General features: G+C 42.6%; 6 protein-coding genes across 12 annotated transcripts in view; 1 reads left to right on the forward strand and 5 right to left on the reverse strand.

Moving 5' to 3' along the window:
• ADCY5 (adenylate cyclase 5) overlaps positions 1–86,109 on the reverse strand; it is a 343,803-nt gene extending 257,694 nt beyond the window's left edge. The window contains exons 1-3 of one of the 2 annotated variants that reach the window (XM_074967144.1): positions 86,089–86,109; positions 85,294–85,507; positions 82,769–85,053 (exon numbers count right to left, since the gene is read on the reverse strand). In XM_074967144.1, coding sequence (XP_074823245.1) covers positions 82,769–83,749 — 981 coding nt within the window. In that variant the 5' untranslated portion in view covers positions 83,750–85,053; positions 85,294–85,507; positions 86,089–86,109. Of the gene's footprint in view, positions 1–82,768; positions 85,573–86,088 lie in introns of those variants that run through there. The other variant, XM_074967142.1, reaches the window with a different exon arrangement.
• Positions 86,110–115,178: 29,069 nt separating this feature from the next.
• Positions 115,179–156,713, reverse strand: HACD2 (3-hydroxyacyl-CoA dehydratase 2). The gene is made up of 7 exons (XM_074967145.1): positions 156,557–156,713; positions 148,084–148,201; positions 147,597–147,615; positions 127,825–127,913; positions 120,774–120,895; positions 118,641–118,819; positions 115,179–115,892 (listed from the first exon to the last, which is right to left on the reverse strand). Exons 1-7 carry the CDS (start codon positions 156,688–156,690, stop codon positions 115,810–115,812), a joined length of 744 nt encoding a protein of 247 aa, XP_074823246.1. The 5' UTR covers positions 156,691–156,713; the 3' UTR covers positions 115,179–115,809.
• Positions 156,714–160,363: 3,650 nt separating this feature from the next.
• On the reverse strand, positions 160,364–480,668 carry MYLK (myosin light chain kinase). Of its 5 annotated transcripts, none has more exons than XM_074967150.1 (32): positions 480,478–480,668; positions 378,467–378,639; positions 339,951–340,158; positions 335,080–335,128; positions 326,339–326,504; positions 321,301–321,466; positions 313,897–313,933; positions 310,615–311,192; positions 308,305–308,508; positions 306,934–307,068; positions 295,279–295,431; positions 269,919–270,056; positions 264,353–264,550; positions 262,594–262,840; positions 251,910–251,990; positions 250,689–251,548; positions 238,713–238,829; positions 237,871–237,957; positions 224,055–224,105; positions 222,840–222,967; positions 219,538–219,691; positions 202,114–202,416; positions 197,658–197,690; positions 197,464–197,557; positions 195,867–196,070; positions 189,959–190,176; positions 184,007–184,130; positions 168,094–168,246; positions 166,761–166,884; positions 165,354–165,483; positions 164,220–164,351; positions 160,364–162,519 (listed from the first exon to the last, which is right to left on the reverse strand). In XM_074967150.1, the coding sequence occupies exons 2-32, from the start codon at positions 378,629–378,631 to the stop codon at positions 162,272–162,274; spliced, it is 5,685 nt and encodes a 1,894-aa protein (XP_074823251.1). In that variant the 5' UTR covers positions 378,632–378,639; positions 480,478–480,668; the 3' UTR covers positions 160,364–162,271. The 5 variants fall into 5 exon arrangements, with proteins under 5 accessions (XP_074823251.1, XP_074823252.1, XP_074823253.1 ...); XM_074967151.1 differs by lacking the exon at positions 480,478–480,668 and adding an exon at positions 391,854–391,938; XM_074967152.1 differs by lacking the exon at positions 308,305–308,508 and having other exon boundaries at positions 480,478–480,666.
• A 19,152-nt stretch (positions 480,669–499,820) lies between these two features.
• On the forward strand, positions 499,821–515,224 carry LOC141995541 (tetraspanin-7-like). The gene is made up of 7 exons (XM_074966781.1): positions 499,821–499,895; positions 501,955–502,143; positions 509,317–509,391; positions 511,363–511,458; positions 512,489–512,638; positions 514,386–514,469; positions 515,074–515,224. Exons 1-7 carry the CDS (start codon positions 499,821–499,823, stop codon positions 515,137–515,139), a joined length of 735 nt encoding a protein of 244 aa, XP_074822882.1. The 3' UTR covers positions 515,140–515,224.
• Positions 515,225–522,926: 7,702 nt separating this feature from the next.
• On the reverse strand, positions 522,927–542,660 carry CCDC14 (coiled-coil domain containing 14). 2 transcript variants are annotated; one of them, XM_074967156.1, is made up of 13 exons: positions 542,536–542,653; positions 535,949–536,004; positions 535,356–535,431; positions 534,984–535,056; positions 534,752–534,892; positions 534,180–534,425; positions 533,968–534,062; positions 531,983–532,466; positions 530,854–530,995; positions 527,577–527,656; positions 526,130–526,348; positions 525,911–526,043; positions 522,927–524,209 (listed from the first exon to the last, which is right to left on the reverse strand). In XM_074967156.1, exons 1-13 carry the CDS (start codon positions 542,578–542,580, stop codon positions 523,225–523,227), a joined length of 2,775 nt encoding a protein of 924 aa, XP_074823257.1. In that variant the 5' UTR covers positions 542,581–542,653; the 3' UTR covers positions 522,927–523,224. The 2 variants fall into 2 exon arrangements, with proteins under 2 accessions (XP_074823257.1, XP_074823259.1); XM_074967158.1 differs by having other exon boundaries at positions 524,200–525,418; positions 542,536–542,660.
• A 6,633-nt stretch (positions 542,661–549,293) lies between these two features.
• LOC141995542 (ropporin-1) overlaps positions 549,294–576,716 on the reverse strand; it is a 53,378-nt gene continuing 25,955 nt past the window's right edge. Inside the window, exons 2-6 of the mRNA XM_074966783.1 lie at positions 562,912–563,038; positions 560,361–560,478; positions 559,042–559,203; positions 550,374–550,549; positions 549,294–549,360 (exon numbers count right to left, since the gene is read on the reverse strand). Coding sequence (XP_074822884.1) covers positions 549,294–549,360; positions 550,374–550,549; positions 559,042–559,203; positions 560,361–560,478; positions 562,912–563,027 — 639 coding nt within the window. The 5' untranslated portion in view covers positions 563,028–563,038. The remainder of the gene's footprint in view (positions 549,361–550,373; positions 550,550–559,041; positions 559,204–560,360; positions 560,479–562,911; positions 563,039–576,716) is intronic.

The following is a 576,716-nucleotide window of genomic DNA, read 5'->3' on the forward strand; positions in this document are numbered from 1 at the left end:
TTGAGCATAAGCTTTCGTGAGCTACAGCTCACTTCATCCGATGAAGTGAGCTGTAGCTCACGAAAGCTTATGCTCAAATAAATTGGTTAGTCTCTAAGGTGCCACAAGTCCTCCTTTTCTTTTTGCGAATACAGACTAACACGGCTCTACTAGAAACACAAGGACATGGTTTTGACGGATAATTTGTTTGCTTGGGAAAGCTCAGCTCACTTCCAGAAGTTGGTTCATATTGAGATCCCATTGCTGGTTTTATTTTAATTCTAACATTCCCAACTGTGTTGACTGAGGCACAGAGATCAAGGACTATGCTTTTTAAATGTTTATAAGCATAGAAAATGTGTGTGCAACTGTGCCCCAAATTTGTGTGCGTCATTACCACAAGTCAGGCAATTGTGAGTGCAAGTGAGTCTGAATTGTGTCTGCAATTGTAATAACTTTACACACAAATTAGGCATGTAAATCTCATATATTTTGCTCTCACAAATGCACATTTAAAAACTTTACCCAAAGTTCTGCTCAAGTGGGATTAGGACTCAATAATTCTGCTTCCCCAGTCCTCTGGTTTAATCACTAGATGATAAAATGTATGTGTCTTAAAGCCCTACTTGAATCGCAGGATAATCTTCAAATAATTGCAGCTGAGTTGCAGACAAAACATGAAAAATCATGGAAAAGTAATAACGGACCTTTATTAATAATGGTCATTTGGAAGAGCCAGAGTAGACCTATCTGTTTAGGAAAAATTTGCTGGACCAATATAAACAATCAAGTATTGTTATGCCTGCTAACTTTTCTTGATAACCAGACATTCTGCTAAAAGAAAAGGAGGACTTGTGGCACCTTAGAGACTAACCAATTTAATTGGTTAGTCTCTAAGGTGCCACAAGTCCTCCTTTTCTTTTTGCGAATACAGACTAACACGGCTGTTACTCTGAAACCAGACATTCTGCTGCAACTATATTACTTTCATTTAAAAAAAAAAAAGTGACCGGTAAAACAGAAGACTAAACTCTTAACATAACTACTGTAAATATCGAGTCAAGTTATGTTAGCCTTTTACATTTTACAGGCATGAATGTTAGGGCAGTACTAATTTCATACTCAAAATGCATGCAAAATTGTGGACTGTGCAAAGTAAGCTAATTAAAATCAAAATTGCGGTGGAAGCCTAATATTGTGGGATTCGCAATTTCGCAAATGAAGTAGGGCCTTATATGTTTCTGTATCTTTTATTTGTTACTGACTAGATTTATATTGGAGGGCTAACCACTATTTATTCACTGTGAAGTGAAATTACTTAGTTTTTCACAAAACTAGTAATATTCCTATTTCTGGATTTGAAGTTTCCTAAAATGGTTTTAAAAGTTTCTTTCAGGACTCCCCTCCCACCACCAAATGGCTCATGAAATAATCACCTTTTTAAATACATTACTTAGCATTTAAAGAGACTTGAATTGTGCTTAAACACTCTTACGAACATGCATGACCCCAAATTTGTAACTGATGTGTACCCTCACAAATGTATACCTGTGTCGGGATGGGAAAATCCAGGGTTGCACCCACACAAGCGGGACATGAAGATTTTGGGAAAAATCAAGCTGGGAAGCAATATGAGAATGCAAAGATTACACATGAGATTCCCTCCCACCTCCTCCACTCGGTATTTGACATTTAAACTTGTTCTTTTTAAATCTGTGCTTCTCAGGTTTTTACATTGTGTTCTCCTCTGAGGAACAGGAAAACACACACCAAAAAACGAAAACAAACAAAAAAAATCCAACCCAAACCTGTATTTAGACCTCCCCACATTAAAATATTTTCAAACAGTCCTCTTAGTGTACGCGCAATGTGCCTCAGGTGGCATGTGACCAGGATTCATCACCAAATTTGATCAGCTGTTTAGATCTTTAGCTTTCCTGGCCCTGGTTTGGTATTGATGGGAAGTGTGAAGAAGTGTCTATCTCCTGTAGACAAAAAATTTACAATAGCCTTCCAAACATATGCCTGTTCATTTTCCGCCTTTAGCCAAGTCATCTACTTAGCGGAAACAAACTCTTCTGATTCCACAAGGCCCTGAGTGAAAAGTCAACAAGGAAAAGCTTATGTGAACCTCCTGTTTTTCCTGGGCTTGCTTTGCGCTCCCTAGGAAGATGATGGTTTAAGAAAAATTATTCGAGGTGCACTGGCAATCTCTAATAATAATCAGCATCTTTTTGCTAGCCCCTTTGATAGTATTATGCACAAGCATAGGAATATGTTCACTCAAGTGCTGCCCTCCTATGGGGTGCAAAGACAGCATGGTTTAGTAGATAGGGCACCGTGATGGGAATCAGGAGACTAGCATTCTCTTCCCAGCACTGCCAATGGCCAGCTGTGTCACCTCAGACAAGTCACTTCACCTTTCAGTTCCTCTATTTCCCCTCCTGCCCTTTGCCTCTCTTCTCTATTTCAATGATAAGCTCTTCACAGAAGGGGCTGGATCTTGCTACATGTGCACTGAGTGCCTAGAGCAAAGGGCTCCCTATCTTAGTTAAGGCCTCTGGATGCTACTGCAATAGAATAAATAACAAAGCTGCAGCCATATGGATAGACAACAGGCTTGTAGCAGTTGTAGACTTTAAAAAAAAACAAAACAAAAAACAAAACCCAAACAAAACAACAAAAATCCTGTCCCGGAGAGCAGGGCAAATCCCTGATCCTTATAAAAAGCACATGGGATTTCTAAAGTTTATCTTAAATACACAGAACCAGTGTTTAAGGTTTCATCCAAACGACAGCACACACCACAAGACTACACAGCACTCACTTTATCTGCTAAAAAGGAGAACTGAGCCAATGTTGCTGGGATTTGAAGCTACAATTCAAGGAAATCTAATATTTCTAAGCTAATGCTTAGGCCAATAGGCTGCCCCTCTCTCCCTGCCCTCTCCAATAATGAACGGTTAGTGTAATTAATCAAAGGGTAGTCCCTAATAAAGTAGTTAATACAATGCTGAAGAGTGATATTTACATGCTGGTTATAAACAAAACTGCAGTTTTGTTTATTTCTATGAAAATGAGTTGGTCTCTGAAGTCCAGGTAACTGCCAGAAATGAGAACTGTTTTAAATACTATATTTTATTTAATAGGCCAATTATTCAAAATGTAGCATTCTATTTACAAGCTGATTAGAAATTATGTGGTTTATGAAAGTTCACATTCACACTAGCAAATGTCAACGATACAAACCTTGGGTTGATGACTCTGCAGCCTATTGTAGTGGTTATTAAAGTCAACTGCTTGCATTCGTTATTTGTTTTAACAGTCAGTATATGGAGATTATTACATGCACCTTACTCTGGCACACAGGGATTGGATTTCTTAACCTAGAAAAATTATAAACACTTTTAAAAGTGCCCTGGTTAATAATTAAAGCAACACACAGAAGTAGTGACAATTTTCCCTGAACACCTGTGTGTAGGTGTGTATAACAGAAAAGCAAATTCTCTTTTTCATCTTTCACCAGCACCAAATTCTCATTAAAAATATTGACAGTCTTAGAATATGAAGGCTTCTGTATCCAAGTGACTCTCTACTGCCTCAACCCTGCTACTGCAGGAATCAGACTAGATGATCATATGGGTCCCTTCTTGGGGGTGGGGGTGGGGGGGCAGCGGCGCATCTCAAAAGGTATGGAAGAATCTTGGGGTTCATTAAGCAACAGCCTTCAGGGCACATCTCCAAATTCCTATGTTCATAATACTGTCCCGTATGAGGGAGTGTCTCTAAATTATAATCTTCTACAAACGTATCTCTACAAGGTAAACATCCAGCCTCTATGGCCACTGAGTCTTTGACCCCTTTGCTAGGCATCAGAGTGTTCTGCTATCTATGACAACAGAATCTGAGCATCTCCCATGTCAAAGCTTGGCAGTTGTGTATTTCCTAGCGAACTTAATGAAATCTCTGGCTCTTTACCCTTTGCAGGTTATAGAACACGGTTTGCAGAGAATAGCAACCAGGGGGTCAGTTATAGATTGAGAGCTGGGTGCTCTGGTCCAGCTCCTAGTGGATCTGAACCATGACACCTCTACCTATGTTGCAAAGGCCACTGAAATGCAATTAGATGCTTCTGACTTTCCATTCCCACGAAACCTGTGTCAGATTTGAACTAGTTTTTATTGTGGGTTATAGAGTTCAGCATTCACACTGATCCTTTAGCCACAATATGACAGCTTTATGCTCCTTGTTCATGCTCAGCTGCTCCCTACATAAAAGCCCTGTTCAGCTTCATATTTACAGCAGCTTCAATCATAGTCTAGAGCACAGAAACCACTCACCCTCTAATTCAACTGTGAGCTACACCTTTATTGTAGCTGTTAGGAACGCAGTTGTTGAACTCGCACTATTTCAGATCCTTGGCAGTGGGGGGGGGGGGGGGGGAGTGTTAAACGGAGCCACATGTTAAGCAGTGTTGCGTTTGCCCATAAGTATGGTCTTTAGGCAGCCATCTCTCTCTACTGCAAGTGAAAGGGCCTAAGGCAGCATTTTGAGCAGGTCATAGTGACTGGCTTACTTAGAAAGGCTGCTTCCGCTCCACTCTGCTCAACTTCTCTCAGTATCCTGTGTCAGGCTGTCTGGAATGGCACACACCTTTGTTAGCCAACCTCAGGGCAGACTGTTATAAACCAGGGCACAAACCCCAAACTGGCTGTGAGTTCTCTAATTAGATTTCACCAACTGAGTATCAAGCACTGTAACAGCCTTACCATGGAGTCACAGATAGTCCCCTTGGGCACTCAGGTCTATCTTGCCATCCAGGCAAGCCTGCCTTTGTGATAGACCGCCCCTTACACAAAAAAAATCACAATCATATTCAGGTTACTCCCAGTCCCAAAGGAGCAGTCACTTAACCCAGGTCAATTGCACCTCAGATCACACACCAAAGACAACTATAGCCAATCCTTTAATTAGGGTGACCATATTTCCCTATGCTGAATATGGGATACCTGGTAAAATTACTCATATTCAAGTGAGTTCTATGGCAATCAATCAGAACTATGCACTACAAGTGTTCAAATTAACATCTAGTTGACTGAGCCCGTGTTAAAAAGAAATGCTCTGTACTTGGATTCTTTTAATTTACCTTCTTATTTTTAAGACTTTGGGGTTCAGACAGGGAGAGATGACACAAACACCCGCATGTAATGGGCCGATGGGGTGGACACCAGCAGCAGGACCCATCAGTACTGATGTGGGGGGCGGGGGGGGGAGGGAAGATGGAAAATACGGGACAATTTGCCTGTTTTAAAGAAAAAGTCAGGCCACCTGTAGGAGGGCTTAAATACAGGATTGTACCTTTAAAAACAGGACATCTGGTCATCCTACCTTTAATAAACTAACTAAAGATTTATTAAGTAAGAAAAGGAACCAAGAAAGTTATCTACAAAGTTAAATCAGGTAAACATACACCCACAAATGAGTTACAGTCTTAGGTTTCAAAGACTAATAGACTTGTAATAGGCAACCTCTATATGACCTTTAGTACTAACCCAAGCTAAGCAGCTTGAGATCACTAGCTGTAGAAATACTGCCCTCTCCAAATTCCAAGCAGCATAGTGATACAGTTCCTTCTGATCAGGGATTTTTATTCCCTGCGCCCAGAGTTCAAACTGTGATCGGACAATGTTGATTGCTCCCTCCACACCCATGAAGAGGGGAGGAGCACAAACCCAAGTCTTTGGCCCACTGACGTTCTACAATGGTTCATCTGGTGATTATGGGCCTTCTTTAGTTGGGCAGGAGATGACACTTCTTGTGGTAAACTAGTATTTCACACTTGGTAATGCTTCTCTCTTGACAGTGGGAGTTTCCAATTTCATAGCAAACACTTAAATATTACCTTAGAACATGGGATACAGATATTATAAGTGATATGAATGCATGTAGCAACTCATGACAGAGACTTGGTGGGATAACTCACATGACTGGAGTACTGTCATGGATGGTTATAAACTGTTCAGGAAGGACAGGCAGGGCAGAAAAGGTGGGGGAGTAGCACTGTATGTAAGGGAGCACTATGAATGCTCAGAGCTCCGGTACGAAACTGCAGAAAAACCTGAGTGTCTCTGGATTAAGTTTAGAAGTGTGAGCAACAAGAGTGATGTAGTGGTGGGAGTCTGCTATTGACCACCGGACCAGGGGGATGAGGTGGATGAGGCTTTCTTCCGGCAACTCGCAGAAGCTACTAGATCGCACGCCCTGGTTCTCATGGGTGACTTTAATTTTCCTGGTATTTGCTGGGAGAGCAATACAGCGGTGCATAGACAATCCAGGAAGTTTTTGGAAAGCGTAGGGGACAATTTCCTGGTGCAAGTGCTAGACGAGCCAACTAGGGGGGGAGCTTTTCTTGACCTGCTGCTCACAAACAGGGAAGAATTAGTGGGGGAAGCAAAAGTGGATGGGAATCTGGGAGGCAGTGACCATGAGATGGTCAAGTTCAGGATCCTGACACAGGGAAGAAAGGTAAGCAGCAGGATACGGACCCTGGACTTCAGGAAAGCAGACTTCGACTCCCTCAGGGAGCTGATGGGTACGATCCCCTGGGGGACTAACATGAAGGGGAAAGGAGTCCAGGAGAGCTGGCTGTATTTCAAGGAATCCCTGTTGAGGTTACAGGGACAAACCATACCGATGAGTCGAAAGAATAGTAAATATGATAGGCGACCAGCTTGGCTTAATGGTGAAATCCTAGCGGATCTTAAACATAAAAAAGAAGCTTACAAGAAGTGGAAGACTGGATAAATGACCAGGGAAGAGTATAAAAATATCGCTCGGGCATGTAGGAATGAAATCAGGAGGGCCAAATCGCACCTGGAGCTGCAGCTAGCAAGAGATGTCAAGAGTAACAAGAAGGGTTTCTTCAGGTATGTTGGCAACAAGAAGAAAGCCAAGGAAAGTGTGGGCCCCTTACTGAATGAGGGAGGCAACCTAGTGACAGAGGATGTGGAAAAAGCTAATGTGCTCAATGCTTTTTTTGCCTCTGTCTTCACTAACAAGGACAGCTCCCAGACTGCTGCGCTGGGCATCGCAACATGGGGAGTAGATGGCCAGCCCTCTGTGGAGAAAGAGGTAGTTAGGGACTATTTAGAAAAGCTGGACGTGCACAAGTCCATGGGGCTGGACGAGTTGCATCCGAGAGTGCTAAAGGAATTGGCGGATGTGATTGCAGAGCCATTGGCCATTATCTTTGAAAACTCGTGGCGAACGGGGGAAGTCCCAGATGACTGGAAAAAGGCTAATGTAGTGCCAATCTTTAAAAAAGGGAAGAAGGAGGATCCTGGGAACTACAGGCCAGTCAGCCTCACCTCAGTCCCCGGAAAAATCATGGAGCAGGTCCTCAAGGAATCAATCCTGAAGCACTTAGACGAGAGGAAAGTGATCAGGAACAGTCAGCATGGATTCACCAAGGGAAGGTCATGCCTGACTAATCTAATCGCCTTCTATGATGAGATTACTGATTCTGTGGATGAAGGGAAAGCAGTGGATGTATTGTTTCTTGACTTTAGCAAAGCTTTTGACACAGTCTCCCACAGTATTCTTGTCAGCAAGTTAAAGAAGTATGGCCTGGATGAATGTACTATAAGGTGGGTAGAAAGTTGGCTAGATTGTCGGGCTCAACGGGTAGTGATCAATGGCTCCATGTCTAGTTGGCAGCCAGTATCAAGTGGAGTGCCCCAGGGGTCGGTCCTGGGGCCGGTTTTGTTCAATATCTTCATAAATGATCTGGAGGATGGTGTGGATTGCACTCTCAGCAAATTTGCGGATGATACTAAACTGGGAGGAGTGGTAGATACGCTGGAGGGCAGAGATAGGATACAGAGGGACCTAGACAAATTGGAGGATTGGGCCAAAAGAAACCTGATGAGGTTCAATAAGGATAAGTGCAGGGTCCTGCACTTAGGACGGAAGAACCCAATGCACAGCTACAGACCAAATGGCTAGGCAGCAGTTCTGCGGAAAAGGACCTAGGGGTTACAGTGGACGAGAAGCTGGATATGAGTCAGCAGTGTGCCCTTGTTGCCAAGAAGGCCAATGGCATTTTGGGATGTATAAGTAGGGGCATAGCGAGCAGATCGAGGGACGTGATCGTTCCCCTCTATTCGACATTGGTGAGGCCTCATCTGGAGTACTGTGTCCAGTTTTGGGCCCCACACTACAAGAAGGATGTGGAAAAATTGGAGAGAGTCCAGCGAAGGGAAACAAAAAGGATTAAGGGTCTGGAACACATGACTTATGAGGAGAGGCTGAGGGAACTGGGATTGTTTAGTCTGCAGAAGAGAAGAATGAGGGGGGATTTGATAGCTGCTTTCAACTACCTGAGAGGTGGTTCCAGAGAGGATGGTTCTAGACTATTCTCAGTGGTAGAAGAGGACAGGACAAGGAGTAATGGTCTCAAGTTGCAGTGGGGGAGGTTTAGGTTGGATATTAGGAAAAACTTTTTCACTAGGAGGGTGGTGAAACACTGCAATGCGTTACCTAGGGAGGTGGTAGAATCTCCTTCCTTGGAAGTTTTTAAGGTCAGGCTTGACAAAGCCTTGGCTGGGATGATTTGATTGGGGATTGGTCCTGCTTTGAGCAGGGGGTTGGACTAGATGACCTCCTGAGGTCCCTTCCAACCCTGATATTCTATGATTCTATGAGCATAAAGTCCAAACACTAAACACATTCTTACAAACTTAACATCTGTTCTAACAATGCTAACACACGGGTGAGCCCAAATGGTTTCCAGCTATTCATTTGTCAGTGTTCAGGGAGGCCTGGGGGCTTTGGCATGAGCCGGCACCTAACCTACCAGCATCACAACCTTCATATCTCATATTCAGAAAAATGCCCTGCTCTAGTACTCTGACGTGATCCTTAGCAGTGTAGACACAGTGCAAGATGCCAAGAAAAATATACAGGTGGTGCAGAGCCAAAGACAGGCAGTTGTCAAATGTCCACAAGGGACTCTTTATTTAGCTACATCCATAACCAAGTAATGTTCACATATCGCACAGGTAAAGTCACACAAAGATAACATTCAAAGTATTGCACATTGCAGTACGAAATGTCATTGCATTAAAGCTTGTTATGATTCTCTCCCATCATATTACAGAATGCTTCAGACGTACTTAAAAAGCAAAGTACTATGAGTGTAAACACTGAAAGATGGCCCCTTATTAGGCCTCTCATACAAGGGACTGCTGTAGCATCCATCTGTTTAGTTTTCCTTTCCAGCTACCCTGCTCTCCCCCTTTTGGTGATTTCCATGTCAAGATCATAGAGGGTATACTTTGTTTTATGACTTGTCTACAAGGAGAAGTTACTCTGGAATAAGTTAGGATATGAATTTAAAGTACGATAGCTTTTCCAGAATAATTCCCCCTGGGGACATTCTTATTCTGAAATAAAAGAGCCCTTTTCCAGTTATTCCACAATAAGGGCCTTTTCCTGGTTTAACTTAATCCATTTTGGAAATAGATTCAGTTAAACCAGAAAAAAAGACTCTCTTATTCCAGAACAAGAGTGTCCATAGGGGCAACTACTGTGCAATAGCTATTGCGGAACAGCTTATTCCACAATAGCTATTCTGGTCAATTTCTCTCTGTAGACAAGCCCTTCAGCTGCGTGGTTGTCTGATACAGAAACCAAGGAATGTTGGCAGCAGGCGTCCCCAGTGTTTGTGATCACTAAATGTTCATTCATTTGGGGAGGGTAACCCCTAATGCGTGTGTGTGTTGGTACCTTCTTTAAACTTACTGGTAGGTTTTGTTCTAGGTTAGTTAAATTTTACCATAGTGTGTGTTTTTCCAATTCCTAATTTCTATGTTGGGTAATTTGGGGGTTTCCATCCAGTCACACGCAGTAATATTTAGAGCCCTAGACCCTTAAAATTACTCTGGACACAACACTAGAAAATATACCGTGGCGAATCGAGACTAATAGGCCTCTGCCACCTGAAATGTCTACAAATAAGAACATAAGAACGGCCATACTGGGTCAGACCAGAGATCCATCTAGCCCAGTATCCTGTCATCCAATCAGTGTCCAATGCCAGGCGCCCCACAGGGAATGAACAGAACAGATAATTATCAAGTGATCCGTTCCCTGTCGCTCATTCCCAGCTTCTGGCTAACAGAGGCTAGGGACACCATCCCTGCCCATCTTAATAGCCATTGATGGACCTATCCTCCATTAACTTATCTAGTTCTTTTTTGAACCCTGTTATAGTCTTGGCCTTCACAACTTCCCCTGGCAAAGAGTTCCACAGGCTGACTATGCGTTGTGTGAAGAAATACTTCCTTTTGTTTGTTTTAAACCTGCTGCCTATTAAATATTCAGGTGATTCAGTCACCTTTTTGCTAGTAAATGATAAATGTATTGAAATCTCAGTGAACATAAAAGGAACATTCAGTCCTGTAAGAGATGGATTTATTCAGAGATTTGGAACCACCTTCAACCCCGGCATAAGCAACATACAATCCTTGTGAAGGCAACAGGATTTTCACCTGCTTACATAGGGATAGAATTTAGAAGGGGAATTTTTAACCAGACATTAAATCCATCTGTGAACCCCAGATCATTCTTACGCTGCTGCAGCATTAATGGTTCCAGACAGTGATACTATTTTTTTAATTCTACTTAAGTACTTAGTATTTTTAATTTACAGATCTCAAAGTGCTTTGTGTAGATGGGTAAGGATTATAATCTACTCAACAATGCTTTATATTTTCCCCACTGGTGAAGTAACTTTCCCAAGATTTCAAGTCAGCCAGTGCAAAGCCAGAACTAGAACCCAGGACTGAGTGAGTCACTTGCAGTCTAGCCTCCTATTCATTGGGCCACAGTGCCTACCATTCCATCATCAATACAATATAGGGTAATCAAATCTCTGGAATCGCCTTCAATTTTCTCAACATAACACTACCTTTCAGCCCCATCTGTTTAGCATTTTTCCTGAACAGAGGCTTGGCGCTTTGTTTTTTCTTTTTTAAAAAGAGAGTATTCCAGCTTTCACCAGAATCTCAATAAACATTTACACGCCACCCTTAGAATCAGATCCTTCTTCTCCAAAATGACAGCTTAGAACGTCTCTCACATTTGATGTTGCCATAGAACAAATATGCAACACTGTTTTGTTTTCCCTTTTTTTTTTGGTCTCTGCTTATGGCCAAAGGTGGTAATTTTAGTTTGTATCCCTGAAACAGAGCTAGATTAGGATCCTATAACGTTTACGGTCTTTTATAATGTGTATTTTGGAAACATTAATATAATAATAATAATAAAATAATAAAAATAATTTTGGAAGGAAAAAAAGAAGTCACATTCAATCCCCCATGATATGTGAAGAAAAATGTACAACCCGATCTCAAGATTTCAGGTTTCAGAGTGGTAGCCGTGTTAGTCTGTATCAGCAAAAAGAACTAGGAGTACTTGTGGCACCTTAGAGACTAACCAATTTATCTGAGCATAAGCTTTCGTGGGCTAAAACCCACTTCAATGGATGCATGCAGTGGAAAATACAGTAGGAAAAAAAAAATATATATATATACACACACACACACACACACACACACACACATAGAGAACATGAAAAAATGGGTGTTGCCATACCCACTATAACGAGAGTGATCAGTTAAGGTGAGCTATTAGCAGCAGGAGAAAAAACAAACGAAACAAAACCTTTTGTAATGATAATCAGGATGGCCCATTTCCAACAGTTGACAAGAAGGTGTGAGTAACAGTAGGGGAAAAAAATAACCATGGAGAAATAGTTTTACTTTGTGTAATGACCCATCCACTCCCAGTCTTTATTTAAGCCTAATTTAATGGTGTCCAGTTTGCAAATTAATTTGAATTCAGCAGTTTCTCGTTGGAGTCTGTTTTTGAAGTTTTTTTGTTGAAGTATTGCCACTTTTAGGTCTGTAATCGAGTGACCAGAGAGACTGAAGTGTTCTCCAACTGTTTTTTGAATGTTATAATTCTTGACATCTGATTTGTGTCCATTTATTCTTTTACGTAGAGACTGTCCGGTTTGGCCAGTGTACACAGCAGAGGGGCATTGCTGGCACATGATGGCATATATCATATTGGTAGATGTTCAGGTGAATGAGCCTCGGATAGCGTGGCTGATGTGATTAGGTCCTATGATGGTGTCCACTGCATGCATCCGATGAAGTGGGTTTTAGCCCACGAAAGCTTATGCTCAAATAAATTTGTTAGTCTCTAAGGTGCCACAAGTACTCCTCGTTCTTTTAACTCAAGATTAGTTAAGGGTCGAGAACACAGGCCTATAACCATTACTGGACAGTCTCCTCACAGGCTTTCTTTGGGAGGGAAGCCTTTTTGAACCACCTAGAATTCCCAAGCCACTGTTTAATTATGGAGCTCTATAAAGCACATACTGTAGCTATATCAAGGATGGACTAAAACCACTGGCAGCAGGCACAAAACGATTGTTTTAATACACACACAAAAATGAAATAGTCTTTTCATGAGGTAACATCCTAAAATATGATGTGATCTTTATTCAGGTCTTGAACACCTGGCATGCAGAATAACGTACACCAACAGCATTTTCAGGAAATGCTATTGGATCTTTTGTTAGTGTACATTTTTCCCCCCTTTATGTTAGTTGGGTAATGGTTTCTTTCCAGCATAAATTGTATATGTTAACGTTGAAAGGAACTCCCTGTCTAAATTTACAAGATTGATTGCATTTGGTGGTTCTGAGCAGAGCTGCTTTTTTCAGGGCTGTTTTCCAGTCTAACAAATCTATTTGAGCATAAGCTTTCATGAGCTACAGCTCACTTCATTGATGCATCCGATGAAGTGAGCTGTAGCTCACGAAAGCTTATGCTCAAATAAATTTATTAGTCTCTAAGGTGCCACAAGTCCTCCTTTTCTTTTTGTGGATACAGACTAACATGGCTGCTACTCTGAAACCTGTTTTCCAGTCTGTAACTGAATAAATCTGTAAGATGTGAAGCATCTGCTTAAAAAGAAATGGTATTATGTGCACCCTTCTCCTTATGGATTAGTTGTGGCAATCATGTGATAAGATTCATAATGTAAAAATATATGTATATATATCAGGTAAAAACTGTGGTAGATTCTCACATGCACTTTAAAACTAAGTTAATTGAATGGTTAAAAATAAGTTTTTTAAAATGTATATTATATTGTGTTACTTGAGAAATAATGTCACACTACAATTCAAGGCTATCACAATGCATATGCAGCATGGGACAGAGTTACGCTTGCATGTCCAAACTTAATTCCGGTTAGATTTGGCAAAATTAGATTTTTTTTTTTAAATAATTTCAACAGATAATATTGATGTTTATTTCAAAGGTTTTTTTAAGATGATAAATGAAACTTTTACAGTGATGGAAAATTGTGGCGAAAAGGTGAAAGTCATACAATAATTATTTAATGGCAGTAGACGTTGAGATTCAAAGAGTTAAAGCTTTATGAATGCTGCATAATTATGTGCAACTCCAGCTCTGCTAACAAGCCAGCTGTTTTAGCAGAGCTGTAAATACATGCCTCATGCAGCATTCATTATAACACATTTTATACACACTAAGGTGGGACTCTACTAAGTTCTCAAGCACCATGTTTCTTACTTTGCTTATCTTTAAATTAGATGATCATTGCTGGAAATATATTTTTTAAATCGGTTAGTATGTGTACAGTGAAATAGAAATTTACTGACATTTGCTGACAAATATCTAATCCTTCCAAGCCTAAATATGCTGTTTACTTACTTTTGAGTCACAAAACATGCAGTGAATGTTAAAGGGCTTTTCAACTTCACCACATCTCTCATTTAGCAACACATACATGTGTAGTATGACCTTACCAAGTGAGCGATAACATGGTTAAAAAAAAAATGGGCTTGGAAAGATCTCTAGCCTCTTAGGGATTTGTATGCTCATCTCCCAGTGAAACCAGTGGGAATTAGACATCAAAATCCTTGATATGACTGAACTCTCAGCCATGCAGTGCATGTACTAAGGGTGATTCTGAAGGGATCGTGAAACTCAGCCCAGTCAAAACTAAATTTTCACCAGAACATTCAAGGGCTACAGCTACACTACAAGCTAAGGGTGTGAGTACCTATCTCACGTACACACAAATAGTAGAGTAGCCACTGTAACATGGGCAGTGGCCATGCTGGGTACAAACCTGCCTGAACCCCGTGGGTACGCACTGACGTACATGCATGCTGCCCATGTTACAGCGGCTACACTGCTATTTATACTCACACTAGCTCTCATGAAGCTAGCACAAGTATATATACACACATGCTGGGAATCACCCTCCCCAGCTTATAGCGTAGATGTAGCCAAAGTCAGATACCCTTGATTTAAAAAAAAAAAAAAAAAAAAAAAAAAGTTATTCATCACTGAAAACCAGGAATTAGAATGGAACTTCTTGGGCAAGCTTAACTATAGCCATCATTAACACACCAATTACAATACTGAGAGCTCACAACTTCTCAGATAGAAATACCAAGCAAAAAAGTCTTAAGCAACAGGTCCATACTCGGGTGTCCAAGACTAGCAGCTATAGGCTCAGCCAGCCAGCCAGCCATGGACCAGAGCCCTTTTCGTAAGAGTGGGCTCCACACATCAACCAAGACTGGGGAGGATGTAAAGCTTTTCCATGTTACAGGGCCAGAGTACTGGCCCTGTCAGACCTTCTCTGGACAAAAAATGTGGCCCAGTGGATTGGGCACTGGATTGAGAATCAGGAGACCTGGGTTCTAATCTTAGCTCTGGTCACTGACTGCTGTGTGAACTTGGACAAGTCACACGGTCTCTATAGTGCCACTGTTTCCCCCTTTTTGTCTCTCAGCTATTTGGGTTGTCAGCCCCTCAGAGTAGGGGTGCTCTCTCACTATGCATTTGTACAGTATCCAGAAAACCAGGCCTGCACTGGAGTTGGGGCACCACACTCCCACCACTCTTGCGGAGCTTTCCAGTAGCAGAGCTGCAGTGACAGCTTCTGCCTTTCCCAGCTTTTAAGGAGGCTTCCGTACTCTCCCAAGCCCAACCTGTTCAGCTCTGCCTGTCCAAGGTTTGTTACTTCGCCTGAATAATTCCAAGTTCTCAGGTTTCAGAGTAGCAGCCGTGTTAGTCTGTATTCGCAAAAAGAAAAGGAGTATTTGTGGCACCTTAGAGACTAAGAAATTGATTTGAGCATAAGCTTTCGTGAGCTACAGCTCACTTCATCGGATGCACCTGATGAAGTGAGCTGTAGCTCACGAAAGCTTATGCTCAAATCAATTTGTTAGTCTCTAAGGTGCCACAAGTACTCCTTTTCTTTTTTCCAATTTCTCAGACACTTCTGTTTTTTTTCTAATTTAAAGTTGTGAAGTTACAGTGTTGTACCAAATACTCGGGTATATCTTAATTCCAAACTTGCTTACCTCCAGTGTTCTCTCCCCAGCAATTTTCTAATTGTGTTTTCAATTCATCAATGACTACATGTAACATTAATTCTGTAGGGGGTTTTTTGCTCTGAAAATATCCTAATGTAATAAAATATATTTTATAATATTTTATATTCAATTGAAAGTATGAAAATTCAGGAGTTTTCAAGTTGAATCTGTACTCTCTAGATGAAAAGTCTATTGAAAAATCAACCACTGATATACATAACATTCCTTTGTTCAGCAAAGGCATTCAACTTGATTGGGGTTTTTTTTGGAATCCCAAGTCTTTGGCGCTCTAAACATGCTCTAGAAGCAGTTTATAAACAAGACTAACTTTTCTCTAGACCATTACAGCCACGGTCCTTAGAAATTAAAACAGATTTCTCTTCCAAAGATTTGAAAGGACCCGATAAGCAACAACAAATGCTGTAGCTCTTTTAGCTTCAGAAGTAACAAATGCTATTGAAGAGAGAGTGCGCTCTGACACTACTCTAATGATGACGACAAAGAGATAAAAGGGTTTGGGTAACCGTTTGAAAGCCGCTTTGGAAAAAAAACTGATTAAGTTTGACTTTAGTGGTTTAATGCAAGGACAGAAATGGAAGCATTTATTTGAAGTGGTAAAGATTAAGAGAGATCCATAAGGGGTGTTAGCTGCAAGACTCCTTTGGACTTTAGTGTTCACAGGGTGGCTAAATTTTCACCTTTTTTTTTTTTTTTTTTACTGAGATGAACCCCTCAACTGAGAGACAATATTCCTAATATTTGTGCATATGAATTTGTCCTGCTCAAGAGCATGTAAAACTCATCTGATGACACAGTGATCGAAATCTACAAAATAGATGGGTAACCTATAAACCATGTAAGAACAGCACTTACACTGGGGGGGGGGGAAATCAAGATTTATTTTATTATACAATTTAAAAATTCAGACAAAAAAGTGAGAGTTAATGTTATAATAACCATCTATTAAGAATGTGCCACAGTTTGTTTATTTATATTACCCAGCTGGAGCACAACTTTTTTTATGTCAGGACATCTACAACAGAGGCATTGCGCATCATGACACAAAAGTAGGAAGGCGTTGCAGTCTCTCAACACGTGGAGGTTTGCCTCAAAGTATCAGAGATAAAGGAAGGACTCAGCTGACCTGCAATACATGGAGGGTTTGCAGTTTACGTGGAAGACCCGTTTATTTCCACAGGTGACAAATATATTTTAAATGGGAATTGTGATGCTAAATCACTCCTTGCTATATTTGAAGCTTTAAGAAAAGGTGTTCACTATTCAGACTTTGTGTAGCAAGCATCTTTTCAAGTCATCAGGGTTTAGCTATCCAAAAAGATATTAAAAGCTCTATTCTCTGTTCTGCATTATGTTCTTCTGCTTCACTGAATTCAACACAATACAAAATATACACAATGAAAATTCCTCAGATACCAGTATTCAGACATTAAAATCTAACCTGCCCCATGTCACTCACCATATTATCACTTGTCCATATTCGTTAGATCTTGCTCATCTTTGACACCTTTGTCTGTTGTGTCCAAAGCCAAGCCATATCCAACTCCTGCTGCTTCTTCCTCAACACCTCTAAGGATATGTCTACACTATGCGCCGGATCGGTGGGCAGCGATCGATCCAGCGGGGGACGATTTATCATGTCTAGACTAGAAGCGATAAATCGACCCCCGAGTGCTCTCCCGTTGACTCCTGTACTTCACTGCCATGAGAGGCGCAGGCGGAGTCGACGGGGGAGCGGCAGCAGTCAACTCACAGTAGTGAAGACACCGCGGTGAGTAGGTCTAAGTAGGTCGACTTCAGCTACGTTATTCACGCATCCAGTTTTAGCTTCACATCACCATCTTCCAAGCCCTGCACACCTCTGCCCTTCCAACTTATTCCATATCTTGTTTACTCATCCTCGCCCTCTCCCACGGACGCCAGCTTGTCTATCTGTTCGCCAGCTGCTCACACAAATGACTCCACATGTGAGCAATTATTTGTTGAAGAATTACTAGAATTCAACACCTGGTATTATCTGAAAGAAATTAATCCAGCTACATTATTAATATTTCCCGACAGATGTTGTTTTGACATGAGGTAGTGTGGTGGTATCCTGATTAGAACAGGGGTCTAGGAGAAACAAAACCACAATTCTAATCCTTCCCCTGCCACTGTGAGTTTGGAGAAACCATGAAACTCTGCCCCTCAGTTTCCCCCTGTGTTAAAGAGGGAGCATTGCACCCACCTTTTCCCATCACTTTCAGGTTCTCAGATAAAAGGTGCTATTTTAAGGGCAAAACATTATTGTTTGAGTCTTACAACTTTATTCCCTGCTCCCTTGTAAGTCCATCTTCCATGAGCATTTCTGAGGCTTACTGTCTGGTTAAAACAAAGAAACCCCAACATGTTACACCGATGAGTATTTTTCCCATGCACACTTACAGATTTCCTTACACCTCCATCTTAAGCTGATAAAGAAACAATCTTTAGGGTGGTTGCAGTAGCTCACTGATTCTAAGCAGACTTTGTATTTATTTATTTTTGACAAACCATCACTCCTGTTTAGGATTGTCCAGCAGTTTCTGTATCAAGGAAACATCTGTACACCAAGGCCAAACTACTTTTTCTGGCTGAATTTCTTTGTTAACTTTCAGCTAGTTAAAGTTAACCCTTCTACTGCCAAGTACCATCAATTTAAAAATAAAAATAAAATTACAAAAAACTATTTTACACAGAGATGGACAGCTAGTTCCTACACTTTATAATCATCATCAGATGATATTATACAACTGCTGATGCAAATAGCTGTTCAACTCACATCATCCACTGTTACTGTAAAATCTTAATGCACTATATTGCTCTCTCTCCTGAAATTAGCATAGCAATCTATTAATTACGCACCACACATGAACTTTCCATTAGAAACACTTTGGCAAAAATTAAATTAAGAGATTTATTCACTATGACACAAGATAAGCTAAGAACAGAATAAAAAGTGTCTCATTATATATAAGATAATATTAAGTAATACGTTTATGCAGACTCTCCAAGGCCTGTTTTTCAGAGGTGCTAAGCACCAACAACTGAAGTCAATTTATTTATTTGTGTTGCGGTGGTGCCCAAAGGCCTAGGCCAGGTCAAGGTCCCATTGTGCTAGGTGCTGTACACATATATAGTAAGTGACAAGTGCCTAACCCAAGGAGTTTTCAGTTTAATAGACAAAATGTAACAGATGGACAAGAGAGCCATGTTGGTATAGAGAAGTAACATAATTAACAGGATCTCTCAGTACAGGCTGGCAGTTAGAGTCAGCCAAAGCTTGCCAGGTGTCAAGATTTTGATGAAATTCTTTTGACATTTCATCTGCAGAGAGCTAATCTGGTTTATGCTCTGATTTAGCAGCTCTCTTCCTTTCTGATCTGCACCCATTGCTGTCATTCCTGCAATACCACTGCAGCATAAACTTGCACCAGATAAAGGAAGAGGAATGTGGAAAAGTAGAGGGGGGAGAGTTACATGCATCGTCTGGAGAGCCTGTCCTAATTAAAGCTTACACCGCACAACAGGAAAATCCAAAAGCCTTGCTCTACGCTTCACCAGCCAAACAAGTTAAGATGCTTTTCGCAGCATTGCAGGATTTGGCTCTGCATTTCCAGGCTATACAAATGGATTCTTTTAGCGTAGATCACACAAAATGGGCCAAACTCATCCCCGGTATAACTCCACTGATGTCAATGGAGATACACCAGACAAAGATTTGACCCAATATACTGATAGCTATTTAAAAATATCTTACTTTGCTGTGATTAAAGGCATCTGCACAACACAGCTACAGAATTTACAAAAATCTCAGATTTTAAAGAATTTCTCTTTCATTCCTGGGTTTATGATTTTGTAGGCAAAGTTCATCTCAAGAAAATTTAAAAAGTGACAAATGTCATCCTCATTATGAAATTTCCATGGAAACTCTTCATATGCAGCTCTGTAGAATATGCTAAAATGGGCTTGCTCATAAGAGACTGCACTTTGTCAAAGAAAATTGGGTATGCTCATATTACAACCTGCAAAGCACTTAAAATAAACAATGTCTTGCATTTTCCTTCAAGTGTGTTTATCTTATGATTTTTCTTTAGAAGATGGCCCTAGAAGAGGGAACATAATACAGAACCCACGTGAAATGCAGATGAGAGATGACCAGCGAGTGCCCTGGGGCTTGCCTATATGGGGAAATTTACTGGTATTGCTATATAAGTGTAATTATACTGGTATAAGACAAAACTGGCATTGTCTGTGTGCAATGAATACTGGATCTCAGAGATCAGTCCACAACAAAACTGGTACCTTGTTGGCAGGCTTGGCAGAGGCACCAAGGACTGAATGGGTATGGAAATCTCTAACCCTGTAACCCCTAGAGCCAGTCTCTCCAGATCAAGGTTGCAGTACATTGGCATTGCAGTATAGGGAAGGTTTCCCTGCTCCTCCCCATATGGTCTCTGCTCTGTGCATACACGGGAGTTCAGTTACCAGGGTGATCAGTTCAACACCTCACACAAGCATTAAAAAAAAGAGAGAGAGAGTCATTAAATTGCAACACAGATGCCAAATGCAGAGAAAGCTTTGTGTAGCTGAAACACTCACAATTGTGCAATGTTGCTGAAATTATACTGGTAGATGAATATGAATTAATGTTTTTTTAAATGGGACTGAATTTAAGGAGTACCTCTTGGGGTGCAGAGGGGATAGCGAAAAGGGATGCTTTCCTGGATATTTTTGGACTGCTTCTTAATAGCGCTGAGAAACTGAAGTTTTCAGAGGAACAGCCATTATTTTTTAAATCAGGGGTGTTACACACACACACACACACACACACACACACACACACACACACTTATCGATTTGTTCCAATATCATATCCACCAAACACACAATTCAGGTTGGGAGGTACTGCAGTTGTACTCTGCTTACTGTAAACAAGATTATGAGTTTACAATTTACTTAAAAATAATAAAAGTTAACTCTTCCACTGCCAAGGGATACAATTATTCAATAAATTCTATTAAGGAGGACCTACCATGTGCCACCAACACAAGAATATTTTTAAAACCTACAGTACAGATGGCTTTAGTAACTCACATATTGAATTTAACAAACACTTGATGGGTTTTTTAAAATTGGTATTGTCAATAAATACACATTTTTTAAAAAGTCACGTTTTAGCAATCCAGTATGCAACCGTCTGCTGAATTCTTGTTAAAAGGTTTGAAAAAAATCCCAGATAAAGAAAAATAAGTTTTCACCGGAGCAGCACCAAGCTTATGGGAACTCTCTTCCAGTCAAAATAAGATGACCACTACCCTCACTGCATGAAAAGTACTGAGATTTGGCCTAATTTGGCTCCCATTTAGCTTAAATGGTAAGACTCCCACTGACTTCCGTAAGAGCAGAGTTAAGCCAAAGTGGTGCATTTTGAAAAGTTCACAAAATCACACCACTTCAAGTCACACCACTACAGTTGTTATTTCCTACCAATAATTCCTACCAATTATTATTAATTATTGGCATGATGGTAGCACCTAGAGCTCCAACCAAGTTTGGAGTCCCACCGTGCTAGATGCTGCACAGTCAAAGTGAGAGACGGTGCCAGCGCCGAAGAACTAACCATCTAAACAGACAAACTGGGGAGGGGTTAAAGAGGTGAAGATCACACAGTGGCAGAATTAGGACATGAAGCCAGATCTCCTGAGTCCCTGTCTAGTGCTCTAACCACTAACCAATGCTGCCTCCCACATACACCAGTATCCTCACACTTAGAACACCAACAATCACTTCAAGTGTGTTCCTGCCCACAGGGCTACAGTTCTGGGTTTACTTTTCACGGAAGGAGTTTAGGTACCACAGTGAGAACCTAGACAGATAGCTATAGTATTATATTAATGGCTGTGCATGACAACCATGTTTTGGACTCTTGTAAGTCCTCTGCCTCCTGTGCAGTGCAATTTGCTAAATATATTTCCAGAGCTAAACAGACAGATGATGGAGCACCCAATAGGAATTTAAACCAAAGAAAGTCAGACAACTCCTTTGGAGGAAGAAAGAAAAGTATTTGCCTCATGAAAGGAGGACAGCAACAAACATGTCTGTAGGGACAGAGGTTTTATTTTCAAAGCTATTAAGAAAGTTCATTTATGCCCCCTTTTGAAATCTCTATCAGGTACAATACTGTAGTCAAAGATCCATTGAATTTGTATCTATAAGACTTTGTGCATTCACTTATGATTGGGCCCCACCCTGGTTCCTTGCCCTCTTATTTCCATTCATTGTTATGGTTTTTCTCCCCAAGACAATCCATCCAGAAAACAAGTGAAGTTAGAGAGTCTATAGTTGGAGTTCTTAAGTACACATTTATTTTCTATCTTCTTTTCAAAGGATTCCTTGGAGTTGCAAGAATGGCCACGGAAAAACCAGAAAACAGCTTTCAAGATGGCTTCTCCAGGTGACCGCTATAAAGCCAGTGAGCTATAAAGCCAGATTAAACCCTGTTCCACTGACTACATCATAGTAAATAGAGATGAAGGGGACCAATGCAGGATTGCTCCATATTAGTGTATTCTTCATAGCTCTCTCTCCAGACCAGAGTAGTTTTACTTTGAATGGAACATAATCAAGGCCCTATCCAGAGAAAGTCTAACCCTTCTGTTGTCCCACTTCAGTCCCCAAGCCTATAGCCTATTCCACTTAAGCGAATGATGCAAACAATTTGCACCTACTCCCTTGTATCTTGAACCAAGTGATGAAACAAAATCCAACCGATCTTCAGTACAGATGTTTTATGAAAAAAAGCTGTATTCCTTCTCCCACCCCTCCCCGAGTTCGATCATTGGATACTCTCCCTTCTTTATAAATTGCTCTACCCCACCTAGAAAGACAGCCCTGAAAAGGTTTTACCTGCCACTATTTTAGACATCCAAATGAAACATGTACCTACTCAGTGTAAGATGGCTCCCCACCAGCCATGAGGGCACACACCCACTTAAGAGCAAAATGACCATAATGTTCACGCTGTAAATATATAATCAACAGAAGAAAATACTATTGATTTCAATGGACTAGGATCAGTCAGCCAGCTACTGGTTTCTCAACTGTATATTATGGTGAGCCAGCCACCTTACAGCAGCTTCAGGTTCAATTAAAATGGTCCCCACCCCAGCCCCCATTCCCACCACAGGCATCCTAATGTTTTAGTCCCTAAAGAGACAGATCCACCATGACTGACAGCCAAGAAACCTGGAACCTCTATTCCATAGAAATAAGTACTACATGCCTATCAGATTCCAGGGTGCAGTCCAGACCAGTGAGGGGTTGTGTCACCACCTGCCTTGTAACTTGGGGTGCCTCACAAAGCTCCCAAGCTGCTCACAAACAGCATGCAGGTCAAACCCTGAGAGTCTGTGTATAGCTGGTTCTGGTCCAGCAACCCTGACCCCAGCAGCCTGTCAGCAACATACCAGCCACACTCTGATTTCCAACAACCTTGGTTACTACTTGCAGGTTGACCCCAACACACTCCCAGTCCTGAATTTCCCCAAAACATGTGTTCTGCATTGTCCAGCCCTCTCCTGGACAGTTCAGATATTATAGGTCTGTTGCCCCTGTTACTTTAATTGGAGTTAATTGGAGTTACTAAACAGCTCAGTTTAAACACAACACTGGATTAGTTTAGATTAAAAATAGGGCTGTCAAGCAATTTAAAAGATTAATTGCACTGTTAATAATAGAATAACTTATTTAAATATTTTTGCATGTTTTCTACATTTTCAAATATATTGATTTCAATTACTACACAGAATACAAAGTGTACAGTGCTCATTTTACATTTATTTTTATTACAAATATTTGCACTGTAAAAAAAAGTATTTTTCAATTCACCTAATACAAGTACTGTAGTACAATCTCTTCATCATGAAAGTTGAACTTACAAATTTGTAGAATTATGTACAAAACATAACTGCATTCAAAAATAAAACAATGTAAAACTTTAGAGCCTACAGTCCACTCAGTCCTACTTCTTGTTCAGCCAATCGCTGAGATGAACAAGTTTGTTTACACTTGCAGGGGATAATGCTGCCTGCTTCTTGTTTACAATGTCACCTGAAGTATGCCTGTTTATGCTTCAAGCACCATTCCAAAGGACGTGCGTCCATGCTGATGACGGGTTCTGCTCGATAATGATCCAAAGCAGTATGTCCTGACATGTTCATTTTCAACGTCTGAGTCAGATGCCACCAGCAGAAGGTTGATTTTTTTTTTGGTGGTGGTGGTTCGGGTTCTGTAGTTTCCGCATCGGAGTGTTTCTCTTTTAAGACTTCTGACAGTATGCTCCACACTTCATCCCTCTCAGATTTTGGAAGGCACTTCAGATCCTTAAATCTTGGGTCAAGTGCTGTAGCTATCTTTAGAAACCTCATATTGGTACCTTTACATTTTGTCAAATATGCAGTGAAAAAGTGTTCTTAAAATGAACAACATATGCTGGGTCATCATCTGAGACTGCTATAACATGAAATATATGGCAAAATGCGGAAAAAACAGAGCAGGAGTCATACACTTCTCTCCCAAGGAGTTCACTCACAAATTTAACTAACACATTATTTTTGTAAGGAGCATCATCAGCATGTCGTCTGGAATGGTGGCTGAAGCACGAAGGGGCATACGAATGTTTAGTGTATCTGGCACGTAAATATCTTGCTTTTACGTGACATTGTAAATAAAAAGTGGGCAGCATTATCTCCCTTAAATGTAAACAAACTTGTTTGTCTTAGCTATTGGCTGAACAAGAAGTAGGACTGAGTAGACTCGTAGGCTCTAAAGTTTTACATTGTTTTGTTTTTGAGAGCATGCTATGTAACAAAAAAAAAAAATTTTGTTCATAAATTGCACTTTCACGATAAAGAGATTGCACTACAGTATTTGTAGGAGGTGAATTGAAAAATACTATTCCTTTTTAAAATCATTTTTACAATGCAAATATTTGTAATAAAAAATATAAAGTGAGCACTGTACACTTTGTATTCTGTGTTGTAATTAAAATCATTATATTTGAAAATGTAGAAAACATCCAAAATTATTTAACAAATTTCAAGTGGTATAATAGTGCGATTAAAACTACAATTAATTTTTTAAATTGTGATGAATAGTTGAGTTAATCTCATGAATTATCTGCGATTAATCAACAGCCCTAATTAAAAAACAAAGCAAGTTTATTTAACCACAAAGAGAGATTTTAAATGAGTATAAGGTATTAAAATCAGAAACGGTTACAAGAGACAAAGATAAAATGCTTTCTAGTAGCTAAACCTTAAACTAGATTTGGTTCAAGGTAAAATCCTTATGCCATGTTCCCAGACACATTGCTAACCACATTTTCATGTCAGGATCCCTCTCAAAGTCAAAAGGCTGGTTCCTTTATCTTCTTAGGTGAGAGAAAGAAAGATAACCTAGGGCAGGCAGCTCAAAATCAAATGACCACGAGGGCCTAATGAGGACTAGTGCATTGGCCAGAGGGCCACATCACTGACAGACACCCCTTGCTGCCCCCAGCCCCGCCCCCACTCCACCCCTTCAATGAGGCCCTGCCCCTGCCCTGCCTCTTCCCACCCCTTCCCCGCCCCCCCATTCCAACCCCTTCCCCGCCCCCATTCCAACCCCTTCCCCGAAGTCTCCACCCCAACTCCGCCCCCTTCCTGTCCCCAGGGGTGCAGGAGATGTGCAGGGTACGGCAGGGGGCTCAGGGCAGGGGAGTTGGGGTGGGGGTGCAGGAGGGGTGAGGCAGGGGGTCAGGGTGCAGGATGTGGCAGGGGCTCAGGGCAGGGAGTTGGGGTGTGGGGTGCAGGAGGGGGTCATGGTGCAGGGTGTGGCAGGGGCTCCGGGCAGGGGGTTGGGTGCAGGAGGGGTGCGGCAGGGGGCAGGCAGGGAGTTGGGGTGTGGGGTGCAGGAGGGGTTTGGGGTGCGGGCTCTGGCCTGGCACCGCTTACCTAGAGTGGCTCCAGGGTGGCAGCGGCGCACACGAGGGACAGGGCAGGCTCACTGCCTGCCTGCCCTGGCCCCGCACCGCTCTGCTCCGCTCCAGAAAGCGGCCGGAACCACGTCCCTGGGCGGGGGGGGGGGGGGGGCACAGGGCTCCATGTGCTGCTCTTGATGCTCCTCCAGGTACCTCCCCCAAAGCTTCCATTGGCCACAGTTCCCCATTCCCGGTCAACGGGAGCTGCGGGGGGCAGTGCCTGGAAGCGAGAGCAATGCACAGAGCCCTGTGCCCCCCCCTTCCCCCCGGGCCGCAGGGGCATGGTTCCAGCCGCTTCAGGGAGCAGCGCTGGGCTCACGGCGCCACGGGGTAGGCAGAGGGGCCGGGGGGGCCGCAGGAACTTGGCGGGCCACACGAAAGAACCCTGTGGGCCGCGTGTTTGAGACCCCTGATGTAGGGTGTTTTTGCCCCTCACTTTTTGAGTCCAGTCACCCTTTGAAATATGTTTTCCTGAGGGTTCCCCCTAGATAAAAGTTCCTTCCAGCTGTGAGAATGGAGACATAGAATCTCATGGTGAAAGACAAGCCATGTTGTTGCTTGCTAAAATGCAACAATTGGCAACGAAAGGGGGCAGGAACAGATCAAAGAATGGCCACTAGACCCGAGATTGACAATTAACTCTGATGATACCTGGCTGGGGGTGTCAGCTTCTCCTTTGTCTTTCAGAAATCGATTTACCCCCTCTTGCTGTCCCAAGGACCCTGTTTACTACTCATATGTAAATTGAGGTAAATACACATTTCTTTCTTTATGACAGACCTGTTTAAACAACTCATGCCTAGTCAGGACTATGTGGGTTTGAAAATGTGCTATCATCATCATAGAGGGGCAATGGAGAAAGTGAATAATGAAGTGGTATTTACTCTTTCACATAACGCAAGAATGAGGCGTCCCCCAACTAAATGAATAGGCAGATTTAAAACGTACAAAAGGAAGTATTTTTTTCACACAATGCACAGTCAACCTGTGAAACTCATTGCCAGGGGATGTTGTGAAGGTCAAAACTAATGGGGTTGAAAAAGAATTAGATAAGTTTATGGAGGATAGGCCAATCAATGGTTGTTAGCCAAGATAGTCAGGGATGAAACCCCATGCTCTGGGTGTCCCTAGTGTCAGACTGCCAGAAGCTGGGAGTGGATAACAGGGGATGGATCAATTGATGATTACCTGTTCTGTTCATTCCCTCCGAAGTACTTGGCATTGGTCACTGTCGGAAGACAGGATACTGGGCTACATGAACCATTGGTCTGACCCTCTATGGCCATTCTTATGTGCTTATGTTCATAACTTTACATATAATTTTCTACATAAATTTCACCAGGATATTGTTGACCAGTGAGTGAGTTATCATTTGAAAACTAACAAGGCATATTCTGCACAAAGATTATTACAATAGTGTGTAGGGTGTGAATTCAGGGGCGTTTTCCATCACAATGGCAGCCAGAGGAGTGAGGCAAACATCAATTCTTTAAAGCAGGCTCTGACAAAACTGAACTTGGCCAAAGTGAGAAAGCCCTGGGAAATAGAGAGTACAGAATTAGCAGCAGCACGGACTAGATGTTGTGCTAGGTCTTTTCCATAACTAACTTGGAGTTATGGAATTTTGTAGCCCTGCTCCCGTTATTGTATTGTTGTCCATGCAACTCCACACAACAGTTTGGAGAATCGTTTGCTAATAAAGGAACAGACAAATCATCCATGTCACTGGCTCAAATCCATCCCTAGTCAGCAGTGAGGGAAAGTTAGTGCTATCACATGACTGTTTGGTGGCCTGTGTGAAGTGCGTAGGTGGAGCTCAGTACAGTTCCAAGTAAACCCACGTCCACTTCACAAACTTATCATCAGAGTTTGCACTGAATGGCTACCTTATATTTCAGTTGGAAGGATGACATATTAATTGGATCACTGAGATTCAAGTATCCTGTGACCTCAAGAGATTGTGTCCTAGAGGCACCATCTCACACTACCAGCATGGGAGACCTGGCACTGTTTTCACAGTGTTGTACCCGCTTTATGGCAAAGTCTAATCGATCAGAATCCAGGAATGCCACTCCAGCACTTTTCACCAACACTTAGACACACACACAAAAAATCAGATAAGACTACTGCCAAAAAGCTCTCGGAGATTAGATTAAGAACCATCTTCACCAAACTCTTCATACGCTTTCAAAGAGGAATCCAATATGAATTAAATGCTTGTCAGAGAGCAATACAGCAGAAAGCATTAAAAGATTAATTCTCATCATGGTCACAATGCAGAAAGGTCATTTGCTGCCATAGCTTTAACTTTTAACTTAGAAGACCTGAGACTGAGTAAGGTATATTTTTAAGTGGCAATACATGTGGAATAAAATGTAAATTTCCAGTTCACCAAAATAGGGGTATCTTCCCCTCCCCCTACTACCACCACCATTAAAAAAAACCCAAAACATATGTTCCCAGTATACTAGTTAACTCGCAGACTTTTCAGCAAAGGGTCAGGAAGATACCTGCAACTTTCTAAATGAGTGGGCATATATTCCCAAAACACGGGGGCAGTTCTGTTTTATGGTTTGTGAGCAAATGTAAGAATGACACACGAAAGCGCATGAAAGTTATTCAAGATGGTGGTTTTCAAAGCATAATTTTGACCTTTTCAGTTTCCAGTTATTTCTTTCAGTGACTGAAGAGATCTGTTTTATGGCACTCATAATTTAGAGGACCTTGGTAAATGTACACAATATTTTTCAGCATTGTTGCCAAACAACTTGGGTTCAAATTGTAAATCACATCATAACTGTCCTCTGGCTGATAAGCAAAATCACCAGCAACACATGCTTTATAGCTCTAAAACACTATGATTTAAATCGTAGCGTCACCTGAGGGGGAAACGTGCAACAGTACAATTGCAAAGCACCAGCATGAACAGTACTACTAACTGTAATTTTATTGCTGTGCTTCAAGTCATGATTTGAGAAAGCTTTGCCAGATAGCAACTGTAGGCTACAGCACACTCTGGTCAGAGAAAAATGGAGCTGGGAAGAGCACATTTATTACTCACCTGGACAGAGATTCTATTCCTCTCCTATGATCTAATATTGTTTCAGCTGCCTGGACTTTGGAAAGGCAAATACTTTATTAAACTGACTCAAAGGCAGTCTAGTCACTGAAGCTTCCACAAGCACCATGTTGGGGTCTAATCATGCAGATGCTTACTTTTGAGCTCATGACTTTATTACTGCAAATGGTGGGTGAAGAAAATGCAGCAATGTAATGCTCTCCTCTAGCATTTCTACACTATTTCAGGCTGGTGACCCCTTATTCAAGGTCACATTTTCAGGATCCCCTCCATTTACTATAAAAGACGTTTTTTAAAAAGTGTATATTTGATAATAACCCCAGAAACATTTGGACGTGCGTTTCAGAAAGTTGACAGAATACTTGACTCTGAAGGGCAAAGATGTTATCTAATGTGCTGTCTGGCCTCTGGTCTCTCAACATACTGAGTAAAGATCCTTGCCCTCCGTCTTGCTTTGCTACGAGGGGCACTGTGCACGAGTGGAACTCATGATGTTTAAAGCTGACCTACCCGCTCCAAAGCGGAGAGGGTGTTGAAAAACTTGTCTGAAAAGGCTTCCCTCTGCTTTCATTTCCTTTAATGAAGCAGAACAAATGTGGCCATAAAAGGGGGCTTAGCAGCAGGACTCTAAGAATAATGCAAGCGAGGAAGAGGTTCAGTGTTTTCTGTGCACTGTATTTGCCAGTTAGGAAGACATTTAGTTCAGTCCATAAATCCAGAGCGGAGAGTTTTTAAAGTGAAAGGCAGGCTGTTTTAATACTACCCCGTTCATTTGTCTTCTTCCCAAACACTACACACTCTTCACACTGACCGACACTTTCCAAACAGAAGACACGTAACAAATCAGGAGCCATACAGAAGCTCTGCTAGAATTCACAACTTAAGGGACCATGTTCTCTCTCCCTGAACTAGCTCCTCCCTGTTGTTCAGGTGGCACAGGGAGACTGACTCTGGCTGTAGCTGGGCCAGGAGTATTCACTGATATTTTGTCTACAGAAAAAAGGAAGACTTGGGCTAACTTCGCTGCTGCGAGCAATAGCCTGACACGTTCCCAGGTCACTATGACATCCCATCTTTTTAAGTAAGGCGTAGTACTTAGTACTATCCCATTAACAAATAACTAACATTATTCTTCCTTCTGAAACCCAAATCACCACATGGATTAACCAGGTAGTATATTTGTAAAGCATTCTCCAATATTTATAACCTAGGAGAGTATCCAGGGGTGGGGATGAAGGGATATTTGGGTTAAAAGAATCAGGTGCACTAATAATTTAAGCTTTTTTAAGCTTAAAAGCTTTCAGCCAGATCCTCTAAGCCACCTGTTTATTCCCGCGATGCTGGGGCCACCCTAAAGGCTGCTCTTATCCGGGCTGATTGGAATGGCTCCCGGGATCTGTTCCACAGGCTTGAGTCACTGGAGCACAATGCACACCAGCCCTGCTTTTACATTGTGTCTCCACCCCCATACTGTGGTCCACTTTGGACGGGAGGAGCAGGGGCCCCTGCAAAGACTTCAAACCTATGAACTCACTTTGCACACAAAACACGTGAGCAGGAGACTTTTCTCTCCCTTCCCCAGAGAAGCAGGGTGACAGTCAGGGATAAGGGAAGGAATCCATTAGTACTTACCCCAGTAGCCAGGTGTTTCTACTTAGGTCAGTGGATAAGCTAGGCCTGCAGCACTCTTCCCCTCTTACCACACAATGCCCTTTGCTGGGTATTGCTGTCAGATCTCCCCAAAGCAGTGGATCTTTGCATTAACACCCCATGGAGATGCAAGTGGCAGTTCAGTTTCAGGCTCTCTGCATACTCTGGCAATCATCACTGCATCAGTTACACTTGGGTCATGTTTATAAGCTTTTCTTCACAACCACAAAGACTAGAAACTTTAATTTTTTCTTCAATGAAAACTTAGACAGGAAATCACATGACTCCAGGAGCTGAGGCCCTAGGCATCAGCCTCTAGTACCTATTTTTAACCCATCTGTGCCCTACCCCATGCCTCGGGGTATTGTCAGATGCTTTGCACTGACAGAGTGATGCAAAGAATCTGGGTCCAGGCATCTGGCTTATTTTTAAGATTTTAGATGCTCAGTTTGGGAGGGTTTAAAATTTTGTTTAAGTTTGGGAGATAAGGGGTCATGTAAACATTTGTAATTTCTGAAAAGAGCTAAATAAAGTTAAAATTCATTTCTAAATTTCAACCTTCTGACGTGCATCAGCATTTGCAGCCACAGCACCTGTTCCATCATGCTGCTCCATTAAAGGTCTACACTGTATTTTAAGACAACCCTGTCCTACAGGCACTTTAGCATGTGAATAATTTTACTCCCATAGGCCCTGTTCAAGCTATGAGAACTGTGCAGGCAAACCCCGGTGCCTGGCTAGAGCCAAGGAACTCTGCAGGGCTCCTCATGGCCACAGGGGTTTACCTAAGCAGAGCTCATTGATGGTTCAGTGGCCATTGCCCCCTTGGTCAGTAAAAGCAGACAACATTATGAAACACTGTCATATGTACAAACAGATATGATGAAATTTTTTAGAGGTGAAAAAAATTGTTGGTTCAACGTCTTCCCCTCCCTTCTTCTTAAGCCAGGAATGTTTAGTGCCATGAATCCAACTGGAGAGGACTAAAAAGTAAACTTGACAGAGATTTCTGAGATCTAGACGCACATCCAAAACATATTTTTCTACATATAACAAAACTGAATCTTACATGGTACAAATATCTGGGGATTCCTGGTTTTCTAATGGCATTAAGTTCCCATTTCCAGCCTCAAAGTCATCAAACTAGCTTAATTTTGACAAAAAAAAAAAAAAAGAAAGGTCACACAGCACTTTGCTGATAGGTCGTTTTAGCCACCACCACCACCAATGAAAAAGTGTCTGCTGAAGTCACTCAGATTTACAAGTCAGAAGCAGTTCTGGTGGAGATGGATTAAATGGGCAATCCAAGTGAAGTCAGCAACAGGTGCATGCTAAACACAAATAGGCAAATGCTCCCTAATTTATCACAAGAATCCCACAACCAGAAAGTATATTGTATTACACATATGTATGTACTATGCATGATGCATGTATGTATGGACCATAAATCATATACACCACAAAACACAGTTGTACTTTACGTTAAGGCAAGGAGACCTTATATTTAACAGTTATGTTATTCCTTCATTCACACTTTTAATCCACATAACAAGAGCCTGCTATAAACCGCAGCCTGCTACTGTCTGATCTGTGCTCGGCAGTCCAGAGCCCCACTTTCCAAAGTGGAGAAGGGCCTTTGGTCTCTGCAGCAACACCCTGCATCTTTTTAAAACAAGGATAGCTGCTCCAGAAAGTGATCCCATGAAAATGGCCGCCACTCCATACACTATGAATGAAGGGGAGCTTCAGGAAAAAGCTTCCAAAACAGCGAAGTCTTGTAGAATGACATTTTAAAATCTTGCTCAGAGTTGGCTTAACCAAGTGCTTTTGAAAATTCCAAACGTTATTCTGCAAGAATCTCCCATGGAAAGAGATGGAAGTGTCAGTGTTTACAGGCATTCAAAAGTAGACTGGACGAAGCACTAGGAAAATTATAAGGCAAGGAACGTTACATTTATCCTTGGGACAGTTTTGGACTGGATCTACCTAGTGAGAGGCAGCATGGTTTGGAGAAAAGAGCACAGGCCAGACTTCTAATCCAAGCTCTGATCCGGACTTGCTCTGGGTGCTTCACCTCTCTGTGCCGCAGTTTCTCCACCTGTAAAACATGAGTTTATACTATACCGGTACATTACAAGAATCTGTGGGGACTGTACTGTACTGTTCTCTGTACTGTCCCACTCACACATGTCCCCAACCTTGACATTTGTCACCTTTCTTCTAGGTCTCATAAGCAGATCCACAGGTGTTGCCAAAAAAACTCCACACACCCCAGTTTTAATGTACATTGGTACACTGGGAAATTAATCCCAATTAAGTTGCCCAGGAGGCTAAGCTCAGTTGAGCCACAATATAAATATAATTTTTAAAAAGCAGCTGTGATTATATCAATACAGGTGCAACAGTGAAGCAACATATTTGTCTTGCAGTTTTTATTGAGTCAATGACAATTTCATTGACTCAGAACTCTGGATCCTGACATCTCCTTGTTACAAGGGAGTAATTTCAGACACATTTTTCTGCAAGGATTTGACTCATTCTTCTGAGCTTTCATTTAAAATCAATTGTCTACTGTATTACTTCCATCATACAAAAGGCAGCACTGGCTCTTATTCCCACACAGTGGCTTTTAAAAAGCTGCAGTATAGTTTGGGGAGTAAGTTCACACCTTAAAAACAAAAAAAAACCCCAAACCATACACAAGATGTTCAGCTGATCAGGCTACTCAGCTAAGCTAAACATTCTAATGACTTGCCTTTTGTTTCACAGAGCAATACAGCTAGTCACTGGGAGTCCCTAGCTTGTACAACTCAACAGCTAATAACACTGTTTGACAGTCACTACCGAGGGCGTGGAAGTTCTTTAAAATCAATTAGGAAAAAAAAAAGCCACCCACACTTTTCTACATTTAGTTATGATCAGGGGGTAAATGACCACCTACCAGTTTATGGAGAAAGAAAATTCAACACTCTTCCTACAGCTTGCATAAGGATTTTCTCTTCTCTGCCGAACTAAGGTGGTAGGATTGTAGGTGGATCAACAGAAAATGAATTCATGTACCATTAAGATATCGGTACTGTGTTGACTCTCAAATTGACATGCCCATCAAGAGTTTGATTAGAAGGATGTACAGATGATTCAAACCGCTGAGCAAATCAGATCTTTTTACTATACTGCATGAGCAACTATTAAATAAGCATCCCTTTGTCATAATGAGAAATGTAGTCTCAGTCAATTATGTCCATCTTTAATCAGCTGAGATATAGACAGGAGATGCCCGCCATAACCTCGGGTGGGAAGCTTCATTACAGAACTTGCAAAGAGTAAGTGACTCAATACTGGAAACTCAGATCTTCCCCAGGACAACTGATTTTCTAAGTAGTTTCTGTCCTATGAACCACAGCTTCAGTAACATTTTCTTTGTATGACAATCTGAGGAATTAGAAGGTGGTTTTAATCTAGATGTCCAGATGTGCGCTTCAATGAACACTGAACAGTGTTCCAAAATTCTCCTGGACTGATTACCTTGACTGACTCTATTGGTGCGTTTTATACCAGAGTACCGTGTCCAGTTCTGGCATCCACACTTTCAAAAAGTACACTGAAAAATTGGAGGGGTTGCAGAGGATACTAGAATGATCTGTGGTCTGGAAAATACACCTTACAATAAAACACTTAAGGAGATCAATCCATGTAGTTTATCTAAGAGGCACTTACTTGATCATCTATAGTTACACAGTAGAAGAGATATCTGATACTAGAGGGCTCTTTAATCTAGCTGACAAAGGCATTACAAAGTCCAAAAAAATCAAACTGGAAACAAGACACACATTTTTAAGAGTGAGGGCAATTACCCACTATAATAGCTTGCCAAGGGATATGATAAATTCATCATCACTTGGAGTCTATTCAAAATCAAGCATGTATGTCTTTCCAGAAGATACAAAATAAGTTACTGGGTTTGATGCAGGAATTACTGGGTGAAGTTATAGGACCTGTGTTAAGTGGGAAGTCAAACCAGGCCATCACATCAGTCCCTTTGGGCCTTAAAAGTCTGATTGAATTTAGTTTCTATATAGAAAAATGATGATGATTTATTTTCTGACACAAAGGGGTGGGATTTTTATATTGTGAAGAATATAGTCTTACCTACCCCCACAGGAATGTAATGTTTTAATCATGCATCATATTTGGAGCTTAAACTATGCGCGCGCACACACACACACACACACGGTCTCAATAGCCATGAAGCAGACTGCATTGATTCTGCACCATTCACCTCCTCACTGAATTTAAAGTGGATGGGGCTACATCCCAACCCCCTCAGCCGTTTTCAACAACTGCCATTCATACATAAGAACAACAATAATCTAGGTCAGGAGTATTGGTTTCTCCCACAATACTCACAAAGGTGACCTGTGGCAGCCACTTTTAGTTCAAGTGGTGGAAGTCTATGCTTTGGGTGTGGAAGGTTCCAGCCTCTTTCCCTACCGATGCCATGTGGTCAGAGTAACCTCTAAAAATTTCACTGGGAATCACTGTAGCCTGATTGTTTTACTGTTCATAGAAAAACCAGTTACAAACATTTCCAGAGGCTTTTAAAAAAGCATTTAAAAATTATACATTTTCCCCTCTTATTCTGCAGAATTCCTATAGTTGATTTATTTTAATGAGACACATGGCAACTAAGTCAACCCAGCTTTACAGGTGAAGATAAAATAAGTAGCATCAACAAAAAAAACCCATTCAACTTTAATTACTGTATAAAACAGCTTACCTTTGACATCTATGGCATAAGTGAAAGGGTGGTGTGGGACATACCGCTTTTTTGGCACTCATTTGGATGTGCTATATTAAAGCTACTTTGTTACTGGCAAGTAATACAGTTCTCAAACTCATGCCAATGAAAGCTGTGTATTGCACTGGTCATTAGTTTCTTTCACATATTTTATTATCTACTGGATATCCCTCCTCACTCCTCCAATGAGAATTGCCAGAGCTGGCAGAGGGCCAACAACAGTGGCAGAAAAAGTTTAATAGAAAGAGTGCTCCTGAAGCTATAACATGAAGTGAAGCTGGTCAACCAAAAGCCAATAATAATTATTTTAGACTGACATTTTATGTAAACAAAGTTACAGGTGCTAGAAGGGGTGATGGTGGAAATCTTAATTGGTTAGACAGGAATACAGCTCAGACATGAGACTTCTAAATGGTCCATTAATTAAAAACCCTGAAGAAGGTTAAAAACCTAGTTCAGTCAGACAATTGGAGCATTTGAGTGCCAACAACAAAACTGAGTTGTGTTCAAATATTATGGAATTATAGGTCGATCCTCTTTATTAACCTATGCATCATTTTCTACCTAATATCACCGAGTTGAATGAACGGCAGCTGAAAAGCAATGCTAAAGCCAGAAGAAACAGGACACAGGGTATGAAGTAGCATAGGATGGTGCTTATGGAAAAGCTGGCTCACAGCTGGCAAAGCACAGTGCAGAATGTGCAGGGCTCCCAAAGTAGGTCCATTGAACGTGCAATATTGTTATGTACAGTAATGCTGGTCACCAACATAATGGTGAAGAGCAGAGCTGGCAGGCAGAATGGGCCAGTGGATAAGGTACTGAGTCTTGCAGCTGTACTGAGCCAAGTTGTGAGAGTATCTGGGATGGGGATAAGCAAGTGCCCTGGTCAAGATTTAGTTGCACTAGTAAGGCACGGAGGGAAGCTCAGTCAGCACTATTAGCATCATGTCCCTGAGCATTTATAATAATTCTTTAAGTTACCCCCTCCCCCACAAAATTGATCATAAGATCCATGCTGAAGTAGAAAATTATTTTTTTAACGGAGTACAAATTTAAGAGCAAAGGAGTCATAAATGATCATGACTTTCATAAGTGATTGATAAGTTTCACACACAGCGTGTATTTCAGTGGAATGATGCAAGTCATCAGGAAATAGGAGCTGCATGCAGTCTGACAAAGGAAGCTCTTGTCATTTGCATTAAGGTAATCAGCTGCAACAGAGGACAGGGGACATGGGCAGAAGAGAATGACTGTAGTAGTATATTTCCTCACTCGCTGTGTCCGCCCCATCAGAGCAACTGAATGCATATTGTGATGCAAATTGTATTTACTGAACTTAATTCATCAGTCTCAGCTGACAGAGGTTAGTTTCTGAGCACATTATCTCTCGACATGTATTGAGCTGCCATTTAGATTGTGGATGAAGGACAGACAGACTGAAAGTGAGGTCGAGGGCTCATTACAAAAGGTTTATTAATAATTATAGTGTCAATAGTTCTCTGAATTTGTGCAGAAAGGAATCTTACTCTGCTAGCAACAGAAGTGTGGCCATTTTGGGGGAGAGCATTTGAGCCCTAAAAAAGTATTCAGTTCATGATAGGGCAAGAAAACATCAAGCCTGCTTAAACTTGGAGTTGGAAAAAAAAAAAAAAACCTTTATATTTTGCCTGGAAAGAAGTGGTCTTATGTTAGTTGAGACAATAACACAGGCAAGACAACAAGGTGGCTTGGTAGCCATCTTGTCAGGAACAACTGTTTATAAAGGTGTAGTTACCATTGTGCCTCCATTTCAACTACAAGTGCACCACATACCTCCTTCTACCAGTCGCACTCGTACATTGGGGCCAGTCATGATTTGATGAGAGCAGTTACATTCACAGCATACACATACAGATAAGTTAGATACAAACACCAATACTCTTGCTGGCAGGTTGCAACGTAACACTACTTTATTTCTCAGAGTTCAGAACAGTAACACACAAGAACCCAAAACCAGAGTGAGAGACAACAGGCTGCTCCCTTCACAGAGGCACAACTCACCCCACCTTATTATAGGCTCTCTATCCGCAGGCTGACTGGGGCGAGGCCCTGCTTACCCACGGAGCCCCCTAACCTGCAAACAGGACCAGAAAAAAAAACGATGAAATTGAAAGAGAGACAGCTTACAATTTTAACATAGTTTTCTGTGCCCTAGAAGAGTGACCTGCCATGACTGCAACCAACAAAGTAAAGATGCCCACATCTCCCCTTCCTTTTAGGAGACAGGAAAAGTTCCCTACTATGCCTCCCATGGACATTGAAATGGGGTCTTTGATCTACAGGACTTTGACAGTGAAGTGCACTAAGTAAGGTCAGATCCAAGGGCACATGCCTCCCTGCAACCACTATCATAATAAAATGGTTCCCTAAAAGAGCATCTTTCTCATGCTGGAAACTAAGAGATGTTATCTCTACTTCAGTCCTTACTTGCGCTCTCCCTTCCTAACATGATGATGGATATTAGTAAACAAAGCCCAAATCATGTATGTTTTAATTAACACCTCAAAAAAAAAAAGGTGACCTATGCTAATTCAAGCCAGTGATCTGACCTTATTTCAGAGCTGGCACTTTTGTCTTATCTGCTTACATACTTTTGGAGTGAACAACCTCAGTTTTATAAGCCCAAAACCTTGGCAAAGCTCTACTTAGGGTCAACACTACCCCAGGTCCTATTTGCTAACAGACCTCGAGTTTTTTCCCCTTTGAGTAAAGCTGTAGGGTCCTAGCTCTAACAGAAATGTTCCCCGCTGACTTTGGTTCCCCTCTTGGAAGCAGACTGCCTAATTCTGCATGTGGGATGGGGAGTAAGGATGCACAGAGATGAGCATTCTTCTACTATTAGCTAGCGGAATCCTCAGAAGGGAACATCTGTGCATCCAAACTGGTTCACCCACCTGCTGCCCCAGACAGCTTAACCCCCAGGGAGTGTATCTGAGACCTAGCAATATCCCCCTCCCCCCATCTCAGGGGATTAAAATTCCAGCTAGGGCGACAGCCCTAGCTAAAGGAGACTCTTCCAAGAGGATTTACACTGAGCTCAGAGGGAACTGAATCTACACAGAGCCACCAACAACCTACTCAGCCCTAAAACATCCAGGGCCTGGTTCTCATTTACACAAACGCCGTATGAACAACCCACTTTGAGGCTCCTTTAGGCTGCCAGGATTAGCTCAAAGAAGCCTTAGTGTAGGTGGGAACAGGCTCCAGGAGAAGAGGGACATTTATTCACCTTCTAAGTACCGTGGGCCAATTGTAACACTTCCCCAGCGAGATCCATGGGAAGTTGAACATGGGTCTATGAAATACCCACTCAGGTGTGAGGGATTTGGGTGCCATTGGGTGAGCTAGTCACTCTGGAATACCTCAGGAACCCAAAGTGCCAGTTAAAACTCCCCTCCACTGATTGAGGCTGATGAAAATGCTGTCTGCACTCCCCCTGCAATTTGGGGTAATAAAGTCCCATAGGGTTTGGTTTGGTTTGTTTTTTAAGTGAAGCAGTAAGGAAAATGTGTTAAGGTGAAGAAATGCTCTAGAACAACTGGTGTGATTAGAACATAATGAAACTGTACCCAGATTCTACTAATGCAGCAAGGTTTCATTTCAGAGATCAGAATAAGGGAAGGCAGCGGGCACTAGTGGTTACAGCACAGAACTGAAGACTGGAATCATGCTCTATTTACAGCTCTCCCACTGCCTGTCGGCATGAATAATTCTGAGGGCCAAGCAATATCATTAAAATGCAATGTCAGCAGGAGTTATCCACTTCTGCTCCTTTAATGCACTGCCCAGATTTCCTTCCTGTGGATTAGCAGGAGCGAATACAGGTTTGCATTTCTGGCTGACTTCAGAAAGGAGCATCATTTTTTCTTGCCTCTGTAAACACAGTTCAAATTTTACAATATAAATCTTCTGGGTTAATGCACATGTTGGACAATGCATAAACCTAAGCAGGGTATATTTAAACAGGATGTCACGTTCCATTTCTCATAGACATCTGGTTTTGTTCAAACAACAACAACAAAAAAAAGACACCCCAAATTTAAGAAGTACTGGGACTAGGAAAAGGCCATCTGGCCAATTGTTTCTGCCCTTGTTTTGATTAATTTTAATCCCACTTTCCTGTTTTCTTATTCACCATATCCCGCAATCCTAATCTCTTTGAGATATAAACACAGGTTTGTCTTGAACTCATTTGCACTTTTTAATTCAGTCACCATCCTTGGGTAACTTCTGCCACATATTTATTATCTTGTGTCGAAGTGCCCCATTTTCTAATTTTTGAATTGCAGTCCACGGCTTTTAGACCCATGATGCGAACAACTGAACTTCATTATTGCTCTCAGTCCTAGTGACATGAATTGTTAGCCACCAGGAACTGGACTGAACCCACCAAACAGCCTTCTTCTATCTTTGTATTTATACCCCATTCACCACCCAGGTATTTGATCACCCTAACATTTGCATTAAGTCAACCAAAAAAAAAAAAAAAGGTTTACGAACCCCTGATGCTGGTTCCCTGCTCCCTTTCTCCATGGGTAGAGTTCCCCCCTTCCCTTTTATTTTTTCCTTCTCCCGGCAAAGTCTACAGGGGCTGACATATAGGCAGAGTTCAACTGAAAGAGCACCTTAAAATGGCAAACGTGCGGTATAGAAATGTAACCCACACTTAGGATGGCACTCTGTCCCCATCTAGTGTTGGCTGGACCTCCTATATAGGCTTGGAGGAATTGGATATATATATTAAATTGACAGATAAAAATTGGAAAAAGGTTATCAATTAAAATATTCACAGTTGTGGGAAATTAGTTTATAACAGTTAAAATACAAACTGTCAACATCACAGGTCAGAATATACAAAGTAAATATACTTACATCAACCATAACAAGTTCTCAAACACCATTTTTCTTACTTTGCCCATCAGTAAATTTCGATTATCAACCACGGAAATGTTTTTTTTGTTGGTTTGTGTGCATACGGTGTAATTGACATTTAACAATACAAATCTAATCCTTCCAAGCCTACTTATACAGAGGTTGATTTGAGCCTGCTACAGACTTTGGCCGAGTCTTTTAGCTCAGACCGAGGCTCGTGATTTTAGAGCCAGAGGCTGCAGGTACAAATCCTGCTGCTGACAACCAACCCAGGGGCATCGCATTACAAATAGTGACCTGGAAGGGGATTTGAGCTGGATGAATCAAGGCTCATAAGGGGTTTTTGTTCATTAACATTGTAAACTTGTTAATGCTGCCTAAGATCTCAGCAGGCTAATGCAATGTTAAACATCACTGATGACTTAGTGTAGATGAAGACAGACATGTTTAAAAATTTAACTGGTCACAGTTAACACTAAGGGCATGTCTTCACTCACAGCACCAGCGCTGGGAGAGAGGTCTCCCAGTGCTCTAAAAAAAAAAAAAAAAAAACAAACCCCATCTCCATGAGGGGTGTGGTTCCCAGCGCTGGGGCACTGTCTACACTGGCGCTTTACAGCGCTGAAACTTGCAGCGCTCAGGGGTGTGTTTTTTCACACCCCTGAGCAAGAAAGTTGCAGCGCTGTAAAGTGGCAGTGTAGACAAGGCCTAAGAGATGTAGCTCTAAGGTTTAACCACAGCCAGTAAAAACATTTCATCAACATGACTGTCTCTGTGTGATGTGGTCAGTGGTGGTCCATCTGTTAACTTGTTTAACACAACTCATCTTCCAGGTGTAGACAAAGCCTTAGAGTAGGTCACCCACTTTCCAACTGTGCATAGGAGAAAGCAGAACAGTTATGGTAGAATGCTATGGCAATCTACTTTGAAGGCTCAGAGGAATACCTTAAGCCAGCAGTGGTTGGTTCTCAAGTTTTCATGGTGCAGACAAAATTTTAAACACAGAGGTTATCTTGTGGGCTACCTGCTTCCCATCAGCCATCCATCCATCCATATCTTTGCAGCACCTAACAGAATGCTTTACCTGGAAAATTATTAAGAAAGTATGTGTTGTGTTCTTTAAGCTTCTTTTTAGCGGATCCAATGGTTGCGAATAAAGAAGGACAGCTATCATCATGTGACCAGCCAGGTCTCCATGGACACCGCTTTGAGAACTTCTCTTCTTATATTTTTATAACAGAAATATATTCTGCTTCTAAACCCAATGAACTTTTGCCCCTACATTCAAGGGGACTTAGAGACAGGTGATTAAAAATCGCCAAGAATTAGGATTACTGTTGAAGCATTCTTCATTCCATGCAACAGATACAGGAGTTAATGCCTGCACGTAACTAAGTAGTGCAGGCTCAGCACCTTGGATCAAGTTTGCATATCATGTTTCCTACTTAGTAAAATTAAGAGAGACACTGTCAGGTGAAAATAATGTAGTAAAAACAATTAAGTAGTCATTTACTTTTATGCTTTTTATCTAAGATCTTCACTCAACTTGAGCTAAGAAGAACTTAACTGTCAGAATTCTGCCAAAACACACACACTTTCATTCTCTGATTCTCATAAACTAGCACAATGTTATGGTTGCAAATGATGCAAGGGGAACTAACCTTTAATAGAAATTGCGTTAAGCCATTTATATGCACGTTTATACTTTCTTGAGAATCTTAAGTCTAACAATGTCCCTTTAGAGGAACCTACAAATTCATCAGAGTTAATTCTTTCTAGCATCCTTTCAAACTCACATTGACAAGAACTGCAGGGGCAGTTGAACAAAATCCACGGGTACTTTCCTCAATTGGCTTTTTTAAACCATGCTCCAATCAATCAAGTAATCAATTTATGTCAAAACTACTTTGGAAACATTGAGAATTATTTCCAATTTTATCATGTGGAAGGTGGAGGAATACACAGAATTCTGCTGGGTTCTCTTGTCCCTATTGAAGTTGTGGCCTTAGGGATTAAACTGTCAAGAAGGGTGAATAGCACAGACAGTAAATGCTAATTATTTCAGACAATCCATGGGATGATGCTCAGATCAGTTTAATTAAGGCGTGTCATGCACCCAATTGTACAGTAAAAGAAAACTCCACCCTTTAGCACAGCCCAATGGTCTGGAAGCTCAAAAAGCCAAAGATGAAGTACAAAAGAACATGACTGCACTTTATGCTTATTGGGGGATGATGCCCCAATCCTGTTCTGAATGACAGGTTGGGCACTCTGCAGCAAATTTACACTTGTGTAACAGGATGAAGGACACAGCAGAAGAGCAGTGAGCATAAGGAAAAGTGCATGATTCCAGGCCCGACGTTTATTCCCTCATAGGAAACATGCCACTGAGAATAAAGCAACAGGCAGGTATCTGAAACCCATCTTACCTCCCTGGGATGAAACCGTGGCCCCACTCAAGTCAATGGGACTTTCACCACTAACTTCAGTAAGGCCAAGATCTCATCTCTGGTCCCTAATGGACATCAGTCACAGGAGCTCCTTGTGCTTACAGGAAAAGAGGCCCAGGAAGGAGCTAGCTGGCTCAAGATTGGCTCTCTCAACTCCTTAGAAACTGGCATCATAGAGCTGCCAATGGACAGCCCCCAGCCTGAGGAACAGGTAGCCAGCTGGTGAGGGAGGGAGGGAGTGGGCAAAGCAGCAAACCCAGCACACATCAGACAAGAGACACAAAAAGGAAAGAGCAACACCAACTGAAAATAGAATTTAAAAAAATTAAGCCACTAAAGGAAAAGAAACTAAATGGAGTCAAAAAATAAAGGGGAAAAGACGGAAGTAATTGGAAATGCAGCAACTGTGCCAGGACATGAAAGAGAGAATAGGGTATAATTCTATTCCATTCTTATGTAAAAACTGTCTCTATTTGGCAACTCATCTCTGCTACAGTTTCAGTCACAAGACAGGCTTCCTTGTTTATCATATTGTACAGAGCATATACATACATACATACATACACACATACACACACCCCCCACAAGCAGTGAACTGGGCGACCAGTTTGGGGGGGAAAACAGAGTGTTGCAAGGGTTAATCTGTACTAAAGCAGGATGAAATAGCCTCTGATCCAAGTCTCACAGTGGACTTCCCCAGAGACAGCATCACCAATGGTTATCACACCAAGCTCAGAAGTGCCTAGTACTCAGTGTCTCACCAGCGGGATGACAGACAAATTTCAGACAGCTGCAAATCACCCTTTTTTAATGGCTAAATGGCATGAGGCGAAATCATTAAACTTTCTGATGTAACACAGGGTCACAGTACAGAAGGGATTCAGAGCTACTGGCATAGAGTAACACCTTGTCTGCATGCAAGAGTTATACTGCTTTAACTATGCTGGTGTAATTCAAGTTGTACAACCTCCCTAGCATGGATGCAGCTATACTAGCAGAGCTTATTCCTGTACAGGAAGGGGAAAAAGCTCTCCCAGGATAAGGCAGCTTTATACAAATATCACTGCATCCACACTAGGAGCTGCATTGGTGTAACTATATTAGTCAAAATAAACAAATAAAATGACATCCCTAACCGAAATAACTATACCAGTACAAAAACTATGCTTGGATCAGACCTTATATGCCTCACTGACAAACAGAACATTAATAGGTCATGTGTCTCTCGCTATTTTAAACTGTTCAGACTGCTGGCTTGTGCAAGATAGCTGTAGTTTTCTGAACACTGCTGTTTAAAATGGATATATACATTCTGCTCCAGATTTTATATCTACAAACAAGTAGAGAATACTTTCCAAACAAACCAGAACGAGTTATTTCTGGAAAATTCACACCTAACCATGCAGTAAGGAAATTTCAGCATGGTAACTAACATTTTATGTACTACTCCAAGAGAGGAATTTATAAACTGTCCTCCAAACAAGGAGAGTCCTGTGTGTTCACACTTGAAATTGTCAATTAGAGGAGTAATTCCAAGAGTCATTTTCATGCCAAAAGAGAGCCTTACGCTTTATATTTACAGTCGTCCTTGGTCCATCAGCTACACATTGAGCCAGTTAAGATCACCAAAACAGGTTTCTTCTATAGTTAGAGTGATGTTGTAAAAAGGAATTTACTGAGGAAGAGGATCTCGTACAAAAGAGGGTGTTTGAGTGTTGGGCGGAGGGAGGGGGGAATATTTTAACCACAGAAAGAAAATACAGAGAGAGAGAGGAGTCCTATTTTGAAATGGGGGGGAGGGGGAAAACCCTCAAGAAACGTGGAAAGAAATGTGGAGACTTATAAAAAAAAAAACAAAAAACAAAACCAAACCAAACCACGACATGTTCTATTTATCTATGGTATTTATATGGTCCCCATTACCACAGTCTCCCAGCATCTCCCAATCTTGAGTGTATTTATCCTGCTCTCCTACCCCCAGTGAGGGAGGGAAGAGCTATTATCCCCATTAGAGTCCAGACCCATGGGAAACTGGAGCACAGAAAAGAACTTGCCCAAGGTCACACAAGAATTCTGTAGCATATCAGGGACTTGAACTGAAGTCTCCCAATTCCTAGGCAACGGCCCACTGAACCATCCCTTCCCCTAGACCTGAATGCCTGGTAGCCCCCTAAGTCCACGTCTACTGCAATACAGGGTTTGTTTGTGTCAAAAGTTTCCTAGCTGTTTCTAGTACTGGTGCTAAGCAGCGGCATGGTCCCCTTCTGGCTCCTACGTGTAGGGGCAGCCAGGGGGCTCCACTCTGCACACTGCCGCTGCCACAAGCGCCACCCCCGCAGCTCCCGTTGGCCAGGAACCGTGGCCATTGGGAGCTGCAGGAGCGGTGCCTGTGGACAGGGCAGCGTGCAGAGCTGCCTGACCACACCTCCGCGTAGGAGCCGAAGAAGGAACACACCGCTGCTTCCGGGAGCCACTGGAGGTAAGTGCCACCTGGAGCCTCCCCCCTGTGCCCCAACACCTTGCCCCATCCTGATTCCCCCTCCCACATTCCAAACTCCTCAGTCCCAACCCGGAGCATCCTCCTACACCCCAAACTCCTCATCTCCAGCCCCTTCCCAGAGCCCATGCCCCCAGCCAGAGCCCTCACCCCCACCCCACATTCCCCCCACTCCAGCCCATTGCCCCCTCCCGCACCCTGAACTCCTCATTTCTGGCCCCACCCCGGAGTTCGCACCCCCAACCCCAATCCCAATTTTGTGAGTATTCATGGCCCGCTATACAATTTCTATTCCCAGATGTGGCCCTGGGGCCAAAAAGTTTTCCTACCACTGCCCTAGGCTAAGCAATAGAGCTGGTGACATCATGCAGAATTGTGTGTTTTTGAATTTTGAAGGAAAAAAAAATGTTTTAAAAAACTAGTGCAAATATCTTTCCCATTTTTTGACCAGCTGTAAGGCAAAGCTTTTAGAGAACTAAAGATTTGTAGGTCTTAATATTTAAGCACAGGTTAACTGACCATTGGAATCTGGCAGTAAATCTTTGACTTAGACTTCAGAACATCTTCCACAGATGTCTCAAAGCTCCAAAATATTTATAAGTACAATTGGATTAAAAATATTTTACTCTTAAACCAGACCAATTTAGTTATCTAGTGACGAGACCTCTATAAAAACAGCCCCATTAGTAGGGCCCTACCAAATTCACAGTCCATTTTGGTCAATTTCACAGTCAAGGATTTTAAAAATAGTAAATGTCATGATTTCAGCTATTTAAATCTGAAATTTCATGGTGTTGTAATTGTAGGGGTCCTGTCCCAAAAAGGAGTTGGGAGGGGGGAGGGGTAACAAGGTTATTGTAGGGGGGGGTTGCGGTACTGCTACCCTTTCTTCTGTGCTGCTGCTGGCAACGGCGCTGCCTTCAGAGCTGGGCAGCTGGAGAGAAGCAGCTACTGCTGGCCAGGAGCCCAGCTCTAAGGCAGAGCCACCGCCAGCAGCAGCGCAGAAGTAAGGATGGCATGATATGGTATTGCCCCCCTTACTTCTGCGCTGCTGCCTGCAGAGCTGAGCCCTCAGTTAGCAGCCGTCACTCTCTGGCTGCCCAGCTCTGAAGACAGCAGCACAGAAGTAAGGGGGGCATGGTATGGTATTGCCACCCTTACTTCTGCACTGCTGGTGATGGGGCGTCTCCTTCAGAGCTGGGTGCCTGGCCAACAGCTGCCACTCTCCGGCCACCCAGCTCTGAAGGCAGCGCAGAAGTAAGGGTGGCAATACCGCAACCCCCCTAAAATAACCTTGCGACCCCCTGAAGATCCCTTTTGGGTCAGGACGCTGTTCTCTCCTGTGAAATCTAGATAGCGTCCATGATGGGTTTTTCCATGGCTGTGAATTTGGTAGGGTCCTACTTATTAGGCAATTGATGCCCATTTATTTTATGTATTTAAACGGGAGCTGAACTTCACAGGGGAATCTGCAGTATTCAGCTGAGTTCTGCATTTCTATCTACACTCCCATTACAGAGCTCCTTTGGGAAAGTCTATGAACACACACTATTGGCGGGGGCGGGGGGTGCCCCACCCTTACCTCACAGTGCTTTTCATAAAGCTCACAATTTCATGTGGCAGAAGCATCTCCAGCTCAGTTTACAGACACCCCTACTCCACGCACACACAGATCTGGTTTTACACACCTAGGAAGGCCACTCCTGGAGCACAATCCCTTTACCTGACAATCCAGAAATTGCAGTGAGGCAACAGTTTGCATTTGTGACCAGAATCCATTTCCAGTTCGGTCACTTCCTTGTGTGGCACACACATATATTTTATATATGGGTGGAACTAAGAGACCATGACCACTTCTATTTCTTCCCCTTTGTAAAAAGTGTTCAAAATTAAGTCTTTGGACACAGGAAGCTTTAATAGAACAACCTCAGTTATTAATTGAGCTTACTGTGGGTCTCATCCTATAGCTCGGCTGGGGGCAAGTTCAACTAGGTTCTTCCCTTCTCATGCATGATTGACAGGAGTAAGAGGAATCGCCAGCCAAATTATGTCCTTGGTTACATTTGGGCAATCCAGCTGTCTGGTGATTGTGCCCTCGGTTACACCAATACATCTAAACATCAATGGTAATGCACATGTGTATCTGAGTGGATTCTTTGCTGTGGTGATTTTCAATAGATTGAATTAAAAAGAAAAAAAACATATATTTAGCAATTCTATAGCATTTTCTATCAGAGGATCTCCAAATGATTCTCAATTAATTTAGCCACAACACATTTCCGTAAAAGAAGTCAGTGTCATTTCCAGTTTACATATGTGGTAACTGAAACACAGAGGCCAAATTACTGAGTCAATGTCACAGCCACAACTACAAGCTGATCTCCCATTTCCCAATCTCAAGGTCCAGGAAGCAAAGCGACAGAAATGAATTTCTGTAGATTCCCCCAAGACAAGTAATTCACAGCCAATGGCTCCCAGAACCATGGACATTTTCGGCAAGAGAGAATTTTTAGGAAATTCACATACATTAAGAATTGGTTATCAATAATCTCTGCATTTCATTGGAAAGAATGTTGTTTGGATAAAAGAGATTGGGCCGGGATATGTGATGTAGACATTGTGCAGCATGCTCGTTCTGAATGGGGACTCTATGATTTATTTTATGATGTGGGAAACAAACAAGATTAGAGAAGGAAACATTTCTAAACCGAGAGCCAAAAAGTCTTTTGTGGAGGAAAAGGAGCAAAGTCACACAGTCAGCAAGTCTGACACAAAGAGGACAAGCAGCAAAGGATTATGAGAACAGAGTCACTTTTTCTCAGTACTTAAATTTTCTTTACTCCAAGTCTAAATATTTTTAGACTATTTCATTGTTAACATTTAAACACTGTTCCATTTGACCCAAAATAATGTTCTCCAGACACATTCTTGCTTCACATGACTCACAAAAACTAAAGTCAATGAAAGGTTAAAACAAAAAGTTATAATTGCAGCTTTTGGGTACAGGTTTAAAGGCTCTTGTTGACTGCTCAAAGGTATTATTTCATTATCATAATGCAACTGATATAACAGTTACAAATAGAAGGTAAGTGTTTTGAGTCAGATTGATCTCTTTTGTAACCGCATTATTTTACATCATCCGAAAACTGTCTGGCTGCCTCAAGTATGCAACACTGGCCTCTCAGCAGGTTTAATCAAGCCCTATTTCTTACAACTTGCAGTATCGCCTATTGCTTGTGGGACAAGCATCACAACATAGCGCTATTGAAGAGGCTGTGTTAAGAAGGGGAGGATCAGACTTCAGTGGTTACAGAGGATGGATGGAGAGGGCAAGTGATAGCAATGTTCTTTGCAGTGAAACAGTGGATGGAGAGAGGAGGAGCGGGGGAGGAACAAGGCAGAGCTGGAGATAAGGCTGCTGCTATCAAGTTTGTGAGACAAAGATGGTGTCACGGAAGGGTGTGGCAGAAGACATGATCAGGCAGGAGGGGATGTGCACAACACAGGGAAGCATTGTTGGAGGCTAGCAGGTGGTGACAGAGACTGAAAATAATTTGGAAGGGTAAAAGGAGGAGACAGAGCTGGTGGGAGCAGGAACTGGGACTGGGGAGGAGGGATGAAGCTAGAGTGGGCAGCATAGTTCAGAAAGCAAAACGATTCAGATGGTGGCAGAACACAGACTTAGTGACACTGTAGCAGAAGCAGTTAGGCCAAGATACTGGCAAAAAAAAATCAATGAATCAGATTAAACTAGCAAACGGTGGCAACTCTGTCAGGAAAACAAGGGAAGCATCTGTGAAAACTCATGCAGGGGAATTGGTCACAGGTGAAAACAGGCTGCACCCTTGGGGGTCTTGCCAAGGACTGAAGGCCACTTCCCTGTTGTGATGCCCCTGGCTTGGCTGGCTGAAATGGCTGGACCCAGCCCTTTAAACAGCAGGGCACTCAGAAGATGATGTGCTGGTCTATAGCACGGGTTACTCTAGGGATTAATGGGTCCTTAGTCCCCATTCTGATCTGAAGACCATGTCTTTGCAAGGCACTGGATGCTGAAACCGAACTAGGCTTTTCTCCTTTGTTCACATGTGAAGTCTATGGTTAGGAGAGAATCAAATGTGAGTTTCTGATAATGGAGGGGGAGCAAAGTGCCACTGCAGGAATCCCCACAGAGCGTCATTCGTCACAATCAGGGTTCGAGGCAGAGGAGACTCAGCAAGCACAAACATGCCCATTCTTTTCTAATTATGCTTCTTTGTTAAGAGGCAAGGAGTTTGACAGCTTGATCCTCGTGCCTGACAAACTGCAGATCTTGCAGTTGCAGTTTCTGACTCTGACCTGAGAGAAGTTCTTTTTCCCTCCCTCCTGAGGCCAGATCCTCATCAGTGCTTCAATGCCGTGGAAAGAGGCACCTTATAAGAGGACTGGAAATAGAATACCTTCAATTACACCCATGTAAATCCAGAGTGACTCCACTGAGTCAGTTGCATTACTGCCAATTTAGATCAGTATAGCTGAGATCTATCTGACCTCCCTCTCCTAAAGGATTTAAATTCCTATGGAGGGAATTTTTTCTACATACGTGTACTATGGGCCTAATCCAAAGCCCTTTGAAGCCAATGGGAACCTTTCCACTGAGTTCAATAGGCACTAGACCAGGTCCTATACAGGTGCTTAACTATTAGCTGTTACTAAAGGGGAACCATTTATCTTACTGCAATAAAGACAACATTATTATATTTTCCTAGTCCCAGACTAATATCATGGTGAGCTGACAAATGGACAATAAGGTAGGAGTCTTCTTGTATAAAAGGTATAGCCTTTGGAGAATTTGTATTCAGTATTTACTCTTGTATTTTGAAATGAACAAGGAAGTGAGAACAGTGGTCAGTCACTTCCCAGCTTATCTAGGGTCACAGGTGCCAAGAAATCTTTTAAAAAAAAGTTCCTGAAGTCCAGTTTATCTCCCATCTGAGCCAGTTCAACCATTCTGCTGAATGTTAAAGGGAATTTTTAGGGTAGAGGTGCAAAGAAATGGCCACATCAAGGGTTAAAAAGCACAACACGCTTTGCCAACTGAAAAGTTGGCTCAGCTAGCAAGCCACTCATGCAATTAACTCACACAATCAACACCCCATCGTCTCAACACAGCTTTTGTGGCATAATAGGTGTATCTGGTCCAACTGGGTGAAGACAAGCAGACACCTTGAACCTTGTATTCAAGAGGGAGAGCCTTATTTAAGAACATTTATAAAGTGCACTAAGTTTACAGGACACTTCTGTCTTGCAAAGAGGGTGCAGAGGTTCTCATTATAGGTGTTCCCTAACTTGGGCACCTGATCATTCTACCCAGAAGAACCCAATTCCCACTTACACTCCATCCCCTTTACACCGTGTCAACAATTTAAGAATCTTATTACATTGGGGATAGTTAAAGCACAGCGGCCACAGTTCCTAAACACCTGCAGTTCCCAGTCAAACCACTGGTTTAAATGCCTATCTTTAGGCAGGCAAATCTGAAAATTTTGGCAATCATCTTTTGGAAGATCCAAAGCAGTTAACAGATTGGAGTTAAACATTTGGATTTTAGGAATTTTATGGAGATAGTGACTGCTTTAAAAGTACACAGGTCTGTACTTGCTTCCTAAACTTCTCTGAAGATATATTCTGCAGGAACTGCACTTACTGTTAAACGCATATAAGTTTGGATCACTTTGCTCATCTGTGTCCACTCTTCTCTGTCCACTCATCTGTGGAGTCCAAATCTTCCTGACCCTAACAAGCTGTGACAGAACTCTAGTAATGGGAAGAGAGTCTCACCAAATGAAGCAGGGGAAGAGTGCATCATGTGTCTCCAAAATGCAATCCATGTACTTTCTAGAACGGTCTCCAGGATACATCATGAAGTGATTGCAGGCTTCTTAGGACTAAAACAGGTTTAATTCAACTCATAGCCAGGTGAACAGAAGCTTCACTGAGAAGTCATTCATTAGATGAACGATGGTTCAGTTGTTAAGGAACTCATAGGACATAGGTTCAATTCCCTGCTCTGGTACAAGCTGTGTGTGAGATTTAGTCTCTCTGTGCCTCAGTTCCCCATCTAAAGTGGAGATGGCTGCATTTCCCTATCTTGCAGGGATATTTATCCCGACAGAACATTAAACAAAAATTGTGCTCAGATACTAGGGAAATGGAGGCCAAGGAAGTACCCAATATACATGCTTGAACCTCTCTTCTTATATTGCATAAACCAGGAGTTATCAGGTTATTTCTACAACTTGGTAATAAAAATCAGAAGGGCAAAATCCTAAAACCAGAGCTAAGGAAACCGCCCCATGTGTTGATGAAAGCACCCTTAACAGTTCCACTCTTGTGGAACTTTGGGGCCCTTGAGTGCTGAGCACTGTGCTCTGGCTATGCAAATTCTAATGCCTTTCAGACAATTCATCTCAGTGGAAAGAAAAGGAGTACTTGTGGCACCTTAGAGACTAACCAATTTATTTGAGCATAAACTCAATCTCATCTCAGTGGGAAACTGGAGATGGCAGAGTTTGATACCTTTGCCTCATTAACATTCCTAACCTGGTCCCTGACCGATCATGCAATAGCAGAGGCCTCATCATCAGGTACTACTGCTGTCCATGCAGCGTTAAGAGGAAATGGGAAAAAAAAAAAAAAAAAGGAAATCTCTGCACATAAATAGTGAGTCCTGTCCTGCACTAATGCTGGGGGGCTTTTGCCCCAGAGTGAAGATGGGGCAGGAAAATACATTAAAAAAAGCTAAATTTGCAAGGAGTGATGCAAAGCTCCATAGTCTGAGTTAACTTTAGGTGTCAAGTGGCTTTTGGCAGCTTGCCCAGATTCCTTGGACAGCTGCCTGCCAAATCCTTGGAGGCTATTTTTATCTTTATTTATTAAATTTATCAGTGGGCTGGATTGCAGACAGACAACCTAAAAAAATGCAGACAAATATTATTTAACATAAAACCTGTTAACAGAAGAACAAACAGGTTATGTAAAATGAGAACATCCAGTCCTGTCCCACTACAGAGAATAACTTCTGCAGAAGCTGTTAGCAAGAGAGCTAGCTGGCCGGCATAAGTCTTTGCCAGTTCTCCGACACTATACCTCCATGAATCACATAGTGATTGTTGATGTGATAAGAATGCATGCAGGACTCCATGGCTTATGATTTCTGAGGCAGGTAACCAACTGACAGCACTAGAAACTGATACCATGCAAGCGGTCGGCCCATCCTACCAAACTGGACAGGCCACTTCTAAGCCTGAATCTGTAGTCCAGTCTCTATCAAAATTCAGTCTTTGATTCCTTTCTGCCAAGACTGCAACAAGGATGTTACATTGGTGGTGCGGTCTTGTTTTTGTGTTTGTTTGTGCACCAGGGCTCTGGTCACTAATCCTTTCAGAGAGGCTGCTTAACAGCCAGAGAGCTTGGTGCCGATAGACCTTGAAGACTGCACCTGCAGTGGATGCTAGTTAGGAGTTGTGGGCATTCAACACCTCTCAGGAGAAGACCTAGACTGAGACAATAACTACTTTCGGCCGCTACCAACCTGTGCTGGATTCAGGCTAGTGAGAGGTCTGTATCCCAGTCCCATGCCACACAATCTTCTATTTGGAAAGCACAAAAACCAATCAAAGTCAGAAACAAAACCCGCAGTTCAGAATTACATTTCCAGATGGACTGAGATTAAATATAATGATTTGTATCTTAAGAAGGAACCATGTATCTTAATGCATGGGTATCAAGTCTGGGAACAGGAAAATATTGCAAATAAGAAAAATTTCACACTAGGATAAGCAATTCCTTTGTAAATAGGAATACTTCACACTAAAATAATGCTTTCCACCCACAGACCACAAAAGCAAGCAAGTGTTGTTATTCCTGTTGAACACAAGGCAGCTGAAGCATAGGGAGGGCAAGTGACTTGTCCAGGGTCACACAGCACAATACTGTATTGTCAGTTCTTTTGACCTTGCTTTTCCAAGTGCTTACCTTTCCCCATTGTACACACTGGTCAACATGCTGATAGATGATAAACATTCTAACTGAGGGCTATAAATCACAACTACCAATCTGCTCACATTCTCAAGATCAGCAATGCCAACACTGTCCTTTAAATTCACATCACCCAGGGTTTTACTGAATCAAAAGGAGGTGCCTATACCTGGCATATCAACATTCTGATGCAGGGACTTAACATAGTAACATCCTGATAGCATACATCCTGGGAGTCTAGTGTAGCATATGCTTGATTGTACCATACAGAAATTAACACGTTCATTTTCTGTACAGCTGGGCAGTAATTCTTTGTCTCAGTACATGCAATGGTATGTCACTCAGTGTGCTTAACTCCACAGGTCCTCTCTATGTGAGGCTTCCACTGACTCCAGTGGAAATTCCAGGCACAAAGAAGTTTTTGGGATCAGGACCAGAGCAGGCTAAGACAACATTACAGGAGCCAAAATGGCTTGGATCATCACATAACAGTAAGTGTTGTACCTCCCCACATTTCCTGCAAGACATAGAACTGCCATTCAGTCCTGGCAAATTAAGCATTCTGGATGCCTCTGTTAGCATGGTGGTTTTAGCACATGTGATTGAACCATGACAACACCACACACTTATTAAACACGGCACAGATTATATAAAAGAATCCAAGCAAACAAACACCTTAGTTGTGACTTAAGCCTACAACCTATCAAGCATCTTCAAATACGGCAACTTCACTCCTTGAATCTGGAAGTGCTTTGCTAGCAAAGACATTTCAATACAATGCACATACGTTTAAGAATACAAGTACTGGGGCAGAAAAAAGGGTGATGAGACTCCTAATGAATCAGTCTTGCTGAAAGTTTCCTTCATGACATTTTGCTGGCTGAGTCATTGTGCAGTACATGCTTTTGTCAGTAGGCCTTATCTGGGGTTTATTCACCTGAACTGCAGTTCTCTTTGGCTGAGGTCTTTTCTTATGCACACCTTCTCCCAATGCACTTTTGTAATGTCTTATGTAATTAGCAGGCCAATGAATGTAGAGCTATTATTTCATTCTCTTTGCAATTCCAGTGGCTGAGAAACAATCCAAGATCTATTTTTTAAAAGAGCAGTTTCCATTTCTATGGTAATCTTAGCAAAGCAGTTACCTGTACATTTGCAGCCTGTCTTTACAGCAGCAGCAATACTCCTTAGCACTTATACAGTGCTTTAGGTCTTCAAAGCACATTGACAAACATTAACTTGCAGTCCTTGCAACACTCTTGTGAAGTTGTTGCTATAAATATGTATTAGCCTCAAACAAATGGGGAAGTTGAGAGTCATAAATTATAGGGATCTGCCCAAGGAATCAGTGTCAGAACATGCATTAGAACTCAGGCATGTGCCCCAGCCCTGTGTTCTGACCACACTTACCTTCTATAACTCTTAAAACATTAATTACACCCTCCCTCTTCACTCTCGCATGGGTCACATCAGAGACTCGCTGCTAGTCCTATCTGAGTGGTAATACTAAGCATAAAACAGTTTAAAGATATACTTTGAGTCAAAACATTTTCGTATAACACTACAGGCCTGACATGACACTCAGCACCCCAGAAAGGAATAACAATCAGGCCCTATGTACAACTTCACCCCAGTGGACCCACTTCTGCTCAGTTACAAGGACGTAAAGCAGAAAAAACTCTGCTGAGCTCTAGAGGAATCAGAATCTGGTCCTTTCCCTTTGCTCCCACATGCTACTGTGCAAGTTCCCTGGAAGGAGGATTTGGGTATTGACCTGCTCCATCCTCCTGGCGATGAATCATGACAAGATTTTTTGCAATGCCCAACCTTATGTCCTCCAAGGAGAAGCCACAGTGCACCCTAGCTAGCTGTGTGATGCTGAATCATTTGACGTTTTGCACTAATGTGCAGCGTGGGTGCAACTGAAGTGAGATATCTTTGTTGCATCCACGGCTTTCTCCATTTCTAACATCTCTCTTCATTTGAGTAGGCAGGCACCACTCTTCCAAAGCTTATGATCTGCAAAGTTACTTTGCAGAATTCCACAGACTTGGAGCCCAGAAAGGAGGAGGTGGTGATATGGAGGCAGAATGTAGCAGCATTTGCCAGCAGTTTGAATAGATGGATGCTGACTCTATAGCAATGCAGTATGCTAGTTGCTGGGAAGGTCAATTCCTTTTACACAGCAGAAGTTTCCTTAAAACAGAAAAACCACAGAACAATGTGGGAGGTAGCCCTATCACCACCCCTCCCATACTCGCATGGTTTTTTCCCCACTTCACTGATCCCAGTACTTAGATGTTCACTATGATGAAAGGACAGACAGAGGATTGGAAGAGTACATGTACAGGAGCAGAATTCTGAGGTGCTATTCAACACCATTACATTCTATGTGGTGCTATGAGAAGTATTTCATAAAGCTCCTAAATCAGTCCAAGTTCCCTAAAATTTTGCTGCACGGCCACCATATAATGCTTCACAAATTCATCTGAACTGCATATTCTTTATCATGTTTTTCTGCATTTGAGACACAGAACAGAATTAAAGAAGTGGTTGATCTGGGCCATTGAGATAGGCCATTGGGTTGGATGAGGTCTTTCCAATTAAGTCTCCTCTTCCCACACCCATCCCTCCATCATTTGGAGTTGTCCCTCAAGACGACCACACCCACTTTTATCCCTTCATTTTCACTGGTTTTTACCTCCTACAGAAGTTTAGAGAGTTTAATCAAAGGGTTTGTGAAAGTCCAATTTAGTTATATAAATACCGTAAGTCAGTATGATATATGTAACAGTCAGTGTAGTATGCAAGGTTAGTCAGACAAAGTCTCAATTTTTTTTTTTTTTAACCAATTATTGACAACAGAAGTGCAAGTACACTCAGAGGTGTGACCCCACAAAGTCACTACATGGATTACAATATTGCCTAGAGGCCCCAACCAAGATCAAGGCCCTGTACAAACTCATAAAAGAGGACAGTCCCAGCCCCAAAGAGCTTACAGTTTAATAATACCCCACAGTGCGCTCCAAGTAACATCTACAGCTATTTAGTACATACAAAAACCCACTAATAGCATGTTCAGAGTGCAAAGCCAAGCACTCCAAAAGCAGAAAACCTGATCCTGCCCCTTGTGTGGATGAATCATCATGTGGTTTGTATTCAGGAAAAGAGAAGGAATTGGATGAATCAAACCAGATGACACCACTGATGCATTGTGGCAAATATCTGATGTTCCAAAGTTGAGATGAACAACGCTTTGTTGCTGATCACCCTAGATTGTCAGATAGGGAACATGTCTTGCATGTACATCTCCTAGCATATCCTGGGTGTTTCTGCAATACAAAAATATCTGAACTATTTACACGCTATCTTCCCATCTCCCATCCTCAAGGGGAGGCTATTTAAAAGGAACACTATTCTTCAAATACCACCTCATTGCTTGATATGTTTTCTGCTTAGGCCAAGACTACATTGGTCTGGAAAACTTATTTCTGGGGAAAACTGTTTTAACAGCATTTTTCTAGTAAGAATTCTAACTCAGTTTTTCTGGCCAGCACAGATGGGGTTAACTATAGGCAGCTATAGCATGGTTTAATGAAAGAATTTAAAGCAGGGTATAACTTATAGTCCTGGGTACAATGGTCAGAGAAACACACGAGCAAGAACCAGTTTAAACCCAGTTCTGGGAAGAGGTGCCAACACAGTTTCCTTGGCCACAGCAGACAATGCCTTATTGTGTTTTCTAGAATGTGGTTTTGTTTGGGGCCCTCTTTGGAAATTACATGATGACAATACACAATGAGTCTCAACATGGATGCATGATCTCCTCCTCTATAATTTTTCCAACCAGTATGTTGTATTGCACCCCCTATAATGTCTTAAATGACGATCTGCCCGGTGTGACTCTGTGCAAGAGCTCTCTAATCAACAGTAGATAGTGTAAAATTACAGAGTTGTGAATTACAAAGACATATTGAGGGAGTCTGGAGTATGCATAAACCTCATCTGTGTCACCCAAAGGCAGCTGTAACAAGGGACCTCAGTGTTTTATTTTCAGAGGGGGTAACAATTATGCTGCCAAACAACTCCCCTTTATTTTTCTCTTCAAATTTTTAAAATAAGAACTATCGGCACCATACGGTAGCATAAATACTCAAGATTCAAGGTTTTACCCCTGGTCTCTTTAGGGACATTAAATTTACTTATTTCCAAGATATTTGAAACACTGTTCCTTAAAGGAATAATGTAGGAAGCACAGTGTGAGGAAAAGTAGGAAAGAAATTAATTCTTAAATCTAACATAGCAACTACAGACTAATATGTACAAGAAATTCAGAGAGATTAAGAGACAGCATTTGACCTATGTACATAAACAGAAGGAATAGACACTTGTATATTCAGGCAGATACTAAAAATAACTTTAATTAAACAAAAAGAACCTGATGATGAACTCTTTGCTATGATCTGAGTGACTATATAATCTCAATAAAACATAGTTCATCCAAAAAAAGAAAAAGTAGTGCTTGTGGTACCTTAGAGACTAACAACTTTATTTGAGCAGAAGCTTTTGTGAGCTACAGCTCACGGCTGCTACTCTGAAAATAGTTCATCCAGGAGACAGCCTCCGTGTGTACCATCTTTACTTTGGGGAATATCATTTCCTACAGAGCCCTCTGGTCCTTCTGGAAGCAGGAAAATAAGGCCTAAATGTTGGACTCGTCCAACTTTTTCTTTTTTGCCACCATCACCTCTGATGCCTAGAATTACTGCGGCAATGCCTTAGAGATGTTGTTTATGTACTGTGGGATCACCTGGAGGCCCAAATACAGATTGGGACCGCCTTGTGTAGGCTCTCCACTACCAGGACACAACAGAATCACAAAAAACCTACACCCATGAATACTTCAGTCCCTAGTGGATTTAATACACTCTGAATTTCCCAGCCCCTCTATTGTCCCTATCCCATAAGACCTCTTCTACTATTCTACCCCATAGCTCTTTCCTCACTTGTCCAATTTTCAAATCAATCTGCTAGTCTGTCAATAGCCCAGGCCTATCTCGTCTATTTTAAAACCATCTGGCACAGTTAAAATGCTGACTTGATCTTTTACATACTTCAGATTAGACTTTCTAAATAAGCAAGCATGGTCACAGATGAATGCTACATATCTAAGAGGCTTTATGGCTGTGGTATATAAACTACTGAGCTAGATAATCATAGGGCAACTTCCCACCTGCATTTTCCTCTGCCAGTTTCAATACAGCTCATCAGAAGCCACTTATAACTGTGTTTGAAAAGGATTAGTTAGAAACAAAGAGATCAAGCGCTGAGAGATGGGGACAGTCTCAGGACTGCTGACTTTTGTTCTCAACTTCGTCATAGACTCATGGTAGGCAAGTCACTTATGGCATGATTTTCCACAGATTTCTCACTCCCAGAGAAGCTGGGAGAACAGAGGGAAGGGGCAGGATGCCATAGTAAGTCTTAACCAAATTGAGTTAGTATCAGCTGGCAGCTCTTCCTTTGAGGCCACCAAATTGCTCTTTCGCAGAAGGGAAAAGAAAGCCATTAACGAGGCAGAATATACCTGTGAGGTCTCCATTTGCACTCCTAATTACCCCACTGGGATAACAAATACCCCTTAAGTGAAATACAGGAGAGATGGAATTACTCTAATCCCATTGTTCAAACAAAGCTGTAAAGGTAATACTAGCCAGATCTGGCTTTCTTGTTTGGTCTCTCACTTCAATACATTCACCTCCCCGCGCCACACCCACACCCCTTATTAACTTAAGTAAGTTGCCCAAGAGTGATTTGCTTGCAGGCAGGTTTGAGACAGTTTTTAACCTGACAGACATTCAAAAGATGTAATGGAAGTTTCAGTGTTACCTCTTCTCTCCTGCTCGGTCACTGTCGGGAACACAGGGCAATAAATGCCTTTTATTAGCTACCGTAATTCATTTTTCAGTTGGGAGCATCTTATGCAACCATTTCCCTGCATGTTAGTGATCAGATATCATCCTTCACTAACAACAAAAGAGGCCTTGCAGTCATTCCAGTTCTGGCTGCACTGTGCATTTTAGGGAGCCAGAAAAACCATAGCCAGTAACAGGAGCACAGGGCTGCGTGGGCTTCTTGGATTCAGTCTCTTGTGAGAGGGGTAACACAATAATCAAAGGGACAAGAAGGGACAGTCTGTCTGTGACCAGCCCCAGCACATATACAGGCCTACTCCCAGCCTCCTCCCCCAAAGTTATTCTGCTTGTTTGGTGGTGTGGTGGCTTTAGGCCCATTCCAAGCACCGGCTGTAATGCAGTCTAGGGGACCATAAAGACTTTGGAAAGAGACTTCCCTGTCCAATGAAACTGGTCAGGCTATGGACTGCTAAATTTTTAATGATTATATAATTATGTTTTGCATGAGCGGTTGGTTCAGTTGGTCAGGGAAAACTATCTTCCGTGGCTGGAGCTGCTCCAGCCGGAGCTTGGGTAGGTCAGTTGGCTAGGGCTGGACTGGGGCCAGCCCAGGGCTCCTCTGGTGGTGAGGGGGTGGTGGCTTGGGGTTCCGTCCAGCCCGGGGCTTCTCCAGCCACAGGAGGGAGGTTCAGAGCTCCTGCTGGTGTGGGCGGGGCCTCATGCAGAAGGGGTGGGGCCGTGAGGCTAGCCTCCCCAAAGTGGGGGGGTCCACCCGCCACTCATGATGTTTTGGTCGATAAACTGTTGGCCCAAGGGTCCTTGTCAGGGTCCCGTGGACAGAACAGACAGGTTGGGGAAGGAGAATAGAGGCTCTGCAACAATGCCGCCCTCACACAGACAGGACGCTATAGGGTAGATAATACAATATAGCTGCCTCTCAGCAAAGCAGGGAATTAAGCATAATCAGCCAGTCTTGTTTTATGCCAGCAGTGCCTTCTTCACACAGGAAAGCCCTGAATGGAGATGAGGGAACCTGGCAGGCAGTTAGAGGATGCGGGTATTTTTTGTAGTCCCAGGCAAGAGGCATTTAGAGTCTGAGTTCTCTCTAGTAGCATATAAACCAGACCAGGAAATGAAGGATGTGAAATGACACACACAGATAGGATTCCTAATACATACAGATTGAGGCAGAGGGGCACGCAGCCTGGGGGAAAGCAGACTGGTGCTGAGGAGCACATGGTTCAGACACATCTCCTAGGGGAGGATTTATTAAAGGGGATATTCTATATCCTAGTAAAGAGGAGGAGAGGGTAAAAGATGATAAAGTACCGCTAGGAACTGAAGAGAAACAGTCGAATGAAAAAGAATCCCATGTAGCTACATCACATGAAGGCAGAGGTGAAAGTAAGCTGGTCCGGTCCGGTATGGTGTACCGGCAAGAGCCAGTACGCCGTGCCGGACCGGCTTCCCCAGCGGTGATTTAAAGGGCACAATGCTCCTGCCACTGCAGGGAGCCCTGGGCCCTTTAAATCACCTCCAGAGCTCCGGCAGCGGGGCTTGGGCGGCGCTTTAAAAGGCCTGGGGCTCCCCGCAGTGGCAGGACCCCCAGGCCCTTTAAAGCCCCACCGGAGCCCGGCTGCTGGAACCGGGCTCAGGCAGGGATTTAAAGGGCCCGGGGCTCTGGCTACTGCGGGGAGCCCCGGACCCTTTAAAGCGCCACCGGAGCTCTGGCAGCGGGGCTCGGGCAGGGGCTCCCTGCAGTGGCCTGAGCATTGGGCCCTTTAAATGCCCATCTGAGCCCAGCTGCCGAAGCCCTGGGGCTCTGGCAGCCAGGCTCCAGCAGGGATTTAAAATGCCCAGAGCTCTGCAGGGCCGGAGCCCTGGGCCCTTTAATTCACCCCTGAGCCCCAGGGCTCCCAGCTGCCTCTGCAGCGGAGCGATTTAAAGGCCCCCCAGGTCTCCCAGCCAGAGCCCTGGGGCCTTTAAATCGCCTCTTCCTGTTGAGGCCATGCCTCTTCCTGTTGAGGCCACGCCCCCACTCAGGACTCTGGCGTACCGGTAAATCCTTTAAGTTACTTTCACCCCGGCATGAAGGAAGACAACTAAATATTGACAAATTGTACATGTGCTTGTATACAAAGGCTAAACGTCTAAATATGAAGATGGGTGAACTTGAGGGCCTGGTATTATTGAGGATATTGATATAACAGGCATCATTCCACCAAGTTGCTGTGATAAGTAATGGGACATGGGAATACCAGGATACAAAAGATATAAGAATGACAGTAGTTCACACTGTGGGGGGAGTGGAATTATATGTGAAAGAAAGCAGACTCAGGTATAGTAAAAGTCTTAAATGAATCAAACATTACTCTAGAATCTCTGTGGCTAGAAATACCATGCTTGAATAGGAGTATAGCAGTAGGATTATACTACCGACCACCTCACCAGCGTAGTGATGGTGATTGTGAAATGCTCAGGGCGATTAGAGAGGCTACAAAAAACAGCAAACCCAATAATAATGGGGGATTTCAACTATCCCCATATTGACTGGGAACATGTCACCTCAGGACAGGATGCAGAGATAAGACTTCTAGACACCATTAATGACTGCTTCTAGGAACAGCTAGTCCTGGAACCCACAAGGGGAGAGGGAATTCTTGATATAGTCCTGAGTGGTGCACGGGATCTGGTCCAAGAGATGAATACAGCTGAACCTCTCTGTAATAGCAACCATAATGTAATTAAATTTAACATCCTTGTTAGGAGGGAAAATGTCAAAAGAAACCCACCACAGTAGCATTTAACTTCAAAAAGGGGAATACACAAAAATGAGGAGGCTAGTTAAACAGAAATTACAGGGAACAGTTATAAGAGTGAAATGCCTGCAAGCTGCATGGAAATTTTTTTAAAACACCATAATAGAGACTCAAATTATAGGACAGACAGACACACCCCAAATCAAAAAACAAAACCAAAAAAATAGTAAGGAGGACCAAAAAAAATGCTACCATGGTTAACAGAATAAAAGATCCAGTTAGAGGAAAAAGACATCTTTTAAAAATTGGAAGTCAAATCCTACTGAGGACAATAGAAAAAGAGCATAAACGCTGGCAAGTCAAGTATAATTAGGCAGGCCAAAAAGAATTTGAAGGGCAACTAGCAAAAGACACAAAATCTAACAGCAATTTTTTAAAGTATATTAGAAGCAGGAAGCCTGCCAAACAACCAGTGGGGCCCCTGGATGATCAACGTGCTAAATGAAGGTGAGGTCCTTGCAGAGAAGCTAAATGAATTCTTTGCATCAGTCTTCACTGCAGAGGATGAGAGAGATTCCCACACTTGAGCCATTCTTTTTAGATGGCAAATCTGAGGAACTGTCTCAGGTCAAGGTGTCAATAGAGGGGGATTTGGAACAAATTGATAAATTAAACATCAATAAATCACCAAGATCAGATGATATTCACCCAAGAGTTCTGAAGGAACTCAAATATAAAATTGCAGAATATTAACTGTGGTACATAACCTATTGATTAAAATCAACCTTTATACCAGATGACTGGCAGATAGTGAATGTAACGATCCTGGCAAATCACAGGCTGGTAAATCTAACTTCAGTATCAGGCAAATTGGCTGAAGCTATAGTAAAGAACAGAATTATCAGCCGTAGATGAACACAATATGCTGGTGAAGAGTCAAAGGGAAACCATACCTCACCAAACTATTAGAATTCTTTGAGGGGGGTCAACAAACATGTGGACAAAACACTCTTAGACTTTCAGAAAGCCTTTGATATGGTCCCTCGCCAAAGGCTCTTAAGCAAGAATGTAGTGATGGGATAAGAGGGAAGGTCCTCTATGATACTAACTGGTTGAATGATAGGAAACAAAGGGTAGGAATAAACGGTCAGTTTTCATAAGATAGTGACATAAACAGCGGGGTCCCCCAATGCTCTGTACTGGGGTCAGTGCTGTTCAACATATTCATAAATGATCTGGAAAAAAAGGGGTAAACAATGAGGTGACAAATTTTGAAGATGACACAAAACTATTCAAGATAGTGAAATCCAAAGCTGATTGTGAAGAGTTACAAAGAGCTCTTACAAAACGGCAGATGAAATTCAGTGTTGATAAATGCGAAGTAATGCATATTGGAAAACATAATCCCAACTATACAGACAAAACGATGGAGTCTAAATTAGCTGTTAACATTAAAGAAAGAAATATTGGAGTCATTGTGGAGATTTCCCTGAAAACATCTGCTCAGTGTTAGGAACCATTAGAAAAAGGATAGATAATAAGACACAAAATGTCATAATGCCACAATATAAATCCATGGTATGCCCGAACCTTGAATGCTGCATGAAGTTCTCAGAAAAAGATATATTAGAAATGGAAAAAGTATAGAGAAGGGCAAAAAAAATCATTAGGGGTACGGAACAGCTTTCATCTGAGGAGAAATGAAAAAGATGGCCTGTTCAGCTTAGAAAAGAGATGACTAAGGGGGCAGGGGACATGATCGAGGTCTATAATATCAGGAACTGTGTGGAGAAAAAGTGTTATTTACCCTTTCAAACAACACAAGAACCAGGGGTCGCCCAATGAAATTATCAGGGCAGCACGTTTAAAAATAAAAACCAAAGGAAGTACTTTTTCATACAATGTCAATCTCCGGAACATGTTGCCAGGGAATGTTGTAAACTGGGTTCAAAAAAAGAATTGGATAAATTCATGGAGGATAGGTCCATCAATGAGTATTAGACAAGATGGTCAGGGACACAAACCCATGCCCTGGGATGTCCCTAAACCTCCGACTGCCAGAACCTGGGACTGGACGACAGGGCATAGGTCAGTTGATAAATTGCCCTGTTCGGCTCACTCCCTCTGAAGCATCTGGCACCAACATCTTTTGGAAAACAGGGTACTGGGCTAGATGGATCACTGGTCTGATCCAGTACAGCCACTTATGTTCTTAAGAAATTAGAATTCAAAAGCTGTTTAATTTGGCCTAACACCACATCCTTAACTAAAGCCATCTGCAGAAGATGCTTTCTTTATTTGTGCCTCCTTGTTAGCCCTGATCCCCAAAAATCATATTCCTACCAGAGGGCAGAGTCTCAACACTTTCAGTACTTGTAGAATGCTGAGCTGCTTTAATGATCTTCAGCATTAGGCTCAGCAGCCAGCTGTGCTGGAAACCAGTGTATCATCTACTCTTGCCTTTCCCAGCACATAGGAGAACTCATGAGGAGGCCCATTGATCTTGGGGAGAATAAAGGATATTTTGAAACTAACTGGCTACCCATTACTGCATCAGTATGTAAACCACCCGTAATAAATGGGTGGTGTAGAAGGAGGAAGCTTATCCAAATAAGGGGGTTGCCAACTTTCTAATCGCACAAAACCGAACACCCTTGCCCCGCCCCTTCTCTGAGGCCCTGCCCTGTTCACTCCATCCCCCTTCCCTCTGTCACTCACTCTGTCCCCTACCCTCACTCACTCGCTCATTTTCAGCATCCCTTTTCTACCAGGTGTTCTGGTTGAAAACGGGACCCCTGGCAACCTTTATTTCAAATAAAGGAAGTCTACCACAGAAGGCTTTTACTCTTAAAGAGATCAATTGAATGCAAAAAAAAGGTCACCTAGCACACTGATATTTAACAATTTAGAGTCACAAGTTAGTATTCTAATACAAAATGTTGTGGGAAATAGGACTCAAGTGATTGGCAGTAGGTTCTGTTCCAGCCCAGAGCAATAGAGACTGAAAGCCGGTAGTTGCTGATGATACTTCCGTGGCCCATGTGGAATGAGTTCCATGATCTCCTAGCAAACAAGTGACTATATCAGAAAGACAGCAACAACTGGCATCCTTATTAGCAGTTGCATTAAAGGGGTCAAGGGTAGACAGGACAAGCAAGCAGTTCTCTTGCCTCTTGGAAAGGGCCAAAGCATGTTGGTGGGGCAGCATAGCCAAAGGTTGCACTGAAGAGAAAGGCTGGATCTGTTCTGACAGAAGTTTGCCACATATGTGCAGCGTGGCCAAATTAATGTTACTAAAAGGTCCCAACTTGTGCAGGTGTAATTGTGTCTTACCTCAGCTACGTCATACTAATGCTGCAACAGATTTTTTTTTAAATTGTTTCCGAGGTTTTTAAATGAAAGAGGAAATAGAATTACCTACTGGTGCCTTTAAGTGGTACAAAAATGTTCAGTGAGATCTTGATATGGTTTACAAAGTAGTACGCACTCTGAATTGCATCATTAATACAAACACACTTCAAAGGAACACGCACGTCATTTTGGAACAGCTAGGGTGTTGCAAAGCGTGTCCAATAAATCAGCAGGGGAGTGGACTGAGCATGTGTGACGATGTGACGCAGCAGGGAGGGGGGAGTGTTGACCTGGGAATGTGCCCTGGGGACGGGAGACCTGAGAGCCTGTCACCTGAGCCAGGAGGGGGAGGGGGAGGTAACACCTCTGCCCAGGAATGTGGACGGAGGCTGCAGCAGGGAACCTGCTCGGTGGGTTTAGTTTCAGTTTGGGGCTGGGTGGAGGAACTCAGGGAACCCCAGGGCTGGGGTCTAAGCTCCCTGCTCCCCCAGAAGGACTTCACTGAGGGGTCCTGGGTGCACCCACAAGCTCTGTTTTGGACTGTGTTCCTGTTGTCCAATAAACCTTCTGTTTTACTGGCTGGCTGAGAGTCTCAGTGAATCCCAGGAAGAGGGGTGCAGGGCCTGGACTCCCCCACACTCCGTGACAACTGGTGTAAGCGGTGGGATCTACTGCACCCCGTGAACGGCGCTTCCTGCAGTAAGTGACTGGGGAACAGTAAAACGAAGGGGGATTGACGGGGACCAGGCGTGCTGAAGATTCAGAGAGAGACAGTTTCAGGGGGCGGTTAACCCCTGGGAGTGTGTGACCAGAGAGAAGGACTTTTGCAGTAACAGGGTCCCCCGGGGGATTGCAGCGAGCGGTCCCAGGGGCGGAGGAGTCTGCAGCTCGACCCTGGCAAAGAGGTGGTGACCTCAAGAAGGACTGGCACACTAGGGGCTTTTCCTGGAAACCGTGGACAGCTGCCCGGCCTGCGAGTGGCCAGCCGGGAGATGTACGCTAAACGCCTTAAGAGCGACCTGGTGGAGCTGTGCCGGCAGAGGGGGCTGCGCGTCGGGAGGTCCACCAAGGAACAGCTGATTGCCCAGCTGGAGGAGAGGGATCGCTTGGATGACCCGATCCCTGTCCCTGAGGGAAGCCGCCCGGCGGACGCAGCGTGGGCCCTGGGGCCTGACCAGGCTGGGAGGGGTCAGACTGCTGCCCAGGACACCCCGAGACCCTTCCTACCTATGCCTGGGGGAGGGGTTGTGGGAAGCCCAGCGAATACCGAGGGCCCCCTGACCCCAGCAGCCAGCAGGGGATCCTCCCAGCGGAGCTCCCCATCCCTGGAGCGGATGCGGCTGGAATGGGAGAGGGAGAGGAAAATGAGGGAGCTGGAGGATCATGAAAAACAACGTCAACATGAGGAGAAACAACGTCAACATGAGCAGGAGGAGAAGGAGAAACAACGTCAACATGAGCAGGAGGAGAAGGAGAGGGAACGTCAACATGAGCAGGAGGAGAAGGAGAAACAAAGACAGCATGAACTGGAGCTGGCCAGGCTGAGGAGCAGTGGGGCCCCGGCTGCGGTGAGTGAGGGGGGACCCAAGACTGCAAGGAGCTTTGATAAGTGCTTCCTGGCCCAGCGGAAGGAGGGGGAGGACATAGATAGCTTCCTGACGGCCTTTGAGAATGCCTGCGAGCTGCACAGGGTTGACCCTGCAGACAGGCTCCAGTTCCTCACCCCCTTACTGGACCCCAAAGCCGTGGAGGTCTACAGCCGGATGACAGGGGCAGAGGCAGGGGACTATGAACTGTTCAAACAGGCCCTGCTCCGTGAGTTTGGGCTGACCCCCGAGATGTACCGGAGAAGGTTCCGGAGTCAGCGTAAAACGCCTGAGGTCACCTACCTACAACTGGTCAACAGGATGCAGGGATATGCCCGCAAGTGGACAGCGGGGGCCCAAACTAAAGAGGACCTGCTTGACCTGTTTGTACTGGAGCACCTGTATGAACAGTGCCCTTCCGACCTGAGGCTGTGGCTGGTGGACAAAAAGCTCGCGAACCCCCAGCATGCAGGGCAGCTGGCCGACGAGTTTGTGAACAGCCGGTCAGGGGGTAGCCGGGAGGAGTCCCAAAAGAACAGGCCCCCCCCGATGCAGAGAGAGAGTCACCATGGGGCCTCCCAGCAGGGAAATAGGGAGAACCCCCTCCAAAGGGGAACGCCTGGTGTCGGGCCCCTCCGACCCGTTCGAGGGGACCAACGTGACCTGAGCTGCTATCACTGTGGCCAGAGAGGCCACGTACGGGCCCAGTGCCCCGGGCTCAGGGACAAACTGAGCAGACCCAACCTACCCAGGGTTAACTGGGTAGGGACTCAGCTGGACGAGGGGCAGGCGACCCAGGAAAGGGGGGCTACCAGTTTGCCACCTGCTCAGGAGGGAAGAGTACCCCCAGCCAGCCCCGCCAGAGGGCTGGAGGCTCTGGACTCAGGGTGCTCGGTTTACAGGGTGGGTGCGGGGCTGTCCCTCCGGAGAGAGTGCCTTGTTCCCCTGGAGGTGGATGGGAGGAAGGTCAATGGATACTGGGATACGGGCGCGGAGGTGACGCTGGCCCGGCCCGAGGTGGTGGCCCCAGATCGGGTGGTGCCCAACACCTACCTGACCCTGACGGGGGTGGGCGGGACCCCATTTAAGGTGCCCGTGGCAAGGGTACACCTGAAATGGGGGACCAAGGAGGGCCCCAAGGATGTGGGGGTACACCACCATTTGCCCACTGAAGTTTTGATGGGGAGGGACCTAGAGGACTGGCCAAGCGACCCCCAGACCGCCCTGGTTGTGACCCGTAGCCAGAGCCGGCGAGGGGCACTGCGACCTGACCCTGGGGAGGGTACCACACTGGAGGCGCGAGACCCTACTCGGGTGGGGAGGGAGCGCCGAGGGGCACGGCTCAGAGAGGCTGCGGCCTCAGACCTGGCCACGGAGGGGGAACCGGGCCCCATCCCTTCCCCAGCCGCTGAGTTCCAGGCCGAGTTGAGGAAAGATCCCTCCTTGCAGAAGCTCAGGGACCTGGCCGACCTCAGTGAGGGACGGACCATGAGGAGAGGCTGCCAGGAGAGGTTCCTGTGGGAGAAGGGGTTCCTGTACCGAGAATAGGCTCCCCCAGGGGAAGGGGAGTCCTGTGGGATCAGGAGGCAGCTGGTGGTCCCCCAGAAGTACCGCCGCAAGCTCCTGTCCCTGGCCCATGACATCCCCCTCGCAGGGCACCAGGGAATCCGGCGCACCCGGCAGAGGTTGCTACAGAACTTTTACTGGCCCGGGGTCTTTACCACCGTCCGGCAGTATTGCCGATCCTGTGACCCCTGTCAGAGGGTGGGGAAGGCCCGGGACAAGGGGAAAGCGGCGTTGAGACCTTTGCCCATCATAGAGGAGCCTTTCCAGAAGGTGGCCATGGACATCGTGGGGCCTCTCAGCAAGACGACCCGGTCGGGGAAGAAATACATTCTGGTGGTGGTAGATTTCGCCACCCGCTACCCCGAGGCAGTGCCCTTAGCTTCCATTGAAGCAGACACCCTGGCAGATGCGCTCCTGACCATTTTCAGCCGAGTGGGGTTCCCCAGGGAAGTCTTGACAGACCAAGGCTCCAACTTCATGTCGGCCCTGCTCCGGTGCTTGTGGGAGAAATGTGGGGTCCGGCATGACTGGGCCTCAGCGTATCACCCCCAGTCCAATGGGCTGGTGGAGAGGTTTAACGGGACGCTAAAGATGATGCTGAAAACCTTTATGAACCAGCACCCGCAGGATTGGGACAAGTACTTACCTCACCTGCTGTTCGCGTACAGGGAGGTGCCCCAGGAGTCTACCGGATTTTCGCCTTTCGAACTGTTATATGGAAGGAGGGTGAGGGGCCCCCTGGACCTGATGAGAGACGAGTGGGAGGGGAAGGCCACTCCCGATGGAGAGTCAGTGGTGGAGTATGTCCTGACCTTCCGAGAGAGACTGGCTGAACTCATGGGCCTGGCCAGGGAGAATCTGGCCAGAGCCCAGAGGAAGCAGAAGGTCTGGTATGACCGCACGGCGCGGGCCCGTGCCTACGCCACCGGGGATCAGGTGATGGTTCTCATCCCCGTGAGAAAGAACAAACTACAGGCCGCCTGGGAGGGCCCGTTCAAGGTCGTCAAGCAGCTCAATGAGGTAAACTATGTGGTGGAGCTGTCGAACCGGGCCCACCACCGCCGGGTGTACCATGTGAATATGATGAAGCCATATTATGCCAGGGGGAATGTGGTGTTAGCTGTGTGTGGTCAGTGGGAGGAGCAGGGAGATGACCCTTTAGTAGATCTATTCCCTGGGACCAGAGCTGGTTCCCCCCTGGAAACAATCCCCCTCTCGGATCAGCTCACCCCTGCCCAGCAAGCCGAGGTCAGGGGGGTGCTGCATCCGTACCGACAGCTGTTTTCCAACCAGCCTGGACGCACTAATCTGACTGTCCACCGGGTGCAGACAGGGTCGCACCCGCCGATAAGATGCTCCCCCTTCCGAGTCACAGGGAAAACTGCTCAGGACCTGGAAAGAGAGGTCCGGGACATGCTGGCTTTGGGGGTGATCCAGCCATCGGCCAGCCCTTGGGCCTCGCCGGTGGTGCTGGTCCCCAAAAAGGATGGGTCAGTCCGGTTCTGTGTGGACTATCGGAAGCTCAATGCCATCACTGTATCGGATGCCTACCCCATGCCCAGGCCGGACGAGCTCCTAGACAAGCTGGGAGGAGCTCGGTACCTTACCACCATGGACCTTACAAAGGGCTACTGGCAGGTGCCGCTGGATGCAGATGCCCGGCTGAAATCGGCCTTTATCACCCCTCTGGGGCTCTATGAGTTTCTGACCCTGCCTTTCGGCCTCAAGGGAGCGCCGGCCACCTTCCAGCGCCTGGTGGACCAGCTCCTGAGGGGGATGGAGAGTTTTGCCGTGGCGTATATTGACGACATCTGTGTCTTTAGCCAGACCTGGGAGGACCACGTGTCCCAGGTTAGACAAGTGCTGGACCGACTCCAGGGGGCTGGGCTGACTGTCAAAGCGGAGAAGTGCAAGGTGGGGATGGCTGAAGTATCTTACCTGGGCCATCGGGTGGGGAGCGGCCGCCTAAAGCCAGAACCGGCCAAGGTGGAGGTGATCAGAGACTGGCCCGCTCCCCACACCAAAAAGCAGGTCCAAGCCTTTATTGGGATGGCAGGATACTACCGAAGATTTGTGCCCCACTTTAGCGCCATAGCCACCCCCATCACTGAGCTATGCAAGAAGGGGAAGCCAGACAAGGTGGTCTGGACCGAGCAGTGCCAGGAGGCTTTCCGGGCGCTGAAGGAGGCTCTGGTCAGTGGCCCAGTTCTAGCAAACCCAGACTTTGACAAGCCCTTTGTGGTGTTCACCGACGCCTCCGACACGGGACTGGGGGCGGTGTTAATGCAGGAGGATGAAAAGGGGGAGAGACACCCCATCGTGTACCTGAGCAAGAAGTTGCTACCCCGGGAGCAACACTACGCGGCCATCGAGAAGGAGTGCCTGGCCATGGTGTGGGCCCTCAAGAAACTAGAGCCCTATCTCTTCGGGCGACACTTCACCGTGTACACCGACCACTCTCCCCTGACCTGGCTGCACCAGATGAAAGGAGCCAACGCCAAGCTCCTGAGGTGGAGCCTGCTCCTGCAGGATTACGACATGGATGTGGTCCATGTGAAGGGAAGTGCCAACCTGATAGCGGATGCGCTGTCCCGGAGAGGGGGCCCCGAACTTCCCCAGGTCACTGGTCAGAGTGACCCCGCTCAGTTCAGTCTCGAAGGGGGGAGAGATGTGACGATGTGACGCAGCAGGGAGGGGGGAGTGTTGACCTGGGAATGTGCCCTGGGGACGGGAGACCTGAGAGCCTGTCACCTGAGCCAGGAGGGGGAGGGGGAGGTAACACCTCTGCCCAGGAATGTGGACGGAGGCTGCAGCAGGGAACCTGCTCGGTGGGTTTAGTTTCAGTTTGGGGCTGGGTGGAGGAACTCAGGGAACCCCAGGGCTGGGGTCTAAGCTCCCTGCTCCCCCAGAAGGACTTCACTGAGGGGTCCTGGGTGCACCCACAAGCTCTGTTTTGGACTGTGTTCCTGTTGTCCAATAAACCTTCTGTTTTACTGGCTGGCTGAGAGTCTCAGTGAATCCCAGGAAGAGGGGTGCAGGGCCTGGACTCCCCCACACTCCGTGACAGCATGCTTATCCAAGCCAGGTTGAGAGGGACCAGGAATTAGATGGAGAACCCATGTCCAGATGGTGGAGATGAGTTTGGGTTTAACAACACTATTTGTATTACAGTAGCTCCTAGAGGCTCCAGTAGGGTGCTGTGCAAATGTAAGGAACAGTTTTGTGACACTGGGGACTAGCCCTGATGAGCTTAGATGTAACAAGTGAACCATGAGACCTGTTTCCCCTGGGCATCTTCTCCCTATTTGGGGAGGGCGGGTAGGTGGAAAAAAAAATCTACTTCCCAGCTATCAATTTCAAGATGTCCCCAGGTTCTGGAAAACTTGGCACATTCTAGGCCAAAAAGCACATAAAAAAGGGAAGTTTTAGTTGAATGTGTGATTTAGTGACTTCCACAAACTTTAGTACAGTTGAACAGGCTTACTCTAGGACTGAACTTGGCCCAGCATATTAATATGTGCATTTAACCAGTAGTCAGGATGCATTATGTCCTATGTACAATGTGACCCAGATAAGATGTTAATTGGAATCTTAACATCTGCATTTTTCTGGCTTGTCTGCAGTCTTAATCACAGTTGTAAAGTTACTTGCATGCAGCAACTGTTGAACCCTGCATAGCAGCTCTATCAAAGAATCCAGAATCACAAGTGAAGAATATCACACCCAGCTGAAGTCAGAGTACTTAGGGATGCAAAAATGTAATTACCCGACATGAAATCTGGACAGCATATCAAAGCCTTATACTTGGGGAAATTCCCAGAAGAATCTTTAATGACCACAAGCTGTCAGGACCTCTGTTTTACATTTCACCCACAGGCTTCAAAGTGTTCCCAACCCCCTGCATCACAAAGCAATATCATCCTTACTCATTAAAGAAGAAAAAAGGCATTGGGTCAGTTCAGTTCAGAGAATTTTTGATTCATTTTTAAATTGACAAATACTTCATGAGTCAATATTTAATATTCCAGGGGAAGGAAAAGGAAGAAATCGTTATTGCCACATAGGAATCATTCAATAGCCTATGTTATCCAGAAGGTCAGACTAGATGATCATAACGATCCCTTCTGGCCTTTAAAAGAAAGAAAGAAAGATCTACAAGTCTTTTCAAGTGGTAAGTGTATTTTCAGACACTCACTTCTGAAAGTGAACTTGCGCATGAGCACAAGGCCAACAACCGAACCAGGGGACATTCCTGAGTGTTCATGAAACTGCAACTCTCACTAGAGAGCCATAATTCACATACTAGCAACGTGTCACACAGTAGCAGCTTTGAAGGTTCCTGTTACCTTCTGACATGTGGGAGGCAAAGATTTTGCTGCAGTGTCTCCAACCACACTGCACAGTTTCCTTCTTCACTGATAACACAAGGACATTTCTCCTTCTTCCTCAAAAAAAACATTACTATGGACTACCTTAAAAATCACATCATATGGAAACAATTTTCATTAATGTATTCGTGGGTTCTCTGCATAAATCCCCCATTTATTAAAATTGAGACTAGACATCAGTGCCATGGGTACCATCAAATGGGAAAAGATGCATCACTCACACACAGATGCAGTGTCCTCTGTACACTAGCTGGCAATCTTGCTGTTTTTAGAAATACCGATTTGACTAGTCTTCTGCTGCATGGCTTACTCCATAAATTAGCCATGTCTGCAAGCTGACACGTTAAAGGAGTACTGCTTGCAGCGATGGTCTTCTGCCCCTGTCACAAGTGTGGGACAAAGAAGGGAGGGGGAGCCACAGTGTTTGGGAAAGCGGCACGCTGCGGAGGCATGGCTTGCATTAGCTTCTCTGTGACAAAGCTTTGCTTCCTGCAATACCGAAAAGTCTTTCGGCCACAGAACCAGGCTGCACCTGGTAACTGAACTGTCTACAGACTGCTTCAGAGGAAGCATAGGAAACTTTCTTTTTTAGAGAAGAGTTTAACAATTTCTTGAAGTCAGTTCTCTAGCAGATCTATTTCTAACACCTGAAAAGAACCATTTCTTCATTTACATTTCTCCCCTTTATGGCTACCCCTCCTCTGTACCTCCTCTTATTTACTCTCCACAATGCAAAAATATCCCCTAGCATCCTAATATGTGACAGGTTTATATAGCAGCTTTAACCCCAAAGAGGATCTTAAAACACTTTACAGCATCACTTAAATGGAGCCTCCACAGAGGTGAAGGGTGATAGCTACCTAATCAATGCACAGCATGCTGAACAGCAGTATGGGGAGGGAGGGGCATTTTGACTAAGGATGCCAAAACAAACTCATACAGGTTGTTTTACAGGAGCTTTAAATGTCTGAAGAGCAGACAGAACCTCTGGATTTTGCTAGTTTCCTCTGAAGCACCTCACCACCCAATGAACTGCAGAGAATTCTGTTTAACTAGAATAGAAAGGCAAGTAGATGGGACTCAGACCTATGGTGCTAGGGAGTCCATTTCCCTTCAGATGCTTACATCACCAAGCTGTGCCACAGGAGAGGCCACGCATATACAAAACTATTCTGCTGCATGCAAGATTTCATACATGATGCATATACAAATTGGATTCCTTTTCTTTGCATCTAGGGAGGTGGGCAGAATACATCCTAATCATATTAGCAACTTCTCATGCATGTGGAAAAGAGCACAGTGGCAACACCTTCCAGGAAGCATAAGTGCAACCTGGCATTATAAACCAACTTTTTATAAAGACAATCAAAATGAAAGCCTTAGTGAATGTCAGGAGGTGCACCAATGAGAAACACTGCTAATGGCCCGTCAGAGATACAAACGCTGGCAACAAGCTCCTAAGCGGCTGAGCCTATTGCCCTTCATGCAGAAAGCTTATCTTTGCATTGCAAGATTGAAGATATCCAGAAGATAGCCCAGGAGATGAGGCCATTCAAGTGTTTATTCAGAGAAATTCTAAATGCGTCAAATGTAGGAACCAAAAGCTGAAGTGAGGGGCCGTGTTCCCAATGACATTTAAAATGGGAAATTCCTATTAGTCCATTTTGGTCCACCTCCTCAAGGGTCAACACAGGACTATCCCTGCACCCATTTCCATGGTACTTCAAGCCTATTAAATTAGGCAATTCCTATTGGTGCCAGTATGACAACTGGTGAGGCTTCAAGTTCACATGAAACCCCCAAAACACAGAATTTCCCAGATGAGGCCCAGCTATGGATGCTGAAAGCATCCCGACTTCTCATTTTGCCTGGTACAAGGGACCAGTAACCATTCCAAGGTACGATCTCATAAAGTGCAAGAAACTCACACAGTGTACATTGGAAAGCTGGAAACCAGCTATAGCAGGTGTTCTCTTGCTTTGGGGATTCGGGAGATGTCAAACTTTAAAGGAAGGAATTTTTTTTAAATCCACATCTGGATTATCCTCTTTCATGTTTGCTGGGTTATGCTTGTAAAAGGGCATCCTGTCCTATCACATAGCTAGTCCTCCTCTGAGACTTCCTCCCTGCTTCTGCTTAACTGACAACCAAGACTGCTCTGCCAGCATACAGTCCTCTTACCTATCCCCTGTCCTGATGCCAGGGGTTAAGATTAGGCAGAGAGTTACCTTCCATGCCACAAGTGCTAGTATAGCCCTTTAAAAAAAAAAAAAAAAAAAACCCACAACCACACAACAACAAAACTTCACGAGCTTGGTGGCTCTAGACCATAAATGACCTCTAACTTTGCTTGTGCCTCAGCCAGGTACCAGTTTCCCTCTGGAAAAAGCTTTCACCGGCCCTATAGAAGATCTCACCATTAAAAAACCTGAACTAATTATTCTTACTCATAGCTATTCTGCCACTCCCCACATCTCCCTTAGTCAGCACCTGCCAGGATCTCAGTGCAAATTGGGCTTTGGTGGGGTGAGGGGGTTTCTTGTGCAAAGGCTGAAGTGAAGATCAATGAGTAAGTAGTGAGAGGGAGGAAAGAGGCTCCACTGGATGGAAAGGAGCAAAGATTGTTAAGGCTATGTATTAAAAAACCAACCAACCAACCAGACAAAAAAAAAAAAAAAAAAAAAAAAAAAAGTAGAAAATCAGAGATAAGAGAAAGGAAAGGAACTAGAAATCAGAGTGTCCCTAAAACAAGCCCCCTGGCCACAAGTGAGTCAGTTTCACATCATTGCTTTTCAGGAAAGAAAGATAGAAGATTTTAAATATTTGCATTTTACACACACACACACACACACACACACACACACACACACGTTTTCCTTCATCCCCCAATATTCCCCTCCAGCCACGAAGAGATATACATCAGGTTGTTGGACAATCAGGAAGGTGGAGAGAGATTCCGCTGCACTAATTCCACCTGCAGTATATTTTTTGCACATATTGTCTATACAGGATGATATATGCATTTTATTGAAGGATTCATACAAGAAAATAAAGCTTGCCTTAGGCTCACAAGAAGAGTTATACTTAGAAATCTTTTTTTAAAACCCCACCCATACCACATCAAAAGCTGATCCGTTTTCTCAAACATACTCAGCAGTACATCATAGAAGGGAAACAAAAAAACAAAACAGGAACTAGAGAGTGTGGTTTCTCAGAAGCCACTGAACAGCTCCAGGGCAGGGCCACTTTACCACATTAACAAACCCAGTGCAAACCAGGTAACAACGGTTAAATTTGACAATAGGCTCAGTCTACGTTTAACTAAATGCTAGAGATTTTTAGTTGCAGGATGAGTAATTATAACAAGAGATCAAGAAGATTCTGTTGCGCTGGCCACAACAACAAGAAAAATATTCCACAAGTGTTCCAGTTAAGAAAGCAAAAAAACAGACAGGCAGGCAGGCAACAAAAGCTAATAGAACGAGCTTCAATCACTCAGGGTGGGGAGGAATCAAAGGATGCTTTGGTGGACAAATAAAGGGTTTCAAGCGAAATCCAACCCTAATCCATTTGAAGAATGGCCTGATGCCCAAAGCTCACACTCCAGTTGAGACAACTCCCAGACTTCTCCTAACCCAAACCTTGGCAACACTGTCAAGCCACAGTTTGCTCTGTGTGTGTACATGTGCATGCTTTGAAAACACTACACCTGCTCGAGACTCAAGGAAAGCAAACATTCTCTTTGAAGTCTGTGGAAATCTTACATCCTCAATTAATGAGAGCCTCGTAAATGTGGTTATGGTATAAAATATTACACCATTCTAGAAGGCAGCAGCTAGAGATCATTTCATTGTAGTTAAAGGCTTTACAGCTCAAGGCCATGTCACTCAGAGGCCCTACTGTGGGCAGCCTGGAGTCCACATCTGACATTAGTTCAAGGGCTTTGTTTCCCTTTCGCTAGTTATTTATCACCAAGGCTATCACCCTCCACTGAAATCCAGTCAAACAGACACAACAAGCCCGAGATGCTTAAAGGTCAGTCAACTGTGCCTTGTAAGATTCAAGAACACTTGAAGCTATCATTTCCCCTCTGTGCAAAGCATGAAACAATCCGTCAACATTTGGCTGAAACATCTTCATCTAGACAGAGAACGACGACGACACTTGTATATCCTGCCATTTCCGAAGTGTCATAAAAGTGACTAGAGTGATTATTCGTTCACTAGAATTATTGTACCTGGCAGAGCAGTGTACCTAAGTCATCTCCACCAAGGTAGGTTTGATATTCAGTTCATCTACTCTCAGTCCACCATAAGACTCTAATCATTACTGAAGGGATGAGAGAACTGAGTGCAAGTGGGTCAATCTACTGGGTTGTTGAACATGCCATGGAGTCCTGCAGATCAGGAGTGGAGGGAATTAAGAGTATCTTCTCCAGCACTGAAGCACACTGTCAGCACTCAAACGTTATATCACCTGTTATGTTTGCAGCCATCAGGACCAATGAAATAACAATAAACCTCCATCTCTAACAAGCTTCCTTTCTGGCAGAAAAAGAAAAAAGAAAAGAAAAAAGAAGGATGCTAGGGAAAGAATCATTCATAAGTAGACCTTCAAAAACCTCAAGCCATATTCCCACCACAATAAATACAGAACAATGTTCTTTTTAAGGACAGTAGATACTTAAGTCACTGAAATGTTGCACAATTGGGGCTAATTTCTACCCTCAGTTGCACCCACTGAAGTCAGTGAGACTGCATGGGCATAACGGAGTTTTGCTTTTGCATACTTCAGTTTTCTAAACCAAGGACCCCCAATCCTGCATCTCTTACTGACTTCAGAGGAACTATTCCTGGGGTAAATTCTGCCACCGTTACTCACATTATATTGTATGTTATAGGAGATCCTCTATTGAAGTCAGTGGGGCTACCGAGAGCAAGCTATTATTCAACGTAACTACAGGCGGTGGAATCTGGCCCCAATGTGCATGAGTGGGTCCCATATTAGTGTTATTTAGATTTGCCTCCAACCCTACTTCCAATAAGTAACAGAGAAAGCACAAAGATCAGCAAGCTTATAGAGGTCACATATGGGGCTTTGCATTTCAGGTAGCAAGTCTATCCCTGCTTATGAACAAAAGACAATCCCAATTCCTATTTGAAAACAACCAACAACAACATCACCACCACATCAACTCTGCAATGGCACATTTCTGATAATCTGTCAGTCTCAAAAACATCAGTCATGACCTAGATATCTTGTGTGCTATTGCAAGCGAGATGTAGTACAGAGATAGTAATTTCTCCTGGTGTGGACTGTGCTACTGCTACTAACTGAACATTGATTAGATCACATCCAATAAAAAGCATCTTGATGAGATGCTAAAGAGCTATTCGTAACATGACCTGATGTTCTAATAGGAGCAAGAGCTGCTCCAACTTTGCTAAAAATAACAGCCTACTTCAGGAAAACAGAAACAGAAAAGTATGTATACTTACACCCACACAGAAATGTGAGAATGGAATATTACATTCTTGTGAGGGTCCAACATTCAGCTGCAGAGCAAAAATGTATCATTAATACAAATCTATAGAGAGAAAGGTCAACACATTCCCAGTTCTCTGAAGTCAGGCATGGGGATCATTAGAGCAGTATTGTTATAACAGAGGTGTTTGTGATGGGGCTGAACAGCTAGGAGTCTAGCTGTGGGAGGCTTGGATCAGAGAGTGCTATAAAAGAGAGCCAAATGATGGTGCAGCTGTTTGTGAACAGTGCTATTAGAACTCTTTTCAGAAAGGTTAACAATAAATGTTACTTTAAAAGAGCACTGTAATTTCAGTTCCACTTTCCGCAAGGTTATTTATGTAAGACAACTTTCCTAGTCACCTGTTATTCTGATACATTGTAACTGGACGACCTCGCATGGCCTGAAGTATTTAATGAACTACAAGCGCCTTTGCTCAACTATGTTATTGAGCCAGACATCTTAGAAATAAATGTGACGGTACAGGTTTGGGCAGTAAAACAAAGTCTAAACCTAAATTAACGGTTAGTTAATGCCTGTTATGTTGCATCCCTACCCCCCCAACTCTTGGTTCTCTTTTTCCAAAGCCCAATAAAAAAAATCTACTGAAAGACTGCCCGTTGGCATAAATTGGATTCTCAACACCTGATCCTGTAGACCCAGGCTTGATCTTAACTTTATACACTCAAATAGCCCCACTAAGGTCAAGGGGGCGACTTGCACACATGAAGTTATATATATAAATTGTTTTCAATGTTACAGCTTTACATGGTAAACTCTGTGGTCTTCCTATGTGTCTATGCAGTACTTGCACATTTGACGGTCTACTGTAATATAGATAAACCAAAATATCAGTTTTACCATGTATGTAAAACAATTAAGTGAGAATAGCTGGTTTCTTTTCAAATGAGCAAGTATTAGACTGTCTTGTTACCATAAAAGGGTAAAAAGATTATTATACTGACAGTCTTTATATGTTAATTCTGGAGCTGATCTCATTTATTCATAGTCTGGAAGTGTATCACTGCCTCATGGAAATTTCAGCACTAGACAAGATACAGTATGTACGCTGAATCACATTTATAAATCAAATGTTCTCAAAATAACTCAGGGATAAAATGGGAAAATAAAGGTTTTTGTTTTAAACAGGTTTAGAAATGTGTAAATTTTAACTAGTTGCAGGTGTACAAGGAATACATAAGCAATTAAGATTTGTAGACTGAAGTATTATGCATAGAATATGTTTTGCTTCCACAGAGCACTTTGTATGTGAAATATGCTCTCGTACACTAGTTTATTTCCTTTTACCTAGTGCAGTCCTGAACTGGGAATAGTCAGTCACGATAAACATTCACATTCCTTTCCTCCCTCACTCGCAGTCAAGAAGAGTTGACCAGGTGATAAAGGCGGCCAAAATTTCTACAAGTGACCTCTACTTAAGTTTTGGGTGCCTGACCTGATCTACGGAGGTGCAGAGTACCTGCAGTTCTTGTTGACCACAGTTAGAACTGCCCAGCACTCAACGCATCCAAAAATCAGGTGCAAGGTACCTCAGGTTGGAGGACCTAATTCAGTGGCTGCTTTCGAAAGTTTTAGATTCCCAGAAAATTTTTAAGAGCAGCACAGCTCTAAAAGGTAGGAATCACAATTACCATGATTCTCAGTCCATCCTGCACGGAGCACAGGAAAAGCATGGAGGGGGAGAGTGTGTGCAAAGGTTTCAGACACTTTCGTGCTCCCTATATTCCAAGGACATTAAGGGGCGGGGGCAGGCATAGCTTCCAGTATCACAACAGCCACAGGGCTGCTCTAATTTACACCCTACTTTCCATGGGACGCAGACCCTAGCAGGAGGACAGTGTGCTGTGGCCATGTCCAATCCTGCCCTCTCCTTCCCATTCCCCTATCCCAGAAGGTGAGAACAGAGTTAGTCAGGAGTCCGTTTATTATGATAATCTTCAATTTTTGCATGAGTACCTGTTTTGTCCAGCTTTGATACAATCAGGAGAAAAATAAAGGACAAATAACCAAACCCACAAACCAAAGAGGAAGGGAAGAAAGTAGTTGTAATATCACGGCCAAAGTATCACGAAAAGGGAGAGGGATGAAAGTTCTAAATAGTCTTTGAATAAGAAACATGGCTGAAGGACCAGATGGTCTGATGGCCATGAGTTCAATTACTGACCAATTCGACAGTCACATCATGACTAATAATAGTGGACTGAAAAGGGTGGAAAAGCCATTTTATTTTTATGGCTTTCCTCCACCTCTGCCCATCTTGGCTTTAAGAGAAAGAGAAATAGAGAAGGAAGGCTTATATGCATCAGTGGGGCAGAGTCTAACAAAAATGAGATTTCCATGGCAACACTCAACAGCCTCTATCTACAAAGCATATTGCCTCACAGCTATTACCAGGCCTTTTTGACAAAGATTTTAATATTAGACAGATCACATATGTAAACAAATACACAGCAGGCCAGATCCTCAGCTAGTGGAACAGAAAATAGCTTCACTGACTTCAATAGAACTAGGCCAATTTATACCAGCTGAGGATCTGGCCCAATATCTGGATTAAACAAAACAAACCCCACAAGAAGATCACAGAGAACTAATTTTTGAAAATAGTTTAAAAGGAATCCTGTGATGTTGTTTAACTACTGCAGAACCTCACCTTAGAATAATTGGGAGATCAATTGTTGATGCAGATATATGTGAATTACCAAAGAGTACCAGGGCAGGTTCTAGAGTGGGCAAGAAGGGTGCCAGCTTCCTGGAGGTGCTGTACTGCTTGGGATATTTTTCCCCTCCCTCTGCTGATTGGCCAGCAGGTTTGGGGTGGGGGAAGAGGCAGAGAGAGGAACATGACAAAATCAAAATGGCTAGGGCCACTCCTGGAGAGTAGGGCTATTGCAGCGCATTATTACTTTTGACAAGCGCAGTTTTATCTGGGATGATTCTTCACATTTTACCAATAAGTAAGTGTGCTGAAATAGAAAGAAGGCAGGCAGTCTAGTGGTTACAGGAAGTGACTGGGAGCCTGAACTATCATCCCAGGTCTTCCAAACGCTGTGACCTTGGGCCAACCACTTCACCTCTGTGACTCAGTTTCCTCGCTGTTAGTTATGAGATTTAATGCATTCAATAGCAATTTGAAAATGCAACAAAGTAAGTATTATTAATAATTTTGTAAGGTTTCAGAGGAAATCTCACTACAGCACTTTGATGTTAAGCCTTTGCAGGATCAGGGCCTAAAAACTTTCAGACATGCTTCAAGTTATGCACCATGAGTAGTCTCATTGACTTACATAAGACTACTCACAGTTTGTAAAATTAAGCTTGTGCACAAGTCCTCACAGGATTAGGGCCCTAACAAGGATTATTTGAGTATGTTAGTGAACCTTACCTATGGAAAAAAAAAACAAAAAACAAACCACCAATTAGTAGTTGTCATGCTTGTAGATTAGAGTAATAATTAGGGAAGTCCTGCTCTAAATACATAAAAATACACTATGTACAGTTTAAGCCTTCTTACCTAGTTTCTATTTTATGGACAAAATGCATTTTGTGTGATATTTTGGATTTGTACAGAGCACCACTAGCACATCCCCATTAGGTTTTCCTTGACTAAATTCAGGCCCCAGAAGAAGTCTCTCTCTAGAATACTCATAAGGTGGATACTGGAAGATGTAAGTAGTAATAATACTTGGTCAGCCACAACAAAGTGCAGCATAATATATAGTGCTGGAAAAGAGAAGACTGTAAGCAACCAATACCTGATTTTCATTTAATTATCAAATTCTTAGTTAATATACACATCCCTGCTCAAAACCCCTATTATAAGAGGGACTGCAATGCACTGCAGAATGAAAATGATTTTCAGAACTTTTTAGTAATAATCAATGATAGTTTTCTATTGTCAATGTGTCTGTTAAACTTAAGCAAACAATCCCCCCCCCCCCATATTGTTTGTTCCGCTTGGAAATGAAAAGAGGGTCCTTGTATTACTGTTGTCTAAACAGATATGGTAATTTAAAAACACTGCACACTGACACATTCTATGAGTCTTATTGTTTCAGTTAGCTGACTCACTAGTAGTTAACATTCTATCACAGCTACAGATAAGAGTTGAAAATGCAAGGTTGTTTTAAAAACAAACACGGTTATTGCTGGCAACATATGGAATCTATTTTTACCCCTTACCCTCTAGGTCTTTGCTGTACATTTCAGAGAGCAAACCCCTCTGTTTAGGTCATTGACTTACATGAATTAAGGAACATGCATCTCTGAAACCAGGTTGTACATTTTGTTGATATTTTACATAATTATAGGCAAGCACAATTTTCTCCCCATAAGACCACCAAGACTTTTCCACACCATTTTTTAGTCACACAGCACCAAGCACAGGTACCATTCCACAGATGATCTGTTGACATTAAATAAAACAGAAATGCTCTATCCACAGAGCTAGTCAAGATCATTCGGTGCTAAAATGCCACTTACTTAAAGCTAGTAAACCAGATTTAAAGAGTTAAAAAAAAGAGGAAGAAAAAGGTTAAAACAGTTATTGAAAAAGCAACAGGGAGGAGAGCATGATTAGACTAGTCAGCATCCAGGGCAAACTCCCACCTAGTATCAGACAAACCAGTGTCCAGAACCAGCTATCAAACAGATCCACAAAAAACTCAATTGAAGCCCAGACTCCTTTTGACATCTAAAGCCACCAGACCTTAGAGCCAGAGCTTGCCTCACCTGCTTTAACAGGAACTTGTCCTCTGCACTGGTTTTCAGGGAGATGGCCAGGTGGATTGCTGAGAGGACCACCCCGCTGATGACCGCAGCCCTCATCCTGACTGGCAGCAGTGTGTAGATGCTGTAGATGAAGAAGACAGTCCACCAGATGCCCTCAGAGGCGCTCCTGGGCCAGACCAGCAGCACCCCCACCACCTGTACAGCCACGATGGCCAGGATGACCGAGTAGCACACCAGCCACATGTGGTCCTGGTGGAAGTCGTTTCGGTTGCACAGCACGCACAACACCACCACCACCAGGATGGCCAGCGAGAGCACCACCACGTAGGGCACCTTGTAGTGACCGTACACGGCGTGGAAGATCAGCATGACCAGGCACACCAGCACCAGCACGGCCATCAGCATGGTGAGGCTGCTCTGGTTGAGCCGGAAGAAGTAGCGCTGGTAGAGGCGCTCCAGCTTCTCCGACTGGAACTTCTTGGACCTGAAGATCTGCAACAGGCTGCCACAGCAGCTGCCCATGGAGAAGGCCACCTGGGAGTCCCTTTCCTCCTCCTCCAGCTCCTCAAGCTTGGCCTTGATCCGCTTCTCCTCCAGCCCCAGCTCCACGGACCGGGGCCGCACCTCACCCAGCTCCCCAAAGTGCCGAGGGCTGGTGGTAAAAGTGGGATTCCCTCTGCGCTGGTGGCGGCGACTATCTTCGCCATGCTCCTGCCAGGCCGATTTGGATCTAAAACTCAACATTCTGCAAACGCTCTCCCTCCGGTTCGTGTTGGGCTGAGGCTCGTAGTCTTCCTCACTCCTCCACCTGCTCGCCATGCAAGAAGGCTTCTTGCTCGATGATCTGTTTGGGGCAGGTGGGTAGGAATAGCCATTGGCCCTGGACTCTGCTTCCCCCCAGGCCGATCGATGCTGCTCGGTGCCTCCCCGAGGTGCAGGGGCTCCAAAGCCCGGGGGGCTCACACTGTTGGGCCGGGACATGCCCTACAGCAAAGAGTGTTGGGAAAGGGGACAAACCACAAAGAAAAAAAAAGTTCGCTCACAGCCAGGAGGGACCTGAACTTCCAAGCATCTTTCTCTAGGCGTCAGGGGAACAATGCAAGGGGAGCGAAAACTGCAGATCCTTCCCTCTTTGGCAAAGTCCTGGCTCACACAAAAGTCTCAGGCTGTCAGCGATACAAGATTCCTGATAGTTGTCAGGAGAGCACAACCAATTCGGTGAACAACCACCCTCTGCTCTACAACCTGGGGTCTCCTGGAGCCTGCTACAAGTACCTCATAAATAGCTGGAATCCCAGCAGCAGCTTCCTAGAGGGTTCCCCCCAATCTGTCATTTCCTCTCCCAAGTCTCTAGGGAACTTGTCATTCCTTTAAATAATTATACAGAACTTTCTCACAAAGGGGGCTGGGGAAGGAGAGAGGAAAATCACCTGAACTCCCACCACAAACCAGAATCACAGCCCCAGATTACTCAGTTTTATTAGCATTGTAAAACTGCAAATCCTCTCTTGGACCAAAGCAATTATCCTGGCACAAGAAGCAAAGGCTCCCACTCCAAGGTACCTTACAAGAAGCGTGCTGAAGAGCCAACATATTTCTGCACTGGCTGCTGCGTGAAAGGCAGAAGAGAATCAGTGATAACTCCCACCTGGGGTTAGTGCCTGGAGAAACCACCATTTGTTGGTGATCTGAACTGATTCAGAACCAAACTACAAAGAGCAGAGGGACGGCGGTGCTGGGACTAGTCTTTGGCGGTTAGTCTCATAGAAAAAGAAAACATGTCCTAGAGATTGTCAAAATCCCTCCTCGCCCCAGCAGCGGATGGGGAGCTTGGATTTTTTTTTTTTTTTTTTTTTTAGTCTCTCAGTACAATAATGGTCTGGAGCAGTGGATGCATCCTTTACAAAGAGGACATACGCTGAGCTTTCCCTTTCAGCAGACTCAGCATTTGCGTCCGGGGGGAGAACCAAATCAATCGACTCCTTAAGAGAGACAGAGCCATCCGCTAGCTCACAGGGCTATTTCCCAGCCAGCAGCACGCTTGGGGGTAGGTTTTATCCAGCAGCTCCCGCTGCGGGACGATGCGCTATCTCCGCAGCAGACACACCAAATGAGCCAGAATAACTAGCGACGGTCTCGTCTTCCAGGGGCAATGCAGCCTTCTCTGCAAAGCAGGATCGAAGGGGACCTGGCAATTCATTCACACATCCTCCTCCGTCTGCTGCTGACCTGGCTTTTGCTTCGGATCAATGCAGCCAGCCTAAGGTGCATGTCCTCACCCTTCCCTGGCAAAAAATAAAAGCGATTAAAAAATAAACAGCAGAGTGGTTTCTTTTTCTCTGCAATGCAAAAATCCAGCGCGGGCAGCTCGTTGCTGAGCTGCCCAATCGCTCTTTCTCGGAGAGGAGGCTGGCACTTTACAGGAGGCGCTGCTCGGAAGCGCTGGCTTCCCCAGGCACCGCCAGCGGCATCTCTCCCCTGCTCCGCGCTCACACGCGCCGCATCTAGAGACATTCCACCCGCACCTTTCAAACTAGTCTTTGTACTCCCCCATTCAACCAAACTTCAGCCCGGCCTGCCTCCGCCTGTAGCGCCGGCGGATTGGTGCGGTCTCAGCGGCTGCCTGCTCCGATTGGACGGCTCTGCTACCTGACCAGCTGCGTTGGCTTCTCTGCCAATAGATGGTCCCGTTTGGCTGTGGGGGCGGAGACGGCGGGGGGCAGCTGCAGCAGCTGGAATCTGCAATATAAATTCTTTAACTCCTTCGCCCCTTCCCTCCTACCCCAAGTGTATTTACAAGCCGTAGGCGCCTGCTCCGCTGACTCTCTTCACGTGGCTGCAGCTGCTGCCTGGGGCGGACAGTTGCGGGGCGGGGCGGGGTTGGGTGGTAGGGGGGTGTGTGGATGCGTGTGTGTGCGCGCGCGCTTGCTGCCTGCCTACTCCCCACGTGTCTGGACAGGGCTGTGGCACTAGGTGAGGGGGGGTGTTAGTTGGTTTGTGGTTTGCGTGGTACAGGTGGTTTTGTGTGTGTGCTTGCTGCCTACTCTCCACGTGGCTGGGGCAGGACTGTGGCACTAGGTGGGGGATGTCTGGGTTGGTTTGTGGTTTGGGTGTTAATGGGGGTGTGTGGTTTTGATTACTGGGGGCGGGAGGAGTTGCAGAACTGCTGCAGCGCAGCAGCTTGATTTGCCTGGTCTGGCTGGTCCCCACCCGTCCCCGCCCCCAACTATCAGTGGTTCACATCATTCCCACCCCCACCGGCACTTAACTCCGTGCCTGTCTCGGTCGGAGAGCGTTTTCAGTACCTCCACGGAAAGTACCTGCAGCTCCGGTCGGTGTCTTCTGACAGTGGCCAATGCCAGGTGCCCTAGAGGGAATGAACAGAACAGGTGATCGCCAAGTGATCCATTCCATTGCCCACTAATTAAAAGCTTAGCTATGGTTGGTCTTTCTTGGTGCATCTCTGAGGGTGGGGTGCACCTGCACCGGGGGGGGCGGGGGGGCTGAGCTGTCGGCGCTGTGGTATGGCTGTGAGGGGCAGGGAACACAGGTTGTGGGGGTTTGTGTGGGGTGGGGGCAGCAGTGTGGCTTCAGGGGGGTTGGGGAGTGGCACAATTTTTGGTCAGTCACTGGTGGCTGAAGCAGGCATAGCTGTCTCGGGGGGCCTGTCAGGGGAGATGGGACAGCACAGCTGTGAGTGGGGGAGGGGGACTGCAGGGTGGCCATGGCATAAGCCTCCTGCTGTGTGAGGGCACAGCGGGCTGTTGCCTGCTCCATGCTCAGGAAGGCATAGGCGTAGGGTGATGACGGGGGCCGTGGTGGGCCCCTGTGGTCTGCAACTTTACTCTGCTGGCCGTGGCAAGTCTCCAGCACTGACCTCACCTCACCCCACCCCCATTCCCCTGACTTTAGACAGCTCCCTCCTCATGAGGCTGCCACCCCCTGGCACTGGGTTCCCCCTCTGCTCCCGAGTCTGGGGCTCTGGTGGGTGGGTGTCTCTGCTTTGACCCTCCTCCCCCTTGCAAGGACAGCATCATGGTGTGGGGAGCAGCATACATCTCTCCTTCTCCCATGGAGAGTAAGACTATAATGGGGGAGCCAGCTTTCCCTTTTTCCGACCCCCCAGAGGGCTGGTGTTGGTATGGTGCGTCCGCTCTAAAAGGAATTTCCAGGATAGTACCAGGCTTCTTGTCTCTGATATGCAGAGGGCTCCCAGAGAAAGCTAGTCTTGCTGCTCCTTGGAAGGACACAGATACAGCCCTCTGATCAAGAGTAGGCACACAAGCAGTAATTTTTCAAAAACACAAATAATAATTTAAAAAAGATTAGAGATAAAATAAATTACTTAAAAAATGAAGCAGCATGGCAAATAAGAGATAGAGTCTATAACAGGGGTAGGCAAACGTTTTGGCCTGAGGGCCACATTGGGTAATAGAAATTGTATGGCGGGCCATGAATGCTCACAAAATTGGGTTTGGGAGGGGGTGAGGGCTATAGTTGGGGGTTCAGCATGGAATCAGGGCTGGTGCAGGTTCCGGCTAGGAGTGCGGGTTCTGGGGTGGGGGATGAGAGGTTTGGGGTGAAGGAGGGTGCTCCATGCTGGGATTGAGGGGTTTGGAGAGCGGGAGGGGATCAGGGCTGGGATGGAGGTTGGGGCATGGAGAGAGGCTCCAGGGTGCAGGCTCTGAGCGGCGCTTACCTCAAGCGGCTCCTGGAAGCAGTGGCATGTCCCTTCTGCAGCTCCTACTCATGGAGCAGGGTCGAGCCGCATGGTGCGGCTCCCGACACGGCTCCTCAGTGGGAGCTCGCGGGCCAGCTTAAAACAGCCTGTGGGCTGGATCCGGGCCATAGTTTGCCTGCCCCTGCTCTATAGCATATAACAATTACAGTTAAAAGCTGTAAATGAAAGACAGACATTTATTTAATACTCTAACATAATATAACCATACTATATGATATCTAACCATATATTATGCCTTTAATACTTTGGCATATATCAATACGCAGACTCTATAATATATCTAACAATTCACTTAACAACATATAACACTATAACATTTAATACTTAAATACTTAACACTAAAACATCTAGTAAGTGCTGATCAGGCAATCATTAGATGGATAGGGGAAGATCTCACTCAGACCACAGGCACCCAGCTTTATTTACAGACAAAACCCATACATTCTGTGAATAAAAGGATTTAAAAAAAAATTAGACTTACACCTCTTCCAGTTAAATATCCCTCTGATTCATCTGTGGTCCTTCTGTTCTGTCAAGATATTAGGGAGCGCCGTCTGCTGCTGCCAGTTGTCATTAGCTGCCGCTGGCTGTCACTGAGGTAAATGTTGTCCTCTGGTGGCAGATATGGAAGCCTGCTTGGCTGCTGAGGTGGCTCCTGCTGGCTGGGTTGCTGTGGCAGCCATTGCCTGGGGCTACCTTGGAATTCTGTGGTTGCTGCTGCTCAGGTAGCTTCTTCTTTGCCAGGTTCTATTGCTGCTGTTGCTTTTCAGGTAGCTTCTTCCTAAGAGTCTTGCAGCTTCTGCTCTTCTTCAAGGTCCTGATTCCACTACTACTACAGCCTGTTGGCAGTCGCCCTTATATACTGGTTGCTCACCCAGGCTCAGCTCATTATCATTTATTCGCCGGCTCAGCCAATCAGCTGTCAGATATTAGCATATGTTAATTAGGGTTAGCCCACCATCTTGGGTTCTAGGACATTCTAGATGGTCCTAGGACATTCTTCCCTACTGGAAGTCCCATGTATTTCTATGGGCTTCTATGTATTCCTATGAGGTTTTGCTGAGTCATTCTCCACCTCAAGTGGACTCTACCATTATGTCACAGGAAGAGGTTACTCACCTTGTGCAGTAACTGAGGTTCTTCGAGATGGTCGTCCCTGTGGGTACTCCACTTTAGGTGTGTGTGCGCCCCTGCACTTCTAGTCGGAGGTTTGCAGTAGCAGTGCCCCGGTTGGTCGCCCACACGCGGCACCCATCTCATGCCATTCCGAGCGGCTACCCAGCACGTGCAGCCAACCGCCCCCCCCCCCACGTTCCTCCTCTATCTCAGAGGATGGAAGAGAAACTCCGAAGCGGGGGGCGGTGTAGTTGGGCACCCCCAGGGATAACCATCTCGAAGAACCTCAGTTACTGCACAAGGTGAGTAACCTTCTCTTCTTCAAGGAGTGTCCCTGTGGGTGTTCCACTTTAGGTGACTGTAGAATAGTGCCCCTCTTTGGAGGGGAAAGGCTTTGGAGTTACTGAATGTACGGTGTAACAGTAGCAGCCGTGTTCGTCTGTAGTCGCAGAAAGAAAAGGAGTACTTGTCGCACCTTAGAGACTAACAAATCCACTTTAATCTGCTCCTGAGAAATGTTTTCCTGACCAATGAGTTCTTTCTGCTCTCTGTCTAATGTCTCAGAAGTGAATCTGGAATTAGATAAATATCAGAAAGAACTCATTGGTCAGGAAAATGTTTCTCAGGAGCAGATTAAAGTGGATGGTCAGGTGGAAGCCCTAATTGAGGAGGGAAAGGGTGGATTTTTGATGAGTGATGGATTGTTGGCTAGTGCAGCTTGTAAAAGTGAACCTGAAAAGGGTAACTGATTTGCTGGAAGTAGCTGAGTGTAGTGAGAAGAACAGCAGTTTATCTGTGGGGAGGGGCAACGTACCTGGTAAGGAAAGTTTGGATGAGCCTTGACAGCCTTGTGAGCTGATGGCTTTGTCTAGTCAGCAGTGTGGGAAGGCAAGGATAGTGGAAGATGAGTGTCCCTCTACCTTACCTGTGTGGAGAAGTGTGACAGTGAAGGAAATGTGCCTGTGTCTGTCAGGGGTATTGACTTGCTTATGGAGGGAGCTACCCCAGTCTCCAAGCAGTTGTCTGTGAACAGCCCTGTGTGCTGGGACAAGGGAAATGAGATCCCAAGCTGTGTCTCTGGTAAAGGAGAAAGTGTCTGGCTCTTCTTTGTCTGTGGAGCAGACAGAAGGTGCTTTTCAGCCTGTGATGGTTGAGAATAGTGCAGTTGTCTTAGAGTTGGTTCTGGATTCAACTAAAGCCCAGGAAGGGAATGGTCCTAAGTTTGTGTCTGCTAGGGAGAATGGCACTGTAACTAGGTTGCATCCAGTTAGTGTCCTAGCAAAATCCCAGAGACCAGACAATTCTGGTGCTTGTATTTTGCCTGTTGCTAGTGTGTTGTTGGGAAAGGGTCTAGCAACTCAGGGTGATATTCTAGCCAGGGCACCAGGAGAGCATAAAGGTGATTTGATTATGTTACCTACTGATGGTGTGGAAACTTGTAGAAAGAGGGAAAAGATTCCTGAATTTGTGTGTGCCAAAGGGAAGGAGAATGCGTCTAGCCTTTTATCTAGGAAGTCTATAGGTTTTCCTGAAAGGGGATTGTGTAGGAATCCACCTGATGGGCCAGAGGTGATTCTGGATGTAAGTGAGACCCAGAAAGAGTCTGTTGTTGCTCACGAAAGTGTTCCTTTAGAGCAAGCCCTAAGTGAAGAGGGTAAGGGCAGAATTTCTGTGAAGGGTGAACTGTTGCATAGAAAAGCCTCCAAGGGAAAGGAATCCTCATGGTAGTCTTTGCAAACAGTTTACTGCAACTGAAGGGTGTGAATGTGATTTAATCAAGAAAAAGGAAAAGGAGTACATGTGGCATCTTAGAGACTAACAAATTTATTTGAGCATTAATCAAGAAAGTTTCAGTTCCTAACAGCCAGAAATTTTCTGCTGTGAATGGATCCACTGACTTTTCTGTTGAAAGATCCAGTGTGGATAGGTTTGAGAAGGTCTCAGATGGAGTGAAAGCTGTTAAGAAAGTTGAACAGTCCTATAACCAGGTGGCTGTGTTTGGTCAGCTTGTTGGGGAGACAAGTTTGTTGAGAGAGGAATGTCTCCATGCTGATTCTGTAAGTGAACAGTCTGTGCCTCAGGTTCAGAGGGAAGACTGGGTAGCTGAGTCTGCAGAGCAGAACAGCTGTGTAGTTAATCTCTTGAGAATGCAGGGGATGGCAGGTATATCTCATCTCTAGATACTTTGGATATGACCTGTCGTCTCTCAGTGAACTTAACATCTGATTCCATGTGGAAGCAGATATCGGTAAGGGAAAGACAACAGAACTTTGAGTCTAGCTTGTTAGTGAAAATGGATGGTATCTCTTTAAGACAGAGTCCAGCCTTGGAATTGGCAGCAGTTAAGGATCTGAAAACTGGTGAACTGGCTCCTGTCTGTGGTAATGCGAATTACTTGGCTGGCAGGGAGAAGAAGGACTTGCTAATAGCTGTTAGCACAGAATTACCCAATCAGCCAGTGAATTCTGTTAAGCAAGAGAAATCAGGTTTTGATCTTCAGGACAAGGAGGAAAGAGAAACCTTAATTTTGCAAAGGGAAGCCACAGGCTAACCCTAAAAGGCCCAAACCCCAATGGTATTGAGCCAGAGTTGTGGCATGACAAATATAATTGTAAATGGACACTTAAAATGAATTTGTAGCTATTGCTAATGGTGATTTTTGTAACTAATGTGTTGCTATTACCAAGAACTGTAAAAATTTACAATGTGCCGAATCTTTTGGAAAAAACCCTTGAACGTGTTAAAAGTAATACATGAGAACATACTTTATGTTAAAAGGACTTGTTTTACTGATGTTTCACAGTTGATGCCTGTAAACAGTCTTGGAACTTTTCACAGGGGAAAAGACATTCCAGACCTGATGTCCTATATGAAAAGGGAAACTGAGGCACCCTACCATATTGCTTTCACAGCTAAATGCCAAGATTTCTATATTATGGACAACATTAATATCTACATTGATTTGATGTTAATTGGGTTCCAAACATTTGCCAGAGCTTGTACAGGTAAAGTAGCTGTTTTCTTTAGCTCTTGGCAAGATCATTTGCGGCATACAGGAAAAGTGCTGCAAGAGCAGATCCAACCCACTACTGTTCAAGGACAAGGCAAAGTTTGTACCTTGGGGAAGTTTTTAACCTAAGTTGGTAGGAATAAGCTTAGGGGGTCTTTCATGCGGGTCCCTACATCTGTACCATAGAGTTCAGAGTGGGGAAGGAACCCTGACACACCGCTCCCACCATGTCAGAGTTCCTTCCCCACTCTGAACTCTAGGGTACAGATGTGGGGACCCGCATGAAAGACCCCCTAAGCTTATTCTTACCAGCTTAGGTTAAAAACTTCCCCAAGGTACAAACTTTGCCTTGTCCTTGAACAGTATGCTGCCACCACCAAGCGTTTTAAAAATAGAACAGGGAAAGAGACCACTTGGAGACATTTTCCCCCAAAATATCCTCTCCCCCCCGCCCCCAAGCCCTACACACCCCCTTTCCTGGTGAGGCTTGAGAATAATATCCTAACTAATTTGTTACAAAATCATCAAAGATCCAAACCCCTGGATCTTGGAACAATGGAAAAATCAGTCAGGTTCTTAGAAGAAGGATTTTATTTAAAAAAAAAAAAAAAAAAAAGGTAAAAATAATCTCTGTAAAATCAGGATGGAAAATACTTTACAGGGTATTCAGATTCAAACACAGAGGATAAATAAATTTGTTAGTCTCTAAGTAGTAGAGTACTTAGTAGAGCCACAAGTACTCCTTTTCTTTTTGTGACTGTACGGTGAATAGCACCCATCGTCCAAAGTGAGCATCGGCAGCTGAATGTTGCTCTAAGGCATAACGTTTGGTAAATACGTGGGCTGCTTTACAAATGTCAATGATAGGTACATCTTTGAGAAAAGGCTATATATGTGGATATAGCTCTGGTACAGTGTGTGCGAAGTCTGCAAGGAGGTTCCAGATCATGTTTTTGATAGGATAATCTGATGGTCAGAGATCCATTTCATGAGTTGCTGTTTGGAAATGGTTTGGCCTTGGGAACGTTCTGTTGTGGATACAAATAATTGGGATGATTTTCTGAATGTCTTTGTTCTTTCTATATAGAACGTAAGCGCTCTACGAACATCCAGCGTCTGAAGGGATGCTTCTCTGCTGTTGGCATGTGGCTTTGGGAAGAAATACAGGTAAGTAGATGGATTGGTTGAGATGGAAGGAGGCAACCTTGGGTATAAATTTTGGATGTGGACGTAAGATTACCTTGTCTGTGAGGAATATGGTATAGGGTGCGTTTACCATTAAGGCACCCAGCTCTCCCACCCTCCTTGCCGACGTGATCGCCACTAGGAAGGCAACCTTCATGGATAAGTGTAACAGTGAGCAGATAGCTAGTGGCTCAAAGGGTTTGCCCATGAAAGTATGGAGAACAAGGGTGAGGTCCCAGATAGGGGTTGGATCTCAGTCTGGGATAAGTATTCTGTGTGCCTTTGAAAAAGTGTTTAGAGGGTGGGTGAAGACACTGATTCCATCTACCTTAAGTGCTGGTGGGAAGGGGTCGTGTGCTCAGGATCAGAAGCAGGTTGAAGGGATTTCTCCAGCATCATAAGTTTTAATTGGAGATCCCTGGCTTTTCTAGTCCTCACTATCAGCTTTTTGCAGTGGTGGCACTTTTGTGCAATGTGTGTCTCTCCCAGACAACAGACACACTGCGAGTGACCGTCTGAGACTGGTGTTGACAGTCTACAGGTCAGACAGCGTTTAAAACCTGGAGAACCAGGCATGTCAGAGAGGCTGTTCACAAACAAGGAATGGGAACAGTCCCTTCCAAGTGCCTCTGGGCCGTGAGGCGGATGGCTGCCTCAGGAGGAAAAAAGAGGTGGGTTTTTTTTGTTTTTGTTTCAACAGAGAAAAAAAAACTAAGGAAGAAGTAAATAAAGAAGGATAAAACTATGAGGGTTGAACTAAAGGAATGATAAGGTTCTGAGGGCACTGCTGCTGTTCCAGCTGAAGCCAACGGGTGGTAGAGAATTACCTTACAAACACAAATAAAAGCTTGCAGAAAAACTTCGGAAAGGGTTTAACATTCAGAAAAATTATAATTTGCTTAATTGGACAGTGAAAGAGTGGTGATAGTATCAGGGCACTTTGGAATGCATAAGTCAGTAATTAGTTTTAAAATGTAAGCTTTAATTAAATAGGAATTAATAGTACTTTAAAGAATCCAATAATGGTGGATGTAGGGATGATGTAGTGGAAGACTCCATCTCTGAAAAAGATAGGGTGACGCAGATATTCTATTCCCTGTAATGCAATAGGAAATTCCATTCCCTGTGATTTAATAATTCCACTTCTTCAAGGAGTGCCACAGTGGTGTTCCACTTTAGGTGTTTGTGCGACCCGGCGCTTCTACTCAGAGATTTGCAGTAGCAGTGCCCCGGTTAACCGTGCACATGCAGCAGCCATCTTGTGCCGCTCTGAGCGGCTACCCAGCACGCGCAGCCAACTGTGCCCCAGTTCGTTCTCTAAATCATGATTTAAATCAAATCCACACTGGTGTGTGTGTGTGTGTGTGTGTGTGTGTATATATATATATATCTATATATATCTATTATACTGAAATAAGATATATACACACACATTCACATCAAGGACATTTATTTAAACAGAGTCAGATACATCAACTAAAATGAATGATATATTCATTACAGCTTAATATTATTATTTATCTGTTTTGGTTTGTGCATTGCACAGATACTGGACATTTATTCTAATGAACTAGGTAATGTAGGTGCTTTATAACCCTCGACTGGATGAGGCCCTAATCCTAACTGTACTAGTGCTGTGCAAATACAAAGTATTCTCACCACTTGCTCATAGGGGCCTATGCTTTTGCAGCATGAAAAAATGGAGGTCTATTCCTGCTATTATCCAGGCAAATTCTACCACCAACTTATGTCCTACCTTGGAGATGGTAGCATTTTGAAGATTGGTAAAGTGAATATTTACACTATGGTAGTACTGAGGGCTCCAATCAGGGATCAGAGCTTCATTGTGTGAGGCACTGCACAAACACACAACACAGACCGTCCCCAGCCCAAATAGCTTACAATTTAGGTGTAAGACCAGAGAGAACAGGTGGATACACCTGTGACAGGTTAGACCCCCCCTTTCAGGATGCCACCGGATGTGCTGAGGTTCCACTGAACCCACCTGTTCTACGAGCCTGAGTTTCCTCACCCTGTCCTTGCTGTGCCAGGTACTCAAGCCTTCTCTAGCACACACCCAGGTAAGGCCACACCCAGCTGCAGACACAGACTGAAATCAGCTGTGTATGGGAGGATTCAGCTCAGGAATTTACCCAGCACTCACATGCACATCTCCTTTGGGGTGTAAACCCAAAATTCTATTGTCTTGCTGTATACAGAGATCTGTAAAGGGTAAGCTGATAAAAGTCACCCCCTCCCCCAATGTGGAGGGAGATATGCACAGCTCTTTGTCCCCCCTCCCCCAGTTATGAATTGCACAAACTGGGTTTTGAAATAATCAAGAAATAAGTTTATTAACTACAAAAGGTAAATTTTAAGTGATTCTACGGGACAGCAAACAGAACAAAGCAGATTACCAAGCAAATAAAACAAAACATGCAACCTAAGTTTAATTTCCTAAAGAAACAGGTTACAAATAGTAATTCCTCACCCTCATGTTGTTTTAGGCAGGTTGCAGAGTTTCTTCAGCTTAGAGTTCCAGTTATTTCTCTTCACAGGCTAGACCCTTGTCTCAGGCAAGGGCTGAGTCCATGCTTTCCCCAGCTTAGTTCCTTTGTCTCTTCAGGTGCTTTCAGCAGCCTTCCTTCTTGGGCCGGGAGGCAATGGAGAAGAGCCCTGATTGACTCACTTCCCAGCCTTAAGTAGGATTTACATAAGGCAGGAATCCTTTGTTTCCAGTGGAAAAATACCAGCAATGTCCAAGGTGGTACTCCATACCAGGTGACGACATCACATAACCCTGCAGTGTCAAAGCAACATCCCAGGAAACTTCTCAGGAAGGCTGGAGATTAGTATCTTCAAAGTTCTATTGTCTTTCTTAAATGACCCATTCAGGCTGATTGCCTACTCTCTGATGGGCATTCCCCCAAGTACACACAGTTGTAATTGTTACATAGTCAGTATTCCTAGCTTCAGATACAGAAATGATACATGTATACAAATTAGATAATCACATTCAGCAAATCTTAACCTTTCTAATGATACCTTACATGACCCATCTTGCATAAAATATATTAGTTATGCCATATTCATATCACAACATTTCTATGAAGAATATGGAGTGTAGCATCACAACACCAAAAGAAGACACGAGGAAATAATACTGATCAGCATGTAAAACAGTGATCAGAGCCTTTACCTGCTTCATCAAACACTATATACCAGCCTTCAGTCTACCAGACCAGAGACCTTTTAGAAAGCAGCCATATATTCTTTGTTTAGCACATTATTTCATTGTTGCTTCTGGAATTAGAATGTGTTCTGGGGCCACCATCAGGCTGTGAAGAACATGCATGAGTCACATAAAATCTTATATAGTAGGATTTTTTAAAAAATATACTCCTAAAACATATCTTCTGAGCTGATTTCTACAATTGATTGATTCTCAACTGAAGTGCCATTCGTGTTCCCCAGCCCTCTGTGCCGGTGCTGGGGTCAGCGCAGACTCCATCAGGAATGCCCTGAGACGGATGTGTGTCTCCTTTTTTATTCTGGGTTTGAATGACTTACAGCTGTGACACTTGTTGCTTGTGTGTCTTTCTCCTAGACCTCTTAAACAGCTAACATGTGGGTCGCTGCTGGACATGGGTGCTTATAACGATCGCATGGTTTAAAGCCTGGGGATCGGGGCATGCCCTGTCCCTAGGCTGAGTCCCATCCGGGACCAACTAACTACAACTAATACTAAGGGTAAATACTAAACTATACAAATATTTTAGAAAGAAACATTAGTGAGACACACTGAACTAAGCGAAAGCTAGCCGAAGCAGCAGAAGTTCCAGCACGGTCACTGGCGGCAAGAAGGAACTGAGGGTGGGGGGGAGCCAACGACGCTCCTTAGACTGCGCCATGAGGGCACCAGAGCTGGTCACCTACGGATACTGCTAAGGGAAAAACTTCTGGCACCAGTGCATGTGGCAAGCACACACCCCGAATATCAGGATGGATTTGATTTAAATCAAATTGATTTAAATCATGATTTAAATCACTAGTCAGGAAGACTCGATTTAATCATGGTTTTCTACACAAAAGTGCATTCTTGTTGGTGGTTATAACCTTAATACATATTCTTCACAACTCAGAGATAGATGTAGGTTTCATTTTTAGAAGGTACACACTATACGTTTTTAACTGATTTATTTTGAAAACTTTTCAGATTAGTTTTACTGCTATATCAGAAAATGAATGACTGGTTATTTCATTTACGAAAGGTAATTGAAGCAGATATTTATGAAGTCATTGGGAGGTGAATTATCTCCAATTCAACAGGTTAATCATTAATATTTGGAGGATTTTCATGCCATGCTGTATTAGGAGGAGAACATCACCGGACAGACATTTATAGTATTTTATTTAACTAAAACAACAACGGTAAGTATTCTGGATTTTTTTCTTCAACAGCAAACATATAATATTTTAACAAAACAAGCATATGTCCCTTGCTTCTTACATTTATCTCCAGACTTCTTCTCCTTGTCCAGATCTATTCCGTCCCCAACAATCTTCTATTCATTGAACTTTTTGAAACTTTGCACTTTTAGAGAGAGGTGAGGGATTGACTCTGTGTACACAATTTTGCAGAGGGATAATAGAGTTGAGGTCTGTTATTTCCAGAGGTGAAAGTAAGCCGGTACGCCTCAGGAGGAGAAGGAGAGGGGGCACCTACCTTACAGGGTGGGCTGGGGCTGGGGCTGGCTCTGACCCTGACCCTGACCCCCTCAGCCCCACCCCTTCCAGGGGCCAGAGGTGGCCCCAGTGTACTGGTAAGTCATTGGACTTCCTTTCACCTCTGGTTATTTCTCACCTCTATCTATCTATCTATTTATTTATTTATTTATTAAAAACATTTTTGCTGTTAACAAGCATGTTACCTCTGGAGACACAAATCCACAGTTTGAGAACTGCAAAACTAAGCATCTCTGATGGTATCTTCTAGACTGAGCACTGAGTCCCATTAGGTAAAGAAAAAGATTAACCTAAATAATCTATACAGCAGCCCGTGGAACCCCACAAAATTGGGTCCCTAATCCATGAACTATTGGAACTCATTTACAAAACTTTTCTTAAACATTACATGAATATATTGTCTTATACTATAGAATTAGACTTTATAATCCCTATTCCATGATGAGATATCTTTGAGCTACAATGTATCTTAATTAAAACTATCTTTAGACAGGTTTTTTTCTTAAAAAGCATTTTATCAAAAAAATCCAATTTAAATAAAAAAATCTGATTTAAAAAAAAAAACAAAACATTGATTTTTATCCACCCTGCCCAATATGGAATGGACATGAGCAAGCACTCAAAGGAGAAAAACCTTTACATTTCAACTTGTGGAAGTGGTATTTGAAATAATTTGATCCTAAGTAGCCAATCTTCAGGTAAATTATTCATAAGCATTAATTTGCACTGGAAGTAATATAATGTAGCCCTTATTCCTGCAAAAGGGCCAGATACTAGTGTCACACTAGACTTCAAATTGTCTAAACTGAAAGCACAATCTTACCCTGGTACAGGTAATTCATAAACTCTATAATTCAAGACTGCAAGTCACAACTTTGCAGAAACAATGAAAAAGGCAAGCAATTATTTACTTGTGTTACAATAGTGCCCAGCAGCCTGAGTCACGATAGAGGGCCTATTGTGGTAGGCAGTATAAACACAGTAAGAAAAGGCCCCAAAAGTATTACATTTACGTTTTATCTTCACATGCGGGTCCCATAAACCTGACCACCTGTTCAAATTCATGAACTGGCAGGTAAATAGCTCCAGAAGTAAAACTTCCCTGTTCAGTTTTGAATTTCCACTTTTTTCAACACAACTCCATGGACTAAGAAAGGAGAAACCCAGGCTGATGGAATGCAAACAGAAGTCTTGCCCAGTCCTTGTCTGGACAAGATGGGGGCTTTGGGATAGAGCCATGAAGACATGGGTAGCAGGGGGCCATTAGTCACTTGAGAAAAAATTTACCCAAGTGACTTAAGATCCTAAAGTCCCTTGGTTTTAAGTGAGTTAAGCTCCTAAATCACGTGTGCTTTTGCAAATGTTACATCTTGTCTCTAGGGTTGCCAACCCTTGGGGATTGGCCTGGAGTCTCCAGAAATTAAACAGTAATCTTTAATTAAAGATTGTCATGTGATGAAATCTTCAGGAATACAGCCAAACAAAACTGGCAACCTTACTTGTCTCTATCATAGACCAGGTGGAACAGAGACAGAAACAGGGAAGGAAAAATACATAAAAACTTACATTTTAGTTCCAGGAAGTTCACAAGACCTAAATTTTCAAAAGTGATTTGATTTCAGGTACCCAACTTGCCTGAGACAACTTAAAGGTACCTGATTGTCAGAAATGGCTGAGCATCACACACTTTGAAAACCAGGCCCTTTGAAGGTGACTCAAGTTGGGCACCCGAAAATCTAGGCATCTGAAACCACTGATCATTTTTGAAAATGTGTTTCAGTAATAAAAAAAAAATAACCCAAGCTAAATTCACACATGGACTTAAGACTGAAAATAGCCAAATGTACAATATATCACAACCATGCGCTATCAGAAGAGCTATTCAAGGAAGAAAGCTAACAACAGAGCATTTTGGATTTCTTTCCTTTTTAAACTCTCACAGGCAGGCCTAACTTGTCACTAGGATGAAGGGAAGAGAGTCCTAACCATTTAGTCCATTCCCCTGCCAGTAAAGGATTATTCCGTACAGTATGTTTTACCACCACTTCCACTGGGAAATTATCCCATAGACTTATTATATGACAGGTTTCAGAGTAGCAGCCGTGTTAGTCTGTATTTGCAAAAAGAAAAGGAGTACTTGTGGCACCTTAGAGACTAACCAATTTATTTGAGCATAAGCTTTCGTGAGCTACAGAATCATAGAATCATAGAATATCAGGGTTGGAAGGGACCTCAGGAGGTCATCTAGTCCAACCCCCTGCTCAAAGCAGGACCAATCCCCAGTTAAATCATCCCAGCCAGGGCTTTGTCAAGCCTGACCTTAAAAACTTATAAGGAAGGAGATTCTACCACCTCCCTAGGTAATGCATTCCAGTGTTTCACCACCCTCCTAGTGAAAAAGTTTTTCCTAATATCCAACCTAAACCTCCCCCACTGCAACTTGAGACCATTACTCCTTGTCCTGTCATCATCTACCACTGAGAATAGTCTAGAACCATCCTCTTTGGAACCACCTCTCAGGTAGTTGAAAGCAGCTATCAAATCCCCCCTCATTCTTCTCTTCTGCAGATAAACAATCCCAGTTCCCTCAGCCTCTCCTCATAAGTCATGTGTTCCAGACCCCTAATCATTTTTGTTGCCCTTCACTGGACTCTCTCCAATTTTTCCACATCCTTCTTGTAGTGTGGGGCCCAAAACTGGATACAGTACTCCAGATGAGGCCTCACCAATGTCGAAAAGAGGGGAACGATCACGTTCCTCGATCTGCTGGCTATGCCCCTACTTATACATCCCAAAATGCTGTTGGCCTTCTTGGCAACAAGGGCACGCTGTTGACTCATATCCAGCTTCTCGTCCACTGTCACCCCTAGGTCCTTTTCCGCAGAACTGCTGCCTAGCCATTCGCTCCCTAGTCTGTAGCGGTGCATTGGATTCTTCCGTCCTAAATGCAGGACCCTGCACTTATCCTTGTTGAACCTCATCAGATTTCTTTTGGCCCAATCCTCCAATTTGTCTAGGTCCCTCTGTATCCTATCCCTACCTGCCACCGTATCTACCACTCCTCCTAGTTTAGTATCATCCGCAAATTTGCTGAGAGTGCAATCCACACCATCCTCCAGATCATTTATGAAGATACTGAACAAAACCGGCCCCAGGACCGACCCTTGGGGCACTCCACTTGATACCGGCTGCCAACTAGACATGGAGCCATTGATCACTGCCCGTTGAGCCCGACAATCTAGCCAACTTTCTACCCACCTTATAGTGCATTCATCCAGCCCATACTTCTTTAACTTGCTGACAAGAATACTGTGGGAGACCGTGTCAAAAGCTTTGCTAAAGTCAAGAAACAATACATCCACTGCTTTCCCTTCATCCACAGAACCAGTAATCTCATCATAGAAGGCGATTAGATTAGTCAGGCATGACCTTCCCTTGGTGAATCCATGCTGACTGTTCCTGATCACTTTCCTCTCGTCTAAGTGCTTCAGGATTGATTCCTTGAGGACCTGCTCCATGATTTTTCCGGGGACTGAGGTGAGGCTGACCGGCCTGTAGTTCCCAGGATCCTCCTCCTTCCCTTTTTTAAAGATGGGCACTACATTAGCCTTTTTCCAGTCGTCCGGGACTTCCCCCGATCGCCATGAGTTTTCAAAGATAATGGCCAATGGCTCTGCAATCACAGCCGCCAACTCCTTTAGCACTCTCGGATGCAACGCATCCGGCCCCATGGACTTGTGCACGTCCAGCTTTTCTAAATAGTCCCTAACCACTTCTTTCTCCACAGAGGGCTGGCCACCTACTCCCCATGCTGTGTTGCCCAGCGCAGGAGTCTGGGAGCTGTCCTTGTTTGTGAAGACAGAGGCAAAAAAAGCATTGAGTATATTAGCTTTTTCCACATCCTCTGTCACTAGGTTGCCTCCCTCATTCAGTAAGGGGCCCACACTTTCCTTGGCTTTCTTCTTGTTGCCAGCATACCTGAAGAAACCCTTCTCGTTACTCTTAACATCTCTTGCTAACTGCAGCTCCAGGTGCGATTTGGCCCTCCTGATTTCATTCCTACATGCCCGAGCAACATTTTTATACTCTTTCCTGGTCATTTGTCCAATCTTCCACATCTTGTAAGCTTCTTTTTTATGTTTAAGATCCGCAAGGATTTCACTGTGAAGCCAAGCTGGTCGCCTGCCATATTTACTATTCTTTCTACACATCGGGATGGTTTGTCCCTGTAACCTTAATAGGGATTCTTTGAAATACAGCCAGCTCTCCTGGACTCCTTTCCCCCTCATGTTATTCCCCCAGGGGATCCTACCCATCAGTTCCCTGAGGGAGTCGAAGTCTGCTTTCCTGAAGTCCAGGGTCCATATTCTGCTGCTTCCCTTTCTTCCCTGTGTCAGGATCCTGAACTCGACCATCTCATGGTCACTGCCTCCCAGATTCCCATCCACTTTCGCTTCCCCTACTAATTCTTCCCGGTTTGTGAGCAGCAGGTCAAGGAAAGCTCTCCCCCTAGTTGGCTCCTCCAGCACTTGCACCAGGAAATTGTTGTCTACATTTTCCAAAAACTTCCTGGATTGTCTGTGCACCGCTGTAGTGCTCTCCCAGCAGATATCAGGATGATTAAAGATCACTTCGTCAGTGATTACAGCTCACTTCATCGGATGCATCCGATGAAGTGAGCTGTAGCTCACGAAAGCTTATGCTCAAATAAATTGGTTAGTCTCTAAGGTGCCACAAGTACTCCTTTTCTTTTTACTTAATATATGAAGCATCAATGTGGGAGCCAAGAACCACTGAGTTCTAGTCCCCCCCTCAGCTACTGACTAGCTAAGTAACCTTTGCTAAGACATATTATGCTCTGTCTCTATTTCCTGATTTGTAAACTACCTGCCTAACTCTCCAAGGTCTCAGAATGTGTCTATAATTATGACAATATAATGCATAAGTACAAAATGTTATTAATTCTTACCTAGATAACATGCTATCCCCACACCTTAGCCCAGTCTTGCAGAATTGTACTCATCTGCTTGCTCATGTAACAAAATATGATTACTTTTTGAATTATTACAAAAGTAAATGTTGAAAAGTGGATTTTGTGCCTCTGCTGGTAAACATCCATGATAGTTTTGCCAGGCTGCCTTAGTCATCATTTAGCCAAGCTCCAGATAGTGTCAGTTCTTAATTTTTTTCTCCTAAATCAGTCCTTTCAGACTCTTTCTTTTTCCTTTGATCTACAAAGTAATTTAAATTTCAGGTACTGAAGTGCCTAGAAATGCACAATATCTAGTAGCTGTAGAGAAGTGGACATGCAGCAGATCCACAGTTTGCCAACATGGAAATCTTTACATGGAGAAATATCTTGGCCAGAGGAGACACTCCCTGTTTAGCTCACAGCTGCCCTGAAGGAACCGCGTGTATAGTAACTGAGCTAAATGAAGGTACATTAGGTCACAGCGGGTTCTTATAGGGGAAAACACCCCCCAGTTTACAGATGCAGTAAATATTACTTGTAAATATTACAATATATTGAACTGGAAAATGTTGCAATAAGTGCAAGTGGGCACCTCAAAGATGGATGTTTGCTCACTGCATTACTTACTTGGAATGGGAAACATGACATAGTAAACGTCACCAGTGCAAGTAGCAAATATTCTGTTTCTAATGGCTCCATTTTTTGTTTGAGGTTTGCACAAATATTGTTCCTGACCTCTGAAATGTCCATGCCATCTGTATCAGTGAAGGTCTCCAAAAACAAGTCATATTTCCCTCATCAAGACGTCACCTACATGGCACAAAATAATGCTTGGAACCACAAAGCAATTACAGAATTTGACTCTGCATCATGAACAAGCTGAAACTCCATTCAGGCTGCTTTTATATATGCTCTCAGCCTTTTCTCATGTGATGATTCAGGAGTAAAAAAACAAGGGAGAGAGTGGCACTGCGAAAGTACAGCCATGTCTTCTTTCTAACATCCTGACTCATAACTGACCTTTATTTTGTAGGCCAAACCAGCTCACAAGGAAAGTGAGCTGCACCGATCTTAGAAAGACTTAAAACTTGCTTATTGAGCTAAATGTACTTATAATGCTTTCTTTCATCTTATGAACTCCACTGTCTCTAAGAATTCAGAGAAGATGAATAAGGATTTGCACTTGCGTGGCACATAAGGTCAGCCTTAAAACAATCAAGTGGGCAGAGTCTGTGCATAGATGCAATGGAAAACATTGCAGTCTGGCATTAACATAAATGCAAACACCTCAAGTGATTATTTGGTTTGCTTTTACCTAATGCTGGCACCTTGGCTGCAAGGATCTTAGGCCTGGTCTACACTACGAGTTTATGTCAGATTTAGCAGCGTTAAATCCGAATTAACCCTGCACCCATCCACACAATGAAGCCATTTTTCGACATAAAGGGCTCTTAAAACCGATTTCTGTACTCCTCCCAACAAGGGGATTAGTGCTGAAATCGATATCGCCGTTTCGAATTAGGGTTAGTGCGGACGCAATTCGAAGGTATTGGCCTCTGGGAGCTATCCCACAGTGCACCATTGTGACCGCTCTGGACAGCACTCTGAACTCAGATGCACTGGCCAGGTGTACAGGAAAAGCCCTGGGAACTTTTGAAACTCATTTCCTGTTTGGCCAGGCAAGCTCATCAGCACAGGTGACCATGCAGTCCCAGAATTGGAAAAGAGCTCCAGCATGGACCAAACAGGAGGTACTGGATCTGATCGCTGTATGGGGAGAGGAATCCAGCTATCAGGACTACGTTCCAAAAGACGAAATGCCAAAACATTTCAAAAAATCTCAGAGGCCATGAGGGACAGAGGCTACATCAGGGACGCAACACAGTGCCGCGTGAAACTTAAGGAGCTCAGACAAGCGTACCAGAAAACCAAAGAATCAAACGGATGCTCCGGAACAGAGCCCCAGACATGCTGCTTCTACGCTGAGCTGCATGCAATTCTAGGGGGGGGCCGCCACCACTACCCCACCCCTGTCCATGGACTCCGAGGATGGGATACTCTCCTCCATGGCTGAGGATTTTGCAGATGGGGAAGATGAGACGGAGGAGGACGAGCTTGGGGAGAGCACACAGAACACCGTTCTCCCCGACAGCCAGGATCTTTTTATCACCCTGACTGAAATATCCTCCCAACCCAACGAAGCCAGAGAAGGGACCTCTGGTAAGTGTACCTTTTTAAATATGTGTTATTAAAGCAAGCGTTTTTTAATGATTAAGTAGCCCTGAGGACTTGATGCATTTGTGGCCAGTACTGCTACTGGAAAAGTCTGTTAACATGTCTGGGGATGGAGCGGAAATCCTCCAGGGACATTTCCATGAAGCTCTCCTGGAGGTACTCTAAAAGCCTTTACAGAAGGTTTCTGGGGAGAGCAGCCTTATTCTGTCCTCCATGGTAGGACACTTTACCACGCCATGCTAGTAGCAAGTAATCTGGTATCTTTGCATTACAAAGCCTGGCAGTGTATGGTCCCGGTGTTTGCTGGCATTCAAGCAACATCCGTTCTTTATCTCTCTGTGTTATCCTCAGGAGAGTGATATCGTTCATGGTAACCTGGTTGAAATAGGGGAATTTGATTAAGGGGACATTCAGAGGTGCCCATTCCTACTGGGCTGTTTGCCTGTGGCTGAAAAGAAATCCTCCCCACAGTTAGCCACATGGTGGGGGGGGGGGCATTGGCACTGAGCTGTTCGCGTTTGGCTAGCAGGGATCTTCCCTGATACCAGCCGGGGGTAGGGGGGAAGAGGGAGGGGAAAAGCGATCATCCCAGAGAATTGGATGTGAGGAGGGGGTTAGTCTGGTTTCTGCTGCTGCATGTTAACAGGAAAACTGCAACACTAAATGGCCAACTCAATGGGCTTTGCTTGGTATGGGAAAGGAGGGGGCTGCTGTTATGAAGGTTGCAGAAGCCGAAAGACTATGGCTTACCATGGCCGCCTGCAAGCCAAATTCTGTTGCCCGGCCCTGCGTGTGTGATCTCTAACACCAAAGCCGCAGGCACTCAATATAAGATGCAAAATGCGACCTTGTACCAAAATCATATGTGCTACGTAATGTGATTAATGTTGTTCACCGTGAAAGAGTATAGCTATTGTTCTGTAAAATATTTTTATTTCTCCAGCAGCTGCAAACGTTTCAAGCCTCCCTCCTCTGTCCCAGAGGCTATCTCAGATAAGGTGGCGAAAAAAACGCACGCGCGATGAAATGTTCTCTGAAATGCAGTCGTCCGGCACTGACAGAGCTGTGTGGAGGGACACAACAGCAGAGTACAGGACAGTGGCCGATGAACGTGAGGAGAGGTGGCGGCAGGAAGATCAGAGGAGGCATGAGGAAACGCTAGGGCTACTGCGGGATCAAACGGACATGCTCCGGCGTCTGGTGGAGGTTCATGAACGGCGCAGGATCACAGACTGCCACTGCAGCCCCTGCTTAACCGCCCTCCCTCCTCCCCAAGTTCCATAGCCTCCTCACCCAGACACCCAAGAACGCGGGGTGGGAGGCTCCGGGCACCCAGCCACTCCACCCCAGTGGACAGCCCAAGCAACACAAGGCTGGCATTCAACAAGCTTTAAAGGGGCCCTTTCCTTCCCTCCTACCCTCCTCCCACACCCCACCTGGGCTACCTTGTGAGTTATCGCCCTATTTTTATAATCAATTAATAAAGAATTTATGTGTTTTTTAAATGATAGTGACTTTATTTCCTTTGCAAGCAAGCTGTAATCGAAGGCGGGAGAGCGGGTGGCTTATAGGGAATTAGACAACCAAGGGGGCGGGTTTTCATCAAGGAGAAACAAACAGAAGTGTCACACAGTACCCTGGCCAGTCATGAAACTGGTTTTCAAAGCTTCTCTGATGCGCACTGCTTCCTGCTGTGCTCTTCTAACTGCCCTGGTGTCTGGCTGCGCCTATTCAGTGGCCAGGCGATTTTCATCAACCTCCCACCCTGCCATAAACATCTCCCTCTTACTCTCACAGAGATTGTGGAGCACACAACAAGCAGCAATAACAATGGGAATATTGGTTTCGCTGAGGTCTGAGCGAGTCAGTAAACTGCACCAGCGACCCTTTAAACATCCAAATGCACACTCTACCACCATTCTCCACTTGCTCAGCCTACAGTTGAACAGCTCTTGACTACTGTCCAGGCTGCCTGTGTATGGCTTCATGAGCCATGGCATTAAGGGGTAGGCTGGGTCCCCAAGGATAACTATAGGCATTTCACCATCCCCAACAGGTGTTTTCTGGTCTGGAAAGTAAATCCCTTCCTACAGCTGTTTAAACAGACCAGAGTTCTTGAAGATGCGAGCGTCATGAACCTTTACGGGCCATCCCACGTTGACGTTGGTGAAATGTCCCTTGTGATCCACCAGTGCTTGCAGCACCATTGAAAAGTACCCCTTGTGGTTTATGTACCGGCTGTCCTGATGGTCCAGTCCCAAGATAGGGATATACGTTCCGTCTATAGCCCCACCACAGGTAGGGAATCCCATTGCAGCAAAGCCATCTAGTATGACCTGCACATTCCCCAGATAGCAGATAAATCAGATATTTGATAGCAGCAGCTGAGTGATTGCATCACAGCAACCCCCACAGTAGATTTGCCCACTCCAAATTGATTACTGACTGACCGGTAGCTGTCTGGCTTTGCAAGCTTCCACAGGGCTATTGCCACTCGCTTGTGAACGGTGAGGGCTGCTCTCAGCTTGGTATTCTTGCGCTTCAGGGCAGGGGAAAGCAAGTCACAAAGTTCCATGAAAGTGCCTTTACGCATGCGAAAGTTTCGGAGCCACTGGGAATCATCCCAGATCTGCAACACTATGCAGTCCCACCACTCTGTGCTTGTTCCCTGGGCCCAGAATCGGCGTTCCACAGCATGAGCCTGCCCCATTAACACCATAATCTCCAAATTGCGAGGGAATGCGGTTTTAGAGAAAAGTGTGTGCATTACCGCGCTGCCGTCGCCTCCTCGCCTGGTTTTTCAGGTGCTAGTTCTGCATACACTGCACAATAATGCGCGAGGTGTTTACAATGATCATAACTGCTGTGGTGAGCTGAACAGGCTCCATGCTTGCTGTGCTATGGCGTCTGCTCCTGCTTGGGCAATCCAGGGAAAAGGGCGCAAAATGATTGTTTGCCATTGCTCTGGTGGAGGGAGGGGCGACTGACAACATGGCTTACAGGGAATTAAAATCAACAAAGGGGGTGGCTTTGCGAGAAACAGAATGGCCCCCTCAAGGACAGAACTCAAAACTGGGTTTAGCAGGCCGCAGATTTCATGGAGGGAGGGAGGAGAAAATGAATACAAAACAAATCTGGTCTGGTTCTTGTTTTGATCCACTTCATCAATCTTTATACATCTTGCTGGCACAGACTGTGCAGTATGACCGCTAGCTGTTGTCATCTTCTGGGTGCTCGGGAGAAGATGGTACAGTATGACTGCTGGCCATCGTCTTCTGCACTGCCGATAGGACTGACTCACCATGAGACGAAACTTAAAAGGGAAATGACCTGGCTGAGTCACTCCCATGTTTGCCCAGGCTTCCCTGACCTCATCGAGGTTGGTTAAAAGAGCACCCTGGACTACGTCGACAACAGCTACCAGTCATCCTGCACTGGGTCTGCTGCCAAAAGGCAATAAACTGTTGCTGTGTAGCAATGCAGTACCACGTCTGCCAGCACCCAGGAGACATACAGCGACGGTTAGCTGAGCAGGCTCCATGCTTGCCGTGGTATGGCGTCTGCACAGGTAACTCAAGAAAAAAAGGCGCAAAATGATTGTCTGCCCTTGCTTTCATGGAGGGAGGGAGGGAAGGGGGGGGCCTGACTATACGTACCCAGAACCACCCGCAACAATATTTTAGCCCCATCAGGCACTGGGATTTCTACCCAGAATTCAAATGGGCAGTGGAGACTGCAGGAACTGTGGGATAGCTACCCACAGTGCAACGCTCCAGAAGTCGACAGTTGCCTTGGTACTGTGGACACGCTCTGCCGACTACATGCACTTAGTGCATTTATGTGGGGACACACACAATCGACTGTATAAAAACGCTTTCTACAAAACTGACTTCTATAAATTCAACCTAATTTCGTAGCGTAGACAAGGCCTTAGTGCTTTAGCAAGACTAAGCCTTACATCACCTCTGTAGCAGCATGGCACTCATGTAACAGATAGGTACACAGAGGTAGAGACTTGGGGACAATGTTTTCCAAATTAGGCACCTAAATCTAGACATAGGCAACTGGATAATCAGCCTGATTTTCAGAAGTGCTGAGCACCAGCAGCTCCCATTGGCTTTCACCAGAATTTAGGGTATTCAGTATACCTCAAAATTAGACCCCTAATTAGTTGTCTTCTCCCACCCAATGTCTGTGACACTGATAGAAAAATACTCGCACTGTGCCAGACAACTGTTGTGTAAGAGGGCATTTCCTCATTTCGGTAATCAGCAATAGTGGAATGAAAAAAAGAGTACAGACAGCCAGGATTTTTATTAAAAAATTATTTTAAATTTTCACAAGTACTGTATAGTATCATACTGTGAGATCAGCTAGACTGAAATGAAGTATTCATTTTAATAACGTTTTAGGGTTCCAAAAACTATTTAATTATGCAAGCATGTTTCAATTTTGTTTTTTAAAATCAGATACTAAAGATATGTAGTGGATTTATTTTAATATAACTGGGATGTGGTTATAAAATAGTGAGAGAAGATAAGTAGTACATTGTAATAATAAATTATTAGAATCATGCAAGCAATTCGTAAAAAAGAATACTAATAAGAAAGGCTATCACCTCAACTGGATCTGATGCGAACTGTATTCCTGACTTTAACTGTTTTGATACCAAATAAGTGCTTTTACATTGTACTATGTAGTATTTGTCCTGCTAAAACTGATGAACACCTTTTGTGTATTATAAAGAATATCAAAAAGGTCACTGTGTTTAAAAATAAGTGGAGTTTGTGGAGGATAAAACTGGTTCCAACTGCTTCCTTTATTTAAGGGAAGAGATACTGAAACATGAAAGAATTTCTTGAGCACAGCTTAATTTCTAGAAAAAAGCTACACCCAGAAGTTCTATTTGTGTTATCATAGTAAAAGAAAAACATTTTAGTATCTAAGTTGTTTGCAGCATAATTAAAATAATTGCTGTACAAGCTGGTTGGGGTAATCCTATTAATACTCACTTGAAGCTTTGCTAGGTCAGTCCCACCACCCTCAATTCCTCCAGGCCCTCTGGCACCTGAAACATTCTTCATCTCATATTTGTATTGGCATTTTGTCATTTGTCACAGATTGTAAGCTCCCAGCACCAGGGACCTTTGTCTTTCTCCATTGTATGTAGTGCTGTGTACACTTACAGAACTTTACAACAATGAAAAGCAACTGAAAAACATACACAAAGTGATTTCTTAGAACAATCTTATGCTACATGGATATCATCTTGCCAATTAAGGGCCTGTTCCTGCACTCCCAAAATGAAGCATTCTTGGGCATTTTAAATCCACAAGAAATGCAGGATTAGCTTTTAAGTGGATATTATCAACATAGAACTGAATGTAAAGGGACACAGTTTAAAAATTCATTTTTTTCAATTCTGCAAGGTGACTTTCAACTGCTTTAACCACAAGACCATCTTATCATAATGCATTCACACAAGGGGGCTGAATTAAGGTTGTAAAGGCAACCTTAATGCTGCCATTTCCTATTTTTCAGATGCTTGATTTTGCAAGCTTAATCTTTTAATGTATTTTTATACTTAGTGATTTTAGTGCTTATGAAAGGTGCCTGACTCAGTCTGTCCTCACAACAGATAGCAGCTGTACAACCGTATCCATAACCATCATAGCTAGATGCTTTCAACTCTGAAGTGGTGAGACCATCACACAGGGACAGGTGCAGTTCAGCATCTATATGAGGAAACCCCTGCAGAGACTTCCAATAAAGGAGCCCCAGTAGTACCATGTGGCTGGGATTGCTTGTAAACAAGGAACTGGACTAAGAGAGCGCACACATTTAATGTCATAGTGGCAGAGTTTAAGGCCAGCAAATCATCTATTCTGACTTTCTGTATATCACAGGCCACTAAACACCCTTACTCTTTCCTCTCCTCCACCCCCATGTCAACAACCAGAATTAGACACAGTATTACAGTCCTCAGGAGACTTGTTGCATAGGCAGAGAACAGCAGGCACTGAGGTGCACTAGGGCCCAAGGCGTCTGCAATGGCAGTGAAATGATTAAATGAGACCTACCCAGATGATGATATACAATAGAGGCTGAACTATTGTGTCATTTTGGAATTGTCTTGGCTTGGAAATGGTGACCTACAAGTGGAAGGCTTTATACATATTTAACTGAGGGTTTTAAAGAAATGAAGACAAGTTTACTTAAATTATAACCAATGGAATGTTGAGAGAGAAGTTCTGTTTTCCAGTTGGTGAGTATACTGGTACATCAAGACTGACACTGTGAAGAGAATACCACAGCTCTGACAGCATGCACTCCAACTTAATTTTTCAATATATAAGAAGGTTAATATTTTGTTTTCAATGGCTCTTTAGTAGCCATCAAATTCTTAGAGTAGGGCATTATGTGGAAATTAGTGACTAACTAAATGAGTCTGAAGTTAACCATCCAGTCTTTAACTGCCAGGGGTACCCTTCCTGCCAGTAATTATTGCTTAATTATGACCTAGCCTTGAAAAACTGTCACAAACTTTGCCAGCACAGGCAGAAAATCTACTTACTCACCCACTATCGTACTGAGAAAAGATCTTCCTCATTTGTCCAAATAAATAAATAAATTCTATTTAGGTGAGTAGAATTTCAGAGCTATTGGAAGCTGAATGGATATTCAGGTAGTCAGATGGCTAAAATCATCTCTAAGGTAAAGAGAACTGGCCCTCCAGAAATGCCCTCTCCATACTAAATAAAAGGGAATTGTGTAGAAATCAACACCTTTTCATTTTATGCCTACCCCAGCACAAAGCTTTTCCTGAGCTTCAGGCCATCAACTGCCATGACCTGTCACTTAAATATTATTTTTTAAATAATTCCCCTGTAAACCTAGTACTCATACTTAAAAGCTTTTAGATTTTAGATTTTAGGTAACTAGTATTGCCTCCATATTTTCTGTATTTGGTAAAAGAAATATGAAGGGGGACACTGAAAATATTGACCATTAGTTATGCTAAGACAAAGCTGGGGAGAGTTCAGCCTAAGCACTGTACATCAATAGCAAAGTTAGAAAAGGAAGTTTTTAATTACATACTAGTTGTGCTAAGTCACAGCTGTCATGCATGGGGCAAGTGCTTTTACAGGGCATGAAAACAGTCCTTTATTTCATCCTTTTTGCAAACAAAAAAATCACCGTAGTTGTGGAATCCTATGCGAAACATAGGGCTAGAACAGAATAACTCACTTTCCAACTGTTACTCAGGTCCTGTTAGAGGCTTACAACATATTAGCTAGATTCCATTAATTTTCACAGCTATTTAAAATCTTTCTCCCAGGAAGTGTTAAAAACATTAAGACAATATCCAGAAAGCTGCCTTGGTAGCAAACACTTTGCAGTATATTTAGTAAGTGAACTCCCAGATACTCTTGCATTTGTTAAAACATTCCATTGTATTTAGAATAATCATAATTACTTGTGCTAAAAGAATAGCTGTACTTATCTGTGATAGTACAGATAGCAATTGAAAAGCAAAAAATCTCTTATTCTATTCAAAGACCTGTACATGTTCTCAACACACTGTGATGGACATTTCCAAAAACTGAAAAATAAAATGTTAATTACTACATTTTAAGTTTAGACCATCTTCTGAGTGCAAAAAGTTATTAATCCAAAAATTTTCCTACAAACTGTAAGAAAAAATATATTGTGTACAGTACACAGCAATAACTATTAAGGATTAACCATCTGCTATTGCATACTCAAATATATTTATGCTTTTTTCCTTACATACTACCAACACTCCATATTTCATCCATAATTTTATTATTTGGATTACAGCAATTAGTATCACTGGTCAGTAGTTCAAAGCCAGGCAAAGAGCACAGAATCCATTTATTACACAATGCAACAACACAAATTAATATTTAGTGAACAAACTGTTTCACTACATTAACATCTGGTAGAAATATCTTCCAAACATGCATAAAAAGTCTAAGCTTAGTATTTCAGAGCTCCATGTAATATCTGGTTCCTACATATACAAAAAAATACATTTAACTTATAATTATCTTAGTAAATCAAAGACTTATAAAATTACAATTTTATTCTTCACAACATACAAAAAATACAAAAACGACTGTATATAACGTACAGTTTTCATCCAAATTTCATTATATCAATATGCACCAACATATACCTGATTTGATATATATTCATGAATATTTGTATCTTGAAAGATTACTTTAAAATGATTTTGCAGAGTGGTCCACACAAATGCCAATCTTCACTGGTAAATAAAAAAAATCTTTGATAGAAGCATCACATCGTGAAAAATTAAAATTTATCTGCACCTTTAGTTTGCATTTTACTGTAAATTATACTATGAAAATTTCTACAACTCCAGGTGTACATTGTCTACTAGGAAGGACCATGGTGTTTCTTCCATTCATAGTAATGACAAACTTGGATAAAGAAGCACGGTAGGACACAAGTTAGTAACCTGTCTACAAACTATTATGCACATCATGAAAACCATCAACGCAGAAGCAGATATCTGCTGTAGCAGTTTGATGATATCAGTGGAACGGAGAAAGTATGTGAGTCAAGTAAACAGTTTATGAAAAAGAACTCTCTAGATTATACTAAATAAAGTACCTATGAAACCCTCCACTATTAGGTTCACATAAATGAATTAAATTTCAGTGACAGATACACACTTCACAGAATGTATGTTCATTCTCATTTTATAAAAAGAAAATTAATATTATGAACAAAGAAACCAGTTATTAAAAAGATATCTTGGGGCCTGATTCTGCAGTCCTTATTCAGGATGAACTTCTACCAACTAAAATAGGAGTTTAGTCTGAGTAAGTACAGCAGGAATGCATTTTACATGTTGAAAACCTGGAGTACTGAATTCTTGAATAGGTTTGTGTTTGATGACAAGATTTCTTATAACCAAAACAATGTATTTTTCACATCTGCGAATGCTAGCTCCATTTTTTAAAAAAAATGTAGGAGTTAATTTACATGTGTGATCAATTACCTTTATATATGGTATTGTGTTATTGGGAGAGAAGTGATAAAATCCCAAAATATATAAACTTATCTAACTAAATAGGTAATTATACAGAGCCTTCTCCCCATTCTCAAAAATTTGTGGCAATCTCTCTGCTTCTTAGCAAACCCAAAGCCATCTAATTAAAACTATTGTACAAGCCTCCTTCCCATCAATATAGCTAACGTATCCCATTTCATATATCATTCACATAGGCCAAAATGTTTAGACATGGGAGTCTAAAGTTAGACTCCTAACTCCATATTTAGTCACCTAAATCGAAGTGGCTTGGTTTTCAAAGGAATTGAGCATCCAGAATTCCCACTGATTTCAAATGGGAGCTCTGAGTGTTCAGAACTTGTGAAACTCAGGCCATTGTGATTTATGTGTCTATGTATGTATTTGGGTTCCTCCATTTGAAAACACAGGCTATAATTAACCTGGATAGCCAATCTGAAGGGGGTAGGAGGAGAGATTTATTGGTCAATAAAGATGTACATTTACATTATTTTGTACAGTAAATCAAACACACTGCTATATTTCTCTAAAACAGACCAGTACTATTATCTCTAGGTTTTCTCCCCTCCCCAGTGTTGCCATGGTATCATTTCTGCTGCATTATAAGGTTTCACTATTTACATATCGAAAGCTCTTTACCATTTTGAGCACTGATAAAATTCAGCTGTACTTTTTCAATGGAACAAGAAACAGTATTGCCAACAAAAATAAAAAGTAGTAATGAAAAGATTTAGATTTTTTCTTCTTCAGAAAAACCTAAAACAAATGTAACTATAAATCTGTTCATGGAAATACTGCCCCTCTATGAATGACTACATTTAAAAAAAAATGTTCAGCTTACTAGCATCATTAAAATTAGATTTAACAGTATCACTGAAATTGTTGCCTATTCATCTTTAAGTTCAAGCGGCAAAACACAATTTGGAAAAAGGCTCTGTATAGAACATATTTAGACTGTGATTGTGTACATTTATTCTTAAAGTTGAAAGTCAGAAATGTATTTGAATCTTCTCTGTTTACAAGTGTGTTAACAAAAGAGGTTAAATGAGCTAGTGGACAACAGTTAGAAGTTATGGGGATAATTTAAAGCCATAAAGGGACGAAAACACTGAGCAACCGAGTGACATGTCTTGGTGTCACTCTGTACAGGTCCATGACTGATGACATTGCTTTACCCAATTATTTCAGAAAAGTTAAAATTACACTTTCCCCCCCTATGTATTTCAAAAAAGTGATCTGAGGCTGCTGTACTGAAGGCAGTTTTAATATTTCAGAGCAATATTACAGCTCTGTAGGAACAATACTGGAACAGAGCTTGAGGTAATAAACAGTTAAATCTTTAGATAACATATGCTGGTAGGACACCGTACTTTTTAAATTCCTTGAGAATCACATTTCCCTTCAGTTTCAATAATTGCTTCCCTGCTCTCCCTCCCACTTGCCTTTCAAGTTAGGAAATTCTCTTGCTAGATTTAAACAATCTGCCTGGTTACTGGAGTCCCAGCCAAAATCTTAGAGCATTCCAGAGAATATAGTTTGCCTCTACAGCAATACATACAATTTCTGGCATGTAGTCAAGCACTTTCAAAAAGCAATGACAATAATAATATAATCCCAATTCAAGCACTGCACTTAGTGGGTTCAACTTTATCACTCATTTTGTAACTTTCAGGTGTCAAGTGATAAATTGAAGTCTTGTTAGCATATAAATTAAAGAAACATAAAAGGCTAAAAAGTCAAAGCCACAAATTTCTCATAGCAATGCATGCTGAAAATGATATTCTAGTGTTTTACATGGTGAAATTTCAAGAAAATCATCACATTAGTTATTCTTTCTACATTTTTTTTAAACTTCCTATTTAATTTTTATACTCCTGGTTTATTTTATATAAATGTGCTGGGTTACTGAAAGTCTGCAGCATTTTGGTGTGTGAAAAGTTCTGAAAAAGAGCTGGAATTATTCAGATTTCTTGTGTTCTTCAGTATAGGAAAGTACCTTTCTCCTCTGATGTAGCATGTGGAAATACAACTGAGGAAAGACTGAAAAGAGAATAGACTTATGTAAATAAAAGTATGAAATCAGGTTTGTGTTTGAACATGACACACTTACAGTCATACATTCAAGGTCAACCCCCTCTCTTTGAAAATAAATGGCTTTTCCACGTTCTCGTCAAAAATCATAGAGAAAAATAGAGAGGCAGTGGATGATGCACACTATTGTCCCTACAGACTTCAAGTACCATGCATCAGTTTTTGCCAGTATGATCTTTTTTATTTCAAAGACAAACTACTACACTCTTTTTCTGCATGCCTCAATGTAGATCTTCACTCCAAGGTATGCAGGAACAGTCAAGATTACACAGCAGAACACTGGCATCAGAGTGAGTTTGCCAGACTATGTATCTAACTAGGAGCTGAACACACACATAGGATGAAAAGGTTCCTGAACTGCACACACAGAATAGGAAGAAAAGGCTTGGGGGGGCGGGGGAGGAGAGAAATAGATCTCAGAAAGACAATGAATTGGGTACAGTTTCTTTGATCCTGAAGGAGGGTCAGAGAGTGGAGTAAGATTGTATTTATACAATAAATTATAGTATTTGCAGAATGGGGGAACAAAATGTGATACTGAAATCATGCACATATGATATGAACAGCTAAACAAGCCTGAATACTAGTTCTAAACATGAGCTCAAGATCAGTTCATCCTAGTGAACCATAGGAGCCTGTTAAGGTTAGTGTCAGCCTAGATTATGTCAACTGTGTATTCCAAGATCTTGTTATGCAAAACAGATCAGCCCATGGCTATTTAAATTGTGCGCTAAAAAAGGTTTCAAGGTGGTTGTTTATAAATCAGCACTCTCTGCTCCAACTTCTTTCACTTTGTTTCTCACAATCCTCTCCCCCATCCCCCTTTAGTTTGTCTCCCACCTGACTGAATTCCAGATTATACTCCTGCACTCCAGGGAAACTAGTGTTGAGGGATACATTACTTAGTAAGAAACACATTGTTGCATAATTATTCCAATGAAACTTGAACAAATGCAGGAAGTCTGTCATGCATAGGATCCATTATGAGCAATCAAGATTTTCATGAGAGAATTATTTTGGTCCGAAGCTAATGTGACAGGACCTTCATTTCAAAACTAAAGGTTTTCATGAAGTGGAGTTGCAATTATTAGGAAAATTAATTGTATTACTTTCAATGAGAAGTTTTCAAAATTTTTCTGTCATTGTAACCCCAGTATTTCCGAAGTTTTCAGTGGGAGTTTAGGGTCAGGAAAACATAGGTCCTACGTTTATTTTCTTCAGTCTTAGACAGACTTCCATAAAGTGTGGGGCTTTTGTGGAGGGACAGCAGACTTGTGAAGTTGGGTCAGAAAGAATGAACTGAATAAACTGATTTGACAACTGAATCTTAATTCTCATGTGCTTCCAAAATACCAGAGGCTACAAGTTTATGCAAGAAGACACCCAGTACAAGTTGAACAATAGCAGACATATGTCATGAATGTTTTGATGCTTATCTACCAGGGTGATCAAAAAAACTATTCACATTGTTGGATTATTAGTTCAAAAATTCTGTACATATCTGAATACACTGATGAATCTACACTGAAAACAGAACATATTATTGGAAGGGGCAAGTGCTGCCCCAAAACTGAGCTATTTTAAGGGTGAGATCTAGATAAATTGTTTTGAAGGCTCAGTTTCCACCTCCCCACTTGGTTCCACCAACTACAATCCAACTATTCCAGTGGATGGATGGAAGTGAAAAAGTGAGACTTTCCTTCTTTTTATGTAAATAAATCCAAAGTTACTCTGCCTCTTTGGAGCTATGCCAAATATATTATTCTCGGACACAAATGAATGAAATGCAGTTTTCATAGCAGATGGAAAAGTTTATGACTTTTGTGACATCAAGATTCATAAGAAGCCTTACTTAGAAGATTATAAGCGCTGATTGTAGAATTCAACACTGCTCAAGTTTAAATCTTACTTAGGATACGATGCATCATTCTGCATAGATTAGAAGGCTACATAGATAATAAAAAGTTCAGAGAAAAAACAGCTGTAGAAATAGCTAAATAGACACCAATAGCATTATTATTACATTCTTTTGAATTTTAGACTCAATGTATAATTGTATTGGTTACAGGTCTTTTACTTTAAAACACCACATACCAAAGAAAAACAAGACCTACATTATATCTTTCTAAATTATGATTCAGACTGCCTCTCCCCCTCAAGATAGCTAAAGAAGCATCCCTGATGAGTACAAAAACAGTGTTCCCCACAAAGACTATTTTTGTTTGAGCAAAAGTGCACTGCTCTGCAGTTTTCGTGAGGATAGCAAATCTGCCACTCATCTACTTAACTACTGGAAAAGTCATGAAGAGATAACCAAAAAATAAATAAATAAAATTGTTTTTTTATAACTATAGACTAAATGTTCAGAACAAGTAAGTCCCATAAATGAAAGAGAGCAGCAGAGAGAAAAATCATTTAAAAAGTCAACATTTGCCAAAAAATACAACAATTATTTTATATTTCAAGTATGGATAAAAAAAAACTAGTTTCTCCATTACCACTATGTGGTAAACATTGGTAAATGCTGACTGCTGTAGTTCTACTTTTGTCTGATCTCTTTTCTTTAAGAAACTTTCAGACAAGTATGTTGCTACCTGTAAAGCTAGCTAGCTATGCATACAGTTTAATCACTCCGTTTCCCAGTTAGCTTTGCATATACTGTTTTCACATAAAACCCTAACACAATGGTGTACTTACTTGGAATATAAGAGATCATAACCAGGATCAGGAATGTATAGTAATCAAAGGAAAAATTGTATTTGTTAGGTAAACTAATGGAATACAAGCCAGCCTGTCTGACGAAGGGCAAAGCAGCATATATTGTAAGTAATTCGCCTGAGACTCCCATTGGATACAGTACTATGAACAGTGTGTACCTAGAACAAAACATTTAGGGAAAGGCATAAAAAAAAAATCAGTCCAAAACTCTTATAAGTGAAATTATTTGTTAAATTATGTTATGGTTACTCCACTTTTCAATCACCACAAACAAATTTAATATTTGCCTTGTTATTTCAGTACTAATTGGTATTTGATTAGAGCACAGTAAAGTGATGCTGCTATCGCCAAGGTAAAATGTTCAGACCAATGACCAAATTTGACTGAATGCAGAAGTGCCTTTGATAAGCTGCAACTTATATTTGAGTATAACCCTGTAAAATTGTAATTCACATTTCTGAACCACCTGCTATTGATAGTTAACTTGCTTAAGAGTCCATATCTGCTTGAAATCTTGTCTATAAAAGAGTTAAAAGTAGTTTCAGGTACAACACCTGTCCCTGAGCCACTGCCAACTGGAGCATTTTCCATCACATCTGCCTTTTACAAAGACATTTTGCCTTATTGCTATATAAAATATCTTTACAAACAAAGGAAACTGTCTAAAACTGGGAAACAGTGAAACTGACAAAAACACAGAGTGCTATAAATTTTTTCTTCCCTCTCTTTCAGTTACAGTCATCTTATAAAAGGGGGTAACATATAACAATAGTAAATAAACATTTTCAGACAGAAGTGTGATTTTTAAATTGTCATATTTCAGAGTAGCAGCTGTGTTAGTCTGTATCTGCAAAAAGAAAAGGAGTACTTGTGGCATCTTAGAGACTAACCAATTTATTTGAGCATAAGCTTCCGTGAGCTACAGCTCACTTCATCGGATGAATGCAGTGGAAAATACAGTGGGGAGATTTTATATACACAGAGAACATGAAACAATGGGTGTTACCATACACACTGTAACGAGAGCTCCATCACTCTCGTTACAGTGTGTATGGTAACACCCATCGTTTCATGTTCTCTGTGTATATAAAATCTCCCCACTGTATTTTCCACTGCATTCATCCGATGAAGTGAGCTGTAGCTCACGGAAGCTTATGCTCAAATAAATTTGTTAGTCTCTAAGGTGCCACAAGTACTCCTTTTCTTTTAAATTGTCATGTTCCTTTAAAATAGAGATACTTGTAGCATAGATAACATAGGAGCCTGTTGTAAGATAAAGACATTTGACACATTTATTATATCACTGATGTTCAGCTACCAAAATTAGTTTATTAAAGGATAACAGAGAAACTTGTAACAGGCTGACTGAGATTTCTTTATGTTCTTTCCTCACGACTGTGTGAAAGACCCATACAAAAAGAAAATTACTTTAAAACTATATAATTTGGCAGGAGGACTCAGAAGCAAGCATAGTACCTCAAAAAATTATTTTTTATTACTAGATTTTGAGTTGACAGTGTTCTTAAATTTCCATGCTCCCATTTAGCTAGAATCTTAACATTGGTATTCATATTCACTATGCACTGCTGAGCAACCAAAAAAGTCCACATTTGATTGTCACTGCAAAGTAATCAGTCTGATCTGTTGGATTACAACCCTCTTATTGTTCTTCTGAGCTAGTGTAGAAAATTAGTACATCAATTCACTATAGACCACTGATTATGGAAAAAAGCAAATATAATATCTGACACTTGTATCACTGGTCACCAAAAAAAAAAAAAAAAAAATCAAACTAAGTGTATAACAAGAATTTTTATTTCTTTCATAATCACTTTGGATATGAAGTCTCCAATTGGGAGAAATTAAAGATCATTAATGTCAACTTCTATTTAACAGATTTTAAGCACACAAATTGCCTGAGGGGAGCAACAGCTGGACATGGAGACATATCCGCTTGTGGCTATGAGGTGGTTACTGTCAGCTAATAATCAAAAATGTGTACGACAATTATTTTCCATGCTCATTAGACTAATTTTCTGTGTGGTTATATAAACTTTCCTGTCAAGTCAGTAAAATATCAGCAAAGGTCAACCTTCCTTTTATGCATCTTACCTGGCCCATTTGATGAGGTAAGGGAGGTGGTTTAATAAGCTAAATGTATAAAAGGAGTAACGGATAATTTCAGTGATCGTCCAGGCAACAACAAATAAGAGGACACTATCTTCATTCTGTACCTATTAAAGAGAGGAAGAAAAGATACAGTACAACAACTTCAGAAATTATAAATTGTTAACTACTCACATGACAAGAAATAGTTCTCAAAATAATCCACCCTTACACCTTGTTTTATTGCTTTTATTTAAGAGAGTGAGTTCCAAAGATTCACTTGTTTCAGAGTAGCAGCCGTGTTAGTCTGTATTCGCAAAACGAAAAGGAGTACTTGTGGCACCTTAGAGACTAACAAATTCACTTGATTTGATTCAAAGATTCACTTGAAGATCAACATGGTGCTTTAGTAATTGTTTTCCTTGTTAATTCTAAATACTCTCCCAATAGTGAAAAATTCTGAAGAAAAATAGAAAATATAATTTAAAAGTATGGAAACCTACCTCTTATCACTATGAGCTACACTGATGGCCCCACCATCCTATGCAACACATTAGGCCTAAATGATGTGCAAAAGCCCCATGGAATAATTTTGCACTGCCTGAATCCCCAGGCTTGTACCCATCCCTTATCACCTCCCCAACCTCAGGGGGAGGGTCTCTTAGGTTCAGTTAGGAGAGGGAGGATAGTCTATTGACTGGGCAAATCACTTAGCCTCTCCGTGCCTCAGTTCCCCATCTATACAATGGGGACAATAATACTTCCCTACCTCACATGTGTGTTGTGAAGATAAATACATTAAAAATGGTGAGGTGCTCAGACACTATGGTGATGGGAGCCTTATAAATAGATTTACACTGCCCTAAATATTTCGTTTTCAGCATGATGCACGTAGTGTAATAAAAAGCATTAACTGCATCACTGAAGTTGTCAGGCGGGAAATTGGAGGTTGATAGCCTCATCTGAGAAAATAGAGCTTTTGGCACCCAGGAAGGCATGGGATTCTATTTTAGTTTTGTGCATTAATGAGGAAGCTGAAACTTTTGGCACTGCAAAAAAAGATTTATCTCCTTTTCTCTCCCGCCCCCAACCTTTGTGTGTCTGTGTGTGTGGGGGAGAGGATTCATTAGCTACCTCAGTAAACTTGACAACTATTTGCCTCACTGCACCTTGTCCCAATTTCTGCTACTACATCCAGTGTAATTTCTGCTAAAATTAGGAGCAGTGAAATTGTTAACATTGATATTTAAAGCATCGTTAGGTTTAACTGTAAATACACTGAAATATACAAGAAGAATGGGCCATTTTGCTCTTCTAAGATATACTGTTTCAGAAAGACATCACTGCATCAATTTCACTCAGTTCACATTTTGAAATGTATTTTTACAACAATAAGTTTTTTGTTTTTTTTTTAAAAGAAAGCTTAGATTTGGAAGCACAAATTCAAAAAGGGACAGCAATAATGGGGCAGCTTATGTGGCCACAAAACTGCATTACAAATGGGAGAAAGCTCTAATACATAGCTTATTTCAGCAAACATTTTTATGTACAGTTTTCTTCCAGGAGAAAAATGTCATGAATTTTCTCTGCTATTAGTGAACACCGTGAGCCCAATTTCACTGGACTGTAGAACAACAAAAGCAAAACAGCTCACCAACTGGTACGTGCATATTTTCCTTTTTTCTCCAACTCTTAAAAGAGGAAAAGGAAGTCAGTAGGTGTGGGTGGTACACACACAATTCACCCTGGGTAAAGTACATGCACACACACAAAAAGAGGAACAAGAAAATATATGGGCATAGGGGAAATGTTTGCTCGTATTATAGGGCTGATCATATGTTCGCTTGTCAAAAGCTCATGGGACAACACATAAAAGAAGATGTTATTTTATTACAGTCAGACTGCAAACACAGATGGCATTACATAAGAAAAAACAGCAACTCTAGAAAACATTTTTGCTATTATTCATGATCATGTTGCTTGTAATAGTATTTCAGACTACTCCTATTTCCAGGGACAGGCAGTTTCAAAGCATTCCATAGCTGCCCCTTCTGGTCAAATCAGGAGCAGCATTTGGTGAGTTCAAGTCTGCCTATTTATTTCGTGTTGGGAAAAGGATGTACCCTGATGAAAGTTAAGATTCACATGCTGTTCTGATCTCTGTCCCTTGAATCAAGGAGAGGAGTGGATTACTGTGGATGTGGGACATAAATTATCACTTGAGGAGCATAAAATGGTGGGAGTATGGGGGAAGAGTGCCAAGAAACTGGTACTAGGAGTGGGTGATTAAATATACTGACATAAGTGGGGGAAAAGAACCTAGATAGCTCTGATCTAATTCTATGGTATAACTTTTCTGTTGCCATTGATTTCTGAAGTCATAGTCCTCTCATTCCCAGTCTACACCAAGAACAGCTGTATATGGTAACATGAAACCCTGCTCTACCAATCATTGCTAAGGCCATTTTACCAACCAATGTGGATGATGTCTTAGAACTGTGTTAAAACCAGAGTCCACACCTGTTGGTCAAAGAATGCTAAAAGCCAGTTCAGCAGAAGGCATGCCTGAACTGTTTTAAAACTGTTCTCAACCAACAGTCTTTTCTTTGCAGCAAAGCCACAGATTGAGTATTCATTTTCTTCATCGTTTTTGGCTAAGATAGTTTTTTATATCACCACAAAGAATTAGGTACCAGTTACTTACTGACAGATATACTGGAAATCTATTTATCATGGCTAGAACTCCTCGTTCTGCGTTTTTGGACACTTTAACTGAATTAGACATTTGAATTTGTCCAAGAGGCACATTACCAAACCTCAAGGGCCTGATTTACTAAACCAGATCTCAAGAGTCTTATTCGATTAGACACAGCTACAGTTAATTCCACAAAAGTATCATCCCCTCTACTTTCCTTAAAAGGAAATAATCCAGGGGAACACAAAAAAGGGACAGCAAGACTTTACAAACCCAGCAGCCTATTGCCATCCTCAAAAGTTATTTGCACTCATTAATACTCCTCTTTTTAATTTTAATTTTAATTTTTAAAATACCTGTTTCTTCCTGTAGGCCTTGGAATGCAGTCCTAGATATTTGTTCAAAGTATATTACGTACTCTTAATATGACTGATGATTTAACAAGCTTCTTAACTAAGCTGTTCAGACCACAGATATAAATTGCTGTTGAAAGCTATTTCAAATTGATTTATTACCAAAAAAGGTCTTGGATTTATTTTAGCTTACCCGCACAATTACAAGTAGGAGACAATCTTTATATTAGTCAAAACAAAAAAAAGACTATGCTGGGATGTAAAGTTAACGTTCAGAATCCAAGAAATATGACAAAATAAGGTCATTTATCCAACCTTAATTGTTTTCCCTCATGCATACGCATGAAAGATGTCCTAAGGTTGGGGGCGAAGAAGAAAAAGGGAGTTCTTCATGCTTTTTGATTTTTATGATGTGTAAAAAGGTTCTCTCATACTCAAAATGGCTGAATTGTTTTGCTCAAAGTTTAAAAACCAAGAATAATCTTTGAGCAGAAAGCCTTTCTGGAAAATTTCAGTCCACAATGTGAATATTTTGGGAAGTGATAGAGGATTGAAAATGGGTGGGTGTTTAGAAAGGAAACATTATACAAATGTTAATTATAAGGGTAATTTCCAATCCTGTTTTATTATCTTTACAAAGAAAATGTGGGGTTCCAAATAGATATACAGGGCCTGATACATGAGTTGCTCCAGTGTTTCTGTTACTCCAGTTTTATGTCAGTGCAAGTATTATTACATCAATGTAAATAATGGTCTACAGGCCTACAGTGTTTTGTCCTTGAGAGTTTTGATCTTTTTAGTGTGGGCTTTTTCTTATTTTATCAGCCCTGATAAAAGCTCTTGCAGTCCCAATGATGATAATATAATAAATAGGATATTAACCTATTCAATTGGCAGTCTTTCTTTTCAAGTAATTTTTAGTATACTTGATTGCTGGTGAAAGATGTCAAGTTCACAGACTCAGAACCTGATATCTTCCACTTACCCACCCAAGACACTATAAAACACAGACAGAGATTGCAAGGATCCAATATAATTCTATTCTGTTTTGGAAAGACCACCTCTAAAAATAAAATATATATTGGTCTTCATGTCATCAATTCCTGACCTTTCTGATGAGATCGCTAATAAGGGTGCCAATACTGATATGAACACCTTTCCACTGGAAGTGGAGAAAAATCATCAAGTTGCATTTCAAATGGGCAACCAACAAGCCATCACATGATAGCATGGTTCTACGGCTCTACACCGATTCAAATATATGACATGGAACTGGAAGGCTCCCCATTATTATCCTTACACTTTTTTTTGACCAGTGTTTTGCTTTAACCACTCTCTTTCCCTTTTTTCTTTGGAACCACAATATTGGCACACACCAAACAACAGAGGCCAAGCAGACTCAACTCAGGATGTAACGAAACTTCACAAATAACTGTTGGAGAGCAGATATTGCACCACATGCTGGACTTTCTCTATAAAGCTAACAACTGCCAGTCCTATCTGACCCAAAGAAAATAAGCTAATCTCTCCCCTCCTCGCCATACATCATCATACAAAGCTTAACAGAAGTCTATCATGCAGCTATAAGTTAATATATCTATAAACATGATAGCACCAACCCAACAAAATCATGAGAAGCACAAACGTGTTAACAGCAAGATTCATGCTTCAGATCATATCAGAATAAGTTTCTAGATGGTCAATGTACAGAAGAAGAATGTAGTACTGATGTTTCTTCTTTCGAAGAATCTATCATATCTGCAAGCATTCTGGAAAGGAGGATATTAAATGCTTCTAACTCAAGAAGTTCAACAGCAAAATTGAAGTTTATTTAAAAAACCTCATCATGCATATACATATTATGTCTTACAAAATCCATAAAGGTGCGTAAATTTAATCCTGGACTTCATCAAGGAGATCACTTGTGCAGACAGCCCTTTAGAAAAAGCAGAACACTCATAAAAAGAAAAGGAGTACTTGTGGCACCTTAGAGACTAACAAATGTATTTGAGCATAAGCTTTTGTGAGCTACAGCTCACTTCATCGGATGCATGAACACTCATGACACTAAATACCAGACATTACAGCACCATGTCTATCTGGGATCTGGTGTCCATAGATCATCTCCTCACGTGACCTGCTACCACTTTCTTTTAGTCACTGTCTCAGGGTAGTTTAACTACAATGCCTGAAGCCAGCATCCCATATGAATCTTCACTATCCTCACCCTACCTTTGGGGATATTAAAAAAGTAGTCTAGGCAATCTAATCCTTAATATTTTAGTGCCAAGATAATGAAGAAATTCTCCAATGTGGATAATTTCTATATAATTATTCTTGTTTACACGGCACCATGCATCCCAATGGCACTATAGAACTAACAATAATATTTTCACTTGTGGTGTGTAGACGTATCTTAAGATACATCTAAATATAAACATTAATTCTTTGCTCCTAATTAAAGTCTTAGAATCCCATTTTGCTTGTTTGAAATCTGGCAGCCATTTCTGGTGCTATTTTTTTGCTGGAGTCAACAGGGACTGGAACATTACTATACTTGCATCCCACAGATACATCTGTCAGAGGAAGAGCAGATGTTTTCACATAGGTGTTTTGGATTTTATTAAGAAAAATGTTTAAATATTATTTTGCTTATCAAATGAACTAGTGGAAAGGATTATTAGAAAATCTGCAAAATTGTGATTCCAATAAAGTATGTGCTAATCACTATCTTGATCACCTTGCTTGTATATCATATTCTTTTCCTCCACTTGTTTTGTACATACTTTCGGGACCTACTGTAATATACACTAATTATGATAAAGGGAATATTCTCTTAAGGATAGCTCAGTGGTTTGAGCATTGGCCTGCTAAACCCAGGGTTGAGAGTTCAATCCCTGAGGGGGCTATTTAGGGATCTGGGCAAAAATTGGGGATTGGTCCTGCTTTGAGCAGGGCGTTGGATTAGATGACCTCCTGAGGTCCCTTCCAACCCTGATATTCTATGATTCTTAAATGTAACAAATTATCTGAAAAATATTCCATCCTCAGTAAAAAGAACAAAATATTAGAAATATCGTTCAGGAAAACATTGCAAACTTAATGCAAAGACACCTACAATTCTTAATCCTATTCCAACTCAAAACAAAAGTTAATTTTACTATTACATTTAATGAAAGCAGGATCAGACACACAGTAGAAAGGGATACGATATAGTAGCAAGATTCAGGTAACAATGGTTTGGCATTGCCCAGTTCAAAACGATATACTGAAAAAGTGGGATCTTGGGTTTAGGACAGTAAGTTTAGTAAATGGAAATTACAAATTTAAAGGGGGAATCGCAATTGAAGACACAGTGACAATCCCTCACTGGCTCTTCTAGAATCATCACCTATTTACAGGAATTTTCCAGAAGAATCTACCATTGGATAACTAGAAAACTTAATATTACACCCCTCCTAGCCCCCATCAAACTCCAGACCAGTGGTGTAATGGTAATTTTGGAAGTGAAAGAGCTTAGATTCAGCTATCAAAAAAAACCTAAAGTCCAAGATGGTGGTCATGGTTGTGGGCCAGAATTGGGATGCTTCTGACCAATGAGATCCAATAGTATTTGGAACAGAAGGAAGTTATTTCATTCTGATTATCACCTCTATATAGAGGGCCACCACAAGTAAAGTGAAATACCAGAAATTAAGCCTTTCCCATCATTTCATTTGCCTAAATATTCTGAATACAAGTGGAATTATTGTGTCAAAAATGTAAGACTCCCTTAAACTAAGCATGGGAAGACAGAGAAGTGATCAAAGAAAATACCAACGTGTAACATGTAAATACCATGTAAACTGTAGTCAAATATATTTTTTGTGGTGTATAGAGCTCTCATATAAACCATTCAGATGTGGGGCGGTAGAGAAGAACATATTTAAAATTAAAGAAAAGTGACTGATGCTTCTTTGTAGCACCTTCTCATTACCCTTTCATTCTCTCTCCTGTAGCTTAAACTTACCTCCTTTACACTGTGGGTTACAGCCCATGTCAGGAAGACCCTTGACATCACTTGGAAAGCAGTCAGGACAACAGAAGAGGGAACAATGCCTGAAAGATATTTTAGGACTGATAAATACACTCAGTTTTACTATTTTGGAGAAAGAGACAGATTTACTAAAGCACAATGTTATTCAGCAAAACTGCAGTAAAGCTGAACTTTTAGAACACAGGAGCATGAACTTTAATTTAGACTGCAAAATTTTCAGGGCAGGGTCTGTATTCATGATGTGTTTGTACTAATGGGATGCCTTGATTGGGACTTTAGACACTATCCTAATACAAATAAGAAATAATCTGTCTTGCTGCAAAGAGTATGGCACAGACCTTAATACCCAAGGAACAAACTGGGTGAGCAAGGCTATGTGTACACTGCACTTTTGTTGGTAAAACTTTTGTCAGTTAGGGGTGTGAAAAAAAACATACCCTTGACCAACAAAAGTTTTATTGATGAAAAGCGCTGTTATGGACAGCACTTTGTCAATAGGAGATGCATTACTGTTGCTCTTTGGGGATGGTTTTATTTTGCCGGCAGGAGAGCTCATTGGCCACTGTTGGAAGACAGGATACTAGATTAGACGGATGATTGGTCTGACCCAGTATGCCTTTTCTTATGTTAACTGAACACAAATTACTGCAAACATCTAGCACCAGAAGTGCTTTGGAGATGAATAAAGACTGGTGAGGAACTAGAAAAAGAAACGAGAGGCAAGCATGTGGAAAGGTTCAGAAGGAACTGACAAAAAAAAAAAAAAAAAAAAAGAATTTCACAAGAATTAGATTTTTCATCAGACATGCAGTACAGACCTCAAAAAAGCTAATTCAGGCATTACAAAGTAGTAGGAGTGATGGAAAGAACCAAGGCACCCAATCTAAGGTAAGAGAAATAACTGAGGCATGGCACTTTTCAATGTTATCCATGTATTAATGGTAGGCAGATTTCTGAAATGCAGTCTGATAGAACTCCTGTGTAGCTCAAAATATACAGAAAAGGGGCTGAAAAAACCCTATAGTTTGCCTAGTCATTTAGGAGCCTGATAGGTTATACAAATCCCATTCAGTCCAGGAAGGGTTAACAAGCTGCTGTGGGCTCAATCAGCTCAGCCCACTTCACCTGCAAGAGCTGTCAGGCTTGCAGGGAGTAGTTAATAGGAAAGAACCAGCTCAGTTTGGGACTGACTGGGGAAAAAAAAGAGACTAGCAGTTCCCATGTTGTGTAAGAAACATGGGTGGGCCAAGAGCCATCTGAAGACTTGTCTGCCAGAGTCTCCTTGAGGGGAGGGGAGGGGAAGCGTGACACAGACTGTTAGTTTGATTTGTTACCAGGACCTGTTGGGGCCATTAAGGCCTGAAAGAAAGGGGTTGAAAGCTGAGCCAAGCAGGGATGAAAATTCCTTTAGTCTGTGTTTATGTTGGACTTGGGGAGGCAGTTATTCTAGAAGGGTTTGAATTCTCAGTGACTTAGCCAGACAGCTAGCCCATATCCATCACTAAAGTGTGCTGAAGACTCCCTTGGGCAGACTGAGGCAAAGGTGCTGCAGTGCCACACAGAGCAAGTGCTCTACCACAAGGTCACATACCAAATGTGACAGACTCTCTCTTTTACCTTGCTGTTGTTCATAAGACTAGGCCTGACTTGGACCCAAACTGGATCTGAGCCCACCCGACCGGACACAACGAGGGTCAAGTCATTTTTGAACCCAACTTGACCCTTTTCTCCGAACCTGAGTTAGTGCCACTGCTGCTGCCTCCTGCCCATGGGGTTTAATGCAGTGCCAGCAGTGGAATGTCAGAGTGTCTATGTGCCTGCTCCTGCTGCCCCCGCTGCAGTGTGTGCACACTGTGGAGTGAGAAGCGCTGTGTCTTGTTTGCACACTCACTCTGCTGCACACAGACATGGCGGTTGGCAGAAGTGGGGCAAATAGCCACTAATGCACCGATCCCACCAGCCTAGCTCAAGTGAGTGATCACATTGCAAAACACTCAACTGACATTGTTACAATAAAACCCCTATTTTATGAACTACTTAGGGATTGAGTTTTTAAAAATGAAACATCTTAGTTACAGTAGGAACAGCACATAAATAATTGCAGTCTGATGCACTGCATCACTTTCTTCTTGTCCTTCAAATGACTGCGAAGTGATTCCCAATGCACGGAAAGTATCAGAATGTGAAGGGATGTTGACTTGTTCTTCAGACTTCACTTTTGTTGTGTGTCCCCCCCTCCCTCAAATGGGAAATATGATTCCTACAACAGATCATTCATAAGACTGGTGTTTGTAAATATTGAGGTTCTACTGTATTAAATTCTCAGAGATGTTGGATTAGCATCCCCACTTCATTACTGACAGGTCAGCTAGCTTGAGTTTAAAGCACCACTAACTTGAGCTAGAGATTTTTGTGTGTGGACAGGAATAGAATTATAACTCGAGCTAACAATGCAGTGAAAACAAGCCCTCAGGTCACAGTGAAAAGCAAGAGTCTAACGTACCCCAAATGGGAGACCAAACTGTCAGGATAATTATGATTGTTGTGTAACTAAACTTGTCTCCATCTGTCCGCTAACCAACACTAAAGCCATGTCTACACTAGCAAACTTGCAGCTGCATCGCTACAGCTGTGCCGCTGTAAGATTGTTCATTGTAGCCGCTCATTGTAGAACTCTCCTGTCGACATAATAAAACTGCCTCAACGAGCGACCATAGCTATGCTGGCAGGAGAGCGTCTCCCGCTGACATAGTGCTGTCCACACCAGCACTTATGCAGGCGAAACTTATATCGCTTAGGGGTGTGTTTTTTTCTCACCCCTGAGCGACATACGTTTTGCCGACCTAAGTGGTAGTATAGAGACATTGCCTATGAAGCCTCCTGACAGACACAACTTTACCCTCTATTCTAATGTATCCATTCCAGGATGCCTATCACCAGAGTTATCAAATACCTTACAAACAAACCTTACACACTTTCTGTAGGCTGAGCTCAATGAACATACCACAGGCTCCTTGCATTCCTCCAATCCACCCCCACCAGCTCCCTTTGTGCCACCTTCTCAATCCCCTCTATTTCAAGAACTCCCTATACCCCCTTCATCCAAGGGGCTGTGTACCCCCCATCCCACTTCTGCCACATGCAAGTGGCTCTGTTTATGTTCACATTTCCCCCCTTCCCCCATTTCAGGGTCTCCCCATTCTCCCTCTTTACCTCCTCAACCCACCATTATTATTTTTTTATGTCTGGGAGATAAATCATTCAGGGCTAATATTTATTGGGAGGATGGGCAGAAATGAGATATTAAAGGGTGTTATGTTGGAAGGTGTTAATGAGTGCCATCAACTTTTTCCATATATAATATGCAGTGTTGTTGGAGCGGTGTTGGTCCCAGGATATCTTTTATTGGACCAACTTCTGTAGGTAAGAGAGAGAAGCTTTTGAGCTTACTCAGAGCTCTTCTTCAGCTCACCTCCCACCCTGCAGGTTCCTAGAGCCAGCTCCAGCCCAAGCCCAAAGGACTATACCTCAATTAAACAGTCCCTTAGCCTGAGCCCCGCAAGCCCAAGTCAGCTGGCACAGGTCAGCAGTGGGTTTTTAATTGCAGTGTAGACATACCCTAAAAGGTTTCCAGATGTCAAAGGGAAAAAAGACAGCCAAGGATATAGTTGAAGCTATTAGTGGAAACACTGCTTATGAAGGCAGAACTATGCCATTGTGTTGACTGAAAATATTTTGGGACATTACACTAATAGTGTCTTAAACAGAGAGCTGAAAAATTTTATTGTGGACTAAGTTTATGGGACTTGTGGAGTAACGTGAACTAAAGAGACTGAAAGCTCAAACACATTAGAATGGTCAAAATTAATACAGATTCACCAAGGAAAACAACCACACAATTTGCAAATTTCAAAATTTCAAATAAAAACTTGTTGGTAACAAATGAAATAATTGAAATCCTGACACTGCTGAAAGAGTGAATTAAAACTTGAAAAAGAACAATGCAATGATTTCTGAAGGCACACAGGATAAGACAGTTCTTACCATACACAAGTCAAATATTTGCAAGTAATTCAGTATATAACTTGGCATTTGAGCATTCTGCTAGTAGCAATCACTCCGCTGAAAATCTCATAAGATGCGATCATGGGATGTACTTTCCACTGTGTGAACTTTCAGAATCCATATGATGGTCTCAGCTGGATTTAATGAATGATGAACTGAAATTAATTGTAACAAAACAGACAAGCCCACAACTGATTCTTTAAGAGTGATGTAAAGTGCACCAAAAAAACCCTGCTGAAGACAGCTAAGAACATAGCAAGGGAATTTGATCTGACCAACAGGAATAGCCGCTAAACACACACAAAACTCGGGGACTGGAGGGAAAGCAGTGTGCGGCTCAGTGGAATTGGAAGCCAGTTTACAGTAATCAACTTCATAGCATGGCTAAACTCTAAGGCAGGCAAGCTCCATAAGACAGAAGAATCTCAGGGAGAAAGGCAAGCGTGACATCTGACCACTCAAGTCTAAAGTTTTTCCAAGGAAGTGTTCCATGTAATCCCCAGATTGCCATAAACTATTAAACTGAACTTTCAACTCAAATTCAATAAATACTATTTGACAACATATAGTTCTGTGAAAGGAGCTCCAGGGCAAAATGCAATACGAGTCCAGAAAGTACAATTAGATGCTATCTGCAAAAAGGCTGCAGTGGATGTAGAGTACTGGGAGGTGTCCCCTAAGCACAATGAAGAGAAACTGGGATAAATCAGGACATGCTGGAGATCATCCAAGAGACATTTTGAGAAGAACTGTGAATACTGCTATCAGCAGCCATTTATAGATCGGTCTGGTTTGAGAAGCCTGGGGGAACAAGCACAAATAGTATAGTGCTGATGTTTTGTATTAGACACCTAAGCAAAACGGTTTAATTTATAAATCAACACTTATTGCTTTGAGATTATATAAAGACCAGCCTTTGTAAGAGATTGCAGAAAAGAGGAGTGAAAGAATTATAAATCCTTATGAATACTTCTGAAAGAAAATCTTGTTTCACTTTAAATTTTCCAACTAACAAGGATCATTTTTAAAATGAGTGCAGATTATTTTGGAGAGAGAGCAACTGAGCGTTTGATCACCTTGGGGTAACAGCAGAAAGTTATGTTAATCTGGGAGAGTTTTTAATGTTACTAGTTTATAACTGCAATCACCTTTCCTGAAATGATCAGCATTGGTTAAATATAATCCAGTGATTTATGATAATAAACTGTTAAATCCCAGTTTGGGATAGATAATTCTTATGTACAAAGTGTAATAAGCTTGTGAAAAATACTTCCCTTTTGCTTTACAGAAGAATGACACTTGAAAATAATTCTGTTGAATAATAATTACATGTTTAAAAGAACTGAACACTAACATACTGTTAAGAAATAATGTATCTATTCACGGTAACAGGTATTAGAAATTGTAATTTTTACTAAAATAAAGAAAAGCTTGTTTTCTGAAGAAGGATATTCCTCAACTCAGGACAGAAAGTCAGACAAAGTCAGCTATCTTGATCAAGTGGCTGGTGACAATCCAAACATTATCAGCCTCCTGATAACTAATTTCTAGTAACTTTTTTAAGTGCAGGGACTTTGCCTTCATGTGCACATGTCCAATATCTAATATACTGCAGGGTCTTATCAGAATACAAATAATTTATTCTATAAAATTACCAGATACTCAAATTAGGGACCAGCTTTGTAACCTGTAAGCAACTACTGTACTTACACTAAATTAAGCTAAAAGTTAAGCAATTGTTTCATTCAGGAAGAGTTTGTACAGTTACCACTATTATTTAATAAAAAACGTTGTCAAACCCTCACTGGAACAGAAAAATTCAGATTGCTTAAGTGTACCAGCCCTTTTAAAGCAATCTAGATGTTTCTTCTAATGAAGTCTTTTTTGTCTAAAGTAGAAAATGTATTATTCCCGCAAATTGGTAGGGAGAGATCTATTCTTTTAAAGACATTTTCTTCTATAATTCCACTAATTTGAAAAAAAATCTAGCTTTTCACTTCTTGAAGATGCTATGCATGGTTTACTGATTGCCCTTTATAGACCCAGTTTTTTTGGAGCAACAATTATTCAGAAAGCCAAAAACTATTGCATTAAACAGTATTAGACTGCCCTCTGCTGCTAGACATCAATGTTTGAATTCAACTTTTCAATAGTAATATTTGGTTATCCTAAAATACATTTTAAAACCAGAAAATAAACAGAGACTTGATGCTAGCATCAGGAAATACTTTAAATTTGGGGGGATGCTTAGATGGTGTTTGGGACCTATCTGTTTTCAGATTTGTAGTTTTGTGGACTCGGAATCATAAGGACGTTTTATTGGTTGACGCTGTCTTTGAATGCTTGTTGAATAAGAACCAAACAAACAGTTGTATTTCAAATTACAAGAGGAACTTTCTGAATGCAGAATTTCCCACTTCTTTATGAAAAGTAATTTAGTTTTAAAAATAAACATCTGGATTTGGCAGAGCAGCATAGGTGGGCTTCTTCACACTATGGCCTTGATTCTGCAAAGATTTACAGACATATTAACTACACACACTGTGAGCAGTTCCATGGAAATAGTCATAGGGCATGAAGTTAAGCAGGTGCTTAAGTACAGTATTTGCAGGATCAGTGCCTGTATGAGTAACACATAAAAATGCTGAAGTAGCAAAATTTCAGCACAAAGATGAATCAATTGCAAAAATGCCCTTCTTGTCATCATGTGAGGTGGGGGTTTGTAGATCTATGCACTTCCGGACACACTGAAACATTCTACTAGCACTTATGCATTGAAATCCAGACTACTGGTATGGAGTTTACAGCTTCTATTAGGCAAGTTATTGTCAGTGTATAGAACAGACAATATGCTAGGGCCTGAACTTGCAACCCTTACTCACCCAACTAGTCCCACTGAAGAAAGCAAGATTATTATTGGTAAGATCTGGAATAAACAGTTACTTGCCCAGTTCTAAAATACATCTCCACATTCAATGACCAAAAAAACTAAGATAATGAAGAGTTAAGGTTGCTTGGTGGTGTCGTTTCCTTGCAAAACAGTGAGTTGAGCAAAACTCAAACTTCTGAGAACTAGGAAATACAAAGTTAACACTCCCCTCTTTCAGTTATGCCCTAGTATGCCCCACTAACACACATACCTTTACTTTGCCAACCACACAGTTGTTGAAATTTATAAGCTCTTCATCTCCTTTTACAACCCACTCACTCTCACCCACAGGATTCCACTTAACACTATTAGAGGACAAAAAGGGAGGGGAAGGAAGGTTGCTCACATCACCTTCCACCTGCTCCTCTGAAGCTTGCAGTAAACAACGGGAATTATTTGGATACACTCCAACTGCAGGGGGTGTGTTAGGTATGCCTACACTAAATGGGGGAGGCAGCAGTTGGACCCGCATGGTAAAGGCGTGTTTGTGATACATGGGTGGATTACCTTGAGGTGACAGAGCTATGATTATATGATGAAATCTGTTTTGCATCCTCCAGTGCGTTAGCACAGATAAGAGCTCCATGTATACATTCAGGATACAATATGCACGGGGGGACGGAGGGGTATTAGAAAAAAGTATTGTCAGTAGTGAGCTGGGAATATAACAGTCTAAGCAATTATCATCTGCATGCACTAAAGGTAAAGTGAATGGAATCAACGTCAGGTGTAGCTGTACTGAATTATGAAGGCAATATTTAGCTCTGAGGTGTTTGAGAGATCTGTGGATTACTTTGAGGTGTGTGACAGAGCTGAGACTGTGATATGAGGAGATCGCTGTTTTGCACCCTCTGATGCATGTGATGAAAGAGAAGAGGTGCATTTGTCTCTTCAGGATGCAGTAGGCATCATTTCCATGCAGACTGTGTAGGTTACGTCAGTAACAGGGCACAGGACTTTTATTACAAAGGGTATTGTCAGCAGTGAAATGGAGCATAAGCAGTTTTTAATGCTTTAGTGATGGTTAAGTGTATTCTGTGAGTAATGGTATGCCTATATTTGAGCTAGGAAGTGTGATTCCCAGCTCACTCAGATGTATCCGTGCTAGCTCTCCTCGAGCTACCTGTATGAGTACAAACCCATCTGGACCCTCTGGGTACATCCTTGGACACTATCAAAAGCCACCATTCATACTATCCTGGCTACACTGTTAATTTTTTTTTTTTTGCACCTCCCACCTCAAAATGTAGACATACCCTCAGGGAAAGGCAGTTGTAAAAGACTAGAGTGGTTCTTAAATTGTACATGTGTGGTATTCTTTCTGGGGAGTTGGTTAGGTGTGTCAGTCTATACCAGAATCTGGACCCTCCTGAATCTTATAGTGTCAAGGGCCAGTGTATGTGCATATTGAAGTATGTTGTGATAACTGGCTGGTTGCCGAGCTGCACTGTTACCCAGCACATCCACAAGTGGTGGATTGTGGAACAACCACCTTCAGTGAATGTTAGCTGCGAAATAAGCAGAGGTAGCTCTAACAAATAAGCAGTCGTGGACCAAGCAGCAGCACCACCAGAATGTGGTGGAGACAGCAGATGGCAATGTTGTCCCTTTTGAAAAGCCACACGTGCCCTCCAGTGGTGCTGTGACATTGCAAGTTCAGGCCGTTATTATGATAAACCTGTTTAGCCCTCAATCTTTTGGAAGCAAGATCTTTAATGGCAGATCAGGCAGAGGTCAACACTAATATCCTCAATGACTGTAAAGGTGAATATAGGCTACAGTGCAGCAGTATCTCCAGTTGTCTTGGTCTCATTGCTATTGGATTAAGATCTTGTCAAGAATCTGTGGGGAAAACTGGTGTGCAATGGTTCCTTCACATTAAAAGAATCCATGCACAGACATCTTTCATGGTACCACCACCTACCAGCACATACCTCAAAGTCCTTCAGCCATTGCTAATGGCAATGCGAGCAGGATTGTGATGTCTGGGAGCTCCTAGTCATAAACTGGCATGGAAGCTGCAGTTACAGAATGGCTGTTAAGATCTCAGATGAGGCAGGAGTGCATTTTTGGCAACTGTAACTGTGACTGAGCAGTTCTTTTTAGGATTTGCTCTGCTCACCCCACATGGGGAAGGGACTAAAAAAGGTGCCTCATACCTCTAATCTGGACTACCACATTCAGATGAATAATTTTGTAGTGGCTGAAATCAGCAAAATCATTTAATCTAATTTGGGACTTGGAATGTCAGGACTCTCATGGACCAACCTAATACTGATTGTCCAGAGCACCTTACCACAATTTGTGGCCCAAGAAATTAGTCGATATGGACATCAATATCGCTGCCCTGAGCAAGACCCAATGAGCAGGAGAGGGGGTGCTTAAGGAACAAGGAGGTGAATGTATCTTCTTTTGGAAAGGAAAACCTGAAGCATTTGGCATCAACACTCAACTTGTCAACCAACTTAACAAGCTCTCTACTGGAATCAACGAACACTTTATAACTCTTCGATTGAAACTGCAGCAAACCAATAGGCTACTGCTATTAGTGTGTATGCCCCAACACTTGATGCCAATGATGATGCCAAAGAAGAATTCTACACCAGCCTTGATCAAGTCTTCTTTGGTGTACCAGTGACAGACTGGTTCATCCTTCTTGGCAACTTTAATGCTAGAGTCAGATGGGACTTGACAAGGAAGATGTAGGACAGATCACTTCAAACAGCATCCTCCTCCTCCTCACCAAATGTGAAGAACATGAATTTATTATCACTAACACCTTGTTCTGCCAGCGAAACCAATGCAAGACATCGTCACAACATCCACACTCCAAGCACTGGCATTTGATTGCCTATGTCATTGTCCAGGCCGAGAACTGCAAAGACATCTGCATTACTCAAGCCATGACTGGAAGCGACGACTGCTGGACTGATCACCACCTCATCTGTTCGATCATGACCAGCAGACTGGCCCCTAAACGACAGCTTCAACGGAAATGATGCAGACAGAAAATCAGCATAAAGGCACTCAAAGATCCAAGAAAGCGTAACCTCTTCTGCCAATGCCACAACGAAAAACTGATAAATCTAAAAGAAAGATAACCGGAATGTGTCACCAGCACCTGGGTTGCCCCCAAATCCAGCATCCTCAGTGCCTGCAAAGACACACTAGAGTTCTCTGGCAGGAAACAACAGGACTGATTTGATGAAAATGATCGGGAAATACAAGACTCGACCGATCACAAACACAATGACTTTTGTGTCTGGCAGAACATCAACTCTGTGCAAAAGAAGCCAGCTCACCAACAAGCAAAGGCACAGGACTGAAAAAGAATGTGTGACATAAAGAACAGATGATGGCTGAATAAACTGAATGAGTTTAAACTTCTCACTGAAACCCATGATATGTGTTGCTTCCTTAATTCCATTAAAACTATTTATGGCCTATGAATTTTGAGGCCAAACTCCCTGAGATCTAAGGATGGATGGGAGTTGATCAAAGAAACTGAAGCCATCAATGCACACTGGAAGGAACACTTCGAAGATTTCCTCAATAGTGACTCTGTGGTTGATGACAGTGTCTTCACCTTCATCTCACAATACCTGATCAGAGGTGAACTCGGAATACCTCCAATACCTGGAAGAAGTGTGCAGAGCTATTATGCAGATGAAGAACAACCAGGCATCTGGAGTTGATGGAATCACTGCAGAAATTTACAAGTAGGGGGGAAAGGAACTCACCTTACAGCTACACACTTTTGTTCTCAAAATATGGAACCATGAGAAAATCCCAGATGAATTTAGAGATGCTATGATTGTGACGATTTTCAAGAAAGGAGATAAATCTGACTGTGGAAAGTATAGAGGAATCTCTCTGATAGCAACTGTAGGAAAGGTCCTCACAAGACTTCTCCTGAACCATCTTCTTCCTCTTGCCAAAGACATTCTTTCTGAATCTCAGTGAGATTTTTGACCATCTAGAAGCACTATTGACATGATCTTCACTACTCGCCAGCTGCAGGAAAAAATGTAGAGGACACCATCAACCACTATACTTGGCGTTCATCAACCAGACAAAGGCCTTTGACTCCACTAATAGGGAAGCATTGTGGAAAATCCTTCTGAAGTATGGATGTTCACCAAAAATTTGTCACCACTCTTCATCTCCTTCACAATGACATGCAAGCAGTGATCCTCTGTAATGGACCTACCATGGCTCCTTTAGGGTTAAGACAGGCATCAAACAGGGCTGTCTCACTGTTCTCCATCTTCCTTGCTGCAATGCTCTATATTTGATCACTGATAAGATCCTCGTTGGAGTGCAGATAATCTACAGAAAGGATGGCAAACTGGTTCAATCTTGGCCGCTTCCTATCCAGAATCAAAACATCGCTGACTTCAATCATTGAGTTTCAGTATACTAATGACGCCGTAGTGTGCGTTCACCCAACAGATCTTCAGGCAATTATGAATATCTTTGCTGAAGCATATCAGAAAACGGGACTAACACTTAACACCCCGAAAACAAAGGTCCTCCATCAGCAAGCTCCTGGAGCACAATTCCCAGCCCCAGCAATATAGATCTATGATAACTTTCTAGTGAATATTGTGCACTTCCCATATCTTGGAGGCTAGGCCACCTCTCATAGACAGCTGGCATTGATGAAGAAATCCAGTAGTGGCTCAAATGTACAAGTCAAGCTATGGTCATCTGAGAAAGACGATGTTTGAAGATTGCAACATCAGAACCAAAACTAAACTCATGGTCTATAAAGCTGTTGTGATCCCACCCTGCTGTGTGGGACTGAAACGTGGACAACATACAGGAGACATCTTAAGGTGCTGAAGAAGTATCATCAATGTTGTATGCATAAGATTCGCCGAATCACATGGGACAATAGACACATAAATATCAACATCCTCTCGCAAGCGACTATTACGAACATGGAGACGATGATTATTTATCATCAACTTCGCTGGGTATGCCACATTGTCTGGATGCCTGATTCCAGACTGCCAAAACAAAAATCTTCTACTCTCAATTCGGCCAAGGCAAATGCAGAAAAAAATGCTACAGGGATGTCTTCAAGGCTAATATGAGAAAATGCAATATTGACATCAACTCATGGCGCTGGTATAACTAAGGCTAAGTTTTTGTCATAGGTATTTTTATTTAAAATCACGGAGAGGGAGTGGGAAAAACAAGAAAATCATGGAAATGTACACACAGTAATGTAGTTTTCACAACAGAACTTTTAAATTGCCTATTTAAACCTTATATAATGTTAACTACTGACCCGATTAACTGTTAGAGTGTAAAATGGTCATTTTTTAACAGAGCTTTCCATGATTCTGAAAAGCATGTTGTACATCGACAGCTTGTCATCTTTGATTTTGTCATCTCACAAGCTATCGTTGTAAGACAAAAATAATCTCTCAGAGTCCACACGGTTATCAGGCACTGATAAACACCTCAGAGCTATTATGGCCAGACTTGGAAAGTGATCTTTTAAGTTGCACCAAAATTCCAGAATGTCAAGACACTTCATTTCAGAAACTGCACTGCTGTAGCTACAAAACTTGGCTTTTGCCATCTCATTGTCTTCAAACATGGGAATAGACCCACATACATTTAGTGATGCAAGGTCAAGAACTTTGGCCTGATTGGGATCAAACACTCGGCAGGCTTTAAGAAAACTGGCAGCCAGTTGACAAAACCGTTCAGAACCAGTCATGTAGTCTTCAATTTTATCACTGTTGTCACAAAGGACTTTCTTAGCTAACAGGTGGTCAGTCGTGCCACTAAAGGACTTTGCCCAGCTGGCAAGATCGGCCAAATCATTGACCACCCTATATGATCTGATTTCTGGTTTTTCATAAGCTGTGAGACTTGCCATTATTCTTGGTGCAAATGCTTCAATTGCTGCAATATCTGCTTTTATTTCCATTGATTTATTTAACATGATCACATCTGCAACAGATGAACTACAGCTTCATTCATACTCCTCCTCAAAAAAATCCACATAATCCTGCAGGTGGCTGGTATGAAAATGGACAACTTCAAACCAGCTGTTCCACACTGTGATTACTGGGGTAGGTGGAATTGCAGGCACTTTTCCCTGCAATGATTGACAGAACCGTGCTTTGCGGGCAGGGAAGGCAGCGAATGCACGTTTTACAGCAAAGACAATTCATTTACTTTTCCAAATGTTTTTCTCCAGATATCGCCCACTAAGTTGAGAAGATGTGCAGTGCACGTTACGTTAACCACATTCAGAAAAGGCTCTTTGACGCTTTGTTCCCAGGTTTTGTTCATATACGCAGCATTGTCAGTGACAAAAGCAGTGACTTTATCAAAAGGAATTCCATATTTCTGAACTGTTTCCACCACTGCATGACTCACCATTTTAAAGTTAACAGTCTCCAACCATACACACTCTATTAGCAAAGACTTCAATTCCAAACTACCTTTCCCTTGTCAGCGTGATGTCTGTAAAAGACAAACAAGGCACTTCCAGGATATTTAATATGTACTGCCCTTCAGCATCAGTTATTTCATCTGCTATGAAACTAATTCCAAAACCTTGATTCAGCAGTTCTTTCAGGTCACTGATATGTCTTTCAAATTTTTTTGGCAAGTATTCTCTTCAGAGATGATCCAAAGTAGGTATAACACCAATGTTTTTCAGGGAGCTTTCCAGATAGCTTTTCATAGCAGGGCTGTCTAAGACATGTAGTGGAATGTTAGTGGTACAGAAAGCCTCTGTGAGTCGGTAAACTTCTGTCCTACGATGCAGCTGTTCTTTGGTCTTTACAGTAAATAGCTCATTCACTGTTCTTTGTAGTTTGGCTTTGTCGCTCAGGCCTGCTTCAAACTCTTGTGCCTTACATTTATGCAAAGCACTTTCTATATGTTTGTCACAGCTTCCTTTTCATGTGTAATCTACAGGAACATTACATGCTGTACAAACCATCAACCCGCCACTTGCATGAAATGTTCCCTTTGGGTATTGACTACTTCTCTGCTTAGCAGTGGTTTTTGCCACTTTGCTCTTCAGTGTACTGGGCATCGCCATTTTTTTCTCTCAGCCAGCTAAACCTTATGCAGATGCTCCTCACGCTTCAATAAGATTTTTTATAATTAAACAGTGGCTAAGCAACAACCAAGGCCTAGAGTGGTCTGGGCCCAGGGCAGAAACTAAGACATGGGCCCAACTCTCTCTCCTGCTGCCAGGGGCTGAAGTGGAAGCCCAGCAGCCAGGGGCTGACTGCCCAAGCCCCACTTACCAGTGCTAACAGCCCCTGAGGACCTGACTGCTTTAGCCCCACTGGCAGGGGGGCTGACAATTGGCTGGGGCTGAATGCCTGAGCTCCTGCTGTGGGGGGCTGATTTCTCTCAGCGACAGATTTCTCTCAGAGTCCCAGGAACTGCTGCTGTGGCTCCTGCCTGTGAGCTGTCCACCAGCCTGTTGCTGGGCAGGCTCCTGCAGGGGGCACTGTCCACAGGCTGGTTGCTGGGTGGGCTTCTGAAGGGCGGGAGTGGGGAGACCGCTGTCCACAGCCAGTTGCTGGGCAGACTCCTGTGGGGGAGAGGGGGCAGAGTACTCCTGCCCCAAGGACGCTGCTCCAGTGGCTGCTGTGGGGCCCCCTCCTGACCAGCTGATTGGGGAGGGGAGGGGTGGTCCTGCCGGGCACCCTCCGACCAGCTGATCAGTGGGGAGGATCCTGCAGCAGCGCTGTCAGCCAGCTGCTTTTAGGACCCTGGGGACCCTTGCTCGGGGGACTGCTGCACCCCCGGCCTGATAGCTGCTCCAGCCCTGCCATGGTGGAAAAAGTCACGGAATTCGTGACTTCCATGACCTCCGTGACAAATATGTAGCCTTATGTATAACCCAGGACCAACAACAATGGAGGAGCTGCTTGAGGCAGGGAACTCAGCACTTCGAGACTCAAATGCGACTACATATAATGGAAAAACGGAAGTGACAGAAAGAGCGGACTATAGCCCAAATCAATACTTCACGTTCAACCACCCTGCTGGGAAACATGTCTGCAATGTGGCAGACTCTGCAGCTCCAGAATAGGCCTTACCAGCCATCAGTGGACCCACAGATAATTTGAAATGGACAATCCATGAAAGACAATCATCCTTGACTTTGAGGGATTCCCAATTATAATTGGGCATACAAATTTACCCAAACTGTAAACTCAACTGTTGAAAAATGGGTAAAAGGTTCATGAATTGTTGCAATGATCTATCATATAAAACTGTTTAAGAAAAGATGTGAGGAGACAGAAATACTGAATTAATTTAAACAAAAAGGGTTTACTCATACCACTCAAGGACTATTTTAAGATTATGACTAGTAAAGAAGAGGAGTAAAACACTGGAAATCAAGAAACCAAAATTGGGATGCCAGAAATTAGGCCTAATTGGTGGATGGACTATTTTGCTCATCATCCCCCCCCCCCTTTTTGGGGGGGGGAGGTATTCTTAAATAGAGACTTTGGGGGAGAAGACGGGGAGAACTTTTTACCATAACTGCAGCTGCAGCAGAATGATTGTTGCCATGACACCAGACCTAGAAAATCCAGTGGGGATGCCTGACCATCATCAGAGCGAGGACTCCAACCTGATACATGTGAGATCCTGCATTGACTTTCCTTCCCTTGTGTGCTTCTCTCTGGACCCCCAGATTTTTCTCCTGTCCTGTCTCTCTCTCTCTCTCTCTCTCTCTCTGCTTTCCACTGGCACCAGCGATGGTGAGATGACATGACCCTTTCAGATCTGCCCAGACTGAGAAAGACAAGTGAAGGAGAGGAACCCGACCAGACCAACCAGATGGATGTCCCTGATCAGGGAGATGATCCAGCATCTAGAACAACAGTTGTCATGCCAACATGCCAGCTCGAAAGCATCCGTCTGTGACTGACCAGCCACCCTGTATCCTGAGAACATAAAAAAAGCCATCATCCCTCATCTTTACTATCCTATCTTTTCTCTCTTATGTATGTTTATTTTATCTAAGGCATGAATGAGACTATTATTCTGAATTCAGAATTGAATAGAACTAACCCTTTCTACCCTACCAAGATGGGCTGTTTGACTAAATAAGAGGGTTTAAACTATCTTACTCACTGTCTCCAGAAAGGTCTTTGATAGGTTTTGATTAAATTTGTTTTGCTTAAATAATCAATTTCAGTTCTAATACTCTTTACTTCATTTTTATTCTTTTTCGTGTGTGTGTTTCAATCAATAAATTTCTAACCTTTGATCTCAGTTGTATAGTGTGTTTGCCATAGTATTAAGCAGGCTGAGGTCTCTGTATATCAAACCCCAGAACATTTAACTCTGTAATGTTGGACAGTGAATAGATTATGCCCATTTAATTAATATAACAGGCATTGCTTGAAGAGGGTAGAGGAAAGATTGTGTGGGTAACCTTTTTTTTTTTTCCTTTTTGTCCTTTAATAGTATTTGATGGAATCCTGTGGTTGAGAGTGAATGGGTTGTAAAAGGAAGTGAAGAGCTTGTACATTTCAGCAATTGTGGGGATAGAATAGTAAAGATGTGTGTGTTAATGGGGTGTCCCAGAGCACTGCTGAAGGAGAGCAGTTAAGGTTGCATGGGCAACTTTAACTCTGCAGTTCCTGCTTTTCAGAAGTTTGAGTTTTGCTCACCTCAGCATTCTGCCAGGCAAAGACATACCACCAAACAACCTTACCTCTACATTAATGCAGCTTTTTGCCAATGAATTTCCTAGCTTTTTTAAATAGGAAAATAAATGTTGGTGTTAGGAGTAGTCAATTAGGCAGTTGTATATATGTCCTGCAATTAGCATAGTGAGCCAGCCTCTTTGCCCCCAACATGCACCCACACATATCCCAACTGTGCCCACCAGCCTTGCTTCGGCACACCTCCCAAGCCACACCCATGATCCATTCATTGAGTTCTGTCCTACAACTTGGCCCCTTCCCACTACTGTACCCAAGCTTCCACACCACAAACAGGGAACACGTCCTTCTGAAGTCTTCACTCCCCGGTATATAAAGGTTTCTATTGCCACAAGCTTCCCCTGCTCCAAACACACATACCCAGATTCCATGTAGTGCCTGGAGCACAGGACAACTACATTACAACAGTACAGTATTCCTGGTCATGTTTCACAATGATTGATGGGCCAAGTTTGTGGCAGGGCTGGTGACAGAAGATACAGGCAGGGTTTCTGTTCCAAAATACTGATAGTTTTATGTTTGAGAGAAAGAATCTCTGACCCCTGTCCAATAGATGTACCCCATTTCTGAGAAACAGTGAGGCCTCAGAGCTTGTAATGTTTATGCCATACAGTACACTCTTCTGGTCGGCAGTGAACTCTCCACTTTCTCCCAATCAATGTTCAAACATTTATTAATAGGTTTCATGCAGTGTTGAGGGGTGCACTGGCAGAGCTGGAGGCTACAGGTGGGCTGGATTGCAGGTGGTTGGGTTCCACTGGCAGAACTAGGGAGTGAAGGGGGTCGGGGTTCACTAGCATAGATGGGGCGCAGGGGGTTGGGGTGCACTGGCAGAACAGAGGAGTGTAGGCAGGCTGGGATGCAGCGGAATTGTGGTGCACTGGCAGAGCTGGGAGTGCAGAGAGTGGGGTGTAGTGTCAGATATGTGGGGTACAAGGGGGTTGGGGTCTAGAAAGGTTGGGACGCACTGGCAGAACAGGGAGTGTCATGCCTCCTTCACCTGAGTCCCCAAACTTTCTCACATCTTCTACCATCCATCCCCATTACCCTACCTCTCTCGCTCACATGTCTAATTTTCCACTCCAAATACTTTGATTATAGTCCCACCAAAATGAAATGCCACCCGTTACTCACAAAGCGCAGCAATCTCCAGCCATTTAGTCCAAGTCTCCTTTTCTCTTAGGCTGGATCTACCCTAGGAATTTACTTTGGTGTAGCTACATCTCTCATGGGGGTGAAAAATCCACACCTCTGAGAGGTGCAGCTATACTGACCTAACCCACGGTGTAGACGACGCTAGGCCAATGGAAGAATTCTTCCATTGATCTAGCTACCATCTCTCAGGGAGGTGCAGCAGCGTCACAGAAGCGTATTAAGTGTAGATATACCCTTGGATGGAGGCTTGGGAATAATTTATCCTTAGATATGTTAATTGAAATGTTTGTTCATAGCCACTAAGAGGTCTGTGATTCATTAAGTCATTAGTACCTCTCACTTTAAGAGTACAAAGCAGCAGAAGGAACCAGGTTTTGGACTACTAATGTTACCCCACACTCCCACATGGCACATCAAATTTCAAAACAATCTGAGGAATTGTTAGGATTTTGCAAAACTTACAAGAGTTGAATTTAAAGCATATAAAACGGCAGGAATGAAAACACTCCAGCAGTTTTTTTGTATGGGTGCATGCATAGTGTAAAAAAACATGTAGATTTTCCTAAATACTGTCATTAATTTGGGTCCCCCAAAGATTTAGTAGGTGCCATATACTACCTCGGGTAAAACTTGGCAGATTGACACAATTTTGACCCACATCACATCAACAGTTTGAGCTCTAGCTCTGGGCAAAAAAAGCCCACCTAGAAGCTTTTTTAAATAGAGCTATTTGGGGGGGAAAGAGGAGGTTATATCTTTGGAACCCCTTGATCAACTTACTCCAGATTTGGCTCTCTAACCGTATGTGGCACTCTCCTGAGATGTACCAAATTTCAAAGAAATCCAACTAAGCATGTCAGTTTTAGAGGACTTTTAAAGCTCCACCTTTTAAACAGATGTATTGATGCAACCTTTCCCTATAGTGACACTCCTGCGCTACTATAACCACAGAACGTTGGGTCAAATAAGATCTAAAATACATGGAGTTTTATATTCTATTGGAATTTATCTCCCAGTTCAAAGATAACCAATTGCAGCTAAATATCAGAAAACTCAAAAAAACCTGTAGATAAATTCTAAAAAGATAAAAAGAAAAAGGAAAAGGAGTACTTGTGGCACCTTAGAGACTAACCAGTTTATTTGAGCATGAGCTTTCGTGAGCTACAGCTCACTTCATCGGATGCATAGCATCCGATGCATCCGATGAAGTGAGCTGTAGCTCACGAAAGCTCATGCTCAAATAAACTGGTTAGTCTCTAAGGTGCCACAAGTACTCCTTTTCCTTTTTCTTTTTACGAATACAGACTAACACGGCTGTTACTCTGAAACCTCTAAAAAGATAGTGTGTCTTCACTCTGTTTTGGATCATGTACTAGAAGTCAGGGATTGCAATTATGCTCACAGTCATCTGATATTTTAGCTTCCTAGATGAAGGAGGGTTTTTTGGGAAAGGAAGAGAGTGATACAAAGAATCATAAAGATGGGTAAATTAAGGAAATGACTGCGGAGTTCTGTACTGCATTGATAAAGCACTTCAAGATTCACTGTCAATGAAAGGCTATATAAGTGTTCATTAAGTTATTTTCTCTCTCTTTGTAATTATTTACTTTTAGTTTGGCCAAATTTTAAAATTGTGATTTCTCTAAAGTTCTTTGTCAACTAGAATTAACATTTACCAAATAATATTTTAATAGGAGACAACTGAAATTAATACTACTGCATTCAGAAGCCAGAGAAGTTTGCAAGAATGAAACTGGGAATTTACTCCATAATATTAGTAACAAACTAAATGATGATTAGTTAAAAAAAATTAAAACAGCATTTTTTCATGAGAAAAACAGAAAAATCAATTCCAAGCTTACCAAATGCACAATGTAGAATCTAGAACAAAAAGAAAATTCAAATCAATAAGAGAGATACTTCATGTTTAATCATTTTTAAAACAGTTAGCTTTATCAGAACAGTATCCACTAACACTACTATAATTGGGAGTCTTTCAAAGTTCCCACTACTTGCTGCAGTTTTCAAGTGTTAACATCTAGTTTTCCAGAAAAATACTGGCCATAAAATTTCAGCTTTGACACTGTCTATCTTTGTAGAGTAGAGCAAGTTCCATTACTTTATTGTCAACCCATCTGTAAAATGGGGATAAAAACCTATCTCACAGAGGCATATGACTTATTTCATTAATATTTGTAAAGTGCACTGAAAATAAACAGTGCTAATTATTAACAGATGATCATTCAAAATGAAGTGATGTTTAACAATGGCTTGTCACTTTGTCTCACCTAACACTCATGTAGTTGTCAGCAACATTAAAAAAAAAAACAAAAAACAATCTATACCTACCTCAAGCAGAGCTCCAGTTTGGAAGAATTTCAAGGGCTTTTCTATTGAGTAGTAAAGACTATGGTAGCTACCCTTAGTCAGATATGCTCGGACTAGACCAACTGCTATAACAAGCCATCTGGAAAAAGAGAAGAAAAGACTGAAGATAAGGGGATATTAAATTGAGCACATATCCTGAGAATGAGCAAAGCTAAAGTTATCCTCTGACCTAGAAAAACAGTTTCCCATCCTTATCAGCTAGGTTTCAGTTAACAGTCATACAGCAATCCTGCACAATGTCAACAGTTGGCCAACATCCTGAAATCCTGCAAAGACTTCAAAGTTTCTTACTATATGTTCCATTCTATGCGTCCGATGAAGTGAGCTGTGTTAGGGGGCTTATTCCTTCACCCACTTACTTCCCTGGTCCTTCTCGCATGAACAGAGAGCAACAATACCCGAAGTCCAAAGGTGCAAACAATTCGATGTTTATTGGGGTGAACTTCCAGCAAGCATGATTCCAGTTTCCTTCCTTAGTGTCCCCCTTCCCAGCTCTGACACCACAGAGCCTTACACCTGTGTCCCTGTTCCCATTCCTGCCCTTAGCCAAACAGGATTCCAGTTTCCCCAGCCCCATTCCCTGTTCCCATTTCCCCTTTTAGCAAAACATGATTCCAATTTCCTTATCCCCATTCCCTGTTCCCATTTCCCCCACAAAAATAGCCCACAAAAGCTTATGCTCTAATAAATTTGTTAGTCTCTAAGGTGCCACAAGTACTCCTGTTCTTTTTGCAGATACAGACTAACATGGCTGCTACTCTGAAACCTGTCAAAGTTTGAAGGTATACAAACCATCACTTTTAAGAGTTAAGTCTTATGCACTTTTTGAATATCTTACAGTACTGAGCATACAAAAATATCCTTAACACCGTGGTAAAAATAAAAATTATCCCTTAATAACCCTTAATTATAATTTAGTTACTGAGGGGTGTTCATGCCATTAAAATTAATGTTGTCTTCAAGTTTCCATAATAGAGCCCTTTTGGAGGGTTTAATTACTTGGTAATTATCAAGCAGCCAAACAATAAATATTTACTGATGTTCAGAGATCTTACAATACTATAGCTTTATGAAGCCTGCCCTATAAATAGGAAATTAAATTTTAAAAGACATTCATTTTAGGGTTGTGATTCAATATAATCCTCCCCATTCATCATAAGCCTCCCCATTCAATGTACATGACAGCCTGTCAGTATTTATTTTTAATTTCTTAGTTTTATCTGAAACTGCTACAGGTAAAGAAGTTCCTCTAAGTAAACTGAACCTGGTGAGTAAAGTCCTCAGGACAGAAAAAGAACCCGCATAATGTTCAATTAAAAAACAAATGGCAGACGAAAGATGCACATAGTACAATATTACCACATATTATCTCTCTCAATAATATGGACAAAGTAATAAAATATTTTTAATACTCCAAGAAAGACTATTATGGTATCCTATAAATGAATCCATAGTTAAGGTTGCAACCAGGGTTGAATCATAAACCCTAATTTTAATTCACCTATAACTTGTTAGGAAAATTGCCAAGTTTACTCTAAAGACGAAGGAGAACCTTTCTGCAAGATCTGAAATTGGTTAAATTGTTTGTTACAAGTCATTAACTTTCCCTGATTTGAAATTTTGATCAGTGTGTAATGTCTCATTGGGTCCCTCAGACAGAAATCCAATAAGCCTGCAGAGATACTATGCTCTGCAGGACAGCGAGGGACATAGATACTGAGGAACTCAAGTTTCAGGGCAGTGTGAACTCAGCAGAAAGCAAGGCTCCTGGGGAGTTCAGTTCTGCAGCGCTGAGAGATGTATGAAAAGCCATGACATTTGTGTATCCCCATGCTGGCCCAACAGCTTTATAAACTACAACATTAACAGACAGAAACACAGTGAATTTTAATTTAAGATTGATTTTTGCGGGATGTGAAGAAGAAAGTGGTGTTATAGGCGTGGTCAACACTAAAAAGTTAGGGTAACACCTACATTGCTCAGGGATGTGAAAAATCCACACTCCTGAGCGACGTAGCTAAATTAACCTAATCTCCAGTGTAGACAGCATTACGTTGACAGAAAAATTCTTCCATCTCTCAAAGAGATGGATTACCTATGCCAGTGGGAGAACTTCTCCTGTCGGTGTAGGTATAGTGTCTACACTGAAGCGCCTCAGCTGTGCTGCTGTGGTGTTTCAAGTGTAGACAAGCCTTTAGTTGATAGACTGAGGCTAAGTGTGCAGATAAGCACAGAGCTGATACAGTTTTTTGAGTATGTAATATGATTTTACACATGGAAAGGTATTGAAGACATTGCATGAACTGTGAGAGTATTTCTTTATTTTTCTACTATCCTTGTTTATTTGCGAAGTATTAAAGGCTTAAGAGGTTTTTTGTCCTTAAATGTTATGTTACTGTGTACATACATCATTCCAACTTCAATAGTAAACATCAACCTTTTTTTTTTTTACACTTTATTTTTAATGTTATAATACACAGGCTTTTCAATATCCAAATAAAAGAACCTTGAGGCCCAAAAATGTGTATGGAGTAGCATTTATTGGTGCAATTTAAAAAGCTATTTTATTTCCATCTCCACTATTTTTAGAAAATGGGAACAATGCCTTAATAAACTAAGCATTTACTATATGTAAAGAGTTACGTTATTTAGCTATTCAAAAGATTGCCATTTGAAATATGCCAGTATGTTACTGTAATACCAATAAGATTATCCTCTGCAACACACAAGGATTCCCTTTGAAACTAGTAATTGTCAAAGTTGATATTGTCTTGTTTATACCTGTTTCTCTCTCATATCCTTCAGGTTTGTTGAGAAATTGAGCTAAAGCTTCAGGTTACGCATGGTGGCACAACAACAGATTCCTCTACAGCAGACTCAGATTCCACCCATATCAAGCAACTGGTAAAGTACATGGGGTTCCAAAGTAGCTCCATCCCTTTTCCTGCCTTTTGCTCTCCCCTTTGTTGGATGGATGATTTTAGAAACGCTGTGTTGTACAATGATTTCAATGATAGTCTCTTTTAATTATAAATGACTATATTTTAAAATGTGTTTAGTGTTGAAAGTAATAATCTGCTCAAAATTAAAGCTTCTTTTTTTAAGCACTTAGTATTTCTGTCCTCAACTTCCTTTCATCCCACACAGATCTTATGCTGTGCCCAAGCTTCTCAATTGATTGCTCCCTTTATCTTCCTTTCCCATTCAAAGATCGATGCTATCCTTTGTATAGATGCAAAAGCCTCAAAATTCCAAGTTCTCTGTTTAGCCACTGAACTGGTACAGTATAGGTAGCAAGCAACCTTGTAAGCTTCGCCATTATGCCTCAACACCAACTAGAAGGGCCCCCCACCTTAAGGACCGGGAGAAGTTAAGGATTCATGTCAACCCAATACTCTGCCTCCCATGGCCACTCATGTGTTAACTAATGTAACGATGGGTTTTGTTGATCTGGACATCCATTCACCAGGAAACAGATTAAGACCACCAAACCTTTTAACATATAGCACAAAAACAGTGAAAGATGGCTGCAACCATTGAGCTGTTCTGGATTCCAACCAGACAGCTGAACGGATCTGTGCCCTGTTTTTGGCTCCTCCCATTCATTTCTAATTCTAGATATCTAATTTTTAAAGCATTTCTGATGCCTCATGGTGAGCTCTTTTATTTAGAAATGGTTCTATAGAATTTTCTGTGGCCTTTTCCTTCACATGGGGCTTATTTGGTGTGGGAGAGAGGCATGAATAGGGACTTCAGCATGTAAACAGGATCTTTATTCTTTTAAGAGTTCATCTGCTCCTGCTGTTTATTCTTGACCTAAACTCAAATAGAAGATACCGCTGGGGGAGGGAGCTGGAGGGTTCCCAGCAGCTGCAGTTCCTGGCATGCCCTGAAGGAAGGAGGCCGTGTGCAGGAAACTCTGTACAAGCCCAGGACCCAGCATCAGGCTCTCTCTCCTACTGGATCTCTGGGAAGGCAGGGGATACGAGTGGCTGGGCTAGAGCAGGCCCCGTAGCTGGGCTCTGCGAGTGGAGGGGATGTGAGTGTCTAGGCTGGGGGAGGGGGGGCAGGGGAGGGGAGGCATAACTAGGCTCGGGGAGGGTGTGGGTGTCCGGGCTGGGGGGGCACCCCATGGTTGGGCTCTGAGGGGAGGGGGTGAGAGTGTCTAGCCCCCTGGTTGGGCTCTGGTGGGGAGGGTGCAGAGAAACAGGAACTGGGTTGTCATAGGGCAGAGGTCCCCAAACTGTGGGGCATGCTGAGGAACATTCGGGGGGGGTGGGGGGGTGGAAGGGGTGGCTGAGGCCTGGGCCAGCCTCCGTGGGGGGCCCCGGCTACCGGCCCCATGCCCAAGTCCCCAGCTGAGGCTCCACTCTTGGCCCCGCCCCCACTCTTGGCCCCAGCCTTGTCCCCCTTACCCCTGTTCACATCCCCCCTGCTCGTCCCAGAGCCACGACCCTGCTGCCAGTCCCGAGGGGGTAGATAGGAGTAAGGGCGGGAGGAGATAAGATAAAAAGTTTGGGGACCACTGTCATAGGGATTTCTTTAACTCGTTACTCTTGGGGGAATTTTTGTGTGTGTCAGTATTGTTAAAGACATAGTTGCTGACAGGTATTTTGAAATAAATTACCAAAATAACTGAAACTGGCATGATTATATTGTTATTTTAAATAAAATATACAGAATTTTCAAATATTGTGGGCACACTTTAATTTTTTTGGCACAGAATTCCTCCAGGAATAGAAGAGCAACCATGGCACTTTACAAAATAAAAAAGTGACAGTCTCTCTCATACAGCTTAAAATGAAAGTTCCTCCATTATCCCTCATATGCCCACAAAACTGTAGCCACATTAAAAAAAAATCCTTAGTGGCGTTCTTTAGAACAACTTAAGAGCCACTTTTAGGAAAAGCTTTTTTATATTGTAATATTCAGTTACAAAACAAAATTAAAACATTAACAGATTCTTCTCTATTTTGTGGGGTTTGTCTGTCTGCCAAAAGAGACCATCAGGTCATATTTGGACTGAAATTAGGTAAATAAAAATTATTTAGAAAACCTCAACCTACAGAAATGTTTCTGCAATTCCTTCCTCCCTACACCCCAAAATTTTTTGGGAATCCAATAATGCAGCATTGTGTTGATGTAGGAGAACGTGCAAACAAAATTAGACACTGACTAATAAATAAGCCTAAAAGGAACTAATCTATGTTCACTGTCTAAGTCAGTGATGGGGAACCCACGGCCCGGATCTGGCCCATTGATTAATTTCATCCGGCCCACTGCAGGGGGAAACCCTGAGCATCTGCGTCCCCCTGAGCAGGTTAGTCGCCCGTGATTTATTTTTTTCTGTGGGTCAACAGCCCATGACACAAAAAAGTTTCCCCATCCCTGGGGTCTAAGTTCAGAGAAATACAAAACAAACATGAAAATCAAGTTTTGATCAACACTCATTCTGTTTTAAAAAAAGATGTTACTAACAGATAAGGTACTTAAAAATATTTAACTCTCATCCCTTTAATATATATGTAATTATACAGTCTGAAACTAACTCCATTAAAAAAATTAAAACTATCTACCTTGGGTACTTATATAGTCTCCTTCACCATAGTATTGAGCACCTCACAATCTTTATGATAGTCATCCCCACAACACCATCCTGTGAGGTAGACAAGAACTATTATCCTCATTTTTCAGATGGGGAAACTGAGGAACAGAGACTTGCCCAAAGTCTCACAGGAATTCTATCTGGGGACTTGGTTTTAATTCCAAATTCTAAGCTAGTGCCCTAACCATTGAGCTATGCTTCTTCATTCCACTGCCACAAGCTTCCCCAAAGCAAAAACAGCCCTCCTGAAATTTTGCATGCCACACCTCATGAGTGTGCAGTTTTCTGGAAAGTTAGGCAAAAAAATCAGAAAAGGAGGTTAGAACGAGTGATAAAGAATTATATGGCAGCAGGGATACATCTGATCCTTTAGCTATTTACTTCCAGATATTCTCCCACTTGTGTGTTTGTTTTTTAAGGCGTAGAAAGTAATTGTTGCATTTTAATAAAGTTTGTGTGTATGTGAATGTAACAACTTTGCATTTCTACAAAATTCATCAGAGGCTCTCAAAGCACTTTACAAACAAATGAATTAAAGTTCACAGCAGCCCCATGATTCAGGCAAGTGTTTTTGCATCCGTAAAATGGGGAGTAACAAGCTCAGAGAGGTTAATTTAGCTAAAGTCATATAGGAACATCACAGCAAAATGGAAAGAAAACCAGAGCTCCTGACTTACAGCTGTGTATTTTATTTACTGCTCATATAATAACACATTTATGAAATAAACAGTTTAATTATACCAGAAAGGAAGACAGAGATTTTTCTGTCCATTAGGTAATCACAGTTTATATCATAAATGCGCATACATTATACATTTCACAATAGATTTATTCTCATGCATAGCTTTGCATGCCTGATGTGGGTTGGACCCTCTTGTAGTACACCGATGCCTAAGGGAAAGTAAAATCATCCAGCAAGTTGAAATCCACCAGCTTCACCATCAGTGATGTGTGCTGACATGAGACTATTTTAATAAAGATTTAAAAATAAGCACTGCACTCTGTGTCCTGCTGAAACATGTAACAAGATAAGTTTCATCACAAAAGGGGGACTTGAAACCTCATGAGCACTAATCATAAATGACAGGTTTCAGAGTAACAGCCGTGTTAGTCTGTATTCGCAAAAAGAAAAGGAGTACTTGTGGCACCTTAGAGACTAACCAATTTATTTGAGCATGAGCTTTCGTGAGCTACAGTGAGCTGTAGCTCACGAAAGCTCATGCTCAATCATAAATGAGGGCATCTTCCTCCAAAGGAGCAAGATCTGTCAGATTTGTTTGCCCGGCACCACACAGACCAAGTCTCAGTTATCTGGAAGATCCCTTATTTAGGGTTCATTTTTAGGCTCCCTCCCCAAGTCCTTCCTCTTTGCAAAGGAAGATTTTCACTCCATGTATGTTTCAGCAAGACCCTAAAATCTCTTTTTAAAAAAAGGTCTCACTCAAATTGGCCCATTATGACAGTCCCCAGTCATCACTTATTTATTATTTTGGAGACTCCAAGGTCAGACAGGACCATTGTGATGATCTAGTTCAGTGGTTCGGGTCACGACCCAGTACTGGGTTGCGGAATGAAAGGCACTGGGTTGCCTTGCTCAGCACCCATGGACCCTTGCGGCCGGCCAGTAAAAACTAGTAGTAAAACTAGTAATCCCTAGCTGGAAGCAGCCAGCAGCAGGTCCAGATCGTAGGCACAGGGATCACAGGGCTCCACGCACTGTCCCCAGCCCAAGCACTGTCTCCACACTAGGGCACAGTGTGGTCCGTGGAGCCAGGACAGGAGCCGGGAAGCCTGCCTCTGCACCCCGTCTGCGCCACTGACCGGGAGCCACCGGAGGTAAGCCTGCACCCCAATTCCCTGCCCCAGCCCTGAGCCCCCAAACTTGGAGCCCCTTCCTGCACTCCAACCCCCTCATCCCTGGCCCCACCCTCAAGCCTGCACCCCCAATCCAGCCCCCTGACCCCCTCCCACACCCCAGCCCCCTGGCCCAGCCTTGAGCCCTCCCAAACCAAAAGCTCCCTCTTGCACCCTAAGCCCCTCATCCCCAGCGCAGAGCCTGCACCCCCAGCCCAGAACCCTGCCCCACTCCAGCACCCCAACCCACTGCCCCAGCCCAGAGCCCCCTCCCACACGCTGAACCCCTCATTCCTAGCCCCACCCCAGAGCCCTCACCCACCACACCCCAACCCTCTGCCCCAGCCCTGAGCCCCTCCCACACCCCAAACCCCTCCGCCCCAGCTCCGCTGGGTCATGGGCATCAACAATTTTCTTCAACTGGGCCCCCAGAAAAAAGCGTGAAAACCACTGATCTAGTCTGACCTCCTGTATAACACAGGTCACAGAGCGCCCCCACCCCCACCCCCAAATAATTCCTAGGGCAGATCTTTTAGGAGACCATCCAATATCTTGACTTTAAAAATGGTCAGCGATGAAGAATCCCCCCCAAACCTCCTGTCAGGGCGGATTTGGCTGCACCCGCGAACAGCTTCTCCTCGGGACAGAAGGGCGGTTTCTAGAGGTGGAGCTCCGGGCTGAGGAAGGCGGACACCTGCTCTCCCTACCTCGGCTCTGAAACCCGCCCCTCAGTCAAGCGCTGCAGCCGCTGGAGAGCGCTTCGGCGGGACCCGGGGTGGCGAAGGAGCGAGGGCCCGGCGAGCGAAGGCTGGTGCCCCGGGGTCAGGCTAGGCAGGAGGAGGCCGGGTCCCGGGGCTGCTACGGGCTCACGGGGGGAGGGGGTTGGCGTGCCCGGAGGGGGATGCGGGGTCCGCCCCGGCTAGCGCGGGACCCTGCGGATAGAGTAGGCGGGAGCCGCGCCTCGCCCCGTCTTACCCCGCCGTCATCACCACGTTGTAAATGACCAGATAGGTCGTGGCCAGGGCGCCCGGGCCCTTCCTCCGCCGGGGCTGCTGGCTCCCGTAGCCGTTATCCGCCCGGCCAGCGCCGCTGCTCCCAGACGCCGCCATGTTTGTCGCCCGGCCCAGTAACTGCCGCCCAGCGGCCCTGCCCCTCGCCCCTCCCCCTCTCCGCCCGGCGGGGCGGGCCCCTCCCGGCCCTGCGCGCTGAGGCGCCCGCCGCCAGCTCGGGCCAGGGCAGAGCTGCCGCCCGTTCCCGCCAAGCGGCAGCCTGGTGTCAAATGGGAGACCTGTGAGAGAGAGGGGGGGGGGGACTCCTAGTGATGAGAGCGGCCCCCACCCCTCCGGTGTCGCCCCTGAGTCATAGGAACCTGCATTCCCGAGCATTTAAAAACCATGACACCCCCCCCCCCCCATTTAGTGCTTGGGGGTCCTTTGTCTTTTCTTTCTAGATTCAGCCGTGGTAAGTTTCATGGTTTAAGCTTTGCTCTGCAACCCCACGGGCTGGATGCGTCACTCTTTTTAAAGGAAAGTTGAGCTTTTTATGTAGTCACATGACTCCATGAGTTGGGGCTTTAAGAAAAAACATGAAATATTACCAGATTCGGGAAGAGTTGGAAACAGTGATGCTTTGTCTTTATAGAGTAGTCTGCTGAGAAGCCGCAAGTGCATTGCACAGGTGGAGAAAGACGGTGTTAGCGTTGTACCTGAGAAGATAGATGATGAAATTTTGGTCCTATTCAAGTCAATTGCCAACGTCCTGATTTGAATGGGGCCAGAGTGGCTAAGTGACTGGCATCCCAGTTACACAATACACTTGCAGTTGTAGAGTGCTGGGAGTTAAACCAGCCTTCAGGGACCGCAGCAGGGAAAACGCTGCAGAGTATTTACACTCTCAGCTGGAAGTGCGCTGGCGTGGCCACATTACCAGCTCTTGCAAGGCCACAAAGAGCAGTGCATTGTGATAGCTATCCCAGCATGCAAGTGGCTGCAAGGGGTGCTTTTCAAATGCGGGGAGGGGTGGAGCGTGACAGGGAGTGTGTTGTGTGTATGTGGCAGGAGAGAGAGTGGGTTTTTGCGGGGCTGAGGGCGTCAGCATGCTGTCTTGTAAGTTCAGAGAGCAGCAGACCTCCTCCTGCTCCCTGCCTCTCTCTCACTCACTCAAAGCACGCAGCATTCCTCAGTAATGGTTGCTTTGTCCCACAGCAGATAAGCAGCCAGCTGTCAGAAATGGAGCTTTGAAAGGGCACACCTGCATTCTTACAGCGAGTTCAAAACAATGACAAGAGTGGCCACTTGACTTAAGGGGATTATGGGACGTTTCCAGAGGTCAATCAGAGCGCAGTAATGCAACACCTCATTCACACTGGCACCGCATCGCTCCAGCCGAGGCACAGCAAGTGTTATGCTTCTCGTGGAGGTGGAGTACCAGGAGCTCTCCAGCTGCAGAGTCCAGGCGCTCTAAGTGCCTTGCCAGTGTGGACGGGTCAGGAGTTAGGGCACCTGGGGCTGCTTTAATGCGCTCTAACTCTCAAGTGTAGCCAAGCCCTTAAAGTCAAGGGCAGAGTTGGGACTAGACTCTAGGTTGCCTGACTCCCAGTCCTCTAACCACTAATGGCTTAGCCTGATCTATGGGCAGAACCCACATTTAACTTCAGCTGGGTTCGGAGCAGGTGCCCATGTGGATCTGCTTGAGAGACCAGTAGAGGACTGAAATGTGGATTATGGAATAAAATGCACAGTTACTCTTTTATTTAAAAAAAAAAGTATAATCCATTCATTCAATAGAATGATATATGACCTTTTAATGCAATTTTTAAAAATAAAAGGTAAAATCTCCCTTCTTGATCTCACTCCACAACTTTCAGTGGCTCGTTAGACCTAGTATAACTATTTGTTTTATATTACCAGATTATTATTTTTTAATTTACAAAGTACAGCAATGAAGGGAGAAAATTAAATCCTTTCTTTTACTGAAATTATAAATATTTTATGGAATTACTTCAGTCTCCCACTGTAGTTCTCACTTTATCTTCTACGCTAAAGGGCTTTATAGTGTGGCTGCTTTATGAGAAAATTAGTGTCTACAGTATAGATACATGCACACACACGACATTCTCATAGATACAGCATGAGCAAAGTCCAAAGTCTGCTTTCACATAAACAAATACAACTCCCACTGAATTCAGTGCGCTATGTGCATATACCTAAAGGCACAAGGACCTTAAAGAAGACTTACAAAAACATCAGTTTTTAAGGCAATAATAGTTATAGCATGGATTCTTTAACTAAATATGTAAAGAAATTTCAGTGAGGTCTAGGAATAAGGCTCTGTTGGGTCATTAATGATGTAGGCCAGTGGTTTTCAACCTGAAGTCCGTGGATCCATGCGGGTCCACAGACTATGTGTAAGGGGTCTATGAAATGTTGTTGTTGCCACAGAACAGTGATTTTCAACTGTGGTCCACCAAACCCAGGGTGTCCGGAGACTACGTCTAAGATTTCCAAAGGGGTCTGCACCTCCCTTTCAAATTTTTTAGGGATCTGCAAATGAAAAAAGGTTGAAAACCCTGGTGTAGGCAAATGTCTTTCAAAATGCTTTCTTTTTTGTTCCTATCGTTTCAGAGGGTGAAATTCATTAAAGACTGGAGAACTGTACCATTTAAGCCCTGTGATATCTTCTTTCTGGGCAAGCAGGGGTGGCCATACAGTGGAGTCTTTGCATGGAAGTAGCAGAAGGCAGTGGCCACTATTCCAGCCTCCAGGATTTTTTTGTGCTTTAAGTGAGGAGAGTTGAATTTGAGGCAGGGAAAATAGAAGCAGGTGTAAAGTGAGCGAGTCTGTGCAAGGAACCGTGCCTTGAGAGCATGAGGCATCAGCTGTACTGTTGGAGGTGGATGCATCAGCAGAAGCCTCATCTAAAACTCCAATCCTGCAAATGTTTACCTTGAAGTAAATGAGTAGTTTCTGACTCAATGAATAAAGTTAAGCACATGCATAAGTCTGTTTAGGCCCTGATTCTTCAAATCACCAGTGCTTCTCGAATGTTAAAGTATTGCTTAAGATATGCATTTCTATAAAAACAGTTGGAATATTTCTCGAACACATTGAGTTTTATCTTGGGCATGTTCTGCATGGTGCCTGGATTATTATCATACATTAGAGAATTGTATATGTTCTTTCATGAAAAGGCACCACAAGTGGTGAATATGCTTGACTTCACAGCTTGCAGGAGCATAACTTTTTTATATATCTACACTAGGGTGACCAGATGTCCCGATATTAGGGGCTTTGTCTTATATAAGCAACAACCCCCGCCTCCCCCCCCCCCCAAAAAAAGTGTCCTGATTTTTCACACTTGCTATCTGGTCACCCTAATCTACACATACACTTGTCTGAACTTTGGGACAGATTCTCTCCTCCTGTTCCAGCCATTTTGAGCTGTCGAAGTAGCACAAAGTGCTAGAAGTTGGCCCTAACTGGCCAATTGAGAAGTTCCTCCAGCCCATGCTCTGCAAATTCTCTAATTTATGGTCCCATAGTGATTATAGCCAGTGGTGTAAATTAGTGCAGCTCCTAGTAGCTCTAATTTATCTCCATAGGCCTGAACGGGTAGCAGATGCACCATGAGAATCAGAGGCATAACCCCTGCCACTCTTTCTTCCCCCCATTCCTGTGCTAAGTAGATCTCTGTATAGGAGAGAATCAGGAGAGATCCTGTTTGCCTTCCTCAGCCTGGGTGAATAAACTGGAGTCTGCACTGATTATACAAACAGCATGCTTTGTGGTATTATTTATTTAGAAATCGTGAGTAACTACAGCTGTAGTGTTCTCATTTCTCCCAATTCTGATGGTTTAACAAAATGGGAAAACATTTGCATATTTTATTAAGGTACAAAAGACACCCCATTGTTACCTAAACACATTTAAAACATGTGAGGAAAACTCTGTATGCTCTAAATCAGATTAAAAAAACCTTTCCTTATAAGGAGTAGTGGCAATATTGTGTTTAGTATAACAAGAGTTCTTTACCCATTTAAAAAGAAAAGACATGCTGGTGCTGGCAAATTGAACCTAGCAACAAAGAGCTAAGCAGTTATTTAGAAAAAACATTGTGTGATCCACATTAGCTGAGCTTGATTTTACTTTAAAGACATGTAGAAGAGCAAATAATATAAAACACAAAACTAGGTAATATCAAACATCCTAAAGTTGATATCATATACATCTGCATAAAAGTACACTTGATACTTTAATTTGTGGAACTAAGTTAAGTTGTTTTTTTTTTTAAAGGTACTCCTTGAAATTTAAAATTGTTGTACTCTACACACAAAAAGTGGAATAAAGGAAAAAAACATACATTTGGAATGATGTACAGATACTGGAAATGTATTCTCATTGGATTATGCATATCATCGTATGGCCTCTGATATTACTCTTGAACAAAAAGAATTAACAAGTGCCAATAGTGTGAGAGGAAAGGAAAGTTACCCAGTCTGAGTGCATTAATCACTTTTGAGAAGAAAGACATTTTCTGGATTTTTTTGTTTTTGTTTTTTGCAAAAAAGTTTTGAGGACATCAGCCTTCCTGACAGGCTCAAGATGAAAACTAGACTGTCAAGCACATTCTTTGGTAATTGCTTGGTATAAAGAAGTTTGTAATCCAAACTACTTTTTTTTTTGGGCTACTCCAAAAATCTGTGGCAATTTCCAGCTAATCATCAGTTGAGATCTGTTTTGTAATGGCCAGATAAAGTACAAGTACATTTTTAACTAAACTAGGTTTCCACACACAGATAAAAGTTAATGGATGTACAATAACCTATAGTTCCTAGCAGCACTTATATGAACTATGAATCTTTATTAAAATGACAAGCACAACTGCAAGGTTTCTGGTTCTTTACATTTTCAGTTTGTTTCTGAAGCAGACATATGTACCTGTACCAGGGTAACGGACACCTCAAGAGAAAGTAGATAAGTTAGAATCACTTGGTTAAAGGTGAGGAAAGAAATATCAGCTCATACAAACTCATGGAGGTCTAGGATTGGTGGAATTAGTAATACACTAATAGCAAATTGGAAGAGATAAGTGTGTGTAAAGGTCAGACAGTGAAACTATTTTAAAGAGGAGAAAAGACTAAGATTGTTTCATTTTATTACAACGTGCAAACTGCAATGCTGGTTATAGTGTAACCTTCCCTCATAGTTAACTTATGTGAAGAATGACTTTACTATGGGAGGGTTCAATTGTATTAAGACCAAAAGAATCTTTGTGTGTGTTTGATAAAAGATTTCTGGGCATAGAGATAAATGTAGATCTCAGGGAGCCACTGCAGCTATAGTATTGGTTGATGAGAGTGATGGTGCAAATGAATGAGCTCAATAAATAGGGTATTTATAAATGCAGGTTATAATCGTAGGTTAGTATGATACTTTCACATTAAAAATAGGCTGGGCAACAACCGACTTACTTAAACTAAATCCAATCACCATAGCAACTTAAAGTGCCTGCTGTTTCCACTTAATGCCCATAAATAAAACAAACCGGTATCAACTGATAATGCTGAAAAAACAACACCTTCCCCCCAATGATTTATCACACTAGGTGTTTTTAATAACTTGGTTTTCTGAGCTTTAGAGATATAGTCTTTATAATGTGATTTTTCAAATATCTTTTCCCTTGAGTCTTGTTTCATTCTTCTTCTTCCTCTTCCTCCTCCTCTTCTTCTTTTCCCATTGTTTCCACAAGGAGTTCTGCGGTACAAGTTGCTTCCCCAAGGCTATTAACAGCTTTGCAGGTGTATTTGGCATCATCGTCCCCACAAACTTCAGAAATAGTCAAAGAACAGTTCCCATCCTCATCATAATCTATCTGGAAGTGACGAGATTCTTTAATAGATTGGTCATCTTTGTACCAGATTACCTCAGGGTCAGGGTAGCCTGTGACAGTGGGAAAGAACAGCAGCTGCAATAAGCCAAGACACTAAATGCTATTAACCTGTAAATGTTTTAGGCCCCAATCCCACATAGATTTATGCATATGCTTATATTTAAGCACACGAGTAGTTCTACTGAACTCTAATGAACATATATTAAAAGTAACAACTACTTTTTAATATCTACAGTCGTCTGCTGCCACTTCCCTACAAAAAACAAAAAATTGAAATTAACAGTGGAAGCATTCACTAATCTGACTTGTCACTATTTTCTAATGAAAGAAGAAAGCTTTTCACAGCAGCTCAGTCATCAACTAGTAGGGGTCCCTAATGAGAGACTTGAGGCTCCCTATTAGGACATGAAGCATTCACAGTGCTTGCAGTCTTAACAATCCCCAACACGGAGATTTAAATACCAGAGGGATGAGATTGTGTGCTGTGCCTCTAGATTAGGGCAGCCTTCTCATGCTGCCTTATGGGCAGCAAAGCTGCTCAGAATCTCTGAAGTGCTAAGTGCTGTGGCCCCACCTGTCCTCAGCATGTCCAACCTGTGCCTAGCATGCCCCTGTGCCAGGGCTTTTGAGGAGGTCTTTGAAAGACAGTATTGCAATACTCATGGCCAGGGGAATTCTCCACACATTAGATCCAGGACTTTTGGAACCCTTTTACACTGCTCAGGCCCTTTTATCCAACACAAAGGGATCACAGTGGGGTTGAAGATCTCACCCCAGTAATAGAACCCAGGCCAATCTGAGATTAATCAGATTGACTAAGTGGGGGCCTGGAAAAAGTAGTCATGTTGGTACAAATCTCTATAGGGGACAGAAGGAAAGGAATTGGAAGCATATATCTGCCCTCGTGTCTTTTTTGACCCCACTTTCCACACTATTCTCACCCCCGTTCTGCAGGGCACTTCCCTCTCCAGCTTGAGGAGAGCTCTCTACTCCTTTCCTGGGGAGAGGAAACTCCTCATTTGCTTCTTCCCTATCTCTTCTCTTCTCTCTCTGAGAAAGAGACCAGCAATTTGGTGGGGAAGAAGAAGATAGAGAAGAACTCTCCTCTCCTGTTACACATCTAAGGTCCCCATCACACCCTCCTGATTATCCATCCCAATGTGAGTGTCTGAGACTGCTGAAAGCAAACAGTTCCAGCACAACTGTACTGCATGAGCAGCTCCCTATTGTAAAAAGGAGAGCACAGGCTCTCAGACTATTCTCTTACCTGCTGCATCAGCAAAGTGCTAAGTAAAGACCCAATAATGGCTCCCTGTTTAAACAAATCAGTAAAGGGCAGGAGTGCCAGGAACCCAGTACTGATCCATTGTGAGTTTGGAGCCCTACCACAGGACACTAATCTATTCCATCCATCCATTGCCCCCTTCATTGCAGTATGTGAGCACTTACCAACATTAATTAATTTACCCTTACAATCCCTCTATGAGGTAGGGATCTTAGCCATGGAGAAAGATTAAGTGACTTGCCCATGGGAGCTCTGTAGAAGCTGGTTTCTTTTTCATGGCAAGCATGGGAGATCACCAAGTGGCTCAAAATATATTCTATTATTGCAACATGTTCCATGCTGTAAGTGTGCACATAATGGCAAAGCTGAAGGGAACTAAAGCAAAAAAGCATGATGGAGCAATACAGAGAAATGACAGGGGAGGGGAGAAAGCAAAATGATGACACAGACATTAATTTAAAGTACCTTCAATTTTGCAGTCAAATCTAGCAGCACTTCCTTCCACAACTTCTATGTCCAGGATTGTTTTAGTAAAATATGGCTTTACATGGGGTTTTTCCTCTGCCAGTGCTTCAAGGAAAGCCCTGGCAGCATCATCTAGAGGAAGTAAAGGAGGCTTAGTTATTTTGAAATTCCCTAGGAATGAGGTTGGGGTTTTTTAAATAACCAAACAATTGCAGAAAGCAGCTTTTTTTTCATTACGCTTAATGCTATAAAATTAATGGAATAGTGAGACTATGTCACCCTTTTGCGTAGTCTTTAACAGCCAGACAAAGATTCAGACTATCAAACAGAATGAGTTATGTACATGGCAAAGTGCAACATAATGTAATTTAGTTATTTTCCTTATATTTGTCTATGACCATTAGGCTGGGCATTTCCTGGCAATTAGGCTGACTTAGAAACTCAAAGTTCATATGTAAGCACCCAAAAAAATGGCCTGATTTTCTGAGGGGTTGCACACCTGCCATCCCCATTAACTTACATGGCAGCTGCTGCATGCGGCACCCCTGAAAATCAGGTCATTTATTAAGGTCTCTAAATACAGATTTGGGTGCCTACCTTTAGGCACATGTATTTGAAAATTTTGGCCCTTGTCTGAGAAGCCCTGGCAGCATTGTGCATGGAGATACACAAAATACTGCCTGCATTCCACTCCTAGACACAGCTAGTGCTGTTATTTGTATGAGAACTAAATACACCCCTTGCAAAATATTATATCGTGAACCCACACACATTATGTATATAAAAAACACTCTCCAAAGCTGATTTAAGTAGAGCTGACAAATGTGCCTTTATTACTTGGCATTACAGCAAGCACTTTCTGCCTCCGAGAATGTGCAGTGAACCATTCTGAGCAATAGATCAATCCTGATGGGCGCGGGCGCGCACACACGCACACACACACACACACACACACACACACGCTTAATGATGCAACTTTGTTAGTCTCCAATAGTCTTTAGGATTTTGTTTGGTTTTATATGACAGATGCAGTTTAAAAGGTTTTCTATCATTAAACTCTTTGTTCAGACTTGGTAGAGGACATTGTATAGATAAAATTATTACTACCTTTTACAATTCAGTGCAGTTCCTTACCATCCAGGTCTACTTTATCTTTATTTATAGGACTGGTAGGTGAGCTTGTAGAGGCCTTCCTTCCACTCAGACCAGAAATCATTGCCATGGAGGATAGTCTCCCTATGGCTCGGACAGCATGACCTGTTTTCTGAAACATAACACAGAGGCTTCTCATGAGTTTAACCTCATGGGTACACATCTTTTCTGTAGCAGGAGGACTGTGGACAAATGACTTAGGGCCTGATCCAAAGCCTATGGGGGTCAATGGACAGACTCTTTATTAAGTCATTCTATTGTTCTAGATTAGAGAGACAGGCCAGAGCTGCCAAGTTCAGGTGCAGATATAAACTTTCACAAAGGATTCAGACACAAGGTTCATCACTGTTCTTAACAGAGGATGAAATGCATCCCTTTGCAGTGGGTCAGCACAAAGCCTATGAACCAGAGAATGCCTCATATTAAAACCTACATAGGGCTTAGATAGCAGATAAGCCTTTGTGCTGGCCCACTCTACGGGGCTGAACTTCACCCACAATGAGTAACCAGCTAGTGTGAAATGAATGAGCAAGTGCCATCTGCATGTTAGAAGAATTTAACTTGGCAAGCCTCTGAAATGACGTGATATTAGCTAATGCAAAATGCTAAAAAATGTTGATATGATAGACTCTATAGTATAGATACTAAGTGTAATCTCCTTTGTAAGGTTTGTATAGGCACCTGTCAAAATTTATAAATAGGGATGTATATGGTGTAGAAGGTACATGATGAACATATATTGCTCAGTATTTTGTAAGCTGGTCAAAAGATTTGATCCATGCCACTGGATCTGCTACTCCATCCATGAGAACAGCCCAGATGGAGCTCCTACAGTGGCTCCAGCATCAAGGAAACAGAAGATGCGGGGACAAAACGTTTAAATAAAAATTAATTAAGCCATCTGATGGGGGATTCATAAATGTCTGAGAAGAACAATAAAAGATCTCGGTGCCCAGAGAGGATGGGAGTCTCTGGATTAGGAAAACAAATCCCGCTAAAAGTGTCTTTCTGGTCAGCTCCATTAGGGACCCGATTATCCCTGGCCCTACTGTGAATGTGGAGAGGGGTGCAAGGTTCCATGCATAAGAAGCTTTCTCCTCCAAGGACCCTCATACACAGGGACAGGGAAAATCCCTACTTAGAATCAAAACCTTGTAGTAGCCTTGTGATAGCACTTGTGACATTTATGCACCCACACCTCTGCTACTGCCCCTGCTATTACATTAGCAATAAAAAACATAGCTGCTCTATTGCAACTGTGCACTGGCTGCAACTGGATTTTCATTAGCAGCAGAAGCCCTCTGTAATGATACATCTCAGAATTACAGAAGCTAGAAATGGAAGAGACCTATTAGGGCATCTAGCCCACTTCCTTGCCCTCTTTATTACCTGCCATTTTCTTCTGGCCATATATTTCTTCATCCTATCTTTGGAAAGTTTTTTGGCTTCCATGTTTTTGGTGTCTTTTTGCAGCCAAGGATGCTGAAGACATTGAGTACAATCTAAGCGGCTCCTGTTTTTATGTAAAGAGACTAAGTCAGTGTTGCCAATACACAGGATAGAACCTATTTGCTTTTATGTTATTGTTTCCCTTTTTCTTTTTTAAGCAGTAGATTTCTGCATACTTTATTAAACTAGCCTTAATGGTACAGCTACTTACTAGCTGTGGTTATTTACTATCTGTTACACTCACTGTCTATGCCAAGTTTAACGGATTTTGAAGGCTTTTTGTGGGGAAGGCTACACATTGTAAAAATATTAATAAAATATTGTCAAAAAAGAGCCATACATTATAGCCACAGCATAATCATCTCGTTACAATGCCTACAAAACCCTGCTTGCTGATCATGGCTTAGCAGGTGATGAATAGTGACAGTTCCTCTTCTTTTTTTTACTCTCTTACTAACTTTCCTATTCCTACCATGCCTCACCTTAATTATCCCACCCATTAAATAAAATTTAACAAACACATATGTCTAACAAAGCTGTGACAGTTCACCTCTGTATTCACTTGCTTATAAGTTATAGGTATATAACACTTTGTTTTGTATCACTTAGACTGTCAGGCCTCCAAGACAGGAACTGTCTCTTCCCTAGGTATATTCAGTGTTCACAACAATGCGGCTTTAATCTTGACTGAAGCCTTTGGGCACTACTATAATATAAATGTTTGCTACTATTAATAAAAAGGGTGGTGGACCATGGCTTTTGTGAAACTGAACTTTATGAGAGTCATAAGAAATGTATTGTCATGTCAAAGCCATCCACTCAGGGGCATCAGATTTAAAAACAGGGCTTGAGAAAATTAAAACAAAATCCTATTGCAATCCACTCAGATCAAGAAGCAGCATTTCATGCTGGGATCTTTAACTCCCATGTACTACATCACTATATTAATGAGGATGACCACTCAAACCACATAGTACAATTCCATGGGATGTATTTGGCATATGTATCCATCCCTGAGGGAAAGGAAGTGAAAAGAATGAGCAGACACTAAAGTGCTCCATTCCAATATGTGCAGTGTTAAGTGAATGATGGCTGTGGTGACCAACAAAAAGACACAAAAGTGCTGGAGCATTCAGAGCTCCTTATTCATTGCTCCCCAAGGTGTTTGAGTATCCCCCCCCCCCTTTTTTTTTTTTACAGAGTGTGGGAGCAAGAGGTGTACAAATTCAGTTAAATATGGAAGTGCAAAGTATGTCAAATTCAACAGCTTTACTTCATATCCTTCTTTAGCAGATTGCTAATAAAGTCCTTGGCATCATCAGAGATTTCATCAAAAGCTTCATCATCAAAGTCCCAGGTTGCTGAGGTAACATTGGCTAAAGTTTCATTGTCATTGTCTCCCATGAAAGGAGAAAGTCCACTGACCCTGGGGATAAAAAACAACAACAATCCACAAAACAGTGTCAGTCTTTAAATGAGCACAGATAACAGTCAACATACTTGTGACAGCTCTTTGCTCTCTGAAAATCTGTATCAGTAGAAGTCACATGTCAACTTAAAATAATATGCTTGAAAGTTGATATACAGGCAAAGTAAATGGGAAGAGGACTATAATTTAAATTCCCAAAGCTAAAAGAAAGATTCTCTTTCTTATACCTCCCCCATTTTTGGGAGGTGGGGAGAGACAACAGCAGTTAGGTAAAGATGAAGTGGAGAGTTAGAGATACCATAATAATTTGCTACATGGAAAGATCAGTTCTCCTCAGATGATGACTATGCAAAGATACTGTAATTCAGCAGATCTGCTTCTTGTGTATAGTCAAAGTCATATTTGCCAACTTTAGTGACAGAAATAAGACTTTAGTGCTTTTCACTCCTCATGCTCGGGCAAGGCCAACATAGCTAGAAGCGAGAACTGGATCCTGTCCCTTCTCATGCATTAACAAAGTTCTTTTCTAAACATTGATTACAGGCCAGTTATAATGGTGCAACCTCACTCTAGGCAATGGAGTTGCACAAACGTATCTGCAGACATAATTTGGCTTTCAGGTCTGTTATTTCTGATCACGGTGCATGAGAACGAAATAACATAGCTAGTTTCTGATATGTGAGGTTGAGTTTGCAGGGCTGGCAATTAGAAGAAATATCTTTGTACTGAGCAAATTTGATCTGTTGTCACTGAGGGAGAGACACACACAAACATGGGACCTCCACCTCATCATGCCATTTTTACAGAATATCTTTTCAGAGTAGAGCAACACTTTAAGTGACACTATAACCTAATAGCTATGTAAGTGATGACAACTCAATATTCAGGTTTCAGAGTAGCAGCCGTGTTAGTCTGTATTCGCAAAAAGAAAAGGAGTACTTGTGGCACCTTAGAGACTAACAAATTTATTTGAGCATAAGCTTTCGTGAGCTACAGCTCACTTCATCGGATGCCTTCAGTGGAAAATACAGTGGGGAGATTTATATACATAGAGAACATGAAACAATGGGTGTTATTATTGCATCTAGAAATCAGCTGTGGAAAGGTCAAAGAAGGCCTATAATGATTCATTACTATAATCATATAGCAACATCAAGAACAGAAATGGGCCCAAGCTGCAAAGTTCTGATACTGATCTGAACTCTTCCAAAGTTCAGGAACATTCATATCCGTGGATTCAAGTTCGGCCCTTTTCAGAAATAAGCCACAGAGGTCAGATATGGATCGGGCTCCAGTCTTTTCCAGAGTTTGGGGTTGTTCAAATCCTAGTTTTGGCTCATTACTAATAAGAGGAAGCACTGGGATTCAAACATTTTTCCAAAACCTCTGTTTTGCACATGGTAAACTAAAGGGTCAGCTCTGTTAATCCAGCCACTGAGGGGGAAGCAAGGAACTGTCCAGAACAGGGGCAGGCAAACTTTTTGGCCTGAGGGCCGCATGGGGTTTCGGAAATCGTATGGAGGGCCGGTTAGGGGAGGGGGTTGTGGCCTGGCCCCCACCTCCTATCTTCCCCGCCCGGGACTCCTGCCCCATCCAACCCCCACCTGTTCCCTGACGGCCCCCGGAACTCCTGCCCCTGACTGCCCCCTGCCGCCCTATCCAACCCCCCTCTCCTTCCTGACAGCCTCCCTGGGATCACTGCCCCCATTCAACCCCTTGTTCCCACCCCGACCCCTATCCACACCCCACTCTCTGACCACCACCCCAAACTCCCCTGCCCTCTATCCAACCCTGCCTGTTCCGTGCCCCCTTACCACGCTGCCTGGAGCACCCATGACTGGCGGCGCTGGAGCTGGGCCACGCCCCCGCTGCTACCACATAGCACAGAGCACCAGGTCAGGCCAGGCTCTGCAGCCCCGCCGCCCAGAGCATTGTGCCGGCGGTGAGGTGAGGCTGTGGGGGAAGGGGATCAACAGGGGAGGGGGCTGGGGGGCTAGCCTCCTGGGGCAGGCGCTCAGGGCCGGAGCAAGAGGGTCCCGTGGGCCACATGTGGCCCGCGGGCCATAATTTGCCCACCTCTGGTCTAGAATGTTGGTTTTCAAATTGTGGGGCAGACATGATTATCAAGGAGATGCAAGGACCTGACTAGTTGTTAATTTTTTCTTGTTTCTTCATGGTATCCAGTGTATGCTGGTCCAATTCCCTGGAGAGCTCAACCCTGTCCCCTTGTGCCCTAAGGCAGGGTGGGTGGGGGGAGGTTGGTCCCAGAATCCCTGCTCTCTCCCCCCACCCCCATCCCAGTTACTATTACCCAGCATGCTCAGCACTGAGCCACCATCCTATTGCTGGCCAGCTATCATGGGAACTGCACAGCCTTGCGAGAACTTCCTCCTTTTCTATCACTCTCACTCCCCCCATGACTGCACTGGAAATCAACATGGCAGGGACCCTGTGCATGGGCCTGGCCCCACAGCAAAGGCCTCACACGCCTGGAGGGGGTAGAACCAATGAACACAAGTTGCCATTCCACGTAGCTGGGATTCAAACGGGATGTGTGTGAGCCTCCTCCCACCCCTGCTGCTCATGTGGGGATTTTCTCCTTTCCTCTGGGGTCCAAACTGGGCACCATCTGGGTACCCCTTGTGCCAAAGGGGCACATATGGGATAAGGAATCTCCAAGGGGAGGTGCAGTAAAAAGCGTTTGGGAACTTCTGGTCTAGAATAGTCCATAGAAAGACAGGGTACAGGAGTATAGGTCAGTGCATCGCCAGCTGCCTAATTGTGCCCAATGGAGTCTGTTCATTCTGGGAACCAAGTAAACATATATCATCATTACCACCGTGCCTTAGTGCTTACCCTGATGACTGACATTCACAAAAATGAAAGCAGACAAGGCTGTTATTATTGCGTAAGAGGATATAAATACTGTTGTCATAATCCACTGAATGCTTTGGTGTCCCTTCAAGTGTCGGGAAGTGGGCATGAACCTTAGAGCTCCTATGCCGCTGTCAGACAGTAGTAACGTTTGGTTACTACCAGTGAGGGCTAGATTCAAGCTAGTGAACAAGGGATGAAGTTTCTGTCCCACTAATGTATCAAAGTTGCTCAGACTCCCATGACATTTGCTTCGTTGCCCTCCACTAGGTATGATTTATCATGGTATGGAAATTCTGTTTTTTTTAAAGCACACAATTCAATTAAAAACATTCTTAAGAATGTAGGCAGTGTTGGTGTAGCTGTGACAGTCCCTGGGTATTAGAGAGACCAGGTGAGTGAAGTAATATCTTTTGTTGGACCAACTTCTGTTGGTAAGAGAGCTGAGCTTTCGAAAGCTTGTCTCTCTCACCAACAGAAGTTGGTCCAAATAAAGATATTACATCACCCTCCTTGTCATACTTAAGAATGTTATTTCAAGACAGGTTGTCTTCCATTCAGTTTAAATAAAAAGAAAAGTAACACGGCTGTTACTCTGAAACCTTAGTTTAAATAGTTGCTAACTAACTGCTGTTTAAAACAATTACCACTAGAGGGCAACTCTGTCCAGGCTATTATTTTTCAGTATGCTTGGACTCAATGTCATTAAGAAAAGGAGTACTTGTGGCACCTTAGAGACTAACAAATTTATTTAAGCATAAGCTTTCGTGAGCTACAGCTCACTTCATCAGATGCATGCAGTGGAAAATACAAGTGGGGAGATTTATATACACAGAGAACATGAAACAATGGATGTTACCATACACACTGTAACAAGAGTGATCAGGTAAGGTGAGCTATTACCAGCAGGAGAGAGAGGGGGGACCTTTTGTAGTGATAATCAAGGTGGGCCATTTCCAGCAGTTAACAAGAACGTCTGAGGAACAGTTGGGGGGGGTGGGGATAGTTTTACTTTGTGTAATGACACATCCACTCCCAGTTTTTATTGTTTTATTGTTTAAGTTAATTGTATCCAGTTTGCAAATTAATTCCAATTCAGCAGTCTCTCACTGGAGTCTGTTTTTGAAGTTTTTTTGTTGAAGAATTGCCACTTTTAGGTCTATAATTGAGTGACCAAAGAGATTGAAGTGTTCTCCAACTGGTTTTTGAACGTTACAATTCTTGACGTCTGATTTGTGTCCATTTATTCTTTTACGTAGAGACTATTCAGTTTGGCCAATGTACATGGCAAAGGGGCATTGCTGGCACATGATGGCATATATCACATTGGTAGATGTGCAGGCTGCACCATCTGGGTACCCCTTGTGCCAAAGGGGCACATATGGTATAATGATAATGGGATAATGTGCAGGCTGCACATCTACCAATGTGATATATGCCATCATATGCCAATATCTGATGTACGCCACCTAAAATTCTGACCTAGAGAGAACCATAGTACTATACAGATTCAACTCTGTAAGGTGCTCTCAGGTCCAGATCCCAGAAAGCACCTAAGTACATACATAATTTTAAGCAATGGGACTACTTTTGTTCTTAAAATTAAACATGCGCTCAAGTGCATCCGATGAAGTGAGCTGTAGCTTACGAAAGCTTATGCTCAAATAAATTGGTTAGTCTCTAAGTTGCCATAAGTACTCCTTTTCTTTTTGCAAATACAGACTAACACGGCTGCTACTCTGAAACCTGTCAGGTGCTTTGTTGACTCAGGGTCGCAATGCTCCACATCTATGGGTGAAACAGCCACCTTTGTTGGCTCTTTCTGACCATTTCAACCTCCTTTTTATGAGGTTAGACTCCAATAATATCACTGCTCCTGAACAAAACAAAATTAGGTGGAACTCACTGGGTTTTAAAAACACTCTGGATTAAAACATGTGAAGTCATCTCTAAATATATTGTTGACAGAAAGCACTTGAAGAATGAAAGATCAGGCCCAGTGGCACTGTGCTGAAAGACCCACTATCCTTCAAGAATTGCTTCGGTCCATACATTCTAAAGATACTAGACTTTCACAGAATTATTAACAGCCCCCACAAAAAGAGTTGTGTTACTCCCCTTTGTCACTAACAATTCCATCCAAAATTTGGTACAAAGCCTGCTCCCAAGGGTTGTGCGGTTATAAGTAAACAGGAAAATATCCACTCTTTGCAGCCCCATTTCCTCACATAAAGGTACCACTAAATATTTTACTGCCTCTGGAAGTTGCCTGTAACAGAGTCTAGTATCTCATATAGACATTTGGAAAACTAGCTAGGTACAGTATGTGAGGTGGAGGCATGAACCCCAGAGGGGAAGAAGTAAATCAAAATGCGCAGATGTATTTGCTCCTTATTTGAGAAATGTTTTATTCTCTTAATTTACACCATGTAAGGTACACTCAGATGCTACACTGAAGGGCATCTTTATAAGTGTGTACAATACTATAAGTCACATGTATGAACGTGTAATAAGACCTATGAAAACTGCAAGATTAATGTGTGACAAAGTGACAATGTAAAATGACATCTTACTTCACAATATCTGTTCTGTCTTTTACACATATTTGTTTACTAGCTAAGACAAGTTTTCACTCCTCGTAGCACTGCAGAGTCAGTATGGCCGCTGGTAGAGTGAAATGGATTCTATTCTGCCTTCATGCTTCATCAGCAAATATCATTAGATAAGTTATTGATGCAGAATCTCTGGCCCTGTTTAAGCAAAGTACTCAAGGATGTGCTTAAGTCCATTCCTGCTCAACAAAGCATTTCAGCATGTGCCTAAGTCTCATCAAAGTCACTGTTATTAAGAGGCCATGTAAGAGGCAGAAAGAACTCATCTTGTTTCAGGAGGAGTCTGTGATTCCAAATCTGGAGCCACACTATCATTGTTACAGAGTCTCTTTTCTGACTATAACTGCACCATAAGTGAAACTAGCTCCCAACCAGCACTTCATTCAGCAGATCAATACAATTGCTGCAGGGGTCATAATTTCACACAAATTAAGTGTTCTTGAACGATTTAGTCTTGAAAAAATACTTGTGTGGTCATTGCAGGGGGAATCCCACTCTCCATCAATACTTGATTGCAAATGTGACCTTTGTACAATCTCCACAAATAATAGTACACAGATTATTTCAGGGAGAGATAGACACAGGCAGGCCCATTTCAGTGAGATTAGGACTTTTTGCTACCATGCAAAAGACTGGATTTTTCATGCCTGGTTTATCAGTTCCAATACTAGTAGGGGCTGGGAGAGCTGTAGAGGTAATGTCTTGTGGGGATATAGCAACTTCATTGTTCTGCAGCAACTTCTCAGGCCTAACTAAGGGTAATGGTGGGAGAAGCAATATCATTGTCCTGCAGAGTGCTTGGAGGCTCAGGGTCATACCAATGGAAGTCGGGAGAGAAAAGAGTAAGTTTTTAGAAAAAATGGAGTGGGTGACATACAGGAATGTTTGGTAAGCTCTAAAATGCATTCACTGTACTTAGTAAATTACATGTAGCAGCCCACTGTACATTAAGCAACCAAAACTCTCTCCTCTATTCTGTGCTTTCCAAATACTATTTCAAAATACTGTTGTTTAAAACTCAATCAAGTTTTCCTACTGCTGGACCTTCCATGCTGTTGAGAATTTACACGGCCATAATAACTATTCCTTTACTCCTGAGTTAAAGTGCGAGTCAGTTGATTTGCCTTGGGAATACTTGTAAGGAAGGCCATATCTCTGTATGTATTCAGAAAACAAAACAAAGAAAAACTGGCAGCTAATGGATGCAGTACCCACAACCTCTTATCTTTAACACAGAACTTCTTGACTTGGGGACTCAATTGTTCCTTTCTTAATAGCCATTTAAAGTAATAAATGCCTAGCAATTGGTTTGATGGGTTATGGAAACAATTTCCTTTTAGGAATGCTGAAGCTAAGTGATAAAAATGAACTGCATGTGCCCAGGAAAATTAATTTTGTGTGTAAGCCATGATCTTACTATTAGACAAATATCAGGCTGTTTACTGAAAACATTTTTCCAGCTACTTAACGAGGCATCTTTCTGGCATCCTAAGTACAATTTGTTTAAAAAGTCTTTCGCAATTTCCATTTTTAAGTAAAGGACTGAGATATTTTACTCTCTTGACAATGCTCAGTATTTATGTACCTGTTCTTGGAAGATCCTGAGTGCCTATATTTATAGACGTTAAGACCAGAAGGAACCATTAGATCATCTAGCCTGAGCTCCTGCACAACACATGCCATAGAATTTCATCCAGTAATTCCTGCAGTAAGACCATGAATAATCAAAGGAAATTGAGCATGCTCAACACCTCACACAGTCACTCACTGAGCATTGCCTCCCATGCTCAGCATCTCCCATGATTAGACTTCAAGGATGCTGAGTTCCACTTTACAACCCTTTCAACATACTGCCAATGACAAATGAGCAAAACTGACTAACTGTTAGAAGGAATCAAACACACTGGTTCTAGTAGCCTTACCAGGTAGTTAAAGTAAGTACACTTAGGTGAACATGATCATAACTAAGGCTGCGAGTTTGTCACGGAGGTCACGGATTCCATGACTTTCCGTGACCTCCGTGATTTCTGCAGTGGCACTGCCGCTGCTGGGGCAGTCTTGGGCGACCGCACCCTCCCCACCCCCGGCAGCAGCAGCAGAGTTTGAGTGTGGGAGGGGACAGGGCGTTGGGGCACGGGATGGGGTGAGGCAGGCTCTGGGCGGCACTTACCTGGGAGGCTCCCCAGAAGTGATGACATTCCCCTCGCTCAGCTGCTAGGCAGAGGCATGGTCAGGCAGCTCTGTGCGCTGCCTCTGCCTGCAGGCAGCGCCGCAGTTCCCAGCCAATGGGAGCTGCGAAGCCAGTGCTCGGGGTGGAGACAGCTCGCAGAGCTGCCTGGCCATGCCTCTGCCTAGGAGCAAGGGGGATGTTGCCACTTCCAGGGAACCCCCAGGTAAGCGCTGCCTAGAGCCCACCTCACCCTGTCCTGTGCTCCAACCCCCTGCCCCCTCTCACACCAAACTCTGCTGCTGCAGGGGCACAGGAAGGCATGGAGCCAGATAGGGAGTCTGCCAGCCCCGCCAACTCCCCCCAGCACCAGCAGGAGGCCCGGGCCGTGCACCACCGCCCATCTCCCCAGCACCCATGGGCGGGGGTCCCGGGCCACATGCCACCACTCTCCCGCAGCACCCATGGCACCCCCGGGCAGCCCCCACAAGTTTTAGTCAGGGTTATATCGTAAAAGTCATGGACAGGTCACGGGCCAGGAATTTTTCTTTACTGCCCGTGACCTATCTGTGACTTTTACTAAAAATACCTGTAGCTAAAACATAGCCTTAATCATAACATCACAGGAGATCAGATGGTAATTTAGCTCTTGTAGCTACAATATGAAATCAGTTGATGCTCTCAGTCCATTTCCTAGTGAACATACCCTGACATTACAAAACAACCTCCATCACAGTTGGCACCAACTGGCTCCAGTGTTGGAAATCTCAGGAGAGACAATAAGAATGGAATGGACCATGGAGACCTGGGGTTGGTTTCTTCAGAACAGGTTAAAGGCACAAGTGTCAGGCAAGTGAGAAAACACAACTAATTCTCCTTCATTTTGAAACACAGAATCACAACACTTGAGGATTCTTTACTGGTTGCATCTAAAGAACGTGCAGCGCACTTTCAGTTTCAGAATTAGCTATGCTTAAGTCTTTACTGTTGACCTGGGCCAGATTTAAACCAGTGACCTAAATGTATCCAGTTACCAGTGCCCTGAATCATTCCATACCAGTTCAAAAAGAGAACAATGGAGGAAGATCTTTCTACCAACCCAAGTGCCCTACAAGAAGGCAATGGAAGCAATGATCAATCATGAATTGATAAAGGATGGAATCTGATAGCCTAGTCTCATGAGATTATGAAGGTCAGGTGAGCACATGTACAGTGTTCTGTCAACTGCAGGACGATCCTGAAAAAAGGGTTCATGGTGAAATTCCATATGAAGTACTGGAAATCCAAACCAATCTATACCACAGTGGAAAGTTATGATTTCAGAGAGATCAGGTACTTTTAAAGGATATAGCACAAATGGGACTAATAAAGCGAATTGAATTACTGAAAGTAAGTGGAGAAGTGAATCAGCAACAGTAAATCCGTGCCTGATTTATCCAGATGTCTGGGTACCAGAAAGACAAGTGGTATTCCATCTTGTAATAATGTGTATACACAACTGACTTAACCTGAATTTTTGTATTGAAATAAAAATAGAATTTAAAAAGAGTTTTATGTTACTGAATGTTAGCAATACAGCTGTCCAAAAGGGTTCATCAGAAAAGAGCCAAGAATAGTAAAAATAAACAAAAATTCTGTAGCGCCTGCAAAACTAAATGGCATATAGACAGCTGGAAAGAATTCATTAGGGTTATGCGCCAATTAGACAAAAGTTATTATAAACGCAAAGAGAAACCCTGAAAATAGACATAAATGGAGATGATTCACACAACCCGTAGTTTTTGTGGCATGTTACTTCAAAGTCAATACATCAACTAAAGATGATGGAACAAGATAGTGAAGTAGAACAGGACAGTAAGTGAGATCAAACAAAAAGAAAAGGAGTACTTGTGGCACCTTAGAGACTAACAAATTTATTTGAGCATAAGCTTTCGTGAGCTACAGCTCACTTCATCGGATGCATGCAGTGGAAACTACCGTGGGGAGATTTTATATACACAGAGAACATGAAACAATGGGTGTTACCATACACACTGTAACTAGAGTGATCAGGTAAGGTGAGCTATTACCAGCAGGAGAGCGGGGTAGGGGGGGAACCTTTTGTAGTGATAATCAAGGTGGGCCATTTCTAGCACTTTACAAGAACAGTAGAAGAGGAAATAAACAAGGGGAAATAGTTTTACTTTGTGTAATGACACATCCACTCCCAGTCTGTATTCAAGCCTAAGTTAATTGTATCCAGTTTGCAAATTAATTCCAGTTTATCAGTCTCTCGTTGGAGTCTATTTTTGAAGTTTTTTTGTTGAAGAATTGCCACTTTTAGGTCTGTAATCGAGTGACCAAAGAGACTGAAGTGTTCTCCAACTGGTTTTTCACTTCAATCTCTTTGGTCACTCGATTACAGATCTAAAAGTGGCAATTCTTCAACAAAAAAAACTTCAAAAACAGACTCCAACGAGAGACTGATGAATTGGAATTAATTTGCAGACTGGATACAATTAACTTAGGCTTGAATAAAGACTGGGAGTGGATGTATCATTACACAAAGTAAAACTATTTCCCCATGTTTATTCCCCCCCCCCCCCCGCCACTGTTCCTCAGATGTTCTTGTCAACTGCTGGAAATGGCCCACCTTGATTATCACTACAAAAGGTTCCCTCCCTCCCCCCACCGCTCTCCTCCTGGTAATAGCTCACCTTACCTGATCGCTCTTGTTACAGTGTGTATGGTAACACCCATTTTTCATGTTCTCTGTGTATATAAAATCTCCCCACTGTATTTTCCACTGCATGCATCCGATGAAGTGAGCTGTAGCTCACGAAAGCTTATGCTCAAATAAATTTGTTAGTCTCTAAGGTGCCACAAGTACTCTTTTTCTTTCTGCGGATACAGACTAACATGGCTGCTACTCTGAAACCTGAGATCAAACAGGAAGACAAACAATAAGATATGGATACAATGGAGGAAATGTAAAGAACAAAAAACAATTATGCAGTGAATGTAGTGAATGATTTATTTGGGATGATTAAGAAGGACTGAACATGAATAGCATGGAAAAATAAAAATTAACTGGAGGCCTGTGCTATATAAGTGCCAAGCACAATCAGTGTTACATGGCAGCTGTTCACACAAAGGAAGGAGAGAAATTGTGTTGGGGGTATTAATACAGAATATGCAACAAGAATGGTAGGAAATTAAGGAAAAATATAGGCGATGAATGTCCAGAAAAACTTCCCAACAGCAAGATCTATCAGACAATGGAATAATTTTATTAATTTATTTCTATTGTAGTACTACCTAAGAGCTTCAGTCATAGAAGAGGCCCCCCTTGTGCTAGGCGCTGTACAAATACAGAAGAAAGAGACAGTCTCTGCCCCCAAAGAGTTTACAATCTAAATGTAAGACAAGAAACAGATAGGCAGGCAGAAGAATACAAGGAAGCAATGAGATAGTATTGGTCAACATGAAAGGCAGTCGCTTCAGCACCCCAGCAGCCAAGTAAATGGTAGAAACCCCTTTGCTTGAGACATTTAAAAGTGAAGTCGATATCGCACTGGAAATCAGACTGTGACAGAGCATCCTTGGTGTTGGTGCTGGATTGGATGGAAGAAATAAGGAGTTCTCCCCCTTTGTGTGCCCCATGAAAAAAGCTGGGCTGGTCAGAGTCCTTGTGTTCTGGAGAGCACAAGAACTGCTTCATCCATATCGTCAAGGCCACAGATTGGCCCAAAAGGCATGGGGAGGAAGCAGAACTGTGGTACGATCGCCCACATCTCTGCACATGCTCCTGGAATTAAGTATGCTGTGGGGAAGCTGGGTGCACCATTCCCAATGACAGTGCAGCTTCTGCACTTCAGCTGACATACCCAGAAACTACAAGAGGGATTGTGCCAAAGGCTTTTGAGGTAGTGAGGCTCTGCATTGCAACCTTGAGGTTGTATATCACCAATTTATTCTACTGCAGAGAAAAGTCCTGCACTGGCAGAGAGAGATTAACTGATTATTATTACATACTCTTGGCTGAGTTCCAACTGCACCCAGCTCTATACAAGACATTAAGGAAGACACAGTCCCTTCCTTAAGGAGTTTATAATCTAAACAGATAACATTGGGCACAATAGCAAAGCCACAGTGGGAAACTGTGCTCCTTGTCTTTCTTTTGGTTGGGTGTGTTTTGTAATGGGGCTGTGACAGTACATTGCTGACATGTTTAGCATTAGTGGGCCTTGAAGAAGAATTGGTCTTGAAGGAAGTGAAGAGAGGGTGGGAGTCTGGCAGACTGGAATGGGCACGGCAATTCCAGGTGAGGACCCAGTGTGTCCTTTCCCACTCTAACTTCTCTGATTTTATACTTCCAACATGGTGAAAATACATCTGCCACTGGCTGCTGCATCAAACTGCTTGTGACTCTAATTATGTAACAGTGAGGCAAAGATCTTCCCTGTGTCTGTGGAACATCAAGACAATTTTTTTCCTAAAGTTTAAAGGAGTTTAGGGCAGACGTGTGATAAATCCTATGAAATATTTCAGGAAATTAACCAAGTTGCCAGATCATCTGATGCAAACAGAGCTTTATTCTTTAAGCAGAACAAAAACCCATGAAACTATAGGTTAATCTAGACGACTGAACTTCCAAAGAGAGGCAAAATTCTAAAAACGTGTCTCTGGGATGTTGCAAACATGAGAATGGTTTGCATGGGAACCTATATGAAGAGTGTGGAGAAACCAAAACCAAAAAACCCCCCACCACACCCTAAAATGAAGAACAAACAGTTATGAGGGAACGTATGTCATATCTGACTAACGTATGCAGTGCTATTGTAGCCATGTTGGCCCCAAGATATTAGGGAGACAAGAAGGGTGAAGTAATATCTTTTACTGGACCAACTTCTGCTGGTGAGAGAGACGAGCTTTCGAGCTTACACAGAGCTCTTCTTCAGGTCTGGGAAACTGACTTAGGGCACGTCTGCACTAGCAAGCTTCCAGGGGCACAACTGTACTGATGCAGCTGTGCCGCTGCAAGACCGCTTGTGTAGCCATTCTATGCCGATGGGAGAGAGCTCACCTGTCAACATCATAAAGCCACCTCCACGAGCAGCAGTAGCTGTGTCGGAAGGAGAAGCTCTCCTGCCAACATACCACTATGCACACAACCACTTATGCTGGTGAAACTTATGTCACTCGGGTGTGCTTTTGGTGGAACAGATAGTTTAGCCTAAATAGTTAATACATATTTCCAGGGACCATTCAAGGTGAAGTGGCCTGAAAACATCCCTCCAGTCACAGAGGGGAAAGGAAGGGACAGGTGGGGTGGGGTAGGGTAGGGTGTGGAGAAGCAGCTGGGGTGGGGTCGTTAGTGGGTTACAGATTGTTGTAATAAATCATAAATCCAGTCTCTCTTTTCAGTCCATGATTTTTAGTGTCTAGCAAAGTTACGAATTTAAGCTCCCAGGCTTCTCTTCTGAAAGGGCTGTGCAGCTTTCCTTTGAGGATGAGGACTGATAGGTCAGATACAGAGTGATCACTTTGTGAAAAGTGTTCATCCATGGGTGATGTCGTGTTTTTGTCTTTTATCATCTTCCTCTGTGAGTTCATTTGAGAGTGTAGTGATTGTCTGGTTTCACCCACATAGTTGTTATTGGGGCATTTAGTGCACTGGATGAGGTACACCACATGTTGAGATAGGCATGTATAGGACCCATGGCTCCTGAAAGGTGGGTTGTGGGCAGGGTTGGATCATTACACCAGTGGAGAGATTCTGCAGGTTTTGCACCTGTTGTTCTGTCAGGCTCTGGTGCCGCTTTGAGTTGGTGTGTCTGGTCTGTGGGGAGCTTACTTCTGCTGATGAACTTGGAGAGGTTGGGGGTTGTTTGAAGGCCAGAAGAGGGAGTTCAGGAAAGATTTCTTTCAAGATGGAGGTCCCCATCGAGTGTGAGTTGTAGTTGTTTGATGATACCCTATATGGGTTCCAGTGTGGTGTGGTAGGTGACAACTAGGGATGTGAGGGTGGAGGGGGTTTTATTTCTGTATTGAAGCAGGTTCTCTTGGGGTATCTGGGTGGCCCATTCCATGATGTGATCTGCTTCTCTGGAGTGTCCTTGTTTGGTGAAGGCGATGTTGAGTGTTTTCATGTGTATATCCTGGACTTTCTCCTCGGAACATATTTTGTGGTATCTGAGCATGTAGCGGTCTATAACAGATTTCTTGGTGTGTTTGGGGTGGTTACTGGATATATGAAGGTAGTGAGCAATGGGTTTCAAATATATAGTTGCCTGTAGGGTTCCATTTTTGAATCTGATCATGATGTCCAGAAAGTTGATGCTGAAGTGGGCATGTTCCAGAGAGAGTTTAATAAGTTTATTACAACAATCTGTAACTCATTAACAACCCCCCCACCACCCGCCAACTGCTCTCCATATGCCCCCTGCCCCTTTCCTTTCCTTCTTTTGACTGGAGAGGTGTTAATGGCCACTTCACTGTGAATGACACTTTGAAATGTGTTAACTACCTAAGCTTCACCGTGTATTTAGCAGTGATACTCTGAGTTAGTTTCCCAGACCTGAAGAAGAGCTCTGTGTAAGCTGGAAAACTTGTCTCTCTGGTCCAATAAAAGACATTTCCTCACACACCTTGCCCTCGAATATCTGACCAAGGCATTCTTCTTTTTTATTTTAAAGTCTAATAATATCATTTTCTTAAAAGGCAGATAAGATTTGAGAAAAGAAATGAAAGGACCCTGTGAGCATTTGCCTTTCATATAGTACTCTAAAGCAAAGTCTACACAATGTGCAGAGTCATACACTCCCTGCACTTTGGCGTTAACACCAAATTAACAATAAGATAAAGTTCTGCTCAAACCTTCTTCCGCAGACATGGCTGCCCCTCGGGTTCCTGGTTTAGGACTGCTCAGCCAACACCCTAGATCCATTCCCACTAGAAAACCACTCCTACCTCCCTTATAACTAGATGGGATAATGGGTCACCTGTCTCAGTGAGTGGGCGGATCAGGAAGAACCCACTAAACCCTTTCCCTGCTACTAAAGTGGGAAGTTTCAAGAATACAGAACAATCCTGTTACAGAATCATAAATAAATGGACTTAAATTAGAGTGTGATACTGTGATGAGAAAGAAGCTGTTCCCAACTGAATTATTATATTGATCTGTTATATAACATCACATTTGAACACGTCAAAGCTGGAGTCAGATCATTTTTATTGCTCTTCACATGCAAGAATGAAAACCCTGTTCACCTATGTACTCTTCTAGAAATATCTGCTGGAAGATCGTGCGTGTATATAATCCATCACCTACATAAAAAGACCATCTAAGCAGAAACTGTAACCAACCTCATATTTGCATTAGGTTGATACAAACTGTTTATAAAAATTAGTTAGTTTATCCAGTGATAGATGTAAAATAGTGCACTAAAAATCTTTTTAAAACTGGTACAGCATCCCTGGGATTTGTTAGTTCATCTTAAAGATTTTCAAAGGATATAGTCAGGATTGGAGAAACTCAGAATGTAACTGGTCATTTTTATTGGTGTATATTTGCTAAATACATATAATTCACCTATATTCTTTTTCTACCATAAATGTTTCAGTGCTCTGATTTCTAAGATAAGTAACGTCAATGGCGGCAACCCAGGGATTCACAAGCAACCCTTCAATAACAAGTCAAGATACATGCAAGGAAACAGATTTAGATTTCAAGACACAAAGGTGATCCTTTTAAGCAGCAGGGAAGGATAAATATTTAAGGACCATACGAAAGACATTTTGACAATGTCTTTTTAAGTGAGCATGGACTGCTGCTGACTTATGTTAACTTAACATTCTTTCAACAAGCTGTATTTTCTGAAACCCCACAATGAAAAGTGAAATTGTAGATGGCTAAACTCATGAAGGCTCCAATCCTGAAATTTATCACTGGGATTCTTCAGAAAACACATGTCTGACTGGGGCCATGTTAGTGTTCATTGATCATCCTGTAGTTCATGATTACAAAACATAAGAGCTCAAATCCTGAACCTCTGCAGTCCCTGGGAGTTGAGCATGCTCAGAAGCTCCCAGGATTTGGCCCAAGACTAGCAAGAGTACTCACAAGATGTAGCAGATAACTCCTATACTCCACATATCTGTGGCATATCCAATAGGTTCATAGTTTATAACTTCTGGAGCCACAAACTCAGGTGTCCCAAAGAGAACTTTCAGAGAACCTGTACTTTCTGTGAAGAAAAAAAGAGGAAAACATTAACGGTTGTATATTTTTTGAAAGTACAATTAACAGTTTGCACTCACTTTTATAGGTTAGTTATTAAACTCCCTCACCAAAAAGGTAAATAATTGACTGAGCTGCTACTAGCTTGGCCAGCTCATGTCTTCCTGTGCTCATGAATGAATAACAAATAATAATTCTTCTGTGCTAAGCACCACAAATGCAGTCAGCACTGCACAAGACACACAATAAAGAGTTCCTCCCCTGAAGAATCTGCATTCTAAATAAGACATACACAGGGTTACCAGCACACACTGGGAAGATATGAGATGGGCCCAGCTTGTGATGTTTGGATTCAGATCTGACTTTCCCAAAAAGTTTGTGGGTAGCTGGGCCCATCTCTGCTTAGATAGCTCCACAAGAGCATGTCCAGCAAAGAATACAGATGCTAGATTAGAACTGGAGGACTTTTCATTGCCCTTATCAAAGCCTTGGCAACCTGCAATGCAAAGCAAAGTGAAACAGTAATAAATGTAGAACAAAAAAAATTGTTGGCATCCAAAAATATTTCATTAAGTGAAAACAGTAGAGAAAAATCAGTGCCTTACCACTGGTGCTTGTTTAAATTTGAAAGATGCCCAGGTAGAGAATGAGAAAGAGAGGGGGAAAAAAGCACCACACATGACAGATGTTAGGTTGCTTAATGCCTTACTGGAAGGTGCTCAGATACTGCAGCGATGAGCATGGAACAAAACCTATACAGAGTAGAAGCGAACATGTGCCATATTGCCAGCAAAAGCAACAACCGCGCCACTATTTGTATTACACATATGTCCAGTTTCAGATAACATTTCTAGAGAAGGGTGTGAAACACCATGCAAGCCATTTAGTATGGAATTATTAGGAAATCCAAATGTGCCCATTTTAGCCCATGTCCATTCCAAACACCTGGAGAAGGAAGAATAGGAAAGAAGCAAGAGTGCAAGTGGGGAGGCAACCAACAAGAAGAAAGTGGGCAGGGAATAAGGATGTCCAGGAATGGAAAAAGGAAATGATCAAGTGCAAGTGGGCACAAAGGACCAAGAAATTATGTTTACTGGCTATACTGGAGCAAATGGATTTAGTTTGGGAAACCAGCTCTTGTTCAGACTCCAAGATAACCTGGGCAATCAGTGCTTGGTGCAAATGAGGTCTGCTGCCCTACTATAGTTATTATTATTTATTAATTGTATGAATGTAACACCTAGGTCGGGACCCCATAATGCTAGGTACTGTACAAATACAGAAGGAGAGACTGTCCCTGCCTCAAGAGATTACAATCTCAATAGAAAGACAGACAAGGGATTGGAGGGGAAAAAGATGTAATAGACTCCAGTCCATTAATGTTAAAATAATCATGGTTACAAAACATTGCACCCTTATAGCAATTAAAACAAAAACTTAAAAAATTATCAGCATGTTAATCGTTTACTAGACTACAACTGGACTTACTTGACCGTCAGAACAAAGCGCTAATACAGAATATATTTATTTGCCAGAACCAGCTGGTAGACACAATTAACCACATTTTACTATCATTCCTGCATGATCATCAGTTCATATGGTTAAGAAATTATAATTAATTTGACCTTCTACAGTTCCTTCCATCCAAAGATCTCAAAGCAGTTTACAAACTCTAATCATACAACCTTTCAACACCCCTTTGAAGCATTAGTATCCGCATTTTATAGATCAGGAACCTCCAAAGCACAGAGAAGTTAAGTCATCTACCCAAGGTTCACACAGTAAGCCTGTGACAGAATCAGTTTTGTGCTAATCACTAACCATCCTTTTCTCCTGCAAGTATACACTGGGCACTACCATGGTGAATTCACTCACATTCCCCTCATCTTGTCATTTTACACACTACAAAATCCTTTCTTCCTCTTCTCATAAATGGTGATAGCAAGCTAATTCAGGAAACCTTGCAGTAACAGAGACCTCCAGGGCTATCCAGTGCAAAGGATGTCAGTTTCTAGTGACTGAAAAGCCACGTACATTTTGCACAGAGGGCCAATTTTTTACAAGCTTGGTACATAGGAAGAACCCTGGCTTCGGCCACCATTTAAGTGAGATCTAATGCTGAAGAATTAGTTGGAAACTGGCCTTTTTTTCTGCATTGTGCATAACTAAATGATTTTCAAAAAACAATGCCGTAGCGCACACACACACATACACACACACACACACATCCTATGAACCCACAAAGTTTATCTTGAACAAATTTTTTACATGAGCTTCTAAGAACACCAAAAAAGGTTAGGAAAATATCCCACTACGTCTTTGGTATTTCCTGACAATAGAATAAGAGAACTAATTATCCGCATAAAATGACTGTGGAAGGATTACTGGTTTTAACTAATTTAAGTTAGCTCAAAGTACTGAAAGCTAAGATGCACTACATTTTTACTGGTTAGAAAACAATTAAAAAGAAAGTTATAATATTATATTGCAAATCGATGCAGTCTCCACTTCCATTCTCTTTATGAGGGCTTTTGATTGAGTAAAGTCTGCCGGATTAGAATAATAGATTGCAGTTCTAACAAGGGTCCTAACCCCCCTTCGATTAAAGTCAGTGGGTGTTCCAACATAATCATAAATAGGTGCATTAGAATGCTCACAATCTGTCAAAGTAGGCAATTGCAAAGAAGAATGAACTAAACAAAACCATGTAACAAAACAACCTTGAATGGCTTAAAGCTGTTGCTAATAAAAAATGTTTTCCTTTTACTGGAAAAAGACTGAGTTGAATGTTGTGAAAGTCTTACTGATCAGTAAAGCACTATTTTCCTTCATGTGGCCTGTTTAGTATGGTAGTCTCTCTTTGTGGGAACTGCTACATATGCCACATCGTGAATTTGGACAAAATTGCTCACAGTTCAGCCATGGATTAACATCAGAGGTGAGTTTGGTTCACAGATGAGAAAAAAGGCAAATGCTCATAATGCCACTTTGCAAGCAAGAGCATGCACAAATTAATCTACGTTTTATGAAATCAAGATAAATTCTGGTGTCCATGGCTACCATCCTTCTATGACTGAGAAAAATGTAGCATAATTGCAAATGTGGTCTATGTGACATGATTGCAGCAATTCACGTTTTTGCATCACACTGTGCAAAATACACAGTGAATGAAATTTCCAAAAATCCAAAAACTATTTACATGAACACCACATTGAGAAGAGGGAATCCAGTCTCTCTTTTGGTAATCTTGGGTTAAACTAATTGTGATCTGAAAGTGAAAGCTACCTGGAAAAGTTACTGTAAAAATGCCATTCGGGGGTTCCATGTTTATTGTTTCTCAATGATCAAATCTGCTGACTTCACAAGTAAATGGGTTTCCTAGCTGCTAATTGGAATCTGACAGTCAAGTTGGAGTCTCTCTCACTTCACCAACAAAGACTTCAGTATTGGAACTTCATTAACATTTCTGCTGATGATTCTTGAACCAGAACAAAACCCAGCTCACCATCCCAGAACTTTGTTTACTCTATAGTGCTAACAGATAGATAGCAGTGCTAACTGCTGGTCAATTTTTATTTCAGTGAGTAAAGTAAGCAGATTGGTACCTTTCTATTCAACCACTTTCACATAGTCTCTTTTCAGAGCATAGCCACACCTTAAACCTGGAAGGCATACTTGTTCATTCCTAATTAGATTAATACATTCTTTTTGTTAAGAATTCTTATTATGTTTGCACTACTCTGTGACTTAAGACAGAAAGGAAAGGGAAGGATGGATACAGAGATGTACTATTAAAGGCAGAATACAATAATTCCAAACATTACTTGCACACTAATCACTTGTTTTGTTTTTTTGTAAAGGAATCATGTGTCATTTTATTTAAAAGGGGGAGCACACAACTATGGGCCCCATTGTGAACCCATTACTTATACTGGTGAGCAGTAATTCCCATAAATTGCCCCCAAGGAAGTCAATTGGATTAGTTACATGAATAACTGCTCCCCAAACCTGAGTAGCAAGTTCATAATCTGCCCGTACCTAGTTTAATACGTGGAATGATTTTCCTTCTGATGCAAAGTATAAGATAAAAATAGAAACTCACTGTATAAAAAGAGTACTTGATGTTCAGTTAGCAGACCTATTTGCTGTATGGCTTCCCAGCATATATGAGGCTCGTTAATGGAACTAGCAATGAGGCCACCAAAGAGCATGAAGGCAAGTAGCCATCCAAATGATTCCACTTTGGAATGACACCATACATGGGAACTTTCAGTCCAAAAAGAATTTTGAGGAAGTTATGAATAGTTCAAAAAAGGGGATTGTGATAGAAGTGCCTCTTCAACATAGAGTTGACAGGTGTCCGGTTTTCAATTGGAACGCCTGGTCGAAAAGGGACCCTGGTGGCTCAGGTCAGCACCACTGACCGAGCCATTAAACGTCTGGTCAGCGGCGCAGTGGGGCTAAGGCAGGCTCCCTGCCTGCCCAGGCTCCGCGCAGCTCCCGGATGCGGCCGGCATGTCCGTGCAGCCCTTAGGCACAGGGGCAATCAGGGATGTTCCACGTGCTGCCCCCTCCCCGAGTGCTGGCTCTGCAGCTCCCATTGGCTGGGAGCCATGGCCAACGGGAGCTGCAGTGGTTGTGCCTGCAAGTGCAGGCAGCCCACAGAGCCCCCTGGTTCCTCCGCCTAGGAGCCAGACATGCCATCTGCTTCTGGGAGCCGTCTGAGGTAAGCACCGCCTGACCGGAGCCTACACCCCAAACCCCCACACGCACCCCAACCCCCTGCCCCAGCCCTGAGCCCCTGTCCGCACCCCAACGCTCTACCCCAGCCCAAAGCCCCCTCCCACATTCCAAACCCCTCGGCTCCATCCCCCAGCCTGGGGCACCCTCTTGCACCCCAAATCCCTCATCCCCAGCCCTATCCCAGAGGCCCCATCCCCAGCTGGAGCCCTTTCCCCTCCCCTGCACCCTAATGCCCCGTCCCGAGCCCCTTCCTGCACCACAATCCTCTCATCCCCAGCCCTACCCCAGAGCCTGCACCCTCAGCTGGAATCCTCACCCCTCCCACACCCCACCCCCTGCCACAGCCTGGTGAAAATGAGTGAGGGTGGGGGAGAGCAAGCGAGGGAGGGAGGGGGGATGGAGTGAGTGGGATCAGGGCCTTGGAGAAGGTGTGAGGCAGGGGCAGGGGCAGGGCAGGAGGTGGTGTAAGAACGTTTGGTTTTCTGCAATCAGAAAGTTGGCAACCCTACTTCAACTGTTTAGTATGTACAACAATACACAAGAGTTTAGGACATGAAGTGAAGAATACTTTAACTAACACAAAGTGAAGTGGAAATGTAAGTAAAATGTAATTACCCAAGCTAGAAATTTCCCAGAACAAGTCCTATTCTTAAAGATCTCATGACACTGTTTTTTTTAAATGACTACAAATGATCAGGACCTTGATTTTATGTTTTATTTCAAGTATAAGGAACTAGTGTTTCAAAATTATTTTGGGTAAATGTGGTGATTTATCTCTACAACTGTTCTGACTTTTGTGTATTTCACCTTTTGATCTACATCGGCACTGCCATCTATAGAGACGGACTGCCATTTTGTATTCAGGCCAGTGCAGACTGTCTCAGAGAACAGACATACACTATGTGCTCTCTTATAGATGTCTTACTTTTGTTCTTTCTTGGTTTTAATATGTTACTCTAAAATAAGAAGATTAAAATTGAAAGTATCCATTTGCTCTTTATGTGTGAAAGAGCATAACAATAAATATGATAGAACTGTTCCTGCCGCACACAATTTGTCATTTGAACATAACAAAGTTAATAGATTTATTACCTAATCTTCTTGCAAGTCCAAAGTCAATGAGTTTGATTCTTGCCCCAGTCTTGTTGACACACATAATGTTTTCCGGCTTCAAGTCCAAATGGACAATGCCCTGCTTATGGATGTACTGAACTCCTTCCGATATCTGCCTCATGTATTTAATACACTCTCTCTCTGTCAGTTCAAAGTCCTCATCGATGATTCGTTCAAAGAGTTCTCCTCCAGAAACACTGAAACAAAAAAAACAAAAAAGGGGTGGGGGAGGGAGATTATTGGATTATTTAAAAATATGTTTACTTATTGGTAAACTGGACACTTCCATTATACAAACAGAGATAGTTCACATTGCTAGCAGTTCCTAAAGGGTTTTGAAGGTATTTCAAGGCACAGCTTTTGTGTGGTAATGGAGATATTCATAGACACCACTTTTTAGCTGTCATTGTGCCATGATATAGATCAGTGGATCTCAACCTTTTCCATACTGAGACCCCGTTTTCGTTACCAGTCCCAGCCCATGTAGACAGGATCTTAGCTGGGACACCCCCAGCCCCCCTTGCATTTAGCAATAACAGAAGGACAAGGTGGTTGTGACACTCTGACATCTGCTTGTGATCCCCTTGGATCAAACAAACAAAATATTAGTTGTTTTTGATACTTAGTAAATTACTCAACTTGTTCTTTGACTAATGTCCAAAGATGGGACATACTTTGTATTTATGCTGTGGGTGACACATGAACAAGGGAGGGAATGGTGAAAAAGCACCCTGGCACTTGTAAATCTCTTCTAAATGAAATATGGCAAACTCTTTATATGGCTTAATATTTGGCAACATTTACACACACTGCCAAATGTAATTGCACATTTCAGTTACAGAAGGAAAACATAATTGAAAAGCAGCTTTTCAATGTTTATAAATTGTCAGATACATGGTAAGAAATTCTATGTCCCTCATGTATTAAATTGAAATAGAAACATCTGGAGCTCTGTACTCCTTTTGTTGCTTTAACTATAAGGTTTCAGAAAATATATAATTAGAGTAGCTACTGCAGTTTTCTACTAAAAGGTATTGGAGAATTAAACGTGGAAACAATAAGGACAGCATATGCTTGACAAACTCAAATAATTACATGGATTACTATGTAAGGCTAAAACAATGGCTACAGTTTCAGATAAACATATCTGAAATTGAAGTTTCTTGGTTCTAATAGTTTATGAGTTCAATATGTTAGCAACCAGTGCAGAGATGTTTATGAAAGCATCTGTTCTCAGAAAGTATGTGCTTTGAGCACTTTGCAGTTCCAAAATAAATATAATCCTTGTACTTTACAAGAAATGCAGAGGAGAACGCAGGCAGCTTCTTGTCAGAGACAACCATGTTATTTGAGTTAAAAGAGGATTCCCAATAAAGGACCTTATAAATTAAAAAGAAAGGACAAAAACCTTCAAGTGAAATATACTTCAGTGACTGCTTAAAACAGACCTAATGACTAATCTGAACAATTCTTTTTTTGTACTATAAATGCCATTCTTCTTGGCTCTGCCTTTGCAGAGTCTATGCCATTATCTCTAGTATATCCTTTTAGGCATGTTACATGTCGATGTACGTGCATGCTGTTCTCGGCCCTCATTCCTCTGGCTATTCTGATAATGTCATTAAGATAAACTGTGCTTGCATTTCCTAGATTCTTGGTGTTTCATTTATTTCCTGCAGTTTATATTATATTAGAAAAGCAGAGTTGTTTCTTTTTCTGGATGTGTTTTTAAAGGTTCTTTGAGGTGGTGGATTGATCAGGTGTAACTCAGGTACCATGCACTGGCAGAGGGAATATGTTTTTTCTTCATGCAGTTAGAACAATAGTATAGTCATCCAAGGGCTGATCAAGCCAGTGGGAGTCTTTCCATTGATTTCAATAGGCTTTGGCTCAGGCTTTCGAGAAGCATATTCTTCTGGATGTATCTCACAGCAATTGCAGTCTTTAGCCACCTGTTATTTTAAGATTGTGCCCAGAGAGACACTATGGTCATTTAAAGAATCTATTTTGGACCTTCCTTGTGTGAAATCTTATATTCACTACATTTTGACATATACCCAAGCCAAATGCATAGGCTTGCTGATTTGTGACAATTCATTCATACCAAATGAATGGGGATTCATTTGCACTTTAATAATCTCAGGATTATTACAGTCTATGCAAACATAAATTTGCTTTATGGGGCAAGTGAAAGAATCTGAAGGCACTTACTCCTCAATTTTCACAGCAATTCACAGGGCTCTGGAATGTCTACAGAGACAGGATTACTTCTATATTGGAAATCAAATTGCCTGAGATTTGCTTGTCACTGGATCTCCAAGCCAGGTAACAAACTGTTGACAAATTGGAGGGTTTTCAGAGAAAAGCAACCAAAATGATTTAAGGAGCTGGAGGAATTGATTTATGAGAACCAATCAAAAGAACATAATAGCTATATCTTGGCTAAGGAAAGCGATGGTAACTATGGAGGTTTAAACCACCCAAATTATTTGCATAGGGTATACACCAAGGAGAGATAGGAATTATTCAGCATGGTACAAAGGGAAATAACCAGACACTTTGGGATGAAATTAAAAGGAAAAATTTAGGCTGAATATCAGGAAAAACCAATCCTCCTGGTAGTGAGGATAAGATAATGGACAAAGCTTCTAATGGAAATCTTTGGAGACATGTAAAACAAGAGGGTACAAAGCACTAGATATTTTATTATAGGGAACAATCCTGCACTGTAATTTTGGGGGATCGACTCAGAGACCTAATATATAAAATCTCTGCAAACACAAGACACACACACACACGGTAAGTTCTTCCAGTCTGGTTGGTTTCAAGTGGCTGGATTCTGGCTGTATGGCAAGTGGGTCAGATTGTCACTATTATTTCTAAATTCAATGTAAATGGCTTTCAGTCTTCAATCATATTCATATAGAAACAAACTATCTTCTTGGATGTACAATATCAATGGGAATGGCATACAAAAACAGAATTTGGCCCTACACTTGATCAGATTTTTTTTAGAAGAGCTCATGTCACAGGGTGACCCCTTGAAATGAAACAGGTCCAGCGCCCCTGTGGTAGAACAGGTGCTCCCAGTTTGGCCAATTAAGAGGTCATGGCAGCACCTGGGGCTATGAAGATTCAGGTTTTCAGTAAGCAAGAGGGATCAGGAGTAGCCGGGAGTCCCCTGGGAGAGGCAGCAGTAGGAACCTGCTGGGGAAAAAGGGTCTCCAGGGAGAAAGTGCTGGGAGGTGGTACTCAGCAAAACGGGCAAGGAAGAATCCTGCAGGATGCTCTGATGGAGGAGTGATAGAGAAGCAAAGTGGAAAATCCCCTGGCAGCAGTAGCCAAGGGTGGGCTGAGGAAAATTGCCTGGAATGAGACTCTGGGACCGGCAATGGACCTTTGTGTGCTTGTAGGTCATCTCCCATCAAGCCATTGCAATTAAGGTTCCAAAAGTGTTCAATATGTAGCAGCTCCTATAGAGAACAATGGGAGCTGCTAAATGCTGAGCACTATTGAAAATCTGGCCACTTCGTTGGAGTGGACCAATGGGAGATGAGCCCTTTTGAAAATCTGGCTACATTTTTATACCCCAATGAGAACAATAGGAACTGCTTGGCTGTTGAGATCTTCTAAAACTCTGGCTTGTAAACTCTGATGTGCAAAATAATAAACTAGCTTAAAACCTAAAATCATGCCTAAACACAGACTACAATAACTAAACTCTGTGGTATTTAAATGCAGCTTATCTTTTAAAATAGCGGGTGGTTTGGTGGAGGGGAAAATTAATGGTGTGTAGAGACACAGGCTATCCAGAACCCTTTATACATTTGCCTCTGTTTTCCATGAGGCCTGCCAGCTCCCAATTCCAAACTAAGTCGGACTTTTTCTCCTCCAACCATCACTAACTTGCTCAAGTTTTAAATCCAAAAATAAATGCACCATCTTATATTTAAGCACCAATGTTGCATAACAAGGATTCAATCTCTGAAATATGCTTGTGCAAACAATAGCTTTCACATAGTCTGAACATGCAGTAACTAAGACAAGTAGAGGTACAGTCTCTTTGCTTAAAGCAATCTGTATTTTGCTAGGAAGATCAAGCCAGCAATAAAATTTCCTTTCTTTCCCTTTTTACGCACCACACTGGGAAGCAGCTGTGCTGGACCACAGCAATTGACCTATCCTTTTGGGAAAAACATCAACAGAGATCAAGAGTTGATTTTCTTTCCTGCTGCTGCTGCTACAAATATGGTGTTCACATTAAACAGGTGCACCGATAAATTATGCAACTGTCATTTTGGTCATGCATGCTCCCATTGCTTGTGGAGTCTGAACATTCCATTCCAAGCTGTATTGTATTATACAGATTCCCATCTTGAAAGAAGTTCCAGCACAGGGACACCTTCTGAGCCCTGTCTTCTGCAAAAGTGAAAGAATATGTACTATGATCTACATACTAACTATGGTGGCTGATGGCAAGATAGATTAAATAGCTATCACATAGTTATAACACCATCATGTTGCTCTGTACTGTGATTCTTATGTTGCTTGTCTACCACTTTCAGTGATGGTGTGGGCTGGGAGCAAAAAGTGAACAGTGTATATAGGCCTGGTGAGGGTGGGAAGATGGGGCACCATTGCTTTGTTCAACAACCAGGAATCAGCATAGATGGTCTTTGAATGTGGTCCTGATTAGCTGTCCGTGGAGTGAAGGATGGTAGCTTTGATGCAGGGACTTGAGAGTCGTGGGGTGGAAGTTAGGAAAACTAAACAGGCATCATCAGTCCCTTCTTTAATTGCTAAGTCTGGGCCATGAGTTAGGAAGACCCTGCATGATGACATTAGAGGCAGCTCAAGTTGTTTTGAGCCAGTCTGGGTGCTAGACAGCCTGGAAGACCTATACGATCTTGTCTGCATCCATTAAACTCACTTTAGAATTGTGTCTCTGTTTATCATCTGTCTAGATTTTTCTATAGGTACTACCGTGATGGTTGCGACAAGTTAAATAAACAAGTTTTGTATCTTCTCTGCCAAGGAGACCCACAAGGCTCTCTTAAGGGTGCAGACAGAGGACCTCACCTTTGACAAAAAAAATTTTTCCTTCTAACAATGGTTGAATACTGTAGTTCATTTTTTTGCTCCTCTAACACACATGACTATAAATGTGCTGAGTAGAATTTTTCATAAAAGTTCAACTATTCTGTTAGAGTTTGGCTTTGGTGTTTGCATTCTGAATCACATCTTTCTTGTCTGTAATTTATTGATTTATTCTGCACAGCCATTCCATCATCCATGAAAAATGACTGACCAGTATTTAAATAAAGAATTGGTAGTACTTTATCTAATGCATGTTTAGAGATTGCCAAACCAAATAAATAGTAACAATCTCATCCCCAACCCTTTTCTCATTTCTAGAACCAATCTGGACCTGAAGATTCTGAAATACTTGGTTAAATTTTTCTCTCCAATTGTTATTTTTGATTTTCACATTCCTCTATGTTTCCACATTCCATCTGGAAGCAGAGAGAAGAAACACCAGAAAAGTACCCTTCCTTCAATATTACCAACTGAACCAGATACAGGATGCAACAGAAATCTCATGACTGTGCTCACAAAATTTTTAGCCAGATTGTGTTGAAATCAATGGAGATACATTAGGAATAATTTGGCCAAAGATGCTTAAACATCTTTGATAAACACTTAGATAAAATTTGGATAATTTATGTGACCAGAACAAAAAATCTGGCCTTTTTTAAGAGTCACTCATCACTAGATAATATTTTATACAAAAAGGACAAGTTATCTTTAATTATCTGTCAGGGTATCAGGAAATCTTCACATGCTGGGTACCAATAAACTAAAATGTGCTCTTAAGGGTTATACTCACATTTCCAAGACCATGACGATGTTGGCTTTTTCTTCAAAGGCATCTACACACTGGACAAGTTTTGGATGATGTAGACAGTTCATGATGCCGATTTCCTGCCTTATATTTTCTTTATCCTTAGCTGAATATGCTTTGAAAAATTTTCCTGCCCAAACTTTTCCAGTTTTCTTCTCAACAAGTTTAAAGACTTGTCCAAATTTCCCCCTGAAAATATATAACTATTTCCATGAAATGGTTTTAATATTTTATGGCCTAATAAGACTAAAAACAAAACTTAACTAAAAAATTTTTGAGAGTGGTTAACTCAAATCTTGCACTGAAAATACATGATCACACCATTAGTCCAAGTGCTGTTCAAGACTGAACTGGGCATACTAATTTGCAAAATCATCTTGACGAATATTACATTCAAAAGGCGAGATCTTCACATGGTGTATATGGCTGTGGCTCTGTTAAAGTCAAGGGAGCTATGCTGATCTGAAAGAGCTGAGGATCTGCCCAGAAGGCTCAATTCTGACCTTAGCTAGACTGGTGTGTATCACCAGTCACAATAAAAAAAATAAGCACCTGTGCCTGTAGACACTGATACTACAAGCTAAACACCTATACACACTCATGTATCTAAAATCCTATGGCAGTCCAATGCTCCCTAATTAGAGAGAGTCTTGACCCTCTGATGCACATTACTCCCATTAGCATCCATTACAGTTACACATACATGTATAGAAAGAATGGACTTCTAGGGCAGCAGGGCAGAGGTTGTGCTCTCTCCCTGCCCGAAGTGGGGGCTGGCCCAGGTCCTGCATCGCCTGGCATCGCCACTCGTCCCCCACGAATGTTCCTCCATGCCCCCCCCAGTGGGGCATGTCTCCTAGTTTGAAAACCTCTGTTCCACGGGCTCCAGCATTATTACTTCAGGCTACAATTGCTAATGTGAGCTTACTTACAATTCCACCTTAACCATAACCCTTACAAGCGGAAAACACAACAAGAGATGGCTAGTTTTGTTACAGAGAAGAATATACGGAGGTAGAACCTTACGGCCTTGATTGCCAACAGCAAAACAAGTCCCTCAAAGTGTGCCCTGTCATACAATTTGGACACCCACAAGCCTGAGTACTGACACATACAGCCAACTTAATCGTTGACCTTTAATGAGCAATACTATTAATGCTTTTGCTTTGGGGATTATGACCACTGTCAACAGAGAATCTACCCTACCACCAGGGAGTAGGGTTTAATCTCATTAGCACTAATGGATATAATGGAGCTGTAAGTGCACAGTGGGTTTCTGCCTTCCAGATAGATTTCAGAGCAGAGAATAAAAAACGAATCATCTAGCATTTATGGGCTTCATTCTCCTCACCAGAAGCACATGTGATGCCTATTTTAAAGTGTCAATTAATGGGAATGAAGAGCTTTTATGGAGATAAAACCAGACTCCTTTAGAATCTATTTTTTTACTGCACACAAGCAGCCCAGCTAGAAGGCAACGTCCCATATCATACACGTTTAAGAATGCATCCTCCTAGCTCTTTATAGCCTTAGGAACACAGCATTCCAAGGGCTGAAACAAGAAACCTAGTGGTCTACTTACGATCCCAATCTTTCTTCAATATTGTAGAACTCCGCAACTTTTTGTTCTGTATTTATAGTAACTGTCCGATAGTTGACCTCTGTTTCTTTCTCTTCTATAAGTGAGGATTAAGAACTGTTATTAAAAAAAAATCATACTACATGTATTAAAGATGTAGAGATTCATTTGCTCTGATGAAATTATGAACTTCTTACCATCATCGGATAGCTCAGCTTCATCTTTAGGTTCTATAAAAAAGTGGGGGGGGGGGAGAGAGAAGAAAGATAAATTGAGATGATTAACTCCTGTCAGCATAGGATGTATATACTTAGAGAAGGCTATCTTAGTCCTTGAATTAAGATTTTTTGGGTAAACAGTTAATGTGATGGTTAGGGACCAAAAGGCAGCCAGCTAACAGGGTTTGCATACTAAATATAAAGTAAAAATCTGTTCAATCTCAATGTACTAAATTTAAATCTGGTAGCAGAAGCCAGGCACTTCTGTTGTCATCAGTGTAGAATATCCTTTGAAGAGAAAGCAGCTGGTTTATATGTCTACGAGGCACATAAAATGTAAGGACTCAGACCACTGGATTATTTAATAGGCTGCCATCAGAATGCTTCAGAGGAAGGGAAAAATAAAACAATTAAAATTATTAAGCCCATGAAGCTCCTAACTGTACAATGCCTGTGTATAGGGAAAATACATTTCTTACTCTCACATCCAAACCTGAAAGTGTAAAAAAACAAAGCAAAAACCTCTGAGAAAGGCTGTTCTTTGAAGCTGTCCTGCCAATTTTGCAAACCTAGAGCTTTGGATAGTTCAGTAAGTACCCACATTTATTGGTGCTTATCTGAAATGAATTGCCTAGTCATTTAGGCCCAACTGTTTCAACAAAACCTCAATTCCAAATGTGCAACTGTTTGCAGGCACAAATCCTTACAAATAAAGTAACGCAACTGAAGTCAGCTGAAGATTCTCATGCAGGGGAATCCTCCAGTGGTGATGAGTCAGCATAACTGGCCCTGTGTCATTCTCTATTTTGCAGTGGGGGTGATCAAGGAAAAGGGGGTGGATCCATAAAGCTGAGGTGCTTCAGCAATCTGTGACAGCCAAAATGGCTGTTGGGGTTGGAGGGCAGGTGTTAGAGTCAGCAAAATTTAGAGCTGCTCTAAGTTTCTGCTTGAAATTGCTCCTCAGGACTATGCTGGTTCTCAGTGGCCTGAGGATCAGTGAGTTGCAATGTTTCACAACTACCAAGGCAGCTCTCCCGCCAAACAGCTGGACCTGATTATCTGACTCTGCCACTGAGTTTGTGCACTCCTAACCATGTGACTTAACCTCTTTGTGCCAATGGATTTACACTATTTATACAGAGCCCCAATACATTCTAGTTTCTTTACAATTAAAGCTAGACTCAGTGCCTGGTAATAAAATAGTAGGGATAGGCGAAGGAAGGAGGGCAAGGTACACAGTAATAAGATTATACAGTTATGTTACATAGACATCTTTATGTGACAATAGAGATGAATTTGACCCCCTCAACACCCAATAGATGGTGATGAGTCTGCAAACTGGTAGCCAGACAAGTTGAGTGGACTTAGCCAATCAACAGAAACCCCATCACCCCCTCTCCCTGCTGTGTTTGTGATATTTACATACCTGCAGCAGAGACAGACTGGTCTGCACTCTGCCACTGTAGCAGGGAAGCAAGAAGGGAAGATTGCCCTCCCCCACTCTGTGGGAGCTGTGCTCAGATTTTCTGCTATGGAAATCACAATTACATTGAGCAGGTCACATTTTCCTCCCCTTTTAAGGGCTGCATGAAGGAGCAGATCCCGTCCTCTTTGCCAATAACTGTGTCTGCCAAATGTCCCAAGGCTAGACTTGCTGTGTACGCAACATGCACATCACTGCATCAAAGACTTGGACTGGGAGCCTTGTGGTCCACGGGTGGAAGTCCTAAATTAGTAAAAAGGTACATCTCCCCCATGGTTGAACTCAGTGAAGCTAAACTAATGTCTTCCTCAGCTGGAAACCAGTGTTACCAACTGAACATCAAAGCTGGCCATGCATACTTTGCTTCTTTATGACTTATTACATTACTTTAGCAATGTTGAATCTGGACTAATGGTGAACATATGGCAACCTGCTCATTTCACTCTCATAATAATAATACTTTGCACTGCTAAAGCACTTTCCATTGGAGGATCTCCAAGTGCTTCACCAACACCATGGGACCTCAACATCTCTGGGAGGCAGGCATTATGCCTCTTTTTAGAGATGGGCAAACTGAGGCTAAAGCTATGTCTTCACACCCAAAAAGCTGTGTTTTTACAGTGAGATTATTAATGTGCATTAGCCATCTCACTCTAAAATCCTAGTGGAAACAAGGCTCTGTAGTTTTTACCGGAACACATCCAGGCAAGATCAACTAGGTGGATGGTATAGTATTTGCCACACCCTAGTTACAATGCAGTAAAAACTATCAGTATCTTGTCTCCTGTAGTATTCTACAGTGAGATAACTAATGAATGTTAATCATCTCATGTAAACCTCCAACACACATCTTTTTGGGCAATGAAGGTATAGCCTTAGTTACTTGGCCAGGAATTTACAGCGGTGAGAACTTAAAAAGTCCTGATTTTCAGGTGTGTTGAACACCTGCATTTCCCACTGACTTCCATTGGAATTGTTTGGGTTCAATATTACTGAAAATTAGGCCTTAAGTAAATTGTCCAAGTCAGTTGTAGTGTCACAAACAGAACCCTAGAGTCCTGGCTTCCAGTCTCCTGCTGAAATCACTAAACTACACTGTCTCCCTGATACAAGGAGTTACCTTTGTACAGTGGGTTCTTTTCTCAACCCATCTTATGGTTATCATTTGTTATTTGTATTGCAGTACTTCCTAGGTGCTCCAGCCCCATTGTGCTAGGGATTGTAAAGACATAACAAAATCTTCTCTCTTCAATTAAAAAAAATATGTTGTTTCCACCCATCACAACCAGTGATAGCTTTTGGAAGTGCAAAAGCAAAGGAACAGTCTGACAGTTTCCAAACCTAAGTGTGTTCTTCCAGCAAGCAAAGAGAGGAGGCATTCCAACACAGGGAATTTTTGTTATCAACAGCCAGCACTGTCCAGCTTTTACACAAATTTATGGTCACTCTTACTACATTCTTCCCTTGGAGAGAAAATTGATCCTTGATTTATATCAACCTTTCAGATTTTCTTTTAAATAATGAGAGAAAGTAAATACATGCATATAGCACCAATGTAGCTGCTCAAGCAAGAGAACAAATTACTTCTGCATGGAAATATTTGACTAAAAGCTGTGGAAGGTCTTACAGTGCTGCACCACTGTGCTGTTATTTTGACCCCATCTGTCACTAAAAGATAATATTACAAACTCTCTATGACTTTATTTGAACCAGGTAAGAACACAAAGCACTGCATATATAATGTACTTCAAAACAGGAAGAGAGAGGTGAAACACATAATCCAACCCCCAAAAACAGGCAGTAGGAAATATGGAAAAATAACTTGTTCTCCTTTATTTTCCAATTCTGGACTTTTCAGTGCCCTGCAAGCACCTAAAAGAGGTCCTCCATATTCTACACTATGTGTGTGCATACAATGCTTGTTTCTGAGTTTTTCTGTTTTTTGAACATATGGCTCTTGTTCAGTGTAAGTTTCAGGATGCTTAAGTTCTTCTCTTTGAAACTTCTCCGCTGATAAAGGGTCAAGGGAAAAAAGTTGAATGGTGGCGGAAAATATCCCCAAGAGCACATAAAACAGGAGTAAAATATTCCGGAATGGTAACTGGCACAAAAATTCTTTAAAAAATTGGCTATTCATATAAGGTGCCAGTTTGACAGCACAGCGCTGGAGACTGAAGTCTTCTGGCTGCTGATCAGGCACCTCATGGGCAACTGTGGCACAAAATCTCCCATGCTGACTCAGTAACATGCTTTGGATCTGAAGTCTCTAGGTATGAGAGGTTAATTTAGCTTCCTTGCCCTTAGCTTCTCCACTGAGGCCGCCAACAAATGTACCAGCTGGTGTTAATTGTGGTGATGTTTTTGGTGATGTTTCCATTACAAAGTAGACAGAGGCCACCGATTCATTTTCCAAAAGTCACTAACCAGCATTCTCAAACAGAATTAAATCTGAACCGATAACTCTTGGGTGAAACCTTCCATATCTCACTACAAGTATCCTGAGCTACCGAAACTTGTTAACAAATGGTTTCAGAGTAACAGCCGTGTTAGTCTGTATTCGCAAAAAGAAAAGGAGTACTTGTGGCACCTTAGAGACTAATAAATTGGTTAGTCTCTAGGTGCCACAAGTACTCCTTTTCTTTTTGTTAACAAATATAGATAAACATACATAAACAAATGCAGTTGACACACAATTCATTACATTCATAAAACAGACAGAAAAATACTGGCCCAGATTTTCCAAGTTAGGAAGACACAAAAATTGATCTGCTCAGATATTCAATGGAAGCATAAAAATGCCTCACATCAAGCATGAGCAGTCATATATTTCAGGAATTGACACTCATAAATCACCAGTATGCAAATGTATATTGGCAATTGGCTGTACCTACCTTGAAAAATCCTGGGCCATTATCTAATAGAGTTTAATCATTTTTCTCAGTCAGGACTAACCTTCTTGTTTCTCTCCTACTTTTACCAGTTCTGATTCTTGGCTGGGCTCACTTATGCCATACACGTTAGCAGCTCGCACCCGGAATTTGTACTCCCGGTCAGCCAGCAGGGACTTGACATTGTAAGAAGTGCTACGGCAAGTAGTAAGATCTGTCCATTTGTTATCCACTGAGTTCCAGGTTTCCACAGTGTAGGACTGCACAGCGCTTCCGCCATCGTAAGAAGAGCCATACCAAGAGAGAGTGAGGGAAGAACTTTGTATGTCCGAGGCACAGGGTTTTCCGGCTGGGGGATCAGGTTTATCTGCAAATGGGGACACACATGCAAAAATACATTAGATCAAACAAATTAATTCTGCTACCTACTCCCTCATTAACTGTTATTTCCCCACCTGATCCACAGAGTCCACTCATCCTCAATTTTGATCTCTTTTGTTTTGTAATTGTTACAGCTAGTTAGGTCTATGCTATACATTTGATAGATTGTTTATTAAAATTAGTGTTGGTAACTCTCACAATTTTATTGACAGTCTCATAATGTTTTGTGCTTCCTTAAAGCTCCTGCTCCTGGAGTCATGCTACTAAAGAAGCAAGTTTATATGGTTGCAGACAAAAAACTTGAAAACGTGTGTACCTAAAAGGCTCAAAAACCAGAAGGCAAGTAAAAAGAATTATGATTTTATCTCAGAGTGGCATTGTGAGAAGTTTTAAGGATGGGGAACTGGACACAGAGGGAATAATTAACCTGCCCAGGGTCACACAAGAAGTCTATAACAGAGGAGGGAATTGAACTAGGGTCTCTTGAGTTCCAGTCTAGCACCCTAATCACAAGACCATCCTTCCTGCCTAGATTTGTAGGCTAAGCTACAAAGAAGCACTGAGGCTTGATTCAACGTACACTGAACTCAGTAGAAAGCCTCCCTTTCATTTCAATGGACATTGAATCAGGCCTATGAGTAGCATCCCCCACCAGTAACGAAAAATTGGAAAGTTTCAACAACAGAGATTTTTTTTCAACATGCAGAGTTTAAATATCCTCTTCTGATTTTTTAAAAAACTTCCCTGAAAAAATTCTACCATGGGTTGGGATATGATGTGTGCAAACAGGCTTATATAATAGGCTTTTTAAACTTCAACCTTAAGCATGGAGCAACTGTTTCTCAATTAGGGGCTCACTCTTTCAGCTCTTAGTTGCATAAATAAAGCCTGCATGATGGCTTTGGACGATAGGATTAAAATTCAAAATGATTTGGACAAACTGGAGAAATGGTCTGAAGTAAATAGGATGAAATTCAGTAAGGATAAATGCAAAGTACTCCTAAAGGAGCAATCGGTTGCACACCTACAAAATGGGAAATGACTGCCTAGGAAGTTAGTCTCTAAGATGCCACAAGTACTCCTTTTCTTTTTGCCTAGGAAGGAGTACTGTGGAAAGGGATCTGGGGTTCATAGTGGATCACAAACTAAATATGAGTCAACAGTGTAACACTGTTGCAAAAAAAGGAAACATCATTCTGGGATGTATTAGAAGGAGCGTTGTAAGCAAGACACGAGAAATAATTCTTCCACTTTACTCCATGCTGATTAGGCCTCAACTGGAGTATTGTGTCCAGTTCTGGGTGCCACATTTCAGGAAAGATGTGGATGAATTGGAGAAAGTCCAGAGAAGAAGAACAAAAATGATGAAAGGTCTAGAAAACATGACCTATGAGGGAAGATTGAAAAAAACTGTGTTTTCTTAGTCTGGAGAAGAGAAGACTGAGAGGGGACATGATAGCAGTTTTCAAGTAAATAAAAGGTTGTTACAAGGAGGAGGAAGAAAAATTGTTCTTGTTAACCTCTGAGGATAGGATAAGAAGCAATGGGCTTAAATTGCAGCAAAGGCGATTTAGGTTGGTCATTAGGAATAACTTTGTAACTGTCAGGGTGGTTTAGCACTGGAATAAATTGCCTAGGGAGGTTCTGGAATCTCCATCATTGGAGCTCTTTAAGAGTGGGTTAGACAAACACCTGTCAAGGATGGTCTAGATAATACTTAGTCCTGCCGCAAGTGCAGGGGCCTGCACTAGATGACCTCCCTTCCAGTCCTACGATTCTATGTGCCATTTGGGTGCTGCTCTGGTTAATGACACATAGAAGCCTCTCATTTTTCCTGTCTCTTTCAAAATTAAATGTAATGGTTAACTCAGAAGTTAAGTAGATAAATGCTTTTCTGAGGCAGAAAGATGCTGACACTTTTGTTTTAAAATTGCTTATTAAAAAGAATTATGATAAATTCTTCAGAAAACCTGAAAGAATGCAGAATATCTTGTGCTGGAGTAATCCTCTCAGGACTGCTCTTAAAAGCAAAATCTACAAGATAATGATGATGATGATCTGGATGAACTAATGGCCACAGGTTGATTGGTAACATCAGGAAAAGAGAATAAGTGCTGTGGGAGGTGAAAAGGAATAGGTGGAAAAAGACATTCTGTGGCGATGCAGATGTCTATGTAAGATATACATTGGTACAACAGGTGAGTATGCGTGAGGTGCTGTATAAACACATAGTAAGACACTGCCCCCACCCTGTAGATCTTATAATCTAAATAGACAAGACGGTCAAAGCGGGGGATCATCATTCCCATTTTATAGGTGGGAAACGTAGGCACAGAGTCACTTGTCTAAGTTCACACAAGAGGTCAGTGGCAGAGAGAAAAATTGACCCTCTATCTACTGAGTCCTAAGCCAGTGCCTTAACTTCAAGACCCCTCATTCAGCATCAGGGTACAAGATGATGCAAGGTAAAACACACTCTTCCCCCTCTATTTCTTCCTTTCGATTCCACATTTTACAGCTCCCAACCCAAGCTCACGGCTCTCACGCAACTGTTACATAACCACTATAACTTTTTTTTTTTTAAAGATATCACAGAACTATGCCTAAGTCAACCACGGCAATACTGGACCAAAGGGACAATCACAAATACTTTACCTTGCTTGTTTCTGTGGGTTGCTTTCTCTCTGTAAACTGCCACCACCATTCTGCTCCCCTCAGAGTATAAATTACACCAATGTACACCCACTTACCCGTGGGTAAATTACACAGTTTACAGTAACTTGACAGGTAATGGACACCACCATTTACATGCAGCATTGTTGTAGCTGTGTTGGTCCCAAGATATTAGAGAGACAAGGTGGGTGAGAAAGAGAAGAAGAGCTCTCTGTACGCTTGAAAACTTGTCTCTCTCACCACACAGGAATGGGGGCAGAGGGGAACGACTTTGGCTATTTTTGTCTCTAGCTCAAAAAGAGAGAGAAGCAACCAGTGTTGCCAGCTCTCACAATTTTGTCATGAGTCTCATGATAATTATTGTTTTCCTTAAAGCCCCAGCTCCTAGAGTCAAGTGGATATATGATGATTTCAGCCTTCATTCTTAAAGAAAAAAAGTAACTTTCTAGCCCTTGTGGCTGTGGAGAAAGCTTCAAAATGTGATCCCAGGGTACCCTAAAGGCTCAAAAAGTGGACGGTAAATAAAAAGAACACCAAATTTATTGTTTTTACATAATCTCATGATTTTAGAGCCACTCTCGTGATTTTTGGTGAGCCTTACTCATGATTTTTGAACACTTGGGGTTGGCAATACTGAACAACCCAGCATGTAGGGTTCTGCATCAGGCAGGGACACTGCCTGCTCCTGAGCCTATATGGCCCCAAGAACTCCCAAGGGAAAGGGTTAGGTTGGTCAAGGGCAAAGCTGACCAAGGAGGAAGAAGGCTCCATTTTGCAGCTCACATGTCATACACTGAAGGACGACGACTCTGGACAATCCAAGGGGCTCTGACCCCAGCCCAAAGAATGCCCTGGAGTGACAAGGAAACTAAGGCAGGGACATGGGTTTAGTGTTTTCTGATGAGAAGTACACTCCTGTGCTTTATATAATTAAGTAAAAGAGCAATAATGTGCTAGTCTCTGGGAACAGTGTCTGACTGTGAGCTTCATAAATATTGCATGCCTCCAGGGAAAGTGAAACCTTCATAGTGGAGTTCTGGGAGAGGAAGTGTTTAAGTATGAGGGAATCTGAAGGCTTAGCACTGTGCCCAGGGGAGCCAGGCAGCTGGACAGTGGGTTTCAGCTCTCAGAAGAAGGTGCGAGACAGAAGTTCTGCACCCAGAGAGTGTGCTTAGGGACCCCCAAGATTCAGGCACTGGCTGGATTCCATTCAGGTTCTGGAAGCGTAAAACACCTGTGTATCCAGGGATTCAAAGGCTTTGATTCCCCTCACATCAGTCTTGTGGGTGGCTGGAAAGAGGCACCCAGCCAGATCTGTGACATCCCCTAGTGCTGCAGAGGGATGACAGTGTAAAGGAAAAATGGATAGTTTGATCAAATTATATTAGTTCCGTATTAGTGCTAAATATTCAGTTCTTTGATTGAAACAGGGACAATTTTCTCTTCGTTGAATACTCATTACTTTTGTGCTTTGACTGGTTTAACTTATAAAGCACCTTTTACTTTTTTGATTTTTATAATTTTGAGTTCACCAATAAAAAAAAGAGTTTTCCTCAAAATGGAATGTAAAGGGTTATAACTTTTAATGGGGATAAAGAATTTTCAGATGCACTCACCACGAGAGTCTCTAGCAAGAAGATAAAGAGACTTCATAATTTAGGTTATCTGTACTCATTTCTTGGCAACACTTAAAACACCATTCCACTAGGAGTCATCATTATACAGCAGACCTCTAATTAAACCCCAAAATATCAGAAACCAGATGCAATTTTGACCTTAACCTCCAGAATGGCTTATTGCCCTTCTTCATTGTTAAAGATTCAGGGCCTGATCCTCTGGTAGCATAAAGGGGCCTTAAAGAGGGCAAAAATTCAATTTACATCCACTTTTAGACCTCTTTATACTGCTAGACAGGTGTAAAACTGCGTTCATGTAAACAAGAATCTGCAGTGGGACTCTTTACAGGTCCAATCTGCCATTTCAGGGTACTTTTTCCAAGGCACTGATGGTATTATTATAATTTATTATTTCTATTATGGTAATACCTATAGTTATCACCAGAGATCAGGACCCCTTTGGGCTAGGCACTGCACAAACACACAGTAATGGCCAAGCCCTACTCAGAAGAGTTTACTATCTAAATAAATAAGACAGACAAAGGGAGTGAGAAAGGAACTATTATCATCCCCAATTTACAGATGGGGAACCAAGGGGGTTGAGAGAGGCAGAGAGAGATAAAGTGACTTGTCCAGCTTCAGACAGAAAGACCTTGAATCCAGACCTCCTGAGTCCCACTCCAGTGGCTTAAGTACGAGACCATCCTTCTTCTCCATCTTATTAGCACTACTGGACAACCTCCTCATAGCAATGGATAGAGGACAGATCTCAATGCTCCTATCACTCACCCTATCAGCAACATTATACAACACAGCACAGGGTATGACATTGATAGAGTACATGGGTCCAAACACAAAACTCCAAGAGTGGTGTTACCTAGCTGCTTCTTTTCACTACAAATCATTGTGTCTGGCAATACCACAGAGATCTACCCTCTCTCCTCTTCAAAATCCACCTGAGATTTTGTGGAAAGGTGCTGAGACACCATGGACTCTGCTGCCAACAAATGCTAGTGACTCCCCGCTGTATTTCTCATAAACACCTTCATCACAAAGATGTTCCAGTGCCTACAAGAGACCAGCACCTGGATAAAGAACAGCTGGTTCAAACCAAACTGAGATAAGCAAAGGGAAATCACTTTGAAGAACTTTCTGCCCTTTCAGAGGCATTTACCATGGTTCGTCAAAGTTGCGTGAAGCCATGGGGTTATGTTGGACACAAGACTAAGTATGGACAAAAAGTGACAAAAAATGCTTTCTTCCACCTTTAAGCTTGCTATGAGACTTTGCCCCCTTCTGCAAGGGGAGGAACTGGCCACAGTGATCCACCTCTAGAGTGGGAAACTATAATTCAGTATCTTGCACTGTAGTTGGAAACAACATAGAGGCTCTAATTCTGTGGAACGTGGCAGCCTGCCTCTTCAATGGGATGGGCTGCCATGAGTACATCACTACTGCACTCTGCACTTGGCTCTCAACCTGCTTCCACAGCCAAGTCGAGGCTCTGGAGACGATCTCCAAAAACATCAATGGGTCAGGACACAGCTACCTTAGTGACCTCTCCAATCAAGACTTGAACAGACAGCTGCAATCCTCTTGGACTGCGTAGCTCACAAAACTCAGGACAAAACATGCAAGAGCCAGAGATAAGACAAACATTCCTTGTCAAAAGGGCTTGGCTGTGAAGCAAATTAGTAGACAAATTTAGACTAATCCTAAATCTGATTGCCTTGAGAATGCTCCATCCCGCTGATAATTGTTCCCACCAGGAGAAAACCCAAATAAAAACAAAATGATTCAAGAAGAATTTCCTTTAACCCATGAATAGAGAGGGAGCACAATACCGCCCGATGTCTACTACAGGACATGCACTGCAGATCTAATTCGCCTGTGCTACATAAAACAGATGATCTAATCTAATCTAAGCATTTTTTGGGTATAGTCACATGACATTATCTGGGTAGCTCTGCTAACTATTCAGTGATTCATTTTACCGTACCTACAAAAATTACTCTCTACTACAGACTGCATGACATAGTTTAGCCCTGACTATGAAGAGAATTTGCAGATGCTCCCTCCATTTGTCTTTTTTGTTTCTCACCAGTTTATTCCATAGGGATTTAGGTTATCCTGTATTCATCTGTCTGCATTGGAGGCTAAAGCACTTTGCCAAAACACATTCCCTTCAGGAATACTGAAATCTCCCCTAGCATGATTACCAGCTTCCAGAGGAAGAACCTAGTGTTTTGGAATGGGGAGGGAAGGTCAAGCATACTTCTATATTGCCCTCCAATTTTAGTGTTTAATACACCAATAATGTCCCTGGGGCAGGCTAACTTCAAACCAATACTTCATTTTTATGTGATATTCAAGCCTTTGCATACACAAACATGCAGAACATAAGACTTCTCTTGTTGAAGACCTCAAACAGGTTCCCATTGTACCGTAATTTACTATTTCCTTTTCCCTCCACAACTGTGATCTGGAAACAGAATTAGAACTAAGTGAAAAGGGTACCCAGAAATATGCTGCTGTTTGTGTTTACTTACATATGAATGTACTTCCAAGAAAACAGACTTGTTCAAAATGGATCTCCCCTGAGTAGCCGTCCCCAACACACTTAAGCTTTGCTACAGTAGTTTACACAAATAAAGGTGAATGTGTTTCTCTCCCCAAGGCCAGTTAACATGCATTTGCAGAAACTGATAGACATACGATCCTGAACTCAAATGAAACAGTTAAAAGGTATAATATGTATATGATTTCTCTTTGGTTTTCCATTGAAGCTTATTGTGCTAGCTGTCCGTGCATTGGTTTAGAGGTCCAGGCACTAACAGATAATGTCACTAGACCTGTCCAAAATGTTTGCAACAAAACCTGAACACACATGAAACTCACACACTTTTGAGAATTGTTCCAACTTTGAAAATCAGGTAAGATACATCAAAAGATTCATGACCCTGGGCCATTTTTGGAGCAAATGCATCACATCACTTTCACTGTTATCCTTGTGGGGGTGAAATGTCACTAGAGCTGACCAGAAAACAAGAATTCCATTTTGTAAAAAAGTTCAAGGTTTCAACATTTATTTTCATTCTGCACTGGAATGAAAACTAGACCTTTCGAAATTTTTTGGAAACAAACAACCCAACAAAACCCCCTGAAAGCCCCATGCCAGAATACTCAACAACCTAGTGGTTTGGGCACTCACCTGGAATGAGGGAGACCCCAGATTCAAGTCCCTAATTTGGAGGAGGAACTGCAACCTGGCCCCCATTCCCCACATCCCAGGTGAGTGAGCTGGACTACAGAGTCAATCTTTCCTGTTGGAGCTGTTCCACTTTGTAAAACTAAGTGAATATTAATAGAACCACAGAGAGAGACTCTATATCCCAGGGATAAGAGCACTCACTCTGCCTGATTCAGAGCAAGGACATAAACCTGGGTTTCCCACATTCCATATGAGTGCCCTAACCACCAGGCTACTGGTTATCCTAGGATTCTAGTCTCATTGTGCCCGGATCTGAGAAACCGCCCCAACAAAAATGTCCTCAAAACCAAAAATTTTTGCAAAAAGTTTCAGGTTTGACAAATCTTCATTTTCTGACATATCAACAATGAGTTGAACATTTCCTGACCAGCTGATTCCATCACCACCCTGTAGAGCTGGTTATTGGGAAGGTAGATTTCAGGTAACATTTTTAAAGCACCTAAGTGACTTTTGAGCCCACGTCGCATTTTCTGAAGTCACTTAGGCACTTTGGCTCCTAAGTCCCATTGATGTTCAATTTGACTTTGTTTCTTAAGTGCCTAAATCACTGTTGAAAATTTGACCCTTAATCCACAAGAGTTGAATGATCACTACAGGCACAAAAACCAACTTGCTCTAACTCTATAGCTGGAGCTGGCATCCATAGTCTAAAGCAGCCCATAGTAGGTAGAGCTATTGATCCCAGGCCAGCTCTACCACAGAGGCAAAACAGGTGGTCTCCTAGGGCAGAAAAATGTGTGATACGCATTTTGTGCGATATGCATTTTCCAGTGTGCTTAGAGAAGCACACACGTCCCGGTAGCTGGTGCTGGGCTCTAAGGGTATGTCTGCACAGCAGCTGGCAGTGAGGCTTACAACCCAGGTCGGCAGACCTGTGTTAGCGGAGCTTGCGCTAGCATGCTAAACATAGCTGTGTCGATGTTGCTTTGACGTTCAGGTGCAGGCTGGAGCTAGGGCTCTGAAGCCTAGGGAGGGAGGTGGGTTTCAGAGCCTGAGCTATTTTTAGCACACTAACGCAAGCCCCGGTAACACAGCTCCGTCGACCTGGGCTGCAGGACACTCTCCCAGCAGTTTGTAGATCAACCCTAACAGTTTTCAAAACTGCTCTCCATTGGAATTGTTTTCCAATCTTCCCTGTCCTCAATTTCAAGAAACTAGGGGCCGTCCAATCTTTATTAACTATATCATGAAAACAACTCCCCAAACAAGAGTTTGCTGTATAAAAATAATTATGTGCTGGATTGTCACAGCCCTTCCTTGACACCGCCTAGCCCTGCTCAGATCGTGACTCCAGCTAACAGGAAAGAGAGAAGCTAGTCACTAGATACTCCACACTTAGTAGTAAGTGGGTGGATAGGAAGGGGATGGAAAGGAATAGAAAGAGCACTGGCTCCTTCCCGCACCACTCCAATCACCAGCCAAGGGTAATGGTTTGGGCACACAAAGGGGAGTAACCTGCTCCATGAAAGGGGGAGTGGTAACTTATTCCTTCTTCAGAGCAACATGGGACCAGGGGAGGAAGTGTGTCATTTTGAGTCCCAATCTGTTCTCCGCTCCTGCAGCAATATAGCTACATACCACCCCTTACTCAGAGTAGATTGTACGGTTACAATCTGGCCCTACATGACCTATAACAACCTCTGCTAGAACAATACCAAACTACATTTAACTTAGATTTCCTTTCCCTCCCAAACTGGATTCAGCAGCACCTCTTCCTCTGACAAATTCTCAGACTTTTTAGTAGACAGGTTTTGAAACACACTGTGGAATAATCTTTAATTAACCCATTAAATTATTTCACTTGCAGTGCAGAGAAGAGCATAGTGTGAAACCAGTTGGTCTTTAAACCACTGTTATTTATAAGTCTAACTTAGAGTTATGTTCTAACTTTTCAGTGAAATCTTATGTGAGCTGTTTAACTTGTAATTCTTCCCGATGAGGAAACAGACTTTCTAGCCTTCTCGTCAGGCCAAGAGACCCCCAGCCTCAACCCCTTATAGGTGGCATAAGTACAGCCGATTCAGGAAACACCCACAAAAAAAATTCTGTGCTATCTCAATCTAGTTGGTTTCCCAAAGTGGCTCAAATTTACAGAGTCCACATTAAACAAATGCCATTCCAGGCATTTCCAAGGCAACATATCCCTTTTTAACTTCTGGAGCAGAAAATGGAAGTTGTTCTGCTACTTGATCCAAGGGTTACACTGAGCCAAAACAAGTAGATATGTCTCATTGTGCACCAGTAGATTATAGGGCTATAGGGAGTTCTTAAGCAGCAATCCTGTTCCAATGCAGAACCCCTAAAATCAGAGATTATTATACTCACAGACCTTGAAAGAAAAGGATATTGTTCTTCTTCAAACTAAGACAGCATTGAAACGATATTTGTGAGGTGGTTTTCTTTATCTGATCTCAAAATTGGTTTGGTTTCTTTCTAAATCCAGTTATCATATTACCATACAATACTATTATTAGCTATTACAATAATTGTCTGCCAGATAAAGAGCAGACAGAAAGAAACAATTTAATTCCACTCCACAGGCTGTTTAGCCAGAGAAGGTATTTAATATACTGCTAAAGCCAGTTGGACAATATCCATGCCGACAGCACTGGCAAAGCCTTCTTTTGAAATTCATCAGTGGGAGAAAATCGAAACCATAAAAGGTCATAACTGAACTCTATGTTACTGTTGACAGGACTTTGGGGTCATGGCAAATCTCTCTGCTTTCCTTGGAAAACTGTGCCCTGGAACTTATTTTCCAAGGGAGAGAAGTGCTATAATTTTAAGGTATTGTCCCTTACGAATGTTAATTTACCACAGATTTAGCATAACTTTAGACTGGAAAAAACAAACAAACCTCTTTTCATAAAAAAACCAGTACAAGAGAAGCTGAAGTGCTCTACAGTGAACACAACTTTTCCTCTCATAAAACATCTTCCCCAAATGCCAAAATTGCAAATCCTGCCTTTAGCTATGTGCACAACTCCCAATAAGTTTAGTTGGAGCTCCACACCCAGAGTTGAGGGCACAATTTGGAATTTGCCTTCCACCTTTTTAAAAATCTTCAAGAGATTTGCTCCAGCCGCTCCTAAATCTTGTCCCTCACCACTCTCCCAGTTCAAACCACTGGCAACCTCTCTGCCTCATACATGATAATTAAATTAAGTTGCATTGTTAAATAATTTTGCTTTCTTCTGAGGATCTCAAAGCACAATAAGGCTACACAACACCCTACTGAGGAAGATAGATAGATCATCCCTCCTTTACAGATCAGGCAACTCAGACACAAAGAGGTAAAATGACCTTGCCCAAGGACACACTGGAAGTCTGTGGTAGAACTAGGAGAATTCAGATAGACCCACTCCCAGACACGTCTTTTAACCACAAGAACATTTCCTTCTCCTATAGGCCTAACAGAACCAACATACATATGATGGGAAATAAATTCTCAAGAATTTTCAAACCTTTTTTCAAACCTTATGTTCCAGAGGTGACAATCAAGTACTGGCTGAATGATGGTTCAGGTGACCTAATAAGTTTGGTTTCCCTCTAATTTCTATGATCCTTCTGCAAAAATCTTTGGTGTTGATGTGGCTGCTGAGGTTTGTCACAAAGTTTTAGAGATGAAGCATTTGTAATCTCCCCATAGTGTACGTTGTGGTGCTGAAAACTGTAAGAGGGCAGTATAAACCATCCCTTCTTGGCCCATTGGCCAACTTGCCCTCTTCACTGGATATAGAAGTCCCTCCAGAGGCAGCCCAGAGGAATAACAAGGACAAGCAATTGGAGGCAAGGAAAATGCTTGAATTCTAATTCTGCCTCTGATACAGCCTGCCTCTGCAGTCTGGGGCAAGTCACTTAAATTCTCAACTTCAGCTCCCTCATCCTTAAAAGGGGGATAATCACTTGCCTCACAGGAACACTGTAAACACCGATCAGTAGCTTGTGAAGAGAAGATGAAACACATTGTAGAAAAATTCAGTATTAACACTCTGGAGTTATACTATTTTCCCTGGATTTGTCGTTAGTTGCTTCCCCCAACCTTTCTTCAATATCACAAAAGTTGGTGTTCGCTTTTCCAAAAGGGGAATGTGATGTTTCTGACACAAAAATGGAAAGTTTCCTATTGAGCCAGAGTTCTTAAGCAATCCTAAAACCTGCCAAGAGGAAGTACCATTGTTAACTTGTCATTTCCTGACAATAGTATTTGAGACCAAGGTACTCAGGCCAGTGTGTCATGTGTGGAATGGGTTTAAATTATGGAGTTGGGCTCAAAGCCTATGCCCTTTCAAGTCAGAAAGTCCTGCCACTGAATTCACTGGTCTTGGATCAGGGCCACGATGCATGTTTCATCCAGAAGCTAACATGTATTTTGTAATTTTTGCTTAGAAGATCTGCTGCTAACTCAGAACTCCAAGACATGGAAATACTAATTTCCTTGGAGAAAATAACACTGCCATCCCCACACAAGTACAGAATAATTACATCAAGTGGAGAAGCAGATGATACTTAGTGCAATAATGTTATATGTAAGATTATGAACTGCTACTTAATGCAGCACACTGTTACACACAGGTATTTGGTGCACCATTGTTCAGCACTGTGCAAGCAAAGCATATGCACAGCTACTTAGTAGAAGAGTGATATTAAAACTGCATACCACTTCTTTAAGGAACGGTCAATGTATAATACTACTGCACCAAATTCCTGTGCATAGGTATTTCTAGAGCCCAAGTGACCACTGCATTTAATCTTTATATGACATCACCACACCAAGTACCCCAGACTACTGTGAATATGAAGTATAACTCCATTGGCATCATTGGAGTTACTCATGTAAATCCCATGGTATGACTGATCAGAATCAACCCACAAGTATGTGTGTTCTTAATTTTATACAATAACAATCTGCACAAATGTCCATGGAGCCTAAAGCATTACGCAAACAGTGAATTAACTTCTTAAACTCCCCTGTAAAATAGGAACCTGAGGCAAAGAGAAGTTAAGTGACTTGCCCAATGTTACCCGATGTCAGCAACTGTGATGGGGATAGTTGTCGGCGCCATGGTAGTTGGGCCTAGTGGTCAGAACCAGGGGTCGGAGCAAAGCCAGAGCAAGAGCAGGGTCGGAACAAACTAAAGTTTGGGGAGTCCATTGCCACTATCAGGCAGGAGAGAGTTGCAAGCCAGCTGAACTGCTGTTCTTCCTGTGACGCTTATATACCTGCCCTGAGAGACACCAGACTAGTTCCGGGCCGGGAGGCTTGCACAGGAGTGACTCATCACCTTACCACCAGGAAGCTTGTGGCACAACTAGGAACAGAGCCCAGATCTCCTGTTCTTTAATTACAGGATCATTCTTTCCTCTCTTGATTGCAATAATCAATTTCAAACTTGTACAAACTTGTTGGGTAACATTTTCAAAAGCACCTAAGTGGCTTTGAAGCCTAAATCCCATTTTTAAGTCAGTTAGGCACTTAGGAGCCAACGTCTTATGAATTTAGGCTCCTAAATCACTTAGGTGATTTTGAAATTTTCATCTATATTAACCCATGTACTTACCCATAAATATCTCTATAAAGCACACACAGGTTTTTTATTTAAAAAACAAAGCACTGCTGAGAGGGACGAATGTTACTGGCCACCTACTGTAGCCACCTGTTATGGCGTTAAGGACTACACATTAGTCCTCACTAATTCTGGTTTAGATTATACTCATCCCACCACCAAGGCTTTTAATGAAACTTTGGCAACAGGAGGCTACTATAATTTGACATACACAGTTGATTGTAAATCACGAGCTGTGTCCCAGAACATACAGTTTTGGATTTGGTACCAGAACCACATTACAGCAAAGCCTTTCTTAAGTGACCATTCCAGAGACAAAAAATTGGTCACTTAATGGAAGTGGTCTTCTAAAACAGGTGAGGCAGAAGGTATTGTGGGTAGTTTTTGGGCAATCTCTTAAGACAAGAGGTTGCTTTATTAGGGTGGCTTCCTTCCTGTACTGGTTTCATAGTATTATTATTACTTGTAGGGCACGGAAGTTACCAAGGGAATCTGTGTCAAGCTCAAACTCCTCCTGACTCCAGCCCTGTGCACTAATCACTCAGCACAAGCAGTCTCCCTAATTTGCTTGGATACCTGTGTGTTTTTTCAGGTTGGAGTTGCGTTTAATGAAAGTTTAGTTCACAGATCTTCATTAAGATCACAAGAGGCGAAAAAAAAAAACCCTTAGAATAATTCAAAACTGGGACTCTTTCCAGAGCTGCTTTTTCCATTGCCAAGAATGAAGCAAACAGTCTTTGACTCCTCAAACTCCTTAAATGTCAGAACCCCTACTCGGTTCAGTTATACTCACAGCTGAAGTCTGAGTCTGACATTTTCAGCAGTGCAGGGTAAGAGTTTAGGAGCCAGATTCATCAAAGGGGGAATGGGGAGATTTAAAAAAAATTTTTTATCCAGATGTTAATGAAAAAATGCCATTGCTATTTATAAAAACATGTGCAGCTCGTATATCCAGCTACAGACTGTGGGCTAAGATACAGGTTTGAGTCCCTGGAGTCATGGGTTGAATCACAGAAGAATCATCTCTGCTTTGAATCTTGGCAGAGTCAACTCAGTACTTTGTCTTTCTGTAGCAGATAAACCAATGTTGCAGGTTACTGTGCACAGGGCTTTTCAATGAGAGGGCTTAAAAACAAGGTCCTGGCTGTCCTTAATGATCCCATGGCACTTCTGGTATGGTGACCTAGACCAAAATGTCCCCTTCCCCACTGGGGTGTAGTGTGCTATGCACAGTTTTTGGTTGCTGCCTTTCTATCTTAGAGGTGTGAAGTATCAGAGGGGTAGCCATGTTAGTCTGTATCCACAAAAACAACGAGGAGTCTGGTGGCACCTTAAAGACTAACAAATATCTTAGAGGTGGCTGTACTTCAGAGGAGCTGCCTGTATGTAGTTTGTGAAGTGCTCTTTAGATCCTTTGGAGTGAGAGACTGTACAAATGAATGTCATGTCATCTTTACCATGTACATGGATGCTCAGCTGTCCATAAATTTAGAACAATATTACAGTAATATTTCCTTATTCCTTTCATTTCGAATTTTAATGTGTCATTTACTTTTTAAAATTCAAACAGAGACAAGCCTGCCAGCTACCTCTTTAGAGGAATCTGGCTGTAGGTCAGTCCTGGCCCACTCCTGCAGGAGAACACACATTCCAGATCACATCTAAATTCTCTAAACATATTCAAAACCCAAGCAAGTACCTTGGTCAACCAGCTATGTTTTGAGCAAAGAACATACAAGGTGATGTGATTTTTAATCTGTAATCCGATAGGGAAGCAGCTCACACAAAGATCACAGAGCCTCATTATAAATAGCTAAGACAAACAAAACTGATATCTGGCACTAGCCAGATTTATAGCCACTTTATAAATCCTCATTAAGGGGGGCAAGATTCTGCCCTGCACACTGGAGACGGTGCAGAAAATGGATGTTCTGGGACGGGAGCCCCAAGGAATAATTCTGGCTGACTCAGCTAGAATTCCTCCAGGGTTCTCCCAGAGTGTGCACAGCTGGAGCCACTGTTTCAGTTTGTATGCCTGGAGAGACTGCAGTGTCTTGCCATGTTGCCTGGCGTAGGACAGACAGGGAGAGAAGTCAGGGTCTCTCCACTCTGTTTTAGACACCAGGTGCCCATAAAAGTGCTAGCAAGGGGTAGCAACTACACTCAACAATAGGATTCTTCCCCTTGAGCCCAAGCAGAAGAAACTCCTTGTGCCCATCCCTGCCTATAGTGTGGATACCCATGCAGGACTGGCAGGAATCTGGCCCCCCAAAACTTCAGCTAGCAAGCCATTTTCTTCAAGCCAGTAGCAATCCTGATGGCAACACATTTCTGACATCCATCATGTCCACTACAGTTCTTAATTCAGCTAGAAGTCTAGTTGAAGCAGTTGGAGAATTTGCAATAGTAATTTTATCTGGGTGTCATCAGCCAGAAAGCATGGCAAACTCAAGCACATTGTAGGAATTCTTCACCCAGCTCTCCCGAAGCATCTCTGGGAGCCCCACTAACCCCACAGCATATTTCCTGCCAATGGTATCATGAAGGAAGAGGCTGGTATGTAGCTTAATAAGGTTTTAGAGTTCAACATTTTCGGTGACTACTGATTTTCAAACCAACATATTCCTCAGAATATAAAATTGCTGCTTACATAATAACTACATGAAGTTCACAGAGTAACAGGAAAATGAATATGACACATTGCTCAACGTTATTTAATAATTGCACTTGTCTGTCCAGTTGTCTTTTAAATGTAATCAGCAATCTGGTTTAGACAACAGAAATGACCATGTACTTAAATGGTCAAGAGGCCTGTATACACAATACATACAGCAGCATAAAACTGCAGAGTGTTCACCCTTCACAGGATACTATACTTGAACATAAAGTATGATTCTACTAACTAAAATTACATCTTACTCACTAGATCCCTGGGATGAAATCCTGGCTCCACTGAAAATCAATGGGTATTTTGTCATTCACTTCAATGGAGCCAGGATTTCATCCCTGGCCTCATACCTGCATTTCTTTAGAGACAATATTAGTTGCCTACTACTTGTTACTCCTTTTAGGACTACAATTATGGGAGAATAACCAGAATAGAATCCTAGTCAATGTCATCAACAGACAGGCTGAGTAAATTCCAACTGCATGGACAATTCTGGCCTCAGACACACCTGAGTAATCACATTACAGACAATGGGTAACTGAGGGTAGAATTTGGGCAGCAGAAGTTTCCTTACAAATGATATTGCACAAAGTGGAAAGAACCAGACTGGCAGTTTGAAGAAACGTTTTCTTTTACTATAAACTAACCAAATTTGCTCTGGAGCCCTTGAGAGGTAATAAGTCTGAAGCCACACAATGTCATTTGACAGAGTCACTATTCAGAGCAGAAACAAGCTTTTAAAGCATCATACATATGATTCTCTCTCAACTTTTCATACACCTTTACAGAAAACTTGTGCAGCCCATGCATAAACATGTATGCATTTAAAAAGACTGTTTTTATAAATCAATAGCAATATAAAGTAACTATACACCAGGACAGTTTCCAAGTTGTAATCTTCAATAAAATACAAACCGCCTCAACCCTTCAAAAACTGGCCTTTCCAAAACTAATAGCCTAGTGAGCATCTGGAAAGGGTTAATGGGAGAGGGAGGACTGACTTCTGTCTACACATAAACAAGAACAAATATAAGAAGGATTATTTTGCACTCCCCCATCTCTCATTACAATAGTCTTCAAATTAAATTGAAATATAATGTGTCATCAAAATAACAGGCAGATCACCAGTTGGTGTAAATTAGAATATGCTGAATTTTACCAGTTTAGGATCTGGCCTAGCAATTTAATTTGGACCTGTTTGCTTTTGCATTCTCTTTAACGTACTGTGCTGTTTTTATCTGATTTTTTGTACAGCATGCAGAGCACCGTGTAGGTGTTTTATAATATAATTCAATATTTTTTCTGCACTTACCGACAACTGTGAGGTTGACTTGTGCTTGTCTGCTGCCCAATTTGTTTTCTACCACTAAAGTGTAACATCCACAATGTTCTTGCTTCGTTGAGGATATAGTTAGCTTACTACTGTTTTCAGCATTCTCGATTTTGATGTGTTCATTTTCTTGAATCTGCCAAATTAAACAGAAGAATTGTTAAAGAGCTTTCAAAAGAGAGGCTCCCAACCTCTCAGTCAGGTAGGAGCCCACAACTACAGCATTAGGAGAGCAATGTAGATAATTCCATTACTGCAGTGAGTAAGAATAGCTGGCAAAGAGTGAAACTGACCAAAAAAGTCAAGAGATGCAGGCCAGTAGTTCAGTGGTCCTAATCCTGCAAAGTATTCCATGAGGACAGATCCTTATACTACACACAGTCCCTTCGAATTAGTGAGATTGCTTGGGTGTTAGGGTCCACCAGCTAAAATCCATTTGCAGGATCAGGGAATGTAGTTGAAAAGTTGTGTTTAACTGGCAAAAGACCAAATTCTAGTTAAATTGACATCAATAGGAGTTTTACCACTGACTTCACTAAAACCAAGATTTGGCCCCAAGAACACTGGTTCATTTGCCATTCACTTCTCGAGGCTGAGCTTCAAATTCTGACCCAGATCATCCATGACAGTATCTGATTCTAGTCTCCATGTGTCCACATCAGAGTTGCCACACAAATTATCATAATAGTTTCCTAGACTGGAACAGCGGATGGTGTTGTTGGTTGGAGTCGAACGGTGCTGGCAGAACTGCGTAGGAAAGTTTACAAAGCACAGGCCTGGCTTTAGTAGGGCAGTCTGACTTTCCTAGAACGCTCTAAAATTAAAAAAAAAAAAAAAAAAGAACAGAAAAATGCCATAGAAAGTATTTGTTGCCCTTTCAACTTCTATTTCGATTCTTCTGATACATTCACCTTTGAATTCTTAAAGTTCCCAAACTGAATAGAATAAATAAATCATTCTAATTCAATTGGAGTAGATAGAGATTTTAAGATGGTTTCAGAGAAAACCAAAAGTCAAAATCACAGCTGAACTCCACAAACATGTTAAGTGCCGTACTTGTAAATATAACTCAACTCAACCAAGAAAAGAACCTCAGCATAAATGTCAAAAAGATTTCAGCTTTGATTTGTATTAACTTGAGACATTAAAGAGAATTAAAAAAACCTGATGCTACATTGTAACTGTAAAAGTAGTACACTGTGTTCTTATTGCGATGCAGACAGCATAATGTCAGTGCTCTTCCTCCTCCCACCGTTTCCTGCCAGATAAGAGATTTTTCAATTTATTCTCTGCGTTTCATTAAAAATGAGGGCTATTTAGTTTAGCTTCTCTTGTCAGACATGTTTACAGAACAAGAAATCATGAGGGCCAGAGCAGGTCTCTCCCCTTAGTTTAGATATAAAGCACGCTTTGGCATCAGCCCACGGAAGTTAACCTGATAACTGCTTCTGCAATACTAGCAATAGAAGTAAGTATTTTGGGAGTAAGTAGTAACACAGTTTAAATTGCATTCAAGGTGTTTTTCTTCCATCAAGCTCGTTACCGCCTCTTAGAGAGGTCGATTGACTACAATGATGGAAAAAACCCTTCTGGCATAGCTGTTGCCATAGCACTTGTAGCGTAGGCATAGCTTGGTATTACAGCTACTCCCAATGAAGTCAGTGGAAGCAGAGGTAGCCAGTGCTGTGCACTCATGAAAATCCCACCCCAGAGGCTCCATTCACACAAGACACTGAACTGTAATTTGCTGAGGTTCCAGTGGGACTGTAGGTAGGTAGCATGATTCTCAAATTTTATTCGACTGCTTCAGTCCCTATGAGAACACAATATGCTACCAACAAAACGGTGATATAGACAATTTTTCCCCACCAGTTCTAGTCACTGTGCTACATGCCAGGGTCACTCAGCTGGAAAAGGACCTCAGGCCAATCATTGCTGAGTTAAAGGAGAATTAGAGAGACAAGGTGGATGAGGTAATATCTCTTTTTGGACCAACTTCTGTTTGTGAGAGACAAGCTTTCGAGCTTCCACAGAGCTCTTCTTCAGGTCTGGGAAATGTACTCAGTGTCACAGCTAAATAAAAGGTGGAACAGATTGCTTAGCTTAAGTAATTAATGCATATTTCAAGGAACTATCCAAGGTGAAGTGGTCAGTTAACATCTCTGCAGTCCTAAGGAGGAAAGGAGAAAAAATAGGCTGGGGGAGGATTCAGTGAGTTTTAGATTGTTGTAAGAAGCCATAAATCCAGCGTCTCTGTTCAGGCCCTGATTTTTAGTGTCTGGGAAAGCTAGCTCCTAGGCTTGTCTTTTGAAGATGTAGCGCAGGATTCTTTGAGGACACTGAATCTCTTTGAGGCTACTGCAATAAAAATAATATTGATAAAAATGGTCTACTTGTTCCTAAATCAGTCTTAAGGTTGCAGAAATTAAAAGAAGTTTAGAAATGTTTAATTTGGAAAAGAAAAGCCTCAGAGGAGATAACACAGAGGCATATAAAATAATGAATGGTAGAGAGAAAATTATTTGGATGCTACCAGACACCCTTTCCATAATATAAGAAGAGGGTACTTCAGAATAAAAGGCAACTGGCTTAAAATGTTTAAAAAGGTAGAACTTGCAATAGACTGTGCCATTAATATAGAGCCACGAATTCCCCTGATGAAATGTTCAACAATCATCTTGACAAACTCAGGTCTAGATTCTAAGCTTCCTTGTGGCAGGGACTGTTTTTATCTATGTACTGCAGAGTGCTGAGCAACTTCATAATCAAATAAATAGTAGCCGCTCCAGCAGATATTTATCTTTGCTCCATGCCAATAAGATACTCCAGCTTCTGCTAGCTGGAAATCATACTGAGCTGCTGAGTTTAAAGTGTCTGAACTTGTTCACTAAAGCCCTTATTCAGGAAATTTTCCCTCTTCAGGAACAGTGCTTAAGTATGTGCTTAAGTCCCAGTGAGGTTTAATTAATTAAAGGGGAAGAAACTGTACAACAATAGATTGTGGGAACATTCATATCCACAACAAACATCTTTAGTGTGGAGATATTTTTGTTGTAAGATGCTCTTTACTCAAGAGTATTTTTCAATGGCATTTGGTTCCATCTGCGAAGCTGAAAACCTGAAGCACCAATGAAGAAAGGGGGATTTCTTGTATCAAGGGCAGGAGAGAAATGTTTCACACAGCAAACTCCTTTCAGATGATGTATCCTTTTAGTTAGACATTGTTTCAGGCATTTCTCAAATTAATCATCATTCATTGTTAAAACACGTCAAAGACAATTTACCTGCTTTCGGAATTTCATCCAGGTGCAAGTTAAAGGTGGCGTTCCTACTACTTTGCAAAACAGTTCCACTGATTCACCAGCACGGACTTTTCTGTCTTCTGGGAACTGAATGATCTGAGGGGGAAGAACTGAGAAAAAAACCCATCTCTTTAGAGAATTATATTTTCTATTTTCCTGAACAGTTGAGTGAGTACATATCTGGGGTCAGGAAGGAATTCCCCCCCCCCCGCCCAGGTCAGATTGGCAGAGACCCTGGGGGTTTTTTGGTTTCCTCTGCAGCATGGGGCACAGGTCACTTGCTGGTTTGAACTACAGGAAATGGTGGATTCTCTGTAACTTGAAGTCTTTACATCGTAAGTTGAGGACTTCAGTAACTCAGCCAGAGGTTATGGCTCTATTGTAGGAGTGGGTGGGCGAGGTTCTGTTGGTTGCAATGCGCAAGAGGTCAGATTAGATGATCACGATGGTCCCTTCTGGCCTTAAAGTCTGTGAACTAAAGGAGTAACTGGCAGCAATAGCACATTGTTATCCTCTTGTAGATCAGCCACTAGAAGGAGATGAGACACACACTTTGCCAATGGGTGTCACAGTTATTTTCTGACAGCAGAGGAATGTAGAAATTTGGGACTCCTTGGTTCAATTCCAGATTTTGGAGGGGAAGGGGCTTTAGTGGTTACGGACCTTTCTGGCACTGTACTCCCATCTCCAGCCAATCTTTTCCCCTCTGCTCCTATCCTCTGGCTCCCATCCTCCACCCCCATGCCTCACTTCTTGACTTTTGAATTCAATTGCTTCCTCTTTTGCCTCCTCACTGCCTGGGCACCAGTCAGCACTGCGCTCAGAGCACAGGAGAGATGGTCTTCCTGCTCTGAGTTCTGGTGCCCAGCAGCCCCTGGCTGACCTGTTTTGGATGAAAATTCAGACTGGACCATGGCAAACATCAGCTTCAATGGTTAACGTTTGCCCAAGTTATAAACATCTGAACACAGCGTCCTTTAACAGAAACTGTTGAGCAACCTTAAGTTTAGGTGGAGCTACTAGAGATGGGGAACATGGTGCTTTTGAAATTCTCCCCCTAGAACATCAAACCTACCATTTAATCAGAAGAAAACATGAAGCAGGCAAACAATTGTTTCAAGGTAGGAGTGATCTTTTCTTGGAAATCCTATTGCATTACTGCCTATGCTTACAATGCAACAAAATGCAGCCGTTTACCTGCCTTTGGGGGGGTCTTTGGAGCTGGTTTCTTTTTCACTGTTGCTTCACCTAGTAAAAAATAAATAAAAAAATTAAATAGTTCATTAGCAGGTGAGTTTTGGGAGGTACAAATTTAATTATACAAATAGTCACATTCCTGGCAGTATTGTTGTTGAGCTCACTCCAGCACAAAAAATCTACGTTACACTTGTATTGCTTCTCGAAAGCACTTTCAAGGAGTCTGACCTGATCCTTAGAATACACACATTTATGGCTGGGATTTTCAAAGGTGCCTAAGGCAGTTTGGCATCCCTGTTCCTATGAGATTTGTACTCATCTGCGTTTGAGTACCCACCATATTTGGTTTTGGCCCAGACAAATGGCTGAGATCCACCACATGCTGGATATCACACATATTTTCAATATGCAAATTGCTGAATAGTTTAGAGAAAACCCCAACTAAAACTAGGTAATTGATTTTCTATTTCTTATTTGCTCCTCACGTGCTGATATAGAAATGGCATATACAGGAACTGAACACTAGTATTTTTCATTGCTTTTGTGAATGGGGACAGCTTTTGCCATTTTCCAAGATGCCGGGAATCTCACCATTGTTAAAAATATGGACTGGCATTTTAAACCTAGCTGCCTACATTTAGGTTCCTAAATCCATGTGTATGCTAGACAGGGGCTGCAGCTCTCATTGACTTCAGTAGAAATTGGGGTTTCTCCACATTTTCAAATATTAGACCACATATGTTTAGGAGCTTAAATACACATACAGCAGCCGAACTTATGTTTGAAAACTTTGGTCCATTATTTATGAAAAATGTGACGGGAGATCAAATTGTAAAAACACACACTCTCTCTCTCATTTAAATCTCCCCTTTAAACAGCTACTGAACATTCTGTACCTGCAAGTATTGCCCTCAGTCTTTATAAAAAGCCTTTTTCTTGAAGCTGTGGAACATTTAATTAGAACTGCAGTAGTTTTATTGTTCTGAGCTCTGAAAACAGTAATGCATATAGCAAACAAAATACAGTTTTTACAGCGTTTGCTCGTGTTACTAATGCAACTCACTGCTCACTCTGTGTTACATATCCATTCTATACCTGGTCCATGCAGGATACGAGTCTGCTACAGCCGCTAAATACAGGGCTGTGATGGGTTGGATCACAGAAACCCCCTGGGAGTTGCCACCTGATGTGCCAAGACTATTTCTGCTCCTGCTTTCCTGCCCTGTCAGCTTAGGACTTCAGTGCCCTGCCTGGTTTGAGCCAGACCCGCTAGCCTGCTGCAAACCCAGACCCAGGTCTGAATCACATCCCACAAACTGCAAGCTTAACTGAGAGCAGCTTACAGAAGTGTGCCTGTCTTTAACACTCAGATGCCCAACTCCCAATGGGTCCAAACTCTAAATAAATCCGTTTTACTCTGTATATATGTTTTATAGGGTAAACTCATAAATTGTTTGCCCTCTAACACTGATAGAGAGGTATGCAGCTGTTTGCCCCCCCACCTCCAGGTATTAATACATACTCTGGGTTAATTAATAAGTAAAAAGTGATTTTATTAAATACAGAAAGTTGGATTTAAGAGGTTCCAAGTAGTAACAGACAGAACAAAGTGAATTACCAAGCAAAATAAAATAACAAAAGCAAATCTAAGCCTAATACAGTAATAAAACTGAATACAGATAAAAACCTCACCAGTTCCAGTAAGCTTTCTTTTACAGACTAGTCTCCTTCTAGTCTGGGTCCAGCAATCACTCACACCCCCTGTCGATACTGTCCTTTGTTTCAGTTTCTTTCAGGTATCTTTGTGGGTGAAGAGGCTCTCTCTTTAGCCAGCTGAAGACAAAATGGAGGGGTCTTCCAGGAGTTTAAATAGACTTCCTCTTGTGGGTGGAGACCCCCCTCCTCTCTCCTATGCAAAGTCCAGCTACAAAATGGAGTTTTGGAGTCACCTGGGCAAGTCACAGTCCATGCATGACTGAGTTCCTTACCAGCCAAGCCACATTCCTGGGAAAGCCTAGATGTGGATTGGCGTCTCCAAGTTCATTGTTGGCTTAAGGGCTTCTTGACTGGGCACTTACTGAGAATAGTCTTTTCTCAGGAAGCTGACCAACTGCTTCACTAAAACCTACTCAGAATCAAACAAGTATGCAGCCAATATTCATAACTTTGAATACAAAAATGATAAAAATAGGATTAATAGATTCAGTAGATTACAACCTTTACAGAGATGTGTTACATGGCATATGTAGCATAAAACACATTCTAGTTATGTCATATATACATTCATAAGTATATTTCCATAAAGCCTTATGGGGGGGACACCGTTACACAGAGCTTGGTTTTTTACTCAAATGGTGGAAACTCAGCTTCTAGCTATGGTGTTCCCCAGTTCAATCCCTAGTATTAGCAGAGATGGCAGTTCTCACTTATCACTTTAGATTGTTTCAGTAGAAAGAATTTTATAATTTAGTTTTCAGCATCAATGCTTTTTCTCTTCTTTTTTTTGAATATTTTGCAAAGTTTGGACAATGAAACTGGTCAATATCACTTTCCGTTTATAAAAAAGTTTAACTTCCCCCTCAAAAATATTATGCTTAATTTTCACATGCACTCCATGTATTGGTTTTGGTTGGGACCAGAAGTACTGTGATACACAGAAAGTCTATTCTCATAATACTTACAGCTGAGTCACAAAACAGGAAGTATTGTATATCCCCTAAGAAACCCTGTTCCTTAGAGACTTATTTAGCTGGTTATTGGTTCACGTTGGTATCTACCTTTGGGGAGCTTACCCTAACATAACTGAACCACCAGAGCATTTCATATTCACCCATTTCACTACATACTCTACCAGGACCCACTCCTGTTTAACTGTAGACATGTACAGTATTGTTGTAGCTGTGTCGGTCCCAGGACATTAGAGAGACAAGGCTGAGGGGGTGAGGTAATATCTTACACAGAGGTCGTCTTCAGGTCACCTGTCTCTCTCACCAACAGAACTTGGTCCCATAAAAGATATTACCTCACTCCCTTGTCTCGTTAACTTTAGACATATACTTTTAGAAATACAACTCCTTAAAGAGGACTATCACTTTTTGGGTCATCAGCCTAGTTACCTCTGGGTCTTGTACAGCATCAGTGCTCTAAGGATGGTCATTTACCTACATCAGGTAAATACCCTCCAACCCACACCTTTCCCCAAATCTGTATGAGTAAAACAAAAAGAGTGAGATTCTATGAGTAACTGTTCAACTATGTTTGCCATTGGCCTGATTCTGCAATGCCTACCCATGCTGAATAGCCTCTGTTCCCATGAGCAACCCCACTATCAATAGCACATACTTATGTGAGTAGATGCTAGTCATTAATGGTTGTGGAATCTTGCCTTCTATTTGTATTGTAAACCCCAAAGTGGTGTTTGATTCTGCCCTCACTGAAGTTAATGGAAGTTTTACAAATGACTTCTAGAGGAGTGGGTTGTGTTCTTTGTTATTTGTTTAGCTCAACTCCATTACTGTATAGTGCCATGTACATTTATTGAACTATATTGGCTTATACTAGGTATGTATTATTCTTTTTGCTGCACTGCACATCAGATTCTCCCTGTCTCCTAAGAGTATTCTAAATTGAGAGTGAAATTAATATTGACTGTCCTCCAAGAACAATAAAGGCTTTAAGTGCTAGTTAAAGCTGTGAAAGTGATCTCATTGACTACTTATTGTAGTAAGTCTCACATGAATGACATTAAGGGACATCGGTGAACATGAATGAGCACAATTTGCCAAATACTTTCCTGGGTTGAAGGTTCAATGGCCAACTTTTAGAAACTCCAGTGCAGGACAAGTAATAGGAAAGGCACGAGGTTCTGATCTAACATGATCTATGCTAAACTCTGTCTGATACATTCAAATAGTCACAACATAAACTATATACATGCCGCTATATCCCAGCTAACAGGCAAGGCAATGAGTGGAGTCATTTCTATCTCCAAATTCTCTTGTTTTTGTAAGATTCAGTCTGAGTACATCTCACCAGATTTTTTTCCTGGTTACCTACGTTTCAATCTCTAGCTTTTCACATTCATGTACTTTCAAGGAGATATATACAATACACACACACACGAGTGTATGTATATACATATTTATACACATCTATCACTTCCCTCTGCCTACTACCTACCAGCCACTCAGTTCATAAAACAAGAGTGCCACATCATTCCACATTATTCATTCATTCACAAATTAACCCAGTGATAGTTACTTCATCAATGGAAATGCCCAGCGTGTATATATATGTGAAGATGTACAATGAACCACCACCTGTGAAATTTACACTGCAAGTGAAACTAATACACAGTGCTTAACCCTGTGAGAATTAAGGGCCAGGCTCAGGCAGTTTAAAAGGCTCTCGCATCAGTGAGGATTTCCGTACCAGCTGAGCAGAGAACATAAACCTATCACTTCACTCAGCTGGGATTGCTGCTTTTAGTATAACACAGAGATGCTGAAAAAATCCTGAGCATTACTTGTACTTAACAGTAGATGTGCAGACTGCCACTGCACTTCATCAAAAGAACGCAGACTGGGTAGGGGTAGCGAGAAGGTCTGACTGATGATCCTGATCTTATTTTACAGCCACAAATAGCCCTGGGCAGGAAGAAAAAGCTGGGGCAATTTGGGAGGAGTGCATGCATATATTACAGAGCTTATATCTGTTCTCACTAACAGAATTTACTTCATTGTTCTTGGACCTCACCCTGAAAACTCCAGCTCCCACTGTATGTCTCCTGCAAAGGGCATAACCAAATTTCTCTCATTAGCTGCTGGAGACAGTTCCAAAAAAGAAAGCTAATAACATTAACCAAGTTGACAAGGTCAAAATGATTGTTTTCATTAAAATATTTGAGATTCTTGGAAAATGGTAGTTATTTGGTTCAAGGATGCTTCAGCTGTTTAGAAAAGACAACATATCTCTCTTCTGATATTTACATTTACATTGAAAGGGGCTGAAGCTGAACACCAGCTTACAGGAGACAAAAGGACACAATATTCTCTCCCTAAATGAATCAGCCTCCCAGAAATGACATAATGTAAACAGCACCAGGCTGGTATTTACATAACTTTATAGACAGATTTGCCTGTTAGGGAGTTTGTTTGAGCCAGCCGGAGGATATACATTGAAAGGGAAAGATTCCTCTGCGGGATGATATCTGTGGAACATTTGGTTGGTCTGTTTCCCTGGCCGCAATGTTAAATTCGTGGGAGCACAGATGCTTGGAAGCCTTTCTTTCTTTGTTGTTTCCCTTTTTTGGAATTCTACTAAAAATAGTCAGAGTCCCCTCTCCCGGAAACTGCTCTCTGCACAGCCTGAGCCTTCATAAAATATCAAAGGAAAAGCGAATGTAACTACAGCATGGACACTTGGTTGTCCAGGTGAAGCCTGTCCTTCACTTTGACCCCAATTCAAGAAAACATCCTTATTTAGGATAGCACTTCCAGGACGTGCTTAACTCCCACTGATTTAATGGGCCTTTAGCACATGCCTAAAGTTAAGCACGTGCTTAAGAGCTGCCCTGAATAGGGATGGACTTCAGCACATGCTGGAAGAGTACAGTTAGTACCCTTGCCATGTGTTTGTATCGTGATCGTATGCATCCAAACAGCAGAGTAAGGCAGTGTAAGGCACATCTCCTCACACAGCTGCACAGGACGTAATCCAGTTGTGGCTCAGGGTGAGGAAGGACCAGGGGCTACAGGCTTGAGACTCTCCACACCATGAGCAAACAGGTGTGGTGAGATGTCAGCATGGATCCTTGCACCTCCCCCCTTTATGATTCCTTAAAGGCACAATGCCTTCCCCAGGCTCCTCTTGGAGCAGCACAGGGTAGCCCTAAATACGTAAGTCTTCACCTCCCCTTGGCCAGCACAGGGATTAATATCTGGGGATCGTGTTCTCCCTGAAATAAAGGAAATGAGCAAAAGGTAACTTGGGTAGGAAACTTCTCTAGCCATTAGGAGTAAAAGGATCTTTTGGTCAGTCTCATATTCCCCTTCAAGATATCTTGGGAATCTGCTATGCTACAGTTTCAATCTACAGTGGATACATAAATTGCATTTAGCACTGATAGATGCTAAAGAAACTGCATTAACAAGTGAAAAAAATGTTACTCAGTAGGACATTGGAATTGCCCATAGCAGCCTTGAGACCAGACCCAACTGTGCCAGGCACTATACAACATATAGTAGGAAACAGTCCCTGTCTTCAAGAACATACAATCCTGGGAACTGAAAATACATCTTCTCAGTCCCAGTCCCATGACTAGCCAAAAGATCATTGTTCCTTCCTTGGGCCAGATTTTTCCTGGTGTAATTCCACTGACCTTTCATATTAAAAATGCCATCTATGGTCCCTATTATACATTAGCAATTATGCATAACAGTAAAGAACAGAAGACAAAGCACAAGAAATGAAAGCACTGACAGAGACACTCCCTACCAAATTAAGCAAAGTTATGGGGATGAAAACTGGTATAATCAACTAGAGAAAGTGGCATGGAACACCTGGTATCTAATAGCTGGCCTTCTACCCCTTCACCAATCAGCAACAAATATATTCAAATGGAAACATTACAACACTTTTATCTCTTAAAATACAAAAGGTTGAACAACCTTCTCTATCTCCTACATCAAACATGCAAGAACATCACATTTTAAAATACAAAAATATACAGAGATATCAAATAAGAGACAGAACTTAAAAAGCAAGCATTATGACCATCATCTTGGCTGACACACCAGGAACCTCCTGACCTAACAATATAAGCAGCTAATAGTTTAAGCTAAAGACCCAAGCCTCTCTAGGTTGGGCTGTAAGAGATTCATATCCTCTGTGGTCTGGTGACAGATAGATGCTTATAACACCCAGTCACCACTGAAGAACGTGGAGTATAAGATTAGACTATAATGTGGTGTCCTCTGGTACTGTAATTTATTGCTGATCCATGACACATAGATATAAGAACATACATAAATAGCTGGAAAGGAAAGTACAGCAGCGACAAGAGAACCTGCCCAATAGTCCGGAAACAGTAGTGAAGGGTTGAAAACTAAACAGTTCCAGGTTCACAATTTCTCAAGCAGCGATTTTCTCACAGCCTTTGGAGACAAATGCTTATTAACTTAGTAATCAAAGAGTTAAATTTGGTGACAAACAGGAGCTAGACAGAATAACTCATTTGCCATCCAGGCCAGAGATTTGTGGGGTAACATATTTTTCATTCTGCAGAGTCTAGAATAGCTTTTATTTTCTCATTAAAAATGACCAGCTGGTTCAATGGAAAATCCCATATTTAGCTTCTAAATCATTTAAAGACAGATCCATCATTATTTTTTTCACCAGCCTCCCTTAAGAAATCTGCGGAAATTCACATAGACTTTCCCAGGGAAGAGAGAAGACACACTGACACACTCCAAGCCTCCTTTATTCAGAAGATTAAATATAGTAGGAGACATCATTTTCTTAACAGCCATGGTAGATGAGGTTCAAAAGAGCTTTGATAGGACACAGGCTGTTCCTACAACACATTAAACCAAGGCTAGTAAGTATATAGAAACCTAGCATGGAATAGAAATATAGGCTCCTCAGATCTGACCCTACACCACTGAAATCAATGGGAATTTTACCACTGATTTCAGTGGGAGCAAGGTTGAGAAGTCGGGCTCTTGTAGTTTTCATGTTCCTCACATACCATGAGGTTGTGAGCATTTACAGCCCTCATCGCCTTCAATTACATAAGACCCGGAGCTAAGATGCCATGGCCAAGCTGCAGAATTAGGTGCCTAAAGCCAAATTCTTGAGTGGATATTTAGACTCCTAAGTATATGGGCTTGATTTTCAAAAATGCAGAGCATTCAGCTGCTCTGAGGGACTTCAGTGAGAGTGGCTGGGTGTTCAGCACTTAAGGAGTCTAAGAATGGATTTAGGAGCCCAGCTTTATGCTCCTGTTTTTGAAAACCTAGTCTGTCTTATGTTTCTGTTACATACTAGAGTTCTCAAATGCTTGCTAGATTATTTCACTGGAAATTTACGGTGTGTAGCATCTCTCTGGTTCAGTCCTATGTTGCAAAAAACATATTTCTCATTTCTCTCCATTTAAGACAATTAATAGAAGTCACTCCTCTTCTGGCTACATGCAGTTATGTAGGATGAACTGTAAGCAAAGCCCATGGAAAATACTGTTCTTTGCCAATGTTCACTCAGTTAGAAAATGTCACTATGGCATAAACTGTAAAGTAACCTGGCAGGAATTCAAGTAGCATACCTGGCATAAGTTAGATGGTGGTGAACTAGGCACCAAGGAGGAATAATTTACACAATAGGTGACTATTTCTCTATGGCTTTATATATACATGAACTGGATTCTCTATTGTAAATGAAGGCACCAATTAAAAATTCAACAAGCTGAGTCTCTTATGCACTTTTATTTCAGCTAGTTTACATTTGACTAATTCTCATTTTCACAAAACCCAGGTGTGCCCAATTGAAACTTCTGCTCCAAATGCCCCGAGCTTTGGGGAAGCTCAGGTCCAGATCCGAATGCTACAGCTCAAGAGTCCTCTTCATTGTGTATATTAAGGAAACAGATTTCAGCTGCACTTGGGAACAAATCCAGTCCCACTATCTATGGGGAAAGAGGCTTCCTGACCAATAAACTGGTTATTCCAACATACAAGATACGGTGCTGAATGCTTTGCAGTTACTGCCCAGAACACAGCCCTGCTTTTGGAAACACTCTACATGGCAGCATGCAATTGGTGGGGCATGAACATCCTGGGAGAGGGGGTGGAGCAAGGGAAGCAGCTTGGAGTTGCTTGATTGGACCCTTAAAATGTTCCCTACTCCCTTGGGGAGTGAGAACAATCCTCATTGCAACAGAATCGTCCTCTTCTCCATCCCTTGCTGTATCTGCACAGTGCCTGGGGCCAGTTACTTGAACAGGGCATGGGATTTGCTCTTTAGGGTAAAAATTCTGCATCCATTTCTGATGCACAGTTCTCTGCTAACACATTTTGCATTCCCTAAACACACAGATCTCCCACTGCTGCTAGGAGGAAATCACTGCCTGTTGGAACAGAAAATACCGGGTTTGATATTTTTCCTGCATAATTTTGTCCTAACCTAGGGGTATCTGATTTCCCAGATGCAGTTAGTTTCTTCATCCTCACAAGAAGAAGAAGGAATCATTGACTGTAACTGGGCAAATTTTATGTAGAAGTAAAAGAGCTTGAAAGAGTGACACAGCAAATGGATGTGGAAGCACTTCATTTCATAAAGGAGAAATATGCATTAGTGGCCATGGTTTGTACTTACACTATAGTAATAACTCACAAAAGTTGTCATTCCATCTTGACAAGGAATAGATAACAGTGTATAAACTGAAGTGTTTTATGATTTGATTATATACCTCCCAAACCAGACACGTCAAGTCTGGCTCTTTAATGTGACATTTACCTAAAATGGCTCCTACAGACTTGGATTCTCAGACAAGGTTTTTTTATTGAAGAGTGACTAACAGAACTATGTGCTAATCACTTGGTCATCGACTGCTGATTTTTTTACAGCAATTAAAATGCTCTGAATCCTCTCTGCTCTGGAGATAAATATGTAACATGATAAAGAACCCCTGACACATTTATATTTATGACAGTCTTCCAGTCATGCCTCTGCTCAGCATTCCATGCATGCAACAGTGATGCTGAGAAATCAGATCTGGTAAGATAAGGCCAGAGCCTTCCAGAGGATTTGTTCTGGATAGTGTCGTGATGACATTTTATTAACAACTGTCAACAAAAGAAAGCATAACATTTGTTTGACATGAAATCAAACAGATTTCATGTAGTAGCAGGTATAAAGATTTATTTCAGCAGGATACCTAATACTTTTAAATACTGTAGTTCCTGTTCCTGGGCCTGTTCCTTTCCAAATAAATAAATAAAATCAATACACAAGATATTTTCTCTGACACAGTACAATGCATTTTTCACTGAGCAGAGGGAGAAGTTGCACCTGATCTGATTAATCTCTGTGTTAAATCATCCCTTCAACATGTATTGTGTAAGTGGGAGTTGTAATACGTGCAGTTGAGATGGGAGAATCCAATACAACCTAATGGAATTTACTTCATCTGCTGACAAGAGTTAGGCACCATTCCTTAATATTTAGCTTAAAGCAGTGTAGTGAAATATGCCTACAGAATATAGCAGGCATTTATTTCAAGACACTCACAAGTGTGTCATTCTTCTCTTATATCTCAGTTTCGAAGGTGCTGAATTCTAGAAGACGATTTCAGAGTGAATCAGTGCCTGGATCACTGCATTACTCGTTGTGACCTGCATTCAGTTTGTTCCCACTCAACACAACGGATTTCTGTTGTTGCACTGTTAAGCCCTGGTTCAATCAGAAACCCTCTGCAACAGCTTCCAGCTGTTATCACACACTTATTTTTGGTTGATTATTTTGGTAAAGAAACTAATTATTTTGGATACCCTACGTAGGACACTTTAAAGGGGCCTCAATTTTAGAAAATACTGGCTACTCAACCTCTGAAAATCCATCCCTTTAAGGACAATTTGAGTTGAGTACCAAAAAATCACTAGTCAGCTTTGAAAATGGTAGTCTTAAACTTATCTGCCTCAGTTTCCCACTCCATAACAGAGGACAACATTCATCTTGATAGGGCAGATGAGGATTAGTTAATGTTCATAAAACACTGGAGATGTAGACCAAGATTTTCAAAGCCACATTGGAGATCTGGATGCCCAATTCCCATTAATTTTAATGGGAATTAGTTGTCCATATCTTTTTTGGTGGCTTCTCAACTGGTGGTCCATGCATTATCCACTGACAATGTGACTGCTCCAGCAGTGCAAGGAACTGTACATAAACTCTGCAAACTTCCTATTCTCCAGGGCCTTGTGTGCTTATTGACATGTGTGTGGAGTGAATGTAAATACATCACTATTCTGATCTAGTAGTATTTTACAGGTTAGCATTTTGTTCAGGTGTACGTGACAAACCAAGGCTGGAGGCAGTGAAGAATCAAACCAAATGAGAAAATGGCTCTTGATTCAGGCGCAAAGGGAACCCATGACACTCTCTTTTTAAATCAAATGATGAAGTTGAGGGTGGCTGTTGACATTGGCCAATGGTAGCACTCTGGGGGAACAGCATATCATCAATATTAAAAATGTCATTGATTGCTTTGTCTACAGGGTTTTTTTCTGAAATACTGGGCAGGATTGAGGCAAGTCCTAGATCTTGGACCACTGTAATTTTCATTCCACAACTGCTGCTATGTTAGGAGAAGCAGAAGAACCTCCCATACACTCTTCAGCCCAGTGGTTAGGGTGCTCTCCTAGAACACAGGAGACCCAGGTTCAATTCTTCACTCTGCCTGATGTCCCCAAGGAATTTGAAGTTGGATCTCCCACACTGCAGGAGAGCATCCTTATCACTGGCCTATCAGATATTTTGGTATGGGTCTGTCTCAATCGCTCCTGTTGAAGCTCTTCCACTTTTTATAAATAATTAGCCATTGGAACAGGGATGTGAACTTGGGTGTCCCTAGGCGAGTATCCTAACTACCAGGGTACAATGTCATGCTCACTCTCTTTCCCTGATCAAATGTCATTGCCTTCATGAATGACTATTCCCTGCCAGTATGAATGATAATTAATAGTCATTAAGCTAGGGATTCACTTATCAAAGCTAGTGGGACATTCGTTATGTTCAGATATAGACATTCACATAAAATTGGACCAACTAATACATTTCCCTTTGAAATGAAGGGTTTTTTTTTAAAATTGGTTTTCAATAAACTTGCAAATAAACCCATCGTCAAACAATGAAAACAATAAAGAGTTAATCCAAAAATACAGTTGCAGGCAGGGTACAGATAGCCTACAATTGTAATATGATGGTGATAGTCTAGGACTGAGGAAGTGACATGGCCCGGAAGAGATCAGAGCACAACTTAACCCGTATTCAGACTGGGACCTCTTACTTTATTGGCATTCTTGAGGGACACTCACAGTTGTAATAGTGATCCTTTAACAAGGTGTACACACACACACACACCATTAAGTCCATTGTCTTTCAGATGGAAATGATTCTTACTAGCATATTATCTGAGCGGGATTTCAGCTTATGTCTGAGATGGTAAACACTACTGAATTGGTTTTGTATATTAAGTATGTCACCACAGAGGAACATAAACAGGAATGTCAGGAAGATGAGTACACACCCCTTGAGAGACTTAAGGCTGAGATGTTCAAAGCTGCCAAAGGGATCTGAACCTCCAATTCCTTGTAAATTTCTTTTCTACTGAAGGTAAAGTATAAGCTGTCCCTCTTATGTCCCTCTTAACACTTATTATTCCCTTTAAGGTCAGATACTCAGCTGGCGTAAATCAGTGTAGCTCCACAGAAGGCAACGGAGCTATGTGAACTTGCACCCAGATCAGGATTGAATACTAAGGGCAAGACTCTCAAGTTGCTGTGTTTGAGTAGGTACAGCATAATGTGCAAGTCACCTTCAAAGAAGAACACGTGTATTTGTAGGCAGGGAGCAGCACTTACAGTACATTTTTAGGATTCATGCACAGTGTGTATCATGACAACACATTCTGAGGTTACATGGTAAACACAGCCTTGTTAAAAGAAAAGGAGTCCTCCTTTTCTTTTTGCGGATACAGACTAACACGGCTGCTACTCTAAAACAGCCTTGTTATGCATCAACAATCCAAAAGGTGCTGTTCATTACTATACTCACAGTGCAGAATCAAATTGTATTGGGCAAGTCGACAGTAAGCTGTAAATACTCCGTTTACCAGAAAAGCAGACTATTTTTTTAAACAGATGATTATATTATTTTGTGGCTCCATTAGAAACACGTTACACAAGGAAACATCTTAAAGAAGAGGACACAATTTTTCCATTTAAAGACAATCTTCTCTCTACAGCTTCTTTAAGAGCTAGTGTATTAAATGATTTAGGTTCATTTCAGGGAGACATCTCTATGTTAGGAAATCATATGTTCTGCTGCTCTTCCTTTTAAATGCTGCAGTGCCACTTGGAATAAAATACTGTATATTACCACACTTTAATGTTAATAGCTTTAATGTTTAATTCAAAAATCACTTTTCTCCTTAACCTTGCTGACATATGCAGAGATGCAAGTGTGTTGTTACTGCAAAGAAATGTAGTGCATCTTACTGACATACACTAGGAATTTTTCCAGGTTATGGCTAGTGACAACAGTCATTTCAATTAACACTCCAACAAACCGAACCTTCTTAGCTTGAAACAAAAAGTGCACAAACCCCATAATCCAATTCAAGTGGAGAAAAATAGAGCAGACTATGGTACAGATGACATTTTATTCAGGTTACAGGGCCACCTGCAGTACCCTCTCTTCTCCATACAAGAAATATACTGTGTCTTGAATCTGCAGTGACAGTAAACCACTTGAGAATTTCCAAGTTCCTTTTAGAAAGCAATCAGAAAGGAATCTGTGTGGTAAGTTTACTGCATCATGATGGGAACTGAGAACTGAGTAGGATGTGTCAAAAAGTGTTGCCTCTCCCTTCCATTCTCCCTAAGGCACAAACTCTCGATTCGCATGACCTGCATGGAAGGGTTAAAGAAACAACACAAGCTGTCTGCCTTCATTACTGTGCCTATACACAGGAAGTACCACTGAAGCTCAAGCACTCATGATTCCAATGAAAAGGAAGTTGTTAAATCACTACACCACTTACTCTCTGTTGCGAGTACAGGGGGAAGCGAGCTCTTTGACTTTTTGGTCTTCTTCTCAGCAGACTTTGGGGTCTTTGTAGGTGAGGGATCTGAAATTAAAAACAAAAGTAATAATAAAATATTCATCTTATTTAAGAACTGAGGGGGAGGGGAAGATATTCCTCTCATTCGTCATAAATTTGTTTCTGGTCTTCCTGCAAAGCTGGGCAAAACTGTTGGTTTGCACATTGTTTACACAGGATTTACTGCTCACAGTTGCTGGGGAATGCCAAGTTCCAAAGACAAGAGGGACAAACAAGGAAGGAAAGCTCTCTGCTGTTCAGAAGCAGCGGCACTCGATAAAGCTCATACCGTTAACTGCTCTGATTAACGGGGACACTACCAAGGATGACAGGCCTTCCTTAACCAATGAGAAGAAGGGGGGCTGCGCCTGAGCTGCTCTCAGCACAGCTCAGGACGGAGGGGCATAAAAGAGGCTTTTAACCAAAGAAACTCAGATCGCCTATAAATGGACTGACAGAATGCAGAGAGCTTAGAGAGGCAAATCCTCATAGGCCCAGCAACTCTCTATACTAACTGCTCTAAAACCATTTTAGAAACCCAGTGGGCAGCAGGAGCAAAGAGGGATTAGACCCCAAAGCATCCCCAGTGCTCAGCTCTCTGCTGGTTCTCTGCTTGGGGTGTCTGTTGTGGGGATTAAGTTATGATTTTCACAGAAAGAATGCAGGGAGGAAGCAGGCAGCTATTTTTTGCAATTTAGTGAGGGATGAGGTTGGGAAAGAGCACATATGGAAAGAAGGAGGAAGTTTATTGAAGGAATTTCCTCATCAGGGAAAGGACTTACCATCCACCAACACTTTGCAAGCACATTCAGCTCTCCCAGCTGCATTCTCAGCTATGCATTGGTACTGGCCCACATCTTCAGGCAAGGCCTTGTCAATGGTGAGTGAGCACAGTGACCCTAACACAAAGGAAAGAGAGGTCAGAGGGACATTGCATTTTGCAAATTCTGAAAGCACAGCGTTGCTAGCAGGGATGGAGCAGAGTGGCTGAACTGTACTGGCAATACTGAGTTCCGTAGGAGATCACAGTTCCTTAAATGTTGTTGGTATCTCTATGCTAGAAGATATGTTTCATTAAACTAAGAGGCCAATTTTCAAATTCACTGTAGTGATGAACACTTTATATATGAAGGCTGAAATAAGTAAATTACTCTTGATTCTCAAAAGAGGACTGAAGCACCTAAAATGAACTTTCGGTAGAGATGCATGCGAGAGCCAGATACAAACCTATGTTAGTAGTAATAATTATTTGTATTACAGCAGCACATAAAAGCCCCACCTGAGACTGGGGCCAGATTGTGCTAGGTGTTGTACTACCATATAACAAAGAAATGGTCCCTGCCCCAAAGAGCTTACAGTCTAAGACTACAGACAACAGGACTTCTGCAAATTGATCAGATGCAGGCTTTTGGTTTGGTCTCATCTCAGTACCCAAGGGTGAAAATGGGTAACCTAAAATAGGTGCCTAAGCTTGAAAATGATACTGCAAAAGTCACTTTCATTTTGTTGGCATGGCTCAAAGAACAAGTATAATGGTAGCTCTCAAAAAAATAAAAAGGCCAATACGTCAGCACTATCAAAGGTATCGCTGTAGCAAATGCATTCCTAGAGGAAAATATGCAAGACTTGGTTTCAATTGGGTCACAGGGACAGAATGCAGGATTCTGCCTCAATTCTGTTGTGGCCATGGAATTCTAACCCAAGGGAAACAAATTTCCTGTTTAAAACATGCTATTTTCTGTGAACCAAGAGTCTGTTTCCAACAGGTAGAGGCTGTACCAATGACTTACTCAGTCCAACTCTGGGCACATCCTCCCTTTCCCCACAGTTTATATGCTGCTTTGATGCTTTTTGAGTGACTTAGCCCCCTTAAAGCAAAATCCAAACACAAGCAAGCAGCTTTCTCAGGTGAAAGAGAGGACTTGCTTCTTTCCTTCCTCTCTCTTTGGATAGCACAGTCTGGGCCCCTAAACACACCTTGGTAGAAATTCTGGGCCTTCAGCCCAACAGTACTTGATTGTCCAAGCCTCTTTTATCCTCTATTTATCACTCCTGGAGTCTCATGTCGTACTTCCTCTTAGGCCTGTCCAGCTCTCTTGGACCCTCTGACTACTGTACCGTTCCCCAGCACCTCCTACTGGTCAGTCTCTCTTTCTCTGGGTTAAGTACTGACTGCCTCTCTTCTCCCAGCAGGCCTGCCTCTTGGTCACACACATCCCTATCATATGACTCTCATGATCTGAGAAGTAAACCAATCACTGGTGAAACTGAGCCCAAACTCCCTTAAAAGTGGTCAACTCACCATGACAGGAGTATCAGAGAAGATTACAGACTCCCCCCAGGGATACACAAAGATTTGGCTTCAGCTCTGATGCAACAACTGAACTCTTCATATAGAGAAAATCCCCCTTCTTAAAAGGGTATGTCATGATGTGAAGCAAAATGAAATGTAATGAGACTTCTCAATGCAACTGCTTTGTGAGACAAGCATGAGGAGGAGGAGGACAGAATGAATTTTTTTTTTGGACTCTCAGCTAGATTGGGGAAATGGATTAAAATACTATCTTCCCCCACCCCCCAGGAACAAAATGAAAATTATTTCTGATGAGAGAGGCTGACCCTCTTAGTCACGTAGTATATAGGCTCTGCCAGTCACAGGAAAAGAAATGAGTGTCTTCCCCCATATGACTTATCTCAAGAATCAGGTTTGAACTCAAAACGCAGCACAAACAGCAAATGGAGGAGAAGCATTAAAAAAATGCTCTTACAGGCTGCTTGCAATGACATACAACGTTCAAGGTAGTCTTTTCTAGGTCACAGACAGAGTCTGAGTGTATATTAAGACTAATTCCAAATAATTTATAGAGTTCTACAACTTGCATCAAAGAGATAACATATTAGCACACAAAAACACCACAGGTAAAGGGTGGGAGGAGAAAGAGATGCTCAAAGAGGTGAAGTGACTTGCCCAAGATCACACAAGTCTGTAGCAGAGCTGGGAACAGAATCCAGATCTTCTGACTCCCAGTCCAGTGCCCCTACAGTATACCTACTGTATACTGCAAACTGTCCTGGAAAGTATTTTCTCATTTAGTGTCTAGGTCTTGGTCTGCCCTTTCTTTCCTTATAGAACTTAACATTGAATATTTATATGTCCTTAACTACAAAAACAAAAAAATCTGATTGGGTTCAACAGGGACAAAAACACAAACAAACAATAAAACCCAAAACTTTCCAAAAGGCCTGTGATCCGTGATCGAGGGCTATATTCAATTCCCTGGTCTAGGAGGCCAAATGTCTTTCAATGAAGTATTTGGTATTTCCTCTGCAAAAGCCCTTCTTGACCTCCTGCACAGAGATTGTTTTCTCATAGTTCTGAGAAAGCTCAGCCGGGTGATTCCAGCTGGGTATTTTGAATCTTGGCATCTCACAAATCCCTGCTGAGGGAACAACTTCACAATGAATTTTGTCCTGCTCAGATCTGTTCACAGTAATCAGCCAATTGATGACACCCCCTAAAGCTCACACATCAGCACTACTGAGAACACTGTCACTGAGGATAGTGCACATGCAAGAGAGCTCATACAAATGCTTTGGATGAGACATTTTCAGGGACTATAACTGGGACCTCTGTAGTCGTGCTGTGGCAGGGTAAGGAAGATGTAAGCAGACAGTTTACAAGTGGTTCAAGTTTAAACACAAACCCCCTTTCTAGGGTTTTGGGCCTATTTCAGGATTTTGTGGTTTAACCAGAATACTGCAAACTTAGCAAAATACCTCCAGCTGCTGCATTGCTTCCATGAAGCTGTACAGTCAGCAAGCTCCAGAACACAAAACAAGTATACAAACCAACAAACAACACCGCTTGTATCAAATTGCTTGTCCTGACTTCTAGTCAGCGAAAGCCCTGACTCCTTATCTCCCATGGGAGTGATCTCAGATCAAATGATGAAGTTCTTACTAATCCATTAGTAACTAAGGAGAATGTTAAATATCATCCACTAGGGATAAACATTTTAAAATCAGCATGCCCAGATACAGGGCTGTCCCTAGCTATTCTGGGGCCCTACGCAGCCCCCCCCACGGGTATGTGTGTATGGGGGGAGCCCAGGCCTCCGCGGGGGCTGGGCCCAGGTCTCCGGGGGGGGGGAACTGGCTTGGGGGACGGGGGGAACCAGCCCCCAGCACTCACTGGCGGCATGGCTGGGGCTGCGTCCCTGCACTTCCCGCCGCCGGTGAGTGTAGGCCTGGCCCTGCTGCACTCCTCAGGGACGGGAAGAGGTGGGGCTGGGGCGGAGCAGGGGTGGGAAGAGGCAGGGTGAGGGTGGAGCAGGGGCGGGGGCTTTGGGGAAGGGGTGGAGTGGTGGCAGGGCTGAGGCGGAGCAGGGGTGGGAAGAGGCGAGGCAGGGTGGGGCAGGGGCCGGGGCCATGGGGAAGAGGTGAGGCAGGGGCTGGAGCAGCACGCAGCTGCACAGGGCACTAGGAAAATTGGTGCCCCAAGTTTCCTGGTGCCTTACACAGCTGTGTACTTTGCGTATGGGTAAAGGATGGCCCTGCCCAGATAACTTGCACCCAAAATCCTAAAAGAGTTGGCTGAGGAGATCGATGGAATGAGTATGTTCATTTTTAATAAATACTGGAATAGTGGGGAAATTCCAGAAGATGGAAGAGTGCTAATACTGTGATAATATTAAAAAAGTACAAGTGGGATGACCTGGGTAAAACTCTGGGCAGGTTAGCCTAACATCAATACCAGGCACAATAATGGACAAACTGATAGGGGATTCAATTGATAAAGTACTGATAAAGGATAGGAATATAATTAACACCAGTCAACACGGTTGTATGAAAACTTGTTCTGATCAAACAAACCTAATTTCATTCTCTGAAGAGACTATAAGCATGGTTGATAAAAGTAATTGTGTAGATGTAATATACTTACACTTTTGTAAGGTGTTTAACTCAGTACCACATGAGATTCTGATTAAAAAGCTCTCTCTATAAAATATCAATAAACCACATGTTAAATGAATTAAGAACTGCTGGCTGACAGATCTCAAGTAATTGTTAATGAGGAATCATCATCATCGAATGGGGGTGTTTCTAGTTGGGTTCTGCAGGGGTTTGTACAAGGCTCGACACTATTCAACAGTTTCTGGAAGTAAATATAACATAACTGCTGATAAAATTTGGAGCCTATGACTAAGGTCATTTTATTTTGTTGGAGGAACTGGAACCACAATATGATGGGGGTGGAAATCATACATAAAGGACCATTTGGGATGCTTTAGCAGAGCTGTGCCATGGTCATTTGAGATTCCACAGCTGCTTTTCTTCTGACCTTTCCTAGAGTGTTCAGATTTATGTAGTTGGTTTTTTCTCCTGAATACAGGTGTAGGTAGCTTGAGTGTCCTAGTTCATGATGATGTGTTTCCAGTCAGTTCCTGGAGGTTACACATTTTTCAGCCTAAGATGTCACATATATCAAAGGAACTGTGGTGTTTGGAATAATACATATAGGGGATCAAATGCAATTATTTGCTAGGCACAAGAAAATGCACCTGAAGGGAGGTAAAATCTGTGGTGTACAGGTGTGGAATTATCCTATCAACATTTTTCGTTTGTTTTGACAAAGGAAGGATTTTATCCTGGCAGGTACTGGTTTAGCAGTCAGACATGCATGATTAACAGGAGGACTTAGAAGCAACGTTAAGTCACAACGAAGTTGTTAAAGGCATTATTACTAACAAGATCAACAATTGTTCATGCTGTCCCGGCAACAGGGACGGGAAAAGAACACTAGCAGTGAAGGAGCTATGTTCTGGACAAAGCAATGGGAATTCTGGTGCACAACCTCATATTTGCTCGGTGAATGCCAAGCTGCATTGTTGTCACCTGATGTAGGCCCAGGTAAAAACAACTATCCTTCAGGCCCAGGTTGTGTATAGGGTCTGTGACGCTGGCAGACCAAGTGCCACTCTTGCCAAGGCTTTAGGCCTCAGCTGAGCAATGACAAATTCATTGCTGGAAATCTGTCTGTTTCACCTTTGTGTTAGGTATGGTTAAGATGGGTATTGGAATTATAACAGGTGTTTAGATGTTACATAATGCTTATAAATGGCTACATGTATTAATCTCACTTGCAATATCTCTATCATATGCTATAAGGAAATGTTTTCTTGGAAACTGTGAATTCAGTCAGGAGGGATGGTCTTCTAACCATCAAGAAGGCCTAGCAAAACTAAATGCACCATTGTGGGATATCACAATTCAGAGACATTGTTAATTGCCCCTGCACGTCCATGAAGAGACTACATGCAAAAGTGCTCGTCCCATCAACTTGAATTCTGGAAGAAGGAAATAAAAAAAGCTGACAAGAAAATCTCTCTCTCTCTCTCTCTTTGGCTGTTTGGACTCTCACAGGGCTGAAGCTATGAAACAGAAGCAGAGATCTCCGGAGTCAATCTGGATTAGCCCTAAAAGACATTCATTCAGTGGTGTAGACAGATTGCTGCAGTTCTGTCACCTTTTGGACCCATAGACTGAAATTCATTTGTGTAATATATGTTGCCTACTTTAATCTGTAAATAACTCTCATTTCTTTTTTCTAGTTAATAAATTCTCAATCTTTAGTGTGAGATCTGAGGTGCAAGTGGCACTGGGGTAAGTGACTTGTCTCTTGCGACTGGAAGCAACCTGAATCTTTTGTGATCTTTGATGTATAGCAATCAACTATCACTAAGTCCAGCTTGTCTGGGAGGCAAGATAGCCTGGAATGCCCAAGGGGACTGTCTGTAACTCCATGGTGAGACTGATATAGTGCTTCAGGAGTTCACATTTGTTATTGGGTTGGTGAAATCTAGTTATAGAACATACCATCAGTTAGGGTCTCTGCCCTGCTTTTTGGCAATCTGCCCCGAGGTTGGCATTCACAGTTGTGAACCACTCCAGGGAGTGTGACAGGATCATTCCACAGTGGTGGTGGTGCACTTAGGCAGAAATAGCAGAGTACACTAAATCAGAATTTAATTACAAAGGCAAATCACCCAGCTCTGACATAGTCCTATTTGCATCTCTCCTCTCCAACAATGACCCCACTTCAATGCTCCTTTCATCACCTTCTCCCCTAATAGTCTCTGTGCCTTGGGGTTATTATTAGTATTGTGATAGTGCTTAGGAACCCTAGTCATGGACTGGAACCCCAGTGTGCTAGGCGCTATACACACAGAACAAAAAGATAATCCCTCCCCCAAGTAGTTTATAGTCAAAGTAATTTTGTTCCATGCTGCTACTATCCATCCAGCCTCCAAATCTGTCCATCCAGGATCTACCACACTGACTTTCAAACTCCCCCAATAACTCACCTGCTAAAAAAGAGGGAGCATGCTCACACTTCAACGTGAACTAAAATCAAATGTCTCTTAACTATACAGATGTACTTATGTCTAACCTGAGTAACATTTTCCACCTCCTGGGTATCTTTTCTATCAGTTATTTATTTATTTTAAGTAAAGATAGACAAAGAAAGGTGCCCATCCCAAGTGCTAAAACAACGGAACCTTTGACAGGCATTTAAAAGCACAAACTGTAATTATGAAAAAAAAACCAGCAGTGACCTCCACCATATGCAAATAGCAGCCACTCAAATCTATTAGTAAAAGAAAAACTGGAAATCCTATCTCACCCTCCCATAAAAATTATACTTCAAGCATCAAATGAACCCATACCTAAAAAACTAAACCTTGCAGCTTCCTCTTTGAGGAAGCATTCCTTTAACAGCATGGAGACAGGCAGTTAGTATGAAGGTACCTAAATTGAATAAGAAAAATAAAATCAGTGATGATGTTAACAGTTTTGATGCTGGGATGGCAGATAGAAGGAAGAGCCAGTGTTCTTAGCTACAGTATGTTGTGATTGTGAGATAGTGTTCAATATCATGCTGTCCAGGCTCTTGATTTTTATAGCTAACATGCACTTTAACCTAGAGAAATATTTTGAAAGCCTTATTTAATAGTTAGACCATGACAAAGTCATGGGCCAAGTACAGAGGGCAAGGACCTGACAGGCTTTCCTTGAGCAGAGTGTTATCTCTTGTTTGCTGGAGATGTTAGAATCAGAAATGGGATTTGGAGCTCATGTTCTGGTTTGTAACCCTCTAAGGTCTAGGGAAGTTTGGATCTGGATTCAGAGCTTCACAGCTTGGGCCCATCATTCCTGCCTGCTGGTGGGATGACTTGGTTTAAGGAGAGTTTATGGGGTCAGCCTCTTCAAAAGAGGAGGAAGACATTTCAGTAGAAAGTTGTTTAGCAGAGGAAAGGGCTGATTACGAATAGGGGACAAACACGGTAGGGGAAGTTCCTTCCAAAGGATTGTTACACTCAGCTGGAAGAGTTCAGATCACTGGTACAACCTAGATGTCAGAAGAGATTTGTGTGTGTGTGTGTGTGTGTGTGTGTGTGTGTGTGTGTGTGTGTGTGTGTGTGTGTGTGTGTGTGTGTGTGTGTGTGTGTGTGTGTGTGTGTCTAAGATCCACACTTTTTAACCTGCAATTCCTAAACCAATAAATCACTGGCGTATGGCAGGTGGCCATGTTACTTTACTTTCCATGTGCTTACCCCAGTGGTAAATTTGGCCACATGGAGGTCAAATAACTTAAGTGATGCTGAAGCCTCTTTGGCTTTCCAGTAATGTTGGAGTGTTTTAATTTGGTTTCAAAAGAGCAAAAATGTGGCATTGTGCCAGGTTCATGTGTCACTGATGCTGCATGCTTTATAAGCAATCAGCCCACATCAACGAGAACAGGTGTGTGCTATGCAAAAGGGCAGGTAAAGGTCTCTCTCCTTCTGGCAGTAGGTTATTCCAATGCAGCCTTAGATCCTGATTCATTAACTAGGTGTGTGCCATTTCTGTGAGCTTCACAATGAGGCTACAGTAACGGTGGGATACATTTTATGGTATTCTTTCTTAGAGATCTCCTTTTCTACCCCTGACGGCCATCAACTAAAATGTTGCCATCAAATCTAAGGGTAGTATACATTCCGAAGAAAGGGAGAAATATCGGACAATAGGCTCAATCCTGCTTCCACTAGGATTTTTACTGTTGAATACAATGAGAGCCAGATGATACCCTAGCACTCAAAAATAGCTTTGCAGGAACTAAGCTCATTAACGTGAGCTAGGTCCCTTTGCTATTAATTCCTCTCCTCCCCATTGCATCAACCTTCTTTTAGCTGAGGACGACTGAACAGGATTATCTGCAGAGCCCATTAAATGCTGCTTGTAGATTGGCGGAGGGCTTGCTGCAGGAGGACAAGGTGCCAAGAGGGAGCAGGCTGCTTGTGTAGCACTCCCACCCACAAAGATTGGACCTGGGTCTTCATCATGGTAATGCAGAGTTCTAACCTGCAAATAACCCAGTCTGTTGCTGTTTTATGCATATAAACTTGAGATGGAAAAGACCTATTGGGTCACCTAGATTAACCCCTTCTCAGTGCAGGGCTGTTCCCTGTTGTTATTTATATTCTGGCAACTTCTAGAAGCCCCAACTGAGATCAAGGCCTCACTATACAGAGTAAGAGAGGGTCCCTGCCGTGAAAAGTTTACAGTCTAATTAGGCAAGACAGACAAAGGGTTGGAGGGGAAATAAAGACACAGAGAGATGACACGATGCATCCAAGGCCACGCAGCAGGTCAGTGAACAGAACCACGTCTCTGGACTACCAACCCAGTTCCCTGACCCACGCTGCCTTTGTACACTTACTACTGTTACATCCAATCTGGATTTAAAATGTGGTGGGGTCCCCCACTTCCTCTGGGAGATTATCCCATAGGACAACAGAGCTCACTGTCCAGAATTCTCTCCTGATATTCAACCTAAATTTGACCTTCCTTACTATCTACCTTGCAGCTGCTAGTTATATGTCCTTTTAGCAGGCTAATTATTTCCTCTCCAGTCTCGGTGTTTACATCCTTCAAATATTTACAAACCCTTATTTGTGGAAAAAGAAAATAAATCACCAAAATAATTGGCACTTGCTTTGAATGAGGATCATGAAACTCTAGTTATTTAATTCACAGCAGGCATGGAAGCAGCTCACTGCAGAACAGCAGTACGATTCCCCGCCCAGCTCCAAAGCCAGCTGATATTGATTCAAAATGTACCAGTGGGTAGCTTCCAAAAGCCAACCAAGTTAAAGATAATACCAATGAGCTAATAGTATCACTACTACTGGAAGAGAAAGGCTGTGGCGCTGATTTTTAGAGGTATTTAAATATTGCTCCACTCAGCACTGCAATGTCTAACTGACTTAGGAACCTAAGCCCCTTTCAGTGGGATTTAGACTCCTAAGTGCCCAATTCACTTTGGAAAATGATTCTTAGGACTTGTCTACACTGCTCCCCAGTTCAGACAATGGAGGTGTGAACAGCAGCGTGCACCTAAGTGATGTGTTGTCACTCCACTAACAGTGCTGCGGATGCAAACTAAAAGGTTCACTGTTCACGTTAACATAGCATTCTTCAAACAGGACTACATTAATTTGAACTAGGAACCTTTTAGTACACGCCCGCAGCATCCACACAGGACGTTACTGAGCAGCACCTTGGCGCGTACTGCTGTCCACATCCTCGTAGTCTAGACTGTTTGGTCGTGCAGCCATAGCCTTAGTCATAGGCTCCATAACTGCTGATAAAATGTGTGGCACTGCTGAGCAGACCAATGCCTAAATAGCTAAAAAATCTGGGCCAGAGCTCCTACTCCTTGCAGTATGGTTATCTTTAAATGTTGTACTTTTCCTCTCATCATGAGCTTTTCTTTTCAGTCTCGTGGCAAGAACTTGCTCTATTGTGAGGTCAAGACAAAATATCAGCCATGTGGCACCACAACTCAATGCTGCTGCACCAGCCCCATTACACTGGGAGGCTTTAACAACCCATCAGTCAGGACAGCTGACAGGCCGACATCAGCATCACTCCTCTCCCTGGAAAATCCGGACCACAGGGAGTTCTAGCTAGTTCTGGTTTCTAGCTCAACCACACCACATCACAACCCCCTTTATAACATTAATATTTCTTAGTACTCCATCTCCATCAGGCAAGAAAGCAACTTCATGCAGAAAAAGCACTGTGACATAAAACTGGGCCCAGGAGGCAGCTCCAGTGCAATTCAGGAAAATGACTGTCTGGAAGAGAGATTTGTACTGTCAGGTTGTTTGCTGTAATTCTGCATTGGGTCGCGGTGGGGAGAGATGAACACTAACTGCAGCCAAGGCCAGAGTTGAAACCGTGCCACCTGGGCTTCTTTCTGCATAAGCAGGGATTCAGCTCAGGATGAGGGTTATTCAAGGTTGGCTTCCCACCCTTTCAACCCCCTCACACATACATACACACACCATCCCTGTTCTGCACTAAGGTGAGAGCCTACAACCAGCCTACACCCACTGACAAGTAGGGCTGATGCTTGTCAATGAAATTATTATACCATTTCAGGTACACGAAAGAAGTCATGCGCTTGGTGCATCTTCCACTCCATGTAGCTACTGGCACTGTGCCCATCACTGTGGTATCTGAGCACCAACCTGGTACCTATGTGAAGATAGTATTACCTCTGCAAAACTTCTAGCTCCCACGAGCTTAAAATAAAGGAGTCCAGAAGTTGCTTTTGTGTTCAGATCACTGTGCAGTAACTTGTTACTCTAGGTGGTCCACCTAGGTATGGTATTTTGGTTCTGATTTAGTTTCACTATTGTGACTTAGCTATACAGTGAAACATAGATAAGAGAACAGATACTGTAGAAGGCTGAGTCACTTATTACCACCATCACTTTATTGCTGAGAGTTCTGTAGGACCATGTCATTTTCTGCATAACATCTAAAGGTGCCTTATGAAGCCAACAAACAATAAGGACTTCATTCTGTGTTACTGATATTACATTTTCCTATTTTTGTCCCCTGCAAAATGTGTTGTACTAGAGACAACATCCCATTTCATACTGTAGAAAACCAGTTCAAGACAGTCTGTTTATTCAGTTTGCAGAACATAGCAAAGGAATGATTCTGATAATTTGACACCACTGTTTTTAAGGGTTTTTGCCAAATTCTGGTCCATTTCCCAGAGCTGTGAAATAGATTAATTAATTTAGAACGTTTCAAGTTAGTTTTCTGGAATGCTGCAACATTGTGCACGGCATTGGTATCGTTTCAAGTGGTATAACATCAATTAAATACATCTGAGTTAAATGCGTTGGGAATTAAGTCTCCCAGCTCTGATCTTGGAGGCTGCTTTATAAGTTGGAGTTGTAACAACTTTTTACAGTTCAATCCCCCCTTCCTCTCACGAGTCTGAACTCAATTAGAACCAGCCTGAAAAATTAACATACATGAGATTTAAATCAAAATTTACAAACCAGCAATAATGTTATTTGGTTTTTCATTGTTATAAATCCTCTAAGTTCAGTTTAAATAAACACCATGTACGGGGTCCATAAACACGGTTAACAATATAAACAGCATTTAACAAGAATGCAAGATGTTCAATTTTATAAAAATTACATCTGCAAGTTGTTAAAGGGGAATCTACAGGAAACGTGTCAAACAATGCTGTTCATTGTGCACACCACTGAAATAACAAGACTTATGCATCTGGAGTCAGTTACTGGCATAGCACTCAAATAAAGTATTGCATTGCATTTAATAAAGTAAACATTATTAATCAAGCGGTGGATGTAACAGTGTGCCATCCAGTTGGTGTTTTTAATTACCTTCTTGAGAGATGACAATGAACTTTGATGATTTGATGGCTTTGCCGTCTAGAGTCCAGGTGACAGCTGCAGGGGGATCAGAGGAAATCCGACATTGTAACACTAATTTTTCACCATCCACTACATGAGTATCCTGGAGCTTCTCTGTAAATGATGGTGCCATTCCTTTGCTGTCGACTTTCTTCTCAATTATTCCACCATCTACCATTGAGCACCCATGTGCACAGTTTGTGTCATTCTTCTCCTCCTCTTTCACCTCTGGTTTGGCATGCTGAGCTTCAGAGTTGGTCCTGGCATTCTGAGCCACAGAATTGGTGCTGGTGTTCCGAGCTTGGGCATTGGTGCTGCCATTCTCAGCTGGTGGCTTCTTCTTCGAGCCAAGCACAGATCTGAAATCTGGGGTGGCTGGTTTAGGGGGTGGCACCTTCTCTGGCAAGGAGACTTTGGGGGTGCCCTTCTTGGCCAGCACCGCACGGAAGTCCACCTGTTGAGGGCTGTGAACTTTCCTTTCCTCCTCCGACAAGGTCTTGGGCTTGACCTGCCGCTGCAGGTTAGCGCGGAAGTCCATTTGCTCAGCTGGGATTTCTTTCAGCTCCTCCTCAGAAAAGCTTTTAGTGTTGACTTTCTTCCCCAAAATGTCACGGAAATCAAGCTGCTCTGCTTCCTGCTGTCGAAGCCTCTCTTCTGTATGCTCCCGGGTTTCCACTCGTCTTTTGAGTACCCCTCGAACGTCTTCCTGCTCCTCCTCAGCTGGTCTGGTGTCACCACCGCTCTTTCTGAAGCCACTGATTCTGCCGAAAGTTAGTACACCATGATCACCACCATCTCTTCGTTCTCCAGAGCTGGCTGGTTCCCTACCACTGTGATCAGCAAAAGCAAAAAGAAAGAGACAGCCAGGAAAGGGGCTGGTTTAAAATGTCAGGAAACAATCTCAGAGCAAGGATGAAATGTGTTTATAGAAGGGAAGTTTGATTAGAGGAGCACACTCCATTAGTTTATTGCATCAGTGATGACTTCAGGAGCCATATATGGGCACAAACAAAAAAAGATTTCTACACTGGCTTGGTACAATATGCTTCAACTGTATGATGAAAACAATTTGTTGGGTCACATTTGGGGATTAGGCTGAAATGAAGCCAGCCTGGGTCTGGAAGGGCAGAGAATTAGCATAGCAAAAATAGACAAAATCCACCCATGCAAGTCCCTGGGAACTGTACTCACTCTCTGTGCATTTCTCCTCCGGAAACTGAACTCTCTCTCAGCATCAGAGACACCTGGCAGCTGCATTCTCCAACTTGGTTCCTGAAAAGTTTAAGGGAAATCGGAAGAGAAGGATATTCCTCACCCCCACCAGAACAATATGCCTGAGTTAAATTGCTTTGCGTTCCACTAAAATACATCAAAACCAGCGTGTCCCTCTCCTTTTCTGAGCTCAGTATCCTGGTGGATGGCTAAGTTGGTTAGGTTACTATGTGTCTGGATGAATGGTATCTCCAAAAGCTGTTGCCAATTGGCTGTTACTTGCATTATGGAATGAACAAACACTCCCACCCACCTTCTTAAACCAAAACCAAAGCACACTTAAAGAATGAAACAGCCCCACACAAACAAGCTAAAGAAAAACAAATATAAAAGCTGGAAAATCTAGGCAGAGGAAGAGGCTATTTTGCAATGTTTAAAATCTTTCCAACTCTGCCCTAGTGTTTATATGTTCAGATCCAAGCTTTTAACTTTCCGAACGCTAAGATAGTAAAAGCAGGGTCTCATTCCCCCTTGCCCCTCCCCAACCAACCAATCCGCACACCCAATCCACATGGATTGCTCCAGCCTGTACATGTTTATATTAAAAAACATAAAAGTGTCACCATATATGGTGCTGAGCCTTTATTCTTCCTTTTGCAGAGGAATGCCACAGATGCCTTTTGTAAATGGCTCCCATTAAAGAAGTCATTAAAGTGCTTCCCTTCCCCCACTATGCTTCTCCAGCAGACGTAATATTCTCCTAGCTGCAAACTGCTCATCTCCACTTAACTTAGGAGACTCCAAGTGCTGAAGTTCACGTCCCTGGCAATAGTACAGTCATCCTGACTGCACCTTGTGTTGGCATTTAAAAAAAAACCAAAACACAAAATTGACCCCTTTCCAATGATTAAAGACCATGGAGATATTTTATTGGTGGGTGGATTTTTGGTCCTTTCCAGTCTAGGCACAAACTCCCAACTGGACTGGAAACTCCTGGATGGATTTATTTTTAAACAAAGATGATATATATCTCTGGAAACATTCTCAGGACATGTGCATGTGAACGTAGAGGTTTTTCCCCAGCTCTTCCCTTTTCAAAAGGCTTTTACTTAGTAAGACCACCACAGAACCCCTTTTGGCCCATTATGCACTGAAGTTTTAAATATGGATTTTAAAGTAGTTTCTGGTAGCTCAGGTTAAACAGAGTTTGCCTGGCCAATTTTTCAACAGTACTAGAAAACGTTTTCCTAGACAGGCCCTGTTTATATGAACACCCTTTAGAACAGAGGTGGGCAAACTACTGTCCTGCCCGGCCCTTGAGCTCCCAGCCTGGGAGGCTAGCCCCCGGCCCCTCCCTCGCTGTTCCCTTCCCCCGCAGCCTCAGCGTGCCGCCAGCGCTCTGGCCTGCTGCTCTTGCTGGGCAGCATGGTGGAGTGGCTGGCTCCGGCATGGTAAGGGGGCGGGGAGCGGGGGGTCCCAGGGGGCAGTCAGGAAGCAGGGGGTCGTTGGATGGAGTGGAGGTTCTGGGGGGTGGGGCAGTCAGGGGACAGGAAGTGGTTGGATAGGCGAGGGAGTCCTGGGGGCCTGTCAGTGATCGGGGGTGTGGACAGCGGTCGGGGCAGTCAGGGGACAGGGAGAAGGGGGGGTTGGATAGGGGGTGGGGTCCCGGGGGCAGTTAGGGGCAGGGGTCCCAGGAGGGGGTGGTCAGGGGGCAAGGAGCAGGGGGGGTTGGATGGGTCAGGGATTCTGAGGGGGGCAGTCAGGAGGCGGGAAGTGGGAGGGGGCAGATAGGGGGCGGGGGCCAGGCTGTTTGGGGAGGCACAGCCTTCTCTACTTGGCCCTCCATATGGTTTTTCAACCCCAATGTGGCCCTTGGGCCAAAAACCCCTGATTTAGAACATACTATAGTATTCAACACCAATGGTCCAAGTCTCTGTGACTTAGCACAGTATGACATAGTGGTTAGAATCAATTCAGAAGATCCAGCAGGAGGCTATATTTTTATAATGGTAATTATAAAATTATAATGGTTACCATCACCATCATGCAGCTTTTTTGTTACTAGTTTGCCTTTGGTTTATTTAAGAAAGAAAAGAAAATGTAGTTTTTAGTAACCAGGCAATGGGGTGCTTACAAATAATTCAACCCCACAACACAGCGCTGTCCACTGACAGGAATGACCTTATTTCACAGAGGTCACCCCCAAATGGAATGGCGTTGTAAGCCACCAAGAACAAGCCAGGAGCCACGACACCAAACACAAAATCCTCCTTCCAAGAACTCTGCCCATGACCACAACTCATCATGGAACACTGACTGCAATCCAGAGCAGTACCACAGACTCTGACCCCCGGCCCCTCCTGGATGTAAGAGACGAGAGAACACCTGTAGCCCTAGCGAATAGATACTCCCCTGATGAAAGATCTGCCACCAACTCTAAAACATAGTCCAACCCATGGGCGGCGGGTATAAGAGGCTAAGCCTCCCCAGACAGCTGGCCCGCCACCTTTGGAGCACAGCACCGCTGAAAGGGTGCCTGGGCCATGGCCCGGCCCACACTCTGCCCCCACGGCCCCACTCGTCCTCTTCACCCTGAGGGCCTGCCCTCACTCTGCCTTTTCCAGTCCCTGCTCCCCCACCTTACGGGAGGGGGGTGAAGAGGCACGTGCAAGCGGTAAGCAGCCGGTCAGCTGGCGCGGGTGACCCTTCGGGAGAGGGGGTGAAGACACGTGATAACGGACGGGGGAGCCTTGGGGGTAGGGTTGCCAACTTTCTAATCACACAAAACTGAACACCCCTGCCCTGCCCCCATTTGCTCCATCCCCCCTCCCGCCATAGCTCGCTCTTCTCCACCCTCACTCACTTTCACTGGGCTGGGACAGGGGGTTGGGGTGCAGAAGTGGGGGTGAGGTCTCTGTGGTGGGGCCAGGGATGAGGAGTTTGGAGTGCAGGAGAGGGCTCCAGGCTGGGGCAGGAGGTTGGGGTACAGGGGCTCTGGGCTGGGGGTGCAGGCTCCAGGTGGGGCCAGAAATGAGGGGTTTGGGGTGCAGGAGGAGGCTCTGGGCTGGGACAGGGGGTTGGGCGGGGGGAGTTTGGGGTCCTGGTGGCGCTTATGGCAGCTCCCAGGAAGTGGCCACCAGGTCCCTGAAGCCCCTAGGCACATGGGCGGCCAGGGAGGCTCTATGTGCTGCCCTTGTGCCTGCAGGCACTGCCCCACAGCTCCCATTGATCGTGGTTCCCGGCCAATGGGAGCTGCAGAGCTGGCGCTGGGGGTGGAGGCAGCGCACAGAGACTCCCTGGCCACCTATGCACCTAGGGGTTGCGGACACCTGGCGGACACTTCCAGGACTCACAGGGAGCCTGCCTTAGCCCCGGGGCCCCTGCTGCGCAGCCTACCAGACTTTTAACAACCTGGTCAGTAGTACCAACCGGAGCCGCAAGGGTCCCTTTTCAACTGGGCGTTCCGGTCAAAAACCGGACCCCTGGCAACCCTACTTGGGGGAAGGTGTGGGTAAGGAGAGGGCCTCGGGGGAAGAGGCCGGGTGGGGAGTGTGGGTGGGGCTTCAGGGGGAGGAAGCCGAGCAGAGGCAGGCCTCCAGGTGGGGCCATGGTCTGAGCCTGCCCAGCCTCCCCAAATGGAGGAGTCACGAGCCTCCCATGTTCCAATCAATCCTAAAGAAACCACTGCTTGATACTAGAGACCTTTTAAACTGCTTCCTAGTGGCCAGACTTCCTCTGGAAGCAAGCGAATTAAGAAAACAGGAGAACAGCAACAGTCTCCAACATCACGTGTTAAGCTGCGAGTATACTGGATTCCTCTCAGCCAGGCTTCAAGCCAGGCATGGTACTGGGACAGCACTTGTTGCACTGGTGGATGAAGCCCTCCTGATGTTCTCAGCCTAGGGATGCTACTTCTGTGCTCATCTTAATGGACCTTTTTGCAACATCTGATACCCAAATAATATTCCTTTCCCACCTCCAAGAAGCTCTCAGCATGAATGGAAACACTCTGAAATGTTGCAGAGCCAGTGCAGACCAGTGCCAGAGGAACCATGGAAGTCACTCCCACATGAGATAAATGACCATGGACCTCACCATTTTCATTACTGAATGCAGAACCCATTCATTACTGCAGCTTAGCTTTCCTTCTACAAGTTCTTCACACATGCAAAATAAACAAAGTAAAGAAAAAGTCCTATAAACTACCCAGCTATTTCTCCTGCAGTCTGGGAATGGAGGAAAAAAAAAAAAAAGAAGAGAGATTTCTATTCCAATTTCTATTTTTAAATACTTGGGAAGTGTTTGGATACTATGGTGACAGTGGGCCACATAAGTAGCTAGATAGATAAAACCATCCTGAGGCAGTTTCCTAAATCCTTTTTTATGATCTGCAGGTTCTAGCAAATGCCTGGGATTTGGGACCACTGGCTTCACGCCTTGACTCTGCCACTGTTTCACTGTGTCCTTGTCAAATCGCTTTAAGTCTCCGAGTTAAATCCTGGCTCCAGTGAAATTTATGTGCTTTTTACCACTGATTTCAATGGGGGCAGGATTTTACCTTTGTGCTTTAACTTCACCATCTATAAAATGGGGATAATATGACTTACTCACCTCTGCAACGTGCTTTGAGATCTTCAGATTAATACGGTGATAGAAGTGCAAATTATTATTATTATTTAGGAGGGACTGGATGGCTCAGAGGATTAGTAAGAGGATACTAAGCATTTCACATACAGGATGCTGGTTTGACTCCAAGCTAGGTTGATAGTGGCATATATATATGTATTTTTGGCATTCCTGCAACCTATTTTATATATATAAAAACTCTCTCATGTTGGGATCTTATATGCTAAACAGCAGACAGAGGCAGATTTCAACAGCTGAGTTACCAAAACCTTCCTAATGCTGGAATTATGTATAGGTCCCTAACTGTAGCTGAGTTTAATGGTTGCACTATAAAGAACCGTGTTGGAAGTGTTGGACTCTGTAGAATTGCTTTGCAGAACACTATTACACAGGACTTATCTTTAAAATGACAAAGAATTTAAAAAACAAACAAAACCCCAGCTGTGAAGCCCGAAGTGATTTTAAAAATAGCTTCTGTCCTAATTGTAGGATCAGTTTTCTCTGGAACGGCTTTTATGTTCAAAATATCTTGAAAGGCTAATTTCTTGGCAGGATCTATTCAAATATTTTCACTGTACCTTAGGTCTGACACTTCCTGCATGTCCCCAGAAAGTGGGAAGCAAAGAAAAAGCACAGCTAGCTGAAGTAAGGGGCCATGTTGAAGATTCCTGCTGGGTGGTGGCGTGTGAAACAAGGATTGCAGAGTGAATTATGCTTTCTAAAAATTAACTGAAAAAGGGCGAACAAGTTGACCTCTAGCTGCAGCTCTGGAGCTTTAGGGACGCTTGTTGTGAGGATTCAGAATAGAGTTTGGCAACTCTTTGCTCAGAGGCAGTTACATGGGAACAATGTCCAGATCATGCAAAGTTTTAACCCTAAGAAAACTCACTAACCATACTGGGCAGATCATCAGCTTCAAAGGAGCTACACTGATTTACACAGCTAAGGATTGGGCCAAAAGTGTTTTACACCTTTATTAGGGTTTGGCAACTTTGTAATGGATAAGGGGACAAGAGACAATGTGGAGGGGAGGTCACTGCTTTCTTCCTTAAAAACACAGAGCACGTTGATAGAGCACAGGATTTGCACAGAAATGAGTAACACATTCTCCCAGCCAGACCATTGTTTCTAAAGGATAACTGCCACTGGGTGCAATCTGGGACATCCCAATTGCTCTGCAAATTACCTTTACTCAATGAAATTCAAGGTATCCCTGGCTCATGAGGAGGGGGAGCTAACCTTAGGTTTTCTTCACACCCTCAAAAACTCTATATAAAGTAATCAAAACTAATCAAACTTTCAAAGAGGCGGCAAAGGAGGAAGAAAGAGCAATTGTTACTGCTCTATTTAAATGTTGGGGAAGGGCTCGACTATTATGGGGATAGGGTGGTGACCTACGCAGAGCAGAGGATTTGCAGAAGAAGCAAGAGGATAATTGCAAGACTATGTTATTATGGAGACAATGGCTTGGCTTTAGGATTTGGGGGCTTCTCCAATTATTCCTGTTGTCCCTGTTTACGCCAGAGAAGGTGCATCAGGAAAGAGAAAGCATTGTAAAGAAGCACAGAGATTTTGGCAAGATGAGATGACGATAAGGTGTATCAAAGCAGGCATCGCTGGCAGAGTACGGGGGCGGGGGGGGAAGGTGTTTCCATTTCCCTAGTTAAAAAGCACTGCTTACCTTTAATTGGCTAAACCAATTTTTCTTCACTTCCTGGACCAGGATCTGATTTACACTGTTGTATCAGCAAACGGATTCTGCTCCTTTGTCTCTCAACTGAGCAGCGTTGCTGGTGCAGCTATACAGGCTGCTGTTTCCATTTCAATGGCTGCAGCTCAGGAGCGGGTGATTCAATCCCTCTATTTATACTAATTTGTGGAACACCATTCCTATGGCCCTTTACAATAACATGTCAGCAAAACATTGCTAATGTAATGAAAACAAACACAGCTAGCACAAAGAACTGAGTTCTGTTTAGTTTTAAAACAAGGAATAGTATCAGCTTAACCACTGTCCCTTGACATTCAGCATTCCACCCCCAAGGGACAAGGTAAGCAAATAGGCCAGTTAGCATTTATGGAAAGAAAAGAGAAGAAGAAAGGGAGCTAAATAATAATCACTGATAGAACACAATAACCAGACTGGGTTGTATACCTGTGTGAGTTAACTGGGACACAACAGAGTGGAAGAATGAAGGTAAGAGGCCTAAAGATTTTTAACATGCTTTTTGAATTTGTGGGTAGTCAATGCAAATGGAAAATTGGGGAAGACATGAATAATATTTAGTAGTGCTTAGAAACTTCAGAGAAAAGCATCTTAGAAACACCTAAGATAGATAGAATATCACACTTGATTAGTCTCTAATTCTTTAAAGGTGTCCCTATAGAAGTCAATGGGAGTTTTGCCATCAGCTTCAGGGGGGCAGGATGTCACCGTGCAAGTGCCTTATGGCTTGTGCAAGGTACTATATAAAATTAATACGACAAATGGTAAAGTACACTTCATTTGAAGAAAAATAGACTATGTTTTAAGATCTTCTGGTGCACTATAATACCAGCCTGCTCTATAGCTGGGATTTCTCAGCTACACTATGTGATGGGGTATCCACCCCACACAGGACTGAAAGGGGTTAAAGTGGCCAGCTAGGCCTATTAACTTCACGGGCTGCACCTGGAAGAAGAGCCAGGGTGCAAGGAATTGATTGTAAGCAGGTTCAGCGGGGCTGTAATAGGTGGGGCCTATAAAGCCAGGAACCTGGCAACAGACAAGAGTTGTTGCTGGGAGAGAGCAGTCACTCCCTGGAAAGAGGGAGGAGGGTTTGGAGCTAGTACTGGAAGAGACGGGACCAACCAAGAGTGGTAGGAAGCAGTCCAGGGAAGGAGTAGTGAGGGCTGGGAGAGTAAAGTACAGAACTGCTGGGCTGAGGGTCCCTGAACTGGAGCCCAGAATAGAGGATGGGCCCAGATTCCCCTACCAGCCATTGAAGGCACCTGAAGCAATAAACAGGCCTGGGAAAACCACCTAGAGCTACTGAAGGAAAGACTCTGATATACCCCCGGTAGGGGGGGATGCCGAGTGACCTAGCCTGAGGGCTGAGTCACAAAGAAGACACTGCAGCTCCTGGGCTGTGAGAGGAGCGACAGACCTGAGAGAGAGATGGTGTGGTGGTGTGCAACTTCAAGAGCTAATCCCCAGAGTGACCAGGAGGAGGCGCCAGACTACTGGTGAGTGGTGCACCCCATTACATGCTCTCATAAAATCTAGGGCAGCATTGAGACAGAGGCATCTAGCCCTCCCAGAGCCATGCAGTTAAAGAGAAGGAAAATAGACTCAGCTGTCACTGCCCCAGATAATGGTTAGATTGGAAATAAATGTATTTCCATACTCCACAAACAATTGAGCGTGCAGGAGAACGTGGGCCGCTCATAAACTATTCATGTTGGGCCAGATTCTCAGTTGCTGTCAATTAGTGCAGCTCCATGGAAGACAATGGAGCTATGCTGATTTATACCAGCTGAAATTTCTGAGGCTATTATTTGTGGTGAGTGGTTGGTTACCTAAAGCACACGGTTTTGTTTCTACTCTCTGAATAGTAACTGAAACTTTTACAAATCAGAGCTGTGTAAACAGGGATTTCAAAATTCACCCAGCAAGAATTGCAACATAGCTTTATTATGGAATAGAACAAACAAAATGAGTGCACTGATCTGTGTGTGATCCCCAACAATTCTTGTTGTAAAAGGATTAGGGAATAAACTTTAACTTTTATGTAGCCTCTCTGTTATGCTTTCTTCAGTTTACTATCTCATATTTGCATCTAGCCCACCAGAAATCTCCTATGGCACTGACTTTGTTACAGAATTTTCTGCACTTAGCCGTACCTTCTATTCTATAGCACGTTTATGGTATGGTAAGCCTTCCATTCTAGGTATGTCCTTGCTGCAGAGTTAGCCTGGGTGATCAGCATCCAAGTTATCCTAGCTTGGGTGTGCCACACTGCAAAGTCACACTTGAGTTACTGTTTCCTCACTAGTGCTGTATTCACCCATGTGTGTCACTAGGACTTCTGGGGACATGCCCCATGGTTATTTTGTGCTGCAGTAAGCTGAGCCACTCCCAGTGAATTGTGGGGAAAGCTGTCTTTCCTTCTGGGCACACAGAAGTCACGGACTATCAGCACTTGAATGATTAATCCTGTGTCCATACTGCAAGATGGGTTACCAGCCTGAATAAAAGCAGAAAATTCTAGCTCACACCCTCAGTCAAACCACCTAGCATGGGTTGAAAGCATCACTTAACCTGAATGAGAGGTTTTTGTGTGTGGAGGGAAGGCGGGGTTAGGCGAGTAAAAGCCCAGGCTAACTCTGCAGTGAAGAGATACCCAAATGAATCAGCATTGTAACTCCTCTGTGCCCCTTTAAAATTTTAGTGTCCTCCTCATGTGTGCTGCACAGTGTGTTCTATAGGGTAGAAAAAAATAACTCGTGTGCAAGAAAGAGTGAATAGAACTGAAGAAGTTCCTGTCTGACTAGTGGACAGTTTAATCTGGACTAAAAAGGTAGCCTATGGAGCAATCAGAGCAAATTGATTTTTTTCCCCCCTGATGTCACAGGATCAAAGATCCATGGAAGTTAAATAAAATTTAATACAGAAAGTCACAAAATTAGCCAAATAAGGCAATATATCAAAGTACGCTACCTCGCATACAATATCGGTCTAAAGTTAGACAATTAAGTTTATGACCATAAAGGGAATGTTTCTAGGTCTGATTGTTACCATCAGAAGGGGGAATAAAGCTACAGCACTTTCTATGTGACACGGAAAGGCAGCAAAGTTGATGCTAGATTTGAGGGGCATAATTTTAAGAACAGATTAAAAGGCAAATCCTAGAGAATTTTAAAAAAGCACCTTCCAGGTTTTTAGGGGATTAACCCAAGCATGGAATATCTTGATCAATAAAGGCAATGTATAATGGTGTCTTAGCCCAAAAGAGGGGTCAGGAAAAGGAGGCTCTCATTCCAAATTAAAATATTTGAAGCAGATGGTCGGGAAATGCATTTTCTCTCCCCCCACCCCCCCAAGGTGAGTCAAACATATGAAATGGCCCTTCCCAGAGGGATCATTCCCTCAAAAAGCTGGGGTCATTAGAAAAAAATCCAATGAGATAGCAGGGGAGGACTATGAACATGGTAAACAAATAGGCTTGGCCATAACATCCACAATTAGATACATATATTACCTTTTCCACTGCTGCTGGCCAAGCTTGATTTTTTTTTCCAGCATCTACAAAGAAAATTATGCCCCCCTCTTTCCTTCTCTGCCCCCCTTTTGTCTTTCAAATGCACCTCATTTCCTGTTGCAGCTTTAAATGAGTCTTTTGTCCTGTCACATGGACCCAGCTACTCTATTAGTCACAAAATAGTACTTTACATTTCTACAGCACTTTGATTCGGGGATCAGAAAGCACATTACCACTATTCATGAACCCCTATAACATCTGTTTTATAAACTGGTAAGGAGTTGCACCAAAAGATGAAGTGACTTCTCAAGGTCACACACGGAGTCAGGGGCAATACCAGGAATAGAACTTGATCCCCTGTTGTAACCATTGAGCTAAACTCCATCCAGACCTTTCCATAAGATCAGGAACCAGCAGGGGAAGGACTGGTTACATTGAAAGGCCATGGCTGGCCGTTGGGCATAACAGGCATGCTGTCCAGGACAGCACCATGTAAGCCAATGAGATGAGTGAATGCAAGGCTGTGAAGCGGGCACCCTGAAGCTCTTTGCCTTCCTAGAGTGGTGGGAGGTTTTTGCCCTCGAATTGGGGTGGGTCTTACAAAAGGAAGATTTAAATGGGAGGGGTCTCATTTTGTTCAAGGGACAGAGGAGGGAGGGATGCCCATCTGCAGTTTGGGAGATGGAAGTGGGAGGGGGCTGAAAATAACTACATCGAAGTGCTCCACGGGCTGGGGAAACAACAAATCTGCACCTCAAAAAAACTGCTACCATGTATTTCTTTCGTGGTGAACATACCTGAGCTGGATTTCATACTGCCCAGCCTGACGGCGCTGCACATTCCTCATGATCAGCGTGAAGATGTCCTCGTTCTGCAGGATCTCGCACTCTGCTCCCGACATTATTTCCTGCCCATCTTTAAACCAATGAACTGTGGGGAAAGGGTCTCCAGCAATGGCACAGGAAATAAGGACATTCTGTCCAGGAGCCGCTGTCACAGATCGTGGTTTGCTAATGAACCAGGGTTGAATACCGTCCTGAGGTTCTGCAGCGCACAAATGGAGGAGCAATGTGGGATTCAGAAAAAATAAGCAAGAGAAATGGCCACACCTAAGTGTGAGCATCCAACTGACTACACTATATGCAAAGTAACCACAAGGTCACAAGGGAATTCTGAACACTTTAGGGTATAATCTTCGAACCTGATAACACAGCTGGCCTTTAGCCTTGCACGAAACTCTTAGTAATACTAATATTAAGCAGTGATAGATCACATTATTGGCCAGATTTAGACCCATGTTACAAAGTTGCCCTAAATGGAAAGCTGAGGATTTCTCTAGTGTAGGGGGACATGCTGGGAGCAGGGGTGGAGTCAGTGGAATGTGATTCATGGGGCTGTTACAAGCTAGTGTAACAGATCTGCCATGAGGCTGAACCCTGAAGGCTGAATCCTGGGTCAGGCAGAGAGGGAAAGGCAGACGAAGCCATTGCAAAGCCTCTTCATTGCAAACCCAGGTGTGCCAGTCTGCTGTATCCAAGGACTAAGCCCCTCGCCTCCAAATCATTTAGAAACATTAATTTATCAGATAACTCCTGGGAAGTAGGCATCCCATTTTAGGGAAACTGAGACACAGGAATTCAGGACAAGGTTTGGAACTCTGATTTTTGGGTGTCCAAATGGAGACATCTGTCCAAATGTTCTCAATGGAGAAATTTGTCCAAATGGAGACAAATTTCAAAAGTAACGAGCACCCCATAATTCTGAATAATGCGAATGGGAGCTATCGATGCTCAGTGCATTTGAAAGACCGGCCCAACCACACCAACTTGGGCCTCCAAAATCAGAGAGGAAAACTGAATGAAGATTTGACTTATCGAGGGCCCCAGTGAAAGAACCAACACTGGAGTGCCTGAAGACTTATGGCTGCTTCTTATATACTTAAGTGACTTGACAATGCTACATCCCTCTATTTTTCTTTAAAAAGAGATGGTCCTGTGGGCACATAGTTTAGGGCAGAGCCCACGCCCTGTACCCCAAACCACATTAAGGATGGGATTTATATCACACAGAAGTTGTCTTCTCAGACTTTGTTTATGAGGTTGTTTTCAAATTGCAGATTCCAAGTATTCCTCACACATTATTCTTTCGGTGCTAATAATAAAAGAAGCCAGCATGCCTGGCTCCTGGGCACGTTTTCCAAATGCCCAGTGCTTTAATTAGAAAGAAAAACAGCATTAAATGGTTTACAGTAAGTCCATAGCTAAGTAAGCCTTGATAATCAGAATCTGTAGTAGTATTTAGCATAATTCTTGCATTGTCCTTAGCAATAGTGTGCAGGGATGAGGTTTTTAAACTGTAATGTGAAGTCCCACAGTAAAAATGGAGAAGTTGCTTCTGCTCAACAGCTCTTAACCCAAACACACAGATTTGAGTGCTCACAGCATCCACCACAACATACTTTACATACACTATCTATTTTAAATAGACCCTCATCCAGCAGACTGGAATGCCATCCTCTGTGCTCTTCCTAAATTCAGAGAGCTTCAAGCTTCATACCTTGTACAGTCAAAGTTGCTTGGGTCTGAGTTTCTCCTAAGTCATTCCATGCTTCGCAGGTATATTTGCCTGTGTCCTCAGGGAATACCTCCTGAATGTACAGGCTATATTCATTGCCTTTCTTTTCAAAGTGAAAGTCTTCTGTCTCTTGGATTTCTTTCCCATTGTGCAGCCAGATAATTTCAGGAGGTGGGTTAGCTGAGCAACACCAAAAAAACAAAAGGCATCAACACAACTGAAAAGAGACGCAACCTTATCAGCTTCTTAGGATCTCAGAAAAGGCCCATTTCAGCCATGGCACAAGCAGGCACAAATTGCACTGATTACCTATTGTGTGCTCTACTTTTTTTGTGCTAGGACCTGGATCACAGCTCATGAAACACTCTGAAAGACATCCGATATAAACACAACTCAGCTTGTTGCATTATCTCCCTTGCCAGAGCTCCTTTTTTATTTACTGCCATGTATGGGATCAGCATGGAAACAAAACCCACTTGTAAAGTTGAATCTGTATCTGCCTCACCCAGATTCAAGCCAGAATCATCTATTAGGGTCAGAATGGAAGTGATCAAAGATTGTGATTTCAGGTAGGGAAGAACTGGCAGAAGAAATGGTTACTTACTGTAACTGTGGTTCTGTGAGAGGTGATGCAGATGTGTGTGCCACTCAGGTGTGTGCGCACCCGGCACACCAGAGCAGTGTGCCTAGCAGAAGAGTAGGAGGCAGCGCTTGTGCTGTATGCCGATAGCCCCTCCTCTGGCTACATGAGGCAGTGCTGCCTTGACCCTCTGTCAGTTCCTTCATGCTCAGCGCCCAAAGACTAGGCTCCAATGCAGAGGGGACAGAGTGTGTCATGGAATACACATCCACATCATCTCTAAGAACCACAGTTACAGTAAGTAACCGTTTCCTCCTCTTCAAGTAGATGCAGCTGCTTATCCCACTTGGGTAACTCACAAGCAGTACCCACCCCAAGAGGCAAGGCTCGGATCCTATCTAAACAAGGACTGCCAGACCGCCCTACCAATGTTTGCATCCACGCTGGATGACACAGTAATGGCATAATGGTTCATAAACGTTGGTATGGACAACCAAGTGGCAGCCCTGCAAATGTCCAATATTGAAACATCACTGAGGAATGCTATTGACATAGCTTGCACTGTCATAGAACGAGCTCTTACCTGCTGAGGCGGTATAGTCAAAGCTATTTTGTATGTAGTCTTGTTACAGGATGTTATCCACCTAGAGATCGTTGTGAAGAGACCACTTGCCCCTTGATATGATCCGCATATGACACAGATGAGGCGAAGCACGAAATGGTTTAGTCCTGTCCAGGTAGGTTAGACAACTGACATCTAATGTTTGGAGACTATGCTCTCCAGGGATGAATGTGGCTTAGGAAAGAACACAAGTAAACACACTCCCTGGCTCAAATGAAACTGAGAAACCACATTAGACCAATTACTTTGGGTGTGGCAGTAAAGTAACTTTTTTCTTTAGAATAGATTGGGATGGAGAGGAAGGGATATGGGAGGCTGAATCACCAGCATAAGAAGGCCGGAGAAACAACACTGCCTCAGCCATGCCAGGGCAATGAGGTTGAACTTGGCCCAATCTGCTTTCAGCTGGAGGATGACCTGTGGAATGATTGGGATCGGGGGGAAAAGTGTACAAGAGAACGGATTCCTAGCTGAGATAGAAGGCATCAGTCAGGGAGCCCAGACTGAGGCCCTCTCAAGAGCAGAACAGACAGCACTGCCTGTTGTCCCTTGTAGCAAACAGGTCGATCACTGGAATGCCCCATGCCCCTAAATGACCTGTGGGATGCTTGTCTTCAGGGACCACCCATGACTCAGGAAAAAATTCCTGCTGAGATGGTCTGCAAGGAGATTCTGGACACCAGGCAAGTGATCAGCTATTGAGTGATACTCTCCTCAATGCAGAACTGCCATAACCTGATTGCCTTTTAGCAGAGCACCCTGGAGTGTGCTTCCCTTTGCTTCCCCTTGCCTGTTGACATAATACATTGTGGTGGTATTGGTACGTAGGTGAACCATTGAGCCCCTCATACAGTCCAGAAAGGCGTGACATGTATTGTAGATGGCTTGAAGCTCCAGGACGTTGATATGCAGTAAGGTCTCCTGCTCTGACCACAGAAGGTAGGGTAGAGAGAAACTGGATGGCATAGCCAAAACTGATAGTGCTCAGGACCCAGCTGTCAGTGGTAATCAAGCCCCAAGCATTGTGATAGCTAGCTAGCCAGCCAGTTCTGAACAGAGGCGATGACTTGGACCATTGCTCTGGACAAAAGAGTAAAAATGGGAGCTCAGGGCATCAAAGGGGAGGGGCGTTTTGACTGGCCAAACCCCAGACCTGAATACTTCTCTTCTGAGACCTATGCCCCTTTCTGAGGTAGCGCCATTGTCTTGGGGAAGGGACAGGCTGCTCAAAGGTGTGTTGCAGACAGTATTGTTGCTGCTGTTGAACACCATAGTGGCACCTTTGCACTGCGGGAAATATATAACCCTAGAATCCTTGAAGTGGAGTCTTATCCATCTTGCCTGAAAAAAGCACTCAGCTGTTGAAGGGCAAATCCTCCTTAGTCTGTTGCATGTCGGGAGCAATGCACACATTCTCCAGCAAGGACACCCTTCTCATGCCCCTGCTGAGGCCATCACTCTGGTCAAAGTGTCTGACATTCAGTGTGGACTGCAATGTCTTAGCCATCAAGCAGCCGTTGGCGACGAACCCCTGAAACTTCTCCTTGGAGGCTTCAGACAACTGATCTGCAAACTTAGACACAGCTGTCCAATTCACAAAATCTTATTTGGATAACCGTGCCTGCTGGTTCACAATCCACATTTGCAGGGAAGAGGAGGTTTAGATCTTTCTACTCCTTGTCCTTAGAAGTGGACTTAAATCTGCCCTGCCGGGTTCTATCATTCATGGCAGTTACAACCAGGGAATTTGGGGCCAGATGGAATAAATGCCCTCAAATCTCTGCTCTGCTACAAAATAGCATTTCTTCAAGCCCTTTGCAGTAGGGAGTACCAAAGCTGACGTGCTCCAACGAATCTTTGCAGGCTCTAGGAGCACATAGCTAATAGAGAGAATCACTCTCCCAAGGGCAGGCGGCTGCAGGATCTCCAACAACCAATGGGTATTCTCCTTCAGTCCCTCCTCCTGAATGCCCAGGGAAGCAGCCACATGCTGCAAAATGTCCTGGTTGGCCTTGAAGTCCTTGGGCACTAAAGGAGAGGAAAAGCCAGGCACTGTCGAATCATCTGGAGACAAAAAAAAAAGAGGCTATTAACTGAAGCAGGCTGGATCCTGTTCTTGGACTGATGAACCTGGAGGCTCTGCAAGAGGAAAGCTGAACTGCTGCAGGTCCAGGCATCAAATCAACAGTCCCTGCCACTGATCTACCTGGTGATCTTACCTTAGGGTAAGCTGAGGGAGTGTGACCTCTTCAACTGAGTGTCCCATGGGTGCCAGGAGTGGTAACAATGTAGCTGACAGTAATGAAGTGGAGGGTGGCAAGTGCTGCCCCAGTAACATTGGTGGCACTGAGCATAGCACAGTAACAAGGAGTTTCCTGGTGCTGAGGAGGTCCCTTGCACTGAGCCTGGCACTACCCCACTTCCATAGACTGCAGAAGGGAAACACCGGGGTGCAGTGCCAACAGACACTAGTTCAGTCGCCCACCCAGCCACCAGGGCTATAAACTAGGTTAGCCTTGGAAAAGTTCTGGACCAAGGCAGAGCTCAGGACAGAAAGGCAGAGGAGGCCCACTGTAGCCTGATATGCCACCAGTGTGGAAACAGCTGCTGCCGACATCACCCTTATAGGTACCAGACAACGGACATTCCAGAGCTGGAACCGGAGTAGACCGTATAGGGTCTCTAACCTCCCTACACAGTACCGGGGAGTGGTGAGAGGGACCTGCTCCACCCTGCATGCTGGCAATAATACCGGGGGGGTCCATGCTCTTTCTGGAAGAGAAGAGTCTCCATGAGATCCGGAGTGGTCTCAATTGGCCTTATGCAAACTTTTCCTTGGTGCACTTGAGGGGGGAATCAGCTCCTCCATCTCTTCAGTGAAGCACTAGATCCAGAGTGCAAAACAGCAGCAGTTTCAGAACCTGAGGGCGACCTTCAATCTGATATAGGCCTTGGTGTTGAAGCAGGCCATGTGGCCTGCAAAGGTCCCTAGCCACCTGAGTCCATTTTGTGGATGATTTACAAATTGACCACCACTCCCTGACACGGGCCTTGCCCAAGTACAGCAAGCATTGTACATGAGTATCGCTCTTCCCCCCCCCCCCAACAGACAATGAGGGTATCACCAGGGAAATACTTAACTAAAGGTAATTCACACTAAATCTCAACCAACCCTAAAACTAAGGGAACTAACTATATACAACTAGAAAAGTCTCTCAACTATAGAGAGAGAGTTTATGAAGTTAAGAACCACACAGCTCTGTCTCCAGCCACAGGCAGTAAGAAGGAACTGAGGGGGGTTGAGGTGGTGCTACCGCATATAGCCAGGGGAGGGGTAATGAGCACTGCCTCCTAAGGGTACTGCAAGGCAAAATTCTCTGGCTCCAGTGTGCTGGATCCTAAGTGGAATACACAGCTGCATCTACTTGAAGAAGCAGCAGATGAACACCAAAAGAAACAGATGCTAGCTTAAAGCAGAGGTCCCCAGTGAGAGCACAAAGTACAATGACAACTTTTGTCCAAAAGGCTGTTTCCCAGTCACCTTCTCGAATTATTGTAATAGGCAAAATTATTTCCAGTAGAAGGTTTTCCATGAGATGTTGGTTGCTCCATAGGGAAGATCTTAGCCAAAAGGTGGTAGGGTTGGGGTTTGTTTGTTTAATAGTTCAACTCTGGGTCAAGCAGGTGATACCCTTACTCACACTGGGCAGTACTTTACCCCTTGCACCACCCCATATGGACTAAATAGGACTGCTCAATAGTAAGGTACTACTCAGTGTGAGTAAGGGAATCAAAGAGCCATGGATATCAATGGAGATGTCTGTGATAGGAGGTAACGTTGAGTATTTTTTAGTACAGCTCTTTGGAGATAAAAAATAATAAAGGTGTGAGCTATAAAATGACATTTTAGATCCTCTGATCAAAGTTAGCAGCCAGAGATTTGTGTTACCAAAGTTCATACTAGGGCTGATCTCTCTTCTACAGCACTAATCTTGCACCAGCTGACAGCAGTTCAGTCTTGTCTGGTTCACAGCACAGGCTATTATGAGCCCTTCAAGACTTAATTTCAGTTCAACAACAAGGAGTTGATATTATTCTGCTTATTACAATAAAGAGATCCTTCTGCAGATCTGAACACTAACAATAGACAGTGTTCATCCACCTTCAGGTTCAGTCCAGACGACCCTAATTTTTACTTTGTTAAAATTGGCTCCTTGAAGCATTATATTTAATTACAAAGTCTCTCTCACTAAGACATAAAAGACAAACACTGCACATTTTAATTATTTGGTAGGTCTAGCATCCAAGGTTTTTCTTTTAAATAATGCTGATACTTTGTTACTTACCTGATACTTCCACAGTCATTATTACTTGGCTTCCATCCATGACCTTGAGGTCAGTCAGGCCTTTAAGGAAGACTGGTGCAAAGGTCTTGTTTGTCTGAACAGACTGTGTGCTTTCCACTTTCTTGCTGCTTTTCTTTTCTGTGGAATCAATGGAAAAACAGAAAGGTCTCTTACTGGAAACTCCCTCAATGCATTTTAGCTGCTCTTCGACTCAGGGTGATTTCAGTTGGGTGGTCTCAGTCCAGTTCTTAGACAGGTATACACGTCACCAAAACCCACCACCAACCTGGCTGTCTCTCCTGTTGGTAGCCTCAGAAGAGAGGCCAAAGACTGAGTGAAAGTATTGACTGAAGTGTCCTCCCTCCCCCAATCCTCCCAGCTCAGAGTTCAGGTATATTGGCAGGATAGCATGGAGACATTTAAACTCATTTTCCTTAATACACCTGTCGTTATGCAGAGACTTTGTCTCCACAGCTGACAATCCATTTCCTTTCATGAGTGCTAAATTCATAGTGGAATATGGAAACCCACCTCACCCCTCTCCTGTATTACACTCAGCAAAATGTGTGATGATGGGAAAGATTCCTTATTGCCCCTGAGGCAATTGGTTTATGCCCTGAAGGATGAGCTATGTTTAGCCTTACTTTAGGGTATATAACTAAACTACAGCTCCTTTAGTTAAAAATTATCCAGGATTGTTGGAGACTCCTCCTACAGTCTGTCTGGAGGGATTCATATGGTGTGAAACCAGCTTATTTGGCTAGATCCTGACAGATGCATCAGATAAGGGTAGGTACTTCTGCTCAAAAGCTCAGAGGAAGTGCATTTATGGAGCCAGTGTACTGGTGGTGGCCAAATATAGCAAGCCATCAAATATCTGTCAGTCACTTGGGAACACTTGCTGTTTGATTTATCTTGTGAGCTCGCTGAGGGTAGAGATTGTGTTGTCTTGTACAGTGACAAGCACATACTCATGGCCCTCCACAAACAAGAACAGCTTCTTTTGTGTCTGTTCCCATCCAAGAGATTTTTGCCCTAATTCTCCCTAAAGTATTTTTGTCTAAGAGGAGCCTTTTTAATGGTTTTGTCCCAGAGGCTTATGGTATAGGAAGTTTTTCCATAGGGATGGATAGCAAGAGATCGAAGCTCGTTTTGTAAGAAATGTGGGAACTCAAACCTACTGCAGCTGAATGTAATGGGCTTAGCTTTTGAAATGCCTAGTTTTCCACCATGCTTCATTTATCTAGCACCTATTTGCAGTGCGAGTGGCATTGTGTAGGTAAAATGGTCATGCTTTTGGTTCAGGCCCAACTCCAGTAACAAGCTACTAGGGTTTGTTATCTCCCTCCGTATTTCATTCTTCACTCATGGAGAATGTTAGAGAAAGGAAGTGCTGGAAAAGGACGGCTGCATTGTGCAATCCAAGCTAGTTTCCTCTGCTACATTTCTAATGCCTGGCAAAGCACCACATACAAAGGACTAAAGAGCGGGGGGAGAACAGCCATTAAAAAGGGGGGAGGAAGAGAGAAATAGGACAGGAAATGGAGAGCAGAGACCAAAAAGGACACTCAGAAATAATGCTTCTAGAATTCCCTTTATCCCAGCATCTCATAACACTTTACAAATACAGAGAGAAGGACAAAGGCACGCAAAGGAGGAGGAACGGGACAGGCAATCTAAAGAAGAAGGAGCAGGAAGAACACAAAGGGTGAAAACAGCATTGTTACTAACAGTACTCCACTGACCAGGACATTTATTTAGAACCTTTGACTCCCTTGTTCTGTATAATCTAAACAGGTGAATGTCTGTTCTGTTTTCAAGAGACTAGCACTACACAGTATACCCAGAATATGTTATAAACTGGTTTAGTCACTGCAGATGGAATATGTGAAAAACAAAACCCAAAAAACAATGTAAGCAGCATTGACTCCTCCGAATGTGCACCATAAAAATGCATGTTTTATGCACTGGAATAAAACCAGCTGTTTATACAAAGCTGTAGCAAAGTTAAAGGACATCTGCAGTAGTGGTGAAGAGCAAACAAACCCCTACAAATAACTACGTCTTAATTATAACAAAAAGAGTGATTACAAGTTTAGGCTCCAGTTTTGCAAGTTGTTCCAAGCAGATGAACCCCACCATACACATGCAGTGTTGACTACTTCACTTGGGCTGTGTGTGGAAGGAAGGCTCTCCCCATTAATAGCAACTTGCAGGATCAAGATCTAAACAGCAATCTGCCATCATGACTGGCCAATGCTGACCAATAATACTTGACACTTTAAGGTGAAGTGCAGAGAGCTAAGCACCGCTTAAATCTCAAACAAGGTGTAGGCTGAATTTAAGCGGTGCTTAGGCTTGTACCAATCTCTACACAGAGGTGAATTTCACCATTACAGAAAGCATAAAGGTATTTAAACAATGTTTAGCTCAATAAAAGAGCTGGAAGGGAAAGCATAAAAGGGTATAAACTAGCGAGGGAGAAGAATTATGAAGGTGGGATAAGGAGGAAATGGGATGAAATTATGGACATGAAAAATTAGGCTGAATATCATTGGGGGGGATTTCTAAAGCTGAGCAGTGTCTCTTCAGGTGCAGAAAGAAAGACACTGTGTATATTATAACCTCTAGGGAGACATTCCTATCCTTATAAACATGTTCTGTATCAATACACAGATATTGTTTTAAACGTCTCCTTAATGTATTAAGCCTTTCAGATTTACTTTAAATAGTCCACTACTTAATTTCTCATTATATTTTATGACCCAGTAGTGGAAATGACACTTTTCTGATGCTTACGCTTGTTAGACTGCACATATGGCAGGGAAGGCAGCTCTGTAGCAATGGATGTGAGCATTTATGAGACCCTGACAGTGCTCGAATAGCTCCTAATTGCACCTGTTCTGAGGGAGAATTCCATAGGAAATGAAAAGTGCAATCAAAGAATCATAGAAATGTGGGACTGGAAGAGACCTCAGCAGGCCATCTCGTCCAATCTCTTACACTGAAGCAAGACTAAGTATTGTCTAGACCATCCCGCACAGGTGTTTGCCTGTTCTTAAAAACTTCCAATGACCGAGATTCTACAACTTCCCTAGGTACCTTGTTCCAGTGCTTAACTAGCCTTACATTTAGGATTTTTTTCCTAATGGAAAAGGAGGACTTGTGGCACCTTAGAGACTAACCAATTTATTTGAGCATGAGCTTTCGTGAGCTACTAATGGCTAATTTCCTAATGGCTAACCTAAATATCCCTTGCTGCAATTTAAGCCCATTACTTTTTGTTCTGTCTTCAGTGGATAAGGAGAACAATTTATCACCCTCCTCTTTATGACAACTTCTTAATGTACTGAAGACTGTTATCATGCGGCCCCCCCCCCACACTTACAATTCTCTTCTCCAGCCTGAACAAACCAAATATTTTCAATCATGGCTAAGATAACTAGTATTCCCATTCAAATTATGACACCTAGTAGTCGCATGACCATAGTGCCTAGGGGCTCTAGTCATAACCAGGACCCAACTGTACTAGGTGTTGTACAAACACAGAACCAAAAAACAGCCCCTGCCCCAGGGCTTACAATCTAATTAGAGTGCAATAAATGAACGGCTGAAGAGACTGACTACAAAGAAACTGGAACATACTTTTTTCAGACACACACAGCACTAACAAAACCGATTTAAACCACCCCCCCCACCCCCCACCAACGATGTGTCTTACAAAGAACAATCTGATTTTAAGCTATTCCTGTTCAAACACAGTGTGCTGCATGCACTGGTATTTTAAAGCAGATTGTCATCATTGCCATTTATTTCTAAACTTGAAAATGGCTTATTTTATAGAGACTCAAATTCTGGATTTTAAACACCATCTGTTTAAAAGGAAACCATGACCATTTATTCCATGTAATGTCGCATCCTCTAAAAAGGACACAAGACACTGGATATTAATTATGCTTAGGAAAATTGAATGGATATGCTGACAAAGCTGTGACTTCTAATGAACACTAGACTCTGACAATATGGGTGTTCTCTTGTAGTATCGCCGGCTCTTAGTCTAACGCCACACTTTCCTATTTTGGGATCCAACTTTACAATGTGATGTGCTAGAGTGGAATGCTTTACTCATGCGGCATGCTTGTGCTGGAGGATTAAATTGCAGGATCTGGGCCTTAATCATTACCCAGCTCTCCTTTTGTAAATCACATATTGCAGTACAAGGTTGACGAGGTAATATCTTGTATTGGACCAGCTCTTCTTCAGGTCTCTGTGTAAGCTTGTCTCTCTCTCTCCAACAGAAGTTGGTCCAATACAAGATATTCCCTCACTCACCTTGTCTCTCTAATATCCTGGGAACAACATGGCTACAACACTGGAAACAATAATGCATTACAGTAACTTAAAACCTGCTGCAGACTGCATTCTAATACTTCATGACTTACTTTGGAAGAAAACCTATTTTCTTCAGTTTCACACACATTATTTCACCTTGCGTAGATTATGCTTCCAAAATGTCTTGTGATGTTTTTATGAAAAAAGATAAAACATTAACAGGGCCTCTATAATGACAGGTTAAATAAATAACTCGTGCCCATTTATGATGAAAGTATATAGGCACTATATGTTTCCACCGTGTATTGAAAATATTTAGCTAAGTATTTTGACTGAGTTTTTTTCTCTTGGAAAAAGAGTGACAGCTTGCACTGAGTCCTTGGAGTAATCTCAGGATTTAACAACCCACAAATGCAGACTACACCCACTCATACCACCACCAGTCACCAACTAACCACAGACATGGCATTGGGAATTGAACTAGTGACTTTCCAAACACTTGAATAAGGGGAGGCTGGGCGCGGGGCCGGGACAAGAGAAACATAATACTCAAGAACAAAGGGTTGACAGCACACCCTCTACAACAAGAGGCAGGTCTTGGGGTGGCTTGGGATTTCTTTCTCACAGACCCCTTCCCCCAAGCCCTTTCTGCCATATTAACCCAGGAGTTCATATGCTTCTTTGAACTGCTTCCTTTTCAGAAATCAGTCTGGAAATCTTATGAGAGCAGTGTCTCACTAAACTTCTGGCAGGAACAACTTCTCCTATGACGTTTTTTGGGCATTTCTGGTGCCAGAGGTAGAGAGGCAGTCAAATGGGAAAAGAGTTAATTGAAAAATCTGGAACCTCAACAAAGGTTGGTTCGAGATTTTGGATGAAGGCCCTAATTTATCCCCAACTCTGCCTGCACTCCTAGCCTTGATGCACCAAATGTGAAATGCAGTAACCTCAACCTCAGCTAGTGTTAAGCATTACAACAAACTACATCCTTCTGACTTCTCTCCTCCATTTTTTCTGATTCACTGTTCTGTTGCTTTATCAGCCTTAGATTTAGTTTAAGAGTAAAAAGCCAGAAGCTACCACATGAGAAAATTGTCATGATGACAAAAATAACCTATTGAACTGTGGGATGTTTATTTTTTTAAATGAATTTCAGCATAGTTGCTGCACTCAGCTCTCCTGAATTATGTCTTTACAATCCATCCCAAGTGCTAGCAATCAAGATGGTTAAACAGATGGGTAAATGGTCTGATGAAGCATTAAGGCAAATTTTATAAATCTGTTTTTAAAAATGTAATCAGTTTAACAGCTGGGATATTTTACTGTAATTTATAAAAATAGGCACCAGTTTAACAACAGCTGTTTGCTTCATACAGGAGACCAAATAATGCAGGACAGTATAGTCTATGCTATCCCTTGAATTAAGTCTGGATTTTCAAAGAGAGTATTGATTATCAATAAGATTTTGGTGGTGAACTCCCTTAGGCTCCATTGAAATTCCCAGTCTAAAAGTACTGATCTTCCTCCTATGCATAGAGCTTAACAATTCTTGCTGATGTCTTAAAACCAGTTTTGATCTGAAGCTCATTGAATTCAATAGAAAGACTCCCTATGATTTCAGTGGGCTTTGGATCAACCCTTTATGAACTGTGGTGGATGGATATTTTATTATATATAAAAATCATGCAATTCCTGCATTTATCTCTTCCTTCTGGTTTTAAAACTTAAGATCCTTGGGAAACAGAGTAATAGGATGCAGAGCCCAGAGGGAAAACAAATAGATTCCATAATTATCAGTCCAAAGAGCACAGTCCTTGGCCTGGAAGACTAGAAACAGAAAGGGAGGCATTTGAAGGCTACATTATACACCCACATGTATCTTATACCAAGCAGGAGTAATATAGGATTTTCCCACAGTGTTTCCTCTCCCATAATGATTCACTTTTGATTATAAAAAGCCACTTTAACAGACATCCAATTCTTTATTTATTAAAAACAGCCATCGAGTGCATTAAATCCAGAGAGATTAGAGACAAAGTTCAAATGCTTCTGACTTCCTACTAGACAGGCAGGGTCCTAGCATTTTTGGAAAAGGACAGGAAAGAGATCCATGGCCTTTCATGCACAGGTATACAATTTCTATTCTGTCCTCATTTGTTTGCGGGCATAAATAATCAACACTATGTAATTCACCTCTCTATAGCTGCTGCGCCAATTCTTTACTGCCTATAAAAACACCTACTCTGATGAATAATACTTTGCAATTCTATCACTTCTTTTGATTCCAGATTGCAGCAGTGCTTTACATTAATTGAACCTCCACATCTCTGTACATTGTAAATTATTATTACTAGACTTTTAAAAATCTAGGCCAAAACACACTTGGACTTCGGGAAAGTCTAGATCTGTATCAGAACTCTATGGTTTGAGTGCATCTTCAATTAGTAGATCCATATTACAGAAGGGTAAATTGAGGAACCCACATTTATTGTTTATTATTATTAAATATTTGCAAATAGTGCCATTGGTGAACATAATACTTGCAAGAGAAAATTAATGAGAAATTCATGCTGCACTATAGAGTGGGTAAACCTACTACATGCCAGTTGTGTAATTTATTTATATATATATTCAGACATTTGTCTGAAAACATGCAACAAACAAATCTCTTCTAATATGGAAAATATAGATGAGAAAAGAATAACAAACATCACTAAGCAGACCATGGCCTTTTGATTCCTAAGTCTGGCACTAAAGTTACATTGAGGCACATGGGAGGATCTGGATCCAATCTTTTTCAAAGCTTGAATGTGATCAGAGATGGCACCTTGGTTCCACCTTGTCTCTACCTACAATAGGTAACTGCTAAATGTTATCTCCTAAAAAAACAAAGTTCGGCTTCACTTACAGCAATCCTTAGAAATGTACATTGCAATAGTTCGTAGCATTAAGGTTTGGAATATTGACTTCTGTGTCAATCCCTGTTGTTCCTGCCTAGGAAAGTCATCTTCTAGCATATCAAGTCTTTAAGCATGGCTCTACTCTAAAAAAGGGAATATATATAAATGACTTGTATGTGGCTCTTCTCTCATGTTATAATTAGTCACTTGGGCTGATTTCAGGGCCAAAAAAAGTTTGTTTTCTTTTACTCTTGTGAGGCCTTTTCTTCTTTTACTCTTGTGAGGCCTGCAGAACCAACACAGCTAATAGGGAGTTCATCTGGGGATGCTAGTGGTAATCCCAAGTGAATTATGAGCACAAATTGGAGTAGTTAGACTTGTGCCCATGTTCCATTTTGGTGGGCAGAAACTGTGCCTGTCAGAAAGAGAGGTGGAGTCCTGGTCCCTTGAAAATACACCCCAAAATTCCAGAATTTTAAGGTAAGCTGCCGTCTCCCTTCAGCCAATCTGTAGGATTTGTGAGCCACACAAAGTTGAGAAAAATGGGTAAAATCCTATTTGGGAGTTTTGCCATTGATATCAATGGGGCCAGGAATTTTTAGTGGGTCTAATCAATCATCATGCTTCAGAGGACAAACAGATCACTAAACGAGGTCAGGAAGGAATTCCCTCTTTCATATGGTTTTGCATAATTAGCATAAAGCCCTCCACTGCAACTTTAGTTAGCTGCTATTGGCCACTGTAGGGAACAGAGTGCCAATTAAATGGGCTACTCGTCTGTTTGGCTATGGCAATTTTAATATTCTTGGTGTTCAGTGGCAAACATTCCTTCTATTCTCAATACTCTAAGTGGGTATAAAAGTACACACACAGGGCCACTTCCCTGTGAGGAGCAGAGAGCTATCAACCCCCACTGAAATCACTGCAACTTCAGGATGCTCAGTTTGTCACAGGATCAGGCCTGAAGCCAGTTGCAGTCAAGGATATGCAAAGAATGAAGTGTTTGCTGCCTTGTACACAGAATGCTGCAAACCTACTGTTTAGTCTTATAAAAGACTTAATTATACCAGAGGAATCTGTTTGCCAGAGTCATATGGCAAAGCAGACAAATAATGCCTAGCCTGACCCCCCGGTAGGGACTCTCTGAGCAGCGTTTACCATTTATGGTGTTTAAATATTGTTTTGGCTCAAAGGCTAATAAATCAACTGAGCTGAAGAGAAGCCTTAACTCCAGAAATCACTCCTTGTGAGCAAACTCAAGACAACGAAGCTGCAGTTTCCACTAACGTCTCTCCGACCCAGATTCACACACATGTACAGTTAAAGTTCTGTAGCAGCCTCCCCAGCCATCAGCTGGAAATACACACTTACACAGGAAGGTGGAACTCCTTTCTATTTCCAATGTAAATATCACCAGCTGTTAGCAGGTCGCAGATTAACACAGCTGTCAACTCAATAAAAAAGAGGGCTGATTACATAGAAAATTGGTATGGGTTGACATTCATCTAATTTGTCCCTCATTCTTCCTAAAAGGCATTTTTCTGTCTTAGACCTAAATTCATGTGGTCAACACATTCTCTGCAAGTTTTGCACAACTTGCAAATTTGGTTAAAACCACCACAAGAAATAATCAAATCTCTATGCGCTTAGGGTACTTCAGGCCAATTTTGCTTTTAAAGAAGCCCATGTTTTGTCTGCTATGTAGCACGTACATGCAATGGCAGTTAAAGATCTAGTGAAATGACAAAAACAATGAGGAGTCCTTGTGGCACCTTAGAGACTTAACAAATTTATTTGGGCATAAGCTTTCGTGGGCTAGAATCCACTTCATCACATGCATGATGAAGTGGGTTCTAGCCCATGAAAGCTTATGCCCAAATAAATTTGTTAGTCTTTAAGGTGCCACAAGGACTCCTCATTGTTTTTGCTCATACAGACTAACACGGCTACCACTCTGAAACCAGTGACATGACAGTTTCCTTTAGACACCCAACTCCCATCACTTACGCCTGCATTTAATGGAGTGCCAGATTTAAATATCAGATCTTTGGGGCAGGCTTTTTGCTCTCAGTTACCACCTATGCCACCTCAGTTTAAGATACAGCATTTACAGCGGTGTAACTGATGGCAAAATTTGGCTATTAAAAAAGTGTTTAGTCTTGATGTGTGGCGATTCAGGCACACTTCTCCCATTAGTGACAATGGGAGCTATACGTATGGGCAGAACAGAATGGACCTGTTTGCTGTAGCAAAACTAAAATAGGTCACCTCAATCTGTGATATTTACTGTCACAGAATATCAAGACAAGAGTAACTTTTAAGAATAACTTAAAAGAGTGTTTGGAGTTAAACAGGGACAAAATTACATGAGCTAATAACCCTCAGGAAAAAAGGGTTGGGCTCAGGAAAAAAATTCTCCAGGTATATTATAGAAGTTTTACTTTTTAATCCACAACGTCTAGGTTAGCCACCATCAGAGATGTGACACCAGACTAACTGGATTGTTGGCTTATTTGGCATTTATGTTCTGTAAAGATGATGTAGAATTATAGTGACCTTGCTTACAGTCAATTGGTTCTTAATTTGAAAACTGAATAGGATTAAGAACACACCAAGATCCAGGGTTATCCATGCAAAGAGTGAGCAACATGCCACACGTTCTATGATCTTCAATGCAACTGCAAATTGGAGGAATGCCTGGTTAGCTTGAAGCTACACGGAAATACTTCCCATGAAATACAACTGTACAAGCTTTCTAGGCTTTATTCCCTAGCTCTGCCACTTTCACCCACTGTTGACCTACAGTAAGTCACTTAACCTCTCTCTGCCTTACATTCCTCCAACTGTAAAATGGATAAACACTGCCTTCAGAGAAGTATTAGGCTTAATGTTTATAAAACAATAAGATCCTCAAAGAATGGTAATAAATAGGTGTTAAAATATTGAAATTACTGAATGCATGGAAAAAAACATACTTGCCCAATTGGACCGCATTAGCCAGTACGTGTCTTGTAAATATTTTTGGAGATGCTGTAGTGTTTCTTCCACCCTATGGGCAAAATTTGTCCATGGTGTGGAGAGCAGCATAAGATGCTTAGCACTACTTAAGCCAAGCATAGGGACTGTGCTGATTTGGTGTTCTGCTACCAGAATAATTTCACATGGTTGGCTGCCTTAAATGTTTACTGCACTCAGCTCTGGGGCTGGCTCAGGGCTGACTATGGGAGGGCTGCAGATCCATGCTTACACCAATCCAGTGGCCTCAGAACTTTGCACAAGGGTGGCAGAAAGGGGTTTGTCCATTACTCCTGCCTAACCTCAATGCACACCACCTGCACAGTAGTCCAAGATTCAGGTTTTGGGTGAGGTGAATTTCATCCTGCAGCAACTAGTTAAGGATACAGGTTTCTACTAATAGTAGGTTTGTGCCTTTGTTTTCAAAGGAATATCCAAATGACCTAGTACAAGCCTGTTGTTCTATTTCAATTCACAAAGTGCCCCTTGGTTCAATCTCTGATCAGATTTGGTATGGAGTTATCTACCTAGTGCATATACGGTGCTGTTCACCTGCAGATCTCAAAGCACTTTACAAAGGAGGTCATTGTCATTATCCTAATTTTGCAGCTGGGGAAACTGAGGCACGGATAGGTGATGCAACTTGTCCAAATTGAGGGGAAAACTGGCTGTGTGACAGGTCTGCAGGGTTAAATGGAGCCACAAAATTTTCAGTCATGTACCAGTACCAACTTTTCTGTACATAAAAATGTCACAAGTTTTACTCATAGCTCGCAGTGCTGCAGGGCTAAAAATGGGGGCTGCATTTGACTACTGGAAAATGAGAAATTCATAGCACCTCAGTAAAATGAGAAACTCACTTCCAGCCCTGGAAATTCCTGAAATAACTGACTTTAAATCACATCATTTGTAGGTATAGAAAAACTATTTGAGCTCAATTTTAAAGAATTATTATATAGCTCCCTCTGAGATCTGTGCAGCTGGTCTGATGGTAATTCAGACACCTAGCATCACAAGTGGAGGATGGGGGATACAAACCTTTCTATACACCCACAAAATCTAGTGTTTCTGTAACACTTCTGGCATATATAGAATGATAGTGTGGTACAGAAGGCTAGATGACCTGCCTAATACACAGTTGGCGGTGTCACCATAAGTAACTTGATCATTCCCAACTCCTCCTGATGAAAATCTTGGTTCAGCAAGCTATGGAATCAAGTTCATAAGGGCTTTCCTGATTAAGGACTGACTGAAGCACATACTTAGGTGCTTTGCCGAATGGGACCACAGACTTTACACCACAGCGTTGTGTGGTCCCTTAACTATACATTCTCACTGAGCAGACAGGAGAGCTCTGCCTATCATCTTTGGCCTGATCTGACCCCACTCCAATGGAACATGGGATTCTAGGTCTTGACTGGATAGTGGAGACCACCTCTAGGGCCCAAACAGTTGGTGCTTTGTTGTTCTAGGAATTCAGTTAGCAGTTTTCCAGAGCTCCTAAAACATTTGTAAAATAGCAGCATTGTGGACACGAACTTTCAGAGAATTAGTCAGTCAGAAATGCAGTATTTCAGCTCTGAACCTCAAAAGTGACCTTAACACAATCCAAAAGATTTCTTTACTGGCTGTGCACTGCTAAGGGGTCCCTTCAAAGCACCCCCCATTACTGCTCTCTGCTCCATATTTACCCCCACAATCTGTCTGATGCATGTATCACTTTGAGCCTTTTCCCTTTAGCTAGTTGACTCAAAGACAAAAGTCTCGGTCAAGAGAAGCATCCTCACGTGTCCCTCCATCTCTTCAGTTTCCCTAAACTCAAATCGCCCATTCACCTCCTCTGTCCATAAACTTGATGCAACCATTATCCTGAACTTTCCTTTCTTCTCACCCCGGCAACTTTGCTCATGCCCACCACTGGTCTAGTGCCATTTCTGCAGATATCCTCGCTTACACCTTCGTATACTGTCCCCTGACTCTCTCTCTCTCTAGACTCCCCAGGCCTCCACTCGTTAGATATCAGTATGTACAGAAAGCTCCTCATAGATACAAAGCAGCATATTCACATTACCCTAGCCTCAAAACTATCCATTTGGCTCTCAGTTCACCTCAGGGACCTGTTTAATACTGCCCTCCTTGTACACGTAGCAACTAGGGCTGTCAAGCGATTAAAAACATTAATTGTGATTAATCACACTGTTAATAGAATAACATTTAAATATTTTTTGATGTTTTCTACATTTTTCAATATATTGATTTCAATTACAACACAGAATACAAAGTGTACAGTGCTCACTTTGTATTTTTTATTAAATATTTGCACTGTAAAAAAATAGTATTTTTCAATTCACCTAATACAAGTACTGCCATGCAATCTCTTTATCATGAAAGTTGAACTTACAAATGTAGAATTATGTACAAAAAAAACCTGCACTCAAAAACAAAACAATGTAAAACTTTAGAGCCAACAAGTCCACTCAGTCCTACTTGTTCAGCCAATTGTTCAGCCAAACAAGTTTGTTTACATTTGCAGGTGATAATGCTGCCCTCTTCTTGTTTACAATGTCACCTGAAAGTAAGAACAAGCGTTCACATAGTACTGTTGTAACCAGCGTTGCAGTAATAGGTGACTTCTGATAGAGCCAGAAGAGTTCCCAGAAGTCACCTACTACAGGACAGGCCTAACAAAGAAAATAACAGAACGCCACTAGCCGTCACCTTCAGCCCCCAACTAAAACCCCTCCAACGCATTATTAAGGATCTACAACCTATCCTGAAGGATGACCCATCACTCTCACAAATCTTGGGAGACAGGCCAGTCCTTGCCTACAGACAGCCCCCCAACCTGAAGCGAATACTCACCAACAACCACATACCACACAACAGAACCACTAACCCAGGAACCTATCCTTGCAACAAAGCTCATTGCCAACTGTGCCCACATATCTATTCAGGGGACACCATCACAGGGCCTAATAACATCAGCCACACGATCAGAGGCTCGTTCACCTGCACATCTACCAATGCGATATATGCCATCATGTGCCAGCAATGCCCCTCTGCCATGTACACTGGTCAAACTGGACAGTCTCTACGTAAAAGAATAAATGGACACAAATCAGAGGTCAAGAATTATAACATTCATAAACCAGTCGGAGAACACTTCAATCTCTCTGGTCACGCGATTACAGACATGAAAGTTGCGATATTACATCAGAAAAACTTCAAAACCAGACTCCAGCGAGAGACTGTTGAATTGGAATTCATTTGCAAATTGGATACAATTAACTTAGGCTTGAATAGAGACTGGGAGTGGCTAAGTCATTATGCAAGGTAACCTATTTCCCCTTGTTTTTTCCTCCCCCCCTTTTCTCCCCCCCCACACTTCCTCAGACGTTCTTGTTAAACCCTGGATTTGTGCTGGAAATGACCCACCTTGATTATCATACACATTGTAAGGAGAGTGATCACTTTAGATAAGCTATTACCAACAGGAGAGTGGGTTTGTGCGGGGGGGAGAAAACCTGGATTTGTGCTGGAAATGGCCCAACTTGATTATCATACACATTGTAAGGAGAGTGATCACTTTAGATAAGCTATTACCAGCAGGAGAGTGGGGTGGGGGGAGAGAAAACCTTTTGTAGTGGTAAACACCCATTTTTTTTCATGGTTTGTATGTATAAGAACATCTTCTGTATTTTCCACAGTATGCATCCGATGAAGTGAGCTGTAGCTCACAAAAGCTTATGCTCAATTTGGTTAGTCTCTAAGGTGCCACAAGTACTCCTTTTCTTTTTACATTAACCCACTGGACTACCAAGGCTCAGCTAACCATTTTAACCATTATGTAATTGCTTATCTAATGACTTTACCTGTTCTGTAATTGTTTGGCAGAGCTTGTAGATGTCAAAGTCGGTCTCATGAGTGCCTCAAGCAATGGGAACCAGGATGGATGCCATGCAGGGGACTGAAGCATGTGATTGGTTTTCTCTTTCCCATTCACTCACATATACAGAGGAAACAAGGCTATCTCATGAGCACAAGTATATAATAACCACAGGCAGGTCTGGGAAGCCATTTGCTTGTGGATGTGAAGTTCAATACAGTTAGATTGAAAGTACGTTCCAGTGTATATCACAGGAAGGGTGAATTCATATCTTCAGCTAGAATCTCAACAAGCATTAAAAGTACAAAGAATTAGTTTGTACAATTATGAGGTTTAGAGTTAAAATCCAAGCCCATTTTAATTCTATTAAATACAAATTGCATCCTATTCTCAGGTGCTTAGGGTCTAATTTTTCTGAAGGGCTGAACACCTGCAGCTCCTATTGATTTCTCCTGCCAAGGTCTTCCTGACAAGCCATATCACACCTGTTCTGAATCCATATGCACAACAATACTTTCTGAAGAGCTTTATAAAATCAGGCTAATTTCACAGAGATGGTTTTAGCAGAATGACTTTTTGATTTATAACCAGTTAACTAATCCACATCCACTACTTTAGGAAACTTTTTTATGATCACAGTGTGACCTTGTTTTTAAACTAATTTATACATATTTTATCAACATTGGTTTTTTAAACATATTTTGGTGATTGCATTTTGTTCAGCATAGACTGTTTGACAAAAGAATGTGACACTTCTGTGAGGCTGGAAGTCAGAGATGAAAAGGCCTATTTGAGCACTCAGTCCATCTCCCTGCCAATGCAGGATTGTTCCAAAGGTGACTGTAATTCGGTGACAGTCTGAGTACCTTTCCCAGAGCTGAAGAGTTCTGTGTAAGCTGGTCTCTCTCACCAACAGAAGTTGACCAATAAAAGATATTACTTTACCCACCTTGTCTCTCTAATATCCTGGGCCCAACATGGCTATAACTATACTGCAAATAATATCTGTTCTCTATCCCAATAGTAGGAAATCACAGCATTTGACCATCTTATATGGTGAGAATACCATCAGATTTAGATGGGTTTTTTAATTAACTACACACTGAGTGTACATAGCTCAACTTTGTTTTTCTTTTACAAGAAATATTCATGTAATTCCTACTTTTCAGCTTTTGTTCCTTCTGACACAAACATCCCTCATTTCCATACAAATTTAGTTCCACTTTTCCTGGAAATTGTTTACATCATTAAACTGTCTTTAGAAAACATCACGCATGCTGATAGAATGAGTCCTACATCATTTAAAACTTGCTTATGTGTTTCACTTTTGTCCCTCATTTTTGATTTCTAGCCTGCATTTTGTGTTCCATGTTTGGACCTTGGGCGTCAAGAGACGGGAATTTGTTTAAAAGGACACTTAATCCTACAAGGCTTGCAGCTGTAAGCGAAACACATAAATAGAGGGCTGGAATATTAACACTAAGACACTGCTAAAATACATGGATGACTACGTTAGTTCTGATCATTATAGGCAACAAAAATATGTTCTTTCACAGCTAGTCCTGTAGCCTCAGGTGGCCAAGGAGGCTTCCTAGAGTAATAGCTCAGTATAACTTTTTAATGTTTAACATGACTGATCTGTATATTCTTAAAAATCTTCTATTGCCTCTACCAGTTACACCACATTAGACAATAATGCTTTCAGATAAAGCTACACCTCTGCACATCTGTAACCAATGTCAACATTATACAAGTAGAACATTATACTTCATGTACCTCAGGCAGAAATATATATTTCTGTGACACAAATATGCAGGATTTCACTTAGGCTTCAAAGAGGCTGACTGCAGAATAATCAGTGATAACCTCGTTTAAAGATTATTGTCCAAGAGAGGTCACTCTAAGATCTAAAAAGAAACAACCTACTAAGCAAATGCAAACAGAGGGAAAAGTCTCCTACCTGAAAGCTTGTCATCCACTAAACTACGTATCGTGGCCCCACTCACACTGGACTGAACAGTGGCAGGAACAAAACCAAGCTGTTTTCCAGAAAGCATGTCCCTTCACTGCTGTGATAAAATGGTTACAGCAGAGACTGACCGGCTTTCAGGTGACTCTAATCTGCTTGTCCACTGATCAATGAATGCCTACACTAATCAGATTATGAAGGCTACGGCTACCCAACACAAACACTTACTCTAGAGAGACTGGTTTCAGAGTAACAGCCGTGTTAGTCTGTATTCGCAAAAAGAAAAGGAGTACTTGTGGCACCTTAGAGACTAACCAATTTATTTGAGCATAAGCTTTCGTGAGATACAGCTCACTTCATCGGATGCATACATCATCAGTATGCATCCGATGAAGTGAGCTGTATCTCACGAAAGCTTATGCTCAAATAAATTGGTTAGTCTCTAAGGTGCCACAAGTACTCCTTTTCTTTTTTCTAGAGAGACTGTATAAATAAATATCTATGTGACTAGGATATAGAGGGTGGTATTAAGTGGGGGTGAGAAGAACAGAATTGAAGTGGGAAAATGAACCATTGGCAAGGGATAGAAATGGGGTTGAGAGCATTAATAAGAGCTGCAGCCCTCACTGTACAGCATTTGATGAGCTAGAAAAGCAATTTTAGAAAGCAGACTCTACACTGAAAGCAGAATGCAGACAATGAGTGTCTGCAAAATGAACTTATATGGTGGCAGACCAGGAAGATGGCTCCAAAAGAAAGTCTTAGGCCTGCATCTATGTTGCCACCATCCTCATGAGTAGATATTGCCAATGCTGAGGCCAAGCTGGTGGCAATGGAAAGTCCAGGGGAAGAGAGAGACCCAAATTATGAAAGCAGAGTACACTGCCAGTCAGGTGCTCTGGTTCTCATGTATTGCTGGACTTAACTGCAAGGTGGAAGGAAATTTCCCTAGACATCAAAGCAAGCTGTTTTATCTTTGCAGTAACAAAATCATTTCATATTAATAAACAGAGATCCAGAATCTTCCCAGGTTTCAAGTAGTCTACCAGTTAGACCAGTCTACACTGAAAAGAAACGAGGTTCCCCTGCCTTTTGTTAGCGGATAGCTAGAGTGCTTCAAAGGGCTTTATGATGTTAGTGTATTTGAAACACATACCAGTGGGACCCTGTTGTTAGTCATAGTCTAGGGAATTGAGTGCAGGCTACGTGTCAGGAGATTCGGACCACTGACTTGCTATAAGCCTTGTCCCAGTCACAATCTCTCTGTGACTCTGTTTCCTGTCCATAAAATGGGGATAATAATGTTTACTCCCTCTCTGAAAGCAACTGGAGACCTATAGAGGAAGAATGACAGAAGTACTGTTATACATGATTTACAAATAGCTACCTTATATTTCAACTTCAGCATCAAAAATCAGTCTCTCTGGATATAAATACTATAAATTTATCTCAGGTGACCTGAATGCACAATGTGTTGTAAATATGCACTACGCATTAAGGAGATGAGCTTTTTAGAAGTTGGGTGCACAATTATATATGAAAATGCTTGTGTATCTAATTTTCATGCACAGTCTCCGCAGCTCAATGTGCAAATTGGGTAACTATTGCCATTTAAGTGTGTAATTGGCTGGTTTACACACAATCACAGTAATTTACACAAGCAAACTAGTCATGCAGTTGCACACACATTTTGCTCACTTTTACAAAATACCAACCCCCAGATATATAAAATATAAACCAGGGGTGGGGAACCTACAGCCTGCGGGCTGGATCCGGCCTGCTGCTTCATTTCATCTGGCCGGTGGCAAGTCTCCACGTTGCTGGCTGAAAGCCCTGAGCCTCAGCACTCCTCCCCCGTGTCCTGCGGGGCTGAAGCTGTGAGTGCTGGCTCACCTCGCTGCGGGGAGGAAGCTCGGGTTGCCAGGCCGTTAAAAGTCCAATCGGCTCTGCGCAGCTCCCAGAAGCAACCGGCATGTTCCGGCAGCCCCGAGAAGCAGGGGCGCTCAGGGAAACTTCAAGCCACCCCAGCACTGGCTCCACAGTTCCCATTGGCTGGGAATGATGGAGCCTCCGGGCGTGGGAAGCGCACACCATGCAGAGCTGCCTGGCCGCACCTCTCCCTAGGGGCCGGACATGCCAGCTGCTTCCGGGAGCAGCGCAGAGCCAGGGCAGGCAGGTAACCTGCCTTAGCCCCGGTGCACCACTGACCGGGAGCTGCCTGAGGTAAGTGCCGCCCAGCCAGAGACTGCACCCCAAAGCCCTGCCCCAGGTGGGAACCCCCTCCTGCACCCAAACTCCCTCCTCCCGCACCCCAGCCCTGAGCCCTCTTCTGCACTCCAAACTGCTTGGCCCCAGCCCAGAGCCTCCTCCTGCACCCCAAACCTCTTATCTCTAGCCCCACCCCACAGCCCGCACCCCTAGCTGGAGCCCTCATGCCCCCCCCAGCCCAGAGCCCCCTCCTGCACCCCAAGCCCCTCATCCCTGGCCCCACCCCAAAGTCCTCACCCCCTCACATGCCCCCCGACCCCCTGCCCCAGCCCTGTGCCCCCTCCCGCACCCAAACTCCCTCCCAGAGCCCACACCCTGAACCTCTTCCGGCACCCCAACCCCCTTCCCCAGCTCTGAGCCCACTACCGCATTCCAAATCGCTTGGCCCCAGCCCAGAGCCCACAACCCCAGCCAGAGCCCTCCCACCCCAACCCTTTGTCCCAGCATCTTGAACCCCTCATTTCTGGCCCCACCCCAGAGTCTAGGGGAAGTCCCGAGCCTCTGAGCCCTGCCCCCGCAGGGCTGTGTGCGGCCCGTAACTGATTTTTTCTGTGGGTCAATGGCCCCTGACAGAAAAAAGGTTCCTCGCCCCTGATATAAACCTTGATAATCCAAATGTAGCGGAGGGAAGCACTGAAGTTTGAATAATCAAGGAATTTCCAATAAATGCAGAGGGAAATGACTTGGTTCCAGACAACAGGAAGGCTTGATTAGCCTAGTTTATACGGTTTCAGCACACATCTGGTTTTCCTCATATAATAATCATTAGCACAGCGCTCTATGCAGTGCATTCCATTGGAGGAGGTCAAAGCTAGAAAAGGTTCTTATGTTGAAAAGATTTGTCAGACTTGTTTTTAAAACCGTGCTGCTCATTTCTTGGAAATCAATCCCTTATCACATTTCAGCTATATAATACTGAAGTCAAAGGCAGTTAGGTTTTCAGGATTCTCCACACTGAGTCTTTCTCAATCAGAATTACTGCTTAATCTGGATTCCACTCCTGGCTCTACAATAGACTCCCCTGGGCAAGTCACTTAACCTTCCTTTATCTCAGTTTCACCCATCTGTCAGGTGGGGATAATATTTTCCTGCCTTACACAGATTGGATGATAGGAGGATTAATTACCTACTGTTTGTAAAGTGTTTTGAAATTGTTATAGGGATGGTGCAATTGAAGTGCAGAGCATGGGCCCAATCCAACAAGGTGCTAAGAGCCTTCATTAGAATGAGTAAGAGTGCAGCGTGCTCAGCCCCTCGCAGCATTGGGCCCTATATCATATTAATAAGGCAAATCCCAGGTACAAAATAATCTGAAACTATGATGGGGAAGAAAGGCTTTACCGCAATGTCCCAAACTGGTCATTACGGGCCTTATCCAAAGCTCATCGAAGTTAATGGAAAGTCTCACATTGACTTCAATAGGCTTTGGATCAGGCCCTTTTTAACCATAAGGGGATTTGAGATGTTAGTTTCCTGCGTTAATGCCACAATAGGAAATTACCTTTGACAGAAACAAAGTAATAGGTCTAACAAGAGACAGACTAAGAGACAGCAGCAGGGGTCTGAAAGGACAAAGTCTAGGCTATTTTTATACCCTGTTTATCTTATGGGATGTGTAATATTCTTTCAGTTTTAAATTTGATCTGCAATCTAACAGCACATATAAGGCAGCCTTTCCTTTTATAAATTATTTGCCACTCACTTTACATGCTGCCTGCATGGGGCCTTTCTGAAAGTTATTTGAAAGCCTTTGCTTTAATTCAATAATTGTTTTCTTTGAAAAATAAAACTGAAAAGAGCTTTTTGGATTTTTGGGCAAAACCAAGTTGAACTTTTAAGACACTTCACTCCAGGTAAACTTCCCCAAATGACCACAGCACATGTTATTGCTCCTTCAACATATGTTTGCGTCTGTAACAGGGTCGGCACCCACCTCTCGTGAGCACCCCCTTGTCGAGTGTGTCCACAGTCTTTAAATCAGTCTAGTCCTGCTATGGGGCCATATCCCCAGGGCTTCCTCCCTGGAGACACTATTTTCCTTTGGCCCTCCCTGGGCTCAGTCCCTGCAGCCAGCCAGGTGCCTCTCAATCCCCTGGTCACTGCTCACACGGAGCTGTCTTCCAGGCAGCCAGGCCTGCAGTCCTTTCTTCTTCAGCAGCAACTGCCTTCTGGGCTGTTCTGCAGCTCCTTTTATATGGCCCTCCTGGGCCCTGATTGGCTGCTTCCCTTGCAGCTACTTTAAGCTGGTTGGATGACCTCTCCACTGCTCCTTTCCTGGGATGGGTGTGGCAGAACCCTTAGGCCTCCAGCAGGGGGTCTTTGGGCCTAGTCCACCCCATCACAGTGTCATTTTGGTAACTGAGCCAAAATGGTGATGCAGTATGAAATTTAGTTCCACATAGATTCAGAAATTTGGCCAAGGACCAGGGAAACAGGTTACAGAAAGCAGAACTCTGTACACTGGTGTCAGATCAGTACTGATATAAATGGGTATCTTTGTTTCCTCTCCAGCTTGATTTGAACTGAATACAAATTGTTCAACGCCAACAATCATTTCAGGTTCAAAGGGAGCTTATCAAATTGCTGTTTTCTTTCCTATTACTATTCACTGGAGTGAGGGAGACAGCAGGTCTAATGGTTAGAGCAAGGGCCGGTGAACAGGTTCTATTCTCAGTTCTGTCACTAACTCACTGTGCACTTTGAGTAAATCATCGGTGGCCTGAATTTCAGAGAACTGAACACCTGCAACTCCCTTTGGCCACAATACTCTGCACTTCTGAAAGCGCAGCCAATAATCTTCAGGGACTCCTCATATGTAAAAAGGAATGTTACTATTAACCCACATTGGCAAAGCACTTTGAGATCCTTGGGTGAATGGTGGTATGTAAGGATATGGTACTATTATTTACTTTGCTACCTGTAGCTGGGAGTGTGAACAACTGGAGTTATAGATCAGACCTGGGGACTTAAACTGCCTGAGAGAGGAATACAAAGTGGGGAGAGATGAGTCACACACTAGGTATTATCCCAAAATGCAGTGTCTTGTCTGGAGAGGACTTATTACTTTCCACTTTTCCAGTATGTACATTAATTTTCTGCTGTAATCTTCCCATTGCAAACCAAGTATTTAGGGTGGCCACACGAGCAACACCGAGTGCTTCAGAGAACACTAACGCCAACTAGTATTTGCTAGGGAGTCTTATGAAAAGATAAGAGATTTTGAAATGAGAGTTTAAAATTTGGGACTATTTCTGGCATGAAAATCCATGTTGATCTGAATCACAGAGAAAGCAAATGTAATCCAAATGGCAGCAGGGATGTCATGAGTTTTAGGGGTGACCTAAATCTGTTAAAATGTTAAATGATTTTACTGTAAGTCCCACAAACATCTAACTCTGCTCTTGTTTTCCCCCCGAGATGCTGTGCATCTCATAAACCAGGCAGAGATGGAAAGTGGGGGAAAAAAAAGCCTCACAGCGGCAGTTGCAGACAGACGCAGGTCAATGACAAAGCCTAAATGCAAGCGCCAAAATCTACAGGAGGCAGCGTGATTCCTGCATTGGCTCTTGCGTATGTTTTTATAGGGTTACTGTTCTGCAGTCTCTACAGTTTTTCTGATCCCGGAGATTAATGTGCATTTTCCCATTAACAATGGGAAGGTTTTGCATTCGAATGATGAGAGTAAATGAGCTAACGCTGAAGTGAGCCTGTGCTTGTTATTCATCACAGAATAGGATTTCCCCTCTTGCCAGCCACTGTCTTCATATACTAGGATTTTTGAACCCCACTCAAGGCAACCATCTCCCTCAATATATACACAATGAATGGGACCCCCATGGTCCAAATCAACCCTCTGCCTTTGTGAATACAATGATCAGAGTTTCATATCATGAAATCTGGATGCCTGCCATGTGGGACTCGGGGGGAGGTTCTTGGGGAAACACACCACAATGTAGTGAGACCAGGGATGCGTATAAAAATATTGCTCGGGCAGGTAGGAATGAAATCAGGAAGGCTAAATCACACCTGGAGTTGCAGCTAGCGAGATATGTTAAGAGTAACAAGAAGGGTTTCTTCAGGTATGTTGGCAACAAGAAGAAAGCCAAGGAAAGTGTGGGCCCCTTACTGAATGAGGGAGGCAACCTAGTGACAGAGGATGTGGAAAAAGCTAATGTACTCAATGCTTTTTTTGCCTCTGTCTTCACGAACAAGGTCAGCTCTCAGACTACTGCCCTGGGCAGCACAGCATGGGGAGGAGGTGGCCAGCCCTCTGTGAAGAAAGAAGTGGTTAGGGACTATTTAGAAAAGCTGGACGTGCACAAGTCCATGGGGCCGGATGTGTTGCATCCGAGAGTGCTAAAGGAATTGGCGGATGTGATTGCAGAGCCATTGGCCATTATCTTTGAAAACTCATGGTGATCGGAGGAAGTCCCAGAAGACTGGAAAAAGGCTAATGTAGTGCCAATCTTTAAAAAAGGGAAGAAGGAGGATCCTGGGAACTACAGGCCAGTCAGCCTCATCTCAGTCCCCGGAAAAATCATGGAGCATGTCCTCAGGGAATCAATTCTGAAGCACTTAGATGAAAGGAAAGTGATCAGGAACAGTCAGCATGGATTCACCAAGGGAAAGTCATGCCTGACTAATCTAATTGCCTTCTATGATGAGATAACTGGTTCTGTGGATGAAGGGAAAGCAGTGGACGTGTTATTCCTTGACTTTAGCAAAGCTTTTGACACGGTCTCCCACGGTATTCTTGTCAGCAAGTTAAAGAAGTATGGGCTAGATGGATGCACTACAAGGTGGGTAGAAAGTTGGCTAGATTGTCGGGCTCAACGGGTAGTGACCAATGGCTCCATGTCTAGTTGGCAGCCGGTATCTAGCGGAGTGCCCCAAGGGTCGGTCCTGGGGCCGGTTTTGTTCAATATGTTCATTAATGATCTGGAGGATGGTGTGGATTGCACCCTCAGCAAGTTTGCAGATGACACTAAACTGGGAGGAGTGGTAGATACGCTGGAGGGCAGAGATAGGATACAGAGGGACCTAGACAAATTGGAGGATTGGGCCAAAAGAAATCCGATGAGGTTCAACAAGGATAAGTGCAGGGTCCTGCACTTAGGACGGAAGAATCCAATGCACCGCTACAGACTAGGGACCGAATGGCTAGGCAGCAGTTCTGCAGAGAAGGACCTGGGGGTGACAGTGGACGAGAAGCTGGATATGAGTCAACAGTGTGCCCTTGTTGCCAAGAAGGCCAATGGCATTTTGGGGTGTATAAGTAGGGGCATAGGCAGCAGATCGAGGGACGTGATCGTTCCCCTCTATTCGACATTGATGAGGCCTCATCTGGAGTACTGTGTCCAGTTTTGGGCCCCACACTACAAGAAGGATGTGGAGAAATTGGAGAGAGTCCAGTGAAGGCCAACAACAATGATTAGGGGTCTGGAACACATGACTTATGAAGAGAGGCTGAGGGAACTGGGATTGTTTAGTCTACAGAAGAGAAGAATGAGGGGGGATATGATAGCTGCTTTTAACTACCTGAAAGGTGGATCCAAAGAGGATGGATCTAGACTGTTCTCAGTGATAGCAGATGACAGGACAAGGAGTAATGGTCTCAAGTTGCAGTGGGGGAGATTTAGGTTGGATATTAGGAAAAACTTTTTCACTAGGAGGGTGGTGAAACATTGGAATGCGTTACCTAGGGAGGTGGTGGAATCCCCTTCCTTAGAAGTTTTTAAGGTCAGGCTTGACAAAGCCCTGGCTGGGATGATTTAGTTGGGGATTGGTCCTGCTCTGGGTAGTGGGTTGGACTAGATGACCTCCAGAGGTCCCTTCCAACTCTGATATTCTATGATTCTATGAGACCTTCTCTTGGGCATCATGGAGGTAAACAGAGGAGGGTTTATTGAGAGGTGGGCACCCACTCCTTGCTCTCTTTCTCTGACATGCAGTAGATTTGACTCTGAGTGAGAGGGAAGGCTGGTTCAAGTTCTTGTGCAGTGGGTTGTGGGGGAAACTCCCTGCAAGGTCCCCAGTAGGAGGGCAAGAGGTCAACATGGGACAGGCCTGATGGGGGAAGTTCTATACAGTGCACATCCATTCAGCCATGCAGTCATCCATGGCACCAGGTCAGCTGGCTGGGGATTCCTTCAGTTTGCCAGTATCCAGAGCGTTACAAGCATTGATCTCTGCAAATCGAGCACGCCCAGTTTCCAGGAACAGTAGATTACCCTATTCGCTCATCATAACTGTCCTCTCCCACTCCTTTCACCTCACCCAGACTCCCTTGAGTTGGAGAGCCACTGCTCCCAGGTAGCCAGAAATTCCCATCTGAGAGCAATTTAAAGTTAATGTTTCCATCTGGGAGTCAAGTGTGCAGTCAAACTCCCAGCCCCGCTGGCTCAAGATGTGAAGGGTTGTACTATGGCATCACACATGCTACTGCAATTTTGGCCCCAGGCAACGAGGTTCTCAAAACACTGCACTTTAGGGGAATGACGTGGCAGTATATATGAACACTACTATGCTATCCTCTGTTCCCCATACCTTTCCCTGCCTGATAGTTATTAATACTGCACTCATCTTGCTTCCATCACAGACACTACTGTCCTGTAGTTATATGTCCCCTCCAAGCCAGGCATTCACAAAGCCTTAGCAGCACTATTCCTTGCACCACAGCTGCTTGTTACATAAAATTGCTCTGAGTGAGGTCACAGCATTTGTACTCATGCCTACTCCCTGCATATTATTTTATGCTTTAGAATCTTAATGCCTTAATAAGATCAGCCACATAGCTTTGATGCAGCTGCACACACATTTGTAAAGGGAAGAAGACAGTCAGCACACTAAAGCTTTATATATCCTATGGGATGCACACATGGACAAGTCAGCATGGAAGTCAAGAGAGAAGAAAAAGAATCAAGGCAAATCCTTGCAGGTCGGGGAGCATTTCTACTGCAATAGCTGAGTATTTATCTTTGAAACATTCACCTTTGACGGTGACTTGAGCACTGCAGGATGCCCGTCCTGTGCTGTTTTCTGCCAGACAGGTATAAACACCATCATCTTCTGGTAAGGCATCTTGTACAGTCAACTTTGCAACCCCATCTTCAAAGATGGAATGGGCATACTGAATTGGTTCATCTGCAGACATGAAGAAAGAGAACATTTCTTAACACATCACATTCAGCAGGCCATAAATTCCATAAACACTGCTCAGTTTTAATGCACATTATAATTGTAATGGCTGTAGACATGTTACAAACAAGAGCCAAATTCTGTTCTCTGATGCCCATGTGCTGCTCTTTCCTGATTACAACAGAAACATTCCACATGGATCCAAAGGCAGAATGTGGCCTTTGCTGCAGTATCATTATAGCTATGTGTGGCAGTCCTTACCCAGACAACTCTCCCACTGACTTCCTGCTGTCCTTACTCAAGAAAATGCTGCAGGATTTGGCCCTGTATCTTTGAATAGATTCACAGTCAGGTTGGTAAGTAACAGTCAACTACTGTTTGTCCAAACAACTGTTTATACTTTCTACCAGTCTGAAATTAGATGGTGGAATTGCCGTGTGAACGTAGATTGTAAACTCTTTGGGGCAGACCCCATCTGCTAGTTCTGTGTTTGTACAGAACCTAGCACAATAGGGTCCTGGTCCATGAATGGGACTCCTAGGTGCTACACCACAAATAATAAAAGAATAATGTACTGAGCACTTTAGTACTAGCAAGATGTCAATAAATGGAAGGCATTCCAAGATGGCAAAAATGATGAAGACTGGAGGGACTGACTTAGGAAGAAAAAGTAAGAGAACTACATCTAAGTATGAATGGTTTGGTTGCTGACAACTATAGCCTGATCTGTATTAGAAACCTTGACTGTTCCTGAATGTGATTTTCACCAAGCGGTTCCCCTAAGGAGGTCCTGAAAATGGTTTAAGTGCTAGTATGGATCAAATAATACTGCTTTAATATTGTTTCAGAAAGTTCCACCAAGTCTCAGTCAGACTTTCTGAAATGTTACTGAAATCTGTTTTCCCTGGTCTTAATTAGTTTCCAATATTGGTTCATCAGTGATACAGTTTCCTAGTTTAAATAAGGTTTAAGACTGCCTGATAGCTGTGTATAAACACCAAGTTGAGGAAGGATTTAGGGTCATCCTTGGGGATATATCTAAGAGACAATGAGGTGGAACTGAGCAAAAGAAATAGTAGGCTGAACTGGACAAACAATTCAATCAGCTGGGGGGGGGGATCTCCAAGGGAAAAGACAGAAATATCATTGTCTGAGTCATTTAACGTTAGTTGGGACAAAGCACGGGAGTTTATAGACACCAACCATGGACTGGATGATCTAATAGGTTTTTACCATCTCTGTTGGTGCTCTCAGTCTTAGAAAGACGACAATTTACTTTCATACTCCATTTGCGCCTGAAGCTTGAAGTCTTGCTGTGTAATACTTACAGTGTTTTACAATACCAAGGTGGATGATCTCAATCTACTATTTGTCCACTAAATCACCACCTTGTAAAATGAGTAACTTTCTATCCTTTGAAAAGTTTGGGGTCAGCATTTAAACTACGTTTTTGGGAGTCAGCAATACATTTTCAGGATGAAACCTCCTAAACCACTTCATAAAACATTCACTTCCCAAATTATGCATGTTTTTATTGCTATTTCCTTTATCTTCTCTTCTACGCTTTACATACTGCGGTGGCTCCAATCCCACAATTGCAATAATCCAGTTAATTCCAAATAATTATTTGCAGGACTGAGGCCCAAGATACCAAGCTGTTCGGGGGCAGGGAGCATCTTCCTAGGCTGTGTCTGTGCATCACCTACCAGAATGGGGATCCTGGTTAAGACTCTTGGCACTACAGTAATAAAAATAAGAACTCCAGTATCAGAGGGGTGCATGCTTAAATGCATTCAGTATGCAATCTGGTTTACTGAGAACAAGATGGCATCATTTCTTCAGGCATGAATAAGCAAAAGAGCCATGCAAATGTTCTCTGTGAAAAAACAGTGTAATTTCTTTTGCCATATTAACGAATCAAAATTTGTTGGCACTTCAATTTTCCTCTTTGGGTATTAAGAAAACTTTGACTTACTTTGTTTGCAGAACTACTTGCCATTTCATGAAACCACGGACACAGAACCAAAAAAAACAAAACAAAAAACAAAACAAAACACCACATCTGCCCAGTGGAACAACCAACAGTCAGAGTCTACCTTATGCCCCTTTGTCTAGATTTACACCTAACAAAAACAATTTTCCCAGTAGGGAAATGTTCTCTTCTCCAAGGGCATAACATTCAAATCTCCATGACAGTTTGGCAGCAAGAACAATAACAAAAAATACTTTACTGATGGCAATTTATACCAGAAGAAAGGAAATTTTCCTCCTATTTATTAAACGCTGTCCTAAAATAAAACACAACTTGGAGGATTATTTTGCTAAAAGGTTAAGGTAATATTCATTCTTTTTTAAACCCATCAAAATGAGATTCAGCCTGGGAAAATGAGTAAACAATCTGAAAAGCATATTCAGCAAGAAGGAGATGTTTGGAACAATGAGATGTTAGCCATACCACTGCACGTTAGACAGAAGCTAGCAATGAAATATGGGAAGGAAGAGAGGCTAAAGCAGTGATACCCAGACCTCAGTGATTCAGGAGCCAAATTAGCAATCAACATTACCCAAAAGAGCCACAGTAGTGTGAATTCAATGTTTCATTTACTATTGATATATAGTAAATTCATTTATAAATAGTATATGAAACAATGAATTCAAAATACGGTGGCTTTTTTGGGTAACGATCGCTAACCACTGAGGTTTGAGTATCACTGTTTTATACATATTTTATTCTCACAGCAAAATGACTCACCAAATATAATTATTTTTTCAACTACAATTAGATAATAACACAGTAAAAGCATTTGATTGGTTAATAACTTAGATTGATTAATAATTGAATCACAGTATTTTATAATATGTGCTGCAAAGAGCTGCAGGAGACCCATTAAAGAGCCATTTGCAGCCCGTGAGCCTCAGTCTGAGTATCACGGGGCTAAAGCAATTCTGAGCTACATACACAAGTATGACAGAGAGCTGTTCCAGTGAGATCACTCCTAGAACACTGTGGTATAGTTCCATGTACCTCAATTCTGGGAAATTGATATTAAATTGATGGGAATTTGGAGAAGAGCAATTAAAATCATTAAAGGGCAGGATGGTACTGACTTATAAGAGATTAATAGACTCACGTAAAGCACTTGGTTATGAGCTCTCCAAGTAACCATCTATAAGGAGATGGAGAACGTAAACAGCAAAGAGAATGAGAAGTGGCTCAGGTGGCAAAAGGGAGCATTACTAGGAATAACAGGATTAAAACTAAGGATAGGACAATTTTAGGGTGAAGAGCAGGAAAACTTTGTTAAGTTTAGGAAGAGGAAGAGTCTCCAAAGGGAATTAGCAGACACTTCAGATCATTCAGAACTAGATTGGATAAAATACCAGAAAATGTACTGTAGACAACAATGCTTCATGGGAGCAGTATGAGATGGAAAAGGATACTGTGAAGATATTCAGCTGCACCTATTTGTGCAAAATGAATATGGGCCTTCTCCATACAGGCACTGAGAGGTAGTTACAGATGGGATAGGTTATAGCATTTATTCATCTACCGGGCTAGCTGATCTTTAGTGGAAGTCTCCTTGTGCTGTGGCTTGGAGAAAATATTAAGCTTCACATAATTTCAGCTGACAAAAAGGCATGGCATGCTGGATGGTCACTGAAATATATGCATGTGGCACTGTAGCATAAACCACTTAGGATATGTCTACACTGCAATTAGACACCCACAGCTGGCCCATGCCCGCTGACTCAGGCTTGAGCTAAGGGGCTGTTTAATTGTGGCATTGACGCTCAGGCTGCTCCTCAAGCTCAGGTCCCTCCCCCTTTGCAGGGTCCCAGAGCTTGGGCTCCAGTCCAAGCCTGACCGGCTACACCAGGGGTTCTCAACCTTTTCCTTTCTGAGGCCCCCCAACATGCTACGAAAACTCCATGGCCTGCCTGTGCCACAACAACTAGTTTTCTGCACATAAAAGCCAGGACCGGAATTAGGGGATAGCAAGCAGGGCAATTGCCTGGGGCCCCATACGGTAGGACTTCAGCTTTCTGCCCTGGATCCCACCAAGACTAACACTGGTCCTGCTTGGCGGACCCCCTGAAACCTGCTCACGGCCCCCCAGGAGTCCCCAGACCCCTGGTTGAGAACCACTTGTCTACACTGCAATTAAACAGTGCTTTAGCCCGAGCCCAAGTCAGCTGGCACAGGGCAGCCACGGGTTTTTAATTGCAGTGTAGACATACCTTTAGAGTAATTTAGCTCTAAGGTGCTGTTGTTGTCAGCAACTCCCCAATGACCATGTGAAGTCTGTAAGGTGATTGACTGGATACAGAAAACAAAGGTTGTACTGTTCACTGCTGCTCTATTTAGGTTTGATGAGCATGAGAGGGAGATATTGCTGCATATGGAATTCTCTCTTTCTCTATGCTTATATTTTTCCCTCGTACAACCATGTGCTCAAGGTTTCTAATGGTTTCTCTCTACACAGAGAGGTTGTTAGCTTTCTCTTTCCACTATTTACCACACTTACTAAAGACCAGTCATTATGGCTGTTCCTTTTTGATTATTTGATTCTGGTGTTCCTCTACTTTCTTATTCTGATTCGACTGGGAAGATATCATTGCTAGCTGAAATCCTTCCTATCCTTTTCTCAAATTTTCATTTTCCATAGGTGTTTACAGACTGAAGATCCTATCCCATACATTATTTCTTATCAGGGAGACCTAAAAAAAGTGTGAAACCCATACAGTATGCTTCACCTTGAGTGTACTGTATGGTCTCTCATCATTTACAACCAGAGGCAGATTAAGGTTTCCCGGGGCCTTGGGCCAGAGCAAGTGAGGGGCCCCTCCTCACCCCTTCTGCCTGCGGTCCCACCCCCATTCTATGCTCTGCAGGCAGAAAGAAGCTTTGCATTCCAAATACCCAAAACAGTGCATTCCAATGCATCCTTTTCAGAACAAATGGTCTATCTGCCTAATTGCCTAGTATATTGTACATATACCATTTTGCCATAGCATTATTATGGTCTACCTGGAGAAATATTTCAGGACCAGATAACGAAATAAAGGAGAAAGTTGAGTATGGATAGCATTCTGACAAGGTGAAATGTGTGTCTAATTGGCAGAGAGAAAGGCACTCTTCACATTAAAATGGATATCACAATAGCCAGTTGGATCCTTCAGTAAAATGTCAGCCCAGAGGGAGTACATGGAAAAGCTAAATGAAATGCCAACTTTAAAATACTGTTTATAACACATTCAAATGCATTTCCAAATGATGTATAAACAGTTACGTATCACCATCAAAAGTGAGAGAGAAGAGAATTAAAATAGACCAGTATGTTCTGAGAGTCTGGAATGAAAGTAGCAAGTTTGTGTCTTTTGGATAATATAGGACTTCCCTATTTTACTTTAAAATATTAGAGTTTCTTACACTTCTATTACTCAAAATCATCACTGCCAATTGGTATAGGATGGGAGTTGAGGTGTTGGTTTTAACCTATAAAACCCTAAATGTTTTGGGATCCATCTACCAGAGAGAGAGCCTCCCTGCCCACGTAATACTGATGTAACTGAAGTCAGAGACCTTGATCCTGCAAAGATTTACACACATGCTTAAAGTAAATCATACACACAAATCTTTACAGTATCAGAGCCAGCCTTGCCTTTCCACATTTCACTACCTAACATTTGGTTTGCCAGTGTCCAAGTTAGTTAGACTTCTAGACAACCTGCAAACCCATTTTTTCCACTCCCCAGGCAGACACTCCCAGTTTACTCTTGAGGGTTGTGGGAGTATAATGTCATAAGAATCTTCCTGTACTATGCATTATTCGTATTAGGACCAATACCTGAGTACATTCAAAATGCTATATACATACTTTAGTATTTTCCAAGATATGCATGTTGAAATACAGTATGTGCCCATCCCCTGCACCAACAACAGCTTTTTAATATGCATCTCCCCATCAACACTGTCATGGTTCCATAAACTACAGTCAGGTGGCTACGATGGTTTGGACATCAAGAAGTCATGCATCAATTGCAAGTATTCTATTACGGGATAATTCTGCAACAAAAGAGATCTTTTAAAAAACGCCTCATTGTCAGCTGGTACCACACTGTACCAATTAGTTAGCATGCATGTAGTTAGAGTGTGGAAACAAGCATCTCTGAAGCCACATGGTCTAGTACAGGGGTCGGCAACCTTTCAGAAGTGGTGTGCCGAGTCTTCATTTATTCACTTTAATTTAAAGGGTCCATTTTAATGTTTTTAGAAGGTCTCTCTCTCTCTATAAGTCTATATATTATATAACTAAACTATTGTTGTATTGTAAAATAAACAAGGTTTTCAAAATGTTTAAGAAGCTTCATTTAAAATTAAATTAAAATGTTGATCTTAAGCCGCCAGCCTGCTCAGCCCGCTGCTGGTCTGGGGTTCCGTTCACCTAGGCCAGGAGCGGGCTGAGCAGGGCCTGCGGCCGGGACCCCAGCTGGCAAGGGGCTGGCAGCCAAAACCCCAGACTGGCAGTGGGCTGAGCGGCTCAGCCCGCAGCCACTCAGGGGTTCCATCCGCCGGCTCCTGCCAGCTGGGATCCCGGCTGCCGGACTCACTCAGCCCGCTGCTGGTCTGGGGTCCCGGCCCTACCCACATACAGTGGCCATTCTCTTCCTCTCTCTCTGCACTGAGCTGAGGGTGGGAGTGCACTGAGCACAGGGCTGGGGGTGAAAGAGCAGCCTGGGGGTTGGGGTGTAGGATCTGGCCAGGAGCTAGAATGAGGGAGGGGGCTCAGGGTTGGGGCAGGAGGTTTGGGTGTGGAGTGCTTATCTGGGCAGCTCCCATTTGGTGGGAGGGGTGCAGGTGGAAATGTGTGTGGGAGGGGAAGGTGCAGGAGCTCCCATTTGGTGCTCAGGATGGGGGTGGGGATGTGGGGGGTGCAAGAATCAGGATGTGGGGGGTGCATGGGTGTGGGGGGGTGCAAGAGTCAGGGCAGAGGGCTGGGGGCATGTGAGGGAGGGTGCAGGTGTCAGGGTATGGGGTGCGGGGAGCCTGGGTATGTGTGGGGGTGCCAGAGTCAGGGCTGGGATCGTGGGGGGGAGGGGTGAAGGAGTCAAGCAGAGGGCTGGGTGTGTGTGAGGTGGGTACAGGGCTCAGGGCAGGGGCCTTGGGGTGTGCGCGGGGCTGCAGGGCTCAGGGCAGAGGGCTGGGTGTGTGTGAGCGGGGTTCAGGGCAGAGGGCTAGGGATGTGGGCTGGGGTGCTCACGGCAGGGGGTTGGAGGGGATATGCCCCGCTTCCCCAAGGCCCTGCCCCTGCTTCTTCTCTGCTTCCGCCAGGAGCAGCGAGCACGCTGACTCCGCTCCTCCCCCACCCCTCCCTTGCAGGGGCCATCAGAGGAGGAGGAGGGGCAGGAACCCAGCACACTGCGGGAAGAGACAGGGGAGCCGGCAGGACCAAGCTTCTGCCCCCTGCCCCCGCGGGAGGGGGTGGGGAGTGGAGAAGAGCGGGCCGGGCCAGGCCAGGCCAGGCCGGATTTTTAATGGCACGCTGCTGCCTGCTGGGAGCCTGGCAGGCAGCAATGTGCCATTGAAAATGGGCTCACCTGCCATCTTTGGCACGCATGCCATAGGTTGCCTACCCCGGTCTAGTAGATGGGGTGCAGGACTCGGAGCTTGGCAACCTGAGTTCTATTCCTAGCTCTGCAACCGACCTGCTGTGTAACCTTGTGAAAGTCACGTCTCTCTGTGCCTCTGTTTCCCTTCCTGCCTTTGTCTATTTAGATTGTAAGCTCTTTTGAGCAGGGACGGCCTCTCACTATGTGGTTCTACAGGGCCTAGTGCACTGGGGGCACTGATGTAATACAAATTAATAATGGTTTACACACAATCCTGGAACACAGGATCACTTGCCACTGTACTGTAACAATACTTGTAGATAAAACAACGTAAAGCAGCTCAACAGCCAAAAGCCATCATGAAGACTAATACATGATTCTTGGTTGCAAAATATATAGGATAAAGTGCACTTGTATAAAGGTTCTCTGTGAAGTTTTACCCAGGTGCCAAGATACAAGTGATGGCTCATAACTGGAGGTCAAAAGTCACGTGGTCAAGGTGGTTAGGAACAAGCCTGAATGATAAGCAGTGGTGCAGGGGTGGTGGTGAAGGAGAGAGAGGAAATAGTAGCTCCCCATGTTAACATTTCTGCCCCTAGGTCTGTTGTTCAAATGCCAGTGCTGATGGTATAATGTGAATTCTAAAGAGATTCATGTTTTTAAACCAGGCTGCTTTGGTACAATACAGCACCCTCTGTCATCAACTGTAAAAGCCAATTATCCAGGTATGCGAAGGCCATAGAGACAAGCAGGAGGAAGGTCAATCCAAATCTAACATACTGGAGAATGGCAAGAAGAGAGTACAAATATATTGAAAGTCTAGGATTTTCTATAACAATCTTGCATTTATTTATCTCTAGACTGTGTGTTTTTCAGCAGTGCTTTTGACAATAGTTACAGAAAGAGGAATTTCTTCATGTATTCGAAGAGGCTTTATGTTGCACATATCACCCCTGAAGCACTGTGTCAAGGGTCATTCTGACAGGACATTGCCCATTTTCCTGCATTTGGAAATGAAGAGTCTCTCTATGAAGAGACAGAAAGGTGCTATAGGAAGGCAGTGACAGGGAGTTAACCACATGCAGTTATATGTAACCATGCCATTCCATGATTGGGGGAATTTTTCAGGAGCAGGAGGAACCTTAGACTGGGAAGGAGACAGGGCTGACGCTGGATAATTGTGGGAGTGCTCTTTCTATGCAGTACTTCCATCCCAGGCAGCCTTCAGCCAGACAGGCAAGTTATTTTCAGTGGGAGAGGTCAGAACTTCTCTCACATGTGTTTATAATTGTGGATAAAACTGGGGCTTTTCCATTACAGTTATGGAGCACTGCTGAGTTACTGAGAAAGGCATCAGGCCAGGCTGTGGGAACATACCAATCTCAAGGTCACATTTCACTCTCCCTGCCACCTTTCTGAGTTCTTCCATTCAAACTGAATGACTTGAAAAGTGTGCCAGGTAATCAAGGATTATTTGCAAACAACTCACTGTAAAGCAGCCCTGAGAGAGGCAACTTGATAACAAAGCACGCTATTTTTCCCCCCTTTAAAACTTATGGCCTGTGAGAACTTGAAACATCAACTCGTGTCTTGTGAATACCAGATCAGATCATAAGGGCTAAACTGAATAATTTAGGCTAGCATTCAACGGAGATGGCGTGAACCAAAAACTCCCAAATCTAAACTCTTCTGACCCTGGAATTTCGAGGAAGTTTGGATTCTCAGGAGAAGACTGAACAATGGGCCCATCTCTAATTGTAAAAGGATCTGTTAGGACATTTAAGAGCTACATGTGGGGTTTTGTTTGTGGATTGTTCATTTGTTTAAACAAATCTGGTTTTGAGAGTAACCTGATTTGAACAGAAATATTTTAATGAAATGAAAACAAAATAGTTGTAAACAGTTTTGGACACAACATTCCCCTCCTTTGTAATATTAGAAATCCAAAGAGCACCTTGCTACTACAGAAGGAATCAGAAAAACAGAAAATGGAACGGCCAGTCGGGTTTCACTGTCCCAGCTGAGATAAGGGCACAAAAGACACAGCTTGGGTGGTGAGAAGGCAGTAGGAGTTTAAAAATTAAAAAATGTTTAATGATACAAAGTACTATCAGGGAATAACATTATCAAAAAATCCACAAGTTTTATGTTAACAGCATTTCAAGTATTCTTTTTCATCAGCAAAGTGCATATGATGTGTGAGATACAGCAGGGGTTAAGTCCCTCAACCCTCAAAACAAGGTTCTGATACAAAATGCATTTAGATTAATCTTGTATGCAGTGTTGTAGTAGTGTTGAGACATTGTGGGTGAGGTAATATTTTTCATTGGACCAACTTCCAATAAAACACCTCTCGGGGATGGTTTAGATCAGTGGCTTTCAACCTTTCCAGACTACTGTACCCCTTTCAGGAGTCTGATTTGTCTTGCATACCCCAAGTTTCATCTTACTTAAAAACTACTTGCTTACAAAATCAGACATAAAAATACAAAACTGTCACAGCACACTATTGCTGAAAAATCGCTTACTTTCTCATTTTTACCACATAATTATAAAATAAATCAATTGGAATATAAATATTGTACTTACATTTCAGCATATACTATATAGAGCAGTATAAACAAATCATTGTCTGTATAAAATTTTAGTTTGTACTGACTTTGCTAGTGCTTTTTATGTAGCCTGTTGTAAAACTAGGCAAATATCTAGGTGAGTTGATGTACTCCCTGGCAGATCTCTGCCTACTCCCAGGAGTATGCATACCCCTGGTTGAGAATCACTGACCTAGATCAGTGGTTCTCAGCCTATTTACTATTGTGGGCCGCATATGCCACTCTCTATGTGTTATGTGGGCCACATCCACACAATAAATACACTACATGTATGGCCCTGAGGATGTCACGAGGGCCACAGCTTTGTGCTGATTTGGCTACAAGTGGCCCGCGGGTTAGGAACCACTAGTCTAGACAATACTTAGTCCTTCCATGAGTGCAAGGGACTGGACTAGATGACCTCTCGAGGTCCCTTCCAATCCTACGATTCTGTGAGAGAGACAAGCTTTTGAGCTTACACAGGCTGGAGAGCTTGTTTCACTCACCATCAGAAGTTGGCCCAATAAACACCTTAAGGGTAATCTTGTCAGCTTTAGTCCTCCAGTCGCAAAGAGCTTGATGGGCCAGGTGGCTTAGTGGCACAAAACTTACTGTACTTTCTATGGTTTGGGCATGCAAAGCTAAAATGTACTGTGAACTTGACCTAGACATTTGAGCCAAAGGTGGAGACAGGGATCAAGCATGGGGGTAATGATGCCAGATTCATCCTTTCACAAGCACCCCTGTTGCCATTTTGGTACATATAAGTAACTTTAGTGGATCAGACTAAAAACTTATTCTCTGAAGCCTCTGTTGTGCTGCTCCTAAGACCAAACTTAAAAAAACATTATGACACAACCTTGTCACAAGAGCCCCCTGCTGGATGCACATCACAATTGCAATAAAGAACAAAGGTTTCAGAGTAACAGCCGTGTTAGTCTGTATACGCAAAAAGAAAAGGAGTACTTGTGGCACCTTAGAGACTAACCAATTTATTTGAGCATAAGCTTTCGTGAGCTACAGCTCACTTCATCGGATGTATCAAATAAATTAGTTAGTCTCTAAGGTGCCACAAGTACTCCTTTTCTTTTTGCAAATAAAGAACAAAATTGCTTAATGAAAACATTCCCAATGGCACATTTAATATACCCAGACTCATTATTTAGCACATACCCCATTATGGGAAACTAACAAATTCTGTGCAGTACATATAGCTTGGTCATCTACGTTTCTATAATGTGCCCATCCCCATGGTATCTGAGCATCTGGATGCATGTGTTTCTGCAGCCAGAGGAAGTTCTCTTACCGTTGAGGAGCCAGGTGATCTGAGGCACAGGTGTACCTTCCACAGAACACTGCAGCACGAAATCTTGCCCTTCGCTCACTGTACATCCCTTCAAGACACTGGAAAACCTTGGAGCCATCTCTTCAACTTTAGACCCTTTAAGTCAAAGTGAAAGCGGATCTGTTAATACAGGGCTGACAAATCGACTACTCCTCTGGGAGTTTTACTCAGTAGATTAAGAGGATATAATGGAATGACAATGCAAAATCATTTCCAGATACATGTGCAAGATCACAGCTGTAAAGAAAAGAATCTTTTGGAAGTAAAAACAATTTTGACTCATGGACTAATAAAAAGATGGGGCTCCCTGCATAGTCTTCAAAGATTTTTCTTGCCTTTCACGCTTTGCATTAGGCTCTGGTTTTGCAAGTGAAACCCACACCCAGCCATGTGCATCAGGCCACCATGAGGAACTGAAATCCATTAACAGAAAATGAAGAAGTGCAAAGAAAAGGACGATCAGGTTTTTCACAATTCTCCCCCTTAGGCAATGAAACAGAGGAGGAATTAAGGATTTTGCCAACATGCTGGAAATAGGATTCTGACAAGGCAGGAAATGTGCTGTGGAGGAACCTGAGGTGGTCAGGTTTAAAAGCCAACAATTCCCAGTGCTGGCCGAGAAATGTTGCATCAACATGACTGGAGCTTTGTAAAAAACCTCAGATCACATAAAAGAATGGGCTTGGAAAAAAAAATAACTTAGGCCAGTGTTTGCTAAGATGCTCCAGAATCTTGCAAGCAAACCTGATATTTAAGGGTTGCAAGCTCAAAAATGGTGCCAGATAAAACTCTCAGGTTTTGTTCCATGTAATTCTCACTCCACACCTTTCCTTATTACCTATTGTACCACACAAGAGTGTTAACAGAATCAGTTAGCATTTGGAAAGCAGTTCAGAAATGCAAAGCACTACATAAGTGTTAAGCAACTTCCAACAGAGTCCCGTGCAGAAGGTGCACATCTCTTTGGGCAGGGTCTCTGCCTTCTTCTTCATTCATATTACATTATTTTATTACACACAGCCATAGCAGCTCTAAACAAGATCAGGACCCACCACATGTCAGGCACCCTGCCAACACAGTGAGGAACAGCCACTGCCCTGAAGAGCTTACAAGAGAGAAAACAAAGGGTGAAGTGGTGACGAAGGGAGACAGAGATATAAAGGGACTTGCACAAGATCACACATCAGGTTGGTGGTAGAGCAGAGCTGGGAATTAAAAAGTCTATGTATGAATTAATTTTAATAGGAATTTTGCAGCCAAATCTCTTAGACAGCTTTGAAAATCCCAACCTTATTTACTAAAGTGCACATTGGCTCACCCTAACTTACTTACTTTCTACACTTAACACCCAGCTGCTGGAAGTTTGACCTCTGGGGTTGAAGGCTGTACAGCTATAGGACCCACTGTCTCCCAAGTGGGTTTTCATTAAGCACAAGCAATGAATTCCATCCTCTTCGTATATTTGGATGCCATCTCTTCCTTTTACAGGGGCTCCCTCTTTGAACCATTCCACATCTGGTTTTGGTTTCCCTGAAACTAGATGATGCAAAGTTGGAGCATGGGGGTGAGGGCCATTAAAGATATTTCCTCATTATGATAAACCTTCACTTTGCCTATTATATTTTTACCAGCACAATAGACATTGTAAAATATTTTGATACACAGTTACTGCTTATCCTTCCCCACCCATCCCTTAAAGAGACATTGACAACTTGAAAAAAGTCACACGTACGTCTGTCTGAAAATTGTTCCTCTAGTGTTGTTACAAGTCACACCTAAGATTGCTGTAATCCAGCTAGATTGGGGGTAGGAGGTAGGGAGGAAGAAACATGTTACACCTTCTTCGTTTGCTTTCTGCATTTGGCAGCACTTTGTGAATTGTCAGTTTCTACTGTAAAATTGGTTACAGTAGTTGCTCAGGTTCTGCTCTTTGGCTAGGTCTTTCACATGGCAACGGCGAACAGAACAGTCAAAAATTAGAAAAAATGCCATTCCTTCAACTGTGTGTTTGCAAGGCTGGATACTTAATCTGACTCAGCTCAGCAAGGGATGAGGCATGTGGGAGAATGGTGGTTACAAGAGTGAAAGATCATGAGCTGTGCTTAATGTCATAGACACATCTTGTTGGTTCCTCTCTGGTTTTTGAGGGATGCGAACAGGAGGAGCAGAAACAATGGGAGAAAATAAATTGGAAGAGCATCTATTGCATGTACAACTGTGAAGTACAGGGAGAATAGATTGACCAAGGCAGAGGACATATCAAGAAGGGAGAAGCACTGACACTGGACAAAGTCACTTGACTCTTAAGACCTGATCGGAAGCACCCTGAAGTCAACAGAAAGACACCCATTTACTTCAGTAGGCAATGAATGAGGGAGGCCCTTAGGCCCAGATCCCCAATGTTATTTAAGCTCCTAACTTCTACAGAAGTCAGTGGAAGTTAGGAGCCTAAATGCCTTTGAGGATCTGGGCCTTAGTGCCTCTGTAAAATAGAGAGAACATTTCCCTCCCTCACAGGAGTAGTGCAAGGCTTCACTAGTTCATGCTTGTCTAAAGTCCTTTGAGACAGTGATAAAGAAGTGCTTAGCATTAATATACTATGAAAATAAACTATTCAGGGAGCCCTTTGGAATACCTTCTCCACTCCTGACTCACTGGGAGGGTAATACAAAATATATTTTTTCTAGAGTGAGGAAGACACATCAGAAAGGAAATCAACGACTAGATTTTTTCCTGCCTAAAATGTAAAGCCATCTCTCTCTTTTTTTAGGGAGCTATTTGATGTGCAAATGTTACATTAAAATACCAGAAAAATGCTTCAAAATTATTTTCTACTAAACTGCAATAAAAATGGAAGTTCCTCATATTTTCCTCAAAGAAGGGATTAAAAGATTGCCCATGATGTGCAGCCAAAAAGCCCTCCATGGCCCCTTTCTCCTCTGAGAGGTTAAAATCGGATCCATTTTTGAAGAAGAGGAAACACTCAGCCAGGGCCTTTTAATTATGACCTTCTGTAGTTAAATCATTAGAAACACTTGACTAAATACCACTTGGCTAGACTAAGCAGTGAGGCTGAGCTGTAAGTAGGGGGTGATGTGCAAGTGCCAAGAGAAAGCAGTGTGACTCCATTACAATTCCTTCTCTACTCCATCCCTTTCTCCAGGGGACAGTAACTTACTACAGCACTGAAAAAGGTACAGCTTACTTATCCTCTTGTACTAATTCAGCACCACAGATCAGCATGCTGAAGAAGGGGACAGAGGCAAGAAACTGCTGGTGGGGCAGAATAAGGAGGGAGTGAGCGCTGGGCATGCAGCCCACGGTCAGCCATTCTGCACCTGAGCCTTGGTGCAGGAAACCCTAGAACAGCCATGCAGGGGAGTGGCCTTGGGCTCCTACTCCCTCTTATTCCCCTGAACAGCCATATTAAGGTCTGGCCCTGTATAGAAATCACACAGACAGAACAACACAATGGTGTGCAGTGGAACAATGGTGCAAGTGTGGAGTGCCACAGATGAGCTGTTTTCAGAATGGTTTAGGAAGGAGGCGAAACCTGCACTGAAGAGTGAAGTATTTCCCCCTTATGCTATCTACAGCAAAAGAGCCCTAAGCACTGGGTTAGTTGAGCTTTCATCCCTTTACCTTTGCTTTTGAATTTGACCTCCTGGCCTTCTAATACTTCCTGGCTTTGTGGATGGCTCTCAAACTGCGGAGGGACTCCCTGAGGCTCCCTCTTCTCCTCTGTTGTGCTCTTCCTTGTTCCAACTCTGTTTTCTGCTTCCCTACTCCTTGGACCAGCTTGTCTGATGAGAGAAGCAGTTTGTCGAGTTGTCGTCAGGGGCTGTGTGGTCCCTTTCCTGTCCTCATCCTGTCCAGTAGAAGTGGCCGTGGATTCTGCCTTTGGTTCTGGTTGCACTTTAATGGCTTGCAGCGTTATGGTGCTGGAAGTTTTCTGTAGGCCCCGAGATCCCCTTGCCTCTCCTTTAGGTTCCTGAGCAGGTTCTGTGTTGGTTTCTCTGAGCTGTCGTTGTCTATTGTCCTTGGCTTCTTTGGAGGAGATAGAAGAGGCCTCTTTCTTTACTGCTGTCCTCTCTTTGGTTTCAACTGTGAGGTCAGTGCTGCTGGATTTCAGTTCCTTAGCAATCCCATTGCTAGTTGCCAGTTTGAATTCTGAATTTTCAATAGCTTTGGTTGCAGTGGAAGTTGATTTTGTTGGAGTGCTGAAAGGAAATTATTTATTTAGAGATATAATCAATGGCTTGTAATAATTAGTACTTATACAGCACTTCTAGCTTCAGAGAACTTTGCAAATGTTCATAGTTTATAAGGGCAGAAGGGAGCATTGTAATCATTTAGTCTGACCTCCTGTAAAGCACAGGCCACAGGACATCCCTGAATTAATTCCTGTTAATTAGCTAACCCCCACAAAACCCCTGTGAGATAGAGGTTAATAATATTCCCCTTTAACAGATAGGTAAATAAGTGGCTTGTGCCACAGAGTGACTCAATGTCAGAATGTGGATTCCAAAACAGGAGTTGCTGGATCCCATTCCTCTGTCCAGGCCCTCTCTTACATGACATGGGTCAGATTCTGATCTCACATACACTGTCTTAGACTTACAGTTCACTCCATTTAAATGTATGGAGTGACACTTATGTAAAATCAGTGTAAGTGTGAACGGATTCAGGCTACATATATAAATGACTCAAAACACTGAATAAGTTAAACTTCCTGTAGATAATTCCAGCTGACTATTTTCACTGTATTATTATGCTTATTAGAGATAGGGTAAAATTCTCAAAAATGCCTAAGTGATTTGGGAACCTAATTTATATTAACTTTCAATGAGACTTAGGCTCTTAAGTCCCCAAGTCTCTTGAAAATAGGACTAAGGCTTGCAAGTCACTTAGGCACTTTTGAAAATTTTACCCATAGTGCCTAGGGGCCTCAAGAAGGTTAGACTGGATAAATAACTATGTATCAGGCTTGCACTTGCGATTATACATTGTTATGGTTTATAAAACATACCAGTTCTATTCATAGGATAAAAAGGAGGAGGAGCTCTACTTCTTGAGACCTGAGGACACTGCAAGCTCTGGCGAGTAGCTCAATTTTACTGTTAAAAAGCTTGTTACCAGGAGAAGCCTAGGTCTTAGCATTGTGGCAGGGTGAAATTTTGAAAAGCACTTAGTTTTGGCCTAGTTCTGCTTCCAGCCGAGCTGAGCACTTTTAAAAATTTCACTCCAGATGTGTTGGGACAGACAAATCCAACATCCTGAAAGGTCTAAAACTCAGAGCTAGTGGGTATGTTCAGTAAACTAATATGAGCCTCGATGACTCCATGAAGCGATCTTGTACATCCTGGTTAGCACTGGTTAAAACTTTTCATGAATACATTTTTTCCTATTAAAAATGCTCTTTCTTCTAAATGAAAATGTTTCTTTCAGTTTTCAACTTTAAAAAATTTCAGAAAAAAACTGAAAGAGAACATTTTTCATTTCTTATATCTTTTTTCACAGAAAATATTTATCATTCTGACCAGATCTAATCCTGGAATTTCTACGTGAAGGACTTAAAAGCACAGTATGTACTTGTATATGGCAGGAGCACAGTATTCCATATTCATTGTTCGCACTAGTTACCTGGAAGATGTGTATAAATCCTCTAGACTACTTTGAAAATCTCAACAATCATTTCTAGAATTCTAACCTTCCTTTACACTTCAGCAGACATAATAATTTAAACATAAAGCTAGTCCTGCAGAAGTATAAACTTGTTCAGTTCCCAAAATTTGTTTTCCAGAAGGACTAAAACCTTCAGAGGTTTTCTAAATGTATGAAAATAGAAATAATAACCACTAGACCCATTTCTTACTTATCTACTTTTAGTTTTTAATTAAGATTCATGTAGTACCATGCTTTTAAGGAAGATCTGCTCCATATTGACATAATGTATGCAAGTGTTCTGAGCATGAATTAGGGGAGTGTTCAGAGCAAGCAACCTCTTGTTTCATACAGTTCACATGTTGATACTGTAGCCATTCCACATTTGGAGTTCCTCTTTGAAGACAATGTACATAGTGTCGAAGACCTTTGTCTCGCCAGACCTAGCACTTCCCTCTCTGCCTGAGTCCTGCCTGGGGTAAATCAGCCTCACTCTGAGCAGTGTTTGTCTTCCCCCAAACGGTGCTCCTCTGGCCATATTTTCAGGGTAGGAGTTGGGATTGGCCTCAGGGGCGAGCCTCCACCAAACAAAAAGGAAACAGTCTCACAAACACAAAAACAAAGGGGGATACCTTTCCCTGCCCCCTTGTTGGGGCAGGGTGTTGTTCTGTTTGCTCCAGGGTGTCAGTCCTTCCCCTAGCAGACACTCAGGTTTGGTTGTTTCCCCTATGGGAAGGAGCACAGCCTCTCACCCTGGGGAAGCTTATTTCCCTATGGCCACTAGCCTGGCAGTTGCAGGGGGTGGGGGGGTTGGGTTTAAAAGGTCTCAGGCAGTCCCTTAATTGGATGCTGGTGTCCCTAATTGACCTGAGGTAACCACTTCTCAGCTTGGAGGAAAGAGGGCCTTTAACATTCTAGGGCTAACATATTGGCCCTCTGCCACACTCCTGCAGCTGCCCGGCCTGACTTTGTCACACCAGAAACATCAGAATTTTCTCTTATGGATCAGATCAGTGGTCTGTCTCGGACAGAATGCTGCCACCGACAGCGACCGATACTAACTGCTTCACAGGAGATACAAGGAATCCATTATGAGATAATCTGTCCCCGAGTAAAGTTTCTTTCTAACCCTCAAACTTACGCAATGAAGAAGGTGGTTTGTTTTTCTTTCAGTGAAGTTTCATGCTGCAATTTCAAGACCACAGTATATTTCATTTCAAAAGATCGGAAAAGGGAAAATGTATGGAATGAAAAACATACCATAATGGGTGAACATACAGGTCTGTCTTATCTGAACCTGAAATAAAAATAAAGTAAACATATTATACTAAATACAAACCTTGAAAATGTCAAAATAAAGCTTTTGGCAAAGTTTATATTTTGGAGAGTCAATTTTTTTTTGTATGGGAGCCAAATTATGGCTTGCCACCAGAGGAAAGTTGAGATGGATCTAAATCATACCCACTTTTTGCTGAGTCACTGGACCACAACAAATTCATTGACAGATCTTGACTCCCAACCACAAGTGCTGACTGCTCAACTGAAATGGCAAGAGGTCTTGGCTCAGTTTAAGATATTCCTGGATCTAGCAACTGCAAGGCCCACTGAAAACTAAAGGGCTTTGCCAGACTGAAGTGTTCTGGGTTAGAAAAGGCAGGCATGCAGGATATTACAGCTGGAGACAGCTCATTAATTCTTAATGAAACTTCAGAGAGGATGTGGACCTAGGCAGGCCACACATCCTCTGTATTTGATCTAAAAAGTGTAATTACGAAGATGCTGAATCAGGTGTTCTGGTTGTAAACTGTGTCCAGCCACAAATTCCTGATTAAGCATGAGCTGGCTGGTAGAGATCAACACATTCAACACAAACAATGGCATAAAAATGAAACCAACATATTGAATCTTTCACTTTTGGAAGAAATGTTCTGGCATGGAAGCTCACACATGGCTTACAATGAACCCAGGGATTCAAATTGCTCAGAGATTTAGTTTTCTTCTTATTCTAAAAGACCCCAATTATTCTGGGTCATTTAGTGACAGTTACATCTGTCCTTGCATGGGTATGCCAGGAGGGAAAGATCCTTCTCCCACACTTATGCACAAAGCAGTGGTAGCCATAAATGGGCTGCCAACACTGCAGAGCGCAAAGGCAGGGTGCCAGTTAGTGCTGTCTGCAGTGCTCTAAGTCTACAAGCACAGGAAAGCACTGTTTACAGTACATGGTGACCAGATTTTTAAAGTGAACAGCCAGGACAGCAGTTCAGGGAAGGAAGGCAGCATAAGGAACAGTTTTGGACCCCAATACAAGAAAGCACTTTAAGCACATGTTTAGAGATGCTAAAGTCCCATCGAGTTTTATGCAAATGTTTAAGTGTTGCCCTGAATAATGCTACTTTCTTGAACTCAGGCCTTGGTAAGGTACAGGGAAGTTTGCAGAGATGGGCTTCAGAACTTGTGCTAGGAAGGGCAGTGGGTTCACTGGGAGGCGAAAAAGGGCAGGTCTTCAGTATGTCACTGATCAAGGAGGTGCGGGGAGTGTCCCTTGAGGAGCATATGAACTCAGTCTGCTTGTTGTCAATATCAATATCTGAGGCAGCTCATCCAGGTGACGAGTCTGCAGGGAGTTACAAAAACCAGGACAAAACAACTGTGTGTGTAGAGTCAATGTGGACATAGAGACAGACTTTGGGGGAGGGGGCAGAGAACATCTCCAGACATCAGGGACATGTTCTCACCCTGAAAGGGAGTTGTCTCTGAATCTGACAATTCATTTGGCTGTGGACCACTTCCTACTGGACAGCTTTATCTCCCAGACAAAGATTGTCTCCTCACTTTTGAAAAGCAGGAGCACAGTATCCCTCATGTGATCAAGATTCAGGAACTTTTATTGTCACTCCATACAAACCTCCAGCAGGGCTGAGCACCCTGGTGTAGACTTGCAAGTTATAAAAAAAATAAAATAAATAGGAACTACTAGAAGGTTGTACTTATGTTACACCTGGCATTTACTTCTGGAAGCTTACTTTGCTGTTCAGTGCCCACTAAGGGCAGCTTTTGATACCTTTACTCCTGTTGAACAGCGCTTCACTCCACAAGTATTCTCAATGAAAGAAAAGCAATCACTGCTGGAGCACGGTGCTATTCAGCCTAGGTAAAGGTGTTGAAATCTGGCCTGGGCCTTTCAGTCCATGTACACTCACTTCATCATGCTCAATGAATGTTCGGTCTCTTACTGTTTGTGTACTTTGCAACACTGTAATCAAGAAGTTAAGATGAGGAGGAATGCCTAGGAGACAGGGACTCGCCCATAGAACTTCCTGCCACTGGAGAGCAGTCTGAGCCCAAGACTCTTCTCTTTCTGCAATCTTCCTCCTCACAACAGTCTTTGAATAGCCCCAGCAGTGCACTTCAGGAAGTAAGCTGCCTAGAAATGGTTCTTTGTCAGTAAGTGTGTTCAAGTTGAGGGTGAGGAGGATGGAGAACTTTCTTCTTTAGGAAACATTTTGAGGGCTGGGTTGGCAGGTGCAAAGAGCCTGGGCAATACCTTTTCAGCAAGCTACAACATATTTAGAGCCAGTTACTCAAAAGTGATAAGTGATTTTGAGTAACCAACCTGAGACACCTTAAAGTGACCTGACTTTGAGAGGGTGGTGCTCAGCACATGCAGAAATATCAGGCCCTTTCAGGTTTCTGAAGCTGGAAACCCAAAATCACTATAAAAATAATACCTGGCTCTCATATAGCACTTTTCATCCATAGCTTTCAAAGCACTTTACAAAGGTGATAAATGTCCATTTTACAGATGGGGAAACTGAGACACAGAGTGGCAAATTAAACTCAGTCTTAGTAGCTGACTCAGAGGAACGAAGCCCATGTAGGAGGGGCCTAGAGTGTCGTTTCTGAGGAAATATTTTGAAAATGAAGGTAGCTTGGTGAATACCAAAGGCATAAATCAATGCCCCTAACAGACACCTCTCCAAAGCACCCTGTGTGTTACCACACAGAAATCCATACTGCATTTTATGCATGTGTTTTGCACAAGTTACAGTTATACTCACAACATAAAACAAAGATTCTACTGCATTTCTCTTACACCTTGGAGGACTCTATAGAATTAGCTCTCTGAATGCATTGATGAGATTGCCAGATCATGAGTTGTGGCTACTCCAATTAGTCTAGAGAGTGACTAAAATGCTACAGAATAGTCTAAGAGATTCACAGGTTCCAAGGGACCATTGTGATCATCTACTCTGACGTGCTGCATAATACAGGCCATAGAACTTCCCAAAAATGATTTCTAGAGCAGATCTTTTAGAAAAACATCCAACCTTGATTTTTTGTCAGTGATGGAGAATCCACCATTCCCTTGGTAAACAGTTCCAATGGTTAATTACTCCCACTGTTAAAAAATATGCGTCTTTTTTCCAGTCTGAATTTGTCTAGCTTCAACTTCCAGCCACAGGATCATGTTATACCTTTCTCTGCTAGACTGAAGAGCCCATTATTAAATATTGTTGCCCACGTGGGTACTTACAGATTGTAACCAAATCACCCCTTAACTTTCTCTTTGTTAAGCTAAATCAGGGGTCGGCAACTTATGGCATGCGTGCCAAACACGGCATGCGAGCCAATTTTTAATGGCATGCTGCTGTCTGCCAGACCCGGACAGACAGCAGCGTGCCACTAAAAATCCTGCCAGGCCCGGCCTGCTCTTTTCCGCCCCCCGCCCACTGCTCTCTCCTTGCAGGGCAGGCAAGCTTCCCCCTCCCCCCACCTCTTCCCCCAGCGTGCTAAGTTCCTGCCCCTCCTTCTCTCCTTCCCTAAGGCCGATCAGCTGACGGCCCTTACTACCGATGGGAGAGGGAAAAGCGGAGCCGCAGCGTGCTCCGGGGACCTTGGGGAAGGTGGCGGAATCAGGGCATATCCCCTCCAGCCCCCTGCTGTGAGCTGCTCAGGGCAGGGAGCTGGGAGCACCCCCACGACCCCAGCCCACACCCCCAGTCATCTGCCCTCACCCCTGCACCCCCCTCACACACATCCAGCCCTCTGCCCTCACCCCTGCACCCACCACACCCCAGCCCTGTGCCCTGACCCCTGCACCCCCCCAACAACCTCAGCCCTGACTCCAGCTCCTCCCACACATACCCAGTCCCCAGCCCCCTGCCCTGACTCCTGCACCCTCCTCACACACCTTCAGCCCCCTGCCCTGACTCCTGCACCCCCCACACATACCCAGCCCCCCCACACCCCATGTCCTGACTCTTGCACCCCCCACATCCCCACCCCCACCCTAAGCACCAAACAGGAGCTCCTGCATACTTCCCCCCACACATTCCCACCTGCACCCCTCGCACCAAATGGGAGCTGTCCAGGTAAGTGCTCCACACCCAAACCTCCTGCCCCAACCCGAGCCCCCTCCCTCATTCTAGCTCCTGGTCAGACCCTGCACCCCAACCCCCAGCCTGCTCCTTCTCCCCCAGCCCTGTTCTCAGCACACTCCCACCCTCCTCTCAGTGCAGAGAGAGGAAGAGAATGCTAGAACCAGGGAGAAGGTAGGTACCTACTTTATGTGGACAGTGCCGGGACTCGAGACTGGAAGCGGGCTGAGTGGGGCCAGAAGCCAGGACCCTGGCTGGCAGGAGCCGACGGACGGAACCCCAGACGGGCAGTGGGCTGAGCGGGGCCGGTGGCCGGGACCCCAGACTGGCAGTGGGCTGAGCGGCTCAGCCCGCTGCCAGTCTGGGGTCCCGGCCACCGGCCCCGCTCAGCCCATTGCCCATCTGGCTGCCTGCCCCTTGCCAGCCAGGATCCCGGCCGCAGGCCCCGGTCAGCCCCCTGCCAGCCTAGGTGAACAGAACCCCAGGCTGGCAACAGGCTGAGTGGGCCAGTGGCGTAAGATCAGCATTTTAATTTAATTTTAAATGAAGCTTCTTAAACATTTTGAAAACCTTGTTTACATACAACAATAGTTTAGTTATATAATATATAGACTTATAGAGAGAGACCTTCTAAAAAACGTTAAAATATATTATTGGCATGCGAAACCTTAAATTAAAAAGTGAATAAATGAAGACTCGGCACACCACTTCTAAAAGGTTGCCAACCCCTGAGCTAAATATAGTGATAGATTGAGCTCTTTGAGTCTAAGGCATGTTTTCTAATCCTGTAATTGTTCTTGTGTCTCTTCTCTGAACCCTCTCCTATTTCTCAACTTCCTTCTTGAGCCGTGGACACCAGAACCGGACAGTATTCCAAAGAAGTGTTTTCATTCAATTTTCCAAGTTAATTGTAGTGTACTTCATTCTCAGGAGGCTCAGACTAGCATTTTGGCAAAAGTGCACAGCCACTTGTTCTGGGAGATCCAGATTCAGATATTGGGCAGGTAATGGTTGGAAGCATCAGAGAGGCAATACTCAGCCTCCAAAAGGCAATGTTTTCCATCCTCTGTGCATCAGCAGCAGGTTTCAAGTTGAGCTACTGTGTTATAGGCCAGCTGTGTGACTGGGACTGCAGCACAAAGGAATTTAATGGCTGAGATGAAGGAAGAGGTAAGCAAATACTGAATGAACCATGCTCAAGGTGAGCCATACATTTGAATCCTTGTCTCAGAGAAGAGATGAGAGATGTGGTGCAACCAGGGCACTCCACAAAGAGTGAACAAAAGACTCTAAAGGTACATAGGACAAAAATAACCCATCAAAACCTTGCAATTAGTCTGGCCATAAACAGTTACCAAAATTTTTCACTGAAAAAGTAAACTGAATCCCAGTTGAAAGATAATCAGATAAAGATCCAGAAAAAGCTTAACAAACCTCAGCTGACTGAAGACAAAAGAGTGCTCCATGACCCTATCAATTAAGAGAACATTCTTTCCACCCTCCACCTGACTGTGGAAACTTGGAAGAATAAAGTTCTTGGAACAAGATTATCTATACAAGAGTTCTACATAGCTTTGCTTAAAAATAATGCAATAATTTCAATTGTATGACTGCCTGATAATGCTTTACAGCACTTCCTACTATCTGATTTAATTGATATTTAAAGAATTAGATATGGGAGGTTAGAATGGTAAAGGCAGATGATAAGTTAAATACACTACCATGTAACCTCCTTTTTACTAAATGCCTAGGGCCCGTAGTCCTCTCCTGTTTTGAACGTACTGATACAGGAAAGAATGTGCCCCTTAATTAGGGATGCAGTTAGCATTTGAAATTTGTACACAATGGTGGCTGAACTGTTGGTTCCCAGCCCGCATCATGTCCCAAGGCAGATGTGTCAGTTATACACAGTAGGGCCATTAACCGGGCGGGAGCAGTCAGAGATTCAGTCACATGTTTAATAAAAGGCTCAATGAACAAAAACCTGCCTGAGTAATACACTGGCAAATGGGCTCTCTCTAGTGGCTGGCCACAGTGGCTACACAGATTGATACTTGCTCACAGCACTCCTTTTAGGTTAAGTAGTACATGCTTGAGTTCAATTCCTGTTGTCATTTGTACACATATAACCCTGTTGCTTCTCCAAATGGCTCCCCAGATGGGACACAGACTCCTGTGGACCTCAGATGATCGCAACAAGCTAGTGGAACAGGGGCATATGTAATGTATTGGCTTTGTGCACATACCTGGCCCCCGTAGCTGCATCAGCCTACTTCTTCCTTAGAGATAAGGAACTTCTACTGTAGCTCAAGGGATAGAGGCCTATGCTTTTGGTGTTGATGTATACCGGACCATCGCTATAGCCCGGGATTCAGGATCCATGCATGGTCCCGCGTTAGTGCGGGGAACGCATTGCCATGGATCCCAATTTAAATTTGGGATGCATCACCGCGACCGCACTATACACGAATCCACGCTATAGCGATGCAGACTATAGTGAGGGTCCGGTGTACAAGCATGAGGAGCATCAACCCAGAAAATTAACTATATATGTCATGACATATGTAGCACACACACGTGCCTTTACATGTTTACACAAATCTAGTTTTTCCTTTTAACTACAGTCAAAAAAGGACAGGGCTGGGAGTTAGGAACACCTGAATTTTAAATTCAACTTTTTATCTCTTCTTGTGCTGCTTTGGGCAAGCTACTTAACTTCCCCACATCTCTGTTTTCCCCTCCCCACACATCTATAAATATGGATATAATAATAATGCTTTACTTCTCAAAGGGGAATTGTGAAGATTAATGTTCATACAGTGCACTGAAAGAACAAAGTACTACCGACAATGCTAAATACAATTACTTAACTATCTTAGTAAAAGTATTTGCCCATCCCCCACAAATGAAGCACTCTCTAAAGGTATGATTATTGTATTTAATTACATATGTAGAATTTCCACTTGCTGACATTAAAAAATATCAAGCTCCAAAGTGACAAAAGTAAAGCGAAATGCTAGGTCCTATGGGAAGTGATAAGAGAACATTTTGACAGTTGCCATTGGACAGTGTTTTTAGTTGTAACACTGTGCTGCAGGTTTTGATACATCAAAATGTCATTCCACACAAAGAGGGAAGAGGGGGGCATGGGAGGGGAGAGAAAGAGAGAGAGATCTTGGGGGGGGGGAATCAACACTTGTATTCAGACCTTGCTGAAAGCAATGATTAAAGAATGCTTTGTAATGCACTTGTGTTATTCCCAATTAATCTGTTTTTGTCGTACCTTGAACCATGAGTTCTGCAGACACGGATGCCTTCCCAGCGCTATTCATCACGGTACAAGTATAAGTTCCAGCATCAGCCAGATGGACATTTTGGATTTCCAAGAACTGGATGCCTGCTTTCTCAAACATGTTGAAACGATCTTTTTGCTGCAACTGAATATCACCCTGCAAGGATCACAAAACAACCCCATTAGAGAGACAGTCATGGAAATAAGCAGCTTGTGGTAAAAGAGCAGTCCATTGTCCCATGTTGTTCTTTCCACTTATCTCTCAGCCAAATACCTTCTGTGGCTAGTACCCAGCCAGTATAAACAAACATTCTGGGTTCAAAGCTTTATAATTCAAATCTGCAGGAGACTGCTTCTCCTGGATTTTGCCACCCTTTATTTCCATTCTATTCTGAATTTTAATCATCCGCATTAGTATCCTTAGAAAATAAAATCTGCTTTTACTGTATAGGCAACTGAAGCAGTAACACATTTTATATCCTTTCCTGAGAGATTGACATCACATTTCAGAATAATAGTTACAGACAGAGACTTTGGGGCCAATTCTCCATTCTGCTATGGCCCCTTTATGCTGGTCTGCTAAAGAAATACCCCCTACCTAAAAGAGGTTCCTGAATGGCACAGAGCTGCCAGAGAGACCCAGTGCAGACCCTCTCTGGCATAGAGGGCATCTCAGGAGTAGACTGTAGGGAGCAAAAGGTCTTGTGCTGCAGTACAGCTATTCTCTGCTTTCCTTAGCCCATTGGAGTCCATGGGAAGCAGAGTGCAAGTTAGAGCAAACCCTTGCAGGGCCTAGAATACAGAGAGTGCAAAGGTGGATAAAAGCCATATTTGGCACCCACCCTTTCCATTCCTGTGCCAACAATTGAGCCTCTTATGTTTGTAAATAATATTAAGGTTGGGGCACAAATAAATGCAAGACCTATCACAATTGTAAGTTCTGGTTGACACTTCGCCCTCAAAAATAGTCGTGGCCAAAGCTGCCAGACTAAAGACATCTACCTATCTTAACAGTTGTTCCTAATACTTAATCTATTTTATCTAAACTTAATATCTTTATTTTAATTTATCCAAGGGAAGGTTAAAATGTGACTTGATCATGGTCTGGAAGTACCTACATGGGAAGAAAATTTCTGATAATGAAGGATTCTTCGATCTAGCAGACAAAGAGATAATCTCCAATGGCTGGAAGCTGTAGCTAGATTAATTCAGACTAGAAATAAAGCTAAAAGAGAGGATAATTAAACACTGAAGCAACTTACCATGAAATGTGGTGGGCTCTCCATCAATTGAATCTTTAAAACAACATTAGATGACTTCCTAAAAGATAGGCTCTTGTTCAATCACAAGCCATGGGCTTGACATAGGAATTGTTAAGTGAAATTCTATGGCCTGTGTTACACAGGAGATCAGTCTTGATGAGCATAATGGTCCCTTTTGGCATATTATATAGGTGAGAGGTTTTTCACAGGAGTGGTGGGTGAAATTCTGTGGCCTGTGTTGTGCAGGAGGTCAGACTAGATGATCATAATGGACCTTTCTGACCTAAATATCTATGCATCTATATTCTATGAATCTATGACTAAGCAAGCCATTGTAAGCATGTGCTTCTTTAGTCACCAATAAAAAGATATCCTTTGCTAACAGATACCACAAATTTTCCTATTCTAAATACAGATGGAAACTGTACTTTCCCTGGCAGCACTGTATGGTACTTTTTGGTAGATGTTGAGTTTTTAACACCTCTGATGACTCAATAACTTCCTAGTGTCTGAATATTATAAAATCATAGCTGAAAGAAAATTCAGTTAAACCAACTGACACCATTGTCCTGGGGATCCAACATGAACGACTGATCTTTGTGAATTAGCAGATAAACAAAGTAAAAGGAAAGAATAAGGCATCCCCAGATGGATCTGATTCATTCATTCTGAAAATTGTGGTTTTATATCAGTGTATGTTAGTTTTACGATGTCTCACTATAACACTCTGCTGTTAGATCTTTGCTAAGAAAGGGGAAGAAACTGCCACTTGGCAGAACAAGTTATAAAACATGGATTAATGACATGCAGATTAGCTAAAACTCCTTGGGACTGGGACTTTCTTTTATTATGTATTTGCACGGCAGAGTGGAACCCTGAGCACTGGTTGATGCCCCATGGCATTTCTGTACTACAAATAATAATAATGATTTATGATAGTGGCCGGCAACTGGAAACTTTCAATTATGAAACATTCCCACCCCTCACCCCTTTAAACATTCCCCCTCCTCCGCTGATTCATGGGATTGTTCAATTTTTGGCAGAGAACCTGTCTGAGCAGAAGAAATAAAAAACAGTGAGAAAATGCCCTACATTTCCTACCATCTGGTCTATAGTCCTTGCTGTGATGCAGAAGGCAGGGGAAGAGAGGAAGACAAAAGAATTAATGTTCAATTTTATAATTTTGAAGAGCAAAAATGTCTTCAATTTTTCAAAACATAAATTGTTCAGCGGGGATGGATAAACCAATGTAATAATTAAATATCACCCAAAAGCTCCACCATTACTGAGACAAATATGGTTGTAAACCAGGGAAATTTTCCAGATAACAAAAGTCACTATAACATGGTGCTTTTTCACTGTTCTAATAATCCTAACATTACCTTAAAAATCAGAAATTTTAGTGTTATTTATTTAGAAGCGAAACCACCAGACCTGAACATTTCCCACTGATCTGAAGTTTGCAGCTGAGGCCTGTCTTTATTTTAGAAATCAAACTCTTTTGTGATGTGGCTGGTTTAGTAGAGCTCATATTGATGTGGATGAACTGTTCTTTTTCAAACTTGGATTTTTTTAAATATGCAAAATACTGGCAAATAAAAACACACCTGACTGTTACTGCATTTAGACTGCTTATTTCCATTTCCCCCTGTAGGATCTTTTCACATATCACTAAATACAAACTTCTTATGGGCAACGAAAGACAAAAAAGACAAAGGATAGCCTTGTGGGAAGGCATGGACAGGGACTCAAGAAGTGGTTTTCAGTTTCCAGCTCTGGCACAGACTCCCTTAGTGACCCTAGACAAGTTATTAAATCTCTCTGGGCCTCAGCTCCCCATCTGTAAAAGAGAAACGATAATATGTCTTTTTTCTCACCCTTTGTCTGTTTTTCCTATTTAGATTGTAAGCCCTTTGGGGGAGGGACTGTTTCTTACCAGGGGCTTGTACAATGGGACCCTGATTTTGGCTGGCACTACCACAATACAAATAATAAATATCATTAACAAGAGTAATGAGACAGATACAGGTGACAGTTGCACTTGAGAATGACTCTACTAGTTTCAGTGGAGTTTCTGGGTTGCAAGTGAGGGGAAGATTTGCCCCCTCAGCGTTGTACACAGGTTTCTTGACATGTAGTATAGTTTATACTATTACAGTCACTGGCACTTACTTACTGTAACTGAAGTTTCTTCAAGATGTATTGTCCCTATCTGTATTCTACATGTGGGTGCACATGCCCACCATGCGCCTGAGTACAGAAATTCTTCAAATCAGTGTCCATGGACCTGCAGGTAAGTGAGTTGACTGATTGATATAGAACTCAAACAATCTTGAGGTGAAATTTGGGGTGTAAATTAAGGGAGACCTTCTCTTTCTGAAATACTGTACAAAGAGTCCGCCATCCTGGCTCCTACCTCATTGACCCTTCTGGCCAAAGTGATGGCCATTAAGAACACCACCTTCATGGACAGGTGGGTCATGGCATGTGTTGCCATAGGTTCGAAGGGTGGACCTGAGAGTGTTGACAGGACAAGGTTAAGGTCCCATTGAGGCATAGATTTAATGACCAATGGGAAGGTACTGATCAAGCTCTTCATAAATTGCACAGTAGCCAGGTATGTAAACATAGAATATCCCTCCAAGGGAGGGAGGAAGGCACTAATTGCTGCTAGGTGTACCCACAGAAAACTAAGGGCCAGACCTGAAGTCTTTAAGGAGAGAAACTAGTCTAGGATAAACCAGAATGACCACCTATGAAGGGAATGTTGGTGGTGTTGTGCCGAGGCTGAAAAGTACCACCGTTTAGCCTGGTAGCAGGCTCTAGTAGAATCCTTTCTACTTTGGATAAGTATTTCCTGAGCAGGAGTGCAGTATGAGTATTCTATTTCAGATGCCCATCCAAACACCAGGCCTGAGGTGGAGTGAACCTGGGTTGGGTTGCTTGATTTTCCCTCTGTCCTGGGTTAAGAGATCCTGAAATGGGCGGCTTCTGATAAACGGCATGCGGTCGTCGTCTTGAAGCCCATGAGAGCTCCCCTTACACTCATGAGGAGCCCTGGAGGAGGACTCTTTGGGTTTCTGTGGTAAAGGCTCCGTTCCAAGGCTTGTGCCTGGGGGGGCTCTGCTGGTTGGTTAAGCCTCCTCCATCGGGAACCTTTTTAGTCAGTGCTCTCGGATCTCTCTAGTTCTGGGCGGGAAGGATCAATAGCTACTGCACTTTGCAGAGATGTGCACCTCATCCAGGCAGAACAGGGACCTTTGATGCTTGTCACTGACAGAGAAGGAGCAAGAGCAGGAGATGCAATTTTTGAATCCCAAGACTCCGGGTGTCATCTTGGGACCAGGGAAGATTTCTGGAGAATGGGGGCAGGGGAGAGAAACTATCCTATATTAACTGTATATTAACTATAACTACCAAGTTAAGATATAAAAACGATTTACAGCAAATCTCCATTACAGGTTATGCATGGAGTGAAGGAGGACATGATTCTGACTCAGGCCATCCAGTGGTAAGAAGGACCCGGAAAGGTGTTGACCCACACTGCCTCTTATACCCTCAGTCGGGAGCATGAGGGACACTAGTGCACATAATCAATGGACACTGCTTTGAAGAATTTCTGGACTCAGGTGTGTGGCATGCACGCATACTTACGTGTGGAAAACACATAGCAGGACCCGCACTTGAAGAAGAACCAACAGACTTCATCCTCCTATAATAGAAGATTTGAGGCAGAACAAGGACATTAGCCCCTCAGGAAACCATACCTTAAACCAAGTTATTTGAGGCTGTGGTCGTCCTGTTATTTTACAGGAGAATTTGCCTGTCTGGCCTTCACGCACGATGACTCTGTTGGGTTTTGTAGCAAACTTTGGTGGACTTTCTCCCCAGATGCTTGGCCTGTTCTCCACTGACGGAACAGAAAATCTCCCCCTGGAAAGGCAATGAACACCTTAGTTTAGCAGAGGAATTGTAACCTTTTCTTGTGGGTAGGCACACTTCGGAAAGCATATTAGAACAGTGGTCTGCCAACTGTGAAATAGTGTAAGTGGTAACCAACACTGAGTTACAAAGGTACCAGCATAAGACAACAATTTTTGGCCAGTGGGACAAAATGTTCAGAAATCAGAAGTAAGCTGGCAACGTGTGGCCAATGTAAGGAACAAAATGCTGACATGTGATAAGGAGACACCCATCACAGGCCCACATGTTGGAGACCACTGCTCTCAATTTCTCATGCTACTGGACACTGTTCTTCTGTGCGCCCTCATCCAACAAACACACAACAAGAACTATCACACCTTTTTTGACAATTCTGGTTGCTTATAACCAGAGCTGGGCAAACTAGTCACAATTAACAAAATATACATTTAAATCAGTCCTTTTTTCCAATCTGTGAATTGTCTGCCAACAGCTATAGATTTACCCGTATTTGTTAGCTGTTCAGAATTATTCTCCAATTATTTCACCCATCAGTGAGTGTGATAATCACATAATCACTTGTGATTATGAATGACATTCACTTTTCACCACTTTTCTAACCTGTGTACCTAACATTTACTATTTTAGTAAACATTTATGCCAGGAAATTCATTCACTAGAATGTTCACAAAGTGAACATGGAAATGGCACAAACGAAACAAAACAAATTAGTTTAGAAGTTCTAATTAATGACAATGAATAACTTTTAGCAGGATTGGCCCAGCTTTGCTTATAAAGATGACATAACTGTGGAACAACATGCTTTGCTAAGAAAGTGACACTTCAACACTGAGAGAGAACAGTCAGTCACAGTCACATAACCTTGAAATATAAAACAGTATTGTAAGCAAGACAAAATAAGTGCAATTTATGCCTGTTAATGTCAAAAGGAGCTATCTGAATACAGCCACGGTATAATCAAGCCACACAATAGCAGAAGATAGTAGATGGTGATTATTTTTAGCCTGCAATTTCAGGCAAACCAAACCACTTTTGGGGCATTGATTTTCCACACAGCATCTTATCCACATGCAAATGAGAAGTGTCAATACCTCCCTTTTTCTATAAGGTATCAGAACACTAATACAGACCTCACAGCCTCAGTTCAAGGAGCTGCCAAGATATGATGGTGGCCATATGGGCTACTTGAGAATTCTGAGTAAGACAAGACCATGATGGAGAGGATTTAAACAGAGAAAAGGAATACTGAAAATTTTTGGGCAAGAGTGGTGCCTTACCTAAAGAGGAAGGCTAGTGCTTTGTAAAGAGGTCACTCATAGTTCAGTCCCAAAATTTAGAGGGCATGTGCGCGCATGTGTGTATATGTATACATACATGTATAAACACTGATACATCAAAAGAGAATATTAATTACTACTAGACTACTAGACATATCTACACTCCCTTCCTAGATTTTACAAAACCAAATACATATAGCTATGTTTTTAATATTTTCTTTTTTTACATAACTCAAGAGTATTTTGGATTTAAATCTTTCCAAATTCTGAAAGCTCTAAACAGGAGTAAAACACAGAAGCAAAGAAAACAGGAGGATGAACCTTTTAATAACTCTATTAAATCCACTGGATTAGGTGAGCCCTTTAGAAAGACAGAGCTAAATGGCCACATGACTATCCTTCCTTAGTAGGACTATTTAGCACGTGCATATTCCCCTAGCGTGTTTGCAATACAAACAACAGCACAAAAGAACCTAAAATATGGTTACCTACCTTTTTGTAACTGTTGTTCTTCGAGATGTGTTGCTCATGTCCATTCCATTCTAGGTGTGCACATGCCCAAGTGTGTGGTCATGGGAAATTTTTGCCTTAGCAGTATCTGTAGGGCCAGCTGTGACAACTCCTTGAGTGCCATGCTCATGCATCAGTATATCAGGCACCGCCAGCTCTGCGCCCTCTGAGTTCCTTCTTGCAACTCCGATAGAGGGGCAGGAGGGCAGGTAATCGAATGGACATGAGCAACTCATCTCAAAGAACAACAGTTACGAAAGGGTAGGTAACCATTTTTTCTTCTTTGAGTGCTTGCTCATGTTGATTCTATTCTAGGTGACTCACAAGCAATGTCCATGGAGGTGGACTCAGAGTTCACAGATTTGCAGCTTGCTGCACTGCTCTGCCAAAGCCAGCATCGTCTCGAGCTTGCTGGGTAAGTGCATAATGTGATCATAACGTGTGGACAGACAACTAGGCAGCAGCCCTACAGATCTCTTGGATTGGCATCTGTGCCAGGAAGGCCACTGATGATGTTTGTGTCCCAGCCTAGTGTACAGTCACGACTGCCGGTGGAAGCACCTTCGCCAGCTTATAGCAGTATCGGATGCAGGCCATGATCCAGCACAAAATCCTCTGAGCAGACACTGGGGGACCTTTCATTCTGTCTGCCACCGCAATGAACAGCTGCGTTGACTTACAGAATGGCTTTGTTCTATGTAAAAGGCCAGCGTCCTCCTGACGTCCAGGGTGTGTAGCTTCGCTCTTGATCTGATGCATGAGGCTCTGGAAAGAAGATGGGTAAGTATATGTCCTGGCCAGTATGAAACTGGGAAATGACCTTGGGCAGAAATGCTGGGTGTGGTCGCAATTGGACCGTATCCTTGTAGAAGACTGTATAGTGTGGTTCTGAAGTAAGCGCCCTGATCTCAGACACCCTGTGGGCCAACATTATCATGACCAGGAATGAAACCTTGCAGGAGAGAGCAGGAAGCCAGAGGCTCAAAGGGTGGCCCCATGAGCCTCGACAACATGAGATTCAGGTCCCAGGGAGGGATGGGATCCCAGATGTGCAGGTAGACACACTCCAGACCTTTCAAAATGTACCATCATATTGTGAACAAAGATCACCTTGCCTTGGAATGGAGGATGGAAAGCTGAAATAGCAGCTAAGTGACAGGGACAAACCTTGGGAGTTCGAGGTGCAGCAGATAATCCAGGATCTCCTGCAGTGGGGCCTGCTCGGCCTGGATATGCCATTCTGAGACTCAGCACCTGAACCTTTTCCATTTGGCCAGGAAAGTTGCTCTGGTTGAGTGTTTCCTGCTACGCAGCGAGACCTACTGAACACGGTCCGAGCATGCCTGTTTGTCCATGCTTAGCTATACAGTAGCCAAGCCATCAAGTGCAAAAGGCTGCCGTGGTTCTGGGACAGCAGATCCAGTCAGAGAGGTAGCTGCAGCGAAGCAGCTACTGAAAGGCTCAGCAATGTGCCGAACCAGTGCTGGCGAGGCCACGTGGGGGCTATTAGGATAATTCTTGCACTGTCTTGCTTGATCTTCACAAGGACCCTGTGAATCAGTGGCACTGGCGGGAAGGCATACATCAGAGCCCCCAACCACAGAATGAGAAAGGCATCTGATAGGGAGCCCCTGTCCAACCCCCAGATCAAACAGAACATGTGACATTTTCTGTTCTGCCTGGACGCAAACGGGTCCACCTGGGGAGTCCCCCACCTCTGGAAGATTATGCTGACCACCTCCGGATGGAGCGACCACTTGTGGCAAGACGAGAAAGTCTTGCTGAGGTGATCCGCCAGGACATTCCTGGTTCCAGGCAGGTGTGCGGCGATCAGATGAATGGCACGTCGCACACAAAAATCCCAAAGGCTTCTTGATAAAGGGCCGAAGACCTGATTCTGCCCTGCCTGTTGATGTAATACATCGCAGTGGTATTGTCAGTCAGGTCTGCACCACCTTGCCCTTCGGGTGGGGCAAGAAAGCCTGGCAGGCCAGGCGAACCACTCTGAGCTCCCTGATGTTGATGTGGAGGGCCAGATCGTCCCACAACCAGCAGCCATGGATGCTTAGCTTGCCCAGATGGGCTCCCCAGCCTAGGTCCAAAGCATTGGAGACCAGGGTCAGCGACAGGGACGGGGTTGCAAAGGGAACTCCCTCCAACACCGACCTTGGGTCCAACCACCAATCCAGGGGATGACCTGTTGTGATCTGGCACACTGACTACCCACTCTAGGTCGTGCCTGTTGCGGATATAGACTGACGCCAGCCACATCTGCAGAGGCTGGAGATGGAGCCAAGCATGGCTGACCACGTATGTACACACGGCCATGTGGCCCAACAACTGCAGGCAGGTGTGAGCCGTGGTGAGCGGGTGGTTCTTTACATGGGAAATCAGGTCCGACATGGCCTTAAAACGCGCTTCTGGAAGGAAGGCTCTGGCTCATGTGGAGTCCAGAACCACCCCAGTGAACTCTACTAACTGGACCAGTGTTAAGGTAGATTTTTTCTCGTTTAACAACAGGCCCAGATTGCCACAGGTAGAACACACCAGATCGAGGCTCCTCTGCATTTGCTCCCGAGACCTGCCCTTGATGAGCCAGTCGTTGAGATATGGGAAGACCTGGATCCGTCGATGTCTCAGGTAAGCAGCCACTGGCGCCATACATTTTGTGAACACCCTCGGGGCCAATGAGAGGCCAAAGAGCAGCGCCATGAATTGAAAATGGCGTCTGCCCACTATGAAACAGAGGAAATGTCTGTGACCTTGGAATATGGAAATATGGAAATAAGCGTCCTTCAAGTCAAGGGCGGTGTACCAGTCCCCTGGATCCAGGGAGAAGATGGAGGCCAGGGAGACCATGCAAAACGTCAACTTTCTGAGAGACTTGTTGAGGTGACGCCGATCCATAATGAGTCTGAGGCCCGTTTTTGTTTTCGGGATTAGAAAGTAGCGGGAATAAAACCCTTTTCCCTTCATATCCCAAGGGACCTCCGCCACCACCCTCTGGTGCAGGAGGTTCTCGACCTCTTGGATGAGGAGTTGCTTGTGAAAAGGGTCCCTGAACAGGGATGGGGAAGAGGAGGGAGGGTTGGCCGAAAATTGCAGGGTATAGCCCCAAGATACTATATCCCATACCCAGCAGTCCCAGGTGACCCGCAACCAGGCCAAATGGTAGGCACAAAGATGGTAGAGGAAAGAACAAGGTGGATCCGGGGAATTGACTGGGGCGTCACTCTTGATCGCACCTTAAAAATGAGCACTTCTGGCCCCCCGGATGCTTCACCGGGCCGGGCCGTGCAGGTGAGTGGGAGGAAGAAGGGTGGCGATGACTAAACCTCATGTCTCTATCCCTTCTCCTCGCAGACCCCTGACGAGGCTGCCAACGCCTTGGCAGCGGGGGCAGTTGGAGCTGCTTCCGTGCAGACTGCGGCATATGCATGCCCAGCGAGCGAAGGGCGGCCTGAGTGTCCTTCAACTTATGCAGCCTCGCATCAGTCTGCTCCGAAAAGAGTCCATTCCCTTTGAATGGGAGGTCCTGCATAGAGATCTGCATCTCTTGGGACAGGGTGGCAGTCTGAAGCCAGGAGCTGCGCCTCATGACCACCGCCGATGCACCCACCTTTAGCTGCCAAAGCCGCCATGTCCCACGCCATCTGGAGAGAGCACCTAGCTGCCGTGATGCCCTCCTCCACCAGGGTGCTGAATTCCTAGGTCAAACTCTGAGGGAGGGACTCGTTTAATTTACAGAGGGAGTCCGATAAGTTAAAACTGTACCGGCCCAAGAGGGCCTGATGGTTCGCCACCCGGAATTGCGGGCTGGCTCCTTGAATAAATTTTTCTCCCCAAAAGGTCCAGTCTTTTGGCCTCTTTATTCTTGGGAGTTGAACTGGTGTGTCCCTGCTTGGCCTTTTCATTGGCCGCAAAGACAACCAGTGAGCCCGGAGGTGAACCCTTTGGCTGGGATGAAGTACTTCTTTTCGGCCCTTTTGGAGGTGGGAGGGATGGACGATGGGGTTTGCCAGAGGGCCTTGGCAATTTTCAGGACCTCATCATGCACTGGTAGTGCAACACATGCCGGGATAGAGGCTGAGAAGACATCGAACAAGGTGTCCACCTGCTTGGCCATCTCCTTCACCTCTAGGCCCAAGTTCTTGGCCACCCATCGAAGCAGGACCTGGTGTTCTTTAAAACTGTCCGGGAGGCTGGCCCTCGAGGGTCCTGCAACCACCTCATCCGGGGATGAGGTCGACAACTGTACCGCTAGGGGAGGCTCTGGGGCTTCATTCCCCATGAGAAAGGGTTTTTTTTGGGGTGGATGTTGTCTCCTTTACCCCGACCTCCGAGCGTGTCTCATGCACCGAACCCGGTGCCACTGGTGCAAGGAAAGGCGCTCTGACTAGCCACCATGAGCGGTAAGAAGGAACTGAGATGGCATAGGGCTGGCAGCGCCTGATATACCGACACATGAGTGCAGCACTCAAGGGGGCGCCACAGACGGTCCTACAGATACCACTTAGGCAAAAATCTCTGATGACTGCGCACGTGAGTGCGTGCACACCTATAATGGAATTGACATGAGCAAGCACTCGAAGAACAACTAGTCACTTTCACTTGCTTGATAGTCTATTTTCATCGCTGTAATCTGAGCAAAATCCAAAAAGTAAATAAATAGGATTCATAGCGAAAAGGAAAATTAAAATACTCAATACTAATAAGCTGTGTTCTGATCACTAACATTGGCAAGGGAAATTATTTTTGTTTGAACCTATGGGGGCCCATTTCCCCACTCAATCACAGGGTGTGAATCAGGAATAAGCCAATTAAAGTCAATCAAGTGTAAAACCCCAGGTAATTGCAAGAAGAATCAGGCCCAGGATTTTGAACCTCAAAACAACCATTTAATTATAAATGTTTGGTAAACAGCACAGCCCATGCAGTGGAGAAGTTATCCTTTGTGCCAGCCTCAGCCCTGAAGTTATGTCTGGATATATTAGTCCATTATTGCTAGTGGTAGCAGTAATATGGGGCAAATCTTGTTCCAACACACAGTTGTGCTGGGGCAGGGGAGGAGAGAATCACTTTAAATATGGAAGAACACTCTTTTACAGTAGATTTCCCTTCTAAAATCTCAGTTTTTATCAATATCTGCCATGGCTTTAAGGGTAAATAGGCAGGTAATGCAGGTAGGAGTTTAGAATGCTAATGAGAAGGGATGGCAGGGTGGGGTGGCATTGCATTAAGGACACCAGCAGTGACAACAGGGTTGCCAAGCGTCCCCGCACTCTGAACCCCCGCCCGCATCCCAACCCCCTGCCCCAGCCCAGAGTCCCCTCCTGCACCCCAAACTCCTCATCCTCGGCCCTACTCCAAGCCTGAACCCCCAGCTGGAGTCCTCACTTCCCCCACACCCCAGCCCCCTGCCCCAGACCGGAGCCCTCTCCCACACCCTGTACCCCTCATTTATGGCCCCAGCTGGAGCCCGCACCCCATCCCAGAGCCTATACTCCCTGTACCCCTACCCACTGCCCGAGCCCAGAGCCATCTTCTGCACCCCAAACCCCTCATCCCTGGCCCCACCCCAGAGCCTGCACCCCCAGCAGGAGCCCTCACCCCCCTCCCGTATCCCAATCCTCTGCCCAAGCCCGGTGAAAGTGAGTGAGGGTGGGGGAGAGCGAGTGACAGAGGGAGGGGGGATGGAGCAAAGGGGGGCGGGGCCTTGGAGAAGGGGCAGAGCAGGGGTGGGGCCTTGGAGCAGGGGCTGGGTAGGGGTGTTCGGTTTTGTGCGATTAGAAAGTTGGCCACCCTATTTAAAAGCACGCACACCTAATCCTCAAGCTATCAAAACTAACTCGTATGTCCTAAGGAGAAGCTTACCTCTGTCACCAAAATCCTTTCATCGCCTCCTTGAGAAAAGTGCTCGTCAACCAGGTTCTTTGGTTGTGGCCATGGATAATACTACAGAGCCACCATTTGGCCCATTAAACTACTTAATCTCAATGATACCAACTCAAGACAGTTTCATGAGTGCAAACTGCAAAAGGGCTAATGAGACGTATCTTTCCAGCCCTCCTAAAATAAATGGGAAAGAGTTCACATCCATGGTGAACCCAGAGTAAGCTGTCCTTGTCTACACATTGATTCCTATAGGTATATTCTCCCGACTGGCATGGGACAGGATTAGCTGAAGCAGGTTACTGCCATCCCTTCTCAACAGACAAACATCAATCGTCTGCATATATTATTCTCACGGATTTACAGACAGAACAGCTCTCACTGAAGCACATTGATTTGGGCTTATTCTGGTTACTTGTTTACTTGCATTACGTGGGGACTCATCGCCACAGAATCTGAGCATTTCACAATCATTAATGAGGTCAGCCTTCCAGCACCTTTGGGAATTAGACTAGTAATGTTGCCCCCATTTTACAAATAGGAAAACTATGGCACTGCAGTGTTTTCCACAAGACCACACAGGAACAGAACCCAGCTCTCCCAGCTCTCAGTCTTGTGCCTTAACAAGACCACCCCTTCCTCCATTATTCAAGCCTCTGATGCTGGAAGAGAATGCTGCCAAGGTCACTATATGCTTTTTTAATCTGGTCAGGCTTTATTAGGGGCTAAGGAGAAATCAAACTTGTTTTAATTGGCCCTCAAAATAAAACTGAGCAGTAATGTTAGACAGCAAAGTCACTTGAGGAAAAAAAAATCTCCAGTCTCTCCACAACCTTCGCCATCAGACCTTGTGTTTTAAAGAACTCCATGGAGCCTAGAATTCTTACCCAAGGGTTTTGGCACTGGACAGCAGGCTGTATTTCTTCAAGGAGTTTCCTGTATGTTATAGAAAGACAACAAATCAGATGACTTATCATGGTTATTAGGTACTACAGATACCAAAATCTGTGTAAATACTGTATTTCTTTCTCCTGCTTTCAAACAAGGATCATGAAAATTAGAGGTGGAAGATACCTACAGTACAAGTTATTTTACCTATAATCTAACCAATGCAGGAGTATGCCCTTCAGTATAGGACTGTGTTTGGTTCAGACCTGTGTTAAATACTTAACTATTAACTAGATTTGGGTTCCAGACAGAACTCCAATCTAACCATCCCTGAATTTTAGGAATTTACATATCCACTATCCATACTTTGTGACTCAGGTCACAAAGACCCCTGTCTACTTATAACTAATATTGACTAATGATTAGAGAACATGACTTTCACCCACACCGTACTCCAGTGGAGAAGGCATAAAACTACATGTCCAACGTTCAAAAACCTGGATTCTGTTCTCAGCTCTGACACTGGCTTACTGTGTAATTTTGGGAAAATTACTTAAGAAGCCAATTTTCAAAATTTAGGATTTAACAGCTAAATTCTTGGCTCAGTTTCCCCATCCATAAATTAGGGATAATTTCTTATTCACCTTTGCAAAACCATTTGAGACCACCGGATGAAACACTCTATTATAAAGTCCAAGTATTATTATTAATCATTTTTCAGAGTGGCAGGATTAGAGAGTCCCATGAACAGGCTATTCTTTTATTAATGTATTTGTCCATGTCACCTTTTCTTTTTGGTGTGCTTCTTTTCAAGGTAATATAACCCACCCTACAGTACCGACAAAATATACACTGTGCACAAAATGCACTGAGTACTTAGCACCATCTACTGGACAGACTAACAAAATAAACATTACTAGCTTTTTAACACACAAAAATTGTCAGTGAAACAGGGCAGATCAAGGGTGACAGTGAGTAATAAACAACTATGGCAGCTGTCAACAATGGAAGCTTCTTGAGATTTATAAGTATCTGCCATAGATCTCATTTAAAACGAGTATACCAGATGGAGTGGTACCAGTCAAAACCTCTGGGCAGGAAAGCTACACAGTGATTTAGTAATGTTTCTTTCAGACAACAACCAGTCCCATATGCTTCTCTGGAAAGAAATAGTTCTGTATTTTACATCAGTGGCTCATGGAGGATTATTAGAACAGAGACTTCTGTAGTTCCTAAACACTAATGAGCTTAATCCTTGGGTGCTTTACTGCAATGAATTTAAAACAATAAATGAATTCAGGACTGAACAGCCAATGTCAGAAAACTGATTTCAAACTCTGCCCCTGTGCAACCTGTTGATTCCAACAAGTTTGCACTCTGAGGATTTCCATGAGAGGGCTTTGACCATGAATAGACAAACATTTTTTTTCTCTTTAGGATAGGATGAAGTTGGGTAAAATGTGCTCTGGGAATTCAACAGGAAGCCAACAATCTGAAGGGCTTTGCTATTCACCAGAACCTTGAAATGAGGCACATCGGCCAGCTTGCAAACAGAGAGTAGCACTGATGTCAATTTCTAACACTTTTCTCTGGCTCTGTGTTACTGGGAGTTTTAAATTTAACAATGTAAGGCTTTGACTACACTGCCAATGGAAGGACAAAACTTTTGTTGTTCACAGGTGCTTAAAAAAGCCCTCCCCCCTCTGAAAGACAAAAGTTTTGCCATGGCAAGTGGCAGTGTAAATCGCTCGTTGTGGGCAGAGGTGCTCTCCTGTTGACAACGTGAACCCCGCTTATAGGGGGTGGAAGTATTTTGTTGGCAAAAGTGCCGACAAAGAGCGTTCACTCTGCCCAACTTTTAGAGACAAGTGTAGACAAAGCCTTAGATGATCTAATATGCAGATGTGCCCTTCCAAATTCCCATTTTGATCTTAGCTGCTTCCCATGTGACACAGACATCAAACTGAACCATATATTGAGCATAGCTGGTAGATCCTCAAGAAATGCAGCCTTTCACTTGTGATGTTACTGTGTTATAAAAGCACCAGTAACTGGTGCTATCACTGTAGCAGACAGTCAGTTGCTATTTCCCTCAGAAAGCTGTGGTTTCCATGGCTATGGGCCTAATCCTGAGAAGTGGCTTCCATGGAAGTTAAAGATGCCTTAGCAGCCCTCAAGATCAGGCCCTTTGTTACCCAGCCATTTTAAGGCATATGAAGCTAAAATGACACCTACCTGTCCAAAGACCCTTGTTTTTGCCCCTCAAAGAAATTAAATTGTGAAAGCATTTCAGGAAAGACAATGTGGTCTAGTGTTTAGGGCATTGGATGGGGACTCAGGAGACATGGTTTCTGTTCCCAGCAGTGCCTCTGATGTCTGACCTTCGGATAGATCACTTCACTTTTATGTGCCTTTTTCCCCAGCCACCTTTTGTCTGTCTTGTCCATTTATATTGTAAACTCCTTTGGGCGGGAATGGTCTCTCACTATGTGTTTGTACAGCACCTAGCACAATGGGGCCCCACTACTGATTGGCACCTTTAGGCACTACTGTTAAACAAATAAATAATAATGCAGAGAGATGTCAGCAGAGTTTTTGTGATTTTCTGTATTCCCCACCCCGCCAAGCTGAACTAAAAACAAGTGAACAGCTTTACAAGCTCAAATTTTTTTCAGCAGAACATGGCTATATTCACTGATGGTTTCTGCAGGTAACTGCATTGACTCCAGTGGAATTGCACCTCCTTACATCCATGATAAATTTGGCCCTTAGACATTAGAGTGGAGTGTTAGGGGGCTTATTCCTTCACCCACTCACTTCCCTGGTCCTTCTCGCATGAACAGAGAGCAACAATACCCGAAGTCCAAAGGTGCAAATAATTAAATGTTTATTGGGGTGAACTTCCAGCAAGCATGATTCCAGTTTCCTTCCTTAGTGTCCCCCTTCCCAGCTCTGATACCACAGAGCCTTACACCTGTGTCCCTGTTCCCTTCCCCCCTTAGCAAAAATGATTCCAATTCCCCACCCCATTCCCTGTTCCCATTTCCCCCCTTAGCGAAACATGATTCCAATTCCCCACCCCCACCCCCATTCCCTGTTCCCATTTCCCACTCCCACCCCACCCACACACTTCCTGATTGACTGCAGACTATATAGTAAAACTTGAGTTCTGCTTAGCTATACCTTAACCAATCATTTTACTGAAATTTAATTAACCAATCCTAACATATTGTAACATGATTATTTAACCAATTATATCCCACCACCTTAATTAGTTTACACCCAGCAAAATTAATTATACAGCAGACAGAAACAAACACAGAACCAGATAGAGACCATGCAAACAAACAATAGCAAAATGGGAACTATAATGACAAAACAATACAGAAGTGAGGATTTTACAACTACATCCATAAAGACATGAGGGTTTCTCAGCTGTGTCTATTGATAAGTGAGTTCTTACCAACAGAAAACTATCAAACTAAACTTCCTTTTACATCCTCTAGGCTCTTCCTTTTCTCTGGAGGTGATAGATCAGATCACCTTTCTAACAGCTCCAGATTGCCTTATTTCAATGTGACTAGTTTGGAATGCGAGGATGTGACCGGTCGCTTCCCAGCTTATGGCTGCCCCTGCTGCTTAGCCAAAGGCCTTAGCCTAAGAACAGGGCCTCAGACTGTCACAGTAAGAGAAAGGCCCTTACACCGGCAGACAGTGATTTTGATTCTTTCTTTTATACTTCTATAACTAGCTAAGTGATAAGAATACACCTAAATTCTTAGAGTATAGGCCTTTACAGACAGGCCTGAATATCTATATCCTAACATGGAGCATTGCTGCTTTTTTATTAAGTAACCAACTGGACAGGTATTATAGTCCATTGTGCTCTCTCAAGGCCAGCAGGTGTTTGGTATGCTGCAGAGTGAGAATGTGCAGCCACAGGGAAAAGAGAGGTAAGTAAACACTTCACTTTGCCCAACATCAATCACTCTGGTTAATGAGCTAACACCAATGGCAGCCACCACAGAAAAGATTTCTGTGGTAGATTTCCCTAAAGGGACATTCTGCTATCAAACCCTTGCCCATGGAATTACGACGTTCATGAGTCTTGCTTATAATTTTATTGGTATCAATTCAACATCTTTACAATGACAAGAGGAAATTTATGGATCTGATCCAACTCCCACTGAAGTCACTGAGAGGCTTTCCAGTGAATCCAATGGACACTTGGATTTTAATACTTATCACTAACTTATTTCATACAGGATACTGACTAAGTGAGTTTTTTCTTGATCTGGATTTCCATTTAAAAGAAAAATTTAAAATACAGGGTGCCATCTGTGATAAGTACATGTCAAATTGTCTTGTACATACAATCTCATTAAATGCTACCATACATCACTGTAATAAAGCCATGCAATGGAGTTCAAAGATTCCATTGTTTTAAATTAAAACCTCCCCTTACATTTTCAAAATGTCATACCAGGTTTTAGCAGCAAAACTCCTATTAATTGCACTGGTATTCTTGTGGCTCATTTCCCATTCTGTACTTATACAGCCCCCAAGGTAACATGGAAACACTTCTGAAGATTTGGGGCTATGTGACTTGCTCCTAGCATCAGAAAGAATGAGTGCCAGGTGTGATTAGAAATAAGAAGCTCCTGGCCCCTAATCCTGTGCTCAGACCACTCTTTTCAATGAGAACGGCTAATAACGAGTGCTCCTTCTGCATCAGTGATCAACATTGTGCATACAGGTTGGATCTTCACCTGTCAGTTTGATAATCTCATCTATCTTGCCCCCTTTACTGGGTGTGTTTTATCATACCCATGATTACATTTAAGGATCAGCATAGTAATAGTCCTCTTACCTTCCACAGTTAGCTCCACAGTCACCTGGCGAACTCCACCATCATTTGCAGCCTCACAAGTATATTTTCCACCATCTTCCTCTTGCACATTTTTGATCACTAAGCTGAAAATCCCTCGAATGCTGCAGTCCACTACATAATACTCTCCCTCTGTGATGGGAAGTCCATTTCTGTACCATGTGATCTGAGGTTCTGGATAGCCCCTGACCTAGAAAGATAGGTTGGGAAGAGGAGGGGAAGAAGAAAAACATAAGTGATTTTATCAGTAAGAAATGCAGGATATTGAGCAATACTGTGGAAAGTTCTTGAAGCAGTAACTGTTAAACACATAAAAAACTTTGCAAGCCAAATGGCAGAACCTAATGAAACAGAGAAACTACTGGACAAATCAAAATGTTAAATCTCGGCAGTGAAAGTTTTTCATTAGAATGATTTGCCTGCAGCAACATATTAAACTCACCAATGAGGAATTCTGAGGCCCAGGTTCCAAGTATATAGAAATTCAAAGGCAGAGCAACGACTGTACATTTAAGTATGCAAGGCCTTTAGGCCAAATTTTTCTAATGTGGTTGCCTGCAGTTCAGCTGCTACTGGAAATGGTATTTTTGCACCCATATGAAAGGGACTTGATTTTCAAACGTGCTGAGCACCTATAGCTCCCATTGGCATCAGCGGAACCTATGGGTACTCAACCCCTCTGTCAACTAACCCACTTTTATTTAGGTGCCTAAAAAGAGAAATTAAGGGTCCACATTTGAAAACATGCCTTAACAGCCACTCAGATGCTTTGGTGGTGGGCACAGCACAGGACCCTAGAAAGATTAGACACTTCTCCCCCAAACTATATTACATGGATTCAGTCTATTGGTGACAGAGCACAGACATGCATATTCGACTACAAAATGACAGTAGCCATAAGTTCATTGCAGAAGAGAACAACATCAATTTATTGCAAAGAAAGGAGAGGATGTGGGTAGCTCATCGTCTGCTGCAGATATCACTGATAGCTTCACATTTTAAGCCAGATCTTCAGCTGGCATAAATTGTCATAGCATCATCTACTTCAATTAAACCATTTACATCAGCTGAGGTTGTGGCCTTTTCAATCACAGAAGCAGGGGGAAAAAAAAATCACAGACATGCCCGATTTCCTCACAAAATTAACTGTTCAGGTAAAGGTTCTTCCCATACTTCATGAGAAGAGCCACCACTTTGGGGATGCCTTGGTATGTGTTAAAGTCACACTAATACAGCCAGCAAAGTAACTTGGCTCCAACATTTTCACCCTCCTTCCCTAATCCCCAACTGATAATTTAGCTCCCATTTCTTTGATCAAACATATTGCCTTTGCCTTAAACTCTTAAAATAACTGAATGGATCAAGAAGAAATGCCTCATGCTGGCCTCCATCTCCTACTAAGAAAGAGGAATGCTGCAATCTGCTCTATTTTATGGAAGTTGTGCTTCCTAGCAAGTTGCCAATTTAGCCACCCAGCAAAATTTAGATGCTCTGTCTTTAGTTGCATATAACTTAGTTTATCCAGATTTCTCCAACGTTTCCTCCCTGCCTTGATTCAGCTGTCCGTTTCCTTTTCCCGTACCACTCACTCTCCTAGTTACAATTTTCAGCAGCACCACCCATACTCATTCCTTTGTTCTCTTCTTTCAAAACCAGCCCTTTCATTTTTAATCCAATCCCACTTCACACCAGCTGGGTTTCTCTTCTGCTGGAGCCTAACATTCCGATCTGCAAGACTTTTTTAGAACTACTTTAGAGCACTTACAGTAGTCAGAAGTCCTTCCCCCTTCCATTAACTCCACAGGTCCTAGTTACTTTTGTTAGTGACATGGTAATCCACACTCCATCACGTTAATTACTCAATATACAGTATGTCATTACAGGACATTTTATGTTTCCCACTGTAGGCAACATAATGAATGTGCTGGAGGAGCTTTCTATTTCCAATCTAAACATCTAAAGCTTTTCCCAAGCCCATCTTTACTTAAACAACATCAAGGTCTTGTGGTGAAAGCGTAACCCACATATCTCCTGGGTGTGGTGCTCTGTCCCATCCAGTGGCACTGAGACCACTTAGAGAGAGATTAATGAGTCTGCTCTACAGCCTTAGCTAAGAGCCATGTGACTTTTAGCTCATACATTTAGCTCCAGAGGTCCCAGGTTTGATCCCGCCCGCTGACGACCGGGGTCTGTCGATGTTACAAAAGCTCTTTGGAATTCTTCACCAATGGTAGACACTATTATACATAAAAAGAGCCACAGAATCTCTCAACTTCATGTAGTTATCCTCACAAACCCCTTGTCAGGTAGGGAAGTGCTATTATCCCCATTTATGGATTTGGAACTGAGGCACAGAGAAGCTAGGTGATGTGCCCTGAGACACACAAGATGTTTGTGGTGGAACAGGAATTGAACCGAGGTCTCTCACAGCCCAGGCTAATACTATAAGCACTGGACCATCCATTCTCTCTACACGTTATGTGGCCATGCATTTCATGGAGCACAAGGTCCAACAACACACAGACTCTGCATCCACTATACCCGTTTATCTTTCATGGTCAAAAAGATCACCAGAGGGTCCTCAAGCTACAGGAACATTGTTTAAAAATAAACAAAAACACACGGAAACAAATCTCTACCATAATTTAAAAACCTAAATAGGAAAGCTCATCAAGAGATATTCATGTAGCAGAAGGGAAACATCTTCTACACCACTGGTCCCCAAACTGTGGGGCACTCCCCGCTATGGGGGTGCAGAGGAGCCCGGGCTAGCCCCCATTGGGGGCAGGGAGGGAGCACCACCGAGCCCCACTCTGCCCCAAACTCCACCCCGGCGCCAGCTGCAGCTTTGGCTCCCGGCCAGAACCACAGCCACAGCCCTGCTCCCAGCCCCGGACCCCGCTCCGCTCCCAGCCCCAATCACAGCTCCCTGCTGCAGCTCCCAACTGTGGCTCCCAGAGAGGTGTGGACAGATTCCATTACGGGTAAGGGGGGCTGTGACAGAAAAAGTTTGAGGACCACTGTTCTACACAATGTTTGACACCTAAAACATCTGGATTCTGTAACCATGGCATTAGGACTGGTCAAAAAATTTCTGTCAAAACTGTTTTTCAATGAAAAAACTGGATTTTCTACAAAACACTTTTCTTAAGAAGTGTCTACTTTCATTGAAAGACCATATGCACAAGAACTGAACAGTTCTCAGCCAAAACCAAAAGTTTGTCTGAAAAAACCCAACAACACTTAGGTTTGGAAATGCCACCGAAGTGGCTCATGGTTATTGAATTTCAGGTGACTTATGCTCCCATTCTCCTCCATGGGCTGGACTTCCTACTTGGATTATATCTCCCATGATGCATCCCAACATCTCTGAGATGAGGCAGTGGTGCATCAGGGAGATTAAGTCAAACCATGGAGCCTTGTTTATGATAGGGTAATAGGAACATGTGGCACCCAAACTATAACGACCATGGCATTTCCAAATCTAAATATTTTTGGTTTTGGCCAAAATATTTGGTTTTCAATTTTTCCCCCCAAGAATTTTAAATATTCCGGGGGGGGGGGGGTGAAAGAACTTTTCCATCTCATTTGCAGGAATTGGCAGCTGAGGGCTTGGCTACACTAGAGATTTTTGCACCAATGAAGCTATATTCTAGCATAGATGATTCTGCACTGGTGTAGAAGTGGCTTGAGCCACTGCAGCATATGCTTGTCAGAACCTTTGAACACTAGTGCAATGTATCTGCTCCAAGGGTTTGTACCAGGGCTGCTACACCTGTGTAAAAATCCCAGTGTAGACAGGCCCTAAATTCTCCACCGACTATGAAATTAAAGTGAATGCCCTTTCCCCCAATTTTTAATACATAATAAGACGTGGAATTTAGGAATACCCTCTTCAAAATGTGTTATGACTGACTTAACTCTTTAGTCTTCATTGCACCCCTGGGAAGAAGGACTGATCTCCCCTGCGTGGATTAAGAAACTAAGCCATAGAGGGGTTGAGGGACATGACCAAAGGTAATTAGGGACAAAGTGTTTATTAGAATTGAGTTTCGGTTCCCAGTCCTGTGTTAGGCCATACACGCTAGGAGATATTAGGTTTCAGGAATTTTAGACGAAACAGGATTTAAAATTATTGTTTTATACACACACGTTTAGGACCAAGAAGACTGTCGTAAATATTCAGAAAAGTAGCTGTTTGAGTGGTATGCAGAAAGGAGGTTCTTTAGTAGCTATTTCATTATTTAGCCAGAATGCGCCAGATTCTAAGCTGGTGTAAATCAGCACAGCTCTACTGAAGTTACTCTAGCTATGTCAATTTACACCTGCTGAGAATCCAGTCCATAAATGTAATTCATCTGCCTCACCTCACCCAAGACACATGTCCAACACACACACACACACTTGCAGAATGTATAGAATCGTAGATGCTAAAGATATAGGAAAAATATCACTCCATTTCCCTGCCAGTATAAAATTGTTCCCGACAATATTTCTTCTAGTGTATTGTCCAGTTCAGCTTCAAATGGCCCATGCAACAGGCTTCCATCACTTCTTTTGCGGGCAACAATTACACCACGTAACAGATCTCTAACTGGAAGAATTTTCCTGAGATTTAGGCCATGTCTACATTTACCAGCTTATAGCGGCACAGATGTCAGAGCACTCGTGTAGCCGTGTTATGCCAAAGGGAGAGAGCTCTCCTGTCGACATAATAAAACCAGCTCAATGAGAATGGCTGTGCAAACGAGCGCTTATGCCAGCAAAATTTATGTTGCTCAGGGTGTGTGTTTCTTTCACACCCCTGAGCAACAAAAGTTTTGCCAACATAAGTGCTAGTGTAGGCACGGCCTTAGTCTACATTTTTGCCTTTATTTGTCATCGCATTCCCAACTCTAACTTGGACCACAGTAGATCATTCCTACCCAATGCTTCAGTTATGGACAGGCAGCTACAGATACCTCTTCAGTATCATTTGGCTGAGTTATACACAAATATTTTTTCAATTTCTTCCATGTGTGTTTATTTTGTACATTATATCTGCATGTTTTTAGACATATGCATGTCTAAGAAGTTGTGAAAATTCCATACCAAAAATTAAAATACAGATTGAGCGACATGCGATTTCCCTTTGATGGGTTAAGTCATTCCCCTCGCTAGCTCTATTTTTTTGTTCTTTAATATAAGGTTTGAAAATGAAATGAAGAGAGAGGAAATGTTTGCAGCACTGCTCTACTGAAAGGATTTATTTCAGGTTTGGGTTTGGAATGTGTTTCAAACTGAGCCAGACCCACTCTGAAAGACATAGCGTTGCCATAAAAGTGTCAGGGATCCTTAAATGAATCACTGGTTACTGGGTTTTATGCTGATGGACCAATTCCAGAACTGCAGCAGGTTTTATATTCCTCTAACCTTTCCAGAGCTCAGTAAAAACATCTGCCTTGAATAATGCATCCACACCAAGGAGGAATCTATCTGCTTATCTAATGCCCTGCAGCATAGGGCTATAACCTTTATTTACTGCCTTGTCCTTTCTTTGTATGAATATCTCCAATTCTGATGAGACCCTGGCCTTTCACTCCAGCCTCTCCAGCAAACATTAAAAAATGCTGACGACAACAAAAATTAGTGAAGATCTTTTCTATGGTACTGTACAGGTTTAGAGTTTTGGGCTGTGCACGTCAACTGCTGAATCTTCCTGAAAAGTCTTGTTAATACAAACATATATGTCAAAGCACCAAGATGAAGATCTGAGAAAGAACTCTATGCCCATGAAACTGTCACAGTTCTCTGTCTAGCTCTGTGGGTGCATAGCCCCTAGGAAAAACAAAACACCACTGAAACTATGCATTCAAGGGACAGGATCACATAAAATGGCTGCAACCAGGATTCTTATATGCATCCTGTGATGCTCTGTACCTCGGGGGAACACCCTACACCCTCACGTTCATCTTTATAAAATGACTGTGTGGAACCCATGCAAAGTTTGTCATGTTGGGGGTCTTCGGAAGGCTCATGATGCACTGAGCATGGTTGATATAGTGATGTTATAGTAATTGTTACAGTAATGTTATTGTAAGGTTATAAGTTCATGTATATAGTTATGAAAAGTAGAGTATAAACTGAAAAGTATCCTCATGGCTTAAAGCAAGCCCAGGCAAAAACTCTCCAAGAACAGAGAGGCAGTTTACACCTCATCAGGGCAGGTATGGGACAAACCCAGCCCAGCCTCACAGGAACAAAGGACGCTGGCCTAGGTAGCAACAAAATAATCTGTTAGACTCTCGAGGGAGTCACCCCTCTTCCTTTGGTCAGTTTGGAACTGCGATGAGGTAATGCTCACCTAACTCTGAAGGAGGGGGGGGCAAAGTCAAGAGGGAAGAAAGGACATGATAAAAGGGAGAGACATTTGCCATGCTCTCTCTCTCTCTCTCTCTCTTCCACCTACATCTACAGACACCACACCAAGCGATTGAAGCACTGATCAAAGGGGAAAGCCTGGCTGAAGAGCAACCAGCCAGCCTGTGGTGAGAAGCATCTACGTTTGTAAGGCCATTGCAAGTGTTAAGATCAGCTTAGAATGCGTTTTGCTTTTATTTCATTTGACCAAATCTGACTTGTTATGCTTTGACTTATAATCACTTAAAATTTATCTTTGTAGTTAATCAATCTGTTTGTTTATTCTACCTGAAGCAGTGCGTTTGGTTTGGAGTGTGTCTGAGACTCCCCTTGGGATAACAAGCCTGGTACATATCAATTTCTTTGTTAAATTGATGAACTCATATGAGCTTGCAGCATCCAGCTGGCATAACTGGACACTGCAAGATGGAGGTTCCTAGGGTTGTGTCTGGGATCGGAGATATTGGCTAGTGTCTTGGATTGCGAAGACCAAACAAAATACAGAATACACACACAAAAAAAACCACATCAAAATTCACATTCAGGCACATGCTGAACTCTCACCACATGTAACAGCTGCAATAAACCAAGCAGACCAACCCCGCCCCCAAATACTGGCCTTAAAGAACTGACCCCTGCACAGGAATGTACAGTACTAGCCATTTTAAATTACTTCTGTCCTGCAAAGGATGTCATACAGTGCAGCATGAATTCCATTGAATGACACTGAGCTCCTGTAAAAAGACAATCCTTTCCCTGCAGAAGTGGAGGACTTTTAAAGGTCCAAGGTTGGAGCAATATATGGTGTTAAGTCGTGCTGTGGTAAATGCACACCACTTTTGTTCCTCACCATTTCTTTTTGCGCATCTAAAGTAGGCGTCAAGCCCATAGTGTATAAACTGCTCAGCTAAAGGAAGAGTCTGGATTGCTCAACCTACGTAAAATAAGAGATGCTTTGTGATTTATCTTTGCAATACTAAGAGGCATAAAAATGTTATGTATCCTACTCAGCTCTTCAAACTTCATGTTCTATTTAAACTACCTCAGAGTTATGAACACCAGAGTTACAAACTGACCTATCAACCACACACCTCATTTGGAACCAGAAGTAAACAGTCAGGCAGCAGCAGAGACAAAAACTTCAAAAACAGACTCCAACGTGAAACTGAAGAACTGGAATTAATTTGCAAACTGGGCACCATCAAATTAGGCCTGAATAAATACTGGGAGTGGTTGGGTCATTACAAAACCTAAACCTAATTTTCCCCCTACTAATTTTCCCCTACTGTTACTCACACCTTCTTGTCAACTGTTTGAAATGGGCCAGTCTCATTACCACTACAAACATTATTTTTCCTCTCTTGGTATCCTACTGTTAATTGAATTGTCTCGTTAGACTGACCTCACACTTGGTAAGGCAACTCCCATTTTTTCATGTATTTATACCTGCTCCTGTATTTTCCCCTCCATGAATCTGATGAAGTGGGTTCTAGCCCATGAAAGCTATGTCCAAATAAATTTGTTAGTCTCTAAGGTGCCTCGTCATTTTTGCTGATACAGACTAACATGGCTACCGCTCTGAATTAAATCCTTTGATGCCCCCAGGTTTGTTGCTCCTGTTGTTAAATGCTATTCCCTCTCACTCCAGGTTCTCCATGTGGGAAATCTTTATTTTAGAAGCCAAAGGGGTTAAATGGAATAAATATGGACACACTTCAAAGAGAAAGCTCTCAGCTCGGCAGGGACGAAGAACACATGAAGTGAAACAGGGATACAGAGCAAAGGTTTTCAACATGCCCTGATGTTTTTAGGCATATGCTCACCTAGACATTACACAATCCCCTAGGGTTACCACTGCTGTTGCCCGGAATCAGCACCTCATTCTCTAGTGTACACAGTGACTTTTTAACCATTTTAAAAAAAGACTGAAGCTTGATATTGCAGCTGGCTCATCTATTATTAGTAGACAGTAGCAGTTGCAGCTATACCCTCGACTGGCTTTCAGTTTGGAGCATCACAATAGCCTGATCACTGGTACTGAATTCATAGGAGAACCACGATAAACAGCTGCAGTGTACTACTACTGGGGGCAAGCTTAACACCTGGAACGTACATAGCGGACGGCTTATTTCTTGCCACAGTCCATGTTTTATCATCCTTCTTCTCCTTCCCTCAGAGCACTTGTTATCCTATTCAAGATCCCGTCACATCTAATTTCTTATTCTTTACTCCTACAGGAAAGATGCCTCCACAGAAGACTTGGCTAAGCAAAAGATCCAAGAGCAACTGACCAGCCAGCTCTGCTGAGAACCCCTGTAAGCTTTCTGATCTTTCACAACAAGGCTGGTAGGTTTCTAGATTGTTTGACTATATGCCTGTATAGCTGTTAACAAGAGTGTCACACAGTGAGCAAGCCCTGTGAGAAAGGGTCATGGTCCAGCTTCTGTCCTCTGTGTAGTTTCCACTGAGAACCAAGGAGTTCTGGGAGTTGTGGTTCCCAAAAGGGCTGTGGGAGTTAGAGCCTACAGCAAGGGACGCTGGATAAGGGGGCAAGGACATAAATAAGCTACCTTCCCTCACAAGGAAGAGGAATCAGCTGCTGCTGCTGGGTTTCTCCAGTAAGGAGGTGGCCAAGTTCTAAAAAGGAGGTATGGAGGTTCGTCCAGGAGGAGATCTAAGAGGCAGGCAGCACGGAGTCAGGAATCCCAGTGAGGGGTGATTTGTTCACATGATCGAAGACTGCTTGGGATACCCGCCTCCAAGGATAAACAGCTGATTTACTTTGTTTTCTTGGATTGTTAAGTTACCACAAAAGGGGTGGGGTTGAGACAGAGGAATTACTAAAATGAACAACAGGATAATATTAGTGCATTCCCTAAAATGTATTCAATAAGGAGAGTGGTCACTTTAGATAAGCTATTACCAGCAGGAGAGTGGGGTGGGAGGAGGTATTTGTTCATGCTTTGTGTGTATATAAAAAGATCTTCTACACTTTCCACGGTATGCATCCGATGAAGTGAGCTGTAGCTCATGAAAGCTTATGCTCAAATAAATTGGTTAGTCTCTAAGGTGCCACAAGTACTCCTTTTCTTTTTGCGAATACAGACTAACATGGCTGTTACTCTGAAACCTGTCAATAAATATGTAATCCATTGCAACCACACCCTCCCAAAGAAAAGTCTGAATGTAATTAAATAGCACAGAAGAACATAAGAATGGCCATACTGGGTCAGACCAAAGGTCCATCCAGCCCAGTATCCTGTCTGCCAACAGTGGCCAATGCCAGGTGCCCCAGAGGGATTGAACTTAACAGGTAATGATCAAGTGATCTCTCTCCTGCCATCCATTGCCACCCTCTGACAAACAGCACTGTAAAGCCTGCACATTTAATTCTATTCAATAGCAGAGTTATAGCATAAGAAAGCTAGGCAAGGCAAGTTGTAGCTCAATTAGGTAGAAACCATATGTAACAGTGATGGACACTGTACAGATTCTAGATATAACTAAATAGATCCTTTATTACAGTATCTCAAAGTAATCTGGGCAGACAGAAAGCAGTATCTGTCCATTTGCACTTCCTATCAATTCGGACCACTGCTTTATTTCAGCTTCCAGGCCACCTGTCCAAACCGATGGCAGATCTTTTTCTTTTATCCAAATGTCATGTTAATTTTACCAGTTTTGCTATCTTTGGCAGTAAACAAAAGTAACACCAGATGATTCGTCTCGCACAGGACGTTATTTAATGCATTATGACACTGCACAAAAGCAAAGCAACACTTCAGAAATCGAAAGCAGCTTGTTCAAACCAGCTGCTTTTATACTGTCCATGCCCTCTAAATCTAAGTTCTGCCCTTAAAACAGCAGGCATGCTGGTTGAATCCATGCACATCAGTTTCCTCAGATGAGAGCAAGTCTCAAAGAACAAAGCCAGGATGTCCATCCTACTAGTTCTCTCCCTGCTTGCCTACTTCCCATTTGAAATTAATGCTGGAGAGGGGATTTAGTATTTGGAAGAAACACAGCATTCCTCATTACAAACTGGCACAGAGAACTCATGGACTTCACTTCAGGTAAAAGATTGAATTGACAGGGTCTGATATCCTAAATCAGACACACTAATGATTCCAATAAGCCAGAACTCAAGACCACTAATTCTCTCGGCCTTTATCATTACATTGCTTGAAAACCTACAATGCTGTTGTAAAGATGTATCAAACCTTCATATGCCATGGCACTGACTGTAATAAAGACACCTGACAGACATATTATTCACTCATAGAGTGAATGAGGTACTATGTTAGGTATTTATAATTAAGGCTACGATTTAGTAACGGAGGTCACAGCAGTCACGGATTCCGTGACTTTACCAGACCTCCGTGACTTCTTCAGCTTCAGCTGTCCGCAGCTGAAGCTAGGGTTGGAGCCGTGGCTGGGGCTGGACCTGGGGCTATGCTCCCCACATAGCCCCGCGCGGGGGACTTCAGCTGGGGCCCTGCGCCCCTTCCCTGTTGCTTGTGGCAGGTGCCACAGCCAGCGCCAGGCGCCCCCGCCCCTGGGGCCGTGCACTTCTGCCCCGTGGCGGGGGCTGCAGCCGGTGCTGTGCACCTGTGCCACAAGGCTTGTGTGGTTATTTTTAGTAAAAGTCACAGACAGGCCACGGGCTCCGTGAATTTTTGTTTGTTGCCTGTGACCTGTCCGTGACTTTTACTAAAAATAACTGTGACAAAATCTTAGCCTTATTTATAATGCACTTCTCACTGCAGTATCTATATGTGACAGATAAGTCAATTCCTGCAATATCTTTGGGAGATATTATTATATTAAATGTATGTATCATTGTGGACCAGGGATTGTATGTAACTCCATGGGGAAGGGTGACCACAGCTCTCCAGGAGCTACAAACAGTAAAGAGTGATTAGGCAAATTCACACAGGTTGTAACACCTCCAGAGAGGTACCACCACCTGGAAAGGCTTGCATATACTGGCTCAAACTGCATTCTCTAGAGACCCACAAACAAGAAAGGACCTTTAGATAAAAAGCCTGAGTTTAAACTGTCTCAGAGTCTTCTTTTTGATCCAGCAAAGTGATAGAACCTTCTGATCAAGGGGAGAGAAGGGGGCAGTTTATTCTGGGAAGGTTTGGAAGGATTTTGGCCTATGGAAGCTGCATAAGACTTTGGGTGACCTCTGGTAAGCTTCTACCATGTGTATAGGAATGTCTATGTTTTAATATGTTTTCTCTGTAATGCTTGCACCTCAAGAATAAGTGTGCTTGCACAGAAAGAACTATGTGGTAATTGTGCTGCTTACAGCCTCTGAGGAGAAAGCAACTGAAGATACTGGCCTGTCTAGGCAAGCTGGCTTGCTGAGAATAACACAATATAGGCAGGCCACTGTGTACCTGAGAAAAACTCACTCAGGAGGGAGAGAAACACAGGTCACTGCCAAAGACAGGGGATAGCTGAGGAGCTGGGAGCCCAGAGTGGGTTGACTCTGGAGGACTTTGCTGGACCGTGGAGGGGAAATACAGGTGCAGTTGCCCTGGACTGTCACACTAGCTACCAGCAATCACAGTTAGAGAGGAAATCATTCTTGCCTGAGGATGGAGCAGTTTCAGCACTTCTCACTCACACTGTTACTATGAGATATTGAGGGGATAAATAATAACCAAGAGTAGAGAAGACCTCAGTTGCCATTCAGGGAAGGCCTTTGCAGAGGCATGCATTGTATTTTGTTCTGAGCTATATGATACATGGATTCATATGGAACTCAAAAAGTGGAGCCCCCTTTACACCAGCTCCTGAGAGATTCATGTCGGGTTCTATCAATTGCATTAGTGATATGGATCATGGTATTCTTGGTGGGTTGTGCAAAAAAAGGAGGTGACCTCGTAGGCAGCTAGGTCCTAGTCATTGGATACCTCCACGATGAAGACTAGAACTGTGATGTAGATCTGGTACTGGACAGGAGATTTAGTGCAGGACACTGAGTACTAGCATGTTCCTGACAGGAAAAAAGTCACTGCGTGTTGGACTACCTGAAACGTGTGTGACCTCCCACTATGAGCCCTAGGTAGAAAGCATTGCAAAGTTCTAGTCTAGAGGTAACAAGGTCAATACCCTGGAGAGGATCCAGGGTAGGAGTCCAATTTTCTTGCTACATGGGAGAATGTGGTTCTGGCCACTGCTGCTATTTGCAAGACTGGTTGTACAGATCAGTCAAGTAGGGCTTATACTGTGGTCCACTTTGACAAATGAAGAGCAGATGTTTTTGATAGAGGGGGTGGACATGATAAATTGTTACGGCTCCTTCTGAAACTTCAATGCTAAAAGCATAAGTCAAGAATACTTGATCCAGTTTTTTAAAAATTTCCTTCTGGATTTGGAACCTGACAAGTCAAAAGTAAATCTGAAAAAAGTTAAGATGTTTGGTACCTTAGCTATGACCTTGCCATCAGAGCAATGCTGTATTTTTTTCAAATAAGCGGAACTATACCCCTTCTAAGAAATGGTCAAGAACCCTTTGTAGCCTAGTTTAAAGCTATCATTTAATGCAAAAGTTAGGATCAAATGTAGCTCACTGGAAAGCATTAGCTATAGTGCATATGTTTCAAGGAGAGTGTCTTGGTCTTTGTGTAAACCTAGGTTTTCATTGAAGTGCCAAATTCTGGTATTTTACATCTGGTGATGTTTAGATTTTATGTTCCAAATGCATGGAGTCCTCATAAATCAGTTCTCTGGGCATTACCTGTATTGAAATGCTACTCTGTGAAGACATACATCTTCACAATTGGAGAATGCAATTATCTGGTTCTCCTCTCAAATGATCTGGAGCAGTGAGAGAAAAAACAACACATATCTTCAATCACGTCTTCTCAAAAACAAAAAACAAACAAAATATACCTTTGTGGATTAAGCATCTGTGAGGCATCTCTGAACTCTACAACCCACTTTCATTCCTGGCTGTCAGCATATGGCATGTCATGGCATTCATTTAAAAAACACCATCAGTCCACAAAACTGTGTCAAATTCCTTTCACAGGTTTAACAAACTTCAGACCAGATGTATTTTGCCTGGATTCCACTTGGTGGCAATGAAGAAAAAGCCTCTAACAAACTCACCTCCTCAATATCACTTGATAACTATCAGCAGAGAAGGGAAAATGTCATAAATTCTCTTTAAACTTTTAAGGCTATATGCATTTTGATAATTTCCCTCACCACAACAGCAGATGGGAAACAGTCTCATGAAGATGCAACTCATAAAATTCAACACAAGAGTAGCAAGAGCCAGAAGGAATGAGAGTCTGCATTAGACTTGGCACTAAGCTCCTATTTCCTCATTACTAATGCACACTCTTAAAACCTTTCCTGAAATGCAAATACTGATGTGCCATTAGGCGATTACCTCTTCCTAACCCTATGTAGAAACATACAGCCTGACTTCCAGAGGTGAAGAGATATCTGCAGCTCCCACTGGCTTCAATGAAGTGGTGGATGCTCAGTACTTCTGGCCCCTTGTGATTACCATGTCAACCAGGGGCACAACAGGAGAACAATATACTTTGGCAAAAGGTGGGGTCTGAATAAAAAGACACATGACAAACCTGAATGCACAAGTCTGAACCCTAGGTCTATTTCCCTCCCAGTGAAATCAAACAGAAGATTAATATTCATGATTCTGGTTAGATGGGGAAAAATAGGAAATAGGTGGCTCTCCCCTACATATTCATGTGTGTGTGGAGTGGGTCATTCTCTCGACTTCCACTCTCCCGGTTGTAGTGTGCATCAAAGATTTCCACAGCCCTCTGATAAAGAGCCCTAATATTTTAGATCAGTCGTTTTCAACCTGGGGGTCTGCAGACTATGTCTAAGATTTTCAAAGGGGTCCACACACCCATTTGAAATTTTTTAGGGATCCACAAATGAAAAAAGGTTGAAAATCACTGTTCTAGAGGGGAGAAATGACAACCACATGGAAGAATGACTTCATCATGCTACTGTCTTTATTCCATCGTTAACACCAGTACAGATGATCTAGAACAGTGGATCTCAACCAAGGGCACGTGTGCCCCTGGGGGTACTTAGAGGTCTTCCAGGGGATACATCAATTCATCTAGATATTTGCCTAGTTTTACAACAGGCTACATAAAAAGCACTAGCAAAGTCAGTACAGACAATGACTTGTTAATACTGCTCTATATACTATACACAGAAATATAAGTACAATATTTAAATTCCAATTGATTTATTTTTATTGTATGGTAAAAATGAGAAAGTATGCAATTTTTCAGTAATAGTGTGCTGTGACACTTGTATTTTTAGGTTTGATTTTGTAAGCAAGTAATTTTTAAGTGAGATGAAACTTGGGGGTACGCAAGACAAATCAGACTCCTACAAGGGGTACAGTAGTCTGGAAAGTTTGAGAGCCACTGATCTAGAATTCTCTCTCGAAAAGAAGGACCCCCCCCCCCAAAAAAGAGAGAGAGGGTTTATCTTATAGGAAATTCTTTCCCGGTGCTAAGAATTCTTCATGTCCTGCTTCATTACCTCTGCAGTGCTCCATTTGGAGGTGCTATAGAGGCTTGAGTCACACTTTGGATTCAATGATCTGATAACAAAGAAATGCTGGCATTACGGTACATGTGTAATTTACAGAATGTATAGGAGACCTACATCTAGCAAACGAAGCATGAGACTGGGAACCAGCACCTCCCAAGTTCTCATCACTTAGCTAAGAATGTAACCTACACAATGGCAAAATACTCCGTCTTCAAGTGTACACATTGCTGTGGCCATGACTAAGGAGCACAAGTGAGGGAATGGGAGACTGGGAGCCCAAAGCAGCAATAGGATGGAGAGCTCTTGGGAACTACTGAGTCTCTTTGTAAGGGTGCACTCTAAACTGGTACACAAAGTTCTTGCAGTTTCCTTGCTCCTGGCTGGGGCAGGGACAGGGACCCACGTGCTTCACAGATCACTAGTCTGGCATTTCCTCCAAAGTCTTGACAGGCAATAGGTCTTAGGTCCCTTGTGTCAGCAGCAGGGACGAGCGCTTGTAGAAGATAAGTTGGGAGCTGTGGCTGAATCTGCACTGTCCCCACATGAGTCTTCTAACTCCATTCCCCAAAGAGCTTACAAATTTGGATTGTAAAAAGATGGAAAAATAGACAAGTAGGTATTGACGAGAAGTAACAGTAAAAACAGGGACATTTGTAGCCTCAGTGATCGAAGTAGTCACAACAATAAAGCATTGCTGTAGGTTGCAGAGTTTCAAAAATACGATAAGGACAAATGGTAAAAGTGCCAACTCATCCAGCATTTATGGTATTTCCAACAGGGAAGCATTTATGATTTATCTGCTAAAGACATGGTCTGTTAACAGTAAAACAGACAACAGCTGTGGATCATTTTGTCTCAATTCTACATTTTTTCCACAATTCTTTAATGGAAATGGAGTAGAGTTTCCCCAGAGGTGCTGAATGTATTGACTTTGGTATTTAGTCACCAGAGTATAAGCTATTTGAATAAGGCAACACTTTCCCAGGTACCATAATGTCACTGGGTCCACATGCCCTGAATCATTTCCAATGGCCCAAAGTGGAGTTCCAGAGCTAAACTGATGGTGGATGTTGCTTTGAGGTATAAGAGTGCATTAAGGCTCTGATTTAGGAAAACAGCTCTATTCAGCGAAGCACTTAAGCATGACTTCAATGGGGCTTAAGCACAGGCCTGTATGCTCTCCTGAACCATGGCCTACATTTTTATTCCAGCTTTTGGATGTCAAAATAGACCATATAATCTCCAGGCAACACTGAAGTATCTTCAATGTTCACTGCTGGTGCAGGAGATGACACTATAAAGGTACACCCCAACACAGTGATAACCTTTCTAGTACACTGGACATATGCACGCTTCCAGATGCACACTTTCGTGTTTCTCTAACACTGCTCAGTTCATGGATCTTTTACCAGCACTGGTGCTTTGCTACAACAGCGGATGTTGTTTTCACACAGACTGAATCAGGTGCTGCAATCCAGAGGTGGTGGATGGCAAGAATGCTTTTTGATGGAAAGCATTAATAAATCATTCCACTGGAAGGAACATCTGTCCTTCTACTTTCCCAGCATATTAGCTAGCTGACCTCTATCAATAAGTACATAAGGAGAGTTTTATATAAGCCACCCAAATAGCTCACTTGGATGATTTTATTTTAATTTTTCCTGTTTTAGCATTAAGGGGTCCTGGACTTTATTCGTCTGTGAAATTCTGTGAACAGGCTGAATCTCTACCCTGTCCTCAGACCGACCTTTGGTCAACATCCAAACTCACCCCCTTCCTGAAGTCTGGCTTTGTTGACAACTCAAAAGCAATTACACACTACAAAGCTCAGCCAAAGCTTTCTCCCAGACATTTGGCTGTCTCCCTCTGATGGTTTAACTCCCAAGACAGGGGCTCTCGCCTCACGTATTTGCCCTGTGCAGTTAATAAGCTGCACCTGCCACGAGACAGCAGGACTCTGCAGAGAGCTGCAGAAGCTCTAAAGCCTGCAGCCAAGGTGGTTTGACAGAAGAGCCCTACCCCCCATCACAAGCACTAACAATGCGCGTGGCACTGTCAGAGACAGTCCCTGCTGCAGAATGCTTAGTGTCTTCTGGGGTATAAACCACATCTGATCTCAGGTGCACTTCACCAAGGTGGGTAAGTATTAGTTCCATTTTATAGGTGGGGGAACAGAGATCTTCAGTGACCTCCCAGGTTCACACAAAAGGTCAGTGACAGAGCTGGGAACAGAACCTAGATTCCCATTCTCGGCATACTCAGCTCTAATCACTGAACTGTATTTCTTCCTAACCAACAGATTTTACATTGCAATGTTCTACGGTATAGTGGAATTGCATAGTGTAGTACATGAGACAGGTGTTCTCCCTCTCCTTGTCTACTGATGGAAACCATTCAGTACCACATCTATCTGCATTGCATCAAGTTGCTGGTCCTTTCACACGGATATATAGGCCCTGCACTTTAGTATTCACAGAAGTATCAATGTGCATGGAGCTGTACAAAAGATGAATACTACCTAACAAATAACAGGTCCCTGCCCCAGAGCCCTTGCAGTAAAACTAAAGAGGGCTCAGAACAGGCAAACAAAAAACCCAACACAGAATGGTCTGAACACATTAGAGCCAAACCAGTGAGATACTACACTGGAGGACGTGATTAGTTTTAGTACTTTAACACAGATTCAGGGAATAGGTGAGTATTTAGAAGAACAGACCTAAAAAGTTTTCAGGGTAAGTATTGCTGCTTCAGAACAAAACCCTGTAGGACTCACTGAAGCCAAACTCCCATTGACGTCAATGAAAGATTTTCCAGAGTCTGAAGTCTTTAAAAACCACGTAGATTGATTTGAGGTAGCTTACCTCCCATGGACCAACTGGTAGTGTTAAGGCCTTTTAAAGACATTGGATTTCATTAGGTGCTGAACATTTTGAATAGTTTAAACGTCATAGGTGTGCACACTGTTATGGCTCATTTAGGATTATACAATAAGAACATAAATGAGTTAAAAGTGAAACACTAGTGTCTGCTGAACGGATAGATATGCCCAGGTAGCCTCTATTAATTGCTTCTAAAATGATGCCAACTGATACTGTGCCATTTCAAGTATTCATTTCAGAGCAGCAGAAACCTGTGCCCCAGGAAGAGAGTTTTCTGAAAAGCAAGGACAGACTTTCACTGTGTTGTGAAAGCCATCAGAAAAACAGGAACGGCTCATTCATTTCCAGTTCTACAGGAGGGGCTGATTTACTGCATTTTCCATTGCTTTTGTTCATACACTTTTTGCAGACAGCCCCAGAAGAAAGGCCAAGACATGAGAGTAAGACACTTAATACAAGAAAAATGAAATTTTGGGAAGATGGGATTTCCTTCCTTATCTACTTTGACTTTAAAAAACAATGAAGGAGATTTTGTCATGGGCCTTCATTAAATAAGAACTGAGGAAACTGAACAGAGATTGTATTTGAGTCACTTTCTGCCCCATTTACACTTCTTGCAAGCCCACTGGACTACACAGAGTGCAATGAAGAGCAAGATTGGCCTTTCATCTATAGCAAAAGGAGAAACGGATGTACCCTACCTCTTGGGGGGAGAGTTTTAGATATTTAAACTGAATGATCACGCAAAACAGACCACAGATCTCAGAACGCTTCTGAGCCATTGTTTGAGACTGAGAAATAAGCTGCTCAAAAAATGTGCTGATGCTATATAAAAGCAATGCTAAAATGATAAGGATTACGTGAAGAAAGCAATGATCACTTCATAATAAGAATGTTTCTTTTCCAACATGAGTGATCTTTTTTAAGAGTGCTCTCTCCCTACCCCTCCCACAAAGAAAAAGACAATCAGTAATTGTAATATATGCAGAGCATAATCATTTTTCTATTGTATATTATTTGAGACAGATTTAAAAGATTATGCAATTTTTTGTCAATATGAAGATTTCATCCAAATGGAATGTGGGTTAGCTACAAGTCTCAAATTACTAGAGGCCCAATCCTACTTTGGGAGTAGTGCCATTTACTTCAATGGGAGCAGGTTCAACCTGTTTATGTTTCACAGCTTCTCGATGCTGAAATAAAAAGGCCATTGCCTTGGATTAACAGTTTAATGATGTTCACAGATTCTTCTTCTATTCAGCAGAAGGTGCCAATACAGATGTTACCCATAATGCCACCCATCTCTGTTGTAACATACACGGCAATGAAGATATATTTTATGAATTTACACATTTCTGTATCTTGTTCCCCACTCACTATTTTCATCTGTATGGCCTTGATCTTGAGAGATTCCCACAGCTCCAATTTTCTGTAGTGTGCATCTCCTGTAGAGAGCTACATACACCACACATCAACCTCACTGTGCACTGCAAACAAAGAGCCAACAGCTGACGCACCCCAGAAGCAGTTACTAGCATTATGGATAACATTTCTGGTGGGCCTTCCTCTAGCTGGAAAACAGTCACTAAACACATGAGTTAGGCTGTTTTGGTAAAGCAATGCCTTTTTATCAGCATCAAGAACCTGTAAGACGTCTATGGTAACCTGGGAACTGAGTTATTGCCTTAATACAGTAACTAATGGGTCCCCTTTGGATTACTGATTAGAAGATCTTTTTATACACACAAAGCATGAAAAAATGGGTGTTTATACTTTGTGTGTATAAAAAGATCTTTTATACGTTCCACAGTATGCATCCGATGAAGTGAGCTGTAGCTCACGAAAGCTTATGCTCAAATAAATTGGTTAGTCTCTAAGGTGCCACAAGTACTCCTTTTCTTTTTGTGAATACAGACTAACACGGCTGTTACTCTGAAACCAGTGACTAGAGTGAAATCCCTGCAAGCTGCATGGACACTTTTCAAAGACCCCATAATAGAGGCTCAACTTAAATGTATACCCCAAATTAAAAAACACAGTAAAAGAACTAAAAAAGAGCCACTGTGGCTTAACAACCATGTAAAAGAAGCAGTGAGAGATAAAAAGGCATCTTTTAGAAAGTGGAAGTCAAATCCTAGTGAGGTAAATAGAAAGGAACATAAACACTGCCAAATTAAGTGTAAAAATGTAATAAGAAAAGCCAAAAAGGAGTTTGAAGAACAACTAGCCAAAAACTCAAAAGGTAACAACAAAATGTTTTTTAAGTACATCAGAAGAAGGAAGCCTGCTAAACAACCAGTGGAGCCCCTGGACGATCAAGATACAAAAAGAGCACTTAAAGATGATAAAGTCATTGCAGAGAAACTAAATGAATTCTTTGCTTCAGTCTTCACGGCTGAGGATGTTAGGGAGATTCCCAAACCTGAGCCATCTTTTGTAGGTGACAAATCTGAGGAATTGTCACAGACTGAAGTGTCACTAGAGGAGGTTTTGGAATTAATTGAGAAACTTAAGAGTAACAAGTCACCGGGATCAGATGGCATTCACCCAAGAGTTCTGAAAGAACTCAAATGTGAAATTGCGGAACTGTTAACTATGGTTTGTAACCTGTCCTTTAAATCAGCTTCTGTACCCAATGACTGGAAGATAGCTAATGTAACGCCAATATTTAAAAAGGGCTCTAGAGATGATCCTGGCAAGTACAGACCAGTAAGTCTAACATCAGTACCTGGCAAATTAGTTGAAATAATAGTAAAGAATAAAATTGTCAGACACATAGAAGAACATAAATTGTTGAGCAACAGTCAACATGGTTTCTGTAAAGGGAGGTCATGTCTTACTAATCTAATAGAGATCTTTGAAGGGGTCAACAAACATGTGGACAAGGGGGATCGAGTGGACATAGTGTACTTAGATTTCCAGAAAGCCTTTGACAAGGTCCCTCATCAAAGGCTCTTAAGCAAATTAAGTTGTCATGGGATAAGAGGGAAGATCCTTTCATGGACTGAGAACTGGTTAAAAGACAGGGAACAAAGGGTAGGAATAAATTTTAAATTTTCAGAATGGAGAGGGAAAACTAGTGGTATTTCCCAAAGGGTCAGTCCTTGGACCAATCCTATTCAACTTATTCATAAATGATCTGGAGAAAGGGGTAAACAGAGAGGTGGCAAAGTTTGCAGATGATACTAAACTGCTCAAGATAGTTAAGACCAAAGAAGACTGTGAAGAACTTAAGAAAGATCTCACAAAACTAAGTGATTGGGCAACAAAATGGCAAATGAAATTTAATGTAAAGTAATGCACATTGGAAAAAATAACCCCAACTATACATACAATATGATGGGCACTAATTTATTTACAACTAATCAGGAGAAAGATCTTGGCATCATCTTGGATAGTTCTCTCAAGACGTCCACACAGTGTGCAGCGGCAGTCAAAAAAGCAAACGGGATGTTAGGAATCATTTAAAAAGGGATAGAGAATCAGATGGAGAATATCTTATTGCCCTTATATAAATCCATGGTATGCCCATATCTTGAATACGGCATACAGATGTGGTCCCCTCATCTCAAAAAAGATAACCTGGCATTAGAAAAGGTTCAGAAAAGGGCAACTAAAATGATTAGGGGGTTGGAACGGGTCCCATATGAGGAGAGATTAAAGAGGCTAGGACTTTTCAGCTTGGAAAAGAGGAGACGAAGGGGGGATAAGATAGAGGTATATAAAACCATGAGTGGTGTGGAAAAAGTGAATAAGAAAAGTTATTTACTTGTTCCCATAATGTAAGAACTAGGGGCCACCAAATGAAATTAGTGGGCAGCAGGTTAAAAACAAACAAAAGGAAGTTCTTCTTCACTCAGCGCACAGTCAACCTGTGGAACTCCTTGCCTGAGGAGGTTGTGAAGGCTAGGACTATAACAGGGTTTAAAAGAGAACTGGATAAATTCATGGAGGTTAAGTCCCTTAATGGCTATTAGCCAGGATGGGTAAGGAATGGTGTCCCTAGCCTCTGTTTGTCAGAGGGTGGAGATGGATGGCAGGCGAGAGATCACTTGATCATTACCTGTTAGGTTCAGTCCCTCTGGGGCACCTGGCATTGGCCGCTGTCGGTAGACAGGATACTGGGCTGGATGGACGTTTGTTCTGATCCAGTATGGCCATTCTTATGTTCTTATGTACTCTCTGCCTATTAACAGCCTGCACATCTATTAACAGTCTAGCAATGCTGGGATGTCATTTTCAGAGAAAGGTTTCAGAGTAGCAGCCCTGTTAGTCTGTATCCGCAAAAAGAAAAGGAGTACTTGTGGCACCTTAGAGACTAACAAATTTATTTGAGCATAAGCTTTCGTGAGCTACAGCTCACTTCATCGGATGCATGCAGTGGAAAATACAGTGGGGAGATTTATATACACAGAGAACATGAAACAATGGGTGTTACCATACACAATGTAACAGGAGTGATCAGGTAAGGTGAGCTATTACCAGCAGGAGAGCCGGGGGGAAAAAACCTTTTGTAGCGATAATCAAGGTGGGCCATTTCCAGCAGTTGACAAGAACATGTGAGGAACAGTACGGGGGTTGAGGGGGAAATAAACATGGGGAAATAGTTTTACTTTGTGTAATGACACATCCACTCCCAGTCTTTATTCAAGCTTAAGTTAATTGTATCCAGTTTGCAAATTAATTCCAAGTCAGCAGTCTCTCATTGGAGTCTGTTTTTGAAGTTTTTTTGTTGAAGAATTGTCACTTTTAGGTCTGTAATCGAGTGACCAAAGAGATTGAAGTGTTCTCCGACTGGTTTTTGAATGTTATAATTCTTGACGTCTGATTTGTGTCCATTTATTCTTTTACATAGAGACTGTCTGGTTTGGCCAATGTACATGGCAGAGGGGCATTGCTGGCGCATGATGGCATATATCACATTGGTAGATGTGCAGGTGAACGAGCCCCTGATGGCATGCCTGATGTGATTAGGCCCTATGATGGTGTCGCTTGAATAAATATGTGGACAGAGTTGGCATCGGACTTTGTTGCAAGGATAGGTTCCTGGGTTAGTGTTTTTGTTGTGTGGTTGCTGGTGAGTATTTGCTTCAGATTGGGGGCCTGTCTGTAAGCGAGGACTGGTCTGTCTCCCAAGATCTGTGAGAGTCAGGGATCATTTTTCAGGATAGGTTGTAAATCTTTGATGATGTGCTGGAGAGGTTTTAGTTGGGGGCTGAAGGTGACAGCTAGTGGCATTCTGTTATTTTCTTTGTTGGGTCTGTCCTGTAGTAGGTGACTTCCAGGTACTCTTCTGGCTCTGTCAATCTGTTTTTTCACTTCAGCAGATGGGTATGTAGTTTTAAGAATGCTTGATAGAGATCGTGTATGTGTCTGTCTCTGTCTGAGGGCTTGGAGCAAATGCGGTTGTATTGCAGAGCTTGGCTGTAGACAGTGGATCGTGTGGTGTGTCCTGGATGGAAGCTGGAGGCATGTAGGTAAGTATAGCGGTCAGTACGTTTCCGGTATAGGGTGGTGTTTATGTGACCATCGCTTATTAGCACAGTAGTGTCCAGGAAATGGACTGCACATCTACCTGCACATCTACCAATGTGATATATGCCATCATGTGCCAGCATTGCCCCTTCCAACTTATCTCTATGTATAACTGGTAACTTCCAACTTATCTGTATGTGTATATATATAGATATATAGAGATATACAGATAGATATATTTTACTATATGTTCCATTCTAATGCATTCGACGAAGTGAGCTGTAGCTCACGAAAGCTTATGCTTTAATAAATTGGTTAGTCTCTAAGGTGCCAAAAGTACTCCTGTTCTTTTTGCGGATACAGACTAACACGGCTGCTACTCTGAAACCTGTATTTTGTAAGTCTGTTGATTAAAAAAAAGGAAATTAAATTTAAAAACCTATTTTGATGCATCATTAGAATGTGAAGATTTGAATGAACTAGACTTAAGGAATCCCAAACGTTAAGGGACCCACAACGTTTACTCAGCAATATGTCATTCACTGTATACATTATGTGCATCTACAAGAGAATAAATGGTTCTGAGAGATCCTTAACAGCTGAGTTTCCTATCTTTTATTCATACAGTTCTCAATCTGACTAGTGCATTAATATAGATTTAAGACTCACAGCAGCTGGGACTGTGTGCAGTACAAGTTCAAAGCAATACCACAGTGCCAGACAACAACTGTTTAAAAGAAAAAGAGTCAAAGAATTAATTGAAATACTATAATATAAACTGATGTAGCTTGATTTTCTAGTTGAATAGTTCAGAGTAAATATTTATAGACATATAGAGTTCAAGACAAATTTTATGGGCTTGCAACCTCTCTCTAATGCTTTCTTTCACAATCAAGATTTCTGTGATCTTGGTAAGAGCAACAGACACACACACTCATACATTAGCTCAAAAATAACTATGTTGGTTTGAGTTGTGGAGAAAAGTACTCACTCAGCATGTGTTTTCAATAAAGCCCCACTTACACTGAGGTCACCTGCATACCAATTCAGATATTCGAGCAAACCCAACAAAATGTTTTCCAACAAACCTATAATTATGTAATAATCTCCCAACTTGTGTCATGGACGTATCTTTGAGTTCTTTGTCCATTACCAGGTTCAGCAGGCAAAGGGAACGAGAATAGCTTTTATAGTAAGATATTAAGGGCCTCATTCACATTGAAGAGTTGATTTCAGGGATATTCTCCTCTGCTTGGAAGGGTCACCCCTTTCAAACAACAGAGTAGCAGCAATCTATTTAATTGAGTGGAATGATGGGTTTATAGTTAAGATAGTGGGTTGGGAGTCAGAAGATAAATCAGTTCCCAGCTCAGCCACACACTTCCTATGTGACCTTTGGCAGGATATTTAATCTTTCTGTACTTCAGTTCCTCATCTGTCAAATGGGGGTAATGAGAATACCCTTCTCCCTCCCTTAGCCTGTCCTGTCTGCAAGATCACTGGAGCAATGATTGCCTCTTACTATGTGTGCGTACAGTTCCTCGCAAAATGGGACCCAAACGCAACTGGGCACTTTAAATCTACCATAAAATAAATAAAAATTAAAAGACATTCACCACAGTTCTTTGATCTCTGCTTTTAAGATCTTTCTTCTTCTAGTTTGCTCTATGTGAATGTATACACACTTCTTGAGCAATTTATATTTGCCTTCTTGTATAAACTGTGAAGATATTCTTTTGTGATTAAACAACAGAATTCTACAAAGACAAGAACCTGGCTTCACTATATTGAACCCTTATATAGTAAGTCTCAACAAAAGTTAAGTTTTCCCTGATCTAAAGAAAGTTTGATCTCTGGATATGTTCTAGAAATATAATTTAATTAGGGAGCTGCTTGTCTGAGGAACAGGGAAATACTATGTAAATGAGTCAGAAATGAATGAAGTATTCAAATGCTATGATGATGGCAAGATATAGAAGCTTAGACGGACAAGTTATTCCTTTGTTGTCATGCCTACAAAAACTTGGTAACAGTTAGGCTTCTAGCATACAAAGACCACTGCCCATCAGGCTGACCAATATTGTGTCATTGTTTACTTATACTCCCCCATCTGTAGGTCTGTAACCCCTGTTATCTCTCAGCTTATACTTAGATTGTAAGCTCCGTGGGTCAGGAACCATCTTTTTATTCTTTGTTTATATAGCACATTGCACAATACGGTCCTGGTCATGGACTAGTGCTCCTAGGGCAATACAAAAAGAGAGAGAGAGAGAGAGAGAGAGAGAGAGAGAGAGAATGAATAGAGTTTACTTTGAAAGTTAATAAAACGCTAGCACACGGAGGACAGCATGAGCTTTCAGATAGGACACTGGATGAATTCAGATCTGAGTTTTATTCTTGGTTCATCCACTGACCTGTTGTGCGATCTTGAGAGAGCCACCATTCCTCTCTGTGCCTATTTCCCCTTCCACTCTTTCCTGTCTTGCCTATTTAGATTGTAAAACAGGGAGGGACTCTCTAAATATATTTACAACCATGCGCAGCACAATGGGGCCCTTATCTCAGTTAAGGCCCCTAGATATGAATTAATACAAATAATAAATAATTGCACCAAATTATATGTTTGCCTGTGTGTTACCGACACAGAAAGATTGCTGCTATCTTGTGACTGAGGTTCTCAGTCAAATTTAAGACCCTACTGCAAACCTAGGGGAAAATTACCTTTATAGTGACAGGGATTTGCTTGGTCCAATCATAACAGCACAGGACTGGATGAAAGGAGTCCTGCATCTGTTCCCCTCTTTATCATGGAGTAGCTACGCGACCTTGAGTAAGGTTATCTAATATCCAGGCCTCAATTTCCCTGTTTTAATTAGGCTCAATGTTTGTAAACTACTCTGATGCTCAGATGAAAGATATTATGTGTATATTAAATTTTAGCATATGACATGACCTTAAACTAGTATTCCAATAGCTCAGCTCCAACTATTCCTCAATCTGAATTGCCATGAAATGGAAAGTGTTATAAAAAGGCACACAGAATTTTTAAAATCCTCAAACAGAAGCAAGGAAGCCAAAGGAAATACTGGTAGAAGGATACTAGTGCATCCTCACCTTACCTCCTTATGTCTAGGTCACACAGAAGTCTGCACAGGTGATAGAGACACGCAAAGCTGGCATTAGATGGAGTTCACACTAGATTAAGGTTTTCTCATTCCTCTTGGAAATCAAAGTATTTCCAAAAGACAAAGATTGTTTGATTCTGTCTGGCTGCAGGTTCACAGCAGTGCACTGACTTACAGAGAATGAGGCTATCTTCCCCATGGGAAAGACTAGAAACCCATGAATTTTTAAAATGGACCACTTCTAGGCACTCACTCTCTCTCATGCAGATTGTGAATTTTCCTATTTTCACTTTAAAAAAGAAAAATATAAAAACCTAGATCTTAAGAATCCCCCCCAGAACAAGTCCATACCATCTCCTCAGTGTCCTCACCACAGTACTTCTCCAGATGTAGGAAGAAAGGCACAGTAGTTAGAGTATCAGCCTGAGACTTGGGAGCCATAGGTTTGATTTCTTGTTCTGCAACAGGCTTCCTCTCTGAGCTTGGGTAAGTCACTTAGCATCTCTGAAGCCTCAGTTCCCCTATCTGTAAAATGGGTATAATATTTCCCTACAGGTGTTGTGAGGATAAATACATTAAAGACAATGAGGTACTCAGATACTACAGTAATGAGAGATGTAACTACTATAGCCAGACACACCTCCATCAAGACTCTCCACTGGCTTCAGGTCTCTTTTCATGGCAGTACATTCACAGCCAGTCTAGGGTCAAAGTACCAGAAAAAAGTGATCCTTTGCATGTGCTGAAAATAGATCTCGATAGGTTCACATTATTCAGAGCTCATAAATTATCCATTTGATACACCTTCACAAGCCAAGAAGTGTATAAAGTCTTACTAATTTTCATGTTTTAATCAAACTCCACTCTTAAATCAAACGGTCATAAAGCAGCTTTCCCAAGTAAATAGAAGCAGGCATCTCCTGGAATATACATTGGGGTACAGGAAACCTAGGTATATAGCATAGCAGGCCTCCATATGCAATAGCTGCTCCAGTGAAATACAGCTGTAGACTCATTTGTCTCACCAGAGACTACATAGCTCTTAATGACAGCAGCCAGAAAACTGTTGAGTTTCAGGTGTCTGGCACATCTGGTGTATTTTTCTTCCCTTAAATAAACAACAGGCTTTCATTTCTCTTTCCCTCTCTGAAATGGTCCCATTCTTCGTTTTTTGCAACACTATATACACCGCTTTCACAATGCAAATTCCAAGCAGCATAGCTCTTCTCCACAAGCCTCTCCATGGAAATAGAGGTTAGTTGAGCTTTCACTTTTTCCATCCCAAGGTTCCTCCCAGTCTATGAGGGGAGCAGGGCCTTCTCCATTCAGGTGCCCCATTTATGAAACACATACCTTGAGGAGGGTGTCTATGACACTCTGGCTCAGAGTAAGGGCCTTTCTACTCTGTCTGTCCACCTTTGCCTATTCTTGTCTTCTTTCCCACGAGCTTGTCCCCTTGCCCAATTGCTTTGATGCTGGTCCCTCCAGCTATGTGGCTCAGTTTGGTTTCTCTTTGTTTCATCACATACAGCTTCTCACATATACTACTGTGAGAGAAGTGCTTTAAACTAGTTAAAAGGGAGGCAAAGAAAAGGGTTTCTTTTCCCCATCTCCCCTGCCGTCCTCTCCTCTCCTTCAGTAACAGTGGTCTGCATCTTACATTGCATGACACTCCCAAATAATAAGCAGGAAGGTAGATTATGAATAGCAAATTCTAATTCATCCAGCAAAGCCAACAATTATATTGAGTCACACAGGATGCTACACCAGTGTTTTCACTTTATGGCTTCAACACCTTAGCACAGGAATCTGTTCATAGAGGGAAACAGGAAGTACTGAAGCTGAGCTAGTGAACTTTAGCCAGTGGGTCTAGCAGCCTCACTCAGAATACATCCAACAGCAGCAGAACCATCCACCCCAATTATCTAGAAGGCTGCTGCCTCTCACAGAATGAACATAGTATCAAATATATTTGTGACAGGACAGCACACAAGATTCATAGTGGAAAGGCAACCTGGTTCCCTTTGTTGAAGGGCTGAGTTCTGTATTATTCACATATTTAATGTATACATATTACATACTAAGGTGTCCTGATGTCCCAAGTCAAAAAGTAAGATGTTTGGTTTCTCCCAGCAGCTTTTCAAAATTCATGCTACATCCATGCTCAAACATTGCCAAATAACACGTCAAGAGCAGAAACTGTCAGTTTTGGAGTGTCTCTGGTGCCAAAGTGAGCATGGACTGAACAAAATGATAATGAGTAATGATGTCTTGTGATTATAAACATTCTCCATATATGGTGATCTGCAGAGATTCATAATGCTGGACATTACTGCCTTTATAATGGCTACTTTCTTTTCCTAGCTGGGAAAAGCAGAACCGTATTATCCAGAAGTGTGATAATTTGGTCTAATTTAGGAAAGGCAAAATCTCTTATAGCTCTACTTTTCAGCGAGCCAAGCTTACTGAAAGACAGATGCATATCCTTCTACTGGACATGCTATATTACACAGGACTGAAATTCCATGATGATTACTGGTCATGTAGATCAGACTGAAACAGAAATAGGGCATTTGAGCATCACAATATTTATGTTTTGGTAATGGTAGAGGAAAGCAAATATAAGGAATCATTAAAAGCTGTGGGCAAATTACCCTATAATGAAGTCAGATTAGTAATAAAGACAAGGCAAGTTCTTTTGCAAAATATTCATCCCTTTTCTCGACAAGCTAGAGAGTGGAAATTGAAATGCTTCAATACAAGGGACAGGTTTTTTGTAAAAAATTTTCCGGTTTCTCATCCAGCTCTAGCCACTATGTTCTGGAGCAGTACAAGCATTAATTAACTGCTTACATTGTTCCGATATTTGGTTTTTCTTCTTTAATCTTTAATCTTATTTCAACTGTGAACAAAGAGCCAATTGTGCATCTCCCCAAAATAAACAATTTCTGGAATTCATAAGTTGCAGTCATACTTCATGTGCTGTTAAGAACATTTCTTCTAAGGGGCAAGCCCAAAGCTACATGATAAGTTCCTCTCTAATGGAATCCATCACAACAAAGACATACACTGGAACAGAGCTTGGAGGGAGGCCATGCGGGAAAGGAAGATACTTTTCAAATTAATACAGGATTGAAGACTTTAATAAGACCTGGTCAGTATTTTACAGATTTGTGATCAGCCATTGTGGGACAAGTAAAACAATCATATTGAGTGAGCAGTGGTGCCATGACTTCTATATCTACCAATTTCTGCACTTCTTAATTATTCCTTTTATTCATATATCTAGCACACTGATTACTTCTCCTTTGTTTGTTAAGCTTGTTTGGAATTTAATTTCTTTTCAGTTTTTGTATTTTTCCCCACATTCTTGACTTTTCACTAATAATGTTATATGTTGACCCAATTTTGCTACTGTTGTAAAGAGTGAAATATTGCACAATAGATTCATGTTCATTCCATTTTTCCCGCACTAAATTGGGACAAGAATCCTTTTTTCATATAAGTCTATAACAGTCAAAATCCAGCAGGAGTTTGAAATATGACCAAATATTGGAACATCAAGAGCCTTACTAAAAACCAGAATCATAACTAGCAACCTCACATTATCTCCCTTCACACAACAAGATGTATATTTTTGTCATCTTTTCCTTTTTGGACCATTCAAACTATAACCCCATAAATTACCGTTTAATTTCTAGTCAAGGGCTGCAGAAATGAGGAGTCATGATTTACGGTGATACGTCAGTCAACAGCAACAGGAAGTACAAAAGGGATTCTTTAACCAGCGTTCCGGGATCAGAAATGATTTTGTGAAGTAGGAATAGATAATGCTGATTAAGTCTCCTTGAATTTTTATTGTCTAGTTTTCCACATGATTTTAATTGTTGAGATGGAAACAGCAGCATCTGAAATAACTGGAAGCACAGTAAAAAATAGGAGTTCAAGATCGGGCAAATGCAGCCATTTTGGCTCGCATTAAAACAACATTGGTTTGGATGGATGCTGCATATCGAGGGTGGCTCAAAGCAGAAGGAGACTCTCTAACTCCTTATTTACATTGTCAAAAAGGCACTAAGGAGGTCCTGAAACTCCATCTTACTACTACTAACCATATTTATTAGGGTATTGCCTAAGGACCAACCAAGAATGGGGCCTGTTGTGCTGAGCACTGTATAAGCAGAGCAGGAGAGGGGCAGGATGAGGCGGGGTGGGGGCTGGGGCTTGGGAGAAGGGGTGGGGTGGGTCAGGAAGAGGTGGAGCAGGGGCGGGGCCTTGGGGGAAGGGGTGGAGTAGGGGCGGGACCTGGGGCAGAGTCGGGTGGAGCACACCCCAGCACATTGGAAAGTCAGCACCTGTGTGTTGTTGCATAGCTAGGAGTTTGATAGATATCTCTGGCATCCCATTAAATGTGTCTTTTATTAGTTGCTACTTACACTCTTCAAGTGTTAAAACACAAGTACACTTTCACAATTACACAATACAACAAGGTTCACAATACTGCAGCTGGGCTCTCACTTCACTTCATTCTTGTATCTCACCGACTGACTGGCAATGCTCCACCCCTTATATACCTGTGAGGGCCTGGCTGAGAACAACGTTCCAGGAGGTTAAAGGAAAACATAATTCTCAGAAAGTCTGGAAGGTTCCACAAGATTCTACAAAGGTCCAGAACATTCTAGGACAGGGGTGGCCAACCTGTGGCTCTGGAGCCACATGCAGCTCTTCAGAAGTTAATATGCGGCTCCTTGTATAGGCACCAACTCTAGGGTTGGAGCTACAGGTGCCAACTTTCCAGTGTGCCAGGGGGTGCTCACTGCTCAATCCCTGGCTCTGCCACAGGCCCTGCCCCCACTCCACCCCTTCCCATGCCCTCCCCTGAGCCTGCCCTGCCCTCACTCCTTCCCCCTCCCCCCAGAGCCTCCTGCATGCCACAAAACAGCTGATCGGGAGGTGTGGGGAGGGAGAGAGAGGCGCTGATTGGTGGGGCTGCTGGCCAGCAGGAGGTGCTGGGAGCAGGGGGTGGGGGAAGCTAATGGGGGGCTGCTGACATATTACTGTGGCTCTTTGGCAATGTACATTGGTAAATTCTGGCTCCTTCTCAGGCTCAGGTTGGCCACCCCTGTTCTAGGAAGTTAGTGAAAGATGAATCCACATACAGAATAACTGAAACATTTTACTTCAAACATTCTATTTTCCCTTTTGTCACCACCAACAAAAACAGTATCCAAAGCCCATCACTCCACAAGCCCGGCGACCCAGATGGTTGCCTGGGTTACCTGCCTCTAAATCTCACCCTAGGGACTGCAGCAGAGGTTGGATAGAGAGAGGTCCTAAAAAACATATTACCAAAATAGGATTGGATTTAACATTAATCTGGCAACTGGCTTGGATTAAAATAAACCACCAAACCCCATCTGGGCAATGCTTTATCCAAGGGGAAAAAAATCCTTTCTGACTCCCAATGCAATCAGTTCGTGCACTGTAGCACATTCGGCTATACCTCCCATGCACAGCTATTATTGAGGATCATAAAAATTAATTATTGTTGATATTACCTTTTAAAAAATATATATATACAGCCAAAGCATTGCTCAGTTAACTGTCCACAGCAGTGAAATGCAGCGTTTAATATTACCCTGAATACAGGGCTGTTTCTTTTTTCTTGGTTGTAAACTGACAGTTCTTCAATTTCATTGAGAAATTAATTGCGTCATTTCATATTATAGGACCCCCACTGAAATTTCTTTCAGTAAAGAAGGAGAAATATTCATCATACATTTTTGGTGTACTACATCTGTTATTCAAATTGAGCAAAATTATGAATGGGCAGTTAGCTTTGTAAATCATATAGTTATCAACTGAGTGTGTCTGTTGTGGGCTACCCTGGTTTAAAAAAAAACAAAACCTGCAGTTCTCTATCCTAATGGTCCAAAACCCTGCAGCTTAAAATAGGGAGGGAAGGATCAAGAGAATGTGGTTTAGTGGTTAGAGACTAGTCAAGATTCTATTCTTGGCTCTGCCATTACGTTGGTGTATGAGCTTTGTCAAGTAACTTAACTGCTCTGTGCCTTAGAATATGCCCTCACTTTGAGTTAACTAAGGTGATGGGGACCCGGGATTTAACCTAGCTGGGGCGTGAGTAGCCACTCAACAAAGCCCTGCTCAAATTACTGTGTCTCACTGGTGCTGCGCTCCCGCATCTGTGTTACTAGGACTTCTGATGCTCTGTGGTTCTTTCCCAGTGAACTGTAAGAGAACTTGTCTGTCCTTCAGGCTATCAGTGGGAATTGTGAGAAGGCATTAGTGGTCTATGGGCCCTTGAGTGATTTTGCCTATGTCCGCACTGCAAAGAGGTTGGGTTACCAGCCCAAGTGAAAGCAGCACCTGAGATTTAGCCTATACCCCAGGACAGGCCAGCTACGCAGGGTAGAAAACACCATTAAACTCAGGTGAAGACATACTTACTCTTCCAATTAGAGCTGGGTGGAGAAAGGCAATTCCATTTCTCAGAGGATTTGGATATTTCAAAATTGGTTTTGTTCCAATTATTCATAATGAAAAAAAACTCTGAAATTATCCTCAAAAAGGAATGGAGCCCCCCAACACTGGGGCAGTCTGCCTGGTAAACTGCCCTGGAACTGTAGAGCCCAGGAAAGTCCTATATTTCCCAGCAGCCCCTCATGTGGGCTGCCAAGGAGCAAGTCAGGAATTCAGTTGGCAGGAATTCAGGCATGGGTTCCAAAGGGTTCTCTCTGAAATGGTTCAATTTTGACAAATTGTCAAATTCCGAAGAAAAATGTTTAATCAGAATTTTTCTGAGCCGCTCTAATACTAATACACACTTAGTGATCTCATGGGAGTGTAGCAGGAGTTAATTCATTAATATTTCTCTAGAGTTGAATTCTGTTGATGGAAGATGCTAGGGATGTATTACACTATTACTATAATGTTACACTATAGTGTTTTGAATCATTACAATGGAATATCTCAGGGGTTTTTTTCCCCCCAATATAAAGGAATATTCTCAACTAGGAATAAGGCAAAAGATCATTTACTTTTGGGTGATGTGACAACATTGCTAGCCTACTAAAATGTTTAGCTCTCAGTTTATAATGAAAATAGTCCGCACAGCTGCATAAAGTGAAATGTAGGGTCATTTGCTTCAGGTCAAGTAGTAGAAGGGGTTGCTGTGTTCTGAAAGCAACTGGTATGGTTTCCGGCTTGGACCCTGAATTTACCAGATTTTAATCAGCAAAACCTAGATACCACTGATTGGCACTTTATAGATGCTTATTTCAATTTTAAGGCCAGAAGGGACTTCTACGGTAACCTTGTCAAATCTCTGCATAACACAGGCCACAGCAATCCACCTAGTAATTTCTACAGTGAAGAGAATTATTCGTCACTACTATGCAAATGAACATTATCAAACCCAATAACACTTAACTGAACTACAGCATATCTTTTAGAAATACTTGTGATCTCGATTTAACAACGTGAAATGGTAATGGATTTCCTACTTCCCTTGGTAAACTGTTCCAATGATTAACAGACTAAATATGCTGATAGATAAAAATCAGATCCTTGCAACATTTTGGCCTAGTCGTTTTTAAAAATAACTAGGCCAAAACTCTGTGTGTCTATTATATAGCCAGGAGAAAAGCTCTATAGATAAGTACTATTCATATGCTACCTAATGCCTGCATTTCCCATGTGGAAAACTGAGATGAATAGTCAGATACATGTGAATTTTCCACAGTTTTCACAAAAATTTTGAGGGAAAATACCCAAACAAACAAACCCAACTTCCTTTCAAGGACAACAACGTCTGTTCCTTTCTAACTTCATGTTTCCTAGATTTATGAGCTACTTTCTTTTTTCAACTTTTGCACTTTCATTTTTAACTTTCGTTTTGTGTAACTTACTTTACATACTGTCACAGCTGAAAACATGTGGAAAAGAAAAACAATGGGTTTGACTCTTGGGATCTCTCCTAAGTTCTCTTAATGAGTATATAAGATAATCACAATATGAAATTAATATCCTGTCTTGGCGTCTCAAAAATGTATGTTCTTTTCTGATAAGATAAATTCCATTGCAGAAGAACTCTTTAAAGAAAATCTCCTGTCTAGCCATTTTTAATTTTTTTTAAAATGTAAGTCTAGTTTAATATTTATATTGTGTGATGAAGCACATTATCACTAATGATTCATCATAACGTCTATAGCCTATTTTTCCTAGTGTAGAAAAACTGAAGTATGTTCAATAGCAAATACTGTCCTTCTGAGCCCCGGAAATGTCAGAGTAACAGAAAGAGCAACATCGCACAAACTAACTAAAGATGTACACATGTGGTATGAAGTATGCAGATTGCGATCTCAAAGGCGAGGGCTATTAAGCGGCAGTCTAACAGCACTGCACACAGCTGCAGTGCTCCAACAGCATTGGACTAGAACCATAAGCAAGACACCAATATGACCCTATTGGTTTATAAACAATAATAAAATTGAATCAAATGTGAAGGGCACTGACCACATTAGGTTATAAACAATGGATCAGGCACACAGGAACATGTTGACTTAAAGCAATGATTTAATTGTCTAAAAATTAAATGGAGCCCAGCTTCTTTACACAAGTTAATAACGAGAACATGGGCTCCATTATTTCCCACTCCTGATTATTACATATAGATCCAAAAAAGTATGCAATTTCATATCTCAGCCTCTGGCTAATTTAGAAATTGGAAATTTAGAACGGATGCACAATGATAATTTCCAGTAGTTGTACAACTACAGCTATACTACACACTACCTCCCAGCTGTGTGAACTGGAAGGGACATAATAAGGCTCCCCAAGGCAAAGAGTAGCAGTGAGCAGAAGCCATGGAACCAGTGGATTTTCCATGCATGGTGCATAGTTTAACTGTCATGGATTGTGACTGCAAGTATTTAAACTTAATCTGCCACACAGCAGGATCTAATATAAACATATCATCAATTGATCATGAATTTTAATATGAACTACATTACTAGCTCGATGAATGAAAGCTGTGGTCTTAATAATCCTGAATTATAAAGCACTTCCTCATCTCCAAATGGCTAATTGTCCATACAACACATGTGGACTAGGCATCATCATTCCCATTTTATAAATGAGGAAACGGAAGCACAAAAAAATTTAAGGGACTTGCCCAAAGTCATACACCTAATCAGTGGCAGAGCTGGAACTGAAATTTAAGAGCTGTCCCTTTGCTGAATAATTTTGAGAGTACCCTGACAGTAAGCCAGATCACTGTGGTAGGAGATGGCAGAGTCCTTTTAGATTATCAAGGTCCAGTTCCCTTGAGGAGTAGGTTATAGTCCAGTGGCAGGCAATCTGCGGCCCATCAGGGTAATCTGATCGCGGGCCACGAGACATTTTGCTGACGTTGACCATCCGCAGGGACCACCCCCACAGCTCCCAGTGGCCGCGGTTCACCATTCCTGGTCAACAGGAGCTGTGAGAAGCGGCGGCCAGCAAGTCTCTGCAGCCCACCATTTCCTGCAGCTCCCATTGGCAGGGAACGGCGAACCGCAACCACTGGGAGCTGCAGGCTGTGCCTGCGGATGGTCAACGCCAGCAAAATGTCTCGTGGCCCGCAATCAGATTACCCTGATGGGCCGCATGTGGCCTGCAGGCCGCAGGTTGCCCACCACTGTCTCTCATTAAGGATGTGAGTCCTATTGTTATTGATTGGAATGTTTTATTCAGGATATAAGAAAAAGAATCTTTTTTTTGATCCTGTTAGCATTTAATCCTGAAATGCAGTGGTGCATTGTGGGTAGTAATGAGATTCTTTTGGTCTAAAATACAGAAATATCAGCTTTTTTATTCAATAAATGAGGACCACAGCCTGCAAATAAAAACAGCCACTGATCTCCAAAGTATGTATTACTGCAGTCAAACAGAATTATCTGTAACCATCCATACTTGCAGGGGAAAATTAACACAAATTGCCAATTGCCAAATGAAGATTTAAAATACAAAAAGAAATAAAATTTGCCAAATATTGTGCTCCAACTCTGATTTCAGTGTATTAAGAACATAAGAACGGCCATACTGGGTCAGACCAAAGGTCCATCCAGCCCAGTATGCTGTCTACCGACAGTGGCCAATGCCAGGTGCCCCAGAGGGAGTGAACCTAGCAGGTAATGATCAAGTGATCTCTCGCCGGCCATCCATCTCCACCCTCTGACAAACACAGGCTAGGGACACCATTCCTTACCCATCCTGGCTAATAGCCATTAATGGACTTAACCTCCATGAATTTATCCAGTTCTCTTTTAAACTCTGTTATAGTCCTAGCCTTCACAACCTCCTCAAGCAAGGAGTTCCACAGGTTCTCTGTGCGCTGAGTGAAGAAGAACTTCCTCTTATTTGTTTTAAACCTGCTACCCATTAATTTCATTTGGTGGCCCCTAGTTCTTATGTTATGGGAACAAGTAACTAACTTTTCCTTATTCACTTTCTCCACACCACTCATGATTTTATATACCTCTATCATAACATATTGTTATTAGTTTTTATTACAGTCATGCGTAAAGGACCCAATCAGGCTTGGGACCCCATTGTGCTTGATGCTGTGCAATCTCAGGGTAAAGAAACAGTCCTTGTTTCACAGAGTTTGCCTCTGAAACAAGATGTCAGAACAATAGGCAGGAAAAGGGGTGGGAGTACAAGGGAAGCAATAATAAGAACATGCATTTGCATAAGTCAACGCCTCACAGTCCGGGGGGGGGAGGGGAAGGTGTCAAATGGGTTTTTGTTAATTTTGAATTAAGATATAAACTAGGGCTAATTGATGGGAAAAAAGTTTTTGATTAAACAAAAATCCAAAAACTAATTTCTGGTTTTCAGTTTTGCAGCAAAAAGTCAACATTTTCCCAAAACAATTTTTTGTTTTTGTCAAAAAGTTGTCTTCAGGAAAAAAATCTTTTTCCAACCAGCTCTCATTTGAACAACAAATAAGATAAATATCAGACAGCCCCTACTGCCCCCCTACTTAAAGTTAATTTTTTAATAGCAATGAATTTTCTAAAACCTTCCAACTACCATTTTTGTTAACAGTAGGTTGATCGTTCCTGTTTCTCTGCTATACTCTGTTCCTTGTGCTGACAGATATGTCCCACCACTTCGAAGATTAGGAGTCTAGTGAATTTCACTATACAGCTGTCAGCACACAACCAGAGGAGGACAAAAACTGGCAGGGTAGAAGAGTGGAGAGAAAAGGGTGACAGCTCCAGAAGTGAGATTTGGAGTGATGGAAAAGAAAAGGAGATAACTGGGATAACAGAGAGAGAGAGAAAAAAAAGATTATTTGTGACAGAGAGAAGATAATACAGATTCAAGTACAGACAATACTGAAAGTCTCAAGGAAAACGTTTTTTTGTACAAATCTCAGAGGCTTTTCCCCCCTCTTTTATCTCTCCAGATTTCTGTCCTTTTGGGATAACCAAATTTACATATTAATTGGGCTTTACTTTGAAAATATTGCTTTGCTTTCAGATGAATACATAGTTATGCCAGGTGGCAATCTTACACGCAGGTTTTCAAGTTCTTTTTCTTAGATTATGAGCAGCTTTTGACTCTTGGGAAGACTTGCTGTGTTAGTTTTGATTTAAAATTAAGGTTTTGTAAAGAAGCACTTTTGGGAGAGAAGGAACTGTGCCAGCAATGGAGGAGCCCATTTTCTGCCTTAGGCTCTCATTAGAGACAATTATGGAGGCAGAGAGGAGTGATTCATGCTGGGCTAAGACTCCTGAAAGATGGGATTGCCTAAAGTTTACACTTAGTACACAGTAAGATAGCAACAATGTTTTCTCCTCCACTGGCATGGTAAGGTCTCTAATACCAGCTATCACTCACCAAGGGGTGACTTCGTGTAAGAATGAGGGTCAACAAGATATTTAACCAGATTCTTACGTTTTTCAACCCAACAGGAACCTTCAGTGAGATGACAGGAGAGAGCAGTGAAACAAAAAGCCACTCTACCGCCCCACGATGCATTTCTTACCTTCCCCTCAAATCTGGCCGTGCCTCCCAGCAGCACCCGGATATTCCTAGGAGGAAGCGTGAATGCTGGTGCTTCTGTTGGGACAGAGGGGCTGAGAGGTGAGTGCTCCAGCGTCACAGAGTTTTTGGAAATACGAGTTGATGACACCAGTTTCACATCTCCCATGGTTAGAGCTTTCAAAGAGAAAGAGAAACAAGAAGTAAAATGTTGACTCATTACTATTATTTATATAACAGTAGCAACTAGGGGCTGCTAAGATCAGGGCTTGGTTGTGCCATATGTACACATAGTACATACAAGACAATCCCTGCCCCAAAGAGCCTTCAGTCTAAAGTGATATGTATTATTCCCATCTTTCAGATGGGGAACTGAGGCCCTAAGAGTTTAAGTGACTTGCCTAAGATCACACAGTAAATCAGAGAGAGTCTTGAACTTCATGCAAACCTCCCAAGTCCCAGTCCAGTGCCTTAACCACAAGCACAGCCTTCTCAGCTGTGCTATAATTGTAATAGTGCACTTAAAGTTGTTTTTAACAATATGACTGTTTGGTTTTCCTGGCGTAGAATACACTGACAATCAGTGGGCTGTAAAAGCAGAGTCAATGTTGAACAAATACATGTGACATAAAGAGAGTTCTATTTCCAATGGATTTAAGTTATAAATGTGAATACTGAAAGTCTGACTTTTCATACCATGCTTTCAAGAGCTTAAGAAATATCTGCAAATCTCCCTCCAAAGAAACACACTGCAGATACACAGGGGATACTTATTTTGCAAGCATTCCAAACCCTCAATTTCCCAAAAGAAAAGTAAAGAAAAGTAAAGGCTTTCTACATGCACGAGGAAAAGCAAGGAGATCAAAGCTAGAGAGGCAACTACACCAGACTGCAACTGAAATGGCATTTTTAGAAGTCCCATTATGGATAGCTGTCCCATCAGAGACAGCTCACTGTGGAATGTCTATGTACATCACGCTGCCAATGTGAGAAGAGATCAGAAATACTCCCTACTCAAATGGAACAATTATCATTATTTGTATTACAGCAGGACCTAGACGTTCCAACAAATATCTGGGTCCCATTATGCTGAACACTGTACACACCCACAGGAAAACACAGTTCCTGGCCCAAAACACTTATGATATAAATAGACAAGATGGACAAACAACAGGAGGGGGGAAAGGTCAGCTCCCAGACTGCTGCGCTGGGCATCACAGAATGGGGAAGAGATGGCCAGCCCTCTGTGGAGACAGAGGTGGTTAGGGACTATTTAGAAAAGCTGGACGTGCACAAGTCCATGGGGCCGGACGAGTTACATCCGAGAGTGCTGAAGGAATTGGCGGCTGTGATTGCAGAGCCCTTGGCCATTATCTTTGAAAACTCGTGGCGAACGGGGGAAGTCCCGGATGACTGGAAAAAGGCTAATGTAGTGCCAATCTTTAAAAAAGGGAAGAAGGAGGATCCTGGGAACTACAGGCCAGTCAGCCTCACCTCAGTCCCTGGAAAAATCATGGAGCAGGTCCTCAAAGAATCAATCCTGAAGCACTTACATGAGAGGAAAGTGATCAGGAACAGTCAGCATGGATTCACCAAGGGAAGGTCATGCCTGACTAATCTAATCGCCTTTTATGATGAGATTACTGGTTCTGTGGATGAAGGGAAAGCAGTGGATGTATTGTTTCTTGACTTTAGCAAAGCTTTTGACACGGTCTCCCACAGTATTCTTGTCAGCAAGTTAAGGAAGTATGGGCTAGATGAATGCACTATAAGGTGGGTAGAAAGCTGGCTAGATTGTCGGGCTCAACGGGTAGTGATAAATGGCTCCATGTCTAGTTGGCAGCCGGTGTCAAGTGGAGTGCCCCAGGGGTCGGTCCTGGGGCCGGTTTTGTTCAATATCTTCATAAATGATCTGGAGGATGGTGTGGATTGCACTCTCAGCAAATTTGCAGATGATACTAAACTGGGAGGAGTGGTAGATACGCTGGAGGGGAGGGATAGGATACAGAAGGACCTAGACAAATTGGAGGATTGGGCCAAAAGAAATCTGATGAGGTTCAATAAGGATAAGTGCAGGGTCCTGCACTTAGGATGGAAGAATCCAATGCACCGCTACAGACTAGGGACCGAATGGCTAGGCAGCAGTTCTGCGGAAAAGGACCTAGGGGTGACAGTGGACGAGAAGCTGGATATGAGTCAACAGTGTGCCCTTGTTGCCAAGAAGGCCAATGGCATTTTGGGATGTATAAGTAGGGGCATAGCGAGCAGATCGAGGGATGTGATCGTTCCCCTCTATTCGACACTGGTGAGGCCTCATCTGGAGTACTGTGTCCAGTTTTGGGCCCCACACTACAAGAAGGATGTGGATAAATTGGAGAGAGTCCAGCGAAGGGCAACAAGAATGATTAGGGGTCTAGAGCACATGACTTATGAGGAGAGGCTGAGGGAGCTGGGATTGTTTAGTCTGCAGAAGAGAAGAATGAGGGGGGATTTGATAGCTGCTTTCAACTACCTGAAAGGGGGTTCCAAAGAGGATGGCTCTAGACTGTTCTCAATGGTAGCAGATGACAGAACGAGGAGTAATGGTCTCAAGTTGCAATGGGGGAGGTTTAGATTGGATATTAGGAAAAACTTTTTCACTAAGAGGGTGGTGAAACACTGGAATGCGTTACTTAGGGAGGTGGTAGAATCTCCTTCCTTAGAGGTTTTTAAGGTCAGGCTTGACAAAGCCCTGGCTGGGATGATTTAACTGGGAATTGGTCCTGCTTCGAGCAGGGGGTTGGACTAGATGACCTTCTGGGGTCCCTTCCAACCCTGATATTCTATGATTCTATGATTCTATGAAATGACTAAGGTCACATTGCAGATCAGTGGCAGAGTCATGAATAGAACTCAGATCTCGTAAGTCCCAGTTCAGTGCCCCATCTATTAACCCATGCTACCTCAGTTTCTGATATCACTTATAACAGATATAAATACGTAACTAGGCAGTAAAGGTTTAACTTAAATAGGCAGGAACTGTGCAAATTTAGAGCTGCATTGTTCCTGGCCCTTCCACAGATGCAGAGGGCATGCCATCTCAAAAGGTGCTAGGGAAAAAAAAAACCAACAACCCAGGGATTGTCCACAACCCTAGAGGAAGTGGGGAAGCGCCAAAGTTACAGTTCCATTTCTCCAATGTCAGGCATGCTATGGGGAGCAGTCTGCACCCTCTCAGGTTGCATGCTCCCCCAACACATTCGGGAGCCTTCCAAAGCTCCCCATGGGAAGGTGAGGCACAAGTGCCCTGTTCAGTTGCATGTTTAAATGGCCAAGTGTTATAGAGGCATCAGTGTGAAATCTGGTCCATTTAAAACAAAAGTGTCATTGCAAGTTCTGCATCTACCTCTGCCAATTTTTGTGGTTTTAGAATCACGTTTTCCTCTTGTATTTAACTTTTTCAGTGCCATGCTGCTCTCTGACAGATCCATAATACAAGGAAAACTGACTACACTATATAGGGGAGACAGTGACATGGCTGCTATACAAAATGCTGTTCAATGCACTAAGACAGCTGGGAAAAAAAAGAAAATATATTTCTCTCTATAGACTCTTTCAGTCTTTCAGTCCACCTTAAGAGTTACTCACAATGATAATAGGTAAAAATCATCCAGACAAAAGAGAGATTTGGACGATGCCTGTCTCCACTTAATATGGTTTTCCTTTCCAGTGCTATACTGTACTATGAACAGTTTTGCAATAGCATGCTTTAAGATGGGGGCGGGAAAGAGGAAGAATCTAGAGTATCATTTGCTAAGACTATTTGCATCCCAGTGTACACTCTTTAGGGAAAATGTGTTGACACCCATTACCATTAGCAAGAACAGAATTTAAACCTGGCTCTAATACAAATACAGATGGTGGTCTCTAGCCATAGTTGTTTTCTCCCTACTTCCCAAACAATCCATAAAGCTCCTACTCCTTGTCCACCCACATCCCCAGATAATCCTAGATAGCTTCCTAGCATTGCAAAGCAAGGTGGGATTGACATTCATTGGGTCATGCCCTGAAACTAGTGGGTGGGGGGGGGCAGAAAGTAGTGGTGTGTGGGTGGGGGGGCAGTTATTACATGGCGGGGGTTGCGAGCTGTCAGCCTCCACCCCAAACCCCGCTTTGCCTCCCACATTTATAATGGTGTTAAACAAATAAAAAAAGTGTTTTTAATTTATAAGGGGGGGTTGCACTCAGAGGCTTACTATGTGAAAGGGGTCACCAGTACAAAAGTTTGAGAACTACTGGTGTAGGGGGAGGGGGATGATAAGAGGGACAATCAGGATTCCAAAACCTTATAACTATTTGCTGGAAAAAGCTTCTAGAAATTTTTGTTAAGTAAATGTATGCTGCAAATGCAAAATCCTAAAACAAGCCTGACAGGTTTGCTCCCTATAATGATTAATGAGGAAGCTAGGTCATTGACCAGTACCTATGTGTTGGTCAATCAACTGTCCCAGGAATTTACAAGAAATAACGTGGAGAAAATTATCTCTGCAACCTCAATTTTTAAAGATGAAATTATCAATACAAAGTGAATCATTAATTTCATGCCATATTATAGTTAAGAGTTGATATTACATGACTGTTGATTAGACAGAGCAAGGAATGAACAAGCACTGGCATTATTTTTAACAAAACCAAACCAAAACAAAAAGAATAGGAACTCCCCCCACTCCCCACCCAAGTTCACAAAAAAAAAAAAAATTAACTGGCCCTTGAATTAGATTCTCCCAGAACTCAAGGGCACTTCATATTTGTTTGGGACCTATGCTAAGAATGAAGCAATCCCTCAAAATCCCCAACCTCCTTCTAAATAAAGGAATTAAGAATGGCACTTTTAAAAGCACTTAAGTGATTTGGAACACAACTTTCACTGTCTTTCAATGGGTTTTATGCTCCTAAATCATTTAAGTTTTTCTGAAAATCCCATCCTAGAGAACTCTATTTATAGAGCACAGTTGGCATGCAAGGTGCTCTACAGAAGGACAAGGGTCCCTGCCCTAGAGAGCTAATCATCTAAATTTGTCAAAAACAGACTAAGAGATGTGTATGATTGATTCCTGCATTGTTAATTCCAGAGTTTTTATACACAGACAGAGATGGGGGAGGCATGCAGGAGCACTGCCCCAAACTGTATTCCAGGCCTGGTGTGGGCAGCAGGATGCTCATGCTGGCCACAGAGCGCCCTTTCTACACTGGGGCTGCAGCCGCCATGGTCACTTTGTCAGGGAGGGGACGGGGACAGAGTCTGCAAAGAAAAGGGGATGGAAGAAGGCAGCCGAGGGAGCTTTTATCGCAGTGCTCCAGAGCCTGCCAGAGTCATTCACATTCACACACACACACACACACACACACACACACACACACACACACACACACACACACACACACACACACAGCAGTGATGCGCGCTGGATCTGCCAGCCACAGCCCAGTCCCCTCAGTGCATGGTGGGAGGGGAGGGCAGCTGGGACTCCAGGGGCTCCCTCCCCCAGCTGGGTGCTCCTGCTCTCCCCCATCTCCAAGCACCACTTGGAGCACAGCCAGGCAAATTCCTTGACTGCATCCCAGTCCATAGAATCAGCAACAAGCCTATTTTTGCCTCATGGGAAAGGCCCGCTAGGTATGCGCAAAGGACAATCTTCTCACTGAGGCAAGATGGGTTAGGTAATATCTTTTATTGGATCAACTTCTGTTGGTGAAAGACAACCTTTTGAGCTGCACAGAGGTTGTCTTCTTCATGTCTGGAGAAAGTACTTTCCCCAGACCTAAAGAAGAGCTCTGTGTAAACTCACAAGCTTGTCTCAAAACTGTTGAACTATCCTGTTTTGACATTTTCCAAATGAAAAGGTTTTTTTTTGGTTCAAAATGATTTTTGTCTCTAAATGAAAGTTTTAGTAAAAAATGTAAGAAAAAAAGATGAAAAAAGGTTGAAATCTAAACAAAGATTTTTGAAAAGATCAAAATGAAGCATTTCATTTGAACCAATCGGAATTTTTTTTTCAGATTTTTGGTTTACTTTTTTGGGGGGGGTGGGGAGGGGGAAAGAGGACTGATTTGGGATAGGAAAATTGTTTCCCACCCCGCTCTAAGGCTCAGTACTGTTGAAAATCCTACCCTTATTATTATATATAATATCTTATCAAAACAAACATTCATTTAAATATTCAATAATAGCCTAAACATTTGGGAGCCTTCACAAGCCCACAACACACTTGGGCCATTAGGTATCTGGCCCAGCTCCTCACACTGTTTCTATAGAATTGGAAATTACTGTTTGTCAGAATATCAAGCGAATGTGTAGAGACCTGTCTATTTCTATATTAAGACAATGCTTCTATATTTCTAAAACTAGTTACAAGAAAGTGCTCAGTTCTGTTTAGTGGTATCTGGTAAACATGTCAAATAATTAAATTAAAACAAAAAAAAACCCACCAAAGGGTGATTAAATAAGAAACATAAACCGTATTTGTGATTTCAAGTACATTGTAATTTAAGTACCACTAATAATCGGTAAATTCAAAAGTCAGAGCTATACTTATTAAGACCTCTACTCCCTCAAATATAGAAGTTAAACTCTGCCTAGGTTTGTATAGTCTATGTAGACCAAGCTGGATGAGCAAGCATCTCAGAGAGGTGATTAAGAAAAAGCAGAAAGCATACAGGGAGTGGAAGAAGGGAGGAATCAGCAAGGAAAGCTACCTTATTGAGGTCAGAACACGTAGGGATAAAGTGAGACAGGCTAAAAGTCAAGTAGAGTTGGACCTTGAAAAGGGAATTCAAACCAACAGTAAAAGGTTCTATAGTCATATAAATAAGAAGAAAACAAAGAAAGAAGAAGTGGGACCGCTAAACACTGAGGATGGAGTGGAGGTCAAGGATAATCTAGGCATGGCCCAATATCTAAACAAATACTTTGCCTCAGTCTTTAATAAGACTAAAGAGGATCTTTGGGATAATGGTAGCATGACAAATGGGAATGAGGATATGGAGGTAGACGTTACCATATTTGAGGCAGAAGCGAAACTCAAACAGCTTAATGGGACTAAATCGGGGGGCCCAGATAATCTTCATCCAAGAATATTAAAGGAATTGGCACATGAAATTGCAAGCCCATTAGCAAGAATTTTTAATGAATCTGTAAACTCAGGGGTTGTACCGTATGATTGGAGAATTGCTAACATAGTTCCTATTTTTAAGAAAGGGAAAAAAAGTGATCCGGGTAATTATAGGCCTGTTAGTTTGACATCTGTAGTATGCAAGGCCTTGGAAAAAATTTTGAAGAAGGTAGTTAAGGACATTGAAGTCAATGGTAAATGGGACCAAATACAACATGGTTTTACAAAAGGTAGATCGTGCCAAACCAACCTGATCTCCTTCTTTGAGAAAGTAACAGATTTTTTAGAGAAAGGAAACGCAGTGGATCTAATTTACCTAGATTTTAGTAAGGCATTTGATACCTTGCCACATGGGGAATTATTAGTTAAATTGGATAAGATGGGGATCAATAGGAAAATAGAAAGGTGGATAAGGAATTGGTTAAAGGGGAGACTACAACGGGTCCTACTGAAAGGTGAACTGTCAGGCTGGAGGGAGGTTACCAGTGGAGTTCCTCAAGGATCGGTTTTGGGACCAATCTTATTTAATCTTTTTATTACTGACCTTGGCACAAAAAGTGGGAGTGTGCTAAAGTTTGCGGATGATACAAAGCTGGGAGATATTGCCAATTTAGAAAAGGACAGGGATATCCTACAGGAGGATCTGGATGACCTTGTAAACTGGAGTAATAGTAATAGGATGAAATTTAATAGTGAGAAGTATAAGGTCATGCATTTAGTGATTAATAACAAGAATTTTAGCTATAAGCTAGGGACGCATCAATTAGAAGTAACGGAGGAGGAAAAGGACCTTGGAGTATTGGTTGATCATAGGATGACTATGAGCCGCCAATGTGATATGGCCGTGAAAAAAGCTAATGCGGTCTTGGGATACATCAGGAGAGGTATTTCCAGTAGGGATAAGGAGGTTTCAGTACCGTTATACAAGGCACTGGTGAGACCTCACCTGGAATACTGTGTGCAGTTCTGGTCTCCCATGTTTAAGAAGGATGAATTCAAACTGGAACAGCTACAGCTTGGCTTGTTTAGCTTGTTTAGCCTAACTAAAAGAAGGCTGAGGGGAGCTATGATTGCTCTCTATAAATATATCAGAGGGATAAATACAGAGAGGGAGAGGAATTATTTAAGCTCAGTACCAATGTGGACACAAGAACAAATGGATATAAACTGGCCACCAGGAAATTTAGACTAGAAATTAGACGAAGGTTTCTAACCATCAGAGGAGTGAAGTTTTGGAATAGCCTTCCAAGGGAAGCAGTGGGGGCAAAAGACCTATCTGGCTTTAAGATTAAACTCGATAAGTTTATGGAGGAGATGGTACAATGGGATAACACGGTTTTGGTAATTAAATATTCGTGGTAAATAGGCCCAATGGCTTGTGTTGGGATATTAGATGGGGTGGGATCCGAGTTACCCAGGAAAGAATTTTCTGTAGTATCTGGCTGATGAATGTTGCCCATATGCTCAGGGTTTAGCTGATCGCCATATTTGGGGTTGGGAAGGAATTTTCCTCCAGGGCAGATTGGAAGAGGCCCTGAAGGTTTTTCGCCTTCCTCTGTAGCATGGGGCACGGGTCACTTGCTGGAGGAATCTCTGCTCCTTGAAGTCCTTAAACTACGATTTGAGGACTTCAATAGCACAGATATAGGTGTGAGGTTTTTTGCAGGAGTGGTGGGTGAAATTCTGTAGCCTGCATTGTGCAGGAGGTCAGACTAGATGATCATAATGGTCCCTTCTGACCTAAATATCTATGAATCTATTCAGACTTATTTGTTGGAGTGCAAGCTAAATTAAAAGGATTATAAAGTGAAACATGAAAGCAAGGGTAAGTGGCTAGTGGTGGAAGAACAGACTGAAGAAATGAGTCTTGAGAGAGATTGGAATGAGGCAGCACATGCAATCACACTATTGAGGGTAAAAATTGAAAAGGCCACAAGTCCTTATGCTTACAAGCTACAGTGCTTCAGAACTCAGCAGTTGTGGTTAGGAAGAAATATCCCTCAATCTACCAGCTAGGTTCGGTGCCTGCATATGTTAGATGAAGGGAGTTAAACCAAAATCTCCCTCGGTTTTGGCAATTATAAAATAGCAGATAGCACAGATGATTGATATGTTCTGGTGTGGCTGTGCTTATGTTCATATATACATATGTGAAGATACTATAAAAGAAAAGCATGCAACTTCTAACGCTGCAAAATGTCAGACTTACATATAAAGAGGAATAAAGGTATTTCAGCTTTAATCATGGTATAAGATTAACTACACTACACCTTCAGCCATCATTTATACCAGAATAAATCCTGGAGTAAATCCTGTCATTGCAATGCACTTATTCAGAATATGCACTAATTCAAATGAGAGCAAAATATGGATCTATACTTTCAATATAAGCAATTCTTTAAAACACAGCTTAACAGTTCTTAGGGATGGGGGAATCCTTAATAGATCAAGTAGGAAATGTGAAGGTGTAAGATCTGGTTATATATCCTGCAGGTTTTGACCATTATTATTCCACACTAATAAGATGAGCCACAACTGGTATCTAATGAGTGGGAGTTTAGCTTTTACACAGGGTGACCAGACAGGAAGTGTGAAAAATCAGGACAGGGGGTGGGGGGTAATAGGCGCCTATATAAGACACAGCCCACACAGCACACAGTCAAACTGTGGAACTCCTTGCTTGAGGAGGTTGTGAAGGCTAGGACTATAACAGGGTTTAAAAGAGAACTGGATAAATTCATGGAGGTTAAGTTCATTAATGGCTATTAACCAGGATGGGTAAGGAATGGTGTCCCTAGCCTCTGTTTGTCAGAGGGTGGAGATGGATGGCAGGCGAGAGATCACTCGATCATTACCTGTTAGGTTCACTCCCTCTGGGGCACCTGGCATTGGCCACTGTCGGTAGACAGGATACTGGGCTGGATGGACCTTTGGTCTGACCCAGTATGGCCGTTCTTATGTAGCCCCAAATATCGGGACTGTCCCTACAAAATCAGAACATCTGGTCACCCTACTATTACATGAAACTGGTGATTTTCCAAGTTGTGAGTAAGCAACTAAATTGAGTCTGCAGTGCTGCAAAGAAAAAACTCAAAGGCTTGTCCAAGAAAACAGATTATACTTAAGGGCCAGATTCTACCACTGTTACTCAGAGAGGAAGTCCTTACTCCATGAATAGTCAATGGGACTATTATTGGACTACGGTTGTGCTCATCATGAGTAAATTAGCAGGATAGGGTATTCAACCCATAACACACTGAAGAGCAAGTTTTAGTCCTGCTATCTTTGGTGAAGTGGTTTTCTTTCAGAAAACTGGTTCTTTAACACTAGCTTTTCCTTCCTGAGAAGGATACAAAAACAGACCAGATACTAAGTTTTCAGTAGAGAACCTGTGGACTCTTTGGAAGGGTCCATTGTTTGGGCAAAGATTAAGATCTATTATTAGAATGTCTTCTACATCAAAGGAGTTGGGGGCAGAAAAAACCTAATAGGCCAAATTCATCCCTAGTGTAACTCTACTGGAGAAAGTGGAGTTACACCTGCATAAATTTGGCCCATGAGGTCTAATCTATTCCCTCATCACACCAGTATTCATAATATTGTATTCTCCACTGCTCTGCCCTGTGTAAAATGACAGTTCTGCAGAGCTGGTTTGCAAAAGCAGACTTTGTTGTAACCTAAGGGCCCAATCTTGCAAGGTGCTGAGTTCTATGTCAGGCCTTAAGTGCAAGACAAGATGGTCTACAGAGAAAAGAAAGAGAAAGCGGCCATCACTAGCATAATTTTAAAGTCATACATCTTGTCTGAATAGCGAAACACTACCAGCTTGTGCCATCCATATCTAGAGTGCTTTGTGGGCATCAGCATACAATATTCAGTTAGGTGCTAGTTTTGTATTTGTTATTCCTCATTTCATTTTCTTGATTGGCCCAAATCTTGTTCTGTGTTGTTCATCCACCATTTCCTTCCCATCATCCTCTTTCCTAGTACTTTTTTTAATCTCTTTTTTCTCCAGATGATCTTCCCTTCTCAACATACACCCATCTCCCATTGATTTCCAACTCCAGGGAGTGCTTCTGAAAGATCCAGCCTAAAATCCACCTGTTTTATCCAACAGTGAAACAAAAGTAATTAGCAAAGTTGATCAATCAATTAGGCCACTAATCAGCTGGAAAGTCTATCGAGCATCAACATAGGCCAATAACATACACAAGGCCATTTTTATAGCACTAGCGTGCTAGTTGGACAGTACGAGCAAAGCCCCAGTCCTGAAGATATTACAGTCTATTTGTCTAGACAGCTATGTACAAGGGCAAAATCTGACCCCAAATATCAGCCTCACAATGCGCAGAAAGCGTGCATAATCAAAAATTATATCAGAAATAAACAATGTTTAAAAAAATTAATCCAATTCCTCTCTAACACACACCAGTATATATCCAAAGTAGAGCTGGATGAATAACTGATTTTTTGGTTCATTCGTAGTTCTGAAAAAATGGGGGAAAAAATGGTTCAGGTCAAACCGAAAATGAATTTTTTGGGGAATTCTCTGCTAACAGGAAGTTGAAAAAAAATCATTTTGGGGGAAATTAAACTGAGGTGGTGGTTGTACCCTTTCACCCTGAGATGTGGGAGACCCAGGTTCAAATCCCCCCCTCTGGAGCAAGGATTTCAACTTGGGTCTGCCCCTTCCCATACAAATGCCCTAATCACCAGACTATACAATATTCTGGGTTGAGTCTCTCTCAATATCTCCTCTTGAAACTGTTCCACTTTGTGTAAATAAATATTCATTGGAGCAGGACTTGAACTTGTGCCTCCTATATTCCAGGTGAGTGGCCTAATCATCAGCAACACACAGCCCCCCCCCCCCAATGATTACTCATGTATTTTATAGTATTCAAATATTTTGAGTAGCCCCTGGGACTACTTTATGTGAACAAAATTGCAGAAGCAATTGTTTCCACATGGGCATAACATACTGCTGTGTGCAAAACATAAGGCAAGATGAATGAAAACCACTCCATACATAGATGATCTTCAGATGAAAGACTCTGAAGGGAACTGATCAGAATCCATAAGGGTATCTTACCACTGATTTCAATGGCCTTTGGATCAGGCCCTAGGAGGGTTTTTAAGATATTAATAAAAACAGAACAAAAAAGCATAAGAACCATTCTTACCCTCACCGTTGCAGATTTAGTGTATCTTGGTGCAGTGCCAAATAAAATCAACAGGTTAATGCTAAATATCATGGTGTCAGTGTGAACCACTGAATAAAGTAAAAGCTATTTTTATGCTTTAGCACACATCTGGTCTAAAAATAAAAAGTGGATTGAAGTTTTTCTAAATGCAGTGTTTAAAAGAGCTAAGACTGTGTTCCCCAAAGACTATGAACTTGTAAATTAGCACAAGAAATTTTAGAGCAACATAAGCCTCTAATCACTCACATTTAGAGGTTTGACTTTAGTGAGCTTTGCATTTTAAAGCCTTTTCTAGTGGCCAATTATGAAATCTTTTTGCCTAGCAAATACTCAATGATGAAGTTCCCCAAAAAATAATTTCACACTGTAGGTGTTCTTGGAATTGCTCTGAAAATAGCATTTCCATGATGCTTTTACACAAATACAGTCAGAGACCAAATCAGCTTGCCCAGTATTAGTTAGAATTTGGCAAGCAGAACAAGTCTGAACAAATGCAATCGAGATCCTTGTGTGCTATAATTTTATTTATCCTTTTATTTAAGCAACTTTCTAGAATGGCAGATTATCCCCAAAATCTTTTTCTTAAAAGTATGGCAAGCTTGCTGCTAAATAGGATTTCAGGGATTCTAGATGGATTGTGACCATTTCATTTCACCTGGCTTTCACAGATAGATTACAGTCTTTAAAACAAAATCTGCTGGAACTAAAAGTTGCAATATGTACTATATAATACAAAAATAAACCAGCATAGAAACTTTGGTGTGTAGTGTAATGATGCAGCTAGACAGCATTTCTATTCTAGATTTTTTATTCTTAATCCTTTCTAAAAAGCACACAAATCCTTACAAATTCTCACAGTGTGCACTGTAATCTCTTTAATACCAAGGCGGACGAATGTGTTTCAAGCATTTTCTGCTGGGAACAAATCTCTCTCACTCAATATTCTGCTTAGAAAAATAAACCAAGAAAAGCAAATGCTAAGAAACCCAGCCAGTAGTCTCTCTCTTCTACATATTTTATATAAGTAAATACTTACCAACAGCTTCCTACATAGCCATTTAATTACACTAATTTCCTTTTCCCAAGTCCGTCCTCTGAGTCAGAAGTGAAATGAGAGAAGGAGAGTGTGCATATGAGAGAGAGAGAGAGAGAGAGAGAGAGAGAGAGAGAGGGGAAATCAGAGCCTGCAAATTAACTTCACTCACTGATGTTGCAACTCCACACTTAGGCACACATTTTACTGGGTCCAGCCATTCTGTTATTTTAACCCAGGTGCCCTCAGAAACCTTTGAACCACAACTGCTGAAATCTGCATAGAATTTTTATTGAGTCCCTTAAGGAGTGGAGTGAGAGGATTAGTCCAGTGGTTACAACATTTGCTTGTGACCTAGTTCAATTCCTTGCTTTACAAACGACTGACTGTGTGTCACCTTAGGTAAGCCTCTTTCTGTGCCTCAGTTCCCCAACTGTAAAATGCGTGTGATACTTTCCTACCACACAGGAGTATTGCAAGGATAACTACATTAAAGACTGTAAGGCGCTCAGATGCTTCGGGTGGGGAGGGGCATGTAAGTACCATACACTGAGTGAAAGGTACACAGATGGCCAGAAGTTCACAATTAGCTACTTCTCACTTTAAAAAAAATCCATGAAGGTATTTTATAAAAAAAAAGTGTGTCTGTCTTTCAAAACACATCCTCTAAATTCATTCTTTACCTTCACTGAATTCAGTGGAGTGCCACTAGGGTTAAATTTGGCCCACTGTGTTTAATAATTCAGTATTTTGGAGTGCCTTTCCATCTGCAAGGGCTGGCTATACAGGCTGTATGGATGCCTTACTCAACAAAACCAATTTTAGGACACCTTCTGCTTTCAGATCCTAGCTTTATCCCGAAGGCTAAGACGCACGGACAACTTTTCCTCTGCACACACAATTCTACAAGTGTACACACAAAACCTACAACACTGCACAAGCTAGTACTTACACCCATATGGCTTGTGATGGTCTAGTCCTACACAACCTCCAAAGGCGTAAGGGGGGCATAAGTGACTCCCTTACTCAGGCTACTAGTAGCCGAACAAGGGGAAGTTGGAGCCATACAGCCACTACCTTCTCCTCATGAGGAGGTGGGTGGAGAAGGTGGGAACAGGGCAAAGCCTTGGTTCATGCCTCCAATACCCTGGAAGAGTACCAGTGCCAGCATACTGGGAGATGCGTGCTGTTTTGGGTAGGGGTCCAGTACTGTTTCGTTCCGCCCTGGAGCAACAGGGAGCCTGGAAGGCAGACTGGGAGTCTGAGTTAGATTTACTTTTTATAGCAGCACAACTACACACGGCTGCTTGCGGAGAACAGATTGTAAAGTGGCAATTTCGCCCATGATGAGCTGTTTGCTCACAAAAAATACCCATCTGTGCAGGTAAGCGTCAATGTTTTACAAGTATAATTTAGGAACCCAAATTTGAGAACTGACTCTTTTTCCTTACCCATGTCTTGCTATGTGATAGTCACTTCTAGATTTATATTATATATAATCATTTTCACGCAGGCAAAGTCAGGAAGAAAAAGCCCTATCCAACAATCCAGACTTCGGAGGATCAGATTTCCAAGATGTCTTCAACCTGAACTCCAAGGATCCGATCTTTTTCCCAGTGAAGTTCTATAGCACTGTAATTCACTCCCGGGGCGAACAAAATGAGATGCCAAATTTGAATGAACCAGGCACATTAGGTGGCAGTTATTAGGAACCTTTTGAGGCTGAAAGATTGCTCCCTCCCTCCTCTGGAGAGCTAAACATCCAGCCTTTCCTCTCCCAAATCCCTTCTTAGCACATCTCTTACATGCAGCGTCCCTCTGCTAATCAGATGTGTGTTTGATTCCCGGCTCTGTGACATACTTCCTATGTAACCTTTGGCAAGTCACTTCAACTCTGTGATCATCTATAAAACGGGGATAAGTCTATTTACGTACTTCCCAGGCACGTTTTGAGACTTAATTTCATTATTTTTTTGTTAAGTGTTCCAAATCCAGGGCTGACTGCTACAGAAATTTCTCTAAATAAATACAACCAAGCTCTAGGAGGCAGAGCACACTTCATAAATTAACAACATTTAACCCTTAGGTAGAGCTGTTTACCCACAGACCTGAAAGCATTCTACAAAAGTAGATAAGCATCATTATCCTCACTGTATGGGCCTGGGAATGAAGGCACAGAGACATGAAGCGTGTTCCCCATCTTCACACAACAGCTCAGTGGCAGCGCTGAAAATCTAACCCTCTATTCAATAAAACTTGTATCTTTATCCCATTTGAATTAATATTTTAACACAAACTGCTATCTAGATACATTAACTCCTCTCTGTTCTGCCACCACATGGCTGCGTGAGGAATTTCACTGACAATGTGCAGCAGCAGGAGTCAAGATGATGAAAACTAATAAGTATAAGGCTTTATAATAGATACTAAGGCAAAGAAAGTCATTCCCCATGGACAGATCCTTCCATTTGTCCCTCTCAACTTTAAACAACTATTGAGGATGTGTATTTTTCATAGGTATTTTCAATTTCAGCCACCAGCATCCACTGCCTGCAACCTCCCCCAATTTGTTAACAATGCTACTTTTTTAGGACACTCTTAGGCCTCACTTCTACAAAGATTTATACAATGTTTAACTTTACATGAGGTGAGTAGCCCTGGTGACGTCATTGGGACTACTGATAGCTTGTAATTTAAGCATGGGCATAAGACTCTACAGGATTGAGGCTTTAATTGTTTATTGCTTTATTAACTACACAAGGTTTCAGTGGAAGGGAAAGACACATAAAATAAACACACATACAGGGAGATATGTATATATATATTACTTAATTGCTATATACAACCATTCTACATAATATAACTATTTTAATCAGTGTAAAAATTAAATTTGAAAAAAAAATGCAAGTTTAAAGGTATACGTCTTTAAAAAAGGCTGAAATTGTATTTTAAAAGAATGCAGCAACCTCTGAAGATTCAGAACATCCTTGAATGTTTAATCTGAAACATCAGATTAGGAAGCAGTAAATCCATCTTCTTCACAGCTGTTATTTTAGAAGAAAAATGAGCAAGTGAATGTGAAGTGCACTGGGCAGGTTCTATGGGGTGTCTGTACCTAAGAGCTATTTTATAGCAGCAAATTGAAGCCAGAGGGAAACCCAGCTGGCAAACAGAATACAAGGCGAGGCTTTTCTTTAAGATTCCAACATGCTTTCCTGTAGGACTGTGGTGGGATTCAAACTGGATCACAAGCATGTGTTATGGTTCAAGTTCATTAACAATATATATACAAAAAGAAGAGGCTTCTATTGAAAGGTTTTCAATGTACTAAATGACAGGACACCCCTCTTGACACATTATAGAATTCCCTTCACAGGTTTCTATAATTTCCGGAGCTCAATCCAAACATCTCAATCTGTGGAAAGCTTTGGAATTACAACCTGGATCTGGGTCTCAATTTCACCACTGGGAGCTAACTATCGTCAGCCAAACTTCAGGCCCAAACCTCTAATAATTTCTTTCTCGGTCCTTATATAGGGACTGAAGGATTCTTGTAAACACAAAGCCAGCATTTCTTAGGGTGACTGGTGTGTTCTCCCATTCTTCAGACTTTTCATTTTCACCAATAATCCTTTGTACTTAATATGCACTTTACATCTGAAGCCTTCATATGCTTTACAAACACAAATAGGACATTTGGATGCAGGGGGCTGCTTGCAGTTGAATTTCTTACAGAAACATGCACAAGCCACAAAAATCAGATATAGGGCCAGACTTCCACAAAATCTATGTGATTACCTGACTCTGGGGTTTGGTCCAAGTCCATCTCTAATATATAGAGGAGTACAACACACTCTGCTAATTAATCTCTGCAACTAAGGAAACAATTTCCCAGTGCTGTCCAGATGGTCAGATAGTACAATGATGAACATGACATAGAAACCCTGGAGGACACAACTGATAGATTAGATTATACACAGGATGTTCCAGGTCAATTTTGCACAGCTGTTGAGCGTATCCAGAATGTTTGCTTTGCTCATCTCCTGTCCATATGCCCTAAGCCAGTTCACAACAGATCAAATCTATAGTTAGAAATCTCAGGTGCATGTGGGAGTCAGGAACCTTGTTGAAACATTTGGAGGCCCATGGCACAGGATTCTACCGTGGCTCCCGCTGCCAAGAGCCCCATTTACAGCCTTGTAATGTATGTAGGGCTAGGATAAGTCAATACAAGCAGATAACAGCATGATACAAGTATTCCACGCACAAACTCAGATTTGCAGCCAAGGTTCTGGCTTCAAGCCTTAGAGCTCACCTAACCTAAGCCCCATAAACTGCTTTAATAATAGCAGTACTTAGCATTTAAATAGCACCTTCCAACTGAGTATCTTAAAGCCTTATACACACATTAATGGACTATGACTCACAGCACCTCTGTGAGAGGAAGGATAGTTGAGCGTTTAGCGGGCTGACCTGGGTTCAATTCCCTGCTCCACTACAGAGTTCCTATGTGACACTGGGTGACCCACTTTGTCTCTCTGTGCCTCAGTTCCCCAAATGAGGAACCTTCCTACTCATCAGGGTTATTGAAAAAGCAACTATGAGATGCTCAGACACTTTAGTAATGGGTGCCAGAAGTACCCAAGATACATTGAAGTAGGCATAGACAGTGAATAACCCACTTGACAGATGTGGAAATTGAAGTACAAAGCTTTAAGTGACTTGCCTAAGGATCAACATCAGATCTTAGATTATAAGAAGCTGTTTTCCTGACATATAATTCTGTACTCTAACCACCCAACATGTTGGAAAAGGTTACTAAAATCTTGATTTAAAAAACAAACCAAAAAAAGCAACATGTCTGACTGATTATCCATGGCTGCTGTACCTGTGTGAAGTTATTCTTAATCTCAAACTGAACCTTTAGAAATCTCTAAAGAGGAATCTGTCCCCATAGAGAAACTCAACATGGGGTTCTTGCATAGTCCATGGATTTGACTGGAGTTTGTCTTGAGTGGCTGAGCAGAACAGAAGAGTAAAAGAACACTCCTCACAATGCAAATAGATTAACACTGCGCTTTCCCTCTTTCCCCCTCAGAATGGGGTCAGGGAGGAGAAAGACCTGCTTTCTTTCACAGTCATGCAGCATGTGTCAGGCTTCAAACAGTAACATTTCCTGCTAGTTATACGTAAGGCTACATTTTAGTCATGGGTATTTTTAGTAAAAGTCATGGACAGGTCACGGGCAGTAAACAAAAATTCACGGCCTGTGACCTGTCCATGACTTTTACTATATACCCCTGACTAAAACTTGCGGGGTGCGGCAGCCCTGGGGGAGCCAGGGGTGCTGGGGATGGGGAGTGCGGCCCGGGGGGCGCCGTGTGTGCTTGGGAGTAGTGGGAGGGAGCGCCACAAGTGCTGGGGAGGGGAGTTGTGTCCCAGGGAGCCAGCCTGTGATAAGCTGTTCTGATTCTATCCATAGAGGGACATAGCACACATACCTCCTAGCTTCTTTGTTACAATAGTGTTATACAACTTCAGAAAGTGTTCTTTAGGCATATAATCACCACAATACCTCTCTAAGGTGATTAAGTCAGCAGGGCTTGGAAAAAATCCACTCACCCACACATTGCAAATAAGAGCCTTCCCTCATCAACTTCCATCACTTTCTGGAGAAACAAGCTCTCATTATGGAGTATTGGTAGCCACTCCATAGTTAACGTTGAAGCCAGCATGCCATTATTAGCCCAGTTTTCAACACGCTCACATCTCCCAAAACACAAGCCTAAATCCCCTCAAAAGAAAATATTACTCTGCCCATCCAAACCTAACATCACCTCCTAATAAAAACAGGAGATGTACATGAAAAGCTCAAAATAAGAAGTTATAAGGAGACTACCATTGGACCCCTTGAAAAAGAAATGGGATTTTAGTTTCTTCTGGTAAATTTTTTTAGTTTGATTTTTACCTTTTATTTCCATAAATATATGTGCTATCTTTCAAATTGCAGGGTACATAACGGCAAGTGTATTTTTCCACCCTTACAAGTAGATTTAATCCTACAGCAAGTAGGTGTAGAACAGTTTTTCCAAGCTCCACATATTTTCCCCATTTTACATCTGGGAAAGATAGATACAGAGAGGTTAATGACTTACCCAACGTTGCCCAGCAAGACAGAATATCAGAACTTAGCAGTTCCTGGCCCCAGTTCCATGCCTAACTCTCTAGACTATGCTGCCTCTCTGTAGCACTTTGATAGTCGTTTTGCAATGCTGCTAAGAAATATATTCTAGGCTTCCTTTAGAATTGTTCTTGCTTTACCCTTTGATCTAAGCAATCTATAAAATTTAAAAATACAAACATTACACCTCTTCTGCATCGCCTTAACAACAAACTGAATATTAAGCTTAAAAGGGAACTTTTGATAAGAAACCGCCTGAGGATTTTTGAACTATTGAAAACAAATATGATGGAAGTTGTGATTGTCTTTAATGACCTGCTTCAGTTTTAACAAGCTGTGCCAGCAAGGCATCCAGTTGATAAGGCAGGAAAACTGTCAACAGCCATGGAGTCTGATGCGGATCAGACTCCCATGTTACTCAGCTTCCTTTGATAAATCATTTTTAGGAGGGTTGCCTTTCCTGAGTTTATAATCCACAATTCCCCTTATGATATACTGCAAGAGGGAATGGAGAGAAATAATCGGAGGAAGAATGTGTCTAGCAGTACCCTTATCTGATCCACAAATCTTTTACTGTAACAAAACCTAGGTTACCAGATTTTAGGCTGTGTATGGCAGAAAAGATTAGCACAAACTAACTAAGATTAGCACTAGCTAACATCCTCAGAAGGTCATTGATCTTTCAGCACAAGTTGTCCCAGCCAGAAGCCCAAGTACAAGCATTGCTGATCCAGGATATAGCTTTGAGGCAGAGGGTTAAAATGCTAGAACAGAGACTTACACCCTAAACAAAATGAAACCTAATCCAGATGTTTACAGTAAAGCCATAAATTAGATTTAGGATAGTAGACTGCATTGTGGCTCAGAGATACCATTATCATAAGGCCTCTTGCACACTCGGACTACTAATGTGACAAGATGCATTTTATCAAGGAAAAGACAGGATATGTTACTAAACCTCCTCCTTTTGTTCTGGTGAACTCATGGATTTAGATATGTGAGGGTGATAAAGGAGGCAGGGATACATTCTGGAATGCTGAATTTATGTTGTTTGCAGCTTCTTATCTGAACAGCTAAACAGATTTTGTCTTCAAACTCTGGATACAGATTAACTTTAGTTTCCATGTTTCACAAACTACAAACCAACACTGTCTTTTCTTGGTTCTGCTGCAAGTGGTCGATTCCTATTGCCCACTTCCAAACTGCTAGGACTATAATGCTTCATAAAAGGTGGGTCAAGGAAACATTTTCTTTGGTTACCATCGGCCTGGGATTTGTACCTGCTTCAAGTTTTGGTTTCAAAGACAGACAAGAGACTCAAAGGGAAACAGAGTCAAGTCTGCCAAGTTCCTTCCAGTTTTGGGAAAAAAGCCACAAGGTTTACACAGTTCATATTCAACCCACAAAGGGGCTCTAGTCTGTAAATGAGACCAAATCACTGGAAAGGCCCCCACTGTCTTCTATGCGAGATGGACTGGGCCCTGAGTAAATGTCACCAGCTTTGGGGTCATGCTGTGAATATTTAAGACAAAAGGAATTATGCTCTTGATTTAAAGAGAGTCACTGGTACTTTGTCCAGAGCTGTGTTGTGTAAGGCTGAATTTGGCACTGACTTACATTCTATGCAATCTCATTATCTGTCCGCACAAGAATAAACCCATAAGCTCTTGCTGCCAGTGTATTTTTCCTGGGCACAACAATTGTGCACATGTATGCAAACCAAATATGCATTCCTACTCCAGGGCAAACAGTGATCATTTATTCTTTGTCAAACCCTGACAGCATGCCGGGAGCTATAAAATATATAGAAACAGTCCCTGCCTGAAGAGTTTACAAGCTAGATCTACAATGTCTTGTATCCCGGGAGGTGTTTATGTAATTGTTCATCAGAGCTTTTAACAGTCACAGAATTTTTAAAAAAAAACAGTGAATAAGTAATCTGCAGAACTCATTGCCACAAAACACCATTGAGGCCAAGCAATTAGTAGGATTCAAAGAGACATGATAGGAACTTTCATAACTATTTTAGCTAAAAGACATTTATTAAGGATATAAACTCTCATGCTCTAGGGCATAAATCAACCATTGTTAGGAGGGCAAACTGGCCTCTGGTTGATTGTCTCAACCCTGTCCATAACCGTGCAGGTGTCTCAGGCAGCAGGGCACTTCCCTTGTGGTCTATTTTTTTCTTCCTGAGACTAGGCAAAGTGTAAGGAGCTCCCTTCAAACCTGAAGGCTTCAGAAGAGCCACCCCAAAGAGCCACGTAGCTCCAAAACCACAACCTGAATAGCACCAATTCAAACCAAATTTTCAAACCATTAAACATGAGCTTGTGACTATGTACCTGTTTTTATCTGGAGAAGATAAATCACTTCTTTCCTCTTCCTGCTTGGATTTACCTTCTCTTTAGGGATCAGACAAAGCCAAGTCATCTGACTGCTTACAATACCATGCATTAAACTTAGAATATAGACTCCCACAGACAAAGCACACCAGGTCTAGGTCAGGAGGAAGAGTATTACCCTGCAGAGAACACAGACTTAATTATGGAAAGGCAGCAGCCATCTTAAAGTGGACTATTCATCATATGAAAAGCCCCACAGAATGCCAATATAGAACACACAAGACATTAACAATGTCAGTGCTTTGCCATAATGAGGAAAATTGGAGGAATTTCTTCTAATCCTGTTTAGACCCAAGCTCACAAAGCATCCATTTCCACAAACAACTCAACACAGGTTTCACTTCAGGCTGGAGGAAAGAGGCAGGACTGACACATACACAAACAAATCTGTGCCTTTAATACATTTGCTATTTCACATCCTGGTACAGTCAAATATTTTACTGCATTAAAAAGTTGGTTTACATAACTTAACATTGTATTTGTAAACTAGTGATTTGCGGCAACTCACACAGGACTTATCAGACTTACTCAGCAACATTCTATATATGTGCCTATAATGCATGGTTTTGAAATCTACTTCCAACTCTGATTCCCTTCGAACTTCCATGTGGCCAGGATGAGGAGGAAGGTGGCTGGATTTGACTCCCCAGGTCCAAGCCTGCCCTTACAGATGTACTGCAACTCTGGGAGGGACATATTTTCCTGTTCCAGGTTTGGATGATGCTGAAATCTCACATGAGATTTGAGCCTGTGATAGTGAAAATTTGAGAGAAATTGGTTGTAAGATTCCAAGTGCCACCAAATCTAAACCTGAACTTTAGCTTTGATTCAGCCCAAACCCCAGAGGCTGAGCCCCTAGACACAGTCAAATCCAGATCCAAATTCTTCCTCCTCAGAACATCTCTAGTCTATTTGTTTTGGTGCACCCATGTGTCACAGGGTAACACTGTCCCTTTAAAAGAGAAGACGCCAGTGCAATTCAACTCATCAGCTCACTCTAACTGGGCTTAAAACATGGCATCTGGGTGGGCCCTTAAGAATATAAGAATGGCCACACGGGGTCAGACCAAAGGTCCATCTAGCCCAGTATCCTGTCTTCTGACAGTGACCAATGCCAGGTGCCCCAGAGAGAATGAACAGGCCAAGGCCCTTGAGAGGACAAAGGCCTGATGAGTCAAAGCTGCCAGAGAGAGAGAGAACTGAAGAATCACAGAAGTGTAGGATTGGAAGGGACCTCGAGGGGTCATCTAGTTCAGTCCCCTGCACTCAAGGCAGGATTAAGTAATAAATAGATACTAGACCATTCCTGACAGGTGTTTGTCTAACCTGCTCTTAAAAATCTCCAGTGATGGAGATTCCACAACCTCCCTAGGCAATTTGTTCCAGTGCTTAATCACCCTGACAGCTATGATGTTTTCCTAATGTCCAACTTAACCAGCCTTGCTGCAATTTAAGCCCATTACTTCTTGTCCTATGCTCAGAGGTTCAAAGAGAACAATTTTTCTCCCTCCTCCTTGTAACAACCTTTTATGTACTTGAAAACTGTTATGTCCCCCCTCAGTCTTCTCTTCTCCAGACTAAACAAAGCCAATGTTTTCAATTAGGATTGAATTTCCTTATTGAATTTCATCCTATTTACTTCAGACTATTTCTTCAGTTTGTCCAGTTCAGTCCTCACAGATCATGTTTTCCAGATCTTTCATAATTTTTGTTGCTCTTCTCCAGATTTTCTCCAATTTGTCCACATCTTTCCTGAAATGTGGCACCCAGAACTGGACACAATATTCCCGCTGAGGCCTTATCAGCGCTGAGCAGTGCGGAAGAAATTACTTCTTGTGTCTTGCTTACAATGCTCCTGATAATACATCCCAGAATTACACTTGCTTTTTTTGCAACAATGTTACACTGCTGACTCATATTTAGTTTATGATCCACTATAACCCCCAGATACCTTTCTGCAGTACTCCTTCCTAAGCAGTCATTTCCCTTTTTGTACGCGCATGATTGTTCCTTCCTAAATGGAGTACTTTGCATTTGTCCTTATTGAATTTCATCTTATTTACTTCAGAGTATTTCTTCAGTTTGTCCAATTTAATCCTAATCTCCAAAGCACTTGCAATCCCTCCGAGCTTGGTATCATCCCTTCCAGCTTGACTGCGATATGCCCTTCCAGCTTGACTGTGAACCACTAATAAATACTCTCTGGGAATGGTTTTCCAACCAGTTATGCACCCACCTTGTAGTAGCTCCATCTAGGTTGTATTTCCCTTGTTTGTTTATGAGAAGGTCATGCAAGACAGTATCAAAAACTTTACTAAAGTCAAGATATACCACATCTACCACTTCCCCCCTATCCACAAGACTTGTTACCTTGTCAAAGAAAATGATTAGGTTGATTTGACAAGCTGACTGGTCTGCAATTCCCTGGGTTGTCCTTATTCCCCTCTTTATAGATGGGTATTATATTTGCCCTCTTTTGGTCCTTTGGAATCTCTCCCATAAGTTTTTGAAGATAATCACTAATGACTCAGATATCTCTTCAGTCAGCTCCTTGAGTATTCTAGGACGTACTTCATCAGGCCCTAATGAATTGAAGACATCTAACTTGTGTAAGTAGGTGAGAAGGGCAGGTGAGAGCTGCCTGAGGAGTAAAGGAGAGATCCAGGGAGAAGCGGCAGCAGAAGAGAGCTGATACAGATAGCCATTGGGAAGAGCAAAAAATTGATGGTGAGGAATGGCCAGAGTTGGGGAACACATTCTGAATTCCAGGAAAACTCATGCAGAGACATTTAGGGAGAAGGGAGAAGACTTACCCTGGTTAACAGAAGCTGAGCCTGAAACATGAGGGTTGATGTTGTACGTTGGATCCCAGGAGCAGGGGTAGGAGTCAGAGGCAGGGAGGCCTGGTTGAGTGGAACACTGCGGTGGACTTATGCGATAGGAGACCTGACTTGGGGCTATAAGAGAAGATTCATGGGAGAGAAGTGGGTCTTGGAACTCTCAGGTAGGAGGCTTGGAGAGTGGGGCCCTGGAACAGGGGCTAAAGGAACTGGGTCAGAATAGTTAATGACTCTTGGGTTGATGACCTGGGAATGGCAACCTCTGAAAGAGTTTGAAGAGCTGCCGTGTTGTAATCTTGTTTTACTTGGGGGATTTGAGATAAACTGGTTTTTACAACGGGGAATCTCTGAACTGTGGCACTTTATATTAATAAAACAGTTTGAATTTGCCACTAAGACAATATTCCTTTGTATAGGTGAATTCCAAAGGAAAACTGAGGCAGGAACATAGGTCATGCTGATGCCTGCCATGGGACGGAGTCCAGGTGGGTCTACCTGATGACACTATCATTCTGGCAACCAAGCACATCAGACATACCCTGTAATCAGTATAAAATAGATGAGATAGTCCTTTAGCTATACCAGTGGTTTGGCTAGAAAAAGACCCACATCAGACCCGCCCAGCATAACAACCTGTAACGCTGCTGGATGGCCAAAATGAAAAGAGTTCTAGTGTTGGGGACCTTCTGCCTCTAGTCCTCAAAAGAGGGACTGTCAAAGGTTCCTGAGTTCAACCCAACCATCACATGACACCTCTTTATCTTTCCCATCAGCATGTCCCAATCCTGCTACAGTTTCAAGTCATCACCAGACAGAGAGAACCTATGGTGAGAAGAGGATAAAGAAGTGTGGTAAGAGGGTGTGGCACCAATGTGGGGCAGGAAGGAAATGTGAGAAGGAGGAGAAACAGAAAAGATTGAATGTGGACAACAGGAGGGTACAGAAAAGAAATAAGAAATTTTAGTCACAACAGGGACAACAAAATGGGGGAGGCAGACAGGAGGAGACAGTTGGGGACAGGACAGTTGGGCACAGAGTCCAGACAGTCAAGGGGCAACTAGTTTTCAAATATGCTGGGCATCTAGGTTCCTCTGGTGAGTCTCATGGACCTTTTAAAATTATTGGATTTTAGGTTATTTTCCTTGACTCTCTCATCTAAGAATAAATAACCAAGGTTTAACCGGCATTCACAGAAACTCCTTCAGCAGCTGGTGGCCTGGTGCTCCCCACTCAGTGCCAGGCACAGTGGAGAAACTGTCTGATTCTTTTTGGTTTCATTGTTTATACAGCATTTTTTAATTTTTCCCCAGCAAAGTGACTCACCATCTGTCTGTTGGTCAAACTGCCAGCATGGATCGGCTTCCCCTTTACACATGATCCAGACAAACCATTCTGGATGCCAATATTGAAAGTGGGCAGGTCAGAAAGAAACCAATTGCCCATTTGTTTGCACAGATGTGAATAAAATGTACAACATTTGAAGAAAATTAAAACTGTGATTGTTGGCATCTGGGATTATAAAACATCTGGGAGAGATTTTCACAGCCACATATCTGAGTTAGGTGCCAAAATCCTATTGATTTTCAGTGGCAATGAGGCACCTTACAACGCTTTGTACCTTTGAAAATCTACACCTGAAAATTGCTCCTCTAACCTTTCCCCACCTCCTACTTGACTCCCCAACACACTGCTTGGTGCTTCCAACAATCTCCTAGAAAGGGTTTCACCTTGAAGGACAATTATGTTAATTATGAAAGTCTCTTTAAAATTAGCTTTTGTCAGTCAACTTCTTAAATTTCCTAGTGGAGCAACCTACTACTCTGTTTCTTTGTGCTAGAATTTAGCATCATCCTATTAAATTTATTCCAGTAACCAGTTTGGGATGAGGGTCGAACACTAATTAACTTCCATATTAGCAAACTGCTCCTGCAGCTGGACTTTATGTTACTGTTGGGTATATGAGATGAATAGCTCACTATTGGCTCAATCCAACTCCCGAAGTCAGTGTAAAAACTCCCATTGCCTTCAATGAAGATGAATTGGGATCTATATCCCACTTACGCTCTTTGTTTATAAGCACTTCCCAGTATAATTCTATGCCTCAACATTATGATTCCCCAGCCAATGATTGTCGGTCTCTACAAATGTGTCTGGAATCAGATGGCATCTCAGTTAAAGCCTTACAGCTGTCACTTAAAACTCTGCATAGTATTTCCAAACCAGATCCCTTACAGGGACACCTGTCAACTTAAAATCAAGTCAGTTTTCCAAACAATGTTTCAGGTCCTACACCTGCCTCTGAATGCCCCTGATTAAAAAAATTAAAAAGTGTTGTAAAATAAAAAATTATCTAAAGTGTTTTTCTCTCTGTGGCTGCAGGAAAGATCCTCACAAACATCAATGTAGCTAAAATAGTTCAAAAATCAATATAGCTACACTGGGGTAAACTCCTAGTGCAGACTCATGGCGCCTTAAAAGTGTTCTTATACTGCATTAGGCTAAACAGATAAAAGTGGTCTGTAAATCAGTTTATGTGTTACAAATATAAGGGATTTGCACTGATATAACCGGACTGATGTTCCTCTCCTCTTTTTCAGGGTGCCAAATCCCAAAAAGGCAAGATACAGGGAACAAGTATCTATTCGTACCATACAAGACTTTCAAAAGTGGCTAATGATTTTGGGGGCCCAACTTCAGACACTTTAGAGAAGCCTGGTTTTCAGAGAGCATGTACTCAGCACACTCTGAAATTCAAACCCTTCCAAAATGTCTCAAAAGTTGGACACCCAAGAATGGAGACACCCAAAATTCATATTGAAAGTCTTGGCCACTATCCCTAACTGAATAATTGCATGAAGCCCAATCCTAAAAGAACACCATGAGCAGAAGGCCCTTAATTAACCTGAAAATGTCAAAAGGAAATGCAGAAAGATTAAGCTATTATCAATAACTTTGTACTAATGTGCTTTTTAAGGTTTGGAAAGTCCATAAAATGCATATCTATCTATTTTTCCCCCTTCCAAAAAGAGTTTGATCTCTGGTCCCAGGAACCACCTGAAAAATCTCACAGTAGCCCCAAAAAATTTTCATAGCAAAGTTCAAACTGGCATGAGAAATCTGGAAAACATGAACATCTGACTTCAGACAAAATCGCCCAGCCAATCTGGGACTCACACCAGGAAGAGAAAAGAAAAAAAAAAAGTAGGAAACTAGTTTCATTTCCCAGTAGAGCTGCAAAAAATGTAGAGGCAGCATTTGGAAAAGAAGACTTGGCTCAGGTTTGCAAAAGAAGAGCTCATTCCTTTGTGGGGAGATTTCTGGAAGACCAACATTTGCTTCAGGTTATAATAAAAGGCACACAGCAGGTTAACCAATATCCAGAATCAATAAGGAAGAAATAAAATGAATACACTGAAGAGGTTTCCACAAAAATGTACTCTAGTTTTGCTGAGGAAATTCCTAGGATATTTCTACCTCATGTGGTTAACATCCAAGTCTGATGACCTTGGAATGGTTAGGTCCAAGTTTTAGAAGGAGTCTCCAAGTTTACATGTGCAAATAATTGTTGGAAGAATTTGTGGGCACAAATACTTCTTAGAAGAAACTGAATGTCTAAGTACACTATTATGCCCACAAATCAGTTGTCTAATTTGTATCAAATGGAGCCTGGCTGAGATGCCTTTCAAAATCAAGTGCTTTCTCTCCAGACTTCAGGCATGAAGGGAGAAAGCAAAGGAGAAGGAGGGTAACAAAGATAATCACTTTATGGTTCTAAATCAGTATTGAAATACGACAAATATCAGCAAATGCTTCTCTCTCTGGGATTCCCTATTGGCCCTCTACTTACCTCTGAAAGCCAGGACACTAAGAGTATGTCTACACTTCCCACCGGAACGGCGGGCAGCGATCGATCCAGCAGGGGTCAATTTATCGTGTCTAGTCTAGAAGCGATAAATCGACCCCCGAGCGCTCTCCCATCGACTCCTGCACTCCACTGCCACAAGAGGTGCAGGCAGAGTCAACGGGGGAGTGGCAGCAGTCGACTCACCGCGGTCAAGACACGTAGCTGAAGTTGCGTAACTTAGATCGATCCCCACCCCCCACCTCCCACCAGTGTAGACCAGGCCTAAGTCCTTATCTCTATTGTGCATTGATGCAGCTCCCCTGGTAGAAATGGTGGAGACTGTAGTGCTGACAAAGCTCAGGTGTTTTCACCACCATGTCTCCCAGATCTGCTCAGCCCAGGATAAGGCAACATGATGGTAAAAGCACACAGGGTCCTGTTTTCACTGTAACAGTCAGTCTGTCATGGAGTCTCCAGCATGCCATGTTGTCAGCCCTTGTCTGACACTGCCCTTGGTAGCAAACCAGCTGCCCCTGGCTCATGCAAGCGTTGTTGGGGCTTCAGCAGCTAAGGCTTCTATGGGCCCCAATATGCGCTCCAACTGCGTTCAACACAGGGCCACAGACACTCTGCTTGGTGACCACTTTTGCAAACTGTCTTCCTAACTACCACAGAATCTTTCCCTGTTGCCAACTTAATCCTCTGCTCAGCCAGAGGAAAAGAGCAGCATGCTGCCCTCTGCTGACCTATTGCTGCTCAGTGGATTCATCACAACACTCGTTATCTCTGGTGGAGCTGCACCAACTATGGCTCCCACTTTTCCTAGGTTACAAAAGGCCTTATCTGAGGCCAGGTCTACATACATCAGTATAACTACATCTCTCAGGGATGTGAAAAATCCACACTCCTGAGCGACAGTTATACCAACCTAACCCTTGGTGTAGACAGCGCTATGTCAACGGGAGAGCTTTTTCCATCAACATCGCTACTGCCTCTTCCAGAGGTGGATTAACTATGCTGACGGGAGAAGCTCTCCTAGTGGCGTCGTAGTGTCTTCACTAAAGCACTACAGTGGTGCATCTACACCGGTTCAGCTGCGCCGCTGTAGTTCTTTAGTGAAGACCTGCCCTGAGTGCCTAATCTTGGGTACCAAAGTTTGAAACTTTGGATCCAAATGAGTCTGTGGCAGAGCTGAGAATAGAAACCAAAACTCCCAAGTCCTAATGTTGTGTTTTAGCCCTGTGAAATGCCATATTTCCACATGGTTTTGATATTAGCCTGAGCTTTGAGATCATGCACGGGAGGAGCTATCAAAGCATGAACTATTATTCCTATTGTTGTGGGTGGAAACAAATCAAAATCAATCATCTCAGGCATATGGGGAGGCAATTCTGTGAACTCTGAAAACAAAATGAGACTTTGTGGGTGTGAATCCCCACTGTGAACGGACAGCACCAAGTTGTGCACAGATCTAATGCCCACCCACATAAAGGACCAAAGCATGCATGTATTCAAAGGCAGTTTGCCAAGAAAACATTCAACTTTTCATCATTTTTTGGAATGCCAAACTTGAATAGTCTGAACTGTAAAACCATAAATAGAGACATTCCGCATTCCCAGCTTTACCCTATCCTTTTGCTCTCACCCTTTCCCTGACCCTAGCGTTAATTCCATTACAAGTTTCAGCGGCGCTTACCTGCTGCTTTTTGGGTTATTTAGCCATTTTTGTGCTCTCCACCATTTGCATCACTGCTGAGCACATTCCAGCATTCTGTGGAGGCCAACGGAGCTTTGCAACATTCGTGGTGCATCACACAGAATTTGACGTGGCTTTTGCAAGATGTACCTTGCATGTTGGGTAGCAGAACAGGGATTTATTTTGTACCTGGCGCATTTGATGGGCAGCCTTTAAATCATGATCAAACAGCTGTCTGTCAGGGTTGGGTTTACAATGCTCCAGATTTAGTTTTCGGTTTTCTTTAAATAAAAAGGTGAGACACAGGAGCCAGGCCAACTGCAGGCAAATGACACTTTTACAGCCTTCATGTTGCATAGATTAATAAGGGGTTGGCCAAAAGGCGATGAGTCAAATCCTCAGCTCCACTGAAGTCAATGGGGCTACTCTGATTTACACTACCAGATCCTCAGCTAGCATGTCTGTTTTGGCAGCTCAGTACAAAGCCATTAATCATGAACCATTGTTCCGCATTTCTGTGAAGTATTTGAATCAGTGACCTAGCACTATTTATTCCATATCTTATCAGGCAGAAAACCCAGAATCCAGAAATCTGCTTAGACAGGTACAGGACAATGGACAATTTCTGCCTCTAAGGCATCAGTCATATTGTGAATTGCCAAGTTATCTGAAACCAGAGATAGCGTTGTGACGGAGGTTTCTCTCTAGATTAAATGCCATGGGCCCTGCTTCCAAACAGAGAGACATTGCAAAGCATTTTTTTTTCATTGCATTAGTAGATCACCCCTAAACAGAGCAATCTAGACAAATTCCATATATGGTCTAGTAATTACAGCTGGAGACACAGACAGGACTTCTGGGTTTTATTTCTGATTCTGATTCAAGTCACTTACCCTCTCGGTGCATCAATATTCTCATGTGAAAAACAGGGACAATAGCACTTATTCATCTCAGACGGAATTCATTTAATGTATTCATTAATTTTTCATTCAGCCATCAGATCAAATAGGTTCCATATAATTAGTATCAGGGGCCTGAATCTGCAACTTTTAATCACATTCATAAGTGATCTAAGTCACTACTTATATGACCAGTGCCATTAGTCATAAATGGAACTCCTGACATGAGCATGAGCAACAGATTTGCTTATGCTCAAATAAATTTGTCAGTCTCTAAGGTGCCACAAGTACTCCTTTTCAGATTTGCTATACTGTCTTAAGCCCAGAGGTAAGCAGCTGCTTTGACATTCAGGAAAACAACAGAGCTGCACTAGAATGGGACTGTAGAACTAAGGTGCATCTTACAAACATATTTACTGCTGCTTTCTGCTTTTACTCCTGGGGAAATTCTGCACCACTGCACGCACACAGAATTCACGTCCCCCTGCAGATTTCTTTGCTTCCACATAGAAAAATGACTTTCTCACGGGGAAGCAAAGGGAAGCAGCAAGAGCAGTCATGCACCCCTCCCCAGCAGCATGGGCATGTCGGTTAGGGCACCCAGAGCAGCCCATGGAGACATAAATCAGTGTGGGGATACCCCGTCCTGTAGCTCCTACCCTGTGCTTGGCTTCGCTTCTAGTCCTGGCTGGGCTGAGGGTGGGACTTCCTCCTCCCCGCAAGCAGCAGCCAGACCCAACCCCAGAAACCTCCCCTAGCTGCAGGAAGCACCACACACACACCCCCACCCTCTGCCCAGCCTCAGTGCATCTGGAACCCCCCCGGCACCACACACACACACACCCACCCCCTCTGCCCACCCTCAGTGCATCTGGAACCCCCCGGCACCCGAACCTCCACCCTACCGAGCCTCACCCATTGCATCCAGAGCTCCCCCTGTACCCAGCCCCCCTGCCAAACCTCACCTTCCTGCATCCACAGCCCTCCCTCCAAGCCCCTGCACCCAAACCCCCACCTCGCTAAGCCTCACCCTCTGCATCTGGAATTCCCCTCCACCTGAACCCTCATCCTTGTACCCAGACCACTCCCTCCTGAGCCCCCCACACTCAAACCACCACCCCAACGAGCCCCACTGCCCTTGGACCACCCTGAAAAGCCCCTCACACCTGAGGCCCAACAAGCTGCACCTGGACCCCCACCCCACCAAGCCCCACTCTGCCATACCCAGACACCCCCCACCCCCGTTGAGCCCCAACACCTTCACCTGGACCCCCTACAGAATCCTATTGCCCCTGTACCCGGAACACCTGGGCATCCAGATTCCCCCCTTCACACAGACCCCCCACTGAGCCGCCCATACCCAGACTGCCCCACCCCACACCTGGATCCCCCCAATCTAAGCCTGTCCACACTTGGATCCTGCTGAGCTGAGTCTGCCTGCCCACACCTGGTGTGCCTGTTGCGAGGGGCAGGCCCGGCCCTTGTGCTGTGTCAGAATCAGGTGCAGCCTCACCTCCAAGCCCCTGTCCCGGAGCAGGGAAGGGGGCTGCAGGGTGATCTCCCACCTCTGAGCAGCCAGTGGCCTGTGCGCCCTACTGCCATGCAAGAGCTTCCACATTTATTTATTGACAAATAAAATTTGCAGAATTTTGCGGGAAAATTAACATTTGAAGACTATCAGTTCAAGTCCCTGATGGGACAGCAGCAGCGAAGATAAAACACACTAGGACATACTACATCACTCACTTTAAGAACTGGCTTTTTAGGTCAATGGACAACCTTAGCTTTTCCCAGGACCATTACCTAATTTATTGATTAAAATAATCCCAAACTGTTCACTTCAAGGAGATGGTTCATCCCAGTAGAGGAGCAGCAATCAGGGAATGACACTATTTTGGATCTACCACAGCTATTCAAGGAGAAGGACCATCACACAGAACGGAGAGAAAATCTAAAAATATTAAACTCTGTAAGCTTTAGATATCACAATTAGAAACTGTTATACCAAAATCAGAACCAATGAGAAAATTATCCAATTTAAAGGGTTCATTATAAATCCAAAATTTGGGCCAGTTTTGCTGAGGTTGGCAAACATTTCCAAGAATTTCAGTTACTGTTCCCATCCCAAACCACAGCAAGTTTTGCTTCCATTTTTGGCTTTTGTCTGAACTTGAAACCCAAGATGAGCGCAAACCCACATCAAGGCGAAGTGGGATAAGACAAATCCATGCAGAGCCTGTGGAAAGTGAAACCGTTGAGAGTCTCGCTCCTCTAGTCACAACAGTTACTTCTGATCTTAACAATTATTGGCCCAATTCAGAAAGTGATTTCTCTGCTCCTGAGCCACACAAAGCCACAGAAAATCGATCTAATCTTATGCTATTTTCGTAACATATGTTAGCTGGAGAACAGCAGCACAGAATCTTAGAAGCTTGTAAAATGAATTAAGCAGACAAATGCACTGTATTTGTTTTCAGTTCAACAGGAGGCTCCTATATTGAATACATATGAGGGAAAAGAGACACTAAATTGAAAGAGCCTGCAAGGCCTTGAGTGATATTAATTCCACTTGCATTCAACCATGTGGATCTAATGATCAAAAGGATTTAGAAGCAAGAAAGGAAAATAGCTTAGTCACATTCATTTGGTAATGGAAGTATCAGTACTCAGCAATATTACAGTGCCCTAGAGGGTAACATATGTCAGGAGATCAGCCTTGCTATTTTATCATCTTGCATCCAAAGAAAAAGGGAGCTCAAAGTCACTTGACCTTTCTGTGCCTCAGTTTCTCCCTCTCTCCACTCCGCCCCCCCCCCATTCTAAATGAGGGATAATGGTACTTTTCCCACATCCCCGGGATGCTGTGAGGCTTAGTTATTGTTTGTAAAGTATCATGGGTGACTGCAAAGCCAGCCCTCTTGGTTGGGCTGGCTCTGCGGGGCTAACAGGAGTAAAAAGCAGTGCAATTTTATTTTAATCATTGAAGACAACAGATAGGACTCTGAGCAGACAGGAAGCAGATCTGTTGAGTAAGAAAGTAATAGCCCTTTTTACCTAGTCACTTTTCAAAGCAGAGCTGCAGTTCAGTGTTACCAGCAGCATAACCAGCACACAAGTTTTGCAATCTCCAGATGCAAAATGGAATAATCAGTTGAATTTGTATTTTAATATCTGGGAAGATTCAGAGAGACATGTTACCCAGCAGCTTCATTCACTGCCTCATGCAAAGGTCTTTGGCTTCTGGGCTTGACGATAAAATAATCTTGTCATGTTAAACTGGGACAGAAACTTTAGTGCTGAATCATTTTTATTATATGGTGCTGCAGCAAACTGAGGAAGAGATATATACAAAGCTGTAACACACCTGAACGGATTCCTCACAGTTCCAAAAGACATTCCAAACAATGCTTCTTGTCATGCAAGGAGTAGGCATGGAAAAGACATCAGACACCCTGTGCTCATCAGGTTCCAGCTTCCCTATAAGTCACATAAGCAACAGTTGGATGATAGCTGCTTTGTGAACGTCTTCCGGAGTTTTTAATTTTTAAAAGGCTCTATTATTTAGTTTCTCATTAAATATTAACTTACTTGTTTATTATGCCTTTACATTCGCAGAGAGCTTTACAGACTGTAGGCCAGTTGCTGTTACATTTATGTAAATCTGGAGTAACCCCAGGGATGCCAATGGAGCTGTTCCAGATTTACTACATTGTAAATGAGATAAATAATTGACTGGGTACGAGTATGTGTTATATATTACAGTGATTTCTGAATCGTGAAGACGAACATGACAACAGTGTATAGCCACACTACACTAGAGCTTAGAACAGGAAGTGAAAAGCACATGGGGAGGCAGTCTAAGTAGAAGAGCCATCCTTCTGGATACATCTGGCACGTGTTTTTCTGTGCCCAGGAAGCCAGCCTATATATGAAAGAGGATGAAGAGGGGAAAGAAAACGGGGATGGGAAGATTTTTGTTGTTTGAATGGCCTCTGGAGAGCAGTGGAATAATTTGTTTTCAACTGCTGTGACTGTTTCCAGTTTGATCTATTCCATTCTATATAGGTTCTTATACCTCCCCTACCACGATAGTATTTGAGCACCTTCCAGCAGTGCATTAAACATCATGACTAACTTCTGTCATGTGTGGTTTATTCTCTTTCTCACCTTCTTCCCAGGGGGAGAATTGTGTGTGCAGGGAAGTGTTTTCTTTTGGTAAGGTTTGGATTTGTTTTTTGTTTTTAAATGAACACAACTGCTCTGTGTTTATGTTAGAGAAGGCAGTTCAAAGAAGTGATCCTTGCACTTGGAGCAGAAGGTGATGAGGTTTGTGATGGTCCGTAGCTCCAGTGAGAGTTTGTTCCAAAATCTCAGAGGGGCCCCCAAGAAAGTTCTGTGTCCTGTACAAGTGAACATTAGCCTTATGGCAAAAAGTTCCATTGTACCCGGAGAGTGGAGTTGTTTGCCACGGTCCTCATCCCAGAGTTACAGAAGATCTTTTAATATGCTGGGCCCAGTCCCACTGAGCACCTTCAAGTCAAAGACTCAGCCCTTGAACGTGACTCAATATTCTATGAGGAGTCTGCTTAGAGAGTGGATAACAGGTTTGATGTATGTGTGGTAGCCTGCGTTGCTGAGGAGATACGATGCAGAGGTCTGTACTAATTGGAGTTATCTAAGGGCTGTTGGCTCTATGCCCAGCTATAACACATTTCTGTAGTACAGACAAGAGGTGACAAAGGCATGTATAACTTAGGCCAGATCACTGTCTCCTTGGTCAAGTAGTTCCATCAGGAGAATGGGAATTAGGTCTCTGTGTTTCTATCACCATCTTCATCACTGATGCACCTTGACCAAGGTTTCACTTGGAGTTACTGCTTTTGTTCCAGATCCTGCTAACTCTTATGCATGGCAGTAAGCCTACTGAGTTAAAATTTGTGTAGAAATAGTTTTAGCCAAATTCAATGGGACTATGCTTATGCATGACTTTAAGCATGCAGTTATGTGTTTACAGTATTGGGGCTTTATTATTTGTGTTCTTATTTAATTGTAGGTCTGCTAAGTGATGGTACATGAAGATTATTGTAATTATGTCTGATTTTAAAATTTGCATAGAAAGAGCTTTAATTTTGTTAGGTGCCTAGAGTTTGATACAGGTTGTATAAAAATCAAAACTAATGTCATAGTGGAGTAACTCCTAACTTAGCATCTCTATGGTTCAGTCTGCCCCTGTGTAAAGCAGGGATAATATTCCTACTTACCGATCAAGGACATGGGGCCTAATCCAAAGTCCATTGGAGAAACTCCCATTGATTTCAATGGGCTTTAGATCAGGCCCTTTGGCAGGCTTCATCAGTTAAAGCTCGCTTAGATTCTCAGGTGGAAGGCATTTACACACAGAAGTGGAAAATATTATTATTACAGTAACCAGAGATTGTAGGAAATAATAATAAAAAAGCTTTGTGAACCATCCCTCTTTCCATCACGCATTTCAACCAGCTCTAGTGATAAATTTTCTGGTGCCTTTCTGCATTTTTAAAACAGCTTTTAAATCTTGCTTTAGGAAAGGTTCTGTGGTGTCTTCCAGAGGCTAGTAGAGGATTTTTGTGGGCTCTTTTCTGTTGCCTTTTTTACACTGGGTATTTTAACAAATTTTCTCTTAAATTTGGAGTGTCTGTCTTTTAACCCCTTTGATGCTGGACCTCCTGTACCTTGCTCATGGAAATAGAGACCAAGTGACCCCCAAACCAGTTCTTGAGCTGACAGCTTGTATGTTGTTAATAAGAGCTAGATATTATTACTCCTGCAAGATCAGGAAGGTCAGTGGCTGGATGCACTTTGCAAAGTACATTTAATAGCAGTTAAGTCGTTTCTTTACTTGGGGCTCAGGTGAGTGACACAGAAAAGCCACATGTTTTCCCTGATTTTCTAGTGTCTTCTTTTTCTTCTAAAAAATCATTCAGTCCCTGAAACCAACTGTTACTCCCCCCATCCCTCTATAAACTGAGAGATGGGCAAGCTGTTTTTAAAAAAAAAGATTAAAAATCAGTTTTCAATTTTGAAGTGATTTTTAATAATCCCACTGAAGTCAATGGGAGCCGTGGGTATTGTGCACTTGCAAAACCCCACAGACTACATGGGTGCAAAACTGTGGGGCCCACTCCCAGGTTTGAAAATTCTGGCCACTGTCCCTGCACCAACAAGTTTACAGTCCACGGCTCTGATGCTGAAAACACTTAGGCACCTGCTGAACTTTTCAATTAAATGACTTCTGTGTACTCAAAGTTAAGCATGTGTGTTTGCAAGACCGGGTCCTAAACAGACACCAAACAGATGAAGACTATGGAAAGGGAATACAGAGCACAGACTGGGCCCTTCAGGCTGAAACATGTAAAGTGCTAAGCATTTGGGGGTGCTTGACATTCGGCAGGATTAGCCCTTAGTGAGATTTTTGCATCTAGCTGTACAGCTCAGAAAATAAATGTTTTAATAGAAACATTGATAGATCCTGAATTACAGAGGCATGAAAAGCAACAAGTCCAGAAGCATTAAAACCAAAATTAAGGCATAGGAATGGAGGCCTGATAAAACCTAAGCAAATGTACAATGAAGCATCTGCTTGAAGTTACACAATTCATCCACAGAGTGAAAATGTTTTTGCGCTTGTTTAAAAAAAAAAAAAAAAAAAAAAAAAGGAGAGAGAGAGAGAGACAGACCTACCCTAGATTCAGCATTAGAAGCCAAAAAAATTCCCAAGTGTCTCAAGTAGAAATACATCTGTTAACTTAAATATTTAAAGATTTGCTTGCATATTGTTTGGGTTTACTTTTCTCTCTCCCTATACCCCAAGTCATCTTAAAAATATGTTCTGTATAAAGGCCAGTATCCTAGCAACAGACAAGAGCATAATTTTGGCCACATGTTTGCCAGTACACTGAGGTTTCCGGATTAAAAAATTTAACTGACCAGGAAGTTCTTGCTCTTTTTAAAGTATTTCATAGGCAAAATTTATTAATATACAATAAAAATATATAACTTACAGTAAGGACTCTGGAACAGCCTGGCTCAATTTTTAAAACCCAAATTACTAAGTCTATAGGAACCTGAGTAAGAGATTTAAAATGAAAGGTAGATTACAGCTGCAAACTCCTAGCAGGGCAGACAATTTTCCTGTTAATACGTCTCCTCAGGATTCTCTCTTTTCCTTAGTGAAATTTTTCATTTTTACCACATTTAAAGGTGAAAACCAGCACACCATTATAGATTCCACTCAAAGTGAAGCATGATGCTACATGGTATTTTTGCCACATCATGTAAATTTGGTAAATGGGACACAGAAGCAGCATCAGTCTTTCAGCTGCAAGAAATGGCTTAACTATAGCCTAGAAAAGAATGTATGCCGTGCATTCAACCCAGACAGACATAAAAGTCAGAAGGTTTAAATTAATTGTTATAGTTTATTTCCTAGAGGTCAACAGAACAAGCACCACATTTGAATGTCTATTCTGAAGCTTTAAACTAGCTGAATCAAAAATTACTCCCTTTAAGGGTGTGACTCACAGGATCAAAACCTGCCTTCTAGATCCAACGGATTCCATTTAGATGTCTGAGAGCCTGGTTATTCTTGCATATCAGCTGTTTGACAGCAGAGAACTGAGGGTGAAAGGGTCCATCCGCAGCAAAGGGAGGTAAGATCTAAAGAATCTCATATCCCCAAAGAGATTTAAGTGAATCTACTGCTTGTGAAAGATACAGGCTTAACAGCCATGGAAACTGATGTCTTCCATTTACCACATGACAGAGAATCACAGGACTGGAAGGGACCTTGAAAGGTTATCTAGTCCAGTACCCTGCACTCAAGGCAAGACAAATTAATAACTAGACCATTCCTGACATGTGGTTGTCTAACCTGCTCTTAAAAAATCTCCAATGATGGAGATTACACAACTTCCCTAGGCAATTTATTCCAGTGCTTAACCACCCTGACAATTAAGAGGCTTTTCCTGATGTCCAACATAAACCACCCTTGCTGCAAGGTAAGCCCATTGCTTCTTGTCCTATCCTCCGAGATTAAGAACAACAATTTTTCTTCCTCCTCCTTGTAACAACCTTTTATGTACTTTTATGTACTGTTGTCATGTCCCCCCTCAGTCTTCTCTTCTCCAGACTAAACAAACCCAGTTTTTTCAATCTTCCCTCATAGGTCACGTTTTCTATACCTTTCATCATTTTTGTTGCTCTTCTCTGGACTTTCTCCAGTTTGTCCACATCTTTCCTGAAATGTGGTGCCCAGAACTGGACACAAGACTCCAGTTGAGGCCTAATCAGTGCACAGTAGAGCAGAAGACTTACTCTCATGTTTGCTTACAACACTCCTGCGAATGCAGCCCAGAATGATATTTGCCTTTTTTGCAATGGTGTTACTCTGCTGATTCATATTTAGCTTGTGATCCACTATGACCCCCAAATCCCTTTCCGCAGTACTCCTTCCTAGGCAGTCTTTTCCCATTTTGTATGTGTGCAATTGATTGTTCCTTCCTAAGTGGAGTACTTTGCATTTGTCCTTACTGAATTTCATCCTATTAAACTTCAGACCATTTTATCCAGATCATTTTGAATTTTAATCCTATCCTCCAAAGCACTTGCAACCCCTCCAAGCTTGGTATCGTCTTCAAACTTTGTAAGTGTACTCCCTATGCCATTATCTAAATCAGCGATAAAGATGCTGAACAGAACTGGACCCAGAACTGATCCCTGCGGGGCCCCACTCAATGTGCCCTCCCAGCTTGACTGTGAACCTCCGATAACCACTCTCTGGGAACGGTTTTCTAACCAGTTATGCACCCACCTTAGTTGCTCCATCTAAGTTGTATTTCCCTAGTTTGTTTATGAGAAGGTCATGCAGACAGTATCAAAAGACTTACTAAAGTCAAGATATCTACCACTTCTCCCCCATCCACAAGGCTTGTTACCCTGTCATGTTCAGCACCAGCAGGTAAGCAAAAGCCTACTTGCCAGCAGGTGTTCACTGTGACCTGAATGGACCACACAGGCAAGGGATGAGGAGATAAAGTTGTTCAGCCACCATATTCAGTGTCTCTGGCCTTGCCCTGGGTGACAATTGTGGTGCTTTTCTGTGATGTCCACTGAACAGCTTCACATATGTCACAGGAAAGCTACCAGATGGCAACAACTTGTGGTCGCTGCTGATCTAAGATGGATTTGAACCACCACTACAGATGCGTAGGGTGAAAATCCTGGTCCCACTGGAGTCAGTGGTATAACTCCCATTGATTTCAACAGGGCGAGGACTTAAACCAAGGACTCCGTATCCTATTACCAGTTTCCCAGTCCTTCATTTTTTTAAGTGCCATGTTTCTATTCTGAGCATGACTAAGCAAAAGAGATAATACTCCAAAAGAACTAACTCATTATTAGACACAGAGGGAGCTACCCACATTTGTGTGGTCAGTGTACCAGAAAGCATAAAAAGACATGGGCAAAGTTTTCAAATCTAAGGTTCCTGAAGTTAGGCTTCTAAATCACAATTAAGGCACCCAAATATAAATGTCCCACTATTTCACTGATGCTGAAGACCTGCATCTCCCACTGATGCCAACTGGAGTTGTAAGTGCTCAGCACTTCAAGATCAGGCTCTTAATACGTTGCAAATCTAGCATGTGTAGTGACACATGGAATCAGACTCCTGAACAATTACAACTACAAACAGGCTTCCTTCACGGACTGGATTCCAGCTTTGTCTTACTTGTTTACCCGCAACCACCCATGGTTGAGAACGCTACACAGCACAGAGATATCTAGCAGCTGAATAATATATTACATGTAAGCACATCATTGCAACATGCAGGGCAGTCTACTAAAATTAGAACTTCAGTGAAAGTTAGGAGATTTCCTGGCCTTGGAATATTAGGATACCCGCAGCATTGTGAAGTGTTTAATGGACTGGAGAGAATCTCCTTTAACTGTCAGTAGGTATAGGGCTCTTATCCTGTGGGAGAGCCACTAGAGGCAACAGCTATATTCACACTAAGGCAGTACAAAGGGAACAAAACAAAATTGCCTACTGTGACCCAGGGCCCCCTAGTGCTAACTGGCAGAGGGCACAGGGTTTTACAGGAATCCCATATCGGATATTTGCATAATAATTCACTAAAGGGTGGCATGTGAGGTCTCTACCGAGAGACAGTAGCCCCGGCCATCATAATCAGTATAAAATGTATGAACAGCTAATATTTAAGGCAGTTGTGTCTCTACTGAAAATTATGATCTTAAGGCAGGTAATCAAGAGGTGATGTCTCAGACAGGTTCCTTTCAGGCAGGAACAACAGCCACTTATCTCCCTGTTTGGTCATGGTGTTTTCTGTATCTCACAATGTAGGCCTATTTGTATACTGAGCCTGATGCGGATTAAGAGATAGGAAAATCTGCTTAAAAAAAAGCATCATACAGGGAAAAAAAATAACCAGCAGGGGAAGCGTTCTGTTTATGAATAAGGACAATGGATTATTCTGATATATCTAGAGGTGCAAACAGACACCCAAGATCTTTTACTGAAGAGGTAAGCTGACAGAGGAAGATCACAGCCAAGCCTGGTTGTAAAATGCAGGAAGGACTCTGGATGAACATTACTCGATAAGACATGAAAGTCTCTAATTAAGCACGTCTAGGTTCTAGAAGGCGTGTTATGATTTCATTTTATATGTAGCCATTTGTTTCCAACACTTCTACTTGCTATCACTTGAATCTATACATTGTTAAATAAACTTTTACTTGTTTTCACTACAAACATATCTACATGCTGTGTGTCAAGTGGAGCAGTGAACTGAGGTGAAAATGGTAAGCTACGGTGTAACTGCTTCTCTGGAAGTAGCGAATCTATGAACACTGTGAGAGTCCAGGGCACCAGGGGCTGAACTCTCCAGGGTGATGCTCAGAGGGCTCGAGCGTACCCTATCGTTAACCTGCGGAGAGAGCGAGAGAGCGAGCGCAAGGCCTGCACGGCCAGTGCTTGTGTTGCCTGTGGCCGGTGGAGTCAGGGAGCTGACTCAGGGCAGACACTGACAAGGCTTCCTCACGCTAAGGGCAGTGGTAGTGAGGTGCCTCAAAACCTGGAGTGCCCTTAACAAGTATCACACCTACCCAGTAGACTTCACGGTGACCACTTCCATTCAGTTTTGCTGTGTGCTGTTGAAATTGTTCATGGGTTATACAAGAGCGTTTGGTACTTCACCTTGCTGCTCACTCTTGTCAGATCTCTTGGAGCTATAGCTTGTGGGAATGGGGGGTTGAATTTGTTTTTTCCCCCCTTTTACAAAAGTAAATGTAATATTCATAAAAAAGTGGCAAACTGATAACTCTGGAGCCTTAGCTTCTGTATCGATCCCCAGAGCAGGTACAGAAAGAGCAACAGCAGTCCAACTTTTACTGTACTGTCCACACCAGTGTGTCTCCACTATAACATGGGGACTCGCAGGTAGAAAGACTAGTTCAGTCTCAGGAGCCAGTCATTTCTTAGTCTCACTGCCAGCAATGGTGACTAACATGGTGCTGATGTTGGCACCTGTCCAAACCGTTTTACTTTAAGCCACCAAACAGCCATTACAAACTTAAAAGTGGATTGGTTCTGTGTTTTTGCAGTTCAGTGATTCAGGCTAGCATTATCACTTTAAAAGATCTGGGTTCAGTTCCCAGCTCTGTCACTGACTTCCAGTGACTGTGGGCAAGTCTCTCTGTGTCTCAGTTCCCAACCTGTAAAATGGGGATAACAGATCCCCTCTTACCCTGCATCTTGTTTAGGCTATAAACTCTTTGGGGTGGAAAATGTTTGTTACTATGTGTATGTGCAGCTCCTAGAACACTACGGCTCCATTGATCTTGGTTGCAGCCGCTAGTCACTATTATTATGCAAATAATAAGTAATAATAAATACATGCAAGTCCCACTGGCCTCCTAAATCAGAGGAGCAGAGAAATCCCAGCGTGGTGGCTGCTATCAGGTATTGAACCAGGGATCTCCAGAGATTAAAGCACAAGTTGCTACAGTTTCAGCTGTAGTGGCAGGGTATCTAACAGGAGCTGTAAAAGACTCATATCCTCTGAGGAGCGGCCAGAAGGGGCGGGGGGGGGGGGAGCTGTACACAGGCCAGTGGATTACACTATCACACCAAACAGTGCAACCACCATTTTGGATACACTCAGTCCAATGACACTATTTTATTTCACACCAAAATGGATATTGTCCCTGGGTAACACAAACTGGATTGTTCAATGCCAAGCAAGACAACTTTAGTTTCCGAAGGAGGGAGGGAGAGGACTTGGCCCTCAGAGAGAGAAGTGAGCCCAAAGTGGCAGCTGGGATTTTGCAACTCCCAAAAGACTGGAAGACTCCTGCATTTCATCATGTAAGGCCGTGGCATTTTTAAAGGAATAGTTCTGCAATGGGACCATTATAGGTCAGGATTGAAATGCAACAGCACAGCCAAAGAGAAAAGATTAAAGAGGACCTGCCTGTCTGTGCACGTGGTCAACTGCTGTTAGCCCCCTGACTTTTCACTAACTCCAAAGCACACACCGAAAAATAAAACTAACTAGTTTTGGACACTGCAAAAATACACTAGGTTCTTTGGAATTATCCTTTAATTCAAATCTTTACAGAGTTTCTACTCCTGTGAATCTTTACTGCTCCAGCTAAATCCATGTTCCTTCCTTGTGCCCACAATGACATCATTTGATAACGGAGAAAATGGAAATTCACTGCAAGTTTTAATCCACAGCCTTTCTAGGGGCAAAGTGATCCAAACCAACTGTGTCAAATTAACTAAACTGTAACAACAGAGCTACTGCCTTATGGGCTTTATACAGACTTTATTTAGAGGTCTAATGGGGACAGAGGTCCAGTGCTGGAAAATGCAATTATTGAAAGGCCTTTATTTAGAACAGGGCTGTGTCAGATTAAACTTGTTTCTCTTCCATGAGACACAAGATGTTAAGGTAATTTAAAGGCTGATATGTCTATAATTTGAAGGGGAGCTTTTAGTTCAAAATTCTTGCTTTTGTGCTCAAAACAATTTGCTCTCTCCTTTTATGGACTGTATGGTATAATCCTATTTATTTTAAAGTCTCGGGGGATACCTGAAACAGACATTTAGGAGAGTTAGTTGGAAGGATTACAAAAGATAGTTCATCGGCTTTTACTGGGGGCTACAGTTCATTTAGCATGGTCCCTTAAAGATAGCTAGCATTCTCTTTGCTGCACTGTGGGGATACATGAGCCACAGCAGAGAGCTGGGATAGTCCGGCCACAGGAGACATACCCAAGTTTCAGTTAATCAGAGCTGGGCTATGCCAGGCAAAAATACAGACATCCCCCACTAAAGAGACAAACCTGAACCATTTTCCTTAGTGGTTTTCAATAAACAATGTAAAGTTATTTCCCTCCATCCCCATCTCACCAAAGGAATGTTTCGTTTCCCTTGCTTTATGAGCACTGCGCAATAAAGTTTCCATTTTCAACAATCACGTCTGTCCTTGGGACAACCTTTTCTCCCTTTCTGTTGTTCATAAGTTCCAATATATCTGGCTCATGTAGTACACTGCAGCATGCACAAGTAGCTCACGCTATAGATTAAGGCCAAGTCCCAACCATCTACAATTGCAGCCCCACCCTTTTCTACTTGCTTATAACTTTCTCAGATGCTTTAGGCTGAGATTTTTACATGCGAGGTTTCAGTATGTGCCTGATTCTGTGTACCCTGGTTTTACGTGCCTGGTTTTGCAACCCTTGAGAGAGTGTAGAGTGCGCCCCTCCACCACGGGCATGTGCAGAGGCGAGACAGAGCCACAGCTGCACTTACTCTGCCGATTCTGTGGTGGTTAGTACTCTCTGCGTCTGGCATGCCCATGCAGCGGACAGACACACTGTGCCCTATACGAATGTAAGCCGTTTGTGTCAGAGGCTGAATATTCTCTGTATGGTGTTAAGCACACAATTGCTAAGCCAGAAAAATAAATGGGACTTAGATAATTGGTTCATCTCTGAAAAATAATGGTCATGTTTCCAATTTTTTTGATACCATGGGGGTCAAATTATGTCCTAAGATTGTTCTAGTGTAGTGCTTTAAGTATGGCCATCCATCTCTGTTAAACTGACTCCTCCCAAACGTCGAGAGTTACTATCTATACTGCTGAAGCTCCTACCATGTGCTTTCCAAACACAGAAGAAGCCACAGTGCCAGTTCTAAAGCACTTACACCCTAAAAATGGGAAAGATCAAAGGTGGGGAAAAAGGGATAAAATGCAAGTGACCAGGATGATAAGCATGTGTTCCTGCAGCTAGATGTGGAACAATGCCATATGTGTACAGTTTAACTTGTGTCCATATAAATAGGGAGCCGTAGAATGCATTAATTATAGACACTCAGTACCTCCTATGAAAGCAGTTCCCTATCTATCAGAATGATAGAGGATTGCCGCCTAATGTTAGCAATAGTCAGTCTCTGTGGAGGAAACATTCAGGTTCCCAATGCATCTGTCTCAAGACCACACAGAATACAGCAGCATTTTCCAGCCTTTTATCTCTTCTGGAAACAGCAGAGTATTGAGGTTCTCCTCTCCCCCACACTGATGCACACAGATGGTGGTTCTGGACTTGTTTTGGTGGGACTTCCCACAGTATCACGATGGATCCCCACCATAATACAGAGGTGGGTGAAAGAATTCTCTCCTGTTTCTGGAGAGCTGGGAAGGCTCTACTATAAAATGGATCTCTAAGGCACTCTTCTATGGGTGCATTGCACGAAAGAAGAGATGGCACCACCCAGGGCTCCTTTTAAAGGGAGATATTCTGGACCTGCGACAGGGCAAGCAATCCACCTTATTCCTTAACCTCACTTAAGACCCTGAAAACACTTTACTGAGAAAAGATCTGAGGACTAGCTATTGAAGGGCTCCACTGACAGATACTTCTTGACTATTCTTCTCAAAAATGTAAGGGCTTGTGAATTCTGTACCAAAATTCAGCGTCCCAAATGCTAAACAGACAAGGAAGAATCTAACACTTAGCCAGTCAGAGAAAGGGATATTGGTGGTAGCAATGATTAACATGTTTGACATGCAGCACAAAACTGTCTGCTTAGCAAAGTCATGTCCAAAGCAGAGAATTATATTCCATTCTATACATCAGATGCTGTCCACCAGTGAAAATCCCATAAAGCATACAGGAAAAAATGCTATATGAAAACTGAAGTGCAGAGGTTGGGCTGCATACAGAAGATGATTTCATGAAGCATTCACCACCTCATCTTCAAGAACCTCCTTGTCCATTCCAAGTGACTGACAGGGACAGCTTTCTTCTTCTGTCCACATTAGATGTAGTCTCCAATAAAACCTTTTTGCTGAAGTTTTTATTAAATGTGCCATGGAGTTACTAAGTTATTCAGTTTATATGGTCTGAGAGCGATACTGAGGCCATTTCCAACCTGAATAAATAATAAAAAACAAAGCTCAGTTTCACCAAGAATGATTTATGTCTTGGAATAAAACAGTCTGATGAAATACCATTATTTGAAAAAAATCTGTTTGCATGGAAAAGCAATGACACGGGCCAATTTTTTGCCTGATGGCTGAAATACTGCCCTATTACTCACTTGAAATCTCTGCTTAGCAAACCTGGTTGTTTTTCAGTACTCTCTCTCTCTGAAATCAGTAACAATATTGTTTTTAGCTACTGTGTAAAATCAACTTTTTAAATAATGTAATTATGTATTAGGGACATCAATATTTCAATCCATATAATATTTTATTTGCATTGTGTTGTCTACATATTGCAAGAAGCTTCTAACAATGTGACTTAAAGAGGGTTTCAAAATAATGTCTAAGAGAGTTGTTCTCTTGGTACAATGTACCCAATGTTTTCAATGTCTATCAATGGTTATCCCATAAAGTAGGTTTCTTTCCTGAGTTTTATAAGCTATTTCTTATTTTAAAGTTTGGGTGTGAGTGGAGAAGTGTGAGATTTTAAAATCCATCCAGTCTTTATATGACATTTGTGGGAAAAGATAGATCTCTCTGTGGCTGACACAGTTAATAATAATGAAACCCTGCACTTATAACTTTCCATCTTCAGCTCTTTATAAATGAGAATTACAACTAGAGATGACAGAAAAGGCACAGAAGTTAAGGTTGAAATTTTCATAAGCTAGTCTGATTTACATGCGCATGCGTGCACACACAATCCCCAGGTATATCTGAGTGCAAACCCCAGACTTACATGCGTGCTGGCCAGACATACAGACTTTTGCAGGCTCACTTGTAAAATTTTGTGCCAAGGTAACTTGCTCAAGGGCACACAGATGGAGTTAGAACTCAGGAGATCCTGTGTCAATCCTGTGCTAAGCCATAGGCCTGATCTCTTCAGTTATACCAGTTTAGCCCCACTTCATCTCCACTGACTTCAGTATAATTATTATTCCTGATTTACATCAATACAAGCGAAAGGAGATTCTAGCCCTCATCTGGGCTATAGCACTTAACTATGTGATCTGAGGGAAGACAGCCTAGTGATTTAACATAGAAGTTTAGTTGTAAATCAATAGGATAACAATAATTAAATTAATCCTCAACATTGTTCACCAGGCCCATTCAATTCATGGCCTCTCTGAAGAGGCTCTCTCCTGACACTACTTGTGATGATGCTTTTTATCACAGACCCCTGTCCTCTTCAAATAGGTCTAAATCATTATCTTATTTCACATGGGTTTTCAGATTATACAGATCTCCTCATACAAAAGAGGTTTCAGAGTGGTAGCCCTGTTAGCAAAAAAACAAACAAACAAACAAACAAACTGATACAGACTAGGAGTACTTGTGGCACCTTAGAGACTAACAAATTTATTTGGGCATAAGCTTTCGTGAGCTAAAACCCAGCACAAGTACTCCTCTGTTTTTTTGCTCATATAAAATAAACCATAAACTGAAGCCTTGAACTAATTTCAAATGAATGACCAAAAAGTTTAATAGATCATAAGGGCAGAAGGGATGACTGTGATCATCTAGAATGACCTCCTGCATAACACAGGCCAAAAAGCCACACCCAATAATTTCTCCATTAAGCCTATGATTTCTGATGAGGCAATAGGCTCTCTTTTAGAAAGACATTCACTCATGATTTTTCTGCTAAATTAAAGATACTGTAAATCTCTTCCCCATTCAGGTACTTGTAGACCATGATCAAGTAACCTGTTCACCTTCTTTCTGAAAAAATAGTTCTATTGAACTCCTTTAGTCTTTCACTAGAAGGCATGTTTTCCAGACCTGTTTTAAGCCTCTTTACAGCTCTTTTCTGAACTTTTTCCAAGCTTTTGGCTTCCTTTTTGAAGTGTGGGCACCAGAACTGGACACAGATTTCTAGTAATGGTCTCACCAATGCCTTATACAAAGGTAATACCACCTTCCTACTCCTACTGATATTCCCCTGCTTATACGTCCAAGGATTGTGTTAGCTCTCGTAGCTTGAGCATCACACAGGGACCACAGGTTCACTTGGTTATCTACTATTACCTGTAAGTCCTTTTCAGCATCACTTCTTTCCAGGACATAATTTTCCCATATTATAAATGTGACTACATTCTGTGTTCCTAAATGTATGACCTTGAGAGCATGCTGTTCAAATGAGGCCTCCTCAGCACTTGGCTTGCCTGTGTAACTGACATGTCCCCATTATTTACCACTCTAATTTTTGGTGTCCTCTGCAAAGTTTACCAGCGATGATTTTGTATTTTCTTCTAGGGCCTTAATCAAGACAATGAATCGATGAAATCCCTAGAGCTGGCCAGTTCCCTGGAACCAGAATTTGGCATGTTTTAGTCAAGTGCCTTTTATAAAAAACAGTGATATGAGACTTCCAGTGGAATCCAGAGTCAGCAGATCCTATGTTTTTATATGGGCTTTGTAGCAGGGCTGGTCTGATGCACACTGGTATGAATTAAAAATCAATAATGATTTCAATCCAACCCTGGTTTTAACCCCATTGCCCTCTTGGAAATTTCTGTTAGCTGAATCTTTACTGACACAGTCACAAAGGGGATAGATTCTTCCCCATTTCACTCTATACTCTATAATGGAGTTACACTAGGGATGAATTTGGCCCATTTACTCTGTTAATAACAGTAGTGAAAACCTAGCTGATTGAAAGATTAGGTTTTTGTTGTTTTTTTCCCCTGGACGTGTCACTATTTTCCCATTCCAGGAATATTAAAGCTCTAGTGAATGATTTAGGGATTTTCCACTGATATAATTTCATACAGTCTTCCATAGCCTTATAGTAATAATGCAGTCAGACAGGTAGCAAATATCACAAAGTGGAAATGAAAAAGAGCAAGAGTTTTGCTAATAGCTATTTTTTGTGCAAAAACCTCACAAATGGGAACTTTTATTTGTCATCTTTGTTGGAGCTGAATTTGCAAACTGGATGAAAAGCAGCTCTGTATCTCATTACAGCCCTTCCCATAACTAGGTGAAATTTTTGGAAAATAAGCCCTTCTCTGTTTAGAAACAATTATGCTATTGCTTTACAGAGTGTCTGGTTTTCTCTCCCCTCGTTGTTTAATATAGAAGATGTCAGCATAAAAAGGAGCTTTGTTTCTTAACAGTTCACCTGCTGCTGCTTATTTTCCACGACATCTGCTTGTGACATCAGACATTTCCTGAGCAATCATGTCAGCAAGGACTTGGTAATTAAAGCTGCCATATAAATGCATATAATCACATGTCCCTAAGTTAATTTGGTGCAGTACATTTTAAAATTAGTTAATTTAGTACAGATTAATTTAAATTTCTAGCAGAGCATTGGAAACTGTATTGGTACAATACGAACAGCAATACTGACAGCTTCCCTCCAACCTTTCTGGATGAGATCACCAAAGAAAGAGTGTTAGGGGGAATGGGGAATAAGCAGTGGAGGCAGACAGAATTCCCAAGAAATAAAAATCCTGCTTTCACACAAGATCTCTCAGTATTGAAGAATGAAGGGAATGAAGAACAAAAGTCATTGAATGCTACAGTGCAGCAGGAGAACTGCTTCTAAACAGTCAATGCTTTTCATGGGGGCATGAGCAGCTCTCTAAGGCATTTCATGTAACTGGGATCTAATTTCTGCATAATGTGAAATGTGTTAGGACAATCAAGAAATCTACAGAAGACATCAATATTTTGTCTGTTTAGTGAATGTCATTTGCCTGTGTGAGGAATGGAAGATTGATTTCCACCTCTACAGTATTATAGCTGGCTTTCTGGAACACAGCATGGCCTAGTAGATAGAGCACTGAATTAAGGGTCAGGCTACACAACTTCTATTCCCGGCTCAACCATTAACTTCCTTCATGACCTTGGACAAGTCACTTCCTCTCTATGTGCCTCTTTTTTCCCTTCCCCACTTTGTCTGGTCTCTTTAGACTGTAAGAGCCGCAGTGCAGGAACTCTCTCTCACTATGTGTTTGAACAGTATCTAGTATAATGAGGTCCCAATCTCAGATGGGGCCTATAGGAACAAAAACAATACCACCACCAGCACCAAATCCTCTTTTATTTTCAGCTTCTTATAACAAGTTAGGGTTCCACAACTCATCAAAGGCCATCCAGAGATGACTAAATAACTGAGCGTCCCCCTCCAGGTTACAAATCATGTAGGAAATAAAAGCTTAAATCACCAAATAGTATGAAGAACCTCAGTCCTGCTGCAGGTCCAAGTCCTTGGCTACTCATTCCACACCCACCATTAAAAGACAGAGCTCACTAAGCCTGGACTGGTTTCCCTTGAAGTCACACCCCCACAATGAGCACAATTCATTACAATGGTACCATATGTGCTCAGACAAAATTATCTCCAGTCAGATTGGGCTCTTTAGACAGAGCAAGATCAAACAGTTCACAAAATCCTTTGATGGAAATTTAATTCTTTTAAAATATGCACAAGGTAATTGAGAACACATTTAGGATATTTCAGACTATAAACAGTAGATCTCCGGCGGAGTTAAACAAATAGCATCAAACCTTTTTCTTCCTTCTGAAAAAAGTGCTCCCAGGCACAATGCACTTATGGGTTTTCTGTACCAGGCCTGGCACCCACTTCTTGCAGCAGAAGAGCTTGCTTTAAAAGATAAATGTGACTGCAGAAGAGAGAAGTATTTAGGAACCTGCTGTAGACATCTCATTGTTCACTCAACGCCACTTTTGTAGCACTCGGACATGCTTTCTAGTGTTGCCCATTTTTGATCTGAGCAGCCAGTCAAAGTTTTGGGGCCCTGGGGATGTTCCAGTTGGAAGTAGAAATTGATGGTCTTTGATGCAGTTTTGTTTACTTACAAAGAGTGTACAAAAGCCTGTGTTTTTGAACACAGAAGGAATCAAATAGCAGGAAAGAGCTTCTTTTGCTCATAGCACCAAGAGCACCCTTTTCAGCCCGTACTCCTGACACAAAAAACCTCTCCCTGGACATCTTCCAGGCTCAGCCTGCTGCTCTTAGCCGCTCCTTTTGGCTCTCTCTCTCTCTCTCTGCCAGTTTTTCTGTGACTTCTGCCTTCCCCCCCCGCCACACACCCCTTCCCTAAACAATATTCAGAAAAAAAAACAAACAGTTGCTGGGTGGTTTCACACTCTTCTTTTGTCGTAGGTGGGATTTTTTACCTCAACCCATAATAAGGTTCCATCCAACTCATAACACTAGATTAAGCACAAGCCTGTGTCTATCCTGGCTTCTTTACAAAGCTTCAGTAGAAGGCCAAAATAAGGGCCTCTATGCTCACAATCTACATTCTGGGTTTCAGCCTGATGCACTTAGAAAAGGCTGAGATATTTTATCCAGAAATTATGAACTCAGAATGGAAAATCCCTAACTGGCTCCCTTGATGTTATGATTAAGGTTGCCACCCGTCCAGGTTTTACCCAGATATCCAGGTTTTGGCTTTTGTTTCCGGGTGTCACTTAGGGTTGCCAGGTGCCTGATTTTCGCGGACCTGGCAACTCTAAATGGCACCTGAACCAAAAGTACAGTTACCACAGGGTAGGTGGAGGCACCAGCCCATTAACCCGCACCAGCCCCCACTCAACCAGGACCACCTCCTACCTGCAGGCAGGCTCCTTGAGACAATCTAGTGGGCGACCGGGGGCGGGTGGAGGAAGAGGAGCAAGCAATGGGGGTGGGGCCTTGGGAGGAAGAGGTGGAGAAGGGGTGGAGCCTTGGGGGAAAGAGACATAGCAGGGGGAAGGGACTCAGGGGTCCAGTTACTAGCAATTAGAAAGGTGGCAACCCTAGTTATGCTTTCCTTCCTTTTCTGATATTGGGAAGTGATTGAGAGCAAGGGGCATGTACCTCACAAGTACAACCCTGTTGATGGACTTTCAGTACAATTGTCCCCCGACTACGTTAAAGGAAAATTCTATTTCGCTGTGTAACTGACACCTCAACCTCATGCTATGTGAATCTGGCTGTGTCTGTCTGCACAAGGACAGCCCAAGGCTTTAGCATACTTTGGTAGGGCACAGAATAAGGTTGTGACTATACTACGAAGTAGACCCTTGCTTTAATTGTCAGACACAAAGCAAATAACTGTTCAACCAGATCTCCCGACGGGTTGTAATTTTTATATAGATAGGCACTACACTCCCCCACTGTAGTGGTGGTGGGTAAATGTCATTTATAGACATGTATCTGTGATGCTTCATTTTGTATCCAGCACTCTTTATGATAGTATGCTGACAAGTGCATTACAAATGCTGATGGACTAGCCAGTACTTTTGTTGTCAACTGCTCAGATGATTATCAAGGATGTCTAATAACAGTGGCTAAAATTTCATGTGAACCTCATCTGAATCTTCATTGAATGATGCATACATACCCAGTGCACAGTGAGAAGTTTCTTACTTGGGGCATACAACTACAATTGCTATCAAGTCATTCAACATTATGTCTACAATACCTTCTCTGTCATGCTGTTCAGTGTCTGGCACAATGTATTTCAAAGGAAACGTAAGATCGAAAAAATTAACTGTTGGAAACGGAGTCAGCCAAGCACAATTACTCTGAAATATTTACAAGCACATCTCCCCAACTCTTATTAGTGAAAATGGAAACTTCCTAAGTTTAAATGTCAGCTAACGTAGCACTGATAGCTAAAAAGATATTTGTCCAAAACCAGCTCTGAGAAACTCTTACACAGGAGCAAGTAGTCTGCAGCCAAATCACATTATGCTGTTATACTTTAAATTTACATGCTAAGGAGGGATGAGCTGCGTCAGTACTTGGATGGGAGACCTTAAGGAAGGAGTGCTGTGGCCTAGAGCAGGTGGTTCTCTTCCCTTGTCGTCTCCAGTAGCCCAACATGGTATTAGAAAACTTTTTACTGCTGCAGGAGACAGCTTTTAGAGGAGACAGCTAACAAAGCACATGGAAAGGAGTTAATGGTAAAGACACAGATCATCCCTGCTTAGGATGTGAAGTTAGGGTATGTCTAAACTATGAAATTAGGTCGAATTTATAGAAGTTTTTTTAGAAATCGTTTTTATATAGTCAACTGTGTGTGTCCCCCACAAAATGCTCTAAGTGCATTAACTCGGCGGAGTGCTTCCACAGTACTGAGGCTAGCGTCGACTTCCGGAGTGTTGCACTGTGGGTAGCTATCCCACAGTTCCCGCAGTCTCCGCCACCCATTGGAATTCTACGTTGAGATCCCAATGCCTAATGGGGCAAAAACATTGTTGCGGGTGGCTCTGGGTATGTCTGGATACGTCAGGCCCTCCCTCCCTCTGTGAAAGCAATGGCAGACAATCGTTTTGCTCCCTTTTTCCTGAGTTACCTGTGCAGACGCCATGACAAGCATGGAGCCCACTCAGCTCATTGTCACCCTACATCTCCTGGATGCTGGCAGACGTGGTACTGCATTGCTACACAACAGCAGCTCATTACCTTGTGGCAGCAGATGGTGCAATAGGCCTGATAACCATCGTCATCATGTCCGAGGTGCTCTTGGCCGCCTCGGTAAGGTCGGTCAGGAGCGCCTGGGCAGACATGGGCACAGGAACTGAAATAGGAGTGACTCGACCAGGTCATTCTCTTTAGTCCTGCCAGCAGTCCTATTGCACTGTCTTCTGGCGACCAGCCAGGAGAGGAGGATGGCTAGCAGTCCTACTGCACCATCTGCTGCCAGCCAAAGATGTAAAAGATAGATGGAGTGGATCAAAACAAGAAATAGACCAGATTTGTTTTGTATTCATTTGCTCCCCCTCCCTTCCTCCCTCCATGAAATCAACAGCTGACAATTGTTTCGGTGAGGTCTGTCAGGGGCACCTTGAAAAGTTTAATGGAGATTCAGTCCTGCCTGAAATACCAGGGAGAGGGATAGCTCAGTGGGTTGAGCACTGGGATGAGCATTGGCCTGCTAAACCCAGGGTTTTGAGTTCAATCCTTGAGGGGGCCATTCTGTGTGACAGTTGTTTTTGTTTCTCCTTGATGTAAAGCCACCCCCTTTGTTGATTTTAATTCCCTGTAAGCCAACCCTGTAAGCCATGCCGTCAGTCGCCCCTCCCTCCATCAGAGCAACGGCAGACAATCGTTCCGCGCCTTTTTTCTGTGCAGACGCCATACCACAGCAAGCATGGAGCACACTCAGATCACTTTGGCAATTAGGAGCACATTAAACACCACGCGTATTATCCAGCAGTATATGCAGCACCAGAACCTGGGAAAGCAAAACCGGGCGAGTAGGCGAAGTCAGCACGGTGACGAGAGTGATGAGGACACGGACACAGACTTCTCTCAAAGCACGGGCCCTGACAATGTGGGCATCATAGTGCTAATGTGGCAGGTTCATGCGGTGGAACACCGATTCTGGGCCCGGGAAACAAGCACAGACTGGTGGGACAGCATAGTGTTGCGGGTCTGGGATGATTCCCAATGTCTGCAAAACTTTCGCACGCATAAGGGCACTTTCATGGAACTTTGTGACTTGCTTTCCCCTGCCCTGAAGCACAAGAATACCAAGATGAGAACAGCCCTCACAGTTGAGAAGCGAGTGGCAATAGCCCTGTGGAAGCTTGCAATGCCAGACAGCTACGGGTCAGTCAGGAATCAATTTGGAGTGGGCAAATCTACTGTGGGGGCTGCTGTGATGCAAGTAGCCAACGCAATCAAAGATCTGCTGATATCCAGGGTAGTGACCCTGGGAAATGTGCAGGTCATAATGGATGGCTTTGCTGCAATGGGATTCCCTAACTGTGGTGGGACCATAGACGGAACCCATATCCCTATCTTGGCACCAGAGCACCAAGCCGGCGAGTACATAAACTGCAAGGGGTACTTTTCAATAGTGCTGCAAGCACTGGTGGATCACAAGGGACGTTTCACCAACATCAACGTGGGATGGCCGGGAAAGGTATATGACCCTCACATCTTCAGGAACTCTGGTCTGTTTCAAAAGCTGCAGGAATGGACTTTATTCCCAGACCAGAAAATAACTGTTGGGGATGTTGAAATGCCTATAGTTATCCGTGGGGACCCAGCCTACCCCTTAATGCCATGGCTCATGAAGCCATACACAGGCAGCCTGAACAGTAGTCAGGAGCTGTTCAACTACAGGCTGAGCAAGTGCAGAATGGTGGTAGAATGTGCATTTGGACGTTTAAAAGTGCGCTGGTGCAGTTTACTGACTCGGTTAGACCTCAGCGAAACCAATATTCCCACTGTTATTACTGTTTGCTGTGCGCTCCACAATCTCTGTGAGAGTAAGGGGGAGATGTTTATGGCGGGGTGGGAGGTTGAGGCAAATCGCCTGGCCGCTGGTTACACGCAGCCAGACACCAGGGAGGTTGGAAGAGCACAGGAGGGTGCAGTGCGCATCAGAGAAGCTTTGAAAACCAGTTTCATGACTGGCCAGGCTACGGTGTGAAAGTTCTGTTTGTTTCTCCTTGATGAAACCCTCCCGCCCCCTTGGTTCACTCTACTTCCCTGTAAGCTAACCACCCTCCCTCCCCACCTTCGATCACCACTTGCAGAGGCAATAAAGTCATTGTTGCTCCACATTCATTCATTCTTTATTAATTCATCACACAAATAGGGGGATAACTACCAAGGTAGCCCAGGAGGGGTGGTGGAGGAGGGAAGGACAAGGCCACACAGCACTTTAAAAGTTTAAAACTTTAAAACTTATTGAATGCCAGCCTTCTGTTGCTTGGGCAATCCTCTGGGGTGGAGTGGCTGGGTGGCCGGAGGGCCCCCCCCCCCCCGCATTCTTGGGCGTCTGGGTGAGGAGGCTATGGAACTTGGGGAGGAGGGTGGTTGGTTACACAGGGGCTGTAGCGGCGGTCTGTGCTCCTGCTGCCTTTCCTGCAGCTCAACCATACGCTGGGGCATATTAGTTTGATCCTCCAGCAACCTCAGCACTGAATCCTGCCTCCTCTCATCACACTGCCGCCACCTATCAGCTTCAGCCCTCTCTTCAGCCCGCCACCTGTCCTCGCGTTCATTTTGAGCTTTCCTGCACTCTGACACGGTCTGCCTCCAAGCATTTGTCTGTGCTCTGTCACTATGGGAGGACAGCATGAGGTCAGAGAACATTTCATTGTGAGTGTGTTTTTTTCACCTTCTAATCTTTGCTAGCCTCTGGGAAGGAGAAGATCCTGTGATCCTTGAAACACATGCAGCTGGTGGAGAAAAAAAAAAGGGGGGGACAGTGGTATTTAAAAAGACATTTTATAGAACAATGGGTACACTCTTTCACAGTAAACCTTGCTGTTAACATTACATACATAGCACATGTGCTTTCGTTCCAAGGTCGCATTTTGCCTCCCCCCACCGCGTTGCTAACCCCTCCCCTCTCCCCGTGGCGAACAATGGGGAACATTTCTGTTCAGCCACAGGCAAACAGCCCAGCAGGAACGGGCACCTCTGAATGTCCCCTTAAGAAAAGCACCCTATTTCAACCAGGTGACCATGAATGATATCACTCTCCTGAGGATAACACAGAGATGTTGTTTGAATGCCAGCAAACATATGCTGCAATGCTTTGTTCTGCAATGATTCCCGACTACATGCTACTGGCCTGGCGTGGTAAAGTGTCCTACCATGGTGGACAGAATCAGGCTGCCCTCTCCAGAAACCTTTTGCAAAGGCTTTGGGAGTACATCCAGGAGAGCTTTATGGAGATGTCCCTGGAGGATTTCCGCTCCATCCCCAGACACGTTAACAGACTTTTCCAGTAGCTGTACTGGCCGCGAATGCCAGGGCAAATTAATCATTAAACACGCTTGCTTTTAAACCATATGTACTATTTTAAAAAAGGTACACACACCAGAGGTCCCTTCTCCGCCTGGCGGGTCCAGGAGGCAGCCTTGGGTGGGTTCAACGGGTATTGGCTCCAGATCCAGGGTGAGAAACAGTTCCTGGCTCTCGGGAAAACCAGTTTCTCCACTTGCTTGCTTGCTGTGAGCTATCATCTTCCTCATTCTCCAAACCTGCTTCCATGTTGCCTCCCTCTCCATTGAAGGAGTCAAAGCACAGGGTTGGGGTAGTGGTAGCTGAACCCCCTAAAATGGCATGCAGCTCATCATAGAAGCGGCATGTTTGGGACTCTGACCCGGAGCGGCTGTTTGCCTCAGCGCCTTAAGTTTCATGCGGCACTACTTCGGGTCCCTGTTATGGCCTCTTTCCTTCATGCCCTGGGAGGTTTTGACAAATGTTTTGGCACTTCAAAAACTGGAACGGAGTTCTGATAGCACCGATTCCTCTCCTCATATAGTGATCAGGTCCCGTACCTCCCGTTTGGTCCACGCTGGAGCTCTTTTGCGATTCTGGGACTCCATCACGGACACCTCTGCTGATGAGCTCTGCATGGTCACCTGCAGCTTGCCACGCTGGCCAAACAGGAAATTAAATTAAAAAAATCGCGGGCCTTTTCCTATCTACCTGGCCAGTGCATCTGAGTTGAGAGTGCTATCCAGAACGGTCACAATGGAGCACTCTGGGATAGCTCACGGAGGCCAATACCATCTAATTGCGTCCACAGTACCCCAAATTCGACGCAGCAAGGCCGATTTCAGCGCTAATCCCCTTGTCGGGGGTGGAGTAAAGAAATCAAATTTTAAGAGCCCTTTAAGTCGAAAAAAAGGGCTTCGTCATGTGGACGGATGCAGGGTTAAATCAATTTAACGCTGCTAAATTTGACAACCCGTAGTGTAGACCAGGGCTTAAAGTATAAAAACGTCTTGTATTTTGTCTAAACTACTACTTAAATTTAATGCAAGATCAGGATCTAGTATGCGACTCACGCTTACACTGTGTGGTGCTCTGTCCTTTTGTGGTTGGACCACCTAGAGGTCAATGAGTCAGCTACAGCCTTTAAGCTAAAAGGGTGGGTCCTTTAGCTCAAGCAGTAGAAGCTCATGTTTTCACATCAAATAGTACCAGATTTGATCCCATGGCCAACTAGTGTTGCAAGTGCGAATCATAAGACTGGCAGGGACGGCTCATGGCAGGACTAAGTATTATCTAGACCATCCCTGACAGGTGTTTGTCTAACCCGCTCTTAAAAAACTCCACAACCTCCCTAAGTAATTTATTCCAGTGCTCAACCATCCTGACAGTTAGGAAGTTTTTCCTAATGCTCAACCTAAACCTCCCTGGCTGCAGTTTAAGCCCATTGTTTCTTCTCCTATCCTCAGAGGTTAAGAACAATAATTCTTCTCCCTCCTCCTTGTAACAACCTTTTATGTACTTGAAAACTGTTACCATGTCCCCTCTCAGTCTGCTCTTCTCCAGACTAAACAAACCCAGTTTTTTTCAATCTTCCCTCATAGGTCATGTTTTCTAGACTTTTCATCATTTTTGTTGCTCGTCTCTGGACTCTCTCCAATTTGTCCACATCTTTCCTGAAATGTGGCGCCCAGAACTGAACACAGTACTCCAGTTGAGGCCTAATCAGCGCAGAAGAATTACTTCTCATGTCTTGTTTACAACACTCCTACTAATACATCCCAGAACGATGTTTGCTTTTTTTGCAAAGGTGTAACACTGTTGACTCATATTTAGCTTGTGGTCCGCTATGACCCCCAACCCCTTTCTGCAGTACTCCTTCCTAGGCAGTCATTTCCCATTTTGTATGTGTGCAACTAATTGTTCCTTCCTAAGTGAAGTACTTTGCACTTGTCCTTATTGAATTTCATCCTATTAACTTCAGACCATTTCATCCAGATCATTTTGAATTTTAATCCTATCCTCCAAAGCACTTGCAACCCCTCCCAGCTTGATATTGTCCACAAACTTTATCTATGCCATTATCTAAATCATTGATGAAGATACTGAACAGAACTGGACCCAGAACTGATCCCTGCAGGACCCCACTCATTACGTCCTTCCAGCATGACTGTGAACCATTGATAACTACTCTCTAGGAATGGTTTTACAACCAGTTTTGCACCCACCTTATAGTAGCTCCATTTAGGTTGCATTACCCTAGTTTGTTTATGAGAAGGTCATGCGAGACAGTATCAAAAGCTCTACTAAAGGCAAGTATTTACTAAAGTCAAGTACAAACAGCTTAAGGGCCAACTTTTTTAAACCACAGATCCCTTTTTGAACCCCCAGCTTTTGTAAGTACTTTGTGTCACTCATGTTTAATTCAGTGGTTGGGAACCTGCACACTATAAGAGGAAGACCAATATCTAAGGGAAATTAATGCACACTCAAAATTGAATGCACAAACTAAGACTAGACCAGGGATGGACAAACTATGGCCCAGGGGCCATATCCTGTCCTTCAGACGTTTTAATCTGGCCCTTGAGCTCCTGCTGGGGAGCGGGGTCCGCGGCTTGCCCCGCTCCAGCACTCCAGCCAGGGGCTTGCCCCACTCCGCCTGTGTTGTGGCTCTGTGCGGCTCCCTGAAGCAGTGGCATGTCCCCCCTCCGGCTCCTATGCATAGGGTCAGCCAAGGGGCTCTGCAGCTGCCATTGCCGGGAGCCATGGTGAATGGGAGCTGCAGGGGCGGCGCCTGCGGATGGGGCGGCACGTCAAGCCACCAGGCTGCGCCTCCGTGTAGGAGCCGGAGGAGGGACATGCCGCTGCTTCCGAGAACTGCTTGAGGTAAGTGCAACCTGGAGCCTGCACCCCTGACCCCCTCCTGCACCCCACTCCCCTGCCCTGATCCCCCTCCCGCCCTCTGAACCCATTGGTCCCAGCCTGGAGAACCCTCCTGCACCCCAACCCCTCATCCCCAGCCCCACCCGAGAGCCTGTACTCCCAGCTGGAGCCCTCACCCCCGCCCCCCTGCCCCAGCCCAGAGCCCCCTTCCACACTCTGAACTCCTCATTTCTGGTCCCACCCAGAGCCCACACCCACAGCCAGAACCCTCAGCCCCTCCTGCACCCCAACCCCCAATTTCATGAGCATGCATTGCCCCCCATACGATTTCCATACCCAGATGTGGCCCTCAGGCCAAAAAGTTTGCCCACTCCTGGACTAGACTGAGGCACTGAGATACCATGGCAATGGTTATGGCTTACGAGGTTGACTAGAATAGAGGCCTTAATCTATTTTGGTTGGGCAGAAACTTTGAGGGGAAAATTTTAGAAAGCTAACAATGTCTTGTTCCCTATTTGTTTTTGTATTTCTAACTGACAGTACACTCTGATACTTCTAAATCTAAGCCAACTGTTCCCTTTGAGTATAATCAAGGATTGTACCTCTCTCTCTCAATCCTAAATATGGGGCAGTTATGATGTGCCTTTTCTTAGAGCCAATGTATCTCTTTGCTCATTGCCAAACCACTGGCCTGTGAAAGGGGAGTCCTGAAGTGCTTCTCCTACTTCTGGCCTCTTACTAAGAAGAGATACATACCGAATACCTGGAGACAGGCTACCTAAGATGCTACGGACAATAGGTATCCCATTTCTAAGGCAGGGATGGTGTTCTCTCACTGTGTCTTCCTCCAGCCATGAGTTATGAACAAGAGAACCAAGACACAAATGTTCAGTGAAACAATGGCACTTATCCACCCACCTCTGTTTCCCTTTTTGGCCTTTACATTGGACACAAGCCTTTTCATCATGTGCACTGGTAAAAAACACCCTACACTATATAGGACACAGCTCATGTCTTATTTTTTCAGCAGAATTCATCGCAGTTGAAGCTAAGAAATTCTTATTCTCTGATTTCAAGAGAAGCAGTGCAGAAAAGCACAGCACTAATGGTCTGAACAGGAGGCTGAGAACTTGCCACCCAGAGATTCAATAACAGAGTTGGATGCTTTGTTTTTGGTGATCACACAGCCACTCTAAAGATGCACCAAACTGCCCTAAATCAGTGACACCACTTTCCTTGGGTCCCTGGGAGAACAGCTTCTCCTACCATAGAAAGGAAATAATAAGAAATTAAATAAAATGTACTTTCTCTAATGGGTGCATTAGAGGATGAAGAAATCCCTACATAATAAAAAACCTGCTTGTTAGAAAGGGGTGTTGCAAATACTGGTCTGTTCAGATAAAGCCATCTCATATCAGAGGAAGCTTTTAAAAAAATAAAATAAAAAAGACCTGGAGCATTATGAGGAAGCTACCACTCATTATGTATAGATGCACGTGCACTTGAATGAATGCTATCTACCTGTTGCAAGGCAAAACTGAATAGGCTTTAATGCTCGGCATCATTTTCCCTGGGTGAATTGAAACCACAAGAAAATACAATCTCCCCCTCTTACAGAAAGCTAAAGATAGAACAGTGCAAATCCCATAGAAGCATTGACTTGTTAAACAGTTTCTGTTGGCTCTATTCTAAAGCTGTAAAGACTCTGAAGTGGAGTTGTAAACTCATTTGATTTCAAACAAAGGGCTAATGTAATCCCCTTTCGGAACCGTACAATGCTGGCAGTAACTGCATCCTTCATGGTAATAAGGAATTACTTATTAGAGTTCAAACCAACCCATTTCAGTGATTTCCAATCTCTTGGGAAGTTGGATATGAGTGGTCTTGGCTGAATTCAGTGCCAGGAAACCAAAGCTGATCTTTGGGTCTGCCCTGCCGGGAAGATACTATGGCTTCTAGAACAGTAGAATTAATAATCTCTGAAATGTACAGGGCACTTTCCAGAGCGTTTTATGAGTATTACAGTTTACATATGTGAATCATTACACCCACCACTGAAATGCAGCCACTTCTGGGATAAGGTACACAACAAATCATCAAAACTGTTTAGAGCAGGTGGTGATACTACATACAGCCACAGAATCCCATAGCTACTCAATTTAGAGCTCGGTTACCCAATGTAGAAATTGGGCCAGGAAACTGCAATACCCTTACACAAAGGGCCATACGATCACCAGTGCATGCACGTCTGTGTTCCATCATGGCTCGGAGGAAAGAGTTGGTTCAGGTGCGTATGGGGGAAGAAGGCCAGACGACAACCAAGGACGTGACACACACATTGCAGGAAGTCTTGGGTGGAAGGGAAGGATCCAGTGGTGGGGGAAAGTCTGGGAACAATGAAATGGAACTTGTGAGGGGAATTAGGAAGCAAGAAAGAGATTGGGACATACAGGGGACAAAAGGACATAGATCAGAGCTTAGATTTAAAACCTTCCACAAGTCTACCATTTAGGTCAGTCTCTTCCCTTTTGAATCCACAAAAAAGATGTATAAGTCGGGGCAATGACCTATGTCAAATCAGAATGGAGTTTGAACGTAGCATACCTCAAAACACAGCTCTACGCAGCTGCAAAGCTATGCTGTATAGATGGTGTGACAGATATTGCAAGCACATGCAATATCTTTGGGGACCATCTTGTATTAAGTTTATGAATGGTTTACGCATCACTGTGAGCCAGGAATTGTATGCACCTCAAAGGGAGAGGAGAGTTACCACAGTTCCTGCAGGAACCAGAAATAGTGTGTGTGTGTGTGGGGGGGTGCGTAATTAAGGTGAATTAAAAAAAAAAAAAAAAAAAAGACATCCAGAGAGGTACCATGCCCTGGGGAGACTCATTTATACTGGTTCAAACTGGGTTTTTCAGAGACCAAACAGACAAAGAAAGAGCTTTTGGTATCAAAAGTCTGAGGTTAAACTAATAAAGGACCTTCTTTTGATTCAGAAAACATACAGGACCTTCTGCCCAAGGGAGGGGGCCCAATGTTGGTGGAAGACTTGGGCTTACTAGGGAATAAGATTGATGGGTGTCCTGACCTTTAGTAAGCTCTTGGTTTGTGTATAGAAGGTTTATTGTTTATGTTGTTTTCTCTGTAATGCTTTTACCCTAAGAATAAATTTATTTTGCTTTGTGAAGACTTGTTTGTAACTGGGGTACACTGTTGTAGCTCCTGGAGAAAGGTTAGCCACAGCTGTTGGACCCCAATCAGACCTGCTGGGGAAACCACAGTGCAATGCAGAGGGACTGAAAGCCTAAAACCCCGGACTGGAGGGAGGGAGACATGTGTCTCTGCTTGAAAGAAGTGATGATTGGGATCTGAACGTTAAGTGGATGCCCTCCAGTACGAACAGACTGGGGAGGTGCCAAATGTGAAGTTAACCGTGAAACAGTGACAAATAGATGCCAACTGCATTACCTTTCCAGGGTTCCTTAACGTAGGGTTGCCAACTTTCTAATCACACTAAACTGAACGTCCTAGCCCCGCCCCTTCCCTGAGGCCCTGCCTGCTGCTCACTACATTCCCCTTCCCTCGGTGGCTCGCTCTCCCCCACCCTCACTCACTTTCACTGGGCTGGGGCAGGGAGTTGTGGTGCGGGAGGGAGTGAGGGCTCCGGCTGGGGGTGCGGGCTCTGGGGTGGGCCTGAGGATAAGGGGTTTGGGGTGCAGGAGGGGGCTCCAGGCTGGGAGATGGGGCTGAGAGATTCAGAGTGCGGAAGGAGGCTGCGGGTTGAGGCAGGGGGTTGGGATGCAGGCTCTGGCTGGATCTGGGAATGAGGGGTTTGGGGTCCAGGAGGGGGATAAGGGCTGGGGCTCGGAGTTTGGGTGTGGGTTTACCTCAGGTGGCTCCCATTCAGTGGCGCAGCAGGGAGCTAAGGCAGCCTTCCTGCCTGACATGGCATCGTGCTGTGCCCCAGAAGCTGCCAACAGGTCCAGCTCCTAGGCGGGGGGACTTCCAGGGCGCAGTGCGGTGCCAGGACAGGTAGGGACTAGCCTGCCTTACACCCACAGCACCACCAACTGGCCTTTTAACAGCCCGGTTGGTGGTGCTGACTAGAGCCACCAGGGTCCCTTTTTGACCCGGCGTTCCGGTCGAAAACTGGACACCTGTCAACCCTACCTTAACGTGTTTTACAGCTGAGGGTGTGCACAGGGGCTTGTGGACCAGGATGAAAGGCAAGCAAGAGCCTGCAAAGAAATGAAAGGGAAACATCCCCACCTCCCACTTGCAGAAAAATTTTAGGTGTAAGGTGTTCAGATGCTGTAGCAATGGGTGGCCATATAAAACCTTAATATAAATAAAACTAACAACACTTAGAGAGCAAGACTCAGAACTAGAACAGGATTCATGGGCCCAAACCAAAGCCCACTAAGGTCAATGGAAATCTTTCCATTCACTTAAATGGGCTTAGGATCAGGCACAGCATGAGCTGGCTTTGCACCTCCTAAGGCCTTTTGGTTAACATCAGTAACAGTATCAGATTAATACTGGATATGGACTGTCAACGGGACGATATATCCTATTCTTGCAGTGGGATGATGCACTCTAATAGGACTTTGCCATCATTAACGTCAAACAGGCTTATTATCTTGTGTTCTTTGCAGTCTCCCAGAGCCTTGCTCTTACTTATGCAGAGATTTTTTTCGCTCTAATCAAATAACTATTTTTGTGGGTATATTTTAATCTTTCCAGATTGTGTGTTTTGAACTGCTTTACTACAGTGCTCTTGGACTTAATTCCATACTAAAACACTTTCTAACCAACCAACAGCCATTTCCTCTGAATTGGAACACAAAAGTACTTTAACTATATAGCAATTTGGAATTATTAAAAACAACCTGCAATTTAAGATTGGGACTTATTTGAGATGAGAGAGAATTAGATTCTTAGTACAATTCAGCCTTTTGAGTTGGTAATTTAGCAGCTGGAGCTTCCTTGAAACATGAACCTCTACAAGCAATTTCTTCAGTGCTCTGTAATTTAGAGGAGCACAAAAACCTTGTTTTTTTTTTTTTAGAATGACAAAGTCACTCCAGACTCCTCCTAAGCATGAGTGCAAAGTGGCATTACTCTGTCCCATCAACTTGATTTAATTTCTTTTGGTGATAAATAAAATTAAGATGAACACTCTGCTACTCTTTCTCAAGTGGAAAGTAAATGTATCTCTTCCTCCGGCAGGCTGCTTAGAGTACCAATGCCAAGTCTGGTACACAGACAAAACTAAGTATACACAAGAATACCTTAGACACAGCATCCAAAAGTTCAGAGATCATGAAATGGACTACTAGAGAAATGCATGACTGACCCCAGTGGAAACATTTTATGAAAATAAATAAATAAAAATCTATGCGTCCTTTTTCTCTGTGATCACTGCATGTTGTCCCTTATTAACTGTTGCTTGGGGCCTTGACCTGTCCAGCCTCTATGTAAATATATCACTAGCAAACATGTGGGATGGAATTGTGCCTTTAAAGCAGTGTTTTCCCACACTTTTGAAAACAGATTCCCCCGCTTCAAGAAAATGAAGCCCCCGCCTTCAGTGGCACCTAGGGTTTCCAGGTGTCCAGTTTTCAACTGGAACACCCGGCTGAGAAGGGACCCTGGCGGCTCCAGTCAGCACTGCTGACCTGGCCACTAAAAGTCCAATTAGCAGTGCAGCGGGGCTAAGGCAGACTCCCTGCCTGGCTCTGTGCGGCTCCCAGGAGTTGACAAATGGTATGAATGAATGGAGTTTGCTTGGACTAAAAGAATTGCTGATGTGGGGCTTTCACAACTTCTAATGAAGTTACAGAATTGTCACAGCAGCAAACCAATATCCTAAGCTGAGAGGAATACTGTATCCATATTAGACACTTGGAAGTTTAATTTGATTGGATATGCTTGATGGAACAAGATGGCCACCCATCTGAAGCATCCCCCCCCCCCCCCCCGAGAGCACTTGATAACTTGGCAATTTGATACTTGTCTTGGGACACCACTGCCACTCCAGCATCATTAGCACAACCAGCCCACTAGGATTTACCATCACCCAGCTGGGTCTTTTCCAGATCCTGGAAAGGGAAACCCATGTTCATATGTGTCCAGAGTGACCTCTAAAGCTCTTAACATGTCAATTCCACCCTCACTTATTCCCCTTCTCTCTGCTCACCAGTTGATAAGACTTTTGCTTAGCCAAGGACAAGAGACCTAACCTTGCTGCTCTTTGCCATAATAAGTTTGGGATGTTAAAAATCCTTCCCTCCCACACAGTAACAGAATAACAGCAACCTAGCCAAATATTTTCCAGAGCCAGGGAGGTTAGGCCAGGGTGCAGAGGCCAGAGTTACTTGGGTCATAGGCAATGTACTGTGCCTGAAGTCGTCAAGCAACTGAACTGCAACCCAGAGGGGAAAACTGCCTTTCCTGATCTTTGGCTGTTCTTTTGTCTCTCCACATCTTTGAGCAAGGTTAGCCTTGCCTACACTAGAAAGTAGCCTTGTTTTGTCAGACTTCAAAAACAACATAACTCAAGAGTTACTCACTCAAGTCAATTCTCCCCAAAAAGGAACATCTGGGGCCATTTAAGAAACTTACACAAAAGACTATACAAAATAGAATGGAGAGAGAAAAGGAAGTTTGTTACAATGAAGACTTGTTTGGTTGTGTTGTGGTTTTTTTTTAAGTTGTAAAATATTTTTTTTTAATTTTTCCATTTTTTTTTTAAACATGTGTTCAATAAATGTTAAAAACAGTCTAGTAAAACAAAATCAACTCCCTGGAAACAGAACCCACCCTCAAATCAAGTCACTGATGATGTTGTAGCAGTAAGGAAAGTAATAAATAGGATAATTTATTATTATACAATACCTTACCTGAGATGTGGCCTCCATTACCCTAGTTTCTGAGCACCTCACAACCTTTATTATTCTCATTCTCACAACACCTTTATGTATTAGAGAAGTGCTACTGTACCCACAGACTGAGTGACTTGCCCAAGGTCATGCAGGAAGTCTGTGGCAGATCAGGGAATTGAACCTGGGTCTCCCAAGACTCAAGCCAACATCTGAACGGCTGGACCATCCTTCTTTTCAATTAGCATATTTTACGGCCCTCTACCTCATCCTCATAATAGCCTTCAAATATCTGAAGGATTGATATAAATTGGGTTGATATATGGTAATTTGTGGTAACTAAGAAAGGGCAAGAATTAGGTTGAAAGTCATGTGGAATAGTCTCTCTGGGAAGGGAAAACAAAAACAAAACCACAGCTCTGGTCATCTGGAACTTTTAAGCCTGGATCAGATCAAGCGCAGAAAAGTGTCCTTCAGAGAACAGTTTTGCACTTACAGGGAAATGGACCAGGTGGGTCCTTTTCATCTCTGGCTTTCACAAGTCTATTAATTAAGCCTCAGAACTTGGCTGGTAGGTTCGGATACTGTATAGGGATCACTGTCTCCCAACACACAGATTGAGCTTTGGAAGATAGCAAGTGCTGAAAAGCACACCACCTCACTCCAGAAAGTGAAAGAATACCGTATCCCAGCCTGAGTAACTTTAGTAGGCAAAACGCAGTGACCTAAAGGGGAATTTTTACCTAACCACAAAGATCAGCATCACCACTTCCCTTAGGAAGGGAACCCCTGAATTCTACCCAGGCTTTGCAAGATGACAACTCCAATCCCACTTCTAGCCAAGCCTCCATTTAATGCGAAGTTCTGTGATTAAAGTTTCTTTATTATGGATTATATTTATCATCCTTGACAATGGGTGTTTTACCATTTACTTTGATGGATCGGGATGGGGTCCTGTGAGAAAAGTCTACTGCATTTCTGAAGAGACAGCCTGTGATGAATATAAGCCCAAAGAAACACTGCGTGCTTGCTTCGTCTACACAGAACTCATACATATTACTTTTTCAAGGGCACAACAGTGGGGACATAAATCAATACAGTCAATTCTTTTTTTTCTCCTTAAAAGTTAACAAAACAAGATGAAAACCAGCTGCCTTCCTATTCGCCTCTGTTTTAAATAAAATTATTCCCACATTTATCAGTATTTCATCTGTTATTTTTTGGCATCAACATTTTCCACACCACTTAAAAGCAGGAAAAAACCCACCACCACCCCCTCAGAAATCTTTGTGTTAGATTTCTCAGTAGGACTGTTTCCTTCACAAAATTATTCACTGTATTTAATGACTACGAAAAAGAACAACATCACGCTATGAAGGAAGGTCATGTTCTTATTTCAAACAACTGTAATGAGTGATGCCAATGCATGTTCTTTTGGAAGGGAAAGAAGGAGTGTAGAAAGCTCTTTATTTTCTAGTTCTTCAGTGCTAACCCTGAAAAATAATATTGACCAACATCATCCCATTTTGAAAGACTAATGATCATACAGTAGGTCTTCAGAAGAGTTAAGATAAGCTAATATCGATCAGTCCAGTGACAGCATCCAGGATCTTGGTACTCAACACTGCAATCAGAAGAACTGGATGGCTCAGAGGCCTGATAACAGGACACAAAGTCAGCAGATCAAATCCTGCCAGGATGGGTAATAACTGAAAATTATTACCCTCTGAAGGCTTATTGATGGTTTATGGCAAAGAAGCATGTTCCATTCCAGGGGAAAATCCCAACCTCACAATTAGCATCCTTGCCAGCAATTTTGGGATAGAATTTTACTGTGGAGGTTAAAACATTTTAAAAATCATCAAGTAATAGATTTGGATGGTCTTGTGATTTAGGCACTGGACTTGGACCTGCCCCAGACTTCTTATGTGATCCTGGGCAAGTCACTTAACCACTCTATCAAATCAAGACAAAAGGTTTCCTTTTCCAACGCTTTGTCTGTTTTGAGCATACACTTTTAGGTGCAGGTACACTCTCTCTAACTGTGTGTTTGTATTGTGCCTAGCACAACGGGGCGGCCAACTCCACATAGCAGGAATTCACCAGACAAACCATGAAAAGTCATTAGATGTAGCTGTTTAAGCACTCAAAAGGAGTCCAAAATGTCACCGAACAAAATTTCCAGAGATTCAACAGAGAATTACACACACACACCCAAAGGCAAGTATATAGTCACAAAATCATTCATGAGCAGCTCATAAGTGTTAATAAAATCCATTCCATGCTCTTCTTACTACATTCAGTTGCACACCAGAAGCAACTACAACAGTACATGGTCATCACCAGGAGGGCGCTTTCTGCTCATTGGGAAGGGCGCGCTGTACCTGGCAGCCCAGGTTGGTTGGGGTTGGTTAATTCAGCTGAGCCTTGCCAGCCTGGATTTGAGCCGACAGCTTAGTGAAAGGGAGAGCTCAGAACCAGGTGGAAGAGAGCATTCGCCTGACCTGAGCTCGGCGCTGCATGGAGCCAAGAAAGTAGATTTAAAAACAGAAGTCCACTAGCCGGACTCCTTCCCCCCCCTTCCAGGGTTTCATTTCTGAAAACAGCTGGACAGCTAACCCCAGGCCAAGCCAGGGGAAGGAGTAAAGGGGAACTGAAATCAAGCTAGCTTCACCTTTGATCCTGTAGTAAGGGCTTCATCCCTGGAGGCATGGTGCTCGCCTTCTCCGCCCCATTGGGGCACATGGCCCTGTCTCGTCTCATCCCATCCCACCCCACCTTCCATCCGCATAGCTCTCCTCATTGCCTCCCCTGCCTCCCCTGCCCAGCCTGCTTCATTAGCCATCTTTCCCTGCATCACAGGGTGCACTACCTACTATAGAATGGCGAGAAAACACATTTGGATAAAAACAAATCCTTGCAAATATGCTGCTCTCTCCAAAGTGTGCCTGGCTTTTGCAAAGTATTTAATCAGCCTCCACAAACTTCTTTTCCTCGCCTGCAGATTATAGTGATCTCAGCCCAGGAAGCCCTGGAATGAGATTCTTTCCGAGGACATGCTCAGTTGAGATGTAATGACATTGACTTGGTGTGCAACAGAATGTAGTAAGAAGAACATGGAATGGATTTTATTAACACAATTGAGCTGTTTGTGAATGATTTTGTGACTATACATATTGGCAACGTCTTTCTCTGAACGTCACTGTAATTGGCAGTGAAAGTCTCTAGATTTGTCACTGGTCACTTTGACACTTATTTTCTCGATAGGGAAACAAAAAAAAGTCACTAAATCTAGTGACAAAGTTGCTAACTTAGCGAAGACTAAGGGGTGTGTAGGTGCTAGCGTAACAGATAAGGCTACATTTTAGTCACAGGTACTTTTAGTAAAAGTAATTGACAGGTCCCGGGCAGTAAACAAAAATTCATGGCCTGTGACCTCTCTCTGACTTGTACTATATACCCCAACTAAATCTTGGAGATGGAGGTGGCCCAAAGGTGCCATGGGTGCTCGGGGGGACCAGGACGCCTGCTGGTGCTGGGGGGGAGGGGCGGGCAACAGCAGCACGCAGCCCAGGACCCTCGTTGGTGCTGGGCACAGGGGTTGCCCTCCCCAGCTCCATGCCTCTGTGGAAGCGGCAATATCCCTCAGCTCCTAGACGGAGGCGTGGCCACGCGGCTTTGCATGCTGCTTCCTCCCTGAGCGCTGGCTCCGCAGCTCCCATTGGCCAGGAACTGTGGCCAATGGGAGCTGCAGGGCGGTGCCCGCAGGCAGAGGCAGCACACAGAGCCCCCTGGCTGTGCCTCCCCCTAGGAGCTGAGGGATGTTGCTACTATCAGGGAGCCCCCTCCCTGAGGTAAGCACCACCCAGAGCCCTCACCCCCTTCCACGCCACAACCCTTAGCCCCCCACCAAAACTTCTGCTGCTGGTGGTGGTGCGGGGGTGGCCCGAGACTGCCCCAGCAGCGGCTGGTGCAGCTCAAGCTGCTCAGGCAGCCCCCGGGCCAGCCGCACCGGCCACTGCAGAAGTCACGGAGGTCATGGAAAGTCACAGAATCCATTACTTCCATGACCAACTGGCAGCCTTAATAACAGAAGTCCATCTGGCTCCTATGGAATTTGGTGCCCAAATCCCATTGACAGGCATCTTGGATATTTAAAGTTTGGGTCCCTCAGAGTCCCAGCCTGGATAGCCTTCCTAGAAGATATGCTCTAGTTCAGAGGCTCTCTGCCTTTCCAGACTACTGTAGCCCTTTCAGGAGTCTGATTTGTCCTGTGTAATTCACCTCACTTAAAAACTACTTGCTTACAAAAATCAGACATAAAAAATACAAAACAAAAAGTGTCACAGCACACTATTACTGAAAAATTGCATACTTTCTCATTTTTACCATATAACTATAAAGTAAACCAATTTGAATATAAATATTGTACTTAACATTTCAGTGTCTACTATATCAAGCAGTATAAACAAAGCCCGACATGTTGTTGTGACAGGAAGTAGCAATGGAATGACGAATAAATGTATCTTTAAGGAGTCCAGGTCCCTAAGCAAGATCCTTGCCAGCCACCCAGCATGTGTGTTTTTAGAGAAAGGGAGAAGGAGCTTGGTAGGTACAGCCCTCTGCTGCTCCCCATTCCTGATCCTATAAATGCCATAAAATTTAGACTTGACTGTGATGGAGAACCTGCCCTGATGAAACACCACAGAGAAACACAGGTCCTCTTCTACTAAATGCATTTCCCTGCATTATATGGAGATTTTTAGGGTAACTTAGAAGAATGATTTTGCATAAATTCTCCCACAGATTTATCTGATTTACCCCTTAAGAGTGGGTGAGGTACCTAGTGGCAATGAGACCACTCCATCTCCTGTCAGAGGGGAGCGGATTCAGCTGGCAGGTCATCCTTTAAAGGAGGAGTCGATAGGGGACTCCTGACTGTGACACCTCAATGCGAAGGCAGGAGTGGGGCAAAGGACCCAAGTTCTACTTGCTGAGTCACCTAGAGAAAGTTATTTTGAGGAGTAAAGTACCCATTTTTTAATTCTTCAAAGTTTCACAACAAACCAGTCATTTTTCTTTCACAGGTTTCAAAAAGAACATTTTTCATCCATTTGAATTTTTTTCAAAAAATTTTACATTGAAAATTTGTGGTTTCATTTTGGGAGGGGGAGGGATTACGCTTATCAATTCCCCATCTTTTGCCACTAAAGAGTGCTGGGAAGGAAGCCCTAATTTTCTCTTTTAAAAATTGAAAAATTAAAGATTTTTGCAAAAAAAATTTGATTTAAAAAAAATTTCAGCCAGCGCTATTGGCATCAGCATTATAAAGGTCAGATGAATAGATTGTGTCTGTTCACGACAACCTTTCTTGCACAGCTGTTTTAAAAGACATGTATGTCCTAAAACAGTTTCAACAGAAATAAAGGTGAGATATTTAGACCTGTTCCTTTAAAAGTGTACTCATACCAAGACACTGCACATCTAAAAATATCCCTTATGCCTTCCTTCTGCTCTGAAACACCTTTAAGGAGTATTTCTTCTCTGACAACAGCTGGTCTGTGAATGTACTACATTTTAATTGTTTGGTAACATGCAGCAGGGAGAGTTTAGGGGTAAAGTAGCACCCCACTGAAGTTAAACAGCGAAACTTCCTTTAACTTCAATGAGCCTAGAATTTCACCATGGGTATTTTTAGTGCACTAGCCCCTGTCCTGCTGGAGGAGAGCTTCAATGATCTAATAAAGATTTTCCACTTTGAACTATTTTTGATCCTCGATCACAAAGGGATAGCGATCAAATTCATATCAGGTGCAACACCAATGACTTCTGGCTGCCCCTGATAATTTGGTAAGAAAGTTCATGAAAACACAAGTTAAGCAGCAAAGGAGCCAACCAGACTATCAACAAACTCAGGCCTGTATTATAGTGGGGAGTTTCTAATCCTGACAAATTCCACGTATGTCTGAATGTTACCCCAGACTTTTTAAGCACTGCAGTTTAAGTCAGACCTTTAAAAAGAGGAAGTGGACAGTGTTTTCACTCATGCCCTATCCCCCATGACTAAACTGAACTCCCTTGTTAGGTTGCTCATTCAGCCTGTTTTAAAAAAAATGTGCAAGTGTATCCAAAACCAGCTATAGTCTTTTTAATAATTTTTTAAATCCTATATTTTAGACAGACAGACATGACTGGTATGCTTTTCATCTCAAAATATGCAGGAAGTAAGTTATAACTGATGGTTTTATGATTATTTTCAGAGCTTACTTTGTGATGGAAAGGAAATCTGCAGTAGTGCAGTTTTTGACAAGAAAAAAAAAACAACGTTTGTAACTTGAAACAGCTATGTGCTAAGGGCCTGCTCCCAGGGAAATCAATGGGAGAGCATCAGGACCTTTATATGAAAAGGAAGCTACTGTTGGATTTTCCATCAGATATGCTGTGTTTTGGGATTGAGGGCCAGGTGGAGTGGAAAGGTAAAAAGTTACAATTACACCCAGGCTACTTTACAATTAATTTTCCCCTGCATCTGATGAAAGGATGCAACTAGCAAGGAATATTGATAAGAAGCAAAACAAGGACCCCTTCTTGAATCATACTCCCAAGTTTTCATATTTAGAGAGAGAGAGAGAGAGACAGAGACACACACACACACACACTGACTCTGTGTGGGGAGGGGGAGAGAGAGAGGAAGAGATGGTAGAACTTTATTACATATTATATGGATATTCCTTAAGAATTCTATGCCAATCGAAAAGAGAGAGAGAACGAACCTAAGTGGCTTGAGGGGAAAAGTGTAGCCATTCAAGCCAACTGTTTGTCTACCTCACAACCCCCCCACCCCATCTAGAGGGGAAAACCATCACACAAAACAATGCATGGTGTCCCCCACTAGAAAATTGGTATCGCTTATAGAATTCAACCGAGATGGTATTCTTGTTCTTTTAAGCCTCTGTTTGAACAATGTCACTATGGAAACAGATCTGTGATGCCCTGCACCTTATCAGCTCTTCTCTATTTAAATTCTCCCCTTGAATTTTCAACAAAGCCATTCACTGAACCTCAACTAATCTAAGATTCTGTTGGGGTTAGTCTTTTTTAAACTCCCCACCCCACTCTTCAAAAGATTCTCTCCCCCACTACCAAGGCCTGACACAAACAAGCCTGTTTGTTTCACCTCTTCAGTTCTTAGCTAGGGATCTTTTAAGACAGTAAGTATAAAACACTCACATTGTTTTTAATGCAGATTCCACTCATTCAGCAGCTTGCCTTTTTGTTTTTCCCTCAATTGCTAAAAATTCATCTTCCTATATCTATATTACATGCTTATATCTCTCTCAGAGGATTCCTAGGTTAGCGATATAGAGGGTTGCATAGGCTTCTTTGTAACCCAGTTTGCTAGCAACTCCAGATGCAAAATTATGTAGTTGCAGATTTCTATCAGAGTTCCCGTCATTTTTTCTTCCTTAGGGATTTGTTTATAAGTGGAAGAGGGCAACTCTACCCTGCAATGCCCTGGTATTGTACAACTGATTGCACCCAAATGTGATAAACAGAGTTAATGGATATAATAGTTCTGCACGTGCACTAGATACAATTTCAAAATTAACCCATCAGAGGAGATCAGCAAGGGTTAGCTATGGACCCCATGGCACTTACTACCAGATGATAAACCATGGGCTGTAATCACACTCCTCCATGTCTAAATGGAGATGAGCCAAACTGTATTATTGAGCTATCTAAGGGTTTTATATGGCTGCCCAGTGCTACAGAATCAGAGCACATTCCATGTAAATAGCAAAGTGCCTAGCTGATTTCATGGAGCCTCTGGCACTTTTCCAGAGTAGGTTTCATTAACTTACTTTTGAGATTGATTTTTTTCAGAGTTGGGGCGCGGGGTGGGGTGGTGTTGGCTGGTTTGGATTTGATGTGTTCTAAGGTATGTCATGTTGAGACTATTAGAAAACACAAGAAGGATGGTGTAAACACCACAGGGACAATAATGATTAGCTGACCAAATGCTCCTTCCCCACCTCAGACATTAGAACATCCATATCAGTTTCACTTTGGCTTGGAGCACAGCGATGCTGTGGCTTGGGGAAGAGGAATAGGAATAAAAGAAGAGAAATATCTACCCTTTTTGAATGTTAAATTATTTCTGAGCTTCAGTTAAGCTGAGAGCATGAAAGAACTCAAGATGTAGCCCTCAAAAGGAAATGTGTTTTCACACAGATTCAGTTTGTTTTTCCACAACAAAAACAGGACAGACTTTTTAAACAGGTATCAAGCAAACTACTTCCTTTTCCTGATACTGTTTAAATAGAAGTTTCTGTTTATTTGAGGGGTGGGGGGTGGGTTTGCACTTATATGGGGCCTTTCAAATGCTGTTGCAAGCTTTAACATTTAAACCATCACATTCTCAGAGGCAGGTAAATATCTTCTGCCCATTTTACATATTATACTGGTTTACCAAGGAACAGATGGGTTAGGGGACTTGTCTGAAGTTCTGTAACAAGGCAGTGATGGATGCAAGACTAGAAGTGAGTCTAGACTGCCAGTCACCCTGGCCTAACCGCTAAGAGCCTCAACCTGCAAACAGTCACGCACACCAGTAGCCCTACTGGGTTCAAAGGGGTTACTCACACACAGAGATGATTGTGCTCCTATTGCAGTCAACTGCAGAACTCCTATTGAGCTCTACGGTGCAGGATGATGCTACATAAGTTGTTTGCAGTGTGGTTGTAGCCACGATGATCCCAGATATGAGAGACACAAGGTGGGTGAGGTAATATCTTTTACTGGACCAACTTCTGTTGGTGAAAGAGAGAAGCTTTTGAGCTACTTAGAAGCTCACAAGCTTGTCTCTTTCACCAACAGACACAGGTCCAATAAAAGGTACTACCTCACCCACCTTGTCTCACTAAAAATAAGCACATGCTCATGAGTCTGCAGAATTGGGAGCTCCTAACATAGCACTTATTTGGGGAGAAGTATCATACAAACAGATTAGCTCTGATCGAAGACACATGGGAAAACGTTCAGAAGTAGTTAAGCTACTGAGGAGCCCAAGTCTCACTGACTTTCAGTGAGACTTAGACACTTCTGAAAAAAAAAAATCTTCACAAAAGAGATCAAGAACCAAAGAATAAACAACATACCTCCTTCCCGGTTTCTTCTTTGGCACAATAAGGGGGGAATTTAGAGTTTCTAGGTGCTATGAAAAGCAGAACAAACTGCAGACAATTTCTTTTCACCCCCAATTTCTCAAATGAAGGTTCATCATCCATCACTACAGGTCATCTCCATAAACTACTGCTCTGCACAACAGGTTTCTCAATAGTGAGAGCATGAACGCCATACCTGTTTCCAAGGTTTCAAGAGGTGCTGCATAATTACAGCTACCCAGGGCCAGCTAGTAGAGTTCCTCTTTGGTTTCTTGCCACAGCTCAGTGTGTGAGAGCATGAACATGAGGAGAATTGTCAGGTGTACAAAGGCCTAGTGCCAGCTCAGCTTATCCCTTACTGTGTACAGGTGTCTCATGGGCAGATCTATATGCATGGCTGCTTGGGAGAATGTCTTTGGGAAGGCCAGGTTCTACACCTATGGGTGTAGGATTAGGTTGAAGCCCAATTTGGGGAGCTTCCTGTTTACGCTTTATCTATTAGCAAATTTTATGTCTTGTTACAAACTTCCCTCAAGAAAGATCTTGCCAACTGCAGCCTTGTTTATTTCCCATCCCTTATTAAGATAATTACATGCAAAGAAACTACTCTGAACAACAAAGATCTAGGTTAAGCCATCAAGACACTGGAGATTCCAACTGAAAACAGATATTTCTGAGGCTCCATTTTGCCCTCAAATTGAGCTGTGCAGTTTCCTCTAAAATTAAAGGTTGTGCTTACATTTCTGAGGGCGGATCTGGGCCCTCTGCCTTTATCCTCATACCACTGAGCTTTCTCCCTTTCCCCTTTCTTGCCCACAACTGTAAGAATCAAGTATGGAATGTTAGCCTTAACTTGGATTTCCTGGGTTTAGGTGGATCAAGCCAAAATTCCTTTGTTTTTTCCCCTCCAACAGCTATAGCATTAAGTATGTAATATTCAACACCATCCTTTCTTCTCCCATGGAGGATATTAGCCTCTAACACTACCACAGGATTTTCCCACAGGTCAAGGTGACCGGCTCCATCTAATGATTCAGGCTAGCTTCGCAGTGTAGATATTCATACTCTCTTGTACTCTATAAACTGCTGTGGGTCCTCAAAAACACATTTAAATGAGCAAGATGGATTTGGGATAAATTTCCCCTCAAGAGCCTTCTCACTAAAGGGTTCTAGTGTGCCTTTTCCTAGGGATTAGAGGCTTGAGAGTTGCCATTAGTTACTGCAATGAAACAATGGGCCAGCCGTACTTCTGATGCAACTCCACTGAAGTCAATAGAGTTGCACCAAGAATGAAGTTGTTTTATAACCCAGGGAAGAGGACTGATTTGCTCCTTTTCTTCTGACAAATGTTGCTCCTCATTTTGAAAGCATTTCCTCTAGCAAAGAATGCTGCAGAGACAATGGCAATAGTACACACGGGCATGGAGGCGGCATGTCCTGAGAGGGATGGAAGCCTGCAGTTCTTGGTCTAGAAGGGAATGGAAGCATTGACAATATGGTCTCCAAGGAGCGAGGGTTTTCAGAGTGAGAGCTGAGCTGGCTCAGGAAGTAGAGGAATATAGTGCCAGGCCCTTGGATAGAGGTGAGGTATTGCAATAGAAACCACATTTGCTGTAAGAAATCCCAACCTCAGACAACATTATTATTGAGTTCTCTCTAAAAATCACACAAATTTATAGTACTAGCTGGCCAAGAACCACCACAGCCTCAAAGCTTTCTCACAGCAAAACCTGCTATTAAAGATTCAAGTTGTGACCAAAGCATTTCTTTCTATAACCATCCTTCATCTCCCTTGCTGCCACTAAAAGCACACTGCATCAAGAATTAGACAGCACCGTCTTGTACCTTTTTTTAAAGTACGAAGACAATCTTTCAAAGTATGGCATCTCTGAACTGACAGAAGACCCCTTTCCCACACCCTCCTCCTCCAAAGCCCCTAGTCTCCATTGGTTTGTAATATAGTGATTAATGCCAGACTAGACATCAACGTTTGATAGAAGCAGAGGAAGCAGCTTTAGGAAGAGAAACAGTTCATTTAGAGGCCAACACCTGTTAGCAGTTCCCTAGAAGGCAGGGGATTTTACATCCTCCCTCTTCAGGGGCCTGTCACCACTGTCCCTTTAGGGATTTAATTAGATCAACCTATTAAAGGAAATGTAAAAAGACTTTGTCCCACCACATCCCCTTGAGACATAGTGAGGCATTGCAGCAGCTTTGCCTCAGTTTTCCCTTGGTCTTCTGCAACTCTCCCCAGATGCCAATGCCTTCTGGGATGCTTCAGTCATGTAGACCTCTGGCTAAGGGCTGGTCTACACTTGAAAGGCCTGCAGCAGGGCCGCTGTAGGGCTTCAGTGAAAGTGTTACTGATGCCGACAGAGGGCTTGTTCCATTGGTGTAGGTACTGCACCTCCCCAAGAAGCGGAAGCTATGTTGACAGGAGAAGCTCTCCCATTAACAGAGCACCGTTTACACTGGGAGTTAGGTTGATATAACTGTTGCTCAGGGATGTGGATTTTCTACACCCCTGAGTGGTGTAATTATCCCTACATAAGTGGTTAGTGTAGACCAAGCCTAAGTCTCAGTTAGCCCCCAAGCCCTTCCAGGGTACCAATGTCCACAGGCCTTACACTGAGGCCTGTCAATATTTTCCCCTCCCCTGTATTAGGGCACACCACATTCCTTATTCTCTTGATGTCAGGGGTCCTCTCCAGCTGTCTCACTAGGGTCTGTAAAGAATCCCCTTTGCCTCCCTCTTTGTTCCATGAGTCCACAATAGCCCCAGGCACACCCTGGCCCTCTCACTGGCCTCTGGCCCTATGCTGACTTGGGCTCCTTTCCCAGAGACCTAGCAGCCGCGCCTGTTTTCCCTCAAGTCTTTCAGCGGAGACGCCCTGCTTTTGCTTGGGTCTCTTCCTCTGGCAACCCCCTACAAAAGGCTCTTAGTCCTTAAAAAGGAGCAATTGGTCCATACTCCTCCCCAATTACAGCCCTACTGCTGGGCTTTCTTCTTTTTAAGAAAGGGTCCAAGCGTCTCAAGGAATGACTAACTGGATCGGGCTAGCCTGCCCCACCCCAGACCTCCTAGGCCTTAAAGGGGCAGGCCACCTTGTCACAGGCAGATCATAACTTCTACTGGTGTCATGTTGGGTCTTTAAGTCAGTGCCACATTATCCTGTGGTGAGAGAATGGAGCAAGGAAGGATGAAGGAGGACAATGGAAGAGGAGTTGTTTAGTGTTGTTGTAGCCATGGTGGTCTCAAGATATTAAACAGACAAGGTGCGTGAGGTAACATTTTATTGGACCCCCTTCTGTTGGTAAGAGAGAAACTTTCTAGCTTACACAGAACTTTTCTTCAGCTTGTCTCTTTCACCAAAACTTGGTCCAATAAAAGATATTACCCATCTTGTCTCTCATAAAGAATAGCTGCTTCCAGTTCCTATGTCCCCAAGCATGCCCACAGTCCCCACTTCAGACACAACAGAGGAGGAACAACATTGCCCAGGCCAGGGAGAGGGAGATAAGACAGAGCTCCCCGTTTTTCTAATAGGAAGAAGCACAGGGCTCTCCGCAGGCTGTTTCCCTGACCATCTCACCACACCGTTCTGTGGGTTAGATGGAACAGATTACACATGTGACCACTCATGCAAGCTATACACTGCTGTCACTAAGGAACAATTCCTGGACAGTGTTGCCCAGTGGATAGGGCACCAGACTTGGTGTCACAGATTCATAGCATTTAAGGCCAGAAGGGACCTTTAGATCATCTAGTCTGACCTCCTTTATATCACAAGCCATTACACTTCACCCAATAATCCCTCTATTGACCCCAATCACTTGGGTTTGATTAAAACATAACCCCACGAAAGGCTAGGGGAATAAAAATGTAGTCCCCCAAGGATCTCTCATCACAGTTGTTGCCAGAGGTGCCAACTGAATTAAATGCCCTGAATGATGGTTCTGTGAAGTACTGTATTAACCACATGAATGTTCTGAGATTACCACATGCATTTCACGTGCTTAGGGTGTGTTGAACCTTGGAAGACACAGACCCATGCCTGCCGAAAGATGAGTAAGTATTATACCTTGGTTTTAAAGAAAAAAAAAAAGTGTCCATTAACAATATAGAACTTGTGTTGTTTTACCATATTCCACTCTATAATGTAAAGCTACATAACCAAGTTTACTACAAGGCTACTGTTTTTCTGAAAGGGTGACTCTGACTGGTACTGATTTGCTGAGACAGGCTCCATATAAATCTGCCCCCCTCACCACAAAGACTGTCTCATTGCCAATCTGCCTGCCAGGAAGCCAGCTGGAAACAATATCACCACAATGTATAGGCATAACCCAACACATTAACTAGATTGTCATTAGAGGTCAATGATTGCAAGCATCTTTACAGACTGGAAGGGGTTGAGCTGTGGAAAGAACATACAATCAAGATCAACCCCATAAGCCTACTTTACTTTTTAACGACACAGAAAACATCCAGCATCAACATTTTTCTTCCAGCATTTGGGTTTAATTCACCATTTCAGAGAATCACCTAGTGTAACCAGCATTACAGTCCATTTGACAATAAGATCATAACAAACCTATTTACTGCATCCCCTCAGCAAATGTAACTGCTATCACACAAGAGGCGGGGGGGGGGGTGCAGGGGGAGAAGAGCTTTGGCTTGACTCTTGAGAGATTCATTTAATCCCTCCAAAGGATACTGAAAATTTGGAGAGGGTGCAAAGAAGTGCCACAAAAATTATTACAGAGCTGGGTGGTGAAGCATCTTACATTTAAGATGGTTTACGAGGTCAGTCTGTGTAGCTTATCAAGAAGATCGAGAGGGGACTTGATTAATGTATAAGCACCTTCGCAGGAAGAAAATACCAGGTACGAAAGGGCTCTTTCATCTAAAAGAGAAGTCAGGACAAGAACCAATGGCTGGAAGTTAAGTCCACACAAATTCAAAATAGAAATAAGGCTTTAAGAAAAAAAAAAAAAGAAAAAGAAAAAAAGGAACTGAGGGTTTGGACCAAACTACCCAGGGAAGTGGTGGATTTCTCGGTATCTTGATGTCTTCAAATCAAGACAGGATGTCTTCTTTCTGGAAGATATTTGTTAGTCAAATACTGGTTATTGGAATGAATACAGGGCTGACTTGGGGCTTGTCTATATTACCACTAAAGTTGTGCTGGTTAAACTAAAGATGTGTTTTTAGTTAAACCTGTGCATGCCCCTGTGTGGACAGTCTTAAATTTCTTTAAAAATTACTCATATTGAATTAGCTGACTTCAGTAAGGAATCAACTTAAACTACAGTGATATAAGCCTGCCTTGTATGCAAGTTAAGTCTGTCCACTCAGGGGTTGTATACTGTTTCAACTACATCAGTGTTGTTTTGTGTTTAGACATGGTCTAACTAACTATGATGTCCTCCCCCACCCCCACGCCATTTTCTCCCCTACATCCTAGAATTCCTGGACAACGAAAAGTACTACAGAAATAAGATCTAACTATAGTTTCCTTCAGAGAAAACCCAATCCCAGCACATTTCTTTGCCTCCCTCCCTCCTTCCCTTGTCCCCAAGGCTATGTTATTATATTCTTTGCTGCTCTCCCAGAAAGGTAGCCATTCTAGCACACGTTCTATTCGCATGTTAAATAGTAACACAGGGCTTTGCTACAGTATTACCATAGCAACCTCCAGGACACACAGCACATTCATACCCATACCTAACTGAACTGAAAAACAGAAGCCAGCTGAAAGCAAAAGTGACTTGCAAAGGCATCCTGTGGTTAGTGGAATAGAATCGGAATGGCAACATATTAACATTAGACACTGACCTTGGCTTACTTGTTACAACAGACAATGCAATACTGAAATTCATAAGGGATCGTCAGCAGGAATTAGTATTTCATACTTAAAAAGGTCTCTCTCCACACAGAACAAGCTAAAGTTACAGCAAAATGAAACAAAAGACATTCTGCAGTCAAGCAATAATTGAGATTGCTATTGGAGGCACTATGGTCTAGTGGACAGAGCGCGAGACTACCCCTAAGGATGTCTGGGTTCTATTCCTTGCTCTGCCACTGACCTGTTCGGTGATCACAGGCAAGTCACTTCGCCCTGTGCCTCAGTTTCCACATCTGTAAATTAGTAAGGATACTGACCTTCATTGAAAAGCACTTTCAAGTCTAAACTTATATAGCACTTTTCATTAGTATAGACACAAGGTGGGTGAAGAATATCTTTTTATTGGACCAACTTCTGTTGGCGAGACACAAACTGGTCCAATAAATGATATTACCTCACTCACCTTGTGTCTCAAGTATCTTGGGCCCAACATGGCTACACAACATACAACAATGGAATATAGAAAAGTTATCAGATTTATTACACTGCGATGTTAAAAATATTCCAGTGGGAACTCTACAAAATGATTCAGATTAAAAACAAAAAACTCACTTCTCTCCATTTAGACTAAAGATAATTAGTACATCATCAAGAGCATAAACAACTAAAACAATAGATTAGGCAACTGAAGTCTGACCAGCTGGGCTGTATATATTAACTATATCCTTTTGCTGTACATCCATACTGACATATGGAAAGTAGAAAAAAGCCCTTTACAGTCTGATCACTTTATAGGCACTTCCTCACTCAAGCAGTCCTGTAGAAGCCAAGGAGCACAGTAAGATTTCCAGGATTAGACTACTGGTCCTTATTCAGGAGAATTGAAGCTCTGCATCCTGCCCCAGCCCTGCAACTAATGCCTATGCAAACTGGGCCTATCATTTACCTCTCTGTGCCTTAGTTTCCTCATCCACATGATTACAGAGACACCTAGAGAACCTAATCTTTCCATCAGGGCACCTGTGGAAGATCACCCACATGATAGGAAAGCTCAGGATGCCTCCCCTGACCCATTCCTGGAACATGTGGAGAGGTCTCAGCAAGTTCCTGGATCTACACATGTGAAGGTGATGGACTAGAAGAAGGAGGAGTGCTGAAGCAAAGCAAGGAGGATTCACCTCTTACTGCTGCTTATTATACGAACACAATTGTTCTGCTTTTACACTGTCGTCCCCTCCATCCCCATTTGCTTGTTGTTTCCACCAGTTGCCTCATCTCATATACTGTCAGATGTGGGATAGCGACCATGCGCATACAGTACTCAGCACAATGGGGCCCTGATCCCTGACTGGGGCCTTTTGGAGCTACTGCAACATAAAGAGACAAGTGCCACAAAATCCTATGAGTAACCTGCACAAGAGGTTGCACAGTCCCTGTAAGAAGCCCTTCCACTTTAAGCTCACTAAATCCTGCCTTAAAGGGACAGCCTCCTCTGAGGGATTCTTCAGCAATCTAAGAAGACCCAGAGCTAGTGGGAAGACACAGGGTCTATGGTGAATCCCCAAGAACAGCAAGGATCTTGAGGGGTGGTTCACAGCAGTGGGTGTGAGGCCCCGGTGCTCCTGCAGAGCAGATGGGTTAACCCCACTCACTGATGGAAAAAAGAGTTCAGAAGAAATTCTATGTTGTTTCCCCCTCACGAGTTTCTAATGCAGGAGGGGGATGATTTCCAGTCCCTGCTCCCAAGTTCTCTCTAACATACTTCAACTGAAAGTTTATTTTAAAGATCTAGTCTCTAACAATTAATGTATTTCAATCAGCTTGGATGATGAAACCAGTTTGGATGATTTCACTTTCATTTTTGCAGTGTACAGCTCCACTTTATTACTAAGCTGTTCAGGCAGTAAAGTATTCTGATGACTCTCAAAAGTCTGTCCCCCAGAGGTCAAACTGAAGGGATCTGTGAAGGTTCTAACCGCACAGAGAGAACATGTCCAACCGTGACAACCCCATAGTCCAAATGGATTGGCGGCAGGGTTTGAAACCTAGACATTCAGCAATACAGCACAGATCTTTATAGCTTGAGCTAATGAAGGATAGTCCAGTGGGGCTAGGGGACTTGGGTTCTTCCCCATAGGCTTCTGTGTGACTTTTGACAAGTCACTTAGAGACAGATTTACATAAAAATTTAGACATCTAAAGATGCAGATTACTGTGATTTTCAAAATCACAGTAGACACCAGGTGAGTTAGGTACCTAACCGCCACTAAAGTCACTACCTCACAGGGATGGTGTGAGATACATTAAAGATGTTGAGACACTCACCACTGTAAGTACGAAAGAGAGAAGATATCCGATAACAGAGGGCTTTTAAATCTAACAAAGGCAAAGTAAAATCCAATGGAATTTGAAATCAGCAAAGTTCAAAACAGGAAATAAGATACAATTAAAAATTAAAAGAGAGTAATCAGTCATTCTAAGAGGTTACCAAGAGTTGCAATAGATTCTCCATCGCTTGGAGTCTTTAAATCAAAAGACTGGATTTCTTTCCAGTAGTTGTGGTTGAATTAGATCACAAGGAGTTAGGGTGGATACTAGAGTGACCGAGTGAGATTCTATAACCCATGTTTTTCAGGAGGAGATCAGCGACATGATCATAATAGCTCCTTCTAGCCTTAAAAGGCAAACTGCAGTTCCCTTGGGGTTGAATTACATTTACTGATGGGAGGATGGGGGAGGTATAATCTACACAATATTTTCCATGGCAACTAAACTCACCCCTCACCAGAAATTTGCTGTTTGAAAAAAAATACAGGGACTTTTTGTCTGCTGGGCTGCACCCTCATGTCCCAGGAATACTCTTTATTCAATATTGTTTTTATCCTTAGGAATACAGAATATATTTCTACCCAAATCAGCACCTAAAGATATTGAACAATCAAGCATTAGCCCTCCCCCATGATAAAAATATAGCAAAGATTTCTCACTGTGTAGCCTGATGTTTCCTTTTATCTTACATCCCGATTTCTGTAACCCTAATTCTCATTCCTACTTTAGGTCGCTTGCTCCTACTGAGGGAGTGCTGTCTAATGGTTATGTCAGGGTTCCTTCTCCACTCTGAACTCTAGGGTACAGATGTGGGGACCCGCATGAAAGACCCCCTAAGTTTATTCTTACCAGCTTAGGTTAAAAACTTCCCCAAGGTACAAACTTTGCCTTGTCCTTGAACAGTATGCTGCCACCACCAAGCGTTTTAAACAAAGAACAGGGAAAGAGACCACTTGGAGACGTCTTCCCCCAAAATATCCCCCCAAGCCCTACACCCCCTTTCCTGGGGAAGGCTTGATAATAATCCTCACCAATTTGTACAGGTGAACACAGACCCAAACTATTGGATCTTAAGAACAATGAAAAATCAATCAGGTTCTTAAAAGAAGAATTTTAATTAAAGAAAAGGTAAAAGAATCACCTCTGTAAAATCAGGATGGAAAATACTTTACAGGGTATTCAGATTCAAAACACAGAGGATCCCCCTCTGGGCAAAACCTTAAAGTTACAGAAAACAGGAATAAACCTCCCTCTTAACACAGGGAAAATTCACATAAAACAAAAGATAAACTAATCCGCCTTGCCTGGCTTACCTATACTGGTTGCAATATTGGAGACTTGGATTAGGATGGGTTGGAGAAGATGGATTTCTGTCTGGCTTCTCTCAGTCCCGAGAGAGAACAACCACGTAAACAAAGAGCACAAACAAAAGCCTCCCCCGCCAAGATTTGAAAGTATCTTGTTCCCTTATTGGTCCTTTGGGTCAGGTGCCAGCCAAGTTAGCTGAGCTTATTAACCCTTTACAGGTAACAGGATGTTGCCTCTGGCCAGGAGGGATTTATAGCACTGGAAACAGAAAGGTGGTTACCCTTCCCTTTATATTTATGACAGGTTAGCAAGGAGTAGGCCTGGGGAAAAGGATTCCCCGGTTCCAAGTTCTGTCACTGACTCACATTTACATTCAATCACTTTACCTCTCTCTGCCTCAGTTTCTCCATCAGCAATTCCTTATTTACATGATAGGATTGACTCGGACAGGCGATATCACCAGCCTCGCTGAGATACTATTATTAATTATGTTTATTACCATAGTGCCTAAGGACCAATTGAAAATGGTGCCCCATTGTTCTAGGCACTGTACAAATACAGATTACCCAACAGTCCTGGGGCGAAAGAGCTTGCAACGCAATAGACAAGGCGAAACGGATATGCACAATACCTTTATTTTCTGGTATTCCAACGTGGTAAATATGGTTTTTCCAGCACCACAAAATGGATGCTTATTACTACCAGAGTAAGTCTTCCCATTCCCCTCAACAGCTTGTTCAAGATGCTGAGCTACAGAATCACAAAGAGTTCATGAACATGAGAAGCTGCCAAAAGCATTAGAGAAAGTTTACAAACACTGATCTGAACTCTGCTAATATCAGTTCTAAGACATCAAAATAGTCTGGAAAACAAGACTAGGAACAGAAAGTGATCAAGGAGCAGAGCAATGCCAGCCAAGGAATGTGTCCAGCAAAGTTTACAAAATGCAAGGCTAATAAAAAAAACTAGTAGCAACTGATAATTTTACACTATTGGAGAAGTTAGGTTACTTGGTTAGTGCACTGTTGTTGGTTAACACTAACTGGAATTGGCTAAGCAACATCATCTGTTTAAACTTATTTCATTTAGCAGATCACTTGGACCACAATTCATTTTGAATGTTTTCACCCAACATAAGTTCATCTTCCCTATGTGTCTGCCTCGGACAAGTACTTCTATATGGCTTCTGCTTAACACTGGTTTCCCGTCTGATATAAGCATATTTCTTTATGGAGGAAGGATGGTCTTGTGGTTACTGCACAGGAATGTTTATCAGGAACACCAGGGTTCTCTATTTGTAGCTGTGTCCAGAGACTTCTTGTGTAACCATAGGGAAACCACTTTCTGGCTGTTTCCACTTCTGTAAAATATGAACAACAAAGCTCACCTGCTTCTCAGAATGTTATAGCACTAATTAATTAATTTGTAAAGTCTTAAGAGGTCCTGCAATGGAACTACCACATAAATGCAAAATATGTATTATATACTGTGTGTGTGAGTATATATCGGTATTTCTGATTGCATGATACATTTTTACTGCATGGCAGTCAGTCATTGATTAGTACTGTAATACTGTGAGGGAGCCATTGATTCATATGGTTAAGAACAATCTCTGTGTAATGCTATTCAAGGAAACCCATAATCTTGCACATAGAGAGGGGACGGGGGAGAGTATGTGCAAGATTATGGGTTTCCTTGAATAGCATTACACAGAGATTGTTCTTAACCATATGAATCAATGGCTCCCACACAGTATTACAGTACTAATCAATGACTGCCATGCAGTTAAAATGTATGATACTATCGAAATACTCCTTTGATCTTTACCTGCTTTCCTGTGGAAAGGACAGTCTACTCGTCATATTAGCAAAAGAAGCAATTTTCCTATGCAGCAGCAATCCAGACTACTACTAAATATAGACTAAAAAACAAACAAAACACTGAAACAGATTGGTGATCTAGATTGCAGTACCAGGTGAACCAGACCGCAGCACCAGGTGCTACAGGTCACAATCTATTTCTCTGTTAGGCTCAATATTGCATGAACTCTTCATGATGCCAAGCTTTTACCAAAATCCTTCAAGGTTGGCAGGGGGTCAACCTGCCAACCAATCTAAAGTTTGCCACATGATTTACCACAGGAGTATGCAGATTAATGTTCTTCTACAGACGGAGTAATTTCCCACTCTGGCCACTGTCTCAGAGAGAGTCTAATGATAACTGTGCATATCCACCCATTTTCAAAAACATAGGTTGGGTTCCCCCCCACATACACACATGCAGCCTCTGCGTTCAATTTTTGTTTAACTCATTTTATTATAGACTAAGAAAATGGGCAAGTTTATGGAAGGCCAACGTGGGGGGGGGGGCGCAAAGAAAGGAAATACAACAGCTTAGACTAAACTAAATTATAGTTATTTGGAGAGAGGAAAAACCACTGAATGATTCCATATTGGTGGAAGAGCTTCAATTCCTTTTTTTTTTTTAAAGGAATAAACTACAGACATCAATAAAGACATCCAGAAATCCTATCATTATAGGAAAACAGGATTTTTCAGTCCACTCAATCATCTCGAACCACTTCATTCTGGTCAAACGTAGCTGAAACTCTCTTAGAGGACAGCAAATTACATACCTCATCAAAAATCAGCAAAGCTGTATTTCCGGTTTTGTGGGATAAAACAGAACCTGGCAGGAAAAGATAGCATATAAAAGCTCCATTTATAAGGAGTCCTCTTTAAGACTATGAAATCTTTGTCCTGGCTTGTGTTTAGCTTCACAGTAACTTAACAAACTTCCTTCCAGGGCTCCAGAAGTTATTTTTGCCTCTTGGTTTGTTGTAAAACTTTCTCTGTATCATAGATAGAGCAAAAAACAAGAAGAAGTGTTTGACAAAGACCCCTAATCCATTAGCTATTAAAATCTGTATCTCCACAAACTTTATACATATTAGTGTTTCCCATGTAATAAAACTAACCAACACGCAAAAAGCACTGAAAAGCTACATCATTAGTTTTGTTTGTCACAGAACAGTTTATGACAAGAATGGATATGTCCTTGACAGTTTACTAGCTTTATGAGGAAAAAAAAAAACATATGCTATATTAGTTCTGTTTCCTGCAACATCATCAATGACTACACCTCCATTGTTATGCTAAATAGCTTCCCATTAGGAGCACTATAGCATGATTATGCATAGGAACCTTGAGAATTCTAATTTCAGGAAGTGCTTGATATGAGAGAGGTAAAGCCTGAAAATTGCGCTCTCTTTGCTCTCTCTCTTTTTACATTGAACGTTCAACATTCCCAGCCTTTTCTACTTTCCAATTCTTTTGTGTTCTAGATTCTCTAGATGATTAGCTGAATTAAGTAGCCTGTGGATACTGGGAAACATTATGGTCCAACAGATAGGGTACGGGTCTGGGTGTCAGGAGATCTTCCAGCTCTGCAGTTACTAATCTGCTGTGTGATCTTGGACAAGCCATTTTACTTCTGTATGACTTAGTTTCCACATCTATAAAATGGGAATACGTGACACTAATCCTCCTTTGTAAGGTGCTTTCAGAAGAAAAGCACAGTATCAGTGGTGCTCAACCTTTCCAGACTACTGTACCCCTTTCAGGAGTCTGATTTGTCTTGTGTACCCCCAAGTTTCACCTCACACTTAAAAACTACTTGCTTCTAAAAATACAAGTGTCACAGCACACTACTGAAAAATTGCTTACGTTCTCATATTTATCATATAATTATAAAATAAACCAACTGGAATATAAATATTGTATTTACATTTCAGTGTATAGTATATAGAGCAGTATAAATAAGTCGTTGTCTGTATGAAATTTTAGTTTGGACTGATTTTGATAGTGCTTTTTATGTAGCCTGTTGTAAAACTGGGAAATATCTAGATGAGTCGATGCACCCCCTGGAAGACCTCTGGTACCCCCCGGGGTACGCATATCCCTGGTTGAGAACCACTGCACTATACAATATAAGAGCTTGGTAACAGTATTATTCTAAACAGGGCCGTTGGCCTCCCTTAAATCCAGCCAGGTGTCACTATATAATGCCTGCATCTGTAATTCACTCCATGCATCTGAAGAAGTGGTTTTTTACCCACGAAAGCTTATGCCCAAATAAATCTGTTAGTCTTTAAGGTGCCACCGGACTCCTTGTTTTTGTGGATACAGACTAACATGGCTATCCCGATACCAGGTACAACAAGATAGCCATCATATTTCACTGATCATTATGACAATGAGCAATAACAGTGATGTAACGGACTGAATTTAGAGGTGATCAAGGACCATTGTACATAGACTTCCTCAATAGTAATATTTGCTGGGTCAGTTTCTGTGTGATGTGCTTAGTTCATTCTAGAGTAGCCTAATCCTGAAACCTACCTTCAGCTTTGCCTAAGGCACTACTCAGGTAAATCTCCCAATGATGCCAGTGAGAGTTTTGCCTAAGCAGGTCATAGGACTGAGGCAAAATTGAGGGAGGACTTCTGAATTTGGCCCAACATCAAGACAGACGATACCAAAAAAAAAAAAAAAAAACACACCGTCCTGCTCATTCTTCTCAACTGTCCCCCATTATGATGGACTCCCGTCATCCCACACAAACCTGGTATCGGCCCATCTTTATTAATGTAAATCATACAAGAAACAGCGAATCATGATCCCGACAGCTTGCCAGAAGCCTGAGGGACAGAATTAACTGGAATGGCTCTCAACCAGGGTCTAGATTACACAGTTAAGGCACAGCCCTGAGTAGGGTTCCTGTGGATTTTAACCACCTTTCCTCTTCCTTACACAGATTATGTTATTCCGGAATGAACAACAATCAGGATAGATGGGGAGGGCTTATTTTAATTGCCCTTTTTTTTTTTTAATAGTATAACAAGTAACTGAAAACCAGCAGTCAATGAGCATTCTGAATCCTGTGGCACATCAACTATATCAGTAAGTATGGCATAGTAATTCTGAAAGCACCGTTGGCCCTCAGAACCAGCCAAACCCCATGCACACAAAAGGCACTTCTTGGCTGAAGAATTAATATCGCACAAGTGCAAATAAATATTTGGCAAGCAAACATATTTAATACAATTACAGAAGAGGTGACAGGGTCAAAACAACTGCTAGTGCAAGAACAGCAGTTTGCTTGCTGGCCTTATCGCCAGAGCTCTGAAAGAACCGACACAGTGCAATGAAATTTAGCAACATTGGGGTCATTATACAAAAACACATGGCAGCAAACTGAAGGGGAAAGGGATTCAGTGAGAGAGTACTCTGAATGTGCAGTGTAATACTAAGCACTTAACTGCATTTGGCAAGAGATGCATCTCATTGCTTTCATTCAGAAGACAACTTGATGCTTGAAATTATAAACCATAAATTTGGGGAAGGGGGCAGGATGGATAAAAATCAATGATTTTTAAAAAAATAAATCAAATGTTTTCGATAAAATGCTTTTTGAGGAAAAAACCTGTCTAAACATAGTTTTAATTAAGATACATTGTAGCTCAAAGATATCTCATCATGGAATAGGGATTATAAATTCTAGTTCTATAGTATGAGACAATATATTCATGCAATGTATAAGAAAAGTTTTGAAAATGAGTGCCAATAGTTCATGGATTAGGGACCCAATCTTATGGAGTTCCACAGGCTTCTGTATAGATTTAGGTTAATCTTTCTATCTACCCAATGGGACTCAGTGCTCAGTCTAGAAGATACCATCAGAGAGGTCTAGTTTTGCAGTTCTCAAACTGTGGTTGTGTCTCCCCAGAGGTAACAATGCTTGTTAACAGCAAAAAGTTTTAAAATAAATAAATATATAGAAGTGAGACATAACAGACCTCAACCCTATTGTCCCTCTGCAATTTTGTGTACACAGAGTCAATCCCTTACCTCTCTCTAAAAGTGCAAAGTTTCAAAAAGTTCACTGAATAGAAGATTGTTGTGGGCGGAACAGATCTGGACAAGTAGAAGAAGTCTGGAGATAAATGTGAGAAGGGAAGGACAGGCAGTAGAAACAAAAGTGAAACTGTTTGAGCAGCATATTCCAGAAGTCTTGAGGTCTTTCCGAGTATAGCCTTCATTGATTTGAGATTCTACCATACCATTCTCTCACTAAAAGGGATAACCTAGAATGGCAGCAATCCGTAAAAGAGACCCAGTTTGGGAATATTTTTATGATGTTCCTCTACTTGTGGGTAAGACAGGCATGCGTGCAAAATGCAAAACAGCGTAACAAAGAAATGCAAGGCCTGATTGCCTGGATGAAACAACATCATGAGAAGTGTTCCTTCTCAAGAGGAAGCTGTGTTGAAGATGATGAAGGGAGCATGTCTGAACATGCAGGATCTTCAGGTTGGTAAACTTTTTTATTTCATACTTCTTTCTTAAGGACTGCCTGTCTTCCTTCTGGACTATTCTTGAATTCTCAGGTTTGAGCAAAAAATATAGTTGTTACTCTATGGTACTATCATTTTAGATGCAGTTGTGATAAAAAATAAATAGCTGAAACAGGCAGATCTTCCTTTTACAATTTCATCTTTAAAGCAGTACTGAGTGTCAGTGAATGCAATGAGTAATACTAAATGAGCAGTATGGTAATAAAATAAGTCAATGCCGTCATTTAATTATTGTTTATGAGAATCCATCCTCAACATACAGGATTCTGAAGACTATCCACCTTCAAGATCACCATAATTTTCTATAGTTTCAAAGGTTTCAGAGTAGCAGCCGTGTTAGTCTGTATCTGCAAAAAGAAAAGGAGTACTTGTGGCACCTTAGAGACTAACAAGTTATCTGCCAAGGATAGTGTTTCTGTCTCATAGCCACAGTATATTACCTGTAGCAAAAAGAAAAAAAATCTCCATCACCCAGAAACAGCCATAGATAAGAACCGGCAGATTACAAAAATAGGTACTTGATTAAAAAAATTGCCCGGTTTATGCAACAAACTCTCCTTTCCGTATGATTGAGAACCCACACTTCGTTAACATGTTTTAGTCATTAAGACCAGGATACAGTCCACTCAACAGAGCAGATGTCGCATGCAAATTGCTGGATAAAGTGTATGAAAGAGAAATCGAGCAGGGTGCAAAAAGTCTAGAGGGTAAAGCTGTTAACCTGAGTCTTGATGGGTGGAGCAATGTCCACAATGATCCTGTTGTATGTGCTTGTGTGACAACAGAAGAAGGGAATGCCTTCTTTCAGAAACAACTGATACATCAGGAAATGTACACACAGCAGAAAGCTTACAAGAAGTAGCAGTAAAACTATAACAAAGTGAAAAAAATTTCAAATGTCTAGTATGGAGCTTGATCACAGACAATGCTGCAAATGTATCCAAAATGAGAAGAAATTATTTTGAAGAGAATGGAGAGTCCCAAGGTAATAACATACGGTTGCAGTGCTCATTTGATGCACCTCCTAGCCAAAGACTTCAGTGTTCCAGAAATAAAGGCTAATGTTGTTGAAATTGCAAAATAATTCTGTAACAACCACTTTGCAGCAGCTGCTCTGAAAAAAGTGGGAGGAACCAAGCTAAGACTCTCACAAGACATGCGATGGAACTCAGTAGTAGACTGTTTTGAGCACTATATCAAGAACTGGCCTAATCTGATGACAGTTTGTGAACAAAATCATGAAAAAAAAAAAAGAGAGATGGCACTGTCACAGCCAAAGTTCTCAACATTGGGCCTAAGAGAAATGTTGAACACATGCGGAGTACCCTGGAGCCTATTTCTGTAGCCTTGAACAAAATGCAGGGAAATAGCTGTTTTATTGCTGATGCTGTTGAAATTTGGAAGGAACTGAGTGAGATCTTATAAAGAGAAATATGCAATGACAGATTTAAATTACAAGCATTAAAAAAAACAAATGGGACAAGCACTATCTCCAGCTCATTTTCTTGCAAATATCCTCAGTACTTGGTACCAGGGTCAAACCTTAACTGCTGAAGAAGAGGAGCTAGTGATGACATGGACATCCAGCAAATCATCCCTCCATAATGCCAACCATAATAAACTTCAGAACTAAGGATGAACCATTCAAGAAATATATGTCTGCTGATGATGTTTTAAGAAAGTCACACCAGTGAACTGGTGGATGTCACTTAAGCACTTGGATTCAGACACTGTTGAAGTGATAATCTCACTTTTAACAGCAGTAGGTTCTTCTGCCGGTGTTGAAAGAATGTTTTTTTCCTTTGGACTAATTCATTCCAAATTGAGAAATTGTTTGGGACCTGAAAAAGCAGAAAAGCTTGTTTTTCCTTTTCCAGATTATGAACAAACAGCAAAATGAAGGTGAAGACGACTGAGTTAGCTGCAGAAGCCAATATTTTAAGATTCTCATGTTGACCTGGCTGACATAGTCAATTTAATTTTTGTTGTTTTATTTGAACTATTTTAGTTAAAAACAATTTTACCAAAAACAAACCTGATTTTAAAAAACTTGAATGTTTAACTAAAATATTATGTTTGCTGTTGAAGAAAAAAAAATCTAGAATATATAATGTTGTTGTTTTAGTTAAATAAAACAGTGTAAATGTCTGTCTGGTGATGGTCTCCTCCTAATACAGCATGGCAAGAAAATCCTCCAAATATTAATGATTAACTTGTTGAATTGGAGATAGTTCACCTCCCAATGACTTCATAAATATTTGCTTCAATTACCTTTGGTAAATGAAATAACCAAACAATCATTCATTTTCTGATATGGCTGTAAAACTAATCTGAAAAGTTTTCAAAATAAATCACTTTAAAATTGTATGGTGTGTACCTTCTAAAAATGAAACCTACATCTATCTCTGAGTTGTGAAGAATATACATTAAGGTTATAACAACCAACAAGAATGCACTTTTATGTAGAAATCCATGACCGAATTGAGTCTTCCTGACTAGTGATTTAAATCAAATCCACCCTGGAAAAGTGGGGGGGGGGGGGGAGAAGATTGCAGCCTCCAGCCTATATTTCCTGAACTATTAAAGCATAACCAATACCACCATATGAGGAGTCTGATCCTCTGTGTGCTTATTCTGAAGAATTCCCATGGAAGCCAGTGACAGCTTGCTTTTAAGGCCAAAGTTCCCTCAGTTTGGGTGTCTAAGGACATGCACCTTAATCCACATTTAGGCACCTGTGATTTTCAGAGTTGCCGAGTACGCCTAATTCCCATTTAAGTCAGCATCTCAGAAACTCAAGCAACTGCTATGTAGGTGTCTAAATACAGATGCGAGTGCCAATCTGTAGGCATTCGAGTTTCAAAATTATGGCCCAAATGTCTATTTCTTTTTCTTGATTCTATTCACAATGAAGCACTGACCAGACACCTTTCAAGATGTTTATCCCTAAAACATTGTTCCCTCAGATGGAAGATTCTTCGATACATGAGGGATTCAGATGTAAATAATGCACAAAGCCGCTTTAATTAAATAAGCAGTTTGAAGGAGAAGCTTCTGTAGACCCTCTTAAAACCTTAAATCCTGTGAGCTGGATGAACAAAAGGTAGATTAGGCTCACATTTTAAATTCCAGTAAACCTGAAAAGACTCAGTTAATAAATCGCTGAGAGAAAGTTTCTCACAGAATCTCCCCCTCTACAGAAGTGCAAGCTAAAATTTATTCCAAAATTTAATTTTCAGGGTTGCAGCTGTGTCTCCCATTGACTTCTAATCTCTGAGAATCAGGCCCTCAATTGTTAATTAAGGGCTTGATTCTACTCTCACTTACATCCACGCAACTCCATCACTGTGAGAGAGAGAGAGAGAGAAACAGCAGTCCCTGAGAATCTCGAGAGGCAGAAACAGTTGATAAATAATTATGAACACACAAAACTTAGCCAAGATTTCCACTAATTTAAATGGGAGTTTGCCTGCATCAGAACTGCTGGATTTAGCTCATTAAAAGACAAATGTCTCAGCTGGTACCTTATGCCTGTTTTATGAACAAAGGGCTTGGCTACACTTGCGAGTTAGAGCATTAAAGCAGCCCCGGATGCCCTAACTCACGACGCATCCACACTGGCAGGGCACGTAGAGTGCCCGGACTCCACGGCTAGAGCGCTCCTGGTAATCCACTTCAGCGAGTGGAATAATGCTTGATACGCCCCCAGTGGAGCGCCAGAGCACCACTGTGGATGCCCTAGTCTGTTAATGCACTTTGATCGGCCTCCAGAAGTGTCCCACAGTGCCTGTTCTAGCCACTCTGGTCATCACTTTGAACTCTACTGCCCTGCCCTCAGGTGACCAACCGTCAGATCTGCCCTTTAAATTCTCTGGGAATTTTGAAAATCCCCTTCCTGTTTGCTCAGCCAGGTGTGGAGTGCTCTCAGTGAATCTTTCCAGGTGACCAGGCCTCCACGTGCCAGGTGATCCCCAGTATGGAGCAATGGCGAGGTGCTGGACCTCACACAGTCCTATGAAAATGGCTTTTCTCATCCGAAAGTTCTGCAGCCACTGCTCATCATCCCAGACTTGCATGACGATGTGATCCCGCCACTCAGTGCTTGTTTCCCAAGCCCAAAAGCGGCGTTCCACGGTGGTGAGCATGTTCCTGAATGCCACAAGCAGTCTCGTGTCATATGCATTACTCGCATCAATATCATCGTCGGAGTCCTCACTGTCAGTTTGGATCTTAAGGAGTAACTCGACTGCCACACGCGACGTGCTGGCGAGACTCATCAGCAGACTCCTCAGCAGTTCGGGCTCCACTCCCGCAGACCAAAAGGGAAGACAGAGCGCGCAGTACAAAAAACGTTGAAAGATGGCGCCAAATGTGGACGGAAACACAGGGATTGCTGGGATGTGAACCGATGCACCATGGGGTGTTGGGACAGGACCCAGAATGCCCCACACCTCCCGCCCCCTTCCCACGAGGCACAGCGCCAGAATGGGAAGAGGGGCTCTGCGGGATAGCTGCCCATAATGCACCGCTCCCAATGCCGCTGCAAGTGCTGCAAATGTGGCCACGCTAGTGCGCTTGCAGCTGTCAGCGTGGACACACTGCAGTGCTTTCCCTACTGCGCTCTCCGAAGGCTGGTTTAACTCACAGTGCTGTACATCTGCAAGTGTAGCCATGCCTAAAGTTATCAATCAGCCTTTCAAGTTTGCAATCAGAAATTAATGTTCAGCAACTCATTAATCAGCCGAGTAACATCTTTATTCTCATCTTTGATATGGGTTCACAGTTAGTATTTTATTCTATTTGGGGAGGCATTTATTTGCAGATATTATTATAGACAGACTATGTACTGTAGTCCACAGTCCCATCCATGATTGCAGAGTCCAGGCCAAGATTTAAGAAGACCCCATAGTGTGACCGCAGGCTGCACACTACAGGATGTGTTTAATTTGTCTGGGAGCTAGGGTATCAAAAGGACCTGAGGCCAGTCTACACTAAAAAATTAAGTCAACCCAGCTATGTTGCTCAGCAATGTGAACATTTCACACCCCTAAGCAATGTAGTTAAGCCAACCTACCCCACAGTGTAGACAGCTGTAGGTTGATGGAAGAATTCTTCTGTCAACTTAATTACCACCTCTCCAAGGTGGATTAACTACAGTGATGCGAGAACTCTTCTGCCACTGTAGTAAGAGGCTACCCTGAAGCACTACAGTGGAGCAGAGTTTAAGTATAGGCATAGCCTAAATTCAGTGGCCTTGGCCTATACATTCACTACAGATTACTCCGGTCTCTTTTCTGCTATGAGACATGCCATGTTGTTGTAGCCATGTTGGTCCCAGGATATTAACAAGACAAGGTGAGTGAGGTAATGTCTTTTATTGGACCAACTTTTGTTGGTGAGAGAAATGACCTTTCAAGCTTACACAGCGCTCTTCTTCAGATCCACTGTGTAAGCTCAAAAGCTCACCTCTCTCACCATCAGAAGTTGGTCCAATAAAAGATATTACCTCACCCACCTTGTCTCTGTTCTCTACTGTGAGACACCCTAAGGCTCAAAACAAATCCCTGAATCTGAACAACAGCTAACAGCTCCTTGTGGAGCAGAGAGGGGCTCAGAATACAAATGTTGGCCCCAATCTCTCTAATGAGCTGAGCCCAAAACTCTGCATATACCCATCTATAGATATTTATTGTATAGCCTGCATCATCATAGCTCCAAGTGCTTGTTGATGCCATCACTCCCAGCTTGAGTGCTTTGGAACTCTCTCCAAATACTCAACCCTATTTGCATCTGCAATTAGTTTTAGGAGGGTTCTGAAAGTCATTTGTAACTGTTGATGTATAATCTCTCTAGCACTGCACATTTAGCCTGCATGTCTTGGTTAGGGCTCTCGGTTGGCCTTAAGAGTAAAATCTCTGACCAAAGGAAATCCTATAGCTCTTGCTAAGAAAAACAAACCACCACCACCCAAACCTCCTCCCAAAACAGGGCCAGAACCAATAAAGAGTCATGCGTTAATTTCTGAACTCTATCCTAAGCAAATGGTACACAGTCACATGTTAAGGAATTTTTTCACCTTCAGCATTACACAGGCTAGTCAGAGGAATCTCACAAGACCATCCCCCGCATTTTCTCTTGCATCATATAGTGGGGCCAAGTACACTTAGGGGGAGACACATCAAATGCTTGTAACAGTAGAGTATCAAGTTCCAAACTTCCTTGGTAGCAGACCCTTCGAGATTTCCCTACAAGACCCATAAAGATTAGGGTGAGGACATTAACCGGAGTGAGCCTCTCACATTTACATAATATCCTAGCTGTGATGTGCCTTAAACCATGTTCTAGTTGCACTGAAAGCAGTAAGCACTATTACAGTAAGCCACACTAGCACAGTGTGTATCACATCCCCATGTAGCAAACAGCCTACTACTGGTACTAGCTAATGGAGTTACTCCTATAGCTCAAGTGATAGAGGGTTGAGCTATGAGGATGAAGGTTCATACTCCATTGAGGCAGGAGTTCATTATGGAAAGGTTATACTGAGTATTCTACAATAAAACTTAAATGCAGATAATAACTAATGCTCTAAAAGTTCTCCCTGTATAGAGATAAGGAAGAAACAGTAAGCATAATATTGGGGTGGATCAAACTGAATATTACAGAAAAATGCCAGGTGACAGAGAATTACTAGTAAATATACTATAGCTTAAGAGAAAAATATCCTCCCAATTCACAAGACTCTCCTAGACTCCACCAGTTATTTGTAAGTTTCCTAGCTGTGGGAGGGGAAAAGATCTCAAACCTGCAAACCAAAGTATGTTTAGCAAATACAGTAATAATCCAACCAGTGGGGAAAACCAGAGGAGGAAAATGTATCTGAAGGCTGGGAATTTATTGAACATTTAGGTGCAAAGTCTGCCCCTATCTCCAGGGCCAGAGGGGTCCCAATGGTGGGACCAGCATGGTTCCACCACCAAGGGGCAGAGGGCAAATTTTGGGGGAAAACCACTGCAGAAGGAATATACCTCCTTGCAGGTCACTAAGCCCAGCTCAGCAGGGGCTCCTTGCTTAGAAGAATTTAGGGACAGGGTAAAGGGGAACCCAATTCAGCATTTATCCTCCAGCCATTTCCCCTGTAGAGGGCATACTCAAGGTTCTGGAGCAACTCTGCCACCACTCTTCAGCCTTGGAAGGAGTATTTCTCCTTATGCATCTCCCTGCACCCAGCCAGAATACTTGGTCTGGGGACCTGATTTGCACTTTACAGACAAGGAACAGATAGGTATATTCTCCCTCTAAACTATCTCTGCATCAGGGATCTCCAGACTCTGCTAGTCAATTTCATGCCGTTCCATCCCCATTTCCATCCAGGAAGTGATGCCAAGCTAATGGCCAGATGTGCACAGACAGGAGGTGGGAGGATTAAGTGGAAAAGAATTTCCAAATGTGCTACTCTATGGCATGAAGTTAGAGTGCTGAGAAGTAATTTCACCCCCCAGCAAGCTAATAATTTTAAGTATCCCACTCCCTCCCACTACTATTTATGCATTATATCTGAAGGAGGTCAATAGAATTTAACCCCGGTTGAGGCTCTCAGGGCTTTGTGCAACACAATAAAAATTACATTAACAGTCCACAATATTACAATAAAAAAATTTCTTAAAAATTCAAAGTATACATTGGAAGAAACATTTCTGTGTATCTGAATGCACACATTTTATATTTTAAAGACCCAAAAGATGTTTGAGTGAAAGTAGCTGCAGTGGTAATTACAACCCAACCCACTGAAATCTGCTCTAGACAAGTCTTTGCTGCTAGCAAACAGAAGACATTTGTTCTTTTTTTTAATTAATCATTGATGAGAGGATATGCTGTACTACCTGTTTTTCAAAATAATGAATTCCTGGTAATCTGGGATCAGTCGTGCAGTCCTTTTTCATGCAGAACTTCATGGGAAGCCCTAAAGCTTTTGATAAGAAAAACAAAGCCAAACCAAAAAACCCTCCTCAAAAAATACAGGGCCAGAACCAATAAAGAGCCAAGTGTTAGTTTCTGAGATCTATCCTGAGCAAATGATACACAACTCCTATGAGAGTTTTGCAAGAGAAAGGACTTCAGAGATCACACCATTGCTGAAGAGGTCTTAATAATTTTGTAGGAAACCAAGACTTCGATCTTCCAAGTGCTTAAGTACATGCTTCTCTACTTATGCAAGAAGTCCCTGTTGACTTCAGCAGGACTACTCAAGTGTCCAGTTCTTGTGCATCAGTGTGTCCGCATCAGGGCCTGCTGGAGCATGAACTGTATTTTTCTAACACTCCCACTTAGTACTAGGGTACATCCTGCAACAGATCCCAGGTGGGGTAAATCACCCTTGCTCCATTGACTTCAATGCATTTTTTATTTCAACAGAGCTAAGGTGTGTTACACCAGATGAGGATTTGCCCCTGTGGTTGTCTTCCTCCCTCCCCCACACTTGGCACAAGAGCCTTCTTCCCTGCAGCTCCTGCCATCCGGAACACCTTTCTTCCTCAGCATCTCCAGTCTCAGCAGAACACATCTCTTTATTCCCCCGCCTGAGTGCACCACTTAAACGGCACAATGGCAGATTGAGAAAGAAATCAGCCCTGGGCAGCCTTTTGAAATACACTTAGTATGAAAGAAGCTATTCACAAAATCCGACTGTGGCTCTAGGAGTATGTGCTACTTTGTATGAAGGATGACGATATAAAAATAAATAGCACTGCAGTGTGTGTTAGCCAAGGAGGAGCTCTGACCTTCGCTCAGGAAATTAGTTGCAAAGTCCCTGTCCACAAAATCCCAAGCGATGCAAAACAGCTTCAAGAAAAGGAGGACTTGTGGCACCTTAGAGACTAACCAATTTATTTGAGCATAAGCTTTCGTGAGCTACAGCATCCGATGAAGTGAGCTGTAGCTCACGAAAGCTTATGCTCAAATAAATTGGTTAGTCTCTAAGGTGCCACAAGTACTCCTTTTCTTTTTGCGGATACAGACTAACACGCCTGCTACTCTGAAAACAGCTTCAGGCTCTGCAATATCGCTTCCTGTTGTCTCGCCCCCTCACTGTCACCTCGCGACTGGCTTCCCAACGGCCCCTCGCACAGAGCTAGGGAGGGGAGGGCTGGGAAAAGGAAAGTTTTCATAACCCCCTCCCCCCCCCGCTCTAAATCCAGCCGGTGCATTTCACACAGGCTGGTTTCGAGCCCGCTCCCACAAACCCTTTATAAATCCCTGGGCAAGCTGGTTTGCATGGGCAGGGAAATCAAGCCATGCAGTACCACGCATTCAGATGCGAGAGCTTTCAAGCCGGAGCTCCGAGCTCACAGCGAGCTCGGGACGGAGCTCAGGCGGGGCTTGCTAGCGGCTGAAAGCACACCCCGTTAGCCGGAGAGCTGGGCTCCGCCGCGTGCGCCCATCCTGCTGCTGAAGCGGGCCCTGTTTGCAGAAGTAATGTCCAATAAGGCCGAGTCTGCAGGCAGAGGAGCATTACCCCCGGCGGAATTGCTCAGACACAACCTGCTCCCTGGCTCGCCGCCCGCGCCGGGCAATTTACAGTGTCTCTCCACAGCCAGCAATAGGAACGGGTGGCTCCGAAAGGAGCAGCGGCGAGAGCCGGGGGAATGAATGAGCGAAGAGGTCGTTGTTACTCACTGCGATCTGCCGTGGCTGCTCTAGGAAGCCTCCCGGGGGACAGAGGGCGAGAGACTCGGAGGAAACTTTAGCCAGTTCCCTTCCTCCTCCTGCAGAGTTCCTCAATTGCACCATCCAAGTGGGGGTTTTTAAGCTCCCCTGCCCCTCAAAACAGCAAGAAACATGGGGCCAGTTAATGCCTCAGCGTTAGCGGGAGCCTTATTAGGAAATGTGTGCATGGGTTTGGGCTGGGGAAGGCGGGTTTTGTGCACGCGCTGGGAAAGTTTCAGAGACAGGCTGCTGCACTTTTGACAACAAACGTTGGTGACCTACAAGGGGGGGGGGGGGGAGAAGGGAAGCTGTGTGTGTGCAGCGGAGACGAATGCAGCTGCCTGACCTGAGAGCGCTCCGTGCCCAGAGCGCACACCTCCTCCGCAGCTCACAGATCCCTACAGCAGGCAGCCCGCCGCGCTGTCCCAGAGATCAAAGGAGCAGGCAGTCAGGAATCAGGCAGTACACAGAAAAGAAACTGATTGGAGAGATCCCAGGGAAAGGAATCTTACTCCCAAGAGCAGATAGCACACAGAGATCAAAGGAGGACACGTCTACAGAGATAAATTACTAGATTGATTCATGGGGAAGGTCTCATTCCCGCTGACTTGCCCCTTGTGAGTGTAAAACCACTATCAAATCAAGCTCCCTCCCTCACACCTGTGACAGTGTTATTACACCCTCTTGGCACAGGTGTGACAACACAAGGTACAAAGCAGTGGAAAAAACTTGGAAAGGCTGCTTCTCCAATTCTGTTGTTTATGAGAGAGAAGAATTTTGTGTAAGGTTTAAATTTACAGACACTGGATGTTTTGGTTTTAATAACCATTTACAGTTCAAAGTCAGTTACATTAAGTTTTAAACTGATATTAGTGGAGGCACAATATAAATCCTGTTCAGAAAAGTATATGCAATCCTTGTTTTAAAACCTAGATGTATAGATTTTGGATATGGGTGTCATGGGGTCATAGCCCACTGCAGGATCAGGGCCTCTGTCTAATATTACTTGCATATTACCAAATAAGACTTTAAAACATATTAAGTTTATTCCTTAAATAAATGCAAGAATGCTCATTGTTTCTTATTGGCAATTTTAATGACTTAAGGGTCTGATCCTGCAAACATGTATGTAGTGGACGGGCACAGAAGTGTCAGCTTTGGGATAAATCCTCCTCTTGTGTGCAGGTATTGCTCCCATCAAATGCAGGCCCCTTGAAATGTGACTCTTAGTTGTGGTTTGTTTGTTTGTTAAAGGGGAGGGATGGAAGGATTGCTTCCCCTGGATATTTTGAAGTGTACAGAACACAATTTAGGCTATAAATCTTGTTTTCTCCTTGGTGTTCCTTAAATGCCTCCACACTTAAACATGGTTGCACCCAAAAAAACAAAAACAAAAAACCGTCTAGCATAAAAACAAGCACCAATTCTGTGCATTGTTTTCAAGTGATATCAACAGCATAATATTTGTAGAGACTTACATATTCTTCATTCTAATCCTGGGATTAATTTTGTGCACGAAAACTAACAATGAGCATCCTTTAAAAGGGGGCAGCATTGGATATCACTTTTGCTGGTATGTCATCTATCTCACTGCGCATTAGCTGCTGGTAGATAAGAAGAGGAAGTAACACTACTAGTCTAAGAAACCTCTCTTTTGGTTCTCTCTTGTGGTGCTGTGTCTAAACTGCAGGGCTAAAAAGACCCCTTCTTCAGCTAGTTTGAATCCTCATCATATAGAAACAAAAGCAGACATATACAGAGTGCAACTTCCATAATCTGCATAGTCACTGGTACAAAATGGCTGTTGAACTGGAAAGGCATTCACATGATGGCAGTGACAGGGAACGGCACCCCTCCCGTTATGCACACATACAAGTGCTTGGCATAAGAGGGGGAGCTTTCATGCACCCACTCACCCACGCAGAGTTGGTCTTAGCTTTTTCCATGCCCCACCTAACCAGCATCTACATAATGAGAGGTTTCAGAGTAACAGCCGTGTTAGTCTGTATTCGCAAAAAGAAAAGGAGTACTTGTGGCACCTTAGAGACTAACCAATTTATTTGAGCATAAGCTTTCGTGAGCTACAGCTCACTTCATCGGATGCATACTGTGGAAAGTGTAGAAGATCTTTTATACACACAAAGCATGAAAAAATACCTCCCCCCACCCCACTCTCCTGCTGGTAATAGCTTTTCTAAAGTGATCACTGTCCTTACAATGTGTATGATAATCAAGTTGGGCCATTTCTAGCACAAATCCGGGGGGCGGGGACGGGGACCTGGACCTGATCATAAAAGCTCTACTAAGCCCCTTGGGCGTGACTTAGCTTCACTGGGTTTTGGATACAGCCAGTGGCAGGGATGGATTAGGGCATAGACACAAAAGACATGTCTTGCACCTCAGCTCTCACAGTCCTGCATTACATCATAATCTCACTTTTGATTTAAAAGATAATTCTAGCCTTCACAACCACAAAGAAGGCATGACCTGAGTGTCACCAAGGAAGTGATGTTTACCTTCAGCAAAGGGAGGAGCTCTGGCCACTAAAGCCACTTAGCCCCACAAACCAGCACTACAGCAGGTCAGGCCCCTGCTGGGCTCTAGAGCATTGGCTCCCCCTTAGTGGAGCTCAGATGCTCTATTCTGTCCCTCGGTGCTTTTGGCTCCACAGGTCAAACTAGGAGGGGAAAAACTAAAGGTATCACCCTGCTCTTCTTTCCATTGGCCTTTGGAACAGGCTAATGGCAGAAGGGAGTGAATGCAGCACCTTGTTAAACTTGGCACAGGCACCATGTGCTCCCATGTTCCAGTCACATTGCCTCCCAGAGCCCCTGCAGGAGCTATGCATCTCCCAGGGTGGGCCTGTGCTTTAAAGAGACCCCAGAAGCCACAGGATGAACTGAAAGTAAATATTTCTGCTCCTTTGGCATTGATACTAAATGAGATCATGCTTTTGACAATGAGTTTTCCAATATACTTAATGGATGGTGCCGGGTAGAGTAATTCTCTACTGCTGTTAACTGGCTACTTCAGTTTTTTAATTGTAAACATCTTTCATGCAGCTGCTCCAGGGACACATTTAGGAAACAGCAGCTGGATGGATTTAAAACTTGTCAGAGCATCTTGACCTAACATTTATATTTCAGCAATGTGCAAGCCGTGGATTGTAACCAACAAAGCCCTCAGAGAGCTTACACAGCTTCTGTAGGGCAATGCTCAGGAAACAAATGAAGGATGAAGTTACTTTCCTAAACACTTCCAGTGGGTAAGTGATTGAGGTTGAACTGTAAAGGCTGCAGTTCAGATGATTATCAGGTAATTAGGAGCAGAGCTGCATCAAAGGAATCACAGTCAGTGTAGCACTGAGCAAGGGGAGGGAGGATATTCTTTGATTATAAGTTGGGGGTGCTTCTGTAGAAACTTTTAGGCTCCCTTGTTGGGACAAGCTTCAGGGGGTGCCACGACGCATCTATTCAGGGCCGGCAGCATTTAGTACTCTCTTCTTTTCACTCAAACTTCTTCTCCAGAAAGTAACTGGGAATATGATCAGTATTTGATCTGACTCATAATTAGAGCTGGGAAGCTACAGAACAACCCACCAGGTAGACAAACATGTCTATAAAGCCCAACAACATAGAGACCTGGGCTCCCCTGAATGTTCAGGACTTGAAAAAAATGCATTTGACCATTCACTAGTGCCAAGTGTCTCTCTCTCTCTCTCCCTGGTGAGTGTGAGGGCCTAAGCCATCTATTTCTGCAGAATGTAAACTCTTGTTTAAAAATACAAAACAGTTTCTAGCCTTTGTGATTGTGGAGATAGTTTTCCAAATATGAATCGATGTAGCATCGTCTTCCTGAGTCTGCTCTACTGCCTCATTTGCTGCTCTTAGGTTTTCCAAGCAGTAACAGAGAAAGCTGCAAAACTGTCAAGAATCATATCAGTTTCTCACTGCTGCTGTTGTGGCAAACTGGAGATTTATACTGGGGGAAGAGGACCCAAGAAATGGAGGCAGGAGTAGCGATAGTAGAGACTCCCCTGCTTACAGCAGCCGGGAGGTTTGGGAATGGATAGAAGAGACAGGAAGCTTCATCAAACTTACACTCTAATGCAACAGTGACCTCAGCAGTGTTAAGGCAGAATAACTTCCTAAATGCACAGAACGTGGGACAGACAAAAGCATATGAGGGTACAGCTGGGGTTTTACATTACAGTGCAAGTTTTATGAAACTGGGGAATTGGGCTGTACCCCAATAGGAATTGGGCTGTACCCCTTTAAATAGTTTGTGAGCCCTCCAAGGATGCTCACTGTGTTCTGTGTTTTGGAAGCCAACCACAGAAGCAATATGTATATACAGTAGAACTTCAGAGTTATGAACACCTTGGGAATGCATGTTGTTTGTAACTCTGAACAAAACATTATGGTTGTTCTTTCAAAAGTTTACAACTGAACATTGACTTAATACAAAAGAAAAATGCTGCTTTCCCTATATTTTTTTCAGTAGTTTACATTTAGTACTTTATTTGCTGTGTGTGTGTGTGTGTGTGTGTGTCTGCTTCTGCCTGATTGTGTACTTCTGGTTCCAAATGAGGTGTGTGATTGACCGATCATTTTGTAACTCTAGCCGCAGCAGAACAGAGTTATGAACACCAGTCTTCTCATGTTTCTGTAGATTTAGTAAACTTGATAACCTGGACCCAGCTGTGCCCATTTGTTTTCTTCTTCTTATTGTTGTGTAAAGAGCAAAAGCCACAACAGATATGTATTTTTGGGGGGTATCCACTGGATATGGAAGTAGAAGCCTTGAGGCATGTTGAAGTGTGTTATTTACAGTATGGTAGGCAATATGAAGGGGGAAAAGAATGCACAAGTCTTTCCCCTGAACTTCGCCTTTCCATGCTGTTCAGGGTTTGGGTGGATGGGGTGTGTCCTGATGTAATCTTATCTGTCATTAAATGTAGTATTTGGTTGCTAATATAGAAGCACATGCGCTCAAACATATGCGGACACATAAAGTGGGCAGTATTGGGATTTCTACCAGGTGCTCTCTGTGTACCTTGTCTGTTGCCTCCATGCTTCACATCAGCCTTTGACCATATATATTTACACTTACCATACATGTTCTGGCACCACTGGGGCTTAAGGTACTACATAAGTGTAGATATAATTGTTAATAATAATTAGGAGATAAGCAAACATGTTCTTTATGCTGCCAAATTACTGAAGAGAAGGAGGTATAATCAATGTATCATCTTTGTAGAAAAAAAGAATAGGTGGACCTTATAAAACCATATAATATTATCAGTGAAAAACAGCAGGTCAAAAATCCAGCTCCAGAGAATAAACCAATCCTGTTCTGCTAATCTTAGCAGAGAATATTGTCAGCAAATTCCACTTCAGCTAAGAAGTTCTATGAACTCTAAGCCCCTGTAATGTGTTACTCACATTTTTCTGTGTTTAAAGTAAAAATGAAATTGAACAGACTAACTAGCCAGGACTGTGTTTAAGACATAGCTGGGCTTCTGTGAAAGAAACGTGTTTTACACACTTTTAAAACCACGCTCTGTTCCTCTTTTCAATGAATTCCCTTTCTTCCTCTGAATAAAAGATTCTTCAGTTAGAGTCTTGTTCTTTTATAGTTGTGGATAGGTTCCAGCCTAACTGTACTGTTGGCCTGAGTTCTGTTTTTCTCCAAAGCCAGACCCCTATAATTTTCAGTGGCATCCACATTTTTTCCCTTCTTTTTTTAAAATGCACTAGCGAGGTCAAGTGGGTTGTATGAGCTGTAGCATTGTTCCAAACATTCACACTTAGCACCAAAAAAGGGAACATTTAATAAACAGATCACAACCAGGAATGTGTTGGAATGTTGATCTTTTGATGATCATAAGAACTTTCAGTCATGAGATCTAGTTAAATATCCCAAGTACTGTGTTGAAAACCCTTCCAGTGACTATTATTTTCCCGTTATCTGGGCATACATTTTTAAGTCAGCTCACAGGGCTTCTGAACCAAAAAGATCTTTTGTGATGCTAAAAAGATACTATATTAAAACCTACCTTAGTTGTAGAGTGCCTAGCACAATGCGGTCCTGGTCTAGGACTAAGTACTACGGTAATACAAATAATAAACAATAATGTTGGCAAATGGGCATCTCAAATTCTAATCTAAAGGCATTTCACTCTTTTGGCATTAGAAAGCAGTACTTTCTTTATAGATAGGCTGCTGGAATTGGCAGTGGAATGACTCTGCAGTGGTACTCAAATGTATTTGTTTATTATGGAACTCTTTAATCTCACAGAAAGTCTTTTATCGAAGTAGCCTGATGTGGGAATTTGGACAATGAACTGTGGACATTCCTGAATTTGCATGTAATGGGTTGAAATAAAAATAGACAATATGTTAGACTGGTTTCCAGAAGAACCACTATATTTTATTATTTTCCAAGATTAAAATGATATTCCAAAGTTTAATTAAGAAAAAACTAACTAGATATAGTGAATAACCAAAATAACTAATTATTTTGGTTAGTGCGTGTATTCTAGTAGCACTAAAATCAGAGCTCCATTGAACCAGATGCTGTAAAAACACACAGTAAGACACAGTCCCTGCTCTAATGAGTAGATCATCTAAATAGACAAGATCATTGTTTTAGAACTGGGAAACTGAGGCACAGAGAATAAATGACTTGCCTACAGCCAGGTGGCAGAGGTGGTAACTGACCCCACATCTCCTGAATCCCACTGCAGTGCCTTACCCACAAGACCACTCACATTTCATATCCTGTTAGGTCAGCTGAAACAGTCTTTCATTAATGCTCTATCAACATACTAGGAATTACACGAGACCATGAAAGTCTTAAAAGTTTGCTTCAAATCTAATTAGCCTTAACACATTGTTTAACAGAGCATGCAGCACATCAGCAATTATTAATACACACAAGAGTTCAAACCTGTGTAGCAGTTGGGAATTTTATGCCATATCCTAAAAGTCCTCCACCAGCATGAAAATAAGTTTGTTGCATGATCAGGCTCTTGGCTCCTTTTCCTTCACCAAATTGCTTAAGCATATCCTAGTTCTCCTATGCCCAATGGAGGAAGCTACATTTGTTTTAATGCAACTTATTTAACTGCTTAAGGACCACCTGGTGATCCCCTACTCACACAGGACCAGTCACAGATACCCAGACTCACGTTGTGAATAGTACCATATACCACTATCAGTCCCATTGAACTCATCAGGATCACACATGGGGAAAGGAGCTGATCATTCTGAGTAAGGATGTTAGGATCTGGCTCAGAAAGAGTCCCATTGAAGTCAGTGCATCTGTTTGTGTGAATGCCTGATCACCAATGTGAGTAAGAGGTTCATATAGGTCCTACACATTGTCTAATCTGTTGAGCAATTCATTCAGGGGATAAACTAGAGGAAGGATTTGGAAGCTAAATAATTCAAGTTCCTGTCAAATACTTGTCCTAGTTCACTAGCCATGATTAAGAAAAAGATAAACAATTAAACTGTACTTGCAAACCGTATCACACATTTCCCCCAACTCATTTGATGATAGAGAACACCATTTAGTTATAGATTTTCACCTTTTAGTTATAGGCTGTGCCTAGCACAACAGTGCCTCACAGTGCTACCACAATGCAAATAATAACCAGTAACCCAAAGTCCAGTCACTTACTTGGCAAAACACCTCATTGCAAAACTTTTTTTTATTTCATACTCTAGCATTTTTTGATTCAGTCAAGTCATAACCTATTGGAATTGAAGAACTGCAAAGTCTCTTACAACAAAGCTTTTGGCATCCAGTTTGCTCATGGGAAGGCTTCAAATAATTCTTAAGAGCTAAGGTGGATGGACGATGATGTAAGTGATGGTTCAGTTGCTCACAATGAGGAATAAAAAACAAGAAACACAAATGAAACTGCTAAACAAGCACATTTGCCTGAATTCTTTGTTTTTCAGGACAACACAGAAGTGAAAGTGGTGGTATTCTGCTCTGGTGCACATGCATTTTTATTTAGTCCAATGGGCAGTCACATCAGCAACATATTAGGAGCCCAAGGACCACATGTTATTTGGAAGAAACTGAGATGTCTGTTGCCCTGATATTTAATACAAAGACATATCTTCTGCTGCATGCTGGGGCTTCTATTCCTCATAGGTCTTACTGCAGGACACCCTGTAACACAGACAAGGTGCGTGAGGTAATATCTTTTATTGGACCAACTTCTGTTGGTGAAAGAGAGAAACTTTCAAGTTTACACAGAGCTCTTCTTCAGCTCTGCGTAAGAGATTGGCATAAGCTCTCAACACAAGGTTTAATATCCCTTCCAAAAATATTACTGTTAATTAGGATAACTCTGGATATTCTTGACATCCATGTAAATATCCAATCCCTTTTTTAATCTTCCTAAATACTTTGCCTCAACAACTTCCACTGACAATGAGTTCCACAGTTTACATCATTTACACAGCCTGCAGGACATCATTTGGCCTTCTGTCAGTTGGTGGGAATAAAAAGAGTAAATATAAAAATAAATGCCTGTGTCTGGAAGAAGTTTTGTATCTGACAAAACAATTTGAGGAAGGTTTAAGGATAGGCAGCCCCTAAGTGGTCTGAACACAGGACTGGGAGCCATGAAAAACTGAGTTCTAATACTGCCTCTGCCAAAGTGTGGCCTTGGTCAAATCACTTCACTTGTCAGTTCCATCTTTGTAAAAATGAAAATAACACTGTCACCCCTTTGCTGAGAGGTTGCAGATAGGAGGGCTTTGCAGATTGGTTTCCCACTGGAGGAGAAATCAGTGATGTGGAATCCATATTTTTCTTAGTGAACTTGTTTTATTTATACTACACATGCACCAGTCCTTGAACAGAGGTGGCCATAAACAGCATGCAGACAATCTACTCTTTCAGAAACCTCAGCCCAAACAGAAATGTTTTGTTCCCAGGAAGCAACTCTGCCCCAAGAATAGTCTAGTTGGAAAGATTAAAGCAAAGAGCAAACTCTCTTGCTGTACGTGAGAGCTCTCCCGAAAAGAAACTTTACATACCTAAAGCAATATAACATTTCTTCAAAGACTGTATACTGCTTGATACTAAAACTATGTGAAAACAGTGCCACCTGATGACTCCCGCCATAACAATACTTGTCTGCCTCCCATGTGACCTGTTAAGATTCCATACTTTACATCTGCAAAGCACTTGGAAGATGAAAAGTGCTATCTATATATGTGAGTATGAATTTTTATTATATGTAGAAAATTAATTATATTGTGAATAAAACAGGTCACTGCATAGATGGTTTCCTATAAAGCTGCAGCACCAGCTGGCTGAGGGAAAGGAGCAATCATTTCCCACCAACAGAAACTGTAGTGCTGAAAATCATATGTCTTTATCAATTATTATTATAGTTTTAGTGGTTGCAGGGGACACAACTGCCATATTTAATGTTACACACGGGAAATGTCTTTCTCTGAGATAATGAGCTATTCTGTGTGACTGCCAGCCTGGTACAGCAGCCATCAGTGAATGCACAACTGAATTCTAGCTCACAAACCAGAGATCTGCTTCCCTATCCTGACCAGCAGGCCTCATTCCCTCATCCCACCAGTGCCCCGACTGCAAGGATAAAGGAAAGGAGGGGATAAGAAGCGGCTGATTTTGCCGAATGATCAACTCTGAACTACGTACAAAATGACTTCAGAGTGACCCTGAACTTTGTGGGAGGAGACTGAGTGTGAAAACAACCAATACCCCAGAGAAGCACATGGCACCAATAAAGAAAGGCAGCTAATTTAAACCTACCCTGCACAGCCTGGGGGGCCTTCCCATCCTTCATCTTGTCCAGGTAATATACTACATCTACCTGTGTCCTCTCACCTTATGTACCGATTGCTGCTGTAATCTAATGTCACTTTGAATTAAAGTCTCAGGACTAGATTCTCAGCTCTGCTACACCTTAACCATCCTTGTGTCAGGGAATCTCTGGGTGTCATGGGGAGGCATGTCATGGTATAAGAGACATCCCTGAAAGCCAGGGGGCATCCTGGCAAGTTTGTGCTCCTACAGTTCCTGGTTACCAGAATGACATATAGTAGTGAGTTTAACTTACACAGTTATGTAAAGTGCTGTGCTTCCAAACAACTTTTATGCACCTTTGAGACTGCTCTGAGTTGTGCCACCAGCTGAAGCATTTTTGTAACAGGAGCTAACTCAGCACCCTGTCACTCAAATCCCAACCATTATAGGTTCATTGGGACCTAACTGGAAGATCAATTAACTGAGTAGAGCTACAGCTGGGCAGCTAATTTGGGGGGTGGAAAGCAACTGCAGCAGATGGGAGCATATAAATTAAGAGGAAGACAATCCTGAGGGGGAGAGACTGGACTGCTTTCCCCAGAAGCAAGTGGAGTAGCTAGCCTGAGGACTGTAAATATATGCAAATAGTGTACTGGTTAGAACAACACAAAAACACGTGATGGTGGTGAAGGAGACCTGAAGTGGTGTGGTCTGCGATTAAAGGCTGAAAGACGGGGGACAGTTATCCAGCCAACCCCAGCACAGGGTGAACACAGAGGTAGTATAAAGCCTGTCCTGCTATCCTTAGTCCTGCACTGAGTTCAGGTTGGCTAGACCACAGAATCTGGATCTCAATATTTAAGTTAAACACGCAAAAATGTTCATAGCAAAATATTATTATTAATTATAATTTCTTTGTCAATATTTAAATATGTGCTCAGTGCTGTACAAGAGAAACAATATTGACAGTCTCTGCCTCAGAGTTTACAATCTAGGCAAGAGTGATTCAGAGCAGATAGTATCCTATGGTCCAACTTTACTTGCTTATTTGAAACTTCTACAAGAAAGGAATACACTATTATATAGATAAAAAAATTGAAATGGGGGTCTGGCCCTCTCAGAGGATGGTTAACAGGGCCTGGAGTTTTACACTTTTGTCATTGAACTTAATCCAGCCCAGGACAGTAGGGACCATAAATCCAGTATCACCTAAAAGTTTGTTGGATTATGAGAAATGAGTTAGTGGGAACAAGCATCCACTACAATCAGCACCTTCTTGACAAACCTGTTGTAAGTTGTAGCAAAGAGGCCAAATTCTGAATGCTCCAGGAGGGCTGAGGCCCTCAAAGGTATTTTAGGTGCCTAACTCCCATTGATTTCATTGAGCCATCTTCTCAGTGATCCTTCCTGGTCAGGTTTGAGGCTCATTTATTAGATGGTAAGGAAATAACCTGCACTGAAACATTCAGCAGTAGAATATTAGAGCGTAGCCAAGAGCTGATAAGCAGACAGATTGGATGCAGAGGGATCAGAAAACACAGAGGGTGATGTAGAAAGGTGGGTCATCAGCAGAGAACGGTTGCCCAGTACTGAAATTGACAATAAAAGTACCCAAAGGAGGAGCCGGCTAAGGATGTAGCCTTGCAGCATTCCACAGTGGAAACGATGAGGGAAAAAAGACTCCTCCACCAGAAATAAAAAAAGGATCAGTTAGAGGGGATGGTTATTGCTTTACACGTGTATGTAACAGTCTGGATGTGCACTGAGACAGCTGTAATAAACTGAATGAGATGAGTTAATCCATGCTTTTTCACAAGAGCACTAAAGCTAATATACACTGGCACTAGCCACAGTAATTACTCTATGCAGGTGCATACATTGCTATGCTTGCAGCCAGCTTTGATGCAGCTCCAACACAAGCTGTTAGCAGAGGAAGGAAGGCAGCTATGGGTAGATATTTTGGACCTGGCATTCATCAGTACGTTTGGAATAGATCCCCTCTGGAGAAGCTGGAATTCAACTCTGGTAAAAGTGTTCACTTCGTAAATTTGTTCCCTGAAAATGCTCCTGATACTGAAAACTGCCGCTAATACTTCATCATTCACCTTGAAGATTAACAAGAAATACTAGAAATTTGTATTAAGAATAAAAGTGAGGCTCTGGGGTTTATTGGTCTTTTGATGAATATATATGACTACAGTTAACATTAACGCAAGTTAGGTACCTGTGCCCACCAAGCAGAGGATAACTAGATCTCTCTGATTTAATCTGGCAAAGGCATTCAAGTTGACTCTTTCCACCAAAAGGGACTGATGTACCATAGCAACACAGCTGACAACATCTGGAAATTGTTACCAAGGGCAATTTTCTGAATACACTTGAAGTATCTGGGCTATCATGGTCACCAGTTCTCAGAGGGTTTCATTCACATTTAGGAGTAAGGGAGCTAAATACAAATATCTTATTAGCAGATCCCAGAAACTTAATACCATATTTAAGCTCTTCTCAAAGAGATGAAAATAGGTACTAAATCTTACCTTCTCTGCTCCACAGACTGTGTGATGACACTGTGTCAGTATGGGATGTTTCATTGCAATGTTGCAAAACACTCCACCAAGATAGCAAAAATACATACAGGACCCAAGTCAAAAGACATCCAAAGGTTTGGAATTCAGATAAACATCCTAATGTGTGACTGTTTATCTGAATTTATGGAAAAACTAATGAGATCTCATGGCCTTCCCATACACAAACACCCACTTTTGTTCAGTGAGACTTGGCTCCCTTTTCCTGCTTCTTGGAAGGGAGATTGGTATGCCTTGCATCAGATGCCTGTCTTTGAATGCATATATCAGTTCACATATTGCAGCTATCCTGCCCCAGAAACGTCTGAAAACTGGTATTGCCCATAAAATCAGTCTATACATTTTGCTGCCAGAGTTTCATTTCAAAGTGGAGCTGTTTAACACTTTTATCAGTTGGAAATATTGACAACTATATGACAACTTAATTAACAGTAAAAATTATGACCATCATAGAGATGTGGACATTAGAAGTAACCTAGTCAAATCAGCATGCTTGAAAGCAAGAAGTAAGGATGGTCCTGTGGTTATGGCACTAGACTGGCACTCAGGAAATACAGATTAAAATCTCAGCTCATCCATAGCCTACCCATGTGACTTTGGGCAAGTCACTTAAACTCTCTATGCTTCATTTCCCTGTCTGTAAAATGGGGATGATAATAATACTTCCATACATATACTTTTTGTCTTGTTTATTTAGATTGTAAGTACTTCAGGGTAGGGACTGTCTTTTCCTATATGTTTGTACAGCATTTAGTAGAGTGGGTCTAAGGGCATTACTGCAATATGAATAATTATAATCAAAGACTGTGTTTTTATGAAGTGATCAATTAGTAGAATAAAATGATTCACCAACAAAGAGCCTGATCAAACTCCCAATGAAGTAAATGGGAGTCAGTTCAATCTCTCAATGAATTGCAACAAACTTCTGAAACCAACTCCCCAAACGTTATTCCAGGGCCCCAGCTTTCTGCTGAAAACATTTCAATGCATGTTGCCCAATGGCTAGAGAATGTCCAAATGAGTTATTTCATTCATGGAATTATGATGTTTAATAAATTAACATTGTTAAGGCAAATTTAACAGTGGACTGAAAACAGTGATTAATCATCAAAGTTTAAAAACACATGCTAGACATAAAGTTTGCCTGTTCTCGCTAAATTTTGAAAACTGGTGAAGTATTAATGGCTTTACTGTTATTAACATACCTTGATGCCTTAGGCTTTTCCACAGCTGTTGGGAAGCCCTTCTTCTCAACACATATAATCTGTCACTCCAGGAACCAGCTTTGTCCAGCAGCTCATTTGGCTTCTGTAAAGCTGAATGACAAAAAATACCATATTCCATGCAATTAACATGGTTTGCTTTTAATATTAACATGTCGGAGAGTCCCTAGTTTAGAGAGGAGACAAATAAGACAGGACATGATAAAGAGATGAATGGTATAGAAATGGCAAATCACTCTGTTTTATTTATCCTGTCTCCTAATGTGGGAATAAGATGACTTCAGATGAAATAGGGGGACTGCAAGGCAACATATTTAGAATGGAAGTAAGAAATACACAGCACACAATTAATCTGTGGAACTCACTGCCACAATATATTATGGAGGCCAAAAGGTTAGTGGGACTCAAACAAGGATTAACCATTTATATGGGTAATAAGAACATCCTCAGCTACATTAGATAGCATAAAAATGTATATATGATATAAACTCTCATTGTTCAGGACCAGTCCCTAACTGGAATGGAACATTGTCATGAGGACTGAAAACTGGCTAGTGGACAACAAACAAAGAAGAACAAGATTGGGGCAAGGCCTGCAGTGGGGTGCTGCAGAATTCATAACTCTAGTGTTATTTAAAATTTCCATTAATGATCTGGAAGGGAAGTAAACAGGTAGTTAATTAAATTCTAAAATGATACTAAATTGGAAAGAGTTGCAAAAAAAATAGGGATGACTGAAATGTAATGCAAAGTGATGGGTAGAAAGTAACAAAATAAGATTCAGCTAGAAAAATGCAAGCTAATATTGTGACACTGGCAGACCAAGTGCCAGCTCATGCCAAGGCCCCCAGGCCTCAGTGAACACTGACAAAAGCATTGCTGGAAACCAGTCGGGCTCACCTGTGTGTTAGCACTGTTAAAATAGATATTACGTTTACAAGAATGCGTTTACCACAAAAGTTATCATCTTCTGCCCAACAAAAGAAGGCCCATAGACACCAGAGGAACCATTGTGGAACATCAGTGGACCAAAGACTTTGTTGATTGCTCCCCCCATACCCATGAAGAGGGGACATACATCCTTGTTCCATCACAGTTTGGACTCTGAGTGAAGGGAATAAAAATTCCTGACCAGAAGGAACTGTATCACTATGCTGCTTGGAATTTGGAGAGTGCAGTATTTCTAAGCAAGGTGTTTCCAAGTGGCTTAACTTAGGTTAGCCCTAAAGGACATATAAAGCTTGCCTATTATAGCAGCATCTATTCCCTTTTGAAACCTACGATTGTAGCTCATTTGTGGGTGCATGTTTGCCTGCTTTAACCTTGTAAATAACTTTCATTTCTTTTTCTTAGTTACTACATCTTTAGTTAGTTTATTACAGGATTGGCTACAAGTGTTGTCTTTGGTAAGAGATCTAAAATATAATTGACCTGGCATAAATGACTGGTCCTTTGGGACTGGGAGTAACCTGAATATTGTGATTTTTGGTGTAAGGGACCATCTGCCACAAGGGCAAGCTTGCCTGGGTGGCAAGACAGACTGGGGTGCCAAAGGCAGTTATAGTGCTTGAGGAGTTCATACTTGATACTTGGTGAAATCTAATTATAGAACACACAGTGAGGTTGGTGTTTGTGCCCTGTAACAGTCTGCCCTGAGGTTGGCACCTATGTTCATGAGCCACTCCAGACAGCCTGATAAATACATGTAGAGAAAAATAACCTGAAATATAAATATTCAATAGGAAGAAGAAACTTGAGAAGTAATGAGGGTAAAGCAGACCTAACAGTCATGGTGGACAGCATAACGGACTATGATTTTGCAATGTGATATCTTAGCAAAAAAAAAGTCAGTGTAATTTTTGGGCTGTCTACATAGAAGCATGACATCACAGAACAGAGAAGTAATAGTCTGTCTATGGCTAGAGGGTGGCTACATCTGGAATACTGTGTTCAGTTCTGGGCACCTCATTAACCATAAAGATACTGACACTTTGGAGGCAGATCAGAGAAAATGCTCAACAAAAATGCTCCGAGGGGGTAACAGAACTGACATATGAGGAAAGATTAAAAGAGCTATTTGTGCAATAGCTTTGGTAAACTGTGACTAATGGCACAGTCTAACCATCATTAATAAGTATTATTTAACACTTAAATAATACTTACTAGGCGCAGGAGGGAGGAAGAGGAATTTTCAGTAGTGCTCAGCATTGGTCTAGCTGCTCTCATTGATATTGATGGAAATTTTACTGTTGATTTCAATGGGAATGTAGTTAAGCCAATGAGGAGTGGTTCTGAAAATCCTGCCCTTCGGGTATAGACCTCAAAGAATTTTATAGATGTGTGTAAAAGCATCATTATCCCCGTTTTACAGAGAAGGCACCTAAGACAGTGAAAGAAGCTATATGATTGAACCATGATCCTGTAAAGACATATGCAGGTGCTTAGCTTTATGAATGTGAGTAGTGCTATCAGTGGGACTATCCTTGGGAGACTATCTATAGTTCTAACGCATCTCCCTGTCAGGAAGATTTTCCTAATATTCAGCCCAGTTTTTTCCATCTCTCAATTTGTTCCCATTTCCTTCTAATTATAGCACCTGTATTTATTACCACCATTAGAATGGTGGTAATACAGGGTAAAAGTTTTTAAGTGCCTATGTTCCATTTTCAAAAGTGATTTGGAGTCACATTTTTAAAGGTATTTAGGTGCATAAAGATGCAGACAGGCACATAGCTGATTTCAGTGGAGGCAGCTAGGCAATTTTGAAAATTCAACTAGGTCCCTATCTATTTCTTTGGGTTTCTAGGCCCTGTTCCAGAAAGGTGCTTAGGCACTTAAGTCTCAGGTTTGGTGCCTAAGTCCCAGGTTTAGGCTCCACTGGGATCCACAAAACTGCTGCTGAACCCTGTAGGTGCCTAAATTTACTCGGCACCTTAGTTTCTAGAGTAAAAGTTCCCTACACATCTATGTTTCTGCCTCTGAGCATGCACGCTGTTGCCTCCTTCCAGGCAGCTGGATGCAGTGACAGGGGTCAGCCACCTCCTGAGTGCCCCTACATGGCCAAAGGTCACTTTGTAGTACCCTGCCTCTGTTTCCCCAATTTCAGGGCCCTTTAGCAGACTCCGCACACTTTTCCTGTGGTCAAAACACCCCCTTTGAGGTCTGAGTTTATTCACAGAAAATAAACAAAAGTCCCAAATTAAAGTCCAACAAACAGACATTTCTCTTCCTACTCCCTGGCTGTTTTGCCTGGAGAGCTCTGCAATCTTTCCGCTGCTTCGAGGTCTCTCCCGGGCCTCCCTGTCTGGAGAATTTTGCAGGCCCTTCTGTTTGTCCCCCTGCTTATTCAGGGTCTCTCCCAAGACTCCCTGCCTGGAGAACTTTTGCACTGTTTTCCCTGTTGGTTCAGGGGCTCTCCTGCTTTAGCAGGCCACTCCCAGCCATTCCTTGCTGAAGTCTAAGGGAATATCTACACAGCAACGAGAAACCCATGTCTGGCCCCTGCCAGTTGACTCGGGCTCGTGGGGCCCAGGCTGCAGGGCTGTTTCATTGATGTGTAGGCTTCCGGGCTCATGCTGGAGTCTGAGTTCTGGGACCCTCCCACATCACAGGGATCTAGAGCCCAGGCTCTAGACTGAGCCTGGAAGCTTACACAACAATGAATCAGCCCTGCAGCCTGAGCCCTGCGAGCCTGAGTGTCTAGTTGCTGTGTAGACATACCCTTTGTCCCATGTCCCAGAACTCTGCTGGAGCCTGCTCACTCCTAGCAGTCTCTGTTCTCCCTGACTATTTAAGTACTTATCCACAGGGGAACAGTCATTGGGCCAGAGAGAGAAGAGTGGAGTGAGAATGCTTCTGTAGTTCAGTGATTGGGACACCCATCTAGGAGGTAGGAGACCCAGTCCCCCAATGCCAACCACTCTTTCCTTATTTACTCTAAAATGGAACAGGTTCAACCGGAGAGACAGAAAGTAGTCCCTATCAGAATATCCTTTAGTTCAGTGCTTAGCTCACACCCCTGAGAGGCAGGAGACTCCTTGTTCAAATCCCTACCTTCTCTGGTAGTGAAGGGGGGGAATTAAACCTGGGTCTCCCACATCCCAGGTGAGTGCTCTAACTACTGGGATAAAAATTATAAGGTGGGCTCCTCCTCCGTGAGCCATTTTGTGTAGAGTGAGGCCAGTAGCTAACTCATTGCTGCAAGAAGCAGTTTAGGCAGCCCGTTCCTATTAGTGGATTTGCAAGCAGAGACAGGTGTCTTCCTGAAGTCTGGACTTAGCCACTTATCTCCATGAGAGGGGTGGACCTTAGCACACACCCCTCTGGTTGGCATCCTATTGGCTAGCTGAAGTGGCTTCCTGACTCACATGCTAACTTTTGATGGATCACAGTCTAAGGCAGGGATCGGCAACCTTTGGCATCTGGCCCACCAGGGTAAGCTTCCTGGCGGGCTGGGCCAGTTTGTTTACCTGCTGCGTCCACAGATTCGGCTGATTGCGGCTCCCACTGGCTGCCTTTCGCTGCTCCAGGCCAGTGGGGGCTGTGGGAAGTGGCATGGGCCTGGAGTGCCCGCCCCTGTTGTAGAGAGACAGAAACAAATTGAAATACTTCCCACTGCACCTTTAAAATGAAAATGTCTGATTGCTGGGAACCCATTTTGCTTTTTGTATATAGCTCAGGGGCAGGCAAACTTTTTGGCCTGAGGGCCACATCGGGTTTCAGAAATTGTATGGAGGGCTGGTTAGGGGAGGCTGTGCCAGGCTGTAACCCTGTCCCCATCTGCCCCCCCTTGCGTCTCATCTCCTGATGCCTCCCTTCCCCCCCCCCGGCCTGGGACTCCTGCCCTATCCAACCCCCCCGTTCCCTGATGGCCTCCAAAGGACCCCTGCCCCATCCTCCACACACACACACCCACTCCCTGACCACCCCCAGAACCCCTGATTGCCCCCCCCACCACATCACCCCTTCCTGACTGCCCCCCGGGACTCCTGCTCCCATTCAACCCCCTTGTTCCCAGCCCTCTGACTGCCCCGACCCCTTCCACATCTCCACCCCGACCACCACCCCGAACTGCCCTGCCCTCTATCCAACCTGCCCCCGCTCCCTGACCCCTTACCGTGCAGCACAGAGCACTGGTGGCTGGCGGTGCTACAGCCGTGCCACCCAGAGCATTGCGCCGGTGTAGTGTAGTAAATTGCTCTCCATAACTGCTACCAGTAGCACATTCCTACGCGGAGCAGCCTGGAGCGCTGAGGCTGCGGGGGAAGGGGAAGAGCGGGGGAGGGGCCAGGGGTGAGCCTCCGGGGACAGACGCTCAGGGGCTGGGCAGGATGGTCCCACAGGCTGAATGTGGCCCACGGGCCGTAGTTTACCCACCTCTGATGTAGCTAGTACATAAAGGCAAATTCTGATACCCTTTCTCCCCATATGTAGTATCTTATTCCTTGAGTATTCCCGTTGGAACCAATGGGGGTATTGACAGAGTAATGTACTACTCAGTAGGCGCATAAGCACGTCAGAATGTGGTCCTTAACAATTACACCTGTGGATCTTTAATCTAATTGAAATTTGCCAATAAGAACAGAACTAGATTTAAATTGCTGACAAGGGTGGCAATTATAAACCCATATCAGAAATATTATTTCTGTCTCTTGTGATGTTTCTAGCAGGAATGGTCTAGTGGTTAGCTGACAAAATGAGGAAAATAGATTCTAGCAAGAAGCTAATATTAATTAAAGTTTGCTTATATTTTATTGATTTGTTTTATTGGGTAAGATTTTTACTATCTTTTGACTTATCTTTTGTTTAATCCTGTTTGGATCTTGATTAACTTTTCAAAAAACTTCTTGTCATCTGAAAAGTTATGTTTATCACACTAATGAATTCAATGAAAAATATAACTGTTTATGTATACCTTTTTAGTTTGATAATAATATATAACTCCTAGATGAATGTTAAGATATATCCTATGACTAGAGATTAATTTTGAAGTGTGTAATAGGAAATGCTAATCAAGTCTTAATGTTTCTTCTAATCCTATGTAGTCATTTGTTGTTGGGCTTTTGTTTGTTCTGTGAGTTTTGTTTTGTTTTGTGGGGTGGTGTTTTTTTGTTCTCCTAACAGTTTTTATTATGGTATTGGGTGCTATGTAATTATGGGTTTGTAGGGGGGGTGTGTGTGTATGTATATGTCTCAATTTCTCTTAGTGTGTGTGTGTGTGTATGTATAGTAGTGATACAAAGTACTATATTTTATAATAGTGATGCTATAGCATTAGAGTGATTCACTGTAACAAGGATTTATTTATTTTAATCTTTTAACTAGTGTCTATTGTAAGATACGTTGTAGGTGATGTGCTGGGTGGTTGGGGTTGTTTTTTTTTTTTAAAGTTTTCAGTTAATTGCTTGTCTAGGATACTACTTCTAGTTTTTATCCTCCAGTAGTTTGTTGTTAAATGAGTGGCTTCCACCAGTTGTATCAACTCTGAACCTGATTTAAAGAGGATTCAAGACTATTAGGAAGGCACTTTTTTCCTTTACGGGGCCTGGTGGAAAATGAAGCTGACCTATTTTAAACTGTGTATTAAAGCTTGACCTGCTTATTTCCCAAGAGTTGAGTATTTGAAAGTCTTGTTTTGGTTTGTGTAATTAACCGGTTATTAATGTGAAAAACTAATCTCTCTCCAGAGAAAGCAGTTAATCACACGTAAACTTTAAACAGCAACATTCTGGAGGAGGTTTTCCAACAAGAGTAAAGAAAGACGCTATGTTACCATAGCCTTACATATAAACCTACTTTTTTTTTTTTAATAGGAATCTTTGTTAATTACAAGTCTGGTTTCATGCTGAGAGGAGGACCTAATCAGCTATTGTGTGTGTCTCAAGTGTAGATATTCCTAAAAGTCGTCTTCTCTCTTAGACTGTAAGGGACTCCCTCCCAGATCTGTTTAAAGGTGGTTCTTTCTTGGTGGGAGGGATCCTTGTTATATAATAGGAGGCATTTCCCTATCCCTTTCCTAACCTACACTCCTTCCCACCTTTAACTAAAATGGGGAAGATAGGAGCTGCTGACTACTTTAGAACAACTGATGTCAAAAGTCCAACTCTTGTTGCAGTTCACTTTGTCAGTGACCACTGCTGACTCTACCAATCTTGCTTAGAGGAGTCTCTCAACAAGTCTTGTTCTGTCCATTCCCATATGCTTGAGAGAGGCAATGGAATGTCTTTACTGCAGAGTTAACTTAAGTGTTGCCCCAATGCAAGCCCATCTCCACTCGGGGATTCTTGTGTGTGATCATGGTGGCTTAAATTGAATTAGCTGGCCCCAGAAGCAGTGCAGGCTACAGCTGGAGTTAGCCCAACTCATTAGCTGCTAACACAACCACAGTGCAGCTCAGGTGTTGTTTCACAGTCTGGCTGCTTTCACTCAAGCTAGGGTAGTCAAGAGGGATTGACTCAACATTGACGGTGTAGACAGACATAGCCAGAAGCAGACTTGGATGTCCTGCCTCTTTTCCTCCCCCACCCATCCCCCCAAAGTCCATGAAAGGCGCAACTTGCTATTATGGTACACTTGGAGATGGGCCTCATTGTAGAGCTGGAAACTACTGTGACTATTGCCTTGAACAAATAGCATGATGTTCCATTGTGCTCAACACGAGATACCAACAAGTAAAATCTCTTCAGAGAGGATTCTTGTATTGTAGTCTCTTCAGTGGGCTGATGGCTGTTGGGAGCTACATCTTGATAAAGGATCTTTGATCATTCAGATTGTTCCTATCTGACAGACTTTAATGTTATCTGCTCTCTCTCTCCCCCTACTCCTTCCAGGTTTCTGGGGTTATGCTCCTGTGCATAGGAGTCTCTGTCCAGATGAAACTCCATGATGCTTTCGCGGTGGTGAATGAAACCTCGTCTGGTGTCCCTGTGATTATCACCATTGTTGGTGGTGTGATCATCTCTGTCTCAGCCTTTGGTGCAATTGCCATACTGAAGTCCAATCATACGATGATCAAAGTGGTAAACCATCTCTAGCTTGATGTCTTGTTTATGTGGGCTCTAGAGTGTAAATTTCAGAGGTTAAAGAAATCTTCCTTAAGCAATAGGGTGAAAGCAGTGGCTATATGTTGAGGGTGCCTTGCTGAACCCCACATACTCACTTCTGCACTGTCCACATATGCCTTCTAACACTGATGCATCTGATGTTGGTTTACAAATCTCTGAAGGTTAAGGTGGTACTATGGGGTGAAGTGAAACAAGCTTTTATCTCAAATGTAACATGTTTGGGAACTGACTTGCCAGTGCTTATGAGTGTGAAAGGGCTAATCATTGGAGAACAAACAAGTATATCGCTCATTCCAGTTGCAGGGCTACCCAGATTCTGAATTTTATATATAAAACTAACACTCCAGTCTCTGAGCTGAGTGCAGTTACTTTAGTGGGATGGGATAATGGCAAAAAGTTAGCTTCTAAAGGGCTGCAGCCAAACCTTTCAAACATGAGCACTTAAGTTAGACTGCTCAAGTCATTTTCTGGCACTAAATGAATAACTTGATTTTTTTCAAAATTGCTCAGCATGTGCATCTCCTATTGACTTCAGTGGGATTTGTGTCTACCTGGCACTTAAGCTTTGCCTAAATATGAATTTGGGAGTTCAGCATACTTGGGTTAATCCTCTTATGTGGGGAAGCTTTTTTTCCCCCCCCCCCCATGCACGGTGTTGATTCAGATGCTGCAGACATCTTTTTGCAGCACAACTTTCCATTGAAACCAGTGTGCAATTCTGATGTTCAAAAACAATAGAACAATATACGTAGTGGTCTGTACAGATGTTGATGTTGCCCATTGATTTCCAGGGCTATTTTAGTAGTTCAAAAAATCCTGTTGTCCATAACAAATATGCAAAGTACTAGGTAACCTCTTTCCTCTCCTTGCTCACTCTCCACATACTGGGTTTACCATCCTACAGTTTCTTTCCTTCCTATTATAGGGTCTCTCTTTCCGCTAATGCCACTAGGAGTTGAGCACATTTCTTAGACAGGACCTTCTAAGTCCTTCAAATCAATAGAAGCAGCAGACTATAGCTGTAGCCAAATCAGCTTCTGAAATAAACCTCCTAGTTTTGGAAAGAACAAGCCAAATATCAGCTATTGAACTTACAGCTGTTACATGTAATAGTAGTTACATGAAAACTTTTTTGTATCTTACATTTTTCTTGAACAGTGTGTCTTAAGTACTAAGCACTGTAAACAAAATTGGATGACCTGGCCAGCATATATAGGTCCTGACTCTAGGAGGAGAGATGCAGAGTTTTTGTGGGTTTGGGCCCTAAATACTCAAACTTCACTTAAGCTGAAGGAAATCACTTTTTGTTTTTTAAATGAGCATTCTTTGGGAAATGTGGCTTGGAAATACGGGTCCCTGGACTCTATAGCAGATAATGGCATCTAGATGCCGGTGGCTGGTTTGTTAGCAAACTACTATGGTCTAAATATTTGACCACTCCAATGGGTAACCAAAGTAGCATCTTACTCCAATAAGAATTAAATTGGCTGACTGCAAAGGAGACTTTGGAATTAAGCAGGAAACAGAACCCCTCCTAATGGGAATATTTGTAAGGCAGGAAGGAAAGGGAGAGGTTGTAACATTCATATGCATAAAGCCACAAGAATCAAACCTAGGATCATATAATTCCTCCAAAAAATACCTGGGACAGGAACCCACAAGGGGAGAGGCAACTCTCGATTTGTCCTGAGTGGAGCACAGGATCTGGTCCAAGAGGTAACTATAACAGGACTGCTTGGAAATAGACACCATAATATAATAACATTTAATATTCCTGTGGTGGGAAGAACACCTCAACGGCCCAACACTGTGGCATTTAATTTCAGAAAGGGGAACTAGGCAAAAATGAGGAGGTTAGTTAAACAGAAATTAAAAGGTACAGTGACTAGAGTGAAATCCCTGCAAGCTGCATGGACACTTTTCAAAGACCCCATAATAGAAGCTCAACTTAAATGTATACCCCAAATTAAAAAACATAGTAAAAGAACTGAAAAAAAGAGCCACTGTGGCTTAACCATGTAAAAGAAGCAGTGAGAGATAAAAAGCCATCTTTTAAAAAGTGGAAGTCAAATCCTAGTGAGGTAAATAGAAAGGAACATAAACACTGCCAAATTAAGTGTACAAATGTAATAAGAAAAGCCAAAAAAAGAGTTTGAAGAACAGCTAGCCAAAAACTCAAAAGGTAACAACAAAATGTTTTTTAAGTACATCAGAAGAAGGAAGCCTGCTAAACAACCAGTGGGGCCCCTGGATGATCAAGATACAAAAAGGTTTCAGAGTAACAGCCGTGTTAGTCTGTATTCGCAAAAAGAAAAGGAGTACTTGTGGCACCTTAGAGACTAACCAATTTATTTGAGCATAAGCTTTCGTGAGCTACAGCTCACTTCATCGGATGCAAAAAGATACAAAAAGAGCACTTAAAGATGATAAAGTCATTGCAGAGAAACTAAATGAATTCTTTGCTTCAGTCTTCACGGCTGAGGACTTTAGGGAGATTCCCAAACCTGAGCCGTCATTTGTAGGTGACAAATCTGAAGAATTGTCACAGATTGAAGTGTTACTAGAGGAGGTTTTGGAATTAATTGAGAAACTTAAGAGTAACAAGTCACCGGGATCAGATGGTATTCACCCAAGAGTTCTGAAAGAACTCAAATGTGAAATTGTGGAACTGTTAACTATGGTTTGTAACCTGTCCTTTAAATCAGCTTCTGTACCCAATGACTGGAAGATAGCTAATGTAACGCCAATATTTAAAAAGGGCTCTAGAGGTGATCCTGGCAAGTACAGAGCAGTAAGTCTAACGTCAGTACCAGGCAAATTAGTTGAAACAATAGTAAAGAATAAAATTGTCAGACATATCGAAGGACATAAATTGTTGGGCAAAAGTCCACATGGTTTCTGTAAAGGGAAATCATGTCTTACTAATCTATTAGAGATCTTTGAAGGGGTCAACAAACATGTGGACATATTGTACTTAGATTTCCAGAAAGCCTTTGACAAGGTCCCTCATCAAAGGCTCTTAAGTAAATTAAGTTGTCATGGGATAAGAGGGAAGATCCTTTCATGGATTGAGAATTGGTTAAAAGACAGGGAACAAAGTGTAGGAATGAATTGTAAATTTTCAGAATGGAGAGGGGTAACTAGTGGTGTTCCCCAAAGGTCAGTCCTTGGACCAATCCTATTCAACTTATTCATAAATGATCTGGAGAAAGGGGTAAACAGAGAGGTGGCAAAGTTTGCAGATGATACTAAACTGCTCAAGATAGTTAAGACCAAGGAAGACTGTGAAGAATTTAAGAAAGATCTCACAAAACTAAGTGATTGGGCAACAAAATGGCAAATGAAATTTAATGTAAAATAATGCACATTGGAAAAAATAACCCCAACTATACATACAATATGATGGGGGGCTAATTTAGCTACAACTAATCAGGAAAAAGATCTTGGCGTCATCGTGGATAGTTCTCTGAAGACGTCCACGCAGTGTGAAGCGGCAGTCAAAAAAGCAAACGGGATGTTAGGAATCATTTAAAAAGGGATAGAGAATCAGATGGAGAATATCTTATTGCCCTTATATAAATCCATGGTACGCCCACATCTTGAATACGGCGTACAGATGTGGTCCTCTCATCTCAAAAAAGATATACTGGCATTAGAAAAGGTTCAGAAAAGGGCAACTAAAATGATTAGGGGGTTGGAACGGGTCCCATATGAGGAGAGATTAAAGAGGCTAGGACTTTTCAGCTTGGAAAAGAGTAGACTAAGGGGGGGGCTATGATAGAGGTATATAAAATCATGAATGGTGTGGAGAAAGTGAATAAGGAAAAGTTATTTACTTGTTCCCATGATGTAAGAACTAGGGGCTACCAAATGAAATTAATGGGCAGCAGGTTAAAAACAAACAAAAGGAAGTTCTTCTTCACTCAGCGCACAGTCAACCTGTGGAACTCCTTGCCTGAGGAGGTTGTGAAGGCTAGGACTATAACAGGGTTTAAAAGAGAACTGGATAAATTCATGGAGGTTAAGTCCATTAATGGCTATTAGCCACAATGGCTAAGGAATGGTGTCTCTAGCCTCTGTTTGTCAGAGGGTGGAGATGGATGGCAGGCGAGAGATCACTTGATGATTATTACCCGTTAGGTTCACTCCCTCTGGGGCATTGGCCACTGTTGGTAGACAGGATGCTGGGCTGGATGAACCTTTAGTCTGACCCAGTATGGCCGTTCTTATGTTCTCTTGCCACAGATTATGCCTATTACTACTTGTCCTACTACTTCCGTGGACATGGAGAACAATTGAACGCAGTCCTTTGGTTAAGTCTTCAAATATGTTAAGAAGATCCATGCACGGTCTCTCTCTCTCTCTCTCTCTTTTTTTTTTTTTTCTCAAGACAAAACATGCCCAGTTTTATTTAACCTTTCCTCATAGGTCAGGTTTTCAAAACCTTTTTTATCATTTTTGTTGCTCTCCTCTGGACTCCCCAATTTATTCACATCTTTCTTAAAGCATGGTGCCCAAAACTGGACACAGTACTCCAGCTGAGGCCTTACTGGTGCCAAGTAGAGCAGAACAATAACTTCCAATGTCTATCTTATGACACTCCTGTTAATACAGCCCAGACTATTAGCCTTTTTTGCAATTGCATATCACTTGTTCACTTGTATTCATTCAGTATGTGATCCACTATAACTCCCAGATCCTTTTCTGCAGTACTCTTGCCTAGCTAGTTATTCCCCATTTTGTAGTTGGTGGTGGTTGTTTTTCTCCTTCCTAAGTGTTGTACTTTGCACTTGACTATATATTGCTTCTCCAAACTGTCAAGGTCACTTTGAATTCTAATCCTGTCCTCCAAAATGCTTGCCCCTGCCTCCGCAAGATCTGCAAATCTTCAGCATATTTTCCATTCCATTATCAGTCATTAATGAAAACATTAAACAGTACTGGACCCAGGATAGGACTCCACTTGATCTGTCCTTCTAGTCTGACAGACAACCATTGATAACTACTGAGTATGGCTTTTCAACCAGTTGTTCACTCGCCTTATAGTCATTTCATTTGGACCATATTTCCTGAGTTTTCTTATGAGTGTCATGTGGGACTGTGTCAGAAGCTTTATTAAAACCCAGATAAATCCCATCTACAGCTCTCCCCTATCCATTAGGCCAGTAACCCTGTCAAAGGAGGAAATTAGGCCGGTTTGGCATGATTTATTCTTGAAAAATCCCTGTTGGCTTTTCCTCTACAATTCTACTATCTCTAGGTCAGGGGTGGGCAAACCTTTTGGGCTGAGGGCCACATCTGGGTGGGGAAATTGTATGCAGGGCAGGGGTTGGAGTGTGGGAGGGAGTGTAGGGTGTGTGTGGGGGGGGGTGCAGTGTGCAGGAATGGGCTCAGGGCAAGGGATTGGGGCAGAGAAGGGGTGTGGGATGTATGAGGGGTCTCAGGGCAGGAGGTTGGGGTGCAGGAGGGGTACAGCAGGGGCTCAGGGTAGGGGGTTGGGGTGCAGGAGGGGTGTGGGGTACAGCAGTAGGCTCAGGGCAGGGGGTTGGGGTGCAGGGTGTGGTGGGGGCTCAGGGCAGGCAGTTAGGGTGCATGGGGTGCAGGGGACTCAGGGCAGGGGGTTGGGGTGCACGGGGGCTCAGGGTGCAGCGGGAGAGCAGGGGGTTGGGGTGCAGGAGGGGCGTGGGGTGCAGCAGAGGGCTCTGGGCAGGGAGTTGGGGGGGAGGGGTTTGAGCTCTGGCCCGGCACCGCTTACCTAAAGTGGTTCCGGGGTGGCAGCGGCATGCACTGTGGCCAGGGCAGGCTCCCTGCATGCCTGCCCTGGCCCCACGCTGCGCCACTCTGGGAAGCAGCTGGAACCACGTCCCTGCGCAGCCGCTGGGGGGGGGGGGGCACAGGGCTCCACGTGCTGCCCTTGCCACGCCTCCAGGTACCTCCCCTGAAGCTCCCACTGGCCATGGTTCCCCGTTCCCGGCCAGTGGGAGCTGCGGGGGGTGGTACCTGGAGGCAAGAGTAACACATGAAGCCCTCTGTCCCCCCCTCCCCCCCGCACCCAGGGCCCCAGGGACATGGTGCTGGCCACTTCTGAGGGTGGCGCGGGGCCTGCAGCACCACGAGGGGCAATCCCGCAGGCTGGTTCCAAAGCCCTCAGGGGCCGGATTCGGCCTGCGGGCCCTAGTTTGCCCACCCCTGCTCTAGGTGCTCACAAATTTTCCTGTTTAATAACTAGTTCCAGTATCTTTCCAGGTATGGATGTTAGGCTGACTCGTCTATAATTCACAAGTCCTCTCTGTTCCTCTTTTTAAAGATAGGTACTATGTTTCCCCTTCTCCTATCCTCTGAGACCTCCCCCGTCCTCCATACACTGTCAAAGGTAATCGCTAATGGTTCTGAGATTGCTTTAGCTAGTTCCTTAAGTATCCTTGGCTGAATGTCATCAAGCCCAGCCAATCTGAATACATCTATCCTACCTAAATATTCTTTAAGCTATTTTCTTCATATTGGGCTTCGTCCTTCTCCCCATGTTGTTAATGTTAATCGTGTTAAGCATCTGGTTACAATATACTGTTTTTTGTGTTTTTTTGTTTTTAGTGAAGACTGAACACCTACAATGCAGTCCTTTAAGGCCATCTAGTAACTTTAAAATATTGTCTATCATATGCCACAAAACTTAATTGCAGTTGAGACAGAAATCTGACTGTAGACAATTACACAATCCCCAGAATATTTGCTGAGTTGCACTAACTATAGCAGCCCTTAACAATTATGGGTTGACACAAAATCTTTCTGGATGTGTTCAAACACCCTCAACCTGGCTACTCATGACTGACTTACTTGCATCTTATTTGTCATAATCTATTACTTCTAGAAGTGACTTGGATGGATGCACAGTGTGCTGGCCCCTTAGGCTTACATTTCCTATGATAGATCTTCCAATTTTATATACATTTAAAATTGAACTATGGGATGATGCAAGGAAAAATAAAACCAAAGTAAAGATGCCAGTGCCTCTTGATATAGTATATGTAACACTGACTAGTGATATGTTTGGTTGGATTAATCTAAAACAAGAGTGTGCTAACTGTGCATTGTGAGAAGATGAATGCTACCTGAAATTATTGTTGTTAGTTCACAGGCATGCTGCTGATTATCTTCTTGATTGAAATCATAGTTGGCATCTCTGCCTATTCTTACAGAGCGAAGGTAGGTGTGTGGAAACTTAAAGTATGTGTAGTGCTAATAAATACCATGCTTTCTTAATGTGAGAGGTTTCAAGTACAGGGTCCTTTCCAGGAACCCTAGTTGGCATCACAGATTTCTTTGCTGAAAGTGTATTTATGGTTAAGAAGTTCTTCTATAAAAAGCCACACTAATTGCTCAACAAAACTCTAAAACTAACTTGCTGAGTTGAGTGACTCTACTTCTTAGCACTGAATTCTTCTCCATACAGCAACATTACTATAGTTTAATCCCAAACGTAGAATATCTGTTACTAGAGATCCATGAAATCACAGCTACGCTTCAGGATTCTAGGTTGAATTTTATTGGGACGGATGGACTGTCACCTGAGCAAATTTGCTCAGTTGGTGATGGAGCAACAACCTATGGAACCACAAGTCTCTTTTATAGTATAACCACATGCTGAAGTATCTACCTGAAAGCTTTGCACATGAGATTGAAGTTTCTGAACCAGTAGCCACCATTGCTACCAGGGAAGTAGGGACTCAGAGTATTAGCATAATAACTTGCAGGTTACAGTTCCACAGGTTTCTCTGACAAAGCTTCATAGTTAAAATTGGTCTGAAAACCTAGTTGGGTTGAGTGGCAGCATGCTAGATTGCCAGTGATTGGTGTTAGCATAGGTTGCAGGTGAGAGAGGGGAGATGGGTAGACCTAGAACTTCAAGCCTTGGCCCACTAAAAGCTATAAAACAGTGTGGAGAAAAACCTCTCTAAACGGGAGGTCAAAGAGAGCACTAGTACTCGAGGTAACCAAACACCAAGCAGCCAGCTGGCTCTTCACCAGGTGGGGCAAGGGGGAAATGAGCAAATGCAAAGGTGTCGAAATAGAAGTATACAAAGCAATACTTTTATATTGGCAGAATTCTAATTCTTCCCTAAGAACTCAGCTAGGTTTTCCTTATGGTTGGAAGCGAGGGTTATTTTAAAATCTGATCTCCAGTATTAACTAGAAGTGGTATTCCCTAGAGTTATAAGGATAACCTGAAACTAATGGTAAAGATGTTTATCGCATCTTCTGCCAAGAAAAAATATTTTACATTTAGTTGAACATCATAATTGTAAGTCCAAAATCACCACTGCTATTTCTAAATGCAAAATAGAATCAGGGAGGAGGCGGTATGGAGAAAAAAAATATTTTGGCTGTATTACTGGAGCAGTCAAATAGCTAGAACTCATTATGGGCTTGAGCAAAACCAGAAGCCTTAAAAAGAACAATGCTCCCATGTCTAAATCTGGCTGGAAACGTTTTCGAACTGCATAAGCCACATAAGTAGCCATCAGTCTTACAATTAACATTTTCTTCCAGCAGCTTAAGAATTGTCCTTCTAGTTAGGGAAATGACAATGCTCAATAGCATCTCTGAACCAGAGCTTAGAGGTGCTCAATGAACCAACTGCTGAGAATGGGGTGCAAAGAAACTCGTCCACAGCAGGCCTCACTACTAGCAGAAATTGAATCAGTACTACATAATGGTCCAAAATGCATATAATGGTCTGTGCCATGACTAATGTCTTGTGTTCAGCAATAACAAGCATTTAGGGATGTATGTGCATATATACACACAAAATGGAGAAATTTATGGAATAAGTTCTTTTTTTGACTTGGGACTTGCACTTAAATATGGCTAACAGTGCAAAGACAGGATGTCTGGCTAATTTAATGTCTGATCTTGAAATTTGCATGTGAAAGGTTCCAAGTGCAAATATTGTGTTTGATACAAGGTCTCCTAGTGAGTTTTCAAAGATCACTTATTCTTTAATACCCCTTCTAGTTAATGTTGCCATTTTTGTGGTGAAAACACATTGCCAGAAATAGCACCCTATGTGGGTCCAGTACTTCCATGATTCTCTGGAGGACAATGCAGTGTGCAGGAACTTGTCCACAGTTACATCTCTTCTGTATGCATATATAACCAATTCTACTTTACTTACAGCTTCATGACAACCTACTGAGAAGCTTCCTGAAGACTCTTGACAAATATAACAGAGAATCCCAAGTAACCAAAGGAATAGACCATCTACAGGAGAATGTAAGTGATCTCTCCTATGCTACAATGAATAGAGGAATTCACTATAACTCTCTTTGTATTGTATGCCTTTGAGGGCACATAAAAATGGAGGCTGTCACTTCTGCGGGCTCTCCATCTTTCTCTTAACCTAAAGCCCCCAAATTTGTTCTGCTTACCCCCTTCATAAGAGACCTACATCTTGCTTTGGTTAGTCTGTTAATGAATTTCAAGTATAGAATCTGCTTCTGCTCAAACTATGAAGTGATCCTACTTGTTTCGTTCAGCTTCTTGGGGCTGGTACAACTGCATTAGACATGTGTAACCAAGTTGTAATAAAAGAATGAGATGGGAGAGTTCTTCTCCCACAGGAGATCACCAAGCAAGATGACTTGACTAACTGAAATCCTATTTAAAAAGAATGCTCTTCATATCTAGAACATATCTAATTTTGGGTAAATAAGAATAGACTTAATCTTGCTTCCTCCAGAAGGGTTAGAAAACAAGTCTAGGCTTGAGATTTAACAAACTAAACTGAACTAATTTGTGTTCAAACCAAAAGCATAAGAAATCTAAGATCTTTGCCTCACATTGGCAAGAATCTGAACTCTCTCTCTCTCTCGCTGAATGATGATCAATTATAACTGCAATAACCTAAGGAGTTCTCTCAATGAAGCTCTAGACAAAAGAAACATGCTATAATTTGTTTGCAATGAATAATTCAACCAGGCATAAAAAAGGCATTCCACAAAGCTTAAAAACTCAAAGGGAAGGCAAGTAATGGCTTCTGACAAACTCTTTGAATAAGTCTCACTTAACAACTTGACCAGGTCTATCTGTTTTAGAACTGGGAAGTAGGCCACTTACATGGACCAGCTGGAAGGTAACTTGTCATCCCAGGACTGTCTGCTGCTACTGTAATAATCTGAACAGCTTTGGAAGTCTTCCTAAGAGCTCTGCCTTGGGCTCAGGGTGTTACCAAAATCACTGTAGCAGAAATCTTTTTTGCTTAAAATTCCACTATTTCACTTACTTAAACTGTTGTTCATTCCAGTTCCAGTGCTGTGGTGCTCAGAACTACACCGACTGGTTCAATACTACATTTGGATCTCTCAATTCAGCTGTTCCAAATAGCTGCTGCAAGATGATAACGAAAAGTTGTGGAATGAATCTAAGCAACGATACTGCTAACATTAACCAACAGGTATCTTTACTCCTCAGCTCTAGCAACAAATTCTCTTACTAGGTAGCATGTGATGCCAACTTGTCAGTGCTCCTGTCACCTTCATTGGGGAGACTTTAAATTACTAAAACTATGGCCTACAGCCTCTGTCTATAATGCAGCTGGCTGTTTCAGAAGAACAGGTAAGCATTCCTTTAGAACAAACCTGTCTAAGGCATCTGTATGCCTTCATTACTGTAGTACCTCTCAACTATATTAAGATTATCTTCTATTCACTTCTCTGAAGTAGGGAATTACCACTACCCTTTCCCGCTCCAAATCTGTAAAATGGGGAGAGAGACTGGCCCAAGACCACGCAGGAAATCTGTGGCAGGGGCCAGGGAACTGAACCCAGACCTCCCAAGTCCCAGGCTAGCACCCTAGGCACGGAACAGGCCTTCCCCCTTCTTTAAAGAGAGAGATCCAGAAGTATATATCTGTGGCTGAATGTGCAGGAGGTGAACTTGTCTAAAAAGGTGACAAGGTAACGCTTGTTCTCTTAGTACCAATATAATGATAAAAGTAGAATAAAAATAACACTTAGGATTTCTGTTCCTGTTTGGTTCAGACAATTGCTCAAGTAACCTTATTAGAGGTTGTGGGATCCATGTTAACAGTGAAATGACTGATGCTCATTTGCCCCCCTCATCCAGACTTTTATAGGGGAGGTGTAGTATCTTGCTTCACAACTAAACTGACATCAGAATTTCTAAATCTAGCCAATGGCTCTTACATAAAATATTTTGTATACCAAAGAAATTCTTCACTCCAAATATATCCCTCACTTTTCAGCACTAGCCTATATTAGAAGGCTGAAATATGCATGGAGGAAGCAAGCATGATGCAATTTGAAGCAGCTAACAATCGGCAAAATCACTTGTGTGCCGAGGTGGGCTTGGAAACTTTGCTGGATTGCAATGGCATTTGGTTCTGCCTGCTGTAATGCTTGAAAAAACTGGTGAACTACCTTTAATTAAAGCTATCCTTAACTGAGTCTGTTGGATCTCTTCTAATTTGGCATCACCTTGTCTTCTCCACTATCCCTTTGACTAGGCAGCTATAAAAACTGCATGGTGGAAGGAAATGCATAATTATGAGAAAACTATTTTCAATAGAGGGAACCAGTCTCTCAATCTCCATCCCTCTTCCTATGCCTGAAGTTCTTTTGCTATCTCATTGTTTGTACTTTGGAATTTGCCCTGTGCTTAGAGTCCACACATCTAGTATGTCTGTTCATGCTACTGTTTTCTGGTTTGCTAATCCAAACATGGGCTTTTGACAGTAGGACCTTTAAGCACCACAGAGGTCACCCTCTGACTTTTTCTCCCCACTCCACCCCCTATCTTTAGTCTGTCTGTTTCTTTCCTAACTATGCAATAGTTCTCACTTTAAACATTGTTGTTCCTTGAACAGTAGTAAATTCTCAGCCACAAGAATTTGTATATTTGAAATTGCAGCCTTATTAATTACTGTCAATTTTTTGTCTCTTGCAAGCCATCTTTTCTTTGATAAATATCTTTAATAAAACTTGATCAGCTACAGTTGCAACAAAGTTTGGATTATCTCTTTTATGGATAGTACAACTGGGCTGCTGTACCCATTGTAATAGATCTTTCTAAAAGGGGTACCATATTTATATGCAGTTCACTTTCTACTCTTATGGGTACTGGATTCCAATGTACATGCCAGATGCAGTAATTAGCAAACATTCTTTCCCCCCTCCCTCCAGGGATGCATTCAAAAGCTGAAGAAGTGGGCTGAAGAACATATTGCTCTTATTGGAGGGGTTTGCATAAGTGTTGGATTTGCACAGGTAAACATTGTGTAGTGCCTGTCTTGTGTTCAAACTGCAGGTGGTGGTCCTCATGCAAACGAAACATGGGAAGAAGTACAAGGCTCAATATCTGAAATACTGAGGCAGAATAAACTAAACAGATTTAAATTAGCACATAAGTTACTGGATAGTAAATGATTTAACCCTGTGAAAGAAGCAAGTCTCTTTAAACTTGGTCCACTACACTCTTGCTTTGTGATGACTGACTGAGCTATGGACTGAGAAAGCACTGGTCATATTTTGACTAACGTGTGAAGGGCAGCAGTGCACTAGACAACTTTGATTTAGTTGGTGTGGGTCCTGCTTTGGGCAGGGGGTTGGACTAGATGACCTCCTGAGGTCTCTTCCAACCCTGATATTCTATGATTCTATGTTAAATCTACACAAATGTTCTAAGCATCAGTGCTGTGGCAAAAAAGGAATTTTTAGCTCTAGTAGTATCAGTGGATCCCATCTGCAGTAAAACGGTATTCTGCCAACAATGGGTCCATTAAAATGTATGGGTAAATTGTTTAAAAACTACTTTTAAACACTAGCAAGGTTAAGCTTAATTTCTTATCTCTACCCTTTTCTTCCCCCTCAGTTACTTGGGATCTTCTTTAGCTACATGCTACTGAGACTACTTAATGAAGATTATGTGAACTTGTGAGCCTTCAGAATGATTGTGCAACTTAATATATGAATTTTATGAGTTTCCTTACTTGTCTTTTGATCCGACTATGCTTAAAAGGCTATGTTGCATAAATTGAACAATTAAAAGAATTACCTGTCTTCATGAGATGCGATGGATATCTGTTACAGTGCTAGCTTTCATGGTAGGAGGTGGTAGGTATCAACTGTAGAAGCTCAAGGTTCAATTGCCTTTACAAAGTTAGAATGAAAGGGTGGAAAATTAACTGTCTTGTTCAGGAAAAACTTGTTGGGATTATAGCACATACTAGTAAAAAAACATGCCTAGCTGAGGGCTATTTCAATTTCTTTTACTTAAGTTATACTAGCTGTCCAAAACAGACTGTGAGGAAAGAATTTTTTATTGTTGGTTTGGTTGTAGGAGGCCTGTGCACGCTTTTGCGTGTGCACGCACAAAAACCAAACCAAAACCTTTCCCTGAGGATTGCTGCAGTGATAGTCTTGCCATATACTACTGCATGTGAAGCAGGGGATTAAATTTAACTGCATATGACTTGTCTAATAGTACTACATCACATAGTCAACTCTCTCCTCCTCTGTATATAACAATGAACAGTGGTGCCCTCAAAGTGAGGGGGAGACACTTTGACAGCTCAGCTGTCATAGCTTCTCTCTGCAATCCACAGCTACCATTGTCTCCCTTCAGAAATGCTACATCTGCCTTGGGAAAAATCTCTTGAATTAGGATATCAAATTGATTCGTCTGCCTTCTATGGACAAAATAAAAGTATTAATATAGTTTGATTGTTTACTTACAGTATCCTATGACAATCTAGAAACCCCCACCCAGTGAATCGCAGCATGTTTTATCACCTGTTTGCAAAGTGGTAACAGGACATTTTTGGGGGAAATTCACTTTCCAAGCACCCATTTTACAAAAACGTATTGAGCCATTCCACCTTTATAAAACCTGGCATATTGGAGGTTCCTGACTTCTGGTATGAGCATGTATATGTACTCTAGTAAGTCATAGAATATCAGGGTTGGAAGGGACCTCAGGAGGTCTAGTCCAACCCCCTGCTCAAAGCAGGACGAATCCCCAATTTTTGCCCCAGATCCCTAAATGGCGCCCTCAAGGATTGAGCTCACAACCCTGGCTGTAGCAGACCAATGCTCAAACCACTGAGCTATCCCTCTTCCCCTCCCACACCAAGTCAGTAGGAGGAAAGTCCTAAATTTTGTTTTATATCTTCAACAGTTCCCAAACTTCCAATGCCACTTTGCTTATGAATTGCACAGTTAAACTGCTTATAAATAGAATTTCTTGTGCTTAGTCTTCTGTCATCAGCCTGACTTTGAAATCTGAGTATGAACAATGTCTTGAAGGAATAAGAAGGCCAGGCCAAGTCTTAAAAGCATTCTGAATCACTGAAGTCACTATTTAGTCTAACTTCATTTTTCTTAAGTAGGAATGCCAATTGGCATTCCCTACAGTCACTTTCTGCCATCTCATGCTTTAATTACCAATCTGTTGCAATAACTTAAATAATCACATTTCTATAAAACTGCTATGTAGCATAACTTAACAAATGTCCCAATTGTGGAATGTGCCTTTTCATAATCTTATAGAATCTCTTCAAAGTTGAAATTGGTGTGAATTTTGACTGTTAACCTCACTTTTGACTATTTTTTTCCCCAATGTAGAGACCATGTCAAACTATCACTCACTTGTCTAAATCATACCTAGAAAAGAAGTAGTTTTGGAAGGCATTATCTGTAGTCGGGTGAGAGCAGCAACAAACAGCATACATACCAGCTCCTAGAAAACTAGACACACCTTTGAAAAGACAGAGTAATGTCAAGAGCCCCTACTAGAGATCAGGACCTAATCAGACTAGGCCTTCTACACTGTCTGACCCTTTGTGTTGAGAAGAGCTTACTTAAATAGTCAAGATGGGAAAGGGAGATAACACAAGCAGAGTGATGTTTTTAATTGTGGCACTGATGCAACATTTGCAAACTTTCTAATATGGCTGCATTCTGTAGACAAAATGTAGAATATCTGACTTCTTAAAGCAAGGAGCTCAAATAAATAATTCCTATGACATTTCTTAACCATAAGCAAGAGCTAGTGGTAAGGAATTGAGCATGGCCTCCTTGTGCAATGTGGAATGCAGGTGGCAGGAAGCTATGACCTATGTCTTAAAAGGATCTTAATCTACCTTGCAGAAGGCCCTCCAATGCTAATTCAGATGCTTCACCCATCATTCCATGTTCTGGAGGAGGGAAGAAAGCAAAATACCTATAAATAAACTACTTTGTTTATATAATTTCTGCATAGAAATCATGTGGCTGTGCAAGCTTATTGAAAAGGGATATAACCTTCTGTAATCATGATTAGAAAGCCCCAGAACACTACTCCATTACCTATGCAGGCAGCTAAGCTGTATGGAAGACTTTTCCATGCAGCCTCTGCAGCAGCCCACAGTGTACTTACATGGTCCATTTGTTTGCAATGGATTTTTTTTTTCTGGATGAATTTTTAATGCACCACAGTGTGGTGTCTTTGAGCACAAGAACCAAACTGATCAATAATGTGCTCATCCTTTTATGTAAACTTTAATCTTCACTAGGGCTGGCAAGTGATTAAAAAATCGTGATTAATTGCACTGTAAAACAATAGAATGATTTTTATTTCTACATTTTAGAATATAGACTTCAATTAAAACATAACTATAAAGTGAGCACTGTACACTTTTTTATTACAAATATTTGTGCTGTAAAAACAGCATTTTCAGTTCATGTCATACAAGTACTGTAATGCAATCTCTTTATCATGAAAGTTGAACTTAAAGGTAGAATTATATTCAAAAAAATAACTGTACTCAAAAATAAAACACTGTAAAACTTCAGAGTCTACAAGTCCACTCAGTCCTCCTCCTTGTTCAGCCAGTCATTCAGACAAAAAAGTTTGTTTACATTTGCAGGAGATAATGCTGCCTGCTTCTTGTTTACAATGTCACCTGAAAGTGAGAACAGGTGTTTGTGTGGCATTATTGTAGCCGGCGTTGCAAGATATTTATGTGCCAGATGCGTTAAAGATTCATACGTCCCTTCATGCTTCAGCCACCTGACAAAAGAGAGAAAGGAGAGCAGCAGAATACGGATCTTGGATTTCAGAAAAGCAGACTTTGACTCCTCAGGGAACTGATGGGCAGGATCCCCTGGGAGGGTAATATGATGGGGAAAGGAGTCCAGGAGAGCTGGCTGTGTTTTAAAGAAGCCTTATTGAGGGCACAGGAACAAACCATCCTGATGTGTATGTAGAAAGAATAGCAAAAATAGAAAGTGACCAGCTTGGCTTAACAGAGAAATCTTTGGTGAGCTTAAAAATATTGCTCAAGCATGCAGGGGTGTAATCAGGAAGGCCAAAGCACAATTGGGAATTGCAGCTTGCAAGGGATGTGAAGGGTAACGTGAAGGGGTTTTACAGGAATGTTAGCAACTAAAAGGTCAGGGAAAGTATGGGACCCTTACTGAATGGGGGAGGCAATCTCGTGACCAATTTGGAAAAAGATCAATGCTTTTTTTGCCTCGGTCTTCACAGACAAGGTCAGCTCCTAGACTGCTGCACTGGGCAGCACAGTATGGGGAGGAGGTGAGCAGCCCTCAGTGGTGAAAGGACAGGTTAAGGACTATTTAGAAAAGCTGGACATGCACAAGTCCATGGGGCCAGATCAAATGCATCCGAGGGTGCTGAGGGAGTTGGCTGATGTGATTGCAGAGCCATTGGCCATTATCTTTGAAAACTGGTGGTGATCAGGGGAGGTCCCGGACGATTGGAAAAAGGCAAATATAGTGTCCATCTTTAAAAAAGGGAAGAAGGAGAATGCGAGGAACTACAGACAGGTCAGCCTCATCTCAGTCCCTGGAAAAATCATGGAGTAGGATGGTCCTTAAGGAATCCATTTTGAAGCACTTGGAGACAAAGGTGATCAGGAACAGTCAACATGGATTCACCGAGGGCAAGTCATGCCTGACCAACCTGATTGCCTTGTATGATGAGATAACTGGCTCTATGGATATGGGGAAAGCAGTGGACCTGATATACCTTGACTTTAGCAAAGCTTTGGATACGGTCTCCCACAGTATTCTTGCCAGCAAGTTAAAAAAGTATGGACTGGATGAATGGACTATAAGGCGGATAGAAATCTGGCTAGATCGTCGGGCTGAATGGGTAGTGATCAATGGCTCGATGTCTAGTTGGCAGCCAGTATCAAGCGGAGTGCTCCAGGGATCTGTCCTGGGGCTGGTTTTGTTCCAGATCTTCATTAATGATCTGTCTGATGGGATGGACCGCACCCTCAGCAGGTTCACAGATGACACTAAGCTGGGGGGAAGAGGTAGATATGCTGGAGGGTAGGGATAGGGTCCAGAGTGACCTAGACAAATTGGAGGATTGGGCAAAAGAAATCTGATGAGGTTTAACAAGGACAAGTGCAGAATCCTGCACTTAGGATGGAAGAATGCACTGCTACAAGCTGGGGACCAACTGGCTAAGCAGCTGTTCTGCAGAAAAGGACCTGGGAATTACAGTGGACGAGAAACTGGATATGAGGTAAGTGTGCCCTTGTTGCCAAGAAGGTTAACAGCACATTGGGCTGCATTAATAGGAGCATTGCCAGCAGATACAAAGTGATTATTCCCCTCTATTTGGCACCAGTGGGGCTACATCTTGGAGTATAGTGTCCAGTTTTGGGCCCCTCACTACACAGAGGATGTAGACAAAGTGGAAAGAGTCCAGCAGAGGGCAACAAAAATGATTAGGGAGCTGGGGCATATGACTTATGAGGAGAGGCTGAGGGAACTGGGCTTGTTTAGTCTGGAGAAGAGAAGAGTGAGGGAGGATTTGATAGCAGCGTTCATCTACCTGAAGGGGGAGTTCCAAAGAGGATGGAGCTAGGCTGTTCTCAGTGGTGGCAGATGATAGAACAAGGAGCAGTGGTCTCAAGTTGTAGTGGGGGAGGGAGGGCAAGGTTGGATATTAGGAACAACTATTTCACGAGGAGGGTGGTGAAACACTGGAATGGGTTACTGAGGCACGTGGTGGAATCTCTATCCTTAGAGGTTTTTAAGGCCTGGCTGGAATGATTTACTTGCGGTTGATCCTGATTTGAGCAGAGGCTTGGACTAAATGACCTCGTGAGGTCTCTTCCACCCCTAATCTTCTATGATAAAGAGATTGTACTATGGTACTTGTATGAAATTAATTGAAAAATATTTATCATTTTTACAGTGCAAATATTTATAATAAAAATATAGTGAGCACTGTACACTTTATTCTGTGTTGTAATTTAAATCAATATTTTTGAAAATGTAGAAAAATATTTAATACATTTCAGTTGGTATTCTATTAACAGTGCAATTAAAACTGATTAAGTACAATTACTTTTGAGTTGTGTGAATTAACTGATTAATCGACAGCCCTAATTTTCAAGTTATGTAATGTCAAAGGGACAGTCAGAGATTAGTGAGCCCTCACCCTAATCCTATCAGAATTATCTGTTTTTCACCACGTGCAATCTAAAGATGAGGGTTAGAATTATCCCTCCATTTTATGTAGTCAGAGAGGACACCATTCCCCATCTCTGAGTGAGGCAGAAGTCCTAGATTTAAGTTCAGATGTAAAAGATGCTCTATACCACCTATGAATTTACACGGTTCTTCACTGCCTTCTTTACACCTTAGTCAGTGCCACTCTCCAAACTGCAGTAAAGAGACTAGCAAATCTGTGTCCAATCACTTATGCTATGCTACTCGAACAATATGTGTTCAGACAGAAAAAGCTTGATTTTTCTACTATCTTCCCACAGTGTGGAGACACAACCACCATGACAGTTTCAGGGGTGAATGCAGACTGCTGTCTTCCACTCAATGTGTGAAGCTGCTGTCAAATCTGTTAGTCAACATGATTCATTATTCTAAACTTCAATATTGATATGTCTTATATACCTCACATGCCACCTCAGGATCTCCCTCTCCATAATGATGACTAAAAGTGTCTTCAGAAAGTCCTACTAGAAATATTTAAGGAGACACTTGGAAAACTAAAACTGATACAACCAAACAATGGTGGTTGATGTAGCCTACTAAGAGGCTTTTAGCCAACAAACTTACTGCACCACTGACTTATTTTTGAGAAGTCAGAGCTATAGGGAGGTAGTAAGAAAATAGTTATTGCATTTGGTTTTCTCCAGTCCTCAAAAAAGAAAGTGATCCTGGCCATTCATCGCAGCCTGACTGTACATTAACCAGTAATACGTTTTATATTATAGTAACAGTAATAAACATGCTGATTAAGTCACTGCTTTAGTTATTTGTGGAACTAAGCAAGTTGTATCTGCATTTGGTTTCTGGTCTCCAGTGGAAAATATTCTTTCAGCAAAATATACAGTTACATCATTTGCAACTTTCAGCAGGTTGTGATATGGATGAGTCTATTTCTTAATGGTTAGGGAAAAGGAAGGAGGCAGTATTTGCACCATTGTAGCTTATTACTACTGAACAAGGATATTGTTTTAGTACTCCTTTTTAAGACAGTTCTGGGGTAGGCTATTTGCACTAACTGTAGACTGAGGCATCGTTATTTGATACCAGGATTACATCAATTTTCAGCTCAACTTTCTCCCACCCTACGTCCCTACTTTTAGCAACAAACTACTGTAGAAACCATGCAGTTGCAATGAATGAGTCACAGTTACTTGTATTTATTCTTACAAACTTTTACCATCCTGCTGTAAATGTTAATGCTTGATCAATTACTTTATCTTAAGTGAGGAACTGATTGTCCCCTCATCTGAACTGCCCACATAGCTTACACAGTTATTATTTTTCCATTTTGCTATGTTAGTGTTGATGTTAATTGCTGGTGAAACTTGATACTATAATCCAATCCAAGAATACCCCAGCCTCTCTGATAGGTTTTGCCTAATATTATTGATCAGCCAATATTCCACATCAGAGAATATCTTCAACAGTCGATGAGCAACTTCATGCTTGTCAGCCACAGTAATTAAGCTGCAATTTATCATATCAATAGTCAAGGGATAACTTTGCTTATACTAATATAAAACATGTAGATTTTGGGGGTTTTTTTGGTAGAAATCCTTGTATTAACTCATTTGTTTCCATACATACCCAAAACATGTCTTGTACTTCTGTAAACCACAAATGTGACCAAGCAAACTAAGTAGTACAGGAACAATATATTTCAGACATCATGAAGGCTGAAAGTTTACTGCTAGTCTAAAAACTTGTTCTAAGTGACATGGATTAATTTTAAAATGCTCATTGTAGTCATGATATGATGATTTCTGCAAAACCAAGGGGCAGGTATTCAGCAAGCATCTGCAGTTATCTAATGAAGATTCTAAAACAAATTCTGCTCTGAGTTATTCTAGCATTTATGCTGCTACAGCAGAGTAGCATTTGGTCTATGTTTAGCCACAAAAATCTACTGTATGAAGAGAATGGCATAAAGTACATTCTGTGCTGATCAAAGTTATGCTTTATATTGAGATGGGATGTTCTTCCTACTAACTTTCCACTTGACTGGATTTGGTCACTAGCATGTAACATTGAATATACTATTCATTTTTAAAAATAAAGTTCAAGTTGTGACTATTTCTCACAAAAGCCAGGGAGGTCACTTTCTGACTCATGTCATCTTAATGAGATATTAGATTTTATCTGAATATAAACTACTTTGAAAAGTATATTGAAACCAAACGAATATTTCATCCACCATTTAATAGAAAAAGGTTTTATTGCCTAAGGTATAAAACTTAATTTTAATGTCTGCATTTAGGAATTTTAAATAAACTCTTCCCTTGCACTAATTATGATAGTTTTCACAAGGGAAATAGCACCTTAATTCATTAACTAAGAAAATAAATTCCAGTCGTAATTTAACTGCTAGGAACCAGCCATTTTATACAAAAAGACAATACAAATATTGACATTCCAAAAACGATACATCATATTAAATTACTTGAAAAAACACCTAACAATTATCTGAACAAAATACAGTCTTTAGTTTCCTCATTCACTGTTTCATAATGCCAGTCTGCAAAGTCCTTTGTAATCTAGCTATGTTGGCATCCAAGGCTGCTAGCCCATTTTTAAAGTCCTCTTCATCTCGTGAAGTAAATGTTGAGAAGGAAGACATGCTCCATTCAGATTTTCCTGACATGCAGTCAAAAGTACAGAAACTAGAGTCAGACATTTCAGTGCCTTTTTTCTGAAAATTCTCCTTTTGATGTGGCATGCAAGTGTAAAGGTATTTACCAGACTGAGGTCTAGCTGATTTGTCTGTAAAATCTTTAGCAGTTCCAATTATTTCTTTTGGCCTTACTAGGAGCTTGTCTCCTTCCAGCTCAGTTGTCTTCCCTGTGGTTTCAGATGTATTTTCTATTGTGTTTCTCAAGTCGTAGCCCCCATTGATTTTATCAGAAATCTTTTTATCATCCAACACCCCAAATCCATTCTGCTTCTGAGAATCAGAGAGCCCACAGTTACAGTTCAAATTCTTGGAAGCCACGCTGACCTGGTGTTGTGCACACATTTTTCTTTCAGATATCAATGGCTGTTTTTTAGAGACACTGCTAGTCAATGGAATATAAATGGTCTCATCCAGTTTGTGTTCTTCCTTTGTTAAAGTCCCAGAATCACTAATTGTTTCTGTATCTTGCTTTGACAGAGTAGGAAGAATTCTTTGAGCTGTTATTTCCTCTGCTAAGAGTGTACTTTTTCTATAAGATCCTTCAGCAACAAACTTTTCACAGGCTAGACCTGGCATTTCCAATTCTCCAGCTTTATTTGAAAATTGAAGTTCTGTATTTGTCAAAATTTGATCACTTTCTAATTTTTTGAGGTAACTCATTATGGAAGTACTCACAGGGAATGGGTTGGGTTTCAGCTGTTTCTCATAGTCTTCCAGAAGAGATTTTGTAAGACCTTTTTCAGGTCTGTGTCTAACATGGTCTACAGTGAGGTCAGAGAGAAGCTTGGCCATGCTGCTCTGCAAGGTTCTGTTAAGAGCAATTCATTAGGTCATCCACTATGTATAATGACTTTTCATAAACCATATTTAAAATTTAATATTTAGATATACTTATTTAAGATTGCAATGATCATTTTAAAAACCTAATTCATATTCCACAAGACAGCACAAAAAAAATCAATACAAATTTTAAACTACTCAAGTTCTATTGAGTGTCATTCTTCAATTCAATGAAATGTACCTTTGAAATTAATAGCAAGCAGTAAGGTTCTCTCTCACCTATGTGCCCTTATGAAGAGAAGATTAAATGACTTTAAGACAAGAGAACTTTAACATTTATAAAGTAACTGGAGGATACAGTATAACTGATTTTGGTCTAGATAATTCTTAGTCCTGCCATAAGTGCAGGGGATTGAACTAAATGACCTCTTGAGGTCCCTTCGAGTCCTACGATTCTATGATTTTCAAAGTCTGTGTTAAAATATGGAGGTCTGCTTTTGAAAGCAATTTGGAAAAAATGCTTCCTTTAAATTGTATACAATGCTTAAGTAAATATTTAAATACAGAAATAGACAAGGGCAATCACAGTTACTCATTTTCTGCTTTCTATGCCAAGACAAATGAAGACTCAGCTCATTACATGTACATATGGCTATCACCATCTGGTGGTCAGCAGTTAGTATAGTTACAGGAAAATATGTAAGGTGTATATACACTGTAAGGAAAATACTGTACACTATTATGGGGGCTGGTAAAATTTGAATTTTGGATAACCCAACTGAATAGTAAAACTTCTAGTGCACATCAGTAAAATATAAATAATCCAAAACAAGTCAAGTAACTAGAGAGATCTATTATCAGAACCACACAATATAGGTGTACAAAAGATTGTGAAGCTCCAAACCTTGCCACCATGAACTCATAAAAAAAACATAAAATAACTTCACAAATATATGTGATTAAGGCAGCTTCACTCAGGATCTAAAGCTTTCAAAAATGAAGGAAATCTAGTCATAAATTTCATTTTAAGTGTGTCTTTAACAGAGAGAGATCTCTTCTTCCCACAGGAAAACTAATTGTGGGCCCACAAGGGAGAGTATCTGCAAGGTTCTTCTCAGGAAGATTTATTCCAGGTCTTTTCACAAAGAAAAGGGAGACTGCCTCCCCTTCAAACAGGCTGCAGAACTAGTTCCCAAACGCTGCAGGTCCTAGGGAAGGATCACCCGGGTAGCCACAACTAGAGACACAAACAAGGTCATTGCCTTCTCCCATGAATACAGCATATGGCATTTGACCTACCTGACATGATAGTTATTTCTAACTATTGCAAAAGTTAGAAAAGGGGAAGCCAAAACTTCTGCTTTTATGCTAAATTATTAGTTTTATTGTTCCATCATCTGACACAACCCATCCCACATGTTTATCTTGTCTAGCTGTTTACTTTCTGACCCCTTTAGTGTAAGCTGTCTGGAGGAGGGACTGTCGTCTTTGTTATCTGATTGTACAGCATCAGTATAGCCCTGCTCCCTGATTGGGGTTTCAAGGCTCTAGAAAGAGTAAATAAATTGCAAGACTCACAGATAGGCTATAAGATCTTTAGGACTAGACCTTAACACAAAGTTAACACAAAGACAACGTAGGGAGAGACTGCAGTATTATTTTAACATTGTTTCAATAATTAAAAATAAGGAAGAAATGTCAAGAAGAAAAACTGTGTGACCAATATTACCGAGTCAATTCACGCAGTCTGTTCACTTCTGCATCACGTTGACGTAATGTTATGCCCAAGATCTGATTTTCTTTTTCCGAGGCTTCCAACTTAAACTGGAAGCTCTTCACGTTTGCCAGTGCCTCATCCACTTCTAAAATGCCAAGTACAATTTTATTTAGTCTTTTTTTAAATGTAAAAGCACCAAGTGAAAAAATCAAGTCAGTTCAAAACACGCACCAATTTTCAGCTTTGTAGCTTCAATGTCATACTGCTGTTTGTTTTCAAGCAGTTCTTTATCTTTCTCCTGGATAACTTTTGCAAACTGTTTATTTTCTTCTTTCTGGTTTTCGATTATTTTAAGCAGTTCTTCATTTTTATTGTGCAGTGATTCAAGGCCCTTTAAAGATTCCTTGAGTTGACTCTGGAGTGTCGTATTCAGGGATTGTAGTGAAACTACTATAGGAAGAGAAACATAGCAAGTTTTTTTTTAAAGTTTCATTTCTATGCCCAAAAGAAATGTAATTTGTAACTATTAAAGCCGAAATCATCATTCAAATTCTTAGAAATTAAGAACAACAGATTACAATATCTATTATGTTACAGTCAGAAGTTCTGTGTGAATATAAGCATAAATCAAAACTGTAGAGAAAGAATTCTCTTCAGCTACCAGTAGATATTTTACATGTTTTTAAGTGGTGTATTTGGAAAGATTTTTATTAGTGCTAAATCTTTAAATCCTATTATCCTGTACAGGAACGACAAGATATAAAGAACACTGTAACTGATGTATTTGCACCTACCACCAAGATAACGCAACACTATTTTCATCAAAATAAAAAAATGTTGTCTCATATCCTATGACAAGCTACCGACAATAAAATATTTAAGGATTAATTTTCTCTTTAAAACGTGACCACAAGACTTGGTATTGCTCACAGTGATATCTAAGCCCCTGATCCTGCAGTGACATGAGCATGAGTACATCCATACAGAGCCGGAGAGACTTCAATACACTTGCACACAGCTCATTACAAGACTAGGGCCTAAAACTTCAAGCCTGTACAGATAATAGTCCCCATTATCACAGTGATAGAATGTGGAGTGCAGTTTTCTATATTTAAAACATGCAATTAAATTAGTTATTTAATTCTGTACTTGTACTTTGAGTACAGTACTGAACTTGCACGTATAATTTTGCAAAGTGGTATTGCCTTCCCTTCTTTCCCCACAGCTTAGTAAAATATTTTTAGATGGGTGTCATGGTAACGTTACCCACTGTCACATTAATTCACAGCAGATAAGCTGTAATTGTCATGTAATGATGTGCTGTGGGTTTTTTGCCCAGTTCTCCCAAAGGAAGATAGAGGAAAACTGCCCTTCTACCTTAAAGTCAGACTCTTAACATCAGATGCCTTATGCATTGAGTTATGTAGTTCAAAAACTCTGTTATAATGTGACCTTTGTTTGCAGATAAAAGTAGGAACCTTTGCAAGATACAAGGAGGTTTGCTTTACACCCATCAGTTGTCTGGTGTCTCATCCTTACTATAGTAAGGATACAGTTCCAAATCCTATACTGGAGCTGCACAGGAGGATCCCACTGTCTGCGTGGTGCTCTACTGAGTTCAATGGCTCTAAAATCTGTACCCCCATTTCCCACACCATCACTTGCAATATACACTTGCATTCAAAGTTGCAATCCAGGCTGGATTCCTTTTCAGCTCTCTCTCGCTCCCGGAGTTGCTGGTTCAATATTCTTAATCTCCTAAAGGTGAATGATAAAGCATAAATGGAGAAAGTCCAAATACGGAGTAAGTTCAAAAGGTTGAATATCGAAATTGGTTTGTAAATGAAAGTTTGCTAATTTAATTAGAATAGAACCGTAACAAAAATGTTTTTAATTTTGGAAGTTAAAAAAAAGTTTTAATAATCTATTTTGTCAAAGTTTGCATTTCCACCTTTCTTTAGCTGAATGAGCTCTTTTCAAAAATCATGGTAACTTTGCTCCATTTTAGCTCAGAGGAAAGGGGTGTCTACTTTTACATTAAGCATGTATCCTGAAAAGAGATTCTTTCTGCATTTGAGAACAGACTATCTAAAGACATATGCATACTAACTACTTGGGACCTGCAGTTTAAAAGTTAGAGTACCCACTGGTACTTCTAGAAAAAAGGTCAGTCCTGGGAAAAGATGGCAATAGGTTTCAAATGGAAAAATACACACAGAAAATAATACTCCCTCCTAGTTCTCAACATGCTTTTCTGCATACTTTGGGAAAGCATTATCTAGACCCTTGTTATGCTGTTACGGTTAGAGATCAGTTAATAAGATAAACTACAGGAGGGGTTTGGGGCGCGGGCTCCAGTCCGGCGCTGCTTACCTCGTGTGGCTCCGGGGTGGCAGTAGCATGCAGCAGGGCTAAAGCAGGCTCCCTGCCTGTCCTGGCCCTGCACCACTCCTGGAAGTGGCCAGCATGTCCAGCAGCAGCTCTTGGGGGTGGGGTGGGGCAGGCAGCTCCAGCGCACACTGCCCTCGCCTGCGGGTACCATCCCCGAAGCTCCCATTCGCCGCGGTTCCCCATTCCCTGCCAATGGGAGCTGAGGGGGGCGGTGCCTGCAGGCAAGGGCAGTGCATGTAGCACGCTGCTCCTTCCTCCCCCAGGGGCCGCAGGGACATGGTGCTGGCCACTTCTGGGAGCGGCGCAAGGCCAGGGCAGGCAGGGAGCCTGCCTTAGCCCCGCTACGCCACAGGGCTGGCAATCCCACAGGACAGATTGAAAGCTCGGATGGGCCGGATCCAGCCCACGGGCCATAGTTTGCCCTCCCCTGCACTAATGTCTAAGAACAAGCAGCAATTGTTCAACAAAGAGGATATTTAAAAGTTATATTCCTCCTGGATTCTCCAGAGATAGGCTAAATTACAGTCACTATGCTTTCACATATAGACAAAAACATGTAGCAGAACTTTTATAGTTAGACTTGGCAAAACTCAGTTTTTATTTTTTTCTAATCTTGATAGTTAATATCAATTTTATTTTTAAGGATTTTTAATGTATTTTTACTGGAAATTAAGGAGGATTAAGGGTGGGGTTGGGGCAGCACTGACAGTAGGGCTGCAAAGGACTCCCTGCACAGCTGAGCAGTCCAAGACAACTGGATGCAAGGTGCATGGGAGACTGCACTCCTAGTTCAGCAGAGCAGAGATCCCTGACCAAGACTACCAGAAGTAAGACAAGCCCTGGTCTCAGGGGGGAGGCCACACTGCTGCTGAATGGCTCTATCCCCAGCCTGGAGTCATTCAGCAGCAGGGAGGCCTTCCCTGCAGCTTCTCGCAGCCCTGGCCAGAGGTCTCTACTCTGCCTTGGCAGGACTGCAGCGTTCCCTGCACCTTATATCTGCAGGGATTGGGCAGCAGTGGCCCCATGGCTGTGAAGAGAACCCCCTGCAACCCCACTGTCAGACCTCTGACACTGCCAGCTGGTGAGTGGGTCGATAACAGCAGAGCTGCAGACACCTGATCCCTGGCAGGCATAAGGCGTGGGGAAGGCTTGTAGTCCTGGCTGGGCAGAACGGAGACCCCCCGGCCAGGGCCACAAGAAGGAAGATGAGCCCTGGATGCCGGGGAGGCCACCCCACCACTGAATGGTTCCTGCCCAGGGAAAAAGCCATTCAGCAGCAGGTGGTCTCTCCTGCAGCCAGGTGCTCATCCTCTTCCTATTCCTTGCAGTCCTGGCTGGAGGTCTCTGCTCAACCAGGACCACAGCCTTCCTTGCACCTGCAGGAATTGGATGTCACCTGCTCTGCAGAAGCACAGGGATCGCTGTGCAGCTCTGCTGTCATGGAATGAGGGAGTCTGGCCATGATAGCAGGGCTGCAGAGAGCTCTCTGACCTGTTAGAGGGCCGGTGACACCCAATCTCTGCAGGTGCAAAATGGAGTTGCGGGGGAGGGGGAGTGGTGGGGGAACCTCCTACACTGTTACTGATCAATTTTTGTGTGTGTCAGTTTCAGCATGTCAGCTGAAATCAATGTTTACTGACACATCAATTAAAATTGAATGCTGCCAAACCTATTTGTAGTCTGCTGCTCCTAGACAGATGCACGCTCACCTTTTCCAAAGGACTTCTCACACAATTGATATTTCCGGTTCCAAAATTCCATCCCTTCTACTGGAGCTCGAAGCACAATAATTTCAAAGGTAACACTGAGAACATCTGTCCTATCTATATTAAACATTGTGAAATCTGTTGCCTGCAGTCAAAATGCTTTATTTGGAGTTCTAATTTGAAATGTCAACTTTTCATTCAATTTTGCAATTGTATTGCACTTCTCAGCTGAAAACTGCAAAGCACTTTATAAACAGTGGATTCAACTTTACAGTACTTCTCTAGGCTAATATTTTATTTTACAAATAGGTGAAACTGCTGTTTCAAACAGTCCTACATTAACACACACTAGGGAACTTCTAGGGCATGCCACCAGGTTCCACAGGAGCCAGTTAGTGCATGCCATCCTGTGTGAATTAGAATTTATACCTCTCTGGGGCAGACTAATGCACTCAATACAGTTAGGTTAAGTGATTTACCTAAAGTCACAGAGCAAGTCCATGGCAGAGATAGACCACCTGACTCAGTGCTGCGTTTCAACAAGAGACCATCATTCAGTTAGGAAAACTGATGGAAGAAGTAAAACATTCCTATTCATCGGTAGCAAGAAGCTTGTTCAAATATCCATGCACTAAATATGAATACCTTAAAGATTTTTTTCAGAAGCAATATAGCATACAAAGCATAGTATAAACAAAACCCCTGCATGTGAACACAATATAGACAACAGAAAACAAGAATGTGATCAAAGAAGAATACATTGTAACTATACTACAACATGCAATTTATAACAATGAAGTTAGCTAACACCATACATATTTTTGAAATAGTTTGCTCACTCGTTGAATGTTTACTGACCTACGCAATTGGGCATTTTCACTTCTAAGAGGTTGTATAGCAAGTGCTATTTCAGCTTGTACATTGGTACTTCCAACTACTGCTGGCAGTAATGAAACACAGTCTTCTACCTCATGTATTAGCCTCAATATTTCAGAATCATCTATAAGAAAAAAAATTAAACACAAAACAGCTGCATATATATACACAATTAAGCAATTTATGAGATGGCTGAACATAAATTCTATTACCTTTTAAGATGTGTAGAGCTTTTAATGTTTAAATTACCCCTCTTTATTTGCACTTCTTAAATTACTATTTGGCTGTGAAGTATGGTCTAGATCAGTGGTTCTCAACCAGGTGTACATGTACCCTTGGGGGTACACAGAGGTCTTTCAGGGGGTACATCAACTCATCTAAATATTTGCCTAGTTTTACAACAGGCTACATAAAAAGCACTAGTGAAGTCAGTACAAACGAAAATTTCATATAGACAATGACTTGTTTATATTGCTCTTTATACTATACACTGAAATGTAAGTACAGTATTTATATCCCAATTGATTTATTTATTATATGGTAAAAATGAGAAAGTAAGCAATTTTTCCATAATAGTGCAGTGACACTTTTTTGTATTTTTAGGTCCGATTTAGTAAGCAAGTAGTTTTTAAGTGAGGTGTAACTTGGGGATATGCAAGACAAATCAGACTCCTAAAAGGGATATAGTAATATGGAAAGATTGAGAGCCATTGGTCTAGATCCCCGTTAAATCACAGCCACCATCCTTCCAACTGATCTCTGAAGGGAAATCTTTTAGAACCTTTCCACACCACTCCCCGATCACCTCTTCTGGGAAGTGTAAGAGCAGAGCTTTCCCACAGACTGTACGCAGAATGAAAACACTACTTTTACTAATTGCTATAACAATTTTAAGATCTCAGACACACATTGAAACACTCACTTTATCTTTCTTCAGATCAAAACATACAGCTCTATTAAAAAGAAAACTATTGCACATTGTAATTTTGTAACATCTGAATTACAGTAATTCATCACACAATGGTATATTATGGATTTCTAAGAATATCCATTCATGTAGCATAGCACCTGTGTGATATATATTCTACTGTGCTGATAAAAACATTTTTACCTTGGTCTGCCAGTGCCTTGAGCTCTCCCAAAAGATATTTTACTGTTTTAACTTTTTGGGCTGTTTTTTCTGGGCTTGCTTTTTTAGGCTTTAAAACTTTGTCAAAACTTGTCTGACAGCTTGTCTCCCTCACTGGTGCTATGTCAACTGCATTCAAGTCCTCTTCTTCACTGGTAGTACCCTCACTATGTTCCTCAGCGGTTTCCTCTTCTTTGGTATCTGAGACCTTGGACTGTGCTGGATCAAACTTCTGGTACTTCTGACCAACTCTGTCACTCTCTGCTTCATGTGGTTCCAAGAGAGCCAGGTGAGCTTGTATACATCTTATCAAGTCTGCCTCCTTTACCCGTTGCTCATGATTTCCTTGGTTTGAAATCACCTCGCTGCCATAAAATGCTGGAAGAAATGTAGATGCTGTGGAATTATTTGGCACAGCTACTGGTGCACAGGGTGTCATCTGAGGACCAGTGGTGACAGACCGTGCCTGTGAAGAAATAGAAGCAGTAACAGAAACTCCAGGGAAAAACACAGTTCCTCCTGCTTGTGGCAAGTCACACTGCTTGTAACTGTCAGCAGGAACACCCTAAACAGAGAATATACATATTAAACAAATTATTATTATTTGTATTTTCATGGCACCTAAATGTAGTAGTGAGGTTTCTTTCAACATTTGGAAGCCAATCTTATTTAATGTGGTGTTGCTCACTGTTTGTCATTTAAAAAACAGTTAAAATAGTATTCAAATTCATTCAGGCTGCAGTGTATGACCTTTCACTGTATTCAGGAGTAGTTAAAAGGCAAATATAGTTAGGATTACCAATAAGACTAGTTGGTCTGATCTTAAATGTTATCTGTAATTCAGCAATAGAGCTAAATTGATGTTTTCATCTTTTTATATTGGGGAGGGACAAAAGGATTCTGTTTTCTTGGGGTGGGAATTCATTTTCAGTGTGCTTGTAAGAATCTTCCTGATATATTTCCTTACTTTCCCTATCTTTATAACTAGTATTCATTGCTGGTACCCACAGACACAGAGGAAAATAAACACATGGTGTACAAGTCAATATTTTTCTGTATTTTGGCATTTTGACTAATATACTATAAACGTATGTGCTGAATGCTACGAACAACATAAGAAAACAGTCAGCACATTTCTAACAATAACTTAATTTTACATAGTGTTTTTTTCGATCTGTGAAGCACAGACTTCCCCCAGTCCAAAACTTCTAGCAAATGAGATGATATCCCATAGAGTGCTGATTGAAGATCATGCTAGCTATGGAACAGTGGTGGCACCCGCAATCTGACTATAGAGGCAATGTAAACCCTCTTCCCACACTTCCCAAAACTGCAGGAGGGGGTTTGCTTTGTTGTTGTTTTTTAATGTTGTACCCTGAAATAGATAAGGATATTAAAATGCAAAGCTTTAACACACAAACCATATTTGAGAACAATGGGTTTTACGTTACTTTCCACTGATCACGTTAGCACTTCTAGTCACTGTGGTTTTTAATAGGTTAAAATATTCAAGGTTAGGTTAATGACACAATCATCAGTGCAGTGAGATTGGGATGTTACACTGATCAGTAACTATCAGTCCTCCTCAGGAAGGGGTGGGAAATGGAGAATTCAACTTAAAAAAAACCTAAGCATAACAAACAGAAGTGAACAGTCCCCCCACTGGCATGCCGCTTACCTCATTTTTGGAGTCTACTGCAGGCACAATATAAGTAGCAATGCTTGCTAACAATATATTTGTGAATCACCTTTACATCACATAATATATTATAAGCACCACCATATCTATACTTTCATCACAGATTTTATGAGACATAAAATGCACTGAGTTTCTTTTTCCTTCGGAAAATTTCCTATTAAGGCCAAGAAAGTGTATAGATTTCAGTAGAAATGAAAGCCACAGAATAAGACAAAGATGACAACACTAACTTAAATGTTTATTTATAGTTTAAATCACATGTACTTACAGACTGAATGAGTAAAGGATTAGCCGAATGCTGCGGGGACAGACTTGGTGTGGAGGTAGGTAAACGATAATTAAATGCTGTAACACTTTGATATCCTGAAACAAACACACAAAAACTAACATTGTTAAATTTAAAGATTTTTTTTCTTGGCAAAAAAACCTAAAAACAACCCCCAAAATAGTGTCTAACTATACGATAACATTCATACTAACCAGGATCTGAAACAGGGTAAGCAGGTACAGTGGGAATTCCATTACAGCTCGGTGGAACTTGGCCAGTTATCAGAGACATTTGGGTTTGCACATGCTCACACAGTTTTTGATGTATCACAGGAGAGTGTTGATTAAAAGGCACATGAATTGGTTGAATAGGCTGATTTTGTACTGAGCTTGAAAGTTCTCCCTCTTTGTCAACAGCAGGTGTATTACAAGAGGCTGCTTTCCTATTTGACACCGGCACTATAGAAAATAAAGTTGAAGTTTGTGTAGTGCTAAAGGAAAACTAACACAAATGCTTACATGAAAATTCTTGACATCAAGAATCAAATGCTATGAACCCATCTGGATTGATTAATTTGATTAAAATTGACAGAAACAATCAAGCCATAGTAAGTTTATTTTATTAAACCAGAGTTTAAAACCAAAATAAAAGTTGCACAATATTATAACCACATTAATTAATTCTGCAGATGAGGTAACAATGAACACGTATTTATTGAGGAAATAAAACAGTTATGGATGAAAACATTGTTTAAGTAAAGGCCAAACCAAGGACAAGTGCTTACCAATTTCTTTATGAATATGGGCAGCAAGAATATTTCTCTTCAGTCCTTTCTTTTTTGAACTATTTCCTTTGGCTAGTATAGGCCTGATAGTAGCCTTAACAGAAGTTACTTTCCCTGGTTTTCGATTTACCGTCTCCATTCCTAATGTTATTTGAAACAAAAGCCATTCAACAAAATAAATAAGAGACCTACAGGAACTAAAATTTAATTCAAAATTTCAATAAGGTACAACCTGTGGCCTCATTTTGCAAAATATCCTGCAGTAAAGCTGCACAGCGATCAAGCCCATTATGTATAGTTACAACCTGAAGAAAGAATGTTGCAGTGAGAATACAGGCACTGATTTATTGTAACACAAAACCAGTAAGGGCAATGAAATAAAGTCAAGAAGTTCCTATTTGGAAAGTGTTTGAGTCACAGTTATTTCTGGACTGGGTTTGAGTCACATATTTATTTACATGCCATCAATGAAATTTTTTTACTGATTTGTTATATTTATATTTGAGAGATTGTATTGTGTTTCTATCTAATGAATTTAATGTTACAGTAATTTTAGTTAATTTCTAATTTGCATGTATAAGAGAGCCAATTCATCTCAAATTACCTGATCCTCAGAGTCGCTGGAATAGAGAGAGTAGCCAGAGCCCACATCAGAATTGCATGCTTTTCTTAAGCCAATCCTGAAAAAGACATTCCCTGTTTACTTCCTCTTATAAATAATAACAAAAAACTACATACACAATGTGCTGCACTTTACAATAGAGCCAAATGCTGTAATGAGATAAGCAAGTAACTGCAGCAGACATTACCAGCATAGGTTAGGGTAGGACTGGCCCTTACTCAGAAAGCTTACATGTAACTAGTCCCCACATTCATTCAGTAATCTAGGGGGGAAATTTAATTAATATTTCATAAATGCAAAATGGAAGTCTAAGGCATGTTGTTTGCTAAAGGGGTTAATCTTCCCTCTAGTCGTTGTACAGTCCAAACTCCCACTAACTTCAATGGACGTTTTGCCTGTCCAAGGACAGCAGGATCTGCCACTTGCAGCATCTTTCAGTTGGGACTTAATATTTAATAAATGCAAAGAGTTGCTGACATTTAATAAACGAAAAGAGTTGCTGACTTTTGATTTGTATGGCTGTTTTGAATGCTTACAGGTACACCACTAGACAGTATTAATGATTAAATTCTTACTGTTTTTTTCCACTTGCTAACTTAGCTGCTCCTGTTAGCCTTCCAGAAGACAGTACCTGTTGAATTATTACACAAATATAGACCAATAAATATTATTTTAATTTCAATTATTTTTACAATATAATAGAAGTATACCAAATACCATTGGACTGCTAAATCTGAGACAATAAATAAAGTCTAAAAAGGCTAATTTACATTTTTTAAGGAATGAGGGGGAACACAGCAAAGACCACTGAGGGTATGTCTACACTACGAAATCAGGTCGATTTTATAGAAGTCGATTTTTAGAAACTGATTTTATACAGTCGATTATAGCTGTAGCTGATTATAGCTAGCTGGAGCTGCAGCTAGCAAGAGATGTCAAGAGTAACAAGAAGGGTTTCTTCAGGTATGTTGGCAACAAGAAGAAAGCCAAGGAAAGTGTGGGCCCCATACTGAATGAGGGAGGCAACCTAGTGACAGAGGATGTGGAAAAAGCTAATGTGCTCAATGCTTTTTTTGCCTCTGTCTTCACTAACAAGGACAGCTCCCAGACTGCTGCGCTGGGCATCACAACATGGGGAGTAGATGGCAAGCCCTCTGTGGAGAAAGAGGTGGTTAGGGACTATTTAGAAAAGCTGGACGTGCACAAGTCCATGGGGCCGGACGAGTTGCATCCGAGAGTGCTAAAGGAATTGGCGGATGTGATTGCAGAGCCATTGGCCATTATCTTTGAAAACTCGTGGCGAACGGGGGAAGTCCCAGATGACTGGAAAAAGGCTAATGTAGTGCCAATCTTTAAAAAAGGGAAGAAGGAGGATCCTGGGAACTACAGGCCAGTCAGCCTCACCTCAGTCCCTGGAAAAATCATGGAGCAGGTCCTCAAGGAATCAATCCTGAAGCACTTAGACGAGAGGAAAGTGATCAGGAACAGTCAGCATGGATTCACCAAGGGTAGGTCATGCCTGACTAATCTAATCGCCTTCTATGATGAGATTACTGGTTCTGTGGATGAAGGGAAAGCAGTGGATATATTGTTTCTTGACTTTAGCAAAGCTTTTGACACGGTCTCCCACAGTATTCTTGTCAGCAAGTTAAAGAAGTATGGGCTGGATGAATGCACTATAAGGTGGGTAGAAAGTTAGCTACATTGTCGGGCTCAACGGGTAGTGATCAATGGCTCCATGTCTAGTTGGCAGCTGGTGTCAAGTGGAGTGCCCCAGGGGTCGGTCCTGGGGCCGGTTTTGTTCAATATCTTCATAAATGATCTGGAGGATGGTGTGGATTGCACTCTCAGCAAATTTGCGGATGATACTAAACTGGGAGGAGTGGTAGATACGCTGGAGGGCAGGGATAGGATACAGAGGGACCTAGACAAATTGGAGGATTGGGCCAAAAGAAATCTGATGAGGTTCAATAAGGATAAGTGCAGGGTCCTGCACTTAGGACGGAAGAATCCAATGCACAGCTACAGACTAGGGACCGAATGGCTGGGCAGCAGTTCTGCGGAAAAGGACCTAGGGGTTACAGTGGACGAAAAGCTGGATATGAGTCAGCAGTGTGCCCTTGTTGCCAAGAAGGCCAATGGCATTTTGGGATGTATAAGTAGGGGAATAGCGAGCAGATCGAGGGACGTGATCGTTCCCCTCTATTCAACATTGGTGAGGCCTCATCTGGAGTACTGTGTCCAGTTTTGGGCCCCACACTACAAGAAGGATGTGGATAAATTGGAGAGAGCCCAGCGAAGGGCAACAAAAATGATTAGGGGTCTGGAACACATGACTTATGAGGAGAGGCTGAGGGAACTGGGATTGTTTAGTCTGCAGAAGAGAAGAATGAGGGGGGATTTGATAGCTGCTTTCAACTACCTGAGAGGTGGTTCCAGAGAGGATGGTTCTAGACTATTCTCAGTGGTAGAAGAGGAAAGGACAAGGAGTAATGGTCTCAAGTTGCAGTGGGGGAGGTTTAGGTTGGATATTAGGAAAAACTTTTTCACTAGGAGGGTGATGAAACACTGGAATGCGTTACCTAGGGAGGTGGTAGAATCTCCTTCCTTGGAAGTTTTTAAGGTCAGGCTTGACAAAGCCCTGGCTGGGATGATTTGATTGGGGATTGGTCCTGCTTTGAGCAGGGGGTTGGACTAGATGACCTCCTGAGGGCCCTTCCAACCCTGATATTCTATGATTCTATGATTGTGTATGTCCACACTAAGTGCATTAAGTCGGCAGAGTGCATCTTCACTATCGTGGCTAGCATCAACTTACAGAGCAGTGCACTGTGGGTAGCTATCCCAGAGTTCCCATAGTCTCCACTGCCCACTGGAATTCTGGGTTAAGCTCCCAATGCCAGATGGGGCAAAAACATTGTTGCGGGTGGTTTTGGGTACATGTCGTCAGGCCCCCATCCCTCTGTCCCTCCCTCCGTGAAAGCAACGGCAGAAAATCGTTTCGTGCCTTTTTTCACGGGTTACCCGTGTAGACGCCATACCACGGCAAGCATGGAGCCCGCTTAGCTCACCGTCACCGTACATCTCCTGGGTGCTGCTGGCAGACGTGGTACTGCATTGCTATAAAGCACAACTCTTTATCTTCGCAGCAGATTGTGCAGTAAGATTGATAGCTGTCGTACATCTCCTGGGTGTTCCTGGCAGACCTCAGTGAGGTCGATTGGGGCGCCTGGACAGACATGGTTATTCTCCTCTTAGAGCACCAAATGGGAGCCAGAGACTCCAGGTCATTCTCTTCTTTAAGTTTCATCTCACAGAGATTCAGACCACACGGTCGCACCTACCCCAGCCTACCTCTTGCTCCCATGGCTCATGAAGCCTGGACAGTAGTAAGGAGCAGTTCAACTATAGGCTGAGCAAGTGCAGAATGGTGGTAGAATGTGCCTTTGGATGTTTAAAAGCTCGCTGGCGCTGTTGGCTGACTAGGTCAGACCTCAGCGCAACCAACATTCCCATTGTTGTTGCTGCTTGCTGTGTGCTCCATAATATCTGTGAGAGTAAGGGGGAAGACATTTATGGCGAGGTGGGAGGTTGAGGCAAATCGCCTGGTGTCCGATTTTGAGCAGCCAGACACCAGGGCGATTAGAAGAGCACAGCAAGGCGTGCTGCGCTTCAGAGAGGCTTTGAAAACCAGTTTCATGACTGGCCAGGCTTCGGTATGACAGTTGTGTGTGTTTCTCCTTGATGCAAACCCGCCCCCTTTGTTGATTTTAATTCCCTGTAAACCAGTCCCCCTCCCCTTCGAAATAAAGTAACTATTGTTTTGAAACCATGCATTCTTTCTTTATTAATTAAAAAAAAAAAAGAGATAACTGACACGGTAGCCTGGGTGGGGCAGGGGAAGAGGGAAGGACAAGGCCACATTGCTTATTGTAGCCACACTAAAAAAATCAAACTGTTTGAATGACAGCCTTCTGTTGCTTGGGCCATCCTCTGGAGTGGAGTGGCTGGGTGCCCGGAGCCTCTCCCTCCATGTTCTTGGGCGTCTGGGTGAGGAGGCTATGGAACATGGGGAGGAGGGTAGGCAGTTGTACAGTGGATGCAGCGGGGGTCTGTGCTCTGGTTGGCTTTCCTGAAGCTCCAACAGATGCTTCATCTTGTCCGTTTGCTCCCCCATTAGCCTCAGCATCGCGTCCTGCCTCCACTCTTCGCACTCACTTAATTCTTTCCTGGCCTCTGCCACTGAATGCCTCCACGCATTAAGCTGTGTCCTACCAGTGTGGGAGGACTGCATGAGCTTGGAAAACACATCATCGCGAGTGCGGTTTTTTTGCCTTCTCATCTGCAATAACCTCAGGGACGGGGATGATAGGGGGAGCGTAGAAACATTCTACGCTCTACGATTCTGGGGGGACTGCATGGTCACCTGTGCTGCTGAGTTTGCCATGCTGACCAAACAGGAAATGAAATTCAAAAGTTCCCGGGGCTTTTCCTGTGTACCTGGCTAGTGCATCAGAGTTCAAAGTGCTGTCCCAAGCGATCACAATGGAGCACTCTGGGATAGCTCCTGGAGGCCAATACCGTCGATTTGTGTCCGCACTACCCCAAATTTGACCCAGCAAGGTCGATTTTAGCGCTACTCCCCTCGTCGGGGAGGAGTACAGAAGTTGATTTTAAGAGCCCTTTAGAGGTTGACGGAACGCGGTTGATTGTGTGGACGCAGTCATTTTTAAATCGACCTAACGTGGCTAAATTCGACCTAACCCCATAGCGTAGACCAGGCCTGAGCCTCAATCCTGCAATTTACAATGCACAGGTAGAGTCCTGAATGCATGGAGCTTCACTGACTTCATGACACTCTGTGCAGATGCAGCAGTCCACCCACATATAAACTACAGGGTCAGTGTTTACATGTAGACACATATCAGTTTGTTTTGTGGACAGAAATTATTTCAGTACAGCCCTTCCACTTTCCTCTAGCACCACTGTCACTGTCTATAGCCTACAGCCTTATCTTCTTTTGATATGTCAAATTTCACAAGTTTAGCTAAATCAGGCCAAGTTCATTCTTTAATGGGAGACATCAATGAAAAACCCAGAGTGGTACAGAAAGTAGTGCTGGTAATTCCCCAAAACATTTCTCTGCAAGACAGTACTGAACCAATACCTTAGATTGGTGCTAGTGGATATTGTAAAATTGAGGGCCTGACTACTTGCATGTGTTAAAAATCCCATAGACTTTTCATAAGAGTTCAGACCCAGACCAGTAACAGGCTTAAGGTGTGATATAACATGACTGTGAAGAGCTTTATAATATATTGCAAAGGAGAAAGTATTCACTTCTTTCCAACTGAATGCACAGCACTAGTTTTTACCAATAAGCTGCTGCCATGGCTCAAATATTTGCAGCTGAAATATTTAATAGCAGAAGACCACTTCAAGCAAGGGCCTAATTGTGTGTGTGTGTGTGTGGGGTACTCATGTAAATAATTTCACTGACCTCAATGAGGGTACTGGCATAAAGATTGCAGGATCAGGCCTACAACAAATATGGATTATGCACACAAGGGCTGAAGCCCATCCCAAAATTCACAACACTACCCTTGATCTTCATAGATCTGCCTCTCCTCCCAAATATGTCTCAAGTTTCATAGAGCAATGTGATGTCATGACAACATGTCTTCATGTTAGGATACAAAAATCCAACATCACTGGGCAAATTAGTGATGTGAACACGGGAATGTTGTTCACACAGTTCTGTCCCCTTAAGACTGACACAAATAGGCAGATAGAAAAGGGAGTACTAGTGGCACCTAGTACTCCTTTTCTTTTTGCGAATACAGACTAACACGGCTGCTACTCTGAAATAGGCAGATAGCAACCCCGGGCTCTCAAAAATGGGAGAATCTAAATGATTGAGAGCCCAAGTAAGTTGGAAGGAGACTTCAGATGTCCTGTTGTAACACTTTGCAATATCACAGATCACAAGGCAGGGAAATGTACTTTGGGAATCAACCCCCAACAAGAGATGAAGCAAAGCAGCTGTTGGCAGTCACCTGTGCAGGAACTGAATACAACAGGTAATAGGGTAGGGGTAGGGGGAAGTGACACCAGCCCCACCAACCAGGGGAGCTCCAAAGAGTCACCTAAGCACTATTCCTGGAGAGGCTCAGTCACCCATGCACTCACAAGCGTGGAGTCCTGCATCCCTCATCTAGGCTCCCAGTAACACCTGCCTTTAGTAATCCCTAGAGAAGAGTTCCCCTGACTTATGAGTCCAGTCACCTGCAACCCCTGCAGAAGAGAGCCCCGGAACTGTGAGATGGCACCTGCCAATTCCCCCACCCCCCATTAGTGTCCCCAGTCACCTGACAACTCCCCCAGGGGAGAGCTCCCCCAACCTATGATCCCAGTCTCCTCCCAAATCCTCCCACCTGAGTGTCCCCCAGAGGAGAACCTTCCTGACCTGTTAGCCCAGTCACCTCCCAACCCATCCCCTGCCACATCCCTAGTGTCCCCCAGAGCACCTGCCATGATCCGTGGGGCCAGACAGCTGCCAACCCTCCCCACACATCCCTAGTGTCCCCCAGAGGACAACCCTCAACCGGAGAGCCCAGTCACCTCCCGACTCCTCCCCCAAATCTCTAGTGACTCCTCTGACCTGTGAGGCCAGTTACCTCCTAACCCCCAGAGTGACCCCCAGCAAAGAGCCCCCATGAGCTCAGTCACCTCCGTGAGTGTCCCCCAGAGAGCCCCCTCAACCCATGAGCCCAGTCACCTCTCAAACCCCCCACAGCCATAGTGACCCCCAGAGGAGAGTTCCCCTGACCCGTGAGCCCAGTCACCTCCCAACCCCCCACCCCTAGTAACTCCCAGAGGAAAGGCCCCACCCCCTGACCTGGGAGCCCACCCCGTCCCCTCCAAGCCCCCAGGAGCCCCGAAAACGAGACGCCCTCCATTCCCTGCCCCAGATGCCCAGTGCCCTCAACCCGCAGAGAAAGCGACCCTAAACCGCCGCTGAAGGCGCCCAGTCCCCCCATAACAGTCCTTCCCCTCAGGATCCCAGAGCGAGAATACACCGCGCCCAGCCCCCAACCTCCAGGGGAGACCCAACCCCAACCCCAACCCCAACCCCCAGCGCTCGGCCCCCCACGGCTGGTACCTTGTGATGCCGGAGGGTGCCCGGCCTCGCCATCGCTCCGTCCATCCGTCCCCGGCCTGGGGGAGGAGCTACCGAGCCATCCCCCAGAGCAGAACCGCGCGGCCAATCCGAGCTCGACTTGCCTGACAGGCCCAACGGCTGCCGCGGCAGGGGAGGAGCCGTCATCCTCTCAGCCCCGCCTCTTCCGGCTCCCTCCCTCCGTGCCCGGCGCCGGCGGCAGCCGGAGCGGGCTGCGGAATAGGGCGGAGTCAGAAAACCAGGGCCAGGATTGGTGGAGGCCACGGCCCAGCGAACCAATAGTAAGAGAGAAGCCGGGCTAACCGGCCAAGTCAGAGAGCAGCTCGCTCTCTCACTCAGTCGGCGGGAGCGTCACCAGATCGCTCGCTGCCTGTTGTGCAGGGTCCTCAGAGCCCGGTCCACACGGCCTCTGAGTCAGAGCTGCCTCACCACATAATGCTAAACCGCTCCGGGTCCCCTCAGGTCACTGGGCCCCTGAGCCCCACATCCCCAGCTCCTGGCGCCCCTTTCGGAGATTACCCCACAGCGCCCCACTCGACCTCCTGGAATGTCCCGCCCCTGCGCAGCTTTCCCGCCTAGTAAATTGCAGCGAAAGCGACAGGCTGTTGCTTTCACAACAAGGACAACAAAAAAACCTTCGAAAACAGACTCCAAGGAGAGACTGCTGAATTGGAATTAATTTGCAGATTGGATACAATTAATTTAGGCTTGAATAGAGACTGGGAGCGGTTGAGTCACTATACAAAGTAAAACTATTTCCCCTTGTTTATTCCTCCCTTCCCCCCCACCCCCCCAAGGTTTCTCAGGAGTTCTTGTTAACTCCTGGAAATGTGCTGGAAATGGCCTACCTTGATTATCACTTCAAAAGGTTTTCTCTCCCCGCATCCCACTCTCCTGCTGGTAATAGCTCATCTTAAGTGATCACTCTCCTTACAATGTGTATGATAAACACCCATTTTTTCATGGTCTGTGTGTATATAAATCTCCCCACTGTATTTTCCACTGCATGCATCCGATGAAGTGAGCTGTAGCTCAGGAAAGCTTATGCTCAAATAAACTGGTTAGTCTCTAAGGTACCACAAGTACTCCTTTTCTTTTAACAAGGACATTGTTACTTTCTCTTGAACAGGCCCCACTGTTGAACTGATACTTCTTTGCAGTCACAGTAAAGTGTAACCAATGTTGGGGGGAAAGTCGTTCAAGATTTGTGACCAACTGTTAGAACATAACATACTGGGTGAGACCAAAGGTCCATCTAGCCCTCTATCCTGTGTTCGGACAGTGGCCAATGTTAGGTGCCCCAGAGGGAATGAACAGAACAGGCAATCATTAAGCGATCAGTTCTTTGTCGCTCATTCCCAGCTTCTGGCAAATAGCAGTTGTTTTACCTTGTGGTGCAGGAGACACATCAGAGCATGATGAGCTATCAATTTTTCTCAGCTGGTGGATTGCAAGCTGTTGGGGGGTGTCACAAAAGGCAATCGGACAGATGTGAGCCATTGCAAATTTTTAGGGCTGTCAACCGGAAAAAGAATTGTGAGATTAAAAAAATTAATCACAATTAATTGCATTTTTATTCACACTGTTAAACAATAGAATACCATTTTAAATTTATTATAAATATTTTGGATGTTTTCCTACATTTTCAAATATATTGATTTTAATTACGACACAGAATACAAAGTGTAGAGTGCTCACTTTATATTATTATTTTTCATTACAAATATTTGCACTGTAAAAAAGTGCAATCTACTCATCAAAGTATGAAGGGGCATACAAACATTTAGCTTATCCGGCACATAAATACCTTGCAATGCTGGCTACAACAGTGCCATGCATATATCTTTTCTCATTTTCAGGTGGTGTAAATAAGAAGCAGGCAGCATTATCTCCTGCAAATGTAAACAAACTTGTTTGTCTTAGCGATTGGCTGAACAAGAAGTAGGCTTAAGAGGACTTGTAGGCTCTAAAGTTTTATAAATTGCACTTTCAGAATAGAGATTGCACTACAGTACTTGTATGAGGTGAATTGAAAAATACTATTTCTTTTGTTTATCTTCTTTACAGTACAAATATTTGTAATACAAATAATAATATAAAGTGATACCTGTATACTTTGTATTCTGCATTGTAATTGAAATCAATATATTTGAAAATGTAGAAAAATAGCCAAATATTTATAATAAATTTAAATTGGTATTCTGTTATTGTTTAACAGTGCAATTAAAACTGTGATTAATCACGGTTAATTTTTTAAATCAAGTTAATTTGTGTTGAGTTAATTGCTTGAGTTAATTGCAATTAATTGAAAGCCTTACAAATTCTATTACAATCTAAAGCAAAGAAAAATCTCACTTCCCCATTGGTCACACACCTTACATTTCAAAGTCAAGTATGCTCTGTCAACCTACACAGACATATACAAACAAATAAATTATATAGGGTTACTATTGTTATCCTTGATACTTTTTTTATTCTTACTTTTATAGTAAATGTAAGGTAGAGAGTTGTGATATTTTGTTTACTTTGAATAAAGGGTTGCCAACCTGAAAAGATTGAGAAACACAGAACTATATAATTAATATCTATTGAGATGCAGGATGTTACCCAATGTGTATGCATTTTCATGAGAGATGGAAGGACTGTGCAATAAATATAAAATCTGATGTCATCAGTTATTTATTGCCACTGAACAGATGATTTACTTGGGCAACACCATAAACTGAAGGCTACAGGCTCCTTATGTAGACAACAAGTGCCACCTAGTGGAATAGAGGTTACAGTGAAATTGCAATCAAATATTTTTACAAAAATTGAAAGATCAGTAGATACATTTAAAACAGTAGCTGAGAATGGAAAAGGGAAGAGAGGGGCATTGACCTCCTAGGAGATCCTAGATGCTGGTAAGGGAGGATCCTTTTAGGGAATGGCATTGATGGCCTTGTAAGGTAGGCCTGGCACTGATGGTTTTACAATTGATATGCTGCCCCACTCAGGAAAATGAAATTATAGTAAGACAAATACATATTCATACCATTTCTATGGTCCATTCACAATTGTAAATGGGACAGTGTAACAGTTGCTTCTACCAGACAAAACAGCTGTGCAGTTCTGGGACTGTGAAACAAATTCTCTCAGGAACTAGGGACCATCACAAACCTCACCACCTTCTTCTCCAAGTGAAAGATGCATTTATTTGACCTTGACTTTTCTAATACAAATGCATAGTAACATGTATATTTTAAAAAAAATACTCTATACTCTATCAAAAAAATACACTTCATTGCATACGCTTCTTACCGTGGGGAGAAGATGAGAGAACAAACAACATGTGACAGATGTGTAGTCACATTGCTTAATTCACTACTGGAAGGCACTTGGCTACTATGGTGATGAACGTGGTGTATAGAAAAAAATAGAAAGTGAGCTTCACAGTAGCATCAGGACTTCAGGGAATTAAGAGTACTTAAGGAACCAGCTGAAGCAATCTCAGAACCATTAGCAATTATCTTTGAGAATTCATGGGGATGGGTGAGGTCTCAGAGGAGTGGAGAAGGGGAAACATAATACTTCCCTTAAAAAAGGGGAACAAAGAGGATCCAGGAAATTATAGACCAGTCAGTCTAACTTCAATATCTGAAAAGACACTAGAAGAAATTATTAAACAATCAATTTGTAAGCACAGAGAGGATAATAGAGTTATAAGGAATAGTCAGCATGGATTTGTCAAGAACAAATCATGCCAAACCAACCAAATTTCCTTCCTGGACAGAGTTACTGGCCTAGTAGTTGGGGGGAAGCAGGAGATGTGTTATGCCTTGATTTTAGTAAGGCTTTTGACACAGTCCCATGCAACAGTTTCATAAGCAAACTGGGGAAATGTGGTCTACATGAAATTACTATAAGGTGAGCGCACAACTGACTGAAATATCTTACTCAAAGAGTAGTTATTAATGGTTTACTGTCAAACTGGGAGGGTGTATCTAGTAAGATCCCCCAGAGGTCAGTCCTAGCTCCAATACTATTCAGTATTTTAATTAATAACTTGTATAATGGAGAGGAGAGTATGCTTATAAAATTTGCAGATGACACCAAGCTGGGAGTGGTTGCAAGCACTGGAGGACAGAATTTGAATTCAAAATGACCTTGACAGATTGGAGAATTGCTTTGAAATCAACAATATGCAATTCATTAAAGATAAGTACAAAGTACTTCACATAGGAAGGAAAAATCAAGTGCACAATTACAAAATGGGGAATAACTGGCGAGATGATAGTACTTCTGAAAAGGATTTGCGGATTATAGCGGATCGCAAATTGAATATGAGAGAGAGACAAGGTGGGTGAGGTAATATCTTGTATTGGGCCAACTTCTATTGGTGAGAAAGACAAGCTTTCAAGCTTACACAGAGCTCTTCTTCAGATCTGGGAAATGTACTCAGAGTGTCACAGAAAAATACAAGGTGGAACAGATTGTTTACTTTAAGTACTTAACACATATTTCAAGGGACCATTCATGGGCCTGTTAACACCTTGCCAGTCATAGGTGCTAAAGGGAGAAAAAGCAAAGAACAAGATGAGAATGTTCACAGAAGATGATGGGCAATTATCAAACTAAAGTCAAGTACCTTATGGTGCAACTATTTCTCTGAGATGCTTTAAGTCCCCAAACTACTACTCGACATGAGGGTGAGCGTCCACCAAACTGATCATTGATGGCCATGAGTGCAAAGGCTTGAATAATTAAAGAAAGAACTAATCTAAATTATTTAAAAACAAACAACAGCTTCCTCTTCCCCCCCTTCATTTAGAATGATTTTCAGAGATGTATTCTACAATGCATATTAGCAGAAGAGACATATGCAACCAGATTTCTTTTTAAAATTGAAAGTGAGTGAGGAGAATAGAAAGAGGTGATGTGACTAGAAGTTACAGTATTGCCAACCACAAGTGATCAAAAATCATGAAACAGACCCCTAAAATCATGAGATTTTATAAATAATCAAGTAATATATCGTTACCTCACACATTCATAACTGATAACAAATGTTTGCTTATATTTGGTCCAGTCTTTGCTGGATGTTCTAACTCATCTCCAGAAAGAAGATCAAGTCAGCTATGCCCTTGATGAGTCTCAACTGTAATTTCTTGTTCTTTGCAGAAACGGAGTACTATAAAGCCAGTATAATCACTCCTGGGGGGGAAAAAAGTGCCCCTCTCTTACTCAACAGTGTCCTCTATGATCAAGTCAGGGATAATATTGAAAGACTTATGAGAAGGCCCAGTCCCGTCTTCTTTGGCCAGAGGATTTAGGCTGGAGCATGAGGCCTTAAAGGCGGGTGGTACTAAAAGAAAAATATATGTATATTTCCAGTTTAAATTAAAATACTTTATATTGAATCTCCTAGCCAAGATAGTATGTGGGTAGCTGACCATTCTTTAGAGATAAAATTAACACAAACAGAACACTCAAGCAGTCAAACCAACTTTAAAAAGACCTTTAAATAAGCTGCACTTCAGTATCTAAGCTGTTTTCTGAATACACAATAGTTTTGTTCTGTAAGTCAATTTGGGTACAGAAGGTCAATAATAGTTTAGGCCCAGCTCCTATGGCAAAACTTTAATTAACTTAAGGAGCAGGATCAGAAAACATAGAGACAGATTCTGTGGTCATTTTGCACAAATGGGCTAGGACAGAAGAAGCCTTTCTCATTCCCTTTTCATGGCCTTGCATAAAAGGCAGACAAAATTACTGTCCCTCCTATATGGGGAGCTCAAGGATTGGTCTCTGTAGTCCATCAGGAGTATACAATACCCTAAATACGATGAGTAGTTATGGCGAAGAGGCCGAGCTTGTCGCTGTTCTCCACTTTGCCCCAGCCCACGGAGTGGAGCCAATCTCATACGATGGAGTAAGCTGTATCCACAAAGAGTGTAATAGTGGGTGTGTTTCTGGGGAGTGCAGGAAAGGCAGAATGTTGCCTGGTGCTTGCACTGTGGTGGTACTGCTTCACCTCTTTCAGGAGTGATCTAGCTCTTTGTCAGGAGCACTGACATGCTCCCTGTCAGGAGCACTGATATTAGATGAGATACTGCTATAACACCATATCCCTGTCACAGGATAATTTTCCATAAGGTTCTCATTGGCTTTACTTGGCAGCAGAAAATCATTAGTTTCCAATCACTGGTTGGAAAACTGGAATGTTTTCCTGCAAGAAATTTTGAATGAAAATCTTTCAATTTTTGCTCAAAAACATTTCAGTTTTCCCATGGGAAGTTTTGAATTAATTTGATTAAGATCTTATGTATGTCTTTTTTTAAACCGAAAACTGAAACCAAATGGCATTTTAAATGGAAACAAAATGAACATTTTTTCATATGAAAACATCAATTCAAAATGAGAATTTTTGTTTAGAAATTTTCTGCAAAATGTTTTTGTTGTAATTGACATATTCTGATGAAAAATTTATTTCAATAAAACTGTATTTTTCAAAGGGAAAACTTTCAGCACAATAAATAAATAAATAAAATACAAAATTGACCAGCTCTAATCATTAACCTGTGACAATGTTCCATTCCACTGACAGTCTCTTAATCCACACTCACACTTTGTGATTGACTTCTTGGCCAAATTGTTTATTGATAGAAACAAGAAAAAAGACAGTGAAAGGCCTAATAGTAACCATTATTTTGAAGCACGTTTCTTCATTTTCCTATCAAAGTACTTGATAAGCTGTGCCACTATTCCAGTCTGACCCGTGGATTCTGGGTAAAATCATTCACCTTGATTAGGCCATCAGGTCCAATGCTGCATAAAAAATGGAATATATATTAAATTCATTGAGACCTGGATTTTCATTATAGTTGTAAGAGAAAACATAATACTAATTATGTTCACCCAATCTCTGCTCCCTGTGCTGTAGTCAAACTTCTCTTCTCTCCAAACTGTGCTCTTTGGCCCTCCTCCTACTCCAGTTGAAGTCAATGAAAACATTTGCATTGACTTTAGTGGGAGTTGGATGGAATCCTTTGTCTCTTTCATCCATCCCAGATCATGACTTTTCCCATGGCATCCTGTACACTTGGAACAAGTTTTTAATTTATTTACATCAAGATGCTTCCCTTTTTCAAAATACACCTAACAATCCATGAAGCATTTTCTATAATGTTATATTGTTATACCATTTACTATAATGACCATTTGTCATTCTGGGCATATTTGTTTTACTCTATTGAGCTATATTGCACTGTTGTAACTTTAGGGGCAGAGCTTCACCTGGTATAAATTGTCAAAGCCAGTTTTTCTAGCTGAGGATCTGCCCCTTAGAGTGTAAGCTATCTGGGACAGGGGCTTGTTACTTGTTTAGTTCTATATAAATAATAAATGGTAACAATCCTTAGGACTCTGCCATTTGAACTCTGTGCTTTTCTTTGGACTGAAATAATTTGGTGCCGGGACAACATCTTTCTTTGTCTCCTTTGAAGCATTTAGCACACCTTTGGGTGCTATACAATAAATAATAATGATTCCTCCTCTTTCCTGTCTCTTCACTCCCCCATTATTATTGGTCTTTATTGCTCCCTCATAATTAACTTTCACTCCCTCATTTTAACAATTCTTTCTCTATGACTGCTACTATTTTCACTTCTTCCTTTCACTTCACTTCTTTCTCTCTCTCTACCTTCTGCCTCTCTTTTCTACTGTCTCCCTTCCTCGTTTGTTTCTCCATCCTTACTGCAGTTTAATAACTACAGCATAAATACATGCGTCTGATGAAGGAAGCTTTAACTGTGGTTGACAGTTGACAGAGATTTACTTACACCTCCTGTTCAATGTAATTCAGCATTCGGCTGACATGGGATGCTGAAATCTCCCCGTCCACTTCAGCAATGTATGTGTAGAGAAACTGGAAAGTGCTAAAAGGAATACGTGGAGGTCCACTGTCATAATCACTGGATAAAACCTCACATATAATCTTCAGTGTTTTTGCAATAGTCTATTGGGAAAATAAAATAAAATAAGTGAGCCTCACTTTTGGCACTATCAATGAAGAGACTAGAGGCCTACTTTTCTTGGTATGGAGAGAAACACTGTCATAAAGACACCAAAAATCTGTCTGAAAAGCCATAAATAAAGGACTGAATGATAAATGACAATGTAACAAATAAATGGAGAGGTCTGCTGGGATCTCCAGGAGCGGGATTAAGGCTTTATTTTATTTAACTTTTTTATTAATGGTCTGGAAGATGAGATAAGTATTTGGAGATTGTTTGATGGATAGTACTATTATAAATGTGACGTTATTCATATTATAAATAGTACATTTATTTTGCAGGTGACACTGAGGGCTAGATTTTGTCTTTAGGCCCAGCTTTGTGTGAGGGCTGATTATTGAATGGTTACATTTCAGGAATAGCTCTAAGAGACATTGAACCTTTGCGGTTCATCTCCCTCTCTTTTTTCTCGTTACTCTGGCTGGGCAGCACTTTACTTTTGGCCTATACCAGCAGCAAATTTTGACACTCTGTGCTGGCTGGTGCATTAGGGAATGGAGTTAAGGCTTTGCCAATTACCAGCCCCTCCATCCAAACCTGCCTTAGGTAAATGGGCATAGATTATGCACCTGTGCACTTCAATTTAAGGTCTGGTTAACCAGTTAAGGGGGTGTAAGAGGTTTTCAAACTCCGTCTTATTCTCCTGTGTGGGAGCATTTATTATCCAAGTCAAAGTCTAGTGCAAAAGTGGGAGGTATTCCAAACAAGATCTAATTCTATAATCTGGACTCAAGCAAAATTCCCATTAAAGTCAACTAATATAAAGGGACCTGAAAAGTTATCAGTATGGGATGGAAATACTAAAATAAAATTCATCCTGGAAAAATGCAAACTAAAATATTTTGTGGAGTGGGAACTCAGCTATTCAATGGGAAGGACAAATCTAGAGCACAGTAATGACAAAGTGGTGATGGTGAACAGCAATATGATGGTACAAAACACTCCACTGTGAATGTGGTTTTCATATGAAGAGAAATTATGTCACAGACTACAGGAATAACAATCCTACTGTGCAGTTTATGATTCAGGTGGGATTGCGCCTGCAACACTATACTTCTCAATACCAGAAAGAGGTTGACAAATTGGAGGGAATTCAGAGAATAGCAACAAAAATTATTTAAGGGCAGTAGGAATTAATTTATAAGAAAAGACTCAAAGAAGAAATTATGTAAAAGTTGGGTATGTTATGAGTAATGAAATATATTATAATTATTTGTTGTGGTGTCATTTGAGATCTCAACCCCATTGGGCGGTGTGATGGGGTGGACTAGGCCCTGCCACACCCCACCCCAGAAAAGGGCAGTAAAGCGGTCCTCCAAGCTGCCTAGAGTGGCTGTGAGGGAAGCAGCCAATCAGGGCCCAACAGACTAGTATAAAAAGAGCTGCAGGGCCAGAGTGGGGGAGTTCCTTGCTAGAGCTGGATGGTGTGTGGATGGCTGAGGGATCTGCAGTACCTTGGATGAGGTAGTCCTGCCAGAAGCTGGGGAGAGTGAGAAGGAGTCCTTAGTGGGTTGCGGGGACTCCATCAGGACAAGGCCCTAAAGTAAGGGTGAAGATGGCACAGGGCTGCGGGGAAGTGGCCCAAGCAATTAGAACAGTAGTGGGACTTAGATAAAGGGACACAGTGGACAGCTGCTATCTACAGGGTCCTTGGGTTGGCACCTGGAATAGTGGATGGGCCTTGGTCCCTCCCATCCCCATTAACCATTGGGGGAAGTGGCCTGGACACTGAGGCATCCCAGGGCAAGTAAATAAACTGCAACAGCCCAGCTGGAGAGTTGTGGACGGAAAGTAGGGTGACCAGACAGCAAGTGTGAAAAATCGGGACCGGGGGGGGGTAATAGGAGCCTATATAAGAAAAAGCCCCAAATATTGGAACTGTCCCTTTAAAATCAGGACATCTGGTCACCTTAACGGAAAGGCCCTAAGAGAGTGAAGACTTTATCGCCAGGGAGGGAGCCCTGGGGCACTACCCTATCCTGGAGCAGGGACAACTTGTGGGAGACATTACAGAGGGTACTGAGAGAGACCCCTGTTGGGCTTGTACCCCAGAAGGGGTTTTGCTTTGCTTTTATTACACCAGCTGTGTGTGACTTGGCCAGAGGGTTGAGTCACCGAAGACCCACCACAAAGAGAGAGAGAGAGTGCAGGCACATGCACTTGGCCAGAGGGCACTTGTGAGAGGTGAGTGCGACCCCATTACAGGCGGGTAGTATATAAACATAACAAAAGGATGGTCCCTGTTGCAAAAAGTTTACAATATAAGATGACAGACTGGTACAGTACAACAAATAAAAACTGTCTACAAGATCTGAAATGTGTTATCAACAAGAAAAACTAAGAGTTGCTTAGGATGGTATACTCTGGGGAGCTGGAACCTCACCTTTTTATGAGTGCTGTCATCAGCTAAGGTGAAACAAAGTTCTTTTGCTTAGAAAAGTACAGGAAACAAACGAACAAAAGGAAGGATCTAGGAACAATAGAAGCAGAGCTGCAAGCCATCAAATCACACTAGAAAACAGGATGACCAGCTCTATAGGCAATTATCTATAAGACAGGAAAAAAGCTGCATAATCATGAAGGACTTCAATCTGAGCGATACATGCTGGAGGTCTCATGCCACCAGTACTAAAACATCCTTGGAATTTATAAAAATTATAGATGACCGTTTCCTAACTCAAAAATTGTTGCATCCAACATGGGGCAATATATATTAGACCACCTCTTGACAGATAAAGAGGAATTGATCACAGACGTAAAAATCAGAGGATGCTTAGGTGTAAGTGATCATGACTTGGCTATATTTGTTATGTGTAAGCACAATAAATTCCAAACCGTAATATATGTACTTGGTGTTTTTACAAGGACCAGTTTCACAAAACTGAAAACAATTAAGAGACAAATCAGCGGGGAGAAAACTTGAAACTGTTCAAGAAGGTTTTACTACATTTACAAAAAGGCACAACTGAGCAGGAAGATTATGGTGGTTAAAAAACCTGACTGGTTTAGAGAGGAAGTGACAACAGCTATAAAAAATAAAAATATATAACAAATGAGAAAAAGAGGTGACTAATAGCAGTGAATATAAATTGGAAGCTAGGAGCTGAAGTAAATTGATAAGGTAAGCAAAAGGACAAAAGGCAAAATCTGTGGACAGCAAAGTTATGGACAAGAAGGAATTTAAGTATATTAGGAAGAAAAGGAATCCTAAAAACAGTACTGGTCCATTATTACATGGGAATAGTAGAATTGCCAATAACAATGCAGAAAGGGCAGAAATGTTTAATAAATATTTCTGTTCTGTGTTTGGGGAGAAAAAAATGATGTAGTCATATCATATGACTATTAAATAGTTTCCATTCCAACAGTAACTAAAGGAGGATGTTAAATAGCAACTATTAAAGTGAGATTTTTTTTTTTAAACTCCTGGATGCAAGTTAGCTGGGCCTGCTGATTTAAAATTGTCTAAGGAGCTCATTGGACCATTACTGTGGATTTTCAATAAGTCTTGGAACAGTGGGAAAGTTCCAGAGCACTGGAAGAAAGCTATTGTTGTGCTAATATTTAAACAGGCAAATGGGATGATCCAGTTAATTATAGGCCTGTCAGTCTGATATTGATCTCTGGCAAAATAATGGAATGGCTGATATAGGACTCAATTTACACAGAGTTAAAGAATACAATGGCGTTATAGAAAATAGACCTGTCAGACTAATCTATTTTTTTTTGTTTTGAGAGTATGAGCTTGGTTGATAAAGGTAAGAGTATTGATGTGATATACTTAAACTTCTGTTAGGTGCTTGACTTGGTACTGATGACATTTTGATTAAGAAACTAGAAGAATACAAAATCAACAATGGTACACATTAAATGGATTAAAAACTAGCTAAGTGATAGGTTTCAAAATGTAATTGTAAACAGGGAATCCTCATTAAACCGGTGTGTTTCTCCAGGAGTCCTACAGAGATTGGTTTTTGACGCTATGCTATTTAGCAGTTTTATCAATAACTTGGAAGAAAACAAAATAATTACTGATAAAGATGACATAAAGATTGGGGAGTAGTAAATAATGAAGAGGACAGTTCATTGACACAGGGTTATCTGGATCACTTGGTAAACTGGGTGCCAGCAAACAATGTGTTTCAATGTGACCAAATGTTTACAGGATGGGGGACAGTATCGTGGGAAGCAGTAACTCTGAAAAAGATTTGGGGGGTCAGGGTGGACATTTAGCTGAACATTAGTTCCAAGAGTGATATTATGACTAAAAGGGCAAATTATTCTTTGATGTATAAATAGGGATAAGGAGATTGCCTTACTTCTGTGTTTGGCCCTGGTGTCCATACTTCAAGAAGGATGATGAAAAATTGGAAAGGGTTCAGAGAAGACCCATGAGAATGATTAAAGGATTGGAAAACATGTCTTTTAGAAAAAGATTCAAGGAGATCAATCTATTTAGCTTAACAAAGAGAAGGTTGAGGGTTGACTTGATCACAGCCTATGAGTACCTACATGGAGAACAGAAATCTGATAATAGAGGAGTCTTCAATTTAGCAGACAAAGGTATATCAGGACCAATGGCTGGAAGTTAAAGCTAGACAAATTCAGAGCAGAAATAAGGTGCAAATTTAACAGTGAGGGAAACTAATCATTAGAATAATTTACTGAGGATTGTGGTGGGTTCTCTCTTACAATAGATATAAGATCACACCATTCATACAGTGTAAAGCATGCCTGGTTGGTTGGTACTGTTTTTACAGTGACTGCCTTGCACATTGGGGGCCCCCACCCTGCATTCTGTGTGCATCTAAACGTCTGATGAAGAGAGGTTCAATTGTATAATGGATGATGGACTTAATTTGATGCACCAGTGTTTTCCATTGTGTGCCACTAACCATAACCTTTTAGAGTTCATCATTTGTAAAAACTCACCTTTAATGTAAAGGTCTGATATATAAAACTATATTTCAAGCCCTCCTGGCCAGGAATCTTGACTTTTAAGAAATATTTCTAAAAAGCACCGAACTCATTTTTGAATGCTGTAAAAATATTAACGTTAATCATGAAGGGATGTGAAACATCCTTCAGATCATGAGAGCTCTGGTGAAGCTGGGATGGTTGTGAACCTTAAATGTTTAGGGCCCTGATATATCATTGTAACAGGATGGCTTGCCCATGGTCTGGAGTGCCTGGGGCTAAGTTAGCCTGATCACAAGATGAGCCCCACCTGCGAGGAATCTGGTGATTCGAATATAAAGGGCAACAGGAAGCTGCAGGGAGGGGTGTGGCCAGGGGTAAAAGTAACTCCAGACACTTACCGGTACTGGGCCTCGGCCAGGGCCTCGGGCAGAAGGGGCGGGGCTGAGGATCAGCACCCGCTCTTACAGGCCACTTGGCGCTCCAGTAGCGATTTAAAGGGCCCGGGGCTCCGGATGCCGCTGCTGCGGCCACGCTTTAATGTGGGCTGCATATGGGCCGGTGCGGGTTCTTCCCGGTATGCCGTACTGGCCAGTACCGGCTCACTTTCACCCCTGGGTGTGGCTAAGAGAGAGAGTAGCTGAGATTGCTAGAGCCAGGACGTCTGGCAGTAAATTCAGAAAAGAGGAGTTTATGTGGAGAAGGTGGAAAGAGCAGCTATGAAGAACACGTTTGGTTCCTGTAGAACACTAGCCAGATAAAGCCTGTGAGTGGGAGTTTAAGAAGGGAAGTTGAGCTGAAACATGTTTGTTTTTGGACTTTTGAGTTCTGTATTTTACAAACTCTAGTGCCAACCTGAGGAGAACTGCAGGAGAGTGAATTAAAGGGTTTGAGCTTAGACAGTTACTGGAAACTGAATTCTTACAGGGTCCAGATGAAGGGAAAATAGAGGTGGAATGGCCAAAGAGGCAACCCTAGTCATGAGGGGGTGCTCAGGAGGCAGTAAATGGTTACAGTCATTATCCTATAAAGGATTATCAGTTAAAGCCTTTTGTTGAATATGGAAGCATACAAATGGTTGATCCTGATATCCTAACATGCAATTAGAGATTTTTTTCCCCCCCAGAGTGTGGCCTAATTCTGATCTCATTAAAGTCAATAAAATCCCACCTTTAGTTCCCACTGATGCTAACAGGAGTGTTCACTAGGAATATATGAACAGGTTAGGGATAATTAATCTTAAAGAATTATCTAATTTGTAGAACACCGCATCATTAAGGGCCACAATGTTTTGAACTTTATGAGCTGCTGACAGCTTTAACAGTATAGATATTTTTTTTTCCAGTTACCGGTTTAATATTATACATTGCACAGAAAGTTGCAAGACTCTTGAATCCCACAAGATGGAGCCAATTTATTGTATAATGACCAGCCCTACGCTTATTCTAAGACCGACAAAGGGTCCCTCATTATTTCTTTGAAATAAACTAATGCACATGTATTTTGTTTAACTGGATTCATGGAAGCGTCACTGGCACCTCATGGAAAACTTTTTACTTAGAGACAATTCTGCTGATGTGAATGTTTCTCACTAGTAGGGGCATTAGCATGAAAACAGGAGCTTTATTGTCTGGGACTTCATTGACTCCAACTGTTTGTTGCTCACCTGAAGTCAAAATTTTCTGTGACATCAAAATTATCTGCACAAAACCTAAGTCTAATGTCACAATTAGAATATTATGAATTTAATTGAGGAATACGCTGAAGGAAGAGATGAATGCCTAAGCACAAATATCCCATTTTCATAAAAAGGTCCCTAATGAAACAAAAGAGAAGTGAAATACAGAAAATAGGATTTCTAAATAGAACTATCTCTAAATGGAATGATTTTTAAGATTTGCTATGATGCAAAAATTGCTAGTGATACTGACTGATCATATTGAACACAATCACCACTGATGTAAAACTTGTAAAGGTTTTAGTTAACTCATTTTAAGCACTGTTATATTTATTGTTTCAGGAGCAGATTGATACATTTTAAAGCCATGAGGGACCATTATGATTATCTAGTCTGACCTGCTAACTATAAGCCATAGAAGATCATCCTAGAACTTCTGCTTCAAGTCCATAACTTCTGTCTGAGCTATAGCATATCTTTTAGAAACATATCTAATCTTGACTTAAAGATTGCAAGTGATGGAGAATCCACCACATGCCTAAGTATTTTGTTCCAATGGCTAACCACCCTCACTTTTTTTTTTTAAAGTTTGCCTGAGAGAATACATTCACCTTCTCTGCAATAGATCAGATAGGATTTGAACATGCAGCCACTTACCCACAGAGCACAACATGTTCTGCTGCTCCATTAAGCCATTCCAGGTATGTTGAGAATATAAATATATGTTAATAAAAATGTACATTTATTAATGCCTGTTTCAAATTATAAGAATCTAAAAGGGCACCTATCCTAGGTCCTAAGAGCCCCTGACATTTTCCTAAAATGCCCATCATAACAAATCCAGCAGGAAACCCCACCATATACCAAACACAAGTATCTAAACTCTTAACCCAAAGCCTCATTAAAATTTTGAATTTTGCAGCATACCCTGAAGGCCAACAGAATGTGGCTATTTCAGACCCAGCAGGAAAATGAATTCCAAAGTCAAGGGGCCCTCATGGGGAACACTTCCTAACACTTCTAAACCAAGAGGGTTGCAGATCAAACAGATAGGAAAAATGTGAATCTAGAACATAGGATGTGGTACCAAGTTCCCTCCAACACTTTTAGAATCTCAGTCAGCACCAACAGGTGAAATTTATGTGGAGTGACAAGATGTTATTCTGCCCTCATGGAAGCGGAGAATTTACTCCAAATGTGCATAATTTTTCTCTTAAAAGAACTATACATTTCCTTACACTGGGAGGAATTTAGACTCTCAGTGCAGAAAGCCAGAATAAACCAAGCTATCCATCACCCAAAGCAAATCTATTGACTGAAATATTGTGGATGCTATCGTGGAGACAACCTCTTTTTGCCTCCCTTGTAGTTATGGCATATGTGTCTAGAAAAACCTTTGTTACAATCAGATAAAGTCTATAACTCTGCCACTGTCACTCCTAACTGTCTTCCCCTATTGTTGCAAATCATCTGTAAAACAATGTGAACTGTTATAATGAAGTTGGGAAAGAGGATCCAGGTACCACTATATCAGTGGTAGAGAAAATAAATCCTGTTATAAAAGCCTAATATGACATTGATCAGTTGGAGGAGCAATACTCTTGCAGAGCCTTCTATAAGTGCTCTGGTTCCTTGACCTCTGAGGGCAGATGGTCAAAATAACTCCCTCATCCCAAAAGGAAAGGTGTGTGCTGAACTCAAAGCCAGGAGGTGTGTTTGATCCATGACCTGGGTAAAATATCCAATTGCTCAACCTCCAATCTCAACCCGAAACACTAAATCAAGATCAGCTATGTAAAGAATATAGAAACGTGAATGAAAAAGTGTAGATAAACTTACAACTCCAAGAGAGCTACATGCCAGGGCTAAAAACTTAAGCCATTCAATTTCTTCGGTAAAACGACCAACATTCATAACACTCTCAAATAAGTCTGTTGGGAGATTCAGCACCTTCCACATGTGGGCCAGTTCATCTACATGGATTATCAGTCTGCCGCTCACCTGGAAATAAATACATAATAATATGCATCACAGGTAAAGAAATATCTTTCCCTTTCATTTCCAGTTTTGCTATTCTTGAAACTGAAATCTCAGCCCAAACATCCCCACCCTTATTAACTATGAAATCTGGAGAGTCATTGAGGGGCTTGAACATTTTCTCCAAGAACTACAGAACAGAAGAAATCGAAAGAACAGAATGGGCTCCTAACAAAGTCCTTGCACTATGCTTGGCATGAAGTAAATTAGTCTTTTGGGTCAGTGGTAAGTACCACCAGGGTACTATGTCAAAATAAAGACTGTGTTGATGTCAGAGTATTTGACACAATGGGCACTCTGAGGGCGCTGAAGTTCAGCTTCAGGCCTTGCCATACTGAATCTACACTAATAGAGCAGGATGCCCAGCTGGGGCACTTTACTTAGATTTGTTCTAGACTTTTGCTTTTGAAATAGTCTGGGCTGACTTTGAATTGGATTTATGGAAAGAGCTGATGATGCCAGAGAGCCTTCAGGAGCAACTGGATGTCTGACACACATTTTGCAGGCAGGGTTGAGAAAGCTCTTTGTAGATTTGATCCATATAGAAAATAGAAATGAAGACTGAGGACAGTGATGATTCCAGGCTGTAAATTTTGATATAATTAACAGTGTGAGTTAAGGAAACAAATTGTTTCTGCTACATCTGGCAGGACTTCAATTTTATGAACATATAGCCTGAGTGCGTAACCTTTACTGTTGCTGAATACTTATGCAAATAATTCCATTGAGTACAGTGGCATTACTTGTGTGAGTAAGTGTTCGCATTGAAAAAGGTTGCCCAATCAGGACCAAAGGGAGTACAATTCAAGGAATATTTTATTTTGTACTGTTGCATCTAGCCAAGGAGTCACATTTTTAAAGGTCTTATTTCTCAGTTCTTCATTGGTAGAAACCTGTGATTTTTTTTCAAAGATACCAGCTAATATATTAGTATTCTCCATACACATTTTACTTGTATTCATTGAATAGAGTATTTGCAGACATAACATTGAAAGCAAATACATTTTCTCAGACTGAAAATGTAGTATCCGTAACATTATTAAAGAAGCAAAATAGCATATGGATGTAAATATTCTGTCTCTATATATTTTGCCCCAGAAAATAAATTAGATGTTTCTTACTCGTTGGTGTAAGACCTTTAAGAGCTCTGGAGTGAGTTCTGCCCAGTTTGACAAAGGTACCCTTTCTGATCGCTCTCTTACTGGAGGTAAATCACCACGGGCCACAGCACTAAAGTAACTAGACAGAGAAAGACAGATAGATGCTTGCTTTCTAAATGCTTTTAACAGAAGCAGATATTAAACATAATGGTTCATATGATTTATGCTTACTAAATAGAAGACAATTGGATTTCAACTATCTGATGCAGCAGCTTCTGTTTAAGCAGCACTGCTTTTAATCAGAAAAGTGCTGTGCTATCAAACAACTTTCCTTTCATTCCTGCATATAAGTGGTATTTTTAGGGCCTGAATCATCTCCCGTTGTAGTCAGTGGGAGTTCTTCCATTGACTTCAGTGGTCTTTATATTCAGCCCATAGTGTTTCTTTGGACATCTAATTTTTGGCCCTGATTCAGGAAAGCATTAAAGCATAAGTGTAATTCCATCCCTATTCAGGATAGTATGTTAGCATATGCTTAAGAGCACTTCATGAATAAGAGTGCTTTCCTGAATCAGGGTCATTAAATTAAAATCATCTTTTAAAGAAACCATACATTTTCTCACAAATTTTAGGACAAGTCTGTGATATTATCAAATAGAAGCAAATATGTTACAATAAAAGAGAACTTTCCTCCTAATAAAATATTAATGGTCATACAGTATACATCTTTTTCTCTTTAATAATGAACAGCACTACATTCAAAATGCTTTATTGTTGTTCCAAAGGAAACTAGTATTCTGGAAACAATACAGACCGGCTTTAGCTATAATACAGTGGTGCCCAACCTTATGGTACAGGAGGGCCACATAAGCCTAAGCACAACCTACATATATTAAGATGTAAAGTCAGCAGTATTGATTTATATTTTAAGTTCAGCTTGTTTTGTATGTATTTAGATAGACAATACTGTTCACAGAAACAACCTATTTACACACTTGTGTAAACTAAAATAATGCAAACATAACGACAAAATGTAAATGAATTGGCCATTAGTATATTGTGTTGAAGTAGGCCGTGGGCCTTCTGAGCGCTCTGCTGGACCATGTACGGCCCATGGGCAGTAGGCTAGGCACCCCTGCTATAATACATTAAAGTTATACTAAGTAAGGTGAAAGACAATAGGACTGAGGGGGGAGGGATAGCTCAGTGGTTTGAGCATTAGCCTGCTAAACCCAGGATTGTGAGTTCAATCCTTGAGGGGCCCTTTGGGGCAAAGTTTGGGGATTGGTCCTGCTTTGAGCAGGGGGTTGGACTAGATGACCTCCTGAGGTCCCTTCCAACCCTGATACTCTATTATTTAAAAAGTAAATAAATAAAATCTTATGGTTTAGTCTATTTATCAACTGTAATTAGCTACTTTTTTTACTTAGGTTAAAGTGTTAACTTTATCTATCACCCACATATGCCAATATCAGCTGAGGGAGTTGACATTTCAGGATAGGCATGTTCATTAGACAAATTACATGTCAAATTGATTTAAACACTCGTGCCACTCCATGCACTGAATTACCCTGGGAAAAACTCCTTGTGCAGTAATTCAGTCCCCACAGCATTTAAACTTGAAAAAGGAAAATAAATTTAACACATAGTTTGGGATTGCTGCAGTGCTGAACATTGTTTAAAAACAAAACAATGAAACCAAAAAAACCCCACCTTGTAATCTATTAGATTTACTAACAATTTATCCTTTCTATTGTTCTGGGGGCACTTCAAATCAGGCCACTCACTAATTTAGTGGTCACTGGAGAGTTGTTCCGCGCTAAAGAAAAGGGAGGATGGATTGCAAAGATATGAGGCCATATCCTGGTGTAAATCAGTATAGATACATCAATTTTAAATTGAGCTATGCTGATTTATACCAGATTAGCACAGAACCCATTTTTAAAAAATGAACTAGCACAATAGATGTGTGCACTTGTGATATACACCTTACTCTCATTGCCCCTGGATGGTGAAGAGTTTTGAGTGTTATAGACCAGTGTTTCTAAAATGTCCATAATTTATTAAAGTGCTGAATTTATCTGGGGACTCGCTCTTCAGAGGAATTTCATTTTAAACAGTCTCAATTCCAGGTGGCAACTGTACATCTGGGAACATACAGTGATCACCAGCACCTCAACCTTTGACTAGATTAAATTAATAGTGTGCCTGCTGTAGAGACATTTAAAATACCAGATCTCCAGCCGTAGTGGGGACAAAGAAAAGGTAAGTGTGGGTCTCTCACAAATATTAACTTTGCAGCACAAAACAAGCCAAATCTGGAGAGGAAATGAACACCTGCAGTTCACATTGACTTCACAGTGTTGCCAGATGCTCAGTAGATCTCAAAAGCTATTGTGCAGCAGCGATCAGATTTTCAACTGGTGTAAATCAATGTAGCTCCAATGGATATATCCACTGAAGTTGACTTCAGTGGGTAGATCCAGTGAAGTGATTAACTTTTCCATGGTGGCCGGCAAATCTTTTATAATGGGGGTTTGATTTTTTTTAAGTTAGGAAAAAATGAACATACTCAGACGCCCATTGGAGCAGATCTGGAGGCTGGGTTCGAATAGCAGCTTTTGTAAACTGTTTCAGCAGTTCTGGCAGTTCTGGAGGGATGCATATTTGCTTATCTGTATATGGCATAATTATTGCACCTATGGGGAAAAATAACAGTTTTGTAACATACTCTGTCTATGCTGAAAATGTGTTTAAAAATAAGTAATACAATCTTGTTAGAAAAGCAATCAATACTTTTGGAAAGATCTGTTTTAATTTGTGAACTATTTTGGTGGCTCAGTTGCTGGCTATAAATAAGAACAAATAAGGCACTATACTACACATGTTATAAAACCAAATAAAAAAGACACAGATTTCTATAAGTGAAAAGATCACTATTAACTTTTATTTTCTGACAATTTCTGTCCATTTTACAATATCTTGCTAATTATGATTTATAGTCATATCTAATGTAATGTACTGTGTTATGTACAGTAAATATTCTATGTACTACAGACTATGTATGACAGGAATTTGTAGATTTGGATCAGACCGAGGATTGAACTACAAGGGTTGCCATTAAAAAGCTAACATTTATTGCATCATGGCATCTGATAAACTTCAGTATTGTCCTGTACTAAAAATAGGAAATAAAGGCCTAATCCAAAACCCAATGAAGTCCATCCGTAGACTCCCCATCTCATCAGTGCGTGTTTGATCGGGCTCCAGCTATGCTATGTTTAACAGAAAAAATGAAAGTGTCAATCTCAAAGGTCGAATGGTATGAACAATTGGAAATTAGAGCTAGGATTTTCAAAAGAACCAGAGGAAGTTAGGTGCTCAATCCCCATTGAATATTTGTGGGATTTGGGAACCTTGCTCCATTGGGTTCTTTTGACAATCCCAGCCTAGAAACTTAAAATATAATGTTAGAAAAGGAGCTCAGAAGAGTTGGAGGAGATCAAGGATCAGGAGACCAGAAGGGAATAGCCAGCGTGGGTAACTTAATTAACTATTATTACTAAGGTGGCGTCTAGCACTAGGAAGAGTAGGAGAAGTAGCAAAGGGCTGAGGATCAAAAAGAATGGAGAGAAAGTGACTTGCATAACCTAGATCACCTTGCATGACTGGAAAAAGTTTCAGAGGAGTGGGCAGAGCTGTGCTTTTTATTATGAGAGCATATCAGGATGAGCATTGGAGGGATTCTATTTTTTACATGACCTGTTTGAAAGAATGGCAGGCTCTGTGCAATATATTCCACTTGTGCCAGATTGCCGCCTTGGATATTTACATTCTAAACCTTGTTTAGTTTAAGGAGAGAGCTTACGAAACATCAGAGGCATGAAAGAAGCAAGAAAAACGAGGAGGGGAAAGGAGAGGGAGGTGTAAGCATGGAGCACATTCTTTCAGAATTGTGGCTGAGCCCCACTTTTTTATAAGGAAACCACATTACCTGGATAAAAAAATTCAGTTACGCAGCAGTAGCCCTGGAACCTCCCGCCTCTGAGTGTAAGGGGTGGGAGCCCTGACTCTCCACTTGCTAATGCACTTATATTACTGGTTTTCTTTGATAGGCTGCCATGCAGATAAATGTAGTGCCTCCTTGTCATTCAGTGAGAGGCAGTGCTGCACTTTGTCCAGACACAACTCATTTTCCTTGACTACACCCAGGGCTCTGCCTGAAAAAAGAGATCCTCTTCCAAGCTTTGCCCACAAACCTACGACTATCCACTTAGATGCCAAAATGAGTCCTCACCTTTCTTTCTTGTCTGCTTTCATCAGTAGTGGAATAGTTAACAATATTGACTTTTCAGTTGTCATCATTATGATTCAGAGTTAACGCCTCATTGGTATGAATTCACATGTCTCTGAGGTTTTGTTTCAGGCTGATTGCAGAATTGATTTTCCCTCTAAGGACACTGCAAGATTATCTTCATAACCAGAAGGGTTAGAGACACTGGGCCTGATTCATTACTGCTTTACTCCAGGTTTATGCTGGTGTAAAGGTATGTCTGCACTTGAAACACTACAAAAACGCAGCTGCAGCGCTTCAGTGTAGATGCTACCTGTGGCATAAGTAATCCACCTCTCCGAGAGGAGGTAACTAAGTGGACTGAAGAATTCTTCCATTGATCTAGCACTGTCAACACAGGGGAATTAGGTCAGTATAACTACGTTTGTCAGGAGTGTGAGTTTTTCATGCCACGGAGAGACATAACTATGCTGCGGTAAGGTCCCAGTGTAGACCAGCCCTAGTGCAGAAGTGAACTAGGCTCTTACTTTTTTATAGCTTAGATTCTGACAGTGGGGTAGAGGAGAGACAGGCTCTCACTGAACCTTTTAATTCATGGTATTTATTATAATTTTTGAAGGTTTAACTCCAGTCATCCTTGCTAACAAATGTACCAGGAATGTGGGATGGAAAGCACCTTTACTGCTGTTCTATGTCTGGTATATTCCCTCTGCTTTGCCAACATTTCTGAAAAAATACAAAACTTGCTTGGAACAGCTCTGCCAAACAGTGGAGAAATTCCCTGAAATTTTCAACAAATTTCCAGTGTCCCTTGCCTGTGAAATCTAGGAGCATCATTTAATTGTCATGTCTTACATTTCCCGTGAAGTATGCAAAAAAGGGGGCAGCCCAATGGGGACAGTTTCTCAGATGGTGCAAATAGGCATAATTCCATTTATCTTCAGTGGAGCGATGCTGATTTATACTAGCTGAGAAACTGGCTCTGTGTTCCTAATTTAATTAGTGGGAGCTCTGCCTGAGTTAGGACTGCAAGATCAGGCTTTAACAAGGTTCAAGTGTATTCAGTAACTTTGGGCCTGACCCAAAACCAACTGAAATCATTGAAAGTCTTTCCATTGACTTCAATTCGATCAGGCTCTTTCAGAATAACAACGTAGAACACATACAATGGCATATGGCAGCTCCAGTGAAACTATACAAAGGGACTTTAAATGACTGGAAATAGGCAAGACCCAGACACATCACTCTCTAGCACTGAAACTGTACCAGGAGATACTGCAAGTAGAAACATAGAGGTAAAATGCTGCCCTAATCCTAAATTATTCAGGTGAAGAAGTAAAGAGCATCAAACCACCAGCCTGGTCACCTACAATTTTCCTATCATCTGAGGAGACAATTATCAATTTAATAAATTCTCTGCAATAGGGATAAACACTCTTTTTCTCTACAGCAGAGTTCCTCCCAATCTGGGTCCTATATACTGGGGAATAGCACCATATTTTTATTTACTAGCCTTAACACCATCATTTCCACACACGTCTCCTTTCCTCCATCTATCTCCTCTTTAATAATTCTTGAGTAAAAAATTCATGCAATTTTTTCCCCAATCCCACTTGTGGAGCAGGCATTTAAAGAATTCAGTGGCTTGCTTCCTTAAAATCTTGGGCAAGGGATGTTGAAAATCCTGCTCTGGAGCTTTCACACCACTACCACCAAAAATACCTCTCTCCAAATCAGTGGCTTAAATCCTGCCCAGCTCAGTTGTGAGAGAGCTTTTACCATCTGAAGGCTGTTTGGTGTCCTATATGAAATGAATTTGGTGATCTCAATTCTCTTTCTAGTGGATACATGTCCAAATTACCCTAATTGGTACCATTTATAACCCACTCAGCAGAGAAGACAGGGAATATGTAGGCCTGGAAACTGAATTTTTTTTATCATAGGTCTCTTCAGGCTAGGGTTGAGGCACATTTTTGGGGTTGAATGGGGAAGAATGAACTCTTATATCCATAATAACATAAGAATGGCCATACTGGGTCAGACCAATGGTCCATCAAGTCCAGCATTCTATCTTCTGACATTGATTGGTTCCAGATGCTTCAGAGGTAATGAACAGAACAGAGCAATTATCAAGTGATCCATCCTCTGTTGTCCCATCCCAGCCCCTTGACAGTCAGATGTTTGGGACACTCGGAGCATGGGGGTTGCATCCCTGACCATCTTGGCTAATAGCCATTGATGGACCTATCCTCCATGAACTTATCTAATTCTTTTTTGAACCCAGTTATACTTTTGGCCTTCACAACATCCCCTGGCAATGAGTTCCACATATTGACTAGTGTTGTGTGAAGAAGTACTTCCGTTCGATAGTTTTAAACTTGCTGCCTATTAATTTCATTGGGTGATCCCCGATTCTTGTGTTATGTGAGGGGGTAAATAACGCTTTCCTATTCACTTCCTCCATACCATTAATGATTTTATAGACTTCTATCATATCCCCCCTTAGTCGTCTCTTTTCCAAGATGAACAGTCCCAGTCTTTTTTATCTCTCCTTATACAGAAGCTGTTCCATACACTTAATCATATTTGTTGCCCTTCTCTGTACCTTTTCCAATTCTAATATATCTTTTTTGAGATGGGGCAACCAGAACTACATGCAATACTCAGGTATGGGTGTACCATGGATTTATATAGTGGCATTATGATATTTTCTGACTTCTTATCTATCCTTTTCCTAATGGTTCCTAATATTCTGTTAGCCTTTTTGACTGCTGCTGCACATTGAACGGATGTTTTCAGAGAAATAACCACAATAACTCCAAGATCTCTTTCTTGAGTGGTAACGGCTAATTTAGACCCAATCATTTTGTCTGTAAAGTTGGGATTATATTTTCCAGTGTGCATAACTTTGCATTTACCAGTATTGAATTTCATCTGCTATGTTGTTGTCCTTTTGGACAAGGTCCTTTACTGGACCTTTTTTCTATGCATATATGGGATAGTCTCTACGGATGTTAATCTGGTTCTTTGCTTGACTTCCCTGTCTGGTACCCTTGTTTTGAACCTTTGACTTTCTACTTTTGTTCCTGTTTTGTTGTCTCATGCAATCAGTGGTCTTCTGGGCTCTGTGACCCGCTACCTCAACTGAGAAGGCAGGCCTTTTGTCCTAGCTGGACTTAGGCCTATTCTCCCAGGATTCAAATAGGCTGGTTCTCTGTTTGGTGTCCCCTTCTAGATCCTTCATTTTGAGCCTGAGCCCTATACTCTCATTCCTGTTTAATATTTGTTGTCCCCTATGTTTTTTTGATTCCTAGCTCTGGGGTTCCTCCTCCATTTGAGAAAGTGGGCATTTTGTCCTGGTGGGCTCTGCCTACCCATCCAGGATTTCAAATAGGCTGGTTCTCTGCTCAGTGTCACCCTCTGCACCCCTCATTTTGAACCTGTGACTTACACTCCCTTCCCTGTTTTTCATTTTTTGTCCCCTATAATTCTGGGTTCTATGGCCCCTCCCTCATTTGAAGGGGCATTGTTTTGATGTCTTCCTCCCACCATCCTTGCACTGAAATGGGCTGGCTTCTTTCACCAGTGCTAGCGTCATCTGAATGGACATTACTAGGTATATTAGGCTCAAAATTTAGGGTTTTTTATTTTTCTAAAAGTTTCACAAATCCTAAAATATAATTGTCTTCACATTTTTTGAATATCAGTCAAAGTAGTTTTTGTTTGTTTTAAACATTTTCTTCAGTGTTGGAACCTCAACATTACATCACTAAGCCCCTGCATGAGAACCAGAAAATTAAACTGAAACTGACTATAAAAAAATCTTGAAAATAACAAGTCTATTTTTGTTATTCAAGCTGAGTGAAAGCAAAAGATAATTGAAGAGCATCATTGGTCAAAGTTAGTTAAAACAATTCCTTCAGTTGTAATAAACTACAATGTGATTAGTAACAGAAGAAAGGGAACTTTAAAAGTGTTCCCTCAAAAACCATTAAAACATAACCACTTCTGGTATCACATCCCTATACTCCTACAATTTAGTATCCACTACACACTATGTCAGTCTGATTTGGGGAGCAAGAAAGAAGGCCAACAAAATGACTTCAGCTTGCCAAAGACCAGGGAGCCAGGCTGGAAAAGTCAGAAGCTAAAAAGGTCTCTTAAAGAAAGTCCTCTGCTTTCATGGCAGTAATGTTAATCCCACAGCTCATGCCCAATCTTTCCATGATAATACCCCACCAAGTCATTTGGCACCTTCAGCCTTACTCTTTGACAATTGCTCATCATTATCTGACAACTTTACCCTGACTCTCTGGCAGCTTTACTCCCTTTGGTGGCTCACTCACCCTGGCTCTTTGACAATTAGCCACTTTCATTTGACAAATTTTCCCCAAAACTGTTCAGGGTTAAGTTCCCATCCCTTGACAATTGCCCTTTACTCCTTGACAATAAACTCTCAGCTCTTAACTGTTGCTCCACCCTTGGACAGCGGCCCCCACCCCTGTCACTCCCAACACTCGACAATTTTCTTCTCATTCCTGTTCCTTGACAGCTTCCTCACAATTGCCTCCATCCTTTGATTGCCCCACCTCAGCTACTCTGTACCCCATCATTGTCCCCCCACTCTCATGACAATTGCCCTCACCCCAACTATACCCTTCATTCCCCATTTTTCACCATTACCGGAGGCTGAGGAATCTCAGCCTCTCTGTGGAGCTCCGCCAGTCCCTGGTTTGAGGACAGTCAGACCTGGCTCTATGTGCGACTCAGGGAAGCTGACATCCAAGATGGGGGCTGCAGTGACTCAGGACTAGGCCTTTTGTTTCCCTGAATCCCTGAGTGTCCTAGCAACCAATGCCCACCTCACAAAGGCTCTGACTCTGTCAGCTGCACTTGCTGCCAAGAGAAGGTGGAGGGCTTGAAATGGTCATAGGGTTTGCAGTGGGGAGTTACTTACAATAGATCTGGAGTTCACCAGGTAAGGGGATGCATGAAACCTTGGAGGATGGGAACCTTGAAATTTCCATCTATTTTCTTGGATAGGCAATGAAGGGTGGACTTAAACCTCTTTGGTTTTTTGAAGGTCTGTGACTTAAAATCTGTGCAGGGTAGTCAGGAGGCAGACAGGTATGAGAAGAAGAGGAAGAGGCCAAATTCCTGAGGGAAGGTGCTGCCTGGGGAAAAGGTATCTGGCAGGGGCAGATGCTGGCTACAGCAAGAGATGACCAAACTTAGCAACTGATGTGTGTATGGGGAAGGGACAGGTGCAATGTGGGCAATATGCCAGGAGTCCTGCAACTGAATGGTGTAAAACTGGGCCTTATCCAGGGAGGTTTGGTCCATGGGGATGACTCCCAGTACAGCCCAGGGAGGGACAAAGGATCCCAGAACAGCTTGTGGGCATGATGGCTCCCAGCATGCAGTGCAGGATGTGGGGATGACTGAGGCCCCAACTCCTGAAGTCACATGAGATCAGAATCTGAGCTTTCATTTTTTATTTTTTATTATTTTTTTAACATTCATGGATGCAAAGAAAAGGTTGAAAACATGATTCAAGGGCGAATGATGCTCATCTGTAACTGCAGACAGTCTAAAACAATAGCTCTAAGAGATATGAACTTGTCCATTCATTATAACTGAAACCTATTGCCACTCCAAGGAACAGCAGTGTCATAGAAGAGGTCCACATATGGGTGGTGTCTGGGCCTCAGATTGCCTTAATTTGGCTCTGATGCTATGCCCCATTTTTAGCCCAAAAGTTAACAAGCAAGAACGCTGTAAGTATTTCCCATGTCGGACTGCATATCTCCTTTGGAAATCGTTTTGGATGCTTCCTCCAAATGAAAGAAGCCTTTTAAAGTATGAAAAGTGAGTGTGAAATCGCATGAGCTGTCCTATCTGAAATATAGGTCTCAACTGATCCATTCCCCAAAAGAGTGTGAACAAAAGTGCTGCCAACAGTAATGGCACTGTATTGTTATGGGAAGGGGAGTAGTTTGGTAATGCATGTATACAGAAATTGTGTCTAATGCCAAGAAGATGAAATAATTTTTTTCTTGTTAAGCATTGAGATGATGTTGGAATGTTATCATTTCAGTAACCATCCTTTATATTCAACAGGGGTCTGTGCCATAGTTTCAGGTGATCAGAAGGCTGCTTTCTTGCATCTTCCAGTGAAGTTTGTCCAGAAGAATGCCCTGGATCACTGCCAAAGGAAGCTGGCAATGCTTATTATTATGCCTTTTATACTACAAAGGAAACATGAATGTTTATTTTATTAATAAAAATGAAGTTTCTCTCTCCTCCTAACCTACTTCCTCTTACTGCCACTGTGTTAAACCCCAGTGCTATTTCCTTGAGCTGGAAAGAAATACGCTGCATATAAGAGTTAAATGACATAACTGCAACCCTCCTCTCCCAAATAGATTCTCCTGTTTCACAAATATGAGGAAACTAAATTATGCCAATATCACATCAAGCCAGAATATTCTATGGATTTGTGTTAAACTAGCTGAATAACTGCAGAGGGATTTCTTGATCGGTTTTGCATCCTCAAATACAGGATATTGCAAATTACTAAGTAGTTCAAGTGGCAACTGGGATTCATGTGTACCAGTGATATTTGTTGTTCACTGATTCACATCAGCTCTTTGGAATAATATGATTTTCTCTTTTTCCAGTGGAAAAATACATAGTTCATGATCCTGCTGTCAGTGTGGAAACTGGTCCTTGAATCTAATTAGAGTAATTTGCCTTAATTACTAAGGGCCAGATTGTACTGGCTCATGGGGAAACCTATGGGAGTGGCCTGGAAGAAAGGCAAATTCTGCAGATTTGTGACTCACTGAATTTCTTCTTGATTGTCCTTTCCCCTCCTGCCTTTTGCAGGAGTCCAGCCTCCAAATCTTGTAGATCTAGTGGGAGGTACAGCAGACTCCTGGCTGTCCATGAGGGAGACTCTGACCTTCTTCAGACTCCTCACAACATGGTTCAAATGGAGGAGCCTGTGTGGCTCTGAATAAAAGGAAATACAGACTGGGCTATTTTATCTTTTGTTTGCACGTCCCATGGGACGTGGGAAATGATTTACAGTTCCTTTGCCATCCTCTTCTTGCTCCTTCTCCCATCTCAGGACCCATTGAGAACTCTCTGCAATGCAGGAATGTTGCCACTCCTGCTGCATGCAGAGGCGATTATTGCTATCTGAGCTTGTCTTAGCTGCTTCAGAAACACATTGTGTGCCCAAGTGAAGCAGGATTTCATGAGAGAACTTGCAAGTTTCAGTCTGTCTGTGCTAGGTTTGTGTTTTTTCCTCTTTTAAAACATCTCATTATACAATATCTGCATCCGCAGAAAAATGATAATAATTACCAGTATTGGGCAAACACTCATGGGAGGCTAATAACATTTATATTACTGCTGAGAGGATACAAATGTAATTGAATGTGGGCACAGGTTAATTTTCTCTTGCTTCTCAGAAACGCAGAGACAAAGCCTAGACATTTATGGCAAATAAAACTGAATTGAAGATATTTGTTGGCAAAGCAAGAGACACTTATCCCTTGACAGCATTCTGTTACTCTGGTTTTATTTCTGTTTGATCAGATAATTTATGTGGCTTTATTCATTTTGTTTAATTCTCTTTATTCCTATTGTTTAATTCTCTGTGATAATTGCTCACTGTACAATATAGTCTATAACCTTACTGAATCATTGCATGTTTTATTGGCTTATAGAGTAGCACGAAAGCTTGATATTGCACAGCACAGATGTTGAATATTGTAAATATAAATATAAGATAAAAAGTGATGAGCAGGGCAGGGACTGCTTGTCTGTCAATGAGAGTGCAGCTGTATGGCCATCATACTAATTGTAGCAGGAACAAGTGGGTTATTATTAGCATGATGAGGACTACGCATAAGCCCCGGTCTTCACTCATTAGCTGCCAACACCGGCCTCTTTTTTTACCCTATGCACTTGTGAACAAAGAAGTAAGCACCGAGAGGGCTCACCACTCAGTGAGTACTCCACCTAGTGGAGTAAGTAGTAGTACCTCATAGGGGATGTCCAGTTGGACAGGTTTTTTCTCCCATCTGCCTCCTTTCTTGCACATGAAGATCTGTCCCACTGTTAGTTTCCCTTCTCCTCCAGGTGAAAAGATAGACCCCAATACTGGCTTCTCCATTCCTAACCGGAGTCCAAGAAAAGAGCTCGTCTAGTGCCTACGCCTGTAAAGCTCCCACATTTTCTTCCCCTCAGCCCCTGGCACAGGGGCATGTTGGGGGAGAGCCAGGGGAATGACTGGGAACGTACTCTGGCTATCCCTAGCTGACAAATGAAGAGCAGACTGACCCTTTTTCACAAGCAGGGGAGGAAGGAGTTGCTAGGCCCTTTCTGCTCCTTCCCCCACCCAAAATCTTCTCTTGGCTTCTGAGAGGAGAGGGGAGAGCTCCACCTGCTCCCTGTAGGAGTCCTAATCGTCTGGGGAAGGCAACCAGTCACAGGGGGTCCCCCTTCGTTCCCCTGCAGGGTGAAATTTCATGAGAGATGCAGCTTCCGCATCGTTGCAAGACTGGCTCCAGTGGAAGCCAAAATCGTGAGCATTTCCCACTCTGTTCTACACTTAGAAAAAGGTCTTTTGGTTGGGAGGCAAAGGACACATGGCAGAGGTCCCCAAACTGTGGGGTGCACCCCCACAGGGGGGCGTGGAGGAATGTTTGGGGGGAGGGTGTGGCTGGGGCCTGGGCTAGCCTTGGTCTAGGCTCTGCTCCCTGCCGCACCTGCATCTGCAGCTGTGGCCCCAGCCTCGCCCCCTTATCTGTGTGTGTCCCCCCTTCCTGGAACCGCAGCCCCACTCCTGGAGCTGGGTCTTGGGAGGGGCATGGACAGGAGTAAGCGGGGGGGGGGCGTGAGATAAAAAATTTGGGGACCACTGATACATGGGGACAGGGGCTATTACACTCCAGAATAGCCCCCATTAGTCCTCAGGCTAGTTTGGGGGTCACAATGTAGTATCACAGCTGGAGAGTACAGAGGACACAGGGAACTTGCTAAGGCAGTCAAGAGCCACTACTATGGGCCAGGCTGGCATAAGTCTGTCAAGAGGTGAAGCAAGTCCTGTTCTGCCGGTGACCCTTATGAAATGATTGGCACACTTGGAAGAACCACAGTTGTATGACCACAATAGGTGGTGTGTGATGCACAGGCCCAAGTTGTGCTCTGAGTGTCACAGGCAGCCCTGTGGTCAGGGATCCCCCCGTGAGCAAAACATGATGTGAGGAGGGTGGGGCTGTGGGACAAATCCACGGAGCAGCGATAGGGCAGCCCAGGGCAGCGTGCTGCTCTTTCCCTCTGTCTGTGGAGGGGTTAGGTCGCCAGTAGGGGAAGGTTCTGTGGCAGTTAGGAGGGCAGTTGGGAGGGGTGGGTCACTGAGCAGGATGTCTGGAGCCCTGAGAGGAATGTGGTGTTCAAGGCAGCTGGGGGTGCATATTGGGGGACCCCCCCATGTTGTGGCCCATAGAGCCTTAGCCACTGAAGCCCCAACAGCGCTTGCCTGAGCCGTGGTGCAGCTGGTGTGGGACCACAGACTGTGCAGGACAAGGGCCGGTTCCCCACCATGACGGAGATTCCATGGCAGACTGACAATTACAACAGGTAGGCCACTACTGCCCTGCACAGCCCCACCCACTGTGTACAGGCACAAATACTTGCTACGGGTCCAATTGGGAACAAGGAGCCATTCCTGATACATTTATTCCCTGGCCCCCCTCCACCGCCCTCTGCGAAGTCCTCTCACGCAATTTGATTATTATTGTTATTTATCATTTGTATTGTGGTAGCACCTAGGAGCCCCAGACATGGACCAGGACCCCATGATGCTAGGTGCTGTACAAACACAGAGCAAAAGATGGTCCCTGCCCCAGAGAGATTAGAATCTATGACAATGCAATGTCACTTCATACCATGGTGTCAAACCGATTTGGGGGCTTAAGTGCTACTCTAATCATATTAATAATGGCATTAATGTATAACCAACAAAACTATGAACTGAAGCTTCTAGTTTTTAATATGTTTTAATTGTTGCTGAGGAGTAACCTCACTGAGGCCAATGCCTTGACTTCAGACCTGCCAGCTGGAGGTTCTAAGCCAGGCAGCTCACAGAGGCCTTTGCCTAGAAACCAGCTCAGGAAGCTAGAATTGTGGAGCTAGCAACTTCTCAGAGGCTGGGCCTTGACACAGCCCAGAAGGCAAAAGCTGATGAGGTACTAACTTCAGAGAGGCCTGAGTATTGACATCAGCCCAGCAAATTGAGAGTGCTGTTCTGTTGACCTCAGAGAGGCCTTTCCTTGACTATAAACCCCCAAAGCTACAGCGGGTGGGCCAGTTACCTCCCAGAAGTTTTTGCATAAGCCTATCAAGCGAGAAATCATAAGCCAATAATTTCATAAAGGTTTGGGCCTTTGCTTCTGATCAGTAAGCGAGGGATACTGATCCAGAGACCTCACAGAAATATATGCCTTGAGATCAGCTCAGCATATTAAAGGGGTTAAACCAGTAACTTTAAAGAGGATTTTGTCTTCATGTTGTCCCAGCAAGTTGAAGAGGCTAAGCAGGGGTTAAATTAAGGGGGTGTGTGTGGGAGCAAAGCTCCCTCTCCTTTGCTACCAGCATAGGGAGAGTTCCTCTCTTCTCCTTTCCTGGGCTTGGCGGATGTAGCTCTGCCATAATCCCCCTTTCCTGCCTCTTAACCAGCTGGTGAAATCAGGACTCATTGGGATGGAAATTCTGGAGTGGGAGCAGCAGGAGGATCTTGTCTCTGGTTAGGGAATTTATGGGGTGCTAAACCATCCCACCAGTAGGTGCAGTAGCATCAGCACCTGATGGTTTGCTGGGAGCCCTCCGCCTGCCTACTTTCTTATGCACCCCAAGTGGAAACAAAATGGTACTGTAAGTTCACTTGCCTCTCCTTGTGTGTGGAGGGTTGTTGGGAGCATACATAAAACCTCCACTGAGATTTGCACAGTTCCACACATTATGTGGTTACAGAAACACACACTTTTGTTGGACTGGCTCTGAGCATGTCTGGGGACATGGAGATTTTTCAGATATATTTGTTCCCTTCTCTGTTGTCTTCCCTGTGCCAGGTCCATTTTTACAATGTGTTGATTCACAATGTAATATCAGGTTTCAGAGTAACAGCCGTGTTAGTCTGTATTCGCAAAAAGAAAAGGAGTACTTGTGGCACCTTAGAGACTCTCTGATGCACCTTAGAACATCAGAATTTTGATCTACTTTAATCACTCTGTCATTAAAGAAAACAGACTAGAGGGCAAAGAGCTACAAAGAGCCGCATGATATAAACTCATACACAGATACTCTAAGACAATGGTTCACAACCTTTTCAGACTACCGTACCTCTTTCTGGAGTCTGATTTGTCTTGCAGACACCAAGATTCACCTCACTTAAAAACTACTTGTTTACAAAATCATCCATAAAAATACAAAAGTGTCACAGCACACTATTACCGAAAAATTGCTTACTTTCTCATTTTTACCATATAATTATAAAATAAATTGATTGGAATATATTGTACTTTCATTTCAGTGTGACATTTCAGCGTGTTTTTCATTGTGAGCCTTGTCTGAAACCCAAGCCCTGCTCCCTGGAGGTGAAAATGTAACTTAGCTTCCCGGGACCCCCTGTGGCGTGGGGCCCTGGGCAGTTGCCCTACTTGCTACCCCCTAACATGAGCCCTGCACTTGCAATCCCCCTAAACCTGTCCTGCAGCCCCCGTGGGGTCACAACACCAAGGCTGAGAAACACTGAACTAGATGAGTTGAGTACCCCTTGGAAGACCTCTGCCTACCCCCAGGGGTACACTTACCCCTGGCTGAGAACCACTGCTCTAAGATACACACACACACACACTTGCTTCATTTGATCTAAAATGATCATGACACAGACTAATTAGAAATATTCACACTGCAGAAGAATCTAAAGTATGATAGCTTTTGCTTTTAATTCCTTGAATTCTTTACTCTATTCCCAAAAAGTGCTATGTCACTATGTTCTGGAGAAAAAA

The sequence above is a fragment of the Natator depressus genome, chromosome 11 (assembly GCF_965152275.1).
Source record: "Natator depressus isolate rNatDep1 chromosome 11, rNatDep2.hap1, whole genome shotgun sequence".
NCBI classification, from domain to species: domain Eukaryota; kingdom Metazoa; phylum Chordata; order Testudines; family Cheloniidae; genus Natator; species Natator depressus.

Bases quoted from the DNA above. Each gene is read 5' to 3' on its own strand.
- CCDC14 (XM_074967156.1), bottom strand. From the start codon at position 542,580: ATGGACGGAGCGATGGCGAGGCCGGGCACCCTCCGGCATCACAAG. The intron at 536,005-542,535 runs GTACCAGCCGTG...ATAATTCAACAG, and splicing joins GCACCCTCCGGCATCACAAG to GTACTGTCTTCTGGAAGGCT. The intron at 534,893-534,983 runs GTTGTACCTTAT...AAATAACATTAG, and splicing joins TTTGCAAAATGAGGCCACAG to GAATGGAGACGGTAAATCGA.
- HACD2 (XM_074967145.1), bottom strand. From the start codon at position 156,690: ATGGCGGCGTCTGGGAGCAGCGGCGCTGGCCGGGCGGATAACGGCTAC. The intron at 120,896-127,824 runs GTAAGTTTAAGC...TCTCTTTAATAG, and splicing joins TAACCCACAGTGTAAAGGAG to GTACAGAATGAAGATAGTGT. The intron at 115,893-118,640 runs GTAAGTACACCA...TTCTCTTTTCAG, and splicing joins TATGATCTCTTATATTCCAA to TCTTTCCTCAGTTGTATTTC.
- MYLK (XM_074967150.1), bottom strand. From the start codon at position 378,631: ATGGGAGATGTGAAACTGGTGTCATCAACTCGTATTTCCAAAAACTCT. The intron at 321,467-326,338 runs GTATGGTTTCCT...TGATCCTTGCAG, and splicing joins CTCAAATAACTTGGTTTAAG to GGTGATATTCAGTTGCAGCA. The intron at 224,106-237,870 runs GTAAGTGGTGTA...ATTTTTTACTAG, and splicing joins CCCTGTACTCGCAACAGAGA to GTGAAGCAACAGTGAAAAAG.
- LOC141995541 (XM_074966781.1), top strand. From the start codon at position 499,821: ATGAGGAAAATAGATTCTAGCAAGAAGCTAATATTAATTAAAGTTTGC. The intron at 502,144-509,316 runs GTAAACCATCTC...TATTGTTGTTAG, and splicing joins ATCATACGATGATCAAAGTG to TTCACAGGCATGCTGCTGAT. The intron at 514,470-515,073 runs GTAAACATTGTG...CTTCCCCCTCAG, and splicing joins TAAGTGTTGGATTTGCACAG to TTACTTGGGATCTTCTTTAG.